The 545,990-nt window shown below is 39.7% G+C and overlaps 3 protein-coding genes and 1 pseudogene across 4 annotated transcripts; 1 reads left to right on the top strand and 3 right to left on the bottom strand.

The window, feature by feature from the left end:
• Positions 1 to 3,819: 3,819 nt before the first annotated feature.
• On the bottom strand, positions 3,820 to 35,733 carry DSTN (destrin, actin depolymerizing factor). 2 transcript variants are annotated; one of them, XM_019756642.2, is made up of 4 exons: positions 35,565 to 35,733; positions 10,445 to 10,752; positions 7,142 to 7,218; positions 3,820 to 5,051 (listed from the first exon to the last, which is right to left on the bottom strand). In XM_019756642.2, the coding sequence occupies exons 1-4, from the start codon at positions 35,565 to 35,567 to the stop codon at positions 4,942 to 4,944; spliced, it is 498 nt and encodes a 165-aa protein (XP_019612201.1). In that variant the 5' UTR covers positions 35,568 to 35,733; the 3' UTR covers positions 3,820 to 4,941. The 2 variants fall into 2 exon arrangements, with proteins under 2 accessions (XP_019612201.1, XP_074173847.1); XM_074317746.2 differs by lacking the exon at positions 35,565 to 35,733 and adding an exon at positions 35,282 to 35,303.
• A 12,651-nt stretch (positions 35,734 to 48,384) lies between these two features.
• On the bottom strand, positions 48,385 to 49,775 carry LOC109460859 (small ribosomal subunit protein uS2 pseudogene; annotated as a pseudogene).
• A 25,192-nt stretch (positions 49,776 to 74,967) lies between these two features.
• Positions 74,968 to 127,495, top strand: BFSP1 (beaded filament structural protein 1). Its single transcript, XM_074317555.2, has 8 exons — positions 74,968 to 76,345; positions 81,331 to 81,391; positions 91,931 to 92,026; positions 94,630 to 94,722; positions 105,787 to 105,894; positions 122,604 to 122,824; positions 124,735 to 124,820; positions 125,814 to 127,495. Exons 1-8 carry the CDS (start codon positions 75,987 to 75,989, stop codon positions 126,776 to 126,778), a joined length of 1,989 nt encoding a protein of 662 aa, XP_074173656.2. The 5' UTR covers positions 74,968 to 75,986; the 3' UTR covers positions 126,779 to 127,495.
• A 9,729-nt stretch (positions 127,496 to 137,224) lies between these two features.
• On the bottom strand, positions 137,225 to 431,264 carry PCSK2 (proprotein convertase subtilisin/kexin type 2). The gene is made up of 12 exons (XM_019756643.3): positions 430,771 to 431,264; positions 378,429 to 378,533; positions 267,611 to 267,724; positions 264,999 to 265,107; positions 257,359 to 257,396; positions 209,905 to 209,981; positions 195,662 to 195,750; positions 184,244 to 184,419; positions 163,195 to 163,410; positions 160,986 to 161,086; positions 149,745 to 149,972; positions 137,225 to 138,069 (listed from the first exon to the last, which is right to left on the bottom strand). Exons 1-12 carry the CDS (start codon positions 430,945 to 430,947, stop codon positions 137,583 to 137,585), a joined length of 1,917 nt encoding a protein of 638 aa, XP_019612202.1. The 5' UTR covers positions 430,948 to 431,264; the 3' UTR covers positions 137,225 to 137,582.
• Between the last annotated feature and the right edge of the window lie 114,726 nt (positions 431,265 to 545,990).

The raw sequence follows: 545,990 nt of genomic DNA, 5'->3' as shown, positions 1-545,990 counted from the left end.
GTATGTCAGGGACTTTGTAAGAAATAGGAACCTGGAGCTTAAGCAATATGGAATTAGAAGTCGAGTCACAGGAGGAGTTGAAACGGCCCAAGAATGGAAGGTGAATCTGAGCAGCCCAGGGTCTTGGGGGCAGACATTAACCAGGTCTGTCAAGGGCTGCCTGGACCAAGCACTATGCCACTTCCATCTCCCTCCCGAGCCTCATAATCCTGGGAGGTGGGGGGACGTTCCAATCATTGGCTGAACTTGGCTGAATTCTGAGAACTCTCACAGCAGGTCCAAGTAAACGGACGGGTGGTACTCCCAGGGAAGAGCAGCTCAAAAGCTGGGGTCTCCACCACCTACCTGCCTTGGGACCTCTCTGAATCTCTTGCATCCTTTAGGTGGTACATTTGACACCTCGTGGTTGTCATGGGAACGTCAAGCCGTTGGGAAGTATTGTAGTACATGTGTGTCCCTTAGCTGCCGTCAGCCCCCACACCTCAGTCTGCACGAGCACCTGGTCTGGGGGCAGCTCACCATGCTGTGGGGCACTTGTGTGTTGCGACTAGACTGGGATCAGGGTGCTGGAAATTCTGGGAAGCCTCCCCAGAGAAGTGAGCTTAAGCTGGAGCTGGCGTTTACTTAACAGGAGGCATTTGCCAGGGGAGGTGAAGGGTCAAGGCTGAGGGGCCAAAGTGTGGGGGCTGTGATGGCATCGTGGAGCCAGGTTTTAAAGGTTAAGGGGTCTGAACAGATAAGGCAGTAGGAGCCAGAGGTTTTTAAGCAAGGGAACACAATTGTACCTGTTCTAGAACTCTGGAGGGGGCTGAAGTGGAGAGGGAGCTCATGGGACTTGGGACATGGATGTCATGGTTCCTGGCCAAGAGACTGAGCAGGAGGAAATGCCTGATAACACCTGCCACCAACCAGTGTCCAGCCCTCTGCCTGGTTCTCACGTGGATCTTTGTCCCCTTTGGGAGGTGGATCTCCATTTTGCAAAGAAGCCTCATAAAGTGAAGAGAGCTCACCTGGTCAAGGGCAAGGAGGTCTCAAACCCACCTCTAAAGCCTGGCAGTGCATCAAGCAGCCTGGGGGGTCCTTTGGAGGAAGAGTTTCATTCTGGAGTGTTAAGACCCCCTGAACAGGAGCCCCTCACCATCCACTTTCTGTGTGCCTTGTTCCTCAGGAGCCAGGGCTTAAGGCTGGAGGACTAGCCCTGGGGGTACAAACTGGTCCTACACAATGGCCTTATGCAAGGTCTAGTTTGGGACCTTGGTGAGTTTCCTTGTGGGAAACCAGCCAGACCTGTGCCTTGCATCAGAATTGCCACCATGGGCCTGGGAACCTGCCTTTACAATAAGCTCCCCACCCCTCACTGACTGCAGAATTGACAACCCCTAGACTGGGCAGATGCCCTCTAAGTCACAGGAATGGGAGGACCTCAGGAAAGAAAGGCACAAGAAACCCTGGGGGTACCAAACTGCTGCCTTTGGGTTTTACAGGGCAAGGCTACTCCTTGGGTTCTGGCTACAGCCCTTTTCCCTCCTCAGACCACCTGGTGGGGGCACAATGTCTATCTGTAGGGTGTGGGGCCCTATGGGGCTCAGGAAAAGGCTACTTTGGAGGCCACCTGCAGCTCAAGCTTTGAGGGTCCATCAGGCCTCCTCACCTGCCCAACAAGGGCTGAGCAGCCCTAAGGCTCAGCAGTGGCATCTGAGCCAGGAGAGGGAGCCCGAGTTTGCCAGGCAGCCTGCCAGGCCTTGCCCCAGCCTGGCCTTGTCGCCAGGCTGTTCCTGGCTCCATCATCAGGCTGGGGAAGGAGGAAAGAGCTGTTCAGGAAGGTAGGGGAGGCAGCCGCCCTCTGCACATTCCAGCACAAGGTGTCCCTCAACATGGAACAGACACCCAGGAGCCTAGCTCCCTGGCCTGGCTACTCAGCTCCCTGGCTTGCAAATGTTGTGGCAGCCCTGCAGCACGGGAGCACTGGGTTTTGTAGTTACCTGCGAGGAACTTCCATGTGGAGGAGGAATCACCCAGGCTGGGTTGGAGCACTTGTCAACTAAACGGCACTGGCTGGCCTAACAGGAAGTGCTGCTGTCCTAAGGCCTGGCTCAGAGGCCATAGCCTAGGCACAGCTCACTTTAGACCACCAACAGCAGAGCTGGGAAGAGTTCTGAAGATTTTAGAATCCACCAGATAGCCTCCACCAATGCCTTTTCTCTGAGGCCCCTTCAGGTTTCGGTCTAACAGGATTCAAAACCCAAAAGAACTGTTTTCCTTCCCAGTTCTAGTTTTATCCCTAGCACTGAATAAGATCTAACCTTAGAATTCCAGGTGTTAGAAATGAAAGACTCCAGCGGTGCAAGGGGAAGAACTTAAAACCAGAAAACAAGAGACCTGAGTTCTCCTGGTTCTGTTGCTCATGAGTTGTGACCTAGGCAAGTTACTTGACCTCTCTGGGCGGGCTACTGTCCTGGGACTGGGCAGAGCCCAAGGAAAGCCCTGGCCAGCCAAATACAGCTCAAGTTACACAAACTTCCACCGTAAGCCTGGCTCGTGGAACTTCCCCTCTTCCAGCCACAATGCAATTAATGGCTCTTCTTCCAGCTGCAACCTCAGCTGGAGCTCAGTCTGGAGACTGTAACCGTATTTCAGAAATGCCCCAAATCATGAGCAAGTAATGTGTCCTTGGGCACAGCCAATCTCTGATAGTCCAAGGAACAACGAACCAATTAAGAGGCAGAAGTAGCACTTCTGTGTGTGGACCAGCCAACACTTGGCAGTTCTGCAAAAAGGAAACAACTCGACTAAGTCTAATTCTATTATTCGAGCCACTATGTTCACTGTTTTCTCCGATTATTCCCTGAAATAAGAAACTTCAGTCAAGTTCTGAGTTTCTATTAGCAGTGGCTTCATCTGCTTCTTTCTCAGGGTAAACAATAGGAGAACTCTAAATTAGCTTTCCACAAACACATTTTTGTAATTTGTTAACACTTGTAAAAACGTAAATGTGTTTGCTGAAAACAGAATATACCTGCAGTTTCATTACTAACCTAATGTTAGCTGAGGTCTCAAACTATAACTCTGCATCAGAATTACCTGGAGTTTGATAGCAGGATTCTTGGGCCGCTCTCAGGAATTCAGTAAGACTCGCTCAATAGTTCCCCTAGGCAGAGGTAGAAGTAACTATTAACATCTTCCCAATTTCTGGAATAAGAGTTACTGTCGGGAGATGTTCACATATTACATTCCTGTGCACTGCCTAAAACCTTCCCATAGCATGCACTGCTCCCCTCCCCCAGCCCCACCACACACAAACACACAGAAGCACACCTACATGGAATGGTGGTTAAACAAGTCGTACCACATGTCAAGCTGAAACCACAGAAAAAACTTTCTCCTAAAATTCCTTGACCAAATACCTGGTGGCTCTATCTACCTGGCTGATTCTTGAGTCAGGAAGCTTTGGGCCTGCAGTGACTCAGGAGGCCTATTAATATACAGTCACTAGAAGCGCTACAGATAGCAAAACAGGGTGAAAGAATGTCGAGCAGCTTATCAGTGAACTAGTAGCCAGCAAGCACTGTTTTCTAGACAATTTTGAAAGAAGCCCCCTTTTTTTTGCCTCCCAAATGTATCAGAGGTGATAAAAGCCTGGTATTTGGATAAATATTTGGAATAAAAAAGATTCCCAACTTTTACACCAACTTTCTCATTCAATAAGAGGGAGTTGTGACCTAATTCTAAATGACCAAAATACCCAAACCGCCACGCCCCATATATACGTTAGACAAACCTCTTTATCCCCAATTCAAATGCGAATAATTACACAAGAGATAAGTTAAAAATGCTTCATTTATTACATAAAGCCAACACAGCTACTTCTAAGTTCAACTGTTTGTGCATCTCTGTATTGTTCAAAGTGTTATGCCTGTGATGTTAAGACAATCACTTCCAAGTGTCATCAGGTAGTGGCTTTCCTGTGGGTGTCATCACTTGTCATACCTGCTCCCAATTTCACATACAGTTGACAAACTGCTCCAGGAGATAAAGAAGTTCTCCCAGGCCCCAGAATAAACATATCTAATGTTCTTCCACACCTTATGTACCAGAAGCAACAAGTTCTGAAGGAGACAGATTTCACCGGTGTCCCAGCTTATCAATATACCATTTCATCATTTTCATGAACAAAGCGTATTACAATGAGCCCTAATTTGCATTATAATTGGTTGTTACAAGATATTGCACGTTTTCCTAAGGACACACCATTATTCACAAGATGCAAGGTCACTCTTAGAACAGTTTCCCAACTCGTAAGAGGAGAGCTTACCGCAGATGTACGGAGTTGCTTCCTGTATTCCAACTACGTGCTTGAAATAGTGCTTTGCAAGATCAGCGCTGATTGTAAGTGTACAAAATTCTGAGACAGTCTCCATTACACATCTGGTAGAATTAAAAGACTGCCTGACTTAATCTTACTGTAGTTAGTATATTAGTGTTATTACAGGTTGTGAGAATTATTTTCCATTATTCAGTTTAGCTCAAGAAAGAATAAAGAATTTGGGCCAAAATTATAACCAGGTATGGCCAATTCTCTAAGCTAAAGAAACAAAGTAATTGCTGAGATTAACAAGGCTGCAATAATTCTCTTCATGTGACCTTGTACTGTTTTGTGATCTGCATTATTAAAAATTATGAGCTTAGCAAAAATCTTTACAAGCTAACTCATCAAAATAGGCATTTGGCCAATAAGAATTTAATTTCACACCAATAAAACTTTAGATTTTAGATTTATTTAGGGCTGTTAGCACATGTTTATAGACTATTTAGTTTACTCTAACAGCAGACAAGACAGCTCGCCCTCAGTGAGACCCTGGCCTAAATATATTTGCTTTACTTATATAGCAAGAGAATAACATGAAACATGGAAGCTTCCGATCTGTGGCACTGAATGATGATCTACACAGGGCATCCTTCAAAAGCTACAATTAAGGATCCACCTAGCTTTTCAGCAATGCAGGCCCGATTGAGGTCTTCCGGCCCATTTGCTTGACATTCATGTTTTATGCCTAGGAAGGAAAAACAATAATTTTATTTAGAATTATTGTAGTAGTTTAGCTATTTCTAAGAGATCAAGCTGCTTTAAAAGATCAGTTCTAATGTGGATAGAAAAGCTGTGGTATTAACAAACAACAAAATACTACACAATAAGAATCAATAATCTGTTATTACATGCATCAAAGTGAATAACTAACAAACATGTTTACTGAAAGAAGCCAGACATAAAAGCATACATTCTGGAGGATTCCACTAGTACAAAATCAGCCAAAGCTACTTTACGCTGTTAGAAGCCAGCGTATCAGTTACCCTGTGGAGGAGTCAAAGGAAGTGGTGTGACGAGAAGAGGCACAAGTGAGACTTCTGGGGTACTGGTCATTACATCAAGAAACAACCATTAAGTTCAGTTTGTGAAAATTCATTGAGTTCTACAATAATTCATGATGTGTACTATTCTATAGATATGTAGTTCAATAAGAAGTTAAAAAGCAAGTATAGTAATGTTTTTTCTTGGTTTGTAAAACGTAAGTAAAAATATGAATTTAATGTTTTGACTGCAGTTGATTTTGTCAACTGTACTGAACAGTAAGAGTACTTAGAAATGACATCTCTTTTGTTCTACAAAACAGCTCTCCAGTGGCATTATACTACAACATTTAAGGAATCTATCACAGTGAAAACTATGTAAAATGTTTTACTGATTGCTTTCTCTGAAAAATTAGTCACCACACTGCAGAATGAGCTCAATTATAGAACTATACACAGTAGCTTTTCTGTAAATAGCAATCTTCTAAATAGCTGCATTGTTTCTGATTTTCCATAATTTTAAGACCGTTTCTTAAGCTGCTGAAAGCATAACAGGTCAGCTTTTGGACCACTTAGGACTGATTGGAAAAAGCCAGTGACGGTTTTACTAGGAAAAAGGTGACCAAGTGGCTGTCTTGAATATTACCAGATCAGATGTGTGAGGAATCCACTCTGAATCTCTTTCAATTGCGTTCTGGAAGTACTGAGGCTAAGGAGTCATGTTAAAACATCAGTTAACCGACCGATGAACATACTTCCGGGGGTGGCCCAACATCAACCCAAACACATGTAGAACCTGATGAGGCCACTTCCTTTGGATACAGATGAGTCAATTACCTAAAACTACTGATGAACTACTCAGCAGCAGTTTTCAGGAAAGTAAAGTAAGCTAGGGCAAACCTGTTCAGCTACAAGAATGTAAAAATCACAGTAAAACAAACAAAAGCCACACTGGGCCAAGCCCTTGTGACTTTGGCTCGCCCAGCTGTTTGGGACTGGCGATGGCAGGAGGGAGGTAGGGCAACCTCTGAGACTGAGCTCACACAATCTAGACGATCTCTCATTCTACAGCTGAGAGAATCAAGGCCCAAGGAGGTTAAGTGGTTTTGGTCAAGGTCACACAGCAGTCAGATGACAAGCTTAGCCCTCAGTGCAGGCCTTTGGGCACTTGCCCCATGCTCTTCCCATCATACCAACACTTCCTCCTGGCTGGAGACAGTCAGTATGGTCAGGCCATCTCAGCAGGATCCCAATCACCCAGTGGGCAAGTCACACATAACTGGCCAGCTCAAGGAGTGAGGGCACTTCCTTTGGATACAGATGAGTCAATTACCTAAAATCATACCATTCCAAAGTAAAGCTAAAGATAAAAGTATCCTTTCCCATTTATCAACATTTCCTTTTTCAACTTTGTTATGTCAACTACATTCAAAGGCAAGAGCAAATGTATTACTTAGTATGACCAGTGTAAACCAATTAGTCTCCACCTGCTATGTGAGAACCTTGGCGGCATCTCAGACTGGTTGAAAACCAGCTTGAACAAGTGATCGGCACACAATGTTGAGAGAACAGGTTATTAAATATGAGCCATGCAGACCCAGAGTGATTAGCAAAAGGCAGAGGACACACTGAAAACTGGCTTCAAACTTCTGGGCTTTTTCTCAAAAGCAGCAGTGCTTCCCTTCTTTGTGGCCAAGGCTCTCCAGAGAAAATCGGTGCTTCTTAGAAAAGATGTAGCCCCCATTCCAGGGGCTCACCACACCTCTAAATATTTGGAAGTAAATCTAGACCATACCTTGAAATTTCTTTTTGATTGCATCCTTGGAGCTCGCATAGATCATTTTACTTTTCAGAGGTGCTAGCTCTGGTGCCCTGGATAAAGAGATGCCAAAAATGAAAAAACTGGTTTAGAGAAAGTACAATTTACATCGTGTTAAACATTTGCATCAGTGATTGGTGGTGGTGGTGGTGGCCGGGTGTCCTCAGAATCTCTACACAAGTTTTCTGTCTCAACCTCTTTGGGTAGTAACTGTATGGATGGGCATTCACAGAATGGCTCAGGCACACCAAGTGGAAAAAAAGTAGAGAACTGCTGTTTAAAATTCAGATTAATGGGGCCAGAATAAAAGAACCAACACTGAATAATTCACTGTATTACCCAATTTGTCCCATTTAAAATAAAAACTGTTTTTTAAAATTTATCAATGAAGGCTTGAGGAGTTCAGGCTTATATAAACAACCATGCTTATATAAGGTTTTTAACACTTTATGGTTGGAAAAAGTTTCAAAATACAGAAAAGTACAGAGAATAATATGTAAATCAAGTCTCTGCCAATCCAAATTAAGAAATGCTAGCAATTTAATCATTTTTGCTTTGTTTTCTTAAAAAGAATATGTTACAAATAAAGTAAAAGTCCCCTTAACCCTCCCCAATCCTTTCATTTGTCTATTCCAATAGCAAATTCTAACCAAATGAGTACTTGTTTTCCATCTTAGTCTAACATAATAAAACATGTCAGAAGCTTAATGGCAATTCAACAATAATTATGTCTTAATTGTCAATACTACTATTATCTTGTATTTACAAAATTTTTGTGCTGCCCCCACCTATCCTGAATGAAGGCTGGAAGCATAGCATATGCTTCACTACTTTCTTCACCAGCAATATTAATAACAGACCGAACAATCCCATTCTATTCACACTGTTTATCTATGAATGCCTCATTTCCCACTATACCTTCCACCCAACCACAGGCCCATATCCACCACACACTACCGGGTTTCCCCGAAAATAAGACCTACCCGGACCATCACCTCTAAAATGTGTCTTTTGGAGCAAAAATTAATATAAGACCTGGTCTTAATATAATATATGATATGATATAACTGATATAATATAATATAATATAATATAATATAATATAATATAATATAATATAATATAATATAATATAATATAATATAATATAATAAATATAATATAATATCGGGTCTTATATTAATTTTTGCTCCAAAAGACGCATTAGAGCTGATGGTCCGGCTAGGTCTTATTTTCGGGGAAACACACGGTACCAAGATACCAAAGGGTAAATGGAGTGTAGTTAAATACTTTTAAGCACTTAAGGATTCCATTTCACTGCTGTATTTCCAGGATGTTCCAGTCATTAACACCATGGGCGGGCAGGGACCTCACCTAGTCTACTCCTCCCACAGCAGGCAAAGATTCTATTCTTGAGAACCAGGAAAAGGGCAGTCTCTATGTCTCTCAGATGCTTATTCTTCCCACTCTAAGGTCCAAGGAGGGAGGCAAGCCATAACAACCTTCTCAGGTCTGGGAGATGCTTGAGCCACAACGTTAAGTGGGTACTTTTCTTATGTAAAATAGGTCATGGACAGGAAAAGGCACTTGCTGCTCTGATTTTATTCCAACCAGATTTTTAAAACACTTCAGGAGCTGTTCCCTGGACCCTAAACAGAGCCGGTTACAGAAAACTCCCAAAGGTTTTACTTTTTCTTTCAAAAAGCAGTGGTGCAAAATGAAACACTGCACTAACACGGAATTTTCTTTTCTCCTTTCTACTTTTATTTTCCAAATGTTTTTTTAATGAAGATCATTTTCATAGTGAATAAAACTGTGTAAAAACCAGGGGAAAATATTAGGGAAAATGAAGAAAATATTCACCAATTTAAAAGTCAAAACCATTATTTAGCTACCACATCTGCCACATAGCTGTAAATCCCAGAAGGGCAGACTTTACCTGTTTTATTCACAGCTGTTTTCCCATGCCCTAACACAATACCCAGTATGTAGTAGAAATAAGTTTAATGAATGCACCTTCATTCAAATCAGGAATGTGCTCCTTTTGTCTCATTAACTACTATCTGTATGTATGTATGTATGTATGTACGTACGTGGCTGCCAGGCTTGCAGAACAGTAAGCTGCCCTAATACATGCATCCAGACCTCATATAGAGTCCTCACAGTATCTTGATTTAGTCAAGTGCAATAAAGGCTTGCTGAAATGGAACTAAGGTGTGATCTAGTTACATTCCTTTAAACCAGAATTCCTAGCCCCACATCTCAAGATGTTCCTGACACACAGCTAAGAGCTAAGCCCACCCCCAGCCACCCCCTTGCCTTGCCCTGGCTCAGGCCAAAGTACCAAGAGGACCCTCACTCCCCCCAAATTAGAGGCTGTTACCACTCCTCCTTCCCCTTGGAAACTAGAAATATTCTCACTAGGTAAGAATTTCATCTCAAGGAATGTAGTATAATACAATTAAATGAGGTATACAGGTGTAGCTTTTAACTCAAGCTTAATCTCAAATATTAACTTACTTGAAAGGACAAGAAGAGCTCATTTAAAAAGCCTTTCAAGAAAAAGGTCACGTAAATCATTTTATGACACTTTTTCACTATTTAGAGCAACACTGTCCAATGGAGCTTTCTGTAATGATGGAAATGTTCTATATCTGTGCTACCCAATAAAGTAGCCACTAGTCACATGTGGCTACCGAGCATTTGAAACGTGGCTATTCAACTAAGAAAATAAATTTTAAATTTTATTTAATTTTAGTACTTTTAAATTAGCCACAGTGGTCAGTGGCTATACTAATGGACAGTGTGAATGTAGAGCAAATTACAGTTGAAGGCAATGATAACTTCAAAAGCAGCAAACCACAGAGGCACAAGTAAAGGATCAGTGTTTAAAAAAGTGAGAGTCTGGTTCCTAGCATTGCATGTTGGAGAAGGATTTTGATGAGATAAACTTTCTTCTCAGTATTCTAGGAAGAATTTTAAGAGAAATTTCAGCATATAAGGAGTTCAAAGAATGCATAGTAATCTATCCCGTGCCCCTCCCACCACCAAAAATAATCAACCGTTGCAAGTCATTTTCTTTCAAGTAGAGTAGTTAAAATTTAGTTTTGATCCCACAAACATCAATCCAGCTAAGACTTTAAAAGTTAATGGAAATGACTGCATATAGCTTGACTGAAAATTACTTTGGCCCCAGAAACTGGTTGTCCAAGTGCTAAACTAACACTGATATTAACTCTGAGTTTTACAGAGACTCAATATTTCTATCAATGCTCTCACCACAAAAAAAACATCAACTCCTCTTTTCTGGATTCCTTGGTTTCAAAGCTTGCATCATACAAAGCATAGCGACAATCTTTCTCAGGAAGCATGCCCACAAAATGCTTGAAAGGGTCGGTTATAGTCACACCAACATCTCCAACCAAGATCTCTTTGCCTTCTTCTACAATGATGCACTTCTTGTCTGCACTGAGACAAAAAATGACAGCCTTCTTTCTTTTCTTGATTTCTTCTGGTGTGGAACACTTCCGAACTTTCATGTCATAAAAGATGCGACATACTTCATCAGCAACTTGCACTCCTGAAGCCTATAATAAGAAAATCAGAAAGAGGCTTATAATTTTTATCATGCCAAATATAAAACACTACATAACTTCTGGTTATACTGTGTGTGGGGACAGAGCCCCAGAGAGTAGTTTACAGGCTCTCGGCCTCACGTGGAAGGGTGCTGGCTCAGGTGGTGAATGGCCGTCGGCTGTGGCTGATTGGCCGTCGGCTGTGGCCGGTTAGGCAATTGGCCGCTGGTATAACTGCTGCGGCTACGAAGGATTGCCGAAGAGAGCGGAAGAGGAGGGCTGAGGAGAGCGGAAGAGGAGAGGAGAGAGAGTGGAGAGTCCTCGGTCGGTCGGTTGGCGGAAAGGCGGACGGCAGGTCACGCGTCCGGTGGGCCCAGCCTCCAGTGAGACCGTGGTGGTATGACTCCCCTACCTATGGCTCCATGGGTGTTCCTTTTCAGCCTCACCATATCCTGCGTTCTTGTGTGGGGAGCGGGAGCAGAGACCCCGCAGGCCACCCCGCCTGAAAGATGGCGCAGCGAGAAGGCCTCCGCGCACGACAAATGGCGCAGCGAGCAGGGTCCCCCGCACGACACTGTGTTTCCCCCGAAAATAAGACCTAGCTGGACTATCAGCTCTAATGCGTCTTTTGGAGCAAAAATTAATATAAGACCCGGTCTTACAGTAAAATAAGACCGGGTCTTATATTAATCTTTGCTCCAAAAGATTCATTAGAGCTGATTGTCCAGCTATCTCTTATTTTTGGGGAAACATGGTACACTGACATACATTTAAATTTTTTAAGGTATACTTATCAAGTCCAACAGGGAAACTGGAAAATCTGAGCTACAATCACTAATTTCAGTCATTGAAGTTTTACAAGATAGCATATATAAGCCATTATTCACTATTATGTGGGAGTAAGGAAAGAGTCATCTGTGCAGGCCCTCCTACCCTAAAACGTGAAAAAGGTACTTCCTGAGGTGCTGGAATGTTTTCTTCTTATAGAGTTTGCTGAGAGCCATGACGGGGGGTAGTCCTCTCCCCAGTCTGGGTATTAATAATATCCAAAATTCTTTTCATAATGCATAACAGGTGGTCAGAGTGGCTAGGTTGAAAAAAATTCCATTCCTACGGCATATCTTTTGTTAATAAAAGAAGAATTAAAAGGTCTTTGTTCTACTCACATTTCAAAATTATACAATTAATATTCAGCAACAGATTAGTCACATGCCTTTAAAATTTCACTTATAAAATCTCCAAGTTTTAAATTAAGATTATAATAAGATTGCTAAGAGACTAGATCTTAATTGTTCATACCACAAAAACAAATTATGAGACAGAGGTGTCAGTTAATGCTGAGATGGTAATCATAACTGTAATATATTAATGCATCAAATCAACACCTTATGCACCATAAAATTACACAATGTTATATGTCAATTATATCTCAATTTTAAGAAAAGAATATGAAAATGTTTACTACTGCAACAAAGATATCGTAATTTGGGATTATACTGACCAGAAAAACAAACCTTTTTACCATGTTATATTTGCTACTCTGAGATGAAGAAGCAGTTATACAGATCTTTTTTTTTTTTTAAGTGACCCAAGATCTTCAAAGCAAAAGCTCTAAAACCAGTTTTTAATCTTTTTATCTTCTTTAAGGAATGTGCTATTTACATTAACTTTACTATATCCATAATTTTTGTATGCTTTCATTAACTACTTTGGTGCATGTTAGCTTTTCTAAAGTAAGAATTTAAACTTAATAAAATATAAACACTAAACGATGCAAAAATATTATACCCAAAATTAATATCAAGTAATTTGATTAAAAAATAAAAATACTTGTAAGATGAAAAGATAACCCATACACTGGGAGAAAATACTGGCAAATCATGTATCCAATAAGGAGCTTGTATCCAGAATATATAAAGAACCCTTATAACTCAACAACAACAAAAAAGACAAATAACCTGATTTTAAAATGGGTAAAGGATTTGAACAGACATTTCTTCAAAGATATAAAAATGGTCACTAAACTCTTGGGCAAAAAGTTCAACACCATTAGTCATAGGACAGTGCATATCAAATCCACCGTGAGACACTACTTCACACCCACTAGATGACGATAACAAAAAAGACAACAGCAATGAAGGTTGGTGAGAAACTGGAACCCTTATATACCGCCGATAGAATTGTTTAGTGTCACTGCTTCATGAAATAGTCTGGCAATTACTCAAAAAGTTAAACATGCAGTTAACACGTAGCAATGTCACTCTCCTGGATATATACACAAATAAAAACATATGACCATACAAAAATTTACATACAAATGTTCATAGCAGCATTATACATAATAGCCCAAAAGAACAAAGAATCCAAATGTCTATCAACTGATAAATGAATAAAAAAATGTGGTATATACATACAATTTAATATTATTCAGCCTCAAAAACGATACATGCTGATACATATTACAACATGGATGAAACTTGAACACATTATTCTAAGTGAAAGAAAGCAGACATAAAAGGTCACATTGCATGATTCTATTTCTATGAAATGTTCGAATTCTATTTCTATGACAAATTCATAGACAGAAAGGAGATTAGGGAAGAGAGGAACAGGGAGTGATTACTAATGGGTATGAGGTTTCTTTTTAGAGTGATAAAAGTTCTAGAATTTGACAGTAGTGATGGATGCACAACTCTGTAAATATACTGAACACCAGTGAATTGTACTTTATGGTATATGAATTTTATCTCAATAAAGCTGTTACTTAAAAATATATGTAAGAATTCTGGGGGTTAAAATACACTAACATCCCAGCATTTACTGTGTTTCCCCAAAAATAAGACCTAGCCCGACTATCAGCTCTAATGCGTCTTTTGGAGCAAAAATTAATATAAGACCTGGTCTTATTTTAATATAAGACCGGGTATAATATAATGTAATATAACATAACATAAATACCAGGTCTTACATTAATTTTTGCTCCAAAAGACACATTAGAGCTGATGGTCTGGCTAGGTCTTATATTCGGGGAAGCACGGTACTTATTAAGGTAATCGGGCCATTTAATCATATTAATTAAAAGAGCTCTAATACAATTCAATGTCATCTAATCTGATCCACATCTAATCATAATCCACTTCAATCCTATCTAATCCAATCTACATTCTATTGATAAATGAACATTTCATTCTAAAATAACAAAGTGGTAGATACAGAAAATTAAGACTAGAAAATTACCTCAGAAGCTTCACAATCGTATCACTTTTCCTACTTTTAAAAAGCACTTTTCTTAAATCTTCTTTTACTGCTTTAAGAGTAGTATTGTTCTGATCTTCACTGTTCATCTATGCTCAGCAAGTTAAAAATCTTTATTTTGCTTTTTTGAACAGAGATGAATAAAATGTTCAAAGTAACAAAAATAGTGAATAACTAGAAACAGACCCCAATTCCTCTAACTTCCAAGTCCATAATGTTGATCTGCAAGTCACACTTGCCCAAATCTTTAAAAAGCACGAAGGTGATATTTGAAGCCTTATATCCAATCAATCAATATTTGAATGGTATCTCTCAACAATTAGTGATATGTCTCAAACATTTTAAACTCTGACTTGAAAGTTAATCAAATTAATCATCTGCCAGTAATTGAAAACAGAAAGGAAATGTGTACTCTGTAATTACAATGCAACGAATTTCAGCCAATCTAGCTGTAAGTTATAGGCACCTTAAAAGCCTCGGTAAGGAGAAGTTTGGGCTTTTTCTATCAGAAATAAGGTCTGTGGAGTTTTCTGATGGGGAGATGCTTCTGCTTGAGGAAATCAACTCTGAAGAGTGTGAGGCAGAAACTGGCAAAGACAATGGAAACAGGAAGACCACTTTTGAAGCAACTAAAAATATCCAGAGGAGAAAGCTCTAAACTACACGAAGTTGAAAACAAAAAAACAAATCCAAGGACATTTCAAAGTAGAACCAATATAACTGAGTGAAAAAAAGAAGTAGTATCAGAGAAGACCCAGAAATCCTTAAACTGGTGACTATACTGTGGTATATAAACAGAAGGGGGAGATGGATACAGTCTGACATGTTAATTTTGAACAATGTGCAAGACATCTAGGTGGAGATTTCAACTGGAACTAAGAGCGTGGATTAATAGATATTTTGCACTAACTATCATGGAGGCACCGACATTAAGTAGCAAAAGAGAAACAAGTCAAAGGGACTAAGAAATGACAGGAAAACTAAGAAGAAAAAGTAAAAAGGGAGAAAACAGCATCCTAGAAGCCAAGGGAGTGTTTTGAGGAAGGAAGTCATCAATACCAAAAACTGCAATGTCTAATAATGACTGAAAACAGACCACTGGGCTTGGCAATTAGGTCTCTGAGCATTTCAGGAGATTAAAGGAATGAGGCAGAAGTCCAGGGTAATGGGCTGAGGATACAGGGGGAATTGAGGAAGTAAAGACAGAAGACATAGAATTGTTAGTGGTGAAGGGAAAGGGAAGATTGAGTGTTAATCATGGACGCTGTCTGACTGGGGAAATGCTGAACATACCAGAAGTTTCAAAGCTTGAGGGAACAAGAGAAAGGAAGCCAAAATACAACAAAAGAAAAAGAAAACAAAAACCTAATAATACTGAATACCTACCATTGTCAGACACTTCTAAATCACAAAAATTCTACGAGATAGCTACTAGTATTATTTGCATCTTACAGATGCGGAAATTTAGGTATAGAAAAATTAAGTAACGTGATCAGGGTCACACAGAAAACTAGTAGTGGAACTGAGATTTGAACTCTTGCAATTTGGCTCCAGAGGAAACTCATAACCACTCATAATTAAGAGTCAGAACTCTAAAGAGACTGAGGAGATCCAGGGCACAGAGGGGGACGTTAGTCTTAAAAAAGTATATATATCTATCTTTTCTTCCTCTAAAATAGGAAGAGAGAAGGTAACAGTTTAGAGGAGGAAGGAAGATAAACTCCTAAAAGATGTGCTTAACAGGCTCTACTTTCTCTGTGAAGTTTAAGCCAGGAGTAGATCAGCAGTTTAAGGGCATACTAAGTAAAGATTTAGAATAGCTGTTATGGGGAGTTCTAAAGGGGATCACCTAAAGACAAGCAAAAGGGCTCTGGAGACATCAAAGGGTTCAGCTGAGGTCAGAGGGCAGTTAGAGCAATCTGGCAGAAAGTAGCTGCTGACGGCAGTGCAGGTGGAAAGGAGGGACTCTGGTTCTCCCAAGGAGATTTAACCCAAGCTTTTTGATCATCTAATCCAAATGACACATTGTTCAGACTTCTGCCTTTCTGACCTTGCAGCCTTTTCACCCAATCTCCTACCTAACATCTTCATCTGGATGTCTCAAAGGGATGTGATGCTCAGCGTGTCCAAATACCTTTCTAGTTTGTCTTCCTTTCTCAGTTCACATCACCATCCTAGTTATATGAGCCCCAAACCTGAGACATCTCAACAATTCCTTCTCCCTCACTTCACTTAGCTTTTTGAATTTTCATATCTTTTTCCAAGACATTCATTTCTCATGTTGCCACTCTCCAAGCCCAAGCTACCACTGCCTGTTACCTGAACTGTTACAATAACCTCCCACGTGGTTGCAAGGGAGTGAGAACAGGATCATGTGTACCAGTTTCCTCTTCCTGGGCACAAAGGTAGACTACACTTTCCAGACTTCCTTGCGAGTTCACCTGGGGCTATATGACTGAGTTCTGCTTGTGGACAGGTGGGAACAGTGATATAAACCACTCCCAGGCCTGGCTCTTTAACAATGATCTAGCTCCATCTTCCCCTGACAAGATGACCTCAGCAGACACACTTCAAGTTAGAAGAGGGCTGCCAATTCTGCTGGACTCTACATGATAGAGATTAATCTTTCCTGTGTAAGCCACTGAGATTTGGGGCTGAATGTGTTACCGCAGTTGTTCAAATACAACAGATTGCCCATGCGCACTGCTGACCCCCTCCACTCGACTCTCCCAACTCCTTCTCTACACTGTAGCCTTGTCTTACACCACACATGCTCTGCAACCTCACTACCCAGGCCTTCTTTTGGTTGTTCATGTTTGCCATGCTCCTCCTCATCTCAGGGCCTTTGCTCATACTGTCTACTCTGCCTGGACTGCACTTCCCTGCCCTTTGCTTAATTCACTCTTCAGATCTCAGATCAAGCCTCATTTTGAAAATAAGTTTTCTGGGTCAAAATCACTATTTCATGCTTCCATGAAATCATGTATCTCTACCCCACAGTACTTAACCAGAGTTTCAATGTTCTCTCTTTAAGTTTATTTAATGATTATCACCCCAAATAGACTGTAAGTCTCTTGAAAATGTAAGTTCTTGTTCACTATTGTGTTCCTCTGAGGAAATCAAAGATGAATCAGATTTCCAAGGAAGTTTATTTGAGTAATGGAGAAGATAAAGAGAGCATATGCAAATCTTCACTACTTATTAAAACGTCATTATTCCTTGATAAACTCCAATGGGAGTTTAAAGAAGGTAGTGATTAAGTTAGAGGGGAGGGGAATGCAGGTAGCCAAGGAAAGTTTCACATGTAAACTGACTTAAAGTACTTCAAGATAAGGGGGCTGAAAGGATGAAAAGCTAGTTCCTGACAAAGAGTAGCCGGCTTGAACGATGAGAGGAGGAGAAGGGAGGAGGAAATGGAGACGTGGACTGGGTTCGGGTGGAAGACACCATGAATGGCAGGCTCAGGATTTTGGAGACACTGGATATTTTTTTAAAAGATGAACAGCTAACAGGCTAATTCAGCAAGCAAGGCTAGAGACGATCAGGGCCTTCACTAGCGCAGTAGAAGCAGTACAAGGAAGAGGGCTGGGTGCTGACAGTGCACGCACAACCTTATCTGGGAGAGGGAAGAAATCAGGATCAAGTGTATAGTTTGGCTGACTAATATTGCCAAATGTTCATGTGCTCTGATCTTTCCATTACGGTGCCTTTAGAGTCATTGGTGATAGAGAAGTATGGTTCACTATGACTAGTAACATTATAATACTAAATTTTGCTATGAAAATAATAAAAGAAATCCACCAGGCAAAGTATGTATTAGATTCAACTGCAATGAACAAATATGCTTAAATTTGTTATACTTTGATTTACTTTGAAATATTATATTCTTGAAATAGCACTGATACGGAAGATTAAACAACTAGTCCCTAGATTCTTGACAATGATTTTTATAAAGTAAAACTTAAACCATGAGGGCAGACGAGAAAGCAGAGAATATTGCTCCTCCAGACTGGCCCACACTGCCACAGGGCTTCTCCATTCCTAACCTCTAAAACTAGCCCAGCATAGCATCTCTCAACAAGAAAGCTGGTAGCTCTTTTACATTTGATTCTAGAGGGTGAACTGGAAAGCTGGGGTAGCGATTAGTGGGATGGAAAGAAGATAATCATCCTTAAGTAACTATAGTTTATTAACATCTTGGAGGCCAAAAATCGATAACTTGAAATTAAAGCACCAGAATTATGAGAGCAACCAATCCATTCATGCTTCTCCACTAACTAGATGTGTCACCTTGGGCTTGTCATTTAACATCTCCAAAGTAAATTAGTTCCTTCAACTAATTTATTTAGGGAAGAGCACTAGACCAGTTATCAAAGTGCACAGGGATCACCTGGGGAGCTCATTAAAATGCAGATTTCACAGATTCTGATTCAGAATATCTGGAATAGAGTCTGAGATTTTTCATTTCCAATAAGCTCCAGGTAAAGATCACTAAAATGTAGCTCTAAAATTTCATGAACTGTAATAAAATCTTAGTTCAATTCTAATTTACTTCTTTGCCTACAGGTTTAATTTTCATAGTAAAGCAGTAGTGATACGAGTACTTTACAAAAACAAGCCCAAAGTCAAGGGATTGTTTTGTGCCACAGACTGCTGATAAAGCCTTTCTCAAAATGATGTTTCAAGGAAAACAAAATATATAGCATTACAAAAGAAGCCAGTTATATCGAAATATAGTTCACCTATGATGATGATTAAGAATTCCTTGTGCGAGTATTAATTTCGGTGGATTTCTTATCACAGGGAGACATTATGGTGAATCTTAAAAACAAAAATGGCTGTAACACTGAGATACAGAATCATGTTTTTTACTTTACTCTGTGCTTTTGCCTGATAGAAAAGGTCCACTCCCACATCAGTTTCATTTTTCAGTATTTTTCTAAAATGTTAGATTACTAAGATATTAATTACTTAGCTGTCGAGAAATCGAAAGTTTATTTTAAAAAGCAAAATCAAATTCAGTTTTGATTTTAAATGTATCTTTAAAAGTTATTTATATTCAATTACAAAGTCTTAACAATAAAGACCATTAAAGGATATGCTGAACATAGCACCAAAATTTGCTGCTCAGCTGGGAAGGAAAATCTTGAGAGTAAAAATAGATTGGTATTACAACAAGAGCTTTGTGATTACCTTAAAAAGATATGTTATCCACAACTTCAGTTTCTCTGTGTTCTGTACCAGTGACCACTGGAGAATAACAGTTGCTCTTAGAACTCCACTCCCATGTCAAAATAGTTGCTGTTAAATAATTCACTGTATTTTATCTCACTTAACTACCAATTTTTAACTTGTTCATGAAGGATAATGGATCTCAAACCTGTCTGAGTCTCCCCTGGCAGAGCTTTTGTAAAACACTGATTCACCGATTAAATGAATACATCTGAGACACTGCCTTTATACTAAAGATTCACTCAGTGAACTCATCTTTAAATAGTCACTACTCACAAACAGAGGGGAAAGTAAATGCTACAGGAAATATGTACCAGTGGGTACTTTAAAGTTGTGAATGACAGAACACACTTAAAACATGAATTCTCTGAATTCTAGCATAAGGGTAGTGATCTCTGAAAGGAGCATCAAGTTTTTCTGATTCAACTTTTGTAAACAACGGAACCAGTCCAAACACCACATGTAATGATTTATAGCGGTTCATCCTAAACCAAAGTATCAGAAACAGTGGTCTCAAGTAGGATACCTGATTTTGATTCCAAAATTAATGGCAATTACATTTTACCCAACCCTCATTGGAGAAAACAGGAATGAAAGCTATTCTCCTACCTAGGAAAATTGATTTTAAAAAATTATTTTTCTAACAGTCTGAAATGACAGGATATTGCATAGCAGAAAATTACAATGTTCAAACAGCTGGAAGAAAAGACGTTAGTTTCTTTCTCAACCTACCAACTCAAACACCCAGCATAATTGCTAATCAAAGGAGTTGGGGAGTTTAAAGATGGGATTACAATTCTCCTTTATTTATACCATGACTTGCACATGGACCAAAAGAAACAGAAAACTGACTACAAAATATACATGGGCTTTTGGCCAATGTCTCTGAGCGATAATGTTGAGACAACAAATGAAATGAGTGACAGCGCTTCAGGTACATTTCTACAGAAGTGTTAATTAAGGGCCCCATAGATCCTGTGTTAAGATGGGGGGCTGAATACACACATCTAAAGCAAGGATTTCAATTATAGTTTACTGTAATAATTATGATCGACAATTTCTGGGGGCAAGTAAGCAATCTTGGGGAGAAATTCAGACAGACCTGTTTGTTTGGAAATATCTTGAGTGTTAATTTTGGAAGATTCAAAATGACCAGACTCAAGAATACTTCGTAAAACTTCAGACAAAAAGGTTTGAGCAAAGATTTAAAAATTCTTACAGATCATATAACAAAAAGTTCTTTTACTCCTTTTAGCCAGGGTGGGAAAAAACCCTGGCTATTGAGGAAGAACTGAAATAATTAATTTAAAATACAAGATTTATTTAATAGAATAAAGCTAACTTCAATTTACCTAATATTATGCATAGGGCTATTGCAGATGATTTTTATAATTAATTGGGGAATATGTTTTTTAAATAAGCTGATAAAGTCAATTTTTTTAAATTGCTGTATTCTTATAAACAGAATTTGGAATATTTAATCTTAGAAGACCTTTTTAAACAGAGAAGGCACACCATAAGGCTAAGTCAGACTTATTCAAATCTTATAATTTGAACAAGTTAGCTTAACTTCTCTAACCTTGGTTTCATCACTGTAATATGTGAATTATGATAATCCTAACTCATGACAATTGGTATCACAACACGTGTAAAGCACCTAAGTGCAATGCCTGGCAATGGTACCACTCAGTAAGTGAACACTCATATTATTATTAACCAGAAAATCTGGTTAAAGCTTCTTCAACTCCTTTAGTTACGAATGTGGACAATTTTTAATGAAGCCTTTGAGTAATGGAAGGCTATGGATAAAAGAAATCCAGACACCTTGAAACTTCTATGTGAAACAGTAATTTCTGTCTGTTATCTGATGACCAGAACTACAAATTAAAAAACCATACTGACATTCCCATGACTATTAAATGGTTGAATAGCAAAGACATTCAAGATGAAAAGGGTAACAGTCCTCTTTGACACAGTTAAGATTTAGTTACACTACTACCTATTGCATTCTCCTAGGCACAACTATCACCTACAACATAAATCAAAATACACAATGATAAAAATGGGCCTATGAGGTGAGCTAATAGGCTTTGTCCTAAAATTTGTCCCTGCCCAGTATACAGCAGTCAAGGCAACACACAGCATATCCTCAATCTTTGATAAATTCAAAATGTCCAAAGCTCCAGGGTACAATTTTATAGATTGTGCCTTGCTTGCTTTAGGGTGCCTAGAAAGGGGCCAAGCCAGAGCTAACTTCAGGTTGTTAGCCAAAGGATAGGATATGCCTGCAGGGCTTCAACTGTTTGAGTAAGTGCCTGTCTGCTTGTCTCCTAAGGGCATTATCACCCAGAGGGAGCATCATTATGTAATTTGCACAAAGTCATTACACAGGCTATCAGTGATCCAGAAAATGTCCCAAGTTAACTCTGCCTTAATACACTGGTCCATTCCCCAAAACAAGAGAGACCAAACAGTGTTAAATTTACAACCAATTTCCAATTGTGGAAGTCCTTCATTCACCTCATAGCAAAGTACAACGTCCTTGAGATAGCCTATGGAGACTAAATACCAATTCTACTCGCTGTGAATTAATTTTAAAGAGTTCCACTATAACAATTTTATGGTTATACCTTAGTGGGAAAAAATTCATGCAATAACCTAAACTCTAGGAAATACACCCACTAAAAGAGGGAAAAAACATCTCAAAGGCCACGGTGGATTAGCTATAACAAAGCCAACTGCTAAAAATAATCGATCTCATTCAGATTGCATGCAATCTTATTTTATAGACAATCCTAACCAGATTGGTTAACAGGTTTCCCACCCCAACTAAGAGGAAGGAAGTCAGAAAGGGAGGATAGGAACAGTAGGAACAGTAAGAGTTTTATAAGCTAAATAGAGAAAATAATACTTCCACTTCTCCTCCCCTCAAAAACACTAGACACAAATGGGAGGAGAAAACGAAAAGCAACCTAGGGCTAATAAGCACATTGGCAAACAGTCCTATGCCTTTATTATTTTCTTTCAAGAGTTTCCAATTTCCTTCAGGATAAAATCCAGCCATGTCAAGCCCTTTATGCCGTCTCTCTCCAGCCTCCCTTCCCAGTTCTCCCTGACACATACCCCTTAATTCCAGTCATGCACAATTCTTTGTGATTCCCTGAATACACCATGTTCTCTTGCGATGCTTTACTTTCCTCTTCTTCACCTGGTTAAGTCCTTCAGGGCTCACTCATCACCTCCTCTGAAAACGCTGCTCTTACTTGGCCCCTCTAATCCTTCCATGTACTAAAACAGAATACAATTACTTCTATCACAGTATTATTTATCACTCTGACTAACTGTCTATTGGTTGTCTGATTCTCTCATTTGACTGTGCTCCTTAAAGTGCAAGGACTAACGCTTAGAATTTTTTTTCAACCCCATTCCACCTAAGAATTATCTACCTTACTGGGTTTTGAAAAGTGATGATCCCTTAAAATTTTTATGAAATGTACTACTGCCTTCAAGATATTTTTTCCCATGGTACAATTCTTCAGTTTATACCAAGGAAAATCTTTCACCTTAAAACTTTAGGGTTTTCAGAAAAAACAAACAAACAAAAAAAAAAAAAAGCAAAAAACTTCAAAGAAATTTCTACTGATCTCCCTCGGAATATTTTAGTCCTAATGAGATCTGCTGTTATTGTCTTTTTCCTAAAGAAATACTGTTTGTATAGATTTATAATGTTTCTACTTTGTTTTTTAGACTCCTCATAACTGATAGAAAAAAAATACTTGTAAAGATGGAAATTTTTCACACAGTGATTTTTAAGTGACAACTCACTGAGTATCAAGCACATCACAGAAACATGAACATCTTCTTAATGATAAAACTGAAACTTTTCCTTTAGCTATAATTGACAACATAACATTATATTTATTTCAGGTATATAACATGATGATTCATTATTTGCATATATTGTGAAATGATCACCACAATAAGTCTAGTTAACATATATCACCCCATATAGTTACAACTGTTTTTCTTGTGATGAGAACTTTGCAGATTTACTCTGTAAAGTTTTACTCTTAGCAACTTTCAAATATACAATAGAGTACTATTAACTATAGTTACTATGCTGTACATTATATCCCCATGACTTATTCTTCTTTAATTAAAGTTTATTGGGGTGACAATTTTTAGTAAAGTTACATAGATTTTAGGTGTACAATTCTGTATTACATCATCTATAAATCACTTATGTGTTCACCACGCAGAGTCAGTTCTCCTTCCATCACCAAATATTTGATCCCCTTTACCCTCATCTGCCACCCTCCTCCCCCATTACCCTCTGGTAACCACTAAACTATTGTCTATGAGTTTTTGTTTCTTTGTCTTGTTCTTTTGTTGTTTTCAGTTTTATAAAGTACGTATCAGTGAAATCGTATGGTTCTCTACGTTTTCTGACTTATTTCGCTTAGGATTATAATCTCAAGATCCATCCATGTTGTCGCAAATGGAACTATTTCATCTTTTCTTATGGCAGAATAGTATTCCATTGTGTATATATACCACAATTTCTTTATCCATTCATCTATTAAATGAAGGACAGTTTGATTGTTTCCATGTCTTGGCCACTGTAAATAAAGCTGCAATGAACGTTGGAGCACATACGTCTTTATGGATAAATGTTTTCAGATTCTTTGGGTAGATACCCAGGAGAGGGATTGCTGGGTCACCATGACTTATTTTATAACTGAAGTTTGTACCTTTTGACCACCTTTATCCATTTTGCTCACCCTCCACCCCCTGCCTCTGGCAAACACCAATCTATTCCATTCCCTTTGACTAGGGAATGGACTACTACTCGCCCTATGTTCAGGGGTGTTTTCGTGTTTTGTTTTGTTTTTAGATTCCACATATAAGTGAGGTAATACAGTATTTGTTAAGTGTTTTAGTTTCCTTTTGCTAAATAACCAGAGGTGGAGTTACTGGATCATATGGTAGTTCTATTTTTAATTTTTTGAGGAACCTCCATACTGTTTTCCGTAAGTAGCTGTGCCAATTTATATTTCCATCAACAGTGCATAAGAGTTCCCTTTTCTCCACATCCTCACCAAACTGTAGTTCTTGTCTCTTTGATAATAGCCAGCCTAATACATATATAGTCAATTAAATAAGCCAAGAATATACAATGAGAAACGGACAGTCTCTTCAATAAATGGTGCTGGGAAAACTGGACAGCTGCATACAAAAAAATGACACTGGACTACTATCTTACACCATAAACAGAAATTAACTCAAAATGGATTAAAGACTTGAATGTAAGACATGAAACCATAAAATTCCTCGAAGAAAACACAGGATATGAACTCCTTGACATAGGTCTTTGGTGATGTTTTCTTGGGTTTGATACCAAAAGCAACAAAGGCAAAAAATGAACAAGTGGGATGACACCAAACTGAAACACTTCTGCACAGCAAACGAAACCATCAACAAAATGAAAAGGCAACCTTTCAAATAGGAGAAAACATGTGCAAATCATGTGTCTGGTAAGGGGTTAAGATTCAAAATATAGAGAGAACTCACACAACTTAATAGAAAAAAAAAAATCGAATTTAAAAATGGGTATAGGATCTGTACAGATATTTTCCCAAAGACATACAGATGGCCAACAGGTACATGAAAAAGTGCTCAACATCACTAATCATCCAGGAAATGCAAATCACAACCACAATGGGATGCCACCTTAATAGTATCTTTATCAATCTGTTCTGCCCAACATTTACACACAATCCCTCATCTACCCAGAATCCCAGAATTGTGAAGGTGCATAATAAATGTTTAGCCAAGGTAAGTTCTCTACGTCATAATCTATCTTAAGTCACAAATATATACTTTTTTAAAAAAAGTATCTGATATGTAAACATCACTTAATTTTAGGATGGATGCTAGGTAAGAGAAGTTAATGTATACAGTAATCAATATGCAAAGAACATGACTTTTAAGAAATCAATATCTCATAAAACATCTTGCCACATTTCAAATTTTCTGCAATCTACATTCACCCTTGTTAAATAACCATTTGATTCTGCAGTTGAAAAAATTAAAAGGGCACAATTTAATAAGATATAGCTATCAGTAATTTTACCGTAGAAAGAATGACTGTTTCAAGCATTTATCAATATTAGAAAAAGGAAAAAGGATCTCTACAATATTCTGTCTCATGCTCCAGTAAGACAGGAAACTTACAAAAGAATATATTCTTTGACTGGGGAATGGAATAGTACTCGCCCTGAAAAGGAACAAGCTGCTGATGCACAAATGCCTTATGCTAAGTGAAAAGCCAGACTAAAAGTGTATGGTTGGACAATTCCATATATATGACATTCTTGCAAAGGTAAAACTATATAGGGACAAAAACCAAATCAGTGATTGTTGGGAGTAGGAGGAAGAATTAACATGGGGAAATTTTTTACAGTGAAGGAACTATTCTACATTTTGATTGTGGTGATAGTTACACAACTGTATACATTTGCCAAAACTTGCAGAACTTACACTAAAAATAGTGACTTTTTCAATAGCTAAGACATGGGAACAACATACATGTCTTTGATGGATGAATGGATAAAGAAGATGTGGTACATACAGTGTACAATATAATACTACTCAGCCATTTGAAACATGGGTGGATCTTGAGAGTATCATCATGTTAAGTGAATTAAGTCAGATGGAAAAGGACAAGACCTTTATGATTTCATTCATATGGGGGTTATGAAACAGAAAGCAACAAATGACCAAATGAATTAGCTCAGGGATACAGACAACAGTATAGTAGTTACCAGAGGGGAAGGTGGGGGGGATATGAAGAGGATAAGGGGGTCAAATTTATGGTGACAGAAGGAGGCTAGACTCTAAATGGTGAGCACACAATGCAATATACAGATGATGTATTCTACCCGTTTCCCCGAAAATAAGACCTAGCCAGACCACCAGCTCTAATGCGTCTTTTGGAGCAAAAATTAATATAAAATTATATTAAAATAAGACTGGGTCTTTATAATATAATATATAATACAATATAATATAACATAACATAACATAATACCCGGTATAACGTAACGTAACATAACATAACATAACATAATATGACATCCCAGGCTTATATAAGACCAGGTCTTATATTAATTTTTGCTCCAAAAAATGCATTAGAGCTGATGGTCCAGCTCGGTCTTATTTTCGGGGAAACGCGATAGAACTGTATACCTGAAACATATAATTTTATTAACCAATATTACCCAATAAATTAAATTTTATAAAAATGGTGAATTTCACTTTATGTAAATTATCCTGGATGGAAAAATTATACACTACTTCTAGTCTTTATTTCAAGAACAACAATATAAAAAATAATTCTATCCCTCTTTGAGAAAGACCATTTTGAATATATAATAAACTAAAGGTAAAAGATTTCTCCTTGGTTTAACAATCTGACTTCTCTCTGGATGATTAGCTAGCATGTCAATGAATCTAAAATAGAAAACATATTTCATGTTGTTGGTTAATTAACCTACTTCTGTTCCATGATCAAATTCAGTTTCTAAGCCCTACCCAATCCCTCCTTAAAAGTAGATTTCAAATCTATTTCTTCCCATCTACTCTTAAAATTTCATAACACTCCCAAGATTAAAAATCTTCACCAATTCCCAAGCACCTACAAGATAAAGTCCATATTCGTTAACAGAGCAGGAAAGGCCCTTTTTTATCCAAGCCAACCTACTTTTCCAGATTCATCTTCCACCACAAGCAACCATATTACTCATTTATACCTTTAAGAAAGCAATTTAACCATTTATACCAAGAGCCTTAAAATAATCCAAGCCATTTGACCATTTAACTCAGTAATCCCACTTCAAAGAATTTATTCTGGGAAAATAATCTTCATAAGACCGAAGCTAGACAGCCCAAATAAATAAAAATAAGATAATTGCAAAGAAATTTATAGTATCCACAGGATAGTTTCTGATGCATTGTTAAAATCATGTTTATGGAAAGTTTTTAATAACATGGGGGAAATATTTACGATTTGCTTTAAGTGATAAAAGAAGCTGGATATAAAGTTTTACGTACAGTGTAATCTCAACTGAGTAAAATAATATAGAGAAAAGGAATTTTATCTCTAACAGTGGGAATATAAGTAACTTTTTGTCTCTCTCTCTAGATTTCTGTATTTTCCAAGTTTTCTGTGATAAGCATTTTTAAAAATTAGACATACACTTTACACACTTTTGATTCAGTGATTGCGTATCTAGGATTCTATTTTGAAGAATAATACAAATACAGGCAAAGATTTATGCACAAAGATGACAGAGCATTACTACTTATAATACTGGATTTAAATTTAACAAGGGAATAATTTAATATCATCACTGCACATGCATGATACCATTAAACAATTTAAGTAGTTTTTACAAATATGCGTAATATCATAAAATTCACTCATTTAAAAGTGCAAAGTCAGTGGATTTTAGTATATTTACAAAGTTGTACATCCATCACCACACTCTAATTTTAGAACATTTTGGACCCCCCAAAAAGCAGCCCTGTACTCATGAGCACTCTCACCCACCCAAGACCTGGTCAACCACTAATTTACTCCCTGTCTCTATGGATCCACTTATCCTGGATATTTTACATAAATGAATCATACAATATGTAGTCTTTTTTTTGACTGGCTTTTCACTTAGCATGTTTTCAGAGTTCATTCATGTTGTAGCATGAAACAGTACTTCATTTCATCGTATTGCAAAAGAATAGTCTATTGTATAGATACACAACACAACATGTTATCTAATCACCAGTTGATGGACAGTTGGGTTGTTTCCACTTTTGGTCTATTATGAATAACGCTACTATGAACATTCATGTACGTTTTTATGTGGACACGTTTTCATTTCATTTGTGTATATATAATTAGGAGTGAATTGCTGGGTCATATGGTAACTCCCAAGTTGAACTTAAGGAACTGCCAAACTGTTTTCCAAAGTGGCCACACCATTTTACATTCCCACCAGCAATGTATGAGGGTTCCAACTTATCCACAGCCTTGCTAACATTTTGTTACTCTTGTCTGTATTGTTACTGCCATTTTGGTGAGTGTTAAGTAGAATCTCATTGTGGATTCATTTGCATTTCTGTAATGGATAATTTTAAGACTGTTTTCAGGTGCTTATTGATGACTCATATTTCTTTTAAGATATTTCTATTCAAAGCCTTTGCCCATATGATTAGGTTGTCTTTTTATTATTGAGTTGTAACAGTCCTTTGTACGAGTATATTCTGAATACAAGTTCCTTGTCAGACATATGATTTGCAAATATTTTCTCCCATTTGATGGGCTGTCTTTTCACTTTCTTGATGGTATTCTTTGATGCAAAAGTTTTTAAATCTAAGAAAAGTCCAAGAGATCTATTTTTCTTTTGTCACTTGAAGTTTCGGTGTCGTTGCCTTGAAAGGCCAAGAAAATTGCCCCCAAAACATTGTCTAACCCATGTTCACAAAGATTTATTTCTACGTTTTCTTCTAGAAGTTTTATAGCTTTAGCTCTTACATTCAGGTCTATGACACATTGTGAATTAAATTTTCTATACAGTGTGAAACAAGGATACAAATTCATTCTTTTGCAAGTGGATATCCAGTTGTCCCAACACCATTTGTTGAAAACAGTATTCTTCAGCCCCTCCCCCCACTGAATTAGCTTGGCACCCTTATCACTTTGGGATGTGGGAAATAAAGAATATAAAACTGTTACTACAGATGAACTCAAACTATGTGAGAAAACTCTGTACTGTTAGTCTCCAGATATTCATTTTCTCCCTTATTTTCAATATAGTACTTACTACAATCTGCAATTATCTTATTCAGTTGTTTACTTATTTCTTACCTGTCTCCCCCGTTATAATGTATACTTCATAGGGACAGAGACTCTGTCTTGTATACTACTGAATCTCCAAAGCCTACAACAGTACAGTTTTCCCTCAACATTGATGATAGGTTCTGCGATTTTAAGCAAAATGACACATAACAAAACCATTAAAATGTAATTTCCACAAGGAAAAGACTTTGTTGTTCAGTACTTTATCCCTAGTGCCTGGATCATTTCTTGGCATATAAAATGTCTCAACACATTTCTTGTTGAAAATTTACTGAATAATGGTTGCTATTTTACACCTTGAAGGCAGTGAAAAACTGTATTTGATTCTCCATTAATTCAGGAAAAATATAACTAGTTATTTAACTCTTTAATAACTAAGAGATATTTTTAAGAAGGAATCAAGTCACTTGAAAAATCAAATTAAAAAGTTGATCAGATATAATGATTCCAAGTAAAATCACATTGAAGAAATAAACTAATTGGAAACACATTCTAATGTACTCCTCCCACCCTTTTCATTTTATCTACCATTACTGAAGCATACTCTGGTGTAATCAGAATATAAAAAAAATGACAATCTAATTAGGATCCAAGGTTGTTTAATGTTATTATGTTAGCCAACACTGAATGTATCAGGCATTGCTTTAAAATAGTTATATGCATCACCCAAACTGTTGGGATGGTAGGTACTATTATCATTCCCCATTTGGAGTAATGATGAAATTAAGGAAAACAATCAATGACTTACCTAAGGTCATACAGTTAGTAAGTGGCAGTGCCAAGATTCAAAAAACCTAGGCGGCCCAACTCTGAGCCCATAGTTTAGTGGGAATGATATCAATGCCTACCTATCTCATTGGGTTGCTCTAAGGACTGAATAAGATAAGGTAACACAATGCTTGACACATAGTAAATACTTATAACGTATCTAAGATAGCATTACTTCTTTCCAGTGCTTTTCTATGGTTCAGGATGCCTCAATGAGCATAAAATACCATTCAGTTTAATCTTTAAGGGAAGAAAGGGAACTCATTTTTACTGAGGGGTTTCTGTATGCCAGAATTATTTTAAAGGTACTTATCTCAAAGAATTTTCACTGTAAAATTAAAATGTAATGCAGTATATAATGGGGAGGTACTATTCAATTAGTTTAGCAGTTAATCTCAATTTCCATTGTTTAAAAAATGTATGTAGGAATAGAAAAGTATAAAAATTAAAGTAATCCATCTCCATGGAAACCTGTCCCTGTCGTAATTAAGAATTCCCTTTCATTCACCTATTCATGTTCATTCAGTAACATCTGTTGTTGGCCTCCCATGAGAGAAGCATCTTGTTATTGAAATATACAAACCCTATTTAAAGAAGCTTAATAGTCTAGTTCCACAAAACATATTAAGTGCCATAAAAAGAATTCATATGCTATCTTAGCACTGTTTCTTAGACATGTGCAGAAATGCAGAGAATTAACACTTGGTTGGTTATCCATCCTAACTCCCCCTTACAAATAGGCCCACCACAAAGTCTGAGGCTGGTCCATTAAGGTGGCTACCAACCACATGTGATTCAGTGAGTCTGTTAAATAAATATGGCTAGTGTGACTGAAGAACTTTTTTAAACTGCATTTTATTTTAATTAACTTAAAATTGAAAACTGATTACCAATTCCATTACTGGGAAATTTGTACGTATGCTAGGAGCAACTCAGGTATGTGAATCTACTTTTTCAACTGTAAATTTTATTTATTTATTTTTCCCCCTCCTCCGTCCTCCCTTGGTATTCATCTCAAAGTATCTTAATTATTACTGAAAGACAATATGGTTACTTATCATAAAAACAAATGTGAGCCTTCCTTGTATACTAAGTTAAACACCATTTTGATTTAAACCTATTTGTGAAAAACAGTCAGGGTTATTTTGTTTTGTTTTCACAACAAATCTGAGCAAAAAGTAGAGTTACCATATTATCTCCTGTGTTTGTTTTTAACATTTTGGCTAGATGAACTGCCAAGGTAAAGAAAGAAAGGGGTAAGTATAAAGCAGAGGCTATTAATCTCCATGGCCCTTGGCAAAAATGGAACTCTATCCTGGATCACACTGCAATCTATCAGTACCAGGGCCTGACAATGGCAGGTGTCTAGAATTAAGAGAAGAGTATCGAACTTTTGTTACTTAGGAAGTTGAGAGGCCTGCAAAGAAACTAGGTGCCAGAGGAGAGGGTATTAGTCCTCAGTACGTGGTTCTGGCATTGACAATCACGTTCGTACTGATTTTCTCTTAAGGGTTGATTTACTTGATGGTTTCACAAATAAGCTTAGATGAAGACATGATGAGTATTTAGACAATGTCAGGTTCACCAGATGTACATGCATGTAAAAACACAAGCTGCAATAAACACATGAAAAGATACTCAACTACCACTAATCAGAGAAACGCAAATTAAAAGAACGAGAAACCATCTCACACCCATCAGATTGGCAGAGGTTTTAAGTTTCATAATACCAAGTGGTGAAAAGTAATGGAGAAACGGGCTCCTAAATGTAGATGATGGGATGGATGCAAACTAGAACCATCACTAGAATAAAAAACACATATGCATGACCTCCAAACCAGGGCTTCGGATTCTAGACATATACCAAGAAGACACTTACTGGGGCTAAAGAAGTAATATATAGTAACATATAAAAATGGAAACCATCTATTGCAAAACAGTTTAAGTAGACAAAAAGATAAAAGGGCAAAAAGTTGGGCAAATGTCCATCAACAGCAGAATGGATAAACTTACAGTCATAAAACAGAAAGTATTTGGCAGTTAAAGAACCAGAGTCACACTAAAACTGAAAATCACCTCCCATCAAAAAACTTACCAAGTTTAATATTTTTAAGTTGCAAAAGGATACAGAAAGCATAGCACTTATATAAAATTTAAAAACACATCAATAGCATAAAAGCAATACAGTATCTATAACTGCAGATGCATACATGTATAGCTAAAAGTATGGAAATATTGTAAGAAAGAAATATATGAATTTCAGGTGACTATGTTGAGCTTTACCCGAGCCCTGTGCTCCTGGAAAGCAGTGATGGTTAAGAAATGCACCCCCATAATTTTGTGTTCTGGAGAACAGGCAACAAAAGGATTCTGCCATGCTCATTGCAAGGTAAGACCCATCCCCGTGCTTCCTTATGACTCCCTGGTTTACCTGCCCCAGGTCCCCGTCCTTTTTTTTTGAGACGTTCCTCATTAATTGATGTCCTCCAAATGCAATAGCCTTGAAAAAAATCATTTCCTTAACTGGCTGGTATATTATGTCTTTGACACAGGAGTACGTGGTTATCTACGGGGAGGGAACGGAATGGGATAAGGAAGAAGATGGTAATGGTAACATAAAAACCTGAAATATGGCAAAATGTTAACCTTTTTTTGTACAAAAGGACCTGTTATTCTGTGTACTTTTCTGCTTAAAATGTTTCTAAGTTAATTTTTAGATTATTTTAAAACTTGGTGTGGTGTCAGAAAAGGTCGCAAGTCAATCCTTTACAGTCTGTCTTCTGATATGCTAAACAGACACATAAAACACAGGCCCAATCTATTCTATTAGGTTGTTATAACTAGAAGAGTGTTTTTGCCAATCATCAAGTGTTAGAACACATTTGTAATTCAGCCTGAGCCAATTAGTTCAGTTTGTTAAAGCAGAGTTCTGATTAGGGTAAGGTTAAAGGTTGGATTAACATGTAGACCTTTACTGCAAATGCACTTATTCGTACTATCATTTACAAGAGGAGCTAGGTAAATTTAAATTAAGTCTTAATCCATACCCAACAGAAGAACCATTGAGCAGATAACCCTAGGAACTTGGTCATGCACTGGTAAGCAACCTCTGTATGAGGAAGCTGGCATACCAAGCACACATACACCAAAGTTTTCTTTGGAGTACATGTAGATGTGGTTTTTGTGGAGGGTAGGCTTTTTTTTTTTTTCCAATCTTTTATTGGCATTGTAAAGTGAGACTTTGAAAACATGAACTCTCATCTTAAAGTGTTCAAGGTGGTTTTTTTGAGTTGGTTTCAAATTGCTTTATTCCAAAGTGCTTCTAGAAGACTTGGTGAGTACCAGGAAGTGATTTTGTTAATGTAGCACAAACCCATCAGCAGTTAATATTTAACCTAAAAAATTGAACCAAGCATTTAACCCACAATCTAAACAGTTTCAAAAACAGGGGTAAAATGGTAAAATCTTGGATAATAAAGGAACTTTCCATCTTCATAATATTCTCTAATAGTTGGACTGAAAGGAAACGCTCTATGCTCATCACGTTAAATACGAGAGTAACCTTAAAAATAGTTAGTCTAGGGCCGGCCCGGTGGCTCAGGCTGTTAGAGCTCCATGCTCCTAACTCCGAAGGCTGCCGGTTTGATTCCCACATGGGCCAGTGGACTCTCAACCACAAGGATGCCGGTTCAATTCCTTGAGTCCCGCAAGGGATGGTGGGCTGTGCCCCCTGCAACTAGCAACAGCAACTGGACCTGGAACTGAGCTGCGCCCTCCACAACTAAGACTGAAAGGACAACAACTTGACTGAAAGGACAACTTGCCTTGGAAAAAAGTTCCGGAAGTACACTGTTCCCTAATAAAGTCCTGTTCCCCTTCCCCAATAAAAATCTTTAAAAAAAAAGAAAAATGGTTAGTCTATATTCTGAACTTATTTGCTGAACTTTTTTTGCAAGCATCCAAACAAGATTCTGAACTTTCTTTGAAAGCATCCAAACAAGACTAGTTTATAAGGTGTTCTTGACCTCCCTAAGACCAACAAGTTTGAAATGTATTTGGAACTGCCCATCTTGATTAATTTTTATTTCTCTTCCTCCTCCAAGAACCTGTAAATAAAACAGATTCTTCATTTTATTTGACTATATAGAAATATGAAAGTTAAGCTTTAACTACAGCTTAACTAAGCATTTAAAGTTAAAGTGCTTGGACCTATTTTCAAACAGAGAATAAAGTCTGCAGTCTAGCAACTCAAAAGAAATAGAACGTCAAATCAGTACACCCTAAAGCAAGCTCCAAAGCACTTTTGTCAGAGTGGATGGTCTTAAATTTATGAGAACTCAAAACCTTTAAAGTCTTTTAGTATAAAGTATTACACACACTTATAATCTTAAAGAGTTTGAAAAGTATTAAAATGTTGACCCTCTTTGTAGCTTACAGCATTAAACCAAAGAACCAAAAACTGAACCATATCAAATTCTTATTACAGGTTCTCACTCATCAAGAAACTACTGATTAACCTCTTTTTCTTCCATTAATGAGCCAGTCTACATAGTCATTAAAGTTGTAATACATTGAGAAAATCAAAATTGTTATTCAGTGAAAACATTTTGTATGCAGATAAGCTGGTACCAACTGCTTCTAGGCAGACAGATGCAATAACAGTGTAATATTTCTAGCAAAGTCTGTTAAGCCTTTGCCTGCAAATCATTGACCAAAAATGGTAACAGCCAGCGTGTGCAGACTAAAGAAAATGACAAAATGTTCTACTTGATCGTCCCCGGATAACAATACTGTTTTACAGCAAACTGGAATTAGAGTATAGACGGAAAAATATGTAAATTAAGCAGTGTCCCTCACCTAGTATAGTGAGCATCTGTGTACTTTTTAAAGACTCGGATAATTCATTTGTTTTTTTTAGCATCCCAGCATCATGCCCACACCTTGCATGCTAAGTTCTGGCAGAGCCAAACTGTTTACAGGTAAAAGAAAATTTCTAACCACAGATGGAGGGATCGGACAGGCGAGAGTTAAAAAAGGCACTGCCAAGCTTGACAAGCACGAAGAGTGCGCTACTGGAAGGTGATTGCCAGATATGACAAACAAAGCGGCTGCAAGGCCACCCGTTCTTAATCATGCCAGGGTCATGCTAGTAGTGATCATTCTGCCCTCTAGGGTTGTTCAATAAGGACTTATTTTCCTTATCGAGATGAACAGACCTCATGGGCCGAAACTGGCACGAGTTACTGGCCGCCTGTGTCCGGCTTTGGGGAAACGTGCCCGAACAAGGCCCGCTCTGGATTCCGACGCCCCCCACCCCGGGTTGGCGGACCCCACCCCTACCGATTTCACCGAGGGGGTAGGGGGCTCGACCTCGGCTGCTGGTACCAAGGCCTAAGCGGGAGAAACCGCGAAGGCGACGCTCCGGGGCGGCGGCCTCGCAGCAGCTTGGACCAACGCCGGGGAGCCGCCCAGGGACGCGGGGGCCCAGCGGATCTGCCAGCCGCAGACGCCCTAGACCCTACCCCGCCGGGAGACAGCAGCGGGGCCCGGGGCTCTCCCGGGCCGGGAGGCGGCACTCGCCCCTCAGCCCGACCCCTGCGGCGCCCCAGAGCTCCGCCGCGTCAGCTCACTCCTCGTACTCCCTCCCACTCACCATCTTCGCCGCGGCAACAGCAGGGACGCGGGGGAGGGAGCCGGCAGGCACTGAGTCTGCTGAGCGTCCTCCTCACAGAAGCTGGATACAGCGACCAAACGAGGAGGCGACACGGAGCGCGAGCCTACGAAGGAACGGGCGAACGGGCGCACGCCTCAGGGCCTAACACGGCTGCGCACGTCACGCGCTGCCCGCCGTTGCTACGCAACCGCTGGCCTGGTTACGCCCCGCCCAGCAGGATCTCTGGACTCCGGGCGGGAGTGTGGGGGGGGTTGTGTTCCCCACCTTCTGGAGACTGGGGGACCGGGTTCCCCTCACCTGCCAGCTCGGGTCTAATGAGGGAGGGAGTGGGTCCTCCTCATCTGAGAGGGAGGAGGAGGCGGAGATTGGACTAGCATCGGCCACTGAGGAGCGAGCAAAGGATGATGCGGGGCAGGTGGCCATGCTCAACTCCCCCACGGGCGGGGCCGCATGGCGCCCCGCCCACTTCGAAGTCGTTGCCCTTATATGGAAGTAGCCACCTGGCCAGGTGTGCGTTGCCGCTGGGGGCAGGGCCTGGGAAGGGGAGGGGGGGGAGGGAAAGATTGTGGGCGGGGCCGCGGAGGGGCGACGCGAGGAGGGAGCCGCGGGAGTGGAGGCGCGGACTGCAGCCGAGGGGTTACATCCCGCATATTTTACCTACTTTGGTGCGATTCCCGCCATCCTCCCCTGATTGGCTCAGCCCGGCACGTCAGGCCCTCGCCTAAGGGGGAAAATCTGCACATTTTTTCTTCCCGAGGCGACTGCGGCCTTTCAGAGTGCTCTGTGAGTCACCGCTAATTTCAGGTCTGGAAAAAAACAAGGAGTGATTTATTTATCTGTGGGAATGGCCCGGGGAAGGAGGCCCGGCGGTCCGGAGGGGTGTGGATGGGAAATGGCCTGACTTGTTTTAGGATGATGGCGCCAAACCCGCTGCTCCGTTCCTTGGTTTTTAAATTTGGGATTTTTTTTTTTTTTTAATGGTCGGTTGCATCAGAAACAAGGTTTCCAGAGGGCCAGAAGGAATCCCAATGTCTTTCTTGAGGGTTGCTTTTGTGAGGAATAAAGGGAACGGAAAAAATTTACAACTGGGATAATTACTTGACTTTAAGTTTTACTTAATTTAAGCTACTGGGAACATCATGGCCGCTACTAAAATTATTTAAATTCCCCAAATGTGAGGCTTTTGGACGGGTTGATCAGTGTGTTTTTTGCATTTTTCTGGGCACTACCTAAAATCTAGGTTGTATGTGGCTTTTGTTATGACCACTCAACTCAACCTAGAAACTCATTTCTCATTACTCTTCTCATTTTGTTGTTTCTTTTTAAGAAAGGAAGCAAGTTGTGGCAGTTGCAAGCCTTTACAACATGCTGTACTGCAAGATTTTTGGCAAACTAGAGCAGTTCTTAAAGAGAACTTGTTCAAAGTTGGATTTGTGTACCCACCCCCCAAAGCTTTAGACACAATATGTTATCTGGGGTAAGACTAGGGAATTTGCATTTCTAATAATTCCCAGGTGGTGTTAATGTTGCTGATTGGGTACTAACTTCCAGAAGAAAGAACCCTCCTGTATCCACCTGCAGCTGGAACCCTTTGTTTCTCTGTAGGCATAGGACTCAATGCCTGCTTCCACCTCTAGATCCTCAAGACTTCCTTTCTAGTCCAAAATTGAATCCTACTCGTTTAAGGACACAGTTTGCCTGCTCCAGACTCTCTTCTGCATATTATTCTTCACCCTGCCACCAGAGTTATGTCCAAACATAATAATCTGATCCTGTCACATTGCTGCTTAAAATTTTCTATGGCTTCCAGAATTCTCAGGAAGTCTCGCCTTTTTGCCTCTGGTTTCAGCCTACCGTTTTTGCGCTATCTCCCACGTCTTCCAAAGTGCCTAATTTTCTTCCAGAACTCTTACTCTTTATAACTGCCATAATCATGAGTCTGCTCCTTTCTCAACCCGGAATGTTCCTAGAACCCTCAAGTCTAAAGACCTCTGACCACTTCCCAAAGGACCAATAGTGTGCCTTCTGTAATCCCACAGTTCATCACTTCTCAAATCTTGATAAGCATCCAGATCACCTGAAGATCTTGTTAAAATGCAAATTCAAGGGGTTAGGGCTGGGGGGGGGGGGGATCTCCGATGTCCCCAGGTGATTGGAATGCTGCTGGTGTTCAACTCTGAGTAGCAAGATCTTAACAGTTTTTCCCTACTGTTAGTATAGCTCTGTAATTATTTATATGTTACCACCACCACCAGATTAGACAGTTCTTTGAGGACAAGGGGTATTTAGAATGCATCTTATATATGGACTACAATAGCCCCTAACACATAGTAGGTGTTTAATACATGTTTGTTCAGCAAGTAAACCAATATCCAAAGATATTCATCAGGCAAACTTCTATATCAGTTTACTATAACCGTAGACTAGCCTCCATTTTTCTTAAGGTCCCATTGAACTTTAACCTCTGCATTTACACATAAGTTTGCTGGATCTTTTCATTCCTCTTTATCCCACAGAGAGAAAAAGTTTTAACATAAGGTGTCTCCTTAAATATGAGATAGGCATATTCCATTTCTCATTTAGAAAACATAATAATATGTCATTGCATACTTAACAATCTGTGAACGTATAGGCCTTTTCATTTAAAACCATTAATATGAGTGGCAGGGAAGAATGAATTACACATTAATGAGGAGCTTGAAGAGAGATGTGTGTTATTAGACTGGAAAGGGGTTTTTTTTGCAAAAGGTGATATAACCCTGTCAGCATATAGTACAGAAAAAATTTTATTTTCTCCTGTGCCTCCTCAGAAATTCACTTGTTCCCTATCCACTACCCTTTTAATCATATAAATAAGACATGAATATATTCTCATTATAAAAGACTCAATACAATAAAGGAAATTTCCCTGAGCTCCCCCTACTCTTCATTCCCATAGTCTCAGTTCCCTCCTCAGAGGTAACCGCTGCTATCATTTTGGTCTATGGCCTTACAGAGAAAGAAATATACCTTATGCATGTGTTTTGTATTGTGTTTTGCTTTTGTTGGTGTCTTGTGTAGTGGTTTTAGGCTGGGTGTGTGGTGTCCTGTAGCTGCTTTCTGGTTTTCTTGACTTTCTAACTGCAGGATTTGTCCATTTCTGATAGACTGGTGTTAAAGTCTCCAACCATGGTAGTGAATTTGTCCGTTTCTCCTTGCAGTTCTATTAGTTTTTGCCTCACGTAGTTTGACACTGTTATTAGGCACATACACGTTAAGAATTGTGTCTTGGAGAATTGACCCCCTTATCATTATACAATGCCCTTCTTTGTACCTGATAACTTTCCTTACTTTGAAGTCTGTTCTGTCTGAAGTTAATATAGCTAGCTACTCCTGCTTTCTTTTGATTAGTGTTAGCATAGTATTTTGTCTCCATCATTTACTTTAATCTACATGTGTCTTTATATTTAATATGGGTTTCATGTAGACAACATATAGTTGGGTTATGTTTTTTGAGTCTCTCTGTCTTTTAATTGGTGCATTTAGACAAATTGACATTCAAAATTATGTAGTTGGACTCATATTTACAATATTAGTTACTCTTCTATTTGTTGCCCTTGTTCTTTGTTCCTATTTTTGTTATCCAGTCTTTTCCTGCCTTTTGAGGTTTTAATTGAGCATTTTATATGAATCCATTTTCTGTCCTTTCTTACGAAATTATACTTATTTTCCTACATTTTTTAGTGGTTTCCCAGAGTTTGAAATATATCCGTGCCAGTAATCCAAGTCCACTTTAAAATAACACTGTATTACTTCAAGGGTACTGTGAGTATAATAGCAAAATAATACTAATTCCTTCCTCCCGTCCCTTGTATCACTGCTGTAATTCATTTCACTCACACGCATATATAAGCATACATAAGCACAGCTTTACATACATAAGATATACTCGTATGCATAAGCATATGTAGTCAAATATATTGTTGCCATTATTATTTGAATAAAGTTATCTATTAGATCAATTAAGAATAAGGAAAAAGTTTTTATTTTACCTTCACTTATTTCTTCTATGTTCTTCCTTTCTTTATGTAGATCTGAGATCTGAGGGTATATTATTTTCCTTCTCTCTAACATTTCTAGCAAAGTAAGTGTACTGGCAACAAATTCTCTTAATTTTTGCCAGAGAAAGTCCTTATTTCTCCTTCACTTTTGAAGGATAATTTTGCAGGGTACAGAATTTGAGGTTGGTGGGTTTTTTTCTCTTACACTTTAAATATTTCACTCCACCCTCTTGCTTGCAGTTTCTGAGGAAAAGTCAGATGTAATTCTTATCTTTGGTCCTCTATAGGTAAGGCCTTTTGTTGTTGTTTTTGCCTAGGTGTAGTTTTGTTTTTGTTTTTTGGTTGGTTTGTTTGGTTGGTTGGTTGACTGGTTGGGTTTGGTTTGTTTTCTTTGGTTTTTTTTTCCTGTGGTTTGGTGTCTGACAATAATTTGGGGAAATTCTCAGTTACTATTTCAAATATTTCTTCTGTTCCTTTCTTTCTTCTCCTTCTGGTATTCCCATTACACATATGTTATAACTTTTGTAGTTGTCCTACAGTCCTTGGATGTTCTGTTCTGTTTTTTTTCCAGTCTTTGTTCTCTCTGCTTTTTGGTTTTAAGGATTCTATTGATATATTCCTTAACTTAAAGATTTTTTTCCTCAGCTGTGTCCAGTCTACTAATAAGCACATCAAAAGCATTCTTTATTTCTGTTCCTGTTTTACCTTCTAGTATGCCTTGTAATATTTTCTTGACAGCTGGACATGATGTATTGGGTAAAAAGAACTGCAGTAAATAGGCCTTTAGCAATGTGGTGGTGAGGTGTGGGAGCAGGGGAAGCTTTCTATAGTCCTATGATTAGGTCTCAGTCTTTTAGTGAGCTTGTGCCTCTGGACTGTGAACTTCACACGTGTTTTTCAGTTTTATTTTTTCCCCTGTAGCTGGGACAGGATGGCTAGAGTGAGCTAGAGTTGTATATTTCCCTTTCCATTTAGGTTAGACTCTAGTAACTAGTTTCTCCCAAGGGTGGGCCTTATTAAGAAGAGCAGGGGTGGCCGGTTGGCTCATTTGGTTAGAGTGCAGGGCTTATAACACCAAGGTCGCCGTTTCGATTCCCACATGGGCCAGTGAGCTGCACCCTCCACAACTACATTGAAAACAACGATTTTACTTGGAGCTGATGCGTCCTGGAAAAACACACTGCTCCCCAATATTCCTCAATAAAAATTAAGAAAAAAAAAAGAAGAAGAAGAACAGAGTGCTCTAGCATATCTCAAAATGGTTCCATTGCCCCTCCCCCTTGCCAGAAGCCAGAGGATTTTTCTCCAGTATTTGGTGTGGGAAGCTGGTAGAGCTTCCAGAGGTAAAACTCACAGAAGTGTGTGTGTGTGGGGGTCTTCCTATGAATGAGTCTCCCTAGAGTTTTTAACTCTCAGACTTGTCCACACTGAGCCTCCAGCAATTTGTTAGTTGCAGTTTAGGGTTTTCTACCTACCACTGGTTCCCACAATGGTTTCTACTTATGAATCTCTCCTCTGGTAAGCTACAACTCCCTATATTTGCCAGTCTGTCTCCAGGTTTGGGAACAATGGTTTGTCCTCTATCTTCCCCTCATGAATTTAAGAAGAGTTGCCTGTTCAGCTTTTTACTTGTCATTAGGACTGAGTGGTGACTTCCAAGCTCCTTACATGTGAACTAGAAACTGGAAGTCCACCCTTTCCTTTTTATGAAACATCCCAAAAATACCAGACTGGGCTTCCACTTTATATAATTGACCAGAACTTAGTCATATGGCTGCAAGGGAGGTTGGGTTATATGGTCTGTTCTCTGAGGACAAGTGTGCTCAGTTAAGGAATTCAGGTTCTTGTAATAATAAGGAAGAGGGGGAAATGGACATTGGGGGATAACTAATGGTGACTTCCATAGGTGGATATTATTCTATAGATGAGATAAGGTGAAGAGATGTTCCTTGGAAGCCAAGTGGAATAAACGATCTGCTCCCAGCCCGTGACCTTGAGTATCAGGCCACTGACACATCACTCATGGGTAATGCTGAACAAGAGAGCTGCAGTACCTCTTGTTGCTTCCTTACCACCACAGAAAGGGTTTATACAAAACAAAGCAAATGGAAGCTCTAGCAGCCCCTAGGGCCCAAGCAGCTATTTTAGGAAAGGGCTAAATACATTTAAGAGTATCCATGAGGACGATGCAGTACCACATAGTAGCACTATTGATTTCTCTATTAGTCCTTATGGTCGGGTAAAAGTCATATACCACTATTTTATAACATTAAAAATCAAACAACTATGATAAATGTTTTTCATGTAACTCTTGTTAAAATTGGAAACTTTCTCTCTAGAAAAGTAGACATTTGCTACTACTCACAAAGCTTAGCCTACAATTTCAGGGAGCTCATGGACTACCCTGATGCCCATCCATTAAATGAGGTTTGGGGAAAGGTTTGGGGAAATGTTCTAAAAAGGAAACTCAAGGTGGGGATAAATGAACAGTCCCACTCTTTCTTCCCCAGAATCCACATGCCAAGACCAGGGTAGCTATGAGTTTAGCATGAAGACTTCCAAACCCTTATAATATAGAACATTTAAAAAATACTAATGGCCTCCACCATGTATATAGGACTGCAGCTTGTTTTTATTCACTCATTCCACAATGTGTCTTGAGGATCTGTCCATATTGTCTTCCCATTTTTCAGAAGCATGGTACATTCTCTCCACAGTTCTGATAGGGTTGCTATAATTCTGGAGAAAGAAAAAGGAGGCACAAAAGATTTAGAAAGGGACAAATAAAGTAATCAAGTGTTTGATATAATAGAGTAAATGACTTCAAACTCTTCAGAATGAAAAGAAGCCCGAAGGTTGAGTGTGATCACAAGTTACAAAATTGTGAAGAGTGGGAATGAAGTGAATAGAAATTTTGCAGCAAATTCTAACATAAAAATAAGAAGACTTCTGTTAAAGATGTAATTTTAGGGAAAATAGGACTATTTTACATGATGGACAAGACAGGAGGAAAAGGGCAAATGGAGGAGGAGAAAGGCAGGTCATAAACAGTAACAGGCTGATAGTGGCAAGCTGTCTGGTTGGGACCCATTTTTCCCCACTCTTATCCCATTATTCTTTGCAGACCTCTGTCTCTCCCGTGACTACTGTAGAGAAAGAAAACCTAAGAACCAGCAAAGTGCCCACCCCTGAGGTTACCAGGTAATGTGAAGGCAGTTCTGGAGCCCTGCTGGGATGTGGGGAGATGATACTAACATAGGCAAGTGGGCTGCCCAAGCTTGGGACTTTACCTCACCCCACTTTCACCTCCCCGGGCCCTGAGGACTAAATAATTATATGCTGGAACAGAGGGCTTGGAGTACTGGGAGGTGATCTAGAAGGGCCTCCTGGTTGAGGTGTGGGCAGTTGAATGCAGATTGCAACATCAGAGGTTTGTCAGCGTGGTGCATCTCCAGCTATCTCCGCTCCCCTACCAAACTCTCCAGGAGTAGCATTAGTTCTCACCCCCTCCCCAGGTATTCTGTACAAGCCCAGATAGATGAAAATCTTAAAGATATATGTATGAATTCATAGGCAAAGATGATGAAACAGGAAGGATCCAAGCATTATGAAAGAAAGATAGCCAGCTGAAGAAACTCAAGCAGAAGAAGGAGGACAAGAAATTAAAGTGAGCATAGTAAATATTCTCAGAGAGATAAGGAAAGGTATTAGGAACCAGGAGCAAGAACAAACAGTTATGAAAATATTGGAAACATTAAGAATATACAATATTATTTTTGAACTAAAAGATGCAGTGGTGGCCTGGAAAGCAGACTGGAGATATCTGAAAAATGAGGATGTGAGTTGCAAGATGAGGTCAAGGAATTAAGGTATCAAGAAAGGATAAAGAGATGCAAAGAATAGGAGAAACATTTAAGAGGTATGGAGGATAGAGGGATAAAGGCCAGTGTCTGTATAAAGAAATTTCAGGATAGTAAAATTAGTAAACTGAGGGAAGAAAATGTTTGAAGAAATGATAGCTGCAACTTCAGTTATGCTTCATTTTTAAAATTAATTACTGACTTCATTATTTCAACATTTATGTTGTATCTACAATGTGCCAAGTCTGTTCAGAGCATGAATAAGGTACAAAAGGTTCCTGATGTCCTGAAGCTCAAATTCCACTCACCTACAGGCAGACAATAAACAACTAAACAAAAAATTACTGGGTAGTGATAGGTGCTGTAGTGATAAAACTGGGTGATGTGACAGAGGGTAACTGGGGGTGAGGAGAGCACATTTAAGTTGGTGCTCAGAGAAGTCTTCCCCAAAGAGGTGAAATTTAAGCTGAGACTTAAATGCCAAGAAGGACCTAGCTGTGTGAAGATAGAAGTGGGGAGCATCCTCAGCAGAAGGAATGAGTTGGATGTGCTCAAGAACAAAGGACGACACACAGCTAGAGCCTGGTGGGCCAGGGTGGGTGGACCCAATTGAGGCTGAAAGGTAACCAGTAATCAAGTCATGCAGGACTAAGTATAGTCCATGGCAAAGAGATCAGGGTGGATTAATGAAAAAAAAAATTATAGCCTCAATATGTGTGACGTATTTATAGTTATACTACATCTACATGATCGATTATATTAGGTTGAACGTAGGAAATAAATAATATCTAACTATTTTTGACCGTCAAAAGCAGGAATTTCTTATGGTGCAATCTAATACTAACCAAGCAGTGGTCAGTGCAGCCTGGCCTTCTTAAAGGATGTTTGCATCACCCCATCATTTATTATTACCACCTGAGTTTCTAATATGAAAACGAGGTGTTAAAAAAAAAAATAAAAGTTTATGTTTGGAGACAAAACAAGGACCTTGTTTACATTCACAATGAGATGCCACTTTGAAATATTTTCAATTAGATTTGACAGATGTTTACTGGGCTCCTACTGTGTGCCAGCTGTGGCTGTGTTAGCTACCAGGACTACAAAGATGAATAAGTCATAGGCCTGCCACAAGGAGATCATGAGTGAAACACAGATCAACGCTAAGATAAACTCAGCCCAGTTTCCCTTGGGGATTCTCAGGCTCCTAACTGGTGGGGTAGATCATACCAGGAAAATGTGACTGGATTTTAGTGACTGAGACATCTGAAGAGGAAGGAAATGTGTATTTGTTACTGACAGTTTCTCACTTAGGTTGGTGATAAGTACAGGAAAGATGGTTCCATACATCAGAGACTGATGTTATGGAAGAAAAGAACAAATGTCCCTACCAAAATTTAGGCTCCATGGACCACGAATCCTAGACAGATACACATATGAATTTTTTTTTTTTTTTTTTTTGCTTTGGGGAGCAGCTCTGGCTTGTTTCCCAGTTTTCCCTTAATCTGAGGGTGGGAGGAGGGATTTCAAATGATGGTTCAAGCAAAGAAACCCAGCTTTGCCCAAGAGCAAAATCAAGGACACCGCCACCAGAAACAGCCAAGGGACAATGGCTGTGATTTCAAATTTGAGTGCCTTTTGGTATAACTGTTTATGCTTTCATCACTAAGACTCCAATATTTCTATCACTAGTTGTTCAACAAGGTATTTGATACTATTGTCACAAGTTCTAGTGCTGACTGCCTGTGTGACCTGCAAGGTACTCTCTGGCCTTCCTTATCCTCACCTGCAAACTGAAGGTGTTGATGAGTTTGACCTCTTTAGCTCTAAAATGTGGTGCCTGCACTATACTCTTGACACAGGGCCTGTTTTTAGAGCAAAATCAATAAGTTGCTGTAACTGTCCAGGTTGTAGGCTAATGGGGTTCTCTCAGCTATCTACAACTGGGGAAAGGAAGCTGATTGGCACAAAGGAAAAAAAAATGTCAATGTCACACACTCTTAACATTTGAGAGACAAACATCTCACATCTTGCAATATTTTTTTTTCTTTTTTTTTGGTCAATAAATTCAGGTCCAGTCATTATGAGGTGGTGCCCTCACAAGATTTTCCATTCGGGAAGTGGAAGGAATCACTTGTTCATTTATATTCTGGCTCCTGTGGAAAAACCTCCCCTCCCACCTCTTGAGCCAGTGAGTCACTTCCTCCCTCAAACCTCTATATAGCTTCTTCGCAGCCCTGGCCTGGCCCCCTGGAGAGGGGAGGGGTCTGGGCTGTTGGTGTGGAAAGGTGCTTCAGGCAGCACAGCTTAAATAGCTTTGAAATAGAAAAGGATCCTCCATGTAGGAGAAAGTAATGTGGTCTGATAAAAGTGAGTGTGGGATTCCAGATTCAGCCTTTTTTCTTTTCTTTTAAACAACTCTAGGAAAAAAACACCCATAGAAGATACAGTGGGTTGTGGATTTATTTTATGACTCATGGAAATTTCTAAAATGATAAATATTGGTTCAGCAGTAGCCTGACATAAGAAACACTCAACTAAACACGACTCTGTGGTTACAAGAAACAAGAAGCGGGTATTTAACAAACTGTAACCACTTCCAAGCTTTCAGAGAGAAAAAGAACAGAAAGCATTGCCTGGATTCTGAGAGGTGCCCTTGGCAAGCCAAGATTTCATTTGCTTTTCCTGAGGCCAGAAACTTTCCTGAGATGGATGCAGTATCTTCCTGGCTAGGAAGCCATTTCAAATGCCTTTGGTTTTATGCTGTATTTAGTCCAGACTCTTTTTGGCTAATATAATGAAAATATCGACTGTAAAAATTAATGAGGGTAAAGATGAAAATATTTTCCCTTCAGAAAGAAGAAAAACGGAAAATATTTTCCTTCCTGAGTAAAAATCCTTCCACATCTCTGTGTAGAAAAAACTAGACATTCTGCAGAGATGTTAGGAATCCAGAGTACCAACTTGTTTCAGAGAAAATTTAGAAAGCATGAGCCATAAACAATGGTTGGGCCCCTCCAGAGTAGAAGTTTTATTTCTCATGAAACAAAGTATTACCTTAACTTCTTATCAGCTGATTTTATTGTGTAAAGAAAATATACTAATATGTATATATTTGTAACATATACCCAGGAGAAAGGCTAGTGTAACAACTTACCAAACTCTAATAATGAGTAGCTTGAATCGCTTTTCATCTGGTTTATCCTATATAACTGTTGTAGGTTTATTAAGAGTAGCATTACTTTGGAATTGGCTATCCCAACACACACACAACAGACTTTACCATCTAGAGTCATGATACATACATGGTTAGGAAGATTACTAAAGAAAGAAAGTGAGAAGATTCAGGCCACAATTCTGTGTTTCAAATTCAATGACTAAAGGAACCATTAAGCAGGTGAGTGTAGCAAGTCAGGGGCCTAGAAAGAGGCACCAAATCTGAAAAGGTGTTTCCTTAAGTCGATCAGGTCTTGCCGATGACCATCCTACAAGCAGTCCTGGGCATATGGACTTCCCTGGAGAAAGAGGAGGCCATGTTGGGATAGACTTAATTAGCCACTCAGGACTAAGAACCGAGGATAGTTGTAGGGGAGGTTGGAAAGCAAAGAAACAGCTAAGGCCATTGCATAAGTTCTTGTGGAGAATCCACTATGAGGGAGAAGAGAAACGAGTGCCTGGCATGGCCTGGAACACCGGTGTAGGTGGGAAGGGATGTGCAACAAGACATCGCATCTGTCTGCCCTTTGGGGACCCAGCTGCCGGGAGACTTATCTCAAGTTTCTCCAGAGAGAGAAACTGCGAGAACCAGATTAATCAGAGAAATGTGCCATGAGGCCTGTGAGTGGTACTGAGAAAATGGGACTTCTTTAGAAGCTCTGGCTCTCTGTATTTTTTCCCCTCTTTGCTTCTCTGCTCATCTTATATTAATAAGCACTTCAACCTGATGAGGAGGGAGGTCTCTCCACCCAAGAGGCTGTGGCAGGAGTGTCTCTGTAGGTAGCCAAGGTGATGCTGGCAGCCACAGAGGGAGCAGTTGTGCTGATGGCTCCTGCAGGAATACCTCACTGGCTGCCAAGGGAGAGGGAGCCCCCTGGGCCCTGAGCCATGATACAGATGGGCCCTGGGTCATTCTTCTCATTGAGCCAAAGAGCATTAAAAATGATTACAGAATGGAAATTCTTTTGTTGCATTTTTTCCTGGTTATTAAAAAAATGCAGATTTATTGAAAAAAGCCTGAAAGTGTATAAGAAAGAAAATAAGGGTTGCCAATTCATTTTCCCATCATCTTTTTATCCAATAATAAAAAAAAGTGATTAAAAATTTTTAATTACACAAATTACCTGGGAATATCTTCTCCTTATTAAAAAGCCATATAGAAAACTTCAACTACATACCCCTGCAATTCTTTGTCCCTTACCAAAGTTAAACCCTATCATTGATTTGGAATGTGTCCTTCCAGAGTTTGTTCTATACATTTACACCACACACACACACACACACACACACACACACACACACACACACACGATTGATTGACCAATAGATAGTTTTGTATTCCTGTGATTTAAAAAAAATAGTATTATATTCCATTATCACCTTGCTTGCTTTACTCAGCGGTATGTTTTGGACATCTTTCAATGGCTGTACTTATAGGTCCATCCCATTCTTGGCTCTATTGCATAGTGTTGCATAGTTTGAAAACACATTTATCATTTACCTTACTGAGAGATATTTAAGTAGCTTCCAGTGATAATAAGGGTGCAGTTAAAATCTTTGTACATGCATTTTTTGTGCACATGAGTAAATACAGATCTAGTATAAGATAACTGAAAAATGGAACGTCTGGGTTGAAGAATATATGCACATTTGATTTTTGAAAGTTAAGACTTTGCTGTTCCAGAAGGCTGAATCTATTTAACCTCTTACTAACAGTGTATGGAAGAGTACTCTCTCTCCACATCCTCACCAACTCTGGATATCAACCTCTGTAAATTTTGTGAATCTGATGGATAAAAAATGTATCTCATTGCTTGAATTTGCAATGTGATTACTAGTGATGTTGAGCATCTTTTCACGTTTATTGTTTTTATTTTTTCCTCTTCTGTGAAATACATATTCATGTGTTGCTTTTATTTGTCTCTGATTTTAGTAGTTTCTTCGGATTCTGGTTATTAATCCAGAACATATTTTGTTCATGTGAAAAAATATGTCCCCTAGTTGTTTCTCATTTTTAAACTTTGTTTATAGTATTATTTAGCATATATTTTAATGATGTTAAACATGTTAAATGATGATATCATTTTTATTTTATTTTAGAAACTGTTTATTTTTCATCAACCTTATTTCCATTTTGCATAAGAGTTTGTGGAAGAATAGCTTAGGACCAGTCAGTGATTGTTTCTAGCCATTCAGTGGCCTGAGCAGTAGGGGCTACAGACCAGTCCTCAGTGGCAGGCTGAGCACTCCAGTCTTCACTAGGAAACTGCTGAATAGGCACGGAAGTCACCTGTATGCCTTCAGACCAGTCTGAAACCTTGGATTGAGCAGCAGTGAACTTGGGAGCTGGAGAAGTCCATTCATCCTGAAATCCTTCCTTGGTCGTAGCCTTTTCAGCAGCAACCTGCTCGTACTTTTTAATCTCTTCAGGGTCTCTGTGGAAGTAGAGGTCAGGCATGACCTCCCACGGGTGCTCGCGGAAGATGGTGCTATGCATGCGCAGAACTTCCCAGGCCAGCATCCACTACATCAGATCCATGGAGTGAACTCCCTTGTTGCTGCAAGGGATGGCAATGTCCACAGAGCACAGAGGAGACTGTTACACAGAGCGATGGTTGGCAGGTTAACATACTCATAAGACGCCTCTGTAAAAAGCTGGTGGTCAGCTCTGGCATCAGTAACCACCAGAAGTCTCAGCTGCTGGAAGGCAACCTGGATCTAGTTAGTGAAGGTCCCAGGAGTAAAGTGGCCAGCAATAGGAGTGGCTCCAGCAGCAACAGCAAACTTCTGTACAGCTCACTGGCTGGTATTCCTGGACGATAGGACACTGACATCCGGGTTTTTAATGGCAACAATGGCATGAGCTGCCAGAGAAGTTTCTCCCAGGTTCTCTTCAGATTTATGATGTAGATGCCATCATTTTTCCTTTTGTAGATGTACTGTTCCATTTGGAAGTCAAGGTTGGTGCCACCTAAGTGGGTTCCTGCTGCAAGGAATTTGAGGACATCCTCCTCTTTCATTTGCAGGACATCAAAGGCTCTGGACATTGTAAAAGATTCCCTTTAAGTTATGTGGGAACCAAGAACAATGCCATATGGGTCCCTCTCTGAGTAGCACAGAAAAAAATGATGATGTTTTAATAAGACAAATTTATCAATCCTTTTCTGGTGTTTATTGCATTTTTAATTTTGCTTAAGAAGGCCTTCTCTACTACTAAGATTTCATTTGGAATTACTATTATATATTGTAGGTATCTAATTTTACTATTTCCAAATGTATATCCACTTTTTCCAGAACTACTTGTTCAACTAGTATATCCTTTTCCCATTGATATGAAATATCATTTTTACCATACATTCTACTCCCATGTGGAAATAGACACACATGGGTCTATTGCTTACTCTATTTTTTTTCCACTGATTTGTTCATTCTTATACAGCTATCACCTTTTTCATTACCCTGTATTTTAAATATTTGATAGGCCCTATTTATTCTTTTAAAAAATATCCTTAGTTATACTTATGTACTTTCTCTTCCCTGTGAAATTTTGAATCAGCTTGTGAAATTCTATAAAAAGTTCTGATGACATTTGATTGGGATTGCATTGTTTTCAATTATCAATTTGTGGAGGCTCCATATCTTTACACTATTTATTCTTCCTACTTAGGAACATGGCATGTTTCTATAATTGTCTGTCTTCTTTTGTACTGCTCAGTAAAACTTTATACTTCTCTTCACTTGCAGTCTATGTGTGGCTTAATTGGATTTTTTTTTTTTAGGTATTTTATGGTTTTCATTATTTATATTTTGTAATTATTACTGGGGTAAAGGTGAACAACTCATTTTTGTATGCTAGTCTTACATCCAACCACCTCATTGAATCCTCATTAATTCTAATACTTTTTTTACTTAATTTTCTTAGATGTTTTGGGAATGATATTATATAAGCCATAAATACCATAATGACAATTCTGTTTCTTTGTTTCTAATTCTTAAAACTAACTTCTGATTCTTGCCATTGCATGGCGTAGATTTGAATGCATAATACTGAATAATGACAGTGATAGCAAGTATATTTGCCTTATTTGACTTTAATGGAAAGCTTCTAATATTCCATCATCTCTTACACTCTTTGTATTTTTACGCTCTTTGCAAAAAACAAGTCAAAGAAGTGTCTTGTCCTAGTTAAGAGTTTTTATCAGTAGTGGGTGTTCAGTTTTATTAAATGTTTTGGAGATACCATAGGAGCATAGGAGTTCTCCCCCACCCCCAATCTGTCAATGTAATAATTCTATTAATGGATTTTCTAATGTTGAACTATCCTTGCATTCTGTGGTAGATTCTACTCGGCCATGATGTTTGTTCTTTTGACCCACTGATAGATTTAGTTTATTAGCCGTTTAGGATTTTTACACCTTTCACAAGTGAGATAGGCCTATGTTTTATGTTGGTTTTATGTTTAGGATATCCTGGGCCAGTTTTGTTCCTAAGGTAGAGAGTAAGTTGGGAATATTTCCTTCTTTGCTTTTTCTCTGAACCTTGTATAAGGTGGGACTTATTTAATCCTAAAATCTCTAATAGTATTGGTCTGAGAGACAAGAAGGTCATTAGACCTGATCTGAAACACAACTCAAAATTAACGTTAAACCTTAAACTGGATTCAGCTTTTAGTCAAGATGGTGGAGTAGTAAACACTGTGCTCGCCTTATCTCACAACCACGTCAAAATTATAACTAAACCACAGAATAGCCATCATTGAGTATCACCTGAAGTCTAGTTGAGTAGAAGTCCTATAACTAAAGATATACAGAAGAAGCCATGTTGAGACTGGTAAGAGGGGTGTGGACGCAGAATAGGCTGGTCCAACATCCACATGCGGTGGTTAAAAATCAGTAGGGATGTCTCAGCAGCCGAGGTCCCCCTGAGTAGCAAAGGGTTTCAGCCCCACACCAGGTTCCCCAGCCCAGGGTTGCAGTGCTGGGGAGAAGTGTCTCCATAACTTCTGGCTGTGAAAACTAGCAGAGATTTTGGCTGATGAGACAGAATGCTGCTGGAGTCCAGGCATTCCTCTTGAAGGGCCTGTACACAGACTTGCTTGCTGACAGGCTCACTTGCTCTGAGCTTCAGTGCTGGAGCAGCAGTCTCAAAAGGTGCCAGAACATATGGGGAGGAACTGAATTGTCTGGCTTGAGGGCAAGGGGTGGAGGGGCAGCTTTCTCTCAGACGGAAGTGCTGGCAGAAGCCATTGTTACTTTGTTGAGCCCTCCTCCCACCCAGGCTGCAAACAGACAGGCGCCATGTCTGAGTCTCCATCTTTCTAAAATAGACCCCCTCTCCTACCCTATCTATCTCCTTTTCTAGCTGTATTGTTTTCCAAACACTTTATGCAATTGACATTGTTTATTTGTTTAGTTGTTCATTGTCTTTTTGCCTCCAATAGAATATACACTCCATGAAAGCAGACTTTGTTTTGTTTGTTGCTGAATTGCCATTTCCTAGACTATCACTTGGTACATAGAAGATAAACACTAAATATTTGTAGAAGTTGTTGATTAAAATACTGATTCTTCTTTTGAGGGATTCTTTTTTTACCCTATTAACTTTATTTTCTAAGTGTTAGTTCTGCTTGTTGAGTTTAGCATTTCATCCTCTTAGTTCCATCCCCACCACTTTCCTGAAACTGCTCTTACCAAGGTGACCAGGGAACTTTATATTGCTAAGTCCAATGGTCAATTCTTAGTCCTGTCACTCAACACAGTGAATCACATCTCTTTTCCTTGAAACACTTTCCTTACTTGACTTTCAGAATCCCGCTCTCTCTTGATTTTCTACGTACCTGCCTGGCTATTCCTTTTCAGTCCCTTTTGCCGGTTCCTCCTTATCTCTCCTGATCTCTAATCCCTAGAGGGCCCTCATATTCAGTTTAGACTTCCTCTCTCTTCTATTTACCCTCACTTCCTTGGTATTCTGATTCCATTTCATGACTTTAAATATCAGCTGTTTGCTGATGGTTACTAAATTTTCGTATCCTTCCTTAACCTTTCCCCAGAACTCCAAACTTATAGATGCAACTATCTATTCAACGTTTGCCCTTCGATGTTTGATCGACATCTCAATTTACCATGATTAAAACAGAACTTCTGAGATTCTCCCTTAAATCTGCTTCACCTATAATTTCCCCCATGTTGTAAATGGCAGTTTCATCCTTCCAGATACTCAAGCCAAAATCTTCAGATTTATCCTTGACACCACTCTTTCTCTCATACCCCCTTATCGGCTGATACTATTCGCTCATCTTTCCAAATACATCCAGAATCCTCTCACTTCTCACCACCTCCATTGCTACCACCTGGCCCAAGTCAGCATCACGTCTAAACTGGATTATTACAATAGCCTCTTAACTGGTCTCTTTGCTTCTGTTGTTCTTAACACAACCATCAAAGTGATCCTATTAAATTGTAAGTCAGTTTATGTTATTTCTTTGTCAAAATTCTCAATGGCTTCCCTTCACTATCATAGTAAAGCCAAATCGTTATGAAGGATTTTACAGAAACTCTAGTATCAGCCTCCTTGTTACTCTTTGTTACCTCATCACCCTCCGCTCTATCTTTACATTCTCTGCTCTCACCAAAGCAGCCTCCTCACTCTTCCTTGAACAAACCAGGCATAGCCCATTACACTTCCTTTTCCCTGTGTTTGAAATTTTCTTCCTTGAGGTATCTAAATAGCACACACATTACTTCCCTCAATTCTCTGCTCAGACATCACCTCCTCAGTGAGGCCATCCCTGACCACTTTGTCTAATATTACCACACGCATCCTTCCAGTTCCCTTCTCTGCTTAATTTTTCTCCAAGCACTCATCACCATCTAACATAGTGTATTTTTCACTTGTTTATATTATTTACTTTCTAATCTTCCCCATTTGAATAAAAGCGCCACAAGAACAGGGATTTCTTTTTTCCTCTCTTCTGTATTCCCAGTGTCTAGAAGAGTACTGACAAATAGTAGGTTCAGAATTAGTATTTGTTGAATAATGAATCCGATTCCAAAAAGTTGGGAAATACTGTGGTTGCAGACATGATGTCTAGAGGGCAGCGACCATCTTTTGAGCAGGGGCATAAAGGCCACAGACTAAGGACAGCATTGTGAAGAGTGTGAAGAAATCTGGGTTCCATGGGTCCACCAGCCATGAGCTGTCTGTTTCTAGACTCCATGTTATAAGACCAAAAAAAAAAAAAAAAAAAAATCTTATTTGGTTAAACTATGGTTTTTTGGTGCCTATTATGTGCATCTGAATGCCATCCTAAGTGATACCAATCAATGGCCCAGAAAGGTTAAGAACTATTCTGAGGATGAAAAGAGAAGACTTGGAACAAAATCCCCAGCAACCCTGGTAATTCAAAGATGTAAAATTGAAGAGGATCCCTTTAAGAGGCTGAAAAGGAGTAAGAAATGGGAGAAATCCCAGAAGAAAGTGAAATCATGGAGCTAAAAAAGAATGCTTCAAGAAGGAGGATATGGTCAATAGACTCAAATGTTGATGAGAGGCTCCCAGGAAGGGAGATGGGGTATTGAACTGAGAACACAGTGGGTGGAAGTGAGAGAGTATCATTTTAATGATTTCTGTTTTCTCTGTGAAGTAGCACACGTGACCATCTGTGGTTGTCAATAGGCTATGGTGCCCAGTGCTTGGTCAAACATGAGTGTAGATGTTGATATTAAGATATTTTGTAGATATCATTAACATTTATAATCAGTTGAGTTTAAGTAAAGCAGATTACCCTCCATAATGTATATGGACCTCATCCAATCAACAGAAGGCCTTAAACAGCAAAAACTGAGTTACCTAGAGAAGAAAGAATTCACCTCAAGACTGTAACGTTAGAAATTCTATCTGAATTGCCATAATGCTGGCCTGCCCTATGAATTTTGAACTTAAGACTACAATATATCGGGGCAAGCCCAGTGGCTCAGGCGGTTGGAGCTCGGTGCTCCTAATGCCACAGGCTGCCGGTTCAATTCCCACATGGGCCAGGAGGCTTTCAACCACAAGATTGCTGGTGGGCTGCACCCCCTGCAACTAACAACTGGACCTGGAGCTGAGCTGCACCCTCCACAACTAAGATTGAAAGGACAACAACTTGACTTGGAAAAAGTCCTGGAAGTACACACTGTTCTCCAATGAAGTCCTGTTCCCCTCCCCTCCCCAAAAAAGACTGCAGTATAAACTCTCACCTGAATTGTTATCCTGCTAGCCTGCTCTGCAGATTTCAAACTTGCAAGCCACCCTCACCCCCATATGTGTATGTGTGTGTATTGGTTTTGTTTCTCTGAAAAACACTGATTGGTATAATATCCATTGGGAATATGGAAGGTTCAGATATTTGTCCAATTATTTCCTTAAGCTAAATTCCTGTAAGTAGAATTGCTAGGACAAAGTTCATGAGCTATTAAAAGAAATATGAAGCATATTGTCAGTTTGCTTTCTAGAAATGTTACATCAATACATATTTCAAGGAATAGTGTACTGATGTCTGGACCCAAATTCATATTGGGTAGGTATTTATGATCTTTTTCATTTTCACCAATTTGTTGGGAGGTACCACCTTTTCATTTCATATTCACAGTATTTTGAAGAATAGTCAGGTTGAACATCCTTTCATATTTTTTGACCATGTGCCTTCTTCTTTAAACTTTCACAGTTCATATCAAACTCTAAAGTAATTATTTTCTTTAGAAATTTGGGCCACTTAATATATGGCCACTTAATCCTTTAGAAATTTGGGCCACTTAATCCTTTCATTTGAAAGGATTGCAAATGGTCAGACTTTGTAACATTAAATTCTTAACTGCTTTTGTTCTTTGTCCACTTTTCTATTGGGTGTTTGTTGTTTTCTTATTGATTTGTAATCTTTCTTTATATAAAATACTTCCTCTTTTATCTGATATGCAAATTTCCCCCCAGATTTTTTATTACCCTTTAACATTGTTTAGGGTTTTCTTTCTTTCTTTTTTTTTTGGTAGCATGAAAAAGTTTATATTTTGTGTAGGCAGATCTATCAGTCTTTTCCTCTGAGGCAGTTACAGTCATGCATTGCTCAACGATGGGGATACGTTTTGAGAAATGCATGGTTAGGCGATTTTTGTCAATGTGTGAACATCAGAGTGCATTTACACAAATCTAGATAGTGTAGGCTGCTATACATCTAGGCTTTATGGTGTAGCCTATTACTTCTAGGCTACAAGCCTATACAGCATGCTACTGTACAAAACAATACAAGATTAAATCAAGCACAAGATAAAATAATGCAATTAAGAAATATAGTAAACATGAGATGTATGAGACTGCTGCCAGTGTAACACAGCATACTGTTTTACAAGAAACTTTCTTATAAGTAGAAAGAGTACACACTAATGATAAAAAGTCTAGTATAGTAAATTCATAAACCAGTAACATAGACATTATGAGGTCAGACAGTTAAGTTTGCGAACTCATCCTAGAAATAGTGGTACATACCTCATTGCTGAATATCATCATTATGGTCACCTTCAAAGTGCTCCCCTTGAGAAGCCATACACCTGACACCAGTGCCCAATCCACCCTTCAAAGCAATTCTGGAACTCTTTTTCTGGAATGGCCATCAGAGTTGTCATTGTATTACCCTTGATGTCCTGAATGTCATCAAAATGTCTTCCTTTCAATATTTCCTTTATCCTTGGGTAAAGAAAGAAGTCATTGGGGGCCAGATCAGGTGAGTAGGGAGGGTGTTCCAATACAGTTATTTGTTTACTGGCTAAACACTCCCTCACAGACAGTGCTGTGTGAGCTGGAGCATTGTCGTGATGCAAGAGCCATGAATTGTTGGCAAAAAGTTCAGGTCGTCTAACTTTTTCACATACCTTTTCAGCACTTCCAAATAGTAAACTTGGTTAACTGTTTGTCCAGTTGGTCCAAATTCATAATGAATAGTACCTCTGCTATCAAAAAAGGTTAGCAATATCATTGCAACAAGTTTGTGAACTTAATTGTCAGATCTCATCATTATCAAGTATTATGTATTGTACATAATTGTATATGCTATACTTTTATATGACTGCCAGGCTTGTTTATACCAGCATCACCATGGTGGGTAAAGTGTTATGCTATGACAATATGACGTAACTAGACAATAGGAATTTTTCAGCTTCATTATAATCTTATGGGGCCACTTTGTATATACAGCCCATCATTGACTAAAACGTTGTTATGTGGCCAATGACTATTTATTTTAGAAATGTTGACCACATATATGGATTTTCTTCTTTTCACATGAAAAAGACACAAATGATAAGATTATGTAACATACATTTCTCATTTTAAGAATGGAATTTATAGGTGTTCATTATCATTTAATATTTGAACCTTTGTCTGGGTGCATGGGGAAGTCTTACTACATTATTCTAAAAATGAGTGGTTTCAGTTTTACTGGGGAAGTCTGTTATTTCAGCTGCTAAAAGCTTGGTGATTTTGAGGGAAAAGAGGGATGCTTTCCTTTTTCATGAAGTCTTGGCTATTTTACAGCACAATGAAAAACACTAGATATATCCCTCGCTTGAGGCAATGGATATTGAGGAAGAGGTAGGCAGCTCAAAGCAGAATTAGGGTTTTGATACCATGTATTATCCCCAATGCTGTGTTGATTTGATGGGAACTGATGTACACATTTTTTAAAGTGACATAATTTATTTCTTATCTTAGTACCTCCATTAAAACAAGCATACAATGAAAACAGGTTTTGTTTGTTTTGCCGCATTATTTTCACTAGAGGGTTGACCCATTGAAACAAATATATAGAGGAACTTCAGCTCATTTAATGATCTGAAAACAATGATGCAGGATTCTGCAGCTGCTGCCAGCCTTCTCATATACCATTATCACTTATTTCTAACGCCTAAAGCTGCTTACTCTGAAACACCTGCTATTTTCTGTCCCATGTCCTAAAGTGTTAACACCCTGAGGAGCAGCCCTCAACCAAAGATGCGCAGAGTTGGTGGGTAAGCACCCAACTTCCTCACCATTGGGTGGCATATCTCTGTGCTGGGTCCTGCTCTGTCGCCTAGAATCCGCAGAGGCAGTGAGCTCCAGTCACCCACAGTGGTAATTGTGGTAATGCTCTAATGATTAGCTGCCTTTCCTTCCTGACCTCACTTCCCCATTTATCTACTGGTGTCCCAGGATCCTCTCCCAAATACACTACTTGTACTCAAATACTTTCCTCAGCATCTTCTTTTGGGGGACTCCAAATTAAGACAAATAAATCAAGCTACATGCAAAAATAATGGCTAATACTTATTAAGCAATTACTATGTGCCAGACACCATTCTAAGCAGATAATTTAGCCCTCACAACAAGTCTTTTGAGCACAACTATCATCTCCAAATTTACCGATGAGGCGTGTAAGGTTTAGAGAGATTAAGACCCCTTTCTGAGATAACATAGTTAATGGGTCATGAAGGATTTAAACCCAGGCTATTTAACTCAAGGGTCCCTGTTTTTAATCATTGTATGTCCTATAACACAGTGTATCAGGTTATTTCAAATACCTTTACTGGTACACGTTTAATAGCCTTTGGGAGGGCATTTTGCTGATGGATAAGCTGATAAATTTTTTTACAATCAGTATGAATAATGTTGCCTAACTTGGAGTATCTGCACTCATCCAACTGAAACCTGAGTCACTGCAAGAAGATTTTCTTTTTTTCCAACCACATGAAGAAGTTTTCTCCTGGCTCTTCTAAAATGTAAGTCTGTTTTTACAGCTAATTACTTCTCCTGTTGTTTTTGTCAAAACTAGCTGCCTAGCTTACAATTCGTTGTACGGTAAATATCAACATTTATGCCTTAATGAGCAGCTGAATTGATCTAGAACTTTAGCTGGTTGTGATACTATGTGAGGCATGTTCATTACTGGTTTGGAAGACAACATTTCATGGGCTCTGGATGACCCTTAATTGAACTGAGATATTGTTATAGTCACTAACCTTATCAAGTTTTTTTTTTTTTTTTTTTTGGTACAAGGCAAAATATTATACTCTCTTCCTCTGCTGATCTTCAGAAAGAGTAAAACAAATGTTTTGTGGTTCCTAGAAAATGATATAAAATTACTTCCCAAGTTAGGTCATTGCTGTTGCAAAATTTTTGTTTTGGCAAAAGACTTGTCCAAAAACAACAGAGTCAATGGTCAGCCATTATTTCAGGAAAAAAATCGAGATTAGCTAGGGATTGCTATCTCCGTTTCCACTGAAATAGAGACCAATTACTCCAGCTGGGCCTAAACTATTTTTGAGATAAATCTCTGTCTCTCTTTATAGACATACACTTTAATTTACTGGCTGACTTCCCCAGTTTTGAAGTAGCTCCATAAAATTTTGAAAGCCATTTTAACTTTATAAGGCAATTTATCATAAATTAATTTTCAGAAACTTCTTGAGCTAACTTGAAATCAAAACAAACCATTTTCTCAGGCTGTATACTCTAATTTTAGTCATATTTTAAAAAATGAGCATTTAAATTTAGGGAATTATTTTAAATAACGCACTTGGGAAGACTGGTTCTCTTCTTTGAGCTTGCAGAGATTGGAAGGACATGAAAGGTATCTCTCTAGCAATTTCAGCCACAGGGGAGATGGGTCTATATTATCTCTTAGGTGATGCGATGCCCATAAATGTTGAACAACTGACTTGCAAAGGGGAGAAATGTCCTGATTTATAGTGTTTGTAATTCCTGTGGTGTAAGTATTCCCACCCCAATCTACCAATGAGGTATCAACCAGCTCTCTAAATTCCTGAAAATTTAACAATTGGCTCTTATGAGCTTCCAAGAGGCAGCTCTAGAACAACACTGCAGCTGGCTCAGATAAATAGTGCCCCAAATGCAGGCTTGGTAACATGGGTTTGTTGGCTCTGTGATGCCCTGGAATTGATCTTCAAGTTCACTAGGACATCGTGTGGCAACAAATCCTGGCAAATGGCACTTTTGTCTCCAATGTGTGTGTTACACAAATTCAGGTAACCTGGGAAAAAATCATGTACATCGGGAGAATTTGGTCCCAGATATCCTGTTTAATTATAGTCCTTGCAGATACTAAGTCATATAATTTAGGTCATTGAGGACAGTCCAAAGGCATTTTAGAGACAGGGGCCACTCACAGCTCTGTGGCTTGAGTTTAAACTGCTGGGTTCAGCAAAGGTTGACCACAGAACAAAATAAGCAGCCAGAATTGAACTTGGATGACACTCTTTGTGATGGATTTTGTTTTAGGTTTACATCTGAAAAACCACAGCCTTTGAGGATGCCTGGGAAGTGTCTTCATTATCTATCACTTGAGGACATTTCTTTTTTTTTTAATCTTCTGAAAATAAAAGGCTCTTTTCCAAGGAACTAATTTTTTCTTTTAGTGTGTTTTATAACTACAGTCTTTCTGCTGACTGGTGCATTGTTTTCTTTCTAAATGAATGTATTTTTGTTCTGTCCCTATACATTTCCTCTAATGATGAAAGACAACATAAACCTAGCCATCACAGTGGAGGGAAAAGTAAATTTCAATTTAGGGCTGCTACCAAATTTGACCATGCCCTTTGAAACAGCTCAGCAAGTACGGGATGAGAGGGCCAGGCCTTTTGTATATCTTCCACTAAGAGCTTCATGGTTTATTTTTGGCCAAGTAATATCCAGTTTCCTCATTTAAAAGTTTCAAGATGAACCTCCCAACATTAAAAACTATATTTCAAGTTTCTATGAGATTCATTTGTTCTTTAAAACATTTTATTAGGCAACTACTTTGTGTCTGAAGCTTTACTAGCTGATAAATGAGATATTGTATCTGTCAGGGTTCTTCTGTATCTAGCAGGGAATAAATGGCATAAAACAAAGGGTTTAACTGAGGAGAATTGAATGAGAACATTTCCAGAGTTGTGAGCAGGGTTAAGGAAGTCAACGAAGCATGGTGAAGCACTAGGAAAGTAGCAACAGCAAGAAGCTGTTACTACCTCTATGCCAAAAGTAGCAAGCAGTGGGAGCCATGGAGGGGTGATTATGCCTGGGGGGAAAGGGGAGCAAGAAGGGAATCTCTCTGATCTCCTGCTAGTGACTCCTATTTGCCAAAGCCTGCAGGAAGCCAGGAAGGCAGGTGATGCAATCTGGGAGGGCCAGCCTTTTAGGTTTCAAGCAGTCTAGGGAAGGATGGAAGATGGATCTCTAGGGTAATCCTTGGGTGGACGATGACCATTAGGGAATGAACAGCATTGATCTCAGCCCTGCCCTCAAAGATTTGCAATCTAGTTAGAACAATCACATGGGCAGGTTTGCTAGAATAATGGAGAGATGAAGCCTTTGCCAGAGGTTATCTTGGCTAAGCCAATGGGGGTTTGTGTATGTGGAACTGAAGACCTCTCTAGACATCTATTTTCATACATTAATATATATGAGTGGTTGGATGACAGGTATAAAAGAGTATGGAAGATGTTGGTATCTAAACGGAGGGACATAGGCAAATGAAGAAAAGGATGGTGTCTATTGGGTGAGAAGAAAAGCCAGATGACAAAATGTTAAATAAATAAAGGAGTGGGAGTCAGTTGGCATCAACCATGAGTAGATGGTAGAAGGTGAAATAGCAGGATAATATTCATAGCACTTACAGCTCTTTTCCAAATGAACTAACAAGTCAGGTGGTTGGAATAGGTAGTTCTTTGAATTTTGGCCAGACCCATGTTCTTCCAGATAATGGTAATCCGCAAACAGGCTCTTACAAATTTTATTAGAAAACTTTACATGGAGTTTAGGTCTGAGAGTTGAAGGTTAGGGATTAAAGTGTACAGTCTTAGTATCCCTTACTGTACTTGTAAACTATGAAAAGAATCTGAAAATAGCTGATACAATAGTTTAGGATATCATCCCTCCCAATTTCAGGTCAAAGGTGAGAAGTTGGTAATCTTTGAAAGACAGAACATCTTCTCTTGTGAAACAGTTTAATCAGTTCCTCTTTATATCAATAGGAAAGTAGATCCATATCCATATGGATATTTCAAATACATGTTTAAATCTAGAAACGTATATTTCTATTAGAAATGCCTTCATCGATGTGTGTGCTAAATTCCTTGGGGTCCATTTCTTCCCCCCCTTCCCTCCCCCTTCCCCTTCCCCTTCCCTTCCTCTTTCTCTCCTCCCCCAACTCTGAGTCAAGTTGTTGTTCTCAGTCTAGTTGTGGGGGACACAGCTCACTGGCCCATGTGGGAATCAAACCAGCGACCTTGGTGTTAGGAACACAGCGCTCCAACCACCTGAGCCACCAGGCTGCCCTGTGGGGTCCATTTCTTAAGTGGTAAAAAGCAGGGTCTGGAATATCCAGTTTTTAGGGCAAAGTGGGTATGCCAGTTGACCAACTGTGACTGGATGATACATCAAACCACTCGACAATCTATATTGTACAGCATTTTCAGCTGCTCTGTAAGTGATGAGAAGAAAAGGGGCTGTGATTCAGATGTAGGTTGACCTAACTTAAGAGTGGTGGTAGTTCTGTTTAACGATATCTTAAAGAGAAGTACAGAGCAGAAATATGAATGGCATGCCTAGATTTAAATCCATAAGAAATTGCAACTGTGAAAGAGATTTCTCCAAACTCAGTCCCGAGGATGGTGCCTGTTGGGATAGTGACTAATTTCTGCATCCCTGAGGTAATTGGTATGGCCACTTTTCATGCATAACCAGAGTGATGATGAATGAGTAGAGGTGTGATACTGTCTTCACAACATTCCAAGGCTGTGCCCATTGTCTGGTGTTCTGGGAAGGCAAGTCCACATTCTTCTCAAAATCCTTTCATTATTAGTGGTGTTAAACTCCTACAATGTCATCAATGAAATCCTGGTTGCTGAGACCAAATAGCATCTGTTGAATCGATCTGTTGAGTATTTTTGCATTTTTTTGCTATCATTAAGGGATATCTATTTTCAGCACAATTTTCCCAGAGGTGTTTGGGATTTGTGGGGTTAACTTTTCTTTTTTTACAATGTCAAACATACAGAGTAGTTGCAGTAAGAGTACAGGAAATTCCTCTACACCCTTTACCCACCAACTATTCACATTTTGCTTCATTTGCTTTATTATTATATGTATTTGTATATGTATTTATTTATAAATGTATATATATTATTTATTTTCTGAATCACTGAGAGTAAGTTGGACATTGTGCCTCATTATCTCTTAAACTAGTGTGTATTTCCCAAGAACAAGGTCATTTTCTTATATGACATAGTACAATTATCAAAATCAGGCATTTTAACATTTACAATATTGTTATCTAATCCATAGTCCATATTCAAATCTCATCCATCATCACAATAATGTTCCTTTGTAGCTTCTTTTTTTCTGGTCTAGAATCTTATCCAGGATCAAGCATTGCATTTAGTTGTTTTGTGTTTTGTTGGTCTCATCAATCAAAGATGACCAGGAGCACATCTGTTGTAAAAAAAATTAGGGTTGTTGACACCTGCTTCCATTTCTGTATTAGACCCTGAGAAGCAGGTTGGGTGTTTAGTGCCCTCCTGCCTTAATAGTGTCTGAATCTATGGGCTTCACTTTCCAGAAAGTCTTCGGAGTCAACCATGTGTGTGAGAGCCTTGCTTCTGACTGTTTCTTTATCCGTTGTCATCCTTAGTACTGACTCATCACTTAGAGAGCAGCTGAACATACTGTACCATGTCTTTAAAGCCTAGGGACTGATGGAGAGGCCAGTCTAAGGGAGCAGGGGTCAGGGAGCCAGGCGTATGCCAGGACTGGTGGCCCACCTTACTTGAAATGAGCCTTTGCAGGCTGACCTGCCTATCAGTGGATCCAATCTGGTGGAAAGTCTTCAAGCTGTGCATCTGTGCATCCATCTGTCCTCTCTGCTGTTTGCTATCATCCTTGGGGGCCAGGAGCCAGGAGCCAGGGTGTTCACTCTTGGGGCAGCGTGGCCCTCTGGTGGCAGACATTTGTATGTCCTAGGAAAAGGATGGACTATAACAGGAGATCGGCAGACTCAGAATGTTAGAGCAGTATACTAGTTTGCTAGGGCTGCCATACCAAAGTACCACAGATTGGGTGGCTTAAACAACAGTTTATTTTCTCACAGTTCTGGAGGCTAGAAGTCTGAGATCACGGTGTCTGCAGGATTTTTTTTTTTTTTTTTTCTTCTTTTTTTGTTTTCTTAGGCCTCTCTCCCTGGCTTGTAGATGGCCATCTTTCTTCCCCCTGTGTCGTCACATGGTCTTCCCTCTGGATCTGCCTGTGTCCTAATCTCTTCTTCTTATAAGGACACCAGTCATACCACCCACCTCATTTTACTTTAATCACCTCTTTAAAGGCCCTATCTCCCAATACAGTCCCATTCTGAAGTACTGGGGGTTAGGACTTCAATATATGCGTATGAATTTTGGAGGACAATTCAACCTGTAACAAGCAGGAAAGAGATGTTAGAGATTCTTTAGCTCAAATCCATAATTTTAGAAAACAGGTTAACTGAATTGTTCAAGGCTGCCCAACTAGTAGACAGCAGAGACCCAACATTTATGGAATTCTCTCCACTATCCTTTGTGTCTATAAAAAGTCCAAAACAAACTCAGAATGTATTTTGACTGAAAGGGAAGGCTCAAAACTCTAGAGTATGAAATTGACTGAAAGGCAGACCATTTATGCCTATTTCACTCAAGCTTTTAAAATATTTGTTCAGTGAGTAAAAATGTTGATTCAAACATTAAAAAAGTGTCATATATTTAAACAACTTTAAATGGAAATAAAAAGGTGTAATGAACATAAAACCTGATATGTTACACTAATTTTTGATTATATATATATATATTTTTATATGGCTCTTATCACCATGCATCTGGTATTTTGTTTTTCTGCTCCCCTTTATGTTCATTATAAACATTTACATTTATATCATCACATATTCCACATTTAATAATGATTAAAATTATTCAATGGTCATAGACCATTTTCTCTTATCGTAACTTCATAGCTGGCTAAACCGTTTTCCTTTCTACCCTTTCCCTTTTTGTCATTATACATATATATGGCTATTATGTAAAGCATGTAATATTTATTAAATGTCTACACTGCAAAGTCTATGAGTAAGGTGATCATACTTTTCACAAATGTTTTTGAAAATAATTTCAAACTCTCTAGGAAAAATTACAAGAGTACAAACAACACCCATATATGCTTTATCCAGATTTATCTATTGTTACTACTTTGCTCCATTTCCTTTCTCTCCACACATTTTTATATTTATGTTTGTGTTGATACATGTCACGTTGTTTTCAGAATCATTTGAGAATAAGTTGCATACATCATGGGTTTTACCTCTAGATAGTTCAGAGTATATTTTCTAAGAATAAAGATATTTTACTTGATTGTAGTATAGTTGTGAACTTCAGTAAATTTAACAGTGATACAATTCTTTTATCTAATCTACTGTACATTTTCCATTTTTGTCAATGGATCTAGCGATGACCTATATAGCATTATTTTCTCCTCCAGCACAGGATCCAGCCTAGGATCTGTGTTGCGTTTAGATGTCATGTCTCTTTAGTCTCCTTTAATCTGGAACATTTTCATAGCGTCTCTTTTTCTTTTATAATATTAACATTTTAAAGAATATCATCCCCTTCTGTTTTTATTAATAGAATGTTTCTTATTTGGGGTTTGTCTGGATGTTTCTTTATGATTAAATTCAGGCCATACATTCAGGTTACACAGGCAGAATAAGAAATGCTATATCCTTCTCAGACAAACCAAGAAACTCTTGAAAGTGAAAGAGGGTGCTCTCCATGTTTACTCTATGACAAAGGTGTAAACGTAGATTGTCTCAGGTAAACCGAGATGTATGGTGACCCTATTATGTAAGTGATTACTCTCATTTTACCAGTGCCCCTACTGGGAGCAGATTAGTTAAATCACTTACTAAAATGATGGGCCCAGAATTTAATCTCAGGGCTTTCTGACTGTCACAACACCCATTTCCCAGCTCCACCCCCAAAATAGTGCCATTCAACTGTATCTAATGTAACGCTTCCATATCTGATTATTTATCAAGTCCTGTTGATTTTATCTCTACATGTCTCTCGAGTTAATACTTTTGTTCAGTGGCAATTTCTTCCTCATATGTATGATCTCTATTCCTACTGAATAATCTCCCACCAGAGGTATAGTCATTAAGATTGTTGACAAATATGGCCACTCTTGCACCTTCCAGGCACCTGGCAGAATTGCATTTCCCAGTGTACTGGGAAGTTACATGGGGCCATGTGACTTGCTTTGGTCAATTGTATGTAATTGAGTGAAAACTTTATAAGCCAGTGCATGCTCTAACTTTTTTCTATGATGACCAGCAATGTCTAAGATGGTGGCTACTCTAATAGCCTGTATGCTGGAGTTAGGATGACATGGAGCAAAGGCCCCAGAGAATTTTACATAGGTATGTACCATGAGTGATAAATCAAACTTTGTTGTTTTAAACCCCTGATATTGGGGCATTGTTTGTTATTGCAGTATAAACTAGCCTGTTTCACCAGCCTGCTTTATTTTTGTTTCTAATTTTAATTTTTTTATCAAGGTAATATATAAATATATAGTCAAATAATATTATAAAGTTTAATTTTATGATGGAAAAGCAGTTTTCTGTCCTGTTTCTCCCTTCTCTGTTCTTCTCTATCCCTCTGCTCTGCCAAGAGCTAATCATTTTTAATCCTGGGAATTTGACTCTATATTAAATATTAAATACTCTATAACTCTATATTCTGCAATAAAATAATGCTGTTATTTTTTGGTTTATTATAGACATTATTGTAGACATTATGTATTATCTTTCTACTATGAAAGAAGAAGAATGAATTTTTTTTACATATATACCCTTCTCACTACCACCCCCATACTCCTAATTATTTATCAGTTTTTTGATAAACCAATAATTAGTGTTTCATCAACAGGGCCGTTTTATGTATGGTTTTTCCACTGAGTCAAGTAGGGTACTTGTTATTGCATTTCCTCCTCAATTTTTTGTTTTTCCTGGAGTTACAAATTATCTTTTTTGTTTGCTTATTTGTCTAGGCACTTATCATTAATCTCCTCAAACTTTCTAAGAGAAATGTATAACCTACCCTAATACTCATTTCTGCATGTTAAAATCCAGCAGTTCATTTGTCATTTTCATTTTTTTTTCCTTTAGAGACTTAGATTAGTAGAAATTATTAATGCCCAATGGATCCACATACTATAAGAACAGTAGAGTAAATTAATACATATCAGTAACTGGATAAATTCTTATATATCCTAAATCAATCTCTTTTATTTTGCAATTCTATTGATATATAATTGCAAATATATATATAGCACTATATATAGTATAGTATAGATATATAATTGCAAATATATATAGCACTATATATATAGTGCTATATATATATAGTGATATATATATATATATATATATATATATATATATATATATATATATATAGCACTGTATAAGTAAGGTATACAGTATAATAATTTGACTTACATATATTGTGAAGTGATTACCACAATAAATTTAGTCAACATCCATCATCTCATATTGATATGAAAAAATTGCTTTTTAATTTGTGATAAAAAATCTTAGGATCTACTCTCCATCCCTTTTAAAAGTAGCTAATGCCGCAGCAGGACTCATATCTACCACTGACTTGTATATGCATCCAAAGTGCCCAGATATTGCCCTCAAAACAGTTCTTTACCTAAAGAAAGAAGACCTCTGATGGAAGTTGCTTCCATATGTTGGGGCATGAAAAAAGCAGATGTGTCTAGAATGTCTTGTTTCTAGAAAGCAAGAATGCTTTTTAGAGCATTAGGGACATTGCTGGAACACAGGAGCCAGTCTGTGGAACTGACCACATTGGAATAACATGTTTTAATTTAAGCATAGAATAATTAGAATGAAGATAATGCTTGAATTAAAACAAGTGGAGCCTATAAAAACTATATCTATGATTTTGATTAAAAGGCAAGTTACACAAAGTATTCTAAAATATTTGAAAAACAAAAGCAGAATGATTAGAGTAGATGATACTTAATTTTTATTGATCTTAACAAGAAGGAAAATGCTAACATACAAAGAACTGACAATTAAGTTTTTGAACTTGTTGCAATGATGTTTTTTTGATATCAGAGGGATTATTCATTATGAATTTGGACCAGACTGGACAAACAGTTAACCAACTTTACTGTTTGGAAGTGCTGAAAAGGCTACGTGAAAAAGTTAGACAATCTGAACTGTTTGCCAACAATTCATGACTCTTGCATCACGACAATGCACCAGCTCACACGGCACTGTCTGTGAGGGAGTTTTTAGCCAGTAAACAAATAACTGTATTGGAACACCCTCTCTACTCACCTGATCTGGCTCCAATGACTTCTTTCTTTACCCGAAGATAAAGGAAATATTGAAAGGAAGATATTTTGATGACATTCAGGACATCGATGGTAATATGACAACAGCTCTGATGGCCATTCCAGAAAAAGAGTTCCAAAATTGCTTTGAAGGGTGGACTAGCATTGGTGCACAGCTTCCCAAGGGGAGTACTTCGAAGGTGACCATAGTGATATTCAGCAATGAGGTATGGAGCACTTTTTCTAGGATGAGTTTGAGAACTTAATTGTTTTACCTTGTATATGGATATTTTGATTCTTCTGTGAAGTTTGTAGAAGTGTATAGTGCATACATGCATTCCTGTTTCTATCTGTTTAACAGGAAAAGTGAGTCCAGGAAATCTGGGAGCCATGTCGGGAGTGGGAGGAGCAATGAGCACTGCTGTTCCTTTAACTGTTGTAGGAGCCACTGTGGACACTCTGACTACACCCTTGAGCATCAACCATTGCTATTTTTTCTGGCCCCTCTTCCCACTGCCAGCAGCTGTATCTCTTTCCCACAGGGCTTCCTCTGGCCATTCAGCATCCATGCAGAGCCTACTCTGCCCTCCAATGGCAGGTTGGAAGTGCCCCTGAGATCAGCCCTCAACCAGTGGGAGTGGGAGGGAATCTCCAGGTCCCTCTCCCTTGGGTGGGATAGCCCTAAGGTACCTGCTCTAAGCTGTCTCCAGCAGAATCTCCAGCAGGATTAAACTGCATTTCTCTACCATGGAAACTTGCATGTTACCACAAACCCTGCTTCGCCTTTCCTCTCTCCCTCCAATCTCCCTACAGAGGGGCTTCCTGGGATTACCTCCCAAATAAACTCTTTGCCTTTTAACTCTGTCTCAGGTTTGCTTTGGGGGAACCCACATTAAGATTACCAATTTGCAAGGAAATCCAGCTGTGGGTTAGCCCTGGTTTCAGGTTTTATAGCCTGTTAAAACACAGAATTTAACAGCAGTTTCCAAAGTCACAAACCACAGAGAAGAGCTAACTATACCAACTTAATCTCTTCTCATAGGTTATGAAAACTCTATAATTATAGTGAAATTCTAATAAGAAACATTTACACTTTTAATAGCATCAAAAGATGCAGGATAGCATGATAGCACAATTGTCCTGGTATAGGACAATGCAATTTATGCAAATCTTATAGAATTTGTAATTTTGGGGAAAAATGAAGTGTATTACCATTTTTATTTCTTTAATTTTTAAAATTAAATTTATTGGGGTGACTGGTTGGTAAAATTGTATAGGTTTCAAGTGTAAAATTCTATAATACATCATCTATAAATTGCATTGTGAAAAAAACACTCAGTTTTGAAAACAAAAATCTAAGTGAAAAAGAGAGATTTAAAAATCCTATGTTGTAACAAATAAAACTTTATTATAAGATGGGTCTTAGTCTCATGATCAATGGCTTGGGTTTGAATTACCTTGGACCACACAACCATGTTCCATGTTTGAACCAAAAGTCAATCAGTCAACATTCCAAATTCAGTACTGTACTGGCGTAGAATTAACCCCTGGTCATTCTCAGGAAGTGAAAGAATTCACAAGACTCAGAAAAGTGGGAGAACAAAGAAAGTTTTAGTGAAGTTTGGGCAGAGAGAGAATGCTGGTGGCAGTGTCTAGGTAAGATGGCTGTCCCGGAGAGAAACACCCGGGGAGAGGGAGGTGGGGAGTATCAGGGGCAGAGTCTTAGAGTGGACAGCTACATCTAACTTCAAGTTAGCTTTTTCTTATATAGGAAAGGGGGAGTCAGTCAGGTAGGTCTGAGGGCTGACATCGCTTCCTGGGGTCTGGTCTGTTTTAAGATAATGTTATCTCTGGACTCTGGACTTGGCCACCGCTGCCTGGGACTTTATGCATCACCAGTGAAAACCGCAAGGGAATTGCAAATTGGATTCTGGTGTCCGGGCACCTGAGGATTAAGAAATTGCCCTTTCCAGGTTAGGATTCTATTAATTAAATGGATTAATGAGGTATGGGTAACCTTGAGAAAGGGAACAGAACAGAGTTCTTAGGTTAATCAGTGAGGGGAGAAGCAAAGAAAACCGCTGATTATCAGGATGGACCAAACTGCAAACTAAGTCTAATTACAGGTGGCTAGATAGTGAGCTACGTATGTGGTGAGTTAAACTGCAAACAAGCTAAGTCTAACTGTGTTGATTCCCTGAATTTCACCCTTACAAGTACTAAATGGAGACATTTATCTCTGAAGTCATTCACTTTCTCTACAGACTCTCCTGCTTGGGGGAATGTATGCCAGGTGACTAGCATCCTGGGAATGAAATGGTGAATGGGAAATGCAGGAGCATACAGCTCAGCCTTTGCTCTTCAACCGCTCCCTTAAGCTCCATATTTCAGTGTGGCTGTATTCTGCACTTGGCTGTGCCTGATGACCTTGAACTCAGGACATCTCCTGTTCACCATGCGGGCGTGCTCACCACCCTCCGAGTGTCAAGAGCAGTTTGCTTTTACTTGGGACGGGTGGCAGTGGACTTTTCAAGTCCTTCCGCAAAGATACTTGCACAGCCCCACTATCTGCCATGGGCTTGTAGCCAAGGATTTGGCACAGTGGGATCACCCGTCCTCTGTGGCCTTGTTTCATTATGTCGATGATATTTTATTAACATCTGATTCTCTTTTAGATTTAGAGCAAGCAGCTCCCTCTCTTCTCTGCCACCTGAAGTCACGCGGCTGGGTGGTGAATGAGGAAAAGGTCCAAGGCCCTGGCTTATCCATCAAGATTTTGTGTGTTGTGTGGTCGGGTAAGACAAAGGTCATACCTGAATCAATTATTGACAAAATACAAGCCTTTCCCCGACCGACTGAGGTCTCCCAACTGCAGATGTATTTGGGTCTGCTAGGATATTGGTGGGTGTTTGTACCCCATTTAGCACAAATTGCAAGGCCCTTGTATAACATGATAAAAAACGGGGCCTCATGGGATTGGACAGAGGGTATAGAGCAAGCCTTTGATGCCACGAAACGGGCAGTGCAGCAGGCACAAGCTCTGCAAGTAGTGGACCCCGGCCGCCCATTTGAACTTGATGTTCATGTAACCAAGAGGGGTACGGTTGGGGCCTCTGGCAATGACAGGAACGTCTCTGGTTGCCAGTGGGATTTTGGTCCCAATTATGGAAAGGAGCAGAGGTTCGCTACTCTCTAATAGAGAAACAGCTGGCTGCTGTGTACACAGCCCCAGTGGCCACAGAAGCCATCACAGGGACGGCACAGGTGTTGGTTTGCACAGCCTATCCCATCCATGGGTGGGTCCGTACATGGACCCAGGGACCCAAAACGGGGGTGGCACAGACCACCACCCTCGCCAAGTGGGGTGCCTACTTGGAGCAACGTTGCATCCTTAGTTCAAGCCCTTTGAGCACAGAGCTACAACAGGTCCTGGGGCCTGTGGAGCTTGTAGCCCAGGCTGAGCCAAGTACTCTGCCTAGAGGGGAGGACTTGGAGCCCTCGCCCTACAAAGCAGGACAGTCCCCAGTACCTGAGGATGCCTGGTTTACCGATGGTTCTGGCCGTGGGGCTGCAGCCGTTTGGACGGCTATTGGTGTGCAGCCCAAAACAGACACCATTTGGTTTGATACTGGGACGGGCCAGAGTAGCCAGTGGGCTGAGCTACGGGCTGTGTGGATGGTAATCAGCCATGAGCCTGGGCCCCTAGTTATTTGTACTGACAGCTGGGCGGTGTTCCGGGGCCTAATGTTGTGGCTCCCTACATGGAAACACCAAAACTGGTTGATAGGACACCGTACACTGCGGGGTCAAGCCATGTGGCAGGACCTCTGGGACCTAGGGCAAAGAAAGGAGGTGACCCTAATGCGTGTCACAGGTCACTCCCCCTTAGTGTCCCCAGGTAATGATGAAGCAGATGCCCTAGCACGGGTCCGATATTTAGAATGGGCTCGTGCCACTGATGTGGCCCATTGGCTGTGTAGGAAATTGCAGCACGCTGGAAGCCGAACTATGTGGCAGGTGAGCAGGCCCTGGGGTCTGCCTTTGAAATGGCAGGAGATAGCAGATGCCTGCTATGATTGTGTCGTCTGTGCCCAGAACAGCCCCCAAAGGAGGAGGCTCCCCTGGGAGACACAGCAGATTACGTGAGGGAAGGTGCCCCTCACTCGCTGGCAAGTGGATTATATTGGACCCCTTTCTAAGGCCTGCAATGTGATGTATGCATTCACAGCAGTGGACACTGCTACGGGGTTGATGTTTGCTTGGCTGTGTCTGGCTGTGGATCAGCGGCATACCCTGGTCGCTCTTACACGGCTGTGTGCCCTCTGTCGTCACCCCCAAGTCATTGAAAGTGACAGGGGTACCCATTTTATGGGGCAAGAAGTGTAGAGCTGGCTGCCAGGATGGATGTACAATGGTTGTTTCATACCCTGTATAACTCACAAGCAGCTGGCATGATTGAACGCTACAACGGCCTTTTGAAGCAAGGCCTCTGGGTGTCAAAACACCCTCCCACGATGCGTGACTGGGCCTTGCGTCTCTGGGACGTCTTGAGAATCCTGAATGAGAGACCACGGAAGGGAGGACCCGCACCAGTAGAAGCTCCGCTACATCGGATGGCAGCTCCCATTCAATTACAAGTTACCACAAGTGAGACTCTGTTAAAGCCAGGCTATGGCAAAAATAGAAACATTTTGCTGTCAGTACCCACATGCTTGAAAGCAGGGGAACGGCAGCAATGGAGTTGGCCCTGGGAGGTCAAAAGTCCCCACTGTCGCTAGTTGGGCCTGATAGCCCCATGGGGGGCTGGTTTGACTCATGATTTGCAAGTTATACCAGGGTTAGTGGCTGAGTGGCCACGGCTAATGACTAGTAATGGAGGTCCCGATACCGGGATGATTTTGCGGGGAACCTATGTGCTCTCACTATGGCCTAGTATGGGGTCCCCGTTCTGTTACATGTTGAAACTACGCAAGGGACCCCAAGCAATGCCATAAGAGTCTGGTACCACAAACCAGGAAAGGTTTCCAGTGGCAGTGACCCTCCTTTCCAGGACAAGAAAGCTAGCATATATCCTCCCATATGGAAGGGATTTGCCATTGTTGGTTCCCAAGACTACTGTTTCTTTCCGTCCGTAGGTGCTTGTAGGCTAATGTGACACAGGGACCCTCACGGAAGATGCTTGTCACGTAAATTGTGAGGCAAGACCCTGTAAGGGTGGAGTGTGGGGACAGAGTCCCAGAGAGTAGTTTCCAGGCTCTTGGCCTCACGTGGAAAGGTGCTGGTTCAGGTAGTAGATGGCCGTCAGCTGTGGCTAATTGACCATCAGCTATAACCAGTTAGCCAATTTGCCACTGATATAACTGCCCGGCTGCACTGGAGAGTCGAGTCGAGAGTCAAGAGTGAGTCGTTTGGTTGGCAGGCAGAGAAGCGGACAGCAGGTTGCAGGTCGTGTGACTCCAGCCTCCAGTGAGACTATAGTGGTATGACTCCTCTACCTATGGCTCCATGGGTGTTCCTTTTTGGCCTAGCCATATCCTGCGTTCTTATGTGTGGAGCAGGACCAGAGACCCTGCCGGCCACCCCACACGACAAATGGCGGAGCGAGCAGGGTCTCCCGCACAACACCATGCCCTCCTCAGTTCAGCCTCCCCATGTTTGGGGAGCACATGGTTCATGATGCACCTTACACCAAGTGCTCTCTCACCTCATTTATGCTGTTATGTCTGGAAGTCTAACTTCTCTACCAACCCACACACTATGGTTTCTTTGATACATAACAGCATTTTGTTAAGATCTCTATTTTAGAACTTATCCCAGATTTCCTTGTGTTTTCATTAGTTGGGTAGGGATTTGTCTCTTGTACCTTGAGGACTGGGACTTGACCTTGTTCAATATTTATCTCCCTGAGACTATGCTTTAGGAGTGGATATTTTCTGTGTGTTCTATTCTACTGGATTAAATTATCTTTTTTCCTTTGTTATGTTTCTGGGATATATTTTTCTCAAATGGAATTACTATGTGTGGTAGACTGACTTGTTGGTTCCCATTCTTCACTCCAGTGTGATAGAGTTATATACCCACACCCTTGCCATGGTCTCGGGGTGGGCCATACCTGTTCCCTGACTTTGGCTGTGGCTGTGTGATTTTCTTTAACCAATGAGACGTTAGTGGACATGATGCAGACAAAGGCTTGGAAAGAGCTTGTGTGGCTGGACATGCTCTTGTCCTTCTGTCACTGGTAGTTCTAGGAGGATGAGAGACATTCGGAGCAGACCTGCTTCAGCTGAGCAGAAGAACTGCAGCTTGAAGGACAGCTATCCAGCTGATCAGCAGACCTGGGAGTGTAGAGATAAATATTTCTTATATGCCACTTAGTTTTGGGGTCAGTTTGTTCTGTAGTGATACCTAACTGATACATGATGTCATAGGGAATGAATGACTTTATAACCCTTGTTCTACATTGGTTTGCTTTCTAGAAAACCTGAAACCAATTTACCATGCCATCAGCATGTTATATGTGTACCTGCAGATATAGTCATGTGGCTCTCCTTGACTTGATCATAAAGTCTATTTTTAAATGGCCTAACAAAAGAAAGTGGAATAATAATCACACCATCAGCACAATTTAGGACCTTACATAGCTTCATTCCAGGCTGAATCAATTATCATATGGTCTTTTAATAGTAAGAGTAAACCCTAATAAACCCAGCAAAAATCTGTTGATCTTTGATAACCATGACTTTAATATATAGTATAATTACATACAATCCATATACTTGTTAATTACATGGTACTACTTATCCTTATTTTTATGAAAATAGCCTTTTGATAATGATTTTTAAAATTGGAAATATGACAAAATATATTTAGGAACATTCTTATCAAATGATATTAATTTCTTTCAACATCCACAATTTACTTTTAAATTTGTCAAAGCCTAGCTTTATTATTTCCATAATACACATTAAAATGAAACATGGTGGCCAAAAACTTCTTTTATATTCTCTGAGAGTTGGCCAATTTATTAAATCTTAGGCTGTAAATATTTTTTTCTTTAGTGCAAAGAATCTATTATGCCAATGTGCTGACAGAGCTCTACTTGTTTTTACCAGTCCAGAAAGCATACCAGAATCCAGGAAAGCAAGGGTGACATTATAATGATAACAGTGCATCGGTTTCCTAAATTTTGTACAAAGCGTAGATTCTTCACAAATATACTAGTGTTAGTAAGAGCTTACTACTTGTAACACACCTCACAATTTACTGAGATGCGGCATTTTGTTTTGTACCCATGCTTAAGAAGCCCTACCACGAGGGTTCCTAAACGCCAAGTTACACTGTGTTTATGAAAAAGAACTGCATAATCAGAAAAAAAAAATGTATTGTTAAAAAATTCTGCAATTGACAGCTTGACTGAAAAGGAAAGAGACAAAGCGAGAGGGCTTTGGGCGCTTTAGCTAGTTCAAGTTGAACAAACTCCCTTGGGCTTCCTTCACAATTCCAGTGTAACCAGTCAAAACAAAGTCACGCCTCTCTTGTCCTCCTGACCCTCCATTCATCACACAGCAACAGACTTTAACAATCACAGAACAAAAACCTCATTGCCCAGTTTAACCTTCCAACCTCCAGAGTTGTATGGACCGCTAATCTAGCTCACAAAAGCAGGCCTGCTGCCCTTTTATTCTCCCCGAGCCTGGGCACCGTGTTGAGCCCAATAGCTGATCAGCTCTGGAACGTCCTAGCAGCTAGCGTGCCAGGGCCTCGGATGTTCATTTAGCGGGCTGCTGCCTCCGCGAGGGGCCCCTTTGGAGCTGGCTTTGGGCGCACCTGCCCGCAGAGGAGCCATGTACCGGCACAGCTACGTCTTCCAGACCCACAAGGAGCAGTACAAGCGAGCAGAGGAGGTGCCGGACTGCTTGGCCAAAGGCCAGGCCGAGGCGTCCGGCCTCGCGGCGCTGCAGGGGCTCGGCGAGCGCTTGGCCGCCCACGTCCAGCGGGCTCGCGCGCTCCAGCAGCGCCACGCCGTCCTTCGGCTACAGCTGGATGCCTTCCAGCGTCTGGGCGAGCTGGCCGGCCGGGAGGATGCCTTTGCCCGCCACGTAGAGGGTAACCGCCTGCACACCGGGGATCTGGCGGCGGAGCACGCTCGGCTGGAGCGCCAGTGCGCAGAGGCGCAGTGCGCGCTGTACGAATTCAGGAGCAAGTAAGCGACGGCTGCGGGCGGAAACTGAGCTGGGAGGGGGCGGCCTCCGCGGCCTGAATCCGAGAGCAGGCTGCCACCCATGTCGAAGGGCCGTCTCCGGTCCCCCAGCGAACGATGACTTCATCTTTGCAGAAGGCACACATGTGGTACATTTACCTAAGATAAGAGTAGCTTCCATTCTGATGGCACTTCACAGTTTACATGAAATGGTATCATTTACTTTTAATGTATTTTAAATTTAGGGTATAGTTAACATACAATAATATGCACAGATTTTAAGTACACAGTTCAATGAGTTTTGACAAATGTATATACTCACACAACTACCAAAACAAGCAAGATATTTCCTCTATCCTAGAAAGTTCCTTCCAGCCCTTTCCCTCTCAATCTTTGGTTACCAGTCCAAACAAACAAACAAACAAACAAACAAACAAACAAACCCCAGTAGCACCCAGTGTTCTTATTTCTATCATCATGGATTAATTTTGCTTGTTCCAGTATTTAACAAGAATGGAATATGTCTCTTAGGTGTCTTATGTGTCTGGCTTCTTTTGCTCAGCACAATATTTTTGAGATATATTAATATGATTTTATCCTACAGCCTCATCCTGTTATAGATGGTACTGCTTGCATCTATTTAACAGATGAGGAAACTGAGCCTCTGAATATGTAGGGTTTCGAGGCACGGTCATTCAGCTGGTGAATTGCTATACTGGGACTGGATTGAAGTGCTGGGCATGCTAAGTTTAATCGTCTTCACTGCATCGCAGCAAAACGTGGAAATTCTTTCAATGTATGTTTTCTAGGGTTTTGCTACTCAAACTGCAGTCCATCTACTGGCAGCATTGGTATCACCCAGGAGCTTGTTAGAAATGGACACTCTTGGGCTCACCCCAGAGCTCCTGAATCAGAAGCTGCATTTTAACAAGACCCCTAAAGTGATTTGTAGTTTAAGAAGTTGAACACTGAAGTTTCAGAGGCCCTGGTCCAGGTCATGGTCCCCCATTTCGACAGATTGAATAATGGGTTAAAATCAGCTATTGAAAAGAAAAGGATGCTTAGTAATTTGTCAACATCTTTCCAAGTTATAAATGTGTGTGCTCTTTGACTCAGCAGGGCCATTTCAAGGAATTTACTCTATGATATTCCAGCAGGTGTCAAGTAGCATGCCTACGAGGATATGCACTGCCGTATGATCTGCAATAGCAAAAGCCTGGAACCCCCCTAAATGTCTATTAATAGAGGACAGGTTATAAGACCGCTTCATTCATACAGTGGGGTACTATGCAATTGTAGAAAACAAGAATAGTGTTTTATTATCATTTATTTTAAAAAGAAAGGGGGAAGAGTAGAAATTTTTTGCTTGCATGAGGAAAAAGAGGACATAGCACACACACACAAAACCTACACACACACATAGGGGATAAAGGAGTAGGAACTGGGCAATGGAAGACAGAGGTGGGAGGGAGACTTTTAACTGAACATCTTTATGTCATTAAAAATAATTGTTTAACTATGTAAGACAGGGGTGTCCAAACTGCGGCCCACGGGCCAGCTGCGGCCCGCAATCCATTTTTAATTGGCCTGCAGCAAATTCCAAAAATATATTTAGTTTATTTAAATAAACCAGGTGAGGCAATACGTACTTCACCTCGAGTGAGTGGCCCGGCTGTTTGTGTATTTTACGCATGTGGCCCTTGGTAAAAAACGTTGAAAAAAGTTTGGACACCCCTGATGTAAGAGATTCATTCCTTTAAAAAATATATAAATCAATTTAAAAATACAGATGTCCAGGCCTCACTCTGGACCTCAACCAAGAATTTCAGTTTTTATGAGCCCCTCTGTTAAGTCCAGTGAACAGCCAGGTCTAGGGTTTGGGAGTCCCTGGTCTAGGGTAGCCAGAGGTTTTCTTCAAATGTGTTCTCTGAGTTCCACATTCTCAGTCTGAATCTTGGGCTGGTTATTTAACATTGTTTACTGAGCATACTTGTATTTATCAGATCATAATCATTGATTGCATTCCTATCAGCCCTTCTCTTTCTGATTTTGACCCATAGGAACAGATTTGGAGCTGGAAGAAGGGACCTGAAAATCCACCTGTTATAGCCCTTCATGGGAAAACTGAGGCTTGGAAAGGGTATTCGGCAGGATTTGATCTCGGGTTTTCTTGCATTGGGCCCATACTCTCTCTAGGCTACTATGTCTTGGAGAGAAGCCATTCTTGGACTCTTGCAGAGTAACACCCAGTGGTAGGACCTAGGACCGCATTCAAATGCAGCTAATGTTCTCTAAAGCAAAGGGAAGTGTACGCTGGCTCAGATACCCAGCTCCATGGGCCAGCAGGATTCCCTAGATCTCCAAATGCCTTCATGTGGTCATTAGGCCACAATCTACTGTGATTTTGCTGGGCAAGCATGACTCCCTTAAGCCCTCATTGAAGGAATGGCTATATTGAGTTTTCTTCATTTCACTTGCTTCTGAGTTATATGTCCATCATGGAGCAGTCCCTTCAGGCTCCGTGATTTATTTAATAATTCCCATTCATTTATTCCCTCCCATTACCCCCTTGGAGAAATTTGATATTCTGACTGGGGTAGTGGGATTTGAAAAATTATAAAAACCATACCCATCCACATAGATGGGTATACACACACAAGTTTGGTTTCACATTCCAAAGGTAAGTTAATGGCTAGCCAAAGCAGGTGAAGATTATACAGATATGGGAAGGTATATGCAGCCTTGTCAGGCATATTCTCTACTTAGATAGTTGAATAATTTCAAAATCAGGTCTGCAGAATGTCAAAGACAATAAAACTAAATAAAAATAAACAAAAAAACCCCTATCAAAATACAATGGTGAATATAGTAATTATCCAAATTGCTAAAAACCAAAATAATGTGGAAAAATCAGATAATTGAAGCCAAAGTTTTTTTTCACTTTATGAATTCACTTACACATTCACTTATATGAATATATATGAATGTTTTATCATGAATATTTTATAATGAAGTCATTTGTCTTTAATATCTAGATTTTTACTATAGCATTAAAATCACATTAATATGTTGTTTATCAAACTTGTTTTTTTTAAATTAAAGTTTATTGGGGTGACAATTGTTAGTAAGTTACATAGATTTCAGGTGTACAATTACATCATCTATAAATCCCATTGTGTGTTCATCACCCAGAGTCAGTTCTCCTTCCGTCACCATATATTTGATCCTCTTTACCCTTATCTACCACCCCCCACCCCCCACCCCCCTTACCCACCAAACTATTGTCTGTGTCTATGAGTTTTTGTTTTTCATTTATTTGTCTTGTACTTTTGTTGTTTTTGGTTCATATACCACATATCAGTGACTTGTTTTTAAGCTACAGAAATTCTTAGATGTTTCTAGCAGGAAAAAGCAGTGAGATAATTAAATTTTGTTAACAGTTTTAATCTCAAAGCTAATTAACCATTAAAAAAATTTCTAGCTCCATTAGAGCTACATGCAAAAGAGACTTCTAAATGTGACATCCTGGTGTGAAATATAAAACTAATGTGACTATGTTTTTCTCTGACTTCTCACCTCTCTTAGTTTGGAGTCCTCCTGAAGTGGAGCCTGGGACAGAGATTTGAGGGCAGGTAGCCTATTTGGGAGGTGACCTCAGGGAGCATGGACTGGGGAGTGAGGAAGTGAGGCTGGAAGGAAAGGTAGCTAACGGTGCATTATCCAGAAGGTCACCCCTGTGGCAACTGGGACTGAACTGTGGAGTGCAGGACACACCTCACCTGTCCCAGATGAGGGCAAGAAAGCTGGGGTATTTATGCACCCACTCACCTTCCTGCCAGGGGCACTGACTCTCTGGCCCATCCAGCCTGCTCTGCCCGCCATCCCAGAGCAGGCCTATTGGTGTGCAGGGGTGATGCTGCCAGGATGAGGGTGATGTGCTGGGAGCATCTGCCTGAGGCTTTGGGCCAGTTTCTCAACCTCACTTTGGTCCAGTTTTCCAACCACATGTGGGGGTAAGGGGGAGGAAGAAATTTTCCTCTATCCTACTAGGTTCATTTGGATGGTCTAATAATTAAATCTACATGAAACAGATTAACAAGAGAAAATAACCAAATTTAATTACATATGTACAGATGGGAACCTCACATACCTGAGAGGGTCAAAGACAGGGAAATGATGTATATATGACATTCAGAGGCACCTTGGGGCTTTAGAGGGTCATTGCAGGATGATAAGAAGAGCAGACGCTCAGTAATTAGAAGTTTGCCCTGCCGTATAGATAGGTCATAAAAAGTGATTTCTGGTGAAAGCTCTTATTACAGGCAAGGCCCCTAATTTAAATTCTTTCAGGAGAGGTAAAAGTTTCTCATGAGCTCTCAGGGTCTTGCTTGCTTTTAACTCAGGACAACTCAAATGCCAGAGTGGCACATTTTGGGGAAGCCTGTTCTGAAACCCTTCCATGGCAACAATAGCTGCTTTTCCCCAAGGTTTTGTGAGCATTAAATGGCATAATCCAGAAACATGGCCACATGTCAATAAATACAATAGTATAGGAAGTCCAAACAAAGTCAGGTTAGTGGTGTTTGCCGTGGATCATGCAGAGGGCAGCTTCCCAGTGTCTGTGCTACTGCTGTACTTGAGTTATAGGTGTGCCAAGATGTGATTCCCTCACCCTTGGGTGGCTGGGAGGGAGGTGTTGGGCCTTGGGGCTGGGCCTCCAGGCTGGGAGACTCCAGTTCCACTTACCGCTCCCAAGTACCCCATGTATGGTACCCATGTTGGCACTTTCTGTGTGTGTCATGATGTAAAAGAGGTTGGGAGGCAATGGACTTGAAAATGCAGCATTAGCACCTGCTTTCAGATTAGGAACTGCTCATTGAAGAGCGAGCACAGAACTCATCTCATATTAAATTTAATGCGGATTGTGTGATCAACACGTGTGGAATCATGGAAGCCACTCATCTCTGGCTTATATGTCCAATTTGCAGGTATGAAAAGGAATGTGAAGGTCGACTGCTGCTAAAAGAAATGCTTGAGCGGCTTAATAAGGTGAGCTGAACAAGTCTTTGATTTTGAGTAGATTAATGACAGGATTGAACTAGATGGCTGTGGTGAGTGTTTTTCACACCCCTTCTTTGTGTTATTTTCAGGATTCACCTATTTCTTTTATGGTCACTCTCTTTCTTGACTTTGTGATTTCAACTAAATCTTTGTGTGAATTCACACAGCCAGACACATACGCCTTACCACAAGATACAGGGTGTGGGAGAGAACCTAGATTATTAAATTTATTGCTTGTGCTGGGCTATCAAAACATGCCAGCATTACTGTGACTGGAGTTGTTTTGCTATTCAGACATCCTGGTCCCAGACACCAAACTTAGGAGGGCACTTGCTTTGGGCAGTGCGTATTTGGATGCAATGATACATCTATCCTGTTGTCTAAAAGTTTTAAGATTATTCTTCCCAGAGAAATTCAAGGGAGCAGAGGAAGAAACTTCCATTTCCCCTCAAGCTCCTCATTCTCAAAATAGCCACATATGGGCACCAGGGATTCTTAGCTTCTTGCTGGAGACCCTCCTGCAGAGTTTGTGTGGAGTTGTTCTTTGCAGGGGCACCTTCCTTCGTCTGGTCCTCTATCACCATCCTGACAGATTGGATTTTCTGCTGTAGACAGAAGAACCTAACTACCAATTAACAGAATAATCCTGGACCACAGAGGTAGTTGGACAAACCAGGGATGGCAAATAACTGTAAACATTATCCTTTCCTGATCATTTCAGAGCTCAGGGACCCATGGAGACTGTTTAGTTGAAGCGTTGTTTATTCAGGGCACATGGCTGCCTTCTTCCTCTCCCCTCCTGCCCTGCCCATAACCTCATCAGAATTGCTGATAAAGCACAACACCCTTCCCTGCTGTGCCCAGATGTGTTCCTTCTCCACATGGAACTCCAGTCAACTACTTCAGACCTTCAGGAATAGCTCACGATACTTGCTTTCTGTGGCTTTGTCCAACCTCAGTTGTCTGCAATTATTCTGGTAATTGGTGGGAAAGTCAGAACTACAATTTGGGGAAACTGAATTTTGCTTTGTCTGTGTTACCTACTGCCTGATACTTCTGAGTCCTTCTCTGTGTGAGCAGAAAATGAATTGTGTGAAAAGAGGTGCTGTGAATAATTACACAGGTTGTTTGATAGATACTGGGATTGTCTCAGGCCAACTGGAACATATTAGCACCCCAGATGTAAACACAAAGGTGGTGGCGAGAGTGTGCTTCAGGAGCCGTAAGCTCACAGGTTCAGTAATTGACCTTGTGTTGATGGTTGCTATGGCCCATGCCTGTTGGAAGTCTGAGCTTGGGATTGGGGCTTATTAGCATCTGACATCACCCAGCTGTTCTGCTGACACTTGTAGTTCATCCCATTCTTTTTGATGGCGATCCCAGGCTGCCAGATGGGGCAACCCTCCTGCCCACAGAACACCACCTTCAGGGATGTAGGTACCTGACACCCTTCACTTACTTGCCAGTCTAGCCTCTCCTAACATCACCATGTTTTGGTTTGTGAGTATTTGTCCTCACTGCAAGCAGAGCTCTCTCTGGACTAACATATAAGGTTGTCACTCACCCAGTGCCATTGTGTGTCCTCCTCAAAGAAGAGGGAGAAAAAATGTAGTCCCTCTTTTTACCTTCGGTAGAAAGTGACACTGAATTTAAAAACAAGCTCAAAACTTCTGTTTGTTTTCTCTTATTACTAGACAACACATATTCTCAGTAGAAAAGCAACACATGTTCTCAGTAGAAAAATAAGAGGTTATGAAAAATAAAGTGGTTGCCAGAGGGTAAGGGGGGTGTGGGGTGGGGGGTGGGAGATGAGGGTAAGGGGGATCGAATATATGGTGATGGAAGGAGAACTGACTCTGGGTGATGAACACACAATGGGATTTATAGATGATGTAATACAGAATTGTACACCTGAAATCTATGTAATTTTACTAACAATTGTCACCCCAATAAATTTAATAAAATAAAATTAAAAAAAAAAAAGAAAAATAAAGGAAAGGCATTTGATCATTTCACCCTCCTGAGAACATGAGTGTAACACCTTAATGTGATATTGTGTGGACAATTGAAGTATCAGTCCTATGAGAATGTTATGAAGGTTCTAGGGAAAGATACTACCTAGAACATGGGCGAGGGCCAGCACAGGGCATCAGTGTTCCCTAGTCTAGGGAAAGACGCTTTTGCCCACAGTGAGCTATGCTATCCCTAAAGGTGTGTGACCTATTAACAGAACCCTTCACACTATTGCTGAGTATCTATGAGAATTTGGGTGAATTGCCTCACCTCCCTGAGCCTCAGCTTCTTAATCTGTGAAATGGGAATAATAATTGTTCCCACCACCATAGCAGGGGATATCTGTCTGTGTTCCTAGTGAGAATTAAATGATATAATAATGTTTGTGACTTGCCTGTCATAGTTATTATTAAGCACTTCATGCGACGGATGGCAGCTTAGTTTTTTCCATAGTGTAGAGTGCCTAACCCTGGTGGAAAGGGAGATAGTCTTCGATGGTATATGGAAGAACAACTTTTTAATATTAATAGTTGTAAATTTATTTTTATGATTACCTTTTTCCTATAGCAGGTGACATTTAAAAGTTACTTTTTAAATACATGCAAATAAGAATGAATCAATTTGAAGAAACATATGGGTGAAGAACAGTTCAAGCAGTACTCGGATGTAGCAGAAATAACCAACACACCATGTAAATGCAGTGAGATGGAGAGGTCCTTGCACTAACTTGCAGGAACCTCAGAACCTGTGGTTATTGGTTTTACCCCCAGAAATGACCCAGTCCAACCCCCTCTCTTTGCCAGTGACGAAACTCACTCTTGGTGAGGTTAAATGACTTCAGAACCCTACCATCTATCTGTGTGGCAGATATAGGCGGAGTAGTGTCTTTTATGTCCATGGCTCCTTCTTCACCTCCGAAGGATAGTCGAGAATCTCTGTCTCCCAGGAGACAGACACAAAACCACTGTCTCTGGGTAAAGATGGTCACTTCACACTTGATGTTGGTGCCGCGTCCATTTTTCCTGGGCAGCGCCCAAGGTCATGTAGTCATACTGAGCACACTGGCAGCTTCTCTGGCTGTGGAAACATGTATGATCCGCGGGAGGCATAGTCCAGAAGTGTGGGCATTAGTACCCTAGGAGCGACCCTCAGCCACTGAGGCATAGGAGAAGGTGGATGAGTCCCTCAGTTGGCCCATCCTTTGTATCAACAGTTCATAGGTTAGTTCCTCAGTCTCTCAGAGGACCTTTAGCAGGACTGAGCCCAGTTTGTGCAGAGTCATAACTTGCTCATTACACAGCTTTATTGGCTCTGTTTCTTTCCCTGTATCACCCCCACCTTCCCTACCAATGCTCCTGGAATTACCTCTCAGATAAATGATGGGTACCCAATCTTTCCCTCAGGGTCTGCTTCTGAGGAACCCAAATTAAGACAGTTTCTCAAAGGGTAGGCCACGTGAAGCCTGGCCTTTTAGATTCTCTGTCCATTGAGATAGATGAGAAGAAGGGGGTGAAAATGAAAGAGTAAATGTTGGCTTATGATATCAATGATTTTGGTCAATAAATCTTTGAATGTTTCCACATATCAATGAGGTTTTGGTGGTCAACTCAGTCTCAGTGTCCATTTCCTTTGGTCTCAGTGTGCATTTCCTCTGGTCTCACATCCCTGGGTGTGGCCATAGGAAATGGGGGACAGCAGGAATCATTAACAGAGTCTTTGAATCTTGCTTGGAAAATATTACAATGTATGTGACAGGACTGATTATTGCTGCTTTCACAAAACATCTATTAATACTTCCCATGTAACTAAACCTCCATTTAAATAAAAAGCTCCTGTATTTTTAACCACCAACTAAAGCAAGCCATTCTTTGCTATGCACTTTGAAATGAAATAAATTCCTCCACATGCTACTTACATACTATGGTCAAAGTTACTCAGATTTTTAAGACTTTTGATGTAGTAAGAATTCCTAATGACTTTTAAGTATTTGTGTTTGGCTAACCTCTTGGATATATAGAAGGTGTGATCAAACAATACAGTGAATGTTTAAATAAAAAAAATTATTACAGTAAAAGACACACTGTCATTAATCCCCTTCGAAATACTCCCCCTCGCTTTGAACACACTTATCCCATCGTTCTTGCCACTTTCTGGAGCCGTTCTGGAAGTCCTCTTTCATGAGTGTCTTTAGTTGCCCTGTCATGGCTGTCTGAATGTCCTGAATAGATTCAAAATGTTTATCTGTCATTGTGATGAAGTCACATGGCGCCAGATCTGGTGAATAAGGTAGATGAGGACATACCGTAATGTTTTTATTTGACAGAAATTGCCATATACCAGAAGTGATGTGTGACATGGAGTATTGTCATGATGGATGATTTACGGCACACTTTAAAACACACCTTCTCTCAACCATAGCTCACACTCGACTGACTGCACCGAAAAGGCTGAAACTTGTCACACACTGTTACTAAGTTTCAACATGCTGCTTCCTGTATTGAAGATCCCTGCCTTTCCATTGGATGGCACTCGGCAGCTGCATTGACCATATTTTGTGATCAAAGTGGAAAGGCTCCATGTCACACATGGCTTCTGGTCCAGCAATTTCTGTCAAATAAAAACATTACGGTGTGTCCTCATCTCCCTTATTTACCAGATCTGACACAGTGAGACTTCTGGCTCTTCCCCAAAATCAAAATGATTTAGGAAATCCAGGCAGCCATGACAGCACAACTAAAGACACTCACGAAAGAGAACTTCCAGAACTGCTTCAGAAAGTGGCAAGAATAATGGAATAAGTGTGTTCAAAGTGAGGGGGAGTATTCTGAGGGGGATTCATGGCAATGAGTCTGTTACTGTAATAAATTTTTTTTAAATTTAAACATTCACCGTATTGTTTGATTACATTTTGGTCATATATATACAGAGGGTGCCAAAAAAATGTATGCACATTTTAAGAAATGACAAAGCTGTATTAAAGTTATGCTGATGTAACCACTTTGAGCACCTCTTGTAATTGCAGAAGACAAATGTGACTTGTATTCATCATTTGTTATCAGTACATATTGAGTATTACAATTTTAATACAGTTTTTTCCTTTCTTAAAATGGTATACATTTTTTTGGCACACGCACAAGATCTGACAATTAAGTTCATGAACTTGTTGCAATGATATCAGAGGTATTATTCGTTATGAATTTGTACCAACTGGACAGTTAACCAACTTTACTATTTGGAAGTGCTGGAAATGCTGCGTGGAAAAGTTAGACGACCTGAACTTTTTGCCAACAATTCATGGCTCTTGCATCACGACAATGCACCAGCTCACAGGGCACTGTCTGTGAGGGAGTTTTTAGCCGGTAAACAAATAACTGTATTGAAACACCCTCTTTACTCACCTGATCTGGCTCCCAATGACTTCTTTCTTCACCTGAAGATAAAGGAAATATTGAAAGGAAGACATTTTGATGACATTCAGGACATCAAGGGTAATATGATGACAGCTCTGATGGCCATTCCAGAAAAAGAGTTCCAAAATTGCTTTGAAGGGTGGACTAGGCACTGGCGTCAGTGCATAGCTTCCCAAGGGGAGCACTTCAAAAGTGACCATAGTGATATTCAGCAATGAGGTATGGAGCACTTTTTCTAGGATGAGTTCATGAACTTAATTGTCAGACCTCGTGTGTGTGTGTGTGTGTGTGTGTGTGTGTGTGTGTGTGTGTGTGTATTCCAATAATGTCTGATGTTGCTTATCTTAAGAAAACTGTAAGGAGCAGACTTTAAAGTTTTGCTCTTTTTTTTTTATGTTTTAAATCCCCAGAATTTAAAAATGATGTAAGCTGTAGTCAAATGCTTTCAGTTAAGGACAATTTAAATTTAAAGAAATACTTAAAGATGCCATAGGCCCTTTTCTATGTAATTCGTGTGTCTTAAACATGTCTGGGAAAGAGCTAGAGTCAAGGGAGTTCAGGGAATGAAAGGGTGGGCATGAAGCTTTCACCTTCAGGGCTACAAGCCTCTCAGATGCTCAAGAATTCCTAAGGCTGGAAAGAACTTCTGGAGAAGAGAAGGAGAGGGAACTGGGAAAGAGGAGTTTAGGAGGAGGCTGGGGTTGAGGAGGCTCAGAGAACAGAAGGGTAGGGGTAGAGCGAGGAAGAATGGAGAGGGAAATGAGGCAGTGGGTGGAGAGAGCGTGGAGAGCTGCTGAACATACCTAGCCCCTTCCTCCAGGCCAGCCTGAGCACCTGGAAGGAAAGTGACCTGAAAAGTTTTGGAAAGTTTTTTTTATATTCAGGATCAAAGTAAGTGTTTTATTTTCTTTTTTCTTTTTTTAATTAGGCCTTAATTAACTAGAAATTGTAATGAACTTGAATATCCATTCTTTAGCAGTGGTTTTTTGTTTGTTTTTGAATTGGGCTGCTCAGAGGTGGATTTGGGCCTGGATGTAGATACAGACAGTGGGGGTTTGAATGGGTTTTTAGCAGTTCTGTGAATGGGTTGGCAAGGGTAATTTTTCAAGGGTACATTGAATTCTAGTTATTTCTCCAGTCCCTTTTTTAACAATGGTCAGATCCGTGGCTCTGAAACTTCAGTGTGCATCATCAGCGTCCCCTGGAGTGTGTGTCAAAACAGATTCCTGGGCCCTGACCCCAGAAACTGATCCAGTGGGTTTGGGATCTTCCAGATATTTAATATTTTTAATATTTCCCAGGTGGCATGGGCCAGGGATCACACTTTGAGAACCACTGACCTAGGTCTAAAACACACACAATGTCAGTGTTGGAATGTTTCCTAAAATTAGACTAGTGACCCAAAGTCTTGAATTAGAAAAAATCTAGATGCTTCTGCTTGTGGAGCTTTTGAAAGTGCAGCTGACAACATCCAAAGCATAATAAAAACACAAGCGTATACACATTTCTGAGTTCTGGTGCAAACAAAAGAAAGCACTTCTAAACAAATTCTCTTCAACATATCAGCAACTGTACATTCCAAAGGTACCTACTTACCTTTGGGAATTTTCCGGGGCAATTTATCAGATAATTGTCTTCAAAGCAAGAAAATATGCTTGCAGAAGCCTCTGGTTAATATCTTTTTTAAGGACAAATATTGAGTGGCTTTTTATTACCATGTTTCTCCGAAAATAAGATCGGGTCTTATATTAATTTTTGCTCCAAAAGATGCATTAAGGCTTATGCTCAGGGGATGTCATCCTGAAAAATCATGCTAGGGCTTATTTTCCAGTTAGGTCTTATTTTTGGGGAAACACAGTATCTCCATGAGCAGTTTTTTAAAAAAATTAAAGTTTATTGGGTGACAATTGTTAGTAAAGTTACATAGATTTCAGGTATACAATTCTGTAATACATCATCTATAAATCACATTGTGTGTTCACCACCCAGAGTCAGTTCTCCTTCCATCACCGTGTATTTGATCCCCTTTACCCTCATCTACCACCCCCCTCCCCCCTTACCCTCTGGTAACCACTAAACTATTGCATGAGCAGTTTTAAAGGCTTGGTTGATGGGATACAAGAGTGTTGTTTTGGCATGATCCTAAGAGAGAGTTGGGATAAGACTGGCAGGCACCTTGCAGGATGGGATCAGGACTCAGCACGTACACTCTTGACCAGTAGAGAAAAGCCCAAGACATATTCCAGTCCTACTGTCTTCCGTTAACCTTTAACTATCTGAATGACCCACACAGTCAATCTGGCTCACCCTCCCCTAGTTTCTGAGCTATGTTTGGCAGAGCGCTCAGGTTCCATGGATTTGCTTGAAAGGGTTCTGAGGCGGAGGGTTGTTGGGAGGGTGGGGTGCCTGTTCCCCTCATCACATCCTTTAAGAAGAGCATCACTGCTTTGCCTCTATGCATTGGCTTCCTGGACATATTTTGTTTGAAGGATGATATTTGTGTCTTAAAAAAGTTTGAGGACCAATTATCTCTAGGGTCCCTTCCATTACTAAAATTCTGAGAGTTTGATCCCTCTATAAGCAATAAAAAAGGGTTATTGAAACCCTATTTTCAGTTCTTCAGCTGTAGTGATTGTGGATAAATTGTAGATGAATTTTACGTAAAAATTAAAATGTTTGAGAATTCTCTGCCCCACCTCACCCATCCTCAGCAGTAGTCTTAAAAGGGGCATAAGGGGTGAAAGAGGGTTGAAAAATATCCAGAAAGTTCAAGTCTTCACCCAATACTCCCTCTGCCCCAGATTTAACTATGCCCCCTTTAAGGGGTGTCCCATCCCCAGAGTTGAAAATCACTTCCACAAAGAACCACTGTACTTGAAGGGAATGGGCCTGCATCTCCAAATGCTTTGACTTTCCTTCCTATCAGTGTGGTCTTGGTAGAACTGTCAATCAAGATGATGGTCTTGTGAACTGTTGGCCAATCACAGCTCTCTCTCCCAGAAACATGACTCCTGAGGCACAGAGATGAATTCATCTGGAGCTGGGTCATTCTGAGGGCAGTGCCATTAACTCCTGCTGCTTAGGTTCCTGGGACTGCCCTGGTGTCTGTCCTTCCTGAGAGATGGCTGTTTTTCCTTTGGGGGTCTATAAATTACCCTTTCCTATTGCTGGAAAGATACCCAGGCTTTCTTTTCACCATCATTCTTCTCACTAAAGGGTTTTACCAGGCTCATGTGGTAATTCTAGGTAATTCAGAAAGCCAGATACCTGGACCTCCAAGGGGCCTGCCCACTTCCCCTGGGGAATTAATGTCTTATTTACACAAGGGCAAATAAGGGTCCCATAGCCCAGGGTTGGGCAGTATGCATCTTCTGAAAGCAAAACAATACTGTTGAGTTTTCATTGAACTCTGTGTATCTGTCCCTGTGATAGGATCTGAGGACCCCCAGAATGGTAAACCCCCAGAATGGTAAACTCCTGAAGGCAGAGCTCCTCGAAAGTCAGTAACTGATTAATTCATTAATCAAAAGAATGAGCCCAGAAGCCAAACACCCACAGTTAGATTTCACATTAACTTAGTTCAGACAATTCAGAGCCCTATACCTGGAAACATGTGACCCTTTTTGTAATTTGGTTCATTCATTTAATTCAGATTTTAAAAAACAAAAACTTCATCCCATGTGTGGATCTCTCAAAGAGTACAATTTTCCCACATGCTCTTGCTTCTCCCAGTGGGTAGAGGAGGCCCAGCTCCAGGGCTGAGAAGCAAGTGGAGCCTCAGAGAAAGCAGGCAGGAGAGTCCGGGGCCACAGAGAAGGAGCCAGCTCTGGATCTCGGGGTCCTTCCTTCCATCTTTCTGAAGGTTCCCTACCTTGTCACCAAGTGTTGGTGTCCCTGGTACCCATGAAAGGATTTCAGAGGAAACAATCTTTAGAGGAAAGGATTTGGTAACTGGAAATTAGAGTGTAGAGAGGCTGGGGGATTCACCCTGGAGCAGAAACCTGGAAGAGACACTTAGGAAGAATGAAACCCTCCACTATGCCTAAGATTAATCCTATAGAGCTGTTCAGTGCGGAAGCCTATGCTAACATCCATCATGTTTTTAACAAATCATTAATGTCAGTGAAAAATTACTTAGCAAGGTCTAAGGTTTTGGTAGGTATGCATGGCAGCGGTATCTCAGGAATGGCAATTTTGAGGAGCCCAAATAACACTCACCTATACTATGGCACTGGCCCACTGAAGTATTAAAGTCAATTCCAGTCATCACAGCACTATCTTATTAAGAGCACAAATAGCTCTTCAACCTCTTTGGTTTATCCAAATAAGATCCATGAGAGAAAACTTGGTGAATTATCGAAAAGTTTGGTGAAAACATTAAACCTTCTGTCATAAATGTGATTTCCAACTTTAAAGGAACCAATGCAATGTACCACAGCAATCATTCTAAAACATACATTTTGTATTAAACAGTCATAGTCTAAAGGTAAGAGACAACAGTCCTTGGGAGAAAACTACTAAAATGAAGTTTTCAGTGTTATGGGAAAACTATTTCTTAATCTTAGAAATTCAACTCACCAATAATGAGATATTGAACAAATATAGATGTAACTTAAAACTTAAGGTTGTTGGTATATAAATGACTCTCACTTTGTTCCTGATCTTTCTAGATCAAGGTTTCTCAACCCTGGCACTATGACATTTTGGATCAGAGAATTCTTTGTTGGGTGGGGCTGTCCTGTGTATTGTAGGATATTTAGCAGCATGCTTGGCCTCTACCTACCAGATGGCAGTCGTAACACCCCACCCCCCAAATGGTGACAATTAAAAATATCTCCAGATATTACCTACTGTCCCTTGGGGGTAAAATCATTCCCTGTTGAGAGCTATTATTCTTGATCAGGTCCAATGTGCTAACCTTGGACCTGCCTTGCTAGAAATGCAGAATCTTAGAACCCCACTCTGCAGACCGACTGAATAACAATCTGCATTTATTAAAACCCCAGGTGGTCCATGAGCACATACATCCAGTGATTTCACACCTATGCCAGATGCCTCCATTGTGAGCCCCATAGAGCCCGGTGTCAACTCTTTCTCATTGCAGGAAGCTGATGAAGCTTTACTGTGTAACCTGCACCTTCAGATCGAAGCACAGTTTCTGCAGGATGATATCAGTGCAACAAAGGACAGGTACAAAAAGGTATCCACAACCCTTCTGAAGACCTTCCACCAGATAACCCAGTTCGTGTTTGGCCAGATAAGTCTGGGGCACTCGTGGCTGAAAAGTGAAACTGCTAGGGTGGGTTACTTTTGTGTGCATTGCCCCTGAACCAAGTGGGTGATGGGTTGGTTGCTGGACAGCTCTTAGTGAGCCAGACATACAGGAGGAGGCAATAGTGTGTGTGTGGTGGTGGTGGTAGTGGGGAGAGTGAGGGAGTGAGGGGGAGGGGTTAGGAACTAATAATTCTATAGTACATTACAGTTCACAAAGTGATTTTACACAGATCCATCTTGATTAAGGTATAACCTGGCAGTTATTTCAGCTCAGAAATTGAAGAAATACAGAAAATGCAAAGTATATGTACTTTTTAACTCTACCTCTGAGCAAGTACATTGAGGGAATCCATGGTGCTTAGAACCCTCCGCTTTGATCTGTCCCCCACCCCTGCCAGCTTCTCATAGGCCTGATTCTTGGGGGCCTTGGTACTGGAAAAATCAAATCCTGGAGCTATGTGATCATGGCCAAGTGGCCTAACCTCTCTGAGCTTCTTCATTTTCAAAATGCAAATGCCAGACTGTCCACAGAGCTGTGTGGTTAACTGAATGTTGCAGACCTGTGGCCATGGCCCTCAGGGCTGACCTGTCCAGGGGGCTCTGGCCTCCCTCCAACTGCCAGTATCTGCAGCCCTTCCTCAGGACTTTCTCCAGGCAGTGGAGGGCTGCTCCACCTCATAGGAAGTTTTGAGGAATTAGTACCCCGGGAGAAGCCTCAGCCAGTGACTGATGCAAGGTGGTGGGTACACCTCCCAGCTCCCTCTCACCTGCTACTCTGCACTGGCTCCCTACTGGGACTGAACTGGTGCCCACAGTTGTAACACACCCCTTCTTGGCTGCCTTCCCTCCCTGTCTCACCTCCCCACTCCACTTCTCATGTTTCCTGGCATCTTTGCCCAACTAAACTATTTGCACTCGGATCCTTCTCTCAGGGTCTATGCTTAGTCAGCTCAGGCTGCTATAACAAAGTACCACAGACTGGTCAGATTCTGGCAAGGCCCTCTTCCTGGCTTGCAGACGGCCACCTTCTTCATGTGTGCTTGTCTGGCTTTTCCTAGGAACATGTGCATGGAGAGAGAGCAAGATGTCTGGTGCTTCTTCTTATAAGGGCACTAATCCTATCATGGGGCCCCACCCTCATGACCACATCTAAATTTAATTATTTCTCAAAGGCCCCACTTCCAAATACCATCCCACTGGGAGTTAGAGCTTCAACATGTGAATTTGGGAGGAACACAATATTCAATGTATTGAATAGTCTGCTTTTGGGAACCCAAACAATACAGGAAAGCACCTGGTACAACCTATAGCTTCGCGAATGCTCAGTAAGCATTGGATTCCCTTCCTGCCTTAGTTTGTACCTGCTTCAGCATGAAAGTGGCCCTGTTCCTTTGCAATGAGGGGATATTCTCTCTCCCTTTGGTTTCCTCCAGCTTTCCATCAGGTCTGTTTTGGTTCTTCCTCTCCTGCCTTCCTGACTGCTGTACTTTTCTGGAATCAAGGGAGCAGTGCCTGGGGGCAGTTTCTAAGCAGCTCAAAACACTCTTTAGGGCCATTTTAAATAATAACAAGAAAATAATAATAATAATAATAATAATAAGCGCTCACACTGTGATGCTGTCATGCATTATCTCATTGGATCTCAACAACAACCTCATGAGATAATGTTTTAGGTCAGGTTCCCCATCAGCAGAGATGTAGGTGGTGATTTTTGTGGGATTACTGTGTCGGTGGAGAGCGCCCAGGAGAAGGGGAGGGAGGAAGGGAAGCGAGACAGCTCAGGGTAGGAACAGGGCAGGGGCCTGGGCTGGAGCCTCAGCCTGATCTCACCGCAGGGGTAAGGACTCGAGTGTGAGTCACACTACAAGGTGGTTTGCACCTTGAGGCAAGAGGGTTGGTCTTTTGTACTTCTGTGCCAGTGAGTTCCTGGCCTGGGTTGGGGCTGAGGTGGGATTTGGGGATAGTGTATAGCTTCCTACACAAGGTGACCATTATCTGGCCTAGGGGGCAGCTGTGCGACGTTATCAGTCCTCATGCACAGAGCTGGGCACAGATGCTGTTCAGATTGTTATCCTGCTTTTATAGAAGGGCCTGAGTTTTAGGAGATATAGATGGCTTGCTCGAGGCTTCACACAGCTAGTGAGTTAATCCGGGACCAATTGACCAAATTCCATCTTTTGACGCACTGCCCTATTCTGGGGTCAGAAAAAGCCCTTTTGTACCCTCTGGGGCTCCTTTGTCCTCCAGCTCTGCTTTTCTGTCATACCCCTGCCATCCAGGGCTCTATGAAGACAGCAGCAAAGAACCCATGTAACTGAAGGGAAATGTCAAAATAAACCAAGCTTCAGTTTATCTGCTGCATTGTTCTTCTGAAGATTAAAGATATAATGTATTCTCTGCACAGATCACGTCTGTCCTATTTGTGACAATGGAACATGTGAAAGCATTCATCTCAGGGGTCACCTTGTCCTGGAGGGAGAAACTTGGGCAGTTCAGGTTTCAATAAGAATGCTTTCTTTCCTCCAACAGAATCTTCTCGAAATTCAGACTTATGTCAGCATCCTGCAGCACATCATCCAGACCACCCCTCAAGCATCTGCCATTACAGGTGGAATGAAGGAGGTAAGAATCGGAGTCCAGGCTGCAGGGAAAGCATTTCTGAAGGTTGTTCTCACAGCCCTGTGGGATTAGTTAACAGACACCAGAGAAAGGCATCAGGCCAGACTGTGTGGAGCTGCAGTGGGTTACCTCCTCCCCACTCCCACTGCACATTCACATTAAAGTTTACTCTTCTGTTCTTTTACTCAGACTGTGAAAGCTGTTCTTTAGACATCTGAGGACATAAACTGTGTCCCTGACCATTTTCGTAGGTGTTTCCTCTTGAGAATCATGGGTTGTTCTTCCTTGTATAGTTTACAAGAAACTGCCAGACTCTTTCCCAAAGCAGTGTATCACTGTTGCATCCCCACTGGCAATAGCAGTTTCTGTGGCGTTGTGACCTTGCCGGCATTGGGAAGTCAAGTATTTATTTGTTTTTGTTGATTGCTCTTCTAATAGATATGCTGTGCACCTCTCTGTGATTTTAACTGTACCACCTAATGACTAATGATGTTGAGCATCTTTCCATGTGCTTATTTGCCAATCATGTATCTTTTTTGTTGGAATATCTTCTCTAGTCTTTTGCTGATTTTTAAAATTAGGTTGTTTTCTTATCTATCTTAGCAATTTGGCCGTAGGTTTTGAATACATAGAGCCTCAGATAATTAGTATTATATTTTCAAAGTTGGCCTCTGCTAATGATTATGTAAATTGGTGGCATGAAAAGTATTGGGAAAGGATAGAGATTATTGAAGCTGAACTTTTAAAAATGAGGATTTGGATATAAAACATTATTTCCAATATAATGTTCCACATTCCTTCTTCACTTGGCTCTCTAGCTGCTCAACAGGATATTGATGTATTTTTTTCCTAATGCGTTTCATGGGATTTTGTGATGCATAAAAACATAAACTGAAAAGGATGCAGATTAAAACAAGAATGTCATTGTATCCCTTATTCTTAAGTTGTGGTAGCCTGGTACAGGCTTTCATGGGCTGGTCAACTGATAAGACTTTGGGGGTTTTTTGAAAGGATGACTTAGGACAGTGGTTCTCAACCCTGGTGACACTTGGAATTGCCCAGGAGTCTGCCCAGACCATGCCCCAAGTCAGTTAATGGGCCACCTGCACAACTGGTAGGCTAGGGCTGCTGACTGCTTGAGATTTTTTGTTTTAACTTAATTTTTTTCATATGAAAGCTTAAGAAATTTCCAAACTTGCTTTTGAAGACACACTTGAACTCTGTCACTGTGGGGACAGAGCCCCAGAGAGTAGTTTACAGGCTCTCGGCCTCACGTGGAAGGGTGCTGGCTCGGGTGGTGAATGACCGTCGGCTGTGGCTGATTGGCCGTCGGCTGTGACCGGTTAGCCGATTGGCCGCTGGTGTAACTGCTGCGGCTATGAGGATTGCCGAGGAGCCGAGCAGAGCCGAGCAGAGCCAAAGAGAGCGGAAGAGGAGAGCCGAGGAGAGCGGAAGAGGAGAGCCGAGAGAGAGGAACAGAGTCGAGAGAGTGGAGGAGCGTCGTCGGTCGGTCGGTTGGCGGAAAAGCGGACGGCAGGTCGGCGTCCGGTGGGCCCAGCCTCCAGTGAGACCGTGGTGGTATGGCTCCCCTACCTATGGCTCCGTGGGTGTTCCTTTTCAGCCTCACCATATCCTGCGTTCTTGTGTGGGGAGCAGGAGCAGAGACCCCGCAGGCCTCCCCGCCTGAAAGATGGCGCAACGAGAAGGCCTCCGCGCACGACAGTCACATAACATCTAAGAGGCAGGAAAGTTACTTTTTTGGGCCTTCATGGGGATATTTTTGTCCACCAATGATCATTTCAGGTTCCCGCTTTCCTCAATTGATGTAACCAAGGTTGCTACAAAAACCTAAAATAGCTTTTCCTAAAGCCTTAATTTTCTTTGTTAGAGATTTCTTTCCAGATACCTCATTTTTATTTTGCAAACACATTTCCCCCTCCTCTAATTCAAAAGTGTTTTACACCAGAGCACACTTAAAATCATATCTTCTGTTCCATGTGACATAATTCTTCTGAGTTGGAAAACTATAGAGACTGTCTGGACTTTTTTGGAGAGCATCAATCATCATCAGTGATCATTAGCATTGCCCAACTATAGACCCACTGAGTGAGTGAGAATCTGCTTTGTTAGCAAGATCCCCAGGGATCCATGTGCATGTGAAAGGTGGAGAAGCACTGATTTAGAAAGAATCACATTCTTTATTAATCTTAACTTAAAAACTCTGCATATAAGTTAAATGGTCACTTTCAGGTTTGTGTGATTGATTCTTGTTGGCAACCTAGAAGATGCGTCTGTCACATTTGTTCAAAAGAGGATATAATTAGCATTGCTAATTATAGGAACACAGACCAACTGGTTAATGTGTCAGTAGCATAAAGTCGGTACCCTCTAGCCAGAGGCCACTAGGAACACACCTGTGGTCACATAAAGTTGGGTTTATTTTTCACTGCAGGAAGGGAGGGTGTATACTGTGGAGACTCCCAAGGTGTCTCAGTGTGTTAGGTGACCTGGGGTGAGGGGTCAGGTAAGCAGGGCTCTACTCTGGGTTGGGTGCTCTCAGGAGGAGGCTGGTCTGATGACTGAGTATCCTGATAATTTGTATCTAGGAGGCAAAGGAATGGTAATTAAGCAGCATCACTTGTGTTAGTGGAGAGCGTGCATGTTTGGTCATTTTTGTGGTCTTTTGGTCTGAGCTCAGACACAATTACAGAGGGGTTTTGTTTCTGTCTTGTTCACCCAATGGTCCCAGTGTGACATCTTCAGATATTGGGGGTGTGTCGTGTGAGGCAGCCTGCGGGGCCTCTAGTCCTGCTCCCCACATTAGAACACAGGATATGGCTAGGCCAAAAAGGAACACCCACAGAGCCATAGGTAGGGGAGTCATACCACTATAGTCTTACTGGAGGCTGGAGTCACATGACCTGCAACCTGCCGTCTGCTTCTCTGCCTGCCAACCCACTGACTCTCGACTCTCATCTTGACTCACCAGCCTAGCCGCGCCCATTATATCAGTGGCTAACTGGCTAACTGGTTATAGCTGACGGCCAATAGCCACAGCTGACGGCCATCTACTACCTGAGCCAGCACCTTTCTACGTGAGGCCGAGAGCCTGGAAACTGCTCTCTGGGACTCTGTCCCCACAGGGTGGCATCATTTATACGTAGGGAGCATCGTTGCCTGGTGGTTAGTGCCAGCTACCAGTTGATAGCTGCAAGGCTGTCTCCCTTCCTCTTCAATTAGTATATGGGGACTGTGGGCAGCTGTGGGGTGCTGTAAGATGAATAAGAACTGGGGAGTGAGAAGACCTGGGGCCAGACAAGCAAGCAGGGCCCTGGCAGGAGGTGGTATGATGTAGTTACACTGGGTCTGCCTCCATCCCAAGGCTGCAGGTCTAGAATTTGCAGTGTTGTATATCAGCACAGCCTCCATAAACTGATACCCAGGGCGTGAGTCCCCTTCTATTCCCAGCCACCCCCTTGTCTGTGTCTTTGAAGCAGGGTGGTGGGGACTGAGACACAGAGAAACAAAGAGGACAGAGACAAACAGAGACTGAGAAAGCCTGACAGCATGCGTTCCTCCATGCACTGAGAAACTCAGGAATAAACACATACAGTTGAGGAGGTCCTTCTGCAGTTATGTCTCAAGCCCTGCCTTCCCCACGGGTTTGAGCCATAGGACCAGACCCATACTTCCTCCTTTAAGCACATCTATCTTGCTCTAGCTGTCTTTGTGTCTGTGTTGTTGATCCAGCCACTTTTCAGTGTGTTGGAGAGAAGGGGCTGCCTCATACAAATGGCCTTGAACATGGACACACTGGGCACATACCGTGTTTCCCTGAAAATAAGACCTAGCTGGACAATCAGCTCTAATGTGTCTTTTGGAGCAAAAATTAATATAAGACCCGGTCTTATTTTACTATAAGACCGGGTCTTATAATATAATATAATGTAATATAATATAATATAATATAATATAATATAATATAATATAATATAAATACCAGGTATAATATAAATACCAGGTATAATATAATACCTTGTTGTGGGGACAGAGCCAGGAGTGCAGTTTCCAGGCTCTCGGCCTCATGTGCAAAGGTGCTGGCTTGGGTAGTAGATGGCCATCAGCTGTGGCTAGTTGGCTGTCACCTGTAACCATTGAGCCCTTGAACACTAATATAACTGCTGTGGCTGCGCTGGGGAGTCAAGTCGAGGGGAGTCGGTCTGTTGGCAGAGAAGCGGACAGCAGGTTGCACATCGTGTGAACCCAGCCTCCAGTGAGATTATAGTGATATGACTCCCCTACCTATGGCTCCGTGGGTGTTCCTTTTTGGCATAGCCACATCCTGCGTTCTTATGTGGGGAACAGGCCGCCTCGCACGACACATGGCGCTGCGAGCAGGATGTACTGGAGCAGTTTACACGTATAAAAGCTCAGTTTCATAAGCAGGGTACAGTGCTGGTCAAAACCTACCAAAGCATGATGGAGCGTTTGTGCACGTGAGAGCCCAGCTTCAAGAGGCCGATGAGGAGTGACATCGGGAACGGGAAACATGGTCTGCCTGGGAGACTCAAGCATCCAGCTGGCACACCACCCTCTTGGCCATGGAAGGCATTGCCTTCATTTTGATAATCTGCTGCGGCCTTAAGCTCCGAGGGTTGTGGACATCTTACACCGAGGACTCCACCCACTCAGACACCTGGCATGGCGAGCAAGATTCCGACCAGGTAGGAATGGAGTCTGACTCTGGGCAGGAGGACGTGTGGCCCCCACACAGTGTGCGGTGTCCGGTGGCCACTGTTCTCAGGAGTTGGACCCCCAAGGAGGGGTGGGAGGACATGGATGGTTCTCTGGCCAGCGTGGAGAGGGCCCTGCAGGCTCTGGCTGAGCGGTTGCCAGAGGAGGCGAAGGCTACAGCCAGCCGTGTGGGCTGGATGTTCCTCACGGCCTTCAGTCTCAACACGGAAAGTGCGCTTCATGAAATAGCCCAGGTGCCGGACCAGGTGTCCTGTTTGGAGGTGCTGGAAGCCTGGGTCTGCCTGTTAGAAGAAGGGCCCCACAGTGGAGACTCTGAGGCAGAGGCAGCGAGTGGAGACAATGTAGCTCCCAACCCCCAAGCCCGGCCCATCTTGAAGCAAAAGGTAAAGCATGAGCAACCTTTGGGCCCCGGGGGCGTTGCTGCCGGCAACCCAGCTGTGACTGAGTTCATGACCTACACCCCTTACACTCCCACTGAGTGGCAGGAGCTGGTGAGGCGGTACAGACAGCGCCCTGGAGAGCCAGTCTTGTCTTGGCTATTACGTTTATGGGATGAAGGAGCAGACAACATTCTCTGCTCCCCAGGCGAAATGGAAAAGCCAGCTTTCGTGACAGTGCACCCGTCCCTGCGACAAAGGTTACAGAACTGCCATAGGTTGGCTCAAAACCAGGGCAACCACACTCTAATGCAGTGGCTCACTGCTGCGGTACGCACCGTATGGGAACAGGCTGGCGAGCTGCCAGACACTGTGAGTCAATGGCAGTCATATACAGAACTTACGCAAATAATCCGTGAAATGGGTATGAGACATGCTATTTTCAAGCTTAATATGCAGGGGCCTGATGACGAACTTTTTGCAGCCAGAATGAGAAATCTGGTTTTGGATACTGCACCTGCGTGTGCTTTTGGATCCTTGGTTGCCATTCTTAATGCCTTATGTGGGGCGATGGATCCATGAGTTACAACTGCTACGGCCACCCTAGGGGATGTTGAAAGCCGGAGATGAAGGAAGTTAAGACAGGAGGTCCATGCAGTTGAGACCTGGAAGCCCAAATCAAAAGTAAAGGGGCGAGGTTGCAGGCCTCAGAGAGTAACACGTGCACAGACATGGTATGATCTCGTGGCAGTAGGGGTTGATTGGGAGAAGATAGATCGACAACCCAATGCACTCTTGTTAGAACTTTGGAAACAGTTGCGTCTGGAACAGCAATTCCAGAGAAGCCTAAAGGAGAAGTCTGGGAAAGCACGACCCATGTTTCTCCATGATTTCATGCGGCCGCTTGAGGCCGACCCCTTTCAGCTTGCTTAGGGGTGGGGCCAAGGTACCCGATCAGAGAGGACAAGCGAGGACCGGAGGCCCAACGTGGAACTGTCCATACATTGGTCCCCTTCTAATGTGCAGAGGGTTTTGGCCCTAGTTGACACCGGCGCAGACTGCAGTCTTGTTTATGGGAACACAGAACTGTTCCCTGGACCAGCAATCTGCATTGATGGCTACAGGGGAAAACTGTGACTGTGAAAGCCTTTTCCTTACCACTGGGCATAGGAAGGCTTCCTCCTCGTACCTACAAGGTTTATGTCTCCCCTGTTCCTGAGTATATTCTAGGGGTGGACGTGCTACATGGCCTCAGCCTACAGGCGTCTGTAGGAGAGTTCCGTCTCCGGATCCGGGTGGTGACATCGGTGACACGCGGGCATGCTCACCACCCTCCTCAAGTGTTGCCACAGCCCTGGCGCATGGTTACAGTGCGACAGTACCGCCTGCCAGGAGGAAAGGATGAGATTGGTCGTACAATATTGGAATTGGAGAAAGCACATATTGTGGGGCCAACGTGTAATCCCTTTAACTCCCCAGTATGGCCTGTCAAGAAGTCAGATGGGACCTGGCAGATGACTGTGGACTATAGGGAGTTAAATAAGAAGACGCCACCCTTGCACGCTGCAGTGCCTTCAATTCATGATTTGATGGATCGTCTGACTGTCCGCCTGGGAACATATCACTATGTAGTGGACTTGGCCAATGCTTTTTTCTCCATTGACATTGCACCTGAGTGTCAAGAGCAGTTTGCTTTTACTTGGGATGGGTGGCAGTGGACTTTTCAAGTCCTTCCGCAAGGATACTTGCACAGCCCCACTATCTGCCATGGGCTCGTGGCCCAGGATTTGGCACAGTGGGATCGCCCGTCCTCTGTGGCCTTGTTTCATTATGTTGATGATATTTTATTAACATCTGATTCTCTTTTAGATTTAGATCAAGCAGCTCCCTCTCTTCTCTGCCACCTGAAGTCACGTGGCTGGGCGGTGAATGAGGAAAAGGTCCAAGGCCCTGGCTTATCCATCAAGTTTTTGGGCGTTGTGTGGTTGGGTAAGACAAAGGTCATACCTGAGGTGATTATTGACAAAATACAAGCCTTTCCCTGACCGATCAAGGTCTCCCAACTGCAGACATATTTGGGTCTGCTAGGATATTGGTGAGCGTTTGTACCCCATTTAGCACAAATTGTAAGGCCCTTGTATAACATGATAAAAAAGGGGGCCTCATGGGATTGGACAGAGGCTATAGAGCAAGACTTCATTGCCACAAAACAAGCAGTGCAGCAGGCACAGGCTCTGCAAGTAGTGGATCCCGGCCACCCATTTGAACTTGATGTTCATGTAACCAAGAGGGGTACGGTTGGGGCCTCTGGCAATGACAGGAGCGTCTCCGGTTGCCAGTGGGATTTTGGTCCCAATTATGGAAAGGAGTGGAGGTCCGCTATTCTCTAATAGACAAACAGCTGGCTGCTGTATACACAGCCTTAGTGGTCACAGAAGCCATCACAGGAATGGCACGAGTGTTGGTTCGAACAACCTATCCCCTCAAGGGGTGGGTCCGTACGTGGAGCCAGGGACCCAAAACGGGGGTGGCACAGACCACCAACCTCGCCAAGTGGGGTGCCTACTTGGAGCAATGTTGCATCCTTAGTTCAAGCCCTTTGAGCACAGAGCTACAACAGGTCCTGGGGCCTGTGGAGCTTGTAGCTCAGGCTGAGCCAAGTGTTCTGCCTATAGGAGAGGACTTGGAGCCCTCGCCCTACAAAGCAGGACAGCCCCCAGTACCTGAGGATGCCTGGTTTACCGATGGTTCTAGCCGAGGAGCTGCAGCTGTTTGGACGACTATTGATGTGCAGCCCAAACCAGACACCATGTGGTTTGATACTGGGACGGGCCAGAGTAGCCAGTGGGGAGAGCTACGGGCTGTGTGGATGGTAATCAGCCACGAGCCTGGGCCCCTAGTTATTTGCACTGACAGCTGGGCGGTGTTCCGGGGCCTAACGTTGTGGCTCCCTATGTGGAAACACCAAAACTGGTTGGTAGGACACTGTTCACTGTGGGGTCAAGCCATGTGGCAGGACCTCTGGGACCTAGGGCAGAGAAAGGAGGTGACCCTAATGCATGTCACAGGTCACTCCCCCGTAGTGTCCCCAGGTAATTATGAAGCAGATGCCCTAGCATGGGTCCGGTGTTTAGAATGGTCTCGTGCCACTGATGTGGCCCATTGGCTGTGTAGGAAATTGCAGCATGCTGGAAGCCGAACCATGTGGCAGGTGAGCAGACACTGGGGTCTGCCTTTCAAATGGCAGGAGATAGCAGATGCCTGCTATGATTGTGCTGTCTGTGCCCAGGACAGCCCCCAAAGGCGGAGGCTCCCCTGGGAGATACAGCAGATTACGCGAGGGAAGGTACCCCTCACTCACTGGCAAGTGGATTACATTGGACCCCTGCCTAAGGCCCGCATGTGATGTATGCATTCACAGTAGTGGACACTGCTACGGGGTTGATATTTACTTGGCCGTGTCCGGCTGTGGATCAGCGGCATACCCTGGTCGCTCTTACACGGCTGTGCGCTGTCTGTGGTCGCCCCCAAGTCATTGAAAGTGACAAGGGTACCCATTTTATGGGGCAAGAAGTGCAGAGCTGGGCTGCCAGGATGGACGTACAATGGTTGTTTCATACCCTGTATAACCCACAAGCAACTGGCATGATTGAATGCTACAACGGCCTTTTGAAGCAAGGCCTCTGGGTGTCAAAACACCCTCCCTCGATGCGTGACTGGGCCTCGCGTCTCTGGGACGTCTTGAGAATCCTGAATGAGAGACCACGGAAGGGAGGACCCGCACCAGTAGAAGCTCTGCTACATCGGATGGCAGCTCCCATTCAATTACAAGTTACCACAAGTGAGACTCTGTTAAAGCCAGGCTATGGCAGAAATGGAAACATTTTGCTGCCAGCACCCACATGCTTGAAAGCAGGGGAACAGCAGCAATGGACTTGGCCCTGACAGGTCAAAAGTCCCCACTGTGGATAGTTGGGCCTGATAGCCCCATGGGGGGCTGGTTTGACTCATGATTTGCAAGTTACACCAGGGTTAGTGGCTGAGTGGCCACCGCAAGTGATTGTAGTATGCAGAGGTCCCGATACCGGGATGATTTTGCGGGGAACCTATGTGCTCTCACTATGGCCTATTATGGGGTCCCCTGTTCTGTTACACGTTGAAACTATGCATGGAACCCAAGCACTGCCATAAAGGTCTGGTACCACAAACCAGGAAAGGTGCCAGTGGCAGTGACCCTCCTTTCCCAGGACAAAAAGCTAGCATGTATCCTCCCAGATGGAAGGGATCTGCCATTGTTGGTTCCTAAGACTACTGTTTCTTTTCGTCCGTAGGTACCTGTAGACTAACATGGCACAAGGACCCTCGTGGAAGACGCTTGTTGTGTAGATTGTGAGGCAAGACCCTGTAGGGGTGGAGTGTGGGGACAGAGCCAGGAATGTAGTTTCCAGGCTCTTGGCCTCACGTGGAAAGGTGCTGGCTCTGGTAGCAGATGGCCGTCAGCTGTGGCTAGTTGGCCGTCAGCTGTAACCAATTGAGCCACTGGACACTAATAGAACTGCCATGGCTGCACTGGGGAGTCGAGTCAAGTCGAGGGGAGTCAGTTGGTTGGCAGAAAAATGGACAGCATGTCGCACGTCATGTGAATCCAGCCTCCAGTGAGACTATAGTGGTATGACTCCCCTACCTATGGCTCCGTGGGTGTTCCTTTTTGGCCTCACCATGTCCTGAGTTCTTATGTGGGGAGCGGGAGCTGATACCCCACAGGCCGCCCACACGACACTGGTCTTATATAATATAAAACCGGGTCTTATATTAATTTTTGCTCTAAAAGACACATTAGAGCTGATTGTCTTATTTTCAGGGAAACACAGTACTTGTTTCTGATTTTGCCTGACTGTGAGGCCACATGCTCAGTGTCAGAAGGCACTACTCTTGAGCAGTCAGGCTTTTGTGAAACAATTTGGATGTTTTTGACTAGACAGTGGAAAGGCCAGTTGGAAACAGGTGACTGCTCTGCAGAGTGTGGAAAGGTTGAGGGAGGATCTCCTTTTATGATGTTCCGTGGAGTGTTGATAGGCGGTACAGCTGCCTCACCAGGGCCCTGGCTTCTCGCGTGCCCCTTGGCTCCTGCTTTGTGCAGCAGCAACATCTTAGCACAGTTGATGGCTTGGAGTTCAGACTGACTGTGCTGTCTGCACAGACACAGAGAATAGAGCCCAGTGAGAGACTGTGTTCTGAGTTTTCCTTTTGACAGAAGGGAAGGTGCCTTGTCCAGAGTTCAGGCACCACTAGCTCTAAAATACGGGTCTCCTGACACTGTCGCCACACTTTATAGTCATAGCATTTATGGTTCAGACTTTGAAGACAAACTAAGAAAGCATTAACAGTGGTCACTGCAGGCCTGTCTTTCTCAGTCAGCTGGTCTGCTGTAAATAACTTCCGCAGCCTGGGTAACTCAAACAACAGACATGTATTTCCCACAGTTCCAGAGGTTGCAAACCCAAGATCAGGATGCCAGTAGATTCAGTTCCTAGTGTGAAACAACCCCGGGCTGGTAGATAGCTACCTTCCCGCAGTGTCCTCAGGTGGCCTTTCCTTGGTATAGCACGCGCACGCACTCACGCACGCACACACACATGCACATATTGATAGAGAGAGAGAGATCTGGTGTCTCTTTAGTATTTTCTTATAAGGACACGAATCCCATCCTGGGGGCTCCACTCTCATGACCTCATCTATCCTAATTACCACCCAAAGGGCCCACCTTCAAATACTATCCCAAGGGGGGTTAGGGCTTCAGCATATGAATTTGGGAATGGGGACATGGCAATGTGCAGAGTATAACAGGGCCCCACACCTTCCTCATCCCTTTTCTCTTTGGATTTCCTCTCATGTCAAGCCTGTGTGAGTGCTGAGTGTGGCCTTCTTTGTGCAGGAGAAGCTCTTGACAGAATGGGAGGCAGCTGCCCTGCAGCATCAGCTGGAGGAGGGCCAGGAGGTGCTGTCTGTCCTGCAGGCTCAGAGAGCCGAGCTGCAGGCCCAGGTAGGCCCCGAATATTCATGTCCACTACTCCCTGTTGGGCATTCAGCTACCTGTGTGAATCGGGGTTTACAACACTTACTCAGTGTCAGGTGCATGCAGAAAAGTGCGCACGTGTCCAGTCCAGTGATCCTCACAGACTCAACACACCTGTGTGTCCATTGCTCAGTGCCAAAAACAACACTCTGAGTAGAATGACCAGCTTTCCTGCTTTACGCTGAACTGAGGGGTTTCCCAGGATGCAGACTAGAAAAGTCCTGAGCAAACAGACAGTGGGTTGCACTAACTCCTGGGCCCTCAGAGGGTCCCCTCGCATCCTCTCTCCCACCAAGGGTAAGGGTGTCTGCATAATTTATGCATTTTTATCCAGTTTAAACTTGTTTTTAAAAATAAGAAATGGATTCATGTTGGGATTTTTATCCTATACTTCCTCAAACCTGTGCTTCCTGTTTCTCTACTCTTGACCAAAAAAATCTCTCCTTGGAATCTCATTACAACCCTGGGGAAGAGTAGTTGTGTCAGTATCTGCTCTGCTCAGAATTTGTAAGAGGAAGGCTCACTATTCCGTACACCCCAACCCCCTTCTTGGGGGTCGATCTTATTTTGAAAACTAAAGTCAGCAGGAAAGCTCAATCCTGTTTCCATGGTATGACATTTTGGTGACTTGGTAGTGTGTGGTTTCCTCTGAAATCCTGAAAGGATAGAGGGAAGGGGTGTGTGTGTGTGCACGCATGTGTGTGTGAGATTGGGGAAGTGGACACAAGCTCTGTCATTGTCCTAGAGACCAGTGTTTTCCGAATCACTAGCTACAACTCATTTTTGGGTTGTAAAATGAATTCAGTAGAATCGACTGGAATTAAAAAAGAAGAAATTGACAACATTGAACTAAGACAGAATAAGAAGTAACAGAGTGAATGGCAAGTAAAACGGTAAGATTTGTTTTGTGACACCTTGTTTTAAATAAATAAATAAATTTAAATATATGTATATTTGTTCAAATAAATATACACACATATGTATCTGTATGATACATATGTATCTGTATGATACATATGGTTTATGATGTAAAATGTGGTTCTTCCTGTGACCCTGGTGATAAAGTTGAAAAACACTGCCTCAGATACTGAGAAAGATGAAAGGGCCCAGCCTGATGTGGTAAATTCCAGTTCCAGGACAGAAGAATGTTTCTCCCTCTATATACATATATGTATTTGTTGAATATAAACACAAAACATTTCATAAAGGATTAAGCTAGTTTCTGAGAATATGAAATAAAACTGTCTGGTTGGCCACCTGAACCCACCTGTAGTTGCTGCAGAAAGACTTACTCATCTTAGTCTGATGTTGTTTTCCCTCTAATTTGGGGGGCTTCACCTTCTCTTCTATGCCATTCCTCCTGCTGGTAGCCTGGTGAAGTCCCTGGACTCCTTCTCAGAAAAAAGTTAAAGGCATGTAATAAAAATAAAATACATATAATTAAAAGGAAACCAATTATATTGAAACAGTTTCAAAATATTGTCCTATGTAATCATGTCCTATATAATAATATATGTGCTTATATTAAATACAGTAGCTCCCCCCTTGTCTGCAGTTTCACTTTCCATGGTTTCAGGTACCTGCGGCCAACTGCAGTCTGAAAATAATAAACAGAAAATTCCAGAAATAAACAGCTCATCAGTTTTAAATTTCGCGCTGTTCTGAGAAGCATGATGAAATCTTGTGCCATCCCGCTCCATCCCACCTGGATCTGAATCATCTCTTTGCCCACGGTCTCCAAATGCTCTGCCCATGAGTCACTTAGTAGCTGTCTGGGTTATCAGATGGACTGTCATGGTATTGCAGTGCTTGTGTTCACCTAATCCTGATTTTACTTAATAATGGCCCCAAAGTGCAAAATGGCCCCAGTGGGGGATGGGGGAGGGAAAGCTCCTTGTAGCCTGAGGGCTCACACTTGTCAGGTCTGTGGCAGCTGGTTCTGCCTATGGTTAGAGCATCTGATGCTTCCGGAACCCTCCTTAGCAGAGGACTCACAGTGAGGTTTCTGAACCAGCAGCAACAGCATCACCTGGGAACTTGTCAGGAATGCAAATTCATGGCCCATCCTAGACCTACTCAATCGAGAGCTCTAGGGTGGGGCCCAGCAATCTGTTAACAGGTCCCCCAAGTGGTTCCACAGGCTCAAGTTTGAGAACACTAGTCCACAGGATGGGATACAGAGCACACCCATTGCTTTGGGGATGGCACTCCTTATAGGTGGAAGAGACAGAGCACTGTCTCTTAGGGCACTCCTGGCTCCCTAAATTGCCTTGGCTGAGTTTCTGTGATGGGAAAGTGAAAAACATCATATATTAATTGGAAAATGTGAACCTCCCAGGTATCATTTTTCGTTAAAGTCGCTTAGCAGCATCTAGTGGTAGGTTTGGGTAAGACAGTGTGTAATCCGTGAAGGATGCTTGATTTCTTCCGTTTCCTTTTTAAAAAAGATCTTAGATCCAAAGGAGTCTGGGGGCCTAAAAGGGCTGAAGCAGGCGGTCACTCCTCCAGATGGGGCTCATTGTGAGGCGGTCCTGGGTACCTGTGAACCCCTGCTGTGCAAAGGCGAGCCCTACAGCTGTGCTTCCACACTTACTCTTTCATTCAACCTTTCCCGCCGAGCTTCACATGAGGTTCAGAGCATGATGTGGCTCCTGCCCTCAGCTGCTCACAGCCCAGTAGGGAGATGGATGTAAACCAGACAATCTAAATGGCAAAAGCAGAAACACAAGAGCCACCTTTGCTCAGGATGAAGTTCAAGTTGCTGCATGGCCCACACCTTCTACCTGCCTCTCTCTCCAGTATCCACTCAGCTGCTCTTCTCCAAGAAGCCCTGGGCTGGCTTTGGGCTGCTGCCTCTTCTCTTCCTCTCTGACCTCTCCTGCAATTCCTGGTACCTGCCCCTTTGCTCATCACTTCTCTTTCTGGAAGTCCCTTTTGCTCTTCAGTACATAGGACCAGCCTGGAAGCCTTCTCTGACATCCTGCAGTGCCCCAGGGCCTCTCTGTGCTCCATGACACCCTGGGCATGTGTTTGTGACTGAGTGGCCACCCTCGCTGGACTGTGGGCTCCTAGGGTCCATGTCTTATTTTCTGACAGCGAGGCTGGTGCTGAATAGCACCTGATGCATGTCAGAGACGTCTCCTTAGCCCCCTTTGAGCTGGTGAAAGTGGGGCCCTTATTACTTTTCCTGAACACCTCTCCTTAGGGTGAAAAGTTTGTATTACTGAGCTATAAAGACCACATTGATGTGGACATAAGTCCTGGATGGCTTCTTGTCTCAGCACAGGCATCAGTTTTATAAACCTGGTCAGCACTTCGCTGGATGCTGTAGAATCTTGGTTGACTCATGCAGAACCACGCAGAGCACTAGTGTCAGACCCAGGTTGGAAGGCATCTTCAAGTCAACCATGGAGCCTCCCTTCCAGGGCGGGCGATCCTCCAACAGACTCCATGAGAGGACAGCCATCAACCAACCAACCACCAACTCATGAGAGATAAGAAAGGTCGTGCTTGCCCTGGTGGTCCAGAGACTATAGATGACATATTCCTGATTTCTGATTTCCCCATTTTTAACAACCCTTTGCTATCCTATTTACAGTTTAAAAGTTTGTTAAGTGAATAGACTTAGGGAGGGGTCTCATGGAGGGCACACTGAGTCCCTTGTGTCTTGAGTGAGAATAGGCCGGTGGCACTTGTCTGAGGATCTGTATGTGGGAATGAGGAGTTTTTCCATGTCCTTGAAGTGTGTGTGTGTGTGTGTGTGTGTGTGTGTGTGTGTGCGCGCGCGCGCGCACGCTTTCCTGTAGCTGGAAAGAGGCTAAGGCAGGAGGGTCTGTTGTTTCTGAAAGTGTCTCAGAGCCTGTATAGGTGGGTCTGAATCCTGCTGTCATATTTATGGGCAAGTTACTGCTTGTGTGCCTCAGTTTCCTCATCTGTAAAGTGGGAATAATAGCAGCATTTCCCCCGTAAGGTGGTTGTGAGGCTGATAAGTTGATTGATGGTAGAACTCATCTGCAGAGCCGTTACTCCCACTATGGGCTGGGAAACCCATACCTGAAGGGGATGATAGAGTCTCTTCATACATAATCTTCTTTTTAACTCTTTATTCTGAAAAACTTCAAACATATAAAAGTGAGAGACTAGTCTCACAAGCCCCCATATAATTCTGAAGCAATGCCGGACACCATGTCATCTTATGCAGCAATATTTCAAAATGTATCTCAAAAAGATGTGCGTTATTTCTATAGAATGCAGAGTGTTAACTCACCTTTAAAAACAATAATTCTTTAATATCACCAAATATCCAGTGAGGGATCAGATTGCCAATTGTCTCATAATTTTAAAACTGAGATTATATTTGCAGATAGTGTCACCCTCTTCAGTGCACAGTGTATCCATTTGACAAATGCACAGTGCTGTAATCACACCCATAATCAAGATATGGGACAGTCCTCTCTCCCCAAAATTCCCTCTGCCTCTTTGTGGTCACACTGTCCCCCACCTTCCCCGAGCCCCTTGAATCTGTTTTCTATCCCTCTGGTTTTGTCTTTTCCAGATTTCATATAAATGGCATCAGACAGTGTTGTCTTTTCCATAATTTCTTTAACGTTTGAATTGGGATCCAAATAAGGTCCACACATTATAAATTGTTTATGTGGCTCTTAGGTTTCTTTTAACCTATAGGTTCCCCTCCATCTCTTTTTTTTCCCCTTGAAATTTGTGGAATATTCATACTTTTAAAATCTGGGTGCTGTGGGCACCAGCTCTTTCCTATACACAAGGGAGAAAGCTAAGCTTTGCTACAAGGCAGTTATGTTTATCTTTCACAGCCTCCCTGCTGCCTGTTGACACTGGGATCACTGGCCTCTGCTCTGGACCCCAGCCATGCCAGCCAGTATCCTGCAGGCATAGTTTTCAGGACTGCTCCGTAGAAAAGGAGAGTCTGACTTTGGGATTCATCCGTTCCTGGATGGCTTCTTGTCTCTAAGATTAGAGCCTTTTCAATTCCTATTTCTTGGAAACATTTTCTAGTATGTATGAACACTGGTGTGGGTAAGAATACAGGGCTGCACACCAGGAATTAGTGGGTGTGCCTCTGTATTTGACATTGCAGGTAACTGTTTAAATGGAGATTTTTTTTCTTTTGTGAGAAGGGAAACCTGATCAAACTAGCTTAAGCAGAAAGGACACTCTTTGGTTTTATTTCGAAATAATTTTAGACTGCTAAAAAGTTGCAAAAATATCCCAGAGGTTTCCCACATACTCTTCACCCAGCTTCCCCAAATGTTCACAACTAATGACTAATAACCACAGTATAATGATGAAAACCAGAATGTTAATGATGGCACTATCCTATTAATAGACTTGATTAAAATTTCACTCATTAGCCCACTAACATTTTTTCTGGTCCTGGAGCCTACTTGCTTTTAGGTGTCGTGTCTTCTTAGTCTCTTCCAATCTGGGACAGTTCCTGTCTTTCTTTATCCTTCATGACCTTGATGGCCAGTTATTTTGTGCAATGTCCCTCCACCTGGGCTTCCCTGATGTTTTCTCAGGATTAGATTGAGGCTATGCATTTGTGGCAGGAACACCACATGAGTGATGGGTTCTCACTGCATCTTATCAGGGAGCTTCGTACTGGTGATGTGACTTGGATCCCTTGGTGAAGGTGCTGTCAGTCAGGTTCCTCCACAGTAAAATAACTAGTTTTTTTATTATTATTAATTTCAGGTGTACAAAACAATGTAATAGTTAGACATTTATACCCCTCACAAAGTGATAACTCCCTTCCCCCAATCTACTACCCTTCTGACATCGCAAACAGTCATTACATTTCCACTGTCTCTATTCCTTATGCTGTGCTCCACTTCCTGTCACCATATATATATGTGACATTCATTAGTATTCATTATTATTCAGCTTCAGGTATACACTGCAGTGGTCAGGCACCTACATCATCCCTGAAGTGGTCTCCCTAATAAGACAGATGTCCATCAGATACCCTACAAAATCTTTACATTATAAATTATATTCCCCAAACTGCCTTTCATATCCCCGTGGCAATCTTGTGGTTACTGACTGTACTTTCTAATCCCCTCACCTTCTCCCTCATCCCCACCCCACTCCCATCTAGCAAACCTCATTTTTTTCTCTATATCTCCGAGACTGTTTCTGATAGTTCATTCATTTATTCTTTTCTTTAGATTCCACATATAAGTGAGATTATATGGTATTTGTCTTTCTCTGTCTGATTTATTTCGCTTAACATAATGTTCTTAAGGTCCATTCATGTTGTTGCAAATGGTAAGATTTCTTTCTTCTTTATGGCTACGTAATACTGCATTGTATAAATTTACCACAGTTTCTTAATCCAGTCGTCTACTGATGGGCATTTCAGTTGTTTCCATGCCTTGGCTATTGTGTATAGTGCTGCAATAAACATAGGGGTGCATACATTTTTTTTGAATTAGAGTTTTGGATTTCTTCGGATAGATACCTAGGAGTGGAATTGCTGGATCATAAGGTAGTTCCATTTTTCAGATTTTTGAGGTCCCTCCATACTGTTTTTCATAGTGGCTGCACCAACCTGCAATCCCACCAACAGTGCACAAGGGTTCCCTTTTCTCCACATCCTCGCCAGCACTTGTTGTTTGTTGATTTATTGATAATAGCCATTTTGACTGGGGTGAGGCGGTATCTCATTATAGTTTTTATTTGCATTTCTCTAATGGTTAGTGAGGTTGAGCACTTTTTCATATGTCTGTTTGCCTTCTGTATGGCCTTTTTAGAAAAATGTCTCTTTATGTCCTCTGCCCATTTTTTAATTGGGTTGTTTGTTTTTTTTGGAGTTGAGTTGAGCGAGTTTTTTAAATAAATTTTGGATATTAACCCCTATCGGATATATCATTGGCAAATATCTTCTCCCATTCAGTAGGATCCCTTTTTGTTTTATTGATGGTTTCCTTTGCTGTGAAAAAACTTTTAGTTTGATGTAATCCCACATGTTTCCCTTGTCCGAGGGGATATATCAGTAAAAATCATACTCCGAGTAATGTCTGTAAAGTCTCTTCCTATATTTTCTTCTAGGGATTTTATGGTTTCAGATCTTACATTTAAGTCTTTAAGCCATTTTAAATTTATTCTTGTATATGGTGTAAGGAGGTGGTCCAGCTTCATTTTTTTTGCATGTGTCTGTCCAGGTTTCCCAGCACCATTTATTGAATAGACTGTCTTTACCCCACCGTAAATTCTTGCTTCCATTGTCGTAGATTAAATGACCATATAGGCATGGGTTTATTTCTGGGCTCTCTATTCGCTCCATTGATCTAAGTGTCTGTTCTTATGCCAGTACCATGCTGTTTTGATTACTGTAGCCTTGTAGTATAATTTGATGTCAGGCATCGTTATACCTCCCACTTTGCTCTTATTTGCTGAGGCTATCGGGGTCTTTTATGGTTCCATATAAATTTAAGGGTTATATGTTCTGTTTCTGTGAAAAATGTCCTTGGTAGTTTGATGGGAATTGCATTGAATATGTATATTGCCTTAGGCAATATGGACATTTTAACTATATTACTTCTTCCTATCCATGAACATGGTATGTGTTTCCATCTATTTGTATCTTCTTTAATTTCTCTCTTCAGTGTCTTATAATTTTCTGAGTCCAGATCTTTCACTTCTTTGGTTAAATTTATTCCCAGGTATTCTACAGTCTTGAAGAAATTGTAAATGGGATTGTTTTGTTACTTTCCCCTTCTGATATTTTATTACTGGTATATACAAATGCAACTGATTTGTGAATACTAATTTTGTATCCTGCTACTTTACTAAATTCATTTATCGGCTCTCATAGTTTCTTGGTGGAGTGTTTAGGGTTTTCTCTATATAGTATCATGTCATCTTCATATAATGACAATTTTACTTCCTCCCTACCAATATGGATGCCTTTTATTTCTTTTTTAAAAAAAAATTTATTGGGGTGACAATTGTTAGTAAAATTACATAGATTTCAGGTGTACAATTCTGTATTACATCATCTATATATCCCATTGTATGTTCACCACCTAGAGTCAGTTCTTCTTCCATCACCATATATTTGATCCCCCTTACCCTCATCTCCCACCCCCCACCCCCCTTACCCTCTGGTAACCACTAAACTATTGTCTGTGTCTATGAGTTTCTGTTTCTCATGTGTTTGTGTTGTTCTCTTGTTGTTTTGGTTTATATACCACATATCAGTGAAATCACATGGTTCTCTGCTTTTTCTGTCTGACTTATTTCGCTCAGCATTACACTCTCAAGATCCATCCATGTTGTCACAAATATTCCTATATCATCTTTTCTTACCGCTGAATAGTATTCCATTGTGTATATATACCACAACTTCTTTATCCGTTCATCTATTGAAGGACATTTTGGTTGTTTCCATGTCTTGGCCACTGTAAACAAAGCTGCAATGAACATTGGAACACACGTGTCTTTATGTATAAATGTTTTCAGATTTTTTGGGTAGATACTCAGGAGAGGGATTGCTGGGTCATATGGCAATTCTATTTGTAATTTTTTGAGGAACCTCCACACTGCCTTCCATAACGGCTGCACCAGTCTGCATTCCCACCAACAGTGTATGAGGGTTCCTTTTTCTCCACAGCCTCTCCAACACTTGTTACTATTTGTCTTGTTGATGATAGCCATTCTGACTGGGGTGAGGTGATATCTCATTGTGGTTTTGATTTGCATTTCTCTGATGATTAGTGATGTTGAACATTTTTTCATATGTCTATTTGCCATTTGTATGTCCTCTTTGGAAAAAATGTCTCTTCAAGTCCTCTGCCCATTTTTCAATTGGGTTGTTTGTTTTCTTTTGTTGTTGAGTTGCATGAGTTCCTTGTATATTCTGGATATTAGCCCCTTATCGGAGGCAGTATTTGCAAAAATCTTCTCCCATTCAGTTGGTGCCCTCTTTATTTTGTCAATGGTTTCTTTTGCTGTGCAGAAGCTTTTAAGTTTCATATAGTTCCATTCGTTTATTTTAGCTTTTACTTCCATTGCCTTTGGAGTCAAATTCATAAAATGCTCTTTGAACCCAAGGTCCATAAGTTTAGTACCTACGTTTTCTTTTATGCAGTTTATTGTGTCAGGTCTTATGCTTAAGTCTTTCATCCATTTTGAATTAACTTTGGTACATGGTGACAAATAGCAATCCAGTTTCATTCTTTTGCACGTGGCGATCCAATTCTCCCAGCACCATTTATTGAAGAGGCTGTCTTTGCTCCATTTTATGTTTTTAGCTTCTTTGTCAAAAATTATCTGTCCATATTTATGTGGTTTTATTTCTGGGTTCTCAATTCTATTCCATTGGTCTATGTGTCTATTTTTCTGCCAATACCATGCTGTTTTGATTATTGTAGCCCTGTAGTACAAGCCAAAGTCAGGAAGTGTGATACCTCCATTATAGTTCTTTTTTCTTAAGATTGCTTTGGCTATTCGGGGTCTTTTGTGGTTCCAAACAAATCTGATGATTTTTTGTTCTGTTTCTTTAAAATGTGCCATTGGGATTTTGATGGGGATTGCATTGAATCTGTATATTGCTTTGGATAATATTGCCATTTTAACTATGTTGATTCTTCCAATCCGTGAGCACGGAATGTGTTTCCATTTCTTTGTGTCTTCTTCAATTTCTTTCAAAAATGTCTTATAGTTTTCAGCATATAGGTCTTTCACATCCTTGGTTTAGTTTATTCCTAGGTATTTTATTCTTTTTGCTGCAATTGCAAAAGGAGTTGTTTTTTGTATTTCTTTTTCTGAGATTTCATTGTTAGTATATAGGAAAGCAATGGACTTTTGTACGTTGATTTTGTAGCCAGCAACTTTACTGTATTCGTTGATTGTTTCTAATAGCTTTTTGGTGGAGTCTTTAGGGTTTTCTATATATAGCATCATGTCATCTGCAAAGAGTGATAATTTAACTTCTTCATTCCCAATTTGGATGCCTTTTATTTCTTTCTCTTGCCTGATTGCTCTGGCAAGGACTTCCAATACTATGTTGAAAAGCAGAGGTGATAGGGGACAGCCCTGTAGTGTTCCTGAACGTAGAGCAAAGGGCTTCAGTTTTTCAGCATTAATTATGAGATTAGCAGAGGGCTTGCCATATATGGCCGTTATTATGTTAAGGTATTTTCCTTCTATACCTATTTTATTAAGTGTTTTAATCATAAATGGATGTTGTGCTTGTCAGATGCTTTTTCTGCATCAATTGATATAATCATATGATTTTTGTGCTTTATTTTGTTTATGTGATATATCACATTGATAGATTTGCGGATGTTGAAGGATCCTTGTGCACCTGTGATGAACCCCACTTGGTCGTGATGAATAATTTTTTTAATGCATTGTTGTATTCGATTTGCTAGAATTTTATTTAGGATTTTTGCATCGGTATTCATCAGAGATATTGGTCTGTAGTTTTCTTTTTTTGTGCTGTCCTTACCAGGTTTTGGTATCAGGGTAATGTTGGCCTCATAAAATGAGTTAGGGAGTATTGTCTCTTCTTCAATTTTTTGGAAGAGTTTGAGCAGGATTGGTATTACATCCTCTTTGAAGGTTTGGTAGAATTCACTAGTGAAGCCATCTGGTCCTGGACTTTTGCTTTTGGGAAGGTTTTGGATGACTGATTCAATTTCCTTACTGTTGATCGGTCTATTTAGATTTTCCAGTTCTTCATGGTTCAGCCTTGGAAGGCTATATGTTTCTAAGAACTTGTCCATTTCTTCTAGGTTATTGAATTTGGTGGCATATAGTCCTTCATAGTATTCTTGGATGATCCTTTGTATTTCTGTGGTGTCCGTGATAACTTCCCCTTTTTTGTTTCTGATTTTGTTAATTAGTGTCTTCTCTCTTTTTATCTTAGTGAGTCTAGCCAAGGGTTTGTCAATTTTGTTAATCTTTTCAAAGAACCAGCTCTTTGTCACATTAATTTTGTCTATTTTCTTTTTGTTCTCTATTTCATTTAGTTATGCTCTGATTTTTGTTATTTCCTTTCTTTTGCTGACCTTGGGTTTCATTTGTTCTTCTTTTTCTAGTTCTGTAAGGTGCAACGTGAGGTTATTTATTTTTGATTTTTCTTCTTTCTTGAGACAGGCCTGTAATGATATAAATTTCCCTCTTAAAACTGCTTTTGCTGCATCCCCAAAATTTTGGTAGAATGTATTTTCATTCTCATTTGTTCCTATGTATCTTTTGATCTCTCTTCTTATTTCTTCTTTGACCTGGTTGTTCTTTAAAAGTATGTTGTTTAATCTCCATTTATTTGTGTTTTTTCCTGCTTTCTTTTTGCAGTTGATATCCAATTTCAAAGCCTTGTGATCAGAGAATATGCTTGGGATGATTTAAATCTTCTTAAATTTGCTGAGGCTAGTTTTATGTCCCAATATGTGGTCTATCCTTGAGAATGTTCCATGTACACTAGAAAAAAATGTATAGTCTGATGTTTTAGGATGAAGTGCTGTATAAATGTTAGTTATGTCCATTTCATCTAACATGTCATTTAGGGCTGCTATTTCATTTTTTATTTTCTGTTTGGATGATCTAACCATAGTTGTCAATGATGTGTTTAGGTCCCCTAGTATAATTGTGTTTTGGTCAATTTCTCCCTTTAGTTCTGTTAGTTGTTGCTTGGTATATTTCGGTGCTTCCTGATTGGGGGCATAAATATTAATGACAGTTATGTCTTCTTGTTACATAGCCCCCTTCATCATTAAGAAATGTCCATCCTGTCACTTGTTACCTTTTTTATCCTGATGTCTGTTTGTGATATCAGTATGGCTACACCTGATTTTCTCTGAATACCATTTGCTTGGAGTGTCAGTTTCCACCCTTTCACTTTGAGTCTACATTTGTCTTTATAGCTGAGATGTGTCTGTTGGAGGTAGCATATGGTTGGGTTTAGTTTTTTGATCCAGTCTGCTACTCTGTGCCTTTTTATTGGTGAGTTCAGTCCATTTATATTTACGGTGATTATTGATATATGAGAATTTCCTATCATTCTATCTCTGTTTTTCTGGTATGATGGTGTCGGCATTGTTTCTTTGCCTTTTTGTTGCTGTCTGTTATTTCAGTGTGGTGTTACTCTATGATTTTTACCTCTATTTCTTCTTTTTTATGGTATATATTTCAGTTCTGGATGTTTTTGAGTGGTTATCATTAAGTTTATGTAAAAGAAAGTTTCATATTTAGAGTATTCCATTTTCTTCACCACGTTTACATTCTCCATTCCTTTGTGCCGGTTCAGACCTTTACTCTCACCCCTTTTATGTTTCTGTTGTCATAAATTATCCCTATTTATGCTGTGAGTTGATTTCTGCGCTGCAGTAGCAAGTTGTCTTTTTCCTTTTTTAAGTTTTTTTTGCCCCTTCTTTACCCTGTATGTTATGTTTAAGTGTATAGTGTCCTATTTGTGGTAGGGGTTGCCATTTCCTGCCTCTGTCTGTTCGTAATACTACTCATGGTTTTGTAATCTTTTGATTTTTTTTTTTTTTCAGGTCGAATAACCTCCTTCAGTATTTCTTGCAGTGCAGTTTGTGTGTTAGAAAATTCCTTCAACTTCTGTATGTCTGGAAAGGTCTTTATTCCTCTTTCATATCTAAAGGATATCTTTGCTGGAAATATTATTCTTGGCACATAAGTTTTTTATTTCAATAGTTTGAATATTTTATTCCACTCCCTTCTGGCCTATAGAGTTTCTGCTGAAAAATCTGATGATAATCGAATGGGCATTCCTTTGCAGGTAACTGTCTTCTTTTCCTTGGCTGCCTTGAGGATTCTTTCTTTGTCGTTAATTTTTGACAGTTTCAATACAATGTGCCTTGGAGAAGGCCTGTTGGGATTGGGGTAATTAGGTGTTCTATTTCCTACTTGAATTTGAGGACCCAGTTCTTTCCATATGTTTGGGAAGTTCTCATCAACTATTTGTTTGAATATATTCTCTGTTCCCTTCTCCCTTTCTTCTCCTTCTGGCATGCCCATTATTCTTATATAGTTCTTTCTGATGGAGTCAGAAAGTTTTTGTAGAGTTCTTTCATGTCTTTTAAGTTTCAAGTCTCTCTCTTCTTCCATTAGTATCATTTCCAGATTTCTATCTTCAATGTCACTGATTCTTTCTTCCATCTGGCCAACTCTACTAACTAAGCTGGCTATTTCATTCTTAATTTCTTCTATTGAGTTTTTAATCTTCAGAAATTCTATTTGGTTCTTTTATAAAATTTCAGTCTCTTTGGTAAAATGTTCATTTTGTTCTTTGATTGTGTTTCTGAGTTCATTAAACTGCCTGTCTGTGTTTTCTTGCATCTCATTGAGTGTTCTCAGAACTGCAATCTTGAATTCTCTATCATTTAAGTCACATATTTCCATGTCTTTAAGTTCATTTTCTGGAGACTTTTCATTTTCTTTCTGATCTCTCTTGTTACTTTGGTTATTCATGGCAATTAATGAATTATTATTTCTCTTCCTAGACATCTACAGGAGTGGGTTCAGCAACAGGTTGATAGGAAGAGGTCTTTCTTTGTGTCCAGTAGGTGCTGGCAGAATGTTTTATTTTCTCTCTGACTGCAGCCTTTTTTCTCTCTCTCATGCTGTAGTGTTATATTTTCTCTGCATTGTTCCGGCTTCTCACACAATGGGGGGATTCCCTGGAAGGCGGGCTTCTGTTAACAGGTTGCCTGGGTCATAGGACACCGCCTCTGTGGGGGGGATGAGGAGAGCTTCTGACGTTCCAAAGGTCTTCCTGCACCAGTTTCAGAGCCTGTGTGTTTCAGTGGCTCTGTTTAATCCTGCAGGGATCTACCTGGATAGGTGGGGACAAGGGCGGGGTAGGTTGTGAGAGGTGGCCCAGAGCAATGGCAGCAACCACCAGCACAGCCAGTCCTGCACCCAAGGCTCCCTCCCCTTTGTTGGAACTAGTTGGGCTGCAAGTCCTGGCTGCGGGCTTCAGTTCTCAGAACTGCAAATGTTATTTTCTTTTGATCTGACACTGCTACCTTTCCACTTCTAGCACTGGGAAGGTGGGGGTGGGGAGAGCTCTGGAAGGGTGGGGAGGGGGCAGCTAGGCTCTGTGCCTATGACTTCCATCCTCTGCTTGGCAGTGAGGGCTTAAACTGCCATTTTCATCCTTCTTCCCTCAGTCTTTGCTCTGAGGTTGAGGTCTCTGCTGTGAGCATTGAGTTTAGCAGTGTTATTTGCTGATCTCTCAGTTGTGACTGTGGGCCATAAGCAGAGCACTGCAGTTCGAATTCTTCCCTCTCTGATGACTGTGGTAACTCCGGAATTCAGGGAGCTCAGAGCTCTGACCTCTGGTCTGTGTTCTGCACCCACACAGCCAATGTCTCCGTGTCTCCGCACTTCCCCCTTTCCTCCTCCCTCACTTGCCCAATTTGGCCACCTTTAGATGATTTCAATTGTGCGTCGTTTAGTCTTGCCTGTCTGCTGTGCAGGGAGTCCTTTGTGGAATTATAGTTGTTCAATTTGTTGTAAAATCCAGGGGAGATTTCAAGAGCTTCACCTCATGCTGCCATTTTTATGACATCTCTCCTTTCCCCTCCACCAAAGGAGCAGAATATAAAAGGCAGTTGATGAAATCTGAGAGCAGGGTGTGTGGTAGGAACCAGGATCTGAGGCAGCAGCTCACTTTATCATTGTCTTCTCTTCTCACAGGCACTCTCACCACTGTTGGTCTTTACCCTTCAGCTTCATTTCTCTGCCTCTCTGAATAATTGCCTTTCTAAGCTTCTCCATGCACATTATAAAAGATTGCGACTCCCAAATGGCGGCCTCAGACCCCAAGTTTATATGAAGCTACCCCCAACTCACTGCTATTTCTGAGATCCTTTTCCAAATTCCCAGGAGAGGAAGCCTGAGTTAGGCCCAGCCCTTTTCTATGGCTCTGGTCAGGAGAGTGGGGTCACACCGCTGCTGGATCCCTTCTCTGAATGAGATGTCACAATCATCAGACAAGGGGATGACATGGGCTGGTACCGTGTTTCCCTGAAAATAAGACCGGGTCTTATACCATATTTCCCCCTAAATATGACTGGGTCTTATATTAATTTTTGCTCCAAAAGATGCATTAGGGCGTATTTTCAGGGGATGTCTTATTTTTACATGTACAACAATCTACATTTATTCAAATTCAGTCATGTCATCTTCATCATAATGTGCCAAATGCGTCTATCTGGCTGATGATCTTAACTGGGGTTATTTTCGGGGTAGGTCTTATTTTCGGGGAAACCCGGTAGACATCTTCCCAAAGTGTATAGTGCATGTACCCCTCCTCCCTCTCTTCCTCTCTCCCTTCTTTCCTACCTCTTTCCCTCCCTCCTTTCTTGCTTCCTTGTTAGCTTCCTTGCATCCCTCCTTCCTTCAGTCCCTCGCTCCTCTCTCCTCACTCCTCCCTCTTCCCCCCCTTCCCTCTCTTCCTCCCTTCTTCTCTTCCTTCCTTCCTGATGCAACAGATACATTCCTGTAAGGTCGGTTTTCAAATACCGTCACTAAGGGAGCTTCACTATTTCCAGGCCACATCTGTATATAAAGTGAAGAATTGTGCTGTCATGGGAATAATCAGCCTCTAGATTGTCCAAATACATATTTATCTGCTTGAATGGAATGCCCTGTAGTGGCCACACACAAAGTTGAATTTAGATACCTGTCTAGCCCCTCATGATTCAGTGTGGCCCAGAGACTAGCGCCATCATGTGGGAGATGGTTAGAAATGCAGAATCTCTGGCCCCACGTCATACCTACTGAGTCAGGATCTGTAGCTTAACATCCTCAGAGGGTTCCAAGGAACGCACATTGCAGTTTGAGAAGTGCTGTTCTTGTGCTGTTTGTTTGTTTTATTTGTTTTTGAGGACAGATAGTGCATGTTGGATTCTTTTCTCCTTGGGAAAATGAGATTGTAAAAGAGTCATGACTACAAGTACTAAGCTTGCAAATAAGTATACTTATGGCTCTTTGTGTACTGCACAAGGTCTTAAAGTGAATATGAGTCCACCTCTTTCTATTTTCCAACCCTAATTTTTACTTCTCCTGAATTAATAATAAATAGTGTTTGCCTGAAGTTATTTTATGTATACACAAGTGTGCACACGCATGCATACACACAACACATGCACATTTTAGCTACTAAAACATATATGTAGTTATGGGTCAGAAATCAGGAGAAAAATTAGAGCACCATAATTATTAAATGAGAACAAGGAAACTCTTCCCCCTGAATTATTTCAGTAAAAATAGCATCTCATCTATTTAGTATGTGTTATTTTCACTTATTTTTTGGCTATCAGATTTATGCTAACTCAGTAAAGTGTGAAGAGTATACTTTATTTGAATTGTACATTTTATCCCATGGGCAGCAGTCGTCTTTTTATTTTGTGGGGTTGTCATCTTCAGACTGCCTTTCGGGGGGTTCTGTCAAAGGCTGATTTCAGAGGGTGCTGATGCGAGTATAAGAAGGAGCTCAGTTTTCACATTCCTCTATAGGTTAAGGATTCAAAAGTGATTCCATTGCTGACAGAAACACAAACAAAACAAAACTTGACATGCTGAGTCCAGATTTTCTCTGCCAAGTGTGGGTCTTAAGGGAGAGGGTACGATAGGTTTTCTTACAGCTGTGTCTTTGCCCACAGACAGCAACCCTGGAGCAAGCTATTAAAGATGCCAACGAGTGTGATGATGATGAGATTCAGCTCTATAATGAACAGATTGAAACCCTGCGGAAGGAGATTGAAGAGACTGAGAGGAGCCTGGAGAAGTCTTCCTATGATTGTCGGCAGCTGGTGGTTGCCCAGCAAATCCTAAAGCACGAACTGGACCGGTATCATCGGATCATAGAGAATGAAGGCAATAGGTGTGGTCACAGAGGGGCGCAGCTGAGAGAGTGCCTCTATCTCCATGCTGCTCACTTACTTATTCCACAAATCTTTGGCCTCCTGTGTGCCAGTTTTAGGCAGTGAGATGTGGCAGGGAATGAAACACAAAAATCTATGACCTCATGGAGCTTGAATACTAGTGAGGGAGACAAATGGTGAATGAATTTGTAACAGAGGGAGTATGACCTATAACAAGTGCTATGGAGGAGATTATGGCAGGGAAGAGGGGAATGGCAATGGGGGTGATGGTGGGAATGTTTGAAGTTTTGAGTTTGGCGACTGGAAAAGGCTTCAAGGCTACTTTTTGCTCCACCAGTCTCTGGGGACATAACTGTCTCAGCAGATAGGAAGATCAGGAGTGTTTAATGAGATGCTGCAGGTGAGGTGCCCTGTGCAGTACCTGGTACTGGACCAGTGCTCCAAGGTGTTGTTGTTACTGCTGCTGCCTTATCTCTATCTCTGTCTCTATCTTTAGCTCCATCTCATCATCTACATCTATACCTTTACCTACACCTACATCATCTCTGTCTACACTTACACCTACATGTGTATCTATATCATGTACATGTACGTGTACATCTATGCCTGCATTTACATTGTCTGTATCATCTACACCTATACCTACATCATCTGCATCTATGTCATCTACAATCACATTATCTACACCTACATCTACACCTACATGTACCTCTACACCTACAACTGCGTTATTTACATCTTTATCTATATTATCTACACTTACACCTATGTTATTCATGTCTACATCTATGTCAGCTACACCTACATCTCCACCCATACATAGCCTACGTCTACAATATCGACATCTACACCTACACCTATACCTACATCATATACATGTGCATCTGTACCTACAGCTGCATTATTTGTATCGACACCTACATCAAATCGCCTATGTCTATGGCTATGTGGGTGTCCATATCTGTAATTATTATCAGACAGCAGAGTGGAGACAGCCACCTCATTAAGGACTGATTCTTTATTAAGTTGTGATTCTTCAATTCATTCTTGCTAATGTTTTAGGTTTAAATTGAATTTAAAAAGGAGCACCCAGAAGTACCCAACAAGGAGCAGTTCTTTCTTTTCCACTGGGTATTCTATCTTGGCTGCAAGTATTTAAATGTTTAACAGGAAAAGCAAAATTTTCTTTTTTTCTCCTCTAGTTATGGTAATGTATCATGCATAATTCCAAATTACATATTTGTCACAGTGAATGCTTTTGCACACATTAGCAAAAATATGTCTTGAACTGGCATTAAATGTTCTTGTGAAAATTTTTGTTTTGGAGGCAGGGCTTCACGGAAAGGTAACTGGATTCCTTTTCCATTGGTTTGTGTATAACTTCTCATTTTAATACACTGATTTCAAATTGATAGAAATGTTGCAAGCATAGAACAAGGAACTCCTGAGTGCTGTTTACTCAGATTCACCAGCTATTTACATTTTGTCTAAATTGCTTTATCTTTTCTCTCTCTCTCCTTATATATAATGCATATTATTTTTAAAAAACAAGTTGGAGATATATCCTAGTTGCCCTCAATACCTCAGTTTGGGCTGGGCACTCTTTTATTAAAAAACAATACAAACACCCTGTTCAACGGAGAAGTGGCATTTTGACATTAAGCAATCTCCACTTTACAATTTTTCTGTAAGTGTGTTTCACAGTTTATGACTTGAGCTCAAAGAAATGATTATGCCCTTTACATCCTCATCCAGTGTGTAAATATATATGTGGTTCATGAGCAGTTTGATCTAGAGAAAGCTTTTCTCATTTTTGCTCGTAATTGGAGGGTGACTGTTATCCCCCAACCACCTGTTTGGCTTGATGAATTAAAGATGGTGACCAACTCTTTCTGATTCTTTCTGCCAGGCTGAGCTCCACCTTCATTGAAACTCCTGTTACTCTGTTCACCCCATGCCATGGAGCCTCTTTCAGCCCTCGATCCAGTGGGAAAGGTAATGCTCCTCAAACCCGGGTTCTGCTGTTTTCTGTCCTCAAAAACATGGAAAAAATTTTAATTAAAAAAAAAAAAAAGTTGTCACCCAATAAACTTTAATGAAAAAAAAAAAAGGAATAAAATGAAGGGGCTTGTCTGTCTTAATCCTTTGGTTGATAGAGAGAGGGGATTGAGACTTTTGGGATGAAAAGTTTAAAAAAAAAAATCACCACGTGAGTGAAGCAGAAAAGCCTCCTGGGTGATGCAGGGTTACATATTGTATGTTTTCTTAAACTTTTTAGTTTTTCTTTTAGCTAGTGTGAAGAAATAAATTTGGCCTTAGGAACAGGAGGCTTCTGTTAGTTCTGAATTTAATAGCATCACTTCCCCTTTTTACCCAGGAGGAAACGGATGCTGATCAGGGGTGATCATATTTATTTAGCTTGGGATGCATGTAGAACAAGGGAGCAACTGTGGATTGATATGATTCCCATGCCTGAGGCCATTCTGAACATGTCAGAGCTCTGCCATCTCTCCTTTTGGGAAGTCCAAGGAGGGAATGACCTTGTGGAATGGGTTTCATCATCTAGTCTATGGATCCAAGTAGCCACCATGAGCTCAGCAGGGGGTTGGGGTGGGATGGAACTGTTGCTCCCACCAAGTATTATTGCAATAGAATCATGTAAGTTGTACCCAGGGGGATGGGAACTGTGAGTATCAGAATAAGCAGTGTCTTTCCTCCCCTCTGCAAGCCCAGAGGGGTCAAGTGACTTGTATTGTGCAAAGATGCACAATTGGTGGCAGAGCTGGGACCTCAACGTGGGCCTTGTATACAGTTTCAAGCCTCTTTCCCTGTTGCATTGCCCTATAAATAGCAAACCCACCCCAGTGCTAGGCATTAGTCTCTAAGACAGATAGCATAGTTTTCAATGAATACATTTTCCCCCCTCTTTCATTACAATTATATTTGATTTATTGCCCATTTATTTTTTATTTTATTTTATTTTTTAAGATCTCTCCAGGGCTGTGCAGGATATAACAACAGCAAAAACAAGACAAAAAGGCCTCCCCAAGAACGTTCCAAGGAAAAAGGAGATTATAGCTAAAGACAAAGCAGATGAAAATCTGGAAGACATACCACTGAAAGGTCTAGGAGTCAGAAAGCCAGTGCAGGTGGTAGTTAAAGAGGAAGGTGAATTGAAATTTGAATCAGGGGATGAAGAAGCAAGTCCCCCTACCCCAGAAGTGGCTCCAGAGGATGTACCAGATGGAGGGCAGATAAGCAAAGCCTTTGAGAAACTCTGCAAGATGGTCAAGGAGAGAGTGAGAAGCCCCAAGGAGCCTGAGCCGCCAGCTGACCTCTACACCAAAGGGCGGTATGTGCGTGTCTTGGGGGATGCCAGTTATGTGGATCCTGGGTTTTGTTCCTTGTCCATCCCGGCCAGGAGAAGAGTGGTTGTTTCCATTGAGGATGACTCTCTGCATCATGACAGCCCTGTGGAGCCCTCTCCTGAGCAGCCCCAACCCCCTCTGGAGAATGGCCAGGGGGGTCTACAGGGGAGAGGAGAGGGGCACCCACCCAATCAGCATACTGCAAACAAGGAGAATGAGATAAACACCACAGAACTGACAGGTCCCGGGGAGAAGCATAATGGCCAGAAGGAGGATGAAGGGCCCAGGAGGCCCTGTGTCGTGGTCACACCTGGTTCAGACGGACCGTATGCACCCCCACTCGAAAGGCCTGGGACCAGTCAGGGTGGATCTGAGGGGCAGAGGGCTAGGAATGGCAGCCTGCAAGAGAGAAACCCTCCCAGGACTTTGGCATATGAGAGGGTGGAAGTGATGGAATCCATTGAGAAGTTTTCAACTGAGAGCATTCAGATGTATGAAGAAACTGCTGTCATTGTGGAGACCATGATTGGAAAGACAAAGGCAAGCAAGAAGAAACAGGGAGAAAAGGGTTCTCAAAATGTGTAGGCTCCTTGGGAGAAATGTCTCTGGGCCCCTGAAGGGGACATGCTTTGTTGGAGAACAAATAATAAAGAGTGAGAGTTCCTGTTTGAATTAGATCATAGTTGGCCCATCTGGCATTGCCAATGAAGCCTTAATTAAAAAGTTTTCTTTGCCTGCATATCGTTTGTCTGATTAACAGGGGCCTTGGGAATGTAGGTAGATCAGTCCCACTCAGGACAGGCCATTCTGCAAATGGCCACTAAACTGTGCTTCTTTAGGAAACAGACATGCCCGTCATCATGGTTCATTGAGACACTTGTTAGAGACTCAGAGAATGTCTGGATTTCACACAGAAAATGCTGGTTGATGGCATTGGCTCATGTTCAGTGCATTTCAAGTACATGCTCACGTTGAGTAGTGTTTTGTTAGAAGTAAAATGATTAAAGGTGCCTGTCTTAGTTGAGGTGCCCCCAGACGCTGATCCTGAATTGAAGATTTGAATATAGTTTCTTAGGGATGTGTCGCATGAAGCACCAGTAAGGCAGTGGATAGGGAGAGAGAGACAGCAAGGCAGCCATTAAAGGGTGTCCGATCAGGTCTGTTAGCACTGTGGGCAGCTGGAGCTCAATCCCACTGCCCTCCCCCCGCCACCAGGGACTATCCGAGACAGGCTGCACACATGCCACAGAGTTACCTTGCCCGAGGGGTGAGGGAGCAGGGTGTTCATCCACCAACTCCTGTTAGCTAGAGTCAAGGGCTGCTCCCAGGGTGTTAATTTTGGGGGCAGAGAAAGTGCTCAGGTGAAGTAGTACAAGTGCTGGCATTTGGACATCAGGCATGGAAATACATGGAAATGGCACGGGTCATGGGAATGTAAATGGGCACCAATGCCATTTGCCATAGCATTGTACCAAATGTCCTTTTTTCAGAGCTACTTCAAATTTTCACACTCAGAATTCTAGGTCAAATTTCAAAAAGCAAAATCAAATGTCACTGCATAGTTCCTTGTTTAGGAGTTAAGTCCGACAAGCATTTATTGAGCATATACTATGTGTCAGACAGTGTGTTATGCTGATAAGGGGAGAATTTCAGATTTATTAATAATTATCATAATTTTGAATGCTGTAATATACATGTCTGTGCATGCTATCTTGTGCACACATACATACACTGCACATGTGCACACAGGTACTTATGTGTCACATCTTAGGAAATAGAAATTATTTCAAACCAGAATCTTTACAGAAACTTATTTTTTCTCTGGGCATCTATTTTTCTGCTAACAGTACAAAAATATTTTTTATATATACTGATTAAGAAAGTACACCTTCCCCATTGTAGATGCTCCAAAACACATGAAGGGCACTGAGTAAATACGCTTAAATGGATTATTGCATCTGCCTAAACAAAAGCATCAGGCAACACAACTATATGTTATTGGAGAAAATTGACTAAGTCATAAGTTACATTCTCTTAGCTCTTTGTTATGGATAATAGAAAGAATACTAAATGGAGCTACCTTTCCTTTATATTTAGAGCTTTAAAAAATCTTGTCTTGAATTCATCTGAGGTTTTGATTTCATGAAAGAAATATGCTTTTGTTGTTCTCTCTAAAAGATGAATGGAGAAACCACTCCATTGCACAGTTTTGAAATATTTATAATTTGATAGCTTAAGAGAGAATGATGGAAACCATTAGCTGGAGCCCAGAATATACTAGGAATTTGGGCCGATGTATATATTATATTCAACATGATAGCCACTGCAAACCTTTTTGTTTTCCCCTTGAAGTCTTTTTATTTTTTGGGCTACATGTTCAGTAATATTCTTATTTAAAAAGACAGGGGTATTTTTTTGGAAGGAAAAGTCATTTTTGTATTATATTCACTCAATCATTAAAAATGGATTGGGGGCCTGTTCTGTGCCAGGCATGGTTCTGGGCATGGGGAAGAGCAGACAGCAATCAGATGTGGTTCTGCCCTCACAGACGTGACATTCGAGTGGAATAAAATGTACAAGCAAGCTGATGATCAAATAGGAGAAAATTAGATAGAGACAATACTATGAAGGAAACCAACAGGGCGACATGTAAGAGTGACTGGGGGTCTACTTTGGATTGGGTGGTCAGGTAAGACCCTGTGGATGAGGTAACATGTAATTTGAATGACGGGAGATCTGATGGGAGAGCATTTCAAGCAGAAGGAAATGCAAGTGCAAAGGCGCTGGGGGCAGGAATGGATTTAGCCTCTTCAAGGAAGAGAAATAAAGGGGATTGCAGGGGGACAATGGAAGGAGGTGAGGTCAACGATGGAGGCAGGGACTGGATAGCACCATTTGCTGGCAGCCTCATTTCAATCTGAAAGACAGGCTCCCAGTGTGAAATGGGCTGCCTGCAGTAGACATGTCGGTGTCTAGTTGGGCTTTTTGTTCATCCCCAGAGCTCCACTCACTCATTTTCTTGGATGCTGAAACTCTCCACTTTCACTGCTTGTTTCTGTTTTCCCCAGGAGAGTTGCAGAAAGGGTTAATTTCCTGGCTTTTCCTTTCCCCGAGGTCTGAAAGCAAGCATTTTAGATTTATAAAAAGTATTTCTTCTTAGGAAACATAGGGGTTCAGAGCAGGCCTCCCAATAGCATCAATGATGAGATGCCAGAGACTTGACAGGCCCTGAGATACCTAAAATGCTGGTGGTGCAGGTGGCTTGTCCTAACTGTTATACTAGAGGGCCTCTGGCCTCCTCTTTCCCACTCAGCCTCAAGTCCAGCACTGCGGCTCTCCCAAAGCTGCCTCCCCCATAAAGAAGCTGCGTCCCAGCTCTCCACCGCTCCATTCTCCAGGCATGTGAGTTGGTGACCAGTGACTGCTGTGGTATCAGCCTCCCTGTGGTGATGGAGTCCTGGGGAGCAGTTTCCGGGCTCTCGGCCTCATGTGGAGGGGTGCTGGCTAAGGTGATGGATAGCCGTTGGCTGTAACCAGTTGGCCACTGGTGTGGCTGCTGCTGGTTACACTGGGGGGTTGGTTGGCAGAGAAGTGGATGGCAGATTGCGGATCATGTGGCTCCTGCTTCCTATGTCTCTAACCCAGCCGCCAGGGAGAATATAGTGGTATGACTCCCCTATCTATTGCTTTGTGGGTGTTCCTTTTTGGCCTCACCATATCCTGCATTCTTGTGCAGGGAGTGGGAGCTGAGACCCTGCATGACACTCTCTGAGTGCTGAACCCCCAGATCCTCTGACCCTCGCTATTCTGGTTCATGCCTACACACTCAGTCTTCTCACACCAAACACACATGACTCTCTGCCTTAGGGGCCACTGTGGTGTTAAGAATGTGATTGGTCCACAAAATGGGCAGGTGGGGAATGATGGGGTAACTCTGAGGCATGTTCTGCACAGTCCCCTGTAGGTCTGAGCCCCAGATGCCCATGAAGAAAGCCACCCAGCAGTGTGCCTTGAATCGGTCTCCTTCCCTGTCTCACTTTCCTGCTCCCCTATATAAAGATACTTCCTTTCAATTAAACAACCTCAACTCCTTGTCTGAGAGTCAGCTTCTGGGAGGACCCAACCTAAGGAAGCTGGTTGGCATCTGCCCAGTACCACTCCCCTCCCCCATTCCTCACATGGCAGCCCTGAGGTTGTATTGAGGAGCTGTTCCTCCTACACTGGGTACAGGCCTGGTCAGGTTGTCAAGATGTCCTGCCTTTCTCTGGCTGTGGGGTGGGCAAGCATCCCAGATGAGACCCATCATTGGAATTGGAAATCTGAATCCAGGGGAACCAAGACAGGAAGTGCTGGAGCTGGCCCCATGATAGGGGAGTTCTGTTGTGATCCCCACTGGTTTCTGCTGCATATCCCTGTCCCCTCTCTTGTTCCAGTCTCTGTCCCTTTTCTATGCAGTTTAGGCTGTTTCTTCAGGCTTTCTTTCAGTTTTGAGAGCTACTCCATGTGCTTTGGACATGCTGCTTGTTTGCTTTCATTAGTTGGCATTGCTTTCTGTTGCTTGCAACCACAGAGATCCCAACAGAGAACTTAAGGAGGTTTGAAGTAAGTTGGGTTGCCCCCAAGTAGACCCTAAACAAGGTCTTGGGTGCAGGAGGCTTATTAGAGTGGTGATCACAGCAACTCAAGGTGCCCTTAATAAGCACCCATCTCTTAGTGCCACGCCTACCTTTCTGGTGCAGGGGCTGGAACATGCTACCTCAGTCCTGCTTTGCCAGTGTCTCCCTGGTAGGGGAAGAATGAAAGGCTGAAGGAGGGATCTGCTCCTTCTTGTCTATCTTCATCTTCCCAGCAGCCCTTCTTCATCCTGGTAGCAGCAGCTGGATCCAGTTTTCAGTTTTTCCAACATTTGCAAAAGCAGCCTCATGACAATCTCCTCAGAGATGCCTGCACCAGCCAGCTGATGCCCCTCCACAAATGTCTGGGTCTTCTGGCTCCTGTCATGTGTGCTCACACTCCACGTCTGGGGATGGAAGGCGAGGGGTGCAGGTGGTGCCCCTCCCCAGGAGCCCAGCACATTCCCAGTGAGCCCCTGACTTGGGCACATGTTAGATTGCTTTGTCTAACTGTGTTTTCTTTTGCCTTTCTAATTAAGTAGGTAATACTTGTTTATACTACTCAGTTTATGGGGTTTTATATTCAATTCTTTGTTAATATCACTGATAGGATTTCTGTCTCCTGACTGGTGAAGGAGGGCGCATGAGACAGGAAGGCACCAACACAGGCAGCATTAACTACCACCACTGCTGCGGGAACCTGGGGCTCCATCCCACTGGTGACCCCCGAAGAGACCTGGTAGAACATCTTCAAATTGTCCCAGCAGGAGGATAGGAAGCCAGGATCTCTGCACAGGCTCCCCTTCTCCCTCAGGTGGGGGTGACCCTGGAGTGTTGATCCCCTGGCACTTCTGCCTGTTGCACACCAGGTCTGGCGCATCTCTGCGGCCGAGAAAACGTCTGGCAGAGAGACAGAGCACCCTTGGCATGCATGAAACTCTGCAGGTGATCTCGGGAGTGGGCCAAGAAGATAGGGCGGAAGTTGGCAAACGTTTTCTATAAAAGGCCAGATTACAAGCTGTACAGTCTCTGTTATAACCTCTCAACAGCCACAAAAGCAAATAGGCACGATTGTTTCCGATAAAACGGTATATACAGAAACAGGCAGTGTGCTGGATTGGGTTCCTGGGCTGTATCGTGTGCTGGTCCCTGATGTAGGGCATATATCAACAGGGACTAATATAAAATTCAATTTACATAACAGAAGACACTTCTAATCTGGCATCTTTACTTGTTTCTTCCTTTCCCTTTCATCTTGGAAAATACTACTGAGGTCTCTCTTTGACTTGAAGCTTATAAGAAATGATCTTTAAGCCACCATTATAATCAAGTTTATCCTAAAATCTTTGTATTATAGGTTTGTAGTTGGGATGTTGCTGGTGAATGAAGTCACCTCAAAACTCATATGGCATTTGGCACACTGATGATGAAGAACAACATTCAGGTATCTTGATTAAATCAGTACAAACGCTTGACTCCAATTTCTCATGCTTGGATAAAAGCAAATAAGTGCCACAAAAAAGCCACATTGACTTATGTTTTATTCAAAGAAACAGGGTTTTTGAGTTCAGATGTATATTCTACCTGGAGATACATCCTTGGTCAATAGCCTCACTGTGCTGGTGCCCTGACCATCACACTTGCCCCTTTACCCGCATGCTTATATCTGTATGACCGGGAGCTTACCAGGTGACTTACCTGTCACCTGTGGTTGGTCTGTAACTCCAGAACATAGGGCCAAAAGAGAAAAGGACAGGTTGCAGCTTCTGCTTTCACCCCATGGGAGTAACCCATGGGGTGTCCTCTTGGGTGCTATGGGATATCTTTGAGGGTGCTATGAGGTGGGACACCCCATGCTGGGATGGTGAGGATGGGTTGGACTGAAGCTTCCATCGTGGAAATCTGTGACAGTTAATATTAGAGCTGAGGAATTCCCAGACTATTTGGGCTATTTTGGCACCTAAATCTCTGTGGGCGGATATGGCTCATCATCCCCACCTCACTGCAAACCACACAGTACTGACCATTAGGAACTTAGTAAGACAGAGTCTTCATCTCTTTGTGCTGAGTAAATTTCTCGTGGTCAGTTCATTCTGTCCCTAGGTTCACAAACTGTGAGTCTCATCTAAGTTCTAAGAGAAAAATGAAGCTGGCAGTTTGGCTTGGAGAATTTACCTCCAAGGTCAGACTTTGATTCCCTGTCTCTTATAAATTCAAAGACAAATTCAACCAGAGCTTTTCAAATTCAAGGGATGGGACTCTTGGCAACTAAGTGTACAAGAGACTAGTGGAAGATCTCAGGTACTAGTTGATTAATTTGTGATGCAAAGAGAGGAACCATCTTTTCTAGAGATCCTGGTGCTGGTATCCCTTATGCTAATTACCCCATTTCCTGGGGTTAATGTCCTTGGGAGGCTGAATAAAGCAACAGGAGGCTGTAGCTGACATGGAATTAGACCAGTGGCATGAGGATGGTGTTTCTAGGTACTTGTCTGGGGATGGTTTCCCCAGTGCATTGGACTGTGTTCTCAACAGATTTCAGCTCTTCAGAGAGTGGAAGTACCCTTTACACCAACCATGGTGTTTCCCTACACTGATATTGTCTGCCAACTTTTGTTCCTGACTCGCCATTTTCCTAAGTGCCCATGAGTTGAGTGGTGGCTCTCTTCCCCACCTTTTCAGTTGACTTATTCCTTCTTTGCAGATAGAGAATCACCCAGCTGGCTAAAACCAACTCATCTTCTTTGGCTCAGGATATATTCTGTGCTGATGTTATTTCAAACACCCAGAGTTTTTAAAACTCCATATTCTCTTCCACAACTATAATCTCTAATCTTGGCATTTTGATTTTTAGAAACTTCTATCAAATTAGGCCCTTTGCATCCAAGAACTTACTCTGGCTGTGAGGGTACCAGTTGCCCTAACTCAGCATTTCTCTTTCTAAACATAAAATGCTTGGCTATGTTTCCTAAAGGTTTTGTAGTATGTGGTTTTCATGTGACCACTGCAACCTGTGAAGGCATTGATCACACGAAAACCACTCTTAATTAATTTACAAGTGACAATAACAATGACATATAGTAGTAACTCTATAAGAATGATCAGCTTTTTAACTTAATCTTTTGGAAATCAATCTTTGAACTTAAATATTGAAAAGCAGTGTCTCAGTTTGTCACAAGATCAGACTTTAGACCTTACACCTTTCAATATCTGTTTTAAGTCATAGGCTCTCTTTAAGATTTTATTAATTGGGTATGATAAGTACTGTATCATTGGACAAAATTACAAATAGTTTTTACAATGAACTATGATAAATATAATATGTTAATATTTTATAAATAACTATTAAGATTTGCTAGAATAGCATGTGGTCACATGGGGCACAGCTAGTTTGTAACACTGTTCATGGCTCCATCCATGAAGAGAGGGTGCCACGTAAATCAGTACTTAAGAATGAATTTTAAGGGAACATCAAACTCTTTCTGCGTGTGGGACTCCAATGCTTATCAAACATTCTATTGTCTTACATTTTCCAGTTGCTTTGCTTTTAGGCAGGGCTATTGATCAGTACTGGCCAATCCACTGTAGGTCAAGTGACGTGTGTCTCTTTAGGCTGAACATGAAAGAGTAGATGAGAGTTCTCTTCTCCTGCATGGATTGTAGCCACCTTGTGTTATGATTACAAATCATAAGATTGAAGATTGAAGTAGCCTGAATCCCTGAGTCACTGCATCGAGGTCTGTGGCCTTGGGGCATCACCTGAACCCTCAGTGTAAATGAAAAATAAGCCTTAGTGTGTTAAACCACTGAGATTCTGGGACTATTTGTTACTACAGTATAACTTAGTCTGGCCTGATGAATATATATTTTGACCGTGACACACAATAAGAAATGTATTTTACATTGTCAGGCAATACACATGTGCGTGCGCACGCGCGCGCGCGCACACACACACACACACACATCCCTGAAAAAAATATTTCAGGAAACAATACTTATCCTTAACATGCATGATCTATTTTATTCTGTCCTATTCCAAAATGCTCATCTTGCCTCCTTAAATTTATTTTATGACCCACTATTGGGATGTAACCTGAACTTGGAAAAAACTGCTGTAGGTCATAATTTGTGTGTGATTTATTAGCTAATTATAAACTTTCATGCATATTTATGACAGCAGGCTTTTTAGACCTCTCTTTGGCAACTTTTATTATTTGCTCCTAGAATGGATGGAAGTATTTTTATGTAATACATATCACATCCCACATAATTTCTGGAAGGTAATGTTTTATTGTTGAGTCTCCTAATTTACAACAAGTCTTTTTAAACTTATAAAATTTTGTCAAAGGGAGTAACAATGTTAATCTGATTGATCATTACTTACTTATTTTCATCTTTTAAAATAAATGACTATAAATGTCTCTTGCATTAGGATCAGGGATATCATAAAAACCTCACTAACTAGACATATTTTACTGTTAATGCTGGTGCAAAAAATGAAATAAAGATCAAATATTTTTATATAGCACTATATATTTTTATATACTGTATACTCATATCAAAACTTGCCATTTCTATTAAGAAGCTGATAAGTTATTCTCTAATTTCATAAATTATACTACAGTTGTGAAAATATGGACAACTATTTTATATTTTTGCTGCTATATAAGACATTTAATGTTTATACAGAGAGCTGCAAAATTACAGTGGTGATGCAATGGGAATTAATGAACATTTTCACCTGAATTTCCACTGGCCTTTTTCTTCAGCCAGAATCATCTTGATATTCTCAGAATAGTCTTTTAGAGATGAATATGGTATCTGTGTCTTCAATAAATACACATACACACATTTTAGGTATATGTGTATATATACATTTATACAAGTGTATATACACATATATACACACATGTATATAGTCTACATATGTATATATATTTCTGTGTGCACTTATACACACATGCACACATAATATCCTTTGGTTTATTTTCAGACGGTTAATGTGAAATGAATTTTTGATGATTTGCATTTATTTTTTCTTTAAATCTAAACTGGTTTAAAAAGACCTTTGCAACAAGTAACAAATTTCTTTTAAAAATCATAAATATCATTACATTTTAAAGCATTATATAGAGAAGATCATATGGTGTTAGAGAAGACAGAAATTCATTCCAACATGGGAAAAAAAGAAAGAAGATGGATTTTCTAGACTTCTCTCCTAAAGTTGTCACCTTCGGGGAATGGAACCTAGTGCTCTGTTGTTGTTGTCTTAAAGGAAGGAACTCCAAGCTCAGCTACATTCTCCCAGGGTAAGGGAGAAATGTAGCCAGGAGTGGTTGATCAGTGCTTGGGAATCAAGTCAAACAAACAAATCATTTCTTGGGAATGGGTGGGCATTGAAATTGGGAATGAGGAGCCAATCCTTCAGTAGGAAAACAAAGTGACAGCAGTTCAGAAAGCATTTCTATTTGTTAATGAAATGGTGCAGTGTCTTTTGGAATTGACAGGGGAAAGGAATGTTATTAGCTTTGGGTTGCATGTTGAACATCCTTATGAGTTGCTTAGTTGCCAAGATGGTACCTGTGTGCTTTCCCTATTGAAAGCCTCTCTTGCTTCCTTCAGGCCTCAGGTTACTGGGGCATGAGTTGGCATTCCCCACTTTGGCAGAAAAGGCTCCATACAGATGGAAGTCCATATGAAGATGGCAGCTCACATCTTCAGACACACCCCCTTCACCCTTCACACGCTTCTGCCAGAACAGAAGCCATTTCCCTAACACATCAAAGGAATCACAACATGAAGGAGTGAGATATTGCCCTCCAATCATATGTTTTGGAAATCAAAGCCCAAGTTCATGTGTGGAAAACTGTCAAAAATACTCACCTTGCCTTCTTGCTTACATCAGATTAAGAAGACCCAAAATGATGTAGGAAAAGGAACATTCCTAGGTTATAAACTACTACAATGTGTTGCCAGACCTGCCTTTCATTCTTTCCTTTTGTGTAACTATGTGAGAAACTCCAGAAAATCGAAGCTGAGATGAACTCTATACAAACCTAGAGTAATTGGGGCTTCTCTAGCAGGTTTTACCATAATTCAGAGCATCCGCTGGTAAAGGACAGCCAAGCTACTTAGATTTTATATTTGTCATGCTGGCTGAGTAGGATGAGTTATGAATGTTGGTGTTGGTGGTAAGATTTTCAATGCTTATAGGGCTTTGGGGATGGCATCTTTCGAATCACGCCATCTTCATCTACGTCACTGAAAAATCTTGCTAAGTTCAAACCATCTTTCCCCAAAGCATTTGCAGCATCTCCTGTGCTTTAAGAGATTCAGAGCTCACCCTTGGCCATAATCTTTGATTTTCTTTTTATGTTACAGGTTCCCAGTTGAGACCATGAATAAATGTTCTTGGGAGTCACTGTGTGTAGCTTTTTTAATGCATTCTCTTCTCTTCCCTGATATGAAAAAAATTGAGGGGAAAGTTGTCCCAGTTTTGTTTGCAGGATATCACCTATTTGAATGACACAAATAAAGAACTTAGTCACAAATAGAACATAGATGTTGGTGGGAACACTGTATTTGGGGCATAGAATAAAAAAGATTGCTTCCATTGTAATGAAAATAATCATTGACAGTGAGCGAAGCTTCAGATCAAGAAGTTGGAATTGCTTGTGTGGGAGTGACAGTAATTGCTAGGTGCCTGACAGTGTGGAGCGAAGACAGAGAGGCAGAGATGGGGGAGGGAGAGAGATGGTGGAGGCCAGGGTGCAGCGCTAGTTCTTGTGCAGGATGCTTTTCAGGCTTCTCTCTACAGCTTCATCCAGCTCTTCCTCCAGCTCCTCCTTCTTGGACATGGCCAGCTTGGATTGGTAATCCCTCACGACCTGGTCAATGTAAGGGGCGCTCTGTGTGCCATGCAGCATCAGTGTCCACTCCTTCAGCACACCCTTCTGGGGTGTGCTCCCCACAAACCCCAGCTCCAGGGTCCAGGTTCCTCGGGCATCTTCCCCCCAAGTGTGGGTGGTCATGAAAGGCCACTTGTCAAAGCCCACCTTTGAGTCATCATCCCTTGGACGCCGGCTCAGCAAAATGGACTTGGTGCCCATAGGGGAAGTCATGTTGATGTTCAGGTCTCCTCTCCTGGTTGCATTGACTGTGATAACAGCTTGAACATGCTCGAGGTAGCGGACAAAATTCTCCTTCCCCTCACACGCATCAGTTGTGAGAGTCAGCACCAACTTGCCAGTGGATGGTATTTTCCTGCGGGCAAAGCGATGAGGAGATATGGTAAGGTATGGGTACATTATATGAGGGTTTTTTGTAGACAGTTCTTTGTAACAAAAAAAGCAAGAGCCGTGCAGTTAATCAGACAGACCTGGGTTAATTCCTACACCAGCTGTGTGAGCCTGAGCAAGTTAACTATACTCTTTGAACTTTCTGTGTGGAAAGGGAATGTGGCAGATGCTGTTGCCACCCCTCCAACTTCTCCTAAGTCATCTCTGAGTTTGCCTGCAGCAGTGGCGCTGTGTACCCTGACTGCTTCCTACCTCAGGTATCAGCATCTCAAAGCTTCTCTTCTGGAGCTTTTCCCTGCACACTGGAAGTTTGTTCAGCCTGTGTGCAGGGCAGCCGAAAAGTGTCAGGGATTTACCTCCTCAGGGACAATCCTCTACTAATGACTGACAGAAAGTGGTGGATAAATATACCGTAGCTTCCTAGTTCCTCAGTGGGACAACTCAAATTCCAGTAGGATTGAGCCTAGTGGCCCACATGGCAACTTGCTCATCAGTGTACTCTTTATTGGCTATTTTCCTTTTTGTCTCACATTTCTACTTCCTTACTTGTGTTTCCTGGGATCATCTCTCAAAAACTTGTCAGCACTCAAGTCCAATTTCAGGGTCTACTTTGGGGGCAACCAAGACTGACACAGGAGCTCACAATGCCCCCCCCCTTTTTTTTTTAACGTGCTAAGTACCTTGATAAATAAAAGTTATTGCTAAGGTGATTGCTAGACTGTCATTTAAAAAAGCCAAAATTAGGTTAATTAATCCTAGTGAAGGACAGTTCTTTGAAAGATCAGGGAAATTTGGGAGTTTCTGATCGTAGAGTTGGAGCCCAGTGGAGGGTCAACCTAAGCATTTTAGCTATCGTTCCATATAACTAATCTCCTTTCTGGAGGTGGCCTCCTTTGAAAGTGAGATACTCAAAGGCTCTTGCATCAGAAACATAATAAAGGGAACTACATTTGAGGATTGTATGGAAAGACTCCAGACTTTGGGAACAAAACTATCTGGGTTAGAATTCTGCTCCTACACTGACTAGTCAGAAGAGCTTGGGAAAATTGTTCAAATACCTGAAGTCTCACTGTCATTGTGGGTGGGTTCTGCAAGGTTAAATAAGACCATGTATGAAAACACTGAGGATGGTGCCTGGCACATAGTGCTAGTTCCCTTTTCCTGGCCCTTTGCCTGTGTTAATATTCTCCCTTGACATGGCTTTTATTTTGGAGCATAAAATGGTGGGTATTTTTAAATACACATCATGTGGGGCACATCTACAAAAAGATGCTGGTCACACATCCAGCTCAAAGGCAAGCCTTGGGTCTGCATAGCCCTTGGAACCAAGGCCATGGACGGATCTGGGAGGGCTTGCTGAAGCTAACCCTGCAGCTCAATGATAAAGGCAATAGTCTCCTGAGAAACTTAAAAAAAAAAGAAAACTTAAACAGTTTCATTGAGTGCTGCTGTGTGCACTCCGCATGGACGCTGATGCTGAATAATGCATGAAGCTTTATTTATTTGTTTGTTTGTTTATAGTTAATTTTCATTTGTTGCATGAAAAATTCTTGTCTATGGAGCTCTAGTGTTGGCAGTGGAAGGTGGGGTCCTAAGCACCAGACTCTGGGGAAATCATCCAGGTTGGTGGAGAACAGGCATTAGGCCAGATTTGGAGGTCAGAGTATGGATAACCACTACCTGTGTCTCTCAAAGACGATGCTATTTACTCAGAACTTGTTATGGCAGACATATAACAGGTGAGCTGATAAATGACTAATGATCATTTGGGCTCCAGCAGGCAGAAAGCTATGCAGGGGGGGCTAAAGGTCCAGTTGTGGGAAAGATATTTGAACTGTCTGAGCTCATTTTCCTTACCTGTACAATGGAGATATCACTTTCTACCTAGAATTGTTATGAAGATAAAATATGTACATACACTCTTATGCATTATATATTGGCAAATGTCTAGACCAGCGCTGGCCAACAGAACTTTCTGTAATGATGGAAATGTTCTATCTGTCCTGTTCAATACAGTAGCCACTGGCCACATGTGGCTATCAAACACTTGAAATGTGACTAGTGTGAGTAAGGAACTGAATTTTTTAAATTAATTTAATTTAATTTTAGTCTTTAATTTTAATTAATTTAATTTTATTAAATAGCCACACGTAGCTAGTTGCTTCTCTATTGGATAACACTGATGTCAATTATGTATGTGCAATTAAAACTTGGTAACAACAGCATCATCACCCAGAAAAATCTCTCAGGCTTCTATTTTAAGCACATTTTGTTTTTGCCATGGCTTATAAGCTCTGGGAAAAGCAGTTGGGGAAACTGTGGATCCTGTTATGCAGGTTTTCTGGCCACCTTTCTGGAGGCTTCTGGAATGTCACACATTAGGTGTGAGTGACATGCCACATTCTATCACTGAGTTTCTACACAGATAAGGAGGCAGGTCCAGAGTGGAGGCTTTCCTTCTAGAGTGGAGCCTCTGGGGCTCTGGAACTCTCTGAGAAGAACAGTTGGAGGTAACAAAGGATGATGGTGACGTTCACAGCATCACCCTGGCTCTGAGTCCTGAGTTGAGTTTGAGCCCCTTTCCTATTTTTCAGGCTGTCTTGAAAAATTCAAGAAGGAAATTCACAAGCTAACAAACAGAGACTGTTAACCTGAGTAATAGCCATTCTAGGTATTATAAAGCATCACTAATCATTGTCAAATGCAATAGTCACTATTATCACAAGGATTCAAAACACAAGCTGGATTCCAAAAAAACTATTTTTTGTCCCCTTTTGTGTCCAGGGCACTTATGGACTGGAGTTCACACAGTGACAGTCCCGTTACAAGTCATATGTGGGAACTCTGGCAGAAAAGTAACATTGCTCCCCTGAGGGAAAACTGAAAATAGTTTTGATCGGCCAAGAATCAGAGATGGGATGGCCACTGGAGCTGCAAATCAGATCCATAGCCCAACATGTGGTGGTGTTTCTGTAAATGAAAAACAACAAAGTCCCTTGTACAAGAGAGAAATTATTCCAGGGCTAACATGATCTCTTATGATCAAAGGAGAGAAATAGGGATTGGATCAAGCCTGAGACATCAGGACTAGGATGGCTTTAGGAACATAATTGGTAAGGGGATTTTACTAGATGACAGTGCCTCGGCCAGATATCCTCCACATCTGCTCTGAGGTTTGGCTGCTAATGGCTCTCAGCTGTCTGCTTCTCCACAGAACCTCCCTCAGGCAATGAGAGCAGCCTTGTCTTGCAGGTCACATGCTCTGCCAAGCTTGGTTGATGCCAGGTAGATATGGGGATATATAAGGCCAATGCCCTGACATCAAAGTGGGGACAACTGTGTAGTGCTGTTGATGCTCTGCTCTCTGCACATGGCTGGTCCAGTACAGACACCACAGCCAGTTGTATTTTTCCCTTTTATTTTAGTCAAGTCCCCTTCTCTGACTCTCCTACTAAAGTCTCTTTAGAAAATTGCTTTTCAAATTGACTGTTTCTCTTGGAATATAAGTGCTGAGGAAACACTGGCAGTCACCACTCACCCCACTCAGAGGCTGTTTCTGTGCAACCGTGCATGCCACAGAAAGTGGAGGTTGCCTCGGCTTTTGACCTCTCTATCTCAGCCCCTCAGAAGCCTGTGGTGATAAGGCCTTTCTCTGCCAGTGGCACAGCCAGCCTGAGCACTGCTCTCTGGACTTCCCTGTCCAGCCTATGCATTCTTCACCAAGTACATCTGCCCTAGACTTAATGCATTTTCATCTGAGAACAAGTTCAGGTGTGAAGTGGATGAAGGAGAAGATAGCACTGAGAGGATGCAAAATCCCTTTCTAAATTTCCCTGGCTGGTCCAGGGGACCTATTGGCACCATTTATACATCTTCTTTGTACCCAGGTGATGCTGGCTGAATAGCCATTTATTCATTCATTCAAAAAATATTTATCATGTGTCTGCTAAGTTCCAGGCACTGTTCTGGGCTCTGAGGATACACCACTAAACAAGACAGATAGGTCCCTGTCCTTGTGGAGGACCCAAATGAGTTAGTGTTGAAATAGCTCTCTGGTTTCCTTTCATTAACAATAATGCTGCTGGAGATCCAAGATGGCAGAGTAGATAAACACTATGCCTGCTTCCTTCTGTGAACTCATTAAAATTACAACTAAACTATAGAACAATCAACCTGGAGAACAATTTGAATTCTAGATGAACAGAAGTTTTATAACTAAGGATATAAAGAAGAAGACTGGTAGGAGGGGTGGAGACGTGAAAGGGGCCAGCCCGAAACCTCTGTGTGGTGGTTGAGAATCAGGAGGGATATCTTGGCTATAGAGGTTCCCCCTGGAGGAGCAAGGCTCCGCAGTCCAGAGTACTGGTGCCAGGAAAAGGAGCCCCCACGACATCTGGCTGTGAAAAACACTGGGGATTCCAACTGTCCAGGTGAGATGGAACGCTGCAGGAAAACCAGATGTCCTCTTAAAGGGCCCGCATACAGACTCACGTGCTGGCAGTTACTCACCCTGGGCTCCGGTAGAGGGACGGTGATTTGGGGGGCATTGGAGACATACCGGGGTGGGCAGAATTAGGTGTGTAACTTCAGGCCGAGGGCTGGAGGACAGTCCCCATTTTCCCTGTGTAGGGTTCTCCTGACAAGCAGCCAGCATGCAGGTGCCATCTTTCCTGTGTTGAGCCCTCCTGCATGCCCATGGCTAAATCTGAATCTGAATTGGTCTGGTGAGCTCCACTAGCCCTGCCCCACCCAAACTCCCCCAAAGCCAGAGGCATTTTCTCAGCAAGCAGCCAGCTCCACTTGAATTGCACTCTTTCTTGGAAAACTATCAGAGTCTGTGGGCCCCAGGTGGGCAGTAACTGGCTTTGGTGTGCTCTGAAACTTTTGCTGAGTAGCTCCAGGCTTAGCATTGGCACCAAAACAGAATCTACATTAACCTGGTGACCACAACTCTTCCCACTCTAGTGACTCCCTGAGACCATGCCTCACCCAAGGCTTTATCAGTGGCCAAAGCATAAGGGAGCTGGCAAGTGGCAGTAGGCCCTGGGGTGTCCTGGCTTTTTGCAGAGATACCACAGGCCTGGTACTGGTTACAGCTGTCCTCAATTTGCAGGGTGGCCTCTGTCACATGCCTCCAGGTTTAGTATAGGCAGTGACCAACCATGGATTGATTTGTATCTCCTACAAGGTAGTCCCTGGCCAGTCATAGGCAGTGGGTGACCTGGGCTTGCACCAGAAACCTTTCCAAGAGGCCTTAGAACAAACATACTTGGAGGTTGGCTTCAGACCACAGCAGTGACCTGCCCAATTAGGCCCACAAGTGGCAAACCCAAAGGGCGGTCTCAACAGACACCAGAATCCCCTGGGGTGAATCCCACTAAGTGGGGTAAGCCCCCACACAGCAGCCCGTAAGCTGTGGATGTGGCCAAACTCCACAGCTAATCAGCCTGAAGGTCAATCCCACACACTAATGTGCCAATAACAATCAAAGCTCAACTATGATAGGAGGGCACACACAACCCACAGAAGGGACACTCCTGGAGCACCCAGAGCAGGTGACCAGGGAGACTGTGCCATTGGACCCTGCAGGGCATCTACTACATAAGGCCACCCAGCAGGACTAGGAGATATAGCAGATCTACCTAATGCATAGACACAAACACAGAGAGGCAGCCAAAATGAGGGAACAAAGAAATTCATCCCAAATGAAAGAACAGGAGAAAACTCCAGAAAAATAAGTAAACGAAATGGGCAAGCAACCTACCAGATGCAGAGTTCAAAACAATGGTTATAAGGGTGCTCAAGGAACTTACTAAGAACTTCAACAAAGAGACTGCAAACATGAAAAAGGACATTGAAACCATAAAAGAACCAGTCAGAAGTGAAGAATACAATAACAGAAATGAAGAATGCACTAGTAGGAATCACCAGCACACTAGATGAAGCACAGAATCAAATCAGTGATTTGGAAGACAAGGTAGAAAAACACCCAACTGGAACAACAAAAAGGAAAAGGAATCCCCCAAAAAAGAGGACAGTTTAAGAGACCTCTGGGACAACATCAAGAGTAACAACATTTGCATCATAGGCACCAAAAGGAGAACGGAAACAGCAAAAAATCAAAAACCTATTTGAAGAAATAGAACTGAAAAGTTTCCTAACCTGGCAAAGGAAATAGACATACAAGTCCAGGAAGTTCAGAAAGTCCCAAACAAGATTAACCCAAACAGGCCCACACCAAGGCACATTATAATTAGAATGGCAAATGTTAAAGACAGAGAAAATCCTAAAAGCAGCAACAGAAAGTCAACTCATAACTTATAAGGGAGTTCCCGTAATTCGTCAGCTGATTTCTCAACAGAAATGTTGCAGGCCAGAAGGGATTGGCACAAAATATTCAGTGTGATGAAAAACAAGGACCTACAACAAAGGGTACCTAACAAGAAGAAGCTAAAGGAATTCATCACCACCAAACCAATATTACATGAAATGTTAGAGGGACTTTAAGACAGAAAAAAAGAGATCAAAATTATGAATAATAAAATGGCAATAGCTACATATCTATCAACAATTGCTTTCAATGTAAATGGATTAATTGCTTCAATCAAAAGACATAGGAAGGCTGAATGGGATTAGAAAACAAAACACTTACATAAGCTGCCTACAAGATACTCACTTCAGATCGAAAGACACACACAGGTGGAAAGTAAAGGTATGGAAAAAGATATTTCATGAAAATGAAAAAGAGCAAAACAAAAAAATCCAGGGTAGCAATACATATACCAGACAAAATAGACTTTAAAACAAAGGCTATTACAAGAGACAAAGAAGGACCCTGTAATACCAGTTCTGTGTATTTATCTGAAGAAACCCAAAAAGCTACTTCGAGGGGACATGTGCATTTGTACTCATATGTTCAGTGAAGCATTGTTTACAATGGCCAAGATATGGAGGCAGCGTGTGTGTCCATTGATGGATAAATGGATAAAGAGGAGGTTGTACATATATACAATGGAATATTGCTTGGCCATGGATGGAATGGGCTCTTGCCATCTGTGGTGGCTTGGATGGACCTGGAAGGTATCGTGCTGAGTGGAGTATGTCAGACAGATGTCAGACAGAGAAAGACAGATGCAATGTGATTTCGATTATATGGAATCTAAACAACAAAATAAACAAACAAAACAGAAACAAACTCATAGATACACAAAACATTTTGATGGTTGTCAGATGGGAGGGGGTTTGGGCATGTGGGTGAAAAAAGCGGAAGGGATTAAAAGTACAAATTGGTTGTTACAAAGTAGTTATGAGGATATAGGGTATAGCCTAAGGAATATAGTCAGTAATATTGTAATAACTATGTACGATGTCAGATGGGTACTAGATTTTTGGGCGTGATAGATGGGAGGAGGTTGGGGCCAGGGTGAAAAAAGTGAAGGAATTAAGAAGTACAAATTTGTAGTTACAAAACAGTCATGAGGATGTAAAGTACAGCATATATAGTCAGGAATATAGTCAATGATATGGTAATAGCTATGTATAGTGCGAGGTGGGTACTAGACCAGTCAGGGGGATCACTTCTTAAGTTATACAAGTGTCTAACCACTATACTGTATAGCTGAAAGTAAAATAAAATAATATTGAATGTCAATGGTAATTGAAAATTTGAAAAAGGGGGGAAAAGGTGAAGGGGAATAAGAGATCCAAATTTTCATGTATAAAACAAATGAGTCATGGGGATGTAACATACAGCTTAGGGAATAATAATATTGCGATAGCATGGTACGGTGTCAGTTGGTTGCTGGACTTACCATGGTGATCACTTCTTTAAGTATATAAATCCTGACTAACTATGGTGTACCCCTGAAACTAATTTAATATTGTATGTTGGCTATATTTGTAATAAAAATCTTTAAAAATATAATGCTGCGGATACTGGATAAAATTTGTAGCTAGTTGTGAGCTGCCTGGACATTCACATGTATGGGCCTCACATTCCTTAACTGTAAAACTATGGATGCAGACAACGTATTTCCAGTGTTGCCTCTGGCTCCAAATTCAGCATTTATGTGGATTATGATAGAATGTTAAGTGTACGCAGAAACTGGGAGATAAATTGTCGTTTATCTCAGCATATTTTCCTCCATCTCTCTTTTCCCTTTCCCCTTGCTCACAATCACACAGCGCTTGAAGATCATTAGAGATCCATCCTTGTCCAATGCAACCTCCGAAAATAAGGTCTGATATCAACATGTACCTAGACTAAGGGGCCCCAGGGCACCCCAAGCTGACAGTTCCTCTAAACAGTGCAAGCAGGCCACCTTTCTGTTAATTGGAAATGGAAGCAGTGTGCAAATAACTAGATATGGCTCCAGTGGTACTGCCCACGAGGGATGTTTGCCCCCACCTGCTGGTGGTGGAGCATCTGTAAAGGCACAAATACTGTAAGCCTTTCCTTCTCCACAAGTTCCTCTGTCTCCCTCTCCCTCTTTGCAATAAGGGAGATTTTCCAGGCCCCAGGGCTTTGCAGACTGGATAGATGGTGGAGTTGTTCTTTCTGTGAACTAGGACCATTTACTTTATCTTTCTGAGCCTCTGTTTTCTCACCAGTAAAATGAGACTAGTGAGGCCAGCCTTCTGTGATTAAATGAGATGGTGGGAGAAAACTAGCTCAGTGACTGTCTGAGAGGAGTTCTTAGTAGGTGGCAGCTCTGTGCCTGCATTCTCCCAGGGCTGCCCTTAGACAGATGCCTGGCCTCTGGTGTGTCCTGCTGCCTGCGTGTGAGGAGTGAGCAGTGGACATCAGCGAGAGGAGCACTGAGGGAGGAACAGGCCTTGCAGGCTTGACTTCTGCACACCCCTTCACACAGATGACATGATTAAATTTACCCTTTCTGTTCTGTTTGTGCTATTTAGCATCTTTCCTGCTACCGTGTAACTACCAGATGTGCCTTAGAGCTGAGCTGTGCAAGATGGGAGCCACCAGCCACATGTGGCAATTTAAATTTAAATTAACTAAAATTAAATCAAGTGGACACTTTAGTTCCCCAGTCACACTAGTCACATTTCTAGCACTCCATAGCCACCAGCTACTGTATTAGACACTCAGATAGAGAACATTTCTAGCACTGCAAAAAGTCTCCTGGTCCTTCCAAATCACTCAAAAATTATTCTGAACTCTAACAAGGGAGCTCAGCTGTCAGTGCCTATTTAATGTTTACCTTGGGTACAGTTAGTTACGGTAAGTGGGCTTTACCTTTCAATGTCCCCTTTAGATGATGGTTCCTAGTCGTGTCTATGTTCGGTCACTCTGTTCGTAGACCTTGGCAGTGACAAGGTCTCCAGAATGGCAGTTAATGGAATTTGGGGAGGGAGGACCACATGCCAGGTGGGTGTTTCAGAGTCCCAGAAGGCAGGAGTTATTAAAAAAGCTCCCCAGGCCCTTCGTTGAGCCTCACCTCCTCCAGCAGAGAGAATCATTGAGACACATTGAGGCCCCACAGGCTGGAGTTCTGGAATCAGAATGCCTGGGTGTAAATCCCAGTTTGGCTGGTCAGTAACTGGGTGACCTTTGATGTGCCTACAACCTTTCTGAGGCTCTTCTCATCTGTAATGACACTCCTGAGCTTAAAGCAGGGCTGCTCTAATAAAAGGGCCTGAATGCACAGTAGGAGCTCATTAAGGTCACTGTCTTACAATGAAAAAAGCCTGAAGTTTGGATTCAGATGGGCCTTGTCCTGGTCCTTGGCCTTGCCAAGTCCTGGTCTGCCCTGTGTGACTTAGAGTCCATTTCTTGTGCTTTCTGTATCTCAGCTTCCTCACTAGTGAGAAGGAATAATGATAGGATATACAAAACAGTGTATATAAAAGACCTCATGCCACGGACATAGTAGGTGCTTCTCCCTGAGACACAATATGGGACCAGTTCATTGTTAATACTGCAAAATAGTCACACCCTGACTGTGTGAGGTGAGGCACATCAACAACAGGGTGGTAATGAAGCTTATGTGACTGTAAAGTGCATGACACGTAGTAGGTACCCAATCCCAATAAAAGTCAGTTCCTTCACTTTCACTTACAGTCTCTGTGACCTTTACTGAGTCAATCAACTTGTTGAGGCCACAGTGAAGCCTGTCTCGCCAAGCAGAGGGGTCAAGGATAAACAGAAATGATGTATGTACATGGCAGCTTCGGGGAAACTGATAGGAACGCTGCAGAGCAGATATTTTTATTATAGCACATCATGTGGGGCTTGTGCAGCTCTGTTTTTTTAAGTTATTACAGATCTTGGGCTGAAGCTGTACTTTCCCATGCAGTGCTGATGAGATTACAGACTAGTTCCTGGAAAAATACACACAGTTCTGCAACAATTTCCTTGGTACCACTTTTTAGGTGAATAGCGAGTGAACCCTAGGATGCTGACCCACGGGAGGGCACTGTCAGTTGAAAGGATATACAATTTTGAGTTCATGTACAAATCAGACAGTTATGTCCAAAATTGTAGGAGATTGTTATCTTTCTTTTTTCCCACAGGTGTGAACTAGGAGTGTCAAAAGTCATGGATGAGAGGGAAAGACAAAATTCTAGTTGCTGAGTGTCTACTGTGTGCCAGCTCTGTGCTGGTTGTTTCATTAAAGTCTCCCAGCAGCCTGGTGAGGACAGAGCTAGGGTTTCCAGGTGGGAATTCTCGCCTGTTCTCAGGATTTTTTTTTGCTTTCCCATTCCTGAATCCCGAGAAAAGTTGGTTGGGAAATTGGGAAAATCGGCTCCTTGACCTAGGTGGTTGGTAGTATCGGCCGTCACTTTGTGGAAACGATTCACCATGGAGAACAGAAAACTGTTTATATCTCGGGATTTGGAAAAGGGAAAGCGAAAAAATTCCTGAGAACAGGTGGGAATTCCCGCCTGGAAACCCTAGCTAATATTGTCTAATCCTTTTGCCGTGATGTGAGTTAGAAAAAAAGTAGGTGTGACCAGCTCAGTAGTTTCTGTGTGGGTAACTTCTCATTCAAATCCTTCCAAATGGCTATCCACCTCAGAATTAAACCATTGTCGCACAAGTAGAATGACTACATAAATTGTGTTACAGTCATACAAAGGAACACTATTCAACATTTAGAATAAATGAACTACAAGTACACACTAAACATGTTCGAATCTCACAACGTAATTCTGAGCAAAACAATCTAGATATGAAGGAGAACATAGTGTATGATTCATTTATATTAAGTATAAAATAGGCAAAATAATCTATGGAGTTTGAAATAAGAATAGTGGTTACCCTTGGGGAAATGATGATGGAAGAGGATCTGGTGGCCTTCTGGGATATTGGTTATATTGTGTTTACTGGTCTGGGAGTTAGTCACACTGGTTGGTTTTTGCAATTAAAATAATGGCATAAGGTACAAAAACAGTTAAGGCTTATACCTAAAAGTAAGGGTTCTGAGTTACACAATTGTGGTCTACGTAAATGGCACCCTCCAGCGTTGCACAACGCTATAGCTCTCCCTGGAAGCTGGTTGTCCCTGAATCATATTCAGCGTGTCTCCCTGACATTGGGAGTGAATCTGATATTGTCACCAATGCATGGCATCATCTCTGGGGCATTTTCACACGTAGCAGAACCATGTCCCCACTTACTCAGTGTCCTGTACAGAGCCTCCCACACAGTGGAATCTCTCGGGCACGGTTTTCCAGTCTTTAGCCATTTTTACCATGGCACCTGCGTCAAGGACCCCATAGCCAAAGAGGTGATTAAACTCCAGGCCAACCCCATTCCGTCGCCACTGATGAACCTCATCATGAAGCTGGTTCCGTTTGGAGGTGAGCACAGTCAGATGCTGCATGTCTCTCCAGGTCAAACCCAGGCTGGATACCGGAGGCAGAGAGAGTTCGAGAACAAGGGCAAGGGGGAGAGCAGGAGAGAGAGGGAGAGAGACACAATTACTAAGATAGAACAAAGGCCCCTTGCAAGAGTTTGGAACATCCATGAATGCCCAAGTCAAGGGAGAATTTCCACACACTATTTAGAACTGTTATATATAAGGTCAGACAATTAAGTTCTCCAACTCATCCTAGAAAAAGTGCTACATACCTCATTGCTGAATATCACTATGGTCACCTTTGAAGTACTCCCCTTGGGAAGCTATGCACCAATGCCAGTGCCTAGACCACCCTTCAAAGCAATTTTGGAACTCTCTGGAATGGCCATCAGAGCTGTCGTCATATTACCCTTGATGTCCTGAATGTCATCAAAATGTCTTCCTTTCAATATTTCCTTTATCTTCAGGTAAAGAAAGAAGTCACTGGGGGCCAGATCAGGTGAGTAGGGAGGGTGTTTCAATACAGTTATTTGTTTACCGGCTAAAAACTCCCTCCCAGACAGTGCTGTGTGAGCTGGTGCATTGTCGTGATGCAACAGCCATGAATTGTTGGCAAAAAGTTCAGGTTGTTTTCGTCTTTTCCACGCAGCCTTTTCAGCACTTCCAAATAGTAAACTTGGTTAACTATTTGTCCAGTTGGTACAAATTCATAATGAATAATCCCTCTGATATCAAAAAAGTTAGCAACATTGTTGCAACAAGTTCAAAACTTAATTGTCTGACCTCGTATATGTCAATTTAACAAACTTGCTATTTTACTTAAATTTATTTCAAATACATATTCTAACACATATGCTAAAATGGCTAACATGAAAAAGACTGACAATACCAAATGTTGACAAAGATGTGGAGCAAATGGAACTCATATACTTTATTGATAGGAGTGTAAGTTATTGCAAGTACTTTGGAAAACTATTTGGCTGTACCTTTTAATGTTGTCCATATGCTTAAGCTATGGCCCAGAAGTTCCATTTCTAGGTATGTATCCAACAAAAATATGTGTATATATTCACCAGATATATGTACTAGAATGTACATATGCCTAAACTGTGAAGTCCCCAAAGCCCCATCTAAAGTAAAATTAATAAACCAGTTGAGATGTATTTACAGAATGAGGAATACTATATAATAATAATGGATGAACTATAGGTACTCTGAATAATATGGATAAATCTCACAAACAGAATGTTGATCTACAGAAGCCAGACACTGAAGAGAACATATTGTATGAGAGTGAATTGATTTGAAATATAAAAACAGGCAAAACTAATTTATGCTGTTAGAAGTCATGTTAGTGGTTAGAGACTGGAAGGGGACACAAGGAGGCTTCTGGGTGCTGGCAGTGCTCTGATTATTGATCTGAGAGTTGGCTACATTGGTGTGTTCCATTTGTGAAAATGAGGCTGTTAGTTCTTCAAGGGCAGAGACAATATTTTCAGCATATTTGTATCCCCTGTGCTTAGGGCAACCTTGGCACAGTGAATAAACAAGTCTGCTTGCAAATGCCAATGCCTTTGGAAATTAGTATCTAATGTTACTCAGTGTCTATCTTTTTCAAACTGCAAGTCATGACCCATTTGTGTGCTGTGAAATCACAGGTTACTTACCTGGGATGTACATTAAAATCCCACTGTTCAGGTTACACCTCAGACCAATTAAACCAGGCTCTCAGGGAGTGGAACCCAGGCATTGGAAATTGTTAACACTTCCCAGGGCATTCCACTAGATAGCTAAGGTTGAGAACTAGTGCTTTAATAGATTGCGCTATCATTAAAAAATGCATAGAACAGAATAGAAAAGGATAACAGTATATATTGCATGTAATATGGAAAACTATTTTTTCATAGAACTTTTGGGGTGTGTGTGTGCATGTATGTGTGTGTGTGGTATGTTGGGTTGCAATGCAAAATTTATGTATCACTGAGAGTCATGAGCAAAAAAGTTGGAACAACCTTGTACTATATTCTCTTCAGAAGTCAAATAATTCAGGGGACTAGGAACAACATAACTCATTTGATACAATTTCAAAACATGCAGTGTTTATTGGTTCAAAACAGAATCAGAGCCAAAAGATGCTATTGATTCATATGATCTTGAAATGTAGACCTTCAACTTTTAAGGAGAAAGTTTCAAGGAAGGTCAATGGTTATTTGAGAAAATTAAGAACATATCTTGGTCATATGGTCCCCAGGACCCAAGTGAATGGTGTGGAACTTCCTGAAGTTGATTATGAACTACAGCTCAGTGTTTTGCTGGAATGGGATTTTGAGCTCATTAATCACAGAATGGCATATGGTTGACAAATAAAGGACTTTGAGGTGATTTGAGGACTGACCGGCAGGTGGAGTGTCTCTTATCTTTGCTCAGGGTCTGCCACAAAAATGTGCTATACTTCCCAAAACTTGGAGAAGGACTCCGTCAGATGTTTCTCCATGGACTTATTCTCATGGGGTCCATGAAAGAGAGCATGTGTCAGAACAAGGATTTTCTCACTTCTGAAATAAATCAGAGCATAGTCCATACTCCAGTGTAATTGAACTTGTGACACTGTTTGGCCAGCCATTTGCATATGTCAAAAAGTAAAACTGTCTGTCTTAGTTCCCTCTTCTGAGCAATTTCAGAATTGATAGAATACATTATTGTATAGCATAGGTATTTCATCAACTTACTTTAAGCTTTAATCGTACCATAGCAGCTCAAGAATCTTAGGTAATATCTCTTAAATAATAAAAAATAAATTTATAGAGTGTCTACAATATAAAGGTCACTGTGTTTAGTGTTATAGGACAAGTAAGGTGATATATTCATCCTTATTCTCAAATATTTTATATAATAATGTAGTTGGGAAAAAAGGCACATCTTTGTGGAAAAGTACTGCACAATGAAGTGATTCCATGAATGTCTGATGAGTGTCTACCACATCCAGGCTAATTCTGGGCACGTTGTAGGAAGGTCTCTGCCTTCTCAGAGCCTACAGCCTCAGGTGACAGACAGACAACTCAATATTTCAAAAAGGACAAAACCATAATGAGGTATCACTCACATCTGTTAGAGTAGTTATTTTAAAAAGACAAGGGTTAACAAATGCTGGGCAGGAATGTGGAGTAAAGGAACACTCATACACAGTTGGTGGGATTATAAATTGATGCAGCTGCTATGGAAAGCAATAGGGAGGTTCCTCAAAAAATTAAAAATAGAACTACCATCTGACTCAGCAATTCTATTACTGGAAATATTTCCAAAGGAAACAAAAATATTAACTTGGAAAGATATCTGCAATCCCATGTTCATAGCAGCATTATTTACAATAGCTAAGACATGGAAACAATACAAGTGTTCATCAATGGATAAATAGATAAAGAACTTTTTGTATGTGTATAATATATATAATATATAATATGTAATATATAATATTATATGCATATAAAAATGGAATATTATTCAGTCATAAAAAACAAGGAAATTTTGCCATTTGCAACAACGTAGATGAATCTCAAGCACATTAGCTAAGTGAAATAAGTCAGACAGAGAAAGACAATACCGTAGGATATCACTTACATGAACAAGACAAACAAGTGAAGAAACAAAATCTCATAGACACAGACAATAGTTTAGTGGTTACCAGAGGGTAAGGGGGAAGGAGGGTGGCAGAGGGTAAAAGGGATCAAATATATGGTGATGGAAGGAGAACTGACTCTGGGTGGTGAACACACGACGCAATATATAGATAATGTACTACAGAATTTTACACTTGAAACCTATGTAACTTTACTAACAATTGATACCCCAATAACTTTAATTAAAAATAAAGAAAAAGAAAACGAAACCCAAACTCAGAGAAAAAAGGATAAAATTTGTTGTTATCGAAGGTAGAGGTAGGGGGAGATAAAATTGGAAGAAGGTGGTCAAAAGGTACAAACTTCCAGTTATAAGATAAATAAGTACTAGGGATGTAATGTACATGATGATGACTGTAGTTCATACATTGCTGTATGATATATATATATATATATATATATATATATATATATATATGAATGTTAACAGAGTAGATTCTAAAAATTCTTATCACAAGGAAAAAAAATTTTTTTTCTTTTTATTGTATCAATATGAGATATTGGATATTAACTAAACATATTGTGGTAAGCATTTCACAAAATGTTAATTCAAACTATTATTATGCCATACACCTTATACTGTACAGTGCTGTATGTCATTATACCTCAATAAAACTGGAAAAAAATAAATAAGGAAAGCTGTCATGAAGGGGGATCTAGGGTGTTGAGGAAACCAACGGTGGAGCTCCTGTGTTATCCCACCAAGGGGCTCTCAGACTGTGGTCCTCAAGTCCTCTGCATCAAAACCATGTGGAAGCTAGTTGACAAACGCAGATTCCTGGCCTCAACCCACCTCAGCTCTCCTGAATCAGCCTTTTGAAAGTTGTGAGCCTGAGAATTTCCACTTAAGATAACTCTCAAGATGATTCTTGTGTGCACAAATGTTTGAGAACATTGGTCTAAGATGGTGGTTCTCAACCTTGGCTACACATGTGAATCAAATGTTAAAATATAATGATGTCAGATAGGACCCAGAGATGTTTACTTCATGCACTTGTCCAAACATCTGGTATTTCCAATATGCAGCCAAAAGCTTGAGCAAAGCTGGTCCAGGGGAGTGGTTCCTAATTTCCTGGTCAGCACTGGGAATGTTTGTTAAAATTACAGCTTTCCGGGCACTCTCTTGGAGGTTCTGAGTCTGTGGACCTGGAAAGGCTTGGATATCTGTTTTTAAAAAGCACTCTAGGGATTCCCATTATCAGGAAATTTGAGAAACTTTGGTCCAGGGGGTCACCAAGTATCTTTTAGGAAGCAACATTTTAAGCCAAGGTCAACGGGATGAGTAGGAGTGACTGAATGAAAAGACAGGGAAGGGGAGGCTTCTAGGGGAGAGAACATTCTGGGAGGAAGGATCTAGAGGTGGGAGAAGGCAAGCATTGTGCAGGTGATAAGCTTAAAATAGCACAGGAGGTCAGGAGCCCTGTGTGTGACAGGGAGGGAGAGGCAGGAATTGTACGGCAGGAGAGGATGACAGGGTGTTCACCTACATTAGTACACTTTATCTCAGTGACAGCCATAAAGGCAGAGTTACCAGGGAGAATGAAATCAAGAAGTGTGGGACTGGAAGGCAGGACCACACTAGTCAGAGGCTGCTGCAGGACTCTGGCCCAGGCATGACCATAAGGAGTAAGGCCATGCTTGAGTAAGTCCCGAATTATCAACAAAAACTGTTACACTCGTGCATCTGGCTCCGATCACTAGTAGGAATCTGTGATGTTCCAGGGATAAATGTATAATTGTTAGTAGATTGGTCCTAGGCCAGTCAGGGTAGACTAGCTGGTTCTTGCTACAGAGCCAGCACCCACAGAAATCAAAGTGGAACCCAGGGCTTCTAGAGATGGAGGGTGGCTACATTTTCATCTGGAAAGGCCAGGGCTCCAAAGAAAGAGGTCACTCAGGAAACTGGAGGAAATCCTGGGCACTGTGGCAGAAGTCTTGAGCAAGGAGAGTGTGGGGTTCTAGAAAAGCCAGTCTGAAGCCAAGGAAGAGACTGGCTTTGCATGGCTGAAAGAGGAATCTTGCACCAGGGAGACTTAGGAAGGACTGTTTCTTAAATCACCTAAAGTTGGTTCTAGCAAGTGTATTATATGCTTATGATTGCTCACCTATTTGTCTGATTGGCAGAACTACATCTACAGAGTCCTACTGTAAGTTTTAACTTTTTGCTAAGAAGAATAAAGTACAAAACACTGACTTTTTTTGAGTTCCTTGTTTGTGAGGATTGTCCCTCACTATTGTCTTTCAGAGTTCTTCTATTTATGATATCAATTTCTCCTGGACCCAATTAACATTTTCCTCCTAATGATCAAGACAGCACAGGGAATTTAAGGAGAGAACATGCATCTTTAGAGAACTTGAAAACGGAAATGTTTTAAAGAGGTTGCAATGTTAAGGTTGGAAGAATGATTTCTACTAACATCTCTTAAATTCTAGAAGCCAACAGAATTTTAATCCCTCTCCCTCCTGGATATGATCTTTATCTAAACAGAGTAAGGTGTGTGAACCTGAGCAAGTAGCTTCATTGCCCTGGGCCTAGTTCTCTTCATGCAGAAGAAGAGATGTTTGGAGTAGTGAAAGAGCCATTTGTTTTCTTTCAGTTTTACAATTCAGAGTCTATTCTCTACACGCTGACAGGATTAAAACACAATTTGAAAGTTTGGGATTATTTCCAGTCTGAGAAAACAATGCATTTGTAAGTCAAGCTGGAATTTTCTCCACAGACCCTGTTTGCCTAATTCCTATACACTGTGAGAGAAAATCCAGTTTACATGACATCCTGGTATAGATGTGGTGTGCAAAACCTTATCTTGAAGAAATTGAAACCTGATTTTGGGCATCGCTTTTGAGGAGGAGCCAATTCATTCACTGTGGCCCTTTGTCCTGGGCAGAATGAGTGGTGAGACACTCAGCCCAGATAGAGGCTCTTCTAAGTCCCATAGGTGGACCAAGGGAAGACCCTGGAGTTGGAGCTCAGGCTCCTTAGGGTTTAAATCCTAGCTCTATTTTCCAACTGTGTGACTTTGGATAAGTTACTTTAATAATCTGAGCCTCAGGATTCCCATCTATAAAATGGCAATAAGGCCTTAGAGGTTTGTTGTAGGGTGTAAATGTAGATCACCATGTGAAAAGTAACTAGCACAGTAATGGACACTCAATAAAGAGGTTATTATTAATAATAAAATCTAGCTCATATTGAGCAGTGATGTTAGACTAGAATAGACACTATGTCCCAGGTAAAGTATTGGTGACAATATTTAAAAATAAATGAACATTTTCAGCTTTAAGGCATATTAAACCCTAAAATCTACACATATCCAATTTAAAATACACTTTCTAAATGCATAATATTTTTGAAGCAGACTTACAATGTCCAGGAAATCTTAAGAGACTTATTGATGATCTAACTTTCTATTTTTTGGATAGAGATCTAGAGGAGGGGAGTAATTGCTCACTTAGTTGTTGAAATACACTAGCTGTTCTCTCCCTCCTATCAATCCTCCTTCCTTCCTTATTAAGAAAACTTCAATTTGATTCAGAACAGCAATGTTATTAGCTACAAAACTATATTTCCCAACCTCCCTTGCAGCATGGGGGTGGTCATGTGACAGTTCTAGTCAATGAGAAATCAGCAGAATTAAGCCCCACCGGGTGGGGCTTCTTGGAAAAACTTTTAAACAGGGCTGACTCAGCTGGTGGATTTCTTTATTCCCTTTGCTCTTCTCCTTTTCCTGCCTGAAATGTAAACATGATGGCTGGAGCTCCAGCAGCATCTAGAGAGCATTAAGTGACAGAGCAGAAATCCAGAAACAGCTGGATTCCCTGATTCATGGGGGCACCCTCATACTTGCCCTGGGCTCCTTACCTCTATATTATCTTTCACATGACAGAAAAACACCACCTTTCCCTCTTGGTTTAACTATTGTTATTAGATTTTCTGTTTTCAATTTTGATCTAATACCAGCACCTAATCAGAGGCTGAGTCTAGATATTCACATTCTGCACAGTAGCACCCTGATTCATAGGTTCATAGAGCCATTGCCTTACTGGGTGCCACATATCCTCATCCACAAACCAGCAATGGGTTTGCTGCTTGTATAGAACCTGGAATGGGATTGAAAAGACAAATTACTGGGCCATCCATCCTTATGGATTTGTATTCAGTGATTCTTGGCTGAGACTTGGGAATCTATCATTTTCAAAACTCCTTCCAGTGCTCAACTTTACTAGTTATCAGGAAAATGGGAATTAAAACTACAATGTGATTCCACTGCACACCCATCAGCATGGCTCAAGTGTAGATGACTGACAATACCAAATGTTGCCAAGGATATGGAACAATTGTAACTCTCATACACTGCTGGAAGGAGTGTCAATGGATACACTCACTTTGGGAAACTACTTGGCAGTATCTAGTAGAGCTGTATATATATATATATATATATATATATATATATATATATATATATATATACCTGACTCAGCATTTTGATTCCCTAGTAAACACCCCACAGAAATGCATACATAGCTTCACATGTACAAGAATTTTCATAGAAGTATTACTCATAATAGTCCCAAAGTGGAAACAACCCAAATATCCATTTATACAATGGAGTAATATTCCACATTGAGTATGAATGACCTATAACCAACCACACACAACCGCAAAGAGGAATATCTCAGACTCTCAGAGCAAAAGAGCACAGAGTGGTACTTAGGTCATGGTCTGCTTCTTGATTTAGGTGATGGTTACATGGATCTGTTAGCCTTCTAAGAAGTCATTGAGCTGTACTTAATATTTGTACTTTTCTCAGTGTCTATTATACTTTGATTAAAAGTTTACATTAAAAAAATCCATCCCCTGGAAGGTAAGTTTTGGAAACATTGTTCTAGTTCAACATGGGCCACTTTACTACAGATGGTTCTCTTGAGTCAAAAATTTGCTTCTTTATGACATCCACCTCTTAAACCTAGTTCAGATCTATAGAACCATACAGAAAACCCCGAGTCATAGAAAAAGAACACAAAATATTTGAAGGCAGCAGTCACAGTCACCCCCACTAAAGAAATCTTTTGAAATTTCTCCAATATTGGCCACACTGGGAAATCTGAGCAATATTCCATGTGACCCAAGGAGCCACTTTCAAGCATTGGCCAGAAAAGTACTTTTTGAGGTTGAACAACAAAGTGGTGACTGGGCAGGAGAGAGCAAGGGTTTCCTTTTCTCCCCTGGAGTCATGGGGGTGATCATTTTCCCTCTTTAATGGTCCTGATGGCTGTACATTTTGACAGGATAATTTGTTCACTGCATTCAAATTGCTTTGTAAATTTTTCTTATCGAGCCTCTGAGTGGGAAAGAGCCCTCAACTGCTGCACACACTTCACTGAGGACTCCCAGATGCCTTGTCTCAAGATAAAGAGAGAAGAGCGGTAGGAATTGCTCATGAAGAGTCTTCCCTCCTCCTCCCTCTGGGCTTTCTCTGGGATTATTTCATGCTGACCAGTGGTTTTAATTGCTGGCTACTGGAGCCCTTTGCCCACAGATGCAGAAAGCTAGAGGTGCCTCAGAGTTAGCTTTCCTAGGTGTGCCTCTTAGCCAATGACGTCCAGCACAAGAACATGGCAGCCCAGCTCCTGTGCCTTGGGGTAGAACAATCTCTGAGGCATAATTTATATTCCAGAGCTCTCCATGGTATCAGGTTGAACAGTTTTGTTTTCAGGAAATGCACATAATCTGTAAGTTTTGGTCTCTTTTTAATAGGGCAGTAGGCTCTGTGTATAAATAGGAGTTCTTTGACTAGTGTCCATCCCCTGGTGTTCTAAATTTTCCACCTGACTTGTTAGAAGAATCAAAATTTGGCCCGATCCAAAGAGAGGAGTGCCTCCCAATTTGGGATGTTATCTTTAGAAGGAGGATAATTATGCCTTTTCTGCTTGAAGGCAGAAGGTTTAACTAGATAATCATTTAAAGTACCTTCAGGGGTGGCTGGCTGACTCAGTTGGTTAGAGTGTGAGCTCTGAACAACAGGGTTTGCTGGTTTGATTCCCACATGAGCCAGTGAGCTGTGCCCTCCACAACTAGATTGAAGACAACTGGCTCAGTTGGTTGGAGCCTGAGCTCTCAACAACAAGGTTGCCGGTTCAATTCCCACATGGGATGGTGGGCTGTGCCCCCTGCAACTAAAGATTGAAAACAGCAACTAGACTTGGAGCTGAGCTGCGGCGTCCACAACTTGATTGAAGGACAACGACTTGGAGCTGATGGGCCCTGGAGAAACACACTGTTCCCCAATATCCCCCAATTTATAAAAAAAAAAAAAAAAAAAGAATGATGTTTTTAAAAACAATAAAAAAAATTAAAAATAAATAAAGTACCTTCATATTCTAGGAATGAACTCTTGCCTCTTTTGCAAATTACAAAATGCACTGTATATGTGGAGAGAGACAAGTGGAGCTGCCTGGAGATTTGATGCTAGACGCACCAGTTGCCTAGCAACAGCTGAGGGGTATGGGATGGGGACTCAACTCTGCTTCCCTAGGAGCCTGAATCCAACTTCTCACAAGTTGCTGGTGCTGCTTCTCAGACAACTCCCTACATAGCAGGCATTTGTACTTACACCAATAGCAGGGTGCCTGAAGCCCACATGTTCATTGCTGAAACAGAAGTCCAGCCTCTGGCTTGCACTAAGAGAATATACAGTAGTAGGTGGGTAAGTGCCTTAGCTGATGCTCACATCCAAGGTATGCCCAGCAGTAGTGATATGCGGCCTCTCTGTGGGATGGTGAGAACAGAGAAGATGGTCTCCTCCTGTCTGCGGCTTGGAAGGTTTCCCAGTAAAGCCCATTTTTTGGTCAACACTGCATGACTTTGCCCACTTTGTCTCAGTATTAAAAAGTGAATTCACTTTATCAGTTAACAAATCTTGAGTAGGAGCACCCTGTTTGCCACACAGGGTTCTGAAATACCTTGCTAGATACCCAGCTTGGCAATGGTTTTCCTTCATTTAGTTGATTGTGGGTATTACTGGAGTAGAATATCCAAGGGATCCACAGAGGATAAAAGGAAGTTTTTATGAAGAAAAAATATCTACATGCCCCTGTTTGGTATCTGAGTAAGTAGCTATGTACAGTTGGGTGTTGGGATCTTGTGCTCTCCTAGGGATATAGTTTTGTAGTGAGTGTGTGTGTGTGTGTTTGTGTGTGTGTGTGTGTGTGTGTGTCTTAGAGCTGATGATTCATTTAGAAAAGCCCACCAAAGTTAATTGATGCTGACTGATCACAGGCTCTCACACCCACTTTTGCCTCCATGAACACCTGGTCCTAGAAGGAGAGACATGTTAGTCCACCCTTCAGAGCTGGCCATTCGCCTTTTGCTGGAAACATACTTAGCCTCTAAAGCCAGTGCAAACACTCCAGCTGCCTCAGGAGCAGCTGCAGATGTCCCAGAATGCCTCAGAGTGCAGTTGCCATACAAATCCGTGGTTGCCTGAAAGGGAAGATATTGAGTAATGAGTAAATAAGTCACACCGTTTTGAACCCCAAAACAATATGGAGCAGAGGACTACCATTTCTTTTATTTAAACTCTACCTTGTTCTGAAGAAGATTAAGATGAAGATAAGAATAAGCTTAGGACCCATATATCTATCTATTTTGGCATATATTTTATCTGAGCTTTCTAGTAGCCCAGACAAAAAGGGACACACAGTGAGTTACAGCATCCACAAGATAAAGAAAAAAGTAATTGTTCAGAGAAGTGTATCTGTAGTTATTCCACAGGCTAGAAAGATTTATTTCTTGGATCCTAAAAGGAAACAAGATAGGTGGAAAGTGATAAGTCATTCCCACCACCATAGTCAATGCAATGGTGAATTTTGTTGCTTGGGGTCAGATCTCAGAAAGCCTAAGGGCCATTGCATCAGCATTTTCCCTTCAAGAAGGAAAAAATGGCATTCCAAAACAGGGAAGAATAAGCATGCTGAGCTAAAGGTTGCCTAGAAGGAGAGGCCATTAAAAAGAAAATGTTTCTCTACATCTAAAATTCATGGAGAGATTCTGAGACATCTTGAGCCAAGATAACCAGTATGTGAGTGATCACATCCACAACTCTTCTTAAGGGGGGAGATCTTACTGATCAACCAAGTTTTAAAGAACTTTCACAAAGAGATAAACATCATTTTCAATGTTTGTAAGAGTCAGGATTTCATTACAATCATGATGAACCATAGACATTATCCTTCCTCTGTCTGTAGGATGCTCAAGTGGGCCTATTACTTTGAGGGACAAAGTATCAGGGAGGTTTAAAGGTATCTGTTAGGGGAAAATTACAACATTCAGAGGGAACTCAAGGCCCTTTCCCAGCCCAAGTAGAAAGATAGTTATAGATAAGGTTGAGAACAAAGGGACACTATTGGGAGGCCCTTGGGGCAGGGAATGGAGCTTCCAGGTGGAGGAGAGAAGCTTTACAAACAGAATGGGATTGGGGCCTCCCTTACTTGAACTTCTCTGCTAAACTCTTCTCCCTGTTCATAGGATAAAAGGGGCTTAAGTTATCTTCTGCTTGGTAGGAGCTGGCAGTCTTTATCCTCCCCAATACCAAGAGGGGAGCCCAGGAGGGCTCATGGAAGGAGCTAGGCCAAAGTCTGTATCTCCTGGAGGTAAAGGGATCAGCTAGCTTATGTGCTGGCCAGCTTGCCAATGTGGGGCCAGGTGGGAACCTGGCATAGAAGAACTGGTTGGTAATGATTGTGTTCCAAGTTCCTGCCCTCCTCTCCTGGGAAACCCCAGCGGAGGTGAGTAGACAGTCAGGATGTAACTAACTCAGCAGGACTTTTGAACCATTTACTTAAATTCCTGGCTTGGAGGTCTGAGGAAAGGCTGATGATTTGTGAGTGAAATACCCAGAGAGAGGAAAAGGTCCCAAAAGGTTCATTACACTCTACAGATATATATTTCTAAGGGACTTGGAAAATTCAACATTATAACTAACTGCCCAGGAAGGAAGAGCTACTCAGAAAAGTGCAATAAGTAATCGAAGCCTGTGATTCTTAATTTTTTTGTTTTCTCATTGATCCATTTTAAACTATGATCAAAACCACTACTCTTTCCCTGAGAAAATACATGTGTGTGCCCAATTTTGGGAGGTTTATGGACCCAGAAATGTCCATCCATGGATGCAATTTTTTAATTACTGTAATACATGGATGGGTTCTTGGCTCACGTGGGGTGGTGATGTGATGCTCCTGTTCTTAATATTAGTTCTCTTTATAAATGATCTGCCGGGGTAACTTTTTGGTAAACTAGAGTTTGTCGTTTTTCTGAACCAAAACAATAAACAAGAAAGACAATCTATGAAAAATGAGCTGGAAGAAGGTCATCATGGCCTTGCTTTCAATTTGCACATTGTACATATGTTTCTGCCACAATAACAAAGTATTATCATGCTTGGAAGAGAGAGGCTCTCCTCTCAAAACATACGCTGACTTTTTAGGAAAGGGGGAGCTCCCTTTCCTCCTCTGATGTCACAGTATCGCGCATGACGTTACACAGCATCCGCGCATTCCACAGCCTCACGGAGGGCCAGTGGCCGCACTCACCACTCCAGCCTCGGGGTTCCTCTTTCTGCCGTTGCTGAAGGTGGAGGCCAAGGTGGAGGAGCAGCTCTCATCGTACAAGGCCGTCCTGCCGTCGTTGATGGCAGAGTTGATGGAGATGGTCCACATGCTGGAGGCGTAGCCATCGCAGTTGCAGTCGTCGTAGCTGCCGCCGTCTCCAGAGGCCCAAACATAGATGCTGCCTTTGCCCCCTCGACCCTGGGAGAGGACAGCAGAGATGCCACCAACACCAACGCCAGTGGGTACCAGGGGCTGCAAGGGGGCTCTTCCTCGGGGGTGGGGGTCCCACCCAGGGCGGGTCAGGACATGGGCTTCGTTAGCAGCTGAACAACATGCCTGAATTCGGTTCTGTCTGCTGGTGAATACCACTATCTTTCTGGTGGGGCACTGTGAATTTTTTTTTTCCAGGAAAGATTCTATATAAAAAGTCATCCAAATTTACAACTTAAGCTAGGGATAATGAGGTGAGAAAGGCTAGAAGAATCTCCGTAAAATATACAAATGAACAAGTTTTAAAAAGCTATAAAGGAAGTAAGTATATCCTCATGGTAAAAAGTCCAAGTGTTTGAAAGGGAAAAAAAAAAAAATCCCCCAAAGTGTAATCACTATTATCTAATTCTTATGTATTCTTTCATAAATTGTTTCAGCAAAAATGTAAGTAGACATGTATGTTTATACTTAGCTATATATAAGATAGAAAGATATATATTTTATTTTATATATAGTTATAAATTTTTTATATATAAATTTACATTATATGTAAATATTTTAGGTGTAAAATAAACATTTTACTCCAAAATATATAAATATTACAGATTATATGTATAGATACATATGCATACATATACATGTATACATACATATGTATAATATGAATGCATATATATACATGTTTATGCATACATAAACACACATATGTATACATATGTATATGAAGTCTGACAAATAAGTTTGAGAGCTTGTTGCAATGATGTTGCTAACCTGTTTTTGATATCAGAGGGATTATTCATTATGAATTTGTACCAACTGGACAGTTAACTAACTTTACCATTTGGAAGTGCTGAAAAGGCTTGTGAAAAAGTTAGACAACCTGAACTTTTCCCCAACAATTCATGGCTCTTGCATCACGACAATGCACTAGCTCGCATGGCACTGTCTGTGAGGGAGTTTTTACTCAGCAGGCAAACAACTGTATTGGAACACCTTCCCTACTCACCTGATCTGGCCCCCAATGACTCTGAAAATATTGAAAGGAAGACACTTTGATGACATTCAGGACATCAAGGGTAATATGACAACAGCTCTGATGGCCATTCCAGAAAAAGAGTTCCAAAATTGCTTTGAAGGGTGGACTAGGTGCTAGCGTTGGTGTATATTTTCCCAAGGGGCATACTTTGAAGGTGACTGTAGTGATATTCAGCAATGTAGCACTTTTTCTAGGATGAGTTCACGAACTTAATTGGCTGACCTCGTATGTATATGTACATGTATATATGTGCCTATGACATTTATATATATATATCCCAATTGGATTGTACTAGAATTCTTTTAAACACGATGTTATATGACATGTCACTTGTAGAAGAGAACAAGTGTATAGGAAGAAAGCCTAATATGATCAAGTAAAAAAACATAGAGCAAAAATAACTTTAAACATATAATGATATATATGCTGTTATTACCAAATGCTAATTAGTTATAAATGGCAAGTTAGTCAGAAATACCTAAATTAGCATTGCTTTTCTGTTCAGTGTTCTTAGTCTTTTGAACAGAATTTTTCTTTTCCCTTTCCATCTTTTAGGGATATTCTCTTCACCCAGGAGTGGCCATTCCTTCTGGCTTTCTATATTCTATCTCGGGGGTGGGGGGCAGTAGGGCTGGGGCTACTCTGTTTTCCCCTGTGGGCTGGAGAAAGAGCAGCGATGCAGAGTGGGTGGTGAGTGACAGGTATACAGCCTCCCCCTTCTCCACAGCTTGTTCCAGACTGTTTGATAACACTTCTAGGGGCAAGAAGGCAAATGAAGCTCTGGTAGAATAAATCTGTCCCTGCATGGCAACCAGGGATCCATGGTCCTGACTTGGTGGCTTAAAGATGGAGATGCCAGATGGAAGGGTGATGACTGAATTACCTCCAAAGTCTCTTTGCCTCTTGACCATGAGAAATGACATTTCAATTGCTTCTAACAGGACTTGGAGTTAATTAGCTTGTGAGTAAATTGACACATCAACAAAGATTTATTCAACCACTATCTGAGAACTGTCCTTAGCATCTTGGTAAATCTATACTGGAAAACTCCATCAAAAGAAGCAACTTCTCTCAGAAACTAGGACAGAGAAGGAAATGAATCATCCTTACAGCTGCTGTAGGGGATCACATTCTCAAATAGACTCAGATGTGGGCTCATTGCCAAGAAATGTCACCCTCTGAAAGTGAAACAGATGTGAATCAGGGTGAATGGGTGAGGCCCACCATCTGTGGAACCTTCCCCTGAACCAGACCACAGGTGGGCTGTGAGATGAAGCAACGCTAAAAGGAAATCAGTGCTAAAAGCATTCTTGCCTTGGTGTAGGGAGTGTGGTAGATTAAATGTGACTAATATTTCAGGGTTCCTTGTATTCATGCCCCTTGACAATATGGCTTTGCAGTCCTGCCCACCAAGAGGAGGGGTCTATTTCTCACCCTTTGATTCAGGACTGGCCTCCTGTCTTGCTCTGGACAATAGAATGTGGTGGAAAGGGACATTGTGTCAGTTCTGAGCATAGGTCTCAAGAAGCCCTATTCATTTCTCTCTCTCAGACCTCTGTTGCACTGTGGGAATGTCATGCCGGGTGTCATGCGGGGTCTCAGCTTCTGCTCCCCACATAAGAATGCAGGATACGGTGAGGCCAAAAAGGAACACCCATGGAGCCACAGATAGGGGAGTCATACCACTATAGTCTTGCTGGCGTCTGGGTTGGAGACACAGGAAATAGGAGCCACACGATCTGCAACCCATCATCCACTTCTCTCTGCCAACCAACCTCACTTGCTAGCTGCAATCCGCCATGCTAACTGCAATCTGCTCTTGCTAGCTCAGCCACCATCTTCTTGCTAGCCTCCCTTCTCTGCTAGCGTAGCCATGGCAGTTATATTAGTGGCCAATGGTTCACTGGTTACAGCTGACAGCCAACTAGCCACAGCTGATGGCCATCCAATCACAGTTGATGGCCATTTACTACCTGAGCCAGCACCTTTCCACGTGAGGCCGAGAGCCTGGAAACTGCACTCCTGGCTTTGTCCCCACAGGGAACAAATCTGAAGTTGCCTGCTAGTTGACCACAGACATAGCCCAATCAAATTCCCTGCCCCAGCTCACAACCAACAATTACCAGACATGTAAGGGAGGCCATTCTAGAACAGCCTGTAGCTAATCCTCCAGCAGACCACAGATGCCTGAGTGAGGCCTGCTGAGATTTGCTGAGGCTGGTCTAGATCAGCAGAACAACCCAGCTGACCTGTAGACCATGAGCAAACATAAATGGTTGTTATTTTAAGCTACTGAGTTTTGAGGCAATTTGTTATGTGGCCTAGCTCACTGATACACAGAGAGCAACCAACAAACAGTAGTTTAGTATTGGAGTGTAAGACTTGCCCACAAGGGTACTTTGACTCCTAGGAATACTAAGCTTCATTTTCCTAAGCAACATAGAACATATGAGGCAATAATAATTACATCCTAGAAAAACTGCCTTGTACATCTGTAGGGATGGAGTCCCAGAGAGCAGTTTCCAAGCTCTTGGCCTCACCTGGAAAGGTGCTAGCTCAGTTATTAGATGGCCATCAACTGTGACTGGTTGGCCATCAGCTGTAACAGGTTAGCCATTAGCCACTAATATAACTGCCATGGCTATGCTGGCAAGGCGGTTGGCAGAGAAGCGGACTGTGGATTGTGGATCGTGGATCATGTGGCTCCTGCTTCCTGTATCTCCAACCCAGCCACCAGCGAGAATATAGTGGTATGACTCCCCCCATCCATGGCTCCGTTGGTGTTCCTTTTTGGCCTCACCATGCTCTGTGTCCACGTGCTGAGAGCAGGAGTGGGCCCAGAGACCCTGCATGACACATAGTACAGAATATTCATGGTGCCGGCCAGAATTTTCAAAGGGGTAATGGAGCAGTTTATACGTAAAAAAGCTCAGTTTCGGGAGGCCCATGAGGAGCGGTGCCAAGAACCGGAGGTGCGGTCTGCCTGGGAGACTCGAGCCTCTGGATGGCACACCACCCTCTTGGCCATAGAAGGTGTCTCCTTCCTTTTGGTGGTCTGCTGCTGCTGTAGACTCCAAGGGTTGTGGACATCTTACACTGAGGCCACCACCTACTTGGACACTTGGCACAGTGACCAGGATTCCGGCCAGGTAGGAATGGCGTCTGACTCTGGGCAGGAGGACGTGTGGCCCCCACACAGTGTGTGGTACCAGGTAGCCACTGTTCTCAGGAGTTGGACCCCTGAGGAGGGATGGGAGGACGTGGATGGCTCTCGGGCCAGTGTGGAGAGGGCCCTGCAGGTTCTAGCTGAGCAGTTGCTGGAAGAGGCAAAGGGGACAGCCGGCTGTGTGGGTTGGATGTTTTTCACCACGTTGCGTCATAACACGGAAGCTGCACTTAATGAAATAGCTCGGGTGCAGGACCAACAGCCCCGTAAGAAGTGCTGGAAGCTCAGGACCACCAGTTAGAGGAGGTTCTCACCACATTGTGTCAGAAGTCAGGGGAAGCACTTATTGAAGCAACTCAGGTACAGGACTTGCAGTCCCAGGGGGAGATGCTTGAAGCTCGGGTCCGCATGTTAGAGGAGGAGCTGCACAGTGGAGACTCTGAGGCAGAGGCAGACGACAGGAGTGGAAGCGATGTAGCTCCCGACCCCAATGCCCGGCCCATCATGCAGCAAAAGGTGAAGCATGAGCAACCTTTGGGCCCCGGGCGCGTTGCTGCCGACAACCCAGCAGTGACTGAGTTCACAACCTACACCCCTTACACTCCCACTGAGTTGCAGGAGCTGAGGAGGGGATGCCGACAGCGCTGTGGAGGGCTGCTCCTGGCTTAGCTGCTGCACTTATGGGATGAGGGGGCAGACAGCATTCTCTGCTCCCCGGACAAGATGGAAAAGCTAGCCTCTGTGATGGTGCATCTGTCCCTGCGACAGTGGTTGCAGAACTGCCATAGGTTGGCCCAAGACCAGGGCAACCACACTCTAATGGAGTGGCTCACTGCTGCGGTACGCACGGTATGGGGAGAGGCTGGTGAGCTGCCAGAAACTGTGAGTAAATGGCAATTGTATACTGAACTTGCTGAAATCATGTGAAATAGGTATGAGACATGCTATGTTCAACCCTAATATGCGGGGGCCAGATGACGAGCGTTTTACAACCAGCATGAGAGATCTGGTTTTGGATACTGCACCTGCAAGTGCTTTTGGATCCTTGGTTGCCATTCTTATGCCCTATGTGGCGCGGCAGATCCATGAAGTTACCACTGCCATGGCCACCCTGGGAGTAAAGGGGCGAGGTCGTGGGCCTCAGAAAGTAACACGCACGTGGATGTGGCGTGATCTTGTGGCAGCAGGGGTCGATCAGGAAAAATAGACCAACAACCCAATGCATTCTTGTTGGACCTTTGGAAACAGTTGTGTCCGGAACAGCAATTCCAGCGAAGCCCAAAGGGGAAGTCCGGGAAAGTGCGACCCGTGTCCCTCCAGGACTTCATGCAGCTGCTTGAGGCCGACTCCTTCCAGTTTGATTGAGAAGGGGCAAGGTACCCGGTCAGAGGGGACGAGCAGGGACTGGAGGCCCCACGTGGAACTGTCCATACATTGGTCCCCTTCTAATGTGCAGAGGGTTTTGGCCCTAGTTGACACCAGCACAGACTGCAGTCTTGTTTATGGGAACCCAGAACTGTTCCCTCGAGCAGCAATCTGCACTGATCCAAAATCTGCACAATCCACAAGCAGCTGGCATGATTGAACGCTACATCGGCCTTTTGAATCAAGGTCTCTGGGTGTCAAAACACCCTCCCATGATGTGCGACTGGGTCTCGCATCTGTGGAACATCTTGAGAATCCTGAATGAGAGACCACAGAAGGGAGGGCCCAGTAGAAGCTCTGCTACATTGAACAGCCACTCTCATTCAGTTACAGGTTACCATGAGTGAGACTCTGTTAAAGCCAGGCTATGGCAGAAATGGAAACATTTTGCTGCCAGCACCCACATGCTTAAAAGCAGGGGAACTGCAGCAATGGACTTGGCCATGGTGGATCAAAAGCCCCCACTGTCAATGGTTGGGCCTGATAGCCCCATGGAGGGCTGGTCTGACCCATGATTTGCAAGTGATGCCAGGGGTGGTGGCCGAGTGGCCACCACAAGTGACTGTGATATACAGAGGTCCCGATGCTGGGACGATTTTACGGGGAACCTATGTGCTCTCTCTATGGCCTATTATGGGGTCCCCTGTTCTGCTACATATTGAAACTACACAAGGTACCCCAAGCACTGCCATAAAGGTCTGGTACCACAAACCAGGAAAGGTGCCAGTGGCAGCGACCCTCCTTTCCCAGGACAAAAAGCTAGCATGTATCCTCCCAGATGGAAGGGATTTGCCATTGTTAGTTCCTATGACTACTATGTCTTTCTGCCCATAGGTGTGTATGGGCTAATGCAATAGTGGATGGGGCCCACACTTTTACTGGTGTGGCGAATCAGTCATCTTGTCAGATCGGCATGAACTGCCTGTAAGTTCAGCCCCAGGTTACTGCAGAAAATTTGCCACTCCAGGTGGCAATGGCTGTATAAGTAGACATCGAGGGACAGCCCCTGAACTGAACTAAAACGTTTTTCTCATGGGCTGGATTCCTACATTTGATCTTAGCCAAAGGCCAAGAAGCGATGTGGGCTGGGTTCCTTTTACAGGGTCCCTCGTTAAAGATGCTGGTTGCGTAGGGTGTGAGGTGAGACCCTGAAGGGGTGGAGTGTAGAGACGGAGTCCCACAGAGCAGTTCCCAGGCTCTCGGCCTCACGTGGAAAAGTGCTGGCTTGCTTATTAGATGGCCACCAGCTGTAATCAGATGGCCATCAGCTGTAACTAGTTGGCCATCAGCTGTAACCAATTAGCCATTAGCCACTAATATAACTGCTGTGGCTATGCTGGTAAGGCCATTGATTGGCAGACAAACAGATGGCAGATTGCAGATCGTGTGGATCCTGCTTCCTGTATCTCTGTCCCAGCCGCCAGCGAGAATATAGTGGTATGAACCCCCTACCCATGGCTCCGTTGGTGTTCCTTTTTGGCCTCACCATGTTCTGTGTTCACCCGCTGAGAACGGGACCAGAGACCCTGTATCTTACTCGTCAAACCTTTGGAATTTTAAAACAGCAAAATAAACTTGAGATTGGTCTTAAAGCAACATTGTATCTCAAACAACTGTTTGCAAAGATAACAAGAAAGCAGATATTATGACTACCTGACTGAAAATGAAAACCATTTTTTAGAATTAGCATCACTATGTTAGCTTATCTGCACCTATAGAAATTCCTTCCTTCTATTGATGTAATTAATTGTCCCCCTTCTCTTTCTCATAAATACCCCTTGCCTTTGCCTCTTAATCAGAACACTTTGGATTTCTGCCTGAATCAGTGCTTGCTGAATAGCTAGCTATCCTTTTGGATCTTAAATAAATAAATGCTGTTGCCTCTCACTTTGGCCTTTTATTTTTAGGGTAACACTGTTAAAACAATGGCCAAGATCCAGTTCTGCCCGCCCCCCCCCCCCCCCCAGCTTCACCTGAACAGCAACCAAAACACAACTGTGACTCACATTCAAACAATAACCAGCTAGCTGGGGGATGCAACAGAAGAAACTAGGATGATAATCATAGCAAGCCCTTCTGTGGCACTTACTGTATGTCAGGGACTGCTCTAAGTACTTTACATATTAACCGATTGCAGTCCTGTGCAGTAGCACCATTCACATTAGCCACATGAAGGATAAAATACTTAGGAAGAAACTCAACAAACTGAAAAAAAAAAAAAGGCAACTACTAACTAAATAAAACAACTTTGAAACTCCATGGGAGCCAGAGATGACTTCACTCACCAGAAGGACACATCAAGACATGATGTTGTTGGATAGAAAGACAGCATCACAGAGATGCCAATTTTACCCAAGTTAACTTATAAATTTAATATGATGCAAATAAATATTCTGTATCAATCGAGATTCAGTCAGGCAAACATTGCCATACTGGGCAGTTCGCCAGAGGGAATTTGATCCAGGGAACAAGTGGAAAAGAAGAGCCAGAAACCCAAAAGGGGCATGGGAAATCACCCAGAGATTAAATCAAGAGGAGATGGCCCAGGCGCCTGTACTGTGAGCAAAAGCTGGGTCCTGCCTTTATTCTGCAGTGCGTGCTCAGAGAATACAATGGCAGTCAGACCTGCCTACACTGTTGACCTTGGAATCGCCTGTTCCCCTTCTGTGACCGCTACCATTATTTTTTTATTGGAGTATAATTGACCTGCAACATTATTTAATTTTTTGAAGAAGGCAAGTGCATTTAGATGAAATTAATTGCATGTGGAGCAATTGTACTTTGAATTCTGTCTTTGAGCCAGTCCTTTGCAATTTAGCAGTATTAATGCTTCTCTATAAAGTTTTCACCAAATGAGAATTTTTCACCCAGTCACTATTGACAGTATTTAACTGCTATGGTTGCCAACCAGGGGTACTTTTTGCACCTAGGGGCCATTTGGCACTGTTGAAGACAATTTTGGTGGTCACAACTCTTTGCACATATGCACTACTACCATTTAGCAGGTAGAGGCCAGGAATGCTATTAAGCTTTTACAATGCAAGGGACAGTTCCCCATCCCCCACAACAAAGAATGATCTGGCCCAAAGTGTCAACAGTGTCAAGACTGAGAAACTCCTCTAACCAACCAGCAAAGGGCGAGTTGGAATTTGCTGCTTTTTAGGGCATAGCCTAAGGCAGCCTCTTATAAGCCCAATATTTCTTAAAAGTTCATGCAGATTTTTCATTGTGTTCATAACATTAAAAAGTCACAAATTACTTACATCAGCCTAGGTGAGGTTCCAGCTTAGAGACAGGTGCTATTGTTCTGTGTGTCCCCAGCACATCACCTATATCCCAGGAGGTGAAAATCCCACTTTGAGAAGCTTGGGGCTAAACTGAGTCAGTATCTCTACCCTAACCTGGGCTAATGACGAGACCAGGGCCTGGCCCAGTGGTATTATCTGCAGATGCCCAGTGAGGCCAGCCTTTTGGTATAGCTTGCCCTTTCCTAAACACTACACTATACTAAGTTTTATTTTCCAGTCACCTTGACATCTCAATACAACATTGATAGACTTTAAAAAAGTTATTGTATTTTTATTATGAAAATTATATTCATTGTAGCATAATTGGAATATAGACTATGAAGAAGAAAATAAAAATCCTTAATCTTGCATTACTAGAAAATCACTGGTTATACTTTGCAAACCCCTGGCAGTTATATATACAAATGGAAATGTATAAGAACAGGCTTAAGAATGAAACTCGGATCATATGATATATCTACTTTTGTGGCCCTGCTTAAAATGTATTTCTCACTATCTTATAAATATTTTCTCATATAATTAAAAATAGCCATTCCATAATATATTTACTCCTTTTCTTAGACATAAATGGAAATCTATTTTTAGGTTTTAAAGTGCTGCAATGAACATCACTTTATATATGTCTTTTTATCTCTATTTCCTCAGGCAGAGTTTCTAAAAGAGGCAATCTTGAGTGAAAAAGAATAAATGTTTGAAGATTCTTGATCCATACTGCCATGTTATTGCTCTTTACAAAGCATCTTAATTTTGTATTTTCACCAGCAGTGCATAAAAATGCAACATTTGGCCCATTTGGTTCAAAATTTAGAATCATTAAAAAAAATAGGTCTGCCAACTTGGTGGGCAAATACGTAACTTCATTGTTTGGAATTATATATTTTTTTCCCACTACTAGTTGAATTTTTTTTGTATCCTTACTGCTCATTGGTGTTCTTGCTTTATGAATAGCTTAGCAAAGCACCAAGACTCCAAAGATAATATTCTTTGTCTATTTTTTCTTTAATGATATTTTTCTTTTAATTGATTTGTTAGAGTTCTTCCTATACTAAGGACCTTAACCAAATTTCTGCCATCTATATTACATATATATTTACCCCATTTTTTCTTCTTTTGTATATTGCATTTGGACTTGCATAAGATTTTCCACTATGTTACTTAAATCTACTATTTTTAAAAATACATATTTTAAATACCATATAAATCAATGTATTAAGGTACAAATAATGCCTTTCTTCACTCACAGTTCATGAAATAATTTCATTCAAACTATTAACAAACATCTTTGACATTCGTGTGTTTGTCCTCAATAGGTCACTGATTACCATTTGAGTCACCTAGCAGTTCTTCTTGGCTCATTGCGATAGTCATTGGTGCTGGTTTGCCAGATATTTCTAACTGCCCATAGATTGTCTTGGGTGTGGTTGGGTGGGATCTTGTAAACCATTTCAATCAATGACTTTTTGAATGGGAGTGACTGATACCAAGTATCATTTCTAGGCTGAACCACTTACTGGTCAGTGCCCCATGATGCTCAGTTCTCTTTCCCTCTGCACGGTTACTGGCAATGTTCCCGACCCCTGAGAGGCTGTGATGAGCAAAGCCTGCTGCTGACCATGACGGATGTGTAGTTGAATGAGAAATCTTTGTGGGTAAAGCCTCTGAGCTTTTGGGGCTACTTGTTACCACAGCATAAGGTAGCCTCTCCTGACTGATACAGTTCATTCTGCTCACTTCCATTTAGGTTATATCAGATAGAGCATTTAAAAAAAAATCCCTGTGTATTGCAGTCCCTGGAATTTTTATTCCAAACCACAAATAGCCATTTGTATAAAATTAGAACATTGCTTTTTTCACATTTCCCTAGATGTATATTCTTACTCTTGACAACTTAACCACATACTGAATTGCTTTTTGTTTTTTTTAGTGTTAGTGTGAATAAGACCCTTTTAATTCAAAAGACATTAAGTATCCCACAAGTAGAGTGAATAGTATAAATGACTCCCCTTGTGTCCATTACTCAGCTTTAACAATGACCAGACTTACAGAGTTTTTAAAGGTTTTATGTAATAATATTTATTACTCTCTTTTTTGTTAAATATATTCCCTGTGCATTTATGCTTAGAAAGTTGCTCTTTGGCACAATATCAGTGATTGACTTATATTTTCATACAGCTGTTTTGTGTCTTTCATTCTTTGGGTACTTCTTTTCTGTACATGGAGTGTTAGAGATGGTGGCAAAGTCACACATAGCCTTAAGTATGAGCAATGGGTGAATGGATCGTCCTGAAAGGAGTTGGGCTTACTTTCAAAGAACTGCTGGTCACAACTAAAGGGGTTTGTCCCAATTTATGCTTCCTAGAAAACAAATGCTGAGATTAGGAATTGGGAACAGGTAGTTGATTTGGTGGGAGGTGAGCTCAGGAAGCACTAGTGAGACAGGGAAGGGAGAAAAGACAACCAGATGCGGACAGATGACCAGGCTCCCCCTGTGGGCAACTGGGCTCAGTCTCTGGAGAGTACTGTGAACCTGCCACCAGGACAGCAAGGCTGGTGGCTGCCCCCAGGGTAACTCCCCATGGAGCATGCACTGGGAGGTATACTCCCGTGGTGCCCAGAAGGTCCTCAGGTAGAGGGGCAGACAGAGGCTGGCTGGCTCCACTGGAGCTGTGTGCTGCAGCCACTCACGGGCATTGCACAGTCTGCTTTGGTATCCCCACTGGCTTCTGGGGAGTTCAGCAGGAGTGGGGTGAGGGTGTCGGGATCCCTTGGAAAGCCAAAAGAAGGCTGATACAGCCTCCTGAAACCTACTAACTCACCACTTATCAGAAATGAAAGAGGGATTGCAACCGCAACAACTGTTTCAGAGGTTAACTTGTAGACTGCTTGCTGCCCCAGCCCCTGCTGAGTTGCCAGCCTTCATTTGGTTTCAGAGCATAAATCAGGGCTTGTAGAGTGTTCCTGAGAGCTCCTTGGTAGGAGGCATCCATTGCCTGCCAGGGGCCCTGGCACTTGCTGCCACTGTGTCAGACCCACTGCTCTGATTAAATTTCAGCAAGCGGCACCAGGGCCTTGCCTGGCCTATTCCTGATTAATCACTGTCTCTCTAGGCAGCCCACTCCCTCCTGCCCCTTTTCTGAATGGTGGCTTTTGAGCCACTTTCTTGCAAGAAACCCCTCCCTAGTACATTCCAGTCCGATGATCTGGGATCTGTGCTTGTGCCCTTTGCAACCCCCCAGGGAATAAATAATCAATGCTCTGCCTTATCTGTGCCTCAGAGGATTTTCTATATCTTTGTCTTTAAATATTCCTAAGATGCTCCCCCTGGTAGCAACGCTGAGTGTGATTAATAAGAGGTTGGGGTGTAGTCATCAGAGCCAGCTAAAGATGTGCCAGGGTTGCCTGGGGTGCCTGCGTTTCCTCAAGAAGTGGAAAGAAGTTCATGAATCAAATGTCACTTTCAAGGCCCTCTAGTGTTATCTGAACTCCCCCTCTTGTTGTTAGAGCAGTATAACAAGTTGTGTCCTGCAAAGGCTGGACTTTGTTGCTCCATTACTCTCTGTGTAAAAGGGCTACATCTTTTTTTGCCTAGCAAATATATCGCCTTACCCAGATGAGGTTTTACTCAAACTGCACTCCGGAAACTAGCAGAGACAGCAGTGGGCATTGGCCCATATCTCTTAGACTTAATATATTCTGTGCACAGGGATTTCCAAATGCCAGCACAAGCATCTATTTGTTCTAAGGGCTTTCTCCCAAGAGACTGAAGGCTGCTTTGCACACCTGTCCGAGGCCGAAAGTGCAGGGGCAGTTACTTACACAATGATGTTTACCCCAGCTCCCTTGCCATCTGGTGGGATAACTTCAGTGTGTGTTCTACACGGTTTGCCAGTTTCTCAGTGGGATGAAACCTCAGTTGCTCACAGTCATAGCTGGCTCAAGAACATACTTTTTATTGGTCCCTTTCTTCCCTGCTATACCTCTCCATTCACTATTGGTGTTCCCTTGACCTCCCAAATCAACTACTTGAACTCAATCCTTGTCTTGGGGTCTTCTTCTGTGGGATCCCAAACTAAGAATTTCATTATTAGATATCTCATAATTCAGGGGTCTGACTGTTGCCCATTCCCCATATGTAATGTGAAGACTGCTTTAACTGTAAATTCAACATGTGGACTATGAAGTTAAAGAGGAAAAGATTGAAATAAATAAAGAGGAAATGATTTCCTTTTCCCTTCCTCTCACTTGCTCTTTGCTGCCTCCTCAAGTATTTATTGACCAAACTTAGGAGATGCGAACTCAAATCCCTAAGGAGTCAGGTAGGTGGTGTTTTTATGTGAAGCAGGTATGAGACGATCGGGAGTGGTGGCGTTTGTTGCAAACAGTACACTCCAGATAAAGGTCTCTTATCCTCCTTTTCATCTTCATTTTTGTCATTACTATGTTGGTCAAACAAAACTTATCTGTAAGCTGCTAAAATTCAAAGACAAGCATAACTGCCTTTGTGTAATAATTATCTTACCCTTTTGTTTAGGTGGAGACCAACTTTCAGAGGTGGGCTTTCCTTTCGAGTACACCAGATAATTGAAATAACTGGGAGGAAATGTACAACAGGAACATGTAATACATGATCTCTCACAAAATTCTACAACACTGTCCAAAAATGTCACCTTGAAACCAGGAAAGAATCATCCCCACAGCTTGGGGGAAAGTCAAATGAGAAATCACATATATATTTTATCATACCCACTTCATTTTCTAAAATATTTACACGTTGTCTGAAGATAAATCATAACAATTTTTCTCTTAAGTTTCAGCATGCTTGGCATGCTTTGCAGAACAGTCATATTTGAAAGGGCCTTTTTAGTTGCAGCAGCAGAGGCTACAGATGGAGGAGGGAGAACTACCCAGACTTGAGATACGGTGGAGCAGTTCAGAAGTCCGTGGAAAATGATAGGAGGCAGCCAGGGATGTGCTGCATTGAGTGACATCGATATTGTAAATTCAGGCTGAGGGCAGATGTAACCTACTCACCTGACTCTCTTTTGGCCTCGGGTGCCAAAAATGCTTCTTAGTGAAAATCTATGTCTGCTGGGGAAGAGGGTCATGTGCCAAGTGTTCCTTGCATACCTGCTGTCACCTGGTCCTGGGCTTGGATGTGCAACCATTTCTCTCCAGCCATGCAGTTAATATTGTGATAAGGAAATAAGTTGTTTGCGTGTAAAAATTTCATCCTAAAATCTCCTAAGGGTCGGGTGCATTGAAATGGGGCCATCCGAACCACCATCCTATTGGTAGACCCCCTCTGTAAACGGCATTATGCCATGTAAATGTCAGGGGTCCTCTTGCTGTCTCATATGGACTGAATATCAACAGCTGGTTGGCATAACCTTGTTATAAAACATTACTGCATTATTTCCTCAATGTGCCTGTCCTAGTGTAGCAATCAATGTTTAGCCACTGTCATGGATGCTGTTTACTTTCAAGGACTCAGTTTCCCATTTCATAATTGTATTTCTGGGATCCTTTTGTTGATTGCATGAGTGTTGAATGGCCAAAGGTGTGAGGTCTTTACTTGAAATACTTAGAAATGTTGCCCTCCACAGTTTTGGGTAACTTGAGACTATGCTTGGGAAACTTGTCATTTTTTAAAAACACAAAGCCTTTGTGTTTCAGGTGTTTTTCCTCTTCCCAAAGGGAATTTGCAGAGGCATGAAGGCAAAGCTGGCCTTTTGTTGCAGGTAGAATAAGTGGGTATGTAACTGCTATAATTGAAGGGAAGCCAGCAGTGTCTCCTAACCAGCAGTGTGCTGGCAAATATGTAACAAACTACTCTCTAAAGAGGGCACAATTTCCATGTCTAATTTCAAGTTACCAATGCAATGTCATCAGGAGCCAACTCCAGCTTGGCACTGACCCTCATGCAGAAACACTTTCTCTCCTATTATTACCTCAGAGAATTTTTGCATGCTTCTCTTTTGAGGGACTATATTAGAGAATGGAGAAAGGATACTCTTGAGGTTTCAGACAGGAAGAAAAAAGTTGCAATTGGATAAACTTGGCTATAAAAGACAGAGCCAGGTGACATCAAGGGTAACCTGGAAAAGTGACCATGTTGCTTCCATACTGCTTGAGTCTGGCCAAATCCCTTTTTTGACTGTCCATGCTAAGACTGGAAGGTGTGTTTGTTTTTAGGGCTGCCATAACAAAGTACCACAAACTGGGTGGCATAAACTACAGAAACATATTGTGTAGCAGTTCTGGAGGCTAGAAGTCCAAGATCAAGGTGTTGTCATGATTGTTTCCTTCTGAGGGCTGTGAGGGAAGGATCTATTCTATCCCTTTCTCCTAGCTTCTGGTTGTTTGCTGCCAATTTTGGCATTCCTTTGCTTGTAAAAGTATCACCCCGATCTGTGCATTCATCTTCTCATGACATTCTCCTTGTGTGTGTTGTGTTCAAATTACCCCTTTTCATACAGACACTAGTCATATTGGCTTAGGGCCCACTCTGCTCATCTTAACTAATTACATCTATAATGACCCTACTTCCAAATAAGATCACATTATGAGGTACTGGGGATTAGAACTTTAACATATGAATCTTGAGGGACAGAATTAAACCCATAACAGAGGGGAAGCATATGGTCTTATATTTCTATTTAGGCCTTTGAAAGAATTCAACAGATCAGAAGAAACTTCATCAGAGCGATGAAAAGTCAGTATGAGTGTAGATGACTGCTACAGGATGTTATTGGGATAGGAAAGAAAGGGGCTCCGTTAGCAACCTCTGACTAGCCTCTGACCCTTCTAGTTCTAAACATTTCCAACAGAACCACATTTCTTATTTTTGGAGACTACCAGAGGGAGGGGTGTCTCCCCTAATTTAGGGCTAAAATTCTCCCTAAAGCATTGGAGTGGGAGCAGATAGCAGTTGGGGTGGAGGCTGACAGGTTGTGACAAATGAGGGTGCTGATAGGGCCCTGTCCAAGCAGAAGTACCACATGAACGTCAGACTCAAGAAAGAGGAAAAATGGATCCAGGAGATGGATACACAAAGCCAGTGAGAAATAGGCAAGGTGAGAGTGACTGAGCCCCATGACTGCAGGGCCCTGGTGGGGATCTCCATACACTCTTGTGACCAGCATCCTGCAGCCACGTTGGGTCCAGAACACCAGTCTATATGAGGTCATGCCTGAATCCATACCATTGTTCTCATTACTCCTCATGGATCTTTACAATAAGAAACCCCTTTAGTTGAGCTACCTGGATCTTTGTTCCTGCAACTCAGCGACAAATTAGAGCACATGGCTCAGTCATCGATCTGTTCAACACACCACCCTGATGAGAACATGCAGTGCAGTTACTTCCAGAAAATGCGTCACCTCGACTGCCCTTCCCTACACATTGTGGGCTTTATTTATTTATTTATTTATTTATTTATTTATTTATTTATAATTTATTTTTTAAATTTATTGGGGTGACAATTGTTAGTAAAATTACATAGATAGTAACAAGTGTTGGAGAGGCTGTGGAGAAAAAGGAACCCTCATACACTGTTGGTGGGAATGCAGACTGATGCAGCCGTTATGGAAGGCAGTGTGGAGGTTCCTCAAAAAAAAAAAAAAAATTACGAATAGAATTGCCATATGACCCAGCAATCCCTCTCCTGGGTATCTACCCAAAAAATCTGAAAACATTTATAGATAAAGACACGTGTGCTCCAATGTTCATTGCAGCGTTGTTTACGGTGGCCAAGACATGGAAACAACCAAAATGTCCTTCGATAGATGAATGGATAAAGAAGTTGTGGTATATACACACAATGGAATACTATTCGGCAGTAAGAAAAGATGATATAGGAACATTTGTGACAACATGGATGGATCTTGAGAGCATTGTGGGCTTTTTAAAGCAACACCTCTATGGTCTTAGTATCGTAAGTTTACATCATATGTATCCTAGAGATCATTTAGGGTGGCACCTTTCAAGCTTTAATGGGCTCTTATTAAAATGCAGATTCTGATACATCAGGTGGGTAGGTGGGGTGAGGCTGAGATTCTGCGTTTCTCACAAACTCCCAGGTAGGCCAGTAGCCACACTTCGAGAAGCACTGATATGGACTATTTCACAGAAGAAGAAAGTGAGGAATGGAGAAGTGGCTAGTCTGAAGTCTCACAGCCAATGAGGGACAGGACTGAAATTCAAACTCAGGTCTCTCAACTGTCAAGCTCAGTTCTCCACTTGTGTGAAGATGTACATACGGACAGGCTAGCAGAAAAAGTCTGTCATTCTGAGTGATGATTCCATTCATTTAGTGCCCCATGAGCTTCCTCCCATGTGGAGCCTGTGAAAGCTGTGATTAGAAGAGAAATTGTGGCTGGAAAGATATAAAGGGCCTGATGGGCCTGGCTGTGTTCCAATAAAACTTTATTTGCAAAGATAGCTGGTTGGCTACATTTGGCCTGAGGGTCAAGGTTGGCTGAACCCTGCTCTGAGGGTTTGCACTCTGTTTGACTTACTGTTTTCTATTGTTTACAGCCCAGATGCTATTAATTTTTGTCCAATGAGATGCTTTAATCCGTTAAGACTAGGAATGTGTGTAAGCAAGCAACAATTTGAAGAACCAAAGTTAGATTTTTCATGCCTAAATTTGATCTAGTTAAACTGAGCTCATTTCATCAATTCCTTTATAAATTTTACATTGCTTAGTATTCAGAGGCTTAGATTCAATATGATTACAAATAAAGATGCAGGAACAAAAGCTAAGGAATGATTTTGGAGGTCATGGCTGGTGAAGATAAGGGGAGGGGGGAGGGGTAGCATCAAACCTAGCCTAAAAATATCTGTGTTGTTAGGCACAAACTTAGTTCTGAGCTTCATGACAGCCAAGGAAAAGAGTGAACTCTAGTGGGTTAATATCATAGTGTGGGTTCCTTAGAAGCGGAGTCAGAGGCAAGGACTTAGGTGCACGAGATGTATTAAGGGAGAGCTCTCAGGAGAAACCTGTGAGTGGGAGAGTAAAACAGGAGAGGGTGCGGAAGGAACCCCCAAATGATGTATTCTCGAGTAAAGTCAAGCATTGGTTTGATTCACTGGGAGCTCTGGAGCATAAATTACACCTCAGAGTGGTCCCTGCTGGAGATAAGCAGCCTGGCCCTTTCTACTCTGGATCAGTTCATCATTGGCTATGGCTGCCTCCTGGGTGTGGGTGGGCAGAGAACCTTCTGGATAAGATGACTCCCGTCAGCCAGGGCAATTCTTCAGGGAAGGGGCAGGTGTGAGTCAGCAGCAGCAAACATTTACAGCAGCCAGGGGTGGGTCACCAAAGGCTTCCATTACTGTTATAGATTTCTATACAACTTTTAATCTTTCAGCCATCAAATTATATTATGTATTAATTCCACATCTATTTATTGAGCATCTGATTCACCATGTTTCAAGTCCTAGGCTATTCCTGAGGATGAATAGCTGGAGAGGAAAACGTGTTCTCTGACCTCAGGAAATGTATAGAAAAAGTAACCTTCGCTATTATCAAAAAACAAAGAGGTAACAACTGTTGTTCAGCAAGTGGAGAAAAGGGAACACTCGTGCATTGTTGGTGGGAATGTAAATTGGTGCAGCCATTATGGAAATCAGTATGTTGGTTCCTCAAAAAATTAAGAAATAGAACTACCTTATGACCCAGCAGTCCCACTTCTGGGTATATATTCACAGAACATGAAACCAATATCTTAAAGGGGTATCTGCACTTCCACCTTTATTGCAGCATTATTCACCACCTAAGTGTCCATCGACACAACAATGGGTAAAGAAAATGTCATACACACACACACTGGAATATTATTCATCCATAAAAAGAAGAAAATCTGCCATTTGTGACAACACTGATGGAACTTGAGGGCATTTTGCTAAGGGAAATATGTCAGATAGAGAAAGACAAATACGGTATGATCTCACTTACATGTGGCAACTAAAAACACCATAGTCATAGAAACACAGAGTAAAATGGTGATTGTCAGGGGTTGTGAGAGCTGGTGGGGGAATTGAGAAGATGTTGGTCAAAGGGTACACATTTCCAGTTACATGATGAATAAGTTCTGGGTGTATAATGTAGAGCATGGTGATTATAGTTTGAAAAAGAAAACAATGCTTGGCATTTTGTAACTCTTAAAAAAAACAAAACAGAAAAGAAAAAGTAACCTTCAGTTGTCCACCCTAATTTTCTTCAATATTTTTTACCTTTCTAAGCTACTGTTAAACATACAGTGTTCTGATACCTATTTTAGTGTTATAAATGTATAAGTAATGCGCTTATGCGTTTTCCATATACAGACTGTAAATAATTTAAAAATACAGAGAACAGATGCATTTTATAATTTATTTATAACAGTGCTAGTTTATGTAACCAAATATGGCTATAGCCATTTTATCTATTTGAAATTTGTCAAAGTCCAAGAAGCAAAATTTTAAAATACTCCTAAAATTGATTTCCAAAAGTCCATATTCTAAACCTCATACACGTGTCTTTCCCTCATTTAAGACCTGATTACTCTTACTCTACACATCATTGTTGTAATCTTTGGGATGTGATTCCCACACAATGACAGATTAGACAAACAAACTGAAAGCATGGACAGGGCATTGGTGTCAACCTGATGGCAAGTCTAATCCTGAAAAAGGACTGAGTGAGGCAAAATGACTACTCAGAGTAGTAGGTGTTGTGGCACCAGTGAGCAGTAATTCTGACTTTAGCACATCGCAGGAACATGCGAAAACAACATTTTGCTAAGTCAGGTAAGGAGTCTTCCAGCCGAGGCCCAGGAATGGTGGAGCAGAGACAAGCATCTCCACTGGGCCCATCTGAATTCCTGATCTACAGAATCCACGAGCCTAGTAAAACGTTGTGCTTTATGTTACCAAGTTGTGGGGTGGTGGATTAAGTGTTCATAACAACCTGGATGAGAACCAGCCCTTTGTGCGGCACGTGCCAGTGTGAAGCACTTGCATATTCATCCCATTTACACCTCACAACGATCCCAGGAGGAATGTACGTGTGGTTATCACCATATTACAGGCAAGGAAACAGAAGCATGGTGATGTCAAGTCACTTGCAGATAAAGGCTCAGGCACTGAGTGGCGCAACGGGGACCTGAACCCCGGGAAACTGATCCCGGAGCCTGGCTCATGTCTTGTCTGGGGTGGTACCTGCCCTGAGATGGCAGAGAGGGAATCGCCTTTCTCTCTCCTTTCTCTCACTATACCAGCTGACCAGCATAGTGACCCACGTCTGCCACCCCACCCCCCATCCCCGCTGCCCTCCCTCTGGAGGCTCTGCCTCCTGTCTCATTGGCTCCGTCCGTTCCTGGGCTAATCTCAGGGAGCTGCGACCACGGAGACAGGAGCCCAGGGCTCAGATCTCCTGCCTGGGAGCGTTGTGGGTTCACAGCCCCGCCTGCTACCCCTTGAATCCACCACCCAGTTTGCACAGACGCTGGACTGCCTGCAGGTTGCTCCTAGCCAGGACTGGCAGGGTGGCGGCGCTAGTCAGGCCCCTCCCGCTGACACCAGAGCAGAGTGGGACCCTCCTTCTTCCCCTTCCTTCACAGGGGCCAGACCCGAATCACCTTCTGCATCTGAAGGTGCTCCCTGCCTTCTCCCATCGCCTCCCCTTCATCCTTTACAGGCACCCCGCCAATAAATCTGCACGTCTAACCCCGTTTTGGGGTCCATGTCTCACAGAACCTGAGCTAACGCACAAACGCATAGGGTAACAGCCCCACCTTCGCCCTCTGCCCTGCCACATCCTCTTCTATCGTCACCTCCTTTCCACCCCGTGCGCCCCCCACCCAATGTGGGATCAGGGCCTCATGGAGGCAGGAACAACTGTACCTTGTTGACACCATCAGCCATCGCCTGAAGCGTGAGCTCTCTGGGCCCATCCACAGTCTTTCCGTTGTCTGTCGGGCCCCAGCTGGCGCTGTAGATGTCGATCAGCTGGGGCATGTGGCTGATGGAGGAGGCCTCGATGATGTCTGTCATAAATGGCTGGTCCAGCATCCGGATACCTGTGGACACGTGTGGGCAGGGAAACGGCATTTTGGTTCCCAGTTCACAGGAGACATGGTGGGGAGGAGGGTTCGAGTCCCCGGTGCAGTTGAGGAGTTGGCCATCCCGGGTACCCTGAGAGATGCTGTGGAATCCTGAGTCCAACCTGCGTGTGGTGTGTGGGTTACACCTTCAAAGGATAGAGAAGGAAGCACAGACTGGCCCAGCAGATCTTTTTGGACCCCACCTTTGCCTTTCCGTATGTAACTATTTGAAGACAATTTTATTACCCTAGCAAAGTTTACTAGAATTCCCAATGGGGAGAGACTATCTTGGTTGAAAACATTCCTTCATAAGTCTGTTTCTAAGTGGAAGGTCAGCCTCCAAGGACTGAGTATTGACTGGGGTCAAGTTTCAGAGGAGAAATGAAGCTACTGTGCATGACAATGGGGGGAGGCAATAGATTTTAGATATTTAAGGAGAAATCCCAGAGGGCAAAGGTCCGAAGAAGGCAGAAACAGTACAGGTACACTTCATGTCAGGAAAAGAGGAACTCCCGGTTGCATTGTATCTGAGCAGGGACTTTGGGGAGGACAAAAATGTTGCATGGGTTGTTCTAAAATATACTAATAATGGGGTGTGTGATATAACTTCCTCCTCTTTTTATTCTATGGCATCTTTGTAAAGTTGGTGCTACTTTCTGATGCCTTGTGGTAATGACTTCTTGCTGGGAAGCTGAAAAGGAGCAGAGTCCTCCAGGATTGTGGGGGGATAAACCTGAGCTGGGCAGCGGGACACAGGGAGAAGGGGCACGCCGGTGGGTATCCATGGTTCACATCACCCTCTGCCTGTCAGTAAAAAGCTTCTCCAAGGTAAACTCAGCAACAGCCAATGGAATGGCATTCTGTCCCTCCATCACTAACCTCAAAACATTGCTATTTGGGGCCATATTGTTCTCTGCTTGATACACTATTTAGTGGCAAGAAGCCTAGAATTTTAGTACAGCTGACCTAAGTCTTTCTGTACATGGGATTTTGAAATGAAGGTTCTGGGCTGTATGTAGTCAAAGCTTAGATGCTGATCCTCTTTACCTGTCCCCCATGGTCAAAGGATACTACTACACAAGCATCACCTGGTATGCAAATCAGCTTATTGCAACAACTTAGATTCTTGCAGAGCATGTGAAATTGACATGAAACTTTCTTTTTTCTTAAGGTGTCTCTTCCTCAACATCTCATAGCCCATCCCTTGTGATCGTAACTTCCCCCTGTGCTCACCCCACTCCTGACTAACCTACATGTTTAGTAGGCATTTCCCCAGAAGACATTCTGGGTCCCACTCTCCAGGTCCTCCATTAGCACTGCACTTTCAGCCTTCCATTACAATTGTTTGTGTGTTTCATTCACCATCATACAGCAAGGTCTTTGAGCACAGGGCATGTGTCTATTTTGTTCAGTTCTATGTCCTAGGGCATCAGCATTGTGCTTGGAATTTATCTTAAGCTTGATAAATATTTGATGAATAAATGCATTGTATTATTACTTTACTTAGTTGATTTTCTCCCTAACTGAAATGAAAAGTCCAGAAGAACAAATAATAACAGATCCAGGTTTTCTATCCTCTACCATTACCTTATAAATGAAGTCACCATTTTTTCCAACAAATAATCCAATTATAAGTTAACATCCTTTGTCCTGGAGGAGGTTCATCTGGAATAAGCATAGTCTATAGTTTGAACTTCCTGGAAACTCAGTTTTATAGTTCATTTTATAAAGGATAAGAAATTTGAAACTCCACCTTTTGTGTTTGATCCATCTATATTTTACTTATTTAAAAAATGTGTTTAAAAAAGTGGCCAACATATCACAGAATAAACCAAATAATGCCCCTGCTTCTTGCAAGAAGTCATGCCCACTTTGTGGTTGGGGAAACATTGCAGAGTCTTGTATTCTACTTTCTTGCAAAGAGAAAACTCAGATGGTCTTTAACTCGTCTAGTGCCCAGATGATCAGGACTGAACAACTACCTCAACTGGAAGATGAGAGAAATTCAACCCTGGCCCAAGTAGGCCTGGACTGTCCCACATGCTAGCCAATGGCAACACTGGATTTTGTCATACATCCAGCATGTGCTGTATCCAGCTGTGCCCTGTACCCTCTCTCTTTGCAGCTCTTGAGCCTCTGTTTCTTTCCTTCTTACTCCTCTCTCTGTCTCCCTTTGTGTTGCACAGAACATCATAGCTGGTGTGCATTCATCTTCCGACTATTTCAGCATCAAGGGAGGCAAGGGCAGCCACAGACTGGGAGCAAGGCTCTCATTCATATTCAGGGGCCAGGTGCCCGACATTCTTTTAATCTTGTTAAGCTTGGGAGGAATGAGGCATGCATTAATTGAATGAGACACAACATTAGTTTTTGCAAGAGACTGCACCATTAGCAGCCAAGACGGAAGCTCAGGGTGACCCACAGGTTTTTAGGGAAGGCCTGTCCTCTGTCCCTGGGTACTCTATGAGTGACAGAGAAAGAAAAGAGGGAAAGCAAGAGAATGAGAGTGAAAGGCAGAAGGAAAGAGGGAAGACCAGAGTGCTAGGATTATGTGTCTCACATTTGTAAAATACTCTATTGGCTGATGTGATTTGATGGTGAAGAGACAGTGCACATAAAGCATTTATTCCCCCATCCCCGGACGGATTACCGCATTCATGACCAATGGTAACTCTGTACTTCCCTCCTCCCTTAGGGTCTTGGGCCTGCTTTCACAGTTTGCACTGCTGCTAGCTCTGGGCTCTAGGGGTTCATGGATCAGGGAATTTGATCTAACCCTTTCTGCCTCCTATTATAAAAGGTGACCTTGTATCTGACACCAGGAAATGCTACATCTGCCCACAAACCTCAGTGTCTCTAATTGCTACCTTTTGTTGCTTATAAATACTTGTTTGCAGGCTAAGGAGAAAATTCACACTGATCTAGGTTTTAAGGATCTGAAAACATGGTAATCGTGATAATGGGTGATTTTTATTGTTTTATTTGAAAACTCAGATAAAATATGTGTAAACCCATGGAAGTGTTATGAGTTTTATTTGCCAGATATGTGTAAGTTTATTCCTGGGAGAGATATTTTGACAATGGTCAACAGTGTGGTTTTCAAACTCTTCAGAATCTTTGATCAAAGGAGAGCTCATCCTGAAGCCCCATGCATAAATCTATATGCTCTGGCTTAAAAAGGAAGGCAGGTAAGATCAATCTCACCTGGCTTGGAAGCACCCTGGGGCTGCTCTGAGAAGCTCTGCAGAAGCCCAGCTGCCATGCTACAGAGCCCACCCTCAAGTGGCTTGCTGTGCTCCACCCCACTTACTCTCTGCCGTCTTGCTTTGTTTCGTTCCTAGCAGCAATCATTGCTTGCTTATTTGCTCATTGTCAGAATCTTCTTTTAGACTGTCAGCTGTGTGAGGGCAGGTGTCCTGTCTGCAGGCTCACTGCTGTATCCCACCACCCACAGCAGAACTGGACACATAGTAGGTACCCAACAGTAAGGCCTAGGTCTCCTTGGAACTGATTTGATTGGAATAAAGGAGCCAAGTGAGATAGTGCTGGTAGAAGAGGAGATACTTTGGCTTCCTGGGTAGAAATATTATCAAGTTTTGGTCCTTAGAACCTTATGCGCTTAATCCCTCAACTCCAACCATCTAACCTTTCTTTCATTCAACAGTTAATCTCCTTTGCTTATAGTGGGTTTCTTCATTGGCCCTCCTTCTCTTTATTCTTTCCTCTCTTTCTATCATTTAGCAAATAGGGTTTGAGCATCCACTGTGTGCAGACCTTGTGCTAGTTGCCAAAGTGAGAGACATGGCCGCTGTCCTTATGGAGACTGTTTTCTGCCTGAGGAGGAACATACTAATCAAATAACCATGCACGAAAATATGAAATAACCAACAGTGGTTACTGCTGGGAAGGAAAAATTCAGCATGCTTTATCAAGTGTAGATGAGGAAATTGGTCTGGGAGGTGGCATTGGAGGAAAAATGGAAACCTGAGAGCTGAAGGATGAAGAGGAAGTGACCAGATATAGTGTGTGTGTGGGGATTCTGGGCAGAGGGAAGAGCATATACAAAGGCTGACTGGTAGAAGGACTGTGGCTACACTTTCTAGTTTATATTTGTTAGGAGGATTTATCTAAATTGTATTGACCCAGAGGCTAACCATGTATGTACGGGAACTTATACAATGAAGGTGGCACCACAAATCAAAGGGACAGGATGTGTTATTGAACAGATGGTATGGGAACATTGACTCACCATTTGGAGAAAAATAAAACTAGACCCCCAGCTAGCATGATATACAAAGGTGGAATCCAGATGGACTAATGATCTCATGTGAAAGTTTGGGAGAAAATATTTGCATCAAATATTTGCATTTGGTTAAAACTGATCAGGGGCTAATACCTAGGACATATCATGAACGCTTGCAAATCAATAAGAAAAAGATAAGAATTCCAATGGAGAAATGAGCAGAGTTTATAATGGAAGAGAACCCAAGAGGCTAACAGGCAAATGAAGTGCTGCTCAATGGTTTTTTTCCTGTAACTTTCAGAGCATTCATTTTATAGTCTCATCTGCACTTTCTTTTTTTTTCTGGACTAAGATTCTATGGCATCTTAATTTTAGCTTTTTTTTTTTTAAAAAAAAAACACACAAGATGAATTGCTGGGTAATATGGTAATTCTATTATTAATTTTTTGAGGAATCGCCACTCTGCCTTCCATAGTGGCTACACCAATCTGCATGCCCACCAACAGTGTATGAGGGTTCCTTTTTCTCCACAGCCTCTCCAGAATTTGTTATTATTTGTCTTGGTGATGATAACCATTCTAACTGTGGAAGGTGATAACTCATTGTGATTTTTATTTGCATTTCTCTGATGATTAGTGACATTGAGCATTTTTTCATATGTCTGTTGGCCTTTGTATGTCCTCTTTGGAGAAATGTCTCTCCAGGTCTTCTGCTCATTTTTTAATTGGATTGTTTGGTTTTTTTGTTGTTGTTGAGTTGTATGAGTTCCTTGTATATTTTGGATATTAGCCCCTTATCAGAGGCATTGTTTGCAAAAATCTTCTCCCATTCGGTTGGTTGCCTCTTTATTTTGTCGATGGTTTCTTTTGCTGTGCAGAAGCTTTTTAGTTTGATATAGTCCCATTCATTTATTTTAGCTTTTACTTCCCTTGCCTTTGAAGTCAAATTTATAAAATCGTTTTTGAGCCCAAGGTCCATAAGTTCAGTATCTATGTTTTCTTCTATGCAGTTTATTGTGTCAGGTCTTATGTTGGGTATCTACCCAAAAAATTTGAAACATTTATCTGTAAAGATATATGTGGTCTGATGTTCATTGCAGCTTTATTTATGGTGGCCAAGACATGGAAACAACCAAAGTGTCCTTTGATAGATGATTAGACAAAGAAGTTGTGGTATATATACACAATGGAATACTATTCTGCCATAAGAAAAGATGAAATAGTGCCATTTGAGACAACATGGATGGATCTTGAGATTATAAGGCTAAGTGAAATAAGTCAGACAGAAAAAGTCGAGAACCATATGATTTCACTGATATATATATAAAAGTGAAAACAACAAAAGAACAAGACAAACAAATGAAGAAACAAAAACTCATAGACACGGACAATAGTTTAGTGGTTACCAGAAGGTAAGGGGGGAGGAGGGTGGTAGATGAGGGCCAAGGGAATCCAATGTATGGTGATGGAAAGAGAACTGACTCTGGGTGGTGAACACACAATGTGATGTATAGATGATGTAATACAGAATTATATACCTTAAATCTATGTAACTTTGCTAACAATTGTCACCTCAATAAACTTTAATTAAAAAAAATAAACAAGACAGGATGAAGAGAGACCCAGGACATGGGAAGGACTTGGGACATTGCTGCCAATGCCTCCCCAATCTATAACTGAACACCTTTAGACTACCAGAGACTAACAATGATCCGGGTTGGCCACCAGGTGGCGATCTAAACATCCCTAGATCAGACAGCTCATGAAAGGGAAGATTCTCAGGAAAGGCATGCTCATTTAGAATAATAAAAATCAGCCAACGTTTGGAATTGCCAACCAGAATGAACAAAATGTTCCCCCTAAATATGTAAGATTGAGGAGCCTGAAATTCTGCTTCTGTTAGGATTCTCGAGTAACTCTCCAGTACTTACTCATGAAGAATTCCTTTTGTTCCTCTGGGGAAGCCTAGAGAAAACACTGATGTTCTAAAGGGCATAGGACAGGGCACTAGAACTTTTTGGCCCTTGAGTAGTTAGAACTAGCATGAGTGGTTACAGAGGAGCAAAACTGGGTTAAGGGAGTGTAGAAGAGGAGAAAGGTGGCTGCTTTGCTGAAAATTTTTGTGTGGCTGGGCATGCCTCCCACCAGCTCTGGTCTTGGTTGTGGAATTTAAAAGCATTGCTGTGAGGGTTTCAGAAAGCACAGGCCATGTCTTTGAGGTATCTGGCTGCATTCACCCACCTTTGGGATTGGGGGTTAGTTAGCAGGTGAGGCAGAAGCTGCTGCATCCTGCCTGGATCTGCTGACTCCATCCAAGTGTCTTTGCCTGGGGGTGTTCTCTGCCTTAGGAGTTCTGCTCAGCCCACATGAGCTGGCAGTCTGGACAGGTCAGGGTGCTCGTGGTCCAGGAGACTTCCCCACCAATGAGGGATGGGAGTTGGTGGATAAATTCTCAGCTTCCTCACCTTGGGGGTGCATTTCTGAGGGTGTCCCCATAGTCCCCAGAGACCCAGCCATCCATGGGAGCAACCAGCTCATCTACACACACTTTTTTGGCTTCCCTCCCTTTGCCATATTACCCTCACTCTTGTTTCCTGGGATCACCTTCCAAATAAACTCCTTGTACCAGGAGGGAAGCAAAATTTGACACCCCAAAATGCATCTCTCTGGCTTGAGGATTATTTTATTTTTAAGAAATAAAAGACTCAAGAAGAACCTTTGATTTTCCCCTTACTACCTAAAAGAATTTACATAGAGGGTCTGTTCCAGGAAGGGAGATCTCACCATAGATAACCATAATGTAATATGAACGTGGTGTGGTGGGTTATACTCTGCAGGGCCTAGAAATCAGAGTCTGCTTTGTGTCCCATTGTCTCTGCATGGCTCAGCAAATATTTGTTCACCAAACTTTATTTGTCCATCTCTCTGTGAATTGCCTTCCTCCCCTCCAAAGTCCCAAACCACTACCCCCTTCTCCTTAGCTCAAGATGGCACATAAAACTAAACTGCCTGATTTTTCCATGGGCTCCATATTCTTATGGATCCCCAGTACATACGTACGTAATTAAATTTGGTTATTTTCTCCTGTTAAACTGTCTCATGTCAGTTTAATTCTTAGACCAGCCAGAAGAGCCTAGAAGGGTAGAGGAAAATTTCTTCTTCCCCTACACACCCAAATTCTTATCTTAGGTTTTGCTTTTAGGAAATTCAAATGAAGAGAATACAAAAGAATTAGGTACATTTGAGGTACAGCTCAGATACTTTCAGAAAAAAGACAGAGGAAGAAGATGGGGAAAGGGACCACAATAAACCCCCAGAACACCTTGAGCTGCTCTAACTCTTTTTTTTCTTTTTTTCTTTTTTATTAGTTTCAGGTGTATAAAACAATGTAATAGTTAGACATTTATACCCCTCACAGAGTGATAACCCCCATCCCCCAATCTACTACCCCTCTGACATCATATGTAGCTGTTACAGTTCCACTGACTCTATTCCTTATGCTGTACTCCACATCCTGTGAATATATATATATATATATATATATATATATATATATATATATATATATATATATAAAGTTATAGTTGTCATTCATTATTATTCAGCTTCAGCTTCAGGTGTACACTGCAGTGATCAGGCATCTACACCGTCCATGAAATTGATTCCCTAATAAGACAAGTGTTCATTGGATACCCTACAAAATCTTTACAACATTATTGATTATATTCCCCAAACTGTCTTTCGTATCCCCGTGGCAATCTTGTGGTTACCGATTGTGTTTTCTAATCCCCTCATCTTCTCCCTCATCCCCACCCACCTCCCATCTAGAATAGCAACCCTCAGTTTTTCCTCTATGTCTCTGAGACTGTTTCTGATTAGTGTGTTCATTTATTCTATTCTTTAGATTCCACATATAAGTGAGATCATATAGTATTTGTCTTTCTCCGTCTGACTTATTTCACTTAGCATAATGTTCTCTAGGTCCATCCATATCATTGTAAATAGTAAGATTTTGTTCTTCTTTGTGGCTGTATAATAATCCATTATATAAATGTACTACAGTTTCTTAATCCAGTCATCTACTGATGGGCATTTTGGTTGTTTCCATGTCTTGTCTATTGTGAATAGTGCTGCAATAAATGTAGGGGTGCATATATTTTTTGAATTAATGTTTTGGATTTCTCTGGATAGATACCCAAGAGTGGAATTGCTGGGTCATAAGCAATTCCAGTGTTTTGAGATACGTCCGTACTGACACCAATCTGCAATCCTACCAGCAGTGCATGAAGGATCCCTTTTCTCCACATCCTCGACAGCACTTGTTGTTTGTTGATTTATTGATGATATTCATTCTGACTGATATGAGGTGGTATCTCATTGTGGTTTTTATTTGCATTTCTCTAGTGATTAGTGAGGTTGAGCATTTTTTCATATGTCTGTTTGCCATCTGTATGTCCTCTTTAGAAAAGTGTCTCTTCATGTCCTCTGCCCATTTTTTTAAATTAAATTTATTGGGGTGACAATTGTTAATAAAATTACATAGATTTCAGGTGTACAATTCTGTATTACATCATCTATAAATCCCATTGTGTGTTCATCACCCAGAGTCAGTTCTCCTTCCATCACGGTATATTTGATCCCCCTTACCTTCATCTCCCACCCCCCACCCCCCACCCCCCTTATCCTCTGGTAACCACTAAACTATTGTCTGTGCTCTGCCCATTTTTTAATTGGGTTGTTTGTTTATCTGGTGTTCAGTTGAATGAGTTTTTTATAAATTTTGGATATTAACCCCTTATCAGATGTATCATTGATAAATATCTTCTCCCATTCAGTAGGTTGCCTTTTTGTTTTATTGATGGTTTCCTTTGCTGTGAAAAAACTTTTTAGTTTGACGTAATCCCATATGTTTATTTTTTCTCTTACTTCCCTTGCTTGAGGGGATATATCAGTAAAAATATTACTAAGGGTAATGTCTGCAAATTTACTCCTATATTTTCTTCTAGGAGTTTTATGGTTTCATATCTTACATGTAAGTCTTTAATCCATTTTGAATTTATTTTGTATAAGGTATAAGGAGATGGTCCAGCTTCATTTTTTTGCCTGTGTCTGTCCAGGTTTCTCAGCACCATTTATTGAATAGACTGTCTTTACCCCAATATGAATTCTTGCTTCCATTGTCATAGATTAAATGACCATATAGGCATGGATTTATTTCTGGGCTTTCTATTCTGTTCCATTCATCTATGTGTTTGTTTTTATTGTAGTACCATATTATTTTGATTACTATAGCCTTGTAGTATGATTTGATGTCAGGTATCATGATACTTTGTTCTTATTTCTCAAGATTGCCATGGCTATTGGGGGTCTCTTATGGTTCCATATAAATTTTAGGATTATATGTTCTATTTATGTGAAAAATGTCCTTGGTAGTTTGATAAGAATTGCACTGAATTTGTGTATTGCCTTAGGCAGTATGGGCATTTTAACTATATTAATTCTTCCTATCTATGGAGCTGCTCCAACTGTTAATTTTTGCAGGTAGTAGTTCTAAGAATGCCTTGTTCAAACAAACCAGTTGCTTGGGGTATACAGACCCTTCAAACTATTTTGAAGACAATAATTGTGAATGGGAAATCCAAGTTTGAATTTTCCAGTTGCCTCCAGTTCTGCCTTGTGAATAGAAAACCCATCTTGCCTCAGCTACCACCTGAGGTATGAGCCTTGCTTATAAAATATTAATCGGGTGATATTCTTTCCCCTGAGCTCATAATGGCTTCTGACATTTTAATGCCAGCGTTCTGGATGCACACAAAGTAAAGAGAGCTGAAAACCAAGGGGCAAAGCCTCCTCTATTTACATTTCAGAAACTTCCAGATGTATTCTTTTGTGAAATTCAACACCCAGCTCAGGCAAGCCTCTTAGGGAACAGTGTTGAAAGAGGTTAATGGTGGGTTTGTATAGGTAGCTTTTGCTTTATTTAGATCCGTGGAAATGCAAGTGTCAGCACAATGTATGTTTATGGTCCCATTAAATCACCAGGAAAAAAAATATGAAGACAGTTGTAAAAAAAGAAAAACAAGGTTGGATGACTCAGCCTAAATAAATTAAGAACCAATTTGATACAAAACTTGGAATGAGCCAGCAGCCACTCTGCTCTCCAGCTGTTTGTTGAAAGATGATAAACCCCTCTCTTTCATCCTCTTTCTCTCCCTCGTTTTTCTTGGTGTGGGGCAAGGACAGGTGTTGGTTTCTAAATTTCTAGTGAGTTGACACCCTCATTTCTAAAGCCCCCTTGTAAAGATGGTATTGTTAAATATCCTTCCTGTGGAACTTAATAAAAAACTTCTAGGTAGAATATATTTCCTTGAAGATGAGATACATTGTGCAAAACAGAAAAACAAACAACAACAAAAAATTTTGAAGATTCTGAGTATGTTTATAACAATTTATATGCATCTCTTTATATTGCACAGTCTCTGGGTCTCGTTAAAATATTATTGATATTGACACAAAAGAGTACAGACAATGTAGTTCCATTTATATAAAGTTTAAAAACTGGCCATAACCAATGTTTGCTGTTAGAAATCAGGATTGTGGTTATTCTTGTGTGTATGAGTAATAACTGGGAGGGGACATGAGGAGGGCTTTTGGGATGCTGGTATTGTTTTGTTTCTTGATGACTACTTGGTTATGGCCAGTTTGTGAAAATTCATTGAGCAGTATGTTTATGATCTGAGCACTTTTCTGTACTTATATTACACTTAAATAAAAAATTTAAAAGTTTATTAATATTGCCATATAGCTTAAAATAAAAATACATTTTTTTCGCTCTTGCTAAATCTAGGAATCCCAGATCCCCACCCACAATGGGGGTTTTTGCCAGGCTCTGGCCAGCCTGGAGACCAGGGTGTGATGATGTGTTTTGGGGCTGGTTGCCTGGAACGGGGCCTGCTATTTGGCAGGGACAGCTTACCTGCAACCTTGGAATTATATGCCACTCCGACTCCACAAATATTGTTGTTGGCTGCGGCAGAAACTTCTCCTGCACATCGGGTCCCATGACTGCAGAGAAAAATAAAGATGTCAGATACAGCTTCAAAAGACTTTGGAGAAGGTTCCTTAAATTCTGTCAATTGGAAACCATTCGGCTCTTTTCAATGGCTCAGTTAGCCTGGGGCCAGCACATGTCCTCCCCTCCCCCTTACCCCACCCCGATTTTCCATCTGTGCAGCCTACAGTCCCCTTTCCTCCCTGTCCCCACTTCCAGCTGTCTTCTTAACCTTGGCTTGTTTTTACCAAAAGAGGCTTCTCAGAACATTTTAACCTTGAAATGTGATCTTTACTTTAAAATTTGAAGTATCTTCCTGCAGAAAACGCACTTACAGGTTTCTGGTGAAAAACAATATAAGACAGGTTTGTGCTGATTGCAACAGCTCTGGTTTTTGTTTTTTGAAGTAATAGAATTGTGGGGTGGTGCTTAATTTCAAGACTGGCTCATCCATTGGGGTGTAACGCTGCCTGTCAGTGATGGGATAATCGTTACTTATATTTTTTGGATCATAGACTCCAAGGATGTTGACGTCGAGGATGTTGAATGTATAGATTCCCACCTTCCTTCAGGAATAAGAAAACACGCTTATTGGCAGCATTTTGCATATAGTTTCAAGAGGTTCACAGAACCTTTGAAGCTGACCAGATTAAGAACCCCAGGCATTCATTAGATAATCTTTCTGAGGTTTGCCTGGCTTTATAATCCTGAGCAAGGCTTTCTGAGGGCTCATGTTCTAAAATGTTTTCTGCAATAGACACTGTAATTCCATTAATTATCTCCCCTTTGTTTGCTTTCCTTTCCCTTATACCAAAGGATTCCAGATAATTCTTCCCCTCATGTGTATATTTCCCTTCTCCTTGAATTAGGCTGGCCTGTTGTCTTCACTGACCCATAAAATGCAGTGGAAGGATGATATACCACTTCTTAAGAGGCCGGCAGCTGCCACTTCCATTAGCTGATGCCATAGAGAGGAGCTTGAACTAGCCCAGAAATGGAGGAGACCACATGGAGAGAGGCCCAGCAACCTCCAATGTTCCAACACCTCAAATGAGACACCCAACGTGTGAGTGGAGCCACCTTCTTCCTCTAGACCAGCAAGATCACCCCAGTCAGCAACAAGTGGAGAGAGACAGGCTGTCCCTGCCCAGGTTACAGTTCTGTGAGCAAATAAATGTTTGTTCCTTTTTAAGCCACTAAGTTTTGGGGTAGTTTGTTAAACAGCAACAGAGAACTGAAACGAGCATAAACTCTTAAGTCAATCAGAATGCATGTTTTAAATCCAAACAGCTTTCAAGATGTGGAAGATTCCACTGGTACAAGTCATTTGAAACTACCAGTGCTGATCCTGAAAAGTCCTTTGTAATGGCCTGTGAAGCAGCTAAGGGATTAAACGGTCTTGTTACCAAGTCTGCTGGAACAGTGTGAGCATGGCCTGTTAAAGGGCCACAGCAGCAAGGGCTGGCTTTTCCACTCACTATTCAAACTGTGGTGCACAAAAAGGAAATGTGGGTGCAGGGGCTGACTGGCTACAGGGCCCTAGGAAGTTTTGATTTCTGCAGTGTTGACTAACGTACTGTTTGCGACATCCTCTTGGTGCAAACAATGCTATTGCACCAGCCCTTAAAAAAAGAACATTACATATATGCATATATATATATATATATATATATATATATATGCAAATGCACACACATACATATTTTATTTCTTTGTATGAGCAAAAGTAAATCCTCCCTCCATAAAGCCTACATATCTCCTGGGCTCCAAATTCCCTTCGGAACAAGAGTAAAATCTGTATATTGTGTTCAAATAAACTTCATAGTTAGAGGTGGGACCTTGTGGTGAAAGATCTGTGAAAACTCAAAGTGCTGAGCAAACCACTATCTGTTTGTCTTTAAGTTTTCTGTAAACCACATTTGAGATTCTTGAGAAGGTGCTTAGTTATGGTTTAACTTGATGGGAGAGTCTGTTGTGGACATGACTTTATTATTTCAAATGCTGAAGAAATTGATAAACTAAAATGTTGAAAAACAGCGTGGAAGCACACATACATCTGTGTGTGTGTGTATGAAATATATACCCCTTTATATTTTAATGTCTATGTTTAAGTATACATTTATACTTATATCTATTTATATATTAATAATTATATACTTACATATTTATATGTAATATACACTTATGCATTATATACACACCCACATATTTTATATTTAAATATATATTTACATAAAATACATACCATATATAAGTATATATATGCTGTATATATATATGTATATATACATATATACACACACATATATTTTTAAAAATGGAACTTTATTGGATACTGATTAAATGTGGCTTATTTGCTTGCTGTTTGGTTCATGTTTCACAAATAATTTTTAAAGAAAAGTTTAAAAATCAGTGCCATATCTCATTTGACTGAGCATTAATTTCCTTATTATTTAATAATCAGCCCTGTCGAGAACCTCCTTCCAAGACCTGCAATGTGCAAATTGATCTTGCATAGGCTCGTCAATACTTCCACTGACATCTGTGAAGAACACAGAGGTACTGATGGAGGCCATATCATCAGGTGTGGACTCTGCTCTAAGAGAGTAAGTAGCTAGAAGGACAAATAGCCATTCTGTCACTTGCTGGGTGGTTATTCATTGGCAGGTACTGTGCTCAGTGCTTCTTTTCTTGCCTCACCTCCTTTAATCCTCACAGGAGAGCTACGAGTAGGTATCGCTCCATTTCACAGATGTCAAAGTTGACTCTGAGAGGTGCTGGCTTGGAAGTGCACAGTGATTAGGTGGCTGAGCCAGGTCTGAGACCAATGCTCACATACTGAAACTTCCCACCACCATCCCACAGGGTAATAAGCCCATCTCTACCCTAACACTGTTCACTAATGGCTGGAGGACAACTGCATGTGAACTGGCCTGGGCAAATGACAGACACTGAATGCTTCCATATCCTTAATCATGGCCTTTAAATGGGGAGATGAACACTATGGGCTTTCCAGAGGAACATATGACAAGAAACGTTTCATTGCTAAATTAGGTGACATTAATTAATTGTAAGCAACTAGTAGAGGCCTCCTATAATTTTTCACGACATCATCTTTTCACATTTCTGGGACTTTGTAGGTTTTGTTTCCACTGTCTTGAATGCTTTCCCCTCAATCTTGCCTTCTTGATTGTCAAGCAAATGTACTTGCTCCCTGAGTGCCAGGAAAATCTTTGTCCAAATCCATTTTCATTTCGTCACTTTGCTTTTTTAAGAACATTCAGTAGCTCCCTCTTGCCTCCAGAATAAAACGTAAGTCTGTCAGAAGTAGACATTGCAATAGGGAGTGAGGGACAAATATGGCTGCTTGATTGACCTCTTTCCAACAAAGGTCAGTGGGAAGAAGTTTAGCGAGAGGCAAGTGACAGGAATCATTGGGGTGCTGCGTTGCCCAAATGGCCCCAGTCCACTGCTCTCCTAGGTCCATGCCCTTGGCAGTATGATTTTCTTGCTCCTCCCATGAAGAGGTAGAGCATATTTCCCCCTCCCTTGAATCTGGCTGGCCTTCTGACTTGTTTTGGCCAAAAGCGTGTGGTGGACATGATGAGCTTAGCTCTCAAAAAGCTTACCTTCTTCTCTTCTTTCTCTTGAAACCCTGCCCAGGTGCCATGTGGACAAGCCCAGGCTCACCAGTGGATGATGAAAAGTATGCAACCCATTGTGCCTGTCAACCCAGGTGAGAGCCACCCATCCTCCAGACCAGTGAGAGAGGCCGTCCTAAACCACCGGACCATGGATGTGTGAGTGAGCTTGGCCACAAAGCTGAGCCTGATCCAGATCAACAGAATTGTTTAGCTGATCTATAGACTTGTGAACAATAGCTAATGCTTATTGTTTTAAGCTACTAAGTTTTGAGATGATTCATTATGTGGCATTATTTGGCAATAGATAACTGATAGAATGAATAAGCAAGGCTAGAGGGACAACCCATGGTTAACCTGTGGGAGAATGGGGTTAAAATCTATATTATCATGATGACTGTACTGGGCGTAACGCAAATAGCTGCAGTGGTTGCAGAGGTATTCAAGTGAAACCTGAGGCCCTTGGTGATCTCCAGAGAAAGTGCAGACACTTCTTTCCACATTGCTGGCCTTCCACTAGAGTGATTAGTCAGTCCTCTTCTCCTTTCCAGCCAAAAGCATGTCTTTCTATATGTGCTCCATTTAAGGCATAGAGTAAGATACATCCGGCAATGTGAATAAAAGTCTCATTTTCAGATACCTACTATGGGATGGGCACTGTGCTCAGAGTGCTGCATGCATAATTTTATTTAATCCTCACAACAAACTATTATTATCCCATTTTAAAGAAGGGGAAGTTCAGCCATAGAGATATTAAATCACTTCTCAATTAGGAGGCAGAACCAGAATTCAAACCCAGGTCTGCTGCTCAAACCCTATTCTTAACCGTGACCTTTGACTATCATCTATTCCTGACAGAAATGTACAGATAAAACGTGTGATGGCTAATTTTATGTGTCAACTTGGCACATATAATTTGTGCCAAGTTGAGCCACAGGGTGCTCAGATATTTGGTCAAACATTATTCTGGGTGTTTCTGTGAGAGTGTTTTAGATGAGATTGACATTTAAATTGGTGGACTTTGAGTAAAGCAACATATGTAGTTTTGTACATGACGGTGAAGGATTCCTAGATATCCTTAGGACCAAAGAAATTTGTAATTACAGCGTCACATTCCTGTGTTTTCTATTGGTATAGATTTTTTTGGTATTGCTTTTTTAAAAAGGAGTAAATGTGTATAGAATAAAGTGCTCCCTGAGGCCATTATGCCTCAGAGTTGACCACTTACTAAGTTTGACGTTTGGAATGCCCATGCACGTTTTTATGTGTTTTTCTTATAATCAGATGTGCATATGCACGCATGCCACTATTTGCTTGTTTTCAAACTCTATATAAACGTTTCATAGTATATGACCTATTTAAAATTTGCTTTATTCACTTCTAATTTTTGAGATTTATTCATGAGTCCTGGTTCATTCATTTTTAGTGCTGGGTAGTAGTAGTTCATTTAAAAATATGCTGAAATTTACTTATTCATAGTCCTAATGATAGGTATTTAGGTTGTTTGCAATTTACTTGCTATTAAAAATAATTTGAAAAGAAACATTCTTGCATATTAATTCCTTGTGCACATGTGAAGAGTTTCTCTGGAGCATGTATGTAGGTGTGAAAACAGATTTATGGATACATATTACCTCCTGCAGAGTGGAAGAATGCTCAAATATCTTTGCCAACCTTTAGTATCCTAAAAGTTTACCATTTTTGGTAGCCCAATTGGTGTGAAATGGTATCTCATAGTTTAATTTTGCATTTTCCTCATTACTAGGAAGTTTGAGCAGCTTTTCATATGTGAATTCACTCAGGTGTTCTCTTTTAATTGCCTATGTATGACCTCTGTTCATTTTTTCTATTGTTTATCTTTTTTTCATTGATTTGTGGCTGTTCTTTATATATTTGGGACACTAAATCCTTTTTTTTTTTTTTTGGTATAAAAACCTATCTTTTCCTAGTCTGTGGCTTGTCTTTCAACTTTATTGTGATTTGTTGAAGAAAAGTGTTTAATTTTAACATTGTCAGGTTTATCAATCTTTTCATTTCCCTATGACTTACCATTTTGTTTAAGAAATCCATCACTGTCTCAGGATCATATAGATATTTTTCTACATTTTAATTCTAAAATATTTCTATACATTTAGGTCTTAATTGTCGTGGGTTCATTTATGTTTGGGATGTGAGGCAGACACCTATATTCCCATGTAAACAACTAGCCCCTTTTATTGAATTTCATCACACCATCCTCTCATTGTTCCTATTGCCATCTTGGTCATATGGTAAGCTTCCTTTTATGGTGTGTGTGGGGGTCTGCTTCTGGACTCTCCATTTTGTTTCTTTGATCTTTTTTCCTCTCCCTATACTAACCATGCTCTCTTATAAGTATTTTGGTTTTATAATGTTGTGATATCTGGTAGGCAAAGTTTCCTCACTTTGCTGTTGTTATTAATCTCTTTCTCTGTTTTTCTTCTTCATATTCATTCTCCTCCCCTGCCACCTCCTCCTCTCTTGTTTTCTTATTCTATTCTTGGCCCTCTGCTTTTCTATATCAATTTTAAGATCATTTTGTCTAGTTTCACAGAAAAAAATGCTATTAAGACTTTAATTGAAATTGCACTGAATTAATAGATGAACTTAACATATTTATATTGTTACATCTTACTATCCATGAACTTAGTATGTCACTCCATTCATTTAGGACTTCTTTTTTGTGTTTTCTAAATTTTATACTTTTCTCCCTATCTTTTCTTAGATTTATAATTATTTCATTGGCTATGAGATGTAGCACACTGTCAAATAAAAGAAATGACAGGCCACATTCTTATTTGGTCTCAGGATTCAAGAGTATGCCATCAAAATTTCAGCATTAAGAATAATCTTTGCTGTAGGTTTTTGATAAACAGTGTTATCTTCAATTCATTAATTACCTTTTCAACTGTACCAGGCTACAATTTATTCCATTTATTGAGATTTTATTCCAGAGGCTATAGTTTTCAATTCCAATCAGTTCTTTTTCATATTCATATTTGTTTGTGTTTCCCACTTCATTTATTTTTCCTTTTAAACAGATGTTTTCCATGCATTTGCAAATCTGAGCAAATGTGCAGATAAAAAGTATGATGGTTAATTTTATGTGTCGACTTGGCTGGGCCACAGGGTGCTCAGATATTTAGTCAAACATTCTGGGTATGTTTCTGTAAGGGTGTTTTAAACATAACTGTTTAAAAGTCTTTTTCAAGGTGCCATAAAATAAATTTTTTCTGGTATAAATTCATGTCCTGTTTTTTATTTTGTTGAATGTATTTTTTTCATATATTTCAGAAGTTTGGTTTGTAGACTAATGTTGAGTAGAAGATATTTTTCTCGCTTCTTTCTCTGTCTTCCTTTAGTCTCTGTTCCTGACTATTGATCCTATGGTTGTTATAATTGACTTTTTAGTTCTATATCCAACAGCCACATCTTATAATAGTATTTTAGGGCTCTGGATTCACAAAGATAGTGGGAATAAGGCAGATTCATTCAGCAAGCCAGTGGGCAACTTTGCCAGGTTCATGGGCATGAGGCTGTCTTTGTCCTCTAGTCTCTAGTCTCCTTAGGTCTATGGATTCTTAAAGAACCGAGGTTCCACAGTGGTCAGCTACAGTCTTTTCAGCCATACCTATGTAGAAAGATGCTGCAATTTCAGATATATTGGAGCTGAGATGCAGAGATTACTCAGCTAGTTTGGTATCCATCATGTAAGATGGCTAATGTTTAATGAGTTCTCCAAGGTAAGACTTTAGGGTCTCAAGAGTCCTGATTAAATAGGTGAGAAACTGTAGCTGCTTCTGAGGAAAACTCCAGGTCTGCTGGCAAGCACGTAGTGCTTTCTGGAGAAGTAAAGATGCTCTCCGTCTTTCTGAAGCTAGATGCTAGGCTTTTCAATCGTTCAAATAGATCAAGCTCGTGTCATGCATGCACATTATCTTTGGATATAACTCCTCTTTCAATTAGCAGTGCAGAAACACAGGCACCAGACTCTTGCCAGAAAATTTAACCTGGAGCTGACTGTTATCTAGTTTCTTACAAAAGCTCAGATGAAAGAATGGATGTTTGAGAAAGATGGGTGAATGGCCAGGCCATCCATTTACTCCTTTGGCATAAATTCTCTTCATTTTCTATCTAGGGGAAACTTTGTCTTAGTTCCTGTCGAAATCTCTTCACTGAATTTCACAGTTATATTTGCTGCCATTTGGGAGTGCCTACCATGTGCAATGCTGTGTACCAAGTACTCTGTATACATCTCTAGTACCTCATATAAACCTTCAAGGTGGAGTTTTACTCCCATTTTACAGAGAGGGGAAACTGATTTAGTGATCAATTATTTCATACCAAGTAATTAACAGAACACTACATTTTCCCATCATAATCTACTGTATTTTTCTCCCTTAAGAAAAGAATTACTTGTACTTGAGGACCATAAAATCCCCCTACTTGGCATGCATAACATTAGTTTCCAAAGTAGAAATGATTATACACAGATAATTCTTGCACAATCTATATAATTTTCTCCGTAACTCCCAAATCTGTGGTATGTCTATTCTTTTTTTTTTTTTATGGCTGAAGGGAAAACTTAAATAATAAGGACTTGTCTAATCCATGTAGGGGACTAGAAACAAAATTAAAAACATTTTTTGGGTGGTATTTCTCCAATGGCTCAGAATAGCTAACAAAATTAAGCTCTGTTGGACTTCACTGTGCTCTGGTTTGAATAGAGAGAGGGTTTATTGCAACAGCACTCTTTGAAGAAATATTGGCTTATCAGGGACAGTAGTCCCCGCCTTATCTGTGGTTTCCAAGGTTTTGGTTACCCACTGTCAACGATGGTCCGACAATATTAAATGGAAAATTCCAGATATAAACAATTTATAAGTTTTAAACTGCATGCCATTCTGAGTAGCCTAATGACATCTCTTACTGCCCTGCTCCATCCCACCTGGGAAGTGAATCATCCCTTTGTCCCTTGTATCTATGCTGTATACTCATACACTCCCCACCCATTAGTTACTTAGTAGCCATCTTGATTATCAGACTGACTGTAGTGGTATCACAGTGCTTGTGTTCAGGTAACCCCCTTATTTTACTTAGTAATGCCACATTTACAAAAGTTTTATTCCAGTATACTGTTATAATTTTTCTATTATAGTATTAGTTATTGTTGTTAATGCATTACTGTGTTGATTTATAAATTAAACCTTATCATAGATGTGGACATATAGGGAAAAAAATGTAGTATATACAGCATTTGGTACAGTCTGTGGTTTCAGGCATCCACTGGGGGTCTTGGAATGTAACCACCTTGGATAAGTTGGGACTACCGTATTCTCAAAGCTCATATGAAAGAAAAAGTTAGATTAGGTATTCAAAAGCAGTTTGAATTTTATTATCCAGGAGGTGATTTCAGAATTATCTATAAAGACAGAAGGGAAAGATGTTTGTCTATTTCTAAACCATTAAGTGTCACTAGGGTAAAGTATTAGTTTCCATCAGTGTGCAGCTAGCCAACCACAGAGAGCCATTTTTCTCACATGTTCTTCTTTGGCTTGTCCCATAGCATTCTTCAAAATGAAATATGACTTTTAATAAGAAAAAAAAGTTAATCACTGAAAATCTTTCTCATTTGAAGGTTTTACTAATGCTATCAATCAAATGAGCTCACATGGAGATAAATGTCCCTCAGCATCCATTTCTTCTTCCTCATTCCCCTCATTTTGGTTGCTTGAGTAATAAATGTCTTCTCTTTTCCTGAATTTATAGTAAACTTTTTGCAGCCAAGAATTACATCTAATACAGAATCTCTTACTCTTTATGGCCTAATAGATAGAGTGTGCTGCACCCTGTGATGCTCCATAAATATTGCCGATGGCAGGGATGACATTTCAGTGGTGAATGCCTGTCAAGAAAATGCTATGCAAGAGGGAATTTTATGGACAGCAGCACAGTAATGGAATACAGATCTGCAATGCATCACCAAACATTGACCTAAAACCAAGCAACACTGCGTGGGTTGCAAATCTTGGAAGAAGCAGGAAGCTCTAAAACGGGCATATGTCAATGCCACTCAACATCTTGGCATAGCTGAGAAGGTATGCCATCTATCTATCAACCAGCTAATCAATCTTTATTGAATGACAGTAAGGAAAGAAAATGTGATGCTAGGTCCTGATACCTCATAGCAACTCAGTTATATCTGTTTTGCATATTATTGGTACTCATTAAATGTGTATTATTTTCTACCATTTTGCAATTTAGGTTATTGCTACTATTTCTATTATTATTATTTATTATTATTATTTTTACTTGACGATTTGTATTTCTCCTTTACAAATTTCTTAAATGTTTCAAATATATTCCTGAAGCTCAGATACTGCATGTAATTATTAAATGATTTACAGTAGAATAAATATACTTGCTCTGCTTAAAAAGGAATAATCCTACAAAATCTAATTAAGCACAGGGCAATAAATTTTAATATGCATATCCACTAAAAGCAGTTTGCATATGTATGAAGCTTGCTTTCATAGAGTCCTTGGTTTGGAGTTTTAAATATGTTCTTAAAAAACATACACTTGAAGGAAAACAAGTTAACAGATAAGTACAGAGGGGATGATACTATGGTTCAAGTGTCAGGAAAGCCCAAGAGAGACACGCTGCTCTTGAACTTGGTTTCCCAACCAAGGGGAACATTTTATTTACTTGCTTGAGAGTAGCCCTTGAAGTGCGCTTTATTTTCTACTTTTCACTGTATTGAGAACACTGATGGAGAGCCGCTGCCTTTTCCTGTGTACCAATTGCTTCTGAGAGGTAACTGGCCTTTGTGGCAGGCAGTGTGTCTGGAATAGCAATAGCAGCAAGCCCATTGCTGGTCAGCATCAATCAGCCTTTTATCAGAGTTTCCGTGAGTGCTGAAACAAGTATTTCTCTAGTCCCAAATCTGCTGAACAGAGATGGGGCATCAGATATGGTGGTCATGCCCAGAAGAGAACAGTTCAAGAAACTGACATATCTTTGTGGCTGCACAGGTGGCCAGAGGCACATGCTAGATTGTCAGCAAACCCTGCCAAAGGCAAGTGCTGGGCTCAAGGCTCTGGGAGCAACATTCTTTGTGCGATAGAGGATGATTCTCATCTATGCCTCTGGCCCAGTTTTCTACCCAACCACAGAATCTCTGCTTCTCCTTTCCGCTAGGAACCGATCCAAACCTTTCATTCCCACTCTTCCATAAAGCCTTCTTAGAATGCTACCTCATGCACCAGTCTTTAAATCCCAGGCCAGTTATCCAGGCTACCTTGTGAATATGTTTGCACCTCCTGATGCCCCTTTTTCGCCTAAATTGCATCCTTATCTTGGAATACATTCTCCCACAACTCTACCTATTACCTTCACTAAAATCCTAAACCAAATGCCATCTATTAAGGCAGTGAATGTAATGACTTCCTCACTAGTGTCAAATCCTGTCTCCACGACTTTTTAGCTGTGTGAACTTGCACAAGTTAATTAGCCTTTCTGTGCCTCAGTTTCCAAAATGGGAATAATAATGATAATACCTATTTCTGAGGGTTATGATGAAAATTAATTGAATTAACACTATTTAACAAGCACTTAAAACAGTGCCTTAAACATAGTAACTGCTTAATAGTCATTCGCTTTCAATTTTTGTTTTGTTTTGGTTTTAGCTTTGGCTACACTTAGCACTGCAGTGATTTGGGCATCTGTTGCCTCCTCATATGACATTGCAAATTCCTCAGCAGTTTGCACACCAAAACTAATAGTTTCATGAGTACCAAACTAAAGGCCAATTCTGTTTATTACTCCTTTTTATGCCCTACACTTTTAAAATTGACTTCTTACTATGGAAAATATTGAAAATTTACAAGAGAAGAGTGAAATCTCATGTACCCATCACCCAACATTAACAATTATTGACTCATGTCCAATTTTATTTCCTCTGCACCCCCAGTAATTGTCCTCCCTCTTGTTCCAAACCCTAGGTTATATTGAAGAGAATACCAGGCATAATTTTTCATCCCAGGGGGAATTGTTAATAAATGTATCCTGTATTCATGGGAAGGAGGCTCTATTCAAATTCTCCTTGTCCCAAGCAGGAATTATCACCAGGACAGACCTAACATTTCAGGCTATGGATCCTCCCAGTGATGTGGGCTTGAATTTTGACCCACCTTCCTCCCATAATCATTTATAATAATAGTTACGTTTTGAGGGGCCATGATTTGAACCATGGCACCATCCAATCTTTGTAATAACAAGCCATGGTGGATGGGGATCTGAGAAAATGACTTGATAACTGGGAAAAGTCCTATTTATTGGTCAAAGTGGACACTGTGTCTTGAGTCACTGGCTCCTCAAGAGGTAAGCATCATGCTTGCCTGACTCACTATGACTGTGTCTCAGGCAGTTGGACACTTGGGAATTTTTACTGTTGACAATGAAGAATTTCATTGCACTAAGCACTAATTAGTTTTGTTAGAAGATTTTAGCTAGTTTAAAATTGTGCTTTCAAGAACACATTTGCAAATGAAAATATTTAAGATAAAAATCATCATCATCTCCTTTTTTTAATTGAAAATTTGTTGGGGGTGACAATGGTTAGTAAAATTACATAGGTTTCAAGTGTACCATTCTGTAATATAACATCTATATATCACATTGTGTGTTCACCACCTAGAGTCAGTTCTTTCATCACCATATACTTGACCCCATTTACCCTCATCACCTCCTTTTTAAAAAAAGAATAGTCTTATAGCATATCACACAGGAATGTTTGATATGCTATGTTTGATATGATATGTTTGGGGGAATGTTGTGTTGGGTTCAAAAAAATAAGGTAAGGGCGAAAACCATTTTGTTGGTTATATTTTTCATCCTAGATCAATCCATCAAAGATTAATTTAGTACCTACTAGCTGCAGAGAGATGGCAAGTAGCCGACACACGTGTTGCTACTGTCCTTTTTGAGGTCAACTGGTAATGAGTCCTATCGAAGCCAAGTGCCCGCTCACGGTCCTTCTCAACAGTGCTCCAGACTGCAGTTTGCAATTATGAATCACCTCCGGCTTAGTGACATCTATTTAGTAATGTCACATCCCTGTGTCTATAAACGGTTTATTTGCTCAGGGTATGTTAGGATCTAGGGTTATAAGTCATGGGGGTAAGGGACCCTTCATGTCAAAAGTTTTCAGATATTTTTATACATCCTTACTCGCGAAACATACACTTCCAAACATTGCACGATCATTTTAAAGATGTAGATGAAGTTGATAGAGAGTAAACTGTGTTATTTGACATCAGCAATCATCTTTTTAAAATGTTACAAATTTGAATTGTATTTTCTTCATTATTCTTTTCTGCATTTTCTGTAATTGCCAAGCCCCCAACCTGTGTGCCCTGTCTGCACGCTAGACATTCTCAGATCAACTTGCTAATTGCAAGGACAGAGTTTAAGCTACCGGTCCACTGGGGACCTGTCCCTGGCCAGTCTCTGACCATCATGATTCCTTTTATAATAAAAATGATGCTTACAAAAGAATGATACAAGTTGGAATTACAGGCCTTTATGAATCCTGGGTTCAAGTGTTGGTTTTGATATATACTGTTTGACCAGGGAAGTCACTCAATGTTTCTGAACCTATTTCCTTATCACCAAACTGAGAATGACAACGTTTGCTTTATGTACCATGAGTTTGTCATGAGAAGCAAAAGAAATGAGTAAAGTGTCGTCCACATAATATATTTTTATACCATTAATTGAAGTTCATATGTTCTCATAAGCTTCACCTGAGAACATCAATAACAGGGAAGCTCTAGGTTTAAAAAATATGGCATTCTTTGGGTGAGCAAGCCATTCATCTCTATTTCTTGATATTTCTTAAATGCAAACAAGCATTTAGGCAAGAATTTTACTTGGAGAAAAAAAGCAAGAGACTGCATTGACATGTTTAGTAGCCAAACAGGCTGAAGAAAATGAATGGACTGTTAGATAGTTTTATATGGTTGGATGCCAAGCAGTACTTCAAACCTCTGGCAGTTTCACTTATCATTTTGTTGAAAGGGGCTACATGAATTTCATAATGTTACAGCAGAAACACTTCAAAAACATACAGATGAAGACCCGTGGGGGCAAAAAATTTCTCTGCAATAGTTTCAACCATTCAAGTGAAATCAGCATATTTTAAATCACCTCGTACTGGGTTGAGAAAGGATTTCTCATTATTTCTATTTTCTTCTATCTTTAATAAAGGATTAAATAATTCCTAGTTCAACAGAACAAAACAGTCAAAAGATAGTTCTAGAGGAGCATTCCGATATTAAAAATATCCAAGAATTTAGAAAATGTTGCCGTAGAGAAGAAAAATCACAATACAATTTAGTAAAACATTTAGATTATTTTTGCTGGTGATATTCAAGCCTTAAAAACAAAACGAAGCAGAATAAAACCCCCAAACCTAAAGTCAAAACTACCTCATGAGGCTCAGTTTACCTGTTAAACCAGTCGTCTGTGTATCGAGGGTAAGGATAGGGGTCGTTGCTACTGAAGTCATAACTCGCTTCCGCGTTCTGAAAAACACAAGGTGTCTCACTGTGTCAATAAAGCCAAAGGCGCAGGCAAGAGAAAATGCTGTGAGAAATGACTGTTTCATGTTTATTGTCCCTCCCTCGTGTGTTGTGTTAACGGTCTGCTCTGGACCAGCTCTTGCAAAATGGTGACAGAGCTGAAGTGTGTCCTTGGGGCTTTCTATCCTCCCTTTATCCTGTTTTCCAGGTTTCCTCATCCTATCCTATTTTAAGTCCTCAAAGAGTTAGCAAATTTTAGTACTATGCTCTCTAGGACTGTTTTCATTTTAAGCTGTGTTACTCCTACCCCTTGTGGGTAAATAGGATTCAAATGGAATCCACGGCATATATTAAGCTTCTTTGGACTGATGGCCGAATATTCTAGTTCTCATGTCACAAGTGAGATGACCTCTAGAGTGTTTTTGCTTTATGCAGAAGATTCACTTCCAGTTCCCTGCTTCAGATGGACTTAAAGCTTATCTCCTTTATACTTCTGGGTGCTCAACCCCTGCCTAAGCCCCTAATATCAGCCACGATACAACCTCAGTTATTACTCAATTTACTGTTTTGTTGACAGAGACTACATGAGCTGTTATAAAGTTACAGCAGAAACAGTTTTCAAAAACATATTATTTAGAGCCTAATACATGCAGAGGCTTTTCTAAATATGAGAATACAATAGTGACATCCCTGCCCTTGTGTAACTTACAGCCTAGCTGGAAGATAAACATCTATCAAGTGATTAAACAAATAAATATACGATTGCAAACTGGGAGTACTCTTAAATCCCACAGTATTCAATTCTACAAAATCGAGCACCTCCATTTTTTCCCCATGTCTCTCCTCACAGAAATGAATTACGTATTCACTTAAATTCTTTTTAAGTGATTTTATGTTCTAATTTTTCTGTGATGATAGATGATCCACCACCATTTTATGACTGAAATCCATTCCTTCCCCACTGCCTTCTCTGCTTGCCCAGGGTTGCTGAGCTCAGAAGCTCCTCTCTTCTCATTGCATTCTTCTCTCCTTTGGTTTTGAGATAATCAAAAAAGACCCCAGATGGCTTCCTGTCCACAGTAGACATTGGGATAGGAAGCACTGGGTTAGACACTTATTGCAGATTGGGCATTTCTTGATTCCATGGGTCAAGAGACATTTTCAGGAATTGTGCTCCTTTATGAGGTAAAACACTTTAGTTTGTAGCTCGCTCTAGTTTCTAAACATAATATAATAGTAGCATAATGTTTTTAAGAGAAAATTAACTAATTCAATTAGTTTGTGTTTCCATTTGTTGGATGACAGAGTTGTAAGTATCACAATTGTATTACTAATTTATTTAAATGTTATGCTTGGGGTCAAAGTAATTTGTTTAAAAATTTTTAATTCTGAATTTTTTAGCTTTATTGGGGTAGAATTGATATACAAAAAAATCTACACATTTATGTATACATTGTGATGAGTTTGGGCATATGAGTATGCATACACCCATGATACGATCACCACAACCGAGGTTCTAAACATTTCCATCATCTCCAAAAATTTCCTTTTGTTTGTGAATGTGTGTGTGTGTGTGTGTGTGTGTGTGTGTGTGTGTAGGTATGTGTGTGTGTTTTGGTAAGAACATTTAACACGAGATTTATCCTCTTCACGTATTTTAAAGTACACAATGTTCTATTGTTGACCATGTTGTACAGCAGAACTTTAGAACTTACTCATTTACATAATAGAACACTTATACCTTTGAAAAACAATTCCTCATTTTCCCCTTCCCCCAACATTCTATTCAATATTTGGACCAGTCATTATACCTTGGGTCATGAATACATCTATCTTTTATTCCACAATCTAGGTTTTCCTGAGCTTTAGAGAGAAGATCTTCCTGTCTCCACTGGCCATAGTTATCAGCAAGTCCTCAGTTCTGCTCCTCCTCCATTTAGATCCCAAACTACTTGCATTTACCTTTAAAAGTTTAGTTCTCTATCTGGTCTATAATCCCTGTCTTTGGGAGACCTTGTCAAATTTGGCATGCTTTTTTCTTTCTTTTTTTCCTTGACATTCTTGAGATATTTGAATCTCAGTTCTTTTGAGGGATACTATTTTGAAGCAGTAACTTATTATGTTCAGTTACCCCTAATTTTCCCTGAAATTTTGAGACAAGAGTAGTCTTAGGCAGAATTGGTAGGGTAGGAATATCAAGAGAAGCCCAAGTTAATACTTTTTCTTTTAGGTTTCAAAGTTGAAGTTGAAATTTAAGCAACAGATTTGGAAGACTATTTGCTAAGCCTGATTTATTTCTCCATAGAGATTAAAATTCCCTGGTCCAAGATGAGTTGGATAGAAAATTCAGCATGAGTAGCCGTTGTGGAGTCCTCAGAGGGACCCGAGTGCTACCTATTTCTTCTGAGCTGTGTTCTTGGAGTGGGATGGGGGTGTGTTGGAATGTCCAACTTCAGAGAAGTCTGGGAGTCATCCGTGGACAGGGACACAAACATGCAGATTAGAAGTGGCTCTATGAGGCATCTTAGCCAAGGGGGTTTGGGTGGCCTCACTGTGCATTCCCATGACCCTCAGTTTGGAGCAGGGAATAGCAGAATATTCTGAGGGAAGCTGAGATTAGTGAGAACATGACAATGAGAACCAGCTGGCCTAGAAATGTCTGGAGTCAGTACAATGATGACACAGGGTTCAGGCAGGATCTGCATGAACTGATTTGCCAGTAAGATGATGATGCCTGGAGCAGGAGAATCCAGTGTGGACAGATGATGAGACACGAGCACCAGGACCCTTGTTTCCCACCCCTTCATGCTGTGTTCATCCTTTGAAGCTTGAGGGCAATCCTGGAGACATAAGGGTGGGGGGGAAACATGAGTTGTCCAAGGTCAAATATCTACCATCAGTGCAATCAGGCTGGCAGATAGAATTAAATTCAACTAGAGAAAACTCAAATCAGAACTTTGTGCACTTTTGTGTTTGCTGCCTAAGCAATTGACCAGTTTCACATGTTTTCTAGCCTGGCTCACCTTTCTGGCTTATGATCATTACCTGTGGTCTGGGCTGAGGCTTTCTGGTGCTCGTTCCTGATTCTGGAGAAAATGTCTCGCTCTGAGATGAGTTGGGTCTTGTGGGAAGAAATAGAGAGTTCTGACAGCAGAACCATTAGCCAAGAACCCACGCAACTCTGAGACCACTTTTACAACAAAAAGAAAGACTACGTATTTTCTGGGTCAAATTGACCTTTGAGTATTGAAATATATGGTAACTTAGAACTCTAAGTATTTTGTTGTCTTTACAATTAGTTTGATGACTAATGCTTAATTCCTTGCATAACAGACTATACTTAGTATTAAGGAAAGAAAACAGTTGTTATTGTTTGGCTGAATGTTTTCTAACTAAAAATCAAATAGTTTATGGCAAGAAAGAACAATGAACAATATTTTGCAAGCATTCTGTTTATACTTTTATAGCCAAAAGCAAATCATTTATTGATTTGAATTACAATGTTGTCTTCCATGAAATTATTTGTGTAAAAGAATAAATTAAACTGGCCTTGAGTGATCCTGGAATTTTCTAAGATAGCCATTAACATGGACATTTTGGGGGAAGTGGTGTCTCTGTAAATTTAATGCTCTTGTCATCCTAGGTTAAGCCAGAAACTTGTTTTGGTTTTCACTCTTCTAAAACTTCTTCCTAAAATTCATTAGCTTATTTTAGTGCTTTAAAAAATACTAGGTGTTTTGTGAACATAATTTAATCACTGATGATTCAGGATCAGGACGATTCAGACTCATCCTTAAGAACTTGGCTTATCTTTGTACAATCACACAGAAAGTGAGAAGATTGGGCTGAACCCAAACTGAACTCAGGGCTTCCCTGGAAGTTATTTCTGGAAGAAACTTCGCTCATCTTCTTTCATAAGAGTTGAGTGCAGGGGGAAAAAAATAACCTCTGGTGTTTAAGAATTCTAAGGCTTAATTTCTGAATATTTGAATGCATAGTAAGGAAAAAACTAGATTAGCTCTTATCAAGGAAGTTTAATAATTACGGGTTTGGCCATTGTTTGTACTGTGCACTTTTCAATCAGATGGCCTGCCTGCACACTAAGAAAGGATAAAGGACTTACTTATTTTCATGAAAACTTCTGACTTTTTAAATCCAAGGCACTGCATTTGTGCGGCCATCAATGGCACAGTCCAACAAATGGCACACATCAGGCACGCATCACCATGTAAGCTGGTGATGAACTCAGTAGTAACCAGGCCCATTACTTTAACATTCTCAGAGAAGCTTCTGAGATCCTTGAGACTGAATCCAGTTCTGGCACTGCCAACTCTACCCCCAAATCTGAATATAATGCCTCTGGGACCTGTGGGCTTTCCTTGCTGGGATGCACAAGGCAAATGTGTCTGCAGGCATCAGCTTAGAGTAAGGAAAGGAAGAGAGGCATTAAAGTCAGACAGATCTGGTTTTGAACTTAGACTGGGCTTGGAAATTTTCTTATTTTTCTAGAAACTGTAGTTTCTTTGTCTTTAAAATGCAGATGATAAAACTCTAACTACTTGGTTGTAGTGAAGAAAAAAATGAAGGAATAGATATAAGCTGGCAAGCATATTGTTGAACAAAGTATGGGCATTCTCTTACTTCTTACTTTCACTTTTGTGTCCTTCATTTTCTTTGATCACCTATGGCAAGGGTGACAAAAAATGCCTACAAGCCAAATCTGGCCCAGCACCTGTTTTTGTAAATAATGTTGTTTTTTTTTAACATAGCCATTTCCATTTGTTAACAGATTGCCTATGGCTGCTTTCATGCTACAGCAGCAGACAAATAGTTGTGACAGAAGCCCACAAATCTTAAAATATTTACAATATTTTATAGAAAGTATTTGCCAACCCTTGACTGACATCCAAGGCCTCTTGGGCCTCCAGGCTGCCCTCTGATAGCCTGTGTTCTACTTTAGAGCATGTCACCCATCCTTGTCTTCCTGAAGAGCCTCCTTTGCTCTGAGAAATGCCTGTCCCATGTCCTATTCTATCTAGCTGGGCTCTTGCTGCTGGAAAGGAATCTGATATAAACTAGCCACACTACATTGCTGGGAGTTTGAAGTTTACCTCTCCTGGGTTTACTTCAATCAAACATGGGTCAGAAACTGGTGCTCAGCCTGCTGAGATGCCCACAGAGTTAGGAGAGAGCCCCACCACTGCTTCTACCAATACCCTGCTCAGCACTGGTTAAAGGATGCTCCCAAATGCATCAACCCTCTAGCTCTTCTGTCGTTCTAGCTACAGTGCTGTGTCTGTTGCTGTGGTCAGAGCATCACCTTTGGCAGAGAGTAGGAGGTGTTTTCAGTAAACAGCCCTCGGCATACAGAGGTAATCGTCCAGTTAATATGGGTACATATAGTGTCTGGTACACAAGACCTCACCTGTCTTTCATTTTTAAATGAGATGCTACATCGACATTCTGTCAATACCAGGCTTTTGTAATAGGCCAATATGTTTAATATGAAAGTCCACTGGTGTGACTGAACAGATATATTTAAAGCACTGAGGAGCAAACTCTGTGGTCTGACTACAAAATTAGGATAATGGTATCTTTAATTAGCCATGTATAGCCGAGCAGGTTGTGCCTGGCATAAGGGTGTATGCTCAAGGGAAGCAATTGGGAGCTGCACAGGACTTGCTAAGTCACGTTCGCTAAGGTGAGGCTTTATTTTTATTTATTTATTTATTTTTAATTAGAAATTTTTCAATTTTTCAATTACAGTTGACATACAATATATTACTTTCAGGTGTACCTGGGGTGGGACTTTAAATAATAATTGGTTAGCCCAGAGGGACTACACTTTTCTCATTTGTCTGCCCAGAAAGGGGCACATTTTCTGATTTGTTTGCTCAGAGGGTCTGGTCTATTTTGCAATTTATCCACTGGTGGGAAGCACTTTTTTCAATTTCACACAAATGCATTATGTAAGTACTAGCATGTCTGTGAGACATGGCAAGAAATAGGTCTCTCTAGTTATAGTCACATGTAAGCTCAGACCTCAGAGAAATTGTACCAGGGAGACAAGATGTCCCCTGTGAAATGTCAAGTAATACCAGACTTAAATAGTATCTCAAACAATAGGTTTATGATCATGAGTACAACATGGCATATGATTAGTTGACAGTGTAATTCCATAGCTGTAGGAACTCAGAACCAGAAAGTATATTGCATTTGTGCCTTTATTCTGGCTTGCTACTTTCCCCGAAGGCATTTAACCAAATAACCGAGCTAGGAGCTGTGTAACAATATTAGCTGAAATTGCACTGTGCTCATGGACTAATGAAAGAGTAATGAGCTTCCCCAGATAGACTCTCAAACTGCAACCATATTGCCCCAGAACAAAGCTCATCTGTATGGAAACTGAGCAGCAAAAGAGCCCAGTTTATTCGAGTCTAAAGAATTTTGCTACTGCGCCTACTTGCATCTAATATGGTCATGGCTGAACGTTCCCAACTGTGTCTATTTTGATTTTCCTCAAATAATTCTCCCACATGCACTGGTTTAATGATAATGTTCAGCTTACTTTTGACTGAAACCAACATTAAGGGGATTTATGTCTATATTAAGTCTGGCTGTAAAACGTAATGAAATTTAACATTTCTTCAGCACTCAAAAATTTTGAAAAAGATGCATAGTCATAAAAGTGTTTGCAATCTTTCTTCTATACTTCTAAGATTTATAGAGTTGTGTATTTTTTCCGGAGACAGTATTCTCTGATTGTGGATTTGACACCTCCTACCATCACTTCCTTCTTGCTCCTGGAAATTCCAGCAACTTCTCTAAGTCACTAGTGCACTCTCTAGGTAGGAGAAATGATGCAACATAATATCCAGCCTGACAAGTATCTCTATGCCCCAAGCCATGCCCCAGACTAATGGGCTTTGTATGTTTCCCAAAGCTGAGCAGCTCCATTCTCTGGCTCTCAGTGTTGCCCTTATCAGCATATTTGAGAGAGGTTCTAAGCACTAAGCATAAGAGGAGATAATATTAATTCTTAATGGTTAAAACAGTGACTTAATAGAATGCCTTTAAGTTTTTTAAAGGAGCTTAAATTCTCTTATTTTACTTAATATTGTCCAAAAACCCTGTAGGGTAAAAGAGCAGATGTATTGAAGGAAGAAGTGGGGCTATTACTATCTCTAAGACACAGTCAGGGCAGAACTTCTGGATGGCTTCTTTAGAGTTATCTCTGCCTGTCCATGGCTTCTTGGCTTGTCTTGGTATTTAGGAGGCTAAAGAAACCTGTATTAGGCTAGACTGAGGCAAATTCCCATGCATAAATTTCAATAGCTGCTGTAAAAGTATCAGTTCTTGGGGCTGACCAGATGCATTGAGGAGAAGCTGACACTCATTGTAATTAATCTCCAAGAACTGGCCCTAAGACAGGGTCCAAAACTTGTTCAGAAAAACTTTACGTCTTTATTTTCACAAGCTGCCAACTCAAATTTAGCATTTCCTTCAATTATGGATGTAGACTATAAGCCACAATGTTATAAGCAGTAGCTGTGAGTTTGTCACCAAAATATACTTTCATATCATATTATAGTTGCTGAAGATGTGCTGAAATATCTCGTCTACTCACTCTTACCTGTCACTAGATTTTATTATTTAATGCACTATTAAAGAAACATACATATTACCACTTCACAAATGTGTATTTTCAATTTTTTGATAACCGTGTTTTAATATAATTGCTTTCCTTGGTTATCCTATGTACTTTGTTGTATGTATTTAAAATATTGTTAGAATGAGGGAAAGAGGCACTTGTGTACTTGGGAGGTTGGTGTGTAAATTGGTGCAATCTCGTTGAATACAAATTTGGCAATATTTATAAAAAAGATACACAGACTCGCTAACCCAGGATTCCCAGCTCTAAGAATCTGTCTTAAAGATACATGCTTGCACATATGTTTTTAAATGCATTGTTTTTAAATTCATTTATGACAGCATGATGGCAAAAGTGAAAGACTAGAAACAGCTTAAGTATTCAACATGGGGAATGACTTAAATAAATGATGGTACACTCATGTGACGTGCAACTGCAACCCTGGCAAACGATGAGATATGAGGCCTGTGGTGAACTCCCTCCCAAGAAATATTTTAAGTACAAAAAGCAACATGCAGAATAAAGTGCATAGTGAGTTCTTATTTGCATAGAAGAGAGGGATATACTTGATGGGAAATGTGTGGACTATTTCTGGAAACATCACAAGAGCTTTTTTATAGTGATTTGCTTGTAGGGAAGGGCAGGTGGTCTGGGGGAGAAGGAAGACATAGTTTTCATTGCATGTAATCTTTTGTGTATAATTTTTTTTTGCTATAATAATAACAAATAACATATATTGAGTGCTTATTTTGTGCAAAGGATTCTTTTAGATGCTTTGTATGCATTAGCTCCTCCTTATCATGTCCTTATGTAGTAGTACTCTTATTATCACTGTCATTCTATAAGCAGGGAGACTGAAGCACAGAGAGGTTGAATATTTTGCCCAAGGCCACACAGATGAAAAGACTCAGGGATTTAGACCAGGCAGTCTGACTCCACAGTCTGGCCCCTGAGGCCTCTCCCTTAACCATGTAACTCTGCCTCTCTGCGTTAAAATCATTACCATCCCACTCTATTACTTGTGTTGTTTAAAAGAGAAAAACAAATACAAATGCAAATAAAAATAATAATTTAGTGGATTTATTCCTTAAAATGTAAAAAAAAAGTCAATGGTTCATTCTTTTCAAATCCAACTATATAAATTGAGCTAATAATTTAGCCCCCACACTGGGACACACCTCCTTAAAGAGCCAGGCAGTAGGAGATCATACATCTCCTACTCTGTATGATCCATCCATTTTTTAACAGCATTGTTTTATCTCATGAATTCTTTTATCCAAGTTAGATATAATGCTTTTGAGGCCTAACCCAGCAAATATGCCTCCAATGAGAAAGCAAATTCCTCTGTTTTCAATAGCAAGGAACAGCTTGTTCCCTTTTTCTCTGCTGATTATGTTGTTTCTCTTAGAAGTAGGACTTCTTTTGTTTTTTTTGTAAAAACAAACATCACACGGTATATGAGACAAATAACCTTGATGACTGGATTCCTCACAAACTGAAATCTTGGAAATACTTCCTTTTTCCTCTTCAGCACTCTTGGTGGCCCTTGGATTTCCGAGTACTGTTAAAAAAACCATTGGCTGAGAGTTGTGTTCCGTGAGGTTCTTGCATGTGGTGCTTTCAGTAACATGGCATTGCAGGGGCAGACTCTGATTCTTGTAAAAAACTCTTCCAATCCTTCTTATTATGCCAATGATAAGTCTTAATTAAGTGCTCCTGTGTCTTTAATACCTCTCAGTTCTTTTCTCACCTGTCTTTTTAACTGACAGAGAGAGGCAAGCATTGGCAGGCAGCAGCATCCAGCTTGATTTGCTTCCATTGTATTTATTTTGACAGTTACTTCTATTTATGTCAAGGGATGTTGGCTGTTTTCTATTTGAAATAGTGATTTATAGTTTCCCTTTAAAGTACATTCATTTAGGTTAAAAAGTGAGTCAATTTAAGGAAACATAGTAGGTAAATAATAGCACTGATAGCAAAAATGGTGATAGTGCACCATGACTGGTGAGTGTTTGGGAAACACTGCAGTAAAGCAGTGGTAATATTTATGGCTTTGACTTCTCCAGTTATCAGCAGAGTCAGCCTTAAGAGTGAACTGAATATCTATACGGGGGATCTGAAGAGAAAAGACTTTTTGTCCTCAAATCTCAGTCCTGTCACTTGCCATTTCAACACTATGGCTTTAATCCTTTACATTACTGTTGGCTTTCAAAACGTCTTCATTCATTGATGCATTCAGCAAATCGATCATTTGTTTTTTCATTGTTGAGTAGCAACTATTTGCCTGGCAAGTCACTATTGGAGAGGAAGATGCCCTTAGCTGGGTTATATTGCCGTTAACCCTCATGAGCTAATACATTAGTTATGGACTGACATCCAAGTTTTCAATGCAGTTATCAACTCAGGCTGCTCAATAGAATTGACTGGGGAGCTTTTAGAAATATAAATACTTAAGGGACCCCTAGATTCTGATTTAATTTATCCAGGGTGGAGTTTGGGCATCAGTAGTTTAAAAAACAAACAATCAAAAAACCAGGTGATTCTGCTATATACCCAAGGTCAACAACCACTGTGCTAACTCATATTCTGGCCCCTTTGCTGCTTAAAATGTGGCCTATGGACCAGTAGCACTGACATCACCAGACAACTTGTTAGAAATTCAGAATCTCAGGCCCCACCCAGAATGGCTGAATCTGAATCTGAATTTTAACAGGATATCCAGGGGATTTGTGTGTGCACACTGATTCTCTTATTTGAAAAATGGCTGCATGGAGCCAGGTTTCCCTTTGGCTCTTCACTTTCCCTTTACATAGCCATAATCTCCCTGATATAATCTTCTCCAACTTTCCCTTTTCCCCCTTCCACCTAAACTCTTTGACAGGAAGAAATAGAATTTGATAAGCCAGTTATATCTTAGCATGAATAAGTTCAGTGCATTGTCCCTCCCAATAGTGTTTGTTTTAACAGGCGAGAATGGATATTGGCAAAAGCTAAAGAACTATCTCTAATAGTAGAGATTGAAGGGAGTGTCAGGAACTTTGTAGCATCTCTCAGACTGAAGTTCTTCCTATGGAGAAGATCAGTTCTGAGAACAGATTTGTCACAATGGACTCCTTTGGTTCTGAAGGAGAGGCCTGATGAATAAAAAAAAGCAAAAGAAAACAAGATAAAGTGTATGATTCTTATGCACAATCTTATTGGATTCTCTGTGCTTCTGGAAAGGAAGGGCTTTGGGGGGGATTGATTCTGCAAGAAAGAAGAGTAAAAGTTAAGAGTGAAAGCTTTTCTGCTGTTAAATAAATTTTGATGAATATTAAGGTTTGAATTATTTTGCCACCTGCTGCTTAAAATAAAGCTTCTGTCAAATACCTTAAAAATACACCCAATTATAGACAAATTAATGCCAAGCTGCTTTAACAGTAATAGGAGTTATAACATTTCTTTTAAAATATGTTTATAAAAAATATTTTTATATTTTAATGCATGCTTATTTTTATACCCTGACTCTTTCTTGAAAAGAAATGATGTTTTCTATTCTAATAAATGATATAGTCAAACAAAAGTTAACAATATAGTAAGATATAATTTGGATTTAGTAAAAATGAGGGTGCACATGGATAACCACACATATGCTGTAATTCTGTGCTCAGTTAGTTCTTGGCTTTGTAGCCCAAATTTGACCTCTGTGAGTATGGATGCTGCTGGACGCTAATCCAAGCTCATGACCCAGTCTACTAATTGGTCAACTCTCCCAGCCCTGTGCTAATTCTGTTGGATTTCTCCCCTTTCACAGTGGCCTTCACTGCTGGAGTCCCTCTACGCACCCCCTCCGCCCTTGATGACAAAGTTGACCTTGAATGAGTTGGGTACAATCTATGCTGAGCCTTTATCACTTCATTACTCATCACTTCAGGAGAGGGTAAAAGGAATAATGGCTAATTTCAGGTTGAAGGAAAAGAAAATGTGGATTTAAGAAAAGTAGTTGAATTTAGCCTCATACCTGAATAAAAGGGCAAGGAGAGTGATCACATAGGGTGACCGCAGGGATACACTCTGGGACCCAGGACAGAAGGGATGCAGCCAAAGGATGGGCTTACGATAGGTGCTGTTATGGTACTTGCCCAGGTGGCAGATTGAAAGGGTTGGGAGTAGCTGGCGTAAAAGACAATTCAAGGCTGATTCTTGTAGTTCCACAAAGACTGAGTGTGCTGTCAAGGCCCTGCAATAGCAACTGTGTAAATCAGCACAAGGAAAGAGAGAGAGACACCATTCTGAAAAGGAATCACAAGATAATGTAGCAGCCAGGATCTAAATTTGTGTTGTCAAGGTGATGAGGTGCAAGTCAATTTGTGTTTCCCTCTCTTTTGACTGGGTGTTCTACGATGTTGTAGTGATAGATGCTCAAGGCTTCTTCACCTTTGCTTCTTCTGTGAGTATTCTGCTTGCCTTTGGATGGCTGCTGAGGTCAAGGCCACTACCTCTGATTCCAGATGTTCTGGGAGAGAGGGAGACAGTAGTTTACGGCCCATCCCCATGTGATTGATTACACAACTTCAGTATCACCTGTCTCTCCTTTTCCAGCCCTAAAAATACCAAAGATGAGTTCACTGATAGCTGAGTCACCTCATCAAAGGGATTGTTGTGTCCGAATATCAGTTATTGGAGACTTAGTCTTAAGTACATCTTATACAATACATTTTCCTCCTGTGAAAGGCATAGCAATATGAATAATAAATATATTGCACAGTGGTCTATTGCCATTACATATCTATATATACATATGTAAGTATTATGTATAAATCACGTATGTATATAGTTCAATACAAATTGTGTTCAGTTGAGCCTCACAGCAGTTTTGGGAATTGAGTATTATAACCCCCATTTTACAGGTAAGAAAACTGAAGTTCAGTGAGGTTATGTATTTGATCAAGGTTTTCAACTAAAAGTGTCTGAGTTAGTACTGGAAATTAAATCTTTTTACTCAGACTCATTCTCTTTGTACTGCATGGTACGCACAGCTCTTTCCTATGATAGAAAGTAAAGAAGAATAACGCTGCAATAAACATACGAGTGCACATATTTTTTTGAATTAGCATTTGAATTTCTCTGGATAGCTACCTAAGAGTGGAATTGCTGGGTCATAAGGTAGTTCCATTTTCATATTTTTGAGATACCTCCATATTGATTTCCATAGTGGCTGCACCAATCTGCAATCCCACCAACAGTGCATGAGGGTTCCCTTTTCTCTACACCCTCACCAGCACTTGTTGTTTGTTGATTTATTGATGATAGCCATTCTGACAGGAGTGAGGTGGTATCTCAATGTGGTTTTGATTTGCATTTCTCTAACGATTAGTGAGGTTGAGCATTTTTTCATATGTCTCTTGGCCATCTTGAAGCTGAAGCTGAATAATAGTGAATGTCAACTATAATTTAATATATATATATGGTCATGGGATATGGAGTACAGCATAGAGAATAGAGTCAATGGAATTGTAACAGCTAAATACAATGTCAGAAGGGTAGTAGATTGGGGAAAGGGGTTATCACTTTGTGAGGGGTGTAAAGGTCTAGCTGTTACATGTTTTGTACACCTGAAACTAATTAAAAAAAAAGTAAAGAAGAACATTATGAGACTGAACAGCTTGCTTATCTCAGCACCCTCAGGACTGAGTGGGAACATTAAGACCTAAGATATGTGGCAGCAAGAGAGGTGAGATTCAGGGCTTTGGGCAGCAACTCACTTTTGCAGCTATTGTAAACTAGACTAGGAAACTTGTCAGCAATCTTATTGCTTGTCTCTTTTTGCTTCAAACAATCTTGGCTTTGGTGATTCTTTTTAGGATAACCTTGCTACAAACAGAAGTAGGAAATAGAGTGCTATGACCTTGGGAGATAAGTAAGTGAAAAGGAAGCACAAGGTACATTGTAAATAGCTCAGTGTTTATAGTTGTAAAAAAGCCAAGTGGATCAGTTCCCTTTTATGAAGAAGTTGTTTGAGTTTTACCTTTGAACTACACCAATTTTATGTTCCCAGCTAATGCGAAATGTAACTCAGAAAAGGACTGATCCCCAACTGTTCTGGAGAAAGATTAAATGCACTTCTAGTTCCTTTCACAGTTAGTTATTCATCATTTTAATTGGTTTTGAAGCCAAAAAACTTTGACAGCATTTGTGATGGAAATTCAACTTTATAATTCATAAACTACGGAAAAGTGATTACAGCTTTCATTTGGAGGCTGTACACATATCTTATTAAGTTGCTACAAGGATGGAACACCGGAATTTACATTAATCACACAATCACTTGTGCACGGGGTTGTATCTTTTGAATTATGGGCACTGATCTCTTGGGAAGGAAATACTCCTCTCTAGATCTTTTGGGGATGAATGTCCTCAACTCACAGTGTTCCTTGTCACCCATGTTGACACCACTGTTCTTAGCATTTCTAAGGACCATAAAACAATATTTGTTTGGCCCCCTTGCCTTTTTATTCCATGGCCTTCCCTCCAACTAATTCCATCTCAGCACCTTCCTTGATATTCTCATAACCCAGAATAGAAACTGTCAAAATCACAAAAGCACATATTTCATTCTCCACCCTCTGCTGCATGTTCTCCTACTTCTCTCTTTCTCTAATCACCAATGGGTCTCACTGCGGCCTGCAAATCCCTCATCCACTTCACTTTCTTTTGCGATGTCTCCATCTCATTTTGCATTTGCGTGTTTCCTAACTGGCTTACAATCCCCGGAGTTTTCAGGGTCAAGTTCTCACTCTCTGGTTTCACCCCCAAGGCTGTTTGTGATCAATTTCTCTCTAGCTCAGTGGTCACCAAACTTTGTCTGGAAAGGGTCAGATGGTAAATGTTTTAGGCCTTGTGGGCCATATGGTCTTTGTCACAACGACTCACCTCTACCCTTATTATGGGAAAGCAGCCAGCAATGATAAGTAAACAGATGGGTATGGCTGTGCTCCCACAAAGCCTTATTCACAATGAGCAACAACAAAAGCAATGGGTAAGCTGTAGTTTGCAGAGCCCTGCTTGTTGTGAAGTGTTGTTAAAGTGTGTCTCCCAAAAAGATGTGTTGCAGTCATAACTCTGGTATGGAAGACCTGATCCTCTGTGAATGTGATCTTACTTGGAAATGGCATCATTGCAGATGTAAACAAGTTAATTGAGGTCATACTAGATTAGGTTGGGCACTAAATCCAATGACTGGTGTCCTTAGAAGAAGGCCATATAAAGAGGTAGAGACACAGCAATACACAAGGAAGAGAACACCAGGTGAATGTGGAGACAAATTGGAGTGATGGGTCTACAAGCCAAGGAAAGCCAAGAGACATTGGATGCCCACAACCACCAGAAACTAGGAGAGAGGTATGGAACAGATACTCCTTCAGACTCTCCAGCACTGCTGATACTTTGATTTTGGACTTCTAGCCCCCAGAATAGTGAGAGAATAAATTTCTGTTGTTTTAAGCCATCCAGTTTGTAGTAATTTGTTACAGCAGCCCTAGGAAATCCGTGGCTCTAGTGTTATCTTTTTCCATTCCCTTACATGTAGCTCCATCTGTGACTACCCTCCATGCTGTTTCATCTGTCTGGAATTCTTTCCTCCCTAAACCTGGCTAAAGTGAGCCAGCTCAAACATCACCTCATTTAGGAAGAGCCCTCCCCACATGACACTATGCTGTGGATAGATATCCCTCCACCAGACTTGCCTCACTTCTTCATCCCCTCCAGTTTGCCATAAGTAGTTCTAGGATGTGGACTGTGTCTTTTACCTGATGCTACTATGAACGTAGCAGACTTTCAATGCATGTTGAATGAACAAATGAATGAATAGCTAATTACAAGACAAATGATTGTCTAAGTCATTTTGTGGACTCCAGTATCATTTGATGTGATAGGAGTTATGAGGTGGAGCTTGCTCATTTTTTGTATGTTAACAAAATTATTAAGATTGTTTTTGGAATTGGGCAGAACAATACAAGTGTGCTTCCAAGGGTTGCCAAACCTTTAAACATTCCCCTTTTCACAGTTGCATTTTTGTACATTAAATGTTGATATCCCCAAACCTCCTCTTTAATGTGCCAGCATCATCACAATTTATTTATACCATGTTTAGCTATGGTGGTGTTGTAAGCAGCAAAATTTGCATATTTTAATTGCATTTTACCTTATTATTTTAGAAAAACAAGTGGACAATGGAAAAATAAAATAAGCTGACACTAGGGAAAAATAGAGGTCTCGTAAACTTAATTCAAAAGAAAGAAGTTGTTAGGTGTGCTGCAGCAGCAAACCTTTAGCATCTATCTAGTACTTACTGGATTTAACTCAGCTGTGTTCAATTGTGGGTGGTCAAAGAAGAAACATTTAAAAATACTTATCTTTTTGAAGACAGATCATCAAAAATTATGTCTAAAAGTTGAGACATAATAGTGAGATAAATATAATTATGATAGTTTTATTTTTTGGCTTTCTGGGAATATAATTACATAAATTCAAATTTATTGTTCAAATTTGGGGACTGCATATATTTTCAAATGGAAAAATAATCAAATTCCATTTAAATGTATTTCACTCAGTTAAAAATCCCAGTATCTGTTTGTCTATTAACCATTGCAAAACTTTTAAGATATAAAGATTGATGGGATTTATTCTTGTATATGACATAAGGAGGTGGTCCAGCTTCATTGTTTTGCATGTGTCTGTCCAGATTTCCAAGCACCATTTATTAAATAGACTGTCTTTACCCCAATGTAAATTCTTGCTTCCATTGATTAAATGACCAAGATAGATATGGATTTATTTCTGGGCTCTCTATCTTGTTCCATGGTCAAGAGACCATTGATGTATGTGTCTTTTTTATGCCAATACCATGCTGTTTTGATTACTATAGCCTTGTAGTATGATTTGATGTCAGATATCGTGATACCTTCCACTTTGTTCTTAAATTCAAAATGGATTAAAGACTTACACGTAAGATCTGAAACCATAAAACTCCTAGAGGAAAATATAGGAAGTAAATTTGCAGACATTACCATTAGTAATATTTTTACTGATATATCCCCTTGGGCAAGGGAAGTAAGAGAAAAAGTAAACATATGGGATTACGTCAAACTAAAAAGTCTTTTCACAGCAAAGGAAACCATCAATAAAACAAAAAGGCAATCTGCTGAATGGGAGAAGATATTTGTCAATGATACATCTGATAAGGGGTTAATATCCAAAATTTATTAAAAAGCTCATTCAACTCAACACCAGACAAACAAACAACCCAATTAAAAAATGGGCAGAGGACATGAAGCGATATATTTCTAAAGAGGACATACAGATGGCAAACAGACATGTGAAAAAATGCTCAACCTCACTAATCACTAGAGAAATGCAAATAAAAACCAACATGAGATACCACCTCACACCAGTAAGAATGGCTATCATCAATGAATCAACAAACAACAAGTGCTGGAAAGGATGTGGAGAAAAGTGATCGTGCACTGTTGGTGGGATTGCAGATTGGTGCAGCCACTATGGAAATCAGTATAGAGGTATCTCAAAAAACTGGAAATGGAACTATTTTATGACCCAAGAATTCCACTCTTAAGTATCTATCCAGAGAAATCCAAAACACTAATTTGAAAAAATGTATGCACCTCTATGCTTATTGCAACAGTAGTCACAATAGCCAAGATATGGAAACAATTGAAATGCCCATCGGTAGATGACTGGATTAAGAAACTGTGGTATATTTATACAATGGAGTATTACTTCACCATAAAGAAGAATGAAATCTTAGCATTTACAACGATATGGATGGACGTGGAGAACATTATGCTAAGTGAAATAAATCAGACGGAGAAAGACAAATACCATATGATCTCACTTATATGTGGAATCTAAAGAACTGAATAAATGAGCAAACTAAACAGAAATAGTCTCAGACATATAGAGGAAAAACTGAGTTGCTACATGGGAGGGGTGTGGGGGGTGAGGGCAGGTGAGGGGATAAGAAAGCACAAATTGGTAACCACAAGATTGCCACAGGGATACAACAGATAGTTTGGGGGATATAATCAATAATGTTGTAAAGATTTTGTAGGGTTTCTGATGGGCACTTGTCTTATTAGGGAGACCACTTCATGGAGAGTGTAGGTACCTGATCACTGCAGTGTACACCTGAAGCTGAAGCTGAATAATAATGAATGTCAACTATAATTTAATATACATATATAGTCACAGGATGTGGAGTACAACATAGGGAATAGAGTCAATGGAATTGCAAGAACTATATACGATATCAGAAGGATAGGAGATTGGGGGAGAAGGGTTATAACTTTGTGAGGGTTGTAAATGTCTATTACATTGTTTTGTACTCGTGAAACTAATAAGAGAAAGGTACAGGGAGACTTTAAAATAAATAAAAATGAAGATTTATGGGAAAAGGAAAGGAAATGACATAGCTTGATTTAGTTTGACGTAGGGCCTAAAATAATAATTTAAAAAAAGGTGATTTTCATGTAATACAGAATTGTACACCTGAAATCTGTGTAATTTTACTAACAATTGTCACCCCAATAAATTTAATAAAAAAAAAAAAAGTGATTTTCTGGACTCATTAGATTGAACACATCAGAATCCACATCCTGATTTCTTTATCCCAAGCTGTGGATGCAACTAGAATGTATGGCCAGACAAGCCCAGAACACAGCCTGTTCACTCTCAGACCCATTCTATATAAGTGAGCACAGTATTCATGGAGGAAAGCATTCTCAATTCAAGGAGCAGCTGAAATGTTTCTAGTCTCCTTGCATTCTGACGAAAGTTGTATTTTCTAGAGATTGAATAGTAATAATTGGGTTACCCTGTGACCCAGCAATACTAAGATAAAGGGAATTTTAATTTCATACAAAAACCTGTATATGAATATAAATGGAGACTTTATTTATAATTGACCAAACTGGAAGTCATCCAGTGCCCCACAACTGGAGAACGGATAAACAAACAGTGGTACATCCATGCAATGGAATGCTACACACTAATAAAAAGAAAATGAGTATTGATACACCCAACTACTTGGATGAATCACAAATGCATGAAAAAAGCCAGACTCAAAAGGCTATATTCTGTAGGATTCCATATATATGACATTCTCCAGAGAAGGTAAAACTATGGGACAGAAAATAGATCCGTGGTCTCCAGGGCCTGAGGGTGGGGGCTGGAAAAGGATTGACCTCAAATAGGTAGCATGAGGAAATTTCTTGGGGAGATGGGGATGTTTTTTCTCTTGATTGTTGTGGTGGTTACACAATTTTATAAGGTGTGATCAAACTATACGGTGAATGTTTATATACAAATAAATATTATAGTAAAAGACACATTGCCATTAATCTCCCTCAAAATACCTCTCCTCACTTCAAACACACTTATCCCATCATCCTTGACACTTTCTGAAGCAGTTCTGAAAGTCCTGCTTCGTGAGTGTCTTTTGTTGTGCTGTCATGGCTGCTTCGATGTCCTGAATCAATTCAAAACATTTACCTTTCATGGTCATTGTGACTTTGGGGAAGAGCCAGAAGTCACATGGTGCCAGATCCAGTGAATAAGGTGGATGAGGACACACTGTAATGTTTTTATTTGACAGAAATTGCTGTACTAGAAGTGATGTGTGACACGGAGCCTTTCACTGTGATCAACAAATATGGTGAATGCTGCTGCCGAGTGCCATCCAATGGAAAAACAGGGATCTTCAATATGGGAAGCAGCACGTCGAACCTTAGTAACAGTATGTGACAAATTTCAACTTGTTGGGTACAGTCAGTCAGGTGTGAGCTATGGTTGAGAGAAGGTGTGTTTTAAAGTGTGTGGTAAATCATCCTCCCTTATGACAACTCTCCATGACACACATCGGTTCTGGTATACAGCAATTTCTGTCCAATAAAAACAATTACAGTGTGTCCTCATCCACATTATTCCCTGGATCTGGCACCACGCGACTTCTGGCTCTTCCCTAAAGTCAAAACGACCATGAAAGGTAAATGTTTTGAATCAATTCAGGACATCGAGGCAGCCATGACAGCACAACTAAAGACATTCCCGAAAGAGGACTTCCAGAACTGCTTCAGAAAGTGGCAAGAACAATGGGATTAGTGTGTTCAAAGCGAGGGGGAGTATTTTGAGGGGGGTTAATGGCAATGTGTCCTTTACTGTAATAAATTTTTAAAATTTGAACATTCACTGTAGTTTTTGATCACACCTCCTATATGTTTGCCAAAACTCATACAACAGTGAGCCAAAAGTGTATATTTTACTTTCTATAAATGAGAAGTGAATTAAAATATAGCAATGATTTTATATGATAATAAATAAAGTGCCCTTATCTTGGTGAATAGTTTTAGAATGTACTGCCTTTTCTCTCAAATCCTTTTTTTTTTTTTCTATTCTGAAGCACTATTTCCAACAATATTAATTGGGTGGTCATGAATTCTCTCTGACTTAGTCAGCAAGATGCTGGATTGTTGCTTTTGATGTTTTTCCTGTTTGTGTGTTTCATTACAGGGATAGGCTATGTTTCCTTCAAGGTCATATCCTTTCAGGTTCAGAAAGAGTTTAACTCTATTTAAGAAAATAAAATACTTTTGGGGGTACAGCTAAATGTGTTTGTTGGAAAGTGTCCTATTTCTTGAAGGGCAAGGTGTATGAGACAGGAGATTTTTGGGATGCCCAGCACACATTTTGGAGAATGAGAGCTGTGTCATTTTCTCTGTCACAGCCCAGTTCTGGAGTTCTGCTCTTCCTGCCCAGGCCAGCAGCTCATTACTCAGCATTTAGACTGAGGCTTGGCTGGCACGGGAGGCTCCCTTCAATTCATCTTCATCTGTGCTTAGTTACTGTAATTGACACAACACTGTTTCCATCCCTAAATCTATTAACCAGCAGAGGTTCAAGTCATAGGCTCTCAACTCTCATTAATCTCATGACTTAAGAGGTGATTTTTTTTTTTTTTAAGTTATGTGTTTTATTTCCTCATTATAGAAATTTCAAGTCAGCAGTGAAAACAGGGACATGTTGGCCTCAGCATCACCTTTGTTTTTCAAGGGCACTGAAAAGTCTTTGAACATTGCAAAATTCTCTCCATCTTATTTTCCCTCTTTGAGTGCAAAATGAGAAATGAGGCTCTTGGGAGGACTGTAAAGCTGATTCAATCTTTTCAGAGAATAATTTGATAAGGTTTATCAAAATTAAAATTTCATATACACCTTGACACAGAAATTTCACTTCTAGGAATTTATTCACACAAGAATTAAAAAATCTACGTTCATGGAAATATATTCATTCCATACTTTATAATAGCAAAACATTGAGGGATAATCAAAATATCAATTGTTAGGGGCTTGGTTAAATCACTTATGTTGTATTCACACTATCGAAGAAAATATGTTGTTAAATAAAAGAGCAGATTGAACGATGTGATCTACTGCATGATTCCAGTTTAGGAAAAGAAATCCAGAAGGATCCACACAAAACTGCCACATCACCAAAATCAGGAAGTGAATAGGATTCTTAGAGGAGAGGTAAGGGAGGGGTGAAAAGGGAATTTGCAGTTTTTATTTTATCTACATTTTTGTAATGTCTGAATCTGTTTTATGATGAGCAAGCCTCACTTCTATAGTAAAAATGCAAACATGAGAAAAAGCAAGAGTGATGAAGTAATCATGATTAAACTTAGTAATCATGATAAACAATACTTCTTTCGGTCTGTACAGTGATAGTGATTGGAGAGTTTCCAAGTGTCTTCACATCTATTATCTTCTTTTCTGCTGCAGGCATACATCCTCTCCCAGGTGGGCAGTAAAAAAAGACACTATCCCGTGACAAGGGCAGGTTCCCATTCTCATTCTTCCCACACTCACAGGGCATTTTTAGTAGTAACTGATTTCTAAATTCGCTCTTTTGCTAATAGGTTATTTTTAAAACATCATTTTAAATTTTGATGTATTTTATTTATAGCAATATATGTGATGTTAAGTATGTAGTCTGATGAGGTTTGGCAATGTATACACCCATATAACCATCCTGACAGTCAAGATACAGAACATTCCTATCTCCCCAGAAAGTTCTCTCATGTTCTTCTCAGTTAATCTCCACTCATCTCGGTCAACTACTCTTCTGATTTCATTCACTATAACTTAACTCTGCCTTTTATATTTTATTTTCATATTTTGAATTTTGGAATATAAAGCTCTTTTTAATTAAAGTATAGTTGACATACCATATTATATAAGTTTTAGGTGAACAAAATAGTGATTTGACATTTATATACATTACAAAGTGATCACCATAAGAAGTCTAGTAACCATCTGTCACCATACAAAGTTCTTGTGATGTTGACTGTATTTCCTATGCTGTCCATTACATCCCGGTGACTTATTTATGTTATTAACTATAAGCTTGTACCTCTTAATTTTCTTCACGTTTTTACCCATCTCCCCACCACCCAACCCTTTGGAAACTCTGAGTTTGTTCTCTGTACCTATGAGTCTGTTTGTTTTGTTCTGTTTGTTCTTTGTTTAGTTTTTTTAGATTCCACAATTCATTCGCCAACAATTCATGGCTCTTGCATCACGACAATGCACCAGCTCACACAGCACTGTCTGTGAGGGAGTTTTTAGCCAGTAAACAAATAACTGTATTGGAACACCCTCCCTACTCACCTGATGTGGCCCCCAATGACTTCTTTCTTTACCCGAAGATACAGGAAATATTGAAAGGAAGACATTTTGATGACATTCAGGACATCAAGGGTAATATGATGACAGCTCTGATGGCCATTCCAGAAAAAGAGTTCCAAAATTGCTTTGAAGGGTGGAGTAGGCGCTGGTGTCGGTGCATAGCTTTCCAAGGGGAGAACTTCGAAGGTGACTATAGTGATATTCAGCAATGAAACATGTAGTAGTTTTTCTAGGATGAGTTTGTGAACTTAATGGTCCGAACTTGTGTGTGTGTGTGTGTGTGTGTGTGTGTGTATCACATCTTTATCTATTCATCTATCAATGAACACCGAGGTTGCTTCCATATCATGGCTACGTAAATAATGGTTCAATTAACATAGCGGTGCATATATCTTTTCAAATTAGTTTTTTCGTTTTTTTAGGTTAAATGCCCAGATGGTGAATAGTCACATGAAAAGCTGTTTAACTTCACCAATCATCAGGGAAATGCAGGAAAAACCGCAATATACCTCATCTCATACCTATCAGAATGGCTATCATGAAAAAGATAAGAAACAACATGCGTTGGAGAGGATGTGGAGGAAAGGGAACACTTCTACACTGTTGGTGGGACTGTAAATTGCTGCAGCCACTAGGGAAAACAGTATGGCGGTTCCTCAAAAACAAAACAAAATAAAACAAAACAAAACAACAACAATAAAAAAAAACGAAAAAGGAAAATAAAGGAAAAGAAAAAAAGAATAGCATACAATTCAGCAACTCTGTCTGTTTTAGAACTTCATGTAAGTGGAACCAGAAGGTATGTTCCCTTTTGTGTTTGCCCCCTTCAGCTAATATATTTTTGAGATTCATCTATCTTGTTGTATACATCACTAGTTTGTTCCTTTGGTTGTGAAATAGTATTCCATTGTATGGACACATCACAATTTTATTTATTCACTTGTTGATGGACATTTGCATTGTTTCCAGTTTTTGCTGACATGAACAAAGCTGCTATGCACATTCATATGTCTTATTATGAACATATATTTTCATTTCTCTTGGGTAAATACTTAAGAATAGGATTGGTGGTTGTATGGTAAGTGTGTGTTTAACTTTGTAAGAGACTGGCAGACCTTTTCCCAAAGGATTGCACCATCGGACTTTTCACTAGCAATGTGTGAGGTCGTTGGTAGGTTTTGCCCCCTGCAAATACTAACTCTTGGTACATCTGCAGATATTTTCCTATAGAGCAAAGGCTAAAGAAAACTTTCATCAGCAGTAAACATGGTACTTAGCACTTTTCAGTCCTTTCACCTCCCCGGGTAATAGAGGCACAGCATAAATGAATAAGCGCTGGTTCCTGTCGCAGGAGGTGAATCCAGAAGGCTAGTCTCTCTTTTAGCTGGTGGTTCCTGGAGCTGCAAAGTCTAAGCAGTCTCCAGGCCTGAAGATATCTTCACATCCTTCACGTACCGAAGAGACGTTGCTTCTTTAGTTTCATGCAGTAGATATGCACTGTTGTTTGCTTGAGAAATCCCCCTCTCTTTCTCCTCCATTCTTTCGCTATATCAGTAGTGGTGTAGACATGCACAGCTGGGAACCGATGACCCTGTACATTCCTCCAGAGATCCTGTGCTATAAGCACTTCCCCATCCAACGTTTCTCAGGATGTGTTGCATGCACCATGGGCTGCATAGGGAGGATTTTAGAGCGGACCGTATCTCTTTTTGTTCTATTTGTATGGCAAGTGAGCTTCTCCATTTATGGTGGTAATGTACTGTTACCTTTAAAAAAATCTAAGTTATTTTAACTTAAGTTAAAATAGTGGGTCAATTAAGTAAAAGTGATTATATAAATAATAGCACAGTGGGTCATATTTAGAAAACTGCAGGTCTGGTCCAATTCCTCACTCATTATTAAAGACACTTTGACCAGCGTGGTTAATCATCATAATCAAAAGAGATTTACTAAGCACCCATTGTCACTCAGGAAATGATGAGCCCCAAACTCGATATGGGTCCTTGCTTGGGACTGAACATCAGTGATACTGTTACTAAATATATTCCTTTCAAAATCTTTGTAATATCTAACTCTCCATGAGGTGTGAAAAACCTGAGCATCCAATTAATTTCCAGATCAATGCTGCATGTTTTCTGATTAATCATTGTAAATTCTATTCAGAGCTCTCCATGGGCTGTTCCAGATTCCTGCTGATGGTGGAGCGAGGCATTAAGATTGCTGCTGAATCTTCTTCTGAGATTTTTACAGACAAAGCTCCTTCAAGACCCTGGTGTCTGAGCTTATGAAGTGCCTAATGAGGCTGGCAGCATTTGACAATATTTTTGTCTGTTCTTTTTAGAGATTATTTGTTTTGCAGATATTACCTTGTTTTAAATGTTCCTGAGTTGTTTGTTTTTAAGAGGAAGTAATATTTAGTGAGTGTCTCTTAAATTCAGGGTACTTTACATCTTCTCTTGCTCTCTTAAAAAAACAACAACACAACAACTCTTTTGCAAATAATCTTTTTCATAGAGAAAGATCCCCCTATTGGTCTCCCTCTTTACAATCTGGCCTACCCCAATCCATCTTCACAGCAGACAGATCCTTGAAAAATACCAAATCCAGGCATGATCCTGCCCTTGCCTGGAAGAATAAGTTTCTCTTTGCTTCCAGGATGAAGTCACAAATTCTTATGACTTACAAAGTCCACACATCCCACAGTGTCTTTCTATTTCTCCAGCATCATCTCAGGCCATTTTTCCCTCCTGGATTGATATGCTCTCCCCTTACCCCAAACACACACACCAGCTTTCTTCAGAGGGCTGAGCATATTTCTGCCTCAGGGCCTTTGCACAAGCTGTTTCTTCTGCTGCTAGATACCTGGCTAACTCCTTCTCAGAATGTCTCTTCTCCAAAGAAAGCTTCCTTCACCCAGCAGAACAGATCAAGTTCCACTTGTTAACCACATTTATACGACCCAGTACTCTTCCATCATGGCAAAGCACCACAGTTGCAAATAAATAATTACTTCTGTAATTATTGATTTGGAGTCTATTTTCCCTTCTAGACAATAAAGTCCTTGAGGGTTGGGACTATGGCTACTTTATTCATCTGCGTGTCTCTGCTTCCAAACTGACCCCAGTGATTCTTGTTTCCTGTTATTCATGACCTTGCATTAAAGTCTCCCTGAATGAACACAGCTGGCCCATATAACCAATAGGATACTGCAAAATGACAGTAGGTAACTTCTGAGGCTAGATCATGAGAGACATTGTAGCTTCCATCTTGCATCCTCTCTAGGACTACTTGCTCTAGGGTAAGTCAGCTGCCATGTCATAAGGATACTCAAGCAGTTCACAAAGACCCACACAGTGGGAAGAACTGAGCCTCCTGCCAACAACCACCCCCATGTGAACCATCTTGGAAGTGGATCCTCTAGACCAGGGTGTCCAAACTGTGGCCTGCGGGCCAACTGCGGCCTGCAATCCATTGTTCATTGGCCTGCAGCAAATACCAAAAATATATTTAGTTTACTTAAATAAACCAGGTGAGGCAATACATACTTCACCTCGAGTGAGTGGCCCGGCTGTTTGTGTATTTTACCGCATATGGCCCTTGGTGAAAACCGTTGAAAACAGTTTGGACACTCCTGCTCTAGACCCAGTGGAGCCTTCTGATGACTGCAGTCCTGGCCTTCTTGACTGCAGCCTCAGGAGAGACCCTGAGCCACAACCATCCAACCCAGATGCTCCTGAATTCTTGTCTCATACATACCATATGAGAATAAGAAATATTTGTTATTTTATGTGTCCAAGTTTTGGGGAGTAATTTGTTATGCAGCAACAGGTAACTAACACACCATAGTTCCTGCTATAGTATCAGATTCAATAAATGTTTGCTGAATGAATAAATGAAAACATTTTACTATCTCTTACATTTGAGGAATGTACAATCCAGATTGCCCCAAGTCACAGTAACTAAATAAGAGACATAGTCTTCAGTGCCATTTCTATTATTCTGTTTCATATTCCTTGAAGAGAGGAATCTAGCTGGCCAAATAATTTTTAATTCATAACATTTTATTGATCATATCATGAATATAATTACACACTGGCTATTTACAAGTAGTGCAAAGGTCTCCAAAGTGGGGTATGCCCACCCCAGGGGATGTGTAAGATATCCACTGGCGTGTGGGAAGAAAATGTTATGACTTATTTTTTTAGCTTGATTTTAAAAAGTTATATATTTATTTTTAATTGTGTTTAAAAAGGCATAATAAAATGTACTATCTTACCCATTTTTAAATATACAATTCAGTACTGTTAAGTATATTTAACAGTATTGGTTGTTGTGCAACCAATATCCAGAACTTTTTCATCTTGTAAAACTGAGATGCTATAGCCAGTAAACAGTAACTTCCCATTCCCTGCCCCCCCAGCTCCTGGCAACCACCATTCTACTTTCTGTCTCTATAAATTTGACTACACTAGGTACCTCAGGTAAGTGGAATCATACAGTATTTGTCTTTTTTGTGACTGGCTTAATTCGCTCAGCCTAATACCCTGAAAGTTCGTCCATGTCACATTCCTTGCTTTTTAAGGCTGAATGATATCCCATTGCATGTATATACCACATTTTTAAATCTATTCAATTGTCAACGGAGACTTGTGTTACTTCCACCTTTTGGCTATTGCTATTAATATGGGTATGTATTGTAACTGGTTAAATATTTATTTTTATTTTATCCTTTAAAACGTTCTTTCTTATGTACATTTTATAATGTACACAGTCCATTATTATAGTGGTCCATACATACACTGTGTGAATAAATAACTGTGAATAGATTTGAAGAGAGCCTGCTCAAAAACTTTTACAGATAGAGATGTGTGATTTAAAGTTTGGAGACCTCTGATTTTGAAAGTGAAGCAGATGCTGTTGGATGCCCCATTCATAATCCCTTGTTTTTTTTAGCATTTCCATGCATATTGACTTAAGTTTCCTCTGTCAGATTACTATCTCATTATCGCTGGAGCCCAATTTCCCCATGATCTTGGCAGCCCAGAAGTACAGAAAATTGCCCTTCCTCCATGTTGGCATCAGCCCTCAATCAATGACTGATGGGAGTTAAAACCCTAACTCTTTCCTGTCATGGGTGCTAACCCATGTCCTGGGGTTGCTCAGAAGAACAGCTCCAGTTGTCCACAGCGGTAACTCACTCATACACACCCTGCCTTGAGCCCCTCCCCTGCCTGTGCTTCCTGGGACCACATCCCAAATAAACTACAGGTCTATGACTTCACACGTCAGGGTCAGCTTCTGGAGGAATGCCAATGAAGACAGTAAATGAATGCAGAGCTCTTTGAAATCACTGCCATCGTGATTAATGTAGAGAGCATCATGCATGGAAAAGGAGAATAACTTTAACTTTATGTCGTCTTTCATTCTCAAAAGTGAGTTAAGTAGCTTCAAAACTACTTTACAATTTCATTTCCTTATAAAACCAATTCAGCTTTTGTTTTCTAATCAGTGATTTTATTGGAAGGGAGGAGAGTTTCAAAAGATTTTAGAGTTACAACAGATGAGTCCAATTTTCTCAGTTTACAAATGAAGATGCTATGCCCCTGAGATATTTAGCAGCTTGCCAGATGCCACATAACTAGAAAGTGGTACAGCTGTGACTGGACCCACATTGCAACTCTCTGGACTCGCGTTTCTAACAAAGACATTTTCCTACATCTCAATACACAACTGGCTAGATTAGGGGATTTCAGCAGACTTTTTCTTAAAGGGTTAAAATGTAAAAATTTTAGGCTTTGTGGGTCTGATGGTCTCTGTCACAAAAACTCCACTTGGCCATTGTACTGTGAAAGCAGCCTTAGACAAGAAATCAACAGATGAGTCTGGCTGGGTTCCAATAAAACTCTATCCACAAACACAAGTGGCCAGTCTGTGGATTGTAGTTTGCCAACCTCTAGGTGAGATTATAGAGGAGACAAAGCTCCTCTTCATTTTTACATTTAAGGGAAATGTTTTAATTTTTCAGGGTCTCTTTATAGCTCTTCAGTATTTATAAATTATTTTTAAATAACATGTAGTCACTTAAATACATATGCAAGTGTGTTTTCCTTAGATCCAAAGAATAGCTTATTTGGTCCCAAGATGTATCACTGCCATTTGTCTCCCCCCCATATTTCTATCATGTTAATCCTGCACACTAGCCCTGCCAGGCACTGGGGATTTTGTGTTCTAGTTACTACTTATAGCACACAGAGCACACACACAGACAAGACTTCTTCTCTCCAAAATTTAGAAATGAGAGTATATTATTTTCATTGTGTCAATATTAATTACTCATAATTTAGAGTTTGATATTTTTACATTAATTTCCACACAATGAAGTGAGTCTAATTTGGAATGATAACGTTCATTTGCATTTAAATTGATATTTTAAGCATTCCCTGTGAGAAACACGTAGCATCCATGCTTAAAATTATAAACATTGTTTCCAAGGCAGGTTTGTTTTCATTTGGAAGGATTTGTAAATATGGTGTGAGCTTAACATTAATAATCATGACACAATAATAACACATATTTTTAGAGGGAGCCTTGTGACTAGAATTCCAAATTTTGGAAATTCCTTTCCAGTGGAGTAGTGGATAAGCAAAGCTTGTTAGCTAAAAATACATTCATGTACATCTTTTTTTTTTTTAATGTTCAAAATCTTTTAGCTATGTAACAGAGTGTAAAAAAATATAGGTTAATTTTTTAGCTTGAAAATGCATATTTTGAGAACTTGAATGGCTATTGCTAACTGCATGCAGCACAAATGAATGAGTTGAAAGTATCAGGACAACCATTCCTATTCTTATCTAGTTCCTGCTGCTCCCTTGGAGGGCAGAAGTTAGCTGGATAGACAGGTCTTCTGTGCCTTGGTATGTGGCTATGAAAAGGTACACCAGTTCTCCCAAGAAGCTAGGATGTAGTATACTAAGCAATGTTTATTTCCTGCATAGACTATCTTCCTGATGGCACTGAGAAGAAACTTTTCTTTCATGGTGAAATGTTGCTGTTTACTGAGGTATAAATAAATAAATCCTACTGTGAGAAGAATAAAAGGAGCACAACAAAGCCAGAGAGAGGGGTGTTTTGAGGACAAAGCACGGCTAGAAGAAATTAGGGAGAATGCTAAAAAAGGAGAAAAGCAAAGCATCCCTTCATCAGCCAGTCAGTCATCCAACACATATTGTCAATCATTTACTCTCTTCCAGCCACTGTGCTTTGCTGAGGATGAAGACATGAGTAAGACATGTAAGATCCCCATATGCCTGCACCTGACATTCCACTGTGTGTGTGTGTGTGTGTGTGTGTGTGTGTGTGTGTGTGTGTGTGAAAGCAGAAAACGAGAACCAAAAACATAATTACAGACTATTTCAAGAACTAGGAAAGAACTAAACAGGGAGGGATACTTAAATTGAGATGAGCTCAGCTGTGGGAAAAGCCAGTGTATGAGCATTTTAAGTCTTGAATTAGGAACAAATCCTGGAGTTGTAAAGTCTGACATATAGTGAGTGAGCAGGAGATAGAATGAAAATGTGCCCAGGACATGTGGAGTTAGGGAAGGAGAAGGTGTGATTCCAAGTGCAGGGGGAACCACTGGATGGGTTTAACCCGAGGAGTGACTTGGCTCTGGTCCTTTTTTCTCTGTAATGATTTCTCTGGTTATTATGGGCAAAGCACATTAGAAGGGGCAAGAATTGAAGCAGGAAGCTAAGGCTTTTGCGCAGTCCAGGAGGGAAGTGATGTTGGCTTGGTCCAGGAGGCCAGTATTGGAACCAAAGAGAAAGAGATGTATAACACAGTGGAGCTAGGACTAGCAGATCTAGTGCTTGAGGAGTCAAGGATGACTCTCCTGTTTGGGACATTAATCATTGTCTCCGTGGTCATTTGCTGAGCTGTGGGAGCTTGGAGCTGGGCTAAGTTGAATGATGTCAATAGCGAGATAGATGGTGAACTTCACATTTCACTCATCACCTGGCTGTGTGAGCTAGTGCAGATCACTAACCTCTTTGATTTTCAGTTTCTTATCTAGGAGAGGTGGATAAGAAAGTGCCTACTTCACTGATTACATGCAAATTACATGTGATAATGTATGTAAAACAGAAGGCCCAGCACATAGCACATACTCTACAAATGCTGGATACTAGGACTGCTGTGGATCAGAAGAAGCCAAAGAGACAAAAGAGATCAAACAGCAGGGGCCAAAATATCAGAACCAAGGCAGGAAGAAGAGACAGGAGATGTGGGAGAGAAAAGATGGATCTTATACTATGTGAACTAACAGTCAACTACATGGGCTGGGCTATTGATTCATGAGCTAAGACCAAACAAGCAACACATGAAAACCCCCAAACCAAACCATCGTGTAGAATAGGATACTTGTGAGCTCTTGTGAGTTTTAATCAAAGTGTTTATGAATCTTGGCTATGGTCTTATTCACAGAGAGTACATTTCTTTGTTCGTTTATGAGGTGCCTGGTAAGCATTCCAACAAGGTACTTACTATATCAAATAATTCAGTACCTGTCTAGTCACCACACTGGCACCCATACAAAGACTGGCTCCTAGAACACTTTGAGTCTTCTAAAACATTCTTTCCAAGTTAGAGAGAGGACATGAGTATGTATGTCTGTGGGGTATAGTTGAGAAGAGAAGAGTGGTCCAGGATTAATACCAGGAGGGCAAAATGCCTCTAGCATTCTGGGGAGTTCAATTATGTTTTTTCATAGATCAACAAAGGTCATTGTTCACATCAGTAATATGGATAATTATTATACCCCTTTGATTCTGAAGCAGGGAAGATGGTCGTCCCTGTTTTACAGATGGGAAAACTGAGGAGCATAAAGATCAAATGATGCATTTTTGCTTGCAGTGACTCAAGGGGAGTCCTTGAACTAGTGATCCCTGAATAGTTTAATACAGGGAGCACTAGTTCAAGGGCTCCCCTTGAAAAAAAATGTACTCTCTGTGAATAAGACCATAGCCATTAGATTTACACCATATCTCTCATTTAAAAAATTGGCGACGTTTGAGCTATAAAACATAAGCCTTCTATTTCTATAGCTTAATGACAACATCTCCCACATGCTGCAATACATCTTGTTCTTTCGCCTAGCGGAGCACTTATTGGGGAGGGTTGTATGTGTGCGACATTCAAAGTACAGAACTCACCAACATACTGGGGACGATGGTGAGGAACATTGCTCAGAGACAAGCCCTGGCTTCCTGCACTTGGCTTCAGATTTTAATTATCGGTTAGTAATTAAGGGTTCTTTCTTTTGTGAAAAACAGTTTCCCGTGGGTTGGGAGCCAGCAGGGTTACCACGGTTGAGAAGCAAATCTTATTTCTGTGTCAGAGATTCTCTCTGCCTTGGCCATATCGGATGGAAAATTCTGCTTTGCCCGAAGCTCCAGACTGCTCAAATGTAAGGAGGTCAGGATTCCCAGAGCAGACTCTGAGATAAAGACTGTGTGCAAGTGACATATTGAAGATTTCCTTCGAGGGAAACCAGAGAAGCAGCCATAGAAGCAGGATTAGACCAGGAGCAAACCAAGCCTAGATGTGATTCTGAGCACGTCCTGCAGGGGGTACTGGAGGGTTAGTTACACCTCTGCACATTCCCAGCCGGAATGAGACACGATTTACTGCTCCCACAGGCACTCACAGATTTACCGGTGCCAAGAGGAGGGTGCAAATTCCCCGACATATCAGGTCTCCATGCGTGTGGGGCAAAGCAAGTACAGTAGCCCTCGGGCAATCCTCCAAATAGGAGCAGCATGTGCTGGCAGTTGGAGGCAAAAACAGACCAAAGCTGGGGTGGAGCACATAAAAAATGGTATAAAGGGGTCACAGCAGGCATAACTTGCTCCAATGGGCTTCCTTTGGTGGCTGAATGCAGGACTTGTAGGTGGTGAAGATTGGGTTGGGAGGACATGGCATGGAGCAGGTTGCACTGAGAGGGGACAAGCACTTTGAAGCTCTATAAAATTACCCACAGGTGGTTCTTTTCCTGGGCTAGGTTTAATCCAAGCACTTGGAAACATCCAGATGTGTGTCTCCTTGCTGTAGTGTGAACTGGTATTGTGAGGTGAGCAGCCACACCTCAGGATTGGGAATGTTGGAGACTAGAGTTCCAGGACTGGCTCTGCTCTAACCTGATGTGTGACCTCTGGAATTTCACATTCCTGTTGGGCCTCAGTTTCCTCCTGTGTAGTGAGTGATTTATTGGACTTAAAAACACTAAAATCCCGTGAGGTGTTACAAAGCCCACCTTTCTGCATACCCAACGCAGACCATTCTTCCCCCATTTGTTTCAACTGTGTTAACTTGGAGGCATCAAACGGAGAGTACACCCTGGTAATGCCATTTCATCAACCTAAAGTGAAAGCAGTTTCAGTTTTGAGAAAGCAAGTGATGGAAAACTGGGGTGGTATGGGTGCTGTGTGTCTATTCGAATACGGATTGAAAAGTCCCAGGGGATTGATTTTGGCCACATGCATTCACCCTAAAGTTCATACATTTTTGCTCACTGTGCTGCCTGAGGGGTGTTGATTTCCTAGGCTTCCATGTGGCACAGTTTGGGGCTCATCCAGGCCACGCTGGTGTCAGCACTGGTTTATCTGTCCCCTGAGCCTGCGGTGCTAGGACAGTAGCTGAGGAGCAATGCTCACCTCAACTGCTTGTGAGGTTATATGTTTAACCAGATGGAGGAAAACACCGTTTTCAAGGTGATGTATTAATTTTCTATTGTTACTGTAACAAGTTACTATAAACTTAAACAGGGTAAAGCAACACAAATGTATTATAGTTTATTACTGTTCTATGCTTAAAAGTCTGACACTTGTATCACTGAGCTCACATCAAGGTTTTAGCAGGGCGGTGTTTCTTCTGGGAGGCTTTAGGGAAGAATCCTTTTCCTTGCTAATTCAGGTTGTTGGCAGAATTCAGTTTCTTATGGGACTGAGATTTCCTCTTTTTATTTTTTCTTCCCCTGGCTATGGGCTGAGTACCATTCCTAGGTTCCAGGCTGCCCATATGCCTTGGCTGTGTCCCCTTTCTTCCTTCTTCAAATCCATCAATGGCAGATTGAGTCGTCGTGCTTTGAATCTCTTCTGCCGTTCCTTCCTTTATGACATCTCTTTTGCTTTCCTCTCTCACTTTTAGGATCTATGATTACATTTGGCTCACCTGGAGAATCTCCTCATTTTAAGTTAACTTTAAGTCCATCTGCAAAGTCCCTTTTGCCATGTTACCTAACATAATCACAGGTTGCAGGGATTAGGGCATGGGCATTTTGGGGTGGGGGACATTATATTGCTGACCACCTGGTCATTTGGTCATTATGTCTTCCATCCCACTCTTGGTTTAGGTGGGGCCCTCCTATTCAATATTTCAGGTCAAATCTCTCACTTGACTTCATTCATTAATTCAGCAAATAGTCACTGACCATCTGTTTTGTTGCAAGTCATGCACCAAACATTGAGGAAGTGGAGAGCAATGGGCACCAGGCCCTGTCATCACTCAGGGGGACCATAGATATTCAATGCTTGGGTAGTGACGCTGTAGGTATCTGCCCAGATTTCCTTCACTGGGCCAGTGCACCCAGACCCCAGCTCTGGTAGTGTTGGATGCTGAAAGGTCATAGCGGTCTCCTTTTCAGGACAATTGTCTATGGGAAAACGGGAGTCACCAAGCCCAAGAAGTTACAAAGGCCCCAGGGACTGCTGGAAGTCAGTGACTGACTGACATCGAGTTAAAAAAATGCTGGTTCTGTTGGAGAGAGACCCACTCTGTAATATGATTCATGTTCCAGAGCTCCCCCGGGGTCGGGGGTTCAGACCCAGGCTAGACTCCTTCCCCTGCTGATCTGCTTCCCTCCCTCCCTTTCTCCTGGGAACACTCACACAATAAAATCACTTTCTCAGGAATCCCCATCTCAGCGGCTTTCAGGGGATTCAACATAATGTAGTTAATACTACTACTACTACTAATAATAACCAGTCTTCCACCAAAATTCTCTATTTATCTCTGACGTGTGTGTGTGTGTGTGTGTGTGTGTGTGTGTATGTGTGTGTGTATTGTAATTTTGTAACAACGAGGAAACACAAATGTCATGCTCTCCAATGGTCCATGTACCTATGTCTAATCAGAATATATGAGGTGTGATCAAATAATACAGTGAATGTTTAAATAAAAAAAATTATTATGGTAAGGCACATTGCCATGAATCCCCCTCAAAATACCCCCTCTCACTTTGAACACAATTATCCCATCATTCTTGCTACTTTCTGAAGCAGTTCTAGAAATTCTCTTTCGTGAGTGTCTTTAGTTGTGCTGTGGCTGTCTTGATGTCCTGAATCATTTTGACTTTGGAAAAGAGCCAGAAGTCACACGGTGCCAGATCCAGGGAATAATGTGGATGAGGACACACTGCAATGTTTTTATTTGACAGAAATTGCCATACCAGAAGTGATGTGTGACACAGAGCGTTATCATGATGGAGGATGATTTACAGCACACTTTAAAACCATAGCTCACACCTGACTGACTGCACTCAACAAGTTGAAACTTGTTACACACTGTTACTAAGGTTCGAAGTGCCATTTCCTGTATTGAAGATCCCTGCCTTTGCATTGGATGGCACTCGGCAGCAGCATTCACCATATTTGTCGATCACAATGAAAGGCTCCATGTCACACATCACTTCTGGTACAGCAATTTCTGTCAAAATGAAAACAATACGGTCTGTCCTCATCCACTTTATTCACCGAATCTGACAGTGCGACTTCTGGCTCTTCCCCAGAGTCAAAATGACGATGAAAAGTAAATGTTTTGAATCAATTCAGAACATGGAGGCAGCCATGACAGTGCAACTGAAGACACTCATGAAAGAGGACTTCCAGAACTGCTTCAGAAAGTGGCAAGAATGATGGGATAAGTGTGTTCAAAGTGAGGGAGAGTAATTTGAGGGGGATTGATGGCAATGTGTCCTTTACTGTAATAATTATTTTTTAATTTAAACATTTACCATATTGTTTGATCATACCTTGTATTTTTAACGTGTCCTTCAGGGCTGAAATAGAATTCTCAGACAGGCAATGGGTTAAGTACATTGCATTTCTCAATATCTGGGACTTGGCTTAGAGTTGGATTAAAAACCAAAACAAAGAAGTCTATTTCTCATGAACTTTTCGTATGCTTTGTAATAACAGGAAAGTAGAGGGAGAACATGAAAAATTAGAATAACACACTAATTGCCTCTTTCAATTTCATTTTCAAAATGCTCTCTATGAACTCATTATGTGTTCTTGAGGCAGGGAGGGAGGAGGAAGTTAAGAACATGAACTTTGAAGTCTCACTGTCTCAGCTTTGTGATCTTCCTCTGCTAAGTTCTAGCTATGTGATCTTGGGCAAGTTGCTTAACTTACAACTAGCTATCAATTTGTGCCCTTTAACATATGTTGTCCTATGTGCCAAGAACAGTTCTAAGGGCCCTGTGTACACTACTTCATTGACTTATCACAGCCGCCAAGAAGGTCAGTATTATATTAACCCATTTTAGAGATGAGCACAGAGATTAACTTGCCAAGGGCCACTCATATAGCTAGGATTTGAACTCATGGAATGTGGTCCCAAAGCCCTTAACTTTCACATCAGAATGGTGGCTTTATGGAAGTACAGTGGGGAAATAGGCACATGAAAAAAGGGAGAGAGTGAAATTGATGTCACCTCAATAGGTGCTGCATTTTTCACCACAGCTGCAGCAAGGAGTTATTAATTATTTGTAGGGTCTGCTCTAAGCAATGGTCACCTATGGGTTTTTGGTTCTCTCAGGTAAAATCTCAAAGTAGAAAACCTAGAGAAATGTTTCACATCTTTGGAATTCAATGAACATGTATTGGTAGTGAGGCAGAGAATAAGAAAGAAACAAAGGCAGTGGAGAAGATATTTTTTATATTTGCATAAACTACTTTTTGTGGCTTACCTTGTAATGTAAATATTGCTATGCTTTTTCAGAACAGGTATATTTGGTAATACGTAGAATAAAATCCTAATAGTCTCTTTAGCATCCACACATCCATCCATCCATCCATCCATCCATCCATCCATCCATCCATCCACAATTCAGTCATTTATTTATAGAAGAATCTCTGTTAATGGTCTCCTTGGGATTGAAGTCTCCAGTTGATTCTTTCATGAACAAGAGAATTGGAAGACATTATCTTGGTCTTTAAGTCACTTAAATATAGTCAAAATGATGACTCTGTCACAGATCTTTAAGAGAATTTGGGGTGAGGAAATTATTTTTGTGGGTGACTTTTAGTCTCGGCTTCTTGGTGGAAGCAAATCTCCAGATGCAAAACCAGTTACAATCCAATCACTCTTTGTTCAGTATCAGATAGCTCAAGTTTCTAGATGAATTAATATGCTGCATTGACCCAAGAAAACATTCTTTAAGTGCTTTTAAGTATCTTTCTGTCTATGACTTTTAGAGCCAACTTGCTTGTTCTTCCTCTGCATTCCCATAGTGGGTGGTGTTTTTATTTCCAGGATAGCACTGAGCACACTACAGGTTGGACAATTAAATTCATGAACTCACCCTAGAAAACGTGCTACATACCTTATTGCTGAATAACACTATGGTCACCTTCGAAGTACTCCCCTTGGAAAGCTATGCACCAATGCCAGTGCCTAGTCCACCCTTCAAAGCAATTTTGGAACACTTTTTCTGGAATGGCCATCAGAGTTGTCATCGTATTACCCTTGATGTCCTGAATGTCATCAAAATGTCTTCCTTTCAATATTTCCTTTATCTTCAGGTAAAGAAAGAAGACACTGGGGGCCTGATCAGGTGAGTAGGGAGGGTATTCCAATACAGTTATTTGTTTACCGGCTAAAAACTCCCTCATAGACAGAGCTGTGTGAGCTGGTGCATTGTCGTGATGCAAGAGCCATGAATTATTGGCAAAAAGTTCAGGTTGTCTAACTTTTTCATGCAGCCTTTTCAGCACTTCCAAATAGTAGAGTTGGTTAACTGTTTGTCCAGTTGGTACAAATTCATAATGAATAATCCCTCTGATATCAAAAAAGGTTAGCAACATTGTTGCAACAAGTTCGTGAACTTAATTGTCTGACCTTGTATGTTGTAATTATATACTTCCATGTGTGCCTCCCCTATTGAACACTGCAATTTCTGAGGGCAGAGTTTTCAAATTTTATAATCCAGGCACCTAGCATCTTGCATACATTAGGAATTTAATGCAAGTGTCTTAATCGGTGGCTAGGTTCAATGGAACAAAACTAGTCAACTGAGCAATGTGGAAAAACTGACCATATTTTGTCTTTGCTTTCACCTGTAACTGTAAGTCTAAGTCCAAACAGTTTCATTTCAGTTAAACATGATTTTATTTTCTCCCATATTTATATCACAATATTTTCCTGTAAAAATGGACAGATTCCTTTAGTACATGGATTGAGTGAGGTGATAGTCATTTGACTGAGGTCTGTCCAAATGATTTTAAAAAGTTCTTATCCTGAATATTTAGTGTGGCCTCCCAGTGATAAAGTTCTATTATGATCTAACCAAAATTATGAGTACATTGAATAAAGTCAGCCCCTCCTTTCAGTAGGACACAAAAGTTGTTTAAACCTCAATTTTATATGCAATATTAATGTGCCCTATTTAAATATTAATCAGTCTAAAAGCCTGGAGCGATGCATACGATCAATACTTCATAGCATCTGAATCATTCAGGGTTGAGGAACTGAGCCCATCTCCAGCAGGCTCACTTTCATCATGGCGGCCACCTGCCTCCTGGAGCCCTGGTGTGCACACAGCTGCCAGGCTTGACGGCATTTCCTTAAGGCTCCACACTGGCAGCCCTTCAGAGTGCTCTAAAAGTCCCTCTTCAGACACAGTCACCTGTTAGGAATCCATCAAAAGAATGGAAAAGTGCAGGTCCTTGGGGGTGGGTTTTTTTTTTTTTTTTTTTTTTTTTTTTTTTTTTTTTTTACAGGAAATTCTGTTGGTGCAGTAGGAATCCTGGAGTATAAGTAATGTCCCAAATTTTGGTATGAATCAAAGAGCATAATGCATCCTTTTCCATTTGGGAACTAAATTGCATTTCTACCACCCTGAGGAATTCTAGACATTCCAGAAAAGAAATAGCTTCTGGCTATTTGCATGTGGATTATTCACATTGAGAATCCTATTCTCTCCAGTCCTTTGGCCATTATTTCTGTGGTCAGTTAATTCTATAGTCTTCTATTCCTCTCACCAGTGACATGCATTAATGAGGAATGAAGTGAGGGCATCACCTATGAGATAGTTGAGAGCTGGGAGTTAGAAGGTTCTGCATGCTGGAGCTCCCCATCATCACTGACAGAGGCTCATCATATGATTTAGCTCCCTATTTCATTTACAATGTATGAATTATTAACTCATAGCCAATGTGTTTTAGCAAATATTTATTAAATCTCTACTTACTACTGTGCTAAATGTTAAAGGGGACACAAAATTTTAAAAGTACACACTTTCCTACAAAGAGCTCCTGATCTAGTTCTGATGTTATCGTATGTTATAGGTGAATAACATTATTGAATGAATGATAGAATGAATGAATAAAGTGCCAAAATGAATGATAAGGTTAATCATCAGAATCTGGGAACATTTTCAAAAATATATATATTATGAGGCTTATTCCTAAAGATTTTGATCAGTAAGTCTAGGGTAGGGTCAGAGAAATTTATATTCTCCCTAGGCTAAGATGGGCTTAAATTCTGTTGGAGGACTGAGGTCTATCAAGGGTAACTATAACAGTTGCTGCATAAAAACTACCATAAAATATCAGCAGCATATCACAGTAAGCATTTATATCACCTAAAGTCTGCAGTTCAGCTAGGAGTAAGATGATTTTAGCTGGGCAAACCTGGGCAGTTCTGCTGGTTGTAGCTGGGCTTGCTTGCTTCTGGGGATTATCTGGGGGTCAGGTGGTAGTATTGGTGGGGCTCCTCGGGTAGGCAGCTCTGCTTTTAACCGCATGAAGTATTGTAGGTTGACTTAGGTAGCTGTGCTGCAGGGTTTGGCAACTGGGGTAATTCTTCTCCATGTATCTCTAATCTGCCTCCTGGGTCCAGTGGGCTAACCCAAGCATGTTCTTCTAGTGGTGATGGTAGAGGTATAGGAGGCACGTGGGAGCACACAAGGCCTCTTAAGTCCTCTGAATGGGTACTTTGACTCTTCCATATTATTCTATTGCTTTAAACAAGTCCCATGGCCCAACCCAAAGTTAAAGGGTGGGAAATATACTTCCCCCTTTCAGAGGGAGGTTCTGCAAAGTCCAATGGCAGAAGCTTTAGGTTTAGGGAAGAATGAGGAGTTGGAGTGAATCAATCTCCCACATTCGCTGCATTCAAAAATTCATGGAATAACTCAAGGAAGACCACGTGAATCTGCCCAGATTCTCAGAACAGGACCTTAGAGTTGCTCAGAGGGTGACCAACAGTTTCCAAGCTGAAAGATGGAGGCCCTAGTTCAAGAAGTGGCCCATCAGGGCAGAAGTCTGTGACCCACTCTGTGATCACTTAAACATCAGAAGATACAATTTCCTTGGCCTGGAGAAAACTTCACTTGGAAAAATTGCCATCTTACAATATCTTCACCCATCTTGAGCATTAGGCCTCCCTTATGAATATCCCTGAATATCTTTTTAGTTCAAAGTTCTGAGACAGAGAAGAGTAGATGAGAAATTTTGCTGTCTCTGGGGCATCCTTCTTAATTGCATCCCTGGCTATGGGCAATGGGTCTTCTCTCTCCCTTTATTTTCTGTTGCTTGGATTGTTTTTTTTTCCAATTAAATCTTTTATTTTTCAAATAAATCTTTGAGATTTATTTTGGTAACCTGTGCTTTTGGCCTCTGCTTTCCTAGCCTTACAATCTTATACTTAGTCTAAATGAAGTATACTTACTTCTCTTGTGAGAACCTTGAGGAGGGCACTGAGCAATCACAGTGATTTCTTGCAGCATGCTCCTGCCATTGTGCAGAGTTGTAATCTCAGCTCTTTTGAAAAGGAAATGAATGTTTATGGAGCATCTGTTATCTGGCAGACCCTATATACATGATTTATCTCAATGATACCTCACAGCAAAACTGATATTTATTTTGCCCATTTCACAAATGAGGAAATTCAAGGTCAAAGAGATTTTATAGATTAATCTAAGGTTGTGCAACGATGAGTTAGGAAGCCTGGTGTCACACTAGGATTTGACACAATTTTCATTATTGTCACAGTATCAGAACCTTACCTGGCATGCTGGCCAATTTCTAACTGTCAGCATCTGAAACTCTTCACCTGAAGACTCTCTGTGTCCACTGAACCTATTGTGCTTGTATGAAGGGCAGGCCAGGAGAGCTGGGCAGTTAATATCCCCACCTCCCCACCTTGTGCTTGATACGGGGCCACAGCCCCCAACCAGTGATTGACAAGAGCTAGTGGATAACTCTGAGGCATCTCTCTCTACACTACTTCCCAGAGTTCCATGGTGCGATTATGCTCCTGTTGCCCTCCGGTGTAACTGGCTTTGTAACAAACTTTCTGAGCTGCTCTCCCTTCTGAAGTTGTATCCCTTCTCCCCAACTAGTGCTTCCTGGGATCTACCCCCAAATAAATTACTTGCTTTCCAATCCTTGTCTCAGGTTTGCCTTGGAGAAAACTCCCACCCACTGCAAACGAGTTTCCTTGGATTTTACAGAACCACTAGCCACTTCTTTGACTTTTGTAGCTTTAGCAGAACAATCATTGGGAAAAGCAGGAGATGCTTGGCTCCACCTATGACCAAAATAAGAGAGCAGCAACCTTGGTCACACTTCTCATGTTCTTGTAGAAGTCCCCCTCTATTCTTGGAAGGATCCCTGGGCTTGGACCAGTGCTGTAAACACGGGGCCACACAGTAGAGATGAACAACCTCTCTGCCTGCCTGCCTCTCACCTGTGAGGTGCATTCCACACCTGTGTCTTTACTGACCTCAGGCTCCACTGGAGAATACCTGTGTCTGGCTTTCTTTCTTCCTGTGGTACTTGCACATAGCAGGTCCAATATGCAGTGATCAGATTGTGTTACAGCATATATCCAGACCATTTACACAGAGAGGATGGGGTAAAGGAACTCTGGTTTCGACTTGTTCTAAAATAGTTTCTTGGCCAATATTAATTTCATGTTATTGCTATTGCGATAGAAAAGGAAAATTTTAATTATTTGGAATAGTGAACCTTTGCCAGTGGGACTGGATCCCTCAGATTAAATTCAATCATACAATAATAGAGTAATAATGCAAGCAGCTATTATTATCCTTTGCTCCTAACTCACAACAGATTCAACGTAGATTTGTTGAATTAAATTAACAGTAACGACTCTCATTTATGTATTGATTTGCAGTTTTCAAAGGATTCTAATTTCAGTTTAAATAGAAAGAATACCAGACTACCAGTATACTCTGACTCTTCTCTTTTAATACATGGAAAAAACAGGCTTTGAAAATAATTCTGCTTTGGGAAACATTTACCTGGTTTGATTATGAAGAAATTTTTATCATCTTTGTGGGGACAGAGCCACGAGTGCAGTTTCCAGGCTCTCGGCCTCACATGGAAAGGTGCTGGCTCAGGTAGTATATGCCCATCAACTGTGATTGGATGGCCATCAGCTGTGGCTAGTTAGCCGTAAGCTGTAACCAGTGAGCCATTGGCCACTAATATAACTGCTGTGGCTACGCTAGCAGAAACTGGGGGCTAGCAAGAAGATGGTGGCTGAGCTAGCAAGAGCAGATTGCAGTTAGCATGGCGGATTGCAGCTAGCAAGTAAGGTTGGTTGGCAGAGAGAAGTGGACAGCAGGTTGCGGATAGTGTGGCTCCTGCTTCCTGTGTCTCCAACCCAGCTGCCAGTGAGACTATAGTGGTATGACTCCCCTAACTATGGCTCTGTGGGTGTTCCTTTTTGGCCTCGCCACGTCCTGTGTTCTTATGTGGGGAGCGGGACCAGAGACCCTGCATGACACTCTGCATAACAATCTTTGTCTTAGAATCTCTGCTAGACTTTTTACTTCTCACTGAACATAATCAGTAGCAAAAAGGAATGTTCCCAACACAGCACATTTCTGTTTATTTTAACCTTTAATAAATTTCCAAGTCATTCTCTCTGTGGCAGTAATTGCCAGTAGACCGCACATATACCTTTGATCCCTGGTGAGTTCTGGCTGCCTGTACCTGCATCTCTTTGCCAAGGGCTGTGGGAAAGTAGCAAGTGCTAGGATGTTAACATCCCGTGGGACCAGCCCTCAACCAATGATGGACAGGAGTTGCTGTATAAATATCCCAGCTTCCTGTGGTATTTATAAATAACACAGCCATCCTGTGTGGGATAACTCTAGCAGACATTTTCTGCACCATCTCCCAGATTCGCCAATGGGATGAAATTCTGGCTGCTCCCCGTGGTAACTTGTTTGGTAATGCACTATTTATTGGCTGCCTTCCCTTCCATGTCTCATTCCCCCCTCTCTCCTTGCTTCCTGGGATCACTTCCCAAATAAACAACTTGCACTCAAACCCTTGTCTCATAGTCTGCTTCTGGGGGAACCCAAACACAGACCTCCCCAAAGTACATTTCACTAGAAGGACACTTGGATAGCTCATCACATCCAAGCTATTAAGTCACCTAAGAAGGTGTGAATCTGCCTGTTAACCCTTTGCTCAAACAATTTTCGAGTTCATCACCATCCACGGATTTCATTGCTCTGCTGGGCAGGTCTACTGCACTTGCCATCCTCATTCTGTTAATTATAGTATAAAATTTGTAATTAAAAATAAAGAAGATGAATTTGGTTAGTAGTTTTAACATTGTCATTGTTAACTGTACACAGGGTGAGACAGACAACAAGGCCAGTAAAAAATAGTCAGACTCATGTTCTCTGCCGAGGAATTAAGAACGAGATATTTGGATGTTAGTTTTCTCACCTATATCAAAGACAGAAAATTTTCACAACCATGGGTAACTAAATTTCTTTGTAGGACATTTATCAAACACTATATAAGTTCCAAGTGTTTGATAAATGTTGAAGATGTGGATCTTCCTCTGGATAGAAGTTGTCTAAATGTGCAGTTTTGTACAGAACTTACATTTTCTGTTCAATTCTTAGATATCTAGTTTAAGTTTAGTGTAGATGTTGTCGTCTCAACAACATCCTTACCAAATGGACTCCAACACTCCTTTTGAATATTGGCAGATGTGGAGAATTCATTACTTCCTCAGAGAGCTAATTCCTTTGATTTATTAACCTGATTTTAATCATTTGACAGTTACTTTTTCTTTTAACTGAACTAAAATCTTCCTCCTGCAGTTGTCACCCATTGGTGGGAATTTTCTTGGTAGACTTTCCTGAACAAAGTGAATGCTTCATCCCACATGGAATATTTAAAATATTTGAAAACATATTTAATGCATGAGGTCTGACAATTAAGTTTGTGAACTTATTGCAATGATGTTGCTAACATTTTTTTGATATCAGAGGGATTATTCATTATGAATTTGAACCAAATGAACAAACAACTAACCAAGTTTACTATTTGGAAGTGCTGAAAAGGCTAAGTGAAAAAGGTAGACGACCTGAACTTTTCCCCAACAATTCATGGCTCTTGCATCACGACAATACACCAGCTCACACGGCACTGTCTGGGAAGGAGTTTGTAGTCAGTAAACAAATAACTGTATTGGAACACCCTCCCTACTCACCTGATTTGGCTCCCAATATCTTCTTTACCTGAGGATAAAGAAAATATTGAAAGGAAGACATTTTGATGATATTCAGGACATCAAGGGTAATACGATGACAGCTCTGATGGCCATAGAAAAAGAGTTCCAAAATTGCTTTGAAGGGTGGACTAGGCACTGGTGTTGATCGGTGCATAGCTTCCCAAGAGGCGTACTTTTAAGGTGGCCGTAGTGATATTCAGCAATGACGTATGTAGCACTTGTTCTAGGATGAGTTCATGAATTTAATTGTCAGACCTTGTATGTCCCTCTTTATTTATTTATTTATTTATTTATTTATTTATTTATTTATTTATTTATTTATTTTTAAGTGTATGCCTCTTACTTAAGTTGTCTTTTTCCCAGTTCTTTCAGCTCTCCTCAGCAGGTTATGGTTTGGAGACCCTCTACTTCCCTTGACACTATCTGTCACTCTTTCTCTTAGAGTGAGACACTTATTGGAAACAACCGAGTTGTCCAACAATTGGGGATTGGAAAGTTTAAATAAATTACAGCATGAGGCAATACTGTATAGCCCTTATAATCATGTTTTGAAGACGATTTAATAATATAAAATGTTCATGACATATCAAGTGGAAGGAGGGATACTGTATAAGCACTCATTAAAAATATACACATAGAAATGGAAGTTCAAAATATGTTAAAATATTAAGAATGGTGATATGGTTAATTTTTAATCTGTTTTATGCTTTTCCAGATTTTCTACAGAGAACATGTATTTATTTTTTTAATTAGAAAAAAACAAACACGTTTTTGGAAAGAAACAGAAAAAAAAAAAAAAAAAGAAAGAACCCTACAACAACTCATAGAACCACAGAGTTCTTCAGGTATATTCTGACATCACAGATTTGATGGGAGCTGGCTCCTTCCAGTTTGGATGTTTCACTTTCCAATTTCAGATTAGGGATTTTTGACAGATGAATCGCACTGTTGATTAGCATTGTACCTGCAGTTCTTCAGAGCCTCAGAGGATTTTTTTTCCTACTTGAATTACTATCTCTTTTAATCTGGTAATTGGCTTTGGGAATAGCCTGTCATGGAAATACCTGGGCTGGGAGAGGAGAAGGGAAGGATGCCCAGGTTAATCTCTATGTAAGTGCCCTTCACCGGGGCTAAACTAGCAGGGGCGAGACAAAGGGATGTCAGTTTAAAAGCCTGATTGGCAACCACCTCACCTTGAAGTCCTACAAGCTGCAAGATGAAAGAACACTGATTTGCAAAAGTGAGCAGAGCCCTGTTGGCTACTCTGCGAGATGCTGGGTGCTCGAGATGGCAGGAACCTTGTGTAGTCGCAGCTCAGCCTAGAAGGAGGATACAAATGCCTATGTGGAGGGGGCAGCCCTCTGAGGCTGAAACTGCTGGTCCCTGCAGGCCATTATCCCTGCTATTTCTGTAAATAAGGAAAGGTCACTGAGTATCAGAAACTTGGAGAAAAAGCAAAAGATGTATTTCTCCTTCTCCCCTTTGGAGAACTCTCCAAGGCCCTGTAGTCATTGGGGAGGCAGAGAAAGGGAGGACACTAGAAGAAGAGAACAAGTTTCTGTGTGAAGTAGTCCCTTTAAGGAAGCAACAGGGACAGACAGACACACAGCTCTGTGTGGAAAGAGGACCAGGGAAGAAGAGAAGTGTTTCCTTAGATGTTGCAGATGGACAACTGAGGCAAAATCTACAACTCATATGTTGTTCTCTATTGTCTTATCTATAGGAGGGGACTCTCATCTCTTGGAACAGAGTGTTGGATTAATTTCTGCCATGTCTCTCTGGGGGCACACTGGACTGGGCCAAATATTCATTTAACTTTCTTTAATTATTAAAAAAAGATGTTTAGCCCAATGTATACTCTTCTTGATTTTGCTTCCTGATGCCCAATGCACTAAACATGGGGGAAAAAAAATCTCTGTTTTCTTCTTGCAATGTAGACACACAACTTCCAGGATGAATGACCCAGAATGTTGACCTAAAAACACTTCTGCTTGTTAACCACCTTTTCACTATTGAAGTCTGTGTTCTTGTAAATATGATCTCTTTAGGTACTAAAATAATTTTTTTATATATATATCTGCAGGTTACAGAAGTATAGCTTAGTAATAGTTTGAATAATTTTAAGCAAACACACTAATATTTGAATACCGTGTTTCCCTGAAAATAAGACCTAACCAGACCATCAGCTCTAATGCGTCTTTTGGAGCAAAAGTTAACATAAGTTTCAGTCTTATTTTAATATAAGACCGGGTATAATATAACATAACATAATATTATATAATATAGTATAGTATGATATGATATGATATGATATAATACTGGGTTTTATATGATATATATGGTATGATATGATATATGATATGATATAATATAATACCAGGTCTCATATTAATTTTTGCTCCAAAAGACGTATTAGAGCTGATTGTCTGGCTAGGTCTTATTTTGGGGGAAACACGGTAGTGTACTTCCTGGGGTTAAAATAGTGATCGCTTATGTTTAAAGGGTTTGTAGGTTTCATCAGGGAAGCAGTGTGACTTGCTGGGTCAAAAGTCAGAGCATGTGGTTCTAACCCAATAGTGTTTACCATGACTTCCTGTGACTGTTACTTGTCAAGGGAAACTAAATACTGTACATAGTGTTGTGAGGGATAGTTGGTGTTCAGTGCTCATAAGCACAGAAATAATAAAAAAGATTATGTTCTTGCTTTCATACAGCTTTGGTTGCAATGTGAATTGCTGCACTATTTGGCATTTTGCCATCAGTTTAACCAGCAAAAACCCAAATGATCATTTCCATCCTTCAATTTCAATATCCTTAGCTAGAGTTGATTTTAAACCTTGACAAGGCTCTCTCTTCTTTGCCCCTCCCTGTACCTTTTTTTCTTGGCACGCTGTCTTTCAGACCTTGTTTCCTTCTTTTCTTCTCACAAAGCTATCAGCTTTTTCTGCTGCCAGGGCCCATGCCTTGTCTGTTTGTCTTTGGCCCGAGTTGTGGCTCTAACAAGATGGGCAGTTCCAGTGTGTGTGTGTGTGTGTGCGTGTCCTATGTGCATGCATGCGTGTGTGTGCATGTGTGCATGTGTGTTCCCAATAATGAGGGATGCCAGAACATTTAAGATGTATGTGTTTCCCAACACAGGTTGGCTTGTACTTACATAGTTTGAGGCCAGGTCCGGATGGAGATAGTCAATCCCTGTGAAAAGACAACAACAGCATAGGAATGAAAGGTGAATAATTGCCACTGTCCTCAGGAAAGCTGCTCAAGAAAATGCCCTCCTTATGTGCTGCCACCTGGAGACTTGGATGGGGGTGAGCACCTGTGCCTGAGGCCCTACACTTGCGTTTCTACTCCACAGTGAGCTGCACCACCCAAGTAGAGGGACAGCTGCCACCAGATGGATCAGAGAAGTGAAGCCAATAGAGCTTGGGGCCCCAGGATAACACTTTTGCCATAAATGTCAGTGCTAAGGGGCTTAGTGGCTGCAAAATGGATGGCTCATTAGGACAGTGATCTAAGAGAGATTTGTGGAAATCCTGACATTTCTGAAACATCAACTGGCATATCTTCTGAATTGAAACGGGCCCTGAGAAGGGAAAGTAATTATTATTTAACAGGGCCTGGACAACAATGTATTAGAAGAGGTTTCTCTGGCATGAAAATAAAAAAGAACACGGCTGGGCAAGAAAAGCGATTAGGCAAATGGCAAATGGTCTCCTGTGAGGTGTCCTGAGTGGGAGCTGACGCTTGTCTTTCCAGAATGTGGCTTTCCAGGAAGCCCAAGACCTTGAGTCTCCTGGATGTGGACTACCTTGTTGCCCAATAATCATTCCAAAGGTCGAATTATGGTCCATGAACTGCTGGGTTCCATCAGACAGGTGGGCCTCAAAAAGTACCCTGGAACATCAAGGGCAAATCAAAAAGCTCTCATCCAGGTCTGAGAGCCATATAATTTTTGTAGTAGTTACATCTGAGCATCCAGCCCTCCAAGAAACCAGCCAGGTTCTTGCACCAGCTAGCATAATGGTTACCAGTGTAGGTTTTTAATAAAAAATCCAGGTTTGAATTCCAACCATGCTGCCAACTGGCTGCATGACTTCAGGCAATGTGCTTGGCCTCTCTTTGCTTGCTTTCTTCTCGACCTAATGGGGGCAAGCACAGTGTGGGGTGCTTGTCCCAGCATCATTTAACAATTCTATTGGGTTGTAATATTTAAAAGCTAGAAGTATTATTAAGTCTGTTTCTTAGCTTTCATCTTTACTACATGCATGTTAAAGCCAGGTCATAGTTATTGCTTTGTCCTGCAAAAAAGAATTTGTATGAGGATGTATACAGTTAACCCTTGAACAACGTAGGATTAGAGGTGCCAACCTCCTGGAAAGATTAAAATCCTCATATAACTTAAGTTGGCCCTCTGTATGCAGATTCCCAACCACTGGTTGACCCTTGAACAACCTGGGCTTGAACTGCCCAGGTCAGTTGTAAAGCTCGTGAATAAGTGGACCTGAGCACTTCAAACCCATGTTCTTCAAGGATTACTGTTTCTCTAAAAAGAAATTTTTTTTGGTTTTATTCTGGTTGCACATGTAATATCTGCTAAGTCCTTTCTGGATGGGGAGTCACTGTTTTACAGACTGTCTAACATTTCGCCGCTGATTTTGCCATCCAAAGCAATTACTGTTATCATGGCTGCTTTCTATTGCTTGGGAGAGTATAGCAGGTCACTTCTGGTCCACCATCCTCTTCCTGCTCCTCCTCCTCTTCCTCCTTTTCCTGCTCTTCCTCCTCCTCCTCCTCCTCATCCCCTCTCAAGGACTGCAGAAGGACAGCAGTCAGAAGATTTAAAGACTAATACTTTTAAAGTTTGCAGACCCTTGTTCTGGACCCTAATTCAGGGATGGTCCTTGTAGGCTGTGGGAAAAACTGGGGATAAGCACAGTCTATGCCAACAGACCTAGTTCCATTTCAGGCTCAGACACTGTAATATTTGTGTGGCTTTGGCCAAGTGACATAATCTCTCTGAGCCTCAATTTCCTCATCTTTGAAATGGGGATATTTACTTTGCAAAGCAATTTTCAAGATTAGAGACAATTGAAACTGTTTACTTGTAGTAAACACTTGATAAATTATATTTCTAATGTCATCATTAGTACCATCACCTACCACATCACTAGAGTTCTATGGATAATGCAGAAGAGCAGAACAGTTTAAAAAATTGACTTAGTTTTACAATGTTTGTTGGAATTAAATTGTTGAATATATTTGTTGAAATTGGTTTAATTCTGTGAACTTATTGTTAGGAAAACATTTTTGTAACACACAGAAAAGTTAAAGAAGAGAGAGAGACACACACACACACACACACACACAGAAAACTTTTTTTTTTTTTCTCTAACAGAGTCAGTTTTTAAAACATGACTCCATGTTTGATAGTGTAAGTTGTTTAGGAGAGAAATTTTCTAAGTAGTAGTCTCTTCTCTCTGAAGGGAAAATATTGAAGCAAAGAGATAATTTGAGACCAGAAGGAAATTAGAATTAAAATAAGATAAATTTAGCCTAATTAAAATAAAAGATTTTTAATTAGGTTAAGGGAAAGACTGTGTTAAGTTAGAACAGACACAGACTTTGGTCTGAGAAAGAAAAGATTATTTATAGAATTGTGAAGGACAACAGACATGATTCAGAAGAAGAATAATAAACTAAAGCATTCAAATGATAACCTGGTAATTACATAGTATTTTAATATTTTTGCATATTTGATTATCTTTTGAAGGGGAATATACTAAATACATTTTCTAAATCAGCTTACTAATTCTTATATTAGTACTGTAATCATTCTTATTTTTCATGCATTTTTATTTTCAGCAATTATGACAGATACTATGTAGGTCCTGGAAAAACAGACAATTTGGACACAGAAACTGAGCTGTACAAATATCTATGGTTCACAGTCTGCAGGGGCACTGACACTTCCCCAGCCAATCATAATGAATGTGGTGCACAAATGATAAATACTTGGTTATATTTTTGTTCATGAACTGTCATTAATTTGGAGTCTAATCCACAATAGTTCAAATTTCCAGGAAGCTCTAACAGTTCTGGAGACCTCATGGAATTGGCAAGGAGCTCTATGAACATATCCCTACTTAGAATGTTAAGAGTTTAATATTACATTTGAGGACCCTGGTCCTAAGCTGAGTTCCTTTCATTGTCCCAAGAAAGCTAGCCCCTTGTACCACCCCCACTGACTTATATGTTGATGAGGAGTAGACCTCAATGCATGGATTGTATTTTTCAAAAGTGGTGGTTTAATATCTCCCATCCTATGTGGTTTTCTACAACGTAACAATGTCCCTCCCCACCCCTCCCCAATTAGAGGTAGGTCTATTTTCGCCTCTTCAGTCTGAGTGGCCTGTGACTGCTTCTAACAGTAGGACATAGTAGAACAGCATTGTATGACATCCAGGATAGATCAGAAAATGCCAGTCATCTTCCCCCTATTCCTTTTAGACACTTGCTCACTCTGGAGGAAACCAGCTGCGTGTAAGAAGCCCATGTGCAGGCTCTGTGTTTGACAGCTGAGCTCCAGCAGCAGCCATCATCTACCACCAGCCTGAGAATGAGCCATCTTGGATGTCCAGCTCAATTGAGCCTTCAGATCACCACAGTCCAGCCAACATCTGACCTCCGTTGAATGAGAAACCTCAAGTGAGAACTGCCAAGGCAGGTTCTTCCTATGCCACAAAAATCATAATAAATAGTTACTTCAAGCTGCTTTGTGTCAGAGTAATTTGCTACACAGCAATAAGAACTGGAACAAACATCCCACTGGAACTTCTGAGGCCTATGAAGCTCAAGTTAGGAGAGGAAATGCTACTTTTCTATGTGATGCAGAGTTCTAAATCTCTTGGAAGGGTGTGGGTGACTGTCTGGACCTCCGCTTACATGCATGAGATCCTGTTCACAAAGTCCCACCAGGAAAATGGGGCCAAGGGGTGGGTTTCAAGCACTGAGGATGGTGGTTAGGATTTCTTGTGAGACTTTGGGTAGTTGCTTGCCTCCATAAACCTCAATTTTTTCATCTGCAAAATGTGGATAATAATAATACTAACCTTAGAGAATAACTGTGATGGTGTTTCCAAAATGCCAGATAGTGCCTAGTACATAGTGAGTACTTAATAAATATTAGTTTTTATTGCTACTTCAGCTTGAAGTTCTCTCTAGCCCCTCTTCACTGGCCTTCAATCTTATTCTCTTGGCTCCATCTGATATCAGCTAAAGGCCTTGACCATGCCACCCCTGACCGTCTTTGACCTTGAAAGCCAGCTACTTGCCTTGAATCATGCCTGGGATGGGTAACTCCTGACCAACCCATGTCTTGTTATAGTCACATCCCATTTTCTAGATCAAATTCCCAACACTAAATAATTCCGTTACAACAAAAGGGATGAATTGTCATTGTTAAGTGGGGTACTTGCTGACATCTCATTGCTTGGAATGTTAGAGTAGACCCTTAAGAAATGCTTTCTGTCCCTTTGGGCAATAGTTAATCATGGAGGAACTCTTCTAGTGATGTGTAGTATATGGAAATAGCATTAAGTTGCACCCGACTGAAGGCAGAAAATATTTATTCAGCATCAAGCAAGTCACTGGATCTACCAGAGGGAATGGCAATTGAGTTTTGAGTTGGGCAACCAAAAAGGAGTGAATGGCTATTAAAACTGGGCTATCAAAACATAGAGAATATAGTAAATAATATCATAATTAGTGTGTATGGTGGTAGATGATTATGAGACTTATCATGGCGATCATTTTGTAAGGTGTATAAATCTCAAATCACTGTTGTTCACCTGAAACTAATATAATATTGTATGTCACCTGTACTTTAAAAAAATAAACTGGACTATCTACAAATTGAAACTTCCACATATAGATGATAGACTATTTGCCATATAGGCCAAAATACAGAAAGCCAATGCTTATAAAATATTACATTATTTCATAGAGGTCAGGGTCAGCATCTGTGTCTGTCTTTAATCTTGTTTTGCGAGGGTAAGAGGGGTGGAGGGTGGGAGATGAGGGTAAGGGGGATCATATACATGGTGATAGAAGGAGAACTGACTCTGGGTGGTGAACACACAGTGGGATTTATAGATGATGTAATACAGAATTGTACACCTGAAATCTATGTAATTTTACTAACAATTGTCACCCCAATAAATTTAAAAAATAAACTAAAAAAGAAAAAAAAAAGAGAAAAAAAAATCTTGTTTTGCAATGATATCTTGCTGAGAGACTATCTGGGAAATGATACCATGCCATTTACATGCCCAGGCAGTTAAGAGAGAAAATACAGCACGGATGCTCCCAGCCTCACCTTCACTACTTTCTATTTCTAGGTGTTGCGTCAGAGATGCCCAATTGAGAGGCATAGTAAGAGGCTGCTTAGCATCTGGACCTGTCCTCATTGCATGGGAGGCTACTGTTGTTCCAAATGTGCTCATCTTATTCTTCAACAGTGGATTTAGAGAATGACTTGGCAGTCCTTCTTTTCTTCAGTTGTTATACTGAATAAGCACACGTTAAATGAAAGATCGCCATAAATCCTTTTCTCTCTCCACACCAGGAGTCAGAATTTATTTCCCCTCCTCTGGAATCTGGCCTGAGACTGTTGATTCAGCAGAAGTGGCAGAGTGATGCTTGCCTGTTCCAGGTTCAGACTTTAAAAAGACCGGCAGCTTCTGCTTCTTAGAATGCCTATTCTTGGGAGCCTTGAGCCTTCTGTAAGAAATCCAGCTACCTTGCTGAGGAGACCATGTGGAATAGAGAGACCCTGGGACTCTATGGAGCAGGAGGGAGCCTCCAGTTGATTCCAGTGCCAAGCGTCTCCTGACTCCAACTACACTAGAGACCCCATGGAGACCAGCAGCAGAACAGATCAGCTTGGCCTGGTCAACCTACAGAACTGTGAGAGATAACAACATGGTAGTTGTATAAAGCCACCCAATTTTGGGGTGGTTTGTTCTGCAGTAGTAGGTAACCAAAATAATGGAGAAGTTAGAAATTTTTAATTGGGAGGCAGAGAGTTTGCTTTTGGAGGATCCCAAAGACCACTAACCAGGAGAAGAAGTAACATTAAACAAATTCTTCCAAAACTTTCTAAAGAATGTGGTCTCTCAAGCCAGGAAATATGGAATGGAGTCAGGAGTCACCTCTGCCTTGTTATCTTTGGAAGGCATGATGGACAGTCAGTCAAGGGGGCTACAGTTAGAGTCCTGAAGTGAGTATCATGGGGCTGTTGGAGGTTTCATAAGAATGGTGTGCCTCTCTGCTGTTACTGTAGTGGCACGTTCAGGGTGCTTCTCTAATACTTTGTAGGGGATACCCAGTAGATATGCTGTGTGAAATGGTCATTACAATATATCCTAGGCAGGTTTCCCCCAAACCTAGATGTATCTTTCTCCTAGGTGAGCTGGCCTTAGCTACTTTGGTTTCTAAACCAAAACATTAGGAAAAAAGAGACAGTTATAAGCTCCTGACATCTGTGCACACACACTCTTGGGCAGAGCTCCGTTCTTGTGAAAGCCCTTGGCCACTGGAGAAAGCTTTTACATCCATTTCAAAACATCGAATGCATCAGAAAACAGTGAGGCATTGTTTTTATGTTGCTATTTAATGAGCCCACACAAAGACAGCAGCAATTTTAATCACTCTGGCTCCCCTTGTTTTCCCATCAATTCTGCTTCAAAGGCTTGCTTTAGAGAACATAGTGTTCTTTGAAGATTTTCAGAAGGGAAAGGCTCCATTGTTTCATCTCTGTATAGTCTTTATATGTAACTGGGCTAATATTTCACAGTGGAGCTTTTACTGGAGGACCCAGACAGCTAACGAAGGGCGACAGTACATCCCCAGTGAGATGACTGCAGGGCAGAGATGCTCCAGATTTTGGCAGAGCCAAGGACATGTGTAGTTAGAAAAACACCAATTCATCCAACCCATTGGTTTTCATATCACAAACTATATAAAATAAAGCTCTGTGCAATCTTTATCAGTCAGGCATTTGGGATAGGATAACATATTACATGGAGCATGTGTCATAAAATGTTATTAAAGTCTGCTTTATAAGGGTTCATTCCGAAAATAACAATAAAGTAAAAAATTCTCTAAACCCCAATCCTGCTGCTAAAAAGCTATTTCATGGATCTAGAGCTGCACTGTGTAATAGAAATTTCTGTGATGATAAAAATGGAGTTGGCTTGAATTTCAGCAGCTGTCAGTCCCATGTGGGTAATGAGTGCTTGAAATGAAGCTAGGAATTGAATTTTTAATTTTATTTAGCTTTAATTAAAATTTAAATGTAAATAGCCACATATGGCTAGTGGCCGCTACACTGGACAGTGTAGGTCTAGAGAAATAGATGGTAAACTAAAATCTATGTAATTTTACTAACAATTGTCACCCCAATAAATTTAATTAAAAAAAAAAAAAAGAAATAGATGGTAAATATAAAGAGGTTCAGAAGATGTTTTAAGGTAAGATATAAGCAGTCGCCTAATACAAAACTAAGGTTGAGTGACAAGTTTCATTTGTTTATTTTGAAAAATTTATTAATTCAATAAATATTTGTTAAGGGCAACCTCAAATTTGAGGACCATGGATTTAGAGGAAGTTGAGTACAGATGGTTGTGACGCCCAGCACAGGCTATTCCTCCTCCAGAACAATGACTCTTTTATATTCTGAAGGCATGCAAAGACACACTTGCATTCCAAATGATGTAAAGGCATTGAAATACTCACCATCATCCATAATTCCAATGGTAACACCTTTCCCTGTGTATCCCAGCTCCCAGGCTTCAGCCACATTCAAATCAAGGCCAGGAGTGCCATCAGCTTGCCCGGTATTGATCTGGTATGAGGATCCCAAAACAGAGAATCTTATTAGTTTGGTGTAGGAAAGCAACTGTGTAAACATTTGCTTGACATGCTCTGCAGGCATCCAGTTTTCCAGCTCAAAGGCCACATCTTCCATGAACCAGTACTTTTGGGTGTTCCCCCACCTACTTCTTCTGGCTTTCTCCCTCCATTTAAAAAAAAATAATAATTTTTTCTTAGTTTCAGGTATACAAAACAGTGTATAGTTAGACATTTAAACCCCTGACCACTGTGCTGTACACATGAAGTTGAATATATGTATACTCCCTCCATTTTTTGATATACACAATTGATGTTTCAATCCTCCCATCTTTTATGACCAGATTGCTATTTTTAAACACCTTAGAGCTGCCATTGCAAGAAACCCTCCCCCATTTAGAATTAAATGCTCGTTTTTGTAGTTCTTTATTTATACCTCATTTTTTTTTTTTTTTAATTTAGCACATACTGTTTTGGATTATTCTTATTTGAATATGATTTCCTTACTAAATACGATACCCTTTACAAGAGGGAGATGTCTTATTTACCTTTGTGATTTTAGGACTACCACACCAATTGTGCTTAAAAATATTTGTTGAACTAAATTAAAGATAGCTTGCTCACCTTTAGTGCATATTCTAATGCAAAAATACATAAATATAAAAAAAAATCCCCTACCTTAAAAAAAATCAAAAGAAGATATAAAAGAAAACAGAAAAATTCCAAATAAATATGCTCACTACTCTTTTTTCATCTGTGTCCTGTGCAGATTTCCTCAAAGATGAATCATTAAAAAATAGTGACATCAGAGTTTGTGCTAGCAGAAGCCCATAGTAACCAATTGGCTTTTATATTAATAGTATTGCTAAACATTATGTGAATGTCATTAGTGCTCTTTATAAAAATGGCCACTCTTTTCCTTCCAGGCATATGTTAAGATTACACCTCTCCATTCCCTTGGAAATGAGAATGACCACATGACTGATTTTGGCCAATGAAATGTGAGCTCATGTGCCATTTGTCACATTCAAGCAGAAGCTTTAAGAGCCAGTGTGCAATTTGCCTCTTCCCTTCTTTAAGGAGCTCATAAAAGCAGGGATCAAGGTGGAGCAGAGATGGAGTTTGATCAGCCTGAATTTCTGAGGGATTATGAAGCATTGGATGTATAGGATGAGTGAACAACTTTTGTTTCATTAAACCATTGTGATTTGGGGGTTGTTATTGCAAGAAACCTAGCCTATCCTGACTAATATGGTCATCTCGCTGTATCATACGGGGATTGGTTCCAGGACTCCTGTGGATCCCAAAATCCATGGATGCTTAAATCCCTTATATAAAATGGTGTAATGTTTGTATATAACCTATATTTTGCATATAGGCTAAAGCAAGGCATTTCTACACATCACTTCATTTGCACGGATTTAGTATAGTGCTCTGCACATGAAAAATTCAAGTGTTGGCTTTTGGAAATTTCTGATAAATTTTTTTTCAATATTTTCAATTTCCAGGTGGTTGAATCTGTGGATATAGAACCCGTGGATATATAGGGTTATCCCACTGACTGTACACATAAGTTCATTTGGTCACCCAGATGGGATTTTCAGAATTCCATGTCAAAAGTCACCCCAATAAATTTAATAAAAAAAAATCAAAAAAAAAATCATAAGGCATAATCAAATTCTGAAGCTCCAAGAGGGGATTTGTGATGCATTCCTATAATGTAGAAGTCTACAGGGTTGTAATTTATTTTCTCTTTTGCTCAACATCTTTTAAACTTAAATAAAGCTTTCCTCACATTTATAAATTAGTCACTCCTTTTCCCTCAATATGCCCTGAAGTTTGGTTGGTTTGGAGGCACTGAGGCCCTTTTAAACATAACTCAACCCATCCAGATGGATCATGAAGGACTATTGGTAAACTAGAAAATGTTCATTTCACCAGACAGATTGGGTTTCCCTGCCATGAATCTCCATCAACTAAGCCCGATGAAACTGATTTCCTGCCACTATTTTAGGAAGCACTAATAGGTTCTACTGTTGTTACTTTAGTCTTCAAGGTCTCCTGCTTGTCCCTTGTGAAGTCACCTGATCCTTTCTCTTATGCCTGTAGTTTCATCACGTCCTGCCATTACTCTGACTGGTGAGACCCTGGATAACTCTTTCCAGACCTTTGACTTAACTTTTATATGTTTTTTTTTGTTTCCAAGTCTTCCCTCATACACTGGTATACTTTTTCGGAGTCTGGAAGAATCTGACCCGCTGTTGGTAGTTAATTTGACCCTAGGAGATCATGGCTATTTAGCAGTTCAGAAGAAAGCAGATTAGAGAAAGAGATGCATGAGTGGTGACAGAAAATTAATACATACCAAAGGGGACAGAGCCAGTCACAGAGTGAGATGCTGCCTCACATTCCAAAGAATAATGAGGAAAGGGAGGAAATGCATCTTTTATCTGAAGTCTCAAGATAAGAAACATTAGGAGTAATACAGAGACACTTACCAGATACCATTGCTTTGTAAAAAGAGGGTCATTCATGTTGATGTCGATCTCATTGATGTTTCTATACCCTCGTTTTTTTCGGTCAAATCCTTCTTGTTGCAAGACCATCTTTACCTGGAATGATAATACTGGCATATTACCTGAATATCAACTTGAACATACCTCTTCTGGAATTCATTTCCATGAATTCAAATTCCGTTTGCATATAAGGAGGATTTTTGTCTTAGCTGAAGCCAAGTTCATCTTATATGCACTCACATTTTACAATGATTTTCCAAGAGCATTTACTTCAGCTTGCTTTGAACAAACAGGCTTGGTGATAGCTCAAAGTGAGTTTCCTTAAGGAGAATTGACTCTGGGTTGTGCACACATAATGCAATATATAGATGATGTATTATAAAATTGTACAGTTGAACCCTATGCAGTTTTGGTGACCATTGTCACCCCAATAAATTTTAATAACAAAATAAGAATTAGATGGAGAAAAACACTCTCAAGGAAGTTAAGGTGGTGGGGTCATTAAGTGAAATAAACAAAGCCAGGGAACACTTCTATGAAGGAAAGAAGGGTGAGTGATGTGGATTCAGGAGGGGGAGAGTGAAAAGTGCATTGATCATGTTTCTGGAGGGCTTCCCAGCTTTTCCATTTGTTGACAGTACTGTGCTATCACATTTGGGAATCAGCCAAAACCAAAAAACAAACAAACTGAAAAATCCTGCATGGAGAGCCAGTAAGTCCATAGCAAAGCTCTAGAAGTAAGTGAGGGACCTTTGAAGATAAATTGATGGATAATGATGCTGTCCTTGCCATGACAACACTTCATTTTTGGACAGTAAAACAGAACCCAAGGCCTTGGATGGAAATGAAACTTAGGGGTTGAATTAGTTTGAATAGGCTGCTGGTGACAGCTAGGCTCTGTCCCTACCAGGAAACTTTCTTTCAGTTGGGCAATAACTAATTTATTATCCAATAGCTGTGGCCAGTCTCTGAACATCTACAAACTCAAGGGCTATGCAAATGTATAAAAGAGTGTGTGCTATGGATGCTAAGATTAATGGGCAAAACTTCAGAGAAACAAGTTATTTGCAGAGCCTGAAAGCATCTTCCCCCAAGATATTTATTAACAACAAAGGGAAAGACAGTCGAGAAAGCCAGCAGAAACCACCTTAACCAAATGATCATGGTCAACATAAAAAGTAAGACAGTACAGACATCATAAGCTCCATGAGATGATGTAATGAAGACTAATTTCTGTGGTGTTTTTCAAAAAACTGCATAATCTCCATTTAATCATGAGAAAAAGACAAACTCTCACTGAGAAACATTCAACAAAATAACTGATTAATACACTTAAAAAGTGTCATGGGGCTGGCCCGGTGGCTCAGGCGGTTGGAGCTCTGCTCTCCTAACTCTGAAGGCTGCCGGTTCGATTCCCACATGGGCCAGTGGGCTCTTAACCACAAGGCTGCCAGTTCAACATCTCGATTCCCTCAAGGGATGGTGGGCTCCGCCCCCTGCAACTAAGATTGAACATGGCACCTTGAGCTGAGCTGCCTCTCGGATGGCTCAGTAGGTTGGAGCACGGGCTCTTAACCTCAAGGTTGCCAGTTCGATTTCTCGAGTCCTGCAATGGATGGTGGGCAGTGCCCCCTGCAACTAAGATTGAACACGGCACCGTGAGCTGAGCTGCCACTGAGCTCCCGGATGGATGGCTCAGTTGGTTGGAACGTGTCCTCTCAACCACAAGGTTGCCAGTTTGAGTCCCGCAAGGGATGGTGGGCTTTGCCCCCTGCAACTAGCAACAGCAACTGGACCTGGAGCTGAGCTGCGCCCTCCACAACTAAGATTGAAAGCACAACAACTTGACTTGGAAAAAAATCCTGGAAGCTCACACTGTTCCCCAGTAAAGTCCTGTTCCCCTTCCCCAATAAAATCTTTAAAAAAAAAAAAAAAGTGTCATGATCAAAAAGACAAGCAACACCTGAGGAACTGTTGAAGACTGCAAGAGACAATGGAGAAATAACCAAATGCAATGTGAGATCCTAGGAAAGAGGCAGTAGTGGAAAAATTGGTGAAATTTAGATAAAGTCTTTAGTTTTATTAATAGCATTTACCAATGTTTATTTCATGGTTTTGATAATTGTACCTGGTTGTGTAAGATGTTACCATTAGGAAAAGCCTGATGAGGGATATATACTATAAACTATTATTTTTGCAACTTTACCATAAGCTTAAAATTAGTTGAAAATAGAAAGTCTTAATACATCATATATATATATATATATATATATATATATATATATATATATATATATATATATATATATATATATGAGTGTGTGCTGGATACTTATTGCTTTTTAAGTTGTATTTTGCTACCCAACATTCATTTATCCTTTTCCCAAATATCCCTAGTATGTGTGGAGGATTACCTTGAATCCACTGGTTTCTGTTGGTGGAGTGAAATTTGAAGGACCTGCCTGCTGTAAATAATCTGCAGGCTCTCTCTGTCTCAGAGGTGCCTCATGGGTATCTCTTTAAGGATGTGAATCCAATAGCCCAGCTCTGGGCTCCCCCCAAACCAATCCTTCAGTCTCCCATAGACTGTGAGCCCTCCATACCTTTCCAATAAATTCTCTTTTGCCTAAGTGATCCAGAATCAATTCCTGTTGACTTGCAATCAAGAACTCTGATATGGGACAAGAGGAAGACAAAATGATCCGAGTCAAGAGTGGTGGCGAGCAGGGAAGAATGAAGAGACCACAGATGTGGCCAAAACCCTTCCCTTCTTGTTTCCCTGGAATGTGGAAGAACACTGTGGAAGAGTAGTTTCTCACTTCCGTGCTCTACATACCCACACAAAAGGCCTGGGGCTCACTTGTCAGAAAAGCTCTTAACTCTACCCAAAATGCTGTACATGTAGAAAAGAAGTGGTAGGTATGGCATTTGCTCTGTGAGTTCTTTGGAGATATTCCAGCAAGAAACATTCACTGTGGCAAAGTTTAAAAAAAAAAAAAAAAGCCCCAAAGAAATAGCAAAATAATTGAAAAAAAGATGGGACTGATGTGTATTTGTATAATGGCAAACTCTGGGCACAACTAATATCTATCAATTGGAGACAAATTACGACTCAAATATACATATATGTATATGTGTGTGTGGGGTGTGTAATATATATATATATATATTTTTTTTTTTTTTTTTTTTGAGAAGTGGATGCCAAGATGGGATTAAACATACAAGGATTTTATTAGGAGAGAAAATGCAAGAAACTGTGATGCAAATCTGACCTCATAAGGGAGAGAGTGAACAAGGTTGGGGAAAAATGTCTTCAACTGCCCCATAGTCTAAAGAAGGGTTGGCAAGGCTGTTGGAAATCCAAAGTCAGCTGTCAGAAGAAACCTGTTTCTCCCAGGGATGTGTACTCCTGCTGTGCTCAGCCACTGGTGGAGCACCCGCAGCCAGGTCAGCTGTTGCCAATACAGTGATAGATTTCAGAGTGCAACAGCTGGGGTCCTTGGTCAGTTACTCTCCTTGCGTCAGAGGTCTGTGCAGCATATTCTCCGAGCACCCCAGAATATACACATTAATTGATATGTGTCCATGCACGTGTATATTCATTAATGTAAAAACATTTAAAATGTTGAAGTGAATGTAACTCTCAACCTGGAAAGAACCATGACACACACCTCTTAAAACCTTCTTTTACTATGGAAACAAGTATAGTAGTCTCCCCTTATCCACAGGGAATATGTTCTAAGACCCCCCAGTGGATGCCTGAAACTAAGGATAGCACCGAACCCTATATACACTATGTTTATTTGTTTTTTCTATTCACATATATCTTTTCACTCAAAGGAAACACTTTAAAGCTTCTCTTTGGCAAATCCGAATTGTCAGCATCACCTGTGTTTTGAGGCCTTTATTAAGTAAAATAAGGGTTACTTGAACACAAGTACTGCAATATTTACCAATGGTCAGTCTGGTAACCAAGAGGCTACTAAGTGACTAACAGATGGGAAGTATTTACATCGTGGATACACAGGACAAAAGGATGATTTACGTCCCAGGTGGGTTGGTGTGGGATGGCACAAAATTTTAATAATCTACTCAGAAGGGCACACAGTTTAAAATTTATGAATTGTTTATTTTTGGAATTTTCCATTTAATATTTTCACACTGAGGTTGACTGCCAGTAACTGAAACCACAAAAAGCAAAACCATGGATAAGAGTGGACACTGTATTCAAATAAGAGTGCCAGTTCAACTTCGAAGGAGGGAGCCTGAATTTGCCATTGCATCTTCCCATTTTGGCCCCACAGCAAGGCCTTCATCTGCTCTGTTTACTGATGTGGCTGGATTGCACTGAGGGATTCCCATTATACATTCGTTGCCAGGAATGATCTCATTGAGATAGCAGCTTCCCTTTGCTGGGGTCTTCATTAAGCAAGAGCATCTACCTTGTGGAAGTTTGAAAACTTCCATCTGTACGTTGTTTACCAGCAGCATCAAAACAGGAAGATATATCATATTTCATGTTTTTAAATAACAGTGTAGCAACAGCTATTACAATATCACTCCAAACTCAATTAGACCAAGTGCATTCTAATGACAAGACTGTTTAAATTCATTTCCATATATTTAATTTTTAATTCCATAAATTAGGTTTTAATGGAGACCCGTGACGCTTTGGAATGTGGCAATCTCTGGACACCACCCCTCCTTGCCAAAGCACGACTTAGGTGTCTGCAATTTTGCATCTCGTCTTATTAAAAATTAGGACTCCTAAGACTGCAGAGAGCTTTCTGAGTCCATTAGTTTATCTTCATGTCCTCAATAGAGATTACAGTTACAATTCCAAGAGAGATGACTATATCTAAGACATATATTTTACTTATTACACACAAATAACTGGAGATCCATTTTTTTCCTCCCACAATGATGCCATGTAATACCATCAGTTGCTTTTATTTTTCTGGCTTCTTTTCCGATCTGAATTTGCTTTCAAACCTAGTTTCTATGTAATAGAATCATACTATGGATCAAATTATGCATTCTTTCTTCACTAAGTGTTCAACCATAGGAATTTTAATGTACTGCTACATAGCTCTCATAGTTTAATTTTTAATGGCTATGTAAATATTCCATAGAGTAATGTACCATTACCATTATTTACCCAACAATTTCCCTCTTATTGGTCATTTAGATTGTTTTTTATTGTAAGTAAAATTATGATGAGCAGAGAGATGAGGTTATAAACTATTTTTAAAGACCTCTGGGGAAGATTTCAGTGTTGTACTTCTTTTTGTGATAAAGCTCTAAATGCCAGAGAAGTATTTTCTAGTATTTATATTTCTTCCTCGCATTATAACTAAAAGGCCAGTTTTCCTTTTTCCTCCTCCTCCTCCTCCTCTGGATTGTAACCTTTTATACATAATGTCTTTCATTACCACTTAGATGTGGTACCAGTGACATGCATATAACTTAATTGTAGCTTTTTAGCTTCTCAAAAATATACACAGGTAGCTTTTATTTTAGAATACTTCCCTAAGTTGGTCCATTGAGCTAAACATTTATACAAATAAAAAATATAAAATAATACTGGGTATTATTTTATTAAAAATGAACAGATGAATATTCTACAATTCTGGTTCAACTTTTAAACCTGAATTTGACACACGTGCACAGCACAGTTTTACCTGGGCAACTCCACTCATGCCCGTCCCCTTTCAGGCCCTCTCCTCAATTAAGAATTTTTCAGTCAACAAATGTTTCTCTGCATCCAAGTGCATATACTAGGATAAAGAAGATTCTAGCCCTGCACATTAGTATACTATTTTACAAGTTACATTAACAAGGTAATTTTACTACATTTAATCTTCTCAACAAAATTGTGGCATGGTACAATTACAGTTGAGGAGATGGAGGTTTAGAGCCCATGATCCAACAGTTGCAGACATGGTGGAGTCACCGAGGCTGACCACTTCTAAATGCTATGAACTTTATACTAAGCCACATTGCCTCTCCCTAAGGCATGGAACACAGACAAGCTTCCAGTATCTGGGACAGCTTAACCGTGCATGTAACTCCCTAAGGTTCAGGGCCAGATCACTTCCCCACTGGGTTGATAATTAAACAGCTGCTAATTAGCATTGACTGCTGAGCAGGGGAGGGGCCAGGAGAAAGGGGAGCAGTAGGGAAACTTATCTCAAAGGCGTTGGGAACATCTTCCCTTGAAGTGAGCACAAGAAAAGAAACATAAAACACAAAACTGAGATGTTGCTGAAAATACTGGATTATGAATCCATGATGCCATTGATTGTCACATTATTTTCTCTACTACTAAGAATTATTTTATTTACCACTGTTGTTAGTTGACGTGTGTCCCCTTAAAAGATATATTGAAGTCCTAACCTGCTCACCTGTAAAATGGGGATGAAACCTAATAATAACTAACATTTATTGAGGGTTGACTGTGCACCACATGTTTTAAGTCCTTCACATACATTATCTCAATCATTTTTCACAGTAGCCTCATGGGGGTTAGGAATGAGGCATGAAGAAGGACATGGCTGGATAAGAGTCACACAGGCAGGCAAGAGTAGAACCACGGTTCCTACCCGTTCTGGGCTGAATTGTGTGTCCCCCTAAAAATTCATATGTTGACATCCTCATCATCAGTACCTCAGAATGTGACTATATTTGGAGATAGTGTCTTTAAAGAGGTAATTAGGTTAAAATGAGGTCATTAAGTTGAGTCCTAATCCAATATGACTGGTGTCTTTGTAAGAAGAGGACATTTGAACACAGACACACAAAGGGCATGATGTGAAGGCGCAGGGTGAAGCCAAGGGGACAGGCCTGGAATGTGTCCTTCCTGATGGTCCTCAGAGGAAGCCAACCGTGTCTTTGATCTTGGACTTCCAGCCTCCAGAACTGTGAGACATACATTTCTGTTGTTTAAGCCACCCAGTTTGTGGTAATTTGTTATAGCAGCCCCGGCAAACTCATACAATACCCCAGCAATCTGGTTGCACAGTCTGCATACTTCCTTATTGCACTGTATTGCTTCTTTGCTCCCACTTTATATTGGGGTTGTGGTGAGGCTCAAATGAGATAATGCATATAAAGTGTAACACCTGGTCCACAGTACATACCCAATAAACGCCTACAATTTCTACTATAATTATTGCCAATGTTGTTATAATATTACAGGCCCTGTGGAAAAGCAGTGGGATGGTGTCTTCCCTTGTTCCATCCTACTTCAAGCTGTCTTACTACAAAGCAGGCCAGAGTTCTTTTGTTTCATTCTTCTTCCTCTTAGCTACTTAAAGGTGAATCAAAGTAAACATGGCAAGAGAAACCAGCTGGAGTCCATTCCCCTGTGTTTTCTGAATGCAAAAGCCCCACGTGCAGGAAAGCATATCTCAACTTCATTTTTGCCTTTGCCTCTCCAACGCAGTGTTATCTCAGTGTTTGAACTGATGAGCTGAACACAGCTTATGAAATAAGGAACTCAGAAAAGCCGTTACTGGAGGTGAAGTGGGAGATGATGGAGGAAGGGGACAACTCCTAAGCTCAGATGTTCTCGTTCATTTGCTTTGCTACCAACTGCTAGCCTTGGTTGTCAAGATCCAAACAGGCATCTAGAGATGGAGAGAGGTTTGGGAGGGAAGACATGACCCAGGGAGATCAAGTGCTGTGAGGGTGGGAGAAAGGAGGGAGGAGGCAGCAAACAGGGAATATGGCTACTTAATTTCCCCCTTGAGCAGACAGGTATGACTTTTTTGGAAAGCCCAATTATAGGCAAATCACAGGGCTTAATTTTTCAAAGAACAGAGAGTTAAGCCATAATCATGGTTGAATGCACTGTACTGATTGCCCTCACTTAGATAGGTTAGTGCATCTTGCAGGAATGAAGAGATCAATTGAGGAGAGATGATATGGCTGCATGCCTCTGGCCACAGTTTCAGTTACTGCGTCTCAGTGACAAAATATTAACAAATTGCTATCTGTCAACTAAAGCCCTGTATACAAGATATACCATAAATCAATGCAATTAGGGAGGGATCGAAGATATTTTCAGTAGAGTGAAGTACAAAGGCAACTTACAGGAATGCCTTTAGCAGGTACAATTCCAACTCCCACACTTGCTGGAACATAGGTATCATGTTTGGGATTGTACTTTAGCATGATCTCAATCTTCCTCTTGCTCCTATTTCTAGGATGGTGGGGGAATGCTATGGATTGGATTTAGGGGATTCTATTAAGGAAAAGGATATTAAAAGATGGTAGGTACTATGCCAGATGTGGAGGCAGGATGGGGTTTACAAGAGAGGGCAATTTTCCAGAGATGCCAGGAACTCCTAAATGCTGTGCTCGGCCAAATGACATAATCCTCTCAATGAGTCGCTCCTGAGAGGTGAGTGTGGAAAAGAAGCAAAGCAAGGCTAAGTCACCTTAATGTATTAATCGATTTGGCCGTGTGCACAATATAGCCAAAGAGAGCCTGCCTGGGCCAAGTGGACGGCTCTGCTTCCCATCACAGACGGGCGGAAGGGCTTCAGTGTAACACAGGAGGTTCCTGGAAGGATAAATGGGAAGAGGAGCAGGACAATGATGTGGAGAAGGGGAGGAGTGAGGAAAAGATTCTACCTTGTCCACTCTGGCTGTGGCCCTACCGCTGTGTCCTCGCACCTGACCAGCTCACTCAGTGTTCCTCCTTCCTGGGAAGGCACTCAGGACTGAGGGGTATAGAGAGTCGGGCATGGCCCACCATGAGCAATGGTGCCCAGCTGGGAAAGAATGGCTTCAGCATGGCATAGGAACACAGCTTTCAAAAGCTTCATCCTCTGCAAAGTCTCCACCATGACGTGGATGCATAGCCCAGTCCGCTAGTGAACCAGGAGGATGCTGAGTGGGTGTCACAAGAGGCAACAGGTGGGGTCTCTAGTCCCGCTCCCCACATAAGAATGCAGGACATGGTGAGGCCAAAAAGGAACACCCACAGAGCCATAGATAGGGGAGTCATACAACTATAGTCTTGATGGCGGCTGGGTTGGAGACACAGGAAGCAGGAGCCACACGATCTGCAACCTGCCGTCCACTTGTCTCTGCCAACCAACCTCACTTGCTAGCTGCAATCCGCCTCTCTGCCATCCGTAATCCACACTCCATCACACCAATACACCACCACACTACACCACCCTTTACTAGCTTAGCCACGGCAGTTATATCAGTGGCTAATGGCTAACCAGTAACAGCCGATGGCCAACTAGTACCTGAGCCAGCACCTATCTATGTGAGGCCGAGAGCCTGGAAACTACTCTCTGGGTCTCTGTACCCACAGTGGGGATGTATCTGGGATGCCTACCCCCCATTCTGTAGTGGAGGGAGGGCTCAGTAATGTGTTTCTGGAAGGAATAGGTAAATCTGACTGAATATACAATGCTAGTCTCATTAATTATGTTGTCTTATGGCTGATAAGCCTCTTTAGGAAGAGTTAACAGCATCACAGTCACCTGGCTCGGTCCTGTGGGTCCATTACCTTCACTCTGTTTCCATGACTGCAGGATAATGACGGACCCCAGTTCCAGCTGCTGTCTCATAAATGTGTGTGGGGAAAAGAGGGGAAGGGAGGAAAGTGTGAGCGACTTGATCCAAAGTCATGACTCTACCAAGTACTAAAGACCATGTCTCAAATGCAGTGTGGCATGGTGAACCAGCACTAGATTGGGAATCAGAAATGGGTTCAGGACCTGGGTTGGTTTGTTTCTTATTTGTGTGTGTTCTGAGGTAGGTCCCTCAAGTCCTCTGGGTCATGTTTTCTTCATCTAGATCAAATATATTTTTGTAAATAAAGTTTGTTGAACACAGCTGTGCCCATTTGTTTACATCCTGCCTCTGGCTGCTTTCACGCTACAATGGCAGTGTTGAGTAGTTGCAACAGAGACCATATGGTTCACAGAGCCTAAAGTATTTATTTGCTATCTGGCCCTTTACAAAAAAGTTTTGTTGACCCTTTGATATATAGCATGGCGATGGTGGAATTCTTGACTGTATAAGCTTAATGGTGACCATCACATGAAATAATCTTTCCTTGTTGGGAACAATGAGGCATACTATAAATGTTATTATCTATAATTATGATGCATAATATGTCTAAGGAATACATTTTGTTCATCTATGAGGGTGGAAGCTGTGGCAGAAATTTGAGTGGTGCAAATAATATGATTTGAGGGGCACAAAGAAAGCTTCCAGTGACCCAAATCACCTCCCCTGAGCACACACACACTGGCTGGATTCTAGACAGGAAGAGTTAAGCTTTCACTTCAAGCCTTCATTATCCAGGTTGATTACATCTGTATTTGAAAAAATTGGGAAATCAAGTCCTCTGGGAAAGGAAAACATCCAGGTGTTATCGCTTAACAACACAGGTGCATGAACGATTAATTAGACAGCTTTACTCAATGAAACTGCTTGAGATTGGTGCAATGAAGGAATGCGAGTTTATGGAAAAGGTAACTTTGAAACTGTTGGGCAGTGTCTTGCAAGCCAGAGAGAAGTGCTATCAAAAGAAAGCAACAACAAAGGACATAGGACTTAGAATTGGGTGCCACTAGAGGAGAGAGGATTAAGACAAAGGAGGTGAGAGGGCAATCCTCCCAAAATTGTTTTATTTTAGACATTCTTTATGCACCTCATGTCTTCAGTGTGAAGGATATACTCACCTTTTTACTTGTTATGACAAATGTTGCAGTACTGTTTCTTCATAAGTGTTTATTGGGGAACAAACCAAAAAGCTGTCTGCTAGAGAACACAAAAGGATTTTTGAAAATTCACGATCTCCTTTTCTTAAGCTCACAAACTCTGAAGAAGGTTTGATTTTTTGATTTGGACCATAGACTTAAAGAAGAGAGAAGATTCACTTTCTCAGTTCTTTCTTCCTAAAGGGCATCTATTTTTAATCTTCCTCAAAGGTTAGTCCCTTTGTCAACAGCAATGCCTTGTCAATTCTTTCCTCCAATTGGTATTTCATTAGTTGCCAATGGAACAATTCCAGGTTGACAGAGCGGAAAAGAAAATGAGTGTTGAAATTGCAATTGGCATATGTCTGAATTATTTGGGGGCTCTTATTGTGCATCACCCTCATCAGGCAGCTAGAGAGTAACTCATATGTCAAACCAAGCAGCCCACAAATGACAAAACATGAAGGAGGAGTAAAGGTCAGAGCCATTGATTCTCAACACACTTCTATTTCTGCACAGAGCAGCCAGTGATGGGGTATTAATGAGCCCAGCACGATGATGCACAGCTAATGAAGAAAGTAATGAATCCGTTTTGCAATACTGCTCCTGCAAGGCACAGAACCAATCATGCACTTAGATCTGCCCTCTGAGAAATGCAAGGAGAAAACAGCTTTTCATTGAGCAGTGTCTTAGTTTTCTATGGCTGCTGTAACAAATTAACAAAACATTGCAGCATTATTCACAGTGGCCAAGACATGAAAACAAAGTGTCCTTCGGTAGATGATTGGATAAATATGTGGTACAAATATACAGTGGAATATTAGCCATAAGAAAAGATGAAATACTGCCATTTACAACAACATGAATAGATCTTGAGATTATCATGCTAAGCGAAATAAGTCAGGCAGAAAAAGTTGAGAACCATATGACTTTACTAATATGTGGGATATCAAACTGAAAGCAACAAATGAACAAGACAAGCAAACAAAGAAACAAAAACTCATAGACACAGACAACAGTTCAGTGGTTACCAGAGGGTAAAGGGAGAGGCGGTGTGATAGAAGAGGGAAAGGGGGTCAAATATATGGTGGTGGAAGCACTGACTCTGGATGGTGAACACAATGCAGTATATAGATGGTATATTACAGAAATGTACACTTGAAACCTATATAATTTTACTAACCAACGTCACCTCAATAAATTTAATAAAAAAATTTTAAAACTTAGTGGCTTCAAACAATACAAACTTATTCTCTTACAGCTCTGGAGGTCAGAAGTCTAAAATAAAGGTGTCAGCAGGACTGCGTTCCTTCTAGAGGCTCTAGGAGAGGGTCCATTTCCTTGCCTTTTCTGCTTCTACAGGCTGCATGCATTCCTTGGCTCATGACCCCCTTCCTCCAGTTTCAAAAGCAACAACAACAAGTCGAATTCTTATATGGTATTACTCTGACCTCCTCTTCTGCTCCCCCCTTTTTATTTATTAGTTTCCAGTGTACAAAGCAATGTAATAGTTAGACATTTACACCCTGCACGAAAGTGATAACCCTCCCAATCTACTAGCTGTCTGACATCATATATAGCTGTTACAATACCATTCACTATCTTCACTATGCTGTACTCCACATCCTGTGACTATATATATATATATATAATTATAGTTGACATTCAATACTATTCTACTTCAGTTTCAGATGTATAACATATTTGTCCGGCATCTACAGTCTATGAAGTGATCCCACTGATAAGTCCAGTGCCCATCATGGGCACCCTACATAATCTTTACAACATTATTGATTATGTTCCCCAGACCGTATTTCATATTCCTGTGACTATATTATGATTTTAATTTGCACTTTGTAATCCCTTCACCTTCTCCCCCATTCCCAACCCCTCCCCATCTAGCAACCAGTTTTTTCCTCTGTATCTCTGAGTTTATTTCGGTTTAGTTTGCTCATTTATTCTGTTCTTTAGATTCCACATATAAATGAGATCATATGGTATTTGTCTTCCTCAGTCTGACTTATTTAACTTAGCATAATGTTCTCTAGGTCCATCCATGTTGTATAGTACATTTACACAATGGAGTATTACTCAGTCATGAAAAGGAATGAAATCCTACCATCTGCTTCCCTCTTATAAGATCTTTCTAATGACAAGGGCCCACTGGGATCATCCAGGATAGTCTCCCTATTTTAACACCAGCTGATTAACAACCTGAATTACTCCTTGCCATGTGCCATAACATATTCATAGGTTCTAGGGATTAGGATGTGGAAATCTTTGGGGACCATTATTCTCCCTACCACATGCAGGAAGGGGGGCTAATATTCATGTTGAAACATGAGGCTGACTGCTGACTAGTTCTACTGAAGATATCTGTGCAGGGATGAAGGAAGCATGATGGAAATACAGAGAACCTAGACTTCTTCAGGAAATGAAACAAAGCAGTGACATTATTGAATAAACCACCATTGGCAAACTATTATTCATGAAGGGGTCCTATGTAGAGGTGGAAGGTCGGCAGTGTGGTCATCAGAACTCATTCTATCAATTGCTGATGCATGACACTGGTTCTCGAGGAATGGCTAGTCATGGATGATGATGGCTAGTCCAAAAGATATTAACAGGTTGAACCAATTGGCTTATATCAACTAAACAAAATTGACAGTACACAGAAATGTAAAATGCTGTTCTTAGGTTAAAACAATCAATTGTACATTTACAAGGAAGAGAAGAGTGCCTTGAGAGGAAGGTAGGGTTTGAGCTGACCACCAGCTTAATGTGAAGGAATCATAGTAATACCAGCAACTGAAAAATAAATTCAAAATCTGGATGCTTTAGGAGAAATAGAGTCCCAGGTAGAGGGAAGAGCAGATGTTTTTGAGACATTTGGTGAGACAGTACCGAAACATGAGTTCTGAAGTCCACTTTCAGAAAAGGGCACTGGAAATTTTGTGTCCAGAGAAGGGAGCTATAATGACAAATCTGAGAAACATCACATCTAGGAAATAAGATGTGTAAACTCAACTCATGGGATGGACTGCAATGATGATATTCAGAATGGGAAGGTCTAATTGAGTGTTCCAGATGGTGACCTGGTTGGGCACAAGTCTTCCAAGGCCTGTTGCAGAACCCTTTACCAGTTGAACTATACTATTTGTATTTACTCACCTCTCCCCCCCCCACCTTCCTTAAAGGAGTATGTTTCTCTGCTCCATTGATATTGGGTTTGGACATATGAATTGCTTTGGACTTATGCTGGGAGAAGTATACTTGTCCACCTCTAACTTCTTGCATTTCAATCATGCTGGTGAGAAGAATATGCCCAATATATCCTGCTAGGCCCCAAAGAATAAATGACACATGGAGTAGAGCTGTCTCACCTGGCTGCACATTTTCACCTTGTAGCTCAAAGCAGAGTTGCCCTAGTCAACCCACTGATGTATAAATGCAAAATAAATGCTTATTGTTGTATGCCACTGAATTTTGGCAGAGTTTGTTACACATCATTTTCGTTGTCATAGCTGACTGATACATTGATATCATATATATTCTCTTTCAATCTCAGAGTATGTTATGGCTTTCTATTTTGATAAGATATAGTTGTAGTTGTTCCAAAGTCTTTCTGAGTTTTTAGTAAATCTTCGCTGTGTAGATTCCAGATGCTAAGGAAGACATACATGATTCTAGACAAACATCCTAGAACTGAAATATTTAGCATGTCTTTATCCAGATGGGGGACTTTTATGTGCTAATTTGAAAAGTTGGGTAAGAAATTGTCTCAAGAGGTAGTGCTTAAAGCAACCATGTCCTTAGGCTCACAAATTCTGGGGGTCAGGAATTTGGGGATGGCACTGAGGGATGTCTTTTCTCTGTGACATTTCTGGGTCCTAGGTGGAATGACTCAAAGGCTGCGTCTGACTTGAGGACTGGATAAGATGTAAAGATTATCCGTTACTGGGTTGTGAGCTCCGGATAGATCTGACCAAAAGAACAATGTCATTTCCTTTGCTCTACACATTTGCTGCCTTGCTCATTTCCTCTCTATAACCAGAGATTTGTAGGTGAGATGGAGGATCAACTAAAGAAATTGCTTTCGCTCCCCCAAATGTCTAAGTTCTGCATTCTTTTCTGTAGACACTAGCACCTTTTCTATCTATAGAATGCAATGATACTTAAGCCTGGACTCCAAGGTGCCAGAGCATCGCACCCCATCTGCCCAGTCTATATCTCCACACCATAGTCCCTCCACCACGACCCAGCCAGTCTTGTTTCCTTACAAATCCTCACATGTCCCCATGTACCTTCTCCCCAGGGCATAGTTACTCATATCTCAATGTCTGTGTGTCAAAATAGCAGTGCACAAACCATTCCCTGTACACTCCCCAGTCTTGAACATCTGCTACATTTCCTGATATCAGCCATCATCTTTTTTGGTAACTCCTTCACAAACGAATTGCTTAAATTACACAGTCCAGACTCAAATAGTCATTTAGCACCAGACCACAGGGTGTTTCCTGAGCTTTGGTATTGTACCACCATTAAGCTGTAATATCCTGGGGGAAAATAAAGCCAAGGAGGATAATATATTTTGTTTCATTTTCAGAGATAAAAAACCTTCGGCCATTTCCATACTCCAGTTTTGCATTTATGGAACAGTGGGCATGTGAGGGTACCGTTACCACTCCCACCCCATCTCTCCTACATGGGGAAGGCCTACCATTATTCCATGGTTGGGTGTGATTTCTATTCACTTTTCCCCCTCATTTCCAAACATGAACGGGATTATATGGCAGTTAAGAAACAAAGGAAAGTTACCAGGTTGCCCGTGCCTAGTCAGCATTTTAAAAAGCTATATCATGCTTTATTTTACACTGTGAAATTCGATCACTTTTATGCTGCCAGTTTATGAAATCTGAAAAGTTCTGTGTAGCCCCAAGAAATCTTCTAAAGGAGGGTCTTGTTGTTTTAATTGTTGAATAGATCTTCCTAAAAATGTGTGATATCCTTAATGAATGGAATTGTTATTTTCCTCCTTTTTCTATCTCAACACTTTGAAAAACTATTCATTTTAGGGAAAACAAAGGAATTTCATTTTTGTAAAGTAAGATGAGGTGAGTTTTTCTTTTCATTACTTCTAGAAATGAAATAGAAAAGCAAACTTTATTTTCCAGTTTGAAATGAAATCACTGTATCCTGTTCTCATCTGCAGTTGAGGGTAAAATGGATCTTCTTCAAACTAAGTGTTGAAGATATGGTCCAGACACAGAGCTTGGCACACCTGCCCTACTACAGTCTTTTCCTTAAAAACTTGCAAAAATCTAAAATCAAGCCCAAGAATTCCCCATCATGGTTTTCAGCTTACAATGTTAAAAACAATAATCCACTTAAATTTAGAAAATCTGGCAAAATCATTAAAAATATTGCTCTTCGGAGATTCTCTTTTTTGTTCCTTGAGGCAAGTTCTCTGGGAATGCATATTACAGTCAGTCAACCAAAATTCTGAAATGCCCTCTCCAGCCCTAGTCATTGGTTTCCTTCCAATACTGCAAGTTTCCTTCCAATACTGCAGGTGATTTCCAATCTGCCTCTCTTTCACTGAGGGAAACCCTGGCTTGTTTTTGTTTTTGTTTTTTTTCCTGAGAGGAGATAACCACACTTCAGTTTCTCTGGGTGTCAATAACAATATAGTGTTGATTGATGGTTTCTTGAATGTGCTTTATCTTAAAGAAATCCTGTCACCACTGAGGCAGAATAAAATGGGCCTTCCTTATCATTTCCAAGGGTAAAATAAATTTTGTAGTACTTGGAATCCTAGAATGCATACCCAGTTCTCTAAAATGTACAGCACTACCTGTCCTTAGTACTCTATTCACCTCAGCCTTTAGTCAGGTCTCTTCAGACAGGGCTAGAGCTTCATTTCCATGGATTGGTTAGAAATATTTTCCATGATGTTACTACTTAGTACCATCTGAGTGAACTATATTATCAATTTGCAGATAACAAAGTGTGAACAACAGTGTGTACTTTCCAATCTAAAACCAGAGTGTGTGTAGAGGGAGCTCCTGAAGCTTAACCAGCTTCATGTTCAGAAAGCCATAACTGCTTTTGTTGCTGCTCATTTGATCTATTTCTGTGTGGTCTGCCATTTGCCTGATGTTTGCTCAGCACCTGGTAAGCAAAGAGCTAGAAAATCAATATTTCTGCCCATTCAGATAGCCTCTCACCATTCAGTGACATTCACACAGTGCTGAGGAGGAAAGCAGGAGATCAATGCATCCTAGGGACCTGGAGAAGGCATTTGGTCGATTCACGTAAGCAATCGATGGCATTCAGCTAGTTGCTAACCTGGATTCAAGTTACTCAGTTTTTGTAAAACTGTGGCTTGAAAAAATGACACCACGTACATGTGTTTCTGTCTTATAACATGCATCTATGAGCTGAAGAGAAGCTGCACCCTATCATCCTGCCATAAGCCAATAATTATAGAAATCCCAACAATAAAACTACATGCAAAATACTTCATAATTATTATATGTCCAGTCCTTTCAGCAATCTTATAACATGGTATTATTAATATTACTGTAAAAGCTTTAAAACATGTCTGTAAATTCTAGCATGGTCCTCCCGTCGAGAGCTAGGACCTCTCTCCCCTGACCCCCTCCCCTGGCTCTGAGTGGTCTTGTGACTGATTCAACCAGTAGAGCATGGTAGAAAGTGATGCTATCTGACCTTTATACTACATAAGAAAAGGCCACCTTGTTCTTTGGACCTGGGGAAGCCAGTCACCATGCACAGAAATCCAGTTAACCTGAGACCACTGTGCTGGAGGGCCTGTGTACAGGTTCTCTGGTCAACGTCCTTAACTGGGCTCCTAGCCTGTCACCACATGAGTGGCCCATCTGACTGCAACCATGTGAAACCACAAGTGGGAACTGCTGAACACTTACCAAATTCTTGACCCACAAGATATTGAGCAACTAAAATGGTTGTTGTTTGACATCTTTAAGTGTGGGGATAACTTGTTACATGGCAATGTCAACGAGAACAATTAGCCATCATTTTATGAGTGAAGAATTTGAGCTTCACGAAGCTAGAATACATTGCCCACAGCCACACAACTTCAAAGTTGCTGGTTTTATACCAAATTTTTCCCAGTCTGAAACCAATACCCTTGACTCTATACCATAATGTTTTTCTAATTAGTTGGTTAATTGAAGGGGAAACCCAACACAATTGAGGATGTGTGAATAAAAAAAGAAGTATCATTATTTTATATGCTTCCTTGAAGATCCAGTTAGTGGCAAAGATCTCCATCCCAGGCTCACAAGTGTGTGAATAAAAAAGTACTGGTCACATGATTCTAGGTCCTCTTGACTTTTCTCAGGGAAGAAGCGTGGGGTGTTTTTCTTCCAGGGCACTCCACTCTCCCTCACTGGCCCCTTTCTATTGACCCTCAGCAACTCAACCTTCACCATCAGCTTCTCTGCCAAAAAATCAGTTATTACCTTTTTTTAAAAACCAGAAAACCCAAATCATTGACCACCGCGGCCCCAGACGCAATCCTCCAGTAGTCATCTCATTTAATCTTTGTCACCACACTGGGAGGGAAGTACTACTAACCACATCTCGTGTATGCAGAAATCAGGGCTTAGAGAAGTTAAGTGACTGTTCAAGTTAATTGGTAAATTTAATCCCAGTTTTCTGACTCTCGTTTTACTGTACTCCTTCCCATTGTCCTCAAAATACCAAACATTTAAATAGTAAATTGTAGTTCAGTGCTCTTGGGGTAGCTGGTGCTTTCTCATTCTGATGACTCTGGTGAGAAATATTATCCCCACTTCAGGAAGTGCCTGATACCCCCCCAAAAAATGTTTCCTACCTAAAAACCTTTTCTGGCAAACCAAAGAGTGCCTGTACCACTGTTCTTCCAAAGCCCTAACCTTGAGAGTATGCTGGCTGAAACGATTTTAGGCACAAATGACTTACATTGGTAAGCAATACTGACAAACTGTGTTACCTTGGGCAAATTATTTAATCTCTTCATTTCATCAAATGTAAAATGAGAGAATGAACTAGATGAACTTGAACATGCTGTGAACTTAGTATGGATACACAAGTATCTGGAGTTGAAGCCATAACAAATGAAGTGACTTATAATAAAGACATGTATGGCAATAATAACAATAGTAAACACTGACTAACTTGCTATGTGCTCAGTACAGTTCTTTATACTTTGTAGCACTTTATACTTATTTAATCCCTTTGCTGTTACAATCCCCATTTACAGATGAGACACAGGGGCTTGCCTGGGCTGTGGCAGGATTTGAACCCTCGCTATTTGACTCCAGAAAGTGTGCTCTTACACTGCTTCTAAATATTGTCAAATAAATATGATGACAATAAATGTTATAGAAATTTGGAGGGGAGAGGAACATCTCCAGCTGTGACGATCATTGTACTCCTATTCTACCCAGGCCTGGTGCCTACCATCTTTCCAGAGGCATCTCTGCATCCTAATATCCTGGAGGGCTAAAAGTGATGCTCCAAAACAACATAGAATGTGAAACATGAGATTCTGTGAAATCAGTTTTACACATTTGGAGCACAACTCATAAAGGTTCTGTTTGCTTTTCCTTTTTAAACTTTTTATTTTGACCAAAACAATAGGAAAACAAGTGCATAGAATTTCCACATATTCTTCACTCAGGTTTTCCGAATACCAACATTTTACCACACTTACTTTATTATTTTCTCTCTCACTCATATATACACACATATATATAATATATGCCAAAAAATGTATACAAGTGGACACTTTGGTCAACGTTGCTTAAGCAGTAGTTTGCCGTAATCGGAAGTGTCTGGACGCTGAGGGTAACCACTTTGAACACCTCTTGTAATTGCAGAAGTCAAACGTGACTTGTATTCATCTTTTGTTACTGGTATATATTAAGTGTTACAATTTTAATACAGTTTGCCTTTCTTAAAATGTGTATACATTTTTTGGGGGCAACCTCTGTATATTTATATATTCGCACACATACACACATATACACACACACAATTTGTTTCTAAACCATTTGAGAGCAAGTTGCAAATAGTATTCCTCCTTACATTTAAATATATCAGTGTGTATTTCCTAAAAAACAATCACGTTTTCTTACATAACCACATTTCAATTATGAAAATCAGAAAATTAACATTGATATGATACTATGATTTAATCTTTACACTTTAGTCAATTAATAGTTTATTAATGTCCTTTATGGCAAAAAAAGACAAAAAAAAAAAAAGACCCAGGAGCCAATCTAGGATGATTTATATACTTTTCAAGAAGTAACACGTTACAAACATTCCATTCCTAGAGAAACCAAAGCCAAATATAGTAAATATAAGCATTGTAGGACAGTGGCTAAGAAGACTATAAACAACCACAACTATTATACATATAGTAAAATAAAGACAGAGTTTACAGAACCAACAATGTTAAAGCTACAGTAGAAAACCATTACCCTTTAGCAGGTCAGCAACAGTGAGTGCTGTACACAGCTGTGTTTCTTTTTGTTCTCAGAATCTCTTAGAGCAGTAGTTCTTAAATTTAGAAGCAACATCAAAATGCTTTGAAAAGCTTGTTAAAACACAAATTGCTGGGTACCACCCCCAGAGTTTCTGACTTTGTAGTTCTGGTGCAAGCCTGAGAGTTTGTATTTTTATCAGTTCCCAAATAATGTCCTAGGGACCACAATTTAAGAACAATTACTCTAAAGAAACCTCTGTCAGATGGTGCCCTACTCAGGAATTTCATCTGATGGCTTAATCAATGACCTCTTACTTATCAAATACAATACCCTATTCTCAATTCCATTGTGATAGATGTATATAGGGGAATTTTTCTACTCATTGGAGGCCTCTTGTTTCTACCAAGATACTAAAATGACCCCAATTCCCATCCAAGAAAACACTGAGAAAATTCTATTTATGTGAGAGATCCATTAAGTATGAAATTTTCAAGCAAGCTGTTATTGTGTTAATCAGAAACACACACACACACACACACACACACACACACACACACACACACACACGATGTAGGTCGCTCTCTGTAAATTCCCTGAAATGATGATAGAGATGGCTACGACCTAAAAAGTTTAAGCAAATTTGGAAATTGAGATAGTGTCTAAAACATAAAATTTGTTATGCCATGTGAATCCAAGTGTTAAGGCAGGGAACCATGTCCCAGACAGAACTGAGTCTTATTTGTCTTTCAGTCTCTACATGTCAACTCTAGTACTTTATAACTGTGTGACTTTGGGCAAGTTCCTAACATCTCTGTATCTGTTTTCTCATCAATAAAAGAGAGATAATAATCAAATTCACCTATAGTAGATTAAACCATTGTCCAGGAAATAGTTACCCTCTCTCCCTCAACCTCCGTGGGAGGAGCATTCTTCCCACACTTGATTTTGGGATTGGTCATGTGACTTGCTTTGGCCAATAGAATATGAGTGTAAGTATGGGGCTATAGAAAGCCTCGGCCTCAAGGGCATCATGTATTTCTGTTTTTCCTTTGGCAACTTCTGATCTCTGTCAGATAGCCCATTGGACACAAAATAATAATAAGATAAATGGAACAAACTTGGACCTAGTCCTTGGCTTAGAGCCTTGACTGGCTGAGTCTATGCTATATCAACTGAACCGTAGCCAAATCATCTATCTATCTATCTATCTATCTATCTATCTATCTATCTATCTATCTATCTATCTATCTGGAGAACTAAATGTATACTGCAGACTCCTGCAAATTTTGTTTGTTTGCTATGTAGAAATAGCTGACATGCATAACCTTGTGAAGATTAAATGAGATAACAGTTGCAAAGCTTCAGAATAGTGCTTAGCATGTAATAAACGCTCTTTAGGTGTGAGCTATAATTATTATTACACTTGATGCCTAGAACATTGGGAAGGTTTTGATAATAGGAGAGAAGGAACTCTTCCTAGTATCCAAAGCTTTTCTTATATATCTTGGGTTCTAGCTCACACATTTGATCTTGACCCAGTTACTTTACTTCACTGAGTCTCAGTGACCATTTATCCAGTAGATTTGAACATTTCTGCCAACCCCATAGGTTTTTTTTTTTTTTTTCTTTTCTTTTTTTCAAACCACATCACATGATAGACATGTAAAGGTACTTTGAGATTTTTACCTTCTCTTCAAGAATAAAAGCTATCCTGTAGCTAAATCATTCAGTGCCCAGGATCTGTCTGGTACTCAGGTAAGGACTGCATACAAGGGTTTTTCACAAATACTAAAGATTATACCTGGAAGGGACTCAATCTTATACTGGGTTTTCAAAATTCAATTTGAAATACTTTAATTATATGTTCAGTTTTCATGAACTATTCTTTACTCCTCAGGCAGATTTAAGCTGAAAGTGGAAGAAACTGAGTTTGTGAACAGAAGACCAGGATTTAAGGGATGGTTCATGGCTCAGTCTCTTCTTGGCTGTGACCTCAGAAAGTATTTTAGCTTCTGGGTAGAATGAAGGTGATTCTCATAAAAGTATAAACTGTACAAGGTTATTTGAGAATCAATAACGCCAGTGCTGCTGCAGACGGGTGAAACATTTTTCATACATGTTTGGAGGAAGTGTAAAGCAGCAGTGCCCACATGGAGTGTCCATACAACTCTAAAGTTGGCATGATGTTCATGTCAGGAATTCCACCTATAGATCTATAGGTGATATTTTGGTGCCTATCTATTATTCATTCTCCATTTCCTGCTTCTCACTACAGAGACTAAAATAACCAGAAACATGTTTACCCACCTTCCCTGTGACTTGGAAAGGACATGTGAGCTGTTCTGGCCAATGAGCTATAAAAGGGGCATCTGTGAAAGGTTTTTCTCCCCTCCATGAATAAAGGAAGAGCAATTTCTCACTTTCCTAAACATCCTTTGCTTTCTGATCTGGAGGTTGATGCACCAAGATGCATTCTCTGGGCCTGCAGCAGTCATCTTGCCACCACAGGAAGAGGTTGAGAGAATTGCAGAAACACCAACATAGAGCCTGGATCCTTAGTTACGGGTCTAGCCTTGAAACTGCCAGTCTTGGAAATCCAGACTTTCTGTTACGTGGGCTAATTATGGCCTTCATTATTTAAGCCATTAGTTCTGTTACTGGCAGCAAAAGGACTCTTAACTGATATACCATCCTAATCAGTCTCTCTCTCTCTCTCTCTCTCTGTCTCTCTGTCTCTCTGTCTCTCTCTCTCTCTCTCTCTCTCTCTCTCTCTCTCACACACACACACACACAAAATACACTCAACATATATAGAAAGAAATGTCTATAACTGTATTATTGAATAAGTAGCCACTGTGTATATGGCTATTGAGCATTTGAAATGTGGTCAGTCTGAATTGAGATGTTCTGTAAAGTATGAAATACACTCTATTATGAAGACTTAGCAGAGAAAAGAGTCTAAAATATCTCACTATAATTTTATATTCATTATATGTTGAAATGATAATATTTGGGTTACATAAAAGGTATTTTATTAAGGTTAATTTCATTTTTTCTTTTTAAAATTGTGGCTGTTTAGCATCATGTGCCCATATAAGGACCAAATTATGTTCTATTGGACAGCATTTTTCTAGAACCATAAATAATAAAATAATGATAATGATAATGATAACCTCTGGGGTGTGGAAATGGAAGAAGAGCTTGATATAGAAAGTTTTTTCTCCATATACATCTTTTCTACAATGAGTATGTATTTGTAGATTACTTCTGTGAGTTTTAGGAATTTAGGACAAAATAAAAACAAATGAATTAACACGTGCAATCATGCCTTGTCAGTTGTAAAGCTATGCACGTGGTAGTTGCAATGGTGCAGTTTTTAATCTCAACAACCTTAAATATCTAACAAAGCATAAAGAGAAATGCTCAGGTAGTGTTTGTGGTAATGAAACAGAGCATATCTGGTTTTTTGTTTTTGTTTTTTTAAATCAGCAGAACCCTGTATGTAAAATGAGCTTGCTTTTGAATATGTCATATTTATGAGCTCATCATCAAAAAATTAAAAAGGCGGCATATAGAAATTAAGGTGTTTTGGGGTTAGCTCATATATAAATAAGCAATATTTATGCTCATTTCACTGGTAGAATATAGGAATTTGTAAAACATCCCAAACTCATCTTGGATCTTACCTTTGTGCTATGCCTGGGGAGGTTTATTTTTCGCCAAAACCTCCGTGTCATTGAATTTCAGATTTAATATTGATTTATTCCTTTTGTGAGTTTGCCGAATACAAAGATAAATTGCTTGGCCTAAGTGATTAAGGAAGAATAATGGTTTGTTTCTAGTCAACACTATGTTTATTTCTTTAATTACTATTATTTTTAATTAAAAAGCCAGCACACTATTCTCAGCCTGCCAATGGAGCTAGAAAACAAAATAGTGACCAGAGTTCTGGAACCAATGGAATGTAATTCACCAGCCTGGCTTTGGGGAGGGAGTAGAGCCCCCAGGATGTCTTAGCTCTGCTGCCAGCTGGGTTCTGCAAAGTTTTGATAATTGACATTAGGTGTATACATTGGAGTCTTTGAATGTCATTACATGATTTTCCACAATTCAAGTAGAAATCCAAGTGGTTTGTTTTGTTTCAGTTTCATCATTTTTACTCACAACTCAGCCATAGATTGGCTGGGTGATATTGGGGAAGTCGATTCCCCATTCGGATCTCATCTTCCAGGCCAGTAAAACAGTGCTGGCCATGTATATATATTTAAATATACATACATGGGAAAGAAACTTTATTGTGGAAAATATGCACATAAACCTAGACTCCAAAAATTTCTCTAGTAGAAGAAGTCAGAGAAAAAAAGCAATGTAATTATATTTCCAAATCTGTAATAAAATCTAAATTTAAAAATTCTTTGTAATTGCTGTTTGGAAATTTAATTTTAGAGACTGGATGGTGAGAGTAAATTCCTTTTACTTTCTCTGTTTTTCCATTTTTCTGCCATCTCTAAACTAGAGCTCCTTAAAGCATGAAGTAAGAATTCCTTGCTAGCATTCATTCTATTACTGACTAGAATTTCAATACAATTGCTCTAGGTGTAGAGTGAGACCCAGGACTCAACAAGCACAGCCTTTTAACAAATCTCTTCTGAACATGGGCATAGCATGCGTGTATAAAAGCATGATTTCCTTGGATTTACTGAGATGGCATTAAACAAATTTGGAAGCACTGAATTGTATTAGAAAAACATGACTGAGCATTTAAAGCTTTTTCTCAGTGAAATAAATGATATGTTTTCTGACAATCTCTTTCTCATGCATTAATATGGAAAAAGTAACTTATCAAAAAAAATGGTAATAGACACCAGCAAATACCTTAATTTGTGTTATTGTCCCAGCCAATGTCAAATTCAGGGAAGCAGAAATGGCATGGGTGGAGGTCAGCAGTAGCAGTTGCTCCGTGACTCCATGGAGCCTGGTCTCCTTGAGGGATGCCACGTTGCCATAGCAGCGAGCTATGCCAGTGAGCTGCCTGCAACCTCAGAGAGCCAGCTGTGTCCTGGGGAAGGGGAACAAAGCATCGGTCCTTCCTCGTGTATTTGGTGGGGTGGAGTGAGGGCATATGACCCAGTATTTCATTAAATCTTTGGAGGATACAGGATGTATTCAAGTTGGTCCACGCTTTCAAGGAACTTACAGTTAGGCTCAGGCACCCTAAGAAAAGGATTATGGTTATATGAAAAAGGGCTTCAGGTGTCCAGAGAAAGGACAATTGATAAAGACTGTAGCAATCAGGGCAGATTTCTTGGAAAGAGGTGGGATTTAAATTAGAATTTGAAGAATAAGTGCAATTGAAATGGACAACCGTGTTCCCATTTGTAACTGTGGGTTTTTAAGTTAGCGTGTTTACATTGTGTTACTCCAAAATCATAGACGTTTGGTGTTGGTTCCAGAACTCATCCAGTCTGACTTTCTGTACAGTTGAGGAAACAGAAGTGGGAGAGGAATGAGCAGAGGGCATATGTGCTGAGAGGAACAAGACTGAAGTGCAATGAGGCTGGAAGGAGCCCAAAGGGAGAGCCCTTAGGGGCTGGGACGGCCATCTCCCCATCCCAGGCACTGTAGGCAGCTGGTCTCTGCTGGCTGACAGGTGACTCTGACAGGAGCCCTCTCTGTGTATGTCTAACTCCTCTCTGAGTAGATGTCTCAGGTAAGTAAAATCTCTGGTCCCAGAGTCTCAGAAAAAGGGCTTTTTACAACCACTCCCCTCTGGCATCAGAACTGACTTTTTAAAGAGAGTAATAAGGTTAAATACTTGATAAATCTAGACAAGATATGATTCTTGCTATTATAAACCATATTCCATCTGTGACTGCTTTTTTGTTTAAATAAACTTTATTTTAGAATAGTTTTAGATTTACAGAAAAGTAAAAGTATAGAGAGTTCCCATATACCCCACACTCAGTTTCCCTGTTATTAACATCTAACATTGTATGGTACAGTTCTCACAACTAAACATTATCGTTAACTAAAGCCCATACTTCTTTCAGATTTTATTAGATTTTACCTAATGTCCTTTTTGTGTCCCATTATTCCATCTAGGATTTCACATTACATTTTTTTCGTCATGCTTTCTTATTCTTTTTGGCTGTGACAATTTTCAGGCTTTTCTTGCTTTTTGATATTTTGACAGTTTTCAGGGTTACTGATTCTCAAAGAAATTTAAACCTACATGCTGACTGAGTATATGATTATCATTTGGCCATTTGCTTTTCTAAATGTATTTCATCATGTACTTACCTCTAGTCTTGTGGTAGATTGCATTATTGGCCTTGATTTTTCCGTTCCCTCCATCCATAGCTTTGCCATGGCCTGATTGTGGGTGGAGTGTGTTTTTCCATCTCTTTGAGTTTGATCATCTGAATTGTGTTGGCCAACAGCAAGTAGGCAGAAGTGACAGTAGGCCACGAATGAGCCTAGGCCTTAAGAGCACCTCCATGATTTCACTTGACTTCCTCCGCTTTTGTCATTGTCATGAGAAGAACATACCTGGGCTAGCCTACTGGTGTCAGGAGCAGAGCCAGCCACCCTCAGCTGAGCCGGGCTTAGACCACCTCACCTCTAGACACTTCACAGATGAAAGAACAATATTCAGTCATTGCTATTTTTAGCCTTTGAGCTTTGGAGAGCTTATTGAGCTCAGGTAACTAATACATGACCTAAAGTTGAAAACACTTAAGGCTTTTAAAAAACTTAAAAAAATGTTATTTTTAAAGAAAAAATTTTGGAGGGGAACATGTAATCAAGGGAACCACATGCCTCATTGGGTTATTTTAATGTTTGTCATGAGGGGACATCTTTCTCACTAAAAATCTGAGCTGCCTCATCTCTGAGTCAAAGGACAATGTCTTTGGCTATTGTAAAACTATGTAGTGATTTAAGTAAAATCTAAATTGAGCTGCTTAAGAATGTGTTCACTCATTCCTTCAGCAGCTATTTGTTTGGTGCCTAATATGTGCTAGGCCTTTCTACTTGGTGCTGAGGATACAGATGTGAATAAGAGTGGACACAGCCTCGGCCCTCGGGGAGCTGACTTCATGGGAAGGATGTAAATAAAAATGCAGTTACAGGACGGATGTGTTTCTCAAAGGACAGCCATTGTGCATGCATTTATGGGCGATCTGACCTGCCTGCACTCTCAGGAAAAGCTTCCTTGAGGAAGGCTGACCTGAATTCTGAAGCAATAGGGAGTTGACTGGGCAGAAGAGGGGAGCATTCCGTGCAAAGAAAACAGCACACTCTGAAGCAGGGGAAACATGGTGGCTTCATGTATCTGCACAATGTCTGGTAGCGCTGGTCTTCAAGACAAAGAGGGGCCTGTGGGGCAGGAAGGGGCTGGCTTTTGAATGCCCAGAACATGCATACTGATTATTTGGGATGCCCCCTCTTCCCACTGAAGATGCTGAAGTGGGGAAGATTCCTCTCCTCCCATCTTGGTGGCTTGCTTTTACCATGGAATCTGGCAGCAGGAGAGTGAACAAGACCAAGGCATGAAGGGGTCCACAGGGGTGTCCGACACAGATGGTTCTTACAGCAGGGACTTAACTGCTTACTGCTGAATCAGCCTGGTTCCCAGCCTTCTAGCTGATTCTGTAAGAGATGCTCTTCTAATAAATTCCTTTTCTGTTTTAGTTACCCAGACTAAACTGTTGCTAAAGGCAAGAACCCTGATCAGGTAGGTGCCAGATCATTCCATATCTTCCAGGTTATATTAAAGAACATAATCTTTAGCCTTTAAGAAAACAAGAGCTCCATAGAGATGTTTGAGTCAGGAGAGGGGACTCAGATTGCAGCCAGTAGTTATAGCCTGGTGTCTCCAAATGAGTTCCTCTAGAAGACCCTAAGAGAGTTATGGAGTACAAGCAGCTTATTTGGGAGCTGATCCCAGTAAGCACCAGCAGGAGAGAGAAGACAGCCATAAAGGGTGTGCTATCAAGCTAGTTACCATGGTGGGCAGCTGGGCACAGTCCTACTGGAGATCTGTAGGAACAGCATAGAACATGCCTCAGAGTTATCCCACTTGAGGGAGGAAGGAGCTGGGTGTTTATCCACCTTCGTCATTGATTGAAGATTACTCTGGAGAGTTGGGTGTTCATTGCCCAGAACTTTCTGTTTGCCCTGAACAAGGGGCAAGTGGCCTCCAGTGGCCAGGGAACCCCCTCAGGTGAAGAGTTGCTGGTATTGGCAGTTGGAAGACTCAGAATCTCTGTACCCAGAAAAGGTCACTGCTGAGGGGATGTTAGAGGGGAGGGAGGAAATACAAGAATGTCTGCTCACTTGGATAAAAACACCATGTGGTCCTTATATCTTATAAACTGCAAAATGCTATCCTAGGCTGGAGGTTATAGAAAACAAAACTATAATGAGTGTCCTGTGCTGTTCCCTGCCCCATGGAAAACTGACCAATTGATAAAATGTACAATAAAACCACAGTTACTTTCTATTTAGTCCCTATTTATAGTTTGTTTCTGCTTCAGAGGAATGTTCAACATATGGAGAAGAGTTTGGTTCTGCAGTCCAGTAAACTGAAGTTAGAATCTTGGCTTATCTTCATAACTTTGTAATATTGGGCATGTTACTTAACCTCCTGCTCCTGGAAGTAACTGCTTCTAAAAGAGAAGACTGTGAACCAACTGTATTAGTTTGCTAGGGCTGCCATAACAAAACACCATATACTTGGGTGGCTTAAACAACAGAAATGAATTTTGTCATAGTTCTATAGTTCTAGAAGCTAGAAGTCCAAGATCAAGGCATTGGCAGGGTTGGTTACTTTTGAAGCCTCTCTTTTTGGCTTGTAGATAACCATCTTCTCCCTGTGTCTTTAGGTGGTCTTCCTTCTGTGTGTGCCTCTGTCCTAATATCCTCTTCTTATGAGGACACCCTTAAGTTTGTATTGTATTAAAGTCCTTATATGACCCCTTTTAACCTTAACTACCTCTTTAAAGACCCTCTCTCCAAATATAGTCTCAGTCTCATGTACTGGGGGTTAGAACTTCAACATATGAGTTTTGAGGGGATACAATTCTTCTCATAACATGAACTAAACAGCTTATTCATCAATAATTCCTTCAATATCATTACCTCAAGTGCTCACCAACACAAAGTAAATAATAACCATAAAGTCATAAAATTTTGCCCAATCCCAACAAGTTCCCTGCCTTGCAAGATCTACCTCAAATAACTCAACTCAGCCCTAAAACCATTCTTGATCAAGGTAATGTTCTTACTGCAGTTAATAAATATAGCTTTGCTTGATCAACAGGTTTCTCTGGTGGTCTCTGGGGAGTTGACAGGATCAAATAAAATGATAAATGAAGACTCTATTACAATACCTGGAATTTAGAGGTGCTCAATAAATATTAGTTTTTCTCTCCTCATCCAATATAATCACAAGAGAAAAGATTTTCAAAGTTTGAACAATAATTTTTATTTTCTTCCTTTTGTCATTCCTAATTGACAAAATAATCTCACTTCAAAAAACCTTCTGTCTCTCTGTTTTGTCTGAATAAATCTATGCCTAATACAAGTCAGCAGTTTCTAAATTATGTTCAACTCTTTCTCATAGTCCTCAGATTGTCAGAATCAATTTGAGGTCAGTCAAAGGTTTTTTTTGTTTTTTGTTTTTTTTTTCATGTATAATACAATTCTGTTGAACATGGCAGCTGCTGGGAATTTGGCAGACTCTAGTATTTGAGTATGAATTATGGAACCAACTACTCTTGTAAATTACAGGAAGATGCAGAATAATATCTCTCTCCCTGTGAGATCAGAGCATAACACTCTTTATATTAAAAGTAGTACTTATCACACCCAATTTTATTAGAGTTACTTCTTTATATTTCTGCCTTTCTCCAAAGCAAAAAGTGACTGGAAGGAAAGTATTGTTTTGTTAGCTCTATCCTTCCTGTAAAATCTGAGATAGATATTTTTCACACAGTAAGACTTCAGTAGCAAATTGATGAAATAGAATTGAATTTCATCTTCAGCAATGAGAAGAGTATTGTAGAGTGAGGAAGAAGGAAGACAACATTTGTGTGCCTCTCGTGGAGGAGTTGCTTAGCGTACTTCCTTTCACTCTATCCTTACCACTATCATGTGCAGTTAGAATTGCTATTCCCTTTCAACGAATGAGAAAACTGAAGCTTGGAGAGGATAACTTGGCCAAAGTCACAGTTTAGGTAAATGACAGTGACGGATGAATTCCACATCTACTATTGCTTCTTAATGGAAAGCAATGAAAACAAATCTTTGCTTTCTTGTTGAGTGACTTGGGTAGATAACATTGAAAGCCAACCATGTATTTAAGGCAGCTGAGGCATTATAAGTTTCCATAAAAATGACAACAACAAAATAAACTAACCAAATAGTCAATTCAAGAGGGAAAAAATAAAAATAACCAAAAGGGTTGTTTGATGCCATACCATTTTTTTAATACTGTTTTGCTTTTCATGTGCTTGCCTTTGTTTCAGTTAGTCTTTATACATTTAAGTTATTCTTAACTTTCTGGTTAGCTCTTCAAGGATGGTTAAGGCAGAAGGACACTAGGCTCCCCTGCATTCCTTCTGCATTCTTTTCTACAAGCTGAAAACTGCCTCCTGTAAACTCCAGTGACTCTACCTGAAGGCCCTTTTTGGATTCTAGTCCTGTGCCTAGGGAAATCAAATATGCTGGAGAATTAATTCTACTGGGGGTATCCTTGGCCAGTACCTGCCAGGGAGTTGGTGTGTAAACATCCCACATTCCCTCCACATTGGGTGGGATAACCCTGGGGAAGGTTGGTCCTCAGCAGTCCTGAGCCCCTGGCTGCGCACAGCAGTAATTTGCTTGATAACACACACTTAATTAGTTTTGTTCCCATTCCTGTCCCACTTCCCCCATCCCCCCACTTCCCCTTGGTACAAAACTCATTTAAATAAAGTGGTCTGGACAGGGAGTGGGGACATGAGAATTCAGCTCTCCTCTTTCTTAGTGGGTGATAACTGCAGTTATGAGAAGAAGATGCTGATTCTAGGAGGTAGAGATCTGGGAACAGAGGGAAGGAGTCTCTCTGAGGTGCATAATGAGGGGAGAAATCTAGGTTTGGGACTACATCCTATGCATTCTATGTTGTTTCTGGGAATGACATGGATGAGAACAAAGTGTCTGCTGGGGATACACCTCTTTTGCTAGGAGAGCTCTTCCTGGAAGGGCATGAGTAGTCAGATTCCTGACATGTTAATATGGGGAGTGGTGATGTCAGCAAAGGGAAATGCATTTAGAGGCTGAATAGAGATGAGAGATGAAGAATTGGTTAGACACGACTAGCCATAGAGTTTTGCCACTGTGGTCCTGAAATCAGCAGCATCTGGGAGCCCATCAACAATGCAGAATCTCAGGCCCCATCTCCTAAATCAGAATTTGCATTTTAACAAGATCCCAGGTGACTCATACACAGATTAAAATTTGAGAAGCACTATCTTATGCATCTAAAATATTCAAGGAAAATATGACACCTTGAACTTTCAATTATGTTTCCCTCATTAAATCTACCTATTTACCTGCCAATCTGAGCTCAGTCTTTTCTTTCCTAAAATAGACTCTCTAGTCTTACAGCGATTTTTTTTTCTTCTCAGTATAAATAATTTTACCTACCCTAAACACTAAATCAAACTACTATATTAGTGATTCCAGGTGCTTTCCAATGCCTTCATAATTAATGTATTATCAAGTTAGTCTTGTGATCTTGGGCAAAAAAATGACCCGTCTCAATTTAAGTTGCCTCATCTGTCAAAGGGAAAGATTCGGACTTAAAGACCTAAGATCTATTTTGTCACATGATTGCCTGATTCTAAGTCCCCACATTTCAGTCAGATAGATACAGATAAAAATATTTCCAAGAATGCTTCTGTGGTAGATTGTTGGAGTAATGGCCTTATTTCCTTCCTACACTGACCGTGAGCCTGGCTCTGTGACTTGATTTGGTCAATGGAATATAGAAGCATGCCACAAGCAGAGGCTTGGGAAGTGTTTGTGCACTTGGGTGTGCCTTCCCCTGCCACACTTGGGAACACTGTGACCACCAACATGTGCATAAACCTGGGATAGCCTGTTAGAGGAGCAGGGCCCAGTCACCCCTACCTCCGCAACTGATAGGCTGTGCTAAACACCAGACATGTCAATGAGGCCACTCAAGAGCAATCAGCTCCAAGCCATGCCACCAGCTGACTGTATCCTCACCAGTGACCCCAGACAAGGCAAGTAGAAGATCTGCCCAGTTGAACTCATCCGAAATCGCTCAGTCAGAGAAACATGAGCTAATAAGTGCTTGTTGAAAGCTACTACAACTTGATGGCTTGTTACAAAACAAAAACTAACTTACCATGATTTCTTTGTCTTTAGGTCTTTATACCAGCTTCTTACAGAGGTGTAAGTTGGTAATTATTTACGAGTACAATGGGGCGTTATAGGAGCCCACACATAAAAGATCATTTTTATCATCAGAAATTAGATTCCTTCCTTACAGTTGACTCTTTAATGGGCCATTAATGATTGATTCTTGGTTGACTATGCCCTATTTGATGAGAAAGAATAGACATTTATCTCACAAAGTTAGCAGCGTGCTCCTTCTTCAAACACTGGCTCAGAAATAAACATTGCACATAATGAGATGGGGCTTTTTTTTCTTGCTTTTTTTCTCCCTATTTCTGATTGCTGAATTGAATGATCCTGCCCTGGGCTGCTCTGATTATATGTGTACTCTTCCCATGGGCTTCTCATCTAAAGTAGCAGATGTATTTTCTCTGTCTCTCTGAAGAAATGACAATAGGAGTAAATTGTGGCCCTGTGGCTTATTCAAAGCTGCCGAAAGCAGAGGCGGCTCCAGAGAAACCCAGGAGAACTTTGACATCTGTAGGCGTCCCTGGCAGACGATGGATGTTAGGTGGAATGCACTGTGGAGATGAAAGACCACCAGTCACAAATGGTTTGGGGTCATGATGTTTAGAAAATGACAAAAATACTCATTATTTCCTGCCTTAAATAAAAACAAAACAATCTAAAACAACTCCCACGCTGCAATCATAGCCACTCGACATTACCCAGCTCATATACAATGCAGAATGTATTTTGCCTTTGAAACAGGGGCTGGTAATGTTGTTTTCAATCTATAGGGGACCTGAGCAAATGAAAAACGTGATAGCAAATGAGTCAACTTCAATATATTTTGGATCTCAAATTCCTATTTGTCAGGAGCCAGTCACATCTCTCATCTCTCGTAGAGGGCAGGCACAAAGCAATGTCTCCACAGAACCTCTAAATGGCAAACACTGGAGCACAAGTTTGAGGACTGGGATTTTCTTTTGCCACGTTTTGGATGGCAATGGAACTGGAAGTTTTTTTTGGCATTCAGAACTGTGCTCCTGTTGTGAGCTTATTGCAAGCAAGTAAATCAGCATGTAACCTGGATGGCAAATCTTAAAACACATCCAGTCATCTAACCAAGTTATATCCAAAGCCAGGACAGACACTGGATATGTCTGACATATCACAACAAATTTGAATAACACATCACCTTTTAAAGGACTGTGTAAAATAGAATTAAACAAACATTTTCCCTCTTCTGAATTATACTCTTCATCTCTGCTGCAGGCTGTCCTCCAGCTATTTGGTGATTTTCATCTTTCCTACCATACTGTAATTTGTCCTTCCTGCATCTAGATCTTTTTTTTTTTTAAATTCATTTTCTTCGTTATTTTCCAACCTTTTATATGTTGTTTACATGTTCTTTTTTTTAATTGTTCCCATGTCTCTTTTATTTTGGAGTGATATTTTTTTGTTATTTCTATTTTGAGTTACTTCTTAGTTCTCTTCAAAAAATGTCTGACAATTGAATGTACAAATGAATAAAGAGCGAGGATGAAAAATTTTCAGGAGGATGTTGGAGGGATAGAGGGGGTTATGTTGATATGGAGAGGAACAGATGGCAGCTGCTAGTGAAAGAAAAACACCTCTAATAAATGAATACTTAGTTACCAATTTTTCAAATCCAAGTTTGCCAAGAGGGGCACTAATGGATACAGCCAGAATCAGCCAGGCAAGCCAACAGGAAATTGCAAAAAAATATGCCCACTCCAGTGAGAAAAGGAAAAGAGAGACAGGCCAACTGGATAACCTGAATGAGTATAGGACCTCTATTTGCAGAGTCCACAAGGATGTTACAGGGAGGAAATTTAACAGGGGCAAACATTATTCGTGTGTAAACATTCATATTTCTCCCTGTTCATGTCACCACCTTCTACTGGCGAACAGTCAAGTCAGCTCCCAAGCTCTTCTTTATTACACACACTTTGAAAGCTTACAGAAAACGAATGTATGTGGAGAGGCCAAGTTTATTCAATCAATTAAGAGATAGCTGGGGAAAGAGTTTGTTGAGAGAGAAAACAAGAGTTTTGGGCAGGGTTGTTCGGGTAGCTGGGAGATGTCAGGGCAAAAAGAGTGAATGTGACACTCAAACAGCTGGAGAAAATGGGGGAAAGAGAAAAATAGACCCTAAGACAGGCTCCCATTAGCATTCTTTAAAAGAGGTCAGGAAATACTTGAATTAACTTTAATTACTTTGGCTGTTGGACCGGGAATGCAGGACTGGCTAAGACTAGACTACACGGAACCTGAGAATTATTTATGTAACAGAAAATCTCCTCCTGTATTGAATTCTTAGAACCTTGCTGTTGCATCACATATCACACATTACAAACACAATATCACACATCACAATATCAGACATACGGAGACAGGGGCTATTGTTCCTTTAATGATCAGCACAAGTTGATGCTATTTTATGATTCTACCTCTCTTGTAAGATCGCAGGTTTCCTACATCTAAGGTATCAACAACCCGAATCCTGAGTAAGGATGCTAAGTTGCCAGTACTCTAGTTCCCCCTAAGAATCAGACCCTGACACAGGATTCCAGAGCAGGTAGTTTATTTGAAGGTGGCTCTGGAAGGCTCTGGTAGTAGAGTAAGGAAGGGAAAGAGGGAGAGGAAGTAAACCGGTAGAGTCTGTTTTCAAGCCTGGTATCTGAAGAAAATTGTACAAGGCCTTGCTGAAATGATATTTCACCTATATATACACTTGTAAAGCGATTGAAACACAGAGAAGCTAATACATAAGTACAAACATGCATGTTTATGTGTGTGTGTAGACACACAGGCACACTATATAATTTTAAAACACTTGAATAACTTGGATAAATTGCTCTGCAGTCATAGCGTTCTTTTGCTGACATCAACCTAACTTTGGGTCAGTAACAATCCAGATGGAAGCAACAACAGAAATGTGTGACAGTAGTAAAAAAAGGGGCAGGGACTGTGGGGATGGTAGCTAATATTTATTGAGCAGGACAGCTTGTCCACAAGTGGTGCTGGGTGTTCATGGTGCATTAGCAACTTTTTGAAGTACTTTAGTACTTTTGGGGATTCCCATGTGACAGCTGAGCAGGGAGCCTTAAAGAGGATCAGGTTTAGGAGTGGAGCCCAGGCAGCCTGACTTCAAAGGCTGAGTTCTTAACCTCTGTGTGGCTCTTGCTCCCAGATGGAGAGGCAGAAACCTGCTGTCAGCAGTAATGATGGAGTTATTAAAGGTGAAAAATGGTTAATCTGTGCAATGCACATCACTTTGGTATTCAGGGAATCCCTAGCTATCTTGCCCACTGTGCACACTTGGCAGGTATGCCCAGCCAGGCATGAATTCACACTGAGGTGGTAGACTGACTGGCAGTGGGGTGAACCCACAGGAGAGTGAGGCAATTAGGGCGTAGGAAGCCTCATGCCCTACCACACGCCCTGAAGTCAATTTATACTCAACCACCTCCAGCTTTATCCCAATTTTTGGTTTTCCTTTTTCTGATTTATTCACCTAATAGATACCACAAGCCTGTTGTGTGAGGAAGGATGGACACTTTCATGACTAGAATCTCTGCCCTGATATTCCAGCCTGTTTGAGGCTCAGGGAGCTACCTTCTCTTTGGAGTATGTGTGTGGAGGGAAGGTTGGAGACAAGGGAAGGGTAAGAAAAAAGGCAGCTGATATTGCCAAGGGGCTTTCAGGGCCTCTGCTTCAGCTTCAAGGACAGCATTTCCGCTGAGCAGAGCCTCCTGTGGAGAGCAGGAGTTTCCCCAAGAGGATCTGCCTGGTGGGGATTCCCTCAGCTCAGAAAAAGATCAACAGTCAACAAAGCTCAAAGTTTACTTCAGTAAATATTTGCTAAGACCAACATTTGTTGTGCTTTTCTGGAATCTGAAAAAGCTAATTTCCATCTTCTTTTCCTTCCTTCACTTTTTTATTCAACCTCTTTCTCCAGCCCCACCCACCATGTTTCAACCAGCACATTCACAGACACCGTCACCATCATCACAACACCACATTTTGAGAGTCGGGCATTTCTGTCAACATCATGTTAGGAATTCCTCTTGGAGGGCCTCCAGGATTCATAGGGCCTGGCGTCTCGGTTATCAGGCTGACATTCCTGATTACGGGGATACACAGGGAGGGCCACACTGACTTTTCAAGGACACTTGAATAAAGTGGTCCCATTGCTGATTTCCTGGCTTACTTCAGAAAGGGTTTGAGAAGCTTTTGCAGCATTCAATAACTTCTGTTGTAAGAAAGTCCTTCCTTATGCCTAGTCTAAATCTCATGCTGCAATCTGACAATCAGCATATCCTAAGAGAATAAACTTGCCAGCACAAAAGAACATTAGATACAAAAGCATGACAGAAGTCACACTTCGTTTAGTGAACATTTTAAAAATGTCTGATAACATTAGTGGCAAAGGCAACATGTGAAAATTTAATTTTTGAGACTACTGACCAGCAGAAACTGGAAAATTAGAAAAGATATTAATAAAAACCTATACAATAAATCAATATCCCTTACTGAAAATGCTATTTTTAAAATCACTCAATAGCAACAACAAGTTCATCTGGTTTAATGCGCAACAAAAGTGGAAAACAAACAAACAAATAAATGCACCTGTACAGAAAAGCCAAAAACCATGCTGCATTTTACTGCACATAAACCTGCTCTTCCTCAGCTTGGTAACACCCAGGGTAATACTGTAACTTATTCAGAGCATAACTGAGAGCATAACTTTGAGGCCATAACTGCCAAACCAACATGGCCCCTACATGGATGGTAAACAATGCCTGGCAATGAAGTATTTCACTAACTGTAGATTTGGAAATCTGTGTCCACTTGTTCTCTAGGTTTGAATCTCAATGTCCTGGCATCATTTTCAGACTTGGGTTTTCCCTTGACATTGACATGTTGGTGCTGGATGAAATACAAAATGAAAAGCTAGACAGGAAGGAAACCAGAGCAGATTTGAAATCCTGGAAATTGCTAAATGGGAGGTCCATTTATCTAGTGAGGTGCTATTTTAAGACAGAGTTTAAATGGCTAAAATTGCTTGGTTTTTGGTCACCTGCATATTTGTTTGGCAACATATGTTAACAATCAGAGTAATTCAGCCTCTTTGGGGTGGATGTAGAGGTTCAGGTCTATTTCTTACTGGAAAGAAGCACTTAGGTTTTGGTCTAAACAAAAGCGAGTCATTAGTCACTGCTCTCTTGGTTGAAAAATGGAATTTTCAGAGTTTACCTTGTGCATTCGAGCTATTCATTTACAGTCAGGTACACATGATTTGTGTCTCATTTATCTATTAGTAAATGTTCTGTAAATGGGTTTGGACCTGGATTTTTCAATGGGCTGATATAACAAACATCCACCCTTTTATGTTTCAGTCTGTCAGCATCAATGTTAATGTCAGCCTGCCATTAGCAGAGAGAAACCTTATAAATTATGGTCCATTGTTGGGTGAATCAACAAGCAGTGACCAGAAAGTAACTCTGGAGGCCTCTCCCCTCTCCTGGATGCAAACAGGTTGGGAACCAGGTTGGTGAGAAGGGATAGTGACCCGTTTGCTTTGCTTGCCAGCTTCTCTCTGCTTTCCGTCTGAAGAAGCCACTGCAAGGTCTAATGCCTATTGCTCCCTGCTTGGGTTTAGTGTTGCCAATGATCTCCTTGGAAACAACAATATGAGGTGTTTCTGTGGTCCCTTCTGGTGTTGGAGGTCAGAAGTGGCAGGGGTGGGAGTGGAAAGGTGGGCACATCCCTGAAGAGGAGGTTTTATAAAATCTGAGGAATAGCTCATGAATGCTCTTGTCACCGGGCTATCATCCAAAAGACCCTAACGTTTCTCAGCACCTAAACTATGTTACAAGCTATGCTTGCTTCCAGGAACTGAAAAGGATTTCCCACTGCAAAGACCAAAGCACCAAGCACAAAAACCAAGATGGTGATGGGGCATTGTGTGCAAAAAGGACTGTGTGCAAAAATGGCCTAGTGCAACAGAAGAATAACTATGCATAAATAATTTAATCACTCCATGCCACAGCCTATAAATACAAAAGGCTCCTTCCCAGTAAGGGAGAAGGTGCTGTTACAGTGTGAGCTCACCCTTCTCCATTCTTTGATCAAAGAATAAAGTTTCTGCTCTGCTTTACTGAACTCAGTCTTGTTCTATTGGCGTGAATGGCACTGGGCAGAAGGGTCAATAACATTGTTCAAGCTGTGCTGTCAGCCACTGGCCACATCACATGTGGCTTTGGGGCACTTGAAATGTGCTAGTCCAAATTCATGTTTGCTGTGAGTACAAAATACACATTAGACTTTGAAGACTAAGAATGAAAATAAGAATGTAAATATCTCATGAACATATTTTAGAATATTGAGTACATGTTGAAATGATAATGTTTCAGATATATTGGGTTAAATAAAATCTATTATTAAAATTAATCTTAATTGTTTTGTCTTACTTTTTTAAAATGTGCCAACTAGAAAGTTTAAGATCACCTACATGCCTCACTTTACATTTCTGGTGGACATTTGTCTTGACGGTGAATTCAGAGAGGAAGTCACTTTGAGTAGAATAAGTGACCCAAATTCTCCTTTTGGAAAATAAAGTTCATACTTTTGGGAAGAGTCTGAAAGGAGAGGGATACAGACTTGAGTTTGGAACATAAAAATCTGACAGTTTTAAAGTTCCAGACATAAGGTTGTGTCTGTTCCATGCCCTAGATTAATGGGAATTTTGGGGGGCAGATTTGGTGGCTATAGCTAAAATATTGGCAACATTCTACACTTAGCCTATTGCTCTATTATGATTGCACCTCTTTTCTCATATTCTTGAAGAGAAACTGCATAAAGGGGTGGAAATTTTCCCAATCAGGGATTAGATCAGGCGATTTTTTTTTCTCTTCTGGTAACGCCTAGGTTTTCAATTCATCTTTGAGTTAATTGCTTGAACACTCTGTGCCTCACTTTATTTACTAAAGATGTTAATATTTGTCCTGCTGACTTCACAGGATTGATACCTGGGTCAAATGACCTCCTGGGTTTGGAAGTATAGTATTTTAGAAAGTGTTAAACGGTTCTTAATGAGCGGGTCATTACTGGCTCTCAAAAGATAAGAGTGATGGTCAAGGATCTATTTCTTGAAAAATTACAAGAAATCAGAAGACCCTGTTTCCTTGCCTTTGAGGTTGTTGTCACTCTATGATTGTTCCCACACTGATTTCAGAATTTGGGCCTGGCAGAATGACTGGGCCAGATTAGAGAGCTGACTTCTGAGTTTTTAAGTCTATAACATCTAGTCTCTGAACCTGAAAAAGGAGAGGCTGTCTTTCAGTGTCATCTGCTTTGTAAAGAATGTTTGATGAAATGACATGCTTGTAACCAAAATAGATAATTCTCAAAACAGAGGCTGCAGAGTAAAGCAATCAAGTTATACTACCTGAATGGAATGTCTTTTATTTATTTATCTGGGTCCCTTTGTTTAATTAGGTCTGCTGTGGGCACATACTAAAAAAAACATGGAGTATATACCAATTATAGAAGCAGGGAAAGAGAAAGAGAATTATTCTCTAGAGATATTGCTAAATCTATAAAATCAGGTCTGGAGCCATTGTTTTACATCTTGTAAAACTCATAGCCTCTTATTTCACTCCAGTCTAGATTCCTTTCAGGGTCATCTATGGAGGTCATGCTTCCTGAAAAGAGACTCTACCAGGGTCATAAGATGTGGGTTCTTGTCCAAGTTCTGATCTATTCATTATAAATCACATAATGAAGGCACATCCATCATTGTCATTGTGCACTTTAATGGCTCAATGTGCATCCTAAAAGCCAAGAACTGTTTTACATTCCCCCAGAATGAAATGATAAATCACCCACTTTTATATTCAGTCATTTGCTTTCTGGGTCACCTTGGAAGACCAGCCACTTACAGTATCAGTTAAATGGTGATGACACCACTCGGCCTTTCATTCCTTCTGATAGGATAACAATCAGGTTATATACGTTTAAGCTCTTTAAGAAATGCATACACATGATATATTTATGTAATATTTATCAGGAATTATCAGGAAAGAAATTATTCCATGTAAGTGAATTTTCTAGGAACTGAAACTTACCTATTTAGCACTAAATGAATTAAACAGTAGGTGTTTTCAATAGAAATCTTTCCAAAATCTACTAGATTGCAGAGTAGAAATTAACTTTTTATTTATTTATTTTTCATAATTTTTTTATTTTTCAGTTACAGTTGACATGCAATATTATATTAGTTTCAGGTGAACAACATAGTGATTAGACATTTATATACCTTACAAAGTGATCACCCTGATAAATCTAGTACCCATTTGACACCATGCATAGTAGTTATTACAATATTATTGACTATATTTCTGTTGACTGGACAAAATAATTTTCCAGGTAGCCTGCTAAAAAGAGGGTTTAGTCGGGAAAAGGAAAAAGCAAAATCACCAGAACAGTGTGAGAACGTACACCTGCGGGTGGCCGCCCACGTGCAGCATTGAGCTCCCCTTCTAAGATGGTTGCCATATATATATATATATATATTCCCCTGCAGGAACTTAGAACCATAGAGTTTTAACAGGAAGTGAAGACTAGAGAGTAACAGGAAGCCCAACTCCATCCACAAACATCCCAGCTCCCGGATCAGTTCTCTTAAAGTGTCGGTTCATTTTTTATCATTTCATATGCTATAGTTTACATCCCCATGACTACTTTGTAACTACCAATTTGTACTTAATCCCTTTCCCTTTTTCACCCACCCTCTCCCCTGCCCCTCCCATCTCACAACTATCAAAATGTTCTCTGTATTTATGAGTTTGTTTCTCTTTTGTTTGTTGATTTGTTAACCCTTTTTATTAAAGGCAGAGTGTTTTCATTAAGGTGCTCAGTTAATACACAGTGATGAAATTAGAGTTTCTCAGAGGATATTTACCCTGCATTTAATGGCCTCAAGCTACTCTGGTTGTTGAATCTTTATGATGGCTGTTTCTTTTTATCCCCTCTATCCTCAAAGAAGATTTCATTCATTCACTTATTCATTCCACAAATATTTTCTGCTGGACTACTTGGTGCAAGGTGCTGTGTGACCAACTGGCTACATGAAGATGAATGAGATGTAGTCCCTGACCTCAAGAAAATTATTATGCAGTGACAGAACGGACCAATTTTGAGATTGTGTTTCAATAGGAGAAGATATAGTTTGAATAATTGCATATGCATGGACTGGCAACATTTATTTTTGGCATTTCAGAGGTCAAGCTAAGATGAATAAGGCAAGTTCTCAGCCATTTTAGCAATTATCATATTATTATTTTCATTAACTCTTTTAAATGGTTGGTGATATCAAATAATAAAATTTCCATAGAAAGGAAATAGTATCATGCTTGTTTATTATCACCAATGTTTTCTACCTTGCGATAGCAATCAAACCTCCAGCCACCATGCCCAGGGGAAATGCTCAATCTTTAGATATCTGCTTTTGCATTCTCAACCTAATAAGTGACCAAGCAGACAGCATGTTGGGTGGAATGACTCCTGGGTGGAAATTAGGAGACCTGCTTTTAAACTTCAGCTCTTGTGTTTAGCTCTCTGGAACTCAGTAAGGATGAGAAGATTGTATTTGGACCAACCAAGTCTCTTCCAGCTCTACAAGTGTATAATGATCATCTTTAAAGCTTTTATTTCCTCCTGGCTACCATAGTTCTTTTATGGTCATATAAAAAAGACCCACCCTTTACTGACTCATTTCTCATCTAGTCATTAGTTAAGCAGCAAAAATTACCAAGCTCCTCAAGATTGGTCTCTGGCTAGTCTCTTCAATTTTATTGTGCACTGTGTAAATATGACCACAATACTTCACTTCTGTGAAGTATATGCTTCACTCCCTTTCAGTGTGATTTTTTGGGCTCTTTTTATCAACCGGTAAAGCCTGTTTCCCCTCCTCTTGAATCTGGGCTAGACTTTTGACTTGCTTTGATATTTGTTTTGCAATGGAATTTGGCAGAGGGATAATGTGCCAGTTCTGAGGCCTCATGAGTCATGGCAGTCTCTGCACTCACTGGGACCCTATGCAGTCACCAAGCTGGGTTAGCCTTCTGGGAGATGAGAGACCACAAGCAACAAAGTTGTCAGCTCAAATGTCCCAAATGAGGCCCCAGACATATTAGGGGTCCTGGCTAAGATCAGCAAAGATGCCTACATAATACATAGCTATCCACAGATGTATGAGGGAATCACCTAGCTGAGTTCAGCCTGAATTATTGAAATGAAGAATACTTAGCCAAAAATATCATTGTTGTGTTAAGCATATAAGTTTTGGGGTGGGTTTATTATGCGCTAGTAGCTATCTAATACATGATGAAACAAAGAGGTAACAGGACTTGGCTTGTGAGCTGGCAGGATGGAACAGGCAAAGAGTTAACAGGAGTGAGCTTGTGGGGTAATAGGAGCGAGCTTAAACATTAACCACTTGGTTCTGACTCCCCTGGCTAGCACTGAACCTGCAGGCTGACAAGCACCTTACATCCATCATAGGTAGGAACAGAACAGTTCCCAATCGCAATGGCAGCCCCCTGCAAGCTAACAAACACCCACCATAGATGGGAACAAAACAGTTGCCAATCTCAACAGCAACCCCCTGCAAGCTGACATCATCATAGATAGAAACAGGACAGTTCCCAGGAGAAGACAATTGTAATGGCAGCCCCTCTGCAAGCTGACAAGTCCCCTACATCCTGCATGGAAAAATATAGAACCTCAGCACTCCTTCTCATTGGCACAGCTGCCATTCATTGGACTCTGCCCTAGCTAAATCCATTTGCCAGTATCTCTCTCTAACCCCTTTGTCTCTGCAGCAGTCTTCATCAGACAGTCCTGGCAAAACTTCTGCCTATTCCAAACAGAACTCTCTCTCCCTTTTTGACTTTCAATAAATCTTTTCTCTGGATACTCTTATAGAGTCTCGTAAATTCTTTTACATCCTGCAAACAACCAGGGGTTAATTCTATACTGTGGCAATACACATTGTCATGTGTGGCTCCAGCCACACTGGCCTTCTTTCTATTCCTCAAACACATGGAATTTGTTTTTACCTCAGGACCCTTGCACTTCTGCCTGGAATGCTCTCTCCTCAGACCTTTGCTTGTTGGCTCTTTTTGTGTGATTCAGGCCTCAGCTTAAATGGAGAGGCCTTCCCTGATCATCCTTTCTAATTGTACCACCTAATTACCCTCTATCAGATTACCCTGCTTTAGTACTCCACATAGTATTTACTATTTTTTGATATTTAAAAAAAAATCGATTGTTCTTTTGGTTATTATCTGTGTTACCCAGTTGGAATGTAAACTCCATGAAATCAGGGAGTCTGTTGTATGCCCACGGCCTAGAATATGGCTGGTACATGATACGGCATTCAGAAAAACATTGGTGAAGGAAGAGGAGGCATTCTTTAACATACTCCAATTTGGCAGAAGCAATATGTAAAATCTGGGTAGTTGTTACCCACCTGTACTAACAGAGTTCTTAAAAGCTCCTGTTCTGGACTAGCTATCTTTCAGGCTGCTTCTGACACTGTCAACATCACCCTTTGGCCACGCTGGGCTGTGTGTGTCATATTCCTTAATGGCTCATTAGCTCTGACCATGCTGTTCATTTCAGAATGGCCTTTGACACACTCCCATTCATTCCCCCAATGTTCTCAGCTCAACTTTCAATTTCTCCCTCTATTGATCTCTGGTCACTAAGGAGAATTAATTATTCCCTTATCTACATTTCTAGAGCTCATAACAAATGTTTCTATGATAGCATTATCCTCTAGCCTGAAAATTCATTGAAGTTACAAACTATTACTTACTCAGCTTTGTATTCTCAGAGCAAGAAGTCGCTCTAAAAATATTTGCCAAATTAAATAAGACACAATTTGAAATACTTCTGCTTGGTAGAGGGAATTATAATCTTGCAATTTAACATGGATGACACTCTTATTTCTAGGGTCAACCTAGCTAGGTAAAAATATTTTAAAAATTAGCATCTATTACGTACTTTAGTGGAATGAATGAGCCAACCACTTCTGCAATATATTTCATCCCAAATTAGCTACCTAGATGTATGCTACATAACATTTGTATTTCAAAATTTTTCTAAGTGTCAACATAGTTTCAAGAGAGACCTTTCTCTAAGACTTATACCAAAACAGTTATAGTTAGCTATAACAATAATTTCTTCAGGAAAGTTACAAAGGCTGAAAGAGTTTGTATGCAGCTCATCACATATTGCTCTGAATTCTTCAGATAGGACATTAACATGATTTTGGAGTCACTGAAAGTGTCTCTGTTAATGAATACAATTGTCTTCCAGGACTTGCAGCAGGTGAAGTGCTAATGAGAAATGAGGATGGTGTTGGAAAACACCATTCCCATACAATACACATTTAAACTTACAGAAAAGTAGTTTCATTTGCAAGCTCCTATTCCCTGTCAATGCGCTAAGGCATCACCTGCGTGGGGCCATGTGTTTGAGAATTCAAATGTTCTCTTTGGACAGCTTCAGCCTTTTCTATTAGTTATTGCAGATTCATTCACCAAAGAGCGTATTTTAATTAAGTAATTTATTTTGGTATATTTCAGTCATTCAGTGTCAATGTCAAGTTGAAAACAAATCATCTACTTAATATGAATGATTTATCTGAGAACCAAGAAATAGACACGTTTACATAAACTTGGCTCTAATTGCATTGCTAAAACCCTATAGCTGAAGGGAGGTAAGATTGTATTCTCTACCTAATTGTGTTTTAGAAAGCGTTATGAAAATAGTTCATCCTAATAAATCTAGTGTTTAGTACCAAAATACTACTTATGCAAGTTCTGCCTTCATTTTGGATGTAACACTTTTGCAGAAAAATGTCTGGCTAAGAAAATGCTGTGACACTCACAATGGGAATGACTAACAGTAATGAAACACATTATATTCAACTTAATTACAATAATAATTTTTTCTTTTTAATGTTTGTATATATGGCACACTGCTAAACTTGCAAAAGTTTGACTATTTACCCATTTGATAAATTAACAAAGTTTTTTTTTTTGTTCATTTATTTATTTAACAAAGATTTAATGAGTGCCTACTATTAAAGATGCCTTGTCAAATGCTGGGAATGTAAAGAATAAACAAGGTAAATAAGACAGGTTTCTGTGTTTACTTTGTGTTTAAGCTTTTTTTGTCCTGAAGCACATTTAATAGGTTGCATACTTCATATTTTTAATCAGGTTCTCATAACAGCTCTTTGAGGGATCTGCTACTAACCCATTTTAAAAGTGAGAAAATAGTCTAAAGGAAAGTTTAAATCACATGGCTGGAAAGTATCAGAGTTGTGATTTAAAGAAAGAAGAAAATTGAGCCCCGGAGAGGAAGAATAAGATGTAAGAAACAGGAGAGAACAACAGCAACAAAACCCTGGGAAAAAGTAGTAAGTTTAAACATGTCTGGGATGAATGATAAAAACAGTTGCTAGAAACTGACATGGCCTGGAGGGGAGTTGTGGAATGGATACTGGGTCACGAAATTCAAGCATTTAAGAAAGTTCAGTGTCAGATAGCTGTTTTGAAATGAGCAGAGCCCTTGCTGGAACCCAACAAGAAAATGCTTTTTCTCAAGGTTTGGGGTTGCCTGAAGTTAAGCAGGGACAGTCTATGGAGAGAAGTCAGAAAAATGTGTGCTTTTTTTGCTTGTATACTTTCTAAACCAGGACATTTCTAAGTTTACACACTTTGACTTAATGTGAAAGTCAAATCTGCTGCACCAAGTATATGGATTTAAGAGGCAAAATATCTCTATGTATTTATTTTTGATCTCTTGAATCCTGGTGGTTGGTAAATGCAGGGGATCTTTCATCTTTCAGTTTGAGGATTTCTAACAACTTCACCATAAGCAATTTTTTTTGATAGCACCAAAAAAATGTACCAAACAACCATTATTTTTCACACTACTTAACTGAAATTAAAATAATAAAAGCACTCCATTAGAAACATTGCAACTTGCTAATAATCAAGAGGAGGATAACATAAAGCCAAATATAGTATATTGTTTATAACCTTGGTATTTTAAAAGGTTATAAACAGAAATGGGGTGTAAATTAAATGAAAGGTCCACTTTTTTCTTACAATATGTTAGGTTTTATTACAGTGTTTATACTGAATCTGTCTAAATAAAGTGAGCTCAAACATTTTCTCAAGAATATCCAAGAAAAGTTTCATAGGCAGTGTGAATTTAAAAGCCTTTAGGACTATGGATGAACCAGTCAAATATTTCCTTATGGTAATTAGGTTATTTAGGTTATTTGTTTACTCACATCTAAAATCACACATACATAGTGTTAATTTAAAACCATTGTTTTTTCACTGTCACAGTTCTTGACACTATTTTATCCAAATTTTTCTCGGTGCCTTGGATGCCTACAAGCGGCTTTCTGAATCATCACACAGAGGTGTCACAGCAGGGCACCTAACATCTTTACTTCCATTGCGGTGATCTGACATATACGGTAGCACTTTCTGAATCCACATATGACGTCAGTGCTGGAGTTTTCATTCTAAGTCCCAAATTCTTATTTATGTAACATCAAACTGCTTTCTTCTTTTCATTTATCCTATAGGTCACAGTTTCCTATCTTAGTGTCTTGCTTTTAAAATTCATTGGCTTGTTTACAATGATACACTCCCCTGCCTGAAGCGCAAGGCCATACATATCCTAAGCAATAGTGACTATATCTTTGTTAAGTTTCTATGCCTCATTTTTCCACTGTTTCATTAGGTCATTTCTATAAGCATCCAAAATTAGTACCGATTAAGGCTGTTTAAAGCAATTATGCTTTTCCCAAGTAGAAATTTATTTTTCAAATACAGTAAGAGTGAAAACACTTAATATTATAAGAGGCTTTATGAAGACTTCACCTTAAGGCAATTCATTCCTTTCTGGGGGTTATTTTGGTAAAACCTCACATTAGGACAAATGTTATATTTTATGAATTATTTTGAATATTATTGAAAATCCTTCTATTCATTATTAATCCAAAAGTATGAAAATGAGAAAAATGAAAACATTCTCATTGTTAACAACCTAAGACATAAAGCTCAACATTTCCTTGACCGCCCCCGTCCTTCTTAAGTGTCCAGTGAGTGTGCTAGACACAGATATCAAAATCTTACCCTCCCAACTCCTTTGGAAATGACCAAAAGGGATTTAAAAAGTGAAATCTACACAAAGGCTTTAAAATAGGAAGTGTGCCAGGAGCTTCTTGGCATTTCTTGCAAATTCAGTATGGAGGGGCTGGGCAGCGACGACTCAGGGGCCAGACACTGGGAGATGTTGTTTAATACCAACAATGCCACCCAGTAGCAGTTGCCCACAACAGTGCTGACTCCAGGCTACAACGGACACAGATGTCTCTGCCGGGAGGAGAAGGCTGCAGGCTTGTAATGATGGCGGTGTGGCTGGGAGCAGCGGAGACCCTGCTGGGGCTAATTCATGGCTGTGTAGCACAGGGAGCAAGAGGCCAGCTGAAGGACCAGGCCTCAGGCTTGGACACTTTCCCCTGGGGATCTGAACAGGTGGGCTCAAACCAGCTTTCACTCCTTCTTTCCCCGGGGCCTGAAGTATGTGCACAGCAGTCTCTCAGGGAGTCATCTCTTGGGAGCAAGCAAGGGTTAAAACACACCTGCTTCTGTGAGGAGGAGCAGACTCCCCCACACCTCCTCCCCCACCAGAAGGTTGGGCTGTTCATTCTTAAGACTGATGCTTTCCACCAATATAGTAGATACACAGCAAGGGATAAGAGAAAAATGAGTGTATTTCTAATTCCCAACCAGATTCATGAAAGTAGAGCTGACAATTCCCCCAAAGGAAGTGCTTTGATATCAGTAAAGATTGCATAAAGAGCAGAAACAGGGTATATTAAATTCAAACCTCTGTGCTGGAAGAATGTAGAAAATTGGATTAGTAGTGAAGGAAAAGGTAAATTTGAGAAATCCTAGAAGTTGAAAAAATGATGAAGATATAGAAAAAATGGAATAAAAGAGAAATGGGAGATGGATCAGAGATATCCAGTATTGCAAAAATGTCAGTTCTTCACACATTTGGAAGTTTAATGAAATTCCAATCAAAATTCCCGGGGGATATTTTTTGAAATTGGATAAAATTAGTCTAGAATTCTTCTGAAAGAATAAATGGGTTGAGAAAGTTAAAAGGATGGTCGTTAAAAGTAATTGTAATGACAGAAGACTGGCAGGTATGAAAGTATATTATATAGTCAAAATAATTAAAACACAGAGGTTAGTGCAACAAAAGTTAGATTAAGTGAAACAAACAACAAACTCCAGAAACTGGTCCTTCAGATTAGAGGGGAAAAGATGGACTATTTAATAAACTATATTGTGAGAACTGCTTAACTATTTGAGATTATTTATAACATGCTCCAAAATAAATCTTGTTGGGTTAAAATTATTACTTGTAAAAATGTAATTTGAGACAATTAGGAAAATATCTGATCTCAGGATGGAGAAGGGCTTTCTGGAAAAAAAAAGTGAATGAAGAGATTATGGAGTAAATTTTTTAAAAAGGAAAATGTAAACTTTCTGTATATAAAAATATCTGAAATCTGATTAAGGTATAAATGATATTCTGAATATCATAGATTTAATTTTTATGCTACATGTGTTAGACAAAGGGTTACTATGATAAAGAATATAATTGCATAAGAGAGAACAGAAATAGAAAAATGGGCAAGTAAAAACAAGAAATCAATAAATGGAGGTGTAAAATGTGCAAACGTATGGAAAACATGCCTACCAGAAAAATATCCCTTCTCAGAGGAGTGGAAAGGACTAAACAGCCTCATTTTCTCTGGTGAGTTTTTTTGTGAGGATACTGGGAAGATGGGCTCTAACACTGGAACTTGGGGAAGCATAGTTCTTCTTTACAGAGTCTACTTGAAAAAATGTTACTTAAACATTTTCTAGCCAGTCAAGGCATAAATAGCAATGAAAAAAAATTAACAATGAGGGTATAAAAGTACTGGCACTAAAAATAATTTAAATATGATCAGTAATGTTAACTTATAACTACCATAACAGCAACAAAATCTCTAGAGCACACTTTCTCAAACTCAACATTATTGGGATTTGGGGCTAAATAATTTTTTGTTGTGGGCTCTGTCCTGAGCACTGTAGAATGTTGAGCAACTTCTCTGGCCTCTACCTATTGGATCCCAGGAGCAATGTTACCCTCCAACTCAATCACAACTGTCTCCAGGCATTGCTAAGTGTTCCCTGGAGGTCCAAATCACCCGCTTCCCCTGATGAGAACCATTATTCTAAAGCTAAATTATAAAATGTATACTATGGGGTGAAGGGAAGCTAAGTCTAAAACCCCCACCTACATCAATTGAAACTGGAAAGTAGCCAAGTGGAGAGGAAGTAACAACATGTTGAAATTTAGTATCTTACTCAAAGATAATTTAATAAATTTGTTTGATAGTTGACATTTTATAATTAGAAAAAGATGAGTTCATATGTTTAAATTTTCATGGTAATCATAAAGAAAATAAAGATAGATTGCAGCTTTCAAAACATAAGGAGAAGAAAAAGAACAATAAAAATATAACCATAAAATAAAAGAAAAAAAGAACCACTCTAGCAGTCAAAATAACAAATATATTAGTTTTGATAATAAATAAAAATGCCTTTCAGTACCTTACTAAAAGACAAATACTTTTAGTTGAGATTAAAATGCTAAATTAAACTATGTCTTATTTTTAAAAATTATGTAAGAAGTAATTAACCCAGGAAGGAAAAATAATAAAGGGATTAGCAAAGATGAATCAGGTTCATGTACTAATAGGAGAGCAAGGTGGTGATATTAACATTGGGCAAAGTAGACTTGAAGGCAGAAAGCATTGAATGATATGATTTTATATTGATAAGAAACTATATTCACAATGAGGATATAACAATGATGACTCTGAACCAAATAACATTGCATCAAAATACATAACACACTCTTGCCGTTTCCCATGTGCTATAGACTGAATGCTTGTGTCTCCCCCAAATCCAGATGAATTCCTTACTCTCAATACAGAAGCGGAGCTTTTGGGAGGTGCTTAGGTCACAAGTGTGGGGTCCTCAGAAATGTGGCCTTATGAAAGAGACTCCACAAAACTCCCTCACCCCTTCCACCATGTGAGGACACAGTAAGAAGACAGCTGTCTATGAGTGAAGAACAGGGCCCTCACCAGATATTGAATCTGTGACTTGGTCTTGATCCCAGCCTCCATAACTGTGAGAATAAATGTCTGTTGTTTAAGCCACATAGTCTGTGGTATTTTGGTTAGAGCAGCTCGGGATGACTAAGATACTATGAAAGGACAGGCTCTAGGGAGACACTAGTCCTGGAAAGGGAGACACATGGAAAAGATCCAAACCCAACCTGTAGCCTAGAGCACGTAGCCCACCACCCTCAGGCTGCCAGCTAATGCTGCTGCACACGATGGTGGCATCAAACCCGGCTTCCTCCATGATAAATCCATTTCCAACTAGCAAGATGATGCTCCAGTATTGAATAATCTCTCTGTGTCCATTCTTTGCCTGAGAAACTCAGCCTTGGCACCTGGACACTCACCAGTGTCACCCTGTTCTTGAGTCTTAGTGGAGTTGGTAATCTCTCCAAATTAAGTCCAAACTCACTACCGTCACTTCCAAGGCTCTCTCTGCCTGACACATAGTCCTCTGTCACCCTCTGTTTCCCTTCACTCTCTGCACACCGGCCTCTTCCTATTTTTCAGGTAAACAGTCCTTTATTTGACTTTGAACTTGGCTGTCCCCAATGAGTACAATACCCAGCACATACTGTTCACTAAATTCTCTGCTCATATGCCAACTTCTAATTAATGTAGCTTATGCAATTGTAATTAAATTCAAATGTCATGAAAACATAAATTTTCTAAAATACCCTTAAAATAAATATATAACTACAAAGGGACGACTTTGAATATCATTTAAGCTAAGCTTACTCTCTAGATATGTTGCTCCCGATCTGCAATGAAATATATTTTCCTTTCATGTACCGTCTTTGAGCCAAAAAAAATAAAATGTGGAGGATTTTTAAAAATATACAATAACTTATTATTAAGAGCTGTCACCAACAGGCCTGCTGCTTACCTTTTAAAATAGAAGTGAATTCACCAAAATTTCAAGAGTTGAAGTGACTTTGCCTTAAAAAAATCTTTCCAACACTTTCTTTTTCTGATTCAACAAATACGATAATTTATTTAAAAATATGTAATACAAAATCTGCCAGAAATATAAGATGACCCATTTTCAAAGTGGTGATTTTAACTCAGGGATTCTTTTTCTCTCTGTACAAAAATTCTGTTACATAACAAAAGGAAAGTAAGTTTAAGATAAAATATTCAACAGAGCTGAAAAACCCAGGACAGACTTGACAGGCCAGGTTGCAAGAATTTATAGAAGCAGGAAGCAGATGGCATCAAGGTGAGTATAGGTGAAGGATGATGGGGGGCACATATGGTTTCACTGCAGAAGAGGTAGGGATGTCTACAAAATACCATGTATACCTTCTTTGAATTTATTCTCTATCTTTAAAAATTCAGTAATGTTTCAGTTTTAGATAAAAAAGAACCTATGGTTTATGTGTAACAGTTTACGTAAATGATTCACTATCTCTTGTTCTGGAATTTTGGGAGTTTTTGACTCTGACATGTGTAGCAGACTATGTTAATATCCTGCTCATATGCCCCTGGCACCCACCTTTGCCACCCCATGTCTCTGGCCTCGAGAGAGTCTCCTGTTTTGCTCAAATAGCCTTGCTGCTTTGAACAGCCAGTTACATTTCTGCCCACCAGCAATCAGAGGCTGGAGCAGTGAATCGAACAGACACAAGATCCTGGAGCTTTGAACTTCTCTGAGCTATGCATCCTGTGAAGTTGGCCTGGCTTTACACCCGGGCTATGCCAACCACCCCCACAAACACTTTTGTAGATCCCCTACCTGGGAGAGGAGGGGTGCAGACCCTATAGATTATTGATATTTTTATTCTTATGTATGAAAATGAGTCATGTAACTGGAACACCCTTGACATATATTTGAGGAAGTAGCAGCTTGAACGAGGACACCCATCTGAGTGTAAAGAGTAAATGTTGGCATTTATTGGGGGTGGAGCTTTCAGGTTTCTGGAGCCAGACTGCCAAGGTTGGCATCTAGGCTCTGCCCTGGTTTCCATGTGTGTGAACTGTTAGTAATATTAATCATACATGTCATAACTGTATACTCCTCACAGGATTGGTTGGGATTAAATGAGTTAACATAAAGCATTTAAAAGTATATGTGAAACATGTTAAACTTTCTTTAAATGGTAGCTGAATATAAGTGTGAACCTCTCTGAAACAATTGAAAAAGCAGGGAAGATTACCCTAATTATGAATTCATAACTTTGAGAGATATGTCTATCAATATGACATGAACAATTTGATATGAGAAAATAATAAACAGGAAAAAGAGAAGCCTTTAAGAAAATTTAAACAATTACTGTCCCAAATTTAATTTAAAAATAAAATGGTCATTGCTAAAAACCAAGTTAATGAGTAAAATGAATTCAAAGAATTAGAGCAAACAGAGAGAAAGAAAAAAAGAAAGCCATGGTAAGAGGCATGGAGAAGAACGACATAATATCTTATATTTATATAATATCAGTCTGAGAAGGAGAAAACAGAGAAGATGGAAGAGAATAGGCAAAAATAATTTTTATCTGCAAAAAAGTTTATTTCAGATTGGTGACCCTCACTATTTATTAAAAATAAATCATATCTTGAGGAATTTCTAAATTTCCAGGATAAAGGAAAGGTCCTACAAACTTTTAGACACAGCAAAAAAATTATAAAGGAGAGAGAATCAAACTAGACTTCTTTAATACTGAACTTTTAATCAAAATACTACATGCTAGGAAAAAAATAGAATAAGGTTTACAAAGTTCAGAGGAAAATGTATTGTGGCTCCCGAATTCAATCTGAAGCTGTCTAAAATTCATGAATGAGGGGTGAAGAAACAAAGTAAAGTTGGTTATTCCAGTAAAAGACAAGAAAGGAAAACAAGGAATCATCGAAATAGTATAATATGTAGAGAACTTAAAATGAGGGGAGTAAGGTCACATAATCAGGAATCATAATGAATATGAATGACTTAGATGCCTAATAAAAGACAAAGTTTCTCAAACTGAATAAACCAAAGAAAATACCAGTTATGTACTGTCACCAAGAGGCACTCAAAATCAGGGCTTAACAATGTTAATATCAAGAGAAACAGAAATTATGTGAAAAATACTAAAAGGGATATAGGGACTACTTCATATTGATAAAAGGAACATTCACCGGGAGATGCAGCAATCACCAACATTTATACATTCATTTTAGCTTTGCAATACATAAACCAGCATCTCAGAAATAAAAGTAGAAATCAACTGGACATCAATTATAGTGGAGACTACACATGTCTTTCAAAAATTGGCAAACCAAGAAGAGGGAAAAATCATAAGGATATGGAGTGAATGCATTGGATTTAATAGTTATGTACAAAACTGCATTGTCAAACAGATACTGCACATTCTTTGAAATACTCATTTAAAAAATAATTATAGGATAGTTAGAAAGAAATAATAGTGGAAGATCTCATTTCAAAGCCCATGAGATGACTCCAAATTTTGATTTAAAGAAAAAGGAAAAATATTTAATAAAGTATATTTACTAACAAAATATGTACAGTTTTTATTACAAATAAAATAACATAGCTTGAACTCAAGAAACAACAATAATTTCAAAGAAAATAGGAAATAGGTATTAAGATAAAAATTGGATGTAAGCTTATTTCCCTCCCTCCAGTTGGTCCCCAGATCATGAGTTCCAATAAAGATGGTGGAGTAGGTAAAGGCTGTGCTTGCCTCCTCCCCTGACCACATCAAAATTACAATTAAATTATAGAATAATCAACCTGGAGAGCCATCTTAAGAGTAGCTGAACAGAAATCCTATAACTAAGGATATAAAGAAGCCACATTGAGACTGGTAGGAGGGGCAAAGATGCAACATGGACTGGCTATACACTCATGCATGGCAGTTGAGAATCAGGAGGGATATCTCTGCTGGAGAGGTCCCCTGAGGAGCAAAGGGTCTCACCCCACACTGAGCTCCCCAGCCCATAGCACCAGTGCTGAGAAGAGGAGACCTCATAATATCTAGCTGTGACAATCAGTGGGGATTCCAGCATCCTGGGTGAGGTGGAAGGCTGATGGAAACCCAGGTGTTCCCTAAAAAGTCCCATGCACAGACTCACTCACTTGCAGGCATTCACCCTGGGCTTAGGAGGAGGGATGGTGGCTTGGGAAGCCCCAGACACATACAGGGAGAAACTGAGTTGTGTGGCTGCAGAGCAAGGGCTGGAGGGGCAGATGCTATTGTACCTGTGTTAAGCCCTCCTCCTACATAGCTAATGGGTGGGTACCAGATTTTCTGTGTAAAGCCCTCCCCGACACAGCCAAACCTGAATTTGCATTGACCTGGTAAACTCCAATCATTCCATGATGACTCCCTGACACCTCTCACCACCCAACTTGCATACCACCAGAGGCTCTTTTGGGGAAGGCAGTCAGCCTTGGCCTTTGCTACAGTCTTTCTTAAAATCTCTCAAAGGTCCCAGGCAGATGGTTGCTGGCCTCAATGTGCCCTGTGCCTTTTGGTGAGTGGCCACAGGCTCACTACTGGCGCCAAATATGAATCTGAATTAATTTTGTGAACACAACTAGCCCAACCCTGGTGACTCACTGAGGGCCCTTGCCTCACCCAACTTGCATACCACCCAAGGGTCTTTCAGCAGCTGAGCCTTACTGGCAATGAGCAGGCAGTGGTATGCTTCAGGGTGCCCTGGGCATTTTCTGAGCTGCCGCAAGTCCGGTACGGGTAGCAGCTGGAGTTGGTTTGCAGTGTGGCCTCTCCCATGTGCCTTCAGGTCCAACAGAGACAGTGACCAACCTAGGACCACTTTGTAGCTCCTACCAGATAGCTCCTGACAGCTCACAGGCAGCAGCTGACCATGGCCTGCACAAAAGCCACCTCCAAAGAGGCCCCAGAAAAAACATACCTGGTTTAGCCCCATAGCAGCACACCAAAATGGTGGTCTCAGTAGGCAGTCAGGCCCCAATCAGCAGCTGGTATGCTGTGATTGTGACCAAACCTCACAGCCAGTCAGCCTGAGGGTCAATCACACTCATTGATATGCTAATAGCAATCAAAGCTCAATTACAATAGGATGGCACACACAGCCTACACAAGGGACAGTCTTGGAACATGTGGTTCAGGTGATCAGGGAAACTGTGCCATGGGGATCCACAGGACAAATACTACATAAGGCCACCCTTCCAAGACTGGGAGATGTAGCAGATCTACCCAATACATAGAAACAAACACAGAGAGGCAGCCAAAATTAGGAAACAAAGAAACATGTCCCAAATGAAAAAGCAGCATAAAACTCCAGAAAAATAACTAACCGAAATGGAGGCAACTAATCTACCAGATATAGAGTTCAAAACACTGGTTATAAGGATGCTCAAAGAACATAGTGAGAATGTCAACAAAGAGATAGTAAGTGTAAAAAAGTGCATAGACACCATAAAAAAAGAACAAGTTAGAAATGAAGAATACAATAATTGAAATAAAGAATACATTAGAAGGAATCAATAGCAGCTTAGAGGAAGCAGAGGATTGAATCAGTGATTTGGAAGACAAGGTAGCAGAAAACACTCAAACAGAACAGCAAAAATAATTTAAAAAATTGAAAATAGTTTAAGAGACCTCTGGACAACATCAACTGTAGCAACTTTTGCTTCATAGGAGTACCAGAAGGAGAAGAGAGAGAAAAATGAGTTGAAAGCCTATTTGAAGAAATAATGACACAGAACTTCCCAAACCTGGTGAAGAAAATAGACACACAAGCTCAGGAAGTGCAGAGTCCCAAACAAGATGAACCCAAACAGGCTCACACCAAGACACCATAATTAAAACAGCAAAAATTAAAGACAAAGAGATCATGTTAAAAGCAGCAAGAGAAAGGCAATCAGTTATCTACAAAGGAGCCTCCCATAAGTCTGTCAGTTGATTTCTCAACAAACTTTCAAGGCCAGAAGGGATTTGCAGGAAATATTCAAAGTGATGAAGAGCAAGGACCTACAACCAAGATTATTCTGGACACAAAGGCTATCATTTAAAATTGAAGGAGCAATAAAGAGCTTCCTGGACAAGAAAAAGCTGAAGGAGCTCATTAAACCAGTATTACAAAAAATGATAAAGGGACTTCTTTCAGAAGAAGAGGGTGAAAAAGAACATAAATATGAATGATAAAATGGTAATAACTACATACCTATCAATAATCACTTGAAATGTGAATGGATTAAATGGTCCAACCAAAGGACATATGGTGGCTGAATGGATAAGAAAACAAGACCCATACATATACTGTCTACAAGAGACCTGCTTCAGATTGAAAGACATACACAGACTGCAAATAAAGGGATGAAAAAAGATATCTCATGCAAATGGAAACAAACAAACAAAAAAGCTGGGGTAGCAATATTGATATCAGACAAAATGGACTTTAAAACAAAGTCTATAATAAGAGACAAAGAAGGACATTTCCTGTTGATAAAAAGCATCAATCCAACAAGAGAATATAACCCTTGTAAATCTTTATACACCCAATATAGGACCACCTAAATATATAAAACAAATATTGATGAACAAAAGGGAGAGATTGACAGTAATAGTCATTGTAGGGGACTTTAACACATCATTGGTATCAATGGATTTATCTTAGAAAATTAACAAGAACACAGTGACTTAAATGACACATTAGACCAGATGGATTTAATAGGTATTTTTAGAGTATTTCACTAAAACAAATACACATTCTTTTCAAGTGCACATGGAACATTTTTCAAGATAGATCACATTAGGCTACAAAATGAGTCTCAATAAATTTAAAAAGATTGCAATTGTATCAAGTGTCCTCCCTGACTGAGTGATATGAAACTAGAAATCAATTACAAGAAAAACAAAGAAAAACACAGAAACACATGGAGGTTAAAAACATGCTACTAAATAATGAATGGATCAACAATGAGATCAAAGAAGAAATCAAAAGATACACTGAGACAAATGAAAATGAAAACACAATGACCCAAAATCAGTGGGACACAGTGAAAGCAGTCTTACAAGGGAAATTCATAGCAATACAGGTCTTTCTCAATAAACAAGAAAAATCTCACATAGTCAATCTAACCTTCCACTTAATGGAACTAGAAAAATTATCGCCAACAAAACCAAAAGTGAGTAGAAGGAAGGACATAATAAAGATGAGTGGAAATAAACAAAATATAGTCTAAAAACACAATAGAAAAGATCAATGAAACCAAGAGCTGTTTCTTTTTGAAAAGATAAACAAAATTGATAAACTTTTAACTAGACTCATCAAGAAAAAAAGAGTGGACCCAAATAAATACAACCAGAAATGAAAGAGGAGAAGTGACAACTGACACCACAGAAATACAAAGGATTATGAGAAAATACTACAAACAATTATATGCCAACAAATTGGATAATTTGGAAAAAATTGATAAATTCCTAGAAACATATAGTCTTCCAAGACTGAATCATGAAGAAACAGAAAATCTGAACCAACCATTTGCCACTAAAGAAATTGAATCAGTAATCAAAAAACGCCCAACAAACAGAAGTCCTAGGCCGAATAACTTCACAGGTGAACTTTACCAAAAATTCAAAGAAGAATTAACACTATCCTTCTCAAACTATTTCAAAAATTCAAGGGGAGGAAAGGCTACCATAAATATAAGTGTTACAACCGCTGTGGAGGGCACTGTGGTAGTATCTATCAAAATTACAAGTGTATATACCTTTTACCTAACCATTTAATTTCTGGGAATTTATCGTATAGATAAATTTACACATGTGGAAAGCAATACATGTAACAACGTGTGTTGTAGCAAAAGTTTAGTAGCAACCCAGCTGTCTATTTATAGAGAATTGGTTAAGTAAAATATGATTCATTCATATAATGAAATACCATTATCTAAAGAAGAACAATATGGAAAGTACTAAAAGGAAGATGCATAATAGTGTTTAAAGTATACTACCATTTGTGTAAAAAGGGAAGAATAAGAATATACATTCATATTTCATAAATGCATACAGAAATATTATACAAAACTTAATAATAATGGTTATTTAGAGTAGGTAGGAGTGAAAATGGGCAAATGAGGGAAAGAATGGGAAGGTGACTTTTAAAAAATTTTATACCTATACCCATGTATTATTTTTGATCCATGTGAATATATTACCTATTCCAAAAAACTCACGTAGTGTAATTAAAAAGAAGGCAATATAGCATCAAAGGTGGAGGCTTATGAAATTTCAGACAGAAATGGATACCAACTTTTGACTGTCTGAGCAGGGCATGACTTAACCTCTGGGAATCTTAATTTCAATACTAATGAACAAAGTAATAATATCTACCTCCTTAGGTGGTGGTAAGAATTAAATTTGATAAAGTATGTAGTGTATATATCCCAGGTTAAATACATGGTGGTGAATTGTGGTGGTAAATATGGTTATTAGAAATTGTAAATGACAAAGGGGGCATACTACTCACCATATGAAAAAGAAAAAGGGCTAATGTTCTTATGATAAAATGGGACCATACAGGTCCTTAACGAAAATATAAACACTCCCCCAAAAGAAGGCAAAAACATCAAAAGGCAAAACACTCATTCTGTCACCTATTGAAGACCTACTATGTGCCAGGCAATGATCTATTCTGCAGATACTGCTGCAAGTGATACACTCCAGGTCACTGGCTTCCCACCGAAAAAGAAACATAAATGATGGGGAAATACATGGAAAAATTAACTTTCACTAAAAATCAAATACATGCAAATAAACTAAGATACCAACTTTGGCTTCCCAAATTGAAGAAGATGAAAAATTAAATAATACCCTGTTTATAGAAATGTGTTTAAAAACCTGAAAAATGGGTAAATTGATTAACACAGCAATTCTACTTCAAGGAATTTATCTTCTGCAAGTAATCAGAAGTGTGTTAAAAAGTACATATACAAGAGTTTGTGCACAACAGTGTTCTCTGAAGTTCATTTACTATTAAAAAAAATGTTAGAAATGGTCATTGTTCCAAAATAGGGAAATTGTTAAAGAAACGATGCTATACCCATATAATGGAATACAAAGCAGCTTTCAAAAACAATATTATAGAAGAAAGTAAAACAGACATTGATTATACCATAGGATGTCAGTTTTATAAACTACAATTTTAAAAATAGTGATACTAAAAAGATATAAACAGAAATGTTAAGTAATATTTAGCTTTGGCTATGGTTTTAGGTTCATAGGAAACTAAGTGGAAAGTACAGAGGGTTCCCATGTATTCATGTCCACACACGTACAGCCTCCCCCACTGTATATCCGCACCACAGTGGAATACTTGTTATAATTGATATGTTAGTTTTTGAGAGAGGAGCTTCATTCGGACCCTCCAATATGCATCTGTTACCTCCTGTGTTATTTCTGTATGCTCATTTTAGGTATATAAATCTAGGCTTCAAAAATAACAACTCCACCACTCATTTTGCTCTTCAACCTAGGTATTGATTAATCTAACAAGCCTAAGAGATCAAGCAAAGCAGTAATATTGCATAAACTTATATCCAAAATGATGAGGAATTTTATCACTTATTTATTCAGCATCATCTGGGACTCTGCTGATATTCCTGTTGAGTGGAATGAAATGTCTCCTTCCAGGCACAAGATGGTTTGTAGCAACATCTGTCGTTCTTATTTCCTTCTGTGATCCAATAGCACAGCCCAAAAACCCAGCTTTTCTTTTCCTGTAGCCGTTTAGGATAGCTTCATGCAGTCTTTTAGACTTGCTAACTACAATTCAATTTAGAGTGAGGTCAGGTGTATTCGTTTGCTAGGGCTGCCATCTCAAAGTACCACAGACTGCGTGGCTTAAATAACAGAAATTTATTTTCTCAGAATTCTGGAATCCAGAAATTCGAGATCAAAGTATTAGCAGGTTAGTTTCTTCTGAGGCCTCTCTCCTTGGCTTGTACATAGTTGTTTTCTCCCTGTGTCTTCACGTGGTCTCTCCTCTATGTGTCTGTGTCCTAATCTCCTTTTCTTTAAGGACATCAGACAGATTGGATTAAGGCACGCCCTAATGACCTCATTTTTAACTTAATATTACCTCTTTAAAGACTCTATCTTTAAATTCTAAGGCACTGGAGGTTAGGACTTCAAGATATGAATTTTGAGGGGACACAATTCAGCCTGAAACACTAGGCATCCTGTTGTTGGCAGCCATAGACAGCAGAGCAGGGGAGTGGAGACTCACTGCTGTTGCCGCTCTCGGTCTCCTGTATTTCTCTTCCATGCTCTTGGATTTGCACCCGCCTTTGTCCTGTCACCCCTGATGCTTCTCCCTGTAAAAGCCAGTCTCCACTGGGCCAGACCATCTCACAAAACCTTTGTCATTCCTATTATCGAAATGCTTTCCTGGGTTTTGTTGACTTTGGGAGCATTCTCTTATGTCATACGGTAATAGGGTACCTGCTAAATTGGAGATTAGATGGAGACTCCATTAAAGGACATCCTTACAATGGTGCTGATGTCATCTTCCACAAGAAGGGCTCTCCTAAGAGCAGAGCTGTGTGTTTGTGGAAGGGGCTTGTGAAAGTTTCCTCCTTGGCTATGTAGATTTAAGGGGAAGGGAGAAAGGGTACGTACAGCTGCAGGATCCAGACTGTGGGTGGGTGTGAGATTACTTTGTATAAGGAGGGCAGAGCATTCTAGGAGAGAGGGAAAACGCATCCAAACCCCAGATTCAAGATCAGGTTGCTTTTTCAAGGTAAGCTAAGGTGGGTACATCAAGGGTAGGTGTAAGGCAAGGGCAACAAGGCCCCCACAGTAAAGCCACCTTGAGGATAAAGGCAGGCAAGCCTTAAGGCCATGTCCTACAGAAGGCCCAGGGGCTCAGGGAGGCTTCTCAAGCCTCCCAAGTTTCCCACTAGAGTGGCTTGGGGGAACACTGGGAGGTTAGGGGTGGGAATTTTAATTAAAAAGACCCTTGGGCTTGGTGCCTAACTAAGATGGGACAGTGCCACCTGTGGCTGCTAGTGGCACTGCTGCCTGAAGCTCCAGTGTTCTCGAAGAATTGAAGACCTCCTTCCAGTAAGGTATGTGGATGCTCAAGCCACTGGGGAAAACATTATATGACTACACTTGTCCCTCCTGAGGCGCCAATAACACTGGACAGGAAAGAATAAACTTGGTCTGTTCACTCTTTCAGGTTCATTTGTATCACCTTCCTATCCCTCCCCCACCTCAGCGCGCGCACGCACACACACACACACACACACACACACACACACACACACACCCTTTATATTAAAAACATTCTGAACACGAAGATCCTTGAATGCCTCCACGTCCTTATGGAGAAGTATAAAAAGTAATTTTTGCTGCGGTGTACTCTGTCTTACTCTAGAAACTCATCACCTTCTCTTAGCAGACCTCCCCAGCACCCCCGTGTATATCAATTACCATTTGATTCTTTTGCCTTGCCCATTGAATGTGGGATGGTTAATTTTATGTGTTAGCAGCTTAGACTATGATATCCAGATGTTTAGTCAAACACCAGTCTAGCTTTGGCTGGCTGTGAAGGTATATTTTAGATGTGATTAACTTTTAAATCAGTAGATTTTGAGTGAAGTAGATTATTATCCTCAATGTATGTGGGCTTCACCTAATCAGTTGAAGGCCTTAAGAGCAAAGTCTGAGGTCCATGAAGAAGAGGGAATTCTGCCTCCACACAATCTTAAGACTTAAGACTGCACCATCAACTCTTGTTGGAATTTCCAGGCTGCTGGCCTGCCCTGCAGATTCAGGAATAGTGAGCCCCGTAATCATATGAGTCAATTTCTTAAAATAAACATCCCTCTCTCTCTCTCTCTCTCTCTCTCTCTCTCTCTCTATATATATATATATATATATATATATATATATACACACACACACACACACACACACACACACACACACACATACGCAGAACCAACAGGAGATATATATATATATATATATATATATAATATATATATATATATCTCCTGTTTGTTCTGTTCTTCTGGAGAACCTAGACCTACACAGATTGAGAATATGACCCCCTCCACCAGGGTGGGGACAAAGGCTGAGGGCTGCGGAATGAGGCTTGGACCATACCGCAATCCATGAATCAAAGCAAATGGACTTAAAAACATTGCAAACTCTTATTGAATTCCTGACAAAACCAAGATTTATATATAAATGTCTCCCAAAATATGACTGAGCGATAATATTGAAAGCATTGTAGCAATTGCTACATTTTTCTCCGTCTAAATGCATCTTAGTAGTTTTGCATTTTATTTGAAGATTAAGCTCCTAGAATGGTATTTAGCACATTTCTCATAAAGCATCTGACACATTCTAGGTGTTAAAGAAAAGGTTAATTTTCTTAAAAAAACACAAACCATTCTGTGCAGAGAGCTTGCTCTTCCAGTTGCATGGAGGCTGCACCTAATTTCCCCATTTATCTTCAATATTCTTCCTTCTGTCTTTGAAAGTCTTTCATTTAACATTAGCATTTGATTAACCTTTTATTCAAGAGACATCTGGCTTTTGTTATACACTATTATGCTGATTCTGGCTTGTTTTTATTTCAGATAATTTTCAAGTAGCCACATGTATCAGGTAGTAAGGTCTTCTTTTATTGCTAATTTTTGGCAATGGGGCTCCAGGAAGAGCTGTACCCTCATTATGCAAAGCTTGTTCACAGTGGAGAAGACAGGAACACTCCAGTAGTGATAGTGAGGTTTTCTTTACCATACAGAATTATTTGGGGTAAAGTCCTGGCCATCTTTGCCTTACATTTACGCATTTTCTGTGAGCTTTGAAATTTATATTTTTTATCAATTAAAATTTGTAAAAATACAATTTAACTAAAGAGACTAAATTCCTGTGAATTCTGGTAGTAAGATTTTTTTCAAGTCTACTCTGAGGCCATAGTATTGATCCACAGGTGTGTCTTTGATGTGCGAGGCCTGGATGAGGTAGACTATAGCCTAACCCCTAGATCAGGAGGAAGGAATATTCTGCTGCTAATTATTTAACAGTCGTGATGGGTCATGGTTACCAGGAACAGACCCGATCCAGAATTTGTACCTCCTTTGGCACTCCCTCAAAGCTTTGATCTGAAGGTTACTACTCTCATGGGGCCACTCTATCTGTTGTCTGAAGGAAGAACTCAAAATCCAGTCTTCTCAAGAATTAAGGACTGTTGAGAGATTTATGGATTGCATGTGCCTGCTCTCTCACACAACGAAAGGAACAGGAAAATGTAGCAGCTATAACTCCTGGAAAGCAGAGCTAAATGGTCACGGCGGTGACTAGGGTATGGCCTAGGGAAAATCAAGAAATGCTTTCATGGATAGGACGAAATGCATTGTCAATAGTCGTAGGCAGTACATTACACTTAGCCAAACATAAGGGATGGTTCCAGGAGATTAGGTGAGTCCTGTTAGTTGAGAAGCTGTCAGAGACCAAGATTGGTGCCAATGAAGCTAACAGTTGGAATCCAGCCATGGCTCCAGTAGTGATAAGCTGGAGCATCTCAGGAAAGTCAGAAAACTTCTGTGAGGCTCATTTAGTTCATCTGTGGCCATAGAAAGAGGCTTGAGTAGAAGCAAAGTAGATAAGTAGTTTCTACTCTGGCTGATCCTGGTCTAGGTGTGGCTGTTAATTTGATGTAGGTGGAGTAAGCAATGGGAAGTGCTTACACCAGAAATCTAATTGTCCTCTGCATCTTTCCTTAGCATGACAAGATAGCTAGTGACTTAGTTCTTCAGCACAAGAAACCAAAGTCTGAAATACTGTCAAAAATTGCTTACCCTAGAAATCAGATGGTGGTTATACTCTAGCTTGATAGATAAATAGTTAGGAATTAGACCTAGTCTAATACATAATTACTTAATGTGTGGAAGCTCAGCCTCAGCATCACTTCCGCTTGGTCCAACTCTGTTTGTGCTAATTGAATTGGCCAGTTTCTTCTGGAGATTCTGAGGCTGTTTCAACCATCACAATGGGGTATGGGGTGTGGGGTGGCAAAATGAACTCCAAATAAGATCTCAATTTATTATACAAATCTTAGATGTCACTTCATGCCTCCATTCAAATTCGTCCTGATTGCCCCCATCTGTGACTATTGTTTTTCATTATAGGTCTCTCTACAGAGTTTGGTACTCAATTATTCTCTAATCTCTTGATCTATGTATGTATTTATGTATCTCCATATCTATCTATCTATCTATCTATCTATCTATCTATCTATCTATCTATCTATCTATCTATCTACCTGTCATCTTCCATTCATTTATTGATCATAGCATCTTTTCCTTTCCTGCTTGAATGTAGCATCTTGAAGGAAGGAAACAGGTTCCCATTCAGTTGTTCAATGGGGCAGGGCCCATACAAAATGTTCTTGGTAAATGGTTGATCAGTTAACTGGGCTAATGGAGTCCAAGCTGTCACACTCAGGTCTCACTCCCTAAAGAAGTCCTCTATTCTAACCATCCTTCAGACAAAGCAATGAGCAACGAAAAAAAAGTCTTCCCTGAGAACAGGGAGAAATAAGTAATCTGAGATCTGAATAAACTTCAAATCGTGGTAGCTTATTTATAAGACTTAGACTCATTCTCTCCAGCCTGTATGATAAATAGGAAAAAGACAAAAGGTCTTATTTCATTAAAACAAACAAAAAAATGCCTGGCATAACACTTCTTTTTTTCACAGCATGTATACCCTTTCAAAGAAAATATCTCTACTAATAAATCTCCTTTGCTTGTCCATTAATTATTAGGCACTTCTTAGGAAAGAAACAACAACCCTCAACTTTCCTTTAATTAATGTGCTGTTCTTTAGACCTCTTTTGGAGATTTTCTTTTTACCCTAAGCTACAGAGATAAGATGAGGAAGAAGTATTATATTGGCATGAGCTTATCTATATTTGATACAACACTGGGGCACTTCCCACTTTCTTTCCTTGAGTAACCATGCCTTAGAAGAGAGTAGTCCATGGGCTAATGATAATATCTGGGTCAAAAACAAGCACAGCCAATGAAATAAATATATGTTCCATACTTAAAATTACATTGGCACAAATAGTACACTGAAAGTCACTCCCCATCTCCTCTCTCTTCTTCAAACTCTTAGATATTACAGGACGACTTCTTTTTTTTTTTTAATCGTTAACTCTATTGGAAAATAAGAAAGGGTCTCCTTGGTGGAACATATACCATATGAAATTTCTGAAAGATGGAGTTAGAGTAACATAGAATATTACAGGGCATGAAAGAAGTGTTACGGATTGTGTGCAAAGCACTGGAAAGCTCAATGTTTGAGGATGGAAACAAGAATAAGGCAGTGTCCAAGGGCAATAGTCATGTGCTTTACTACGGCGTCATAGTAGTAGGAATAGTGAAGTAGGATAATAGAGAATTCCCCTACAATTCCCAGAGAAAACCTTTGTCCACAGGCAAGAACAGTGAACGTGGGAGTCAGGTGAAAGTGGCAGGACAATGTCCAGAGGTTTCAGAGACATCCTTATTCCTATATGAAAAGGTACTTGAATATCCTGCTTTCCGTACAAGCTGGCTGTGGCCTGCAATTTTTTGTCTAACAGATATAGCACGCATAGGGATTCACAGCAACCAACAGGTGGCAACCAATGTGAAGATGAGTATATGATAAATTGCTGTCCAGGGATAAGAAGGCATTCCAGCCATGCTAAGTAGGGCAGATTAATTAGAATAAAGGGAAACACTATGTATGGCCATTTGCATGCTCAGACCAACCAACTGAACTGATACAACAACTAGGTGAGAGGTCCTTGAGACATTCTCAGTATCACCATGAGAAAAAGTTATCATTGCAAGGGTTGGAACTAGCTGTATAAAGCATTCAAGTTTGAGATCATCATGTGCTTAGTAAGGTTTGCCCCCAAGGGGTCAGGAGCACCTAACTTCAAAGTTTATTAGCTTTCCTTTTGAACTCTACTCTTCAACAGGGTCAGGAAGAAGTGTCCAGATAAAAAGGGAGCTTATGGAGGGCTGAAACTTGGTAAGGGGCCATTGCAGGTATGGGAGAAGTTCAATTCCATTGTACAATTAAAAAGATAAAAAGAGTTTGCCTATAAAATGTGCTTAATGAATGGGTAGTCAGCATGGGTGGTAAATCAACTGAGAAGGGGCCTCATATGCCCAGTTTGATAGCAAATAACTTTTGTGGTAAACTTTATGAGGACCACTTTGAATTCAAGTAAAAATATTTTTGAAAGGATATAAAGGAAGGTCTCCAGGAAAAAAAAAGCAGAAGGCAAAGATGGCAGGATGTCAGATTTGGCTACAGTTTGTACTTATATCACTTGCTAGACTTCTTGGCAAGTTAATGTACAGTGGGTAGAGAGGAATAATCCAGTGAGGTTTCTGAAAAGCAAATCAGAACAATTGTTTTTTGTAGCACACATAGGGTTTCCAAACTATTGACTTAGGGGTTTATCATTTGCTGTGCTTTACTTGCAAATATGCCTATTAGGGCCAGCTAGAAAGCATAATGGGACACGGAGCGTGGCAGTTCATTATTCAGGCATCATTTTGACCTTAAACACCTAATTTTAGGGATCATTTCCTGAAGGGAGGAATAAATGGAGAATCTTTTGTATGTCTTAGGTAGATAGATCTAATAGAAGCTAACCAAAGAATTCTGGAACAAACTCACCTTTTTATTACATATGTCCCACTTTACTTAGGCATAGGTCCCCCATGACTTTCATAGCTCACTATTCAGTCCCATAGCATGCTATGCCAGGGTGTACTGGATGCAACATCCAGTCTGTTGGTCTACAGTGTATAGGTGACCACTGATACTGGGAACATTGGATATCAAATGTCTCAATAGTTGATGAGTCCATCCCAAAGTGGGATAAAATTAGATGAGGACAAGGCATAATAAGTAAGGGCACCAGTGAACTTCCCCTGGGTGACTCTGAGGATGAGGGGAAGACTCTTCCACTCTTTCTGAAACACAAATTGCCCATGTCCAGTTTCTAAGTGACATCATTTTGGGATGAGGCCTAACTAACTATCAGTCCAGGACTAAAACACAACTTTAAATAATCAATTCCATTTCCGGTGGCTATCCTAAAGAAACAATTGCACATGTCCACAAAGAGGCATGCAATGTTGTTTATGTGTGAAAAGTTTGAAACAATGTAAATTTCCATAAATAGTTAATAGTTAAATAAACAGTGTACATACATTTTTTAATACAATACAGTATTTAATAAGAAAAAAGTCAATGCATATGTACCTATAAGTCAAGTACTCTAAAATATACTACTAAATGAAAAAAAGGAATTTGCAAAATAACATATACAATACAATCCATTTTGGTGAAAAAAAAACTTTTACCACACACACACACACACACACACACACACACACACAAAACCCTTTCTATTTCCATATGTACACATATATCTATGTAGACATACAGAAAAATATCTGAAAACTGCACATTAAACTAATGATAGTGTTTTCTTCTGGAAATGAAAGAGAGGTTGATGGGGCCAAAGGCATTTTTTTTTTTATTATCTTCTACATTTGTTTGGATTTTTAGCAATAAAAATGCATTCATGCATTATTTGTATCATTAAAAATAACTAAATAAAAAAGTATCTCTTAAAGCAGTTTGAATCAACACTTCTAGAGTAGAAACAGCAATTTTGTCAAGGAAGTAAGGATATTTATATGTGGATGGGCTGCACAGACACTCTGAGACACCTTAAGTTTTTTTTTAGCATTTTAAGTTTTGCATCCGGTGAATACACAAATGTCATGCCAGTAATAAAACACCCAACTTTCATGGAAAAAAATGAAAGTAAATCAAAAGAAAAAAACAAATACAAAAGAAATAAATTCCACTACATAATGCAAAGAGCTAAGAGCAGAAACAAATTCTAGAAGAATATAACTTATCTACCATCATCCTCTACCCTTGGTGAAATGGGAAAAAATAAACCCATTGATCAAATGCCAAGGGCATGCCATCTGTCTGTCCCAGCTAGCCAGACATTATGCATGATGCATTTGTCTTCTCTACTAATTCTTTATTTTAGAAAAATTTAAATCCTGTTTAAATTATGCTGTTTAAATCCCCATAGTAGCACCTACATTTGGAAAGGGCCATCGGGGATACTCAGATTTCTCATCATAGTCTCATCTTGGTTTTGAGTAATATTCAAGGATAACCATAGCCAATACATTATTGGAGCTATCTATAAGGCAGTGGGAATTTTATTTACTAGACAGTGGATTTTTTTCTTGGGAACAGAAAAATGCAGACGGTAATTAAGGGATTATGCATGATACATTCTGTTGAGGGAAAGATCAGTTTTTCTTATGTATATCTCTTTAAATTAAATTAAGTGAATGAATGATATATAGTACTTAAGAGAGAAAGGAAGGCAGAAAAGAAAAGCAAGTAAGCAAGCAAGCAGAAAAGAAAGAGAAAGGAAAGAAAGAAAGAAAGGAAAGAAGGAAGGAAGGAAGGAAGGAAGGAAGGAAGGAAGGAAGGAAGGAAGGAAGGGAAATCCAGAGGAGGAAAGTGGCTATATTTTGAAATTATACCCCAAAAATTGGTGTTTGTAACTTTTAGATGAGGTTTGACTCAGAGGTAATGTAAGTTCCAGTCAACTAGTACTTAATGAGAGTTTATTATGTGTATTTTTTACCATATGGGGATCTAGAGATGAAAAGTGCTGAAATACAGTTTTCCTCTTCATGAAGTTTGCATTCTAGTTGAGAACCAATACTTTTTTTCATTCATTCACTCAGGAACAGAATGCTGATTTGAATGCTCACAATTACCTATGATTCAATTCAATAAATATTTTTTGAGCATTTGTTGTGTGTAAGGCACTGTGTTAGCCAGTAAAGATAATGAAATAGTCACAGAACCCGCTGTTATGAGGCTCACAGTCAACAGCAGAAGATGTTAACTAATAATTTATGCATATTTTTTTACTTCTGGTTCAATATGATTGTGCTCACATGTTTTTCTCGGCTATCTCCATAAACTCCACTAAAATAAATAAGAATAAAAACGATGCGAGACCATAGAACAAATAAAATGGGATTGGAGCTATAACAGATGAGCTATGTGAACAGAAAATAGAAGATGGAAAGTGAATTATTGACTTTTTAAAACTAATAAATGAATTCAGTAAAATTGCAAGAAACATAATCAACATACAAAACTCAGTTGTGTGTGTGTATATATATATATATATATATATAAAACTAAAAAATAATCTGAAAAAAATTAAGAAAGCAATATCATTTACAATAGCATAAAAAATACTTAGAAATAAAAACCAAGGAGTTGAAAATTTTGTACATGGAAAACTACAAAACATTGCTGAAAGAAATTAAATAATACACAATTTAATAGAAAGACATCTCATGTTCATCGATTGGAAAATTTAATATTGTTAAAATGTCCATATTACACAAAGCAAACTACAGATTCAGTACAATCCCTATCAAAATCCCAATGGTAATTTTTACAGAAATAAAAAATTTGAAAATTTATATGGAAACACAAAGGGTCCCAAATACCCAAAACAATTTTGAAAAAACAAAACAAAACTGGAAACCACACACTTTCTGATTTCAAAATGTATTACAAAGCTACAGCAATCAAACACAGTATGGTACAGGAATAAAGACAGATACATACTTGTAGATTAACGGAATAGAATAGAAATCCCAGAAATAAACCCATGGGGATATATATATATATATATATATATATATATATATATATATATATCCAAACATAAAATAACCAATGTTTTCAAGGATGTGGAGAAAATGGAACCCCAGTATACTGTTTGTGGAAATAAAAATTGGTAGAGCCATTATGGAAAACAGTATGAAATTTCCTCAAAAAATGAAAAATAGCACTATTATATGATCAAGCAATCCCACTTCTAGGTATTCATACAGAAGAATTAAAGAGACCTCTGCACACTAGATTCACTGCATATTTATTCACAATAGCCAAGAGGTGGACACATCCTAAATGACCATCAATAGATGAACAGATAAAGAAATGTACATACGTACAACGGAATATTATTCAGCCACAAAAAAGGAAATCTTTTCATGTGCTACAACATGGATAAACCTTGAGGACATTATGCTAAATGAAATAAGCCACTCAGAAGAAAAAATTCTGCGTGACTCCACTTACATGAGGTATCTAAAGTAGCCAGACTCAGAAGCAGAAAGTAGAATGGTGGCTGTCAGGGCCTCCAGGGAGGGGGAAATGGATAGTTGCTGTTGAATGAGTATAGATTTTCAATCATGCAAGATGAAAAGGTTCTAGAGACCTGTTGAACAACATTATGTTTACAGTTAACAATACTGTATTATACACTTTAAAATTTGTTCATAGGGTAGATTTCATGTTATGCGTTATTTATCACATAGAAATATCATTGATTTAGCTGTGCTGGGAAGCTGGAACCTAAGTGCATGTCAAGGGAGAAGCCAACAAGACATAAGCTGATTTAGACTGTGGCATCTGAGAAAACTCAAAAATCAGAGACACCACCTACATCAAAAAGTGAGGAGAGTACTTGAAAAGCTGTATGAAGAGCAATTAGGGTTACTATTTTGGAAATTGAACAAGAAAGTTTCCATATTGGAGAGAACAAGCACACAAAGCTTTGGAAATAGGTGTCATACTAAAAATGTAGAGTAATTGAAATGGTCTCACCACTGTATCATGACCTTCTCTTCTCATGATTAGATCCCAGAGTGCAAGCAGTCAGACTTTTCTCTCCAGGCTGCGAGTTTACTCCTCTTTGGAAAACTGACATGCTCAAGGAATAAGACCTACAGTTATTTGGAGGTACCTAAACAAACAGCTGTGTCTCCACTCATGCACATAGAGTTTCCAGTAGACATTTAAATATGAATGGATAGATCAGGATCATCAGGCATTCGAGAAAATATTTTAAAATAGAAGTTTAAGCTATAAAATAGTGAACTCAGAAAAAACAGAGACAAAGCAAGGAGTAAAACAAAATAAAAGAACTAGAAGGAACACCCTAGAGAGAACAGAAATTGCATCAATGAAACAAGAGCACGATGCTATAGAAGAAGAAGAAGAAAGAGGTCTTACACTTTAAAATTATTTGTACGCACATATGACATATATGTATATACATACATATATATGTATGTGTATGCATGTGTATGTGTGTGTATTAGATAATCTCCCAAAAACATAGAGCAAAAGGACAAAGGATATGGAAAGCAAAAAGGAAAAATAAGGTAACTATAAGATCAATTTTGTAATTTACCCAGCAGCTAACTGATAGTTCTCTTAGAAAAGAGAACAGAGAAAGAAGTAACAAAAATACTAATACAAGAAAATGTCCCAGAAGTGAAGGACACATGTCTCCTGATGGAAGGGACTCACCATGTGTCAAACAGAAATCAGAATGATCATCACACCCTCAATGGCACTACTATAAGCCAAGATAGTATAGCAGCAATTTGGAGAGATGTTTATTTTCAACCTAATAACTTATAACCAGCCAAACTATGAGTGAAGTTGAATACAGAATAAAAGTCTTAAAAATATCACATCCCATGAGGAAAATTCTCCATCAGAATAAGGGAGTAAACTGAGGGGTAAAAATGTATGAGATCCAGGAAAGAAGGATCCAATACTGGGCAGCAAAAAGGGAATTCGTGGAATGATGGTGAAGGATGTCCTAGGGTAAGAGGGGTGAGCTGGTCCAGAGAGCTACCGCTACATAGTGAAGCCAAGAGATGGTGGCTCCAGGATGGATAACTCAACTAAATCAAAGAACTGATTGCTTATCACATCTGTTTGACTATACTGAGAGGAGATAGACAACTATTAAACAGTTTAGGGAGAAAATTAGACAGAAAATCAGGAAACTAAGAAAATGAAAAATAAGGCAATTATAAATTCTGGGGCAGGGTGGGGATTGGCAGGAAGCTGTTTGAGCAAGAATATGTAATTGGTATAATAAGTGGATCAACTGTGAATAATACTTAAATATTCATAATGATATAAACACTGAATATTAATTTAGTCTCATATTGTGATATAACTTAAAAACCTTAAATAAATATAAATATTGTGTGTGGTGGGGTGTGTTGAATTTGAGAAAGTTAAATTCTCATCTTCCATAGAAGAAATCCAATAGACTACAACTGAAATGAAAAAAAAATCAACACATTTCAGGATACACATATTATTTTAAAATGTGGAGCTAACATAATGAACAATTAAAGAATTGATAGATAATGCCTCTGAGAGACTGGTAGAGGTGGGGCAAAAGATTGCTGTCTTTAATGTTTTTTTTTTTGGATTAAAGTTTATATCTTTTACTTGCTACATATGTGACATTGGGCGATTTATTTTAAATTCGGAGTCTTCATTTTCTCAAGTATAAAATGGTGGTAATCACACCTGCTTTGAAAAATTTTTTATTATATTAGTTTCAGGTGTACAAAACAACATAATGATTAGACATTTACACCCTTCACAAAGTGATAACCCTCCCAATCTATTACCCCTCTGCCACTGTATATACCTGTTACAATACCATTGACTATATTCCCTATGCTAGACTTTATATCACATGAATATGTATGTTTAACATTCAATATTATTCTATTTCAGCTTCAGGTGTACAGTGCAGTGGTCAGGCATCTACACAATCTATGAAGTGATTCCCCTGATAATTTCAGTACCCATTTGGCACCCTATACGATCTTTACAACATTATTGATTATATTCCCCAAACTGTATTTCACATCCCTGTGACTATTTTGTAACTATCAGTTTGTACTTTTTAATCTCTTCACCTTCTCTCCCATCCCCCACACCCCTCCCATCTAGCAACTATCAGTTTTTTCTCTGTATCTCTGAATCTATTTCTGTTTTGTTTCATTGTTTATTCTGTTCTTTAGATTCCACATATAAGTGAGATTATATGGTATTTGTCTTTTTCATTCTCCTTTATTTCAATTAACATAATATTCTCTAGATTCATCCATGTTGTTGCAAATGGCAAGATTTCATTCTTTTTTTTATAGCAGAGTAATACTTCATTGTATAAATGTACCACAAATGATTATCCAATCATTTATTGATGAACATTTTGATTGTTTCCATATCTTGGCTATTGTGAATGGCACTGCAATAAACATAGGGATGCATATATTTTTTTGAATTAGTGTTTTGGGTTTCATTGGATAAATACTTAGGAGTGGAATTGCTGGGTCATAAAGTAGTTCTATTTTTAATTTTTTTAGTAACATTTGTACTGTTTTCCATAGTGGCTGCACCAATTTGCAATCCCACCAACAGTGCATGAGTCTTGCATTTAATTTTAAAAATTGTATTATTTTGGCAAAATTACAGTGAAAATAAAATCACCTACTCATAGCTAAATGTGATGTGATTATGACACATGTTTAAAACTATAAAAGGAAAACAGTGAATAAAAGTGCTAACACAGGTAAATTTCAGAAATCATTATCACTTACTATGTAATTATATGCTGGAGAATAAAATATTAATAATCATGGCTATCATCTTTTGATCACTTATCTTAGCGTCATCTCATTGAATACTCACATCAACCCTTGAGACGGGTGGCATTATTATTAGCCACATTTTATAGATGAGATTATGAAAAGCTAAATAACTTATTTAAACTTATGCAGCTGGAAAGTGGAGTTGTGGGCCTGATATTAAAATTTGAATTTGTCCAATGCTCATAAACTTGGCCACAAACCTACACTGCAGACAGATGAGGAAGTTACCGGAGTTCAGAGAGCGGCAAGAGCTCAGTGTATTCATCCTCTTTTGCCAGACCAAGCATCCCAGCACACTGCAAATTTCTCTGTGCTTTAAAGAAAATTTAAATCCAATGTAATTTGCTATTTGATAAGGCACTAGTTTGAATTTTAAAAATAATTTCACTTGAATTTCTTTTAAACGCACTTCCACTACCTTTTTAGTCAGGTTACTTTTAGATTTTTCAGCATGAAACTTAAAATGCTCCTGAATTTCTATGAACAACAATAACACTTCAGTTTTCAGAGAACCTTCCCTTCTATCATCTTTTTTCATCCCTACGGTAACCCCACGAGATAAGCAGGGCTGATGTCATTCATCATTTCGCAGGTGGGGGCGGGTGGCACTGAGGACCATAAAAGCGAAGTGGTTTTCTGTAATCCACACGGACAAAATAACAGAGTTGTAATTAGAATTCCCAACTCCTGATTCTTCTTCAAGTCTCTTCCCACCACACACAGAGCTCCTCAGATGGCTCCTCATGTGGCATCCACTGATGTCCCTGCCCTGCAAGGGACAGTTTGCTTTTGGCTCACTCCAAAGTTTACACTTAGGAGAAACCACCTTTTAGATCTTTTGCAGATTCATTAATTTCTTAAACTTGAATAAACCTGAACAAGGAATGTACTTTCTTATAAATAAAATAATTTTTCATTGGTTTCCTAATATTGGTATTCTATTTAAAATATGCACAAAATGAAATTTTGTAGCACCTCCTAATGCTTATTGCTGCTATACAACTATAAAACTAAAATAAGTCTACAAGTTAAGTATGAACAACATCACAAAACAAATAATATCCACAGAAATAACACTGACTATGCTATACTGGAGTGCCGTGTCTTCAGGGTTCAGCCTGTCTGTCCATTTTAAACACTCTATGTCATGACTCAGTTCTCCGTCATTCATCCCCATTTGAACTGGTGGGAAAATTCATTTGCCTTCTTATGATTTACTGCTGCCTAATAAGCTACCCCAAAAGTTAGTGGCTTAAAATAACGATTCTATTTGGTTCAAGACTTCATGGGTCAGAAATTCAGAAGAGACATGGCTGGATGGTTTGTCTCTGGGTAGCAGAAGTTAGAGTGGCTGGGGCTAAAGATCCACTTTCAAGATGGTTTCTTTACTCCTATGTCTGCTGTCTTGGTGCTCTTTGGCTTCTTTCTCCTCACAGCATATCAACCTCTCCATCTGGATTGGCCTGGTAATAGAAAGGTAGTCACACTTTCTACATGGCAGTTGGGTCCCAAGAGGCAGGAGTGGAAGCCACCTGGTGAGGTTAGGACTATACCAAGAAATGGCATAGCATCATTCCTACCACATTCTACAGGAACAAAAGTCACAGAGCCTAGTCGGGTTCAAGTGGATGGAGAATAGACTTTACCTATTGATAGAGGAAGGAGGGTCAGGTCACATTGCCAAAGAGCACATCTGATGAAAAGATGTTGGTTTAACTATCTTAGCAAAATACAAGTACCCCAGTTTGGCACAAATGCTCCATCCTTTCTTATTAGCCAGAGACTGCATAGTAGTAACTGCTGCCAATATTATTATAATTATAATTATGAGAAAGTCTCAGTCCCAAGGAATCACCCATAAGAATAGAACATGCTTTTATTCATATTTTGATTATTGTTTTGAATAAAAAATACACTGTGTAAGGGCTTCTACTATTTCCCATATCCAGTTTGTCTCGTCTTCCTGAGCACATGGGAGCACCGGTCTTCTCAGCTTCTTCACATTGAGATATGCATTGTGTCTCTTTCTGGCCAATGGGTAGTAAGAAGTGTTGTGTGTCATTTCCTAGATAAGGCATTTAAGTTTGTGTTGAGCTCCTAATGCTTCCTCCTCCCCTTTCTCTTCCATATGGGCCCTGGAAGCCATATGTTAGTATGGAGGCATCTCAAGATTCTGAAATGTCCAACAGCATCAGTTACTGAAATATAATGTTAATCAGAGTGACCACCAACACATGCCGGACTTGTAGCATGCGAACAGTAAATATTTGTATATTAAACCATTGCGACTTGGGGGTTAATTTTTTACTGCAACATAATCTATATTATCTTAACTAATATTTTTATTATTCACAACATTCTGTTAGGAAATGCAAGGACCCCCAACATCATACAATTTGAGGAACACTGTTTTAATTCACACTAAAATTTTTCATGGAATAGAGGTAGGCACAAAGAGTTAAATAGAGAATTAACTGGGAGAAAATGCAAAACAAGTAGATGACAACTCACCTTTTCCCCTCTGGCAAAAGGTATAATGTATTTATGAAGCCAATATATACTCTCAAAGATGAAGTCACCCATCTAGCTTTGAAGTTTTAGGTGTTTATTTGCAAACATTTGCACTTTCATTGTGATTCCATGATAGAGATGAAAAATTAAGGGCAATTTATTTCCAGACATTTGGACTTTCATTGTTATTTAATGATAGAGATGGTAAAATAGAGGTGATTAGTGAAGGTTAAGTGACTTGCCCATGTCACATGAGTATGTAGTAGGGAAATTTTTTGACTGCTCTGGTAGAAGTCAAATGATAGGTTATATTTCAGCCAAGGAGGATATGATCCTTAGCTGAATTAGTATATTTCTGAGATGTCTTGACTTACTCATTTAAAGGACATAACTTTATTAAGTTTTGGAAAAATTTGATTTGGTCCGCACTTGAGTGCCACCTGGTACTCTCATGATTAGAATTGATGATTACTCATTGATTGTGGTTCTTTGATTAAAATTTTTCATGATTAAACATCAACCAGTTGCAGATGTGTGGGCAAATTATCAACTGAATTTAAATTACTTCAAAAGATCAGATTGAAAACTGGTTGGTCTGGTGATTTTTGTCAGGTGAATGGTTGAATTAGATTGCTCCATGGTAAACAAACTGATTGCTCAGAGAGCAGTGTACACAAACAAATCAACTAGATTCAGAGTGATGCAGTTAAGTCATATAAATCCAGTCTTCGAATAGCCTCCCAAGTGAGATACTGTTATTCATTTAACCTGAATGATGGTTTGTGTGTGTAGTGTGTGCGTGCACGTGTGTGTGTGTGTGTTTGTGTGTGTGTGTGGTGTTTATAATTTCTTTTTAATATGGAGTCAATGTGAGATACTCCTTAGAGTCTATATTTAATAGATTTATATCATCCTTGATAAAGGGCTCTGAGCTTTGTCTTTTTTTCTGTCCTATTCAACCTTTTTATTAAGAACTGGTTGAAGATGTTGATCAAAATCATAAATGACAGGAAGCTGAAGGAGACTGAGTCAGGATTCAGTAAAATCTTGACAGGTCAAAATGGACTCTAACAAGATAAAAACATCAAAAATTAAGCCTAAGTCCTTGCTTTAGGACCAATATCCTAATCCTCCAAGGATGGATTGACTTGCAGCATATTTGAGAAGAACCTAGAAGTTTTGGCTAGTTGTAGGGTCAGTATTAGTCGATAATAAGGTATGTGACTTCTAAAAAAAAAAAGCTAAAGTAACCCTATGATGTGTTAATAGAAGAATAGCTTTCAAAATATGGGAAACTCTGATACTATCAGGCTGTAGCTGAACTATTGGTTTAGTTCACAGGCAATGTTCAGAAAGATCAGAAAAGCACAGGAAATTAACACCAAATTCAATTAAAACATCTCTAAGAACCAGGAATGTTTACTCTGAAAAAGGTCCACAGGGCATAATAACTGTCTTCAAATGTTTGAAGGGTTCTCATACAGAGAATGAAATCATTTGGCCCCAGAAAGCAGAAGCTGAATTGTTGAAGAACGCTTTAAAGAAGTAGCTTTGGGATTGCTTTAAGGAAGAAATTTTATGTGGACTATCTTGGCAAATAATGAAGTCAGGGGCTAGTTATAGAGACATCTTGCCAGGTGCTGGGTCATTTTATTTTGAGAGTTATTAGAGCAGGGATTGCAAATGGCCTCAATAGGTGAATTTGTTCTGTTGACATATTTTCTTTAGCTTTCGAGTGTGTTAAAAATTTTTAACTTAGTCACTAATATTTTTTAAAAGCACAAAGATTTTGTACAAGGTTGTTACTTTCAGATTTTCTTGAAAAATTGGGAAATCTGGCAACAATTGGCCTCCATTTTCGTGGAGGTAATCATCAGCTAGGAAAGAGGATCTGTTTCCTCATTTTCACAGGGTGTGTGCTCTCTGGTTCTCCACAGTGCCCACCACTTTCTGTTGTATTCCCCACCTAGATGCAGAAAGTAATGTTGTCATTTGTCTGCTTGCTTGAGTTGCTGCTTTGCTTGCACCCAACCCACCTCAAATTTGTAACTTATTTGACTGCCCTTTAGATATTCAGTTTGTGATTCTGGTTGGACATACCAATTGACTGGGTGAGAGAATAGGACTTACTCATATTTAGAAATCAGTGGTTTTCAAACTATATTTTTTTAGTTGAAATACCCAAAAATGACCTCCAGTTTCACTGTTTCCATCATGCTCCTTTTCTCTTTGGTAGACATTTATTTAAGTCTCTTTCTTTCAACACAATAGGTTTGAATTTCTTTGCTTTTCTTCTGTTCTCTGGTAGGGATTTCTCCTGTAATTTCTCTGAGGTGTCCTTACAAACTAACATCCATTAAGTAATTCTTTATGTGGGGTGGGCTGTTCTCCCTTTGCAAGAGGAATTGTTTTGTCTTACCTGTTTTCTCTCAGGCAATAAGTTCTTTATTGCTAAATAGGACATACTTACTGTAAAGATGGAAAACACATTTTCAGTACAGATAATGGGAAACCAATTAGATAAACTCCAGCAATTGGGTTGTTATTCAGACATGAATCTCTTTGTCTAACTGCTGTTTACTTGTTTCTAGACCTGGCTTTCACTTATATTCTCTCTTCAATCCATAAGGGCTTGAAACTACTGGAAATTATAGGAATTCAATTCCACTAATTTTCAAAATCCTCTTGGCTCGAATTTAAGAGTGCAAAGCTTGTTTATAGATGGAGATGTGTTCACAAACGTGTCAATGGGCATCATAAAGGGAAAACGGCCAAACAAATTAAAAAATACCCAAAGAGAGTCTTAAAGAGTGGTTTTTTAAAAACTTTTCTGAGGCATATCCAACTTAAATCTAACTTTGCTTCACAAAACATTATCTTAGGAAAATTCAGTAGTAGGTAGACATACCTATTTTACCATTTATTTATGTCATCATTAAGGAATACTGATAGTCTCCTTCAGCTAAGCCTTGAATAAAATTCACACTGGCGAATTGGCTTTAGGAGTGGGACATTATTTTGTAGGTAGATTTTGAATCTTAACAGGAAAATATTTTAAGAACTTTATCTTTCTGAAATCCATGAAAATGTGACCAGGATTGACTCAACATAGCTTGCATTATCATTTTTCTTACTTGGAGATTAAGATTCTTTCCTTTGATTTATGGTCAAACTTGATCTTTCTCATGCTTTTAAATTTAAGTTCCTTAAAATTAAAATGAAGTGCCCAACTCAGATTCTCTTCGTGCTATGTCAAACAGAGGCTGTTTCCAAGTACAGTGGTACCTCGATTTTCGAACGTAATCTGTTCCAGAAGACCGTTCGAGTTCTGAAACGTTCGAAAACCGAGGCACGGTTTCCCCAAAGAAAGTAATGCAAAATGGATTAATCCGTTCCAGACCTTTAAAATCAACCCCTAAAACTGCAAATTTAGCATGAATTTTGCTGTCTAATGACACCATAGATCCATAAAATTTACAGCTTTCATAAGCCAAAATGTTCAAACGAGACATTCGAAAACCGAGATACTACTGTAACTTTGTCCAGCAGCTTCCAGAACCAGGTCTTGGTTCTGAGATATTGCCTAGTTGGGCTTGAGGCTTTAAGAGCTTGATTCTCATCCATTATGAGTCAAATGTGACTCCCTACTTCAAAGCACACCTCCCAGCCCATACATAGCAGTGTCCGGTTGAGGTAAAACAAACAAAAGTCATACACACAGACAACAGTTTGGTGGTCACCAGAGGGTAAGGCGGGAGTGGGGGTAGTAGAAATGGGTAAAGGGGATCAAATACATGGTGATGGAAGGAGAACTGACTCTGGGTGGTGAACACACAATGCAATATACAGATGATGTATTATAGAAGTGTACACTTGAAACATACATAACTTTACTAACCAATGTCACCCCAATTAACTTAATAAATATAAAAAATTCATGTCTCTATTTTTATTTCATAAGCTTATGTGTGCACCATGAGTTTAAGTACTCTTGGAAAAAAATAGATTAGACAGGGGAAAAACTGAGGAAACTTATTTTATGATATCTCTGAGTGGTTCTAGTAAGAAATAATTATAGGGATGTCCAAATTACTCCATTAAATGTGAATGAGGGAGGACACATTGACTAGATTAGTTTTTGCTTGACCTCTAGTACTCTTCCTACATTATTGGTGACTTTTCTGTCTCCTTTGTTGGTCCCTGGTTATCTTTCAGACTTATAAATATTAGAAGGCCCTAGGGCTCAGTCCCACACAGCTTGTCTTCTCTATTTACACTCATTTCTTGGATGATCTCACTTAGGCTCATGGCACTGAATGCTATCGATATGTGAGTGACCCCATATGTCTCCAACTCCGACGTCTATCCTAAATCTTCAAGTCCATTTGCTTATTTCACCCCTCTACTTGAGTACTCAATTCAAATCTCAAATGTTAACATACATAAAACTAAACTCTTGATTCCCTACCCACTTTCTATTAACATGCATTTCCTCTCATTTTCCCCATCCTTTTAAATGTGATCTCCATGCTGTAGACCAACAACTTTGGGGGGTCACTTTTGCCTTCTCTCTTTCTCTCCCTATTCCTTATCTAACCTATCAGCAAATGAATCAGTGAATTTGAACGCTCTATTTTCACAACATTTCCCCAAATCTGATTTGTTTTTCACTGCCTTAACCAACTTCTACCTTGGTTCAAGCCTTTCTCTTTTGGAGTGTTGCAATCACCTTGCTCTGATTTCCCTGGTTTCTAGTTGTGTCCCGCACATCTACCCCATAGTCAATCATTCATCCAAAGGAAGAGAAATCCCATCTCATTCAGAGTTAATCTAAAGTCTTTAGTCTGACTTACGATGTCCTCTGTGGTCTCGCTCTCTCATTCTTCTCTGACCTCATTTCTTTCTCTGCTGTCCTCAGCTCACATCTTCCCAGTCTTGCTGGCTTCTTGCTCTTCCTAGAATACATCAAGTGTGCCCTTGGCACCAGGCCTATATCCTTGCTGGTTCCTCTGCTGAGATGTCCTTTCTCCAGATAGCCACTTGGATATCTTCCATATCTCCTTACCAGAGTAGCCAACCCTTGGCACTTTTTATAAAATAGAAACTCCCCTCCTTGGCACTCCCTCTTACACTTTGCTTTATTCATTTTCATAATATTTTCACCACCAGTCATGCAATTGCTTTGTTCATCTGGTTTTTCTCTGTCCTTTATTCCTACTAGCATATAAGCTTCATGGGATGAGGACATTGTCTGTTTTGTTCCCTGTTGTGTCCCAGTACCTAGAACAGTGTTTAGCATGTAGTTGAGCTCAGTAAATACTAGTTGAATGAATATATAGTTTGCTATCAAGTAACTAGAAAATGGAACTATATTGTGAGTTTAATAAGCATACACAAAATGTTCATTTTCAAAATGTGTAAGAGAGACATTTTATGTATTTAAAGACATTTCCTTTTGCATCTTGAAGAAGGTTAGGAAGGAACCAGGTAAGGCAGCTCAGGAGAAATTTTCCATACAAACATTAAGATTTTCGGGATTCCCAAAAGTTTGCCAGCTTACTACTGAGAATGTTCATCTGTAGATTAGAAAGATGATACAAAACCACTTTATTCTCTCTGTGTTCTTTTTCTCTGTACTAGGGCTTGTTAGAATTCTCCTAAAGAAAATTAAAACTCCTCAGAGATCTCTGGGTTTGCTGGAATGTTGTCTCCCAGAATGTTTCCCTTCTCTTTTAGGAAGCATGGCAGTGTGAACAGTAGTAATCATTTAAAAATGTGCTCACAACATCTAGGAAAAGCCAGGCTTACTCATTAGTAGCTTTCCCTGTGCCTTTCTGAATCCATAGTAAATAATTCTTCCCTGTTCCCTACAAATAGCTAATTATAGAACTAGCAGAAGCTCTTTGAGGCAGAAAGCCAAGCACATCTGCAATGCCCAAGGGAGATACTGAGTCACTCCCTGCTGCATAATAAAACCAGAAGATTAGGGCAGATTAGCTTTTCCCACAGGTTGGAGCCTTACTGAAGATACCTCTTCCCTGCTTCCTTCTCTAATACATTTCTCCTTCTCCTGATGCTGTCAAGTTATTCTCAAAATATATATCTATGGAAGGTTTACACCTGCTGAGCCCACCTCTTTGTGAGGTGTCTAGAAAAAGAATTTGGTCAGCAGCTGGGAAGCTAAGTCAGAATTTGCTCCACCTGGGTCCCTTGGCTTCACCATTTGGGCTCAAAATGTGGTCAGGGTTATGTACCTACAGATTCATGTTTCTGTCTGAGCTAAATGCAATGTCTGGAGGAGGGCAGTGAACAGAAGTAGAGTTGCCCAGAGAGAGCTGCTAATCCTAAAAAGCATGCCAACTCTTCTAGAAAGGTTAAGACTCGGGGCAGAATTTTAACCCACATTGTCTCCAGCCCCTGTTACTTTTATGGTTACATTACATTACAGTGTAAAGGAAACCCTGCAGATATAATTAAGGTTACTAATCTGTTGACTTTAGGAGAGGAAGATTGTGCTGGGTCCTCTGGAGAGGCCCAATGAATTCACATGAGCCCTTAAGTAGAAGAGGATGTAGAGGAATGTGAGACAGAAATGATTTGATGCACAGTGTTAGCTGGAAGATGAAAGGAGCACCATGAGATAACATTGTTCTCTGTCATATGTACAACTAGCAATCCTAGAAACGTCTTTTATACATACAACTTAGAGTCTGTTTCCAGGAAATCCAAGCTAAGAAACCATTTTTGTTTACTTTTTCATAAAGGAATCACATGTAGGAATCCAGTTCTGAAGTGCGTAAAGTGGAAACTATGCATGGTCAAAATTAACTTAAAAAATTTCCTAGAAAAGTTAGAAGTTGGTATATTGTGTCACAATACATCACAAGTGTGTGGAATTTCCCTTCCATAAAGAATCTTGTCTTGTCGCATTGTTCACACAGCAGATGAAGAAGTTGGCTTGTACTTAGGAACTATTTTATATCAAAAGTATTATCTTTAAATGCTAGAGTCTCTCACCCAGAGAGGCACAAGGCTCCCGCTATGGGAGTCATGAGGGAAATGAGGCTGACTGCACTCGGCTGAATCTAGTGCTTCACCACCACTTTAGGATATAAGTTAGTTGAACAGAATGGTGAGCAAAATTGCCCACCCTTGTTGTTATTTCCCCCTCCTTTTTTACTTTTCCATTTATAACTGAGTTCATTGAATTCACATAACTCACATAAACTATTGATGTAATTTCATTTTTTTCACTGTTATTTTTGATTTAGGGAATCTAAATTTAAATTAGCAAGAACAATTTTTTAAAGAATCACAAATTCATAAGTAACTACAATCCTCATTTAGCTTTTTATCTAAATCAAATCTGGTATTGAGAAGAGTCATGAGTTTTATTATTTCCTCCTCATCAATTATGGTTGTGTGACCCCAGAGAAGTCATTAATCTCTCAGGGTCTATTCTGTCTCAATGGTAAAATTATATTTTCAGCTTTAAGGCAAAGGACTAAATCAATGTTTCCTTTGGACTCTTCCTGATCTATATGTTTCTTTGTGCAAAAGAGCAGAGAAAATTAATTATGAACTACAAATTAGTGACAGAGCAGCACCATGCAGCATGCTTACAAATCATAGGACTTTTCATAAGTCGTGAGTCTCCCTGAGCTCCCATTTCCTCACTTGTAAACGTGGAATCTGACAGCACTTAATTCATAGGGGACATTTGAGGTTTAATGAAATGATGCATGTTAAATCTTTCGCACAGCATTGGGTGTGGGATTTGTAGCAGTAGCTGTTGATGTCCCCATATTCCCTCAGCCCTCCTCTGAGTTCACCTGTCACTGCTGACAGCTACTCACATCAAACATTCTCCATCTCTGCCTCTACACTTGAGGGCTTTCTCTGGTATCCTGAGGCTTGTTCAGCCTGTACACAGGACAGCCCAGTGCCAGGGATTTAACACCCGGATCAACTCACAAGGAAGACACATAGCCAGCAACCTAGTTCCTTGTGGGACAACTCTGAGGCACATTCCTCACTACACCTTCAGTGAGTCCCCAGTGGGACTGAGCCTCAGGTGCCCACAATGGAAACCTGCTAAAAAATCCACCCTCTATTTGCTTTCCTCACTTCCCTTTCTCATTCCACTCTTTCTCTTTCCCGATTCCTAGGATCAATCTCCTAAATAAATGACCATCTACCAAGTCTTTGCTTTTTTCAGGAACCCAAACTAAAACTACAGGATTCAACACTCATTCACTGTTCTTACAATTGTTATAAAATTAAAGCTAGAGGAAGTCCCATAGCGATCTTGTCTGTTCTCTTCGGATTCAGTGATCTGATTCCTGCAGCAATGTCATTAGCACAATCGTTGAAGGACTGTGTCCATGTTTTCTCCTCACTAATGTGCAGACGGTCACTCCCTGGCTGGCTGCGAATGGAAGGATATGAGCCCAAGTGCATTCCTAATGGATATCACAGGATATGCATTCCCCTGCATTTATAGTTAATGTTTTGTAAAAGCAGATGTCCTCTTGGAGCCTGAGACACACAGCAGATTCTAGAAGTGTGTGTTTGAAAACACAAATTGGGAGTCACAAGATGGCCACGGGGATACAAAAGGAAGTTTGGGGAATATAATCAATAACGTTGTAAAGATTTTGTAGGGGGTCAGATGGGCACTTGTCTTATTATGGAGACCCCTTTATAGGTGGTATAGATGCCTGATCACTGCACTGTACACCTGAAGCTGAATAATATGGAATGTCAACTATAATTATATATATATATATATATATATATATATATATATATATATATATATATATATAGAGAGAGAGAGAGAGAGAGAGAGAGAGAGAGAGATGGAGTACAGCATAGGGAATTGAGTCAATGGAATTGTAATAGCTATATATGATGTCAGAGGGGTAGTAGATTGGGAGAGGAGGGCTATCACTTTGTGAGGAGTATAAATGTCTAACTATTACATTGTTTTGTACACCTGAAACTAATAAAAAAAACAAAAGTGTGTGTTTGCTGCTTATGGATTCCTGAGGGAGGAAATGAGGTAGAGAAGGGCAGGGAGGCAACACCAGAGGAAAGGAAGAAGAAATGATATCTGATTAACTTTGTTATGCACTCATTTTGGAGTTATTTGCACCTTCAAGTTGGACAATATGGTTCCCTTTTTTGAGCTATTTACAGAATAGGACATGTTCAGGTCTCTGAAAAGGTCACAGGGTTCAGTTGTAATTGAGACAACTGTTGGGATGTGAGTGGGAAGTGCAGCATTGGATGTGGGGTTGGATCTCATCCACTTTCCGCCAATTAATTTTTTCATTTTTAAATTTTTCCTGTGCCTCTATCTCTCCTTCTCTGTCTTCTCCTTCACTATCTAGCTTAAACATCATTTTATTTCAGTTCCATACATCCTTAGTTTATTACTTTGTTTGGAGTAGACATGGCAGAGGAACCCATAAACACTCGTTAGCTAAGGGAGGAGTCTCTCTTAGGAATTCTGGATAACCTGTACCTCTAAGACCCCAAGAGTTAAACAAATTTCTTTCTACTTTAAAACCACACCAGTGGCCAACTGTATACTTGCACAGCCTTATTGGTGGATCTTCATGCTGTTATGATCATGCATCACACGCAATCCTTTTTCCGTGAGAATCCCAATTCCAAATAGGTCCTTCCCTTGTCTTACCAGGAGACCTAAATCCAGGATTGAAAAAACAATCACCACTGTTGGGGACTTGAATTTCTGTTTTGAGCTTGCTTTTACAAACTCATGTGTGACTTAAGCACATATCCACCTCTTTGTACCCCTATTTCAAGATAGGATAATCTGTTGGTCTAACTCATGCTAAAATGAAATGAGAAAATGAAGAATAAGATAGCCACAAATGACTTCTGGAATAAAAACTCTACAGAAATACAAAATACTATTATGTTTGCTATAATATTTATAATAAATTTACCACAGCTGTGTTTTTTAATAAGTAAAATATAATTAAAATTATCTGCTTTATTTTTTTCACTCAAGGAGACATTTGGAAGATAAATAGGAGAATTTCTATACATTTCTTTGTGCAGTATCTCAAAACCTCAAATCTCACCATTTTATAATTAACAAGTCTGAAGAAAAACAAAACAAAACAAAACAATTATTTGGTTAAAAATTTGTTAGAAAAAGTCATTAAAACTATCTAATTTCTATTCTCACCCAGCACCCTCAGGCTGAGAGGCTCTCATGTTTTCACTATGAAGGTAAAGAAAGGATACCCCAAAATCTATTAATTATCCACTGAAAGAAAGTTTGGTCTACCCCACTGTCCCTGCCCTGCAAATGTGGGGGAAGACATTTTCCTTTATGACGTTTTCATTTTGAAAGTAGATTTTCCAAAAGATAATGGTGCATTTTCTTCTCTTTCCTAATTTTTAATCTAAGTGATAAAATAGTTATCTAATATAAATCAAAGAAAAGACAATACATACAGTGGCATGTTATTATCACAAAAATACCAGATATATGAGAAGGACTGGAAGCTAAGAGCTTAACAACTGTGACAAAATTTTATGTAAATTGTGGAAGAAGAGGGTAAATCATTTATTTGCTTGCTTTGAACTGCTGAAGTTCCAGTATTCTTTACAGAGAGGTGTGTGTGACTTGTGAATAAGTTGTTATGTTATTGCTCTGATCATCTCATGGGTTCTTTCAGATCATACTTTCCATGTGACCTACGGTTTCTTATCTGAGTCTATGTACAGCTGTATTAGGTGTTCACCAATCATGGCTAAATTACCCCTTCTGACTTAGACGTAAAAGCATTATTGTGTCATGTCAGAAAAGGAAGTGAAGTACTTACAAGCTATTCTCAACTTCTGTCAACCACCTGAGTCTCAACCATGATAATTATATTTCAATTTTTAATTAATTATTGTATTATTAAGTCCCATGCACAAAGAAAGCCTGATTCACTTATTATTCAGATTTTTACAAATATGTCACATCACTCATGTCAAGTTAATTGTAAGTAATAGGCAAAATACTCTTTTTGTTCTGATAGTAAGGTTCTATGATTTTTGTAAGGACTATCCAGTAAAACTAACTTTTGTGGGTTTTTGGAGCACCCTAAAAACTCCACAAATATACTCAGAATAGACCCTTGAAGAATAAAAATAGTCCACATGAAGTCATAAAAATGGCAGCGTGAAGTGAGCCTCTTGAAATGTCCCCTGCAATTTACAACAAATTGAACAACTATAACTCCACAAAGGGCTCCCTGCCCAGCAGAGAGGCAAGACTAAGAGACACACTACTGAAATCATCTAAAGGAGTAAACAGAGCTGCAGAAACACACAGGCTCTCAATCTTATTCAGGAAGAGCTTTGGAACTTCAGAAGCTCTCCTCATCCCCCCACAGAGGTGGCGCCCTATGATCCAGGAGAACCGTTCACAGAGGAGAAGCTGACTTACCAGGGAATCTCCCCATTGTGTGAGAAGGCGGAATGCAGAGAAAATATGACACTACAGTGTGAGAAAGAATAAGAGGCTGCAGTCAGGGAGAAAATAAAACATTCTACCAACACCTACTGGAAAACAACAGAAAGACCTCTTTCTATCAACCTGTTGCAGAACCCACTCCTGTAGATGTCTAGGAAAAGAAATAATAAATCATTAATTGCCATGAATAGCCAAGGTAAGAAGTCAGCTCAGAAAGAAAGTGAAAAGTCTCCAGAAAATGAACTTAAAGACATGGAAATATGTGACTTAAATTACAGAGAATTCAAGATTGCAGTTCTGAAAAAACTCAACGAGATGCAAGAAAACACAGAAAGGCAGTTTAATGAACTCAGAAACTCAATCAAAGAACACCATGAGCATTTTACCAAAGAGATTGAAATTTTAAAAAAGAACTAAATAGAATTTCTGGAGATTAAGAACGCAATAGAAGAAATTAAGAATGACATAGCCAGCTTAGGAAGTGGAGTTGACCAGATGGAGGAAAGACTCAGTGACATCGAAGATAGAAACTTGGAAATGACACAGATAGAAGAAGAAAGAGACTTGAGACTTAAAAGAAATGAAAGAACTCTACAAGAACTTTCTGAGTCCATCAGAAAGAGCAATATAAGAATAATGGGCATACTAGAAGGAGAAGAAAGAGAGAAGGGAACAGAGTGTATATTCAAACAAATAGTCGATGAGAACTTCCCAAACTTGTGGAAAGAACTGGATCCTCGAATCCAAGAACAAAATAGAACACCTAATTACCTCAACCCCAACAGGCCTTCTCCAAGGTACATCGTATAGAAGCTGTCAAAAATCAACGACAAAGAAAGAATCCTCAAGGCAGCCAGGGAAAAGAAGACAGTAACCTACAAAGAAAAGCCCATTAGATTATCATCAGCTTTTTCTTCAACCAGGAGGGTTGTAGAGAAACTCTACAAACCAGGAGGGAGTGGAATCAAATATTCAAACTATTGAAAGAGAGAAATTATGAGCCAATAATAATGTATCCAGCAAAGATATCATTTAGATATAAAGGAGGAATAAAGACCTTCCCAGACATACAGAAGCTAACATAATTTTCTAATACATGATCTGCACAACAAGAAATACTGAAGAAGCCTATTCAGCCAGCACAAATAGGGATAACTTGTGACAACCGAAACACAAAAGGGAGGAGAGTAAAGGCCTGAGGCAGAATATGGGAATGGAGAAAGTAAGCATGCTGAAGAAAATGGAATACTCTAAATATCAAACTTTGTTTTACATAAACTAATGGTAACCACTAAAAAAAAAAAAAAAAATCCACAACCGAAATGTGTAACATAATGAAAGAAGAAACAGAGGGAAAAATCATAGAATACCACCACACATTAATAATAGACAACAACAAAAAGGCAAAGAAACAATGGAGACACAGTATTATCAGAAACCAAAGATAGAAATGATAGGAAATCCTCGCATATCAATAATCACCTTAAATGTCAATGGACTGAACCCACCAATGAGAAGGCACAGAGTAGCAGATTGGATCAGAAAACTAAACCCAATCAAATGCTGCCTCCAAGAGAAACATCTCAGATACAAGGACAAACATAGACTCAAAGTGAAAGGGTGGAAATTGACACTCCAAGCAAATGGTATCCAGAGAACATCAGGTGTAGCCATACTGATATCAGATGAAACAGACTTCAGGACAAAAAAGGTAATGAGACAAAGAAGTACATTATATAATGATAAAGAGGACTATACAACAAGATGACATAACAGTCATCAATATTTATGTCCCCAATCAGGGAGCACCGAAATATACCAAGCAACTACTAACAGAACTAAAGGGAGAAATTGACCAAAACACAATTATAGTAGGGGACCTAAACACATCATTGTAGGCTATGGATAGATCATCCAGAAAGTAAATAAAGAAATAGCAGTCCTAAATGTCACCTTAGATGAAGTGGACATAATTGACATTTATAAAGCACTTCATCCTATAACATCAGACTATACATTTTTTTTCTAGTGTACAAGGAACATTCTGAACGATAGACCATATATTGGGACATAATATTAGCCTCAGCAAATTCAAGAAGATTCAAATCGTACCAAGCATATTTTCTGATCACAAGGCTTTGAAATTGGATATCAACTGCAAAAAAGAAAGCAGGAAAAACCACAAATATGTGACGATTAAACAACATACTTTTAAAGAATGACCGAATCAAAGAAAAAATAAGAGGAGAGATCAAATGATACATAGAAACTAATGAGAAGGAAAATACATCCTACCAAAATTTTTGAGATGAAGCATAATCAGTTTGCTCTTTTTTTTCTTCTTAAACTTAAGAGGAAAATTTAAATCATTACAGGCCTATCTCAAGAAACAAGAAAATCTCAGATAAATTACCTCATGTTACACCTTAAAGAACGAGAAAAAGAAGAACAAATGAAACCCAAGTTCAGCAGAAGAAAGGAAATAATACAAATCAGAACAGAATTAAATGAAATAGAGAACAAAAAGAGAAACCTTCAAAGAGGATCTAATACCTGTCCTATCAAACTCTTCCAAAAAAAAAATCAAAGAAGAGACAATACTCCCTACCTGATTTTATGAGACAAAACTACCCTGATACCAAAACCTGGTAAGGATAACACACACACACACACACACACACACACACACACAAAACTACATACCAATATTTCTGATGAATACTGATGCAAAAATCCTAAACAAAATTCTAGCAAATCGAATGCAGCAATGCATTAAAAAGATTATTTATCATGACCAAGTGGGGTTCATCCCAGGAGATGCAGAAAAAGCATTTGACAAGATACAACATCCATTTATGATTAAAACACTTAATAAAATAGGTATAGAAGGAAAATACTTTCACATAATAAAGACTATATATGACACTCAACTAATGTTATAATTAACGGTGAAATACTGAAGCCCTTTGCTCTACGTTCAGGAACACGACAGGGCTGTCCCCTATATCCTGTGCTTTTCAACATAGTGTTGGAAGTCCTTGCCAGAGCAATCAGGCAAGAGAAAGAAATAAAAGGCATCCAAATTGGGAATGAAGAAGTTAAATTGTCACTCTTTGCAGATGACATGATTCTATACATAGACAACCCTAAGGACTTCACCAAAAAGCTATTAGAAACAATCAACAAATACAGTAAAGTTGCCAGCTACAAAATCAATGTACTAAAGTCCATTGCGATTCTCTATACTAACAATGAAATTTCAGAAAAGGAAACAACAACAACAAAAAAACAATTCCTTTTGCAATTGCAGCAAAAAGAATAAAATACCTACAAATAAACATTACCAAGGATGTGAAAGACCTATTTGCTGAAAACCATAAGACATTTTTAAAAGAAATTGAAGAAGACACAAAGAAACAGAAAGACATTCTGTGCTCATGTATTGGAAGAATCAACATAGTTAAAATGGCCATACTACCCAAAGCAATATACAGATTTAACGCAATAACCATCAAAATCCCAACGGCATTTTTAAAAGAAATAATCATATTTGTATAGAACCACAAGAGACCCAAATAGCAAAGCAATCCTAAGAAAAAAGAACAATGCTGGAGGTATCACACTCCCTGACTTTAGCTTGTACTACAGGGCTACAATGATCAAAACAGCATGGTATTGGTAAAAAACAGACACACAGACAAATGGAATAGAATTGAGAACCCAGAAATAAACCCACATGAATATAGACAGATAATTTTTGACAAAGAAGCTAAAAACATACAATGGAGAAAAGGTATCCACTTCAATAAGTGGTGCTGGCAGAATTGGAAAGCCACGTGCCAAAGAATGAAACTGGACTGCTATCTGTCACCATGTACCAAAATTAATTCAAAATGGATCAAAGACCTAAGCATAAGACCTGACACAATAAACTGCATAGAAGAAAACATAGGTACTAAACTTATGGACCTTGGGTTCAAAGAGCATTTTATGAATTTGACTTCAAAGGCAAAGGAGATGAAAGCTAAAATAAATGAATGGGATTATATAAAACTTAAAAGCTTCTGCACTGCAAAAGAAAATGAGCGACAAAACAAAGAGGCAACCAACTGAATGGGAGAAAATGTTTGCAAACAACGTCTCTGATAAAGAGCTAATATTCACAATATAAAAAGAACTCATACAACTCAACAACAACAAAAAATAAACAACCCAAAAGAAAAATGGGCAGAGGACCTGAAGAGACGTTCTCCAAAGAGGACATACAAATGGCAAATAGACATATGAAAAAATGCTCAACATCACTAATCATCAGAGAAATGCTAATAAAAACCACAATGAGATATCACATCACCCCAGTTAGAATGGCTGTCATCATAAGACAAGTAGTAATAAGTGCTGGAGAGGCTGTGGAGAAAAAGGAACTCTCTACACTGTTGGTGGGAATGCAGATTGGTCCAGCTGCTATGGAAGGCAATGTGGAGGTTCCTCAAAAAATTACAAATAGAATTACAGTATGATCCAGCAATCCCACTCCTGGGTATCTACCCAAAATATCTGAAAACATTTATCCATAAAGACACGTGTGCTCCAATGTTCATTGCAGCTTTATTTATGGTGGCCAAGACATGGAAACAACCAGAATGTCCTTCGATAGATGAATGGATAAAGAAGTTGTGGTATATATATACACAATGGAATACGATTCTGCACTAAGGAAAGATGAAATAGTACCATTTGTGACAACATGGATGGATCCTGAGATTATAATGCTAAGCGAAAAGAGTCAGACAGAATAAGTAGAGAACCATATTATTTCACTAATATGTGGTATATAAAACTGAAAACAGCAAAAGAACAGGACAAACAAATGAAGGAACAAAAACTCATAGACATAGACAATGGTTTAGGGGTTACCAGAGGGTAAGGGAGGAGGGGGGGCTCTAGAAGAGGGTAAATTGGTCTAATATATGGTGATTGAAAGAGAACTGACTCTGGGTGGTGAACACACAATGTGAGACATAGATAATGTATTACAGAATTATGCACCTGAAACCCATGTAACTTTACTAAAAACTGTCACCCCAATAAACTTTAATAAAAAAAAAAGTCCACATGGCTGCCATCTATGGTCATTAGACGTGTGGATACATTTGGATGAGGATGCAGCTAGGACGATACAGCTCCCATATATAGAATGCAAAGCAAACGTATCCATTCTTTGAAACCAGGAACAGAGAAAAGATTTCAGTGCACTTATAGGAGTTTCTGACATAAAATTAAGAGTTATGGAAATTATTTCAAGGGAAGGTTCTGGTCATGGTGGAGTAGGTAAATGTGCTTGTCTCATCACATGATCACATTAAAATTACAACTAAATTATAGAACAATCAACCTGGAGAAATATCTGAAGACTAGCTGAACATAAGTCCTATAACTAAGGATATAAAGAAGCCATGTAGAGACTGGTAGGAGGGCGGAGATGTGAAACAGGTTGGTCCCACACCCACATGTGGCAGTCGAGTCTCGTGAGGGATATTGCAGCTGCAGAAGTCCCCTGAAGGGTGACGGGTCTGAGCCCCAGGCTGGCTTCTTCAGCCAAGAGCACCAGTGACAGGAAAAGGAGCCCCCACAATATCTGGCTGTGAAAATCAGTGGGGAATCTGTCTATCCATTGGGGTGAGATAGGTGTCTGTGGGAAACCCAGGCGTCCTCTTAAAGAGGTTGTGCACAGATTCTCTCACTCCAGGCACACACCCAGAGATCTGATTAAAGGAGAGCTGCTCGAGAGGAGCCAGAGACATACAGGGAGAGACTGAGTTGTGTAGTGTTAGGGTGAGAGATAGAGGGATAGCTGCCATTTTCACTGTGTTAAGCCCTCCTCTCATGTAGCCAGTAGGCAGGTGCCATCTTTCCTGTGTTAAGCCCTCTCTCACACAGCAAAATCTGGTTTGGCATTGGCCTGGTGAGCTCCACTTATTCCATCCTAGAGACTCCCTGGGGCCTCATCCCCAACCAGAGGCTTCTTTGATGGCCAGCAGTTGCTCAGTGTTGGCCCACACTGCAGTCTTTCTTGAACAACTCTTGGGGGTCTGCAGGCCACAAGCAGATGGCAGCTGGCTTCCATGTGATCTTAGCTTTTTGTGTGGCCCTAGGCTCAGCACCGGCACCAAATCTGATTCTTCACTAACATGGTGAACACCACTCACCCCACTCTGGTGACTCCCTGAGGCACTATCACAATCAACTCACTGACCACTCACTGGAGGTTTTTTCAGCAGCCAGTGGGCAGCCAGTATTGGCCTGAGGCCTGTGGCCTGTGTTCAGTTATTCTTGGGCAAGTCTCAGGGGTCTGTGGTTCCCAGGTGGGCTGTGGCTGGCCTCAGTATGCCCTGAGTCATTTGCTGAGTGAATCTCAATCTGCATTCACCAGATGAACATCACTTGCCTCACCTTGGTGACTCTGTGACCCTGCCTTACTCAACTTTCATACTACTTAGGGCTTTTTTAGCAACTGAGCCTTACCAGCAGCCAGCAGGTGATGGCAGAGCTCAGGGTGCCCTGGGGTTTTTGCTGAGCTGCACTAGGCCCAGTATTAGTGGTTGCCAGCCTCAGTTTGCAACATGGCCCCTCCAAGTAGCCAGGTCCAACACAGGCAGCTATCAACTGCAGATCACTTTGTACCTCCTACCAGGTAGTACTGAGGTGGTTACAGGCAGTGGCTGAACTTGGCCTGCATGGGAGCCCCTACCAAGAAGCCCCAGAACCAACACACCCAGTGAACAGCTTCAGACCACAACAGAGTATGACCAGATTAGCCCCACAAGTGGCATATCCAAAGAGTGGTCTCAGTAGACACCAGAACTTGCTGGCGCAAATCCTGCTCTGTGGGGTCAGCCCTTGCAGAGCAGTTCATATGCTGTGATTCTGGCCAATCAACAAAACCAGTCAGCCTGAGGGTGAATCACACTCTCTTACATTCCAACAGTAATCAAGGTTCAACTAAAACAGGAGGGCCCATACAACCAACACAAGGGACACTCCTGGAGCACCCAGCTCAGGTCACCAGGGAGACTGTGCTACTGGGCCTTACAAGTCACCTACTACATAAGGCCACCCTGCCAAGACTGGGAGGTGTAGCAAATCTACCTAATACATAGAAAGAAACACAGAGAGGCAGCCAAAATGAGGAAACAAAGAAACTTGTCCCAAATAAAATAATAGTACAAAATTCCAGAGATACGAAGGTCAAAACACTGGTTATAAGGATGTTTAAGAAAACTTAGTTAGAACTTCAACTAAGAGCTTGGAAACATTAGAAACAGCAACAACATAGAAACCATAAATAGAACAAGTCAAAAATAAAGAACACAATAAGTGAAATGAAGAATACATCAGAAAGAATCTACAGCAGCTTAGATGAAGCAGAGGATCAAATCAGCAAATTTGAAGATCGGGTAGCATAAAACACCCAATCAGAAGAACAAAACAAACAAACAAAAAATAATTTAAAAATGAGGATATTTTAAGGGGCCTCTGGGACAACATCAAGTGTACAAATATTTGCATCATAGGGATACCAGTAGGAGAAAGAGAGAGCAAGGGATTGAGAACCAATTTGAAGAAATAACGATGGAAAACTTCCTTAACCTGGTGAAGAAAATAAACATACAAGTCTAGGAAGCACAGAGGGTCCCAGATAAGATGAAACCAAAGAGACCGACACCAAGACACACAATAATTAAAATGGTAAAGGTTAAAGACAAAGAGAGAATCTTAAAGGCAACAACAGAAAGGCAGTTAGTTACCTACAAGAGAGTTCCCATAAGACCATCAGCTGATTTCTCAACAGAAACATTACCTACCAGAAAGGACTGGCACGAAATATTCAAAGTGATAAAATGCAAGGACCTATAATCAAGACTACCTTACCCAGCCAGGCTATCATTTAAAATTGAAAGAGAGATAGAGTTTCCCAGACAGGAAAAAGCTAAAGGAATTCATCACCACCAATCCAGTGTTACATGTTAAAGGGGCTTCTTTTAAGAAGAAGAAGGGGAGAAAAAAATATAAAGATGAATAAAAAAATGGCAATAACTATGTACCTATCAATAATCACTTTAAATGTAAATGATTTAAATACTCCAATCCAAAGACATAGGACAGCTGAATGGATAAGAAAACAAGACCCATCCATAAGGTGTCTACAAGAAATCCACTTCAGACTGAAAGAAACACAGAGATTGAGTAATCGGATGGGAAAAGATAGTTCATCTTTTCTTACAGCAGAATAGCATTCCATTGTGTATACATATTACATCTTCTTTACCCAATCATCTATTGAGGACACTTTGGTTGTTTCCATGTCTTAGCCACCACAAATAAAGCTGTAATGAACATCAGAACACATATATCTTTATAGATAAATGTTTTCAGATTTTTTTGGTTAGATACCCAGGAGAGGGATTGCGGGGTCATATGGTAATTCTATTCTTAATTTTTTTGAACACATAATGTGATATATAGATAATGTATTACAGAATTGTACACCTGAAACCTACGTAACTTTATTAATTGTTGTCACCCCAATAAACTTTAATTAAAAAAAAAGGATAATTTATGCAAATGAAAATGAAAAAAAGCTGGAATAGCAAAAGTTTTATCAGACAACATACATTTTAAAACAAAGTTTATAATAAGATAAGATAAGATAAATGGATCAATACAACAAGAGGATATAACCACTGTAAACATTTATGCACCCAAGACAGGAGCACCTAAATATATAGAGAAAATATTAACCAACATGAAGGGAGAGATTGAGAGTAATAAATTCATAGTAGGGGACTTTAACATTCCGTTGACACCAAGGACAAATCTTCCAGACAGAAAATCAACATGGAAACAGTGAGTTTAAATGACACACTAGACCAAATGGGTTTAATTTATATTTTTAGAGCATTGTACCCCAAAGCAGCAGAATATATATTCCTTTAAAGTGTACATTGATTTTTTTTCAAAATAAACAACATGTTTGGCCATAGAATGAGTCTCAATAAATTTAAGAAGATTGGCATCATATCAAGCATCTTCTTTGACCACAATGGCATGAAACTAGAAATCAATTACAAAAAGAAACAAACAAACAAAAACCTCTGAAAAACAGAAACACATGGAGGCTAAATAACGTGCTAGTAAACAGTGAATGGATTAACAATGAGTTCAAGGGAAAACATCAAAAGATACTTTGAGACAAATGAAAATGAATACACAACAACCCAAAATCTATGGGACACAGTGAAAGCATCCAAAGAGGGAAATTCATATCAGTACAGACCCACCTCAAGGAAAAAGAAAAATCTCAAATAAACAATCTAACCATATACCTAAATGAACTGAAAAAAGAACAGCAAATAAAGCCTAAAGTTAGTAGAAATAAATGCTAAAGATCAGAGCAGAAATAAACAAATTAGAGTCTTAAAAAAATTACAAAAGATTAATATGAAATAAAGAGCTGATTTTCTGAAAAAGATAAATGGAATTGATAAACCTTTAATCAGACTCAAAAAAAGAGACCTCTAAATAAATAAAATCCGAAATGTAAGAGGAGAAGAGACAACTGACACCATAAAAATACAAAGGATTACAAGAAAATACTATGAAAAATAATATGCCAGCAAATTGGACAATCTAGAAGAAATGGATAAATTCACAGAAACATACAATCTTCCAAGACTGAATCAAGAAGGAACAGAAAAATCTGAACAGACTTATTTCTACAAACAAAATTGACTCAGTAATCAAACAAATCTCCCCGAAAATAAAATCTGGACTAGATAGCTTCACAGGTGAATTTTATCAAACATTCAAAGAAGAATGAATACTAATCCTCCTCAAACTATTCCAAAAAAATTCAAGAGGACGGAAAGCTCCCAAGCTCGTTTTAGGAGTTAAGCATTACCCTGATTCCAAAGCCACACAAAGACACTATAAAAAGAAAAAAATAGGCTGATAACCCTGATGAACATAGATGCAAAAATCCTCAACAGAATATTGGTAAACAGAATTCAGAAATACAATAAAAATATCATACAGCACAATCAAGTGAGGTTTATTCCTAGGATGCAATGTTGGTTCAATATGCACAAATCAATTGCTGTGACATGCTACATAAGCAAAATGAAGGATAAAAATCATATGACCATATCAATAGACACAGAAAAAAGCATTTGACAAAATTCAGCATCCATTTATGATAAAAACTCTCAGCAAAGTGGGTATCACAGAGAAAACATACCTTAACATAATAAAGGCCATATATGAAAAACCCACAGGTAACAACATACTCAGTGGGAAAAAGCTAAAAGTGATTTCCTTAAGATCAGGAGCAAGACAAGGACATCTACTTTGACCACTTTTATTCAACATGGTATTGGAACTCCTTGCCACAGCAATCAGACAAGGAAAATAAATAAAAGACATTCAAATTGGAAGAAGTAAAACTCTCATTATTTGCAGATCACATGATACTATATATATTGAACACTAAGGTTCCACCAATAAACTATTAGAACTAGAAAATAAATTCAGAAAATAGCAGGATATAAAATTAACATTCAGAAATCAGTTGCATTTTTTATACACCAATAATAAACTATCAGAAAAAGAAATTAAGAAAACAGTCCCATTTGCAATTACATCAAATTATAGGAACATCACATTGCATAGGAACACATTTACCAAAGAGATGAAAGACTTGTATTAAAAAAATTGACATTTACAGAATTGTACACCTGAAATCTATGTAACTTTACTAACAACTGTCACCCCAATAAACTTTAATTTAAAAAAATGACATTGAAGAAAGAAATTGAAGAATATATAAATGAATGAGAATATAGGCCATGCTCATGGCTAGGAAGAATTAACATTGTTAAAATGTTCATACTACCCAAAGCAATCTGTAAATTCATTACAATTGCTTTCAAAATACCAATGGCATTTTTCGCAGAACTAGAATAAATAATCCTAAAATGTATATGGAACAACAAAAGAACCTGAATAGCCCCAGCAATCTTTAGGATGAAGAACAGAGTTGGATGTATCACAACACCTGATATCAAACGATACTACAAGGCTATAGTAATCAAAACAGCACAGTACTGTCATAAAAACAGACCCACACATCAATAGAACAGAATAGAAAGCCTAGAAAAAAAATCCCACCTATATGGTCATTTAATCTATGACAAAGGAGGCAAGAATACACTGGGGGGTAAAGACAGGACAGTCTCTTCAATAAATGGTGTTGGGGAAACTGAACAGATATATGCAAAAAAAAAAAAAAAAAAAAGAAAGAAAGAGAGAGAGAGAGAAAGAAACTAATCCATGAAATAGTATTGTTATACTATTATAATATATATATTGTCTATTATAATTATATATCTTGTAATTGTTATACTATTATAATAGCATAGATCACTTTTTTACACCACATAAACTCAAAATGAATTAAAAACTTAAATGTAAGACCTGAAACCATAAAATTTCTATTATAGAAGAAAACATAAGCATTAAACTCTCTGATATTGATGTTTTAATATTTTTTTCTGATATATCTCCACTGGCAAGGGAAAGGAAATAAAAAATAAAAAATGGGACTATATCAAACTAAAAAGTTTTTGCATAGCAAAGAAAACCATCAAAAAACCAAAACCAAAACAAACAAACAAACAAAAAAACACAAAACCAAGAAACGAAAATACAACTTACTGAATGGGAGAAAATATTTGTCAATGATATATCTGATAAGGGATAGATAGATAGATAGATAGATAGATAGATAGATAGATAGATATATCTCAGGCAACTCAACACCAATAAAAATAAATAATCCAATTTAAAAAATGGGCAGAGGGCCTAGATATCTCTCCAAAAGGGACATACAGATAGCCAATAGGTATATGAAAAGATGTTCAACATCACTAATTAACAGAAATGCAAATTAAACCACAATGAGATATCACCAGCTCACACCTGTCATATTGGCTATCAATAAACTAGTCAATAGATGTTTGTGAGGATGTGGAGAAAAGGGAACCCTCATGCACTGCTGTTGGAATTACAAATTGGTGCAGCCACTATGGAAAACAATATGAAGGTTCCTCAAAAAATAAAATAGAACTAACTTATGACCCAGCAATTCCACTTCTGGGTATTTATCCAAAACACTAATTTGAAAACATATTTGCACTCTATGTTTATTGCAGTGTTATTTACAATAGCCAAGATATAGAAGCAACCTAAGTGGCCATCAATAGATAATTGGACAAAGATGTGGTACATACATACAATGGAATATTACCCCTCCATAGAAAAGAATGAAATCTTACTATTTGCTACAATATGGAGGCTATTATGCTAAAAAGAAATAAGCCAGACTGATAAAGACAAATACATGTTATGTTACTTATATGTGAAATCTAAAAAAAAAAAAAATGAACAAACAAAACAGAAACAGACTCATAGATATAGAAAACAAACTGATGGTTGCTGGATGGGTGGGGTCTTGGAGGGCAGTATGAAAAACATGAAGGGATTAGTAAGTACAAATTTGTAGTCACAAGGATGTAAAGTACAGCATAAGGAATATAGTCGATAATATTGTAATAACTAGTGCCAGGTGGGTATTAAAGTAATTGGGGGGCATCACTTCATAAATTATATAAATGTGTAACCACTATGCTGTACACCTGAAACTAATATAAAATAATATTGGATGTCAAAAAATAAAATTGAAAAAAATAAATTAATTTCAAGGGATAATTGTATGGTCTAGTGAAATTGCTTAGGAAAGCAGACAAATGTTTGCAATCATTGAATCCAATATAATTCCTCTCAACAAATGAAGTTCAGGTTATTGTTTGCTTAATTATTTGGCTTCCTTATGAGTAGTGTATGTTGATCATTGAATAATGTGTCTTTATATTTTTGAAAGCATTTCATTTCAGTGCTATATTGAATGCAAAAATATGGTTTGACAGAACTGTGAAACAAAGTTATCTTAAATAAATCTTTTCTCCACAGATTTTCAGGTACTTGCAGAACATTTTGGACCACAGTTAGGTTTGGCTTTAATATTTGTTGATGTGGCTCTTTGCTAAAGTTTAACAAATCTCACAGATGTGTAGGGCAGGGGATATTTTTTCTTGACCTTGATGTTGAGAAGGCATTTTTAGTTGTATTATTTCATCCCAGCTTTGGATGTATTTATTACGTTATCAAATTATTTTATGTACCCAAACTTTACAAGCACATTATTACTTCAGCAATTGTACTCAGACTGTGAATATGATCAGGAACATAATGTGTTGGACTTCAGAATTTAAAACTGGTTCTTCATGGGATTCTCATTGACAAGACTTGGAAGTAATGAAATAGTATTTTTTTTTTAACTCATAGTTAAGAATATGTCTAAAGGATATACTTTAGATATATTTCTATTTCCTAATGGATGCACATTTTAAAATAGAGGTAAAAATACAAGGTGAGAGAAACAATACTACTTCATGGATTAAAATCCCAGGGAAAAATGATTAATCTACTATGTACTCAGAATTGCACTATGCAAAGAAATCCAGAAATAAACAAGGCAAAATTTTTACTTTTTAGCATCTAAATGATACTACTCAGCATTCTGCTAATTCTTTTAGCAGAAAGAAATGGCAAGGGAAGAGAACACCTTTAAAAAAGTCTGCATCAATATCTATTTTCTTAGCTATTGTGCTGTATATTGACGAACAAATATAGACATATTGAAAGCAACACTTTATTGGCCTGGACAAAAAGCACATATGATCCTTTTCTAGTCTTTCTTTTGTTTTCCTTAAACATAAAAATTAGTGGCTAAATGAGGAGCAAAAATCCTTAAATTTTCTATTGTGAAGCTAGAGCAAAACTGAAAGCAAGCTTGGTATCTTTCTCTTCTTTATTTCTCGGGTTGGTAGCAGACCTTGGTGGTTACTTTGGCTAAAAAACTACCTAGGATTTTCTGGTCAAGATGGCAGAGTAGGTAAATGCTGTACTTGTCTCCTCTCATGACCACATGTAAATTACAACTAAACTACACAACACTCATCATTATGAATTGCCTGAAGTCTAGCTGAACAAAGTCCTACAATTAAGGATATGAAGAACAAGCCATGTTGAGACTGGTAGGAGGGGCAGAAATGAAGAATGGGATGGTCCCACATCTGCATGTGACTATTAAAAACAAGAGGGATATCTCAGCTGCAGAAGTCAAGTCACCCCTGGAGACGAAAGGGGTCCCAGCCCCACACCAGGCTCTCTAGAGTTCCAGTGCTGGGGAGAGGAGTCCCCACAAATTCTGACTATGAAAACTAGTAGAGATTGTGACTGAGTGAGACAGAGGGTGGTTGCATTCTCAGGTGCTCCACTTAAATGGCCCCCACACAGACTCACTTGTTGATGAACTCACTTGCTCTGAGCTCCAGCACTAGGGGAGCAGCTCAAAAGACGCCAGGGACATACAGAGAGAAACTCAATTGTCTGGCTTCTGGGCAAGGGTTAGAGGGGCAACTTTCTCCCAGCTTGAGGAACTGGTGAAAGCCATTGTTTCTTTGCTGAGCCTTTCCCCATCCTGGCATACAGATGCAGGTTTCTATGTCTGAGTTTCTATCAATCTGGCTAACACCATTTGTTCACGCTGCCCTGGTGATTCCAAGATCTCGCTTCACCCAAGCCACTTTCAGGGACTTTTTCATACAAATGGCCTGTCTTGGCTCATGCTGTGGACTTTCCTATAATCTCTCAAAGGCTCACAAAACCCAAACAAACAGCATCTGGCTTTGACATGTCCCATACTTCTGGCTCAACAGCCCTAAGCCCAGCACTAGCAACAGCCAGACTTGGTTTGCAGCTTGGCCTCTTAAGGCACCTCCAAGGCCAGCTCAGGCACTTGCCCTCTGCAGTAGGCTCATGCCAGGTAGCCCTGGGCAGGACACAGGCTATGGCTGAAATAGGCCTATAGCAAGTCCTCTTCTGGGATGCCCTGGGCCTGATACACCTAATGGCCAGGTTCTGACTGAGCTGGAGCATTACCTGGCTACCTCCAAGGACAACTCATCCAAAGGGCAGACTCAGCAGGCACCACAGTCCTGATAAAGCAAATCCTGCTCTGTATGGTTAGCTTATGCACCACAGCTCCTCCACCATAGTCATGGCCAGTCCTCACAACCAATCAGCCTGAGGGTTAATTTCTCCCATCGACATGCAAACAGCAGCCAAGCCTCAACTACAACAGGAGGTTACACACAACCCACACCAGGGACAAACTTGGAGCACCCAGCTCTGGTGACCAGGGAAACTGTGCTACTGGGCCCAGTCTGCTAAGACCAGGAGATGTGTAGTAGCATTAGCTACTACATACAAAAAAAACACAAGATTACTCAACCCAGCAAAGCTATCATTTACACTCGAAGGACAGATAAAGAGCTTCCCAGACAAGAATAAGCTTAAGGAGTTCATCACCACCAAACCAATACCACAAGGAACCATAGAGGGATTTCTTTAAGACAAAAAATCAAAATAAAAAATATGAGTCGTAAAATGGCAATAAGTGCATACCTATCAAGAATTACTTTAAATGTAAATGGATTAAATGCTCCAACAAAAGAAAAGGTGGCTGAGTGGATAAGAAAAGAAGACACTGATATATGCTGCCTACAAGAGATTCACTTCAGATAGTAAGACACACACAGACATAAAGTAAAAGGATAGAAAAAGATATGTCATGAAAATGGAAACAAACAAACAAAAAGCTGGCATAGCAATACTTATACCAGACAAAACAGACTTTAAGGAGTGGGCGGTTAGCTCAGTTGGTTAGAACGTGATGCTTTTAACAAAAATGTTGCCGGTTCGATTCCCACATGGGCCACTGTGAGCTGCGCCCTCCACAACTAGATTGAAACAACTACTTGACTTGGAGATGATGGGTCCTGGAAAAACACATTTAAAATAAATTTTAAAAAAAATAGACTTTAAAACAAAGGCTATAACAAAGACAAAGTGTCCAATAATCCCATTTTTGGCTACTGTCAATACACCTTGCATTTAACCTTGATGAGAAGACAGAGTAAAGATACAGGAGATTTATGATCTTCAGTTTTCCTGCTATCTTCTGTTGGTCTTCACAGGCAGGACAGATGGTTAACCCTACCAGGTGAAGACAGATGGCTACCAGGACTCTTACAATGGGCAATGAAGGGGGAATGGATGCCTCTTTTGTTTAAAGTAGGTGCTATTTTGAGGAGAAAAAACAATGATTAGAATCACCAGTGCATGATCTCCTTCCTTATTACCCAACCCATCTTATTTTATTCTCTTTTGGAAACATCACTCAACACTTCAAGAATTAGCATGTTAAAGATCATCTGAAGTAAGTGTAAGAATAAGAAAATCTTAGCCTAACCTAGTGGTCCTAAGGAGTCTCTCTGAACCAAACAATGGCTTCTAAGTTTCTGTTCCTCAGTTCTCTTTCCCAGTCCAAGCCTTTTAAGCATCTTTATTTCTGCGGCAGTTTCCATTATGTGTTTATCTCTGAGTAATCATGGGGCAATATCTTTAATCATAGAAAAGGAGAAATCAACAGACTTAGAAGAAAATATACAAATGAAAGGAAAACAATTGGCCATAAGGGGTATGATCATGGACCAGAGATGGACTGCAGAAAAAAACAGTATCATATACTGCACCAGAGTTTTCTTTATCTCAAATGTGCACATATGTGGTTTGTGTCCTCTTCAGCCAGAATACAATGGTCTTGAGTTTCAGTAAATATCTAGCTCAGCATTTTTTCTCCAGTACCTGACTCATTAAGTGTCTGTTAAATAACAAAACTATTTTTTATTTTTGCCCTTTTTACTAGAAACTTTTTGAAATTTGAATATTTATTTATTTATTTATTTTAAATTTATTGCGGTGACAATTGTTAGTAAAATTACATAGATTTCAGGTGTACAATTCTATATTACATATCTATAAATCCCATTGTGTGTTCACAACCCGAGTCACTTCTCCTTCCATCACCATATATTTGATCCCCCTTACCCTCATCTTCCACCCCCTCCCCCTTACCCTCTGGTAACCACTAAACTATTGTCTGTATCTATGAGTTTTTATTTCTCATTTGTTTGTCTTGTTCTTTTGTTGTTTTTGGTTTATATACCACATATCAGTGAAATTATATGGTTCTCTGCTTTTTCTGTCCGACTTATTTCGCTTAGCATTATAGTCTCAAGATCCATCCATGTTGTCACAAATGGTCCAATTTCATCTTTTCTTACCGCCGAGTAGTATTCCATTGTGTATATATACCACAAATTCTTTATCCATTCATCTATCAATAGACATAATGGTTGTTTCCATGTCTTGGCCACTGTAAATAAAGCTGCAATGAACATTGGAGCACACAAGTCTTTATGTATAAATGTTTTCAGTTTTTTTGGGTAGATACCCAGGAGAGGGATTGCTGGGACATATGGTAATTCTATTTGTAATTTTTTGAGGACACTTCACACTGCCTTCCATAGTGGCTGCACCAGTCTGCATTCCCACCAACAGTGGATGAGGGTTCCTTTTTCTCCACAGCCTCTCCAACACTATTTGTCTTGTTGATGGTAGCCATTCTGACTAGGGTGAGGTGATATCTCATTGTGGTTTTTATTTGCATTTCTCTGATGATTAGTGAGGTGAGCATTTTTTCATACGTCTATTTGCCATTTGTATGTCCTCTTTGGAGAAATGTCTCTTCAGGTCCTCTGCCCATTTCTCAACTGGGTTCTTTGTTTTCTTCTTGTTGAGTTGCATGAGTTCCTTGTATACTTTGGATATTAGCTCCTTATCAGAGGCACTGTTTGCAAAAATCTTCTCCCATTCAGTTGGTTGCCTTTTTATTTGTTGATGGTTTCTTTTGCTGTGCAGAAGCTTTTAAGTTTCATATAGTCCCATTCATTTATTTTAGCTTTTACTTCCCTTGCATTTGGAATCAAATTCATAAAATGCTCTTTGAACCCAAGGTCCATAAGTTTAGTACCTATGTTTTCTTCTAAGCAGTTTATTGTTTCAGGTCTTATGCTTAAGTCTTTGATCCATTTTGAATTAATTTTGGTACATGGTGACAGATAGCAGTCCAGTCTTATTCTTTTGCACGTGGCTATGCAATTCTGCCAGCACCATTTATTGAAGAGGCTCTCTTTTCTCCATTGTATGTTTTTTGCTTTTTTGTCAAAAATTACCTGTCCATAATTATGTTGTTTTATTTCTGGGTTCTCAATTCTATTCCATTGGTCTATGTGTCTGTTTTTCTGCCAATACCATGCTGTTTTGATTATTGTTGCCCTGTAGTACAAGCTGAAGTCAGGGAGTGTAGTACCTCCAGTGTTGTTCTTTTTTCTTAAGATTGCTTTGGCTATTTGGGGTCTTTTGTGGTTCTGAACAAATCTGATGACTTTTTGTTCTACTTCTTTAAAAAATGCCATTGAGATTTTGATGGGGATTGCATTAAATCTGTATATTGCTTTGGGTAATTTGGCCATTTTAACTATGTTGAAAATTAATGTGACAAAGAGCTGGTTCTTTGAAAATATTAACAAAATTGATAAACCCTTGGCTAGACTCACTAAGATAAAAAGAGAGAAGACTCTAATTAACAAAATCAGAAATGAAAAAGGGGAAGTTATCACGGACACCACAGAAATACAAAGGATCATCTGAAAATAGTATGAAGGACTATATGCCACCAAATTCAATAACCTAGAAGAAATGGACAAGTTCTTAGAAACATATAGCCTTCCTAGGCTGAACCATGAAGAACTGGAAAATCTAAACAGACCAATCACCAGTAATGAAATTGAATCAGTCATCCAAAACCTTCCCAAAAGCAAAAGTCTGGGATCAGATGGCTTCACTAGTGAATTCTACCAACCTTCAAATAGAATCTAATACCTGTCCTACTGAAACTCTTCCAAAAAATTGAAGAAGAGACAGTACTCCCTAACTCATTTTATGAGGCCAACATTACCCTGATACCAAAACCTGGTAAGGACAGCACAAAAAAAGAAAACTACAGACCAATATCTCTGATGAACACAGATGCAAAAATCCTGCACAAAATTCTAGCAAATTGAATATAACAATGCATTAAAAATATTATTCATCATGACCAAGTAGAGTTCATCCCCGGGGCACAAGGATGGTTCAACATCCACAAATCCATCAATGTGATACATCACATAAACAAAATAAAGGACAAAAATCATATGACTATATCAATTGATGCAGAAAAAGCATTTGACAAGATACAACATCCAGGGGCCGGCCCGGTGGCTCAGGCGGTTAGAGCTCCGTGCTCCTAACTCCGAAGGCTGCCGGTTCGATTCCCACATGGGCCAGTGGGCTCTCAACCACAAGGTTGCCAGTTCAATTCCTCGAGTCCCGCAAGGGATGGTGGGCTCTGCCCCCTGCAACTAAGATTGAACACGGCACCTTGAGCTGAGCTGCCGCTGAGCTCCCGGATGGCTCAGTTGGTTGGAGCCTGTCCTCTCAACCACAAGGTTGCCGGTTTGACTCCCGCAAGGGATGGTGGGCTGCGCCCCCTGCAACTAGCAACGGCAACTGGACCTGGAGCTGAGCTGTGCCCTCCACAACTAAGACTGCAAGAACAACAACTTGAAGCTGAACAGAACCCTCCACAACTAAGATTGGAAGGACAACAATTTGACCATTGTTCCCCAATAAAATCCTGTTCCCCTTCCCCAATAAAATCTTTAAAAAAAAAAAAAAGATACAACATCCATTTATGATTAAAACACTTAATAAAATAGGTATAGAAGGAAAATACCTTAACATAATAAAGGCCGTATATGACAAACCCTCCACTAATCTCATAATTAACGGTGAAAAACTGAAGCCCTTTGCTCTTCGTTCAGGAACACGACAGGGCTGTCCCCTATCACCTCTGCTTTTCAACATAGTGTTGGAAGTCCTTGCCAGAGCAATCAGGCAAGAGAAAGAAATAAAAGGCATCCAAATTGGGAATGAAGAAGTTAAATTGTCACTGTTTGCAGATGACATGATGCTATATATAGAAAACCCTAAAGACTCCACCAAAAAGCCATTAGAAATAATGAACAAATACAGTAAAGATGCCAGCTAAAAAATCAATGTACAAAAGTCCATTGCATTCCTATATACTAACAATGAAATCTCAGAAAAAGAAATACAAAAAACAATTCCTTTTGCAATTGCAGCAAAAAGAATAAAATACCTAGGAATAAACTTAACCAAGGATGTGAAAGACCTATATGTTGAAAGCTACAAGACATTTTTAAAAGAAATTGAAGAAGAAACAAAGAAATGGAAATACATTCCAGGCTTATGTATTGGAAGTATTTATTTATTTTCAATTAAAGTTTATTGGGGTGGCAATTGTTCGTAAAGTTACATAGTAGTGAACTTTTTATTTTTATACATTCAGAAAAGTGAAACCTGTCAATGCATTTTCACAAATAAATCACATTTATTTAAGCAGCCCCAAGATCAAGAAACAGATCCGCACCCCAGACCCCTCCCCAGCAAACCTGCTTTCTGACTTTTCACCATTCCCTGGTTAACTGCTGTCATGATTTCTAACACTCTGGACTGGCAGATGAAACAGGCATGATCCTTGCCCATGAGCTTTCCAAGGACATACCTGGGCATTGAATTGATACAGCTAGGCTCAAGGCTGTTATGACACAGAAAAGAGAGCTTCTCCCTTTGATAGGGGTGCCAGCTTCTATTACAGACTCTTTGAGAATGCTTGGCACTGGCTGGCAGTATAGGCAGCTTGGATCTTACTGTGAGAGCAAAGATAAAGTGGATTTCAGAGCAGAATTTCCACTCCAGGGAATGTGAGATCCCCTGGGTTGAGGCATTAAAGGAAAATTGCCTGTGACCTGTCAGTTGGTGATCTGTTGGGGAGCCTGTTTCATCTACATTGCTAATTAAAGCCCAAATTAAACCAAATCAAATGTTCACATAAGGAGCCCCACAAGAATGAGTTTACAAATTCCATCAGCTCAAAAGAAGCCTCATGTGTAAATTCCTAAATCACATGCTTGACCCTCTTTACATCTACTTTCCTTCAAGAGTCCTGGGGAAGAGGCTATGAAGCCTTCAGTGTATAGTGTGCAACTTGCCTGGATTATTAATTTCCCTCTCAGTGAATTGCACAAGGAAAATCAGAGTCTACCCAATTGAATGAGTGTGTAGAAATATGGAGATGGTAACAAAATTTGAAGAGGGAGGATTCAGTGATGACCAAAGTTCCTGTTGTGAAAATAGGAAGTGGGAACACTGGAAATGCTGCTGTTTTGTGCCTAAGATGATAAGTTTGGTTGCAGGACAGTTGAATTTAAACTGCCAGGGAGGGTAGAAAATGAGATCTGAAGTACAAGAACAAGGTAAAGATAAGAGCTGAAAAAAGAAAAATGAGGGGTCATGAGCATTAAGAAGATAGTTGAAGCATGGTGGTAAATTAGGTCAATGTGAGAAAATATAAGGTGAGAAGAGGAGCAGAGATGGTCCCACGGCTGCAACCACGCATGGATACTGAGAAGCCACTTTCTATTGTAAGCTGATCACTTGCTGGCCTACTCATTTTCCCATTCATAATATGGGGACATGGAAACCTCCTTAGAGTATGTGGGTTCACCAGTAGAAATCTTCCATAAATGACTCCTTAAATTGCTTGGTTTCTTTCTATCTATGATAGGCCAAAATATGTTCTCAGATAATCAGAACTCCTCACACAATAATGCAGGAAAAGACAGCCAGTAAAGAGTGATCTTCTGTTTACTCTGCTCCCAGCCCTATAAAGGGTTTATTTATAATGCACAAGATAAAGGAGCAGAGAGTCCCTGGTGCCACTCAGCCAAGGATCCATTTGGCCTATCTCAATACATTAAATGATTTTATTTCAAAATTCTCTGCTTACCCTCTTTTAAGGCCTACCCAGTGGGCCCAAATATGGTAGCAGAAGTTGAAAGGTATGTTTCCAGGAAAACTCACCCTGGAGTCTCTCTCCAGCTGCTGCTTGTGGTGTAGGCTGCGTCTTCTCTTGGCCTTCGCAAGGCCATTGTGATAAAAGTGGTACAGGCTTTCAGTGAAGGGAAGCTGTGAAGAGTCAAACAAACACATGATATGGTTAGCTTCTGGGGCTAGCCCTGGAACAGGGACACTAAAGTGGGAGCTGCATGATGAGGCTCCATGGGAGGGGATGTATATGACAAAACCACTGATAAGCTTGTATCAGACCTGGTCTTCTATTTCCCCATCACTGCACTGTTTCCCTTTTTCTCTACCTTTTCTTATATAGTGCCCATTCCCCTTCCCTCCCCAAATACCTTCTATTCTTTCCTCCATTTCTTTAGTTTCTATTCATCTTTTGATCTCCTGTTCTCCTCCATGGAGCCTTGCCTTTGAACTCATACCCACACCAAATTCTCAATTCTCCTCTTTTAGACTAGTGTTTACATGACATGTTGAGTTGCTCCAGGATTGTGTTGTGACCTAGTTCTGTCTTCATAGCTAGACTGTATATAAGACATATACAAAGCACATAATGAAATGGAAAATGTAACTTCTACCTCCTCAGTATTACATCAAATGAAAATGCTAATCAAAAGACAAAGTTATTAACAGAGTAGATGAAAATACCCAACCCTATGACTCAACTATATGCTATCTGCAAGAGATGCACTTTAGATTCAAATATATAAATAAGTTGAAAGTAAAAGGATGTGAAAAAATATACTGTACAAACAGTAACCATAAGAGAGGAGGATTGACTATATATGTCTTTGACAAAATTGATTTTAAGGTAAAAATGTTTACTAGAGACAGGAATAACCTTTAATGGAGACTTTAATAGCTCATTTTCAATAATGTATGGAACAAGTAAGCAGATCAGAAAGTAAGTTGAACACTTAAACAAAACTATAAACCAACTAACCTAACAGACTTCTATAGAACACCCAAGAACATCAGAATACATATTCTTCTCATGTACAAATAGAACATTTTCTGGGATGGATCATAAGCTAGGCCATAAAACAAGCTTCAATAAATTTAGAAGGAATAAAATAACACAAAGTATGTTATCTAATCATAATTTCTAATTACATTAAAATTAATAACAAGGTAAATTGGGAAATTCATAAATATGTAGATATTAAACAATATACTCCTAAATAATCAATGAGTCAGAGAAGAAATCCCATTGAATATTAGAAAATACTTTGAGTTGATTGAAAAAAAACCCAAAACCCATAGAATCAAAAACTTGTAGGATGCAGTTTAAGTAATACTTAGGGAGAAATTCATAGCTATAAATACCCATGAAAAACATCTCAAATCAATAAACTAATTTTGAACCTTATGAAAAAGAAAAACAAACTAAACCTAAAGTAAACAGCAGGGAGAGAATTAGAAAAATTAGGAGATTCAAATTGGGATAAATGATTTGGGAAAACAATAGAAAAAATAAGCAAAACCAAAAGTTATTTTTTGAAAAGTTCATTAAAATAAATAAACCTCTAAAAATACTGACCAAGAAGAGAAGACTCAAATGAGTGAAATCAGTACTGAAAGAGGAGACATTACTACACAATCACAGAGTATATTAGGAAATACTACAAATACAAATAATAGTATGCTAACAAATTAGATCAAATTGGTGAAATAGATAAATTCCTAGAAAGACATAAACTTCCAAAATGTATTCAGAAGTATAGAAAATTTGTTAAGTAGAGATTGTATTAGTAATTTAAAAACTTTTTACAAAATAAAGTCCAAGCCCAGATGTCTTTACTAGTGAACTCTATTAAATATTTACAGAATTTATACAAATTCCTCCTCAGAAAATCTTTTAGAAAAGTAGATTAAAGAACACTTCCCAACTCATTCATAGAGGCTAATATTAACCTTGTACAAAAACCAGACAAAGATATCATAAGAAAACTACAGATGACTGTTCCTTACAAATATAAAATTAAATCCAGCATCATATAAAGAGAATTATATACCATGACTAAGTGGAATTTATCTCAGGAATGCAAATTTCTTTTAACAGTTGAAAATCAATGAATGTAATAACCATAATAATGGAGTAAAGGACAAAACATGACCATCTTGATGAATGCAAGAAAATCATTTGGCAAAATCCAACAATATTTTATGATAAAAAATGGAAAAACTTAGAATGGAAGGGAATATCCTGTATCTGATAAATGTATATAAAAATCCATAGCTAACAGATTTAATAGTGAAAGGCTTAATGCTTTCCTCTTAAGATCAGGGCAAGATGAGGATGTCTGCGCCTGCCACTTATATTCAACAGTGTATTGGAGGTTCTAGGCAGGATAATTAGGTAAGAAAAAAATGAAGTAATGGCATCCATTTTGAAAAGGAAGAAAAAAATATCTCTATATGCAGAAGATATTATCTTGTACATAGAAATTCTTGAAAAATCCACATACACACAAAAAACTATTAGAATTAACAAATGACTTCAGCATGGTTGCCATATATATAATTAACATACAAAAATTGTTTTTGTGTATGCTAGAATGACCAATTGAAAAATAAAGAACTCATACAATTCAACAACAAAAAATAAACAATCCAATTAAAAAAGGGTTAGAGGACCTGAACAGACACTTCTTCAAGGAAGACATACAAACGGCCAACAGATACATGAAAAAAATGTTCAACTTCACTAGTTATTAGGGAAATGCAAATCAAACGACAATGAGATACCACCTCACACTGTTAGAATTGGCTGTTATTAACAAGACAAGTAATAACAAGTGTTGGAGAGGTTGTGGAGAAAAAGGAACCCTCATACACTGCTGCTGGGAATGTAAATTGGTACAGCCACTATGGAAAACAGTATGGAGTTTCCTCAAAAAATTAAGAATAGAATTGCTGTAAGTCCCAGCAATCCCTTTTCTGGAGATTGCCCTTTCAGATTACCCCAAAAGTCTGAAAACAATTATCTGTAAATATATATGATGTCGGACAATTAAGTTCACAAACTTGTTACAATGATGTTGCTAACCTTTTTTGATATCAGAGAGATTATTCATTATGAATTTGTACCAACTGGACAAACAGTTAACCAAGTTTACTATTTGGAAGTGCTGAAAGGCTAAGTGAAAAAGTTCCACAACCTGAACTTTCCCCCAACAATTCATGGCTCTTGCATCACAATAATGCAACAGCTCACAAGGCTCTGTCTGTGAGGGAGTTTGTAGCCAGTAAATAACTGTATTGGAACACCCTCCCTACTCACCTGATCTGGCCCCCAATGATTTCTTTGTTTACCTGAAGGTAAAGGGAATATTGAAAGGAAGACATTTTGATGACATTCAGTGAGAGAGAGACATCAAGGGTAGTACGATGACAGCTCTGATGGCCATTCCAGAAAGAGTTCCAAAATTGCTTTAAAGACTGGCATTGGTGCATAGCTCCCCAAGGGGAGTACTTTGAAGGTGACCATAGTTATATTCAACAATGAGTTATATAATACTTTTTCTAGGTTGAGTTCCCAAACTTAATTGTCAGTCCTCATATGAACCCCTATGTTAATTGCAGCATTATTTACAGTGGCCAAGACATGGAAACAACCAAGGTGTCCTCCCACAGATGACTAGATAAAGAAGATGTGGTACATATATACAACCAAATATTACTCAGCCCTAAGAAAAGATGAAATACTGCCATTTGCAACAACATGAATGGATCTTGAGATTATCATGCTAAGTGAAATAAGTCAGACAGAAAAAGTTGAGAACCATATGACTTCAGTGATATTTGGGATATAAAACTGAAAGCAACAAATGAACAACAGAAACAAACAAAGAAGAAAAAACTCATAGACACAGACAAAAGTTTAGTGGTTACCAGAGGGTAACAGGGGAGGGGAATGGTAGAAGAATGTAAAGGGAGTCATGTATATGGTGATGGAAGGAGAACTTACTTTGGGTGGTGAACACACAATGCAATATATAGATGATTATTATAGACTATACACTTGAAACCTACATAATTTTACTAACCAATATCAATCCAATAAATTTAATTAAATTTAAAAAGAGTAGAATTAAGACAACAATTCCATTTATAATAACATCAAATAAATAAAATACTTGAGAATAAACTTAACAAAGGAAGTACAGGATCCGTACACTACATCATTGAACAAAACATCATTGATAGACATTTAAAAATATCTAAATAAATGGAAAGACATCTTATATTCATGGATTTGTAAGATGGCAATTCTCCCTAATTTTGTGGATTCTAAAATTCATATGGAAACCTTAAAATTCATAAAAGGACCCAGAATAGCTAAAACAATCTTGAAAAAGAAGAACAAAGTTGGAGAACTCACACTTTCCAATTTCAAAACTTATTAAAAAAACTACAATAATCAAGGCATTATGGTACCAGCATAAGGAAAGACATATAGTTCAGTGGAATAAAATTGAGAGCTCAGAAATAATTTATAATAATCAATTTATGGTTAGTTGATCTTAACAGATGTTATGAAAACTCAATGAGAAAGGATAGTCTTTTCAACAAATAGTACTTGGGCAACTTAATATCCACATGAAAAATAATAAATTAGGATCTCTATCTCATACCATATGCAAAATTTAACTCAAAATGATTTATAGCCCTAAATGTAAAGGAAAAAAAACACACATATAATATTTAAAATAAAACATAGGAGTAACTTCATGACTTTAGGCTAAGTACTGATTTCTTAGATATGACACCAAAAGCACAAAGGACAAAAGAAAAAAAATGCATGCTGAATAATATTCTATTGCCTGTATATACCACATTTTGTTTATCCATTTAACTATTGATGGACACTTGGGTTTCTTCCATCTTTTGGCTATTATGAATAATGCTGCATGGGTGTGCCTGTGCGATATTTTTGCAGCATATTTTTAAGTCTAATATTACTTCCAAATTGAAACTTTACAATGTTAAATGTTTTGAAAGTCCTTAAATGCATCATATATTTACTAATTTTAATCCAGAAGCCCTACCACTTCCTATTGTCACATACTGAGGTCATTTCACATGGTTATGTTACCTGCTTCATTTTATAGAGAAAGACATCGTGGCTCAGGGAGGAGCAGGACTTGCCCAGTTAAGGGGGAGATCTCAGGAAAAATCCCAGGTCTCCTGACTGTATTTCCAGCACACTTGCCATCCCATTGCTTCTGTTGCATCTCATTGTATGTCCCATCCCCCTTTGTAACAATGGCTATGAATCCAAGAGATTGAAGGCTGGAATTCTTGACAAAGATGAGTGTGACTCAAGGACAACCAGGTTGGTGAGTGACATACCCCCTGCTGTGTTGGGGCCCAATACATCTAAATAGAGCTAATTGGTCTCATGGAGCTGAAATTGGAAATTGGCAATAAAGAAGTAAACTGACTGATCACAGACTTAGAAAATTAACATGTTGACATTGGTTATTTTTCTGAGCCCTCTTTGCCTCTTGTCTTTGAAATGTGATATATAGATGATGTATTACAGAATTGTACACTTGAAACCTATGTAACTTTACTAACAATTGTCACCCCAATAAACTTGAATTAAAAACAACAACAAAAAAAACCTATGTCCCCAAATACTCACCTGAGTGTCCCAGTAAGAAGCCTCTTATAATTGGCAGCATTTTATATTTCAAATGTTTTCTTCATTTACACACACACACACACACACACACACACACACACACACCCTCCTTTCCTTCTTTTATACCATCACCTTTTTCTCTTAAGGCAAAAATTTGCATGGTTCCAGAAAGAAGGACAAAAAAGGATGTGAAAGAAGAATTCACAGCTAATTGTCAGCTTGAAAGTTCAGGCTGGGTGACAGTATAATAATGTTGCTAACTTAGACTTGCAGTTTTAAAAAAATTCTCATTATGCCTCAAACTTTTATAAATCCCAGCAGCACTTCTCATTGCCTCTCTTCCTTCCCTCTTGCTTCCTTTTCCCACTGATAACCATGGCTCCAAGTTGAAGCTCCTCTCTGAACCCACACATTCCCTTTCCTTAATAGCATGGAACCCAGGGAACTGGCAACCAACTGAGAACAGATAAAACAGTGTGTTAAATCCTCACCGAGCCCCATTTCTACTTTCCCATAGACCAGACTTCTTTTCCCTTAGGCAATCCCTGGATGCTCCAGAATGTCTGTGAACATGGCCTCCACCATAAATTTTGTGCCTTTATGCATTAACTTGTTTCAGGAGAGCCCACTACTTACAGATTCTCAAATGGGTCCAGAAACCCCAAACAGTTAAGACTCTCTAGTTCACATGCATCATTTTTACTTTGGCAGTTTTGTTTGCATTTGCTCATTGTCTGATTTTCATGATGCTCAGTCAAGCTTAGTTGGGAGTCTGGTTTGATAGAACATTGGATGTTATTCCATGTATAAAGATTTAAACACTTTTATTTTCAAGAGGGCTGCTATCAAGAAATTTCAGGAACAAAAACTGGAAAACAAAACAACACATTAAGGATTAAAAAACTGGCTCAGCTTATAATTGCTTGTCAATTTCATTTTGGGCCTTGAATTTTACAGATGGGCGAGGCTCTGCGTTTAACTGACATTCCCCAAGACCATTTTGATGTCCCTGGATTGCATGCAATCTCTTTTGAGTGAGGAACTGCACTCTGAAATAAGGATGGGAGAAAGGGAACTGGAGGATGGGGTACGAGGCTCTGCCCTACAGGTATTTATAGACCAATGATGAAACACACAAACAAGAAAACTATATTATGCAATTGACAGAAACATAACATTACAGAAATAAAGAATAGAAATAGAGATCATGACTATGAATTAGGCAGTGGGAAGCAGGAAAAGGAGAGAAGAAGAAGCAGGCTCTGAACTTCTATGGGAGAGGCAATGTTAGTCAGGTGATTTAGATAGCATTAAAAGTCCTCTTTTTGGGCCAGATGGTTCCTGCTCAGCCCTGTCCTAAACCTCGTGTGTGTGTGTGTGTGTGTGTGTGTGTGTGTGTGTGTGTGTGTTGAATGCTTAATCGCATGAAAGTACAATTATGTCTGGAAGGGGTAGCACCCTAAGCCATGGCCTTTAAATGCCTCAACAGAGATTTGCTGACAGGATGGAAGTTTCTAGAACTAGAAAGAAAGACAGGATAATTAAGAGAGGCAGGAAAGAGGGGAACCAAAGGCATGTCCTGACTATATGACAACCATGCCTCAGCCTGAACAATTTCTTGTTTGTGGGTTCTAGATGCTCCCCTGTACTGACTTGCCATTTTCCCATAATTGAAGTTCCTCCTCCTTAAAGGCTGAACTTAAGATCACACATCTCAGCTATTTGAATCCTCTCACTTTTTCCTGTCTTGCTTTGGAAAGAGAGATGGATACAAAATGAGTCTGGAGAATAACAGGTAAAACCGTTTCCTCTCCTGTTCAAGACTTCATTTATCTTTTACCTCCACAGGACCAATATTAATTACCTCTGCTGTTAGGCTCTCAGGTGTTCACAAAGAAGCTTAGAGAACGTTATCGGTGGCTGAACATAGGAGAGATAGGTAAACTCATGCAGAGAGGCTGCTGCTCTGATGCCTGAGGAGCCCCAGGGGTCCTCATTAAGGTTCTCTACAAATGGAGAAAGCCTCAAGTCATTTGAGTTTCAGTCATGTATCACCATGACAATGTGTGTTACAAACCACAAAAAATCTCAGTGGCATCGAACAACAACCATTTATTTAGCTCACATTTCATGGGTCAGAAATATAGGCTCCATGAATGGTTGTTCAGGTCTTGGCTGCGCTACCTTGTGCATTTGTAGTCTCCTGCAGTTTGTCTAGTTTGGTTCTTCTTCTGAGGGTCAGTAGGCTGTTAGCTAGGGCACCTCAGTTCTCCTCCACATGGTCTCACATTCTCTAGAAGACCCTCCCAGGCTTGTTCTCATGGATGAGGCAGGACTTCAACAGTAAATCTAACAGTGCAAGGGACTAAACGGGAATGTTCAAGGCCTCTTGAGTCCCAGGTTTGGAACAGGCATGTCAGCACTTCTGCCATATTCTTTTAGCCACAGCAAGTCAGAGGCTAGCCCAGAGTCACAGTCGGGAGGATTTCAAACTTCCAGGGCAATATAGGAAGGTAATATAGGAAGGCCAATAATTGGGCCATCGATAAATCAACCTACCACACTTAGAGTGCACCAAAAAGCCCACCCTGAAGATACATCAAAGACTGACTCCCAGCATGTATAAAGGTGCTGGCTGATGCCTTGGAACGTTCTGATTGCCATCTTCCCCTAGAAGGTAGGACATGAAGCCAATGTTTTCAGATCTGCTATATGGAATAACTGACGCGTGAGGGAAGCTATCCTTAGTGTGAGGCCAAATACTAGAATATTGCCAGTTGCCAGCAAAAAACCACCCAAAAAACCAACCAAAGAATAGTTCCATTTGTAAATTCACATTGCCACAATATGCCAGGCTCTTCAAAAACACAATCCCATTTACTCATCATATCAGTCCTACAAGGTGGGTATCATCTCCATTTTAAGAATGAGGAGACAGAGGTTCAGAGAAGTTTATTTGAATCCAGTCCCAGCTGACTTTGAAGCCCATGATCTTTGTCCTTCATTTCACTCTTCTAAAATTTCTTTCCTACGTGGGAAATGTTTCCCTGCAGGTCAATTAGAGGATGGACCCTGCATGTTACTGACATCTGCCCAGAGACTATTACTGATTTCCTGGATTATGTGCAAGGCAAGCTGATCCAGCAAGAATTCTGATGCTTACAAACAGACAGGTTTGAGTGCCAATTTTAGAGCAAAGGAAGAAAGAAGCACAACTTCCAGAGTGATTTTATTTCTTAATTAACAACAAACAGTGAATGGATTTAACCTAATACTTGGATTAAATATCTATTCCCATCATGAAATAAAAAACTTTTTTTTTTTTCCCCCCAGGCAGACCTATATATTAGCTCTGAAGCCACAGCTGCCATCCAGGGCAAAGATTGTAGAGGATAGTCTGATTGACAGCCCAAGATGATGAGGGGACAGACCACACTCCTTAGTTACACTTTTGGATGGGAAGGAACCAACCAGCTTCCACAGTACAAAGAGGAAGTGCCTTTCATCCAGGTATTTTCTGGTGAACATCTTACATTTACTAGCCTACTCTTCAAACGCGAACCCTAAACTTCCCTTGGTCCATACTTTTCAGATTAGATCTTTACATTCTCATTTTTACACTTGTGATTTAATAACAAAGGGTGGTAATTATTCTAAGTGCTCTGATCATCTGTCTTGTTTTGTTCGCATTGTCAACCAACTAACAGAATATCCCCAGTTAACACCAGCAGAGTCACTCCAATCCATAGCTAAGTGGACCATGCACTCTTTAGAATAAGGAAAAGCTTTTTCCTTATGGGAAGATTCATACACAAGACTGCTTTTGCATGTAGTATTAGGGATCAGAAGAATCTCATGCTTAAAAAATTTGAGCCACTGACATGTTACATAAATCTTCATCTTTCAAAATTATCCTGGTATTTCAGAAAGAACACTCTCTGGAGATAAACTTAGAAACAACTAAACTGAAAGCTCCATGAAGACATGCCTGTTTTTCTCACAAGCATCTAGAACATAGCATGAGCTTCATAAATATTTGTTGAATGAATAAAAAAATCAGGAGTTTCTAGATTTTAGAGAGTCAATACGTAGCTGTGTGCCTAAGTGTAGATGATTAAATCTCTGGGTGTGGCATTCTTTTGGCATTAGTAAAACATTTAATGCTTTGGGGGTCAAGCAGGAAATATAAATATGTGAGTTAGGTATAGGACAATAAGGAGTGTGGTATAGGACAATAAGTATGTGAAGCAGGTATAGGGCAATAAGGGGCTTGTGGTAAACTGGAGCGAGTATATGCTCTCCTCAAGACAAACAGATTGAAGCACAGTGCTGGTCAAGCAAAATCCAATTTGTGAGCCAGTGAGTGATGCATATTGTACCTTCTAGCTCTGAACAGTTGAGGACTCTAATAAGTGCTTGACCAAAGGCCCATTATAAAAGGGTTTGAACTTGTAGAAACTCATGGGAAGCAGAAATACCATTAGGTATTCCAGGGGAAAAAAATGTCTGTTTGATTACAGACATATCTGAGACTGTCTGTTATTTTTGTCTGTAGTTGGGCCCACGCTCTCTGGAGCAGCTGTGAAAGACAAGAGAGATTAATCACTACCAAACATCAGCTCTGGCATTGAGGTTCTCTCTAAATGATAAAGGAGAAGATAGGGTGAAAAGTGGAAGCCTGTGAAATCACTTGCTGGTTTCTTCACAAGGAAGCTGTCTCTTCAAAACCTGGAATAACCCAGAAGAAGGCTGCAGTTGGCCAAGTTGGTATCAAATATGATTTGTTAATGGGGCTTTATTGGTGCCATAATAAATTTTACATAGATAATAAGGTCTGAGAAAAGGAATTCATGTTTGACATCTATCTATCGATCTATCTATCTATCTATCTATCTATCTATCTATCTATCTATCTATCAATCATCTATCTATCATCAATCTATCCATCCAACTTAGAATATCTGAGAACAGTGATACCAAGAATGAGTTAAATATTGAAACGTCAGTCTCAGTTTCACTGGAATAAAGATACAGAAAACATACAGAAGGTTCTGAAGGAAGAAAGGGATTTACAGGAAAGAAAGTTTATTGCATTTTCAAAGAGTGAATAACTGTAAAAAAGATGCTGCATTTCTCTTCATTGCTACATAAAGATCTTCACAGCATATTGTTTTTGAAAAAACAAAACAGCATGTGCAAGTAAGGGTCTCACTTAGAAGGACGTTCAGCTAATATTCACCTAAATGTTAATAACAGGTGGAGAAATTTAGGATGGTTTAATTTTCTTCTGTTCACCTCTCTATATTGTTTTCTATATATTATTTTCTATAATGAGCTTTGCCTACTCTTAAAAAATAACATATAATAAAGGTAATTTTATTTTGTAAAATAAAACCAAGTGTATGTCATAGCATCTCAGAATTTTCACACTGGAAATAGCCTAAAAGAGTATGCAGCACTTAACAGAAGTTGTGACACCATAGCTGGCAGCTGGGTCCCTCTTGAGGAGGGTATTGTTTTTATCTAGGAGTATCCTATTATGGTAGGTAGAGCCCTAAGGTCATAGATGATCTGCCTGGAAAGAATTGTCTTTATGAGAGGAGGGCTTGCTAAGGAAACCAAGGGACAGAAGAAAAAAAAAAGGAAGAGGAGCTGGTAAGAAGTTTGAGGTCTGGCATGACACCAGGCAAAGAGGCCTCAGCTCAGGCCTCAATGATGAGGTGACCGAAGGATTTCTTAAATATGCCTGTGCTTACTTTAAAGTTGTTTGTGTTTTGCAATATAAATTCCCTCTTTGTGCCGCTGACATCTTCGATAAAATACATTACTGTTACAAACGCCTTGGAGAGTAGTTAGGGTTTGGTTGGTGTGGGAAAATCAGGGTAGTAGCTGAATTTCACACTTGAGTTATGATTGGGAAGAATAGAGATTACATATGTGGGATGAAGACATAATTTCTTAACTGGAAAGTTCTACTGGAAGCAAAATAAGGATACAGTTCCTACCCTCAGAATTTCCAAGAATGTTGGGAAGCACTTGGGATTTCTCTAGGGCACATGATGAAGGGGGGTTTGCGAGTGAATCTTACCTAGATCACAAAGGTCCAGGCATTTCTAGTTGACACCTGGATTATATGGATAACAAAAGCAAGATTCAGAAATTTGAATTATTTGGTGAAGGTCACACTGCTCTGTAGTGGCCGGGGTGGGACAAAACCTCATGATTCTTGAGAAAGTTTAACCTCTTTTAGTTTCATAGATGGAGAGATGTGAATTTTAGTTTTGAGTCAATGTGCCCTTTTCTGTGGTAATTTTCATTTTTGAAATAATTTCAGACTCACAGAGAAGTTTAAATAATAGGGCAAAGAACTCTCATAAGACCTTCACCCAGACTCCCCAATTATTAACATTACTGAATTTTCTTTATCATACATATTAATATACATATTAATTTTACTGACATTTTTAATGTAAGTTGTAGATGGTGTTTGTGTTTCCTAAGAACAAGATATTGTAAGTATCAAAATCAGAAAACTACTAATAATATAATATTATTTTCTAACTTACAGACATCATTTTGCAAATCCTTTATAGTAAAAAAAAAAAAAAGTGGTCCAAAGTTCAGTGCAGGATTATATGTTGCATGTAGTTGTCATTTCCCTTTTAGTCTGGAAATTTCTTAGCTTGTCTAAGTTTGTCTGTCTTTATCTTTTGAGGAGTGCAGGCTACTTGTTTTGTAGAATGTCCTTCAATTGGAAATTGTCCAGTATTTTCTCATCATTAGATTGATGTTATACATCTTGAGAGAAATATCACACAAGTCATGTGTACTTCTTAATGCAGTGTGCAGCTTTTCAAATGCAACTACCTTAAGTTCAGACTAACAATTCTGACCTCACTCACCTAATGGTAAATTATAAACTGAGCACAAGACACAGTTGTAGACACATTCAGTGCCACTTGCTCACATATTTCTGATTATCCAAGTGTGAGGATACCAAATAACTTAAATACATAGCCGATATCAACAATAAGCAAGTGAAATTTGAAGTTAAAATCACAATACTGTTTATATTAGCACTACTCCCAAATGAAATAGGTAGGTATAAATTTTTTTAAAAATGTGATATCTATATGAGGCAAACTGTAAAACTCTGATGAATGAGATCAGAGAACTATAATAAATAAGTGGGGAAATACTCAATGTTCATGGATAGGAAGACTCAATATTGTCAAGATGACAGTTTTTCTCAAATTTTTCTATAGATTCAATGCAATCCCAAACAAAATCCCAGTAATTTGTTTTGTGGATATCAACAAATTGAGTCCAAAGTTTATATGTAGAGGCAAAAGAGCCAGAATTGTCAACACAATATTGAAGGAGAACAAATTTGAAGAACTGACAGTACCCAACTTCAATATATACTGCAACGCTACAGTAATCAAGATGACGTGGTATTTATGAAAGAATAGATGAATCAATAAAACATAATAGAGAGCCCAGAAATAGATCCACATAAATATAGTCAACTGATCTTTGACAGAAGAGCAAAGATAAAACAATGGAGCAAAGATAGTTTCTTCAACAAATGGTACTGGGACAACTTGACACCTACACACACACACACACACACACACACACACACAAAGAATCTAGATACAGACCTTGCACCCTTCACAAAATTAAATCAAAATGGGTCATAGACCTATGTGTAAAGTGAAAAACTATAAAACTTTTAGAAGACAACTTAGGAGAAAACCTAAATGAAACTGGATATGGTGATGCTTTTTTAGATAACACACCAAAGACACAGTCCGTGAAAGAAATAATTAATAAGCTGGACTTCATTAAAATTTAAAACTTCTACTCTATGAACGACAATATCAAGAGAATTAGACAACACATGGAAGGGGCAAAAATATTTGTAAAAGATACATGAAAGACTTTTATTCTAAAATATACAAAGAACTCTTAAAACTGATTAGGAAACAAAAGAAAATTTAAAAATGGGCCAAAGACATTAACAAACAACTCACTAATGAAGACATACAAGCGGCAAATAAGCACATGAAAAGATAGTCCACATCATACATCATCAGGAATTGCAAATTAAAACAACATCGAGGTATCACTACATATCTGTTAGAATGACCAAAATCTAAAACACTGACAATACCAAATGCTGGTGTGAAGGTGGAGCAACAGGAACCCTTGTACATTGCTGGTGGGGATGCAAAATTGTACAGCCACTTTGGAAGACAGTTTGGCAACTTCTTAAAATACTGAATATATTGTTATCATACAATCCAGCAATTGTACTCTTTGGTATTTACCCAAAGGAGTTGAAAACCCATATCCACACAAAAAGCTGCACATGGATATTTATAGCAGCTTTATTCATAATTGGTAATACTTGGAAGCAACCAAGATGTCCTTCAGTAGATGAATGGATAAACTGTGGTACATTCAGATAATGGAATATTATTTAGCACTAAAAAGTAATGAACTATCAAGACATGAAAAATACGAAGGCAATTTAAATGAATATCACTAAGTGAAAGAAGCCAACCTGAAAAGTCTACATGCTATCTGATTCCAACTATCTGACATCCTTGAAAAGGTATAACTATGTAGACAATTAAAAGATCAGTATTTTCCAAGAGTGGAGGGAGGGAGAGATGAACAGGCAGAGCACAGAGTATTTGGGGGGCAGTTGAAATACTTTGTATGATATTATAATGGTGGATATATTTCATCATACTTTTGTCTAAACCCAAAAAATTTACAACACAAAGAATAAACCCTAAGGTAAACTGAATTTGAGGGTGATTATGGATATGTCAATGTAGGTTCATCCTTGGTAAAAATGTACCATTCTAGTGAATGATGTTAATAATGAAGGAGGATGTGCATGTATGGGGAAGGGTACATGAGAAATTTTTGTACCTTCCTCTTAATTTTGTTGTAAACTTAAAACTGCTTCAAAAACAGTCTTTACAAAAAAAGTATACAGCCTATTTTAGTGGATTCCAATTGCTATAATTACCCAAACAGGGAGCAACATATTGAGAATGGAATATAGATTATGCAGCTTTATAAAAATTATTTTTAAATGATTGTTTTAATCTATTTTCATCATTCTTTTTCCTTTTAATGTTGGGGGGCATGGTTGGGTAGTAAAGAAACAGGGATGAGGAGCTGAACATTTTGAGTAAACCCAATGCCTCTAAAACTATAAAAGGATAATAATTGAAACTACTCAATAAGAAGCCATTCTATTCTTAGCAGAGTGCCATATGGATGCACAGAAAATGCTATGCTGTCTCATAAAAATCAATCAATGAGAAACAGCGCAAGATGATTTCTTACAGAAGGCAAACAAGCCACATTATTTAGATGAATAAAGTAAATATGATTTCACTAAAGGAGTGGAAGTCTTGACAGCTCCTCTGAACAAGATGCTGCTCATACAGTGGAGGAGCCTAATTGTTTGCAGGTTCCTTCAGCTCCTCTGTCAGCAGGAGGCCTGTTGAATGAGGATGTCATTTCTTTGGGTAACCAGATATAATGGAGTATATTATTGAGCCTCAAGTTATCAGGGCATGTTATAAGGTTAGCCTGGCCCGAGAAGGTCCTTTCTGTGTAGGACCAGAGACCAATTGCTACAGTTTTCCACACCCCAATTAATAAAATATGTTTTGTAAAAGCTGGATAGAGATATCAGATGAGGTGAAGGCTAATAAACTGGCCTAGAGAACTTATTATATACTTTCCTTTGCACATAAATTGAAATATGTCATTTTTCTGTGTGCAGAATTCATCACTTTCAATGTGCTTTATCTCTGTAGAGCTCAACAAAATTTGTTAACAAAATATGAATGCATGGATGGATGTTCCTCGAGAATCAGTGTATTAGCTATTTGAAAGGATGCCAGGGGAGAGAGTGGAAATTATTGACCTAGCACTCAGGACACCTCATTCTAAGCCCACCTTACCCATTCCTAAGCCACTTCTAAGCATTTGTTCTCCATAATTACACTCAACTGTCATCTGTGATTCTGGAAGGTGTTTTTCCCTATAACCAGGAGCACAACAATGCAGAACAGCTTGGGTTGTCCATGATTGTTTGCTATTATAAGAGAAACTAATAGTTCATGATGAGATTCAAACTGTTATTCACTTCCAAGAACTACCGTGTTTCCCCCAAAATAAGTCCTAGCCAGACAATCAGCTCTAATGCGTCTTTTGGAGCAAAAATTAATATAAGACCCGGTCTTATTTTACTATAATATAAGACTGGGTCTTTAATATAATATAATGTAATGTAATAAATATAATAAAATATCAGGTCCTATATTAATTTTTGCTCCAAAAGATGCATTAGAGCTGATTGTCCACCTCGGTCTTATTTTCAGGGAAAGAGGGTAAGCAACTGATTTGTATCAAGTCTAAAATAACAACCAGGTAATGATAAAGGTAGAGAGTACCTGATTCAGTCTCACTCACACACAATTCCTTTTTGGCCTCAGAAAAAATTTCCATATATTACCGCAGAAATAAAAATATAAGAACATGCATTACTCCTTGGGAGTGTCAGAGAATAATCTACCTGTCAGGTGTTCTGGGATAACAGTAATACACTACTGTCCTGACTTTTCTTTTTTGCTTCTAAGTTAGGGTGCAAGTTTTAGAGATGTGCATTTGTATGTCAGTGGAGGAAGTAGGATGCATTTAATCACTTTGTTCTTAGCTGGAATAAATTTAATGGACAAAACTGGATGCCTCTACCAGCCATTCATTGTGGCTTCAAAGACAATGATTAAGCCATCAGTATCCTTGATGTCCTCAGCCAGTGGCAGTGAGGTTAAAGACACATAACTTGACTCTCGTAGCATCGTCTGCTAAAAGGATTGTGCTGCCTACTCCCAGGACATGAGTGATTCTGTAGGACAAAGGAGCCAAGTTGGGAGATCTAGGTACCTCCAATTCACTATTAGCTCAGCTTGTTATCCTAGGGTGTCCTGTGTATGGCTGCTCTATTATATTTTCCAAGTGCCTTTCAATGCTTTCTTCTACCTATCTAAAACATCCAGACTCCTCACTTGGTGTGGGTGACCCCTCCTGAACTTGCCCAGTCCACTTCTTTGCCTTCATCCCCTAGCTACTTTTAGAATCAAGCCAGATGAAACTACTTGCAATACTTCTAAAATCCCAGTGCACTTTTGCTGCATGTGATGTGCCATCCACTATAAACACTTCTAACCTGTTGAAATTATGAGACTCGGTGTGAATTCACCTCAACTTGATATTATCTACCAGGTGAAGACTTCCCTTCTGCTGAGAGTCATTGCCTCACATGTACTGTATCATAAATCTATCATAAAACTTATTGCCAGTACTCTAGCTGTTTACAAAGAGCACTCTTATTCATTTGTTATTTCTATATTTTATCTAACATAAGTCCTCTAGGTAACAGATGATGTTTTGATGCCCTTCCTGCTTTCCCTTGGCCTACCCTGGAGGTCACCAGTAGACAGTACCGATACATGCCAAAGTCTTCGTGTATTCCTCTGCCTAAAGGTGTTCTGACTATGGAAGTATTTGTAATCTGCTTGGGGCAGGCAGAAGTGCCAGGGATTTGATGCCCTTCAGGTACAACTCTCAATCAAGGAAAAAGAGCTCGTGGTTGGTTAAATGTCCCAGCTTCCCCAGTCTTTGATGACACAATTCAGAGATGTTCTAACTCTCAAAAGGTCTCAGTAGTACAATGTTGCAGTAATGGTCCACATTTTGTTTAAGTATCTCTATATCAATTCCTTTGGTTAGTTCCCTCCCACACTGACTCTGAGCTTGACAATGTGACTTGCTTTGGAGAATGGGATTTAGTAAATGTGACACAAGGAGAGCCTGGAAACTGCCCTCTGGGACTCTGTCCCCACACTCCACCACTCCAGGGTCTCAGCCTAGCTAGCGTGGGGAGGTGCTGGCTCGGAGGGTGAATGACCATCGACTGTGATTGGTTGGCCGTCAGCTGTAACAAGTTAGCCAATTGGCTACTGATGTAACTGCTGGGCAGCGTTGATTGGTTGGTTGGTTGGGAGGCAGAGAATGAGAATGGTGACTGTGGTTCGTGTGGATCCTACTGCGTGTGTCTCTCCTGGCTGCCAGCGAGAATATAGTGGTACGACTCCCATATCCATGGCTCCTGCCCCACTCCATTGGTGTTCCTTTTTGGCCTCACCATATCCTGTGTTCTTATGTGGGGAGCGGGAGTTGAGACTCCGCATGAGTCCCTACATGACAAATGGCGCAGCAAGCAGGGTATGGTGTTGGCAGAAACTCTCTGAAAGTTAATGGAGCAATTTATAAGTCTGAAAGCTCAGTTTCAGGAAACCCGTGAGAAGCAGCCCTGGGAACAGGAGGCACGATCCGTTTGGGGGAATTGTTACCCCTCAGTGAATTGGTGGGTCTCTCAAGCCGCTGGATGGGATGCCACCCTGTTGGCCGTGTGTGGGGGCGGAGCCCCAGAAAGTAGTTTCCAGGCTCTCGGCCTCACATAGACAGGTGCTGGCTCAGGTAGTAAATGGCCATCAACTGTGATTGGATGGCCATCAGCTGTGGCTAGTTGGCCGTCAGCTGTAACCAGTGAGCCATTGGCCACTAATATAACTGCTGTGGCTACGCTAGAGAAGGGAGGGAGAAGAGAGAAAGAATGGGGGCTAGCAAGAAGATGGCGGCTGGGCTGGCAAGTGTAGATGGCGGTTTGCGGACAGTGTGAATCCAGCCTCCAGTGAGAGTATAGTGCCGCCAGAGAGAATATAGTGGTATGACTCCCCTACCTATGGCTCCGTGGGTGTTCCTTTTTGGCCTCACCATATCCTGCGTTCTTGTATGGGGAGCGGGAGCAGAGACCCCGCAGGTCGCCCCGCACGACAAATGGTGCAGCGAGCAGGGTCTCCCGCACGACAAATGGTGCAGCGAGCAGGGTCTCATGCATGACAAATGGCGCAGCGAGCAGGGTATGGTGCCGGCCAAAGCTCTCCAAAGGACGGTGGAGCAGTCTGTGTGTATGAACACCCAGTCTGAGGAAGACCAGGAGGAGCAGCTGCCGGAGAGCTGGACCCCCGTGGAGGGGTGGGAGGACGTGGACGGTTCTCCCACCAGCACAGGAAAAGCCATGCAGCTGCTGGAGAAATGGAGCCCCGTGGAGAGGTGGAAAGATGTGGACGGTTCCCCAACCAGCACAGGCCGGAGAAAGCGAAGGTCGTTGCAGCCCTGTGGGCCAGGAGGTTCCTGCTTGGGCAGCCCGGATGCAGGACTTGTAGTCCCAGGAGGAAACGCTTGCTGAGTCCTCCGTGGGAGATGAGGGTGAGGTCAAGGTCGTCCCTCACCCCCAGGACAGCCCTGGTGAATGACTATGGACTATGGGGAATTGCCTTCCATCCCTAATTTAATGGACCGCTTGACTGTTTGTTTGGGAACTGTTGTTAGTGGAACTGGGGGATATTTGCTTTTGTCTCTTGACTGGCCACCATTGAGAATATGTAAGCACCTTGATTGTGAGTCGCTGTTGTTCCAGCAGGGTACCCTGAGAGGCACAGAGAGAGTGGCAGTGCCCTGAGAGCCCTGGCTGAGTCCAGGAAGTCTGGCTGAGCCCTGAAGAAAGCCCTGGCTGAGTCCAGGAAGTGTGGCTGTGCCCACAGAGAGTGGCAGTGCCCTGAGAGCCCTGGCTGTGTCCAGGAAGTGTGGCTGTGCCCACAGAGAGTGGCAGTGCCCTGAGAAATCCTAGCTGTGCCCGGGGAAACTAGTGGTACCCTAAGAAGTCCAGGATGTCTGGCTGTGCCCAGAAGTACTGGTGGTGCCCTGAGAAACCCTGGCTGTGTCCGGGAAGACAGGTGGTACCCTAAGAAGTCCAGGAAGTCTGGCCGTGCCCAGAAGCACTGGTGGTGCCCTGAGAAACCCTGGCTGTGTCCGGGAAGACAGGTGGTACCCTAAGAAGTCCAGGAAGTCTGGCTGTGCCTAGAAGTACTGGTGGTGCCCTGAGAAACCCTGGCTGTGCCCAGAGAGCCTGGCTATGTCCAGGATGTTCCATTCACCCCCAGGCTCCTCGCACAGGTCCCCTTGCGGAAGATGCTTGTCGCGTAGATTGTGAGGTGAGAGCCTGTAGGGGTGGAGTGTGGGGGCGGAGCCCCAGAAAGTAGTTTCCAGGCTCTCGGCCTCACATAGACAGGTGCTGGCTCAGGTAGTAAATGGCCATCAACTGTGATTGGATGGCCATCAGCTGTGGCTAGTTGGCCGTCAGCTGTAACCAGTGAGCCATTGGCCACTAATATAACTGCTGTGGCTATGCTAGCAGAGAGAGAAGAAGAGGAGAGAAAGAATGGGGCTAGCAAGAAGATGGCGGCTGGGCTGGCAAGTGTAGATGGCGGTTTGAGGACAGTGTGAATCCAGCCTCCAGTGAGAGTATAGTGCCACCAGAGAGAATATAGTGGTATGACTCCCCTACCTATGGCTCCATGGGTGTTCCTTTTTGGCCTCACCATATCCTGCGTTCTTGTATGGGGAGCGGGAGCAGAGACCCCGCAGGTCGCCCCGCACGACAAATGGTGCAGCGAGCAGGGTCTCATGCATGACACCGTGACAAACGTCACCTTCCTTTTGGTGGTCCACTACTGCTGTGGGCTCGTAGAGTTGTGGGCATCTGACACTTAGGCCACCATCCAATCAGATGCCTCATACGGCAAGCAGGAATCTGGCCAGGTAGAAATGGTGTCTGCCTCTGGGAAGGAGGACAGGTGGCCCCCACACAGTGTGTGGTACCCGGTAGGCACTATTCTCAGAAGTTGGACCCCCAAGGAGGGGTGGGAGGACATGGATGGCTCTCCGGCCAGTGTGCAGGTTCTAGCTGAGCGGTTGCCAGAGGAGGCGAAGGGTACAGCCAGTTGTGTGGGCTGGATGTTCCTCACTGCCTTGTGCCATAACATGGAGGATGGGCTTAATGAAATAGCTCAGGTGCCAGATCAGCAGCCCCAGGAGGAGGTGCTGGAAGCTTGGGACCGCCGGTTAGAGGAGGTTCTCACCACGGTGCATCACAACTCAGATGAAGCACTTGCTGGAATAGCCCAGGTGTGGGACCAGGTATCCCGGTGGGAGGCACTGGAAGCTCGGGTCCGCTTGTTAGAGGAGGAGCTCAAGTGGAGACTGAGGCAGAGGCGGTGGATGAGAGTGGAGACAATGTAGCTCCCAACCCCCACCCGGCCCATCTTGAAACAAAAGGTAAAGCATGAGCAACCTTTGGGTCCCGGGGGCGTTGCTGCCGCTAACCCAGCTGTGACTGAGTTCACAACCTACACACCTTACACTCCCACTGAGTTGCAGGAGCTGGGGAGGTGGTGCCAACAGCGCCATGGAGAGCCAGTCTCGGCTTGACTACTACATTTATGGGATGAGAGGGCAGACAGCATTCTCTGCTCCCCAGGTGAGATGGAAAAGCTAGCCTCCGTGAGGGTGCATCCATCCTTGTGACAAAAGTTACAGAATTGCCATAGGTTGACCCAAGACCAGGGCAACCATTCTCTAATGGAGTGGCTCACTGCTGCGGTACGCACAGTATGGGGAGAGGCTGGCGATCTGCCAGACACTGAGTAAATGGCAATCATATACTGAACCTACTCAAATCATCCGTGAAATGGGTATGAGACATGCTATGTTCAACCCTAATAAGCAGGGGCTGGATGATGAGTGTTTTACAACCAACATGAGAGATCTGATTTTGGATACTGCCCCTACAAGTGCTTTTGGATCCTTGGTTGCCATTTCTTATGCCCTATGTGGGGCGGCGGATCCATGAAGTTACCATTGCCATGGCCACTCTAGGTGATGTTGAAAGCCGTAGGCAAAGGAAGTTAAGACAGGAGGTCCAAGAGGTTAAGACCTCTGGGACCTAGGGCAGAGAAAGGAGGTGACCCTAATGCATGTCACAGGTCACTCCCCCTTGGTGTCCCCCGGTAATGATGAAACAGATGCCCTAGCAAGGGTCCGATGGTTAGAATGGGCCCCTGCCACTGATGTGGCCCATTGGCTGCATAGGAAATTGCAGCACGCTGGAAACCGAAACAAGTGGCAGGTGAGGAGATGCTGGGGTCTGCCTTTGAAATGGCGGGAGATAGCAGGTGCCTATTACGACTGTGCTGTCTGTGCCCGGGAGAGCCCCCAAAGATGGAGGCTACCCTTGGAGACATAGCAGATTACGTGAGGGAGGGTACTTCTCACTCACTGGCAAGTGGATTACATTGGACCTCTGCCTAAGGCCCGCAATGCAATGTATGCATTCATAGCAGTGGACACTGCTACGGGGTTGATGTTTGCTTGGCTGTGTCTGGCTGTGGATAAGTGGCATACAGTGGTCGCTCTTACACAGCTATGCACCCTATATGGGCGCCCCCAAGTCATTGAAAATGACAGGGGTACTCATTTTATGGGGCAAGAAGTGCAGCGCTGGGCAGCCAGGATGGACATACAATGGTTGTTTCATACCCCGTATAACCCACAAGCAGCTGGCATGATTGAATGCTACAATGGCCTTTTGAAGCAAGGACTCCAGGTGTCAAAACACCCTCCCATGATGCGCGACTGGACCTCACATCTTTGGGACGTCTTGAGAATCCTGAATGAGAGACCACGGAAGGGAGGGCCCGCACCAGTAGAAGCTCTGCTACATTGAACGACCGCTCCCATTCAATTACAAGTTACCACAAGTGAGACTCTGTTAAAGCCAGGCTATGGCAGAAATGGAAACATTTTGCTGCCAGCACCCGCATGCTTGAAAGCAGGGGAATGGCAGCAATGGACTTGGCCCTGGCTGGTCAAAAACCCCCACTGTTGGTGGTTGGGCTGATAGCCCCATGGGGGGTCGGTTTAACTCATGATTTGCAAGTGACGCCAGGGGTGGTGGCTGAGTGGCCACCACAAGTGACTGCAGTATATGGAGGTCCCGATACCGGGATGATTTTGCGGGGAACCTATGTGCTCTCACTATGGCCTATTATGGTGTCCCCTGTTCTGTTACATGTTGAAACTATGCAAGGGACCCCAAGCACTGCCATAAAGGTCTGGTACCACAAACCAGGAAAAGTGCCAGTGGCAGTGACCCTCCTTTACCAGGACAAAAAGCTAGCATGTATCCTCCCAGATGGAAGGGATTTGCCATTGTTGGTTCCTAAGACTACTGTTTCTTTCCATCCGTAGGTGCGTGTAGGCTAACATGGCACAAGGACCATCGCGGAAGATGCTTGTCACGTAAATTGTGAGGCGAGACCCTGTAGGGATGGAGTGTGGGGACAGAGTCCCAGAGAGCAGTTTCCAGGCTCTCGGCCTCACATGGGGAGGTGCTGGCTCAGGTGATGAATGACCGTCGACTGTGATTGGTTGGCCATCAGCTGTAACCGGTTAGTCAATTGACTACTGATGTAACTGCCGGGCTGTGTTGATTGGTTGGTTGGTTGAGAGGCAGAGAAGGGTGAATTATGGACTACGGATCATGTGAATCTTACTGCCTGTTTCTTGCCCAGCTGCCAGAGAGAATATAGTGGTATGACTTCACTATCTATGGTTCCGTGGGTGTTCCTTTTAGGCCTCACCATATCCTGCATTCTTATGTGGGGAGTGGGAGCTGAGACCCCACATGAGTCCCTACAGGACAATTGCCATGGCTAAGAATTCCAGTACTGTGTTGAATAAAAGTAGTGAAAGTGGGATGACATCATAAAAATGGCAACGTGAGGTGAGCCTCTTGAATTATTCCCTGAATTTAACAAAAAATCGAACAATCATAACTCCACAAAGGACTCCCTGTGCAGCAGACAAGCAACACTAAGAGACACACTACTAAAATCACCTAAAGGTGGGCAAATTGCGTGAGCGGGGGAGGCGGGAAGGGAGAGGTGGGTAGACTGGTCCATGCAGGCACAGGACGCAGACCTAGCTCGGTGCTCCAAGCTTGCTGCATTCCGGAGCTACTGCAGCTGTGGGAGAGGGAAGAACTCGGACTTCTAGGGCTCTGCTTATGGCCTACAGAGCTGAGGGGACAGCATATAACACAGCTGAACCCAACACTCATGGTAGAGACCTCGGAACAAAGACTGAGGGAAGAAGGCTGAAAATGGTGGTTTAAGCCCTCACTGCTGAGCAGAGAACGGAAGCCTTAGCTGCCGCTTCCCTACCCTCCCAGAAATCACCCCTCCCCCACCTGCCAGTGCTAGAAGCAGAACAGTAGCAGTGTCAGATCAACAGAACAGAATATTTGCAGTTCTGAGAACTGTGGTCAGCAGACACGGGCTCACAGTCCAACTAGTTCTGGAAAAATGGAAGGAGCTATGGAAGCAGGAGTGGCTGTGGTGTTGGTCACTGCCATTCCTCTGGACCACCTCTCACAACCCAACCTGCCCCTGTCCCTACCTCTCTGAGTGGATCCCTGCAGGAGTAACCAGAGTTACTGAAACACTGGGGCTCTGAATCTGGTGCAGGAAGAGCTTTGGAACTTCAGAAGCTCTCCACATCCCCCCACAAAAGCGTTGCCCTATGACGCAGTGAACTGTTCCCAGAGGAGAAGCCCACCTTCCAGATAATGCCACATTGTGTGAGAAGCCGTAATAGTGCAGAGAAAATATAATACTACAGTGTGAGAGAGAATAAAAGACTGCAGTTGGAGAGAAAACAAAACATTCTACCAACACGTACTGGAAAACAAAAGAAAGACCTCTTCCTATCAACCTGTTGCAGAACACACTCCTGTAGATGTCTAGGAAGAGAAATAATAAATCATTAATAGCCATGAATAATTAAGGTAACAAGACAGCTCAGGAAGAAAATGAAAAGTCTCCAGAAAATGAAATTAAAGACATGGAAATATGTGACTTAAATGACAGAGAATTCAAGATTGTTACTTCTTAAAAAACTCAACGAGATGCAAAAAAACATAGACAGGCAGTTTAATGAACTCAGAAACACAATCAGAGAATAAAATGGACATTTTATCAAAGAGATTAAAATTTTAAAAAAGAACCAAATAGAATTTCTGGAGATTAAGAACTATATAAAATAAATGAAGAATGAAATAGCCAGCTTAGGTGGAGTTGACCAGACAGAGGAAAGAATCAGTGACATCGAAGATAGAAATCTGGAAATGACGTGGATGGAAGAAAAAAGAAACTTGAGACTTAAAAGAAGTGAAAGAACTCTACAAGAACTTTCTGACTCCATCAGAAAGAGCAATATAAGAATAATGAGCATACTAGAAGGAAAAGAAAGAGAGAAGGAAACAGAGAGTATATTCAAACAAATAGTCGATGAGAACTTCCCAAACTTTTGGAAAGAACTGGATCCTTGAATCCAAGAAGCAAATGGAACACCTAATTAATTACCTCAATCCCAACAGGCCTTCTCATAGGCACATGGTATTGAAGCTGTCTAAAATCAACGACAAAGAAAGAATCCTCAAGGTACTCAGGGAAGACAAGAGGCCTTCTCATAGGCACGTGGTATTGAAGCTGTCTAAAATCAATGACAAAGAAAGAATCCTCAAGGTAGTCAGGGAAGAGAAGACAGTAACGTACAAAGGAAAGCCCATTAGATTATCATCAGATTTTTCAGCAGAAACTCTACAAGCCAAGAGGGAGTTGAATCAAATATTCAAAGTATTGAAAGAGAGAAATTGTGAGCCAAGAATACTATATCCAGCAAAGATATCCTTTAGATATGAAGGAGAAATAAAGACTTTTCCAGACATACAGAAGCTGAGGGAATTTTCTTTTCTTCTTTTTTTGTAATAAAAAAATATTGGGATGACAATTGTTAGTAAAGTTCCATAGTTTTCAGGTATACAATTCTGTATTACATCATCTATAAATCACATTGTGTGTTCACGACTCAGAGTCAGTTCTCCTTCCATCACCATGTATTCGATCCCCTTTATCCTCATCAACCATCCTCCTCCCCGCTTACCCTCTGGTAATCACTAAACTATTGTCAGTGTCTATGAGTTTTTGTTTCTCATTTGTTTGTCTTGTTCTTTTGTTGTTTTTGGTTTATATACCACATATCAGTGAAATCATATGGTTCTCTGCTTTTCCTGTCTGACTTATTTCGCTTAGCATTATAATCTCAAGACGCATCCATGTTGTCACAAATGGTCCTATTTCATCTTTTCTTACCGCCAAATAGTATTCCATTTTGTATATATACCACAACTTCTTTATCCATTCATCTATTGAAGGATATTTTGGTTTCCATGTCTTGGCCACCATAAATAAAGCTGCATTGAACATTGGAGCACACGTGTCAATGGAAAAATGTTTTCAGATATTTTTGGTAGATACCCAAGAGAGGGATTGCTGGGTCATACGGTAATTCTATTCGTAATTATTTGAGGAACCCCCACACTGCCTTCCATAGCGGCTGGATTAGTCTGCATTACCACCAACCATGTATAAGTGTTCCTTTCTCTCCACAGCCTCTCCAATACTTGTTACTATTTGTCTTGTTTATGATAGCCATTCTAACTGGGGTGAGGTGATATCTCATTGTGGTTTTTATTTGCATTTCTCTGATGATTAGTGAGGTTGAGCATTTTTTTCACATGTCTATTTGCCATTTGTATGTCCTCTTTGGAGAAATGTCTCTTCAGGTCCTCTGCCCATTTTTCAATTGGGTTGTTTGTTTTTTTGTCGTTGAGTTGCATGAGTTCCTTGTGTATTTTGGATATTAGCCCCTTATCAGAGGCACTATTTGCAAAAATCTTCTCCCATCCAGTTGGTTGCCTCTTTACTTTGTCGATGGTTTCTTTTGCTGTGCAGAAGCTTTTAAGTTTCATATAGTCCCATTCATTTATTTTACCTTTTACTTCCCTTTCCTTTGGAGTGAAATTCATAAAATGCTCTTTGAACCCAAGGTCCATAAATTCAGTACCTATGTTTTCTTCTATGCAGTTTATTGTTTCAGGTCATATGCTTAAGTCTTTGATCCATTTTGAATTAATTTTGGTACATGGTGACAGATAGCAGTCCAGTGTCATTCTTTTGCACGTGGCTATCCAATTCTCCCAGCACCATTTATTGAAGAGGCTGTCTTTCCTCCATTGTATGTTTTTAGCTTCTTTGTCAAAAATTATCTGTCCATATTTATGTGGTTTTATTTCTGAGTTCTCAATTCTATTCCATTGTTCTATGTCTCTGATTTTCTGCCAATACCATGCAGTTTTGATTATTGTAGCCCTGTAGTACAAGCTAAAGTCAGGCAGAGTGATACCTCCATTATTGTTCTTTTTTCTTAAGATTGCTTTGGCTATTCGGGGTCTTTTGTGGTTCCAAACAAATCTGATGATTTTTTGTTCTATTTCTTTAAAAAATGCCATTGGGATTTGGATGCGGATTGCATTAAATCTGTATATTGCTTTGGGTAATTTGGCCATTTTAACTATGTTAATTCTTCCAATCCATGAGCACAGAATGCTTTTCCATTTCTTTTAGTTTCTTTAATTTCTTTTAAATATGTCTTGTAGTTTTCAGCATACAGGTCTTTCACATTCTTGGTTAAGTTCATTCCTAGGTATTTTATGCTTTTTGACGCAATTCAAAAGGAATTGTTGTTTTTTTATTTCTTTTCCTGAGATTTCATTGTTAGTATATAGGAATGCAATGGATATTTATATGTTGATTTTGTAGCTGGCAACTTTACTGTATTCGTTGATTTTTTCTAATAGCTTTTCGGTGGAGTCTTTAGGGTTTTCTATATATAGCATCATATCATCTGCAAAGAGTGACAATTTAACTTCTTCATTACCAATTTGGATGCCTTTTATTTCTTTCCCTTGCCTGATTGCTCTGGCAAGGACTTCCAACTCTGTGTTGAAAAGCAGAGGTGATAGGGGACAGCCCTGTAGTGTTCCTGAACGAAGAGCAAAGGGCTTCAGTTTTTCACTGTTAATGATGAGATTAACTGAGGGTTTGTCATATATGTCCTTTATTATGTTAAAGTATTTTCCTTCTATACCTATTTTATTAAGTGTTTTAATCATAAGGGGATGTTGTATCTTGTCAAATGCTTTTTGTGCATCAGTTGATATAATCATGTGATTTTTGTCTTTTATTTTGTTCATGTGATGTATCACATTGATGGATTTGTGGATGTTGAACCATCCTTGTGCCCCTGGGATGAACCCCACTTGGTCATGATAAATAATCTTTTTAAAGCATTGTTGCATTCAATTTTCTAGAATTTTGTTTAGGATTTTTCATCTGTATTCATAAGAGATATTGGTCTGTAGTTCTTTTTTTGTGTTGTCCTTACCAGGTTTTGTATCAGGTTAATGTTGGCCTCATAAAATGAGTTAGGGAGCACTGTCTCTTCTTCAATTTTTTTTTTCTTTTTAAATTAAATTTATTGGGGTGACAATTGTTAGTAAAATTACATAGATTTCAGGTGTACAATTCTGTATTACATCATCTATAAATCCCATTGTGTGTTCATCACCCAGAGTCAGTTCTCCTTCCATCACCATATATTCGATCCCCTTTACCCTCATCTCCCACCCCTTTGGAAGAGTTTGAGCAGGTTTGCTATTAGATCCTCTATGACGGTGGTAGAATTCACTAGTGAAGCCATCTGGTCGCAGACTTTTCCTTTTGGGAAGGTTTTGGATGACTGACTCAATTTCGTTACTGGTGATCGGTCTGTTTAGATTTTCCAATTCTTCATGGTTCAGACTAGGAAGGCTATATGTTTCTAGAACTTGTCCATTTCTTCTAAGTTATTAAATTTGGTGGTATATAGTCCTTTATAGTATTCTTGGTTGATCTTTTGTATTTCTGTGGCATAGGTGATAACTTCCCCTTTTTCATTTCTGATTTTGTGAATTAGTGTCTTCTCTCTTTTTATCTTAGTGAGTCTAGCCTAGGTTTTGTCAATTTTGTTAATCTTTTCAAAGAATCAGCTCTTTGTCACATTATTTTTTTGTATTGTCTTTTTGTTCTCTATTTCATTTAGCTCTACTCTGATTTTCATTATTTCCTTTCTTCTGCTGACCTTGGGTTTCACTTGTTCTTCTTTTTCTAGTTCTTTAAGGTGTAACATGAGGTTATTTATTTGGGATTTTTCTTGTTTCTTGAGGTAGGCCTGTAATGATATAAATTTCCCCCTTAAAACTGTTTTCACTGCATCCCAAAAATTTTGGTAGGATGTATTTTCATTGTCATTTGTTTCTATGTGTCTTTTTATCTCTCCTCTAATTTCTTCTTTGACCCTGTCGTTCTTTAAAAGTATGTTGTTTAGTCTCCATGTATTTGTGTTTTTTCCTCCTTTCTTTTTGCAGTTGATATCCTATTTCAAAGCCTTGTGATCAGAGAATATTATTGGTATGATTTCAATCTTCTTAAATTTGCTGAGGCTGATTTTATGTCCCAATATATGGTCTATCCTTGAGAATGTTCCATGTACACTAGAAAAGAATGTATAGTTTGATGTTTTAGGATGAAATGCTCTATATATGTCAATTATGTCCATTTCATCTAATGTGTCATTTAGGGCAGATATTTCGTTATTTATTTTCTGTTTGGATGATCTATCCATAGTTGTCAATGATGTATTTAAGTCCCCTTTGAGAAGGCCTGTTGGGATTGAGGTAATTGGGTGTTCTATTTGCTTCTTGGATTTGAGGATCCAGTTCTGTCCACAAGTTTGGGAAGTTCTCATCAACAATTTGTTTGAATATATTCTGTGTTCCCTTCTCCCTTTCTTCTCCTTCTGGTATGCCCATTATTCTTATATTGCTCTTTCTGATGGAGTCAGAAAGTTCTTGTAGAGTTCTTTCATTTTTTTTAAATCTCAAGTCTCTTTCTTCTTCCTTCTGTGTAATTTCCAGGTTTCTATCTTCAATGTCACTGATTCTTTCCTCCATCTCGTCAACTCTACTACCTACGCTGGTTATTTCATTCTTAATTTATTCTATTGAGTTCTTAATCTGCAGAAATTCTATTTGGTTCTTTTTTAAAATTTCTGTTTTTTTCGTAAAATGCTCATGTTGTTCTTTGATTGTGTTTCTGAGTTTATTAAACTTCCTTTCTGTGTTTTCTTGCATCTCATTGAGTTTTTTCATAACTGCAATCTTGAATTCTCTGTCATTTAAGTAACATGTTTCCATATCTTTAAGTTCATTTTCTGGAGACTTTTCACTTTCTTTCTGAGCTGTCTTGTTGCCTTGGTTATTCATGGCAATTACTGATTTATTATTTCTCTTCCTAGACAGCTACAGGAGTGGCTTCTACAACAGGTTGATAGGAAGAGGTCTTTCTTTTGTTTTCCAGTACTTGTTGGTAGAATGTTTTAATTTCTCTCCAACTGTAGCCTTTTTTTTCCTCTCTCACACGGTAGTGCTATGTTTTCTCTGCACTATTCCAGCTTCTCACACAATGTGGGATTCCCTGGGAGATGGGCTTCTCCTCTGTTAACAGTTCACCTGGGTCACAGGGTGCAGTGTCCATGTGGGTATGCGGAGAGCTTTTGAAGTTCCAAACCTCTTCCTGCACCAGATTCAGAGTCTGTATGTTTCAGCAGTTCTTTTTACTCCTGCAGGGATCTGCCCAGATAGGTGGGGCCAGGGGCGGGGTGAGTTGTGAGATGTGGCCCAGAGCAATGGCAGCGACCACCACCACAGCCGGTCCTGCTTCCATAGCTCCCTACCCTTTGCTGGAACTTGTTGGGCTGCAAATCTGTGTCTGTGGTCCACAGTTTTCAGAACAGCAAATATTCTGTTGTTTTTATTTGACACTGCTACTGTTCTGCTTCTAGCACCAGGCAGGTGTGGGCGGGGAGAGCTCTGGGAGGGTGGGGAGGGGGTGGCTATTCTCAGTGCCTAAGGCTTCTGTTCTCTGCTCGGCAGTGAGGGCTTAAACCACCATTTTCAGCCTTCTTCCCTCAGTCTTTTCTCTGAGGTCTCTGCTGTGAAAGTTGGGTTCAGCCATGTTATATGCTGTCCTCTCAGCCCTGTGGGCCATAAGCGGAGCCCTAGCAGTCCAAGTTTTTCCCTCTTCCGCAGCTGCGGTAATTCCGGCATGCAGTGAGCTCGGAGCACTGAGCTCAGTCTGTGTCATGCACCTGCGTGACTCCGTCTCCGTACTTCTCTCTTCCCTCCTCCCCCGCTCATGCGATTCACCCACCTTTAGGTGAATCCAGTCGTGGGCCTCTTCGTCTTGCCTGTCTGCTGTGCAGGGAGTCCTTTGTGGACTTATAGTTGTTTGATTAGTTGTAAATTCCTGGGGAAATTTACAGAGGCTCACCTCATGCTGTCATTTTGATGACGTCAGAAAATATCTTTTATATGATCAATTTACCTAAAGATTAACAATTTCTTCAGTTTTCTTTCCTTCTTTTAAATTATGTGATTAAATTTGATAATTTAAAATTTTAAATGATCCCAGTTCTGTAAAACAATTCATCTTTCACTCATCTCTCTCATTCTCTCTCTCTCTCCATATATACAGAGGGTGCCAGAAAAATGTATACACATTTTAAGAAATGAAAACTGTATTAAAATTATAATACTCAATATATACCCATAGCAAAAGATGCATACAAGTCACATTTGACTTCTGCAATTGCAAAAGTTACTCAAAGTGAGTTACCATCAACACCCAGACACTTCTGATTACGGCAAAGTACTGCTTGAGCAACGTTGACCAAAGTGTCCACTTGTATATATTTTTGAGCACCCCCAATATATATATATATAGTCTTACAGAAATATCTGCAATAAAGTTTCCATAATACTGGCAATGGTTATTTCTGAGTAATGAGATTAAGGTAATAATTAAAAATTACTTCCAGTGCTTTTTTGCATACTTGATATTTTAAAAATAATGACAATATGTAATGTTGATCAAAATAATAAAGTTAGTATATTTTTCATGTGATTATGGATTCTTAACTTATCTTAGGTTATTTAACTTGATTATTCCCACTTATTCACAAGTGCTCAATATCCGTACATTGAGATGTTTGCCATCCCCCAAATCGAAGAATTCATGTATTTAGTTTGCTTGTTTATTTGTTTAAATCTCAAAGGAAAGATGATCAATTGTCTAATAAATCTGATACCAACATAAATTAGATCAGTTATTCAACCAGAATTCCTCATAGGTTTAGTTTTGCCAGACATTGTGTTTACATAGCAAGCAAAATAATGTTATTTCTCGCAGTTTATATTACAACTTTGGAACAGTGAGACTCAAGTATCCCAGGTCAAAACTATTTTATCTAATGCTATTACACCGTTTGCAAATGTTTTAAAATTAAATTATTATCTCGATGTTCTTGATTTCCCTAAATAAATGTTTCTATTTATCTCTCACCTTTTTAAAAAAAAAAAAAAAAATTCTTTCTGCCTTGATACAAAGTAAGCATTAAATGAATATATTTAGGGAAAAACAGGAGAATTGTATGCTTATGGGAATCACTTATAAAGTTACTTAAATTTATAAATAAAGAGCAACCTTAGGACCCCACAGTTTTGTTTATATTCTTGTCAACTTTCTAATCAACATGGTATAACATTCTTAAGTCTATTTCATTCTATGTAAGAAAATTACAAGTTTGTGTCAATGTTTTACTTTCAACTTGTTTGTTTTATTTAATTTATTCTCATCAGAGGATCTTAGCACATAACTACATTATACAAAAAAATCATGGCCAAATTAGCTTTAGGGTCAAAAGGAGTTTGTCAAGAGAGTTTCTTGCTTTTTATATATACTTCATGTAGAAGCCATTCTGTAATATGCAAAATTACAGTTAGGATAGAGGTGTTAACTCAGATATTATTTCTTGGCTCCCTAATTGTTAGTGGATTTTAGCCAGTTTATGGATTTTTAGCTATAGTAAATATATCTTGGTAAAGAAACTCATACTGTACTCTTGTTTTTTAACTGTCCTGTGATTATTTAAATTTCACATAATAACCTACAAATTCAATATAGAGTTTCTTTTTGGCATGATGTATCTAAGCTCAAATGTAAAATGAAGTCATGGGAAAGAAAATGTTTGAACTTCAGGTTCCATATTTTATTTTTAAGGCCTGACTTTTTTGAGCAGTTACAGCTGAATATAAAGTTATTGAAAACTTAATGACAGCATCATTCCCTGATGTGCTATAACATTATCATCTACAGTTAACAAGACCTTTTGAGATAGAAATTGATTTCTATATGTTCATTCACTTGAGGAAAAAAAAAGATGTGATTTTTCCCCTTTTGTATTTTGACAAAGTTTTAACTACAGACTTTATTTTCTCTACTCAAAGAGATAATCTATTCTACTACTGATGATTTCTAATTTGGGAATGTTAGAGAAACACAGGAGTCTATCAATTATTGATTTGCTGGTTGCTACCTACTCTATTTCCTAGCTAAATTGCTGCTTATAAATAAATAAATGCTACAGAGGTAGTCTCTTGAAGTTCTTCAAATGCCTTCTTTCTGAGCTGATAGCCAAATCACCATGTTGTGATCCAAGTGTGTTTATTAGTCAATAAATACATAATGAGTACCTATTAAGGGTAAGGCATATTTGTTGCAGTGGAGGGACAGAGAATTGAGTGGATTTTACATTCTTGCTGAAGAAGATAAATCACAAAGACATGAGATGGTTGATATTATAAGGTGAAAATATAAGCACTCTCATAAGTATTTAAAAGATTATTTTTGCAATTTAGTTTGATTTGGTTGCAATATTTGGAAAGTCATTTCAGCAATTTAAGAGAAAGGATATTTATTGACAGTATATTGGTTTTGGTGATGCTGGTTATTCTAAAGAGAAATTCCCAAATTTTAGTTCCTTAATACAATAACACTTTAATTTCTCACTCATGTAAGATATTCTAAGGCAGAAATCAGGAACTTGAGCTCCTTTCCTCCTGTGACTTTGTCATCTTCGGCATTTGGCTTCAAATTTAGTGTTCTCAATCCTATCAAACCTCAGAAGAGAAAAGGGCGTGGAGAATCGACCTTCAAGGAGTATTTATTTATCAAACATAGAAGAAGTGCACATTATTTTGGCTTACTTAACATTGGCTAGAATTATCATATGGTCACACATATCTGCAAGGTAGACTGGAAATCTGGTCTTGATGTGGATTATGTAGAAGAATAAATTAGTTTGGCGATTAGCTTTTAGCCTCTGTCACAGATGTATTTTGCCGGGAAGTGAAGCTGGAAAGTTATTAGGAACTCAGATAAAATATCTGCATCTCCCATGGCCTGGATGGGCTGTATCATAACTAGACTCCATTCTACACTCTTTAGCAACTAGTGAGTCAAATTTCCTAAGGAAGTCAGTATGATTGGTTGAGATAATTACCTTGGCCTATAATGAGTTAAATTCACTGGATTACTTGGGCCAGACCATCTCATGGATCATTGCCAGCTCATGGATGTGTTGCCATTAGGTTGAGTGTCTATTTCTCACACAATCAGTTGCATTCCTGAGAAAGTACAACTCAAACTGCCTTCTTGAGAAAAAAAAAGTGTCTAAGCCTTCACCTTCTTATTATTATTACTACCAACAATAGTTTTATTTTTATTTTATGCAGTCCCACTCTTCAGAGCCTTACATGCTTTGTATTATTTATTTTTCACAACCACCATATTTTATTAACCATTTCAAATAAAAATGAGCTTTTGAGGGATTTTTGTAACCTAGTCAAGTTTCCAGTACTACCTAAGTCAAAATCCCATCATCTTTAACTTTCAATGTTACTATTCTGGGTTTTCTTCAGCCACAAGAGAGGCATTGGGTTTAGAAAGTGCTGTGACAGATGTGACTGGTGTCAAGGGAAATGAACAGATTAAATGCAATGGAAGATCCAAAGAAATAAAAAACATGCTGGTCTAGGTGAACCAAAGAGGCTTTAGGGATGAGCTTGGACTGGACCCAAAGCATAGCGCATTGTTTGGGCCCAAAAAAAATTCATGACAGCCATGTTTGGGAACAAAGGTTTGGGCTATTTTCCCCTGACTACCACGGTATTAGACCTCGTAGTTCCAGAAAAAAAATTTAATGTCTTCTTAGATAGGAATCCTTTGGAAATACTTAGAATCAAATCCATATCCTATACATAAAAATGGATTAGCAATCTGGAAGACAGAATAATAGAAATCAATCAACAGCAGAAAGAAAAAATAATTGTGAAGAAATAAACAAGGATAGTTTAAGGGATCTCTAGAGGGCATCAAGAGTAGTAACATTCACATTATAGGAGTATCAGAAAAAGAACAGAGATAGAAAGGAGCAGAAAACTTATTTGAAAAAAAAAAATCTGAAAACTTCTATAACTGGGCAAAGGAAACAGACATCTGGGTCCAAGAAGCACAGAGGCCCAAACAAGATGATGAACCAAAAGAGATCCACACCAAAACATATTACAATTAAAATGGCAAAAGTTAAAGAGAGAATATTGAGGGCAGAAAGAGAAAAACAACTAGTCACGTACAAGGGAAACTCCATAAGGCCATCAGCTGACTTCTCAGCAGAAATTTTGCAGGCCAGAAGGGTGTGGCAGTATTTATTTAGAGTGTTGGAAGGAATGAACTTAAACAGAGAATACTCTGTTTGGCAAGGTTATCACTCAGAATTGAAGGAGAGATAAAGTTTTCCAGAAAAGAAACCACTAAAGGAGTTCATCATCACTAAACTGACTTTACAAGAAATGTTAAAGTGTATTTTATAAGGGGAAAAGGAAAAAACATAACCAAAAATAAGAGAACATATGAAAGAAAAAAAATCTCATAGGTAAAGGCAAATCAATAGTAGAGACAGTGGATCAGCCACCTAAAAATCAAGTATGAAAGCTGAAAGATAAAAGTGGAAAAATCAACTGTAATTACACAAAATAGAAAGATCTAAAATATGACATCAATTTTTTGAGATAGATGCATACTAAATGCCCTACATTTTTAGTATGCATCCAGATTTAAATGCATATAAGCTTACATATATATATATTCTATTATATATGTGTATACACACACACACACATTTACACACACATACCTCCTGGTGACCACAAACCAAAAACCTATTGGAGATACACAAAAAAATAAAGAGAAAGGGACCTAAACATCATGCTAAAAACCCAGCAAGCAACAAGGGAAGAAACCAAAGGAAAAAGAAAGGAACATAGATAAACTACAAAAATACCTGAAAAGAATTAACATAGTGGCAATAAGTACATAACTAGAAATAATTACTTTAAATGTAAATGGATTAAATGATCTAATCAAAAGACTACATGAATTAAAAACAAAACAAAAACATCAAGATCCACCTATATGCTTCCTACAAGAGACCTATGTCAGATAGAAAAACACAATGAGACCAAAAGTGAAAAGATGGAAAAAGATATTTCATGAAAATAAAAATTAAAAGAAAGATGCGGGTAGCAATACCCACATCAGACAAAATAGACTTTAGAACAAAGACTGTAAAACAAGACAAGGAAGGGCATTGCATAATGATAAAGGGGTCAAGCAAAGAAGGACATAACATTTATAAATATTTATGCACCCAACATAGGAGCACCTAAATATATAAAGCAAATATTAATGAGCATAAAAGTGGAAATTGTCAGTAATACAATAATACTAGGGGACTTTGATATTCAACTTACATCAATGGATAGATTATTTAGACAGAAAATTAATAAGGAAACAATGGCCTTAATGACACAATTAAGACCAATTGACTTAATAGATATATACCATTTTATCCCCTAACTGTAGACTACACATTATTTTCAAGAGTATACAGAACATTCTCCAGTATAGATCACAATTTAGGCTGCAAAACAAGTCTCAATAAATTAAAAAAAGTTTGAAGTCACATCAAGCATCTTTTTTCTGACTACAGGAGTATAAAAGTAGAAATCAACTACAAGAAGAAAACTATAAAAAAACACAAACATACAGAGAGTAAAAACCAAAGGGTCAACAAAAACTGAAAGATAAAATTAAAACAAAACAATACATTGAGACAAATGAAAATGGAACCACAACTTTCCAAAATCTATGGGATGCAACAAAGGCAGATATCAGAGGAAAGTTCATAGCAATATAGGCTAGAAACAAGAAAAAAAATATGGGTTAGAAACAAGAAAAATCCCAAACAAACAATCTAACTTTACATCTAAAGGAATCAGAAAAAGAGAATAAACAAAGTCCAAAGTTAGTAGAAGGAAGAAAATAATGAAAAAAGCAGAGATAAATAAAATACAGACAGCAAAAAACAACAGCACATATCAATGAAACCAAGAACTGGTTTACCGAAAAAAATAAACAAAATTTGATAACTCATGAAGAAAAACAAGAGAGGCCCCAAATAAATAAAATCAGAAACAGAAAGGAGCTACAACTGACACCACAGAAATACAAAGGATCCATGAGACACAGCATACAAACAATTAAATGCCAAGCAATTGGTCACCTTAGAAGAAGTGAATACATTTCTAGAAATATACAACCTCCCAACGCTGAACTAGGAAGAAAGAGACCAATCTGAACAGACCAAGTGTTAGTAATGAAACTGAATAAGTCATCAAAAATCTCCCAACAAACAAAAGTCCAGGACCATGGCTTCATAGGTGAATTTTACCAAACATGTCAAAAAAAATTAAGTATCCTTCTGAAACAATTCCAAAAAACTCGAAGAGGAAAGAACACTTCCAAATTTATTGTATATCAAAAGCAAACACTACCAAAAAACGAATAAAACAATACATTAAAAGGATCATGCACTATGATCAAGTGGGATTTATCCCAGGGAGGAAAGGATTGTTCAATACCTGCAAATCAATCAACATCACATCAACAAAACAAAGGATGAAAATTCTTAGATCACCACAATAGATGCAGAAAAAGCATTTGACAAAATTCAACATCCATTTATGATGAAACTATTAATAAAATAGGTAAAAAGTGATCATACCTCATAATAACAAAGGCTGTTAATAACAAACTCATAGCTAATACCATATTCCATGAAAAACTTTCAGCTTTTCTAAGATCAAGAAAAAGAAAAGAATGGCCACTTTCACCACTTTCTTCAAGATGGTATTGAAAGCCCTAGCCACAGCAATCAAACAAGAATCGGAAATACAAGCCATCCAAATTGGAAAACAAAAAGTCAAACCATCACTGTTTGCAGATGACATAATACTACATACAGAAAACCCTAAAGACTCCACCAAAAATCTATTAGAAGTAATAAATAAATTCAGTAAAGTTGCACGTTACAAATTTAATAGAGACATTTGCTCCATTTCTGTACACTAATAACAAACTATGAGAAAGAGAACTTTTGTAAAATCCCACTTATAATTTTGTCAAAAATTATAAAATACCTAGGAATAAATTTAACCCAGGAGGTGAAAGATATGTACTCTGAAATCTATAAGACACTGATGAAAGAAATTAAAGATGACACAAATAAAGTGAAGGATATACCATGTTCATAAATTGGAAGGATTAATATTGTTAAAATGACCATACTACCCAAAGTCATCTGCAGATTCAATGGAATCTCTATCAAAATTACAATAGCTTTTCACAGCACTAAAACAAATAACTCTAAAATTTGTAGGTAACCACAAAAGACCCCAAATACATAAAGCAATCTTGAGAAAAAAGAAAAAATTCAGAGGTTTCATGTTTCCTGATTTCAAACTATGCTACAAAGCTATAGTAATCAAAATAATATGGTACTTCAACAAAAATGACCATTGGAACAGAATAGAGAGCCCAGAAGTAAACCTACACTCACATGGTCAATTAATCTATGACAAAGGAGGCAAGAATAGGCAATAGGAAAAAGACGGTCTCTTCAAAAATGGTGTTAGGTAAACTAGACAGATACATGCAAAAAAATGAAACTAGACAACTTTCTTATGTAATATACAAGAATACAATCAAACTGTATTAAAGTCCTAAAATAAATGTAAGACCTGAAACAATAAAAGTCCTACAAGAAAACATAGGAAACAAACTCTGATAGTAGTCTTAGCAATATTTTTTTTTGGCTATGTCTCCTTGGGCCAGGGCAACAAAAGGAAAAATAAAAACTAGGACTACATCAAACAGAAAAGCTTTTGCATGGAGAAGGAAATAATCAACAGGATGAAAAGACGAACTGCTGAATAGGAGAAGATAATTTTAAATGATATATGCAATAAGGGGTTAATATCCAAATTATATAAAGAACTCATATAACTCAATAGCAAAAAACCCAAACAATCTGATTGATAAATAAGCAGAGGAACTGTATGGACATTTCTCCAAGGAAGACACAGATATCCAACAGACACATAAAAAGATACTCAACATCATTAATCATCACGGAAATGCAAATCAAAACCATAGCTGTCAGAGTGGCTATCATCAAAAAGTCAACAAATAATGAGTATTGGTGAAGATGTGGAGAAAAAGGAACCCCTGTGAACTGTTAGTGGGATTGTACACTGGTGCAGCCACTATAGAAAACAGTACAGAGATTCCTCAAAAATTTAAACATAGAACTACCATATATAACCTAGAAATTCCACTTCTGAGTATTTATTTGAAGAAAATAAAAACATTAATTTGAAAACATACATACATCCCTATGTTCATTGCAGCATTATTTAAAACAGCCAAGATACTGAAGCCACCTAGGTGTCTATCAATTGATGAATGGATAAAGAATATATATATATATATATATATATATATATATATATATATATATATATATATATATATATATAGAGAGAGAGAGAGAGAGAGAGAGAGAGAGAGAGAGATAGATATAGATAGATAGATAGATAGATAGATAGATAGATAGATAGATAGATAGAGATATCCATCCATATCCACATCCATATCTATATTTCTACAATGGAATATTAGTGAGCCATAAAAAAAAATCTTGCCATTTGTGGATGGACCTAAAGGGTATAATGCTAAGTGAAATGAGTTAGAGAAAGACAAATATTATATGATTTCACTTATATGTGGAATCTAAAACAAAACAAAACAAATGAATAAACAAAACGAAACAAACAGACTCATAGAGGAAAAAAAAACCTGATGGTTGCCAGATGGGAGGGTTTGGGAAGTGTGTGTAACAAAAGTGAAAAAGATTAAGAGGTACAACCTTCCAGTTATAGATTAATAAGTAATGGGGATGTAATGTACAGCATAAGGAATTTAGTCAATAAAATTGTAATAACTATATATGGTGACAGATGGTTATTAGACTTATCTAGGTGATCACTTCATATAAATGTCAAATCATTATGTTGTATACCTAAAACTAATATAATATTATATTTAAAGTATATTTTAATAAAGAAAGGTTGATGATAAATATTTAAAATACACATATCAGACATCAGATTCCTATTCATAATAGGTAAAGAACTCCTATAAACCAAAATTAAGACATAACTCGTAAGAAAAACTTTTAAGGGCAAAAGACTTGAACAAATACTGTAAAAAAAAAAGAATATCCAAATTACCAATAAGCATATGAAGTGGCACTCAGCTGCAATTGATCATCAGGAAAATGCAAGTTAAAATCACAATGAGACACGACTACATATCCACCAAAATAACTACAGGGAAAAAGATATAAAATATCAAATGTCAGTGAGAATGTGGAGCAATTGGAATCCCCACACACAGCTGGTGGGAATGGGAATTGGTGTAATTACTTTGTAAAACTGTCAGGTTGTCTGTGGTAGGCAGAATTCTGAAATGGCGTCCTCGATTTCCACGCCCTGGTGTACACGCCATGTAAAATTCCCTCCCCTTGAGTATGGGCAGGACTGTGAATATGATGGATTTCACTTCTGTGATTAGATTACGTTATATGACAGAGATGAAAAGATTTATCAGATATAGTTAAGGTCCCAAATCAGTTCAGTTTAGTTAATCAAAAAATCAAGAGACATTATCTTGGGTGTGGCTGACCTAATTAGATTAACTTTAAGTAGGGACAGGGCCTTTCCTGAAGGAAGAGATTTGAAGGGGGTTAGAACGTGAGAAGGTCTATCCAGGGGATCATGTGGCAAGGTCCTGACAGTAGCCTCCAGATAGTGGTCAGAACCTGAAAGTGGTCCTGGTCCTGCGGCCAGCAAGAAAATGAAGACTCCTCTAACTACAAAGAGCTGAATTCTAATAACCTGAATACGCTTGGAAGTGGGTTTTCCCTTAATTGTACCTCTAGATGAAGACACAGCTGGTCAATATCTTGATTTAGCCTATCAGGTCTCAAGCAGAAGTCCCAACTAAAACGTATCAGTCTCCTTATCCATGAAAACTATGAAATAACAAATTTGTGTGGTTTTAGGCCACTAGATTTATAATAATTTGTTACACAGCAATAGACCTGATACAGTCTCATAAAGTTATAGGTCTGCATGCCCCTTGACTCAACAATTCTATTCCTTGGGATGATCCCAACAGAAAGGCATATGTGTTCACCAAAATACATATACCACAAAATGCACAGAAGCAGAAGCAATATTTATAATAGCCTAAAACCAAAAACTACCCAAATGAGCAAGAGGGGGAGTTATGGGCTACTGATACTTTATTTCTTGATTTGGGTGCTTGTTACACATGTGTGCCCAGTTGAGGAAATGTATTACGCTGTGCTCTTTCATAACTTATATTATACTTCAATAAAATTAAAATGACCAAAATTTTATTTCATTACATAAGAGCACAGTTATTACTAGATTAAAAAAATTGAACTTTCACACATATAAAAATATGTACATGATTTTACAAGTGTAATCACCCTAGTTTCAGTCCTATATGAATAAAAAACAAAACATACTATAGCAAAACAAAAACACCCAATTGTCAGTTTGGATTTTTACCTTAATTCTTACCTGATTTTTAACTAACCCTCAACACATTGCTTTAGCAAATAATTTCTGTTTTCTTTTTTAAGGGAATTAAAATAAGTAGTGTATTGAGATTTTTTTTCAAGTTTTTTTCATTTTTATTAAATTTATTGAGGTGACATTGGTTAGTAAAATTACATGTGTTCTAAGTGTACATTTCTATAATACATAATCTATACATTGCATTGTGTGCTCACCACCCAGAGTCAGTATTGAGAATTTTAAGGCTCTCTGAAATGACACCTTTGTTATAGTTGTAAATTCACTCTGCTAGATATATGCATCTGCTCTGATAAACATACATCTTTGGACCAAGTCATGGTAAAATATAAACCTTTAGTCTCAATACACTTTTATGAGGGTAGAGTTACTCCATTTTAGAGAGGAAATATTATTGTTTGCAAATGGTCTTTCAAGGGTTAGGCAAAATAATCAACAGATATCATTCAATAACTTGTATATAGGCTACCATACTAAATATAAAAACTATAAAAAGACATAGTATATTGTTTCTCCTCTTGGAAGATTTATAATCTACCAGAAGAAATACATACTCACACACATTAGTTAATGACATAGGTGTTAGGCCATATTTAGGCCAGGAACAGGAACCTCCTTTTCTTAAAAGCCATCTTGTCTTGCTTTGTACCTTGTACCTGCTGACTTGTATTTGCCTTAGGCCTGGAGAAGCCACCTGGAATGTAGAAACCATCTTATCTTGTCCTGCTTTGTACTTTGTTTGTCTCCTAGGGGCTTGTGATCAGTGGGTTTGGGTGGGCCTGGGAGGTCAGGACAGAGGCCTGGGGGCCAGGGCGTGGAGCCGGAGGGCTTGGTCATGCCTGGAAACCCTTGATTGCTAGAGACAATGCAACAAAAACCCCCTGAAGCATTGAAAGGGGAACAATCTCATTTACCATCTCTTATAAAATTCCATACCCCTTTTTGCTCGGAGAGGTTATGGTCTTTTTTAGCCTGACCTCCCCATCTCAAGCACACCAAATAAATTCTAATAGACCAATTTTGGTCTCCCGCGAATCATTCCTCCAGCCATGCCTAACAATTTGGTGGCCCGTATGGGGAGCCGCCTTCGTCTACCTTTCAGTGGACGACTTAGGTAAGTTTTCCCTCTTCACCCTCTGACTAGGTCAGATTTGCCAGCCGATAAAAGACCTAGCACTAGACCTGACCATGTCCCAGGGCCAGGCCCTTGGGTCAGCCGTCAGCAAGGATGCCTGCCCCGGTCTGCACCCTTTCCCTCCGCTGGACCTGAGGAAACCAACAGTGAGACGCCCTGCCATTTTCCCTTGTGCTCCGGATGATTAAGAGGGTCTAGACTTTACCTCCTTTTGCCCCCTATTTCCTTCCATTACTATGGGCTCTGGCTCCTTCTCTTACCCGAGGGACACTCCTTTGGAGATGCTTTTGGACCACATTAGAAGACTTTACCCCGTTTTAGAGGCTAAACACCTCATATCCTTTTCAACTGTGGCCTGGCCACAACATAAGCTTGATAATGGCGAATCCTGGCCGCCTTCTGGATCTCTTGACCTTGATGTTCTCCAAGATTTAGACAACCTCCTCTGCCAGCAGGGTAAATGGAGCAAGGTCCCCTATCTCCTGGCTTTCTTTGAGCTGCAACGGGACTTGTCCCATTTCCCACCTAAGGGCGAATCACAGCTCTTAGGTTTGGCTTCAGCCTCTTCTCCCTCTGCTCCAGAGCCCTCACCCCCCAATCCTGATCTGGATCCTTTTGACCCCCCTCATTTTTCCTCTCCTTCCTGACTTTCGCTAGTTGAAATCCCCCCACTGAATCAACCCACTGCCTCCACATTACCACCCGATACTTCCTCCACTACTGCCCCGCCTGCTTCTGGCCTTTCTTCCCCTCCTCATACCTGATCCAGGCAACCTTAGGCACCCCCAGCCGCCCAGATGCCTCTCAGGGAAGTGGCAGGCGCTGAAGGCCCTGTTAGGTCCATGTCCTTTTCTCAATGACAGACCTGAGTCAGACTGAATCTAAGCTAGGTTCCTTTTCTTCTGATCCCTCCCGCTTTACAAAGAGTTCGAATAACTCACCCTTAGCTATGACCTTACTGGGTGGGGCATCTATATTATTCTCTCCACGTGTACTAACTCTGATGAAAAGGATCGTATCATACAAAAAGCTAGGGAAATAGCAGACTACATGCATTGCCAAAATAATAACACCTATCCCCCTGGCGAGACAGCCATTCCTACCCAGGATCCTAACTGGAATTACCAGACTCACTCCCAACCCAATCCTGACTGCCTAAAGAGAGACCATATGGTTAATTGTCTCCCTCAGGGCATGAAGGCAGCCATTCAGAAAGCTGTCAATTATGAAAAAGTTAGGGAAATCTACCAGGACCACCATGAGAACACAGCTGTTGTTTTCTCTCCTGCCTTTCAGAGGCCCTACAAACCTACACTAACATTAATCCTGACTCTCTGGATGCCAGATGCATTTAATGTCCCAGTTGTCCCCTGATATTTGCAGAAAGCTTCAGAAACTATGGAACGGTCCTCACCCCCCCCCCAAATAGATCTTTTAGAACTGGCTTTTAAGGTCTTCAACAATCGAGATGAGAATAGACAGGCCCATACTCAGGCCTTACAGATGGCAGCCGCAGCAGTTTCCCAGGCCATTAGGCCGGGCTGGTCCCAAAGGAAACATCCGGGACCCCAATCCTCTGTGCAGCCTAATCAACCAGATACCTACTTTAAATATGGCCTCCCGGGACACTGGAGCCGCTTTTGCACTAACCCAAGGCCTCCTACTAAGTCCGTGGTAGCCACTGGAAGTCAGATTGCCCTTGAGCCCCTCAAGGCTCAGGAACACCCACTTCCTGGCCCCGGCCAAACACCACGCCTGATCCTCGGCACCGATGAAAATTGAAGGTGTCTGGTCCCATCACGGGCCTCAACCTCCACCAAACTCATGACAGAGCAGCGGGTAAGTCTCCTACTTGCCAGTAAGGTCACTTCTTTCCTTCTAGACAAGGGGGCCACTTACTCGGCACTCCCCAAATTTTTGGGCAAGCTCTCTCCATCTCTTGTCTCAATTGTGGGCGTTGATGGGATACTTTCTCACCCCATATCTACCCCACCTCTTTTATGTTCCCTAGATGGACACCCTTTTACTCATTCCTTCCTAGTCCTGCTTCGTTGTCACACTCCTATTTTAGGGAGGGACATTTTCTCCAAGTTTCATTCCACTGTTACTTTACATACCCCTTCTTCCGCTACCACTTTTCTCGGTTTGCTAGCAGAATCACCCCCAGAAACTATCCCTTCTTTCCCTTCTAACCCACCTGACATTGACCCTTCTATATGGGATACCTCCCAACCCATTATCACCACTCACCATCCACCTCTTATTATCTCACTCAGAGATCACACTCACTTCCCCACTAAAGCTTACTATCGTGTTCCTCGACAAGCCCTCCTTGGACTCAAACCTCTACTATCTAAGTTCCTCCAGGCGAAGATTCTCTGCCCCGCTTATTCCCCTTACAACACTCCCATTCTCCCAGTCAAGAAGCCGGGCAAGACGTACCGCTTTGTTCAGGACCTTTGAATTATAAATGAAGCAGTTATTCCCCTCTATCCTGTAGTTCCCAATCCATATACTCTTTTATCTCTCATACCTCTTGACACCCAATATTTTACTGTCCTTGACCTTAAGGATGCTTTCTTTTCTATTCCTCTACACCCTGATTCCCAGGACCTAGAATGATCCTAATACCAAATTTTCTCAACAATTAACCTGGACAGTCCTCCCTCAGAGATTTAGGCACAGCCCCCAACTTTTAAGCCAGGCCTTAGCTCGAGACCTAACCTCCCTTTCCCTTCCCAGTTCTACAATTCTCCAGTCCACTGATGATCTCCTCTTTTGTAGCCCTACATCTAATATCTCCACGTCCTGCCAGCTCCTTAATTATCTGGCTTCTTCTGTAGGTTATCGTGTCTCCCACCATAAGGGCCAACTCTCCATCTCAACCGTCACCTACCTAAGATTTCGCCTTTCCCCAGGTCACCAGGAAATCACTACACAACGCAAAACGCTCATTAGCTCTATCCCCTTCCCCTCCACAAAACAGCATCTTCTCTCTTTCCTTGGCTTGGTTGGATATTTTCCCATCTGGATCCCCAATTTTGGCCTCATTGCCAAACCCCTTTCCCAGGCTGCTGCTGGCACCCTCCAGGAACCTCTCCTGCCTACTTCAGAGACCACCTCTGCTTTTTCTCAACTCCAGATGGCTCTCATTTCTGCCCCTGCCCTCATTTTACCTGACCTGACTAAGCCTTTCTTCCTATAGACCCATGAATCTTGGGAGCTGGCTCTAGGCCTCTTGGGTCAGAAATCAGGCCCCAATCTCAAAGCCGTCGCTTACTGATCCAAGCAACTAGACTGGGGCTGCCCCAACCCCCTGCGTCCATTCCCTCTTCGCCTCTGCCCTCCTCACTTTAGAGGCTTCCAAATTTGCTCTCAACCTATCAATGTTTTCTCACCTCATTCGGTCCTTAAGTCCTTAATCTTCTTAATAAGGCCCCTTCCTTTCTTAGCTCTTCTCATCTTACTCATTATCAACTTCTTCCGACCTCTGCCCACATTACTCTTCTCCAGTCCCCTGCTCTTAATACCTCCACACTTCTTCCTGTTTCCACCTCTGTATTTCATTCCTGCATTGAGGAACTTGAATCTTCCTGGCTTCTTCACCCTGACCTTTCTGAAACAACCTTCCTGATCCCGACTACACCTGGTTTGTTGACAGGTCCAGTTACATTTGTAACGGACAGCGCTATTCAGGCAATGCTGTTACCTCTGCCTATGAATTCATAGAATCCTCCCCTCTCCCTTCTAACATTTCTGCTCAGAAGGCTGAACTTATTGCCCTTACCTGTGCCCTAATCCTAGCCAAAGGATGCTCTGTCAACATTTATACAGACTCCAAATATGCCTTTCACGTTATCCATTCCCATGCTGCAATCTGGGCAAAACACGGCTTCCTCACCTCCCAAGGTTCCCCTGTAGCCCATGGCTCCTTAATCCTCAAGCTTACTGAGGCTCTTCAACTCCCTGCTTGTGTTTCTGTTTACACTGCAGGGGCCACCATAGGGGCTCTGGCCTTGTTGCCATTGGTAACAACAAGGCTGATTGGGAGGCACACCGGGGGCCGCCTTCCTCGATTCTTGAGAACCTGTTACCCAATTCCTCGCCATCCCTAACCTTCATCCCACATACACTCCTGATGAAATTACTTCCCTTACCAGTCAGGGAGCCATTGGGAGGGCCCCTGGCTTACCTCTGCCAACAAACTAATCCTGCCTGATAACCAGGCTTTAGACATCCTTGAGGCTTTCCACAACTCTCTTCACATTGGACATAGACCCTTCGTCACTTTCTTATGTCCCTTTATCACTCACCCATGTTTTTCTTCCCTGTTAGCCCACGTCACCCAGGCTTGCTCTATTTGCCACCTCTCCAACCCCCAGGGGGTCATTCAGCCTCCCCCATCCTTCCCATCCCATCAAGCCCATGGCCACATCCCTGGCCAAGATTGGAAAATTGATTTCACTCACATGCCATGCATCCGCTGACTCCGCTATCTCCTCACCTTCCTGGATACTTTCTCTGGATGGCTAGAAGCCTTCCCTGCCACGTTTGAAAAATCCTCCACAGTCTCACATGCCCTTCTCCACCACATTATCGCCTATTTTGGCCTCCCTTCAACCATCCAGAGTGACAATGGTCCTAGTATTACTTCCAAATCACCCAACAAGTTGCCACCTCTCTTGGTATTCAATGGCGACTGCACATCCCGTATCATCCCCAATCTTCTGGAAAGGTAGAAAGGGCTCATTACCCCCAAAACTCAATCAACCAGGCTGTCCTTAGAACGCCATCAGGACGGGATTTCCCTCCTCCCTATTGACCTTTCCTGCCTCCGTGCTGCCCCCCCACCCCATGGTCCAACTCTCCTTAGCCCATTTGAACTCATATATGGTTGCCCTTTCCTCCTCGGCACTATATCCCCTTCCTCTTCACCTCTCCTTGGTGATTATCTCCCTACCCTTTCTCTCACCCAGCACCTCCTCCGCTACCACGCTGATACTTTCCTCCCCAAACCTCAGGCTGGTATTGAAATTCCAGCAACTCCTCTAGAATCAGAAGATTGGGTCCTCTTGAAGGCTCTCCCAGACAAAGTCCACCCCCTCCATCCCAAATAGGAAGGAGCCTATCAGCTCATCCTAACAACCCCCACAGCAGCCAAACTGTTAGGAATACCTTCCTGGATTCACCTATCTAGGCTTAAAAGGGCCCCAGAGCCAGCAACCTGGGACATAGACCAACAAAAACAACAGAAGCTGGACCAGCCAGAGGGACCCCAGCCAGATACTCCACCAGACCTTTATACCTGCACTCTGGCGGGGAACATGAAGGTGACAATACATAAGCAACAGACCACATGAGCAATAAGACCTCACAGGTACGTGCTGGACAAGTTTCTGGGAACTGGCCTTTGACAGGGGGACTTTATGGACTATACACCAACTGAGCTGTAATCCCCAAACCCTTTATTCCGGCCTGTCAAAATGATCCGCAGGCAAATTGTTCTCACCATGCTCTTACAAGAACACAGTTACAGCCCCTTCACCCAAAACTCTAATTAGGGACCCTGATTGACGCCCCCGCTCAGCAGGAAGCAGTTACAGAAGACTGACCACTGCCCCTTTTCCTAAGAATAGTTACCAAACCCAGAGGGGGAATTTGTTAGGCCATATTTAGGCCAGGAAGAACAGGAACGTTCTTATCTTAAAAGCCATCTTGTCTTGCTTTGTACCTTGTACCTACTGACTTGTGTTTGCCTTAGGCCTGGAGAAGCCACCTGGAATGTAGAAACTATCTTATCCTGTCCCGCTTTGTACTTTGTCTCCTAGGGGCTTGTGATCAATGGGCCTGGGCAGGCCTGGATGGTATGGACTGAGGACTGGGGGCCAGGGTGTGGAGCTGGAGGGCTAGGTCATGCCCCGAAACCCTTGGTTGCTAGAGACAATGCAATGAAAACCCCTGAAGCATTGAAGGGGGAATAACCTCATTTACCCCCTTCCATAAAACTCCATACCCCTTTTTGCTTGGAAAGGTTATGGTCTTTTCTGGCCTGACCTCCCCCACCTCAAGCACACCAAATAAATTCTAATAGCCCAATTTTGGTCTCCCTCAACTCATTACTCCAGCCGTGCCTAACAATTGGTTTCTATGTTAATACCAAATAAGTATTGGAGAGAAAAAAGTAGCAAAAATGAAAGGAAAATAAAAATATCAGAACTCAAAAATGGTGCCCCAAGGGCAGGGCTCTTGGCAGTCAGGAAAGGCTTCCTGGAGGCAGCATGGTAGAAAACAAAATTACTTTTGGTAAAGCAAATTCGTTTTTAAATTTGAGGTGTGTTTTTTTTTTTTTTAACTTTCCAGGTATGAGCAATTACTTAACTTCTCAGAGCTTTAAGTTTTTTTCTGAGAATTGCAGCTGATGCCAATAATTTCTACCTCACAGGTTAGTGAGGTTGGGTGAGATAACTTAGTAAAAGAACAGGTTCCTCTACTGTACATAGCTGACTCTTCTTTTGGATGAATAAATAATTACTGAGAATCTTTGGTGTCTGACACTGAGCATTGGAGAAGATGGAGCAGTAGAGAGTTGGGAGGTGTGCATATACTAAGTGTTAGAGACAGAAAAGAGAAAGAGTTACTGGGGGCATAAAATGAAAAATGATTAACAAATGTTCACAAATTACAGAACAGCATGATGAAAATAAAATAAGACAGTGTTTGGGAAACTTGAAATAATAAGTAAAATTAAGAAAGATTCCTTATGGGCTGGCAAACCCTGTAATATGCTGGTTTTGGTGAGGAATCCAGAAGTATAGAAGCTATCCCTGAGTATTTATCTTTCAAGTAGAAAGGCAATACACCCATATTTACATATATGTATGAAATGACTAGAGGAAAATTGATAGGTGTGCTAGTGTATGTCATGCAGGCTTTGCTTTTTGTCTCAAAGGAATTTAGAGACGAAAAAGTTCACTGCGTTTGACAGCATCAGGGAAGGTTTGGAGCTCAGTCTTGAAGGAGGGTTGGGGACATGATCCGAAAGAGAAAAAGAGAGTTTATTTTAGACAAGTGTAGCATCAAGCACAGACTCATCAGACAGAAATATCTTGCCATAGACTGGTTTTTACTTAAACATGTATCAGAGCAAAATCATATGGATAAGAGATATTACTTCTGAGAGGTTATAGAGAGGTAAGGAGAGAGATGGCAAGGTAAAAACCCATTTCTCCTAGATAAGAATTGCACGTTTGAGGCTGTGAGGCAAAACAAGTTGGCTCCTCTCCAAGAAAGAATGAGAGAGAAACAGACTTAGGTATCTGATTTTACCCCAAAGTATGAGTTCCTTGAGATTTTTAAAGTAAATGTACAGAGATAATTCAGACTCACTTATGTTATTGTCTCTATGTCCCATTGCTTGAATTCCATCATCAAAACTGTAAATCCCTCATTAAGTTGTTTACCTCTATACAAGAAAATTAACCCTCTTGGACAATTAGTAAGTTAAGCCATGATCAGTCTCAGCTACACCTAGATTTGATTAAGTTCCTAAGACCAGATCCTAGGGACATATTTTCAAAAAGGGAAATAAAGAGGGGATAGCAATGTCTGCCTACACTATGAAAAAGTGCATGGCTGGGTGAGAAAGTAATATCTATTTGTGCATCAACTGCAGCCCTTTTCACTCAAGAACTAAAGACCCTTTTCAGCATACCCCAAAGCCCAGCATACCCTGCAGAGCCTTGGTTTGGTAAGTGCTAGGGTGAAAGCCTCAGTTCATCTCTGAAAGAGCTGGGTGTAAATCCTTGGTTGTTTTTGTCTTGGGCCATATTGAGCCAATTTACTTATCAGTATCATAGGCTTAATAATAATAGTAGCGTCCTAACAGTTGTTGAGACTATAAATAAGAATGTATGTAAGGACTCCAGCACATAATGGTGCCCTGTAACTGTCAGCTAATAGTAATCACTATTATATTTATGGTTTCTGGGTCCTGGATCTTGCCAAGTTCGGGGAAGGAGGTCGGAAGGAAGAAGGGTCTGCTTGCTTATTATGTTGGCAGCACTCTTGAAACAGTCCCCAAGCCTGGGACAGAAGGACCGCGGGCTGCTCCCTCAGCTGGCGTCCTCTTTCCGCTGCTCCACCCACGCTTCCCAGGAGCAACAAGTTCCCTTTTGCGAGACCAACCCGCGCGCCTCAGGCAGACCCGGCACCTCCTCCCAGATCTCTGATAAACTCGCTGTCAAACCCACCTGGAGTCGAAATCCCAGCTGCCAACGCCCTACCGAGGCGGGAGAGCCCACAGCATGTGAAGGAACGCTCTCCGCGGCTGGGAGGGAGGTGGGAGGTGTGGGAAGTCGGGACAGAGGGACTGATATGAGTCCCAGTTCGCGCTGCCCTTGAGAGGCAAGAGCAACAATAGAAAGCTCCCATCGCTCATCTTAAGCGTCACTCCAGGGGTCAGGAGGGAGGAGATGGGGCCTGGAATTCCACAGACCTCCACCCGGCCCTCTGGTTGTGGAATCGCATCCCTATGTCCTCTAGGTTCCCTTCGCCGAGGTTTCTCCTTGCACCCTCACCCTCTCCACGCCTCGCCAGGTCCCCTGAGGACACTTGCGATCCCTGACACGATATTTCTCAGGAAGAGCAAGTAGGTCAGCTGCAGCCCCTACCCAGCGTTCTCCTCTCCCTTGTCCTCACAGAATGGGTACCCTCGTCTCTCCAAAGGAGTCCCCAAGCATCCCTGACTAGGAGCCTCACCCGGCTGCCCAAACGATTGAACTCTGCCAACTTCTTGGAATGGGGATCCCCCGCATCCTCCTGGGAAAGCCAAGCTGGCCGCCCACATACCAGGAGAGACACCCTGACTTCGCTGCAGGGAACTCCCCTCAACATCTACCTTTCCAGCTTCTATAGCTGTGCGTTGAGAACTTGAGAGCTAAATAGGAGTACGCTCCGGGGTGGGCTGTGGTGGACGCGGGTAGGGGAGAGAAGTTTCGCCCCGATTTTAGAAAGAAAAACCAGTTCGGGTCTCCAAGTCTTCTGGAGCCAGGGAGCTGCTTTCCCTGGAAAAGAGCAGGGACCAAAGTCACTGGGAGGGAAGTCCTCCGGGGCGCGGGATCCGAAAAGCATGGAGATGAATTACAATGTCCAAGCTTCTAGCCCTGTTCGTCAGAAACTACTCTTTCTCCGGAGATGGGAGTGGAGCATACATCTCTGACAAGACAGGCAACGCCAAGCCCAGATGTTCAATACTTCATCCCTCCATCCCAGGCAGCCTTGAGAACTTGGTACCTCGGACAGCAGCCCGGGCGCACGGCATTGTTTGAAATATGTTATCCTGTTTTCTCCACCAAGTCAAAGAGCAATAAATTATTTTTTATGACCTTACTAGTACAATTTGAAGGACATTTTAATTACATAACCCGTGAAAAATCCCGGGAGGCAATGTCGTGTTAAATAACCGAAGGCAGAATGTCTGCATCGCTTGAGAAAGAGCGAAAACTTGCAAATCTGCAATGAGATTGCGCAGGGCTGTCTCCGTTTTGAAACAACATGCGAAATGCAAGGGAGATCTTACCTTTCGGACTCCAAAGCCGTGTTCTGCTGCAACTTGGCGAGCTTCTTCCTCTCCTCCTTTATGCAACTCCACAAGAAAATGATTCGTGAAGACCGGTCTCTCGGCGCATGCAAACACCATGACACAGAAGAGGAGCCCAGAGGCCGCCTTCCACTGGGAGACACAGCCACCTTTCATCTTTCTTTGGGAGTGAAAAGTGGTGCTAGGAGGCGCGCAGACTGACGGAGCAGGGGACCCGGAGGAAAGGTGCAAATAAAAAATATATATATAGTTTTGTTTGTTTGTTTGTTTTCAAGAAATCTTTGTGTAGAGAAAGAGACTGGTTAGGGGTTTGGAAAGCAGCAAATCAATGCGTGTTCTTCACCACCTGGCTGGCGGGGAAGCCGTGAGGTCAGGCGGCCGGCTCGCTGGCAGAGGTGCGAATGTGGGGAGCTGTGTGAATCTGAGAGAAAGAGCAAGTGTATGTCTGTGCTTGATGCTAAATCTGCATTTTCAGCTCCTCCTCAGCTCCAATTCCGCTGGGTCGGGAGGAGAGCACCAGCCTGGGTGACGTCCGCTCGTCAGCAGCCAATGAAGGCCGGAAAAGCGACGGGCCCCGCCCTGGGCCACCCCAGGCCCGCCCCTGCCCGCCCCCGGCCTGGCGGGTCCGCCTCCTCCGCGGGGGGCGCCGCTCTGCAAGCCCGCGCCCCCGCCCCTTTCAGCACCCTGGAGAGCTCCTCTATCTCTCCACCCGGGCCCGCCTTGCTCCCAGGAAAATCCCCCCAGCTGTAATCTGGTCGGCGGCGCCTGAGTGATGTCATTGTTTATGGAAATCTGTAAAGATCTCGAAAGGGAATTACGATGTGTGCGATTCTCTGAGACCCCGAGGAGAGCTGGGGCACCGGCCTCTGACCATTCCTCTTCCCTGCTTATTTTCCCCTGTAAAACCTCTCTCTCTCTCTCTCTCTCTCTCTCTCTCTCTCTCTCTCTCTCTCTCTCTCACATACACACACACACACACACACACTCAAGGCATACTTGCCTCCCCTTCTCTCAATAACAAAGCAGATATAACCCTCCTCCCGCCACTTTGGAACAACACCTTTGCTCCCCTTCCTGGCACTGGGAGGGTTGGGGAAAGCAACCTTCTAGGGATGACTCATGGGGGAGAGAGTGCAGGAACGAGCTATTTTATTTTATTTATTTTAGTAGACTACGGGCAGGTCTGGAACTAAGGTCTGGGAAGCCTAGCAGGAGATCAAGCTTGTCTCTACCAGCAATTGTGATTCAATGAGACTCGTCCAGAAGTCTGAGCTGCTCTGCAGAGACTGCCTTCAAGAGAGCCATGGCCTGATTGACATGCCTGAAAGTGCATTCTCAGATTTAGGGACATTGGTTCCCCAAGGACAGTGAGGGTGCACGTTTGGGAAGTATAATCACCAACCCCAGGCACTGGGCCAGGACTCCAGTTGGACGTCCTCAACTGGAACTAATTCAGGCAGAGTGGCAGGGGGACAGCTAAGTTATCCAATTAAGAATCATGTACTCACAGTCTATTAACTGCTTACAACAGACTTCTTCCTGCCTGAGAGGAAGCAGGGACACGGTGTTTGCAACGAAATGAGGGAGTATTGTTTTAAAGCAACTCAAATATTGTTGAGTTACAGAGTATGTACACGGATCTCGATTATTGTTTAGCTGCAAAGTTTAAAATCCTGTCTTACTTGGATAAGAGGTAAAAAATCTTTTCTCTAGAGGTTTAAGTGCGTGTGTGTGTGTGTGTGTGTGTGTGTGTGTGTGTGAGAGAGAGAGAGAGAGAGAGAGATTATAATATTGACACATTGCACATACATACATATACATGCACACACATATCTATCATTTTCTCTCTAGCTAGCTAGCTATATTTACAGACTTTCGCTTTTCATCTTAGCATGAAGTCAGAACCTAAAAAGAATACACTTTTGGTAGAAATGAATACACATTTAATGTCATGGGACACACTGTCTTCAGAATAGATCTCCGTGCTGACGTAGTTGGCTCCCCCAGCGAACTTTCAAGCATTGTCAAATAAAAATATAGGCATTACTGAAGGTTTTGATTAAAGCATAAGAAATTTATATGCAATTTTATTATCATTATTATTAATTAGTAGTAGTACTTGAATTTAAGAAAAACTAAGTGAGATGCTGAGAAAGTGCTAGGACATAGGCTTAAGATGAAAGGGGCCAGAGTAGAGACAAGGTTTCTGCAAAAGTATTAATAAAAGGGAACAGAACTACTCAGTTATTCAGTTATTTACTTCTCAGAGGATCATTTCTGTTGAGTTTTTGTATTACCTTATCTTACTTTACAGATAACCCCTCACAGTCCATCTGTTTGATTTTAACACAAGGTTTCCTTATGCAGAGACCTTCAACTCTTCTTATCTCTCTTTTCCTTACATTTTATCCATATTTTGAATCAAAGTACTAGGCTGGTATGAAGAACTTCCAGACTGCTTTTCTTGCCCTGTATTGTCATTTGAGAAAAAGGGCACCGAATGTGAAAATTACATTAGATGGACTCACAATCATGGAGAGCATTTCAAAAACAGCAACAGAGATAAAAATCTAAATCTTCAGAAAACTAGATCCTGAAGAGCATCAAATAAGTCAATTTAGAAGATTATGGGTGTTATGAAATAGCACTGCTAATGTACGAGCTAAATCTCTCTGAAAATGAACATGAAATTACCATCTATTCAGAGGTATTTATTAATTTCTTTTCTGAAACCGCAGAGCAATACTTCATTTCCTAAATAAATTCCTAAGATGAAATGCTAGTAAATGTTGAATCTTATGTATCTGCATTTTAAGTAATTAACACCATGTAAAATTGGGTACAAGCTAAATAAAGCCTGGGTGGATGATTTAAATAAAATAAACCATTTTTAGTGGTTTACATAGAATACAGTTCATCATAATATTGTCAGAACAGCATAGCAAATGAAAATAGAATTCTTGTTTGTGATGCAAATGCTAAATATCTAATGCATAACAATGTAGTAAGCAAGTGGAGACAATATATTGATACATTATTTGAAATGCAAATACACATCCATGTGCATATACACATTGCTTCTTTTAGATAACTATTTCTAAGCTCCTTTTTTCAAATACCAGTAGTAATTTTGGAACAAGAAGATGAACAGAAGAAAGAATGGCAGCAGACTGTTTCAAGGACTGAAATAGAATCAGTGGATAGAAACTCTATTGCAGACTCTGCAGTCACTGACTATGCCACATCGGCCAAACCATTGCATCTCTCAAAGTTTCTATCTTCTTATCTGTAAAAGGACACAGTTGGATTAGACATCCTCCAAATCCCAAACCCTTCAAAGAGATATCGAAGTACAGACTGTGATGTAGAAAGCATCAATAGGTTGAGAAATGTAGAAGATAGTCATACTTTTTTATAATATTATGGTGGTCAAAAGACATTTATTTTTATATAAGCTCCACATAAACTCTCATATTTACTAATTTTGTGGATTTGAGGAAAGAATAGTTGACATAAACTGGCTGACTCTCCGTACCAGACATAAAAACCATCAGCATGTTGAGGTTCTAACTATTTAAGTTACTGTTGTATCTGTTGAGAAAACATGAGTATTTGGTTCTAGTTTGGATATGCCACATATACCCTAGATTTTATTTGACGTCACTGTCTAGTGAAGACCAGAATATTCCCATTTTATGACTTCAGAACTATAAATCCACAGACCTATGTATAATTAAGAAATCCCAAACCACCCAAGGTATGATTGGGATCTACCACTCAGAAGTATACTTCTGAGCAGAACTTTGGGCCCAGGGAGCTTCAGATCAAGGGAAACCCACCACTGAGGCAGAGAGAGAAAGCCATAAGCAGCCCTAGGAAAACCTGCTGGATCTTTGGATATTCTTTTGTCTATTAGGGAAAAGATCTTAGGTTTCTGTTGATGTCTCTTCATTTGGGTCAGGTGTAATCTGAAGGAAAATAAGACATGTATGACAGAAGGTACAATTTAAAATACAGCTGTGTTAAAGATCAGTTTGGGGTTTGCTATTTCTGTTGCATTCATTCTGAGCACTTTAAGTGCAGTAATACTTTCATGGGGAGCCACAATTCTTTACTATCATATTGTATTACTAACCCTTTCAAGTAGAGTCCTCCTAATGATTCTGCTCTCCCTGTCCCCTCCACCCCAACCCATGCTTTCTGAAGCATTGCTATCACTTAATGGGTTTCTGCCAGATTTTGAACTCAACATTAATCAAGTCTCCAGATACTTTTTATTTCCCAGGATCTCACCTCATTTTCCTGTGGCATTTATCTAGTCCTATATTTGCTGTAACTTAAAATTCAGATGCTAAGGAAATTTCAATTAGTTCCTTGGTGTACACCCACTTCTTCTAAATTATTAAAATTCATTTGGTTCTGCCTCCAATTCCAATACCTTTATCAACTTATACATTTTCCTTAAATGACCTATCCCTGTTTTTCTTTTAGTTGCAAAATCTTAGCTGACTTTTGTTATCTAAGCCATCTTAAATTAATATAGTGGGGAGGACTCAAGTATTTTATTATCATCAAGGCATTGAATCTAGAGTGATTTGGGTTGTATTCATTCTATAATTTCATCAAAAAGCCATCATATTTCTTTAGACTAATCGACTCTCCATAAACAACAGCTACTCATTGCTTCTTTATTTTTCAGTACAGCAAAAATTAATTTCTGTGCTAATTTAGGTTCTATTATCTTGATAGGATTTGCAGTAACTAAACAATAAGGACCAAGGGTCCTTTTAATCTTTTTTTTGAAAATTAGGAACACATTGGTATTCACTATGTTCAGATTTCTTTTTTTAAGTCTACAGGAATACAAAATAATGTTTGCTCACCTGGAAAGTTAATTAGTTATTTCTCAAGACTTGTTGGAACATTGCTTATTGTTTGTAGAAAGTGATTACCTACTCATGAATTTTCTACTGTGTGTTATTTCCCTTTTGTTTTTCATGGTCTTAAAAAAATACAGTAAATGTTCAACTTACTTTTTGAATGATTATGAAATTTGTCTTTAACAGGGAGATAGTTTTTTCTTCTCAAACTGCTGACATTGTAGAAATAATTCAGAGAGAGCATAGCACATGGCTTATTAGCAAATATAAATTAGACTTTAAGAAGATAATAATGTTATGTGTAAAATAAAGGTTCAAACATTAAAATGTATTTTAAATTTTATTAACTTTATTGGGGTGACATGGTTAGTAAAATTATAAAGGTTTCATGTGTATAATTTTATAATCCATCATTTATATATTGCATTGTGTGTTCATCACCCAGTCAGTTCTTCTTCCATTACAATATATTTGACCCCGTTACCCTCATCTACCACCCTCCTCCAACTTTACCCTCTGGTAACCACTAAACTGTTGTCTGTGTCTATAATTTTTGTTTGTTTGTTTTTCTTGTTCATTTGTTGCTTTCAGTTTTATATCCCTCATGTGAATGAAGTCTTATGGTTCTCAACTTTTTCTGTCTGACTTATTTCATTTAATATGATAATCTCAGGATCCACCCATGTTGTCACAAATGGCAGTATTTCTGGGTCATTGAAACTGAAAATCAATAAGGAAATATCAGCCTTAAATGGCACATTACATCAAATGGACATAATTGGGAGTTACAGAGCCTTTCATCCTAGAACACCAGATTATACATTATTTTCTAGCACACATGGAACATTCTCAAGGATAGACCATATGTTGGGACACAAAACTAGTCTCAGCAATTTTAAGAAGATTGAAATCATACCAACCATATTCTCACAATGCCTTGAAACTGGAGATCAACTGCAAAGAGAAAATGGGAGAAACCACAAATAAGTGGATATTAAACAACCTGTTACTGAAGAATGACTGAGTCAAAGAAGAAATAAAAGGAGAGATCAAAAGATACATAGAAACAAATGGGAATGAAAATACATCATATCAAATTTATTGGGATGCTGCAAAAGCAGTATTAAGAGGGAAATTTTTTTTATCATTACAGGCCTATCTCAAGAAACAAGAAAAATCCCAAATAAGCAACCTAACATTACATCTTAAAGAACTAGAAAAAGAAGAACAAATGAAACTTATAGTCAGCAGAAATAATGAAACAATAAAAATTAGAGCAGAATTAAATGAAATAGAGAACAAAAAGAAAATAGAAAAACATAATGCAACAATGAGCTGGTTCTTTGAAATGATTAATAAAATTGACAAACCCCTGGCTAGACTCATTAAGAAAAAAAAGAGAAAAGACACAAATAAATAAAATCATAAATGAAAAAGAAGTTACGACAGATGCCACAGACATACAAAGGATCATAGAAGAATACTATGAGATATTATATGCCACCAAATTCAATAGCTTAGAAGAAATGGACAAGTTCTTAGAAATATATAACCTTCCTAGACTGAATCATGAAGAACTGGAAAAATCTAAATAGACCGATCAGCAGTAATGAAATGGAAACAATCATCCCAAACCTCCCCCAAAGCAAAAGTCCAGATGGCTTCACTATATACTAGCTTTTTAAAGCTAACTCTGCCATTGCAATGAAACACCTGATTCTAGGAAAGTTCTTTTGTATACATAAATTCTTTGGGTAATTGCACACTATTTAGTATTGATTTGGATGACCTCATCCAAGTAGAAAAAAATGATGTATAATGTTATTTAACATATTGAAAGAATAGTTATAAACTTATGCCTGTGCTGTCAGATATCCCATTTTCTACTTCTTCAGAAAAGATTTTATCCTTTCATGTTTTCAGAAACATGGCATAGTCTATTTTTATGAAACTTCATTATACGATATCCATTTTATCTTATGATACTAGACAGAGTGAACCAAAAAGTACACCTTATAAATATATTTCTAAAACTAACTACTCAAAACTAATACCTAGTAACTTTTATAGATTTATTTCTTTTAAAATTCTACAATCAGGAGATTATGATTGGTATATAACAGTATTCTTAATTTCTCATAACAACTCCTTATTGCATTAATTTCTGCTAGTGCCATCCAGTTCACAGGCATTTTATATGGATCACAGTGTTAAAAAAAATAGATCATTTTCCGTATAGAATTCCAAGGTGTGGCTTCTCTTGGAATGATCAATGATTTGGCAACATGGTCACAATTAGCCAGTTAGTAATTGCCATTCTTCTCCCCCTCCCCCAAAAGTAATAGGGCCTGAGCTGCCCAGTTTGCTGGAATCTTCACCCAGCCTCCTGAGTCACATGTTTTACATTCCTGACCTCATCCATAAAGCCGTTTAAGTTTGTGAGTTCTGGTTTAAATAATCTATGAGGTCTCAATTCATTTTGTAATACAGATTTTTATAATGTCTTTAATAAAACACATTGAAATAACATGGAAATAAGAGTGTATTCTCTAAAACAATTGTTAGCATAGATGTAAAGAAAACCTAACAAATTAGACACAGACTTCCAGAATACAGACTTTCAGGGAAATGGAAACGGTCTTGGCCAAAGATACTTTTTATCGACATCAGGAAGCATGGAGTAGACAAACTAGCATTTCCTCCCTTCTCTGCTGGTGAAAACCTTTGCAAATGTCCAATATGAGGTTTTTGTTTTTTGTGTTTTTTTTATGTTCTGTATTTTGCTATAGGGTAATTCTTAGAGGAATGCCTGGAGAACATAGAGCCAGGATTACCAATATGAGAAGATGAGATAAGGAAATAGAGTATGAATTAGACTATAAATACTGAAGAGAGGGTACAGTGACATTATGGAAAGATTGTGAAGCTGGAAGTAAAGATTCCTTTGTTCAGTGTTCGTTCTGTATTATTTTAGCCATGTGCCCTGGGGTAAATAAATCATTTCATTTTCTGGATCTCAATGTTAATTGGGGGTAGGGATTAATTGCTTAGACTGATTGCATCTCAGAATCTGTTTAGAGCTAACGTTCAGTGAAAATATTCTAGACCAAGTACTTATTTTTTTCACTCTGCCCTTAGTATTTCTCCTCTCATCTTGTATCTCTTAAGGTCTACTGGCTGCATGAGCTGTATAATGGCACATGAAGTATAGCAATGTGGTTACATAAAGTATAACAAAATTTTTACAATATAATTCACTGTATTCCTAGGTACAGAGGACAAACTGATGGTTGTCAGAGGGGAGAAGAATAAGGGGATGGCTGAAATACGGGAAGGGGATTAAAAGAGACAAACTTCCAGGTATAAAATAAATAAGTCACAGGGATGTAATGTACAGCATCGGGAATATAGTCAATAACATTGTAATAACTTTGTATGGTGACAGATGGTAACTAGACTTATCATGGTGATCATTTCATAATGTATAGAAATATTGAATCATTATGTTGTATACCTGACACTAATGTAATATTGTATGTCAACTATAATTCAAATAAGAAAACTAAAAACAAACATACAAACAAAAACAACCCAAGGTATAGCAATCAACCATCGCCACTATATGCTGAGTAACAAATTATGCTATACTTATGGCTTACAGCACATGTTTTAATCTTATGTTATAATTGCCTGTGGTTTGGCTGATTTAGGCTGAGCTTAGATGAGTGGCTTTACTTCAGGCTGCAGGTTGGCTCAGCTTGGCTGCAGCCTGTGAGTTTGGTTTAGATCTTCTCCACATGTACTTTTTCCAAAGCCAAGACTGAAGTGGCAGGGATCACCTGCTGCATGTTCTTCTTATGATCTGTCACTAGAACTTAAAACCAGGCCAAGCCATGGAACAACACTTGAGGCCTCTGTTGCATCATTAGTAGTCTATTGGCCAAATAAAGTCACATGGCCAAGAGTGTGGACACTCTTTTGTCCACAGTAAAAGAGTGAGGAGAGAGAATATTTGTTGAACAGTAAATACAAACTATAGTACCAAGAAAAGTCCAGCATCTATAGATATATTTTTTTGAAAAGCCCATTTTTACAAGCCAATTTAAATAATTGGCTCAGGAACCATTTTAAAGGGTTCATTTTTAAATTAATATCTATAATGAATCTTGAGTATGTTATTCTGAAATGTTGAGAAAGACCACTTCAACAATTTCATTTCTGTAAAGAAGATTAAATCACTGTCCTCTTAGAGGCCTTGAGTAGGTGTCCTTTTGGACATTTTCTTCAAAATAGCCAAGTAAACATTCTGGGGTCTGAATATGACTTGAATGGCCATGTTCAGTTTGAGGATGACAGAAGTAAGGCTGATATTGCCTGAAAATGGATCTGCTCCAACTAAACCATAATACAATACATGAAACCCAGAGTTGAGAAAAGGTAGGAGAATCTAGTTATATGACCTTAGACTTATAAACACATTCCAGACTGCAGTTTTCCACGTGTATTAGTTCTTCTCCTATCCTTTCCTCCCTCCTCCACTACCTCCTCCTTCCTCTTGTCCTTTTTTTTCTTTTTTGTTACAAATGAAAGAACTACAAAGCTAGCTGAATTACACAAAAAAGAAACTTCTTGTTTTGCATCCTTGAAGAGTCCACAAATAAATACAGATTCGGGTAAGGCTGGATCCAGAGCTTTCTCCATCTTCCTTTTTTAGTGTCTGTTATACTCTTTATTGGCTTAACCTCAGAGGAAAGGGAGACTTTCTTCCCCCAGTAATTTTTATAAAATCTTGGAATAGCAGTTCATTAACTTGGCTTGTGGTGTGTGATCACTCCTTTCCCAATACGGAGCCCAGAGGATTGGAATCCGCTACTGTCCAGGCCTGCGTGTTGTGCTTTCTCCTGGAGCTGACACATGACCTGAACTGCATGGATTGAGAATAGAGAAGTTTTTATTGGACAAAGGAAAACCAGGGGGTTTTTCTCCAGAGAAAAGGGCAAGGACACTAGGTAGATAGAAACAACACGTTTCTGTTACAATTCCTGTTAAGCAAAGATGGGCAATGCATTAGGTTGAGGGACCATTTATGAAGCAGAACTATATTGAAAGGCATTGACTAATGAAAAGCTAATATGTATATTGTCTTGTGCTATACTAACACATCCTCTAAATGTTGGGCAGAGAGAATGATATTTGATGCATTGGCTATTTGTGGATGTTAAGAAGAACCATTACATTTGTATGGCCCCAACAGGCAATGATAGTTCTTAGCCAATGGTATAAACATGTCACAAACTCATGTCTGGTGACTTGTCAATGATCGGTTGACTCAGCTGGTTAGAATATGGGGGTGGAAAACTCTGGGTTCAGTCTTCATGAGGGGACGTTTGTTAGTCATTTTACCATGTAGCAGCATGTAATTGCCAGGATTCAAATGATAAAAATAAGCCTTTGAAAAGATATACATCTATGCTAGAACAGTCTTCATATTTTTTTCCCCACTGGCAGAGAAAGAAGGGCTCTTATTCTCAGTTTCACATGAGATGGCAAAATCATCTCAACTTTCAGCATTGCCCACAGTAGTTTATGTATAATTACATTGTTTCTTCAAGGTGCCCTTATTATTTCTCCTCTCATCTTTCCCAGGAGACATGCACTAGGAGGAGCTGGCAAGTTCCCTTGGCAAGAACAGATGAATAAATAAGGAGCATGAGCTTGCGTCTTTTAGCAGAAGTGATTTGTCAAAAACCACAGCACTGTGACTTTTTTCAGATTTTAAGGGTTATCTTCAACCTTAATCAAGGGGAATTTAAAAGCTAAATCATTGAACGAATCAAAGAAAACATTTTGGTGGAATATGAAGTCATTCTTTCACATATTGCTGAATGTATTGGCCTGAAGACATTTCAAACATATGCTAGAGTGTTAGGCAATGGAGAATTACCTACTCATGCTTGTCTGATTTATTGAGTGGTAATTGGTATTGAGTGATGAATACCATGAAGAAAATTGGCTTTGATATTCAAGAGTGAACAAAATATCTAAGCAAGAGACCCCTACGTGTCAGCTACTTGTTGTAACTACAAGGTGGTGAATATGGATAAAATGGGTTCAATAATATAATTCGATTTTACAATATCTTTGCAATTTTCAATATTGTTATGTTTTATTATGTAGATCTTAACGATGCATGTTCTATCTGTTTGGTTATTTCTGTTTTCCCATTCAGATCTCCTCTTCCTTCTCTAAAGTGTGCTGCACCCTGGGCAGGTGACTCTTATGGACCACATCAATGAGACTTATTGCTTTACAGGTCTCCATTGAATTCAGCCAGTGGAAGAACTGTTTTAAAAAAAAATGTGGTATATAAACCAAAAACAACAAAAGAACAAGACAAACAAATGAGAAACAGAAACTCATAGGCACGGACAATAGTTTAGTGGTTGCCAGAGGGTAAGGGGGGTGGGGGGGGAGGTGAGGGTAAGGGGGATCGAATATATGGTGATGGAAGAACTGACTCTGGGTGATGAACATACAATGGGATTTATAGATGATGTAATACAGAATTGTACACCTGAAATCTATGTAATTTTACTAACAATTGTCACCGCAATAAATTTAATTTAAAAAAACAAAACAAAACAAAACAAAAAACTGGTGAATGGGGTAGAAGAATCAACTTAGGGTTTTTATCTTCCAGGATCCCTCTCTTTTGTGCCACCACATATTAACTTCATCTGTTTCCCTAAATGCCACAGCTTCTGTCAGGGAACCCTCTCTATTACAACCCCTTTTCCAGATTCCACTAACGACACCCTTCCCTTGTCTCTTCAGGCTCCAGTATGTGGCTAGTCCCAGGGGCTTGACTACGTGCATTGCATTTGCTTAATCCTCCCATACATTCAAAAACAATCCCTTGATAAATGTTCCTCAATTATTCCACCTGCTTATATAATCTTTCTTGCTGGCATCCTGACTGACATATTACCTACATAAAACATGACACATGCTATATATTTTCAGGACATAGCATGCATTCACATTCAACTTACTACATATTTAAACACACCACTTATGATGAATATAACCCAAACAAACCTCAGCCTTCTTCTGGGAGGCCAGTTGGGTAAAAATAGGAACCAAAATAAAAACAAATAAGAACCAAAATGTGATACATATTGGAGTAAGTGGAATAATATTAATGAAAACTATGTTAGGAGACATGGATAAAGTGAGAAAATTGGGATTTGGGGGGAAATTTGCCAGGACCAAACAACCAGAGTTCAAATTGTGAATAACCAAGAAATCCTAACATCTGAGGGATAGGAGAGAGAGAGAGAGAGAGAGAGAGAGAGAGAGAGAGAGAGAATTAGCTTACTAAGGATATATGTATGTATTGGGGGAGGGGTTAAGGAGGTAGAATGAAGGTTACAGGATCCTGCTTAGTGACAGCACTCAGAACCAACTGTAACAGCCACACGGTGGCTCTGTCCATGATGTTGACAAAGTCCGTGTTGCTGTGTATTTCCTCTCTCTCTGAAGACAAGGTAAGCTGAAAGAATACTTAATGCTTAACTGATGTGCCTTCAGACTTCCCTGGAAATTGCTTTGTACTAAAAGTATCCTACAGAAGAGCACACTGTACTGGGCTAAAAGAGGAAGGGAAGGTAATGCTATCTGTCTCCTAGTTTGTGCATGATTGATAATAGCATTACTGCCTCTGATGATTAATCTAAGCGTATTACCATGCTAAAATAATTTACCATAAAGATAGGTGCAAATGTGAAAACTCTGAGAAGCAGTTTCAACATAAGAGGCCAGGGCAAAAATAACTCTTAAGATTACAGGCTGGAACTACTTCAAATATTTGCATATAAATATAAGACTGAAATTCTTCTATTTCTTCCATTATTATGTCCTGGGCTGAAAAATTATTACTGCATGTAATAAAGTGTCAAAAATATTTTAAAGACTAGGATGAGAATACATTACTTATACGACAAAAGATATTTTTGTGTTTCTGGAGGAAATCACAATTTAAATTTTAGATTTTACTTTATCAGTGTTCATTCTACTAACACTAACCAAGGGAAAGAAATATGTCTTTTCTTTAAAGTCTCTTCAATCTGATCATTCTTAAATGAAAAAGGTAGTTTCTTGGAAAAATATCAAATGTATAATCAATGAGAAAAGTTTGTCCATATGGCAGTTCTGAGAATTTTTGCCACTCTGTTACAGATCTTAAGTTTAAAATGTAATATTTAATATTTATGGGAGCATTGCAGTGACTTCTGAAAGCTCCTTCTTGGATTAGAATGAACTGATGTGAAGGGGGAAGGTGAGGGGATTAGAAAGCACAGTTGGTAACCACAAGATTGCCACGGGGATACAAAAGTCAATTTTGGGAATGTAATCAATAATGTTGTAGAGATTTTGTAGTGTATCCGATGGACACTTGTCTCATTAGGGAGACCACCTCAGGGATGATGGAGATGCTGATCACTGCTCTGTACACATGAAGCTGAAGCTGAACAATAATGAATGTCAACTATAATTTTATATATATATAGTTACAAGAAGTGGAGTACAGCATTAGGAATAGAGACAGTGGAAATATAATGGCTGTATGCCATGTCAGAGGGGTAGTAAACGGGGGAGAGACGTTATCACTGTGTGAGGGACATAAATGGTAAATGTTTAACTACTACCTTGTTTTGTACACCTGAAATGAATAAAAAAAATGTTAAAAAAGAAAGAATGAACTGATGTGAGGATGGGAAAAGGAACCTGGAACGAATTGCAAAAATGAGGAGAAAAGTGCTCTGATAAGACCACCAAACATAAGCAGGAAGTGTCTACCCAAGTTTGTGATCAAGTTCTCAAAAAGCACAAAATACACTTTCAGTCACAATTACAACCATCATCACTTGGAAATTCAAGCACTTGAATTTGTTTTCAACCTCTTGCCTTTCATCCTTTAATTTTGGAAAAGCCTGTATGTGGTGACAAGAATATTAAAGGATCTCAGGATACAGGCTCCCTGCCCTGTCAGAATGATGTTGGAAAAGTTGTGTAACCTTTTGGAACTCAATGTTTGCCCAAAATAATACATGAGCTATCTAGTTTACAAGGTTATTTTGGGTTTTAAATAAGTAAACACACATGAATATATAAAATACATACATAAATAAAAGTAACCCAGTGATCAGCAGAGACTCTTCTAGCTGTTGGTACCTGAGTGGAATTGCCCCAAACCCCAATTGGGTGGTGTGGAGAGGGGAGGAATCTTAATCTTCCTCAAGGTATCTGAAAATTCCTGGAGACTACTACCTCATACCTGCTTTCCCTTCTGGCAGCTCTTCACTCACTGGCAGCTCTTCAAATCATTGTGTTAACTCAGATATGGAAACCAAGACCCCCTTGAATTTCTTCTCCCAAATATTCATATCCAAATCCATAAAAGTACTCCAGAGTATCTTTGCTTGTGGAATTAGCAAGAGGCACCATCTGTAGAAAGTCGGTGAGTTACAGAAAGTAAAAATACTTTTCTTGTTATAGTGATTTTAATGACCACTAATAAATTGATCCTATAACAAGAGAACCACAGAAGCTTACTTCAACAGCACAAAAATAAATTACTAGAATACATGGACTGTACTCAAATAAAGCTGCGTAACTACTAATTGATGCAGTCAAGTGAAATGTTAAGGAGAGAAAACAGAGAACGAGAGTCAAAATTATTCCATCTCTATCACAGTTGGTTCACATCAGTAGAGAAGAAACAAAACAAACCTGTAGTGTGGCCATCCTTGGACACGTAGCAGATGTTTCAAAGCAAAAATAGGTTCAGGTGGCACAGGCTTTGGACTTAATATGAAAGTTGCTTTTAACTTAGAGCTCCTCTTTCTCTTAGAAATTTGGCTTGTTAGAAGTTTTTCTACTCATGAACAAAGTAAAGTAAAATGCATTTAATAAATTTCTTTTTGAAACTGGTGGTCTGTCTTTAGGAGTTCCTGGGGTCTCTGTGGAGGATCTATCTTGATGATTTTGGTCAAATTTTTTGGATACAAGGTTATGGAGAATGCAAAATAAGGATTTCAGCCCTTCTTTCTTGCCCTGATTCAGACCAGGTCATTGGGGTCCCATTAGCAAAATAAGAGGCTATGCTTTCACAATCAGAAGAAAATTCCACCAGCTTACCGGAGTCCAATATATGGGCAATACAAAGACCTTAATTATGCCACAGCATTAGGAACAATATATTAACAAGGATGTCTTCAAATGGATATGAGAATGGGCATATAATGTCCTGCCCCAATTCGTGGAATGGGTTAGTGTGACTCTGAATGAGGAGGACTTCAAGTATTTAGCTTCTCAAGTATACTGAGATGAATCCTGAGAACAAGTGTGTGAGTGGCAATGTGCTTGGCAGCTCCAAGCAAGCATGTAGAGTTACTCATCTTACTATTACACCACCCTGACAAGGTGAGGGAGGAGGAGGGTGATATTTCCTGTATCAACTGAAAGCTATCACAGTTGCTGCTGTGATGGCTGGAGCCAGAGGAGCAATGTTGAACCATGAGATAACCTTGGGAATGGAATTAACATGCACCTTGTACACTAGAGGCACACCCCAGGCAAGAGATAGTCTTGACTAATATAGTTGGCCAAGTTGCTAACACAGCTATACCCTTAAAACTTGCCTCATGCCTCTCCTCGATGCTAAACACTTTGCAGTGCTGGGTGCTTTACGAAAGAGTTTGGGGGGAGACAAGGAAAATAAGGGTGGGTACAATGGAGTCAGAGTTCAAGACCTGGATTGATACTTGTGAGCTGTGTCACTTGGAGCAAGATTTTAAAATTATTGAGCCCCTATCCATTCTTTTGTGAAATCTTATAAGATTCTGAGAATTAAAAATGATGAAACACTTACAGTGCTTTACGTAGAGTAAATCCTCAGTAAAATCATTAAATTATTACAATATAATTGCAGTTATTATACTATTGAATAGACCAGTACCTGTAGCCCCACTAGATGTTTTTGTTTTAGTCACTCTTAACCTAATACATTTTTAGACTCAGCTAGATTCAGTCTGGCTATGAAAGGTGATTCAATTTAAATGTAGCTGAGAGGTTTTGGTTATATTAAGCATTGAAGCAAGCAGTTATTTGGGGTTTCTCTTCCACATCCTGAAGTTTTATCTGAAGACTAGGATGAGACAACTTGATTAGAGAATGATCTAACTGCTGACTATTGTTAAATGTAATCTGAAATGCCATAAGCAGCTTCAAAAAAAAAAAATCTTTATTAGAAAGGAAGACTGCACCCTTAACTCATTTTCTCTTTTTTGGTCTCTTTCTTTTTGCTGGCTGGATTGCAAATGTGATGGCTGGAGCTACAGCAGCTATCTTGGAGCATGATGTAATGTTAAAAATGTAGTTTAAAAATAATGTAGTTAATATATAGCAGAGCATAAAGATAGAAGAAACCACATTTGGGTCCAAGATGGAGGATTAGATAAATGTTATACCTACTGCATCCCAGAATGACACCAGAGCTACAAATAAATTGTAGAACAATAAACCTCAAGAATCATCTGATGACTAGCTGAACTCCTATAAATAAGGAGTTAAAGAAGAGGCCATATCGAGATGGGTAGGAGGGGTGGATGCAAAACAGATTGACTCCAAACCCACAGATAGTGGTTGAAGCCTGGGAGGGACACCTCGGTGATGGAGATCCCCCCAGAAGAGGGAGGGATTCCAGCCCCATACTGCCCCCCCCCAGCCCAGGGGTCAGTGCTGGGAAGAAGAATTCCCACAACCTCTGGCAGTGAAAATCAGTGAGGACTCTGAATGCCCGTCCTGAGACAGAAGGCAGCTGGAAACTCAGACACCCTCTTAAAGAGACTGCACACAGACTTACTCATCTGCAAACACTCACCCAGCATCCAGTGGAGAGGCAACAATTCAAGAGGAGCCAGAGACATATGGGGAAAGACTGAGTAGTGTGGCTTCAGGGTGAAGGCTGGGGGGAAAGCAGCCATTATCTTTGTGTGGAGCCTGCCTTATGTGTAACCTACAGGAGGGCACCATATTTTCTATGTTCAACCCTCCCCCGAAGGGCCAAATCTGAGACCGAATTGGTCTGGTAAAATCCGCCCAGTCTCACTTCCTTGGTGACTCCCTGGGCCCTGCCCCCGCACAGCTAATACTGTATCACTAGGAGCACTCTTGGCTACTGAGTGGGCCAGTCTGCCCCACAAGCTACAAAAGCCTTTAACAGCAGTGGATGGCCCACAGCTTCCCAGAAAACTTTTGGTGGTGGGCAGTGAGCCACAACTTATGCCATAGCCATTCTTGGGCAGCTCTCAGTGATCTGTGAACCCAAGGGGAGCAGTGGCTGGCTGCGGTATTTTCAGGGCATATTGCAAAGTGCTTACAGGACAGGCAATGTTGCAAGAAATGCATCTGTATTAACCTTGTAAAAACCACCAGCTATGCCTCATGACTCCCTGGGACCCAACCCCACCCAGCTAGTGCTGCACTGCCAAAGGCACTCTCACTACCGGGACAGCCAGCCTGGCCTGTGTCCTTAAGGAGGCTCTTTAAATGGCTGAATCTTACAGGCAGCTGGCAGGAAGCAACAAGCCTAGAGGAATCTGGGCATTTTGCTAAGTTGTCACAGGCCCAATACTAGTGGCATCTGACTTCAGTTCACAGCGAGGCCACCCCCGCATGACTCCAGGTCCAGCCGAGGCAGCAGCCAACCACATGTAGCTTTGTAGCTCCTAGCAGGTAGCCATGGGCTGTTCACAGGCAAGGCTAAAATTGGCCTTTACCAAAGTCCCTTCCAAAAGACACCAGAAGACACACACTCCCTCTGAGAGATCAGCCTTCACACAACAGCTCATACTGTGGGCATAGCCAAGCCTCACAGTCAGTCAGCCTGGGAGTTAATCCCACTGACACACCAAAAGCAGTCAAGGCTCAAGAACAACATGAGAACACACAAAACACGCTTAAGGGACACTCCTGGAGCATGCACACAAGAGATCAGGGAGATTGTGCCATTGGACCACGCAGGAGTATACACTATATTGGACCACACATACTACATAAGGCCACCCAGCAAACATCGAGAGAGAGAGGAGATCCACCTAATACATAGAAGCAAACAGAGAGGCAGCCAGAATGAGGAAAGTTCATGTTATGGCAGGCCTAACTCAAGAAACAAGATTAGAGTTGGCGAAAAGAGAACTCTGTGAAAGATGTGGAGGGGTAAAATGAACCCACAGCTAGTACACGCTGAAGGTCATGGTGGTCAGATGCAGAGGTGGGGTCTGATTTGTCTCTGCCTCCCCTTCTGCACCCCAACTCCAAGTTCAGCTCTTCTTCTGACTCCCAGACCCGCTGACCAACAGCAACCTCAGGTTCACCCCTGGACTCTTGGCTGCAAACTCACAAAGGCACTAGTACAAAGAGGCAACAGCCTTCCATAGACTTCTACACCTCCCCTGCCACTGATCCTGTTGCAGAATATGCTTGGCTTCCAAATTCCCCTGAAAACTCCAACTCCACCTGTGGCAGTGCTTTGGAGGCCTGGTTGTTGATTTCCATCTGATCCTCCAATTCTCCTTTTCAGACCCTTTCTTCCCTAATATCTCCCACAATTGTGTTAAGTTAAATTCCTATAATACATTTCTTACTCTGTACCACTCCGAGTGGGTATGCTTTCCTGATTCTGCTCTTACATTATATTTGATTACTGTCAGACATAATTCTTAGATCATATCAGCTTAATCCCTTCCAGAGTACTTCAACTGAAATGGATTTTGATATTAACCTCTCAATTTGTTACACAAGCTCCTTTATAAAACATCCATGTAAAAATATGGTAAGTATTTTTTAAATGAAATCGATGTCAGGACACCAATCTATAATGTCATGACTCCTGCCTATAATATCGCTCAATGTTACCTTTATAAGGTTTCACAGCAGAAATGTATCATTATTTGTTGCCAGTTTACACTTTATTTCTTTTGAAGCATTGGCATTCCTCTTCTTTTTGGGAGATATCCATTAGTTTCAATTTTTGCCCTGGCTTCCAGGAGTCTCAGAGACATATGTTATATGATGCTTAATTGTAGGAACTACCTTAGCTCCAAATGTATTTGGTTATTCCTCTCTTTCATGAATTTAATTAATTTTATTTTATGAACCTTGGAGTTTGTCTTTTATTTTAACTTACATCAAATAGGAAATGGTTAAGACAGGACAAGGGACTAACAAGATCTGTTTATTCAGTGTCTATCTCGTGTCATCTAGGCTTGACACTCCCCATGTCACTCTCTCCATCTTATTTTTTTCTTCCATTTCACATGTGAGCAAACTAATACTCAGCTGGATTAAGGAATGCTAAATGGTCAATGAGAGAACTGGAACTTGAGTGCAAATGTGCTTGACCCATTCTCTCTCCATTGTGTCAGTCTGTGTTATTGGTTGAAAGAGTCAGATATAAACACGTGAGACACACTGAAATAGGAAGTAAGAATCCCTGTCCTTAACCTGACTTGAGAATGAAGACCTCAACATGGGTTACTTCTTTATTTAGGAGAGAAGTTTGTGAGTATAAGTGAAATATGAAGCAAACGTGTTATGAAATGGAAGTTAGTGATGAAGATAATAAAATTGATGGTGATAATAAAAACGATTGTAGTGAGAAAGTTGATGGAGATGATGGTAGTGATAAGATGATGACGATGTATCATTCTAGTGCAGAGGAAAATTGTGGTTGTTTTTGATTACTTTACTCCCTCATATGCATGTTGCAATAGATGCAGCATGTGGAAACCAACAACTTAATTCACAAATTTTATTACAGGATGGAATATATCCCCTGACTCCAAAACTGATCATATAAAATGATTAAAATGATTAACGAGTGCTCACTATATATCAGGTACTGTTCTAGGAACTTCACACATGTTAACTCATTTTATACATATAACATTTTTCTTATCCATATTTTACGTATGGTAAGACCAAGGCACAAAGAGCTTAAGTTACTTCCCTGACCAAAATCACAGAGCTAAGTGGTGGAGGAAGACTTGAAATCCGGGGAGTCTGGCCCCAAGTCCATGCCTTTGACATGATTTTGAAACTTATTTTCTCTCTGATGACCAGAGAAAAGAGATTGCACTTTTTGATAAACAGATGTGGATTCAAATATGAATTCCATACTTGCTAATTATGTGACCTTGAGCTAGTTACTAAGCTTGTCTCAGTTAAAGTCTCAGTTTCTCTGAGGTTCTTTTCACTGCCAAGTGATAGGGCTCTTTTGAATCCACCATTTACGTACTTGTTGAGCACCTATAAGCTTAGAACTAACCTGGGTACTATGGGTAGAAAATTAAACTACCATTCAGAGTTTTGCTCATGGATACAAGCAAAAAAAAGCTCAAAATACTTACTAATTAGAATAAATTTTCCTCCAGCTGGTCCTCAAACATTATAGTTAAGAAGACAAGAAAGGATGCTATGGTAGAAACCCTCTGTTTAGCTCTTTACATTTTCTTTTTCTTTTTTTTTTAAATTAAAGTTTATTGGGGTGACAACTGTTAGTAAAGTTACATAGGTTGCAGGTGTACAATTCTGTGATACATCATTTATATGTCACATTGTACGTTCACCACCCAGAGTCAGTTCTCCTTCTATCACCATATATTTGATCCTTTTACCCTCATCTACCACCCTCCTTCCCCCTAACCTCTGGTAACATTTTACACGCAACCCACTACATCCCTTTCTTAGAAAATTTTCTTTATTGTATTCTTTGGCAATGTTAATTCCTTCTTAAATCTACCATCTACATTCACCTTTACAAATCATTAATGCACCCCAGGACCCCTGCTGAGACCTGGACACTACAAGAATTTTCAGAAGCCTAGTGGGTGACTGATGTATGGCAGGGCAGGAAGTATATCATTCCACATCCCTACATTAAAATCATTGGAAAATAACATTTTGCCTGTGACTCAACTGGAAGTGCTAATGTAAAAGACCAGTTCCTGGAAAATACGAGTGGCTGTGTATTGGCTCTTGGTAAGGGAAAGACTGTAGTTCCAAAAGACAGATTGTGGCTGTTTTTTCCTCCTCTTCCGTGAGTTTGATGGCAGTAAGGCATACGCACGTGTCACCCAGCCTGATATGATAGCAATATGACATATGACTGGATCGCAGTCTCAGGTTGCTAAATAATCTTCAGGAAGGCAACACACATATCCAATGAAGAGAAGCCACAGAACAAATAAGGTAGTTTTTCCGGGACTGAATTTTGCCCTAATTCAAGTAATCACCAAAGCTTTCCAGATCAAGGTAGGGCAAAAGAAAGAGAAAGGCTTACGTGAATTTGCAATCTGAGGCCTCTGGGCTCCTGCTCAGTTGGCAAGAATTGAGCAGCAGACAAGAGACCTGGTTGCTTCAAGGCTGAGCATTCTTCAGGTGTGGCTTAAATCAAGTCTAGATGTTTTTTCTTTAAACAAGGGATCAATTTTTTCAAGACTATGTTTTTCAACCATCTATTTTTCCAACTCCCATCCCCACTTGGGAGGGAGTTTTCAGACTGAAGTTTGAAAATCTACAAAAGCCTGCTCTAGCTCTCATCTTTCTTTCTTTCTTTTTTTTAAAATTAAATTTATTGGGGTGACAATGGTTAGTAAAATTGCGTAGGTTTCAAGTGTACAATTCTTGTGTAGAATTCAAGTGTACAATACATCATCTATGTATCACATGTGTGCTTACCACCCAGAATCAGTTCTCCTTCCATCACTATATATTTGACCCTCTTCTGTCATCCTCCCTCCCCCCTTACTCTCTGGTAACCACTAAATGGTTGTCTGTGTCTATGAGTTCTTGCCTCTTTGTTTGCTAGTCTTGTTCCTTTGTTGCTTTCAGTTTTATATCCCACATATGAATGAAGTCATATGGTTCTCAACTTTTTCTGTCTGACTTATTTCACTTAGTACAATAATCTGAAGACTCATCTATGTTGTCACAAATGGCCAGCAGATATATGAAAAAATGCTCAACTTCATTAGCTGTTAGGGAAATGCAAATCAAAACCACAATGAAATATCACCTCACACCTGTTAGAATGGCTGTCATTATCAAGACAAATAATAACAAGTGTTAGAGAGGCTGTGGAGGAAAAGGAACCCTCATACATTGTTGGTGGAAATATAAATTGGTACAGCCACTATGGAAAACAGTATGGAGGTTCTTCAAAAAATTAAGAATTGAATTACAGTATGACCCAGCAATCCCTATCCTGGGTATCTACCCAAAAAAGCTGAAAACATTTATCTGTAAAGGTATAGGTACCCCAATAATCATTGCAGCATTATTGCAGCATTACGATCATTGCAGCATTACGATGTCCAAGACATGGAAACAACGAAAGTATCCTTCAATAGACGAATGGATAAAGAAGATGTGGTATATCTACACAATGGAATACTATTGTGCCATAAGAAAAGATGAAATACTGCCATTTGCCACATCACCTTTCTTTCAAGTTTTCCTCTTGCCCACTCACTTCAACCTGCCTTTGCAGTTTAGCATGGGGTGTGGTCTAGGCTGGAATGGCATTCCCATTGGGTGCTGCTGGAGGAAAAATGGAGGACCTGACCACACCCACAGAAGAGGCCACTCCACAGAGTTGAGATTGATTGGCAAGTACTCTTATCTGAGTAGGGGGTTGGAATTTGGGGAGAAGCAGAGGAGAGAATGCTGGTTTCCTGGTGTGTGTGTGTGTGTGTGTGTGTGTGTTGGTAGGGGGGCAAACCTGTGCTTCTTAAACTTCGTTGTTGCTCAACAAATGATTGCAGAATTGAATGGAGCCCCTAAACGTTTCTTATTGGAATATAAAGGGGACTATTAAGGTATATAAGAGATTTATGGCTTACTTTTCATAGTGACAGAGAGACCCTTTGTCTAGAACCATTTGAGTCTGTTGGACATCTACCAGTTAAACTTGCTTTCCATCCTCTAGGAAATTGGGAACATGCAAACCACTCTTATCTTGATTTTTGGTTAAAGATTACCAGCAAGTCTTTTTGGACATAAACATAGAGTGACAACAATGACCTATTAAACATCATTGTTATATTATTTTCATCATTTAATCTTCTCAATTGTGTGTGTTAACCATTATTGTCACCCTTTATAGGTAAGAAAACTAAGGCCCAGGGAACTTTTATAGCAGCAGAATATAACTCAAAATGATATCTCCAGGTTTCCAAACTCTTAGATCCATGCTTTACCTTAAAGCCTTAATTTCTGTAAGGTGTAGCTAGCAATATTGAAGTGGGAAAAGTGAAAAATGAGATTCATTACATCCTCATGACAAATGAACTGACCTCAACAATTATTTGTTTAAGATTCTAGAGTTTATATCTTTTCCCACGGGGGAGACATCCAGAGGAAGCATTAATCATAGTCTCTCATACTCCCAGGAGCCTAATATCTAGTTGAGAAGACAAAGTTTAGTCGCATGGAAAGATAACCAACTGACGGAAAGCTGAGAGTACTGTATATCAAATCCATGTAAAGAGGGATTGAAATAGGGAACGACGGCTTCAAGTAGGAGGCAAACCTTGACGTGAGTCAGGACGGTGAGAAAAGATCCAGTATGAGAAGGTTGTTCCAGGGGATATCAATGCAGAGGTAAGAATGAAATGACTATGGGAAACAACCCAATTAGAATTGAGGATTTTAAAAAATTTATTGGGATGACAATGGTCAACAAAACTACATAGGTTTCAAATGTACAATTCTACAATACGTCATCTATATTTGTATTATGTGTTCACCACCCAGAGTCAGTTCTCCTCCCATCACCATATATTTGACCCCATTTACCCTCATCTACCACCTCCCTTCCTCCTTATCCTCTGGTAACCACTAAACTGTTGTCTGTATCAGTGAGTTTTTGTTTCTTTGTTTGTCTTATTCCTTTGTTGCCTTCAGTTTTATATCCCACATATGAGTGAAGTCATATGGTTCTCAACTTTTTCTGTCTGACTTATTTCACTTAGCATAATAATCTCAAGATCCCTCCATGTTGTCCCAAATGGCACTCTTTCATCTTTTCTTATGGCAGAGTAGTATTCCATTGTGTGTATATACCACATCTTCTTTATCCAATCATCTATGGAAAGACACTTTGTTGGTAGGAATGTAAATTGATACAGCTGCTATGGAAAGCAGTATGGAGTTTCCTCAAAAAATTAAGAATAAAATTAACATATGACCCAGCAATCCTTCTCCTGGGTATCTACCCCAAAAATCTGAAAACATTTATCTGTAAATATAGATGTACTGTGACGTTCATTGCAGTATTATTTAGAATTGAGGTTTTAATGGAAGGAAGAGAGAGTGATGAGGCTGGAAATGGAAATTGGGCCAGCTTATGGTCAAGCACTGAGTACCAAAGAGATAAGTTGGTTTTCATCTTGTACAACAAACTTACTTGTTCACATATCCTGTCAGCAAAATACACATGGACCTAATATGTTTATGTACATATATATGTGTATACACATATATGTGTGTGTGTGTATATATATATATACTAATCCATCATATATATTATGAAATATTCCTTAAAATAGTAGCTAAAAGTAGCAAATTAAGATGAAATAATTTTAAATGTCTTGATAATTGATGTGGAGAAAATATACTTAAGCTGATGTTCATGGTTGTGAAAAAAATATTTAAATTAATATTTAAATAGTATTCTATTTGGAATTATTTCTGTTTTTTTCTTCTCTCCAAATTTTAATTTTATACTATAGGTTTGAAAATTAGACATTCTATTTTTATTTTTTAGGGGTTCACTCTTAACATATTAAGGCCAACTACTAAGTTGATCTGAAGCTGATCAATGACTGTGTCATTGTTCTTGGGGAAAAAGAAGAATTATAGACTCTTGTTTTGTCCCTCCTTTCATTTTTAGCCATATTGGGATAATCTAGAATTTGGATCAGAAAGAAGGGAGACGGTGGGAATTGAATGTTCTTATTTGTTAATTATTTAATCAATGGTATATATTACACCCCCTTACTTCCTATAGGCTATTGCTTTGTCTTGGGCTAATTTGTCTCTTCTCTGGAGAAGATTCCAGGAAAGTGTGTTTTTTGTGTGTGTTATTCTCCCTGAAATGTCATATGTCGGAGAATACTATATTTTGCCACTGCAATTAAAGTGTAGTTTTGCTGAATATAAGTTTTACTTCTAGGTTCTAAGTTTGAAGATGTTATTTCATCTTCTTACTAGATTTTGGGACAATATTTTGTTTTTATGATACAAAAATTTGTGCTTATTTTTACTGAATTATTTTTGAAATAGCCTTACAAAATTCAGTTGGTTATATAATTAGGAAAGAAAATAATCTGGCTTAGCAAATTTTCTGCACCTTAAAACATCTTTCAGCAGCCTAAGATATTTCTCATATTTTAATATTCTTCCCATTTCTTCTCTCTTAGAAATTAAAAAAATGACTTGAAATTATAGTAGTATCAATGAGGATACTATTTTTCTGCTCTGATATACCTATAACTGAATTGATCATTAAAATAAAATGAATAGCGCATGGCTCTTAAGCACAGAGTGGAACTTCCTGAGAATTAATCTACCTATTGATTTTTGCAATTATAACCAAATACGTCTGAAGTGAAATAACCAGCTATGTTATTTTGAAAAATGCATTATTATTTCAGTACCATTTCTGTTACAATTAGCTTCACGGATACCTGTTAGTCCAATTATGTATCTATGCATTTGCAAATTACTGTGGAATTGATTAATTGATGTAGCTTGTGTTGAAGAAACATTTTTTTTCTGTTTTTGGATATGGGAAAATACTGAAATTTTAAATAACATTATTTATCTTTTCATTTGTAAGAAATAACATATTTGATCTTGAAATCCAGGAAATGGTAGAATTATGCTTTACATAATAATATCTCACCTCTAAGAAGTCAGTTAAAATGGTTTTGTTCTTTGTTTCTCTGCCATTATATCTTGTCTAATGCCTACACGTTTCTAATTGTATGGTGAGAGTTACATCATTCACTACTTTTTAGTTGCATATGGTGTCATGAAGGATGTAACCATTTCTTACATAACTTTTAAAGTGTAACTGTATACACACATACAAACACACACACACACACACACACACATCACAACTTTCCCAGAACTGACACAATGATTTCATTTGTAAATGTATTTTTTTATTTTTTGCATGGAACTATATATAGCTCTTAGTAAAATAAGGCAGTTTTAATAAATTGTGGGTGTTTTAGGACAGACTCTTAGAAGCAGACCAACAGAGTATGTGCTCCCCAGACACTCTGATGAGGGCATAAAGGAAGCAGGGCAAGGAAGTGTCCAAAAGTAGGTAGAATAACTGTGTGATTTCAGGCAAAATCTCCATCTGGTCCTGCACAGGAGCTCTGAATTGTTAATTACATCTCAGAGTTTGTCTCAACTGGAGGCAAAGGAGCTGTCACTGCCTAAGGCCAACTCATGGATCTACAAAGTCCTCGGTACCTTCAGCTCTTGTACAAGCAAACAAGCTCTAATAGCCTGCAGGCGGTGACTATGAGACTTACAGTGCAACCTTTACAAATAAGAGTACAGGAGAGGCTCACACAGAAATGGTAAAAATTGTGGTCCAAGGGCTCTGAGCAGAGAACACTGCACTATCCCTGACTTCTTATTTTCATCCTTCTCTGTCTTTGGGCTTCTTCTCAGAACATCCACCAATATTCCAATTCCTTCTGAATTTCAGACCTCCATCCTGGAGAGGGTCAGGATGAGGATTCACTTGTGTGCTTCTAAAATAAAACTTGTATTTCCTGTTCACCCTCTATCATGATAAAGCTGTGGTTCAAGTAAATCAAGTACTTTTTATTCCAAACTCAAAACTGAGAACAACTAAGAGGATCACTCCACAAGAAGCTCAGTGATTCTCTTAACGTTTATACAGCTGAACTAGAGGTGAACACTGTCTGATTCCCCTGCCACTGATCATCACACTGACTACAGCATTCTCTCTGAAACCTGCAATCAGATGCTTACCTCTCTGTTTCTCATATAAATTCATTCTTCCATATGACACCCACCCATGAATTAAGTGAGCATGCTCACTGGTAGATACATCCTGTCAAGGGAAACTACAGAGGTGCCCCTGATAGTGGTAACTTTTCATGGTTCACCCTTTCTTGTTAATTAAACACTAGTTGACTTCTCACTCTTAAGTTAAAGGTCTCTGATAGCTCACAGATGTGTTTAAATTATTTTGAATTAATTGCCAAGTTAATAATTTGAGACAATTCGCATCAATTTTTGGATTTCTGGCAGCTCTACAAAAGTTACACGAGCTAGTAACCATATATCTACATTCTTCTATGCCAATAATTTATCAGAGTTAAGCATGGGTTGTGTCCTTTGGCAGTGTTCTTCCTTCTGCCAGTCTCTACCCAGTCAACAGAGCTCATTTCTGTTACGTGCCTGGTCCTCAGTCATCTGAATTTGCTACTCTTGCAAATTTTAACTGGTGAGAGGAGAAATGAATAATTTTGAGGATCTTGCATTTTGGTTCCTGTTCTTAATGGACTTAAAATGATGAATAAACTTAATGAATTAAACAGAGATTGGAGAAATCTTAGTTGTCAAATCATGGAAATTTCCCTAATCTTCCATTATTCAAAGACAGGGTCCTTTATGGACTGCCTTGTCTACTGAATGGGTCATTCTTTTGGGCCTCATATTTCTTTTTTCACTATTATTTATTTCTTTTTTCAGCTATAATTGACATTAAGTATTATTTTATATTAGTTTCAGGTGTACAACATATTGGTTAGACGTTTATATAACTTATGCAGTGATCTCTCCGATTAGTCTAGTACTCATCTGGCACTATACATCGCTGTTGCAACATTAATGACTACATTCCCCATGCTGTACTTCTGTGCTTACGTCCCGTCACTATGTTGTAAGTACTAATTTGTATTTCTTAATCCCTTCACCTTTTTTACCCAACTTCCCAAACCCGCCTCTCTGGCAACCATCAGTTTGTTCTCTGTATCATGAGGCTGTTTCTGTTTTGCTGGTTATATTCCATATATAAATGAAATCATATGGTATTTATTTTTCTCTGACGTATTTCGCTTAGCATAATACCCTCTATGTCTATCCATATTGTCACAAATTGTGAGATTTTATTCTTTTTTATGGCCAAATAATATTAACATTCCATTGTATATATGTACCACATCTTCTTTATCCAATTGTCTATTGATGGACACTCAGGTTGCTTCCATATCTTGGCAATTGTAAATAATGCTGCAATGAACAGAGGAGTGCATATATCTTTTCAAATTAGTGTTTTGAATTTCTTCAGATAAACACCCAGAAGTGGACTTGCTGGGTCATAAGGTAGTTCTATGTTTAATCTTTTGAGAACCTTCATACTGTTTTCCACAGTGACTGCACCAATTTATAATCCCACTAACAGTTCACAAGGGTTCCCTTTCCTCTGAATCCTCGCCAACTCTGGTTGTTTGTTGACTTATTGATGATAACCATTCTGACATGTATGAGGTGATAGCTCATTGTGGTTTTAGTTTGCATTTCTTTGGTGATTAGTGACATTGAATATCTTTCCATATATCTATTGGATACCTGGATATCCTCTCTGGAGAAATGTTTATTCCGGTCCTCTGCCCATTTTTTAATTGGATTGTTTGGGGTTTTTGATGTTAAGTTGTATGACTTCTTCATACATTTTCGATATTAACCCTTTACCAGATATATCATTGATGAATATCTTCTCACTTTAAATAGGCTGTCTTTTTCTTTTGTTGGTGGTTTCTTTGCTGTGCAAAAACTTTTTAGTTTGATGTAGTCCCATTTGTTTATTCTTTTCTTTGTTTCCCTTGCCTGAAGAGATAGATCAGAAAAAAGTATTATTAAAAGCAACGTCAGAGAATTTACTGCCTATGTTTTCTTCTAGATGCTTTATGTTTCAGGTTTTACATTTAAGTCTTTAATCCATTTTGAATTTATTCTTGTATATGGTGTAAGAAGATGGTCCAATTTCTTATTTTTGTATGTGTCTGTCCAGTTTTCCCAACACCATTTATTGTAGAGACTGTCTTTACCCCTTTGTATATTCTTGACTCCTTTGTCATGGATTAAATGACCCTATAGGCATGAATTTATTTCTGGGCTCTCTATTCTGTTCATTGAACTATGTGTCTATTTTTATGCCAGTACCATGGGGTTTTGAATGTGATAGCCTTCTAGTATAGTTTGATATCAGGTAGTGTGATACCTCCAACTTTGTCTTTCTCAAGATTGCTGCAGCCATTTGGAGTCTTTTGTAGTTACATAGAAATTTTCAAATTATTTGTTCTACTTCTGTGAAAAATTCTATTGGTATTTTGATAGGGATTGCAATGTTTCTATAGATTGATTTGGTATTATGAACATTTTAGCAATACTAATTCTTCTTACCCAGGAGTATGGTATATGCTTCCATTTATTTGTATCTTTGTCAAATCCTTTCTTCAGTGTCTTATAGTTTTCCAAGTACAGGTCTTTTCCCTCCTTGGTGAAATTTATTCTTAGGTTGTTTTTTTAGTTTTTTTTATGCAATTGTAAATGGAATTGTTTTCTTAGTTTCTCTTTCTGACAGTTCATTATTAGTATATAAGAATGCAACCAATTTCTGAATATTAATTTTGTATCACACTACTTTCCTGAATTCATTTATCATTTCTAATAGTTTTTTTCTGTGTGGAATATTTAGGGTTCTCTACATATAGTATCATATCATCTGCAAATAATGACATTTTTACTTCTTCCTTTCCAATTTGGATGCCTTTTTATTTCTTGTTTGATTGTCATGGCTAGGATTTCCAATACTATGTTGAATAAAAATGGTGAAAGTGGGCATCCTTGTCTTGTTCCTGATGTTAAGGAGAACACTTTTAGCTTTTCCCTGTAGAGTATGACATTAGTTGTAGGTTTGTTGTATATGGCCTTTATTACATTGATGTATGGTTCCTTTATTCCCACTTTATTAAGAATTTTTATCATAAATGGATGCTGAATTTTGTCAAATTCTTTTTCTGCATCTATTGATATGATCACATAATTTCTATCTTTCATTTTGTTTATATGGTGAATCACATAAATTAATTGATTTGTGGAAAATGAACCAACCTTGCATCTCAGGCACAAATCCCACTTGATCATGGTGTATGATCTTTTCAATGCATTCCTGAATTTCGCTTGGTAATATTTTGTTGAGGATTTTTGCATCTATGTTTATCAGGGATATTGGCCTATAGTTTTCATTTTTTGTAATGTCTTTGTCTCGTTTTGGAATCAGGGTAATAGTGGCCTCATGAAATGAGCTTGGGAACTTTCCCTCCTTGGATATTTTGGAATAGTTTGAGAGGAATAGGTGTTAATTCTCCTTTGAGTGTTTGGTAAAATTCACCCCTGTAGCCATTTTAACAATAACTCATGGGTAAGAAGAATTAGTATTGTTAAAATGTTACAGACTGTTGTTTGTTGGGAGTTTTTTGATTCCTGATTCTATTTCATTAGTAGTTATCAGTAGGTTCAGATTATTTATTTCTTCTTGATATAGTTTTTAAAGATTGTATGTTTCTGAGAATTTATCCTTTTTTTTCCAGATTGTCCATTGTTGGCATATAACTATTCAATATATATATATATTTATAATTCTTTGTTTTTCTGTGGTGTTAGTTGTCACTTCTCCCTTTCATTTCTGATTGGGCCTCGTATTTCTTAAGTATTTGATTGCTAATTATCATCCTCTGACAGATGGACAGGAACCATTCATGAAACATAAAAGAAATGTTGTGTGGAAGTAAATCTGAAAATGACCAACTAAATTAAAGCTTCACCTTATCTTTGACATTAGTTTTTTTCCTGCCACTTTTCTGTTTCATTAGCACATATGAAAAGTTTATCCTCTGTGTGTAAACTATTTTTATGAACACACACACACACACACACACACACACACACACACACACACACACATCAAATTTTCGCATGCCTTTTGTTCACTGTGGGTGAGGTCCTTATATGTTTCCCTGTGATGCAACAAAAAGAAACTAGGATTAAATATCTAGAAATCTGCTGCTTTGCCTATGACCGTCAGTTTGTCACTAAATCTCCCAAGGTTTCAGTTACTTATTTGATAAAATAAGTAGAGTGATAAATTGGGCAGTTTGCTTAGTTAAGTTCCTCCTAGATTTAAAAACCATATGATTGCCCAGTTCTTCCAGAATCACTTGAAACTTTGACACTCAAGCTATGCATTCTTCTATTTCTTGTCTGTGAGATGCCCAGATTCCGTGCAGCCAAACCTTCGAGGAGGAATTGTCGAGTATAGCTTGCGGTAGCTTTGACAATAACTTTAAAAATGGGACACAAAGGGCTAGAAATTATTTTCCATTATTGTACCATTTTTAGGTACCTTCTTGTGGTGTAGCTTCTTCAACCAAGATTCTACTTTATTGAGGTGTTATCACATAAAGAATGGTTAAAATGTAACAAATATGTGCATTAAACTCTAAAATGCCAACTTTACCCTAAGGCTTTTTCTAATACAAGCCCGCATCCTGTATATTTTGCTGGGAGGCGTGAACACATTTGCCCATGCAAAGTGCAGTTCATCAATCTCATCCACCAGAATATAAGTGAAAAGAAAAGGAGACTAACTCAGTGGAAAAATACTGAATCCGAAAGTTATATTTTTAAGAAGTAAAATAAAATCAATTTGGTGTTTCTTTAATTTTTGATGATTTACAGTGGGAAGTCTAACACCCAGCAAGTACCATTTGACATTTTCATCTCCAGGACTGTGAAGAGATTAGCACTTACTGGTATTGATTTAAACTAGGATTTATACCAGGGTTGTCATTTTTACAGGAAGCACAATAAAAGTGATTAGAAAGAAATTGCCAAGCAGCCTGGGTAATCAATGGTAGAATGCTTTCATTGGGAATTTCCAATTTTACCAAGTAGAAAGTTAACATGTGGGATAAACAACAGGAAATAAAATTCACATCCGGACTTAAGAATTGTAGCCAGGCCCAAACCAAGCCACACCACACAGTAAGATACAGACTATAGTGCAACATCACTCTGCTAGTTTTCCATAGGGTTTGAGAAAAATCTATGAAAGTCAGCATTTGAAGTCTAGACTGAAGTGGAGCAGAACCCTGCTGAAGGACCGATGGAAAACATTTATGATGGAATTAATTAGTAGTGGTCAGTAGGTTCAGATTATTTGTTTCTTCTTGATACAGTTAAAGCTATGTTTGGGGAGAATTTATTAGACCTGATGTCAAGATGAATCAGCAAGGATATATGACTTTTATTTGGCTTTGATTGAGAAGGAGTTAGACTAGAATTAGCTTGAGGTCAAGAAGTCAGGTGCCAGTGAACTCAGAGTTCACTACTGAAACTTAAAGCCTAAAAAAGGGAAAGAGAAAATTAATGTGGGAGAAGCACTTATTGCTAAATTCTGAATCAGAGCTCATCCAGCTATTGGCAGTGTGACATGTGAATATTGAAACAAAGTATCAAAGGGGATATCAATGGAATTCTTGACATTCCAGCAACAAGATACCCAAACAATATCAGGCAATCTGCTCTACTTGAACAATTACCCAGAAAAAAGGATTCTATTTACTATTGCATTAAATCAATCACAAATTAAACACATACATGACGGTAGTGAGTGTGCAAAGGGCTCGCTCAAGATGGAAAAATAAAATATGGGAACACTGCACATAAGTGCCTGACAATACAGGATGAAACGCTTTCAGGTGGATCATTACAGGACAGAATGACAAAATATCATCATAGTTTTATGGTCTATGGGGATTGACAGCTCAGAAGAGATAGTTAAGTCTTTTGGGGAAGGGAGAAGAGAGAGGGTAAGATAGCTTCTAAGGGGAGCTCATAATGCAGAGTTTTGGAAAGACAATGGAGAAAAGAGCATTCCAGGTAGAAGGAACAGCAGGTGCAGAGGAACAAGATCACGACAAAGAATGTAGGATAGGAATTGGAAGAGAGGTCCAGAGTTTGACTTTATTCTGTGGGCAATGGAGAAAATTTTTGCTGGATTTTGGTGTGTGTATGCATTGTGTGTTCATGGGCCAGGTAGGGAGAGTGACCTGATCAGAACTTTGTTTTAGAAAGACTACCTGCAGCCATCCTAGTCTTCACAACCTGGATCTATGCAATGGTCTTTAACATGGTCCCTCTGTTTCCCCCTTGCTTTCAGAATGTGATCCTCTAAAAATGTCACCCCTCTGCTCAAACCTGTCAATGGTTCCTCGTGGCACTCAGAGAGAGCCTCTAAGATGGTTGAGCCTGTGATAGCTGCTTGAACCACAATTCCTGGTAGTAAACAAAGATTTTCTGCTTTCTTACTGACCCTCAAACACCTCTGTCTCAGGTCCTTTGCATATATCCTTTTCCTGGAATGCTTTTCCTCTGGAAATCTTCATGCGCACTCCCTCAGTTGATCTAGCTGTTCAGAAGTCATTGTTTCAGAGAGGAGAGGTCTCTCCAGCTATTCTGCATGCAGAATATAATTCTGAGTGAATGAATAGATTGACAGATGAGTACATGAAGGGGGCAAAATTGGAGGTAAAATGCCCCTTGAGAGGTTTGGAAGAAATAACACAAACATGTGGGAATTAAGGATTAAGGACGGTGCTTGGTAATTACCTGAATATGGTAGACATGGGTGGGGGAAACTGAGGAATTATAAGGTGCAGAGGATCACTCCCAGGTTCTGGGCTGGAGGACTTGGTGGAGACAGGAGGAAGGACATACTTTTGGTTGGGAGAAAGAATGGTCAGAGAATAAATAATGAGAGAATTACCTAACAGCTACAGAGCACTTCACTTATTATGTGCCCATCACTGTATATTATGTATATCATCTCACTTAATTCTCTATGGTAAGTAGATACTCTTATCATCATTACTTTCTTTTTTTAGCCAAAGAATCTGAGGCTCAGAGAGATTAAGCAATTTGCCCAAGCTCACACAGCTAGTAAAAGGTAGAGCCCAGACTTAAATGTGTGTCTATTTGATACAATTAACATAAACTTAAATCACTTTGGCTACTGCCAGTATTTTTAATTGTGAGAATCAACTACAACAATTTAGTAGATAGGATGTGGCTATGTACTGTGGAGAGCATTACAAGTGCACTGGTCCTACTACTATCTTTGAATTTTTAGAGGAAAAGTTTCATTTATTGTGTAACTTGAATCCTTTATACTATAGACAACCCTTTGCCCTTTACCTGAAACCCAAGGAAATATTAATATTCACTTCTCCACACAGTGCTAGCCAGGCTGCTGCATACGAGTAAGTTAAGTCATCTGGGCACTACACTACAGGAAGTTGCCATGATGTGACTGTTCCCTCTGGAGCAATATGACATCTCCAAAATGACACATGTTCTGAAATTGTCATTCACTATATTTAACACTCCTTAGTAAAGTAAAAGTAAGTGGAATATTTTCAGAGAGAAAGAGGAAGTGAATAGAAGAATGAAGACCTTGCCAACCTTGGAAAAAAGGCTCAACTCCTTTAGAAAAGAAGTAGTGAAAATATCTCTAAAAGGCACAGAGACCAAGGCAGGTTGTGAACATGTGACAAGGCTGGTTAGCTGGACACAGGTGGAGAAACAAAGAAAGAAAAGCAAGGTTATTTTTATAAATATTTTATTCACAGCAAGAACACTGACCTTTTCTCCAAGCTAAGACCTTCATAAACATACAAATAGGCAGTCATTTCCCGTGAAATTACCTATTAAATCAAGGGGTAGTTGAAAATGTTGCTTAGGATTTTTTTTTTCTCCTTAGAACATCAATCTTTCCTGGTAGACTAAATTTTGCAGTTTCTTCCCTCCCTCCCTACCATCCCTCTTTCCTTTATTTTTCTACTTTGCATGAGATTTACCTTTTAAGTCTGTTTTATTATGAAATAGAATACATATAAAGGAAAATGCATAAAACATAAATCCACATTTTAACAAATGACTGTAAACACTCAACTGCCATACAAACTGATAAATAGAACATTACCACCACTTCTGAGGTTCAGTCCCCCACCTGCCCTTCTCCTCTCTCCCTCCTAGAAGGAGCCATTCTCCTGAAGTTTATAGTAGTAGCTTGCTTTCCTTTATAGTTTTACCACCTAAGACTGAATCCCAAAGATATAGTTTTGTTGCTTTTTATAACTTTATGTCAACGAAATCATAGTATAGTTTTTGCTTTTGGCATTGCTCTTTTTGGCTGAATGATGATATATGTTGAAGATCCAACTGTGTTGTTTTATGTGGCTTCATTTCATTTTCATTTCTCTATTGCAAGGTTCAGGAAACTTTCTCTGTAAAGAACAAGAAGATAAATATTTCAGCATTTATCTTATTTGTGAGCCACATACAGTCTGCTATATATTTTGCTATGGAAATGGCAGACCCCTGGCTGGCTTTGGCTCACAGGCCAAAGCTTGCCACTCCTGTCTTACAGCATTCCACCATGTGATTAAACGCTTAACTCTAGCAATAAAGGCTATTTTGATTGCTCTCATTTTTTGCACATTATGAATAATAATATTATTGTCATTATTACTGTCTTAAAGAGTCAATTGTCACTTAGATTTACCCACATATGTATCTCTTTGTTTGATTTTCGTATATTCCAGCTTATTTCTGTTTGCTGTTTCTGCTGAATCACATTTATAGTGTCTTGTCTTTTTTGTGAGCCTATTTAGCTTTGATTATGCACTGGGCATTGTGTTTGAAAAATTACTTGTAGGAATAATTTGCAGTGAGGGGTGACTTATTTTTATCCTCCAAAAAGGATTTTCAAGTGACTTTTTTCAGGTACCTAGGGGTAGTAGCAATCTGAGATGATCTTAATCCAATTTTAGGATTTGGAATTTTCTGTATTTAGAGTTAAGGTCAGGCTTCAGTCTTTGGAAAGGCTGATTTACTTTTTTATTTTACCCTAACTCTTAGAATCTTAGCCCAAAATAGGGGAGGGTTTACTGTGGCAGGCCCAGAACTTGGGTATGTGTGGCCTGATGAGATTTTCAAAAGTGTGATTCAGATTGTAAACCCTGTTTTTAGGATTGACAACTGTCTGTAAGATCAAAGTGTCCTGGAAGTCTGTGCCCACCTTTCTACCTTTATCTACTGGATCTTAGCCCAGTAATTCCTTACTATAGTAGCATTGGGTTTTTAAAGCTATGTTTTATGTATTTTTTTCTGCTTTTCTGGTTTAGATAGTGAATTACCTAGTTGTTTATTAACAGAAACAAAAATCCTTCTAAAATAATTTTCATCTAAAAAAATGACACATTTTAAATCAGTTTTCTCTGATATGTGGGATATAAAACTGAAAGCAACAAAGGAACAAGACAAACAAAGAAAAAAAACTCATAGACACAGACAATAGTTTAGTGGTTACCAAAAGGTAAAGGGGTGGGGATAGTAGATGAGGGTAAAGGGGATCAAATATATGGTGACAGGAAAAGAAATGACTCTGGGTGGTGAACACACAATGTAATATATAGATGATGTATTACAGAATTGTACACCTGAAACCTATGTAATTTTATTAACCACTATCACCCCAATACATTTTAATAAAAAAGAAATAAAAATATGTAAATGAAAAAAGAGAAAATAATATTGTAAAAAAATTAGAAAGTCATTCTTACAGAATTAAGCCCACAAAATAAAATGCAGTTTTAAATTCCATAATCTTTAACCATTTTCTGTTCCCACTGTCTGCTATAGGAAATTTTCAACCTATAAATTGTTTCATTTTTTTCTATTAAATCCAAGTCACTTCTGCTAGAGCTTTTTAAAATTAATTTCTTAGCATGAATACAAAAGAGCTTATGCTAAATCTCCAAATTATGATTATTCTATTTGTGGATTTTTTTCCCTTTGCATTGCTTATGAATTCAAGGAGAGAACTGGTCCAATAAATGATTCATCTCACACTAATGAATACAAATATCACTGCAGCCTGTTGTATCCTACCAGAAGTAAACCACAAAGTGAATTCGAGACCTCAAGTGAAAAAATGCAGGGAATCCTAAACATGTATTTTCATTGCTTTTGACAGTTTCAGGGTAAACACCTAAAAATGAAAAACTCAAAAGACTTCTCAAGATTTGAGAAGAAAGCTAGTATAATAAATCAACTAAAACTTGATTTCTAATGGGACTATAAAAGAAGATATGGATTATAGATTTTCTCGGCACTTGTTTTTGGTGTGGCCAGATGAAAAGCACAGAGCATGTGAGATCATTAGCACTGAATGTTATATTCAGATGGACATTTTGACAAATGTATTTATTAATCTGTATCAGGTGAAAAAATACAAACAAAATAATAAACAAAATCATACTGCTGAGAGTTACAAAAATGTCATGGAGTCTGGGGTGAAAAGGACACATCAAACATGAGTCTTGTTCTCCTTCTTCGTCATGGGCTCTAAATTCATCTTTCCCTTTATGTCACCCTGGAGATCAATGATCTTTTGGTACATAATGGAAAAAGGTAGAGAACGAAGGTTTCCACCTCTCCTTGGGCCTTTAATGCATCCAGACTGAAATGATGTTGTGGCTTAAAGCGGCAATTTGCTGGTAGTAGAGTCCTTATGGCTTTTGCCGGATGTGTTATGCAGCCAAATCAAGGACTGAGTGACTATGGGAGCTTTAAGACTTTATTCAATATTTAAACACAAATAAAAATGGCAGTACTCTTTCTGGTCAGCCAACTAAGCAGTAGCTGTGACTAACAGAAAGAGATTAGATTGAAAGTCAGAAGACGCCCCCATTTTTGAAGCTTCGGTGTGACTGGACAAACCGTCTCATTGTTCAGCATCTTGGATAAATGCTTAGTGAGAGCTTATTAATATTCTGTATCTAAGATTGTACTAGATGCTAGCGATCATGGCCCAGGGCTTGGCATTTAGAATCTTACCATTTATCTCTGGAGCATAATGGAGACTTTGCAGCCTATTGTCCTGCGTTCAATTCTGTGTTCTGCCAGTTTGTAGCTAGGAAGCCTTAGACAAATTATCCTCTCTAAGCCTCAGTTTCCATGTCTGTAAAGTAAGGATAATAAGTACTACCTCATAGAACTCCTTTCAGAATTACAGACCCAAGTAAACATGGGATAAACACAACTTTTGCTGCTGCTATAGTAGCTGTAGTTATTGCTATGATTATTAGTAGTATTAGTATTTAGACATTTGCACCAGAAATGTAATTATCAAAACAGACAATAAATGATAAATGCTCAATGAGAAGTACAGAAGAAAGATGCCACTTGAGAACCAAACTATTTATATCTATACAGCTTAAAGCCTACATCAACATGACTTTACTATCCCACTATCTCCATCAATGTGCCATCACCATTCAGAAACATCTTGTCTAAGAAGTTGCAAATAAGTTGGTCATTCCAGAAACATCCTGAAAGATCCATCAGCTCTTCAAAGAAAGCACCAAATGACATTTTATACCCTGAATCTTTGAACCTTACAAATTTGAACTCTCACCACAAATTTCTTACCCTGCTGTGTCCACTAATTTTAAACTATTATGTTATGATCCTTACCATTTCTAACCAAGACTGTGACTCCTCTCATTGAAAGATACACTTTGAACTAGACTTCAAAATCTTATAAGTACCCATACTTTGCTTTGCCCCCTCTGAAGTTCTACTAAGACCTTCTAAGTAGTATTCTCACTTACTAGAGAAGAGTAGATGAGATATCAATAGGCTGTTTTGAAACATTTTCAGGAAGCAGCATTCTACATAGAGGAAGGAAAAATGGGAAGAGAGGAATTTATTTTCTTCACCTCTAACAACTAACATTATGCTTTGTTCCCAGGAATTGCTCAAGAATGTTTGGATGAACATCTGAAACGACTGAACACGTGAATGCTACCTTCAGTCTGCACCTTTCCCAGGTGAATTTAAAATGTGACTCAAATTCTTTTAAATATTAATGAAATGACTGACATAAAAGCTAATATTTATGGAGAACTTATTATGAGCAAGGCATTGTTCAAAGTACCTATTAAAGGGTAATTTTTTAAACAGGTAAAATCATGACCCTTATATAGATAAAAATGAGCACTTGCCGAAGATTTATTTATTAATAACTCATAGCTCATCCATATGGGTTATATCCACTTTCTATTGCCTTTGAGTTATTTCACAACTCTGTAAATTGTAGAAAACTGACAGTAATACAAATGATTCTTGTCCATGAAATGCAAATTGAGTCCAGTGGAACACAATTGAACAATGCTATGTGGATATTAACTAGTTTTGCATCTAGTTGTAAAAGTATTTCAGCGTTTCTTATCTACACTTATAAATGTGTGGTGCTTTTGGATTCTCCTTTGAACTGGTTGTAACGTCTTGCCAAACTGTTTTCCAAAGTGGTGGGACCATTTTACATTCCCACCGTCAGTGAATGAGAGTTCCAGTTGCTTCACATCCTTGTCCACACTTAGAATGATCAGTCTTTTTAATTTTAGTAATTTTAATAGATGTGTAGTGGCATCTCATTGTGGTATGAATTTCCATCTTGATGATGACTAATGATGTTGAGCATCATTTCATGTATTTATATGCCACCTGTATATCTTTTTTGGTGAAGTGTTCAAATCTTATGTCCTCTTTTACTGGGCTGTTTATTTATTTATTATTGAGTCTTCAAAGTTCTTTATGTATCCTATATACAAGTCCTTCATCAGTTATATTTCATGCAAATGTTTTCTCCCAGTTTATAGTTTCATTCTCTTAATAGTTTACTTCAAAGAGCAGACATTTAATTTTGATTAAATTCAATTTATCAATTTGTTCTTTTAAGGATTATGCTTTTGTTGTCATAATCCAAATCTTTGCCTGAACCAAACTGCAAATATTTTTGCCTATGTTTTCTTTTTTATAGTTTTGGTTTACGTAGAATTCTATGGTATGTTCCATTTTAATTTTTGTATATTGTGCCAGACATAAATCAAAGATATGGATATCCAATTATTACAGCACTATTTAGTGAAAAGTTTACCCTTTCTTCACTGAATTTCAGTTTTATAAGATGAAAAGAGTTCTCAAAATGGATGGTGATTATGGTCGCACAATGTTATAAATATATTTAATACCATTAAATTATACACTTAAAATGGTTAAGATGGTAAATTTTTTGTTACGTGTATACAAAATCTGACACTTAGGTTCACAAACTCATCCTAGAAAAAGTGCTACATACCTCATTGCTGAATATCACTACGGTCACCTTCGAAGTACCCCCTTGGGAAGCTATGCACCAATGTCAGTGCCTAGTCTACCCTTCAAAGCAATTTTGGAACTCTTTTTCTGGAATGGACATCAGAACTGTCATTGTATTACCCTTGAGGTCCTGAATGTCATCAAAATGTCTTCCTTTCAAGGTTTCCTTTATCTTTAGGTAAAGAAGGAAGTCACTGGGGGCCAGATCAGGTGAGTAGGGAGGGTGTTCCAATACAGTTATTTGTTCACTGGCTAAAAACTCCCTCGCAGACAGTGCCATGTGAGCTGGTGCATTGTCGTGATGCAAGAGCTCCTTTGGGACCATTTTTGCACACACCTTTTTCATGCCAAGATTTTCAGCTAAGATTTTCATAACTGTTTCTCTGTCGATGTTTACTTGGTCTGCTATGCTTCTCACAGTCAGCCGATGATCTTGACGCACAATTCAATGTATTTTTGCAACGTTTTTGTCGGTTCTGCTCGTTACTGGCCTCCCTGACATCTCGTCATAAGTGATTCATTCTCTCCCCTCAGAAAAACATTAATACATTTGTATACTGCCGTTTTCTTCATGGCATTATCCCCATAAACTTGGACTGTATGTCCTTGATTTCACTTCCACTCTTGCCAAGTTAAACAAGAAATTTAATGTTTGTTTGTTGCTTTAATTCAAGCTTAGACATTCTGGCAATAGCACACCAGAACACACAACAACAATAACGAATGCCACTCAGCAAGCCATGGCCACACATCGACACGAACACAGCTGTGAGACACTGGTATACCAAGGTTATGAAACCTTCCTGAGTTGTTTGTACAGTGCTGCCAATGTAAGTGCATGGTGGCAAGTTTGCGAACCTAATTTTCAGACCTTGTATGATGACAGCTCTGATGGCTATTCCAGAAAAGAAATTCCAAAATTGCTTTGAACGTTGAATGAGGAGCTGGCACATAGCTTCCCAAGGGGAGTACTTCTAAGGTGACTGTAGTGATATTCAGCAATGAGGTATGTATAACTTTTTCTAGGATGAATTCAATATCCTAATTATCAGACCTCGTTTATCAGAGAAAATTCTTGGGACTTGTGCAGCTCCCAGGAATTGTGTGAGAGGAAGTTCTCCCCAGGGCCTGCTGGGAGAGGATGAAAAAAATCATGGAAGAAGCTAAACACAGATCACAGGTATTGCAGCTAACCTCATTCAGTCAATTCTCAGACCTAACAGTATCTCTCCTTCCACATTTGGATCTATGGGAAGCAGGATTATTGTGGTTTGCTGCTGTTTTCAGCACAATTCTCATCTTTGAATCTGAATACTCAGAGACCCTTATGTGCCAGCTGATTTTTCACTCCTGCAATGGCTTTAGAGATTTCATGGTTCCTGTGGCAGGCAGCTTAGAGGATTCACGAGACATCCTGTGGCTATGCATGTCTATGTCACTAGCCCAAACTGCAGTTTTATATCTGTGTAACCAGTCTGGCAAAAACAGTGATGGTTTTTATTCCTTTTCTTCACAAGTGCCCCACAGTTGTCCTGACCTGACTCTCATGGGTCCCTTAAAAGGGAATCTTTCCTGATTCTGTGTGTGTGTGGGGGGATGTCCTGTAGTTGCCCCCACCCCCTAACAAGCCCCACTGTTGCTGTCTTACCTCACCAGGAGGATGGTTAGGAGCATGAAACTATAATCAGATTACAGTGTGATGTTTGTCTGTGGAGGATTCCCAATGCTGCGGGTTCCCATACTGTCCCTCACATGTGGTCTGGGAGCCAAGGGAATGGAGGACCTGCGGGTTGCTGATGCCTCTGCGTAGGGAAACTTAAATAACACTATACCCAGAATTCACTTTTTACAGCCTGCTTTATTATTATTTTTTTTAAATGTGTAGACAGAAAGATCTCTGCAGCAGAAGAGAACATCCAGAAATAGACCCAGATGCATAGGGGAATTTGTACATAAAAAGATAAAAATGATAGTTCATTTATAGTAATATTAAGACTCCAGGATAGATATGTATAAATACAATTAAGTTTAATTTATCTCTCACATTTAACACTAAAATGAATTCTAAAATAGTCAAAGGTTTCAATGTGAAAACTGAAAACACTCAAAATTATAAGAAAGCACTTTTTAAAAATAATCTTGAGTGGGAAACACTTTCAAAGTATGACCCCAAAGCCAGCAGCAATAAATATTAACTACATATATATTTTTTAAATTACTGTGTGATAAAAATCCTGTATGATAAACAAAATTAAAAGAGAAATGATAAATAAAAACAAATTGCAACTCATATTCAAATAGTTAATTATCTGAACATATAAAGATTAACGCAAATTGACTAGGCAAAATATCAAAACCACGACAGAAAAATGGCAATGGATACAAATATTTCAGGAAAAAGAACAAATGACTCAGAAATAGCAGGCTTATCTAACTCATAATAATAGAAATTCAAATTAAAGCTACAATTAAAATATAATTTTTAATTTTATAATTAAAGCATTTAATAACTGTGATAATAAGAATGTCAGCATATAGAAAGCTTTATGCTTTGCTGCTGGGATATCAAATGGGACACTCACTATGGGGGCAACTGGCAATGTCTATAATGATTACAAATGTTCATTTGTACACCAGCATCTTCTGAGAATTTATTGAGGAGATATACTCATATATATGTTCAATTTTTGTATGTTCAAGTGTATTAGTTTCCTGTGGCTGCCATAATAAATTACCCTAAACTTGATGGCATAACACAAGAGTAATTTATTTTCTCATATTTCTGGAGGCCAGAAGTCTGAAGTTAGCATCATTGGGCTGAAACCATGGTGTTGACAAGGGAGAATCTGTTCCTTGTCTTTTCCAGTTTCTGGTGGCTACTGGCATTCCTTGACTTGTTGCCAGGTTATTCCAATCTTTAATTTTAGCATCTAAGCTGCCTAAGCATCTTTGTTCATAAAATTCTGATTCACTATGGATAAGATACTTGTACAATGATACAAAGCTAAGGTGAAGGTAACCACTTGAAGACCACCAGATATTGGAAGAAAAGACAATAAGACATTAATTTTGTGACAACATTTTTAAACTTGGGCCAGAATGCTCCTGCTTAACGGGACGTGGTTTGTAGAGGAGCACCAGCAAGATATAAAAGGTAGGTGTCTAGACCAGAAGGTCAAGGACCACAGGGCCAGGCATTACTCCATTGGTCTCCTGTGCTGGCTTTAGTAATATTGTAATGTAGCAAGGATTGGATTTGCTCAAAGTTAGGACATTTCTGTGGTTCATTCTTCATCATCAGAATCTGTGGTCTCTTCAGCAGATTTCTGTGGGCTGCGAGAGAGAAAGACTTTGCACAGCAGGGCCCTCTCTACTGGAATATAGAAAAGCTTCTTCATGCAGTTGGAGACAGTCTCCTAATTAGAGAAGTTGGGCAAAAGGTGGCTGTGGAACAGGAAGATTCAAGGGGAGACAAACCCCGTGGCCCCCAGAGATGTTGTAGCTCATGGCTTTGGTTGTTCGTGCCGTCTGAATTCTTTGCTTTACTCCCTATTGGGCCCAGGTGAGTTTCTTGTCCTTGGGTCTTTTCACTATCTTTATCTAAGCTAGTTTAAGTTTCCCCTTCTGGTAACCCAAAGAGACCTGAATGGAAGATGGGTTCATTTTCTGACATTCCTTTTCCAAATGAAACATATGCATATCGTATAATCTGAAATGAATGCTTGTAACACCTAGGAAGGGTCAATAACATTGTTATGTAAATGTAAAATTATGATTGCAATGATGTAAATTGCCAAACACTAATAGGGAAGTGTGAAGCAGTGAAAAGAATCCACTTTAGACGCAGGCATACCTTTTTGTTTTAATCTTGACCTTATCGTTTATTTGCCATGTGACTTTGGGCAAATAAGTTTTCTGAGCTTATTTTTTATCTGTATCTGGAGGAAATACCACATGCTGTTCTGCTGAGAGAATTAGAGATAATATATGTGCAGTGCTGAGCGATGTACCTGGCACTTAGTAGATGCTCAATAAACAGCCACTGATCATTGCGACAATGAGTACACCAGCAATGAATTAATTGATTGATTGCGATTGTAATGGCAAATGTCATAGTGAAATGAAAACCACATTTATATCAATAGACTAATCTGAACTCAACAAATGTAGAATTGTCAATGATCAGATTTGTGAGAAGTGTTGGAGTGTATATGGATATATAAACACATTCTGATGGATAAGGAAACTGCCTAACAAAGAATAAGGATATCAAGGGATTAATTGACAAAATGTATTTTGTGTCACATGGAAACCTATGAATTATCTCACCTCAGGTGGCGTATCATGAAATATGACAAAGAAAGCAATGAAATTTCTACATGATTTTTAGAGCAAAGACGCTAATGACAGTAAGTATGACAGAGGTGAAAAACAGATGAGTTAACTTCCAAATGCACAGTGGGGATTAACCAATCTCCTGAAAATCAGAATCTCACTCTTGTGAGTCATTTCATCTAAACCTCTATGGCCATGTAATCTCAAATCACAAAAAAATATTTGGTTGTTCCTCATGAAAAAGTTAAAGACTTAAAAGTGCATAATATTCACCTAGGAATGCAAATCATGTTAAAATACAGATCTTGACCCAACAGGTCTGGAGAAGATCCTGAGATGCTGCATGTCTTACATGCTCCTAGGTGATGTTTATGCTGCTTGTCTGCAGACCACATCTTTGAGTAGCAAGGCTTGATGTGACAGAAAAATTCATTGGTTAAAAATTTTTTTAGCTATTCCTCTCATTTTTCCACTTCCACAAGGCAGTCAGTTGTTTACATAAAAAGAGTTAAGAATGGAATTGATCCCAGAACAATGTATTCCTGAAACCCACTAGCAAAACAATGGGCATCAGAGAAGAGCTTTGGACTTGAAACCTCCAGGCATCGGTCTCAGTTTTCCACTTGGCATCCAAACTGACAAGGCGTTGCTTGCTCTCTGTTGCTTCACACCTGGGCACTTCTTCCACCTTGCCCTGCTCTTTAACGCCTGTGCCATAGGTAAGAAGCAGATGGATATGATTTTGGGGTGAAGACAAGAAGCAGCCTATGAAATCATGTCACACCAGGGTGTGTAATCCTTTCAACTGTGACAGTTCATTGTCACTTAGCAGAAATTGTTGTTATGAATATTTAACAAATTTGCAATTAGCTCATTTACCAACATGATTACTGAAATGGAATAAGCCATGGAATAAAGCTGCTAGGATGATGTACATAATGCCTTTTGATTATACATGCTTACACATCTGTTTTTGTTTTTCTCTTTCCTCTGGCACCACCTTTACTAATTTTCATAAAACCACATGCCATACTTATTGCCTTCTATAGTCTCGTACTGTGCTAATTAGGTAGATGAAAGCATTTTTCAGATTCTGAGTAGAAAATCCAGACTTAAGCTTCTGAGGTGACACCATCCAATGCAGGTTTGCCCCACAGTGAGGATGCCTGGAATCTTTCCCTAATCATCTGTGGTCCAGTTACCAAAATGCCCAAGTTTGTTTCTGTTTCCAAAAAGGCATTGCATATTATCTGCTTGATACATGCTAATTGGTTTGTAATGCAGATTAATTAAAAAATAAATCTGCAGAAGAGGAGAGAAAGTACTTGGTTTAGTCGGGAAATCTTGCAACTCACTGGCCAGGTGACTTTGTGTCTAGGTTGTTGCAAGCTGAAGACAATAAGTACTTTCTGGTATTTAATTATTAAGAACATAGGTTGTTCTCTTAATTTTGTTAGAAATAGCTTCCTGCTACTCCTTTGGAGAAATAGAAGGAAAAAACAAAGAAAAGTAAAGGATTTACTCAATGATAGGAAATGGTGCAGCGGGGCAGAGTCATTGTTCTGTCTTCTATCCAGAGGAAGCTCTTTCCTCTGTTGGTAAAAACAACTCATAACAGCAACATGAAAACACTTGAGCTTGATCCTTGAAACAAAAAGAAAACACTGTACTACTCAAAACAGACACTATCGCTATGCTTTGACTATTAATCAGTTCTGCTGTTAAATGGGTTTTATTTTTCCTAAGTGCATTTCAAACTGTCAATGAGGCAGAATAGGTCATATTATCTTTGAACCTTTGCTAAATTACGCTGTCTGCTTTGTTGACAAATCCCATACTCTGTGTTTCTTAGTGTTTTTAGAAGATGATCCTGATTATTTCTTGCATGCAGCTTGGATTTCTAAAATGCCACTGTATCAGAAGTACAAAAGACAATTAGGAATACTATGAAAGTACCAAGAACTATTGATAAGAATAGTTATGTTACTTTGCATAGGAGTGCAGGGCTTTTATGCTTGCAAAATACTTTCACATGCATTAGGTCACACGTTCTGCTGAGCCTCGCAGAGAGCTTCTGCTTTTAGGATGGGCTTTTCCAAGCCCTTCTGCTGATGGAGTCTGAGTCCTAGCATTGAAATCATCCCAGCACTGATGATACTCTACGGACTAATCCTAGAGTCGGCAAAATGCTTGCCTCCCTGTTTCTTTTCTATTGCTTATTATTAGTCTCAAAAGAATATTTGAACATTTGTTCATTTATTCAGTTAGTCTTTCACACAAAATCATTAGGCACCAATATCTGCAATGTGCTTGATTGTGGGGAAACATATGTCCCTACTCTCAGGTAGCTCAGTGTAATGGCAATGTCAGACAGACAAGTCAAGGCCCCAAAAACAATGGTGTAATAGCCTTGTTGGAGATAAGCGTGGACAGAAACCAACCAGTTCGGCTTGAGATGGTCAGCAAAGGCTTCCAGTGGGTAAATCATTAGGGATGAGTGTCTTTAGCTGGGAGAATGGATGGTAGATGGGAAGAAAACGGTGTTTCAAGGAGAACAATTGAAAAACAAAGATTTGTAATCCCCTCACCTTCCCCCTTATCCCCACCCCCCCTCCCATCTAGCAACCCTCAGTTTTTCCTCTATGTCTCTGAGACCGTTTCTGATTAGTTCATTCATTTATTCTTTTCTTTAGATTCCATGGATTAGAAAGCACAATTGGTAACCATAAGATTGCCACGGGGATACAAAAATCAATTTGGGGAATGTAAGCAATAATGTTGTAAAGATTTTGTAGGGTATCCGATGGATACTTGTCTCATTAGGGAGACCACCTCAGGGATGATGGAGATGTCTGATCACTGCACTGTACACCTGAAGCTGAAGCTGAACAATAATGAATGCCAACTACAATTTCATTATTATATATTATATATAATGTATACTCCGCTACTTGTAACCATATATATAATATATATATAATATATATAATGTATATATAATGTATATATATATTATATATATGGTTACAAGTAGCGGAGTACAGCATTAGGAATAGAGACAATGGAAATGTAACAGCTGTGTGCGATGTCACAGGGGTAGTAAATGGGGGGAGGGGGGTCGTCACTGTGTGAGGGATATAAATGATAAATGTCTAACTATTACATTTTTTTGTGCACCTGAAAATAATAAAAAAACGTTAAAAAAGAAAAGAAAAAAACCCCCAAAAAACCGACAAAGATTTGGTGCCCCAAACAGCATGGCCTATAACCAACTGCAACACAGCCATGCATTTTGAATTCTACTAAGATGCCGTTATTTGTTTAACTCTTTATTATGGAAATTAACAAACATACACAAAAGTAGAGAGAATGGTTTAATGAAGTCCTGCAGGACCACTACCCAGCGGCAGTGATTTTGTGTTATTAAAAAAAAACCAAAATTCATATCTGTTGTTAGCTTAATGGCTTCAGGAGAACACACAATAGAACAAAAGAGAGGACCCAGGAACATGGCCATGCTGATGTGGAAACTTGGCAAATGGTAGAGCTGGCATTGCAGATCTGTGGGGAACAGAATGGAATATTCAATGAATAGTTATGTGATAATTAACTATATACAAAAAATAAATTTGGGTCCTTCCTCCACAATATATATAATTGTAAATTCCAGGTTGGATTAAAGACCTGAATATAAAGTGCAAATCATTAAACTATTTTGAAGAAACTATAGAAAAATATTATTATGGACTTGGGGTAGGACAGTGTTAAAAATCACAAACTTTAAAGAAAAAGTGGTAAATTTAACTATATTAGAACAAAACACTCATGTTCATTATAGGCCAAGAAAAATTAAAAAGACAAGACAGAGTTTGGGAAAAAAAGAATCTGAAGTATATATAATCAGCGTAAATGATCAAGACTAAATTCCAGAATATATAAAGAACTCTTACAAAGATGAATAATCCAACAGAATAATAAATTAATTACATGAACAGTCAGTTTTTGGAAAAGGAAACATGAATGGTTAATGAACATATGAAAATACTTTCAACCTTATTAGTAATCAGGAAATTCAAATAAAAACCATAATGCTCTAGAGAGTGTTACATAGAAGGATTCACTGGTAATTTTAATGTTTTATATTTTAAGCTGGATGATGGGTACATGATGCTCATTTTATTATTCTATATGCCTCATTGTCTATCTGAAGCTTCACATATACAAGCATATATATATTTGTGATATATTTATGTATACAGCAGGTTCTTGAACAACATCATTTTGTTACAATGTTGATGAGACAAAAAACTGATTCCCAGCTGGGGTTACTATCTGTGTAGAGTTTGCATGTTCTCCCCTTGTCCGCATGGGTTTTCTCCTGGTACTCTGGTTTCTTCCTACATCCCAAAGACGTGAGTGTGAGGTGAATTGGCCTGTCTCCATGATCTCAGTGTGGGTGAATGTGGGTGTGAGTATAAGTGTGCCCTGTGATGGAATGGCAGCCTGTCCATGATGGGTTCCCACCTTGCACCCTGAGCTGCCAAGAGAGGCTCCAGCCACCTGAGACCCTGAACCGGAATAAGCAGGTTGGAAAAGAATTCTCTTGCTTTTATTAATTTTTCTTAAATGTCTGTATAGCTCACATTTATTTCAACGTTTAATATTAGAAATGTGTTGGGTCTTTATTTAGAAGTTTGGTGATGTTTTTGTAACCAGAAATATGCCATAGGAACTTAACTTTTTATCAGTTAGCCTATGGTAAAGTTGGTTTGTTATATATCATTTCACTTAAATTTGAAGTTTCCAAGAACCTATTGATAACGTTAAGTGAGGACTTACTGTATATACACATAGTTAATATGTATGTTTCATTTCATTAAATTAGCACAAAACTCTTTGCAGGGTTTAATTATGTACTCTGAGCACATTACTTAAGAACTGCATTGCATGAGAACAACGCAATTGAATTTGGTTCTTCCCCAGAAACCAAAATGGACATAATTCAGTACCCACTGGTTTAGAGGACAAATTCAGAATTTAGCATATGCTGAGTGTAACTGGATGGGTGATCCTCAGACAAGTCATTAAACCTTTCTTGACCTCAGTTCCCTGATTTGTAAATGGAAGGCTTTCTATGAAAGGCCCACCGGCATTGCCTCTTGCTTTACAATTCTGTATTATGGCAGCTTTTATCAAAGTGCACTAGAAAGAATCCATGAGATGCTAGTCAGCATTACTTAAGACAAGAGCTCTGTTATCAAACAAATTAGAATCACGTATCATTGTAATGCGTTGACCTTTTGGGAGTGTGGGTGTGCAGTTTGGAGGTAGGGAAGGAACAGAAATGCTTGTGGGATAGAGAAGCCCGGGTGAGGATTGAAGGCATGTTCCCTTGTGTGGTCCCACTTCTGGTTCCCAGGACATGGGAGTCATTTATTTGACAGACATTTATTCAATCCCTTCGTGCAGCCAAACACAATGAGACACAGGAGCAGGGGCAGGGAGACCTTTCGTTCCACGCTTTCCAAGCTCCTTCTTTGGAAGCACGCTCAGGTCGAGGCCATATATTGCTTTGGCTTGTGAGAGAAAACAAAGCCAGCTGGCTGCACCTGCTTCCTGCTCAGAGCTTACCAGAGGTAATTGAAATCAGGAGAGGCTCATACACAGCATGGGTGCCTTCCTTTGTGAGGCTGGTAAGCAGCTTCAGCCTGGGTTTTTATTTTCTGCCAAAAGCAACTGTGTAATGAATACCTGTGTGTTCTTGGGTACTTCACTCAACCCACCCTGGGTTTCATCTTTAAAAAGAGGAGGCTTGATAAGATTATTTCTGAAGCTGTTTCTTGCTTATTCATTACCTACGACATTTATTAATGTGGCCTTTCAAAGGCTCTTAGGACTTCACTGGAGACATCACTGTAGAAGTAGTCAACCAGGGCATGGTTTAGTACCATGTTTCCCCGAAAATAAGACCTAACCAGAAAAGAAGCCCTAGCATGATTTTTCAGGGTGACATCCCCTGGACATAAGCCCTAATGCATCTTTTGGAGCAAAAATTAATATAAGACCCAGTCTTATTTTCGGGGAAACACGGTAAGACATTCAATAATAGTTATTGAGGATCTACTATGTGGAACACTGTTTGCAATGTTGGGAAAACAGCAGTGAACAAAATTAGACAAAGTCCCTTCTCTTGAAAAGGTTAAATTTTAATGGGAGGGCACAGACAATAAACAAACAACAAAAAATAACGTACATAAATATCAGATAATATGAAGTGCTAGAAAGACTACTGTCGTGCGGGGTGGCCGGCGGGGTCTTTGCTCCTGCTCCCCAGAAGAGAACGCAGGATATGGTGAGGCCAAAAAGGAACACCCACGGAGCCATAAGTAGGGGAGTCATATCACTATATTCTCTCTGGCGACATCCGCCTCTCTGCAATCCGCTCTTGTTAGCTCAGCCACCATCTTCTAGCTAGCCCCCATTCTGCTGCTAGCATACCCACAGCAGTTATATTAGTGGCCAATGGCTCACTGGTTACAGCTGACGGCCAAGGAGCCCCAGCTGATGGTCATCCAATCACAGTTGATGGCCATTTACTACCTGAGCCAGCACTTTTCCACGTGAGGCCGAGAGCCTGGAAACTGCTTTCTGGGGCTCTGTCCCCACAACTACTAAATAGAATATGTGCACAGAGAGTAGCAGCAAGGGGTTATTTTGTGTAGGAAGTTCAGAGAAGACCTCTCTATGGAGGTGTCATTTGAGCAAAAAATTAATTGAGGGGAAAGGTGAGCCACTCTTTTGGTAGGAAGAGTATTCTATGTAGAAGAAGTGACATGTACAAAAGCCCTGGGGTGGTAGTGTATCTGGTGTGTGCAAGAAACAGCATGGCATGAGAATAGTAGCTGAAAATTAAATGAGGGAGCTAGTGGGAAGAGGTGAAAATTCTGAATTTCATCCAGAATGGCTGGTAAGTCAAAAGAGAACTGAGAAGAGAATTGATGTGATCTGAAAAATATTTCAGAGAAAAGATTCTTCTGGCAGCTGAGAGGACAGTAATCTATGGGGGGTGTAAAAGGAGGGTGGGGAGCAGGCATCCAATTGGACACTCTACAGCAACCCATAAGAGGGGTGTCACGCAGGGTGTCATGCGGGGTCTCTGGTCCCACTCCCCACATAAGAATGAAGGACATGGTGAGGGCAAAAAGGAACACCCACGGAGTCATAGATGGGGGAGTCATACCACTATAGTCTCGCTGGCGGCTGGGTTGGAGGCACAGGAAGCAGGAGCCACAGGATCCACAACCCACACTCCGCCGTGTTAACTGCAATCCATGCTTGCCAGCCACCATCTTCTTGCTAGCCCCAATTTTCTGCTAGCGTAGCCACGGCAGTTATATTAGTGGCCAGTGGCTCACTGGTTACAGCTCACAGCCAACTAGCCACAGCTGATGGCCATCCAATCACAGTTGATGACCATTTACTACCTGAGTCAGCACCTTTTCACATGAGGCCAAGAGCCTAGAAACTGCTCTCCTGGCTCTGTCCCAACAAGGTGCAATTTGCAGTAGGCTTTGGGATGAGATTTTGAAAAATCCCAGGGAAGGACTCTGGCTCAGCTACTGCCAGAGGGAGAGGATCTATGACTGGCAACTCTTGAAACCCATTGCTGGGACCGGAGAAACAGTGTCCAGAGGAAGGGATGGGCACCAACAGTGGATGTACACTATGCAACTTGGGAGATAAAATAAAACCAAAAACAAACAAACAAACAAAGCACCATGGGAGTGAAGAGTAGAAGAAAAGACATGAAGATTAAGAGTTGTTCTCAAAATTATTTTCTCACACAGACATTATAATTTTTTAAAACAAAGAACATGGGTCAGAATGCATTAATACTTCCTGTGACATAATTAATAAATTGATGTGCATTGATTACTTTTTATGTCCCAGGGACTGGGTGAGGGAGGAGAGTTCACTGAATTAAAGACAGAGGGAATTAACAGTTCCTAGCTGCTGTTCATTCTTCCCAGAGCCTTGAAATGTTGCCATTTCTCACCTTCAAAATGTCAATCTGATTCATTCCTTCCTTTTATATTTTTTCTCATGGCTACCACCCTCTGGAAAACCCTTCCTTCTGCTTTCAGAAAACACAAATCCTACAGGGTCCAGTACACAAAGAGGCTCACTGACTTAGCAAAAGAGGGAAGTCAGAAATTGACACAGTGTGTGTGGGTCTTACAAACTAAATGGTTAATGCTTTAGGGTCAGGAGTGGTCAGCAGAATTTGGATTGTGAAAGGTGTGGAAACCAGGCAGAAGCCTTAGGCTTCCCATGGCAGGCAGGGGGGACTGAGCTGGCATGGGGAGAGGAAAGCAGCGTTGAACAAACAGGATCTGGGATAGCCAATGGAAGATCTGGGACAGCAAGCAGCGGCAAAGAGGTTAACCAAGAAGCTACTGTGCTAGATTCACCAGAGGAAAGGAACCTTTGCTGTTAGCATGGTGGCAGTGAGAAAAAAGTAAAGAGGACAAATTTCAGGTGTGTTTCATAAAACAAAATTAAAAGTTGTATTATCAAAATGGGAGAAACAGTCTCCTCTGTACAATGTAGAAATAAACCAATGTAGTGTGGTTATCTGTCATTGTTGATATGTTTTATGTTCTAGCTTATATTGAGACAATGCACTGTGCTCAGCACTTTTCAGGTATTAACTCATTGACAACCCCAAACAATCCCATTTTGCAGATGGAGATGCTGAGGCATAGAGAACTTACATAATGGAGCTAGGATATGAATCTGATCAATCTGATTCCAGACACCAAGTTCTTAATAACCTTCATTTCCATGGGAATTCTGAGTGGATAATGTGTACCTTTGTGGTCTCTAACACTTCATTTTTGAGAAGTGTCAATTACATGTGATCTTTTCACTCCAGATAGTTCATGGAATTAGAAATGACAGCCATTTTATAAACATGTCAGATACTTCAAAGTGTGTGCCCTTCCTCATTTCCTTCTATGGTGAAACTCTTTTCTTTTCTTTTCTTTTTTTTTTTTTTTTTTAGTGTCACTTCTTTTTTTTGGTGTGTGTGGGGGCATGTTTCTTTGTTTCCTCATTCTGGCAGCCTCTTTGTGTTTGCTTCTATGTATTAGGTAGATCTCCTATCTACCTACCAAAGATCTCCAGTATTTGCTGATGGCCTTATGTAGGTGGTCCAATAGAGCAGTCTCCTTGATCACCGTGCATGTGATCTGGGAGTATCCCTTGTGTGTGTTGCCCATATTCTCCTGTTGTAGTTGAGACTTCATTGCTTTTTGGCATGTCAGTGGGTGGTTGTGACTCCCAGGCTGATTGGCTCTGCAGATTGGCTATAACCACAGTGTAAGAGCTGCTGTATGGGGCTGGATCCCTCAGAGGGGGATTCATCCCGGTGGCCTTTTGAGACCACCCTTTGGCTGTGCCTCATTTGGGACTAACTGGGTAGTGCTCTGGTGTGGACCACAGCCAGCCTGTGGGTGTGTTTTTTCTGGTGTCTCTTGGGAGGTGCTTCCATGCAGGCCAATTTCAGCCTTGCCTTCGAACAGCCCTGGGCTACCTGGTAGGAGCCACAAAGCTATATGTGGTTGGTTGCTCCCTCTGCTCACCTGGAGGCATGTGGAGGTGGCCTTGCTGTGAACCAAGGCTGGCTGCCACCAGTACTGGACCTGGGGCAGCTTTAGCAAAAGGCCCAATGTTCCCCTAGGCCTGTTGCTACCTGCTGACTGCCCATAAGGCTCAATTGTTGAAAGAGCCTTTTTAGGTATGTGGGGCAAGTTGGTTGACCCAGTGTTGAGAGTGTCCCTGGCAATGCAGCAACTAGCTGAGCGGGGTGGGATCCCAGGAAGTCACGAGGTATGGCCAGTGATTTTTACAAGGTTAATGCAGATTCAGTTTTTGCAATAATGCTGGGCCTGTGACCACTTTGCAAAGTGCCCTAAGAACATCACAGCCAACCACCACTTGCCTGGGGCCTACAGATTCCTGAGAGCTGCCCTAGAGAAGCTGCAGTGCAAGTTGTAGCTGTCTGTTCACTACCAAAAGTTCCTCAGATCGCTGAGGGACTTTCACTGCTGTAACAGGCTTCTGTAGCTTGTGGGGCATGGCTGGCATCCCAGGAGCCGAGAGTGCCCAGGGTGATGCAGCACTAGCTGGGCAGGGCAGGCACCTAGGGCATCACCAAGGTGGTGCTCACACATGAAATTTACCAGACCAATGTTTTCTCAGATTTGGCTTTTTGGGGGAGGGTTCAACATAGAAAAGATGGTGCCCTCCTATAGGCTATATGTGAGGCAAGCTCCACACAGTGACAACAGCAACTGTCCCTCCAGCCCTCACCCAGAGGCCACACAACTCAGTCTTTCCCAGTATGTCTCTGACACTTTTCAAGTGGCTGCCCCTCCACCAGAGCCCAGGTGAGTGTTGGTAAGAGAGTGAGTCTATGTGCAGGCTCTTCAAGAATACATCTGGGTTTCCAGCTGCCTTTTGTCTCACCATGATGGATGGATAGAGTCCTCACTGCTTTTCACTGCCAGATGTTGTGTGAACTCCTCTTCCCAATACAGGTCCCTTGGGCTGGTGAGCCCAGTGTTGGTCTGACACCCCTCACTCTTCAGGGGGTACCTCCACCAGTGAGGTGATCCTCCCTGTGTTCAACCACTACCTATGGGTTTGGGGTCAGTTCATTTTACATCTCTGCCCATCCTATCTGTCTTGCTGTGGCCTCTTCTTTATATCCTTAGTTATAGGGGTTCTTTTCAGCTAGTCTTCAGATGATTCTGAAGGTTGATTATTCTATAATTTAGTTGTAACGTTGATGTGATCCTGACAGACAACAAGCATAGCATTTACCTAAACCACCATCTTGGACCATCTCTCCAAACCTCTTAATCTTGTCTTCCATTGGTGTCCACCTACTCAACACACTAGTGTTGAACAAATTTAAAAAAAAAGTCTGGAGTCTTTGCTAGAAATAAATAATAAAGATTTATTCTACGGTCTTAGATTTTGCACATTTGGGACACAGCTATGCTATATCTCAGAAATGTTCCAAAGAAGAAAGAAAAGGCAAGAGTTTTTGTTGCAAAAATGGCATTCTTGAGAACAACTAGTCCTTCATTCTTAGCCCTACGGTTGGTTCAGGATGGTTACCTATCAGATGTTAGGCAGTCTGAATAATGGATGCCAGGTTATCTAGAGGATGGGCTCTAGGAGGTTTAGTCACATCCAGTGGTCTGAATAATGGGTGTTAGGTAGCCTGGATACATGAGTTCTTCAGGTGGCAATCAGAAGGTTATCTGGATGTCTGGTGTATGTCCAGATATATTTTTAGGCATTGATATAGCACTGGAAAGTTCAAAAATTTTAAGTTCCCAGGCTAGTTAAGATAAGAATAGTCTTTCTTCATGCATCACCCTTCACAGTGTTAATTAATTTTAGCAATTTGGTATAAAGTGACTCCATTTTATATATTCCCTACCTTCATTCTTTCCTCACCATTAGATAGTTGACATTTATCAGCCAGAACCTCATGAAAACTGTGGGGCACAACTTCTACCGTCATGCAAGTTCATGGCTCTGGAGTAAAGACAGCAGTGATGCTACTTGATCTGTTGCTCAGGCTAGACCTTTACCTATAAATGCATTAAGCTATTTAGCTTGTTTGGAATAAGTGCCAGCCCACTCAAATTTAGATTCAAAACACCTGCATGTGGAGAAACACAAATAAATAGCAGGTATTTGCCTGTGTCCTGAAAACAAAGCGCGAATCTCACCTATGTTTTTGCAGGTTTTAACCTCGATACTTGCTTAGAATTGAGACATTGCTCCATCAACCAAATGTTCTTCAAATTCTTCTGGATACCCCAGAAGAAGTGTTTATCATTATCATTATCCCTCTAGATCTACCCAAATCCATAATTTATATTATAGGGATTCAAAGAGATATGAATTTGGCCTTAGAGGCAAAATTAATAGAAGAAAAACAAGACTCACTCCACTGCCTGGACTATCCCTGGAAGCAAGCCTTTGTTGGAGAGAAAATTCTGTAAATAGAAACAAAAAATTTTAAGAGATTTAAATTTTGGGGGAGTGATGTCATAGGAATGATAGTTTAGTGGTTACCAGAGGGTAAGGGGAGAGGAATGTGGTAGATGAGGGTAAAGGGGATCAAATATATGGTGATGGAAGGAGAACTGACTCTGGGTAGTGAACACACAATGTGATTTATAGATGATGTAATACAGAATAGTACACCTGAAATCTATGTAACTTTACTAACAATTGTCACCCCAATAAACTTTAATTAAAAAAAAAAAGAAAGCAGGAATAGAGGGATCATATCTCAACATAACAAAGGCCATATATGATAAACCCACAGCTAACATCATGCTCAATAGGGAAAAGCTAAAACCATTCCCCTTAAGATCAGGAACAAGGCAAGGTCGCCCACTTTCTCCACTTCTATTCAACATAGTGCTAGAAATTCTAGCCACAGCAATCAGACAAGAAAAAGAAATAAAAGGCATCTAAACTGGTAAGGAGGAAGTAAAATTGTCATTATATGCAGATGACATGATACTATATAGAGAGAACCTTAAAGACTCCACCAAGAAACTATTAGAGCTGATAAACGAATTTAGTAAAGTAACAGGACACAAAATTAATATTCACAAATCAGTTGCATTTGTATATACCAATAATAAAATACCAGAAGGAGAAATTAAGAAAACAATCCCATTTACAATTGCTTCAAAGACTATAAAATACCTGGGAATAAATTTAACGAAAGAAGTAAAAGATCTGTACTCAGAAAATTAGAAGACACTGAAGTGAGAAATTAAAGAAGATACAAATAGATGGAAACACAACCATGCTCATGGATAGGAAGAGTCAACATCGTTAAAATGTTCATACTGCCTAACGCAATATACAGATTCAATGCAATTCCTATCAAACTACCAAGGACGTTTTTCACAGAAATAGAACATATAATCCTAAAATTTATATGGAAACATAAAAGACCCCAGATAGCCTCGGTAATCTTGAGAAATAAGAACAAAGTGGGAGGTACAACGATACCTGACATCAAATTATACTACAAGCCTACAGTAATTAAAACATCATGGTACTGGCATAAAAACAGACACATAGATCAATGGAACAGAATAGAGAGCCCAGAAATAAGTCCATGCCTATATGGTCATTTAATCTACGACAATGGAGGCAAGAATTTATGGTGGGGTAAAGATGGTCTATCCAATAAATGGTGCTGGGAAACTTGGACAGACCCGTGCAAAAAAATGAAGCTGGACCACCTCCTTACACCATATACAAGAATAAATTCAAAATGGATTAAAGTTTTAAATGTAAGACCTGAAACCATAAAATTCCTAGAAGAAAATATAGGAAGAAACTTTACAGAAATTACCCAGAGTAAGATTTTTACTGATATATCCCCTCGGGCAAGGGAAGTAAGAGAAAAAGTAAACATGTGGGATTACATCAAACTAAAAAGTTTTTTCACAGCAAAGGAAACCATCAATAAAACAAAAAGGGATCCTATTGAATGGGAGAACATATTTGTCAATGATATATCCGATAAGGGGTTAATATCCCAAATTTATAAAAAACTCACTCAACTCAACTTCAAAAAAACAAACAACCCAATTAAAAAAATGGGCAGAGGTCCTGAAGAGGCATTTTTCTAAACAGGACATACAGATGGCAAAAAGACTTATGAAAAATGCTCAACCTCACTAATCATTAGAGAAATGCAAATAAAAACCAAAATGAGATACCACCTCACCCCACTCAAAATGGCTATCATCAATAAATCAACAAACAACAAGTGCTGGCGAGGATGTGGAGAAAGGGAACCCTTGTGCACTGTTGGTGGGATTGCAGATTGGTGCAGTCACTATGGAAAACAGTATGGAGGTATCTCAAAAATCTGAAAATGGAACTACCTTATGACCCAGCAAATCCACTCCTAGGTATCTATCTGGAGAAATCCAAAACTCTAATTCAGAAAATTTTATGCACCCCTATGTTTATTGCAGCACTTTACACAATAGCCAAGACAAGGAAACAACTGAAATGCCCATCGGTAGAGAACTGGATTAAGAAACTGTGGTACATTTACACAATGGAGTATTACGCAGCCATAAAGAAGAAAGAAATCTTACAATTTGCAAAAACATGGATGGATCTAGAGAACATTATGTTAAGTGAAATAACTCAGACAGAGAAAGACAAATACCATATGATCTCACTTATATGTGGAATCTAAAGAAAAGAATAAATGAATGAACCAATCAGAAAGTCTCAGAGACATGGAGGAAAAACTGAGGGTTGCTAGGTAGGAGGGGTTTGGGGATAATGGGGAAAGTGAGGGGATTAGAAAGCACAGTCAGTAACCACAAGATTGCCACAGGGTTATAAAAGTCAATTTAGGGAATGTAATCAATAATGTTGTAAAAATTTTGTAAGGTATCCAATGGACAGTTGTCTCATGAGGGAGACCACCTCAGGGATGATGGAGATGCTTGATCACTGCACTGTACACCTGAAGCTGAAGCTGAACAATAATGAATGTCAACTACAATTTTATATATATCTATATAGTTACAAGTAGCGGAGTACAGCATTAGGAATAGAGATAGTAGAAATGTAATGGCTGTGTGCGATGTCAGAGGGATAGTGGATGGGGGAGGGGGGTTATCACTGTGTGAGGCATATAAATGATAAATGTCTAACTATTACATTGTTTTGTGCACCTGAAACTAATAAAAGAAATTGGAAAAAAAAAAAAAAAAGAGGGAGATCTAAATGTCACCTTCTCCTTCTATGTACCTACTTCCATACCTGGCACCATGTGTCTCAGCAAAGTGGCATTTGAGATATTTGCTTCCTCCCATCTCCTGCAGCCTTTCTATAAAGCACTCAGGATTTCCTAGTCCTAAATAGTTCCTCAGCCTTGTTTGTACATTAGAATAATCCAAGGAGCTTTAACAGCATTACACATGGGTCCTGGCCTAGCCCTACAAAGTCTGTATGTAAGTGAGTAGGACACAGGCAGATAGTTTTTAAAATGCCCACAGGTGATTGCATTGGACATCAGGTTTCATATTACTATCTGATGACTTGTCAGAGAGAAGGCCCTTGGCTACAGCTGGAATTCTTCTTTATTCATATTTTCGTTTAGCTTCTTTTATGATTACTTCTATTAAACATGTATTTTCTTTTGAGCCACATGAAATCCTCCCTCCGTTTTTTTAAATTTAACAAGAGGTAGGGTTTTAATTTATTTAATGAAGAAAGAGGACTTATCTGTAAATTTTAGGTTTCATTTTGGAAAAAAAAATAGATGAGGTGCAGAAACAAGTAGAAATTCTTTCCCAGTAATGTAAATAGACAAAACATTACTTTTGCTCCTGGCTTTTGAGGACATGAAGTATGATAAAGTGGCAGAAAGGTGTGAATATTTCCATCTGCAAAAGCTTTATATTTTGTTTGTAAATTCTCAAAAGAGTACGTTTAGAAGGAAGTCGCTGAAAGGATTTTTTCCTAATGTTAACTGAATATTAGAAAATCATAGACATCATCAAAATGGCAGCGTGAGGTGAGCTTCTGGAAATCTCCCCTGGAATTTACAACAAATTAAACAGCTATAACTCCACAAATGACTCCCTGAACAGCAGACAGGCAAGATGAAGAGGCTCACTACAGAATTCAGCTAAAGGTGGGCAAATTACCTGAGCAGGGGAGGAGAGAAGGGAGAAATGCTGAGATGGAGCTGCATGGGCACAGGACACACACCTAGTCCAGTGCTCCGAGTTTGCAGCATCCCGGAACTACCACAGCTGTGGGAGAGGGAAGAACTCGGACTGCTAGGGCTCTGTTAATGGCCCACAGGGCTGAGGGGACAGCATATAACACGACTGAACCCAATGATCACGGCAGAGACCTCGGAGCAAAGACTGAGAGAAGAAGGCTGAAAACAGTGGTTTAAGCCCTCACTGCTGAGCAGAGAATGGAAGCCGTAGGCACTGAGATAGCCGCACCCTCCCTACCCTCCCAGAGCTCTCCCCGCCCTACCTGCCCACTGCTAGAAGTGGAACAGTAGCAGTGTTAGATCAAAAGTACAGAATATTTGCAGTTTTGAGAACTGTGGTCCACAGGTAGATTCACAGGCCAACTAGATCTGGCAAAGGGGAGGGAGCTATGGAAGCAAGACTGGCTGTGGTGGTGGTCACACCCATTGCTCTGGGCCAATTCTCACAATTCAGCCTACCCCTGTCCCCACCTATCTAGGTAGATCCCTGCAGGAGTGAACAGAACTGCTGAAACTCATGGGCTCTGAATCTGGTTCAGGAAGAGTTTGGGAACTTCAAAAGCTCTCCACATTCACACAGGGATGTGGTGCCCTATGACCCAGGCGAACTGTTCACAAAGGAGAAGGCCGCCTTCCAGGGAATCCTGCCATTGTGTGAGAAGCAGGAATAGTGCAGAGAAAACATAACACTACAGTGTGAGAGAGAAAAAAGGGCTGCAGTCGAGAGAAAATAAAACATCGACAAACACGTACTGGAAAACAAAAGAAAGACCTCTTCCTATCAACCTGTGGCAAAACCCACTCCTGTAGATGTCTAGGAAGAGAAATAATAAATCAATAATTGCCATGAATAACCAAGGCAACAAGACAGCTCAGAAAGAAAGTGAAAAGTCTCCAGAAAAGGAAGTTAAAGGTAAGGAAATATATGACTTGAATGACAGAGAATTCAAGATTGCAGTTCTGAGAAAACTCAACGAGATGCAAGAAAATACAGAAAGGCAGTTTAATGAACTCAGAAACACAATCAACGAACACCATGAGCATTTACCAAAGAGATTGAAATTTTACAAAAAGAAACAAATAGAATTTCTGGAGATTAAGAACTCAATAGAAGAAATTAAGAATGAAATAGCCACCTTAGGAAGTAGAGTTGACCAGATGGAGGGAAGAATCAGTGATATCGAAGATAGAAACCTGGAAATGACATGGATGAAAGAAGAAAGAGATTTGAGACTTAAAAGAAATGATAGAACTCTACAAGACCTTTCTGACTCCATCAGAAAGAGCAATATAAGAATAATCGGCAAACCAGAAGGAGAAGAAAGAGAGAAGGGAACAGAATATATTCAAACAAATAGTCGATGTAAACTTCCCAAACTTGTGGACAGAACTGGATCCTCGAATCCAAGAAGCAAATAGAACACCTAAATCCCAACAGGCCTTCTCCAAGGCACATTGTATTGAAGCTGTCTAAAATCAATGACAAAGAAAGAATCCTCAAGACAGCCAGGGAAAAGAAGATGGTAATCTACAAAGGAAAGCCCATTAGATTACCATCAGATTTTCCAGCAGAAATTCTACAAGCCAGGAGGGAGTGGAACCAAATATTCAAACTATTGAAAGAGAGAAATTATGAGCCAAGAATAATATACCCAGCAAAGATATCCTTTAGATATGAAGGAAAATAAAGACCTTTCCAGACATACAGAAGCTGAGGGAATTTTCTAATACACGACTTACACTACAAGAAATACTAAAGGAGGCTCTTCGACCACCATCAACAGGGACAATTTGTGGCAACCAAGACATAAAAAGGGGGAGAGTAAAGGCCTGAACCGGAATATGGGAATGGAGAGAGTAAGCGTGCTGAAGAAAATGGAATACTCTAAAAATCAAACTTTCTTTTACATAAACTTAAGGGTAACCACTCAAAAAAAATCCAGAACTGAAATATATACTGTAATAAAAGAAGAAACAGCGGGAAACATCATAGAATACCACCACACAGAAATAATAGACAATAACAAAAAGGAAAAGAAACAATGGAGACACAGCCTTACCAGAAAACTGAAAATAGAATGACGGGAAATCCTCACATATCAATAATCACCCTAAATGTAAATGGTCTGAACTCACCAATAAAAAGGCACAGAGTGGCAGATTGGATCAAAAAACTAAACCCAACATTATGCTGTCTCCAAGAGACACATCTCAGTTACAAGGACAAGAATAGACTCAAAGTGAAAGGGTGGAAATGGACTCTCCAAGCAAATGGTATCCAGAGAAAATCAGGTGTAGCTATACTGATATCAGATGAAACAGACTTCAGGGTGAAAAAGGTAACAAGAGACAAAGACGGACATTTCATAATGGTAAAGGGGACGATACAACAAGAAGACATAACAGTCATCAATATTTATGCCCCCAATCAGGGAGCACCGAAATATACCAAGCAACCACTAACAGAACTAAAGGGAGAAATTGACCAAAACACAATTATACTAGGGGACTTAAATACATCATTGACAGCTATGGATAGATCATCCAAACAGAAAATAAATAATGAAATAGCAGCACTAAATGACACATTAGATAAAATGGACATAATTGACATATATAGAGCACTTCATCCTTAAACATCAGACTATACATTTTTTTTCTAGTGTACATGGAACATTCTCAAAGATAGACCATATATTGGGACATAAAATCAGCCTCAGCAAATTTAAGTAGATTGAAATCATACCAAGCATATTCTCTGATCACAAGGCTTTGAAATTGGATATCAACTGCAAAAAGAAAGCAGGAAAAAACACAAATACATGGAGACTAAACAACATAATTTTAAAGAACAACTGGGTCAAAGAAGACATTAGAGGAGAGATCAAAAGATACATAGAAACAAATGACAATGACAGTACATCCTACCAAAATTTTTGGGATGCAGAGAATGCAGTATATGAGGGCAATTTATATCATTACAGGCCTAGCTCAAGAAACAAGAAAAATCCCAAATAAATAACCTCATGTTACACCTTAAAGAACTAGAAAAAGAAGAACAAGTGAAACCCAAGATCAGCAGACAAAAGGAAATAACAAAATCAGAGCAGAACTAAATGAAATAGAGAACAAAAAGACAATAGAAAAAAATTAATGTGACAAAGAGCTTGTTCTTTGAAAAGATTAACAGAATTGACAAACCCTTGGCTAGACTCACTAAGATAAAAAGAGAGAAGACACTAATTAACAAAATCAGAAATGAAAAAGGGGAAGTTATCATGGATGCCACAGAAATACAATGGAACATCCAAGAATACTATGAAGAACTATATGCCACCAAATGCAATAACCTAGAAGAAATGGACTAGTTCTTAGAAAAATATAGCCTTCCCAGCTGAACCATGAAGAACTGGAAAATCTAAATAGACCGATCACCAGTAACGAAATTGAATCTGTCATCCAAAACCTTCCCAAAAGCAAAAGTTCGGGTCCAGATGGCTTCACTAGTGAATTCTACCAAACCTTCAAAGAGGAACTAATGCCAATCCTGCTCAAAGTCTTCCAAAAAATTGAAGAATAGACAGTACTCCCTAACTCAATTTATGAGGTCAACATTACCCTGATACCAAAACCTGGCAAGGACGACCCAAAAAAAGAGAACTACAGACCAATATTTCTGATGAATACAGATGCAAAAGTCCTAAACAAAATTCTAGCAAATCAAACACAACAATGCATTGAAAAGATTACTCATCATGACCAAGTGGGGTTCATCCCAGGGGCACAAGGATGGTTCAACATACGTGATTCCATCAATGTGATACATCACATAAACAAAATAAAGGACAAAAATCACATGATTATATCAATTGATTCAGAAAAATCCATTGACAAGATACAACATCCATTTATGACTAAAACACTTAATAAAATAGGTATAGAAGGAAAATACCTTAACATAATAAAGGCCATACATGACAAACCCTTAGCTAATCTCATAATTAACGGTGACACACTGAAGCCGTTTGCTCTACGTTCAGGAACACGACAGGTCTGTCCCCTATCACCTGTGCTTTTCAACATAGTGTTGAAAGAGAAAGAAATAAAAGGCATCCAAATAGGGAACGAAGAATTTAAATTATCATTCTTTGCAGATGACATGATGGTGTATACAGAAAACCCTAAAGACTCCACCAAAAGCTATTACAAACAATCAACGAATACAGTAATGTATCTGGCTACAAAATCAACGTATAAAAGTCTATTGCATTCTTATATCCTAACAATGAAATCTCAGAAAAAGAAACAAGAAAAAAACAATTCCTTTGCAATTGCAGCAAAATGAATAAAATACCTAGCAATCAACTTAACCAAGGATGTGAAAGACCTATATGCTGAAAACTACAAGACATTTTTTAAAAGAAATTGAAGAAGACACAAAGAAATGGAAAGATATTCCATGCTTATGGATTGGAAGAATCAACATAGTTAAAATGGCCATATCACCCAAAGCAATATACAGATTTAATGCAATCCCCATCAAAATCCCAATGGCATTGTTTAAAGAAGTAGAACACAAATCATCAGATTTGTTTGGAACCGCAAAAGACCCTGAATTGCCAAAGCAATCTTAAGAAAAAAGAACAATAATGGAGGTATCACACTTCCTGATTTTAGCTTGTACTACAGGGCAACAACAATCAAAACTACATGGTATTAGCAGAAAAACAGACACATCGACCAATGGAATAGAATTGAGAACTCAGAAATAAAACCATATAATTACGGACAGACAATTTTTGACAAAGAAGCTAAAAACATACAATGGAGCAAAGACAGCCTCTTCAATAAATGGTGCTGGGAGAATTGGGAATCCATGTGCAAAAGAATGAAACTGGACTGCTATCTTTCACCAGGTACCAAAATTAATTCAAAATGGATCAAAGACTTAGGCATAAGACCTGAAACAATAAACTGCATAGAAGAAAACATTAGTGCTAAACTTATGGACCTTGGGTTCAAAGAACATTTTATGAATTTGACTCCAAAGGCAAGGGAAGTGAAAGCTAAAATAAATGAATGGGACTATATGAAACTTAAAAACTTCTGCACAGCAAAAGAAACCATCGGCAAAATAAAGAGGCCACCAACTGAATGGGAGATTTTTGCAAATAGTGCCTCCGATAAGGGGCTAGTATCCAGAATATACAAGGAACTCATGCAACTCAACAACAAAAAAACAAACAACCCAATTTAAAAATGGGCAGAGGATCTGCAGAGACATTTCTCCAAAGACGACATACAAATGGCAAATAGACATATGAAAAAAATGCTCAACATCACTAATCATCAGAGAAATGCAAATAAAAACCACTGTGAGATATCACCTCACCCTAGTTAGAATGGCTTTCATCAACAAGACAAACAGTAAAAAGTGTTGGAGAGGCTGTGGAGAAAAAGGAACCCTCATCCACTGTTGGTGGGAATGCAGAATCGTGCAGCCGCGATGAATTGCATTGTGTAGGTTCCTCAAAAAATTACAAATAGAATTACCGTATGACCCAGCAATCCTATTCCTAGGTATCTACCCCAAAAATCTGAAAACGTTTATCCATAAAGACATGTGTGCTCCAATGATCATTGCAGCTTTGCTTACGGTGGCCAAGACATGGAAACAACCAAAATGTCCTTCGTTAGATGAATGGATAAAGAAGTTGTGGTATATATACACAATGGAATACTATTTAGCAGTAAGGAAAGATGAAATAGGACCATTTGTGACAACATGGATCGATCTTGAGAGTATAATGCTAAGCGAAATAAGTCAGACAGAAAAAGCAGAGAACTATATGATTTCACTGATATGTGGTATATAAACCAAAACCAACAAAGTAACAAGACAAACAAATGAGAAACAAAAACTCATAGACACAGACAATAGTTTAGTGGTTACCAGAGGGTAAGGGGGGTGGGGGGTGGGAGATGAGGGTAAGGGGGATCAAATATATGGTGATGGAAGGAGAACTGACTCTAGGTGGTGAACACACAATGGGATTTATAGATGATGTAATACAGAATTGTACACCTGAAATCTATGTAACTTTACTAACAATTGTCACCCCAATAAACTTTAATTAAAAAAAAGGAAAGAATATCATAATAGAGGAGTACCTAGAAGACACCTCTTTTGAATTGGGATGGATCCCTTAATACTATAGCTTTACAAAGAGAGGTATTAAATAAAGAAAAAGCTGATCACTATAGTCCCATCCTTCCTTCTTCCCCTCTTTAGTCTATGTACTCTAAGGTCTATGCTCCAGATCCCATGTAAGAAGAGAGCTAAGTTAGCAAATCTCCTTGCAGGTCTGTTACAACACAATAGTTGATTGGCCTGTTTCATTTTTGTACGTTTGTTATATTTATAAGCCTCCTTTAGATTCGCAGTTTTCTGAAACTGGAGATGGTAGCAGCTCATTAAATTTTTGAAGGAACTGAAACCCACATACAAATCTAAATATATATATATGTATATATATATATATATATATATATATATATATATATATATGTATGAATATATATATTAGAAAACATATATATAGTTTTATATATATATATATTTTTTCTCTAAACCAATTTTTCCCAATTCCCTTTTATTTTTCCATTTCCCATATTAATGAGGAGAGAAAATAGATAAATAGAAAAACATTACATGCATGAACAAATGATATGAAAATTAAATCCATTTCTAATTAGTTTACCTACCTGCTTTTATTTTGCTTAAATAAAATGTAATCAGATATTTTGTCATTTGAAAATTAAGCTTTGGCTATAATTGTGTTTTTGATATTTCTAAATAGATCATTAAAAACAACTAGGTATTTTCCTTACTTTTCTATAATATACTAAGCTTGAATTATAGTTTAATATTCATGGTTTCTTTGCCCATTGTTATTTGCATGCCTATTCAGTGATGTGTGGTTAGCAATTACATAGTGTTTAACATTCAGATTTGTTTTATCTTTTATTTCAAATACACCTATCACTTTAATTTTACTACAGAGACTATAAACTCTGTCTGGATTTCTAACGTCCTTAAGTTACATGTAACAACCTCAGATTAGTGGTTCAATCATTAGAGTCACAATAAATGGCAGAAAAATCAGTCATCCTGTATTAGTTATCTCTTGCTACATAACACACCACCCTAAAGTACAGTGGCATAAGCAGCCGTTTTGTAATGATCATGGGTTCTGTGGGTCAGAAATTTGGAATGGGCAAGTGGAGATAGCTTATATCTGTTCCAGGATGTCTGCAATTTTAGCTGAAAAGGCTGGAAGATGAGGCATGTCATGATGGCTGAGGGCTGGAATCATCTGACAGTGTCTCCACTCATATGTCTGATGGTGATACTGGTTGTTGGCTGGAACACCTACACGGGGCCTCTCCATATGATTTCTCTGATGGGGCTAGTTTGGGTTTCCTCACAGCATGGTGGCTGGATTCCAATAGGAACATCCCAAGAGAACTGATGGAAGCTGTATTACCTTTAATGACCTAGCTTTGTAAGGAACATAGTGGCACTTCTGCTGTGGTCACAAAACCCACCCAGAATCAAGGAGAGGGCCATAGGCCCCGTCTTTTCGTGGGAGGAGTGTCAACTCACCGTTTAGGAGGAGTATATGAGAGGGAGATATTGATGTGACCATTTTGGAAAATGCAACCTACCACACACCCATAGTTCATTCTCACATTTTTTTGTCACTAGTTCTTTGGAACTAGACTAACATTTTAAGCTTTTATACTTGTTTGTTTCAAGGATAATCTTGCCTCTAAGTAAGTGGAGTGGACCCCTTGGTCAGCCAGAAAATCAGTTTCCATAGGATGCAGAGGGCTGGAAACCAGGAAATTATGAATGAGCACTTAACATTTCTTTTTTAAAAGATAACATTTTTCTTTGATTTTGCTTCCAAAACTACTGGTTTCTCAGAAGCCCTGAACATATTTGTTGTAGGAGAATGTTTGGTGTTTTGTAAGAGAAGAAAAAAACAGTGAGTTTAGCCTTATAGATCAGCCTGGACACAAATAGTGTGGTCACTTTGCGTGAGCTAGCTATTCATCAGAGTGTGAAAGTACAGAGCATTCGGCCAAATCTGGGTTTGTATCTGCTACCTCCCAACTGTGTGACCTTGGGCAAGTTACTTAACTTCTCTGAGTCTTGGTTTTCTCATGTGTAAAGGGAGGATAATTGTAGCCATCCCTACAGGTTATTATGAGGATCAAAGAAGATAATGGGTGGGGATATATTTTGAAATTCATAGACTGTTATGCAGAATAATCTGAAAATAATGGCAATATTTCTTACCGATTTTTTTGGGTGGGGATAGAGGAGATTAAATAATAGAATGAATGTAAAATTCTCTGTACAAGACAAATATTATCTGTTATGCAAAGATGAGACATTATTCTTTCTATAGGATATATGTTGGGAGTGGGGCACCTCTGGTTTACATTGACATTTCTCCCATGAGCAGCCCAGTGTCCTAATATATAGTAAATGTTCAACAAATTCTTTTCAAATGTTCAATCTCTGAATGATTTCTGTTCTTGATCTGTTAAAATGAATCACATATTTGTGCAAATCTTTGCTGGTTTGAAGCTTGATAATAAGCTCTAATTCAGCCATTCGAAGAGGTATGTCAAGTTCTAAATTTTGGTGTGGATTTAGATATTCAGATTGCTTTTTGCGTTCCCAAATATCCTCTCCAGGGAGGGTTAGGCTTCCTCCAGCTCTCTTCTACAGCAGACATCTCAGCTCATCAAGGCATTGAACAGTCACACAGCTGAAACCTGTTACCAAGCAAGCACTGCAGAGCAGGACATCTGGCTCTCAATCCATGTGCTTTACAGCCCCAGTAGCTCAGTTTGAAGGATCTGGATTAGAATAATACATGGCGTGTGTTCTCCAATGAATGGCTTGTTTATACTTTTAAAGTCTCTAGTTGATTGAACTTATAGGGCAAGTACTGTGGGAATAATAGTGACATGATAGGGGCTATTCAAGGGACTCCTAATCAACAGACTAACCTTATAAGTGAAGGGAAGAGACTGGAGAAGGACTAGAGAACCACCCTAAGGACAGAAAACAAACAATATATTTTAGCAAAAAATCATGGACAGACTGCCTCGACGTAATTGTGCTTTCTCAAGTGCACAATTTAACACATCACCTTCTGGAGATGTAGCTCTCAGTCTGAGGTATACAGTGGAATCAACTGGAAATAAACTGAAATCCCTGGGGGTGAGACCCAGTCCTCAGTATTTTTCAAGTTGTCATGATTGCAAGTGTAGTGAAAATTGAGAACCAATGCCAGAAGGGGTCCTCATTTCATGTTCTTTAATACCTGGCTACTCAAGGTGCTTCCCGGACAAGCAGCATCAACAATAACTTGGGAGCTTGTTAGAATCTGGGGCCTTGTCACTGCAGACCTACTGAATTAGAATCTGTGTTTCACAGTATGCACAGGTGAATATGTGTGTGGTAAAGCTTGAGAAGCACTGTTCTGGTGCAGTTGTTCTCAGACTTAGCCACATGTTAGAATTAGTTGGGGAAATTTTAAAAATCCAGAGGCTTATATCTTACTGGGTTTAAACCAACTAAATCAGAATTTCTGGGCATAGGTTCCAAGAAGAATCTTGCAAATGGATTATTTAACAATTGCCAGTGCTCAGAATTGCTTAATTTTTCTTGCATAAACTGTAAGCTGACTCAATTATCAGTTCCGATTTTTGATCTTTAAAGAAGAACAAGAAATAAATTGCAATGAGAACAGCAGGAACAACAATAGTGAAATAATTTATGTGTGGAATCTTTCTACTTCTGATATTTTCTTCCCAGTTTTTTATAGTCATGCCACTTTTAATTTTTAAGTTATTTACCCCTTTTTAAGATTTTCTGAAGTATTCAGTTAGTTTTATTTTTTAAAAAAGAAACATCTTTGCACTCATATTTCATTGTTTGACATGACTTTTGAATAGCTCACATAACTTCAGAAATTGGGAAATGGACATAAGCAAGTTTCAGAACAAACAATTGGCTCTTGTAAGGACAGGACTTAACTCTTGCAAGCAAAAGGGGACAGACTACTTAGTATTATATAATAACTCACGTTGACCTACTAAGAACAGGTAGAAAAACCATTCTGCAAGTGAATCAGCTCAGTTTATGACCCGCCCATAAACAAAGGCAGGAACTATCAGAAATGTCACCATCTAGCATGTGAGGACTAAGTTGCCTGCTCACATTTTGTGTACAAATGTGTTGTCTATTTTGGTCATTAGCTCCCAGTAAACAAACTGCCTCTAAGTTCCTAGTCTCCTCTTAAGCCATTTGCTGGAAAATACACTCCTCAAATTACAAAAATTAACCTTTAGCTAGAAACGGGAAGTGTAGGAATTGGGGAGGACTCATTTTCAGATGCAAAGACTCCTCAGGAATCTGGTTTTATTGTGCACTTAGCTATTTTCAGATCAAATTTGTTTCCCAAGCAAAATCTAGGCAAAACTCTAAATTCCTTTCTAAGCCTCTTTGGAGGTAAAACACTTACATGTGTCCTTTTGTCTGCAGTCCAAACCAAGAATGATGCTTCTGCCAATTGCTATAGTTTAAGCTATTATGGTGATCAAATGAAACAGTGACAGAAATAGAAACTCCAATTAAAAGATACTGCTGTACCAGATTATTTTTGTTCCACATTTACTCTCCATCCATGAGCTCTTATGATACCCAAGCAACACTGAGTAAGATTGCACTGCACATATTAAGCCCTGCTGCAGCTCTCTCATCAAATGCATTGCATTAGCATTTAAATTTCTTCCTTATGGGATCTAGGAAGAACTGATGTCAGGGAAGCATACAGTGGTAGTGTAGTGACTCTGAACTATGTATTTAAATAGGCATGCAGACTAGAAATCTGTATGTATTATTGGAAATTGCAGATACAATGTATATATCAAATATGGATAAGCAATCTATTTTAACAGGAACCTTAAAAGAGAATGGGTATTATAGATCCAAGATGACAGAATAGATAAATGCCATGTCTGCCACCTCCCATGATCACATTTAAATTACAACTAAATTATAGAACAATCAACCTCAAGAATCATCTGAAGACTAGGCTGAACAGAACCCATATAACTAAGAGTGTAAAGAAGCCACATTGAGACTGGTAGGAGGGACTGAGATGTGAAACATGCTAACCCCAAACACACAGGCAGTGGTTGAGCACTGAGAGGACACTGTGGTGGTGAAGGTCTCCCCAAAAAGTGAGGAGTCCCAGCCCCATCCCGGGCTCCCCAGCCCAGGGGTCCTATGCTGAGAAGAGGTGTCCCCACAACATCTGGCAGTGAAAATCAGTGAGGATTCCATTCATCCATCCCAGTGAGAAGGAAGGCAGCTAGAAACCAAGACATCCTTTTAAAGGGCCCACATACAGATTCACTCACTTGCAAGCACTCATCCTGGACTCGGTGGAGGAGCAGCATCTCAAGAGGTGCCAGAGACATACAAGGAAAGACTGAGCTGTGTGGTTTCAGGATGAGAGCTACAGGGGTAGCTTCCATTATCTCTGTGTGGAACTCACCTCATGTGTAACCTACAGGAAGATGCAACCTTTCCTGAGTTGAACTCAATTCCACAGGGCCAAATCTGATACTTCATTGGTTGAGTAAAATTTGTGTGTGCGCCACCGTGGTGACTCTCTTGGACCCCACCCAGTTAGTGCCGCATCACCCGGGGCACTCTCAGCTTCTGGGCAGCCAGCTCTACCCCACAAGCTACAGGATGCTTTTACAGCAGCAGATGTCCCATGGAAACATGGAAAACTTTTGGTGGTGGAAACCTAACCCTAGCTTGTGCACCAGCCTTTCTTGAGCAGCCATCAGAGATCTACAAGCCTGAGGAGAGTGGTGGCTTGCAGCAGTGTTCTCAGGGCATTTTGTGGAGTGGCCACAGGTTCAGCACTGGTGCAAGAACTGAGTCTGCCTTAACTTGGTGAAAACCACCAGCCACACCCTGTGACAATGTGGGACCATGCCCCACCCAACTTGGATGGCATCACCGGGGGCACTGTTAACACCAGGTCAACCAGCCTGGCCCATGCACCTAAAGAGTCTCTTTCAGTGGCTAAACCTTACAGGCAGCTGGCATGTGGCAACATATCTAGGAGGGTCCTGAGCCTTTTGCTAAGCTGCCCTGGCATGAGACTGGTGGCAGCCTGGCTCAGTTCACAGTGAGGCCACTCCCACATGCTTCCAGGTCCAAAAACAGGCAGCAACCAACGGCATATAGCTTTGTAGCTCCTACCAGGTATCCTTGGGCTGGTCATAGGCCAGGCTGAAATTGTCCTGCACAGTAGCCCCACCTAAGAGACAGCAAAAATAATACACCCAGAGGATGGCCTCAGACCACATCAGAGCACTACTCAATTAGCACCAAAAAAGGCACACTCGAAGGGTAGTGTCAACAGGCACAAGAGACTACTCAAGTAAATCTACTTCTGAGGAGTGAGCTTCCCCACAGCAGCTCTTATGCTGTGGGTGTAGCCAATCCTCACAGCCAGTCACTTGAGAGTCAAACCCACCCATTGACACAGCAAAAGCAATAAAGGTTCAACTGCAACAGGAGAACATAGAGAGCACACACAAGGGACACTCCTGGAACACATGCACAGGTGATCAGGGAGACTGCACCACTGGACCACATAGGATACTTCCTATATAAGGCCATTTGACAAAGACTGAAAGACATAGGAGATTTACCTAATACATAGCAGCAAACACAGACAGGCAGCCAGAATGAGGAGATAAAGGAACATGTCCCAAGTAAAGTAAAAACAACAACAACAAAAAAACAGGATCAACCTCCAGAAATAGAACTAAATTAAATGGAGTAAAGCAAACTACCAGAGATGAGTTTAAAACACTGGTTATAAGAGTGCTTAAGGAACTTGCTGAAGACTTCAACAAAGATATAGTAAACATAAAAAAGGACACAGAAACCATAAAAAGGAACCAGTCAGAAATAACTGAAATGATGAATACACTAGAAGGAATCAACAGCACATGAGATGAAGCAGACAATCAAATCAGTGGTTTAGAAGCAGAAAATACCCAATCAGAACCAAAAAAGGGAAAATAAAATAAAAATGAAGATAGTTTAAGAGACCTCAGGGACAAAATCAAGAGTAGCAACATGTTGTACCTTTCTAATCCTTTCACCTAGACTTGGGGCAGGGCGGGGGGTATCACTTTATGAGGGGTGTAAATGTCTAATCATTATGTTGTTCTGTACACCTGAAAAAAAAAAATGACTGAGGAACTGAGGGAAAAAAAAAAAAAAAAAGAGGAATAACATTTGCATCATAGGACTACCAGAAGGAAAAGAGAGTAAGCAAGGAATTGAGAAGCTATTTGAAGAAATAACGACTGAAAACTTCCCCAACCCGGTGAAGGAATTAGACATACAAGTCCAGGAAGTGTGGAGAGTCCCAAACAAGATGAACCCAAACAGGCCCATACCAAGACACATTATAATTAAAATGCCAAAGTTTGAAGACAAAGAGAGACTTCTAAAAGCAGAAAAAGAAAGACAACTAGTTAGTTACAAGGGAGCTCCCATGAGACTGTCAGCTGATTACATAACAGAAACTTTGCAGGCTAGAAGAGAGTGGCACGAAATATTCAAAGTGGTGAAGAACAAGGGCTTATAAACAAGACTATTGTACCAAGCGAGGTTATGATTTAAAATTACAGTTAATATAAAAATATTCTTACTAAATTTTCTAATAGTAAACTCAGTACTATTATGTTGATGAAAAATCTTGCATTTGTGAGAGAAGTGTATTTCATTTCAATGAAAAAATCTTGTTGTGTTTTCCTCCTCACTAAAAAAGAATAAAATATTTAATGTGACACAATCAGACCATATAGAAAAATGTAAAGTAAAACTGAAAATTACCCATAATCCTACCACTCAGAAATGATTTCTCTTAATATAGGTGTTTATCCTTTCACACAATTTTTTTATAAGCACACACACCCACATATGCATACACATACACACTCATTAAAGGATATCATACCATAACAACTGTTTACTTTTAAAATTTAACAGTATACCATGAACAAAATTTCTTGGTCTATAAATTTAAGTCTTGAATATCATTTGTAATTCCTGACTGGTTATCGAAAATATAACCTACAACTATTTGCTAAATAAATTAATTTTGGACTTATTTCTCAAAGTCATTTAAAAATTGATTATTTTAAAATATTTTATCTTCAAAATTGTTTTGGAGCTTAGAATACACTGTTTGAAACTTCAAAGAAGTACTTAAAATATAACTTTGTTATTTATTTTTTATTTATGTATGTATTTATTTATTTATGCTCTGAGTCATTTTTTCATGTTTTCATAGGTCTTTTTTTCCTACTTTATACATACAGAGAGAATCAGGTCAGTGCAGCATCAGAGAAAAAGGTCACATAGTGATAGGTCTGTCAAATTTCTGGCATTTTTTCTTAGAGAAAGGCTATATCAGCATTTTTGCCTTCTGACACATGTGTGGTTTCAAGAGGACTTTAAAACTGTAGTTCCTAATAAGAACTAAGTTGCAATAGAAATGAAATTCCCAGATCACTGTATTCATCACTTACAAAGAACATAGAAGGAAATCAATTTCAAACTTTTGGGCATCTCATCTAGGGGCTCAAGAGAGTGCAGATATAAAGAAAGGATTTTGAGATAGGTACTTTCTAGAGAAAACTGTTTTGCTAGGAGGTACGGAGAGGTTATCTATTCCCTCATCTCAAGGCTAGTTGTTTGGGAGAAGAGCTCAATGAGACCATTCAGAGAACTTAAGATGCATTACCAGAGCTTTGGAGGCCCAGGAGATGGAAGTCTGTCTCCTACACCAGGAAATCCAGAGGACAGGAGAAGAACCAATGAGATCCTTTGGTGGTGCTCTGGGAATGACAGTTGCATGCAGGAAGTGAGTGTACTACTCCCCATTTACTGTCGATTATAGGATGTATGAGTATTTCCCATAGACCCAGCTGTTGAACCTGGAAGAAAGAACACTCCCATGGAGCCACTTCAGGTCCTAGGCAAGAGGACCACCTCAAGGGGATGATGAGACCCCCAGGAGTAGGCGTGTCCCAAACCTGGAGTGGCTGGCCAAAGGAGAATCATGGTCTACAGTGTGGGAGCTGCATCCAAAAGAACCCACGAAGGGTGATTGGCAATTTTCCACCCAGACCAAAGAGACTTGACGTAAGGTGAAAAACGCACTCAGTATGTCAAAACATGGCCTTTCCCCATACCCAGCTCTTCATGGGCCAGTCTCAAAAGGGGGCCAACTCTGCTGTCAACACATGCAGATGGAGAAAACAGTACGGGGAAAGAATGGAGATGGATCACCTGGCTTCCATTCCTGAAAGCTGATAGGCTATAGCTGGCCTGGCTGGGAGGTAGGAGATTTGACACTAAGTCATGTTCAGATATTTCCTTACTATCAAGGACTGGTCATTCTAACTTTTAAATTGAGGCTATATGTATTTAAAGTTGCCATAATACAGTCTATTGTCTAATTCGTTAGTCCCACCCAAATTTTTACACAGGGGCAGGGAATTTACTTTAAAAGAAAAATGGTAAAAAAAAAAAAAAATTACATTATGTTTTGAGTACAATCTGTGAATGCTAAATGTTCAATAGGCTGATTGCCTAGTTTTTAGTGGTTTCCTACAGAAAACATTGTAGGTCTGCAGCCCATCTAGCTGTTAACAACACTGTCAAATGCGAGGTGAGGTGGGAATAGGTATTTGGAGCCTCCTGTGTATCATTAAAAAGGCTCTTGAAAGCAAATGTAGAACTTCAGAAAAAGCTAGAGTACATGATATACCTCACTTGGATATTCACAGCAAAGTATGGTTTATGTGACAGGGATGAATAGAAATAATGTTTCTTGTGGAAGAACAATTCAGAGACATTTGTTACTTATTTTTGCATGATGCTTGGTAGTTTATTTTATAGGCAGGTTGTTTACTCACTTGAAAAGGAGTCAGTTGGTAGACTGAGCCAAGGTATGAAGGCAAAAACAAAAGTCATAAGACAGAGGGAGAAAATGAAACTGTTTACCATCTGGGAACAGTAAATTTTGTTTGCACAATTTTTACATAAACTGATTATCTGGGAGCTAGCAGAGAGAGGTCCATCTGGGAAGACTGTTTTTGAGTAGGCCAACTGGGGCATCAAAGATCAAAATTTCCATTGTTTAAGAATTCTCCAGAATGCCTTGGGGGTTTGACTTGGGGCAAAAACCATCTCTCTGGAGTGTTGGCCATTTTCCTTACATCAGCACTTCTTTCTTGGTTCAGCCACACCTGCACCACGTACCTCAGTATATTTCTCATTATTCACAACTTTCCCCACACTTCCTTTTGTACATTCTAAGATGGGTTGTGTGTTTGCATTAGGGAGGAAGTTAGAGAGGAAAACTAGAGATGTTCCTAAAGGCTGAATTTTTCTTTAGTAGAAAGAGCTGAGAGCTTTCCCTCGTTCTAAAGAAAAGTGAATGTGGGAAGATAGAAGGGGAGGAGGGGACAGGAGACAAGATCAGCTCAAACTTTATTTTTGGAAAAAATTTTGGAGAGTTTTATTTAAGAAGACACTACAATTTGGGGGCAGCTGCTATGAGATGATCAGTAGGCTTTGGGGAAATGGGGGGGGTGACTTTCTTACTCTACATAATGTAATATGAGCATATTTCCCTTGTGGTGTTTTTCAAGAGTTTTGCAATAAAGATTTAAATTGCTATCAATTGTTTTGTAGCTCTTCTAAAAGCAATGCTGTGCTGACAAAGGCAATGAAAAGAGCCAAGTTTATTCTTGATATACATGCTAAAGATTTGATAAGACTTAAATCAAGACACTTTTTTTTTTTTAACCTGGCATTCACCAAACTTTTTTGACCACAGTACTCTATTTTTAGAGAATGTAATTTCATACATAATTATTTGGAAGTTACTTTGGGAAATGTGATTCCCAGCTCATGTTATCTAAAGATAGGTCAAGAATTTTTTTTATAAATCACAAAAAATTTATGCTCTCTTCCTAATTTAACAGAGTTATATGAAGTTTAATGGTTGGATAGTGCCACCATCCCTAGTTCATGTCCTTCCTGGAACCTCAGAATGTGAATTTATTTTGAATAATATCATTGCAGAAATAATTAGTTAAGATGAGGTCATAGTGGAGTAGGGTAAACCCTTAATCCAATATGATTAGTGTTTCTATAAGAAGAGAAGAGACACAGAGACAGACACATGTGGGAGAATGCGATGTGAAGACAGAGACAGAGATAGAAGTGACGTGTGTAGAAGCCAAGGAATACCAAAGATTGCTGGTAACACCAGAATCTAAGAGAAGGGGATGGAAAAGATTCTCTCCTAGAGCCTTCAGAAGGCGCATGGCCTTGCTGACACTTTGATTACAAATTCTAGCCTCCAGAACTTTGAGAGAATAAATTTCTATTGTTTAAAGCCACCCAGTGTGTGGTAATTTGTGAGGTGGCCCTAAGACACTACAATGAACATATCTCAAAATTAAGTACCCAGTTTTGCAAATTTGCAAACTTAAAGACCATTCAGCAATAAAAAGTAATGAACCACTGATACATACAAAAAAAGAAAAAAAAAAAAAAGAAAAAAAAGGAAAGAAAACTCAGCTTAGGAGAGTTGCAGTCAAGATGATGCAGTAGGCAAACACTGTGCTTACCTTCTCTCATGACCACATCAAAATTACAGCTGAATTACAAAATTACAAAACAACTATTATTGAGAATCACCTAAAATCTTGCTGAACCAAAACCCTACAACTAAGGACATGCAGAAGAAGTCACCTTGAGACTGGTAGGAGGGACAGATTCAGGACAGGCTGGTCCCACATCCACATATGGTTATTAAAAATCAGGAGGAATATCTCAGGCTGGTCCCCCACCCCCAGAGGAGCCCTACCCCAGCCCAGGGCTCCAGTGCCTGGTAGAGAAGTGCCCACAAATTGTGGTTGTGAAAACCAGCAATGATTGTGACTGAATGAGACAGAGCGGCGCTCAAATCCCAGCTGCTCCTTTTAATGGGTCTGTGCAAGGACTTACTCACCATCGGAATCACTGGGTCTGAGTTCCAACACTGGGGCAGCAGCTGCAAAGGCAGCAGGGACATGAGAGTTAGGTGGGAAACTGAGTTGTCTGGCTTAGGACAGGGGCTAGAGGGGCAGCTTTCTCCTGGATGGAGGAACTGGTGGAGACCATTGTTTCTTTGTTGAGCCCTCCCTCTTCCCAGCATGTAGACAAAGGCAGCCACCATAGCTGAGTCTCCATCAACCCGGCTGACACCATTCATTTGCCAGGCCCTGGTGATTCGAAACCTTGTCCTACCCAACTTTCAGGTACAACCAAGCTACTTCCAGTGGCTTTTTTTGTATAAACCACTTGTTGGAGGTTATGCTACAGACTTTCCTAGGGTCTCTCAAAGTTTTGTGGAACCAGACAATTAGAATCTGGCTTAAGCATGTCCTGTACATGACTGAACAGCCCTAAGCTTGGCACTAGCAGCAGCCAACCTTGGTTTGCAGCTGGGCCTCTTGAGGTACTTCCAAGCATGGCTTAGGTGGAAGCAATCTGCAAATTTATTTGTGGATCCTGCGGGTGGCCCCTGTTGGGACATGGGCAGTGGCTGAAGTTAACCAAGGTGGTCCTGGGGATGGTACCCCCAGTGGCCAGCTTCAAAACAAGCTAGAGCATCACCCAGCCACCTCCAAGAATGACACAACCGAGGAGTGGATAGTGCAGGTACCGGAGTCCTGCTGAAGTAAATTCTGTTCTGTATCCTTGCACACCAGCTCCTCCACTACAGTCATGGACAGTCCTCATAGCCAATGAGCGTGAGGGTCAATCCCTCACACTGATGTACAAACAGAAACCAAGGATCAATTACAACAGGAGGGCAAACACAGCCCACACAAGGGACAAACCTGGAGTGAATGGCTCAAGTGACCAGGAAGACTGCACGACTGAGCCCCACAGCACACCTACTACATAAGACCACTCTATTAAGACTGGAAGACATATAAGCCTTACCTAATACATAAAAACAAACACAGGGAGGCACCAAAATGGGGAGACAAAGAAATGTGTCCCAAATAAAAGAACAGAACAAGGCTCCAGAAAAAGAAATAAACAAAATAGAGACAAGCAATCCACCAGATGCAGAGTTCCAAATATTGGTTATAAAGATGCTCGATGATCTCAGGGAGAACTTCAACAAAAAGATAGGAAACATAAAAATGGAGACAGAAAACATGAGAAAGAACCAGTCAGAAATAAAGAATACAATAATGGAAATGAAGAATACATTACATGGAATCAACAGTAGATTAGATGAAGCAGAGGACTGAACCAGCGATGTAGAAGGTAGTAGCAAACTTACCCAATCAGAAGAGCAAATAGAAAAAAGAATCCATAAAGTTGAGGAGAGTTTAAGGAACCTCTGGGACAACATCAAGCGTACCAACATTCACATTATAGGGGTACCAGAAAGAGAAGAGAGAGAGCAAGGAATTGAAAATCTATTTGAAGAAATAATGACAGAAAAATTCCCAGCAAGGTGAATGAAATAGGTATATAAGCTCAGAAAGCACAGAGAGTCCCAAACAAGGTGAACCCAAAGAGGCCAATACCAAGACATATCATAATTAAAATATGAAAGGTAAAAGGCAGAGAGAATCTTAAAAGCAGCAAGAGAAAAGCAGTTAGTTACTTACAAGGGAGTCCCCATAATATTGTCAGCTGATTTCTCAACAGAAGCTTTGAAGGCCAGAAGAGAATGGCAGGAAATATTCAAAGTGAGGAAAATGAGGACTTACAACCAAGATTACTCTACCCAGCAAAGCATCATTTAAAATCAAAGGACAAATACAGAGCTTCCCCAACAAGAAAAAGCTAAAGGAGTTCATCATCATCAAAACAAGTATTACAAGGAATGTTAGAAGGCCTTCTTTAAGTGAAAAATATATATATAATAAAATGGCAATAACTACATACCTATCAGTAAGTATTTTCAATGTAAATGGATTAAATGCTCCAATCAAAAGATAGGAGGGCTGAATGGTTAAGAAAATAAGACCCTTATATATGCTGCCTACAAGAATCTCACTTAAGATAGAAAGACACACACATACTGAAATTAAAGGGATGGAAATAGATATTTCATGAAAATTGAAACAAACAAAAAAAGTCTGGTAGCAATACTTGTACCAGACAAAATAGACTTTAAAACAAAGACTATAACAAGAGACAAAAAAGGACCTGGTAATCTCACTTCTGTGTATTTATCCAAACCAACCTAAAATGCTACTTCAAGAGGACATGCCCATCCATATATCCATTGCAACGTTATTTACATAAAACAATATATGAAGGCAACCTTGGTGTCCCTGAATGTATGAATGTATAAAGAAGAGGTGGTACTTATATACAACGGCATAGTACTCAGCCATAAAAAAGAAGGAAATCTTGCCATCTGCAACAACATGGATGGACCTAGAGAGTACCGTGCTGTGTGTAATAAGTCAGACAACAAAAGTGAAATGTCATATAGTTTCACTTGTAAGTGGAAACTAAGAATAAAATAAACAAACACGTGAAATAGAAACAAACTCATAGACACAGAGAATATTTTGATAGTTGCCAGATGGGAGGAGGGTTGCGGGGTGGGTGTAAAGGGGAAGGGATTAAGAAGTACAAATCAGTTGTTACATAGTAGTCATGGGAATGTATGGTATAGCATAAGGAATACACTCCAAAATATTGTAATAACTATGTATAGTCTCAGATGGACACAAGATCTATCAGGTGATAGATGGGAGGGGGTTGGGGGCAAAGTGAAAACGTGAAGGGATTAAGAAATACAAGTTGGTAGTTACAAAATAGTCATAGGGATATAAAATATAAGGAATATAATCAATAATATGGTAATAGCTATGTATAGTGCCAGGTGGTGGTAGTCATGGGATCACTTCCTAAATTATGTAAATGTCTAACCATTATGCTATACACTTGAAACTAATATAAAATAATAGTGAATGTCAACTCTAACTGAAAAATTTAAAAGCGGGGGGAAATCAATAATATTGTGATAGCATGGTACAGTGTCAAATGGTTGCTGGACTTATTATGGTGATCACTTCTTTAGCATAAAGAATAAAATCAATAATGGTAATGATCTGTATAATGCTAGGTGGGTACTGTTGAATAACTATGATGTACACCTGAAACTAATATAATATTGTATGTTAGCTATATTTTAATAAAAATCTTAAAAGAAAAACTCAGCTCAATCTCAAAATAATTATGGTAATTGAAAGAAGTGAAATAAAAGAATATATACTGTATGGTTCCATCAATATAAAATTCTAACAATGTAAACTAACTTAGAGTGACAGAAAACCAGTGGTTGTGTGCAGGGTGTCAGTAGGAACAGGAGGGGACAGAAGGAGGGTTTGCAAAATGCACAAAGAACATTTTTGGGATAATGGATATGTTCAGTCTCTTGATTATAGTAGTGATTTTAATACATATATGTCAAAACTTACAAAAATTGTATACTTTAAATATGCGCAGTTTCCTGTATGTTAATTATACCTCAATAAAGTTGTTTTAAACAAAACAATTTAGGGACTCATTAGTTTAAATAATCAAGAAAATATTGTGCAAGTTTGCATACAGGAATGGTGGTGGCATAAAAAAACTATTTCTGCTGTTGAAGGCATGCACGCTCTCTCACTATATTCTTGTCCTTAATTGAAAGTGGTAAAGCAAACACATTATCGAAACAATTCTAATTATTTTTTCTGGACTAGTCTCCAGCAAATTAAGAAGAGGGAGCTGAGAAAGCCATTTCAGCCCTGCAATAACACCCTCAGGATCCTTTCTTCTGAGACAATCTCACTATTCAGCAATCCCAAGCTCTTCAGTGTTCATTCTGTGCTCAGGGGACATATCCATGGCTGTGCTTAGAATGAACTTTCAGAGATGCTCCTTGCCCCTTGTGGGTTGACACATTAATTTTCTCTCTCACTTCCTTCCTGGCTTTAATTAAACATTACAGCTGAAAGAGGTTACCAAAGCTAATTATTTGTAGAGCTCTGCTAATTCCTACCTATCTTTCAGACATGGGTCACAGTCAGTCTTTGTCCATAAAGGCTTTGCTCACTCCTGCCTCCTTAATTCCCAGCAACAATTACTCTTTTTATATTATGTAAATGAGCTTTTCTTAAATGCTGGTTTCTAATGCTGTCCTTTTATGTGTTAGCCTTGACTCCCCAGTCACTACAACCCTGTATCTTTCTATTTTGAAACCCTCTTTACTCACTCTTTTGCACATGGCTTTTCAATTTTTCCAGTACCATTTCTTGAAGAGGCTTTCTTTTCTACATTGCACGTTTTTGGCTCCTTTGTCAAAAATTATCTGACCATATATATACGTGGGTTTATTTTTGGGTTTTCTTTTCTTTTTTTTTTTAAATTAAAGCATATTGGGGTGACAATTGTTAGTAAAGTTACCATAGATTTCATGTGTACAATTCTGTATTACATCATCTATAAATCACATTGAGTGTTCACCACCCAGAGTCAATTCTCCTTCCATCACCATATTTTGGATCCCCTTGGTCCTCATCTATCACACCCCTCCCCCCTTACCCTCTGGTAACCACTAAACTGTTGTCTGTGTCTATGAGTTTTTGTTTTTCATTTGTTTGTCTTATTTTGTTGATTTTGGTTTGTATACCACATATCAGTGAAATCACATGGTTCTCTGCTTTTTCTGTCTGACTTATTTGGCTTAGCATTATAATCTCAAGATCCATCGATGTTGTCGAAAATGGTCCTATTTCATCTTTTCTTACTGCCAAATAGTATTCCACTGTGTATATATACCACAACTTCTTTATCCATTCATCTAATGAAGGACATTTTGGTTGTTTCCATGTCTTGGCCACCGTAAATAAAGCTGCAATGAACATTGGAGCACGCTTCTCTTTATATATAAATGTTTTCATATTTTTGGTAGATACCCAGGAGAGGGATTGCTGGGTCATATGGCAATTCTATTCTTAATTTTTTGAGGAACCTCCACACTGCCTTCCCTATGACATTATCTGTCCATATTTATGTGGTTTTATTTCTGGGTTCTCAATTCTACTCCATAGGTATATGTGTCTGTTTTTCTGCCAATACCATACTGTTTTGATTATTGTTGCCCTGTAGTATAAGCTACAGTCAGGGAGTGTAATACCTCCAGCATTGTTCTTTTTTCTTAAGATTGCTTTGGCTATTCGGGGTCTTTTGTGGTTCCAAACAAATCTGATGAGTTTTTGTTCTATTTCTTTAAAAAATGCCATTGGGATTTTGATGGGGAGTGCATTAAAACTGTATATTGCTTTGGGTAATATAGCCATTTTAACTGTTGATTCTTCCAATCCATGAGCACGGAATGTCTTTCCATTTCTTTCTCTCTTCTTCAATTTCTTTTAAAAATATCTCATAGTTTTCAGTGTATAGGTCTTTCACATCCTTGGTTAAGTTTATTCCAGGGTATTTGATTCTTTTTGCTGCAATTGCAAAAGGAATTGTTTTTTTATTTTATTTCTTTTTCTGAGATTTCATTGTTAGTATATAGGAATGCAATGGACTTTTGTACTTTGATTTTCTAGCTGGCAACTTTACTGTATTTGTTGATTGTTTCTAATAGCTTTTTGGTGGAGTCTTTAGGGTTGTCTATATATAGCATCATGTCATCTGCAAACAGTGACAATTTAACTTCTTCATTCCCAACTTGTATGCCTTTTATTTCTTTCTCTTGCCTGATTGCTCTGGCAAGGATTTCAACACTATGTTGAAAAGCAGAGGTGATAGGGGACAGCCCTGCCATATTCCTGAATGTAGAGCAAAGGGCTTCAGTTTTTCACCATTAATTATGAGATTAGCTGGGGGTTTGTCATATATGGCCTTTATTATGTTAAAGTATTTTCCTTCTATATGTATTTTATTAAGTGTTTTATTCATAAATGGATGTTGTAATGTGTCAAATGCTTTTTCTGCATCAATTGACCTAATCATATGATTTTTGTCCTTTATTTCGCTGATATGATGTATCACATTGATGGATCTGCGTATGTTGAGCCATCCTTGTGCCCTTGGGATAAACCCGACTTGGTCGTGATGAATAATCTTTTTAATGTATTGATGCATTCGATTTGCTAGAATTTTTTTTCTTTTTATTTTTTTTATTTTTTAATATTTTTAAAGTTTATTTTTTAAATTTATTGGGGTGACAATTGTTAGTAAAATTACATAGATTTCAGGTGTATAATTCTGTATTACATCATCTATAAATCCCATTGTGTGTTCACCACCCAGAGTCAGTTATCCTTCCTTCACCATATATTTGATCCCCCTTACCCTCATCTCCCACCCCCCCCACCCCCCTTACCCTCTGGTAACCACTAAACTATTGTCTGTGTCTATGAGTTTTTGTTTTTCATTTGTTTGTCTTGTTCTTTTGTTGTTTTTGGTTTATGTACCACATATCTGTGAAATCATATGGTTCTCTGCTTTTTCTGTCTGCCTCATTTCACTTAGCATTATACTCTCAAGATTCATCCATGTAGTCACAAATGGTCCTATTTCATCTTTCCTTATCGCTGAATAGTATTCCATTGTGTATATATACCACAACTTCTTTATCCATTCATCTATTGAAGGACTTTCTGTTTGTTTCCATATCTTGGCCTCCGTAAATAAAGCTGCATTTAACATTGGAGCACTCGTGTCTTTATCTCTAAATGTTTTCAGATTTTTTTGGTAGATACCCAGGAGAAGAATTGCTGTGTCATATGGTAATTCTATTCGTTATTTTTTGAGGAACCTCCACACTGCCTTCCATAACAGCTGCACCAGTATGCATTCCCACCAACAGTGTATGAGCGTTCCTTTTTCACCACAGCCTCTCCAACACGTGTTACTATTTGTCTTGTTGATGATCGCCATTCTGACTGGGGTGAGGTGATATCTCATTGTGGTTTTGATTTGCATTTCTCTGATGATTAGTGATGTTGAGCATTTTTTCATATGTCTAATCTATTTGCCATTTCTATGTCTTCTTTGGAGAAATGTCTCTTCAGGTCCTCTGCCCATTTTTCAATTGGCTGTGTTTTTTTTTGTTGTTGTTGTTGAGGTTCATGAGTTCCTTGTATATTTTGGATATTACCCCTTATCTGAAACACTGTTTGCAAAAATCTTCTCCCATTCAGTTGGTTGCCTCTTTGTTTTGTCGATGGTTTCTTTTGCTGTGCAGAAGCTTTTAAGTTTCATATAGTCCCATTCGTTTAGTTTAGCTTTTACTTCCATTGTCTTTGGAGTCAAATTCATAAAATGCTCTTTGAACCCAAGGTCTTGGTCTCTTTGAACCCAATTATTGGTCTCTTTGAACCCAATAATCTTTTCAATGCATTGTTTTGTTTGATTTGCTAGAATTTTGTTTAGGATTTTTGCATCTGTATTCATCAGAGATATTGGTCTGTAGTTTTCTTTTTTTCTGTTGTCTTACCAGGTTTTGGTGTCAGGGTAATGTTGGCCTCATAAAATGAGTTAGGGAGTACTGTCTCTTCTTCAATTTTTTGGAAGAGTTTGAGCAGGATTGGTATTAGATCTTCTTTGAAAGTTTTGTAGAATTCACTAGTGAAGCCATCTGGTCCCGACTTTTGCTTTTGGGAAGGTTTTGGACGACTGATTCAATTTCGTTACTGGTGATCGGTCTGTTTAGATTTTCCAGTTCTTCATGGTTCAGCCTAGGAAGGCCATATGTTTCTAAGAACTTGTCCATTTCTCCTAGTTTATTGAATTTGGTGGCATATAGTTCTTCATAGTATTCTTGGATGGTCCTTTGTATTTCTGAGGTATCCATGATAACTTTCCCTTTTTCATTTCTGATTTTGTGATTAGTGTCTTTTCTCTTTTTATCTTAGTGAGTCTAGCCAAGGGTTTGTCAATTTTGTTAATCTTTTCAAAGAACCAGCTCTTTGTCACATTAATTTTTTCTATTTTCTTTTTGTTCTCTATTTCATTTAGTTCTGCTCTTTTTTATTGTTTCCTTGCTTCTGCTGACTTTCTGTTTCATTTGTTCTTTTTTTCTAGTTCTTTAGGTGTAGCCTGAGGTAATTTATCAAGGATTTTTCTTCTTTCTTGAGATATGCCTGTAATGATATAAATTTCCCTCTTAATATTGCTTTTACTACATCCCCCAAATTTAGGCAGGATGTATTTTCATTCTCATTTGTTTCTATGTATCTTTTGATCCCTCCTCTTATTTCTTCTTTGACTCAGTCATTCTTTAAAAGTTTGTTGTTTAATCTCCATGTATTTGTGTTTTTTCCTGCTTGCTTTTTGCAGTTGATATCCAATTTCAAAGCCTTGTGATCAGCGAATATACTTGGTATGATTTCAATGTTCTTAAATTTGCTGAGGCTAGTCTAATATCTCAATATATGGTCTATCCTTCAGAATATTCCATGTACACTAGAAAAAAAATGTATAGTCTGATGTTTTAGGATGAAGTGCTCTATATATGTCAATTATGTCCATTTCTTCTAATGTGTCATTTAGGGCTGCTATTTCGTTATTTATTTTCTGTTTGGATGATATATCCATAGCTGTCAGTGATATATTTAGTTTCCCTACTATAATTGTGTTTTGGTCGATTTCTCCCTTTTCTTCTGTGAGTGTTGCTTGGTATGTTTCGGTGCTCCCTGACTGGCGGCTTAAATATTGATGACTGTTATGTCGTCTTCTTGTATAGTCCCCTTTACCATTATGAAATGTCCATCTTTGTCTCTTGTTATCTTTTTCACCCTGAAGTCTGTTTCATCTGATATCAGTTTGGCTACACCTGATTTTCTCTGGATACCATTTGCTTGGAGAGACAATTTCCACCCTTTCACATTGAGATGATGCTTGTCCTTGTAGCTGAGATTTGTCTCTTGGAGACAGCATATGCTTTTGTTTAGTTTTTTGATCCAATCTGCTACTCTGTGCCTTATTATTGGTGAGTTCAGTCCATTTACATTAGGGTGATTATTGATATCTGAGTATTTCCTATCGTTCTATCTTTAGTTTTCTGGTAAGGCTGTGTCTCCATTGTTTCTTTGCCTTTTTGTTGTTGTCTGTTATTTCTGTGTGGTGGTATTCTATGATGTTTCCCTCTGTTTCTTCTTTTATTACAGTCTATATTTCAGTTCTGGGTTTTTTTTGTTTTGTTGTTTTGTGTGTGTGTGTGTGTGCGTGTGTGTGTGTGTGTGTGTGTGTGTGTGGTTACCCTTAAGTTTATGTAAAAGAATGTTTGATATTTAGAGTATTCCATTTTCTTCCACATGCCTACTTTCTCCATTCCCATATTCCAGTTCAGGTCTTTACTCTCCCCCTTTTTATGTTTTGGTTGCGACAAATTGCCCCTGTTGATGGTGGTCGAATAGCCTCCTTTAGAATTTCTTGTAGAGCAGGTCATGTATTAGAAAATTCCCTCAGCTTCTGTTTGTCTGGAAAGGACTTTATTCCTCTTTCATATCTAAAGGATATGTTTGCTGGGTATATTATTCTTGGCTCATAATTTCTTTCTGTCACTAGTTTGAATATTTGTTTCTACTCTCTCTTTGCTTGTAGAGTTTCTGCTGAATAATCTGATGAAAATCTAATGGGCTTTCCTTTGTAGGTTATCGTGTTGTTTTCCCTGACTGCCTTGAGGATTCTTTCTTTGTTGTCAATTTTTGACAGTTTCAATACAGTGTGCCTTGGAGAAGACGTGTTGGGATTGAGGTAATTAAGTGTTCTATTTGCTTCTTGGATTCTAGGATCCAGTTCTTTCCACAAATTTGGGAAGCTCTCATCCACTATTTGTTTGAATATACAGTCTGTTCCCTTTTTTCTTTCTATCCTTCTTGTATTTCCATTATTCTTATATTGCTGATAGAGTTAGAAAGTCTTGTAGAGTTCTTTCATTTCTTTTAAGTCTCAAGTCTCTTGCTTCTTCTATCTGTGTCATTTCCAGGTTTCTATCTATGATGTCACTGATTCTTTCCTCCATGTGGTCAACTGTACTACCTAAGCTGGCTATTTCATTCTTAATTTTTTCTATTGAGTTCTTAACCTCTAGAAATTCTATTTGGTTCTTTTTAAAAATTTCATTCTCTTTGGAAAAATGTTCCTGTTGTTCTTTGATTGTGTTTTTTTGAGTTCATTAAACTGCATGTCTGTGTTTTCTTGCATCTCGTTGAGTTTTTTTAGAATTGCAATCTTGAATTATCTGTCATTTAAGTCACATATTTCTATATCTTTAAGTTCATTTACTGGAGACTTTTCACTTTCTTTCTGAGTTGTCTTGTTTCCTTGGTTATTCATGACAATTAATGATTTACTATTTCTCTTCCTAGACATCTACTGGAGTGGGTTCTGCAACAGGTTGATAGGAAGAGGTCTTTCTTTTGTTTTCCAGTACATGTTGGTAGAATATTTTATTTTCTCTCTGACTGCAGCCTTTTATTCTCTCACACACTAGTGTTTTGTTTTCTCTGCACTATTCCAGCTTCTCACACAATGGGGGGAATTTCCTGGAAAGTGGTCTTCTCCTCTGTTAACAGTTCTCCTGGGTCATAAGGCCCCAATTCCCTTTGTGGATGCAGAGAGCTTTTGAAGTTCCAAATCTCTTCCTCAACCAGATTCAGAGCCTGTGAGTTTTAGCAGTTCTGTTTACTCCTGCAGTGATCTGCCCAGATAGGTGGGGCCAGGGGCGGGTGAGTTGTGAGAATTGGTCCAGAGCACCACTGCAGCCACCACAGAGTTGGCGACCACCACCACAGCCAGTCCTGCTTCCACATCTCCCTCCCATTTGCCGGAACTAGTTGGGCTGCGAATCTATGTCCGCAGACCACAGTTCTCAGAACTGTAAATATTCTGTTCTTTTGATCTGACACTGCTACTGTTCCACTTCTAGCACTGGGCAAGTTGGGGTGGGAAGAGCTCTGTGAGGGTAGGGAGGGGGTGGGGAGGCTCAGTGCTTAAGGCTTCTGTTCTCTGCTTGGCTGTAAGGGCTTAAACGATCATTTTCAGCCTTCTTCCCTCAGTCTTGCTGCAAGGTCTCTGCTGTGAGCATTGGGTTCTGCCATGTTATATGCCGCCCCCTCAACCCTATGGGCCATAAGCGGAGCCCTAAGCGGAGCCCTAGCAGTCCGAGTTCTTCCCTCTCCCGCAGCTGCGGTAATTCCAGGATGCAGCGGGCTCAGGGCACTGAGCTAGGTCTGTGTCCTGTGCCTGCACGGCCCCGTTTCCGAACCTCTCCTTTTCCTCCTCTCCCGCTTGTGCAATTTGCCCACCTTTAGGTTATTTCTGTAATGTGCTTCTTAGTCTTGCTTGTGTGCTGTGCAGGGAGTCCTTTGTGGAATTATAGTTGTTCAATTTGTTGTAAATTCCAGGGAAGATTTCAAGAAGCTCACCTCACACCACCATTTTTGTGACATCACCCTATTTCTGGGTTTTCAGTTCTTTTCCATTGGTCCGTGAGTCTGTTTTTCTGTCAATATAATGCTATTTTGATCATTGTCACTTTGTTGTACAAATTGAAGCTTGGAAGTGTTATTTTTTAATGTCAGCCTTGTTCTTTTTTTTATAGGATTGCTTTGGCTATTAAGGATCTTTTGTGATTCCATAAAAATGTGATGATTTTTTTTTTTTTTTTCCCTTGAAAAAAATCCCATTTGGATCTTGATTGGGTCTTCATTAAATCTGTATATTGCTTTGGGTAACATGGCCATTTCATCTATCTTGATTTTTCCAATCTATTAACACAGAATATATTTCCATTTCTTTGTGTCTACTTTGATTTCTTTCAATAATGTTTTATAGTTTTCAGTGTACAGGTCCTTCATATACTTTGTTAAGACTGCTATCTGTTACTATATACCAAAATTAACTCAGAATGGATCAAAGACCTAAACATAAGACCTAAAATAATAAATTGCATAGAAGAAAGCTTGCGTACTAAACTTATGGACTTTGGGTTCAAAGAGGATTTTATGAATCTGACCTCAAGGGAAAGGGCAGTAAAAGCAAAAATAAGTGAATGGGAGTATATCAAACTAAAAACATTCTGCACAGCAAATGAAACCATTAACAAAACAAAGAGACTATCAACCAATGGAAGAAGATATTTGTAAACAATGCCCCCAATAAGGGGCTAATACCCCAAATATTAAAGAAGCCATACAACTCAAAAACAAAAAGCAAACAATCCAATTAAAAAATGGTCAGAGGACCTGAACAGTCACTTCTTCTAAGAAGACATACAAATGGCCAACAGATATATGAGAAAATATTCAACTTCACTAGATATTAGGGGAATGCAAGTCAAAACCACAATGAGATATCACCTCACATCTGTTAGAATGGCTATCTTCAACAACACAAGTAGTAACAAGTGTTAGAGAGTGTATGGAGAAAAAGGAACTCTCAGACATTGCTGGTGGGCATGTAAATTGGTACAGTAACTATGGAAAACAGTATGGAAGTTTCTAAAAAAATTAACAATAGAATTACCACAAGACCCAGCAATCTCCTGAATATCTACCCCAAAATATCTGAAAACATTTATCTGTAAAGATATATGTACTTCTATGTTCATTACAGCATTATTCATGGTGGCCAAGACATGGAAAAAAACAAAGTGTCCTTCAATAGATGATTGGAAAAGGAAAATGTGACACACACACACACACACACACACACACACACACAATGGAATATTAGTCACCCATAAGAAAAGATGAAATACTGCCATTTGTGACAACATGGATGGATCTTGAGATTATCATGCTAAGCAAAATAAATCTGACAGTAAAAGTCAAGAACCATATGACTTACTCATACATGGGATATAAAACTGAAAGCAACAAAGGAATAAGACAAATGAAGAAAAAAAAACCCACAAACTCATAGACACAGACAACAGTTTAGTGGTTACCAGAGGATAACGGGGGAGAAGGGGTGGTAAAAGGTGGTCAAATATATGGTGATAGAAGCAGAACTGATCTGGATGGTGAACACACAATGCAATATGTAGATGATATATTATAGAAATGTACACTTGAAACCTATATAATTTTACTAACCAATGTCACCTCAATAAATGTAATAAAAAAAGATAGAAACCCTCTTTTCTACTTCTAGATTCATCCCTCTACAGATTGTGGGACATATTCTGTCTCTAAAGGGCATGGGAGTCAACAACAGCCTGCATGCTTTTCTCTTAAGTTTCCTTTTCATTTTGCCCTGGGCCCCAAATACATCATTTGGCTAGAACTCTACTATGTCAGTGTTCAGCTGATGACTTCAGATGCCTGCTCCTGAATCTCTGGGACTGAAGACATTTCAAATAGACTGTTCTGCTTGCACAGGTCAGAAGATCATGGGCATTAAATGTCCCCCATGAAGACACTCAACAGATGAGTGATGGGAGAGTATACAAAAATCCCAGCTCCCTGACCACAATGGAGGTACGTCCCACACTGTTTCTTTAGGATCTCCTATGGCATAAAGTTTCAGTTGCCCAGAATATGGCTGACTTAACAACACCCCTTTCATAAGCTGCCTTCCCTTCCTTATATCACATCCCCATTTCCTTGCCAGTGTTGAAGAAAATTTCCAGGTAAATTTTGTCTTCAAATTCTCATCTCCTTTTCTGGTGAAGCCCATCTGAAATTAAGAACTTGTAGTAGACCCCATTGGTACTTGGCTTGCTGACTCCCTATTTAAACTCTTAATTGTTGTCTCCTACTCTTCACAGAGCCATTTTATACAGTTGAGTCCCCAGTTAGAACCTCCACCTATTGCCATATGTTTGACTCCTGAAGGCTGGCTTCCTGCAGTCTTTCCCATCACAGATGACTCTGAAGAATGGAGAGAGCACAACTGTTTCTCATGGACCAATGAGGTCACCAAAGAAAGAGATCTGTGATTGCTGAAGGGGTGAGGAAACCTCAGCCAGAACAATAGACCTTAACAAGCTCTGTTGAATGCCCAGAGACTGAAATGGGAGTACACTTGGTGATATGAATAGAGATGTACCTTCTTTGCTTAATAGAGCTGTAGGAGAGAGGCCCTATAAGGAATCTCTGAAGAACACATGTAAGGGCTCTTTAACCATTGGATAGGCCAGTGAGTGCAAAGACTCACAGCCCAAAAAGGACTGCCCTGTCTTCCTTACTTTCCTCACCCAAAGACTTGGGCAGTGAAGCTAGATATTCGAGAAGGGGAAAGGAGAACAGGAAAAGAACACAGAGTAGAACCACAACACCACCTTCTACACTACAGGACTCACAGATCAATAGAGAAGTTTTCTGCAGCTTCAAGTGACAACTTGGTCCCCAAACTGTGAGACCTAAACTATGTTAGAACCACCCGTTTATCCCACTTTAGTAAGCAGAATAAAGGTCTGCCAAAGAGGTCCACACCTTAATCCCTCGAATTTGTGAATATACTATTTCACATGAATGGAAAAACAGACTTTGCAGATGTGATTAAGGTTACGAACCTTGAAATAGGGAGAAGATCCTGGATTATTCAAATGAGCCTAATTTAATCCCATAAATCTTTAAAAGTGGAGAACTTTTCCCAGCTGAGGAGAGAGAGATAAATGGAAGGATGAGGAGAGATTTGACATGTAAGGGGGACTTGGCCCATCATTGCTATCTATGAAGACGGAGCAAGGAGACCACAAACCATGGAATGTGGGAATGGCCCTCAGCTGATAGGCAGAAAGGAATCAAAAGGAACTGAATTATCAACAACCAGATAATTAAGGAAATAAATGTTCCCCTGCAGCCACCAGAAAGGAATACAGCACTGCTGACACCTTAATTCTAGCCCAGTGAACCCATGTTGGACTTCTGACTTAAAGAACTTTAAGATAATAAATTTGTACTCTTTGAGCCACTGTTTGCAGTTATTTGTTATAGAAGCAATGGAAAACAAGTACACCAACTATCTAAAGATTTGTCTTCATGTGTGGGCATCCTCTGAAAGAGAACAGCACACCTTTTGTAAGTGGCTCCCTTTTGGGAACCAGGCACATGATCTGAAGTCAGTGAATCTTTTCTCACTGTTGTCCCTAAATGGACACCAAAATATACACGCCACTCTCCGTATCATCTCCTTTTTATCTTTTATGTAAGTTTTTAATTTCTAAAAGCTGTGTGTATATCCAGATTTTTGCCCAGGGATGGACTTTGGAAAGTTCCAATTGATAAAAACACTATTTGTTCTGTTATTACCCTACTTGTAAATCCACCTTCTAATTAGACAGAAAAAAATATATCTTTATTGGATCCTATAACCTCAACTAATACATTGACCTGCTTTATTTTTCTCCACAGTTTTAAACCAGTGATTTTCTAGGCATCAAAGCAGAGTGGAGAGGCCTAATTTATGTGATAGGTCTGTGGTCACCTGTACTGGGTTTAACAATATGTGTGACTTTTACAACACAGACTCACTAACAATACTTCCTGCTTTACACTCAAAATTAAGGAGTCTAAGGAAAACCAAATGTCTAACAGGGCGTTTATGGGACCTTGTAATTTTATTTAAACATATTATATTGGTTTTGTAATTTTAAAAAATCCACCAGGTTTTGTTTTTGTTTGTTTTAAAAGAACATTCTAAACAAACTGATCCAGAGATATGTGAGTGTTTTTTGTTGTTTTTGTTAGTTCAGGTACTGGAATCACTTTTAAAAACATCTTTGTTTCTTCCAAGGATGGTGTATTTTAAAGAGGAAGCTTCAGTACCTGCTGTTATTCAAATCTTTTCTATCCTATGCTTCCCCCCTTCTTCTTGATCATTCAATTACAGAGAAGGGAGAGTTAAATATCTCCCACTACCATTGTACATTTGCCCATTTCTTCCAGTCTTCTGACAAATGTATTTATTTTAGAGCTATTTTATTAATATCATATAAATTTTAAAATTCTGTAATGCATTTGTGAATTGAAACTTTTACCAATTTTTAGTGACACATTTTACCTCTAAATAATATTTTGTCCAGGAAGTCTATTTTATATAATATTAATATCTACACCAACTCTACTTTAGATAGTATTTGCACAATATTTTATGTCATTTGTTTTAGGCATGTTTACAAATACCATTAACTTAACATTTTAAAAGACCTTATGGAGAGATCCAAGATGACAGAGTAAATAAACACCGTGCTGGCCTCATCCTGTGAACACATCAAAATTACAACTAAATGATAGAAAAATCAACCCAGAGAACCATGTGAAGTCTACATGGACAGAAGTTTTATAAATAAGGATTAAAAGAAGAAGCCACATTGAGCCTGGTAGGAGAGGCAGAGATGCGAAATGGGCTGGCTCCATAACCATGTATAGTGGTTGAAAATCGGGAGAGGTATCTCAAGCACAAAAGTTCCTCACAGAGGAGCGAGGGACCCCAGCCCCACACCAGAGTCCCTAGCCCAGAGTACTGGTGCCAGGAAGAGGAGCCCCCACAACATCTGGCTGTGAAAAACAGTGGGGATTCTGATGTCCAGGTGGGACAGAAGGCTGTAGGGAAACCCAGACATCTTCTCAAAAGACTCATGCAGTCACTCACCCTGGGCTCCAGTAGAGAAACAGTAACTTGGGGGGCAACAGAGACATATGGGGAGAGACAGAGTTGTGTAATTTCGGAGTGAGGACTGGAAAGACAGTCGCCATTTTCCCTGTGTGTGGCCATTCTCTTGTGCAGCTTGCAGGCAAGCACCATCTTCCCTGTGTTGAGACCTTCCTCCATGCCCTTGGCCAAATCTGAATCTGAATGGGTCTGCTGAGCTCCACTTGCTCCACCCAGGTGACTCACTGAGACCCTGCCACATCCAACTGCATACCACAGGAGGTTTTATCAGCAGCTTACAGGAGCTGGCAGGTGGCAGGACTCCTCAGAGTGTCCTGGCTTTTTGTGGAGCCCAGACCCAATACTGATGGTAGCCATTCTCAGTTCACTGTGTGGCCTCTCCCACTAGAAGGACTCACCAGGAGACTTGAGGAGGCAAAGAATCAAATCAGCAATTTGGAAAACAAGGTAATAGAAAACACAAAATTGGAACAGAAAGAAGAAAATAGAATCCAAAAAAAATGTAGTTTAAGAGACTGCTGGGACAACATCAAGCATAACAACATTCACATCATAGGCACATCAGAAGGACAAGAGAGAAAGAAAGAGATTGAGAACCTATTTGAATAATGATGGACCAATTCCCTAACCCGACAAAGGAAATAAACATACAAGCCCAGGAACTACAGAGTCCTATACAAGATGAACCCAAACAGGTCCACACCAAGACACATCATAATTAAAAGGCCAAAGTTTAAAGACAAAGAAAGAATCTTAAAAGCAGCAAGAGAAAAGCAGTTAGTCACATACAAGGGAGCTCCCATAAAACTGTTAGCTGATTTCTCAACAGAAACTTTGCAGGCCAGAAGGGATTGTCATGACATATTTAACATGATGAAACGCAAGGACCTACAACCAAGATTACTCTACCCAGCAAGGCTATCATTTAAAATCAAAGGACAGATAAAGATATTCCCAGACAAGAAAAAGGTAAAGGAGTTCATTAGCACCAAACCAGTATCACAAGGAATGTTAAAGAGACTTCTTTAAGATGAAAATATATATATATGAGTAATAAAATGGCAATAACTACATATCTATCAACAATTACTTTAAATGTAAATGGCTTAAATGCTCCAATCAAAAGGCTTAGGGTGGCTGAACGGGTAAGAAAACAAGACCCGTACATATGCTGCCCACAAGAGACTCATTTCAGATCAAAAGACACACAAAGACTAAAAGTAAAGAGGTGGAAAAAAGACATTTCATGAAAATGGAAACAAACTAACAAAAAAGATGGTGTACCGATACTTATACCACACAAAATAAACTTTAAAACAAAAGCTTATACCAGACAAAATAGACTTTAAAACAAAGGCTATAACAACAGACAAAAAAGAACCCAGTAATCTCACTTCTGGGTATTTATCCAGAGAAACTCAAAATGCTACTTCAAGGGGATATGTGTTTCCATATGTTTGTTGCAGCATTATTTACAATAGCCAAGATACGGAGGTGACCTGGGTGTCCCTGAAAGGATGAAAGGATAAAGAAGAGGTGGTACATATACACAATGGGATATTATTCAGCCATAACAAAAAAATGAACTCTTGTCTTTTTCAATAACATGGATGGACGTAGACGGTATTGTGGTGAGTGTAGTAAGTCACACAGAGACAGACAAATATCATATGATTTCATTTAAAAGTGGAATCTACAGAACAAAATAAACACACAAACAAAACAGAAACAAACTAATAGATACAGAGAACATTTTGATGGTTATGAGATGGGAGGAGGGGTTTGGGGTGAGTGAAAAAGGAGAAAGGATTAAGAAGTACAAATTGGTTGTTACACAGTAGTCATGGGGATGTAGTGCAGAGCATAAGTCAATAATATAATAACTATGTATGGTGTCAAACAGGTACTAGATTTATCAGGGTGATAGATGGGTAGGTATGTGGAGGCAGGGTGAAAAAGGTGAAGGGATTAAGAAGTACAAATTGGTAGTTACAAAATAGTCATGAGGATGTAAAGTAAAGCATGGGGAATATAGTCAATAATAACATTATAATAGCTATGTACAGTGCCACATGGGTACTAGGGAGATCACTTCTTAAATTTTACATATATATATATATATATATATATATATATACACACACATATATATAATATATGTATAAATTATATATATATATATATTATATGTTTATATATAATTTATACATATATATGTGTGTATATATATGTGTGTATATATATAGTGTATACACTATATATATAAACCACTATGCTGTACACCTGAAATTAATATAAAATAATACTGAATGTCAGCTGTAATTGAAAATTTAAAAAAAAGGAAAAAGTGAAGGGGAATAATCAATCAATCAATCAATCAATCAATCAATCATATGACGGTTTTTAAATTTTTGCCTTTTAACAAAATTTACATTGATTGTTATTACAAATGTGTCTGAATTCTCTTTTATTATACTATTTTACATTTTCTTCTTTATTTTACCTTTTCATGCTCCTTTTCTTACTTGACTACACTTTTTACCTTGTTGGTTTCCTTTTGGATTATATATTTCTCTAATTCACTTTTTTCCTCTCCTGATTGGGCAATTATATAACTTATTAATAGATCTTTTTCCTATTATTTCTGTGGTTACCCTAGATAGTTTCCTCCTGATATTTTAAATTTTTACTGAAGTATAATTTACATATAGAAAAAAATGTACATATCATAAGTGCACAGCTTACTGGAGTTTCACAAAATGAGCACATTAATGTAACCAACATCTAGATTAAGAAACAAAATCCCTCATGCTCATAAAACCTCCTCATATAACCTAGAAAATCTAATATACTTATCTAACATAAACTTAACAAGGTAGAAAATTCAGCATAATCTTTATCCTTTTCCCAAACAAAAGGTTTTACTTTAGAATATTTTACCTTTAATCTCCACCTCTTGATTTCTATACTATTGTTGTCAAGGATTTTAGTTCAACTTTATTTTTTAACTTCATTAGTTTACCATGACATGTTTATCATTTTCTTTGCCTACCATCATTTCTTGTATGTCAAATTTTTCAAGCATCATTTTTTTCTTTTGAAGTTTATCTTTTGAAGTTTCTGCAGTTAGAGTTTATTGGTAGAAATGTCTCCTTTTTTTTTGTCTGTAAATGACTTTAGTTAACCTGTTTTTTTTTATGCTTCAAATTTATCTTCACTGGCTGTACAATTCTATGCTGACTGGTTTTGTTGCTGTTGTTGTTGCTAGCACTTTGAAAATTTTATTTCACAGTCCAATGTCACTGATAACAGCAGCTCTCTTTGTAATAGTCATATATTTGTCTTTTTTTTTTCTGGCTATGTAGAAGATTTTTTTAAAAAAAATATGGGAGCATATAGTTTTACTGAGGTATATTTTCATATAGGTTTCTTTTCACTTATCTTGATCGGGATCAATGTGCTTTCTAAGTCTGAGGAATAATATAATTCTTTCGGTAGTTCCAGAAATTTCTCAGCCACTATTTCTTCAGATACTGCCTCTTAATTTTCTTTCTAGAACCTTGATCATACATGTTAGAACTTTTCACCCTATCCTCCATTATACTGTCTCTCTTTGCTACATCTTCTGCACATCTCTGGGTCCTTTTGTTCAGATCTATTTTCCCATTCATGAACTCTTATCTCAGGTGTGTCTAATCTGCTGTTTTCCTCTTCCTTCATTTCTTCATTTTAATTATGACAGTTTTCTTCACAAGTTCCATTTGGTTCTTTTCCTGCTCAATTTTGAATGTCTTTTATTCCATTATATTTCTGTTACCCTGTGACAAGCCTGCTGGACCTGTCTGAAGGTGCGGGAGGCCTGGCTGAACATCTCACTGGCTCTAACTCTATCTCTGAGAACAGGGAGGCCCCAGGTTAGCAGTTAAACCTTGTCAAGACTAGCTGAAACCAGTCAAAACCAAGATGACTGTCAAAATGACCTCCAAAACATTTTAAAGTTCATCACAACATAATCTCCATGCTAAATAACATACCTACAAGTCCATTGACAGTTGACAATCGCCATCACAAGGGCTGGAAGACACCATAAACCAACAAATAGAAAATGGAACCCTAATCCTGAGAAAGTCGCCTCTCCTGAAAATCCATATTCCTCCTACCTATTAAACCTCACCTTCATTTCTTCTATCCTGTTTTAACCGCCTCTTCACTGCTAAGGCAGGAGAAGTTGATTTGAAAGCTGCCCTCTGGCTACTCTATTCTCTGGCCACAGAATAAAAGCTTTGACTGCTAATGCTCACCTTTGTCTCTAAATTGGCTTAGTGACACCTAAAGGGAAAAGAACCTTGGTTTGAATTTTGAAAAGGGGGAATTTCGCCCCTTGGTAACATTTCCAACTCTCTTATAACATTTCCAACTCTCTTATATCTGTATACTTATTAAACATAATTATCTCATATTCTGTCTCTGTCAATTCTACTATCTCCAGTAATTGCTAGTCTAATTATCTTATTTGTTGTTTTTTTTCTGCCAGTCACTCATGGTACCTTGTTTCCCGTGTGTTTGGTGATATTTGATTGTGAGCTCATTTCTTTTAGAATTTTATATCTCAGAATGCTTTGGAGATTTGAGTCAAGGTGATGGTCTTCTGAAAAGGATGTGCCTTTGTTTCTGCCAGCTGATTGGGGCACTACCAACCCAGAAACACTTAACTTTACCATCAGGCTTTGGATTATTTTAGGACACATGGGTCATGTAAATTCTGCCCCCAACTTGGTGGGTGTAGCTTATGGTCACAGATTTTTAAGCAACTTTTTAAAAAAATGATTATTAATGTAGCTCTACTGCCAAGGCCAAGTTACAAATGGATTATCACCCTCTTTCCCCTTGGCAAGGCTTTTTTTCCTAGTCTACACATGAGAATACTTGACATCAGAGAAAACCACAGAGAAAATGGCATTAGCATTGCTTACTTCTTGGATTTGATCTTTTTTCTGTTGTTTCTACTCTTCAAAGAAGTCTCTTATTTCTGTACCAGCTAGCTTATTAATGAATTAAAAAAAAACACTTTTTGCTTTTTTATATCCAATACTGATATATATGTAATAACTCAGATTTCTCCTGTTATGTCGCTGCTGCATTTTTAACAGTGTATGATCAAGCAGGTTACCACTTTGGCCAACTGCGGCTGAAGAACTCTGGGAGACTGTATAGAACACACCCAAAGTTATCACAAATGAAGGATGAGAAAACTCAGACCTCAAGGGATCAGCTCTCCATTCATCATTGGTTGAAGATGATTCCAGAGACATTGACTGCAGCCCTTTTAGCTTGCTCTATACACAGGCAGGAAGAAAGCCCTCAGGCAGAGAATCGGCAGTATTTGCTTTCAACATGTAGAGATAAGTACTGAGAGGTTATGGAAGGGATCCTGACAGTATGTGCTGGACATCAGGTGGCACAAAGATTAAGGCAATCCTAAATTTTGGAGCACTGGGTTTTTTTTAAATTTTATTTATTTATTTATTTATTTATTTATTTTTTTATTTTATTAAATTTATTGGGAGTTTCTTGTCCTTAGCAACTTATGGATGTTGAGAAGAATTTTTAAAATGTTAAAAACTGAACAGAATAGATTTCAAGATCACTGAAGCTCTGAAAATCTAGCTGGACCATCTAATGTTTTGATTTGCTTCTCTAACACTTCTAGTGGAAGGTAGAAAAATGCTGAAGAGATCAAAATCTATGCACGTGAAGGATAATGTAAAGGAAGGAGATTGTAACTGGACAAGGACAGTGACAGGCCTGGGGCCCTGGCTCAAGGGGTATCTTTTGCAGAACAGAGTTGATAGTAGCTGGCTGCAGACAATTGGACTCTCTTGTAACAGGAGACTTATGGCTTTATTCTTTAAAGGTCAGAGAGTGCTTGGAAAACATCTGTGTGTGACCAAGAAAGGCATCAAGGAAAATGCTTAGTTCATATCCAGGATATAACTAGGTTGTATTTCCAGGCTCCCCTGCCTCAGTTGCTCAGTCTCTATCTATAGGAGATCTCCTCTGCACAAATCACTAATGTCAAATGATAATTAGCAGCAGTTGAGAAGATTGTGACAGTGCTTTCCCCTGTATTTTCAACCTTATTATTCGACTGGCATCCTGTGTGCTAATTTAGGTCTCGTGTCACAGAGTTTGCTTATAAAAGGACAAACATAAGTGTTAGTTTGGAGAATCAAAGACTTATCCTAATACAGAAGTTACCTTTTTCTAGCCTTAAACACTATCATATTTGCCTAATCTCCTTATGAGGAAAGCAGTCATCTGTATGGGGGAAAAGCAGACTGGTGTATAAACAATGCAAGTGACATGAGAAGCACAACTCATGCTGAAAATCAGTGGAGATTTGCCAAAACCTGGACCCAAGTTGCTATCCGTTCAAGGATATCAGTTTCCATGGTACTCAAGATTCTGAATGACAAAGTATTCTTGAGATAGTCAATATATTTCTCATCTTACACAAATTTGCAAACACTGTGTATTATCCTGTTGTTTGCTTTAATCACTTAAGAATTCTTGGATCTTTCCCCATATCAGTATACAGAAGGCCTCCTTATTGCTCTGTGTGGCTATGTGGTTTGATATTCTATGGATAAGCCAGCAATCCCCTATCTGTGGATATTTAAGATGTTTCTAGTCTTTCTTGATTAGAAACTGCTGCACATAGCATTAACTTCAAGCACATACCATTTTGCACTTTGGAAGGTAAATATAAGTGATATTTCCTACAGTTAGAAAGATATTTCTAAATAGAAAGATGTGTATACTTGTGATTTTAATAGATTTTGACAAATTTCTCTTCATAGAGGTGTACCAATGGATGTCCCCTACTAGTAACTCATGAGAGTGCTGATTTTCCCAAATTCTGCATGCTCTCCAATTCAGTGTGTTGTCAGACTTGTTGATCTTTTCCAATTTAATAAATTAAAAGGGGTATTTATAATTTTAATACACATTTCTTCTTGATGTCTAAGGGCTGTGGGCTTTGGCTTATTTTAAACAGGCTGTGATTACAATGTTTTTTCTTTTTTGGTTGTTTTTCTTTTTTGATTCCAGAAACTCACTAGAATTATGTCTGGAGCAAATTGAAGTTGATGTTTTAAGCAGAAGAAATTCAGGACAGATCTAATTTGAGAGTCAAGTTTATTGAGTCTGTGTGTACAAAAGCCATAAAGATGTCAATAAGATGGTGTTGCGGATGCATATTGAATGCTACAGAACCTATATTTACAATATAGTATTAAAGAAAAAAGAGGTTAAAGAATAATACAGTGTGATCTCTCTTCTTCTTTTAAAAATACAGTATATACCTCTAGGAAGGTGATTAGAAGGATTGTATGAAAAATTAACAATGATCATTTTTGTATGGGAGGACTGTATGATATTTTATCCTAATTTGTACTTCACTGTTTTTTTGAATTGCTGTCAATTATTAATTGCTACCTTAAAATTAAAAAGAATATCACATTTTAGAAATACATTCTGCCTCATTAGCAGATACTCATTAAAAATATACAGAGTGATGAGAAGATCATTAGAGTAGCAGTCAGGAAACCAAACTTTTAGTCCCTGTTCTGCAATTAATATGCTCTGAGACATTGAGCTGATAGTTTAATTTTTCTGAGCCTCAGTTTCATCATTCATGAAATGCAAAATAGGACATATTTATATTTAAAAATTTTACAATGAATTCCTATCTTACATATTGAGATGAGACACTTTTAAACTAATGTTGATTATCTTTTTATAGATATACGTTTGCATTTTGAATAGTTGTACTTCATAGTATCAAGGTGATTCTAAATGTGTCTGTTGTTTCTTACATAAATATATTGTCTGTGAACTATATTGGTGCATAATGCAAAACAAGTCTTCACATAGAGATATTATCTTTTCAAGGCTTATTGAAAGCGATTACCTTCGTAACAAGAAATCAGACCCACCCACTTTATCTTAAGGGTCAGAACAAGGTTCTCTATGTAATCATCAGCATTTCTATTCTTTAGGTACAAACTGCGATGAGCCTTCCAGGAGAATATTTAAATATTAGTAACAAGTAGTTTTGCACTCAAAGGCACAGCACTTTGAATTATTCTCTTGTTATTTCATATGAGCAGGTTTATTCACATAATCAGATTGTGGGGAAGTCCTTGAGAGCACACACATCACTCTTACTTCTTTCGTACTTTCCCATTCAAGAGGATCATAATAGCTACCATCTATTGAGTATTTACTATATGCCAGGTACAGTACGAAGTGCTATATTTATGGATCATCTCTCTAGTACCTACAACACAAAGTATATCAGTTAGCATTTGCTGTGTAACAAACACTCAAAATTTGTTGGCCTAAGAAAAAAAACCCAACCATTTATTTATCTCATGATTCTGTGCATTGGAAATTCAGGATCAGCTCAGCCCAAAGTATATTCTGATCTCAAATGTGCTCACTTGTATGTCTGCAATCAACAGTTGAAATATCTAGAGTCTGACTGGTCTAGGACAGCCTCATCTGGAATAGGTCTTTTCTGTTCTATGTGGTCTATCATCATTCAGCAGACTATCTTGGGGTTATTTGCATCACAACTGCAAAGTTCTAAAAGTGACAAGAGATTGTGTCCCAGTGTACAAGCATTTTTCTATCTTCTATCTGCAGGATGCTTGCTGATGTTCCATTGGCCAAAGCAAGTGACATGGCCAAGCCTAGAGTCAGTGTGGGTGAGGACTAATTAAGGCATGGATAAAGGAGTTGTTGTTGCAACAATCCACTGAACAGATAGTTTGATATTAGCTGCTTGATAAAGAGTGAAGCAACAAGGGCCATAGGACTAATCCTATAGAGGCAGAGTGGTAGAAAGCATGTAGTCACAGGGAGCAGGAAGGAGAGTGAAACACTCATCAGGGTAGACTTACCCAAGGAATGCTGTTCTCTCAAGGTGACTATTTGTCACAGTTTAGGCCCATTGTCCCTGGGGAAACATTAAGAGCACTCGCAATCATTTTCAGAAGTTTCTCATTTCACATGAAAGATTACTCTTGTCTCTCTAGATCTTCAACACCCTGGATAGCTCCAATTCGCACCTGTTGCTAGAAGGATCTGAGAACACTGATGTTTCTCTCTTAGACTCTCTACCTGTTAACTCCACCAATTAAGAACAATTAATGTTAACAATTAGGGATACATCTAGGGACCTCAGACCTGTAAGAGACAATAGAGATAATTACCCTCTACATTTTCATACATAAGAAAGTTGTAAGACTAGAACCAAAGCTTCTGAATCCAGGGGTCTTCTTTTGCCAGCACTTCCATGGAGGGAAATTCCAGCTCTGAGTGTTCACTTAAATGTGAACTCTGCCTCCTCTTCACACAGTAATCAAGGGCTGGCTTTGAAATCATTGCAGAACTGTACAGAACTTCTACTTCCTTTCTTTTTAAAGCTAGGAGCACACAGTGTTCACCATGTAGCCTCCCACTCACTTCACAGAATTGACAAGAGGAAACAGTGTGCCAGAGCAAAACGCAGGAAAGTGATTTAAGCAAGGGTGAAGTCTGGAACAAGACTGCACTGGGAACCTGCTTGCCCTCCCTTTAGGTTCTTTGCCCACCAGCTCCTGAAGGCTCAAGGCCAGAGCTGACAACACCTATCTGGGAAAGACCCAGCCACAGGCTCCCACTTGTACCAGAGAAACCCTGAGGAATCCATCAAGAGAATGTTATCAGTGAAACACTTGTAGGATGCTGCTGAATAGTTCCATCAACAATCCAGAGAGCTCCTCTCAGGGCCTGGGGAAAACAAAGTGAAGAGAAGCAGGTTGTATTAAAAGCACTTAGTAGGTGTCAAAGATAGCATCAATTTGGCCAACTGGAAATTCGTTTAAACAAAAACCCAATTTTATACCACTAGTAAGCCTACCTTAGCAACATAAAACTCCCTCTCCCCAATAAGGCTCATTTTATTTCTTCAACTAAAGGGAATTACAGAATCAAGGGCTGTTTCAATGCCTGAGAATAACACAAATAAATAAATGAATACAGCTGTCTTCTGCTTAGCCCTGGGATGCTCTTCCAGTCTGATCATCTCCCAAGAATTCTGCCAACATTCGCCCAGAAGACGGCTTCCAGTTCCCTCTCCTGAGAACTGGCTGACTTGCAGTATGAGAGCTGGAGACATTAGCCAGGAGCCTCATCCAGCCCATTCATTTTATACACACAGAAACAGAGACCCAGAAAGTTTATGAGGCCCACCAAAGTTACTTATTTGCTGTTTGATCATTTTAGTGCCTCTACCAGAGAATGGTTAAGATGAGAAGTGACTATCAGATCAATTGAGTAAGCAAGTAATTACTGAGTGCCTATAACATATTATGTGCTCATTTTAAAGATGAGGAAAGGTCCCAAGGAGACTGGCTTTTTGGGCTCCTTTCACAGCACCATCTCCAGTCACAATGACATAATCTCTAAAATCCTTTCTACCTGCCAGTTCTACCCAATAATGTGTCTGATATTTGTCCTCTTCTCCTGTCCTATATTCCAGTAGTTACCCTCTGACTCAGACCATCAAACCTGAACAGCTTCTGTCCAGTCTTCTTGCCTCATTATTATTCCATCAAGTCATCATCCACATTGCTACCTGACTGATCTTCCTGGAAATCTCATGGAATGTTTTACTCCCCTGACCAAAGCACTTTAATAGCTACCGTGTTTCCCCCAAAATAAGACCTATCTGGACAATGAGCTCTAATGTGTCTTTTGGAGCAAAAACTAATATAAGACCAGTTCTATACTATACTATACTACACTACACTATACTATACTATAATATTTAATATAATGTAATATAATATAATAATATAATACTGGGTCTTATATTAATTTTTGCTCCAAAATATGCATGGGAGCTGATTGACTGGCTAGGTCTTATTTTTGGGGAAAACGGTACTTAAATCCAAACATCTGTCCAACTATGAATTTTTTCTTGAGGTGCACTTTGCCTGCTTGTCCATTCCTACCTTTTAGAGTTGAGCCACAATGGACTAATTGAGTTCCCTGACATGTGGTTTTGTTTTCTATTCCCATGTCTTTGTGTTGCTGGTGTTTGGTTAAGAATCTCTCTCTCTTCATCTATCTGGTGGACATTTACTTAACTTCACAAAGTGTGTCTCATCTCCTGTACAGCCTTGGTCAAGAAGTCAAGGTCAGGGAAGGCCAGGAGGCCAAACCTGGGAGGGGAAGCCAACATGAAAGGAGGGGTGAGGCATGTAGTGGAAGAAAATGTGCAGTGGTCTTGCCTGTCTTTAGATCACTTTACAGAGTGGGGTTGCAAATGCTATGAGGCCACCAAGAATACTTTGACTGGTGAAATGCTTATTTAATTATGCATGGGTACTCTCTCATCCTCCTTTCTCATAGTGTGTGAGCATTCGTCACAGGCCACTCCAGATACTAAGTTTTAAAGAAGTGAGAGACTTCTGGAAAAATGGCGGATGAGGTGAGCCTCTGTAAAGCTCCCCTGGAATTTATAAAGAATAGAACAACAAAAACTCCACAAAGGACTCCCTGCACAGCAGACAGGCAAGACGAAGAGGCCCACTACCAACTGAAATCACCTACAGGTGGGAGATTCGCGCGAGTGGAGGGAGGAGGAAAGGGAGAAGTGCGCGGAGACGGAGCCGCGCAGGCGCAGGACGCAGACCTAGCTCAGTGCTCCGAGCTCGCTGCTTCCCGGAACTACCGCAGCTACGAGTGAGGGAAGAACTCGGACTGCTAGGGCTCCGCTTATGGCCCACAGGGCTGAGGGGACAGCATATAACACGGCTGAACCCAACGCTCACGGCAGAGACCTCGGAGAAAAGACTGAGGGAAAAAGGCTGAAAACGGTAGTTTAAGCCCACACTGCCGAGCAGAGAACGGAGCCTTAGGCACTGAGACTAGCCGCCCCTTCCCTCCCTTCCCAGAGCTCGCCCTGCCCCCACCTGCCCGGTGCTAGAAGTGAAACAGTAGCAGTGTCAGATCAAAACAATAGAAAATTTGCTATTTTGAGAACTGTGTACCGCAGACACAAATTCACAGCCCAACTAGTTCCGGCAAAGGGGAGAGATCTGTGGAAGCAGGACCGGCTGTGGTGGTGGTCGCCGCCATTGCTCTGGGCCACCTCTCACAACTCACCCCGCCCCTGACCCCACCTATCTGGGTGGATCCCTGCAGGAGTAAACAGAACCGCTGAAACATATGGGCTCTGAATGAGGAGCTGGAAGAGCTTTAGAACATCAAAAGCTCTCCGCATACCCACCGGGACACTGGCCCTGTGACCTAGACGAACTATTAATAGAGGAGAAGCCGGTCTCCCAGGGAATCCCCCCATTGTGTGAGAAGTTGGAATAGTGCAGAGAAAACATAGCACTACCATGTGGGAGAAGAAAAATAAGTTGCAGTTGGAGAAATAATAAAACATTCTACCAACAAGTACTGGCAAACAAAAGAAAGACCGCTTTCTATCAACCTGTTGCAGAAGTCACTCCTGTAGATGTCTAGGAAGAGAAATAGTAAACCAGTAATCGCCATGAATAACCAAGGCAACAAGATAGCTCAGAAAGAAAGTGAAAAATCTCCAGAGAAGGGACTTAAAGATACAGAAATATGTGACTTAAATGACAGAGAATTCAAGATTGCAGTTCTGAAAAAACTCAACGAGATACAGGAAAACACAGATAGGCAGTTAAATGAACTCAGAAACTCAATCAAAGAACAGCATGAGCATTTTATGAAAGAGATTGAAATTTTAAAAAAGAACCAAATAGAATTTCTGGAGATTAAGAACTCAATAGAAGAAATTAAGAATGAAATAACCAGCTTAGGTAGTAGAGTTGACCAGATGGAGGAAAGAATCAGTGACATTGAAGACAGAAATCTGGAAATGACACAGATGGAAGAAGAAAGAGACTTGAGACTTAAAAGAAATGAAAGAACCCTACAAGAAGGTCTGACTCCATCAGAAAGAGCAATATAAGAATAATGGGCATACCACACGGAGAAGAAAGAGAGAAGGGAACAGAGAATATATTCAAACAAATTGTCGATGAGAACTTCCCAAATTTGTGGACAGAACTGGACCCTCGAATCCAAGAAACAAATAGAACACTTAGTTACCTCAATCCCAACAGGCCTTCTCCAAGGCACATTGTATTGAAGCTGTCTAAAATCAACGACAAAGAAAGAATCCTCAAGGCAGCCAGGGAAAAGAGACGGTAACGTACAAAGGAAAGCCCATTAGATTATCATCAGATTTTTCAGCAGAAACTCTACAAGCCAGGAGAGAGTGGAACCAAATATTCAAACTATTGAAAGAGAGAAATCATGAGCCAAGAATAATATATGCAGCAAAGATATCCTTTAGATATGAAGGAGGAATAAAGACCTTTCCAGACATACAGAAGCTGAGGGAATTTTCTAATACACGACCTGCACTACAAGAAATACTAAAGGAGGCTATTCGACCACCATCAACAGGGACAATTTGTGGCAACCACAACTCAAAACGGGGGAGAGTAAAGGCCTGAACCGGAATATGGGAATGGAGAAAGTAAGCGTGCTGAAGAAAATGGAATACTCTAATTATCAAAATTTCTTTTACATAAACTTAAGGGTAACCACTCAAAATAAATCCAGAACTGAAATATATACTGAAATAAAAGAAGAAACAGAGGGAAACATCATAGAATACCACCACACAGAAATAATAGACAACAACAAAAATGCAAAGAAACAATGGAGACACAGCCTTACCAGAAAACTAAAGATAGAATGACAGGAAATCCTCACATATCAACAATAACCCTAAATGTAAATGGACTGAACTCACCAATAAAAAGGCACAGAGTAGCAGATTGGATCAAAAAACTAAACCCAACCATATGCTGTCTCCAGGAGACACATCTCAGCTACAAGGACAAGCATAGACTCAAAGTGAAAGGGTGGAAATTGACACTCCAAGCAAATGGTACCCAGAGAAAATCAGGTGTAGCCATAATGATATCAGATGAAACAGACTTCAAGGTGAAAAAGATAACAAGAGACAAAGATGGACATTTCATAATGGTGAAGGGGACTGTACAACAAGAAGACATAACAGTCATCAATATTTATGCCCCCAATCAGGGAGCACCGAAATACACCAAGCAACTACTTACAGAACTAAAGGGAGAAATTGACCAAAACACAATTATACTAGGGGACTTAAATACATCATTGACAGCTATGGATAGATCATCCAAACAGAAAATAAATAACGAAATAGTAGCCCTAAATGACACATTAGATGAAATGGACATTAATTGACATTTATAGAGCACTTCATCCTAAAACATCAGACTATACATTCTTTTCTAGTGTACACGGAACATTCTCAAGGATAGACCATATTTTGGGACATAAAATCAGTCTCAACAAATTTAAGAAGATTGAAATCATACCATGCATATTCTCTGATCACAAGGCTTTGAAATTGGATATCAACTGTAAAAAGAAAGCGGGAAAAAACACAAATACATGGAGACTAAACAACATACTTTTAAAGAAAGACTGGGTCAAAGAAGAAATTAGAGGAGAGATCAAAAGATACATAGAAACAAATGACAATGAAAATACATCCTACCAAAATTTCTGGGATGCAGCGAAAGCAGTTTTAAGAGGGAAATTTATCTCATTACAGGCCTATCTCAAGAAACAAGAAAACTCCCAAATAAATAACCTCATGTTACACCTTAAAGAACTAGAAAAAGAAGAACAAGTAAAACCCAAGGTCAGCAGAAGAAAGGAAATAACAAAAATTAGAGCAGAACTAAATGAAATAGAGAACAAAAAGACAATAGAAATAATTAATGTGACAAAGAGCTGGTTCTTTGATAAGATTAACAAAATTGACATACCCTTGCCTAGACTTACTAAGATAAAAAGAGAGAAGACACTGATTAACAAAATCGGAAACGTAAAAGGGGAAGTTATCACGGACACCACAGAAATACAAAGGATCATCCAAGAATACTATGAAGGATTATATTCCACCAAATTCAACAACCTAGAAGAAATGGACAAGTTCTTAGAAACATATAGCCTTCCAAGGCTGAACCATGAAGAACTGGAAAATCTAAACAGACCGATCACCAGTTAGGAAATTGAATCAGTCATCCAAAACCTTCCCAAAAGCAAAAGTCCGGGACCAGATGGCTTCACTAGTGAATTCTACCAAACCTTCAAAGCGGATCTAATACCAATCCTGCACAAACGCTTCCAAAAAATTGAAGAAGAGACAGTACTCCCTAACTCATTCTATGAGGCCAACATTACCCTGATACCAAAACCTGGTAAGGACAGCACAAAAAAAGAAAACTACAGACCAATATCTCTGATGAACACAGATGCAAAAATCCTAAATAAAATTCTAGCAAATCGAATACAACAATGCATTAAAAAGATTACTCATCACGACCAAGTGGGGTTCATCCCCGGGGCACAAGGATGGTTCAACATACGCAAATCCATCAATGTGATACATCACATAAACAAAATAAAGGACAAAAATCATATGATTATATCAATTGATGCAGAAAAAGCATTTGACAAGATACAACATCCATTTATGATTAAAACACTTAATAAAATGGGTATAGAAGGAAAATACCTTAACATAATAAAGGCCATATATGTCAAGCCCTCTGCTAATCTCATAATTAATGGAGAAAAACTGAAGCCCTTTGCTCTACGTTCAGGAACACGACAGGGATGTCCCCTATCACCTCTGCTTTTCAACATAGTGTTGGAAGTCCTTGCCAGAGCAATCAGGCAAGAGAAAGAAATAAAAGGCATCCAAATTGGGAATGAAGAAGTTAAATTATCACTCTTTGCAGATGACATGATGCTATATATAGAAAACCCTAAAGACTCCACCAAAAAGCTATTAGAAACAATCAACGAATACAGTAAAGTTGCCGGCTACAAAATCAACGCACAAAAGTCCATTGCCTTCCTATATACTAACAATGAAATCTCAGAAAAAGAAATACAAAAAACAATTCCTTTTGCAATTGCAGCAAAAAGAATAAAATACCTAGGAATAAACTTAACCAAAGATTTGAAGGACCTATATGCTGAAAACTTAAGACATTTTTGAAAGAAATTGAAGAAGACACAAAGAAATGGAAAGACATTGCGTGCTCATGGATTGGAAGACTCAACATAGTTAAAATGGCCATATTACCCAAAGCAATATACAGATTCAATGCAATCCCCATCAAAATCCCAATGGCATATTTTAAAGAAATAGAACAAAAAATCATCAGATTTGTTTGGAACCACAAAAGACCCTGAATAGCCAAAGCAATCTTAAGAAAAAAGAACAATACTGGAGGTATCACACTTCCTGACTTTGGCTTGTACTACAGGGCTGCAATAATCAAAACAGCATGGTATTGGCAGAAAAATAGACACATAGACCAATGGAATAGAATTGAGAACCCAGAAATAAAACCACATAAATATGGACAGATAATTTTTGACAAAGTAGCTAAAAACATAAAATGGAGCAAAGACAGCCTCTTCAATAAATGGTGCTGGGAGAATTGGATAGCCACGTGCAAAAGAATGAAACTGGACTGCTATTTGTCACCATGTACCAAAGTTAATTCAAAATGGATCAAAGACTTAAGCATAAGACCTGACACAATAAACTGCATAGAAGAAAACATAGGTACTAAACTTATGGACCTTGGGTTCAAAGAGCATTTTATGAACTTGACTCCAAAGGCAATGGAAGTAAAAGTTAAAATAAACGAATGGGACTATATGAAACTTAAAAGCTTCTGCACAGCAAAAGAAACCATCGGCAAAATAAAGAGGCCACTAACTGAATGGGAGAAGATTTTTGCAAACAGTGCCTCCGATAAGGGGCTAGTATCCAGAATATACAAGGAACTCATGCAACTCAACAACAAAAAAACAAACAACCCAATTGAAAAATGCGCAGAGGACTTGAAGAGACATTTCTCCAAAGAGGACATACAAATGGCAAATAGACATATGAAAAAATGCTCAACATCACTAATCATCAGAAAAATGCAAATCAAAACCACAATGAGATATCACCTCACCCCAGTCAGAATGGCTATCATCAACAAGACAAATAGTAACAAATGTTGGAGAGGCTGTGGAGAAAAAGGAACCCTCATACACTGTTGGTGGGAATGCAGATTGGTACAGCCGTTATGGAAGGCAGTGTGGAGGTTCCTCAAAGAATTACAAATAGAATTGCCATATGACCCAGCAATCCCTCTCCTGGGTATCTACCCAAAAAATCTGAAAACGTTTATAGATAAAGACACGTGTGCTCCAATGTTCATTGCAGCTTTGTTTACGGTGGCCAAGACATGGAATCAACCAAAATGTCCTTCGATAGATGAATGGATAAAGAAGTTGTGGTATATATACACAATGGAATACTATTCGGCAGTAAGAAAAGATGATATAGGAACATTTGTGACAACATGGATGGATCTTGAGAGTGTAATGCTGAGCGAAACAAGTCAGATAGAAAAAGCAGAGAACCATGTGATTTCACTGATATGTGGTATATAAACCAAAAACAACAAAAGAACAAGACAAACAAATGAGAAACAGAAACTCATAGACACAGACAATAGTTTAGTGGTTTCCAGAGGGTAAGGGGGGTGGGGGGGGAGGTGAGGGTAAGGGGGATCGAATATATGGTGATGGAAGAACTGACTCTGGGTGATGAACACACAATGGGATTTATAGATGATGTAATACAGAATTGTCCACCTGAAATCTATGTAATTTTACTAACAATTTTCACCTCAATAAATTTAATTTAAAAAAAAATTGGAAAAAAAAAAAAGAAGTGAGATATCTCTCTCTCTCTTTCTCTCTCTCTTTTTCTCTACACACACACACACACACACACACACACACACACACACACACACACACAGTTCCATAGATTTATGACCTAGCTTCATCAACTAGCAAATGCCCTTCAACATGCCCTGGCTTCAAAGAACACCATGTAACTATTTTCTAAAGGTCTTTCTTTGATAGTGCTTATCATCAGGTTCTTTAAATGACTGTGTTTTCCAGTCTCCTGGGTGGCTTCTTACACAGAGAAAAGCAGAAAGGCAATTAAAGTAGTTCCTATACATGAGTTAGAAAAAGGAATATTCCATTCAGTGACATTGGATTCTTGTCCCCAGTTCTCTTCAGAGGTTTCTCAGTGACACCAGGGGTTCAGTCATTTCAAGAAATTATGAACAGATCTGATACTTTTAAGTAATTACCTTTTTAGTCTATAGGGACTTGGGAAGGAAAAGACATACTTCTCCAGAAACCTGAAATTATAGAATAAATCAGCATGTGTGTAAATTAAATGCTAACTGGATCTTATTATTAGTTTCAAAGTTGGCTTCTTCCCTGGTGCTCTCTTATCATGGGAAAAGCATACAGTGTAGCACATTGCAGGCTGCTCCAAATTCTCATTCTGAGAGATGTGGGGCATAGAGTTTTATCTCCCAGAGGATGCCATAGCAAGTTAACTCTTTTTTGTGTCCACAGAAGACAAGGACTAGAGATACATGCTGGCTCCAGAGCTCACACCTTCCTAACTTTAAGACTTGCTTCTCAGTGATACTGATAGAAAGAATACTTTTATTTGACCATTTGGTGACATTTAAGTGTTAAGAAACTTTAAGTCATCACCTAAAATTGAGTCGGGACTGGCTTCAGGAAGGAAGTGACAATATTTATCAAAGCCAACAAGGTATAATGAGAAAGGCTGTTGTCTTAGGCCAAGTTCCCTAAGAAGCAGACCCTGAGATAAAAATTCATGTGCACGTATTTTATTAATGAACCGATCCCAGGAGAACCCAGGATGAGAGTGAAGTAAGCCAGAAGTTGAGGAAGGGGCTTCATACTCCTGTACAATTAATCAGTCATTGGCTCAGGGCTACCCTGGGGGCAGCAAATTCCAAGGCACTCACAGCTCACTATGTCTGCTGGTTCCCTGCTCCACATGGGAAGTGCACCTCCAGTAGCTCCAGGGCGTCCTTTAAAGACAGGAACAGGGTAGGCCACTAGAAACCAAGACAGGGGCTCCCAGAACTGATGACAGGGGATCCAAGGAGAACACCTCTGGCCGTCTGTAATGGTTAATTTTATGTGTCAACTTGATGGGGCCATGGGGTGCCCAGATATTTGGTCAAACATTATTCTGGATGTTTCTTTGAGAGTGCTTTTGATAAATTAACATTTAAATCAGTAGATTGAGTGAAGAAGACTTTCCTCCCTATTATGGGTGGGACTCATCTAATTGGTTGAGGACATGAATAGAACAAATTGGCAGACCTGCTCATGAATACAAGGGAATTTTTTTCTGCCCTCATATTCAAACTGAAACCTTGGCTCTTTTGGGGTCTCATGCCTGCTGGCCTTTGGACTGAAACTGCATCATTGCCTCTCTTGGGTCTCTAGCTTGCTGTCTCCCCCTGCAGATCCTGGGATTTGCCTGTCTTCCTAACCACATAAGCTAATTTCTTATATTAGGTTGGTGCAAAAGTAATTGCGGTGTTTGCAATTATTTTTAACCTTTTAAACTGCAATAATTTTTGCACCAACCTAATAAATATTTTTTTCACCTCTCTCCCTCTCTAATTTTCAATCTGAGCACACTGGATAT

Source organism: Rhinolophus sinicus, chromosome 13, assembly GCF_057876585.1.
Source record: "Rhinolophus sinicus isolate RSI-liver-muscle chromosome 13, RSI-T2T, whole genome shotgun sequence".
Taxonomy (NCBI): Eukaryota; Metazoa; Chordata; class Mammalia; order Chiroptera; family Rhinolophidae; genus Rhinolophus; species Rhinolophus sinicus.
This window is presented reverse-complemented; position numbering and strand designations above follow the sequence as displayed.

What these genes read in the sequence shown, in the direction of transcription:
- PCSK2 (XM_019756643.3), bottom strand. Translation starts at nt 430,947, where the DNA reads ATGAAAGGTGGCTGTGTCTCCCAGTGGAAGGCGGCCTCTGGGCTCCTC. An exon ending in AGCTGGAGAGAGACTCCAGG is followed by an intron (nt 267,725 to 378,428) that starts GTGAGTTTTCCT and finishes TTATCATTCCAG; the next exon opens with GTAAAGATGGTCTTGCAACA. An exon ending in GGCTCTGTACAGGACACTGA is followed by an intron (nt 138,070 to 149,744) that starts GTAAGTGGGGAC and finishes CTTTGCCCGCAG; the next exon opens with GAAAATACCATCCACTGGCA.
- BFSP1 (XM_074317555.2), top strand. Translation starts at nt 75,987, where the DNA reads ATGTACCGGCACAGCTACGTCTTCCAGACCCACAAGGAGCAGTACAAG. An exon ending in TGCTTGAGCGGCTTAATAAG is followed by an intron (nt 81,392 to 91,930) that starts GTGAGCTGAACA and finishes TTCTCATTGCAG; the next exon opens with GAAGCTGATGAAGCTTTACT. An exon ending in TTACAGGTGGAATGAAGGAG is followed by an intron (nt 94,723 to 105,786) that starts GTAAGAATCGGA and finishes TTCTTTGTGCAG; the next exon opens with GAGAAGCTCTTGACAGAATG.
- DSTN (XM_019756642.2), bottom strand. An exon ending in GAGTTGATGTTTTTTTTGTG is followed by an intron (nt 7,219 to 10,444) that starts GTGAGAGCATTG and finishes CTCTTTATCCAG; the next exon opens with GGCACCAGAGCTAGCACCTC. An exon ending in AATCAAAAAGAAATTTCAAG is followed by an intron (nt 5,052 to 7,141) that starts GTATGGTCTAGA and finishes TTTCCTTCCTAG; the next exon opens with GCATAAAACATGAATGTCAA.